This window comes from Pogoniulus pusillus, chromosome 1, assembly GCF_015220805.1.
Source record: "Pogoniulus pusillus isolate bPogPus1 chromosome 1, bPogPus1.pri, whole genome shotgun sequence".
NCBI lineage: Eukaryota > Metazoa > Chordata > Aves > Piciformes > Lybiidae > Pogoniulus > Pogoniulus pusillus.
In genome coordinates, this window is record NC_087264.1 from 27,738,212 (window position 1) to 28,189,010 (window position 450,799).

General features: G+C 44.2%; 6 protein-coding genes across 17 annotated transcripts; 4 read left to right on the forward strand and 2 right to left on the reverse strand.

Moving 5' to 3' along the window:
- Positions 1-36,663: 36,663 nt before the first annotated feature.
- LOC135176720 (carbohydrate sulfotransferase 8-like) lies at positions 36,664-52,607 on the forward strand. Of its 9 annotated transcripts, XM_064146004.1 has the most exons (5): positions 37,990-38,143; positions 44,930-45,027; positions 45,422-45,465; positions 47,015-47,162; positions 48,064-52,607. In XM_064146004.1, the coding sequence occupies exons 4-5, from the start codon at positions 47,069-47,071 to the stop codon at positions 48,912-48,914; spliced, it is 945 nt and encodes a 314-aa protein (XP_064002074.1). In that variant the 5' UTR covers positions 37,990-38,143; positions 44,930-45,027; positions 45,422-45,465; positions 47,015-47,068; the 3' UTR covers positions 48,915-52,607. The 9 variants fall into 9 exon arrangements, with proteins under 9 accessions (XP_064002107.1, XP_064002053.1, XP_064002074.1 ...); XM_064145983.1 differs by lacking the exons at positions 37,990-38,143; positions 45,422-45,465 and adding an exon at positions 36,958-36,981; XM_064146013.1 differs by lacking the exon at positions 45,422-45,465 and having other exon boundaries at positions 44,930-45,067.
- An 18,060-nt stretch (positions 52,608-70,667) lies between these two features.
- Positions 70,668-114,341, forward strand: ITPKA (inositol-trisphosphate 3-kinase A). Of its 2 annotated transcripts, XM_064146059.1 has the most exons (9): positions 70,668-70,951; positions 71,522-72,678; positions 73,071-73,121; positions 97,387-97,483; positions 100,735-100,948; positions 103,495-103,699; positions 107,887-107,988; positions 109,331-109,402; positions 110,268-114,341. In XM_064146059.1, exons 2-9 carry the CDS (start codon positions 72,175-72,177, stop codon positions 110,469-110,471), a joined length of 1,449 nt encoding a protein of 482 aa, XP_064002129.1. In that variant the 5' UTR covers positions 70,668-70,951; positions 71,522-72,174; the 3' UTR covers positions 110,472-114,341. The 2 variants fall into 2 exon arrangements, with proteins under 2 accessions (XP_064002129.1, XP_064002130.1); XM_064146060.1 differs by lacking the exons at positions 70,668-70,951; positions 73,071-73,121 and having other exon boundaries at positions 71,129-72,678.
- Positions 114,342-118,052: 3,711 nt separating this feature from the next.
- Positions 118,053-293,740, reverse strand: LTK (leukocyte receptor tyrosine kinase). The gene is given in 30 exon segments (XM_064146069.1): positions 118,053-120,114; positions 120,857-120,947; positions 121,292-121,426; positions 122,940-123,041; positions 124,411-124,503; positions 127,508-127,605; positions 129,912-130,041; positions 132,665-132,729; positions 135,085-135,175; positions 136,588-136,774; positions 137,393-137,503; positions 138,197-138,349; positions 138,827-138,925; positions 139,433-139,615; positions 140,407-140,563; positions 141,091-141,162; positions 141,164-141,223; positions 143,377-143,527; positions 144,023-144,200; positions 146,527-146,628; positions 152,426-152,520; positions 158,247-158,413; positions 160,980-161,080; positions 163,746-163,898; positions 164,792-164,929; positions 166,814-166,953; positions 173,741-173,963; positions 174,627-174,782; positions 178,174-178,287; positions 293,643-293,740. Coding segments are annotated over 30 exon segments (4,401 nt in total). The 5' UTR covers positions 293,722-293,740; the 3' UTR covers positions 118,053-119,337.
- Positions 293,741-298,282: 4,542 nt separating this feature from the next.
- RPAP1 (RNA polymerase II associated protein 1) lies at positions 298,283-341,840 on the reverse strand. Its single transcript, XM_064146083.1, has 24 exons — positions 337,468-341,840; positions 336,370-336,512; positions 335,752-335,844; positions 334,147-334,318; positions 332,094-332,270; positions 328,966-329,172; positions 325,008-325,123; positions 324,495-324,593; positions 323,907-324,008; positions 323,019-323,186; positions 320,475-320,657; positions 317,955-318,089; positions 317,002-317,181; positions 314,997-315,154; positions 313,499-313,678; positions 312,267-312,468; positions 309,971-310,080; positions 307,904-308,099; positions 306,797-306,946; positions 306,176-306,318; positions 303,714-304,518; positions 301,775-301,951; positions 301,039-301,095; positions 298,283-300,289 (listed from the first exon to the last, which is right to left on the reverse strand). Exons 1-24 carry the CDS (start codon positions 337,655-337,657, stop codon positions 300,134-300,136), a joined length of 4,299 nt encoding a protein of 1,432 aa, XP_064002153.1. The 5' UTR covers positions 337,658-341,840; the 3' UTR covers positions 298,283-300,133.
- A 16,808-nt stretch (positions 341,841-358,648) lies between these two features.
- On the forward strand, positions 358,649-382,079 carry LOC135176777 (transmembrane protein 151B-like). The gene is made up of 2 exons (XM_064146118.1): positions 358,649-359,213; positions 378,790-382,079. The coding sequence occupies exons 1-2, from the start codon at positions 359,124-359,126 to the stop codon at positions 380,218-380,220; spliced, it is 1,521 nt and encodes a 506-aa protein (XP_064002188.1). The 5' UTR covers positions 358,649-359,123; the 3' UTR covers positions 380,221-382,079.
- Positions 382,080-386,154: 4,075 nt separating this feature from the next.
- TYRO3 (TYRO3 protein tyrosine kinase) lies at positions 386,155-429,309 on the forward strand. 3 transcript variants are annotated; one of them, XM_064146096.1, is made up of 19 exons: positions 386,155-386,665; positions 390,182-390,365; positions 392,641-392,741; positions 396,712-396,882; positions 399,264-399,350; positions 403,361-403,476; positions 406,237-406,414; positions 406,852-406,994; positions 408,247-408,391; positions 412,716-412,845; positions 413,673-413,773; positions 414,797-414,892; positions 417,777-417,857; positions 419,494-419,586; positions 420,638-420,759; positions 421,045-421,154; positions 422,574-422,733; positions 424,081-424,217; positions 426,860-429,309. In XM_064146096.1, exons 1-19 carry the CDS (start codon positions 386,170-386,172, stop codon positions 427,233-427,235), a joined length of 3,027 nt encoding a protein of 1,008 aa, XP_064002166.1. In that variant the 5' UTR covers positions 386,155-386,169; the 3' UTR covers positions 427,236-429,309. The 3 variants fall into 3 exon arrangements, with proteins under 3 accessions (XP_064002166.1, XP_064002171.1, XP_064002175.1); XM_064146101.1 differs by lacking the exons at positions 396,712-396,882; positions 399,264-399,350; XM_064146105.1 differs by lacking the exons at positions 390,182-390,365; positions 392,641-392,741; positions 396,712-396,882; positions 399,264-399,350.
- The last annotated feature ends 21,490 nt before the right edge of the window (positions 429,310-450,799 follow it).

Consider the following 450,799-nt stretch of genomic DNA (forward strand, 5'->3'; position numbering starts at 1 on the left):
GTGATAGCTGATAGGTGAATCCCTGAAAGCTAGCTGCAGACTCTGTTGTACTAAAACTACTTACATGCCATTCTGAGCTTCTGTCTTCCCACACACTTCTGAACCCTTTACTACAGAAGAAACGCTGAGCATTAATGAGGCTCAAAAAGAGTGATCAGAGCCTGGAAAATACTGAGCACCTCTGGTCCACGAAGACAAATGCTACACAAACTCATATGCTGCTTTTTCCACCTGTGCCAAATGTGGCACCTGATTTGAGTGAGCCACATTAATTTCACTCATGCTACGTTGTGCAAGTCAGTAATTTTCTGAAATTATTTTTAAGGAACATTAAACTTTCTGAAATGCTTGCAAGTGACATCCCTGACTTAGTTGTATGCATAAATTATCATGGATCCTGCAGAAGTTTGTTTAGTTTTTGTAAATGTATAAAATCTTGCTTTATGAGTGCTTTGTTTTTGAGTGCCACCCTGGAGAAATTGCAGTAGGTCAGTGCAGAAAGCCAAAGCCATGATCACAGCAAAGGAGAAAGGGGAGAAAGCCAGCGAGGGAGCAGGGAAAAAGGTTAGTGGAAGTCACAGGTTAATGTCCTAAGTTTCATGTTAGTCTTCAAATTAAAATACTACATTTCCTTATTCTTCCTGGGGCAGGTTGTTTGGTTTGTTACTAATCCTCTGTCAGAGCTCTGTTCTGCGGAAAACAGGAGGGTGGCTGGGACAGAGGATTGCACTGCAGATGAGTAACCTCATCAAGCTGTTAAGGCCCATTGGAGACAAGATTCATAGGTACAGCTTAATGCTAAATGTAAACCAAAAACACAGGTCTTCTCACCTGAGTTTATGTACAATGACCCAGTCTTTGGACAGTTTGACTTTGTGGTTCAGTGGGTTGAAGGCAGGGGTAGGATTGATAAACTGAGAGTGATCTCCTTTTACAAACAACAAGATCACTGTGCCTTGTTTTGCTGCAGCTGCTTTGCATAAGTTAAACTTCACTTAAGGGAGAGGGAAATTGCAAGAGCTGTAAAATGTGCTACTAAACCAGGTAGAGTTTAATCTGAAATCTGTGATGGCTATGACTTTGTGTTTTCTGGAAGGACCATTCTCACGACTTTCTTGCCACCCTTTATTGTTATGGATGAATGTGCAATTGCCAGATACTCACCTGGGACACAGGAGTATTTGCAACAACCTAAACAGCAGCTACTTCATCCCTTGTCTGTAATTTTTCCTGAGGGCACATCTGCCAACAGGTAACTCACTTCCATTCATTTTCAAGGTGAAAATGCTGTTTAAAAGATCAGCAGCTATGGATTTTAAGGCCTTCTACTGGAAGTGATAGTGGAAGATTATGAGCTACTGTGAAGAAGCTATCTGAAGGCCAGGGACTCAGCAGATAACATGTGAACACTTTCTGAGGTGGTACTTGTAGTGCCGCCTCTAGACCAGTTATTTCTCACCTTATTCAAGCAACAACTGACTCTTGTAACGATTGATGGTACAGCAGTTGGAACAAAATTGTTGCTTGTATCTCAAATATGATGTAGAAGATTGCTATTGAAGAATTAGGTCTTCAAAGAGTGGCCCTACTGGAATGGGGTTTCTGACTGCAGTTGATTTAACATTGTAGGATTCCTTGATTTGGGAAGAAAAGCCCTCATCTGTGTGGCCGCATAAGCAGAGCATATACAGCATAAACACTGAAAATGAAAAATAGTTGTTGTTTAACTCATACTTGCTCTTCAAGACTTACTGGTAATGAAAAAGAATGGAGAGTAGTGATTCATGAAGCTCTCCCCCTTGGAAGTATTACAGACTGTGAAGGCAAACTGGCTTTCCACTACTAAGGTAAATGTGCACATTTGAACAAATTCCATCTTCCCCTGAAAGGGCCTAGGTGAATTTCAAATGCAAAGCAGTCATTTTCGACTCTGAGTCAGGATTAGTTGATTATTGATTTTTTTACTTCCATTGCAGTGAGTACTCTTTCAGAGGCAGACAAGTACTGAGGGCAGAAAAATCATTAATTGTATCTTAAAACATTTCAAGGATGAGTGCCCAGAAGCCTGAAAACATGCAGTCCCAATTATTATATAAGGTCCTCTGTTGCAGGGGATGGGAAGAACCTGTGGGTGGTACTGGGAATTGGATAGAGTCCTCCTGAAGAATATTTTCACTCACAGGTGACCTGAATTGCAAAGTCACGAGGCAGGACTGTTCCCATGGTGGTTATTTTATCTTATTTACTGGAAACTAAAACTGAGGTCTTTGTAAACTGCCACAAGCTGAAACTGAATGCTGGGCAGAGACAACCTGGATAATTCCTCTGATCCTGATGTCTTCCAGAAGTGATGCATAACAAGATCCATACAGTAAGTATGTATTTGACACAGGCTTGCTGGTACCTGATTACTAGGTGTAAATTATGGCTATAAAATTAGAGAGCATTTAAATTCTGAAGGTTGCTTTGTTTTTCTGTGTTCCTGCTCATTAACTTCCACCTTGAAATGAATTCTTCATTTAATCACATCTCGTGTATTTATACAGTGTATTAGTTCCCTTTGCTGCAGACCCATTTCAAGGGGCACAATGATGCTAACTCAACTTTGGAGATAGAAAATAAATCCCATTCTTTCCTAAAAGATTTTAAGATACTCAACTTGTCAGGATGTCTTTACAAAGGTCTCAACAAAAAGTACCTGAATATTTTTTGCCTGACTTGTTGGTGATGGTAGCAGGTGGCCACAGCTGAAAATCAGATGTTTGTTCAGGTGTTAAAATAGGGCTGGACTGAAGTGGGAGTTTGTCAAGACTGTGACTGCATACCAAATGTGATTTGAACCTCAACTTTGGAAGGAGAAGCAAGCTGAGGAACAGAGCAGTCTGCCAGAGAACAGGGTGAGTACTGCACGAAAGCATTTCTAACTCTTCGGTTGAGTACAGGCTTTCTCAAACACTAAACATGAAGTGGTGTCTAAGCTGTACTGCTTTGCTGGACTTACTCATTTGAGCTCTGTGCTTTGAGGTGGTTAACAGCAGAAAACAGGAAGGAGGCAAGGCAATGTTGTTTCTTGAACAACCTTTTCAACTGTCCCTTTGTCCTGAGTCCTTTTCCCTCTGCAATGGGGGAGCGCAGAGCTCGGAGATAGCAAGGTCTGAGGTGAGGGGATCTACTGATGCCAGGGCTGCAGTGCCTGAGGATCAAGGAGAATGAAAGGCAGTGCCTGGAAGGCTGATCTATGCAAACCTAGGACCTGTTCTTCTGAAGCAGGGCCTGGTTTCATTTGCTCCACTAGTAGTCCTACGATTTGTTTTCCCAGTCCCCAGAGCTGAGGAGAGGGAGATGCTGGCACTGAGTGTGCTGAACAACTCCCATAAACACTGTTCTCCAAAAGCCTTCACCAGCTTCTTGGTAGAACTTTGTGCTAACACAACTGTACTTCACGGTAGAACAATATGCATATGTATGTATATTTCTACTCCTAATTTATTACTGAGGCTGAAAATTAATCCTGGGAAAAGATCAACATGGTATTGTAGAAAGTCATTCAGTATTAAGAAGAATTGATTTGTCCAAGTCAGGGAGGCAAAGTGCCATTCAGCCATGGCAGGGTAACCATCCAGTTGGGCAAGCAGATTCAAAAGCATCACCTTGAGGAGCACACAGGATGTTTTTTTGTTCTCTCTTTTCAAAAAGAGAAGTAATAAATGGCTGCAGCATGCACCTCATCCAGAAAATCAACCACAGCAGGAAACTCTAGGTTCTTCAATAAAGCAATTCATATAAAATTGATGACAATATCTTACTTGTCTCTGTAAACAGACAAAAATGTGAAGGTTGAGCATTTAGATCTGGTGACTCTCTTCCTGTGGTTAAAATTAGACTGCTCACAAGATTTGAGATGACGCTACTGTGTCTATAGAAGCAGCCATTAGTGAGGAGAAAGACACACAGAGAACCAAAATCTGAGAGAGGAGTGTTTTGAAAGCTGCATGATTTGGCCCATCTCCTCTAAGGGGAGGCTGTCATTATGATTCCAGGTATTTTTTTAACTCTCATACTGAACAAGGACAGAAAAAGGTGAGTTACTTGAGGGGGTTCTCTTGGTGTGGGGGGAGTAAGATTGCAGTCTTTGGATGCAAGAGAAGTTGTTTTGCTTGCAGAATTGTGGGAAGAGGGATGGATCTAGCAGTTTGTATGCTGAGTGCATTGAGATGGTGCTCCAGCATATGCCTGATAAAATGCTTACATGGGGTTTCTTATCTCTTCTGTCTTGGTGCCAGACTTTACCTCCAGACATGAATAAAGCCAAGACCCAACATAATCAAATAGATGTTTCTCGTTAAGAAAAAGAGCAACACTTTGCACTTTGTTCTACTATTACAAATAAAGTCCTGCGTCTAGGTCAGGCCAATCCTAGGCACAGATCCAGGCTGGGTGCAGAGTGGGTTAAAAGTAGCTCTGAAGAAAGAGGCTTGGGTGTATTGATTGATGAAAAGCTCAACATGAGCTGGCAGCTCACTCATTCAGTGCAAAGGCAAATCATGTCCTGAGCTGGGTCAAAAGAGTGTGGCCATCGGGTCCAGAGAGGTGATTCTGCCCCTTTGCGCTGGTGAGACCCTACCTTGAATACTGTGTCCAGTGAGGTGTCCCCACCATAAGAAGGATACAGAGGTGTTGGAGTGAGTCCAGAAGAGGGCCACAAAGATGATCTGGGGATTGGAATACCTCTGCTATGACAACAGGCTGAGGAAGCCTGGAGAAGAGAAGACACTGGAGAGGGACCTTATAGCTGCTTTCCAATACCTAAAGGGATCCTACAGGAAGACTGGAGAGGGGCTTTTCATAAGGATGTCTGGCAGTAGGATGAAGTGGAATGGTTTTAAGCTGAGAGAGAGTAGGTTTAGACTAGATATTATGAAGTTCTTCAGTATGAGGGTGGTGGGACTCTGGAATAGGTTGCCCAGGGAGGTTGTTGGAGTACATTATCTCTAAGAGTCCTTCCAACCAAGGCCATCCTATGAGCACTTCAGCTGAAATTTCTTGTTGTACACCATAGCAGAGCATGCAGCTACAGAGCTAACTTGTATTACATGTGAAATCTGCATTCAGGTTCCAGAAAACCACAGAATCTTGAAGCTGGGCGTTAGGCTGTACAGACCTGAGTTTTGCAGAATGGTCTCCTTTTTTTTTGTCTTTAAATTGATTTGGGATTCATTTAAAACAGGAGAAAGCTTGTGAGGATCTATGAGAAAAAGTGAAGATTTCCTGTGTGAGACAGACATGCAGCTATAATAGCTGCTTTATTTTCTTACCTGACCAGGTGCAAGAGATGATTTATCATGTTTCTATCAAGGGATAGAAAGTTTCAAGGTAAAAATGTGTGATGAGGAAGAAAAAATAGTAGGTTTTCTAAGAGCTTCCCAAAAACAGTGACCTATAAAATCTGCAAATCTGTCAAGTGAGGAAACAAAGATGCTGGGTGGGGAAGTGCTCCCACAAGAAAGCAGTTAGATTGTCAGAAGTTTTGCCAAAGAAACCTCTATCCATCTACAGAAGGAGAAGCAGCATTCCTCTCTGAGGTGGGAAAGGGCTGCCATCAGAGCTGCCCTGCTGACTCTAATCAAATACCACTTTAGGTGATACTTAGCCAATGTGGGATGATTAGGACCACAGTATAAGCAATAGGGCACAACCAGAGTGCTCTTTCCCCTTGATATCTTCTCCCATCTTCTCAACACAGTTCAGGGGCATTCTGAGACAGAGGTTGTTTTGAAACTATTACACTTAATAACCACCAGCAGGCCTAGCCTCTTTGGGTTGATTCCAAAAGAGTCTATGAACAAAGAGAAGAGCAGAATGGCAGAAACTACTATATTTTCCACAATAGAAGCTGAGAGCTGTGAAGAGGAGCAGTGGCTGAGATTCACTAGTGAGAGTGTACTGGAGGAGGATCAAGAGTCAAGGAGAAATGGTGGTGGTCTTTACCACATCCAAAATTTGCAGAGGAATTGTGTAGCATGGGTGTGACTGTAGACTTCACAGTAGCTGACTTAGAATTGTAGAATCAGCCAGGTTGGAAGAGACCTCCAAGATCATCCAGTCCAACCTAGCACCCAGCCCTATCCAATCAACTACACCATGGCACTAAGTGCCTCATCCAGTCTTGTCTTGAACACCTCCAGGAACAGTGACTCCACCACCTCCCTGGGCAGCCCATTCCAATGCCAATCACTCTGTCTGTGAAGAACTTCCTCCTAACATCCAGCCTATACTTCCCCTGACACAACTTGAGACTCTGTCCCCTTGTTCTATGGCTGCTTGCCTGGGAGAAGAGACCAACCCCCACCTGCCTATAACCTCCCTTCAGGTAGTTGTAGAGAGCAATGAGGTCTCCCCTGAGCCTCCTCTTCTCCAGGCTGAACAACCCCAGCTCCCTCAGCCTCTCCTCATAGGGTTTGTGTTCCAGGCCCCTCCCCAGCTTCATTGCCCTTCTCTGGATGTGTTCCAGCACCTCAACATCCCTCTTGAATTGAGGGGCCCAGAACTGGACACAGTACCCAAGGTGCATCCTGACCAGCATTGAGTACAGGGGAAGAATAACCTCCCTTGTCCTACTGGCCACACTGTTTTTGATCCAGGCCAGGACGCAATTGGCTCTCTCAGCCACCTGGGCACACTGCTGGCTCATCTTCAGCTACTCTCTACCAGTACCCCCAGGTCCCTTTCTGCCTGGCTGCTCTCCAGCCACTCAGTCCCCAGCCTGTAGTTCTGCTTGGGGTTGTTGTGGCCAAAGTGCAGAACCCTGCACTTGGCCTTGTTAAATCTCATCCCATTGGCCTCTGCCCACCCATCCAGCCTGTCCAGGTCCCTCTGCAGGACTCTCCTGCCTTCCAACAGATCAACACCTGCTCCTAGCTTGGTGTCATCTGCAAACTTACTGATGCTGGGCTCAATCCCCTTGTCCAGATAATCAATAAAGATATTGAACAGGACTGGGCCCAGCACTGATCCTTGGGGAACACCACAGGTGACTGGCTGCCAACTGGATGTGGCACCATTCACCACCACTCTCTGGGCCTGGCCCTTCAGCCAGTTCTTGACTCGTATCAGAGTGAATGATATTTTCATTTTTCTTCTTCCAAGCTGTGAACAGATGAAGAGTAACTAGGAGAAAAAGTGATGCTAGGAGAAAGAGATATCAATTTTGGCAGTGCAGATATGTTTGTGATCAGTCATACTTTTCAAAGCCTTCACTTCTTCCTTGGAACAGGAGAGCAAACTGCAGCACAGGCAGTGTAGAAGCAGAGTGCCTGACCAGCCATCAGTCTTCTAAGCTGACAGGCTGCTGTTGTGTATACCCTACTGAGTTGTGAGCAGAACCATTACAGGACTTGTGCTGGTGTGGGGCAGTGAGCATCATTCCTCTGGCAGGTAGCGCTGCTTACAGTTGGCTTTGCTGCCAGGGCTCAGCTGGCAAAGCTGTGCTGTCTTGATAAAAGATTGTGGAGAAATTGTTATAGAGCCTGCCAGATGCTATCCTTGTGACACTGAGATCTTCAATTACAGGATAACTCTTTTGGGGACTTGTATTAAAATCTGATTTCTTTTAGTTGGGTTGGCAACATGTCATTCACTCGTGCTCTCTTCGTCCCTCTTCTAGCCGTAGACTTTTCTAGTTAGATCAAATATTGGCTAGATGCCTTAATTTTCAAGGCTTTCTGTTATTTATCCCCACCCTGCTAATTGTCTTTCTTCATGAATGAGGTGCCAGCTCCTGCACTAATCTCTATGGCTTTTTGTGTGTCTTTCATACAAGTTCCTTCATGCTTTCTACCGTGCTGCTTCTCAGGTTTCCAAGGCACTTTGTGCAAACAGTCTCAAGAGCCTTGAATCATCCTTCTGTTCCCTCTGCAAAGCCCCAGTCTCACATCCTGCCATTTCCAGCCAAGCACTCCTCCTCTCCTGTTCACCTCCTAGCCTGACAAGGTTCAGCCTTCACCCCCAGCTCTCTGCTGGGCAGTGTACCTTGGCAGCATGAACTGCAGCTCTCCTGAGGGAGGAGCAGCAGAGATTTTATCATGGCGTTCTTGAGCCTGTGTTCAGTGGCAGCTGCTGGTGGTGCTGCCTGCAGTGCTAGCACTGGCTCTTACAATTTTCTTTTGGCAGTCACTGACAGACTTTCTCAACAGGCTGTTAAAAGGAAAACCATATTCCAGGGTGGGACAGGGGTGCAGACTCTATGCCATTTGATTCTCCATCCTGCCACTTGGTCAGCATTGCTGCTCAGCTGCCACTTCACTTTGTTAATACCTGATGCAGCCTTTCCTTTCTATCGCTTTATTTTTGCATTTAAAGACAAAATCAGCAGAAGAGATTAGTCATGGATTTGCTATGTGAGCATTGTTGAAATGGAGAAGAGAAGGTAATGCCGAGCAAATAATGTGCAGACCTGTCTCGAGGAGCAGCTATGGTGGGGGGAAGTAGAAAGTTTAATTCTCTGAGTCAAGCCACAATAAGTAAAGCTGAGAGGGAAGTTTTTCAAATCCAGCAGCAATATTTCATGGTCCTTCAGTACCAGTGCAGCCACTGCCACAGCCTTTACAGAAAGAGCTGAAGACTTCAAGAAGCAGATTTGCCACCCCAACTGTTTGGCTACTCATTAGTAACTCGTGTCCCTGTTCTGTGACTCCTATAATATTCACTACAACATCTGAGGCAATTGCAGGGCCTGAGGATGCCAAGACTGCCTCAGGCAGCCTGTGCAGAATTTAAGGGGTTCGTTGCAGAGGAGAGAATGAGGGATTGCTCTTCTCCATCTTGGAGCACTTCAAGCAGCCCAGTTCTGTGCAAAGGCAGCAGGGTTAGAAAGCTTTCAGGAGCGGTATTTCTTTACTGAACTCCTAATGTGGTTGAGTAGGAGACCAAGCCAAGAGTCTGCAGGCTCATGTTCCAGATGAAAACATTATATCCATATACTGGGTTTTTAGAATATTGATTTTTCTCACCTTCCATGAAGACAATAATTGTATTGCCTTCCACACATTTTTCTCTTTCCACAAAAATCTTTCTTCAAACCTCCCTGAGATTTTTGTGTTTGAATATGTAATTTTTATGGTGAAAACCCAGGAGAGCTAAAACATTAATTCTGGAGTTTCTTTTGCAGCTTTTTAATAATCTTGCCCACATTCCCTATAAAATACTTTTTCCACTTTAAAGTGACATGCAGTGCACGTTATTGTTTCAGGCAGTCTTTTCCTCTTGTGAGTAATTAGGTACAGAACTGATTAAAATCTTGATAGGTAAAAAATCTCAGAATGTTTTTGAAGGGAATATAAGAAAATAAGTTAAAATGCATAGTTCCAGGATCTGATTGGCTTCAGAATTAGTAGTACAAATGAGGAGAGTTCATTTCTCAAATACCACTCAAAGAGGGTGGTATTGAAATTAACACGTGGGTTAATTTCAAAGGTACCGATCTCTTGTCTGCTAGTACAAGCCAGTTTGGAGCAAACAATGTTTCCATCTCCAGTCTTACCTGCACAAACAAGCCCAGAGAGAAACTCTTGTAAAAAAGTGCCAGATGGAGGTCTCAGAAAAGGCAGAATCACTTGGCCCCTTTGTTCAACACTGGAGAGTTTTTACTGATGTATTTGTCATCTGCGTGAACAAAGCAGGTATCCCATGTGGATGTATGTTCTGTAAAACCAGACTATGATGTCTATGAGTCATTTGCTCTTACTTACAAGTATTAATTCCAGTGCTTCCTTGCCTTTGTCATCAGGCTTGAATGAAAACTTTTGTCTTAAAACATTGTTTCTTTTATATTTGTGCCTGCTTCTATCATCCTGGATAGGCATCTTTGTCTGGACAGAGGTTGCTGCCCAATGCAGTAACTAAGTATGAGATCTAGCAGAGCATCTGTCTTTGTTTGCTCTGCCGTTGCTTTAGTTAGGAATGTGACGTTGATGTGCTCCAAGAACTGCCTGGATGCCATCCTGCGTTGTTCCTCCAGCATTCATCAGGGTGTTTGAAAGTCCCCCAGTGGGTGAGGGGCTGGGAATATTAATCTGCTTGTAGCTGTCAGTAGAAAGCTTCATCCACTTGTTCTTCCTACTCAGGTGGCCTATGGGAGCTGCTCACTACCCATAGCTGTTGGTTAGCTCATCATCCATCCCCAAGCAAAGCTCTACACACTCAAGCTGTTCTGTCACATAGAAAGCAACTCCTCCTCCTCCTCAAGAGCCTGCATCCCTCCATTTGGAGTGCTCCAGCCATGCAGCCGTTGCATATCTCTGATCCCAAAAAGGTCGTAGCCCTGCAGCTGCACAGAGATCTGTGTTTACTCCCCGTGCTGCATGCATGAGCGTGCTTCACAGGAGCACACTGACAAGCCGGTGAGGTTTCCCGTAATGTTGCCTTGTAGGCACATCCTTGCCTACATGCAATTGCAGTTGAGGTGACCTTAATCCTGATTTTGATGCTCTTTTATGCATGTTGTCTTGACCTTTGCTTGTTAACCCTGTCCACCACCCCCTCACAGGGCTGCCGATAATCACCTCCTTGCCCCACCATAATGCACATAAGTTTTCTATTCCCTCCTCCAGCATAATTTTTGTGCAGAATCACTTGTGCACCCCGGAAAAACAAAACTGAAAGCAAATGGATTTATTGTAAGACTGTATGATAGGGACAGAATATTCTCTCCTGTCCGTGAGTATTTATGCTTGCTGGAGTTGCTGTTTCTTTTCATGCTCTACAGGAAAGACTACACAATGTGTGCATTGGTGTTAAGTAAAGGTAGCTAGAATGAATTGGCTTTTATCTTTGACACAAACAAATGTTACAGAAGTCTCTTCCAAAAACCTGAGCCACACAATAGGCTTTCAGAGAAGAGAAATGGTTTGCTATATTCACATGTTTATTAATATTTCTCAATACACTCAAAGGTCATACAGTTCTCAAGTGGCCAAACAAAGGTGTACCACAATAGTGGATGGGTCATTTTCTTCTCTCTCTTTCAGTCTCTTTTTCTCTAAGCTTGAACATTTTTTTTTGTCTTTGCCCCATGGTCTAAATGAAAACCTTATATGTGTTAGGGTTAGAAATGAACATTTCTGACACATACAATGTAAATATTGCAGAAAATTAAGGAATAATTAAGGCTGTGACCATACTCCTCAGAAATCTGTCCTTTTGCATTCAGAACAGTCTGCTGTCCAGACTCAGCATAGTAGGTTTAAACCAATGACCTATTTGATCCAGAAGGAAGGAAAATTATGTTAGAAATATTGAAATTTCACTCAGGGGAAGCTGAGATCCTGGTATTAAAATGCTACAACAACCTAATTTGTTAATGATACAATCTGCAATAGTTTAGCCTGTGTTTACTCTGGGCAAACACAACGCTGGTGAACAGTAGCCCTGCAAGGGAATGTCTTTTGTCTATTCAGGGAGCACGTACTGTGCTCCCACAGCTGCTTCACTGCCCTGTCGCCTGCCCTGCCAAGAGGAAACCTTGAGGAAAGACACAGAGGGATGTGAGGTGCCCCACCCAGAGGAGCTGATGTGGGTTTTTTGTTATGCTTCCTCTTAATTTTAAGTCCCCAACTCTGACTTCATTCTAGCTACTGTGGACAAGCACTCACTGGTACCAGTATCATCATCTTTGTACACATCTTTATTAGCATCTAAGCACAGGCAATTGTACCAGGAGCATGGTAGGAAAGAGCGTGTCCAGAAGCTGCACAAGAACTTGTGTATGAGGAAAGGGAACTGAAACTGGCTAATTGGAGATGTTCAGGTGCAAGTTGTGTCTCACCCTGAATGCCCAGAGAGACACATGAAAAGGAAAAGTAAAGCAGCTGTTAAAGTTGCTGGATCAGAAGCTAGATGTCTGTCAAGAATTAAGGGCAAGTTAAGAAAAGTCCATCAGGTAACAAAGAATACTGAACTTCAAGAATCACAGTTGAAGTGCTCACAACAAAACTGAGAAAAAAAGATGACTGGACTGGATGATCTTGGAGGTCTCTTCCAACCTGGTTGATTCCATGTTGGGGTTGGCTTCTCTGATCCAAGGACATCTTGCAATAGGGTGTTGACATCTAAAACTGAGGAAAATATAAATGGGATTTCTCAACTTAAACTTAGAAAACAACAATCCAACTGCACCAGGATGCAAAAAAACCCAAAACCAAAACAATCAACCGAAGCCAACAAGACTCCAAGTGTTGGAAGAGAAAAAACTACTCTATTATCCTGGATGACATTAAATAAACACCAAAAACAACAGCACTGAAAATGGGCGGAGGAGAGTGGACATTAAAAGGCCCAAGAAGGGAGTCTGCAAAAGGCAGCCAGCATGCACTAACACAGCGTATTAGGTAAGGCTGCTCAAGGAAATAGCAAAGGGTGAGGTAGCTCCAGCATTCATGAAGAGACATTACACCTGTCAGGAGAAAAAAAGCCCAAAGATAAGAACTGAAAATGCTTACCATGAACCTGAGTACGTGTACTTTGTACAACACAGAAGAATTAGTTTGAGGACATGAAAGGGAGAGCTGTGTCAGGGGCTGGAACATCTACTTACTGTCTGACATTTTAATCAGGCAGTGAGGTATTCAGTTCATGTGCAGTAAGAAAAAGATGAGACAAAAATCTATTCTTGTTGAACATGATTCAGAATGTACTGCACAGAAGTAATTTCTCAAGTATAACTGATTTAGATATAAAATCTTGGAGATAAACAGCTTACAACTGTTTCAGAGGAGAAAATATTTACTCTATGCTTGTAAACATGCCAAGGCTTGTTAGGAGGATGCCTATGCTAGGTAGACATTTACTCACAGACACAATGATCTGTGTAGAAATATTTTAAAGGTGCGAGAAAGAAATGCTGTAATGTAAAATGTAGTTCTACTGCCAGAAAAATAGACAAATGTTTCTTTAGTGCTCCAGCAGAAGACATAGATAAATAGAACAGCAAAGAAAATGCTATGAAATATCATAATACTGTAATTAAGGAAAATATTAGAACAATGAAGCTGGTGAAGGGCCTGGAGAATAAATCTTATGAAGATCTGGGGCTGTATACTTTGAAGAGGAGGCTGATGGGGGGGACCTCATTGCTGTCTACAGCTACCAGAAAGGAGGTTTGTAGCCAGGAGGAAGTTGCTCTCCTCTCTCAGGTGGCCAGCACCAGAACAAGAGGACACAGCCTCAAGTTACGCCAGGGGAAATTTAGGCTGGAGGTGAGGAGAAAGTTCTTCACTGAGAGAGTCATTGGACACTGGAATGGGCTGCCCGGGGAGGTGGTGGAGTCGCCGTCCCTGGAGCTGTTCAAGGCAGGATTGGACGTGGCACTTGGTGCCATGGTCTAGCCTTGAGCTCTGTGGTAAAGGGTTGGACTTGATGATCTGTGAGGTCTCTTCCAACCTTGATGATACTGTGATACGTTGTAGAGAGGTTGGTGCTGGTCTCTTCTCACAGGTAGTTAGTGATAGAACAAGAGGCAATGGTCTCAGACTGGAACTGGGTAGGTGTAGTCTGGACGTTAGGAAAACTTTTTGCACAGAAAGAGGGGCCAGACGTTGAAACAGGCTGCCCAGGGAGTTTGTTGAGTCGCTGATCCTGTACACGTTTAAAGGTTGTTAGATGTGCTGCTTGGGGATATGTTTTTGGAGTGAACTTTGTAGAGTAGGGTTAATGGTTGGCCTTGATGATCCCAAGGGTCTTTTCCAAGCTGAATGATTCTGTGACTTTCTCAAATCACAGACATACTAGTGTTTAAGTACTAAATGTGTAATCTAATTAACAAACAACCAACCAAAAACCTCAACAAAAAAACTCCTATGAAGTCTGTTATGTTTGTAATGGCATACTAAATCTAACTGCTGATTTATAGTGCCCAATTTGAGTACTGAAAGTTCAAACTTTCACAAAAGGATATGACTGTACCTGTTTTCTATAGAGTGCAGAATATTCGCAATCCATATGCATACAGAAAAAAGTGCTGACATTTCTGAAACAAGAAGGTTAAGCCTAAACTCTTAGTTGACAGACATAAGAAAATATTTGAACATAGGAAGTTTTCAATAAAAAGCTGAGAACTGGGCTTCTTTACAGTGTCGAAAATGTGAATACTGAGATCTGTGTCTTGCATAAAGGGAAAATAAACAAACCAGTCCTGAGACAGTCACAAACAAGGTGAAAAAGACTGGCACCTTCTCTAAAACCTTCAGCAGATTTCTGAAAGATGGTGATTGAATATAATCAGATGTATAAAAGGAATAGTGGACATTTAAATTCTAAGACTAAAAGAGAAGGGAGTGGGGAAATCTAAGTTAAAATATAGGACAGGCTTTTAAAAAATGACATCTTTGTGGGACAGGAGTGAGACAAACATTGTGGAGAGCAAATCCTGGTTTGGAAAGTCATGAAATGATGTTTGAGAATGCCCTGTGTACACTTTCTTTTCTTATGGAAGGCAGCATTGTAAAGATAATTGTCCCTTTTTGAAGCTGACCTCATTGATCCAGATGGTTGTGAGGCAGCGCAACACACACTGGGTTTCTGTCAATACTTCACTCTATTCTAAGCTCCTTTTTCCTCCTCCTGCAGTCTTTTTATTCTGTTTAAAATACACCTTTCTTACAAAATTTTGATTCAGACCTCAATCTTTTTCTGTGATACATAGTTAAGAAAAACAGGAATAACATCCTAATCAGATTATCCATGATTGTGGTAGCTTGGTGCATGTGTTATTTCTGGCTTAGTTACTCACATTCTCCTCTTTTCCAGTAGAAGAGTGGGAGTGAGGCACTGAACAAACAAGGCGAGGAACAAAAAGACATTTTAAACTTGAACTGAGAACTGAACGTTTCAGAGGATTAACTGAAGCTCTGTTAGAAGTGGCATGAAAAGAAAATATGCAGTTACGGCCCAGCAGTATGATTATTTCCATTCACTGTTTATCTTACTGTTTCCAGCAAATGCGATTAAAGCAGATAGGAAATTTCCCTGGGAAGGTTGCTTTTCAAAGATGAACTCTCCTTGCACGCAAGAGAACAAGGGCTCGGAGGCACTTCGTGGGAAGCCAAAGCCTTGTGTGCCTCACCAGCTCAGTAGCTGTTGCAGCGCGGCAAGGAAGCCTGCCTCAAGGATATGAAGGTTGTTGCAGCCTCAGAGAGACTCCGTTCGCTGCTGTTACAATGAGAGGAGTTGTTCATCTCCAGCACATGCATGGGGACCTGTGGAGGAAGTAGCCCCCGGATTGTTTTCAGTGGTAGATGTAAGGAAGCTGTGGGTCCCAGGGGTGGGTGGGATCCCTCTGAGAACCAACCAGCCCCAGCAAAAGGACTGAGTCTAAGGAGCTCCACTGAAAACGTTTTACCCCAAGTGCAGCAAACAAGGTAAAGCAAAACAAGCTCAGCACTGAAGGTGTAGGGGAGTGCACTGCACAGGAAAAGAGCTGCAACCCTGGTACTTGAAGTCACCAGGCTGCCAGGGGGCTGACAGCTCAGGCCCACGTCTAGCTGTAAGCACCAACATCAGGCTCGGGGGTTCACCTCAGACTGTGGAGTGATAGGCACGGCCGGGCCCTGGTGGCCCTGACCGGCCTGCCCCGGTGCCTCCCCACACCCAGCTGCCCAGGGCTGTAGCTAAGCTCGGCCGCGGCCTGTCTGGCAGGGGCTGGTCTCCACTGAGGTGTGCCTCTGGACAGCCACCTGTGGGCTGCTGTCCTAGCATGGCCTGTCCCCATAGCCCTGCCCGGAGCTGATTATGTGGATTGGCCTTTTGGCCTACTCTGCCCCAGCAGCAGGAGCCTGAGCCCTCGCAGCCAGCCCCGGCTGCTGTCTCTGGCCATGGTTTGGTGGGACAGGCCCTGCCGCCTGAGGAGCCTTGTGCCGGCAGCTGCCGCCGCCGTTCCCCAGCCCCGGGGGCAGAGCTTCTCCATGCACACAGTGGTTTCATCTGAGGAACGCTGAGGAGGGGTGGTGGCCCTGGTGTCTAATCAGCAGTGCAAAGCTGTGCTACGACAATCAGGGCAGCAGGTGAATGGTTTATTCAGTTCAGCTCTGTGCTTCCAAGCAAGCCAGGCCCAGCCCTTGCTCCCTGGTTGTGTTGTGCAGGGCCTGAACGCTGCGGCGCTCTCCTGCTGGTGGTTCTGCCTGGGGAAGAGAAAATCCTCCAGCCCGTAGCAGTCGCTGGTCTGTCTCTTAGCTCTCTCCCTCTGCTTAGCTGTCCCTTGGCCTCGCTGAGGTTGAAAGCCTTGACCTGTAAAACTGCTGCATATACTGAGTTTCAACCATGTAGGCTGATTCCTGCTTCTGTCTAAAGTGCAGCAACGATTCCCAAGACACTACAGACAGACTGCTTTGCCTCCAATTCTTCCCTTCCTCTGAACAAGGAACTTCTTGTTTTCTTCCCCAGAGAGTATCCAATATCCCCATGATACGGAAACTTTAAGACTTTAGACTACAAACAAATCTCTGTCTTTGGTCAGTCTTTTACCAGAAGATCCATCTCAGGTTAATTATGAAAAACTCTTTGCTGAAATACCTGTCTGGTTTTAGGGATCAGCAGAAAGAAGGCTTCGCTGGAGTCCAACAACTGCTTCTTTACTTTGCTCTCCTAAAAATATATGACACAGTAGGCACTGTCCTCTTGTTCAGTTCTGACCCATCTGTGTCCATGGCTCAAATGATACAGCACAAAACTTTAAAGATGTACAGTACAAAAGTTTAAAAGATGATACACATTGGTTTTCTTCCTCATAGGTAATTTTGGATTTTGTTAAACAGCTGTGCTAGGAGAAACTCTGAAACTACAGCTTCTGAACATGTGTCAGATACAGACGAGCAAGATGCCTGAAATTCTCCCTTCTTTGCTCCAGGCAAATGGCAGACTTAGAAGTCACGTAGGAGGAAGAAAAACTGGCAGAAGATCCAGATATGAAGATTGCCTAGTTCTGTAAGTAGAGACATCAGCCGTGCATTCCTGAGTACAGGAAGTCTCTCAGGTAGCTTGCTTTCTCACAACTAACATTTTTAAGCAAGGACTTCCAGTGTTTTACTTCTACAGGGTTTTCTCTAGGGTGTGTGGGCCTGTGCTTAGGCAGATTTTCTCATCTCATTGTTTCTATGTTTTTTCATCTGCCTTCCCAAAACAACATTTAGCCAAATGCCTGCAAGCCAAGTCTGAAATCTCAATCAGACTTCCTATATTTTGGGGTTGTTCTGGTTAAGAAGTTCTGAAGTGTCTGGTATCTCTCGCTTAAGGAGAGAACAGTGTTTACAATCACTGTGTTTAGCCTCATTTACAATTTTTGCCCCAGAGATTCCCAAATATTTAGGCACTGAATTATCTGATGTTTGCTCAGTTCTGGTGACTTTTCAAGACCCCCTATATGATCTGCTTTAAGTGATCCTGCTCTGGCACAGAGGCTTAGACTCAATGATCTTCAGAGGTCCCTTTCAACTTCTATTATTCTGCGATTCCACGTGAAAGGCAAACCCCCAAACCACTAGAGAGTTTACATTTTTGTAAAGCTTAACTGGACATCTGTGACAATGTCTTACATGAGATTATTTTTGCAAGAAGAAGAATACCCCCTACCCTGGTCATCTAAATTCAGCCTTTATTCTTTGAAACTTTCCTCAAATGACACTTCTTTAAGATGTTCCTCAAAAAGTCCTGGGTAATGAAAGTGACATCAAAGGTTAGAGCAGTTAAAATGTTCATGCACGGCATTCAGTGATGTGACTCAGCAGATTAGTACAATTCGTATAGTACAGGACACTTCAACTCCTTTGAGCAATGTGCCAACATCTTTTTGTACCTTACAGTAAGACATGTTAGAAAAAGTAGTTCAATCTTTCTGTGAGCTCCTGTCTCCCATTTTATTTAACAAGGGTTTTTAAGTTACTCAATGCTTTCCAAACATATGAAGATCAAGTGATAAGCAGTAGTAAGGGTTGCCCCTAACAAGCATTTACAGGTAAGTTCTCTGGTTTAATGATCACTTTGAAAAATATTCAAGATCTTAAAAGGTTGTTGGTGAAAGCCCAGCTTGTTCTGTTTTATTATTGGTGTAGGAGGAGGCTTTTAAACAAAATCGTAAACTCTCTTATCTCTCAATTTCTCAGACAGTTCTTTGTGCATTAGACTGCACAGTGCTCACACACCTTCCCCACTCTTTTGCAAGGATTGGAGTCTTCCGTGTGGCAGGGAAAAAAACAACTTTTGTGAAATTTCTGGTGGTAAGAAGAGGAAATATTCTCTGCATCTCCTCATAACATGCTGGTTTTCAGGGTAGCTCTGAGGTGATAGCCCAAAATCTATCAGTCTGTCTTTTCCTCAAAACTGGCCTGCCTAGAACTCTCTTCCATTCTCCACAGAAAGCTCCCTCCTGATTCCATCGCCAGCTTCCATCAGGAACACCCAGTCTACTGCTTCAAGGAATTCCTGCTTTCTTCCCACCTAGAGCTCTAGACTTTCTTCCCACCACTGGCTCTAGACTTTGCAATTTCCGCTCTCTATCTCCAATGGGGATGTAGCAGTGCATGTAGCAAAGCCAAATTCTCTATGGGCTGTCCCAGTCAGTTTCCTGCTGATCCAGTCCTTGGAAGTGCAGCGTGTGGTCCAAAGCAGCCTGTTAGGCTGCAGCTTACTTAACTGGGCATACTGCGGCACAGTGGCCTGCTCCTCTTTGCAGGCAAAAGGCTGAAGAGGAAGAGACACCTTAACCACAAACATCAGCTGCAGAGTAATCGAGGGATGCTCCCTAGACACAGCAGTGGTGGGCTCACTGTTGTAGCAGAGGGTCTCATAGGGGAATTTTTTACTCCGTGTCTTCAAACAGCCTTATGTTGTGTTACAAAGATTAGAGAGTAGAAATAAGTGTGTTCAGATTGGTATCCCAGGGCTTTTGTCTTCTTACCATTAATGCACCCCAGTGAACCTAAGTAAAGCACACAGTAGAGGCAATGAGGAAGCTCATGAAAAGCACCCAACCAAAACCACCACCACCACCAACAAAAAATACCAAACCAACCCCTCCACCCCCCCCCCAAAAAAAAAAAAAAAACAGTGAACCAATCTAGTGAGTAGGTAAAGAATTATGGTCTGAAGGTTAGGATTGGAGGACTGTTCGCCTACTCTGTGTTCGTATTAAATAGGTAAAGGAAATTAAAGAGTGTACTAACTTCTGACAGCCACATTCTTGATTACTGTATTTGCCACAGCCAGTAGACCACTGTCAGAAGCTTTAGAAAATTATTGTACTGATTAGTACCAGCACTACTTTATTGTAGTCGAACCACAGCTGATTGAACTTTAAGAATTGAATTGCCTCCATACCTTCCTGTAACATCTCTCCTCCCTTTGCCCTGGAAGCCAGGAAATTTCAGAGCAATCTGATTTCTTAGCAAATTATTCATTATTCTAACTTCACTGTGCTGAACTCAGAATAAATTTTCTTTGGAGTCTAAAGGAGAGGGTGCAAGACAGTTACAGAATATTTATCCCTTTTTCTTGTAGCATTCATGTCTTGCACATTCTAAGTCTTCTGTTCACTTGAAAAATGCATTTTCTTCACCTGTTGCATCATATGCACTTAATGGTGTATTCTCATCTGCAGAGATATGTGACAAGATAGTAATGATTTTAACATGGTGACAGGTGAATTTTGATGTAATTATGACCCCTTGATGGACAAATGCACATAAAGCTGGAAAATAAAGCTTTCTTTTTCTGAGAGCTTACTGCATGCAATTGAAGCATTTGAAAGCACTGCTCTAGCAGTTGTTTGCATCAGGGATGAAAGTTCTTGTTCCTGCTTGTCCCTGGCCACTGATGTGCACGTTGTGTGCTCTCTGTCAGGTATGACAAAGCAATAGCCCTGAGATGTGTGGGTGTGCATATAGTCTTTCCACAACAAAACACAACTCTGGTCCCTGTGTTGTAGGTTACCTGGCAGAACAAATCTCCTTTATTTGGGCAAGTAATGATGGTTCTCCAGAGGCAGCTCTGCTGCTCGTGTAGTACAGCTAATGTCTGTGTAGGCTGGGACTGAGAACAGCTCTGCAGAAAGAGCCCCTTTCTTCTTCAGGAAAGTCAAAACCAGAAATAACCTTCTGATGCAGAGGGTTGGGTCTAGTTAGTTCTGGTCCCAGTTTAGGAGAAGCATTGACAACCAAACAAACCATATCGTGAAAGTCACAGACAACTTGGGCAGAAAACCCTGCAGATTGGCAACCAAGCCCTCATGCACAGCAGGCAGAGAAAGTGCAGCCTACTTGGACAGTCTTGCCAGTGATTACCAACATTTTCACTCTAAGTTTATTTCTAATATCTAACTGAAGCTCCTCTCTGTAGTACATACACATGGTTTCTCATCAATTCCAAAGACAAGAGATTATTTCCTTTTCTTTGCCAAAGTATCTTTTACATACAGGGAGACTGTTAAGTTTTGCCTCATCTCAGTATTGTCTTCTATAATCCTGATAACCTCTGTCTTTGGATTTTTAACTGTTTCCACCTCTCTTCTGAGTCCTTTTTGGTTTGATAAGTGTCTCTCCTGAAGTGCTGTGTCCAGAATTGATTAAAACATAAGAGAATCTCAGCAAATCCTGTCTTTGTCTTTGTGTGGAAAACAGTTCAAGATCCCTTTTCTCAGAACATTTCTCCAACCATAGCAAGAGTGGATAGCTTGTTGTCCTGAACACTGCAGTCCAATAGTGTGATACCAGATCTCATTATTACATGCAAACCCCTCAGTGTATAGCCTAGTAACATAGTAACAGAATCTTCTCTCATTCCTGGCATGTTTGTGACACAGTTGAAAAAAAAAAAAGCTATTTTGCAACTGAATGTGGCTCCCTTGGCCAGTCTAGACTGAGGGAATTTGGTCTAGAATGAAAATAACTGCAATACCCAGCCCATACATGGAGGTGCAGAGATTATTAAATAAGGCTGATTTTTTTAATCAGTGAGAGCTTCTTGGAAGTATGAAGTTTTGGAGAAGTATTATTTTGGTAGCCCTTTTCATGTCTCCTTTCTTTTGCTGTGGATGACTTCTGATGACACAAAGGCACATCCATGTTGTTCCTTTATTGGAACAACAGAGAGAGCAAATGTGCTAATATTGACACTCTTAACTGCTGCTTGTTCACATGCTCTGATATACACAAGGTTAAGTACATTTGCTCTTCTTAACTAAATTTTCTTTCCTTATGTGAAGGTTGTTCCTGTTGCAGTGTTACAGCTAGGACTTTACATGACTAGAAGCCATGTATTACATATGCTAATAAAGAGTTCAGTTAGGATGCTGTGGCTTTGAATGTCCTTCATCATACAATTTATGCATTGCATGCAATGTCAGTTAAACCATCCTACAATGGCTCTTTTTGTCTTTTTACATCCTCAAATTTACACTTGAGAAAGTGTCCCAGAGTTCCCCCACACCAAAGATACCATTTTGGAACAAGAAGTGGCCTTTCCAGAGAAGGCATCATGAAAGTTCTAGTTATTGCAGAATCACGGAACCTTAGAGGCTAGAAGGGACCTCCAGAGATCATCATGTCCAATTCCTCTTCCAAGCAGGAGAGTCTCAGTGTATTAGACTCCATGCACAAAATGTTTCCAGAGTCACAGAATGTCAGGGCTGAAAAGGACCTTGGAAGATCATCTAGTCCAACCCCCCTGCCAGGGCAGGATCCCCTATAACAGATCACACTGAATCACATCCAGGCAGGTCTTGAATATCTTCAGAGAGAGACTCCCATAGCCCCAGACTCCCTGGGCAGCCTGTTCCAATGTTCCAACAATGCTGTCCCACAGAGAGAAACTCATCCAGAAAAAAATCTTTGAGGAAAAATCTTCTACTTAGATTGACCAGCTCTGAAATGTAACCAAATGTTATTGCTTCATCAGCCTTTTACTAGAAATGTCCAACTATTACTGAATAGTATGGACACTTCAAATTAACAGTGACTTTGCCTGGGTGTGTACTCTGGCACTTGGAATCAAGGGAAGGTGAGTAGAGCTCCACGTGGATGTGAGTGTCTGGCAGGATTTGCAGAAGGAACAGAAAACTATTTGTGCCAGAGATGACCAACCCCATATGGAAATAATAGACCATTGTGTATTCTTTCACCACTTTAGTGAATAATCCTGAGAAACATGACAAATGAAGTCAGAGAGTGAAATACATTAGTGCAAAAGATGTCTTACTTTTAAACTCAGCCACTGAAAATAATACCTTTGAACAAAGGGCAAGTGTTAAATTATTGCATGACTACTCTGATAAACTCTAAGGGCTTTCAACATACATTGGTAGATGCTGGTGGAATTTATTAAGTAATGTGTGTGCTCCAACCTAAATCAGGAGTCAGCACTCAAAAGACTGTTGCCTATGAAAATAATACAGGCACTCATTAACTGCCAGTGTGCTAATTCAATGAAGAGCCCGTAGAGAAATATTTTTGTATTGTGCTGCTAGTTCCCTGAGATAATTGTATCTTGGATTTATTCTATTTTATTTAGCTTTTTTTATTTTCTTCTTTTTCAACCTAGAATTACTGGCTACTAAATCTCAGAATTAATATAGTAATTTAAATATGGTAAAGATGCCTCAAAACTTCTCTGTAGAAAGTATTTTTCTATTCAATAGGATGTTCTTTGTGCCATGTTCCCCTGAGAAAGAATAAATAAATAAAAAGAGGTACTTTTTTTTCATTTGGAGATGTCAAAATATATCTATATGAAAATGGAGTACACATATGTAGACATATATATGTACTCAAAAACTAAAAGAAAAGGTGCAGGAACAGATTTATTTCTGCTAAATGCAAGCAAACATGAAAAACAGAACAAGGGGATGCAGCTTCAGTTTGTGCCAGGGGAAGTATAGGCTGGTTGTTAGGAGGAAGTTCTTCACAGACAGAGTGATTGGCATTGGAATGGGCTGCCCAGGGAGGTGGTGGAGTCACTGTCCCTGGAGGTGTTCAAGACAAGACTGGATGAGGCACTTAGTGCCATGGTGTAGTTGATTGGATAGGGCTGGGTGCTAGGTTGGACTGGATGATCTTGGAAGTCTCTTCCAACCTGGTTGAGTCTATGATTCTAGTTAATAATCCTTAAAATGATATTAGAATATAAACTGAAGGTTTGATGGAAGCATCCCATGTGGAGGGTTATAGTTATTCTCTTTATAGAAAAATGAGTGAACCACAGCTTTGATTTGGTTTGCTTAGCCTGTAAAGATTTAATCAAGATCTTATTGAAACTTGTAATTTTCAGTCTTTTCTCTGAAACAAGCCCTAGCATAAGAGTAAATTTATCTGATACTTCCAGCTGTATGTTTGGCACTGCTTCTTGCTCTACTTGTTTTTTTTTTTTTTTTGGCTATCCTAAAATGCACAACTTCTTTCAGGAATGGGGTATTGGATACATACTCAAACCCAGAAATATTCTTATAATACCCTGGCTTTAAGAATATCCTAGAGAAACTCTAAATACACTGTTTAACTAGAGTGACTTTATCAGATGGATGTTGAGAAGTATTTGTTGACAAACACAAGCAAAGCAGAGTTATAGCTGCCTGTATGGTCATGATAAAATATCCAGGAAGGCAGAAACAACATTTAGATGGGAATTTCAGAAGTTAGGGGAAACTCTTGTTTGGTATATCGTAAGTTTGCTATATCCAGGCTTGAACAAGATGCTTGTACCATCTACATAACAGTTAATAAATACAGTTTAAGTGTAGCTAAGCAAACAAACCATTTCACAAATGTGCTTTTGGGATTCTGTGACACTCAGCTGTATCCATTGATTGCTGCTGCTCTTTTGATCTCTGTCAGCAGACAGTAAAGGAGGAAATAGGCCACAGAGACTGAAATTGCCCTGCATCCAGAGAGTTAATTCTTCTAGGGAAAGGAAGCACTAGTCAGGAAAGTTTTACCTATACCTACCAAGGCTGGAGTCTTTGGTGCTGTTCATCTACTAGTATTTGAAGTTATGAAATGCTCCAGAATCCCCAGGCCTACCCTGTTTTGTCTCTGGGGGCTGTAAAGCAAAAATGCCTTTTGTTTCTCATTTACTAACATATTCACATATTTTAGCCCCTATTAGCAATGATACTGTGATACTGTGTGACTAAATTCAAATTCAATGTAAGGAGATGTAACCCAAATTGGTCAAGTGACTATGCCAATTCCTTTAGCATGTGCACACAGGGAATGGCAGAACTTTTGGGCACCTAAAAGAATTTAGCACTGAGCTAACCAACACATTAAACGATTTTGAGAATCAATAAAACAGAAAGTCAGAAATGGAAGCCTCTGTAATCATATTGCATAGTTCAAATGAGAAGAAAGAAAGCATTGTTTTTTTTCTTCTCAAGCCAGGCAAAACACTTCAAATGTTTGAGTGCGAGTCTGGGGAATGCAGGCATTTTGCCCACACTGAAAATAAAGTTATAGTGAATTTTCTTTGAACAGCTGTAGTACTGTCAAGGCTTTGGAGAACGATTTGACTTTTTTAATGATGAATGGAAACTGCTCACTTTGATCAAATAAGCCTTTGAAAAGCTGCAGCTTGCTTATTAGCATGATCGTTAGATATCCAGATCCTAGCACACAAATTGTTTCAGTCCTTGTGGGGAATGGGCCATGCTCTGGACTGCTTCAGTTCACACATTTTTACAGGACTCTCAGTTGCTCTTCTAGCAGATATTGTACCCATACAGAGAAGGACCAGGAGTGGCTACAGGAGTGCTCAGGGCAACAATAGGGCTGTTAGTCTGACTCAACAGCATGCAAAGGCTTAGAACAGGTTTTAATGAAAAGAAATAATTAAGGCAGGACAAGTAAATGGAACATACATCTTGCTGAGGTTAGATCATGCCGTACCGATCTGATATCTTGGATAAAAGAAATTATCTGGTTAACAGAAATGCAATTTCTTTAATTAGTCCTGAGCCCAGGAGAACCTTTAATATAGTATCAGTTTGAAAATCTTGCAGCTTTCTCAAGCTGAGCTTCTGCTGAAAACAGGGTCTGTAGAGCAAAGGACTGATGTGTGGTGTGAGTGAAATGTAGGATGGAGAAGAGATGTAGAAAGTGGCTGGGAGATAACAGGCTACGGAATTAGTGGTTAGAGCAGGGTAGGACTGCATTTATTAAGGCCTGAGAGGACGCAGTGCTATTAAGCAGTGTGTGAAGGGTAACAACCTAATTGCAAGTTTTACTTTTTTGAGCCATACTAACCAAGGGACTGTGGAGGTTCTTTCCATATTGTCTTTTCCTTTATATGTTCTTCAGTGAATGTTGCTTTTTATGTGTAACAAATGCATGTTACTTTCCCTCCTTTTCCCTGTCAGGAGAGAAAACGTATCTCTTCCAAACCCAGATCAGATCATCTACAGTTTTGGATTTGTTTTACTTTTGTTTTAAGTCTGTTGAAGGAACTTGATTATAGAATACCCCAAGCAAACTGTATTTTGCTTTGGTCATTTAAATAATAACATTTAAACAGCTTTGAATTTTGGTAAAGCTAGGTGGTGAACCAATCATCAAGAGATTAAGAGAGTTTATTCAGAGAGGGGAGCTCAATTGCTAACCCTGCTATCTGCTTCCAGCGGTCTTGCTTGCCTTTTATTAGGTGACCTTATCACTTCAACTCTTTGCCTGAGCACTCAGACATATCAGTAACACATATGAGGATTATTGTAATTTTTTTTTTCACATGGAAAATCTTATCCCCAGATTGACTTCTGAAGATCACGCTGTTAGACTGTGACCAGGGTTTTTCCCTGCCAAATGTTTGTTTGAGACACACCTGCACTTACAAATTTATCTCCAGGAGATTCAAATGCATATCACCCATTTCATTAGTTTACTTGGGGCAAATAATATGCCAGTTTGCATGTAGCTGATATTATTATGCTTCTGAGATGTTTATCCATGTATGGAGGTAAGGGGTACCATATACAGGCACTCCTACATTTAAAGTTGTACACTTTTACAAATCCCCCCCCCCCCCCCCCTTCACTTTAAGAGTTTAATACTTATAATATTTCCCAAATTGAATTGTTCAGATTGAAAATCTGCAAGTTTAAGTCTTACATGTTACTTTTGTAATTAAATGAGAATTGATGTGATATTTCCAAACCATAATCAGCGTATTATGTGGCAGGTCACTGTTTGAGGAGATAAAAGAGAGTAGTAACTAATGCCTGCAACAAGTCGTCATATGACAAGAGAGCATGGAACCAGCTCTTCAGGCTCCTCTGTATTACCTTTTGGGAAAATACTGCATCTTAAACACTGACTAAAGGAAGCTGAACATTGTGTTACTGATATGTGCTCTTTCCTTGCACTAGCTCCTGTACTTCTGTTAGTATTCTGCAGATGATCTTGAAGATTGCAGAGAGTCATAAGAATAGCCAAAATACCTGAAATCTGTTTACGATGAACACATTCTAAAGTCACTGTCTACTCTTGGGTTGTTTTTATACCTGTGCTTATCCCACTTTGTAGACCATAGCTTGATGAGAGATGCCTGTTCAGCCTGGTTGGAGAAATGTTTAAGGTTCTGAGGCTGGTGGATTAGTTTCGGCAAATTCAGATTGAGAAAAAGGTGTGTGATGGTTTGGGTGTTCCCCACCCCCCACACTTTAGATATCACCCAGACTAGACTCAGCTGGCTCTGGAAATATGAATGAAGCTTATATTTACAGCTAGCACAATATACAAACAGGTATATAACAGTATACACAGTTATATACAGAAATACAAAAGGTAAAAGGTAATACAGAAACACAACAACCCTCCCAGAAACCTGAGTCCCCAGGAGGGGCTCTCAACCACCCCTGCACCCTCCCCCTACCCCTCTCAACCTTACCCCAGTCCCAAAGAAGAATAGAGGTTTGGACAGGGGGTTAGGAAGCAAAGTGGATTAGTCCCAAAAATGGAGGGTGAGGTTAGAGAGATGCAGCTCAGCCAGCAGCCCAAGCAAGAGTGATTTTCTAATGTTTTTATTTCTTGTTCCTATGCATCTCAGCAAGGCTGTGAGCGAAGTAGACACCACCATTGTTTTCTTTCCACAGCCTGTAATCTAGCTCTTCTCACCGAAACATTCTAGCCTGCTTCAAACTAGCACAAGGTGACAATTTTTATTAAAAAAGACACGAGCAGTGGTGAGTTAAGATAGAAGAACTCAGAATGGATTCCTTATTCACAGCATTTTAACCAATCTTGAGTCTTTTGGGTTTTTGTTTGTTTGTTTGAAAAGTGTGTTTTAGCCCAACTCCACATATTTAGTTTCAGGCAGTAAGTAAATCAGTCATGAGTTCTGCAAGAGACTAGCCTAGATAACCAGAGTCTCTTGCCTCATTAGTTCTAGGAAAGTTTGTTTTTTTTTCCATATTAGAGCTCTTGGCCACTTCAGTAGAAACTCTTGTATGTCTGTGAACTAGACCAGGAGGCCTGTATCAGGAACAGTGTGGCAAGTAGGACGAGAGAGGTTATTCTTCCCCTGTACTCAACACTGGTCAGGCCACACTTTGAGTACTGTGTCCAGTTCTGGGCCCCTCAATTCAAGAGAGATGTTGAAGTGCTGGAACACATCCAGAGAAGGGCAACAAGGCTGGTGAAGGGCCTGGAACACAAACTCTATGAGGAGAGGCTGAGGGAGCTGGGGTTGTTTAGCCTAGAGAAGAGGAGGCTCAGGGGTGGCCTCATTGCTGTCTACAACTACCTGAAGGGAGGTTATAGGCAGGTGGGGGTTGGTCTCTTCTCCCAGACAACCATCAATAGAACAAGGGGACACAGCCTCAAGTTGTGCCAGAGGAAGTATAGGCTGGATGTTAGGAGGAAGTTCTTCACAGACAGAGTGATTGGCATTGGAATGGGCTGCCCAGGGAGGTGGTGGAGTCACCATCCCTGGAGGTGTTCAAGAAAAGACTGGATGAGGCACTTAGTGCCATGGTGTAGTTGATTGGATAGGGCTGGGGGATAGGTTGGACTGGATGATCTTGGAGGTCTCTTCCAACCTGGTTGATTCTATGATTGTATGATGAAAATACAAAGTATCATAAAAAGACATCCAGATTTGGATGTCTTACGTCTTTCTAAACAAGTCTTTTAAGTCATGGAAATTTTCAACCAAATTTCCAAAGGACTGGAATTTCAGGACTTTGCAGTTTTGCAGGAGCTGTGGGATGCTGCAATACCACAATTTAAAACATGGGTATTTTATTCCTTTGCTTCTGCCTTCTCCTTTTCTCACAGGTGGAAATGGAAGTGATTTGCAAAAGCTCTACCAGAGCGAGCAGCCTAGTTTTTTTTAAAGACTGAGATTTAAAAAAAAAACCCTCTTCATTTTGCTGCATGCTATTTTGGAGTATTAGCATGCAAGCATAAGCATATTAAAACACCTTTTAGTTATCTGCTTATGGCTTTTCTGTACTACAAATAGATTTCTCTATGCTTTTAATGAAAATGCCAGAGTAAGATAAGAGAAGAAAAAACCCTCTCATTTCTCTAATACCAGAGCCATTTGTGCTAATATGTTGGAAGGTTCTGCTTAGGCTTGCTAATAATGAGCACCTGCCATCAGGATCAGTTTGTTTTACCAGTGCTCTTTTGTACTTCAAGCCTCCTGGGTGGATATTGCCTTTCTGTTCCACATGCAGATAAGAAACACAATCTTCTGATTCTTCTCTAGGTATTCCTGTCATAAAACCAGTCATAGCTGATGACTGTTGCACCTAGCTCATACTTATCTCCCAGTTGGCTTTGGTGGTAGTTTGCCTGTTTATTTTTCTAAGTTAATCTTTATCATATGTGCGTGTGAGTTTAGCTAAGATATTGCTCTTCATGATGTAGTGCAGTACAAAGGTTCTCTGAAAATAGCTCATTAAAAGTTTTTAAAATTGTAAGTGATAATAGTATCATAGTATCATCAGGGTTGGAGGAGACCTCACAGATCATCAAGTCCAACCCTTTACCACAGAGCTCAAGGCTAGACCATGGCACCAAGTGCCATGTCCAATCCTGCCTTGAACAGCCCCAGGGACGGCGACTCCACCACCTCCCTGGGCAGCCCTTTCCAGTGTCCAATGACTCTCTCAGTGAAGAACTTTCTCCTCACCTCAAGCCTAAATTTCCCCTGGCGTAGCCTGAGGCTGTGTCCTCTTGTTCTGGTGCTGGCCACCTGAGAGAAGAGAGCAACCTCCTCCTGGCCACAACCACCCCTCAGGTAGTTGTAGACAGCAATAAGGTCACCCCTGAGCCTCCTCTTCTCCAGGCTAACCAATCCCAGCTCCCTCAGCCTCTCCTCGTAGGGCTTGTGCTCAAGGCCTCTCACCAGCCTCGTCGCCCTTCTCTGGACACGCTCAAGCATCTCAACGTCCCTTTTAAACTGGGGAGCCCAGAACTGAACACAATACTCAAGGTGTGGTCTAACCAGTGCAGAGTACAGGGGCAGAAGGACCTCCCTGCTCCTGCTGACCACACCATTCCTGATGCAGGCCAGGATGCCACTGGCTCTCTTGGCCACCTGGGCACACTGCTGGCTCATGTTCAGGTGGGTATCAATCAGTACCCCCAGATCCCTTTCTGTCTGGCTGCTCTCCAGCCACTCCTACCCCAGCCTGTATCTCTCCATGGGGTTGTTGTAGCCAAAGTGCAGCACCCTGCACTTGGAGCTATTGAACCCCATCCCATTGGACTCTGCCCATCTGTCCAGGCGGTCAAGGTCCCGCTGCTGATGTATCATTAATCATCGTCATCATTCATCAGAAGGTAACAAATGTATTGGAGAGCCACTTCCAGTGAACTTCTATCATTTTCTTCCTTTTTGTTTCAATAGATAGTAGTTAACACAGTGCTCTTTCTGCAGAAACATAAAATGAACAAACTGATCAAGAAAACCACTTGAGTTTTTGCATTTGTGAACAGAAACCTTACCACTTTTAGGCTTTGGAAGAACTGACCACAGCTTTGGAGGAACTGACCACAGCAGGCTTGTGCTGTGGACTTGATTCTTAGAGTGTTGCCCTTCTGTTTGGATAGGTGAAGTATCAGTGAAATGCATCTTTTGGCTGTCAGAGTGGTCTAGTGATGTAGTCTGATTTCCATCTCCCAGACTAAACACCTAACTCTGTTTCAGGCTCTGGTCTCAGGTTTGAGGTACAAATGAGGGTGTGAAATGAACTGAAAGACAATTCCAGGCAGAGTAGCTGTTGCAGAACTACAAGGAGTTTCTGTGTCCTGAATTAGTCCTAAAACTTTTCACAGCTCACCTTAGTGTTGGTATCAGGCTCAAAAAAATCAGCTTATTCATCCAGTCCCCTTCCTGCTCTTTCTGAAGGTGCAACCACAGCACACAAGGTGCTATGTATAGGGCAGGTTCACTTCCTGTTTACGTATCTGTTGAATTGAACAACTTTTTCCATATCATCAGTGAGCTGAAAGAGAGCTAGGAACAGGAAGCTCTGAATTCCTTTTTCTGCCTTCATAGATTCCTCTCCTTATATAAATATGAATCTCAGGTGGAATTCAACACACTCACTTTCATATATGCCCCTTTGAATACTTAAAGTATGTCCTTTTGTCCATCCTTAGGTCACCAAACAGCTCTTTGCACCCAAACAGGCTAGAAGTGAAAACGATTGCATACCACTCTGGACTAGGTAGAAATCAATGTATTTGACAGCAGTGTCTGAAACAAATCAAACAGACTTCTGTGAACTTCAAATCAGACCCTTCTTGAAGCAGAAATCAACAGGTTGCATAGTGCAGGGATAGTGGCACGGGTGAATGAAAATGTTTAAAATCAAAGATAATGTTTAAAAATGAAAGTAAAGGTCACTCAGCCCAAGAATTTTCTTCCTTTTTTTCCTAAGGTGTAGTATTCCTAAGAGAAAAAAAAAAATCAAACTCACTTCCTGAAGAGAGACCACAATGAGTTATGCTGTATATTATTCAAGGATCCACCTCCTTTTTCTTTGAGCTGAGGCATTAAGTAAACAAAAAGGAGAGTAGAGGCAGAGCTGTGCAAAGCAGTGTCCACACAGGAAGCTCCAGACACAGAATATGTTGTAGAGGTACTTACCCTTCTTTTTTTAATTGATTTTTTTTTTCCTTTCTCCATTTCTTCTAGAATCTATGATCTTAGTATGTTCATCTTTGTCATTGTTGTGGTGGTGGTTTTGTTTTGAGGTGTGTGTTGGGTTCTGGTTATGCTTTTTGGGGTTTGTTTTTTTGTTTGTTTGTTTGTTTGTTTTATTGTTTGGGTTTTGTGGTGTGTGTTTTGGTTTTGTTTTTGTTTAGGTATTTTGCCAGGAGATCAAAGCATTTGTATTTTAGATGTGTGTTTTAAAAAAACACTGAGTTCTGACTTTAGCAATGTCAAATGCAATTGGTTCTTCAACCGATCTCTTCAGGTGCTGAAAGTTTTGCAGTTGTTAATGCTTTTTATGTGGTTTGTTCATTCTTGTTTGTGATAATGTTGTTTTTACATTGACTTAAGAAAATAATATACAGGGAAAACCTTTAGCTAGGTATCCATGAACTGATTTCCTATTCCCTGAGAAATACCATGAAATTATCAGTGCATGAATCAGATGAAATGCTAAATATTTTGTAGACAAAGGATTGTAAATGGTAGTATGAAGGAGGAATTTTGATGTTTTTATTTTTAACTTTATGAGATATTACATTCCATGTTTTCTGTAATTTTTTTTCCTTCTGTCTGCTTTGACTGAAAGCCAGGACACAACCTTACTTAGCATCCTTAATTTCTTCTTTGATGTCTAAAACTTGTAGCTATAAAAGCCTAGAAAATCCTCTTAATACACAAGAATCTTTGCCATTTCAAACTATTGATTTTTTTTTTGTTATTAATACAATGTTGCAAAGCTACTTTTATACTACTGCAAGGACTATTATTATTTATGAAAATGTCCAGAGGCTACACAAGTTTCTCCCTTTCCTGTCATTTCATTATTGATGTTATTTCCAGAATGCTATTTCCTTGTGAATTCTTGTGTGTCAAAACTTGAAGCTGCTTTGGTGATCTTTCCACAATAAAACTTCTAAGGTTTTGTCCACTATTACCTGTAGGATGAGTTCTACCTCACCGTTTTGGAAGTAGCAAGCTACCTTTCTTTTTCAGTTCTTGCAGTGTTTGAACAAGGATTAATGAGGCTTATTGAGAACACAAATTAATTGCTAGCTTTTATATTTATTTCATACTCTGCTTTCATGTGTTGGTGGTTTGTGTTTTTTTTAATGTTAGCCTTTTGAAATGTACTAATTGTTCTCAATGTGAAAGAAAGAAAACTGAAATGAAGGACACCTCGGGTTTTTTCCCCTCAGGTTTCACATATACCAAACATACTTCACTAGCTATAAATTCTTGTCAGCTTTATTGGAGAATTTTCTGAATAAGCAGGTAAATGTAAAACAGAGATATGCTTTATACGTTTAATCATCCCTGTGTGTTGTGGATGAAGCAAGAGATACCTCTAAAAGTGCCACTTCATTCTAACTCACAATCAGCTTCTGCCACCTTCTCTCATTCATACAGACTGGTGGTTTGGGTATTACCCCCCCCACACACACACACTTTGGAAATCACCCAGACCAGACTCAGCTGGCTCTGGAAATTTGAATGAAGCTTGTATTTACAGCTAGCACAATATACAAACAGTTATTTACAATATATACAGTTATATACAGAAATATACAAGGTAAAAGGTAATACAGAAACACAACTCCCCTCCCAGAAACCTGAGTCCCCAGGAGGGGCTCCCAAACACCCTTCCACCTTCTCCCACCCCTCTCAACCTTACCCCAGTCCCAAAGAAGAATGGAGGTTTGGCCAGGGGGTTAGGAAGCAAAGTGGATAAAGCAGAGAGAGAGCAGAGAGGCTAGAGAGAGAAACGCAGCTCCCAAGCAGAAGTAGTGCCTTATCTATGTTTGGATTCTTGTTCTTATACCTTTCAGCAAGCCTATGAGTGAAGTAGACATCACCCTTGTTTCTCTTTCACAGCCTGTAATGTAGTTCTTCTCACCAAAACATTCTAGATAGCTTCAAACTAGTACAAGCACTAAAGCTACAATAAATGTAACATCTCTGGAGAGGCAACATGGGACCTCTAAACTTTATACAACAAAGGGAACCAAGGATTTACTGAAAAGGAGACTGGTAAAGACCTCAAGACCTCATCTAGTGCATTTTAGATCTTCCAACTGTACCTTGGAAATTGAAATGTATTGAGTTATCATTATTGTTAATAAGATTTTCTTAATATATAACATAAACTTTGGCATCCTAGTTTACACCCATCACTTTATACCTACTACAGACAAAAATGCCTAATTCCTCTTTAACCTCTTTACAGGTAGCTTATGTAGATAATAATTTCATGTGTTCAGTCGTCCTTCTCTTTCAATCTTTCTGGGGTTTGGTAGGTTTTTTTATTTGTTTGTTTGTAGGTTTTTGTTTGTTTATTTGATTTTTCCTATTATTATTCCCCTTCCCCAACTCTTTTCTCTGCTCTTCTCTGTGCTAGCCAGGAACAGAGTAGGAGGTATTCCCTAGCAAAAGAATTTATCTTCCTAATACTTGGTTTGAATTCTTGTACACAAGTGGTGTAACGCTACTGGTCTGTGTGTGGCTTGTGGCTGACTGCTTCCCCTCTATCCTTTTTTGGCAGAATGACTGTCTAATTGGCCATTGCCAATCCTACATGTTTGCAAGCTATTATTCCCCCTCAGAACCTCATGCTTGTATGCACAGGTGCACTGCAATGCCTTAATGTCTCATGCAATGTGTTTGCCTTTCATCTGGGCTTATTGTTGAAGGATTGTCCATTAGTGACTTGGGCCATTGCCTGGCCCAGAATAAGCCCAACTAGAGTCTGACTAATTTTTCTTGTAGTTTGATAGTGACTGGTTAAAAAATAATCTTAATGTCTGTGTTTAGGGTTTGTTGTTTTCCCCTCCCCCCACCCTAGGTAATTTTGTACTCTTCCTGAAATAGTCTCACTTTACTTTTGAAATTGTCATGAATTAATGCTAACAACATTGTCTAAATTAAAGCATATTGCATGACCTACTCCTTCTCTGTTTATGAGACTTGTTGGCCTGTTACAGAAATTAATAGAATTGTACAGCATAAAATCTCAGAACTGTTGAGGTTGGAAGGGGCCTTTGAGATCATCAAGTTCAACTACCTGCTCATCTTGAGCTCATAATCCCACCAGTACTGCTAAGCTGCGTCCCTAAGCACCACATCCATGCATCTTTTGAATCCCTCCAGGGATGGTGATATATATAGCCAACACACAAAACAAAATAGAAACCAGCATAGCTTTTTAAACAATCTCTAACCATCAATGAATGATTATATTTTTTATTCTAGTATTTTGCCAGAATTGAACTCTTCCTCATTGATTGACTTTTTAGATATGAGCGCTGTGTTCACCTCTTCACACATTTCTCACACAACTTCTGAGATTTCAGAGACACTAATAGCTCTGGGCTTGCTTCATTCTGTTCTCAAGGCATCTTTATGTGCACTTCCTCAGGCCCAGGTGTCGCTATGGGTAGGACTCCTTTCACCTAACTTTAACTGCCTATGAAATAACCATTTACATCTGTGCAGAGATGTAGGTTCTTACCACAGACAAATCAGACTCAATTACCAACAGAAAGATCTTCAAGAGACATGCTGTAGAGTCTCCAAGCTGGTGAAATGTGTTTGATGGGTGGACCACTAGATGGATAAAGAACTGGCTTGATGGCTGCACCCAAGGAGTGGCTGTCAATGAGTCCATGTCCAAGTGGAGGCCAGTGACAAGTCCCTCAGGGATCAATCCTGGGACCAGTCTTTTTCAACATCCTTGTTAGTGACATGGACAGTGGCGTTGAGTGCACCCTCAGCAAGTCTGCTGATGACACCAAGATGTGTGGTGCAGCAGACACACTGGAAGGAAGGGATGCAATCCAGAGGGACCTGGACAGGCTGGAGAGGTGGGCACAAGCAAACCTCATGAGGTTCAAGAAGACCAAGTGCAAGGTCCTGCATCTGGGTCAAGGCAATCCCAAGCACCAATACAGGCTGGGCAGTGACTGGCTGGAGAGCAGCCCTGAGGAGAGGGACTTGGGGGTGCTGGTGGACAAGAAGCTCAATGTGAGACAGCAGTGTGCACTTGCAGCCTGGAGGGCCAACCAGATCCTGGGCTGCATCAGGAGGAGTGTGGCCAGCAGGTTGAGAGAGGTGATTCTCCCCCTCTACTCGCTTCTGGGGAGACCCCACCTGGAGCACTGCATCCGGTTCTGGAGCTCCTCTTACAAGACGGATGTGGACCTACTGGAGCATGTCCAGAGAAAGGCCATGAGGATGATCAGAGGGCTGGAGCACCTCTCCTATAAGGACAGACTGAAAGAGTTGGGGCTGTTCAGTCTGGGGAAGAGAAGGCTCCGAGGTGACCTTGTTGTGATGATCCAATATCTGAAGGGGGCCTACAAAAAAAGTTGGGGAGGGACTTTTTAGGCTATCAGGTAGTGACAGGACTAGGGGAATGGAGCAAAGCTGGAGGTGGGGAGATTCAGACTGCATGTGAGGAAGAAGTTCTTCACCATGAGAATGGTGAGAGTCTGGAATGGGTTGCCCAGGGAGGTGGTTGAGGCCCCATCCTTGGAGGAGTTTAAGGCCAGGCTGGATGAGGCTCTGGCCAGTCTGATCTAGGGTAGGATGTCCCTGCCCATGGCAAGGGGGTTGGAATTCGATGATCCTTGTGGTCCCTTCCAACCCTGACTGATTCTTCGATTCTATGAGGTGAACTGCAGTGCTTCCATATTACTCTCAGACCTGATCTTTTCCTATTTCAGAGGGATTCTTACATACTATGTTATTAGTCATGTAATTGCAGATCACCCTTTTACAAAGACTGATGGAAAATGTACCTTTGTTTTCTGCAAGTGAGCTCTCACTACGTTTTTCTTCACCTTATGGGTTTTTTCCTTGGTATCTCTTATGTTCTTTGCTTTTTGAAGTTAATTTTTGCTTCATCCTTTCTGACTTTGGTTTCATCATCTTGTGCTATTCTTCGATACTTGTCCTTAGGAGTTTGACCTGGTTTCCACTTTCTGTACATTTCCTTCTTGTGTTTCAGGTCACTGAAGACAGTGTTTCTTAGCCAATCTCTGAGCATACTTCCTATCCTCTTACTGTGTGGGATTGTTTGTGCTTGTACCCTAAACATCATTTCTTTAAGGAACTGACAACTCTACTGAATTCCTCCTGCTTCAGCCATGTTTCCCATGAGAACTTACCTTCCAGTTCGCAGGGTTAATTGGAGCCTTCTCATACAAAGTCCATTGAATTTGAACCAATCTTTTCTCGTTTCTCGTCTAAAAATAGCACACATTATCACATCACGGTTGCTCTCAACCAAGTTACCTATACCCTCATACTCCCCACCACCCTCCTTCTTGGTTGCCTAGCAGGCAGCTTCTTGGCAGACTGCTATTGAAGGGTTTGGCAGGCTCTGACAACTGCTGTAGACCATACGCAGGGAGCGGTTGAATGCTGCTTGTTATACCCAGCACGTTGCTTTGTACGGTGCAACTGGAGATGCTTACCTAATCCTTCACCCAAACACTCACAGGGAAATATTTGCATCTTCGAGCAGGGCTTTTAATCAAAACAAACACTGCATATACAGAGTGCTTCAGGTGCTCTCCTCAGAAAACAGCTGTCTGAATGCAGAAACATTTTGCTTAGCCTTGAAGCCTAGGTAAGGAGAAGACAAAAATCTGTTCACTGTTTCCTTTGCAGATCTAGGCATAAAATTAGAATAACATGCCTCTTTGGACTGATACTTCTTTGTCTGAATCTTTATTTTCTATTTACCATCACTCAGAGGAATGGGAAATCTCCACTGTGGTTGTTGTCTGATTGGTGAGTAAAGCTGGATTGTTAGCCACTTTCCATGTTACCATGATATTGATAGTGCAGTCAAACCTCCACAAAGAAACATTTCTTTGTTGTGGAGTTGTTTTGCTTGTTTGTTTGCTTAGAAACTGCCATTGAATCGTTTAAGAAATAAACTAAGGCATTGTTTAACTTTTGAAATCACATCATGATGAAATGAATCAAAAGAGGGGTTTTTTTGGCTGTCTGTGTTTCACTGCTGTAGTTCTCAGTTAAGAACAGAACAGATTAACACACAGCTAAGAGCTGGTGCTCCAAGAATTCTGGTGCCTGAAATGAAGAGACAGAAGCTTTCATTCACCTTCTGGGTTTGTTAATATGCATCTTGGCTCTTCTCATTTCAATAGTGTTTCCAGCTGCATAGGATTTTGTTAGATTTAAAGTGTTTAAGCAGAAATTTTCCATATCTGCCTCAGGATAATTGTTAAAAGCCTTTGAACAGATATGTGTTCTAGCATTTTGTACAGGATGTTTTGGAGACTCTGCTCTGTTTTGATCTCATCTTAAATGGATCTAGTGACCTTTCCTCTAAGAAGCTGAGGTACTTTGTAGGCTTTGGAAAAAGCACCTTTAAAATGAGGTTAAAAGCATTCCTCTTGCATATTCTCAGTGAAACTTCTGCTGGGATGAAACTGCATAGGGGAGTAAACCACCTGTTTTAATTAACAGGGCAAGCATCAGCAAGATTTTTTTGGGGAAAGTGTTGGGGAGCAGGAAGAAACTGTGCCTTGATGAGTAGTGTGAAAACTGATGTGTGAGAGAAAGGAAAGGAAAACGTGTCAGTGTAGTTTGGGAGACACTAAAATAGCTGCAGGAACTGAAGTGCAGAATCTGAGACTAGCTGAGTACAGACCTGAGAGCAATAAACAGTGAGGCTGCGTAGGAGGCTTGGAAGAAGGAGAGAGATCTGCTGAGCTGGGCTCAGAAGTGTGGTTGGTGTAGGGGGCTGTGAGGCTGACTGAGGAGATTAAGGGAGGAGTCTGGCAGTGGGAGCCAGCAAAGAGCTGGCTTGTACACAGGGAAGACTGAAGAGCAGAATTGGGGTGAGATCTGCTGAGCATTTGGGAAGCTGGAAAACAAGATTTGCTGGGCAAACTGACTGGGAATTATATGAGAGTGGCTTTTGGAGGTGAGAATTTGTGGGAAAGTGGGTTAAATTTTCACCTGAGGAGTGGAAGCAGGAACCGGGGAAGAAAGGGTCACACCTGGGGTGAAGACTGAGGGAAAAGCACCGGTGCCCATGCAAATATATGTCATGCAGGAATGGACCTCTATGTGGGAGACCTTCTGGGGAGTGGGGAGCGAGGAGGTGGAAGTGGGGGTAGCCAGTCTGCAATATTCTGGGCAGGCTGTGCTGATGGTGGGCACAGGGGAAGCAGGGGGAAGATGTGGTAGGGACCATTCTCCTGCAGCGCCAGGAATGGCATCCCACATGCCTGACCCTCACTTGTGTTGCTGTCAGCAGGTTAGGTCTGATGGGCTTGAGTCTTGTCGTTGTTGATGCCAGGTTTGTTCAGAAGATAGCAACCTGCTGCCACTCTCAGTTACTCAATTAGAATATCCTCTAGACAAGGGAGGACTAAAGGGCATATGCTCCTTTAGTCGAGGGAGTTAAATGATTCACCACTGCCAATTTTTGTGCATGCTGTTATGATGCCACATGAATACAGTTTTCAGTAGTTTTTCAGCAGCAAATCCCCAAGATATTCCACAGAACTTGACTCACTCAGTTCACAGGATGGATGTGCTCTTCAGATGCTGTATGGCTGTGCAGTGGGATCTCTGCTATCTAGAGCGGGTGATGTATAGCACGCAGTGAGTCAGGCAAGGCGTTTTCACATGCGAGTTTGCTTTTTCTGCCACAAGAATCCCACATGGTGTGGAGTGGCCACCTTTTCACAGGCTCTCACTAACTGTCCATTCTCCATTTTCTGGGTACTTGAGTAGGCTCTGCAAACTTGATTTGCAGATCTTTTGAGCATTCATACCTGTAACTGAATCAGCAAGACTATTCTGGACTTAGAGTGTACTGCAGCAGTAAATCATAAAACGTCTGGAATGTCAGATCTTTAGTTTCAAGACTGTGCTGCAAAAAGCCAGCAGAAGCTTCATCTTATCCTCTGTATGATTTAGCTCAGGCACCACTTTAATCTTACTATTTCTTAACTTCTTAATAATTGATACCGCATGTGCCATAGTGTGATGTAAAAACATTTTTCATTAAAATGGACTTTAAATGTAGCATTTCTGCTGAACAGCTTGTCCTGCAAGGAGGTCAGGAAGGGAAGGACAAGTACGTCTAGACTGATGTAGGAGGAGAGGAGAATACATACACGCAATTTGTTGGTAAGTGCCAGGATGTTTCAGGCAAAGAGGCCTGTAAAAGAACAGGCACCAAAACACTAGGGTAAGGATTTGTACATGATATCTGTACATGATTCCTCTTTGGAGAAGTATAATTAAGAAAGTTGGGAGGAATGAGAGTAGAGATATGGTTTTGGACAAAATGGCTTTGATTCCTGGAAATGAGGGTCAAAAGCTGGACTTGAATCACAGGATCACAGGATATTAGGGGTTGGAAGGGACCTCCAGAGATCTTTGGGTCCAACCCCCCTGCCAGAGCAGGACCATGTAGAAGCTGTAGGAGATGGGAACAAAAAGGAAAATAATTTAAGCAGAGACATTCTGCATGCACTGGAGTGTAAGGAAGAGAGATCTTGGCAGAAGAGTACTAGCTGAAGGGAATACAAGAAAGATGTAATGAGGTAAACAGCAGCCAGGAGGTTGCTTGGGGACTGTGTGCTAAGCAACAGGGGCTGCTGCAGACAGATCTGGCTGTGTTATTTGGCATGCAATGATAGGAATGAATGAATCAAGTTTACAAGGGCAGGTGAAAAGCAGGAGGGGACAGAGAGGATCTAGAGTAGAGACAAGGTGGGTAGACCTGAATGGCAAGGGCAATATCGCTATTATAGACAGTAACTGAGATAAATATGGGAGGGAACTGTAAGACACATGAGAAAAACAGTGGAATTTTGTAAGGCTCTGTGTTTCATGAAACAAGCCTGGGAGGAGATCATTCATTGCCACTGCGGTAGGTGTCTGTCATGTTCTGTCTTTTTCTTTCATACTCCTTTTTCTCCCTTTCTTCTTCCTTTCCAAGTTCCTTAGGCTCATCTAGATTCCCTAAATGTGGTGAAGGTTGCCCTCCTATGATTGGTTTTGGAGTGGTTTAAATGGCAGTTGATATGTGTGTGTAATTATGAATTAAGTGTTTAGGTGAAAAGGGCCCACAGCTCAGTATCAGGTAACCAAGCAGAGGAGGTCAGCTTTGTTCTCATATCATCTGTTATGTCCCAAAAGCACTAACAGGGCACCAGCTGTCCTTGCCCAGGACTCTGGAGCTTCACCAACCCTGCCCGTAGCCCAGGACCCCGTGTCCTGCCCTGAGGCCATAGGCCCTCACCCCATCAATGCCACAGTAGGGCTGATGGTCTCCAGTTCCCCATGGATGGTGACTGATGATCTGTTTTCTTGCCTGAGCCTGGCCACCATCTTCATGTCTTCACCCTGCAGACTGCTGAGGCCTCTGCCACAGTGGGGTGTAGTTTTTACACTTGGCTCCCAGCTCCCCATCCTGAAGGAAAGAAATGCCTCTCTCTGCTGCCTGACAGGACCAGTAAGAAGTGACCATGCTTAGGAAATCAAAAGCCCATGGCCTTTCTGGCTACCACAGCAGGAATGATTTAATCTCATTCTTCATTAAACCTGTGGGTATCTTTTATTATTCCTTTCTATACTCATTTCCTTGAATTTGTTCTTATCCATACTTTGTATCTTTTCCACTCCCATTCTTAATCTCTCACAACACAGTTTGAGCAGGCTGCATAGCCCTTCTATTTCCCACGGCCCTGGCTTTGCCACTTCTCCTCAGGTTGCTGCTCTCTGCCTCTCTGGGTGTTTTTCTGTTAGACCCTGCTGTCTTTTCCCATGTATTCTTTTTTCCTCCTCACTTTGGTTCTTTTTATCCCCAACTGGCTCTTAGTTTCACTTGCTCTTTTGTGGGCTGGTTGGTAACAGCTCTAGTATACTGGCAGCCTAACTGTGTTGGCATCCCTGAAAAGGAGGATTTTAAGGAGTGATTTTAGGTGGAAAATGTAATAGCTCTGTAGGTGCTTCAGAAATTTCTTCCAAAAGTGGGGCAGCAGAGGAGAGAACAGAAGCTATTTGTTTGTTAGTGGGGGGTCAGGGTAGCAACATGATCAGAAAGTAAAGCTGAGCTTTTAATACTACATGAAAAAAAAGACAGGTAAAGAAAAACCTTGGAAAGGAAGACAGAGAGATGAAACAGAGAAGGAGAAGCATAGAGAAAGGCATTAGAAGGTGGTGTAATGAGAATAACTGTTTAATAGCAATGAGAAAAGCAGTACTGCAGTTTCTGAGACCAGGAATAAATCTGATGCAGTAATGGAAGGCTGAGATGACCACTGCAGGGAACCAGAGTTTTGTCTTGTAGTCTGTGTTGGAAGATGTGACTTTGTACCTAGCTCACTACTGTGAGGTGTATTGTCCTGAAGGACACCCTTGTCAGCCTCTTTCTCAGTAGCCTTCAGTTGAGGTCATACATTGTTTCCCTGCTGAGCTTGGAGCTGTTCTCGTATTAACACCTTTCAGTCATTGCTGATGCAAGTGAGACCCTGGCTCTTGTTAGCAAAGTGACCCAGATCAGATGGTTCTTCTAGCCCTTACCTATCTGCAGCCTGATGGAGATTTTCCACTTCAAGGTCAGGCCTTCGTGCTTAGACTCCAGTTTCTGGAGTCTGTCTCCCTTCTGTTCATCTGCAGTGAGTTGTACAAGGGGGGTGCAGATTTTGGTGAGCAAAGGTCCTACTTCTACAGGCATTATTCACCCTGTTAGAACAGCACACTCAGAACTGCATCCTGCAAGGCTTGTTTTTCCTGTTCTTTTTTTCATTCTGGCTGTCTCTGGGTGTTTCTACACGTCATCCCTTCTTCACCTTCTGTGTACCCATGTGCATATCAATATGTGTTTGCAGTTGTCTGTCTAAAGGGATTGACAGGGCTTAAGTACAGAATGGGGCTCAGCGTCTGAGAATGTTATCTATTGCCAACGATTTTCACAGTATCACAGTATCACCAAGGTTGGAAGAGACCTCACAGATCATCAAGTCCAACCTGTTACCACAGAGCTCAAGGCTAGACCATGGCACCAGGTGCCATGTCCAATCCTGCCTTGAACAGCTCCAGGGACGGCGACTCCACCACCTCCCTGGGCAGCCCATTCCAGTAGCCAGTTCCCCTACTTTCCACTGAGCTGCCCTACTGCTACCTTTTTTGACTTCTGGCTTCAAACATATCAGGAACACAAACAAGTATTGTTGTAATTTAATTCTTTTAATCCAGAAAGTCTCACTTATCAGCAGGTAGTATCACCCTCTATGCTGAGCTGTGACCGAGGTCTGTCTTTGCAAAAAAAGCCCTAGCTTGAGACACACCCCTTGTAAGTTTATCACCAGCAGACTTTAAACCCTTATCAACCTACTTAGTTAGTTTACTTGGAACAAACAACGTGCCAGTGTAACTGATATTAATGAGTTTCTGAACAACATGTATGTGTGTGTATCTATATCTACACATGCCTACAGTTGAGAAATATCCATACATACACACACAGAGAGGACTGTCTGTAAATGTATTTCTCTACTGGGCTGCCCTATGTAAAGGCTTAACATCATTCAACATTTCCTGTTATAAGGCTTCTAATTGATTATAAAAGTATCAATATGCTGAGGGGTTTTCAGACTGATTTTCTACATACTCCTTTAAAAACTGCAGATTTTTCAGTTGCAATAGTTCAGCAGTTCCAGGAGAAGGAATGGGGAGTGCTACATTATGAATTACTGTTTTAGCAGTTCAAGGCCAGAATGATGTACTAGTGATGCCTGTTTAAGGCAATGCCATCTGCTGCTTTTGTGCCTGTGCTAGGAAAAAAACTGCACGGCAGGAGGGAGAACTTAAGTCAATGTGATGTGCTAGGTCATGTACTCATGTGACTGTATCATTAAGACATCTTTGGACTGTCTAAATATTTCCTAGTTAAAAGAGTACTAAGAACTCCCTGCCAGACTTTGTTCAGGTCAGAGAAAAAGGAACTCATCAGGAAACCAAAACTGGTGGTTGAATAAGTGTGAGTAGTTGTGGTGTAGCTACATATATGGTACAAACAGTTTAAAGTTCAGACAGATAACAGATGTCTGTGATGGTTGCAGAAGGTCTTGTATCACAAAATGGAAAGCAAGTATGAGACAAATGAAATGAGGGAAATCAATGTAACAGGGGAAAAAAAGGGTATCTGATAACTCGGGCATATGATAACTTTGTGAGAAGCCTGGAAAAGTGCAATCTCATTGTTGAGGCAGAGAGCTCTTCTGGGATGAATGGTCTAATCTGACTATTCATCCCCTGAGAGGGGATGAGCAAGTTGCCAGCCACTCCTCCATACCCAGTGTAGCCTATAGGAAAGGGGGGTGGGTTGTTGGAGTTAATTAAAAGCAGGATTGTATCATAATTTTCTTGAAAGAAACAGAAGGGTAGAAAGAACATTTTATGACTGCTGAACTTGGGAACAAAGATATGAACAATGTGATGCCACCATTTTTGGTTTTATTATGAGGAGCCTGTATACCAGGAAGAGGAGACTTCTAACAATGAATTAGGAGAGGGAGATGGTAGAATTATCAGGAGTGCAAAGAAGGTTGGAGTTCAATAAGTAGTTCTCATTTTCTGAGGGCTTCTTTTCCCCATCTCGCATGCATGTGAGATAATAGCCATCGCTTTCTCCAATAGCCTCTTCCTTCTTTGCTACCACTCTTGGCTTGAGCAATTGCTCTGGCTGCTCTCACATGGAAACTGGTTTATGTTGTAGGAAATGGATCTCACCAAACAAATTTTGCTAATTTTGTTTGGGTATGATTGACTAAAGTAGTGACATAGACTTAGAAGTACATAAAACATTTGACTTAATACTTCAGTGTGTTTTGGCTAAGAAGCAAGAAAGCCATCAAATCAGCTGGACACCATTGGAAGAATTTAAACCCAAGTTAATTCACTGGCCTCAACAATTCTCATCACCTGATAGAAATCCTTCTGAAAAGGTTCTACAAGAAAGGGGGTTTGATTAAATCTGCATAATCCAGTAAGACATGCAGAGTTTGAGATATTAATTTATACCTGTGTATGTTGATCTAAAGCAATATGATCTGAAGAACAAGTGAAAACCAACAGTGCAGTGCCAGACTGTTTTATAGAAAACTTTATTCTTCATTAAAAATAAATTTAAAGCAAAATACCCAGCTTCCACACAATTAAGTACAACAAGAAGAAAACAAATTAATGCCCTGTATTTAGTTTATAGTATTTTGGGGAACATGTTAGTTCCAAAGAGACAAACTCCTTGCTGTGTTACTTTTCACCAGAACACATTTCTGCCCTTTTTGTGAGCCCTGTGGTATTGTCTTTCCACTTTGCCTGTGGGATCCCATTCTGCTGACCTTTGATTACAGAAGACCTAGGCTGTTATGGAGTCGGGTTAATAGACTCACCACACCTTGACTGAGGAATGCCTTGTAGTTAACCCAGTCACCTTAAATCACACTTAATTCAAGGCAAACAGAAGTATTATTTCATTCCATCTAAAATAGACAGCACAATTAGAAATATTTAAGAGAAGAAATAGAAAGGAAAGTTCATCTGATCTGCTGACATTGAATGCATCACAAAAGTGGTTTTCATTTTGGGTTTTTTCCTATCCTTTTCTATTTCCATGTGACTTATTCCTCTCTTGGGAAAAAAAAAAAAAAAGGCTTTCAGAGTTTTCTTTCTTCCTATTCCTCAGGTTGCTCTTAGGTGATTTTTGTCGCTGGAGACTTTGCATCACACAGAACTCTGTACTGGGGTGTCCTGTCAGAAGGAGCCTTTAGAATTCACCTTCAGGTAGCTTCTCCAAATCTTCACATTGACCTCACTTGTTAATGTATGTGTTTAGCTCTTACTGCCAAGCTGCACTTTAAGGGGCCCAGACAGATTTCTCCTATCACCTTGTAGCTTGTTCTATCCCTCCTTATGGCCTGACTGTTCTTGTGAATTAGAATATGAATTATTTAACTTCCACGAACATGTAAATGTCTTAGGAGTTGTCTCCTGCATTTGACTAGCTCATAAGCAGCTTTTTTCCCTCAAGGAGGCAGGTCTCTTCCATTTCTTTCTGATGACTCAGTAACATGTTTCAGCATGAAATGTATTTTATGGTAGATCTCTACCAGTGATTTAATGTGATAGAAGTATCTAAGTAGAGTAAATTAATGAAGTTAATATTCTGATTTCTAAGGCAGACATGATAACAATGACTACCCTGAAGTGACAGCATTTAAGGTAAATGAAGCCCAACCTCTTTCTTCTAAGCATATCCTCACAGGGAGTCTCTTTATTGAATGATTTTGTGTCAGATTAGTTTTAATTGCTACAAGGTGTGAAATTGTGTCTTCAACCCCCTTCTGAAAAAGAATAAAAAGAGGCCACTCAGTCTTATGAGATCAAGTAACAGTCTGACTGACTTTATCTGGCCTTAAAACCAGCTTTTGGTGCATTAGAATTCAATAGATTGCACAGTGAAGGAAGAATAGGAGTGCAATGAAGAAAGGTTCAAGGCTGAAGATCATCACAAGGTCTTAAGTGGCCAAGAAAATGTAAAAATTTTGGCTAAATGTCATTGAGTGTAAAACTACTGTGTTCCTTTGAATGATTATTGTAATAATTTATTGTAACCAGAGGCAAATTGTTAGTAGATGTGACTGCAGATTAGTTCATAATGATGCTTACAGGCCTGACAGTGAACAGTCATCCCAAAGTTGAAGTTACATCCTCAAGAAACCCAGGCAGTAATGCTTTTATTCCCAGTAGGTTCAGGATGAAAAACTGAAAAGCAGAAAAGCAAGCAAGCATGTCCTGTCTTTTTTGATGGTGCAGAGTTTATGGAGCACAAATGAGCACCACGTTGGAGACTAGTTTTAGGTTTGCAGTTAATTTTGTTTTTCAAATAAAAAGTAATGAAAATCATAGTGGTGAAGAGATTTCCAATGAGAGAGACACAGCAAGATTGCACGGAGGCCTTTGAGAGCTCTCTCTCCAGGAAGTGCAAGGGTCAGAGTGAGCAAGCACAGGAGATGGAATATGTTGAATGTTGGATTGCATTGGCCTTCTATGCTTTTATCTGTGGACATGGAATATCTACTTCTCTGATGGTTCCTCTGATGCTTCTACATGCTTCTAACCTTTGTGAAACACTCTGGGTCTCCTGTGCTGCAGCAGTAAGAGCAGCAAACATATATACACTGCAGTGTCTTTGGGACAGCCAATTGTTCATAGTTAGGATCCTCTGCTGGGATGTGGAAGAGTTCCTCCTGCTGTGGATAATGATTTATTCATACAAAGTGGAAATCTTCAGGGAAAGGGTTGGGAAGAATCTCACCCTGAATGCATCACAGGCTTGTGAATAGGCCTGTCAGAGGTCGCAGAAAACTTCATACTCCTGGACTCCAGCAAGTAAAGTTATTTCAAAAAGACATATCTTCCTATCCTAAACGATCCTATTGTTATGCTATGAAGGGACAGAGAGTTTGCTTGGCAGGAACATCACCTTGGAATGAGAAGGGAGGAGTATTTGCTCATACACAGTTCATTGTTCTGAGAAAGGGAGGAAGTTTGTAATACTTTGAAAAGATCATATTTTTTGTCTGCTTAGTTTAAGAGTGTGATTCTGATGAGTCTTTTTCATTGGAGAGTTTCTGCTTGTTAATAAAGTTTGTTTTTCTAGGGCTTGAAAGGCCTTTCTATTACTGTAAATTCCGTAAGATAAACTGCATTACCTTGTTAGTTTATCAGTCGTCAGAATCTAACTTGAATTCTCTTTCCTTGTTGACAGAAAGGCAGATTTCGACTTCAGACATCACACCATCCTCCTTCCTGTGAGAATAATATGAACCAGAAGGTGTTAGTTTTCCTCCTCCCAAACTTCTTTTTTGGAATGTTTCTTTTGGGTTTTTTCTGTAAGAGGCAAAAAAACCTAACAGGTGAGTAAAGAAGTCACCAACAGAAAACCTTAATGTTGTCTAGAAGCAGGAACACCTCTCCCAGATGTGTTAGAAAGCAACAGTGGAGCCTAAGAGGTAGAGAATGCTATGAAAATATCCACAGTCCTGTCACAGTGGTAGCTTAGCAGTGCATCAGAGAAAGAGCACTACAAAAAACAGTTGACATTAGAAGTCTTGGGACACTGCTCTTGCTAAGAGTGATATTTCGAACATACTGACATATTGAAAGTTTTAATTCCAACAAACTTTTCACTATTGAAATTTACTGGACTAGCTCAGATGGCTTGGAAGTAAGATGAAGCTATATTTACAGCATGGCAAAATGTACAAGCATACACACATGATATATTTACAGCTATATACAAATGAGAAATAATACAGAAATCCAAACTCCCTCCCAGACAAAGAAAAATTGCCCAGAAGGACTCAAAACTACTCCCTTCTTTCTCCCTCTCTATCTCCCAGACAGACAAACAAAACAAGCATCAAAGCTTACATTGTTAGCCAAGACTTCAAGGCAAGGTTGGACGTGGCACTTGGTGCCATGGTCTAGCCTTGAGCTCTGTGGTAAAGGGTTGGACTTGATGATCTGTGAGGTCTCTTCCAACCCTGATGATACTATGATACTATGATATTACAGTGAAGAGGAATGGATTAGATCCAGTGACACAGACCAGACTGAGAAAGATTATTTACATTTTAGCTTTTTCTCCCTCTCAGCAAACCGATGAATGATATAGACCACCATTATTTTCATCTCACAACCAGTGATCTCATTTCTGTCATTAAAATATTCCAGTTAGCCTCAAACCAGCACAGATTGTCACAGCTCCTTCTCTATGTCACCCCAATGGTTTGTGCATTTCTGCCTTGCTTGCAGGTGCTTTCCCTGATCCCACTGAAGACTGGTTGTCAATTCAAAATGATCGCAAAAGCACACTGGCTTCTGTTTGCCTGAAGAACAACCTTCTTAAATTAAGAAGCAAACTGGATTCTCGTGTGGTTAACCAGCTCTTTGTGGAGCTCAAACATAAATTTATCTACTGTGAGGTACCCAAAGTAGGCTGCTCCAATTGGAAGAGGATTATTTTTATCCTCCAATCAGACTTCAGTGCAGAAGCATCTGAAATTGAGCACGACCACATCCACCAAACCCCACTGATCAAAAAGGTGGAGTCTTACCCCCCTGCCACACAAAAGGGATTTCTGAACAATTACACCAAAGTGATGTTCACCAGACATCCCTTTGAACGGCTGGTTTCAGCTTACAGAGACAAGCTCCTGCACTCTGAGCCTTATTACAGTGTTACTGTTGCTAATGAGATTAAGGCAATGTTCAGGAAAAACAAGACTTCTTCTGAAAAAGTGAGTTTCCAGGAATTTGTCAGCTTCATTCTAGCAAAACCACCAAATAATCTTGACATTCACTGGAAACCAATGTTTCTGCTCTGTGATCCATGCAACATTCACTACGACGTTCTGGGTAAGTATGAAACTCTTGGGTTAGATTCCGAGCATGTTCTGAGGGTCATTGGAGCACCAGAGAGCCTGCACTACCCCAGCTTGAAGAGGTATGGGTCAGAGAAGCGGACTAATGCTGATATCACCTTGGAGTACCTCAGACAATTGAACTCAGAACAAATTGAGAAGATAAAAAAATTGTATCAGATGGATTTTTTCTTGTTCAACTATACTATGAATTATGAAGATTACTTTTCTCTGAACGGCTAACATAGGTTAAACGAAGAACAGCTTCCTTTGTACCAAATAGGCTGAACTTGTCCTTACAGGTGCTTAATAAGGGAGCTGGTGACTGATTGCTGCTGAGGTCTTACTGATGTTTGGAGACATGATTTATCATCCTAAGCACTCCTAAGATCCCTGCCATGGTCTGTTATGCTGTACAGTACTTTACCTATGCGAAATTACTTTCAGTTGATCATTAATGGCATGCATTTGTTTTATGAAGGCTCTTTGTAAGTGATAAATATTTGTCTGTTCATAAGACGTAGGGAAAGGATGAAGAATGTTGTTTTTCACAATTAATATTTTTAGAACACTATTTTTAAAGTATAAATAATTTAATTATTAGAAAAACACATAGAAATAAAGAAATAATCTGCTTTAGAGTGAAGCTACCCTTTGTCTGCAAGAGCCTCAATCATGAACCTTGTAGGAAAGGAAGAAATAACCTCAGATGCTTAAAGCTTCATTACACAGAAATTAGTGCATGATCATGTTCCACTCTAGCACTCCTGTCATTGCAGCCCACTGGCCTCATGTCTCAATCACTACAGCTGGAAGCAATTCAGCCAGGAACCCCCTTTTATTTCCTTAGAATCTTCACATGAGCTGGTCTGGTGTTCATGGTGACTTTCCATGCTTCTATCACCACCTTTGTGAGCATTATGGTCTGATTTAAGAGGGAAAATCTGAAAAATGTATCTCTTTTTCAGGGGAGTAGTTAGAATTACCTTCTAAATTGTACATCTGAGATGGTGGAGGATCTAAAAATCTCAGTGGAAATGTGACTTCTGTCTGTTCTCCACAAGCACTTTCCACTCAGTCAACTGACTGGCCAGTTAGCACTAAAGGGACAATGTTTGGGCTTTCCCCATTTATGCCTGCTGGAGTGCATGAGCCCTTGGGTCTGACCTAAGGATGGCACTTAAGTGGAGCTGGGTAACCTCAGATAATGTTTGTTCTACCTGTTGCTTTCTTGCCACACAGAACATTAAGTGCATGTAGGAGGAACGACTAAAACCATTACCTGCTTCTTATACATGGCTTTGGTTTTTGGTCACTGAGGGGGTCTATAACTGCTACTAATTAAGTACAAGACGTGCCCTGATTTGTTGGTTTTGTTTTGTTTGTTTGTTTGTTTCTTCAAATCTGTTGTTTAGTCACATTGGAAATGGATTTGTGACCATGTAAATTGTAGCAAATTTTAGAAACCAGTGGTGAGTATTAGCATTACCTTTAGAGGATGTCAGTCTCTCAGGAGCTGACTTGAAAAGCTCTCAAATGCACTTAGTATCTTCAAATGTACAAAGGTTGGCAGGCTAACCAGGGATATAAAGTTGACTCACAGCTTATCCTAGAATCTTTAAAATGTGAAAAAAAACTCTATGATTATCAAGTCCAACAGTCAACCCAACACCACCATGCCCATTAAAATGCGTCCCAGAGTTACACATCTACACAACTTTCTAACACCTCTAGGGAGCATGACTCCACCACTCCCCTAGGCAGCCTGTTCCAGTGCTTAACTACTCTTTTGCTAAAGAAAAAATTCCTAATCTATAATTAAACCTTCCCTGCTACAGCCAGAGTCCATTTTCTCTCTTGCCATCATTAATCGCTTGAGATCAAGCTCCTCCTCACTATAACCTCTTTGCAGGTAGTTGCAGAACGGACTGCCCAGGGAAGCGGTGGAGTCACCATTTCTGGAGGTGTTCAAGAAATGTGTAGCCATGGCACTTTAGGATGGTGCTGGGTTGATGGTTGGACTTGATGATCTTAGAGGTCCTTTTGAATCCTGATGATTCTATGACAATTACTTAATCATAATGCAGCCACCAATCTTGAGAGTCATTGCTGGCAGCAGCAGGGCTAAGTGAGATTGGGAAAAAAGATTGCAATGAGATCTAAGACATGAGGGTTGTGAAGAGAGCTCTCAGTGCAGAGAATGGGATGCAGGGGAGATCTACCCCAGAGGCAAGATGCAGTGATATATTGGACATCAGCTGCAGAAACCAATGAGGCCATGGTGACAGGAGGAGGCAGAGGAAGGACATTTCTGCAGATGGTACAGAGCCAGGACTAATGTTCAGTACATCTGACAGCTCTTGTGTGGCTTACTTTTCCATAAATGAGGCATCTTTGGCACAGAGAGAGATCCAAAGTGAGATCAAACAAGAGCAACAACAACAACAAAAATGTTATTAAGTTTTGTTAAAAATACTTTGTGCTTTTATGTGGAGTGATTCGTGGTTCTGAATCTTACCTTCGCCACCTCCACATTCAGTATTCTCCCAGTCCTCCTATCTCTGATGCTGGACTGCTCCTGCCACCCTGTTCATGTGGATGATTTTTTACTTTTTGGTTGTGGTGAGGCAAAGGAAAATGGAAATTACATCCCACAAAGTTAAGGCTATAGAGAGGAATGCTGTCTCTCTCTTGAATCAGACACATCTCCAGCTATGTGCTTCTCCTACTGTGAGCAGAGGAAGAGGGGACTAAGATTAGCCTCATAACTTGTTTGTACATAATTGATCCCTCCAGAGCTATAAGCTCCAGCAAAGATACTTTTCATTTTCTGGCACCATCAACCAGCCTGGGAAAACCCTAAAGAAATTATTGTGACAAAGTTTGATAGATGTCTTTTCTATCAGCACTCCAGTGTTAACACTCCACTCCAATTTCTTGGTGGTAGTTGTGAGCAGCTTTCTATTCTTATTTCTTCTTTCACACAGGATCACATATTCCTCCTACAGCAGTGGCAGAAAATGGATAGCTAGTTCATTCATCACGGGGACTACTCAGTTACAGAAGGCTTAGCTACTGAGGCAGAAAAATCTCTGGAACTAATCATGATACACTTTCAGATTTGAGATTTGCCTACAGGAAACTGTAAGTAGTACATTGCCCAGCACCACTGGCTCCTGTATTGCTGTTAAGCTGGTCTGGGTCTCCACAGAAAAACCCAGCTGCAGAGGACACGAGTGTGCATATGTGCATGTATAACAGCAGCTTTTGGAAGCAGCTTTGTACAAGACCAGTGTAAGTTGTGTGTTACCAGCACTAATGAAATCTAAATAACGAGTTAGCATCTGTTGGTAAATAGCGGTGGGGAAAGGACATTACCCTATAAAGGATTCTCTTGCAGGCATCTTTTAATACTCAACCCAATTTCCACATTTCCATTTCTGTGAGTTTGAGAACACATCCTAGCAAGAGCTGCTGTGCAGGAGTACAGAAAAGCTCCACAATGTGTTTCAGAGTTAATGGAAACAATAGTTATTTGCTGTGTTGTAACAAGCTCTCACAGCTGGCAAGGGTGGCCATGGAAGTTTGGGCCGAGCTCAGAAAATGAGTCTGCAGCAGAAAACTGCCAGGTCTTCAGGACTTGGATTGACTTGGCTTTGCTTTATCTTGGCTGTATTGCTTCTCTACATGTGTACAAAGGCTCTAAGCTGAGCTGCCCTTCCTCCTGCCTTTGCACAAAGAAGAGTCCCCATGGAGTTTCTTTCTTTTGGGTGCTAGCTCTGAATAATCTTTTCCTGGGAGAAGAGTAAGTGGGGTGGCTCAAGACTTGGGCCCTGAGGCAGAGTCCCATTATTAATCTTTATTGCTATATGTCTGTGATATGACATTTGCTGTTTTTAATTCTTAATAATAGTAATAAATTGTAGTGATTCAACACATTGACCTATTTGTTTATCCTTCTCAATAGCACCTGTTAAAATAGTGAAACCAACTCAGAGCTGTTCCATCAAACCATAACGCTATTAAACAACAATACACACAAAGCCATCTGGCTCTGCTTTTGCACATTAATATTAAACTGTCTCACAGGGCTTATGAAGAGCTAAGAGAATTAGCAAATACTAATGAGTGTCCCAGTTTGGAGAAAAGATGTGAGTCAAAGGGTGGAAGTGAGAGAAAAAATCTCACAAAGTCAAGCTTGCAGTTTTCCTACATCTGTATCCTCTTTAACATCTTCATAGATGATCTGGATGAGGGCATGGAGTCAGTCATCAGCAAGTTTGCAGATGACACTAAACTGGGGGCAGATGTGAATGGGTTGGAGGGCAGAAGGGCTCTGCAGCAGGACCTTGACCGCCTGGACAGATGGGCAGAGTCCAATGGGATGGTGTTCAATAGCTCCAAGTGCAGGGTGCTGCACTTTGGCCACAACAACCCCATGCAGAGATACAGGCTGGGGTCGGAGTGGCTGGAGAGCAGCCAGAGAGGGATTTGGGGGTGCTGATTGATACCCGCCTGAACATGAGCCAGCAGTGTGCCCAGGTGGCCAAGAGAGCCAGTGGCATCCTGGCCTGCATCAGGAATGGTGTGGTCAGCAGGAGCAGGGAGGTCATTCTGCCCCTGTACTCTGCACTGGTTAGACCACACCTTGAGTACTGTGTTCAGTTCTGGGCCCCCCAGTTTTAGAGGGACATTGAGATGCTTGAGTGTGTCCAGAGAAGGGCAGCAAGGCTGGTGAGAGGCCTTGAGCATAGCCCTACGAGGAGAGGCTGAGGGAGCTGGGATTATTTAGCCTGGAGAAGAGGAGGCTCAGGGGTGACCTTATTGCTGTCTACAACTACCTGAGGGGTGGTTGTGGCCGGGAGGAGGTTGCTCTCTTCTCTCAGGTGGCCAGCATAACAATGAGAGGGCACAGCCTCAAGCTACGCCAGGGGAAATTTAGGCTCAAGGTGAGGAGAAAGTTCTTCACTGAGAGAGTCATTGGACACTGGAATGGGCTGCCTGGGGAGGTGGTGGAGTCGCCGTCCCTGGAGCTGTTCAAGGCAAGGTTGGATGTGGCACTTGGTGCCATGGTCTAGCCTTGAGCTCTGTGGTAAAGGGTTGGACCTGATGATCTGTGAGGTCTCTTCCAACCCTGATGATACTGTGATCTGTCAGCAGTGAGGGAATGGGAGAGAAGATTCCCATTCTCATGGATATCCACGCACACATCCTTTCAGAACAGGTATCCAGAGACCTCACATCATACTTTCTTCATGAAAGTAGAACAGGTCTGATAGCTCATCAGTGTGTGTCAGTAACAGAGACCACGTCACTGATTATTGCTTAAAACAGATGTTTCCTTCTTCTAGAAGTGATGATTCTGTCCATAAGCAGTCCTGACTTTTCATGCAGTTTTGAATGTGAGCCTTAACAGGCAAACTGTGATTAGTAGTTTCTCGTTGTCTTGGTTTTGCTGGGGCAGAATCCCAGGTCAGTTATGGTCTGCATGCTATTAGCAGTTTGGAGTCAGCCAGGACAGCTGACTGAATTGGCTCACAGGTGTATCCCATACTATGAACATCACTATCATCATAAGGGGGAAGTTTGCTGAGGAGAGGAGCTTCCTTCTCTTCCTTCTTCCCCTCTTTCTTCTCCTCCTGCTTTTCCTCATCCCTGGAGGAGCTTGTTTAACACTTTGCCTCTGAGGATTTATTTTCTGTGACTGTTGTTCCCTCACTGGTGTGACTATTACTTCTTTTACTTTATATTGGCATTGGTATTAGTTCTGCAGTTTCATTAAATCCATTCTCATTTCATCCCACAGGTCTCTCCTTTTCCTGATTCCCCTTCTTTGCTGGGGAGAGGTCCCTGGGCAACAGGGCAATGGCTGTAGTTTAGCCCCAGATGTGGATAAATGTAGATGCTTGTTTAGAGAATTTCCAAAGCAGGACAGAATCAAAAGTGTGAACAATGAAGCTTTGAGTGTTTGCTGCTCCAGGAAGGTGGTGGAAGCCCCATCACTGGAGGTCTTTAAAGCCAGGCTGGATGGGGCTCTGGGCAGCCTGATCTAGTGTAAGCTGTCCCTGTCCATGGCAGGGGTGCTGGAGTTAAATGATCCTTGAGATCCCTTCCAGCCCTGACAATTCTATGATTCTAAGTGTCCTCTGACCAAAGGGAAGCACATCAGACAAACTGCAGCCCTCATGGCTCACAGACAAAAAAGGTGATTCTATTTCTGCATTCAGAATATGAACATGTCAAAAGCTTTGAGCTCCATAATCTCAGGTTTTCTTGGCTTGTCTGTCACAGTGTCAGAACAAAGAAGGAAAAAAAGGAAACAGGACAAGATACAAATGCAATGTGAATGTGGTGTAGGCTTGTCATAGCACTTCTATCTCACATCCTGTCAGAATTATATGCTAGGTCAAGCTTGAGTATAAACCAAAAAGTTATTAAATGATACAACTTATATAAATGAATGTAAACCAAATAAAATCAAAATGGGTGGAGAACTGTGGTGGTTTGGCTGTTACCTGGCCCCCCCACACTTTAGAAAGAACCCCAGCTAACTCAGCCAGACTCTGGGAATATAAATGAAGCTATTTATTTACAGCAGCACAATATACAAGCAGTTATTTACAATATATACAGTTACATACAGAAATATACAAAGTAAAAGTAATACAGAAGCACAACTCCCCTCCCAGAAACCTGAGTCCCCAGGAGGGGCTCTCAACCACCCCTACACCTTCCCCCTGCCCCTCTCAACCTTACCCCAAATCCTAGGAAGGAAAAGAGGTTCAGCCAAGAGGTTAAGGAGCAAGGTTAGTGGCAGTGAGGTTAGGGAGATGTAGCTCAGTCTGAAGCCAAAAGCAGAGTGAGAAGATGGTGAAAAGTGTTATCTAATGTTTTTCTTCTTGTTCCCATACTGTGAGGGAAGAAGACATCACCAATGTTTTCCTTTCACAGCCTATCATCTACTTTCTCTCACCAAAACATTCTAGCCTGCTTCAAACTAGCACAAGAACTTACTTGACAGAAATGTCTAAGTGTCTGACATGTCAGTAAGTCCTCTTGGAAGTTCTGACTGGGTATCAAATGTATGTAGGTGTGCAGTTACACTGCTGCTTCTGGCAAGAGCTATTTTTAGAGAAGAAACTCAAGTGATCACAAACCTCAGTTGTGATATTGCGACTAAAATCCCAATGAATCATCACACCAGAAATGAGTGCCACATTGCAGAACCAGCTCTGTGAGAAGGAGCTGGCTCAACACTTCCAGTGCTACCCATGTATGCCTCACCTTTGCTCACAACTTCTGGAACACTTTCTCATGCCTCCAGGATCTTTTTTGTAGCTTCTGGAGATGTACCAAAGCTAACCAAGATAAAGGGGCTTTCTTAAGTAGCCCCTTTGACCCACCATATAGAGACATTATTAACAAGATTATACATAGTTTGTCGTGTCCTACCAAAGGTACAACACTTCTGTTGTTATTGGGTAAAACTTAGCAGGAGTACCCAAAACCAGGTAGGCACACTGCAGCTTATATTTCCATGCTTTAGCAGAAGCAGGGGCAAAGCTACAAATCTATGACTAATTTCCTGACTTGATTGCACTGTCCCTCCTTTTTCCTAGATAATTTCTTCAGGATTGATCTGAACTGATAGATGGATTCCTCCCTAGTCCCTGCAGTTAGGGGCCACCAAATAGATGCTGCAGATGCTGACTTACTCAGGCGCAGGCTGTTGGCAGGTGCATGTTGCTGGATGTATTGCAACTGTGGTAAGGTTGCTTCTTCAGTGAGAAAGTTGTTCAAGAACCTGCTTCATGAGCAAGATAATACTACAAGGTGAGATGTGAATATAAACCAAAGGCTGTTATGAAGGTATCTTCCCTACTAAAAAATAACTTCCATTCAGATAGATGTAGTGGGTAAGGGACAAAGCTAATTTTGGGGTCACTGGCATCAAGTCTCAGAGGCCTCTGTTAATTTTAAACCAAAAGTGACACAAATCTCTCTCTCCTGAGGGACCATCGCTCTCTGCAGGGTTAAATTTTGTTTATCCTCAGAGATTTGTTAACGCTTATCCTCAGGGGTACCTGCATGGCAAAGGAACCCCAGGAGACTTCTAGCTTTTGATAAGCATGGAAAAGTAGAGTGATGAAGCTGGGAGAGAATCCACCTGCCAACATCTGAATATTAAACTGTTGATTCTGGGTCCGTCTTGTTCCAGAAAGACATCACAGGTAAGAAATAAAAATAGGGGGGAAATCAATCAAATTAATATAAAGAAATTATTATCCTGGATGTTTTGGGTATTCAGTAATTGAATTGTACATTTTTTTGGTCTTTGTTTACTAGGTTCCTATCTGGAAAGCTGAAATTATGTGTTTGGGTTTTTGGGGGTCTTGCTACACAGCAGCTATTGCTGCAGGTAAAGCCCTTTAGGGCTTGCACTTTTAAACAAAGAATCACAGCAATGCTTTATTTGGAGCCATCTTTTGTGCAGAGCCAGTTGCCCACTTGACTGCATATTGTGTCAGTATTTGGATTAGTTCCCTAAGCTCCTGTAGCTGTGGTTTACAGGCCTCAGGGCTCTCAGGAGCACCCTGTCTCACTGCTGGCGGTTGACTGTGTGCTACCTCTTAGGCATTTGTTGCAGCTTCTGCCATTGCATCTGGGTTTTGGGGGTTTGTTTGTGTGTGGCATCCACATTCTGCAAACTGCTGGTGAGAATGTTTAGTCTCTCTAAAACTGTGATAACATACACAAAAATAGCTCTGAAATAGCTGTTGCTACCACTCTCTTCATATGTAAACTGTTGTATAAGTTCTTTACATGAATGTAAGTCTTGCAGCCTTAGTAACAACCAGAAACTGGCAGGTCTTAGTTGAATCCTCTTACTGAAGCATGCAAGAACCTTTGGGACACCAGTGAGGGGCAAAAATGACGTGTTTGGATCAAGAAGCCTGAGTTCTGCAGCCCAGCACTGCTGCACCTTGGCCTGATCACAGTAAACACTGGTTCATCAAGGACTTCTTCTCTTTTGAATTCTGCACCATAATTAAGTTTACATACATCTGACCTACCCTGGTCAAAAGGCTTGGGATGTCAGGTAAACTGTGCTTCACCTTTTCCAGAAAGGTTTTTGGTGGAATTCCTGCAGGTGTTGAAATCAGCATTCAGTACTCTTCAACTGATCTCTGTAATTGTAATTCCCTTGAAAAGAAATCTCCTAGACATCTTAGAAAACGAACCTGAAGGAGGACTCAAGGGACTGTCTGTTCCAGGCATTGTTACCTCTCATTTGCTGTCTCATGGCACCAGAGCTCTAGCTCCAGGCTAAACTTTCTGACCTTCATTTAAGGTCCCCCCAGCCTGCGTGTGTCTGGCTGTCAAAGCCGTTCATCAGACACCTTACCAAGCCTTATTTTCCAGGCTTTGCACATTGGTTATGTTCTTCAGAACTTTTGTTCATCTTTGCTGCCGTCCTTTGAATTCTCTCTAGTTCCAGCTGATCTCCAGTTCTGAAGCATGACATTCAAAGTTGGGTGTAACCTGTGCCTTTACAAGTGCTGCGTGGATTGAAAGCACAAACTCAGGTATGTTACATGTTAGGTTCCCATTTATACTGAGAATTCAGTGTCAGCCTTGTACTAGTGCATCACCTCTTGTAAGGCTGAACCATGACACTGCGTCCAAACATCCCAAGACCCGAGATGTGATTTCTAATCCAAACTTCTGAAACTGGAGCTGTTCAAACTCCAGCCTTGTATAGACAGACTTTCGGATCGGAGGATTGTTTTTCTTGTAGTAGCTGAGACTTCGTGAGCTAGGTTTAAACGCTGTGCGTTTTTGAAGCGAGCTCCATTTCCTCATCTGAGTTCACATGGGGCCACCTGGTGGTGCAGTGTGAGCTAGGCAAGAGACGATTACCACAAGAGAAGAGCTCAATGGTTGCTATGTTTCAACTCTTCTTTTTTTTGACTCGAAGTAATAGAATCATAGAATCAACCAGGTTGGAAGAGACCTCCAAGATCATCCAGTCCAACCTATCCCCCAGTCCTATCCAGTCAAATAGAGATGTTCAAACATTGTTGTTACCTCATCAAAGATGACTTTATACTTTAAATACATTTATGTGTAAACTCTATTGACCACTCTTATGAAAATGGGAACCACTTTAGCAAACCATCTTGGATTTTAACAGCACAATTATTTAAGTCTTGTATCTCAAAATCCTTATGCCTGTTGTTTCTCTGCTTCCCCCTCCCTCTGATTATTTATTTCTTCCTCTCTCACAAGAATTCAGTTTCAGCTTGGCCATTAGTGACTTTCTTGACCCAGTACTTTGTTCATCAGTTTGCCAAAGCCTTCCTCCCTCACTTGTTGTGAGGACTGTCCAACTTCTGACATTGGAAATTACTTTGTGCTGCTCCAACAAGAACTTTTGTGTTGCATGTAGCTTCTTCCATGGTGAAATCTTACTATCTTTTTACTTGCTTTTGCCTGCACCTGGGCAGGAAAATATGGCACTGTTTATTTTACTCATTGGCCTCCTTAAGATCGAACAGAACTTTATCATTCAATATTATATAAAAATGAGTTATGAAGAGAGATGATTTTCAACTACCTACAACTGAAAAGGCATTTTCTTTTGTGTGCTTTGATTAGTCTCTGTCACTCTTTCAATGGCCCTCTTTAAATACTTCTTTAGCAGTTTGATTTCCATGTGACAGGCTGAAAAGCAGGGTGTATGGTTATGTATGAACATCTAAGCTGGCATTAGGCATTTTGTCTGTAAAGTGTAGCTCAATTCCTCTATTATAAATCTCAGCCAAAATTCTGCTGATGTATTTACATGATTAAATCTGCAGATAACTTTGTCTTCCAGGAATCCCTAACTATGTATATCAAATAAAAAAGGTTTTCATAAAAATGACTAAAAACTGCCTGGGAGGGAACTGCAGTTCCCCTGGCAAAAATGAAATCTGGCAAACAAACCCCTAGATGCTTCTTAGCTGTCACCCTCCATCACCTCAGCCCAACGTTTCCACTTCCAAAGGTGCTTATAGCCTCATGATATAATTCCTCAAATTCATTGACAAGTGCTTTGATGACATTGTAAGAGAAATAGAATTAATTACTTGTACAACTGATATTACAGGGGGAAAAAAAACCAAACACACAAACATTAGTAAATATAATTACTAGTTAGTAAATGTCATAACTTATTGTCACCCTTGCCAGCTTCAAAAACAAAACTTGAAATAACACCCTTCCATGCCCCACCCCAGTCTAAAACCACAGATTGTTTCTTCAGCTTGATAACAACCCCACTTGGGAAGCAAAGCTCTTCTCCTTGCAGTTTCAAAGGAATGGGTTCCTCTGCTTCCTGTCTGGTCATCATGCAGCCTTCCAAATTTGTACTTAGCTAAGGCAATGATGTATTGGATGTTCTGAGTTTAATGTCCTCAGTGTTTTTGTTTGGTTTTGTTGGATTTTTTTCCCTTATGTTACGGACCGTGTTAGTAGCATTGGATGCCAGTTAAAGCGTGAGGTGTTCTTTCTCCTCATACTTTTCCAGAGATGCTTTGATTATCACTATTTATTAGGACAAATCATGGGACTAGTTTCATTAAAGAGGGGAAACAGTGGGAAGCACCACACATTCAGGAGGTTGGAGGAATGCTTGCTTGCTGAGCCACCTATCCTGACAGAGGAATCAGAAGAATTTGGCTTACAATACACTGCTGTAGATCCTTATGAGGAAGAGTGGATGGTTTAATCCTGTCTTGCTTTCAGTGTCTTTTTCCAGCAATCTGCTCTCTTGGAAAGACAATCAGAGATGGAAAAACAATCTAATGATCTGCAATCCCACTTTAGTTACTGAAGAGAACTCTTTGTGCTCTTAGCAACGGTGACAGCACCAAAGACAAATGCCAGATATTAGGCTCAGAACATGCATATGGTAGCATTAACTTTGTTAAGAGACCCCTGGGTAGTTTGTTCATGGCCAGAACTGAAGAAACCAATCAGAACAGGGCTGTAGGGAATCTCAGAATTTATCCACTAAGCTGAAGGAGAAGACAGGAAAATGTACACAAATTGGATTCAGTGATCTTAAAGACCTTTTCCAACCTAAACGATTCTACGATTTTATGAATCTATATTCTGATTTAAAATGAGCAAGCAAGCAAGCAAACAAAAAACCCAAGGCAACACATTACAAAGACAGATCTGTGGCCCTAGGGAAAGCAGACTCTCTCTTGGTGCCCATTATTGACTTACTTCAGCAGAAACTGAGAGTTAGTAATTCTTTAATGCAAAAAGGAGAGATTATTTTCCATGCAGCCCTATTACTTGTTTCACTGCCAAATTAATATGAAAAAAAAAAACAAAATAGAAATTGAAGCAGCACACACATTACCAGGGGGAAAGTTTGGAAGAACTAGACCTTTTACATGTTTTACATGATTTACTCTTACCACATAGAGTAAAATAGGCTGCTCACAATGACTGGTTACCTGACATTGATGGTTATGTCATGCTTGTATTAGTGGCATCATCCTGGCCTGTATCAGGAATAGTGTGACCAGCAGGACCAGGGAAGTCCTTCTGCCCTGGTACTCAGGACTGGTTAGGCCACACCTTGAGTGCTGTGTCCAGTTCTGGGCCCCTCGATTTAAGAAAGATGTTGAGGTGCTTGAATGTGTCCAGAGAAGGGCACCAAGGCTGGTGAGGTGGGCTGGAGCACAGCCCTGTGAGGAAAGGCTGAGGGACCTCGAGGTGTTCAGCCTGGAGAAGAAGAGGCTCAGGGGAGACCTTTTTATTCTCTACAACTACCTGAAAGGAGATTGTAGCTGGGTGGGGGTTGGTCTCCTCTCCCAGGCAGCCAGTGACAGAACAGTGATTTGCATTGGAATGGGCTGCCCATGGAGGTGGTGGGGTCACCATCCCTGGAGGTGTTTAAAAGGAGACTGGATGAGGCACTTGGTGCCATGTTTTAATTAATTAGATGGTGTTAGTTGATAGGCTGGACTCGATGATCTCAAAGGTCTTTTCCAACATGGTTAATTCTGTGACTGGGATGTCACCCCAATGGAGTCATTATCCCTGGAAGTGTTTAAAAGACACAGAGATGTGGTGCTAAGGCACATGGTTTAGCATGAGGCTTAGTGGAGTTGGGTAATGGTTGGACTCAACATTTCGAGGCCTTAACAGTCTTTTCCAACCAAAGTAATTCAATGATTACAGTTATGGGGCTACTGTACTTGACTGTTTAAGAACCTTATACTCTTTTTAGGAGCTTTACTAGCAGTGGTAGTTTTGGGGGTTTAGGTGATGACTGAACATAGGTTCTTTGTTTTGTAGACAGAACCAGACAGAATTCAGTGCAACCTTTAAGCTTTGTTTTGGTTTTAAACACTGCCCTGGCACCAGTAGCTCTACAGTGACTGTCATCACCACAACAAAGCGTCCATAGCACGTGTGGAAACCCCAAGGCCCATGTCCCAGAGGGAAGGGGTCGCTCTGGGAGAGGTGGTGTCCCCGGCGCAGGGAAGGAAAAGGGCGAGGTGGCCAGCAGCAGCTCGGGAGCTGCCCGCGGTGCTGAACAGCATACAAAGCAAGGGGACACGGCCTCGAGCGGCACCGGGTGTGTGTGTGTGTGTGTGTTAGGTTGGCCATTAGTAAACATTTCTTCACTGAAAGGGCTGTCAAGCCCTGGAACAGGCTGCCCAGAGAAGTGGTGGCCACCATCCCTGGAGGTATTTAGATGATGCGTAGATGTTGTGCTGAAGGACGCGCTTCAGTTTTGACTTGGCAGGGCTTGGTTGATGGTTGGACTTGATAATCTCAAAAAAGTCTTTTCCAGCCTAAATGATTCTACAGTTCATTGAAGTGGTGGCACAAAGACTCATAGCCCTATGGCACAACATTCATGTTAGCAGTGAGGCTAGAAATGTTCTTTTCATGTTATGATCTAGTTCTGCTGTTCATGGTGAATTTAATAGCTTGCTCTTTTCCCTAGCATGTTTATGCTCAGCTGGAGGAAGCAAATGTGTGATTTCTTTGGGAATTAATTGGCTGAGGCAGGAATTATAAAAATAGAATTATTTTTTGTTTTCTTGAAAACTCAGCCCCCAAACTATATACAGAACTAGTTAAGGTTTGCTTACAGGTTCTGATTCAGTTGGGAAATATTCACAAGGATGCTTATGGGCAAGTTTAGTAATTTATGAAAGTCAGGACATGGAAAAGGCTAAGCTACAAGACAGCTCTACCCCGCTTAAAAATCAGGCTGAGCAGATAACCTAGGGGACAGATTTTGCTTGTGGGGTTGAGCTAGGAATTTGATAGTGATCCCTGCTGAAAGTCTCTGCAGCAGCCTCTGAAACTGCAAGATGTATCCACATTGCAGATCCATGTGGCAAAGTCCAAAGCAAATGGAACCCACCAAGGTCAGAGTGTCTCAGACACAGCTTCCACAGGGCAAAAGATTGTAGAGTGGCACTGCCCTAGCAGCACAGGGCAAAGCCAAACTGCTGGTGTGCAGCCCAGCTTGGGGTAGCAAGCAGGAAGTCAGGATACGGTGTGGTCTAAGAGAAGCCAGGTATGAGTGATGCTGGCAGCTCTCTCTCAAATGGACATAAGGACTTGCTGAACTTGCAGGCTTGTGGAGGAGTGGCAAGGACTGTGCAAGAGCAGGATTAGAGCACAACTGTGCAGAACAGTGCAAAAGCAGGATCTGTGCAAAGGAGGGAATGGTGCAAAAGTGGAACTCGCATGCTTTTCTGCCTCACCCTGTAATTTTACCTAGACAATGTGCCCACTTGCCATACACACTGGGCGTGAAGAATCCAGCCAATTGCCAGCCGATTCCAGCACGGACTTTCCCACGAGTGCAAAGGAGTCTTTTGCTGTTCCCCCTTTCAAGCCCACAAGGGGGCGCAAAACAGTTTCATGCCGCATTCTCCCCCCATTCGAACCTCCAGGGATGGGGCAAAGGGGGTGGGGGAGAGACAGGAGGGGCAGGGGAGAAGAAGCGATTTGGAGGTCCCCATAACACTGTGCAATGTGCTTCTTTGCAACACTTAAGAGTATGCCAGACAAGGGAAGCGAAAATCCTCCTGAAGACAGTGACAATAAGCACTTGCTTAGATAAGTGCTAGATTTGTTCCTGTGACTTCAGGTAAAGAAATCATGTGTAAGTACATCTCACAGGGAAATAAATAATGCATGTATTTAGTAATGCAAATATTTACTTTTATGAAACAAGAACAAAACCCCAGAGGAAATGTTTCCTGAGTATTTTTGCAATTAATTTTTATTTTTATTCTTTCTTTGCATTTCTATTTTTATTGTGTATTTCATTTGATTCCAGAAGAAAAATAATTAAGCCCTGTGTAGAAAACTCCCTGCCAAGTTCTTCTTCATCCTGTGATCTAGTCTACAAAACTGTGGACAAAGATCTTTAACATTCTAAATCAAACCCTCACACATACCCAGCCTGCCCCTAGCAGCTATTAAATTGTTCACCATGTTTTTTCCCTCTTCAAAAGGGAAATAAATGCCTATGACTGTTGGAATATAAACCTTTGACGACATCTGTGTAGTAAGATACTTCATTAAAGACTATTCAATTCAGCTACCATGCCAGATTAATTGCTGTAGTAAATACTACTAGTGATGATTTCTGTGGAAAACATTAGATTTTGGCTCGTTTTCCCCTCAAACTTAAATTAGTCATTTCAGGCTTTCAGTTTTCTCTGTAATCTCAAGGAGTTTGTTTAATTTATATTTTTTTAATGTCTTGAAATTGGAATATTCTCTTGCTTAGATGTCCTTTAATCTCTCCTGATAGGGAAGAGCCATAATTTGTTCTTTAAGTATCCCATCCAGATTGCAGGGTGAACAGGTGAAACTCATCTTCTAGAAGCAGTCTGTTTACATAAAGAGCCATTTCCTGGTCTTCTTTACACTGTTATAAACCAGGAGTAAATCCACAGTATTTAATGTAAGCACAACTGTAAGCACAGGCAAATATGTCCTCATGTTCTGAGGGGCTATAAACAGCTATGCAAAAATAACAACTCTGCTTACACAAAGTGTAAAGCTAATAAGTGGTTTCACTGGAGAAATTATCTTCAAATCACATCTTCATCCTGAAGTTCTTATTATGAGGAAGGTGGTTGTTAGGGTGAAGTGTTACCTGCAATCATCTCAAGTATTTGACAGCAAAACTTCCTCTTGTTTTGTTATGACATTTTGTAGGGATTTTATGCTAAAATGACAGTCATGAAAGAAATATTCTTCTATTTAAGCTGAGAATAGGCAAAGCAGAAGCAGAAACCATGAGAATGTCTCAGATGCTCCTCTACAAAGCTGCAAGTGGTTTGGGGAGACAGCACACTATTCACATGTCAGTCTTACAACCTACAACCAGTGATACTACTGCTTAGCTGTTTCTTTCAGCAGATGCTTCCCAGCATAGAATAGTACACCCAGATCCCCTCCCCTGCCCATTCCTCTCCTCATTCCTCTCCCTCTCCTTATTCTGTTCACTGGATATGTTTGCCCCCAGGCCAGCAGTAAAAGTGCAGGGAGAAAAGCAGTGATGATAGGACAAGATTTCAACATGCCAGACATCTGTTGGGAGTTTAACACTGCAGAGAAGAGGCAGTCTAAAAGGTTCCTAGAGTGTATGGAAGACAACTTCTTATCTCAGCTGTTATGTGAGCCTACCAGGGGCGCAGCCCTGCTTGACCTGCTGTTCACAAATAGAGAAGAGCTGGTGGGACATGTGGTGGTTGGAGACTGCCTGGAGTCCAGTGACCATGAAACTATAGAGTTTTCAATATATGGTGAAACCAGGAGAGGCATCAACAGAACCTCCACACTGGACTTGTGAAGGGCAGACTTTGGCTTATTTAAGGAACTAACTCGGAAACTTCCTTGGGAAACAGCTTTTAAAAACAAAAGGGGTCCAGGAATGTTGGACCTACTTCAAGAAAGAACTCAGTAGCTCTCCCTCTTGTAGGTGAGGTAGCTGAATAGTTCCAGGTACTTTTATTCAGGCACATGGCTTGGAAATGTGATTGTAATTCCAGCCGCAAAGGGACCTTCAGTTTCTTGTCTCTCTCCTGCAAATCGGTCTCATCACTGTGCTGAGATCTGCACAACTATACTCACTTTCTCTCAGGATCTTCTCAAATCCCAGTATCCCCTGGTAAGCCAACTGTTATCTTGGAATCTACATCCAACTTTATGTGACTGCTTTAACACAACAGCATCTCTCCTGTACTTCCTCAGCAACTATGGATTCTCCTTTCAAGTCATCAACTTACCATAGCCTCTGAGTTGCTCAGCAGTATTTGGGGCACTAGCAGCTGAGCTGGGGAATGGAAAAAGTTATTCCTGCATGTGCTGCTCCACAGATCTGAGACAAGACATCCAGGGCAGGGGACAGTTGAAGCACTGTTTGTGTCACTGCATATCTTAATAAATCCAGCCACAGCAGGCTTCGTTAATTGCTGCCTAAACTCCAGCTATGCTGCTTCTTAGGTAAAAGCAGATTCCCAAATCTTTTATTCATGTGGCATTCATTGAGCAGATGTCCAGAGTTTGTATAAAAAATACTCCAAATCTTGCATAGAGGAATTTGGTAAATAGCCTACAGAAATTAATCTGGGGAAAAGAAAGGAAGAGCTCCCATTTCTCCGCAGCAGTTGCTTTCACACTGTGTATCCCAAATCTGGGGTCCCTTTTCTTCTCTTGCATGCAGTAGCTGTGTACTTGGAGAGTTTGATCTAGTCGTATTTATATCACAAAAAGAGGCTGTGACTGTAACATGCTTCAGCTTGCTCACTTCATCTCCTGAGCAACCAAGAGAGCACAGCTAAAACACTGCACTGGTGTCCCCAGGCTGCCTGCAGCTGGCGGCTGCCCAGCATCACTGCCGTTGCTGCTCTGCCAGCTACACCCGGCTGGCCAGCCCGGAGTCGCTCTGCCGGCGCCTCCTCTGCACCGGAGAGCGTGGCCGTCCCGCAGAACCGCTCCTGACCCACACCTCTCCTAAGTGGGAGTCAGCCACCCGCCGTTGTCACTTTTTGCCTGTCCAGGTGGAGCTGCGCTTTCCATTTCAGCCACTTGAGGGAACCTCAGCCTCGGCCAGGAAAAGCTTGCGGGCGAGGTCGGCTCTGCCCTGCCTGGGCGGATCACCCGACCAGCTTGGAGGCTCAGGCGCCTTTTTTCAGGTTCTGGAAAACGGCCTTCCGAAACTAAAAGGTACTCACCTTTTCCATAGGGTTTTTTTTCCTCCCCGTTATATCTTGAAAGAGATATTTCATCTACTTGTAAACATGAAGTTGCTCGTATCTGTTGCATCCAGCAGACACTAGTGAGTCACAGAGTTGTTTTGGTTGGAGAACACTGCTAAGATCATCGAGTCCAACTGTCTGCCCAACAGCACTATGACCCTTAAACCATGTCCATATGTTTTTTGAACACCTTCATGGACAGTGACTCCACCACTTCCCTGGGCAGCCCATTTCAATACATGACTAACCCTTCAGTAAAGAATTTTTCCTAATATCCAGGCTAAACCTCCTCTCGACACAAACTCACAGTATCACAGTATCACAGTATCACCAAGGTTGGAAGAGACCTCACAGATCATCAAGTCCAACCCCTTACCACAGAGCTCAAGGCTAGACCATGGCACCAAGTGCCACGTCCAATCCTGCCTTGAGCAGCCCCAGGGACGGCAACTCCACCACCTCCCCAGGCAGCCCATTCCAGTGTCCAATGACTCTCTCAGTGAAGAACTTTGACATTGCCTCTCATTCCATCACCTGATACTAGGAAGAAGAGGCCAACTCCCATCTCGCTACAACCTCCTTATAGTTAATTGTAGAGAGCAACAAGGTTTCCCCTCAGCCACCTCTTTTCCAGACTAAGTAACACCATTTCACTCCTCATAAGACTGTTCGCCAGCTTCAGAACTCTCAATCATACATCAGTTCTGGGCTCTCAATTCAAGAGAGATGTTGAGATACTGGAATGTGTCCAGAGAAGGGCGATGAAGCTGGTAAGAGGCCTGGTACACGAGCCCTGTGAAAAGAAGCTGAGGGAGCTGGGGGTATTTAGCCTGGAGAAGAGGAGGCTCAGGGGTGACCTCATTGCTGTCTACAACTACCTGAAGGGAGGTTGCAGCCAGATGAGGGTCAGTCTCTTCTTCCAGGCAACCAGCAACAGAACAAGGGGACACAGCCTCAAGTTGTGTCAGGGGAAGTACAGGCTGGATGTTAGGAGGAAGTTCTTCCCAGAGAGAGTGATTTGCCATAGGAATGGGCTGCCCAGGGAGGTGGAGGAGTCACCATCCCTGGGGGTGTTTAAGAGGAGTCTGGATGAGGAACTTAGTGTCATGGTCTAGTTGGTTGGATAGGGTTGGGTGCTAGGTTGGACTGGATGATCTTGGAGGTCTCTTCCAACCTGGTTGATTATGTGATTCAGGTCTTCTTAGGCTGAAATTGAAGGACGTGGAGTTGAGAGGCAGCTGCCACACTCTAAGTCCTCTGAGAAGTCTCCCTTGGGCAATGAAGTGTTTTGTACATGCAAAGCAGCTCAAGTTAAACCCAAGGCTCCTCTCTAAATCACATTTAAACTGCTGTCTACATTAAATCTTTCCAGACTGTGGGCCAGTCCAGGGTCCACCATATCTTTCCCTCTGCATTGTCTCAGTATGGACACCCTATTGGAATATAAACTAAAAGGAAGCAAAAATAAGCAATATCTTAAGGATAACAATGTTTAGAAAGGGATTTCATGGGAATGAAATAGCCAGGGTTTTGCCAATATAAATAAAGGCAGAAAGTCCTTTCTGTCATGGCAGTGTGTGAAATGCGAAACCCTGGCAGTGAGAAGCGACATGAATCAGAGTGGCTGTGGTAAACAAAACTCCTTATGCCTTGAGGTGAGAACCCAGTCTGGTTCCCCAGAGCCAGAAGCCAAGAGCAAACCTGAAGCACCCATTTCTGCCCCTGACTCACTCTGTGTCTGCAGCTGACTCACGTGCTGTCTGCACACCAGCTTACCCACTTGTAAAACAGGCACACACACACACACAGGTATCTGTCTCTTATCAAACCTGGCTCTTGCCAACCTTCATTAACAGATGCTGACAGCCCTTTGCTGTCGGGAATGCAGGATGTCACCGGTATCAGGATGCCTGGCACCACTCCTTTTGTTAGAACAGTTCTACACTTAGGAGCAAAAATAGTGACACACAGCTGACTGAAGTACCCCTTCGTTCTCCTGGAGGGGTTGAAAGACTTCGAGTTAAATCTTACACAGACTTCAGAGATCGGCAGCTCTCTAAAGCTGATATGGTATAAAAGCAGCCAGTTAAACCCATCTAATCTGATCCAACCAATGACCACTAACCAATAGCATTAGAATGACATTGATCTAGTTTTATACATGTATTTATTTGTTAAAACCAAATATATTGCTTCTGTCTTCTTTCTGTCTTCATTAGTTGAAAGTAAAACCTTTAAAATATTTTATCACTGATCTTAGTCCTGTGTGGAGTGAGTTGGTGGTCTCAGAGCTGTTGCTAAAGTTAAGGTTTCCTAAATAAGGAAACTTTAAAAATAAGGTTTCCTAATCACAGACCACACATAATCCTGTCCTTGCAGAAGCAGCAGGCAGAGCAACGGCTAAAAGAGGCTGCACCCAACTCTCCTCCCACGCACAGCAGGGCTGCCGGAAGGGCTTCTCTTTGGCCCAACAAAGGTCAGACTTAGCCTTTCACCTGGGAATAAACTCTTCCTGTCTTGCTCGTGGAAGCTGCCACAGCTACAGAAATAGCTGTGTCTGTGCAGTCTTGGACACTGACTCAGAAAAGGCCTCTGCATTCTCTGCTTTACCTGTCCCTTTGTCACTGTGAGCCTTCTCAGAAAAACACCAGTTAGAAAATCAAGCTTTTGATGGAACTGCTAGGACTTTAGGTACATATTGGGCTTTGGGGCTGCTTTGCTGCACTCTAAGATTTGAAAGTAATGACAAAGTTAACAATAGAAATGGTGATTTTCATCTGCTTTCAGAAAGAACTTACACTCGCTATGGTCGACGATGAGGGAACATCCTCCTGCGGTGGCTTTGGCTTTCTCTCTGCCCACTGGTGAAAAGCCACGCCCTGTGCCATTTTCTTCTGCAGCTTTACTGTGTTGTCACAGAACTCAGCTGTAGCTATCATCCCTGCCTCCCCCAATACACATACTTTGGCAGCTCCTCACAACTGGACACATCTGGAGTACTGTGTTGTAATGTGTCCATTTCTGGACTCTGCAGTTCAGGAGAGACAGGGAACTACTGGGGAGTCCAGCAGAGGCTACGAAGATGCTGAGGAGGCTGGGGCAGCATCTCTCTAACAAGGAAAGGCTGAGAGACCTGGGGCTGCTTAGCTTAGAGAAGACTGAAAGAGGAGCTTTTATCAATGCCTAGCAACACCCATAGGGTGGGGGGCAAGAACGATTGAGTCAGACTTTTCAATGGTGCCTGGTGACAGAACAAGAGGCAACAGGTACAAACTGGAGCACAGGAGGTTACATATGAACACAGGAGAAACTTCCTTACTTTGAGGGTGACAGAGCCCTGGAACAGGATGCTCAGAGAGGAAGTAGATTCTCTACAAGCTTTCAAAACCCATTTGTGAAACTTGCTGTGTGTGACCCTGCTTTAGCCTGGGAGGCTGGGCTAGATGATCCTCAGATGCCCCTTCCAACCCCCACCATTTTGGAAATCTGTGATTCTACATAAAGGACTAAATCTGTCACAAGACTTGGTCATTTAAACTGGAAATTCAGCCTGGCTAAATTACTGGCAAGGCATCACCTGATTCTACAAAAGCAACAGGAGACAGCTGAGTAGTTTCTCAGCTGCTTTACTGCTTGCAGCTGGGCATCTGCAAGCTGTAGGCTTTGCAAGTGGCACAGCAGTGGCCTCAAAAGGCATGTTGCATGGTACCTGTTGAGAGCTTTTCAGACTACCTACATGATTGGGCTGTAAAATAGTCAACGGCAACTGAATAGTCTGATGAGTAAGGCAGGTCACCAAATTATTTATAGTATCCCAGGCCCGAGGAGTCCCCACGGCCATGGCCTGCGCTGCACGATCCACGGAGTGCAGTCCCTTCTGCAAGGAGCTCACAGCACAAGAACCCGGCAAGAGACAACAGATGGCGAGAGACAGATGGGAGAGTACAAGGAAACAATGAGATAAATGAGCAAAAAGTAAGTTAAAGACTTTTGCGTTTGGTTCCAAAATTATTAGTTTTACTGATCATCGCAGCTGGTGCAGCCCTACAGTGGGATGCCTTTGGTGTTCCAAAGGTCTCAATAACTACAATTACAACACAGCACGAGTTGCATTTTAGGGGAAGAGTGGGAGGTGAGGAGGCAAGGAGTGCCGAGGCGGGGTGCGTTATTTGCTGGAACACATTCGGTAACGGGGGCTGGGGTACCACGGCAACCCGAGGCTTAAGGCAACCAGATTAAGCACGGCTCAGGCGGGGAAGCGCTGACTGATGGAAAAGTCAGGCGCTAGCGGAGTGCGGTTCTGCCCCGGTGCCTCTGCCACACGCAGCGGGCCTGCTGGCCAGACGCGAAACCTAGCTGTCGCTGTCGGTGGGGACCTCCTGGCGCTCCCGCGGCACCACGGGGGCCTAAGCACCCTCAGTGGCTGCGCCGTCAGCGTGACGGGGCCCACTCTCCGCACGGGTCACTCACGCGCTCACTGTCCCCGCGGGTGACAACTCAGTCGCTACTGCGGCACCCCCCAGCGACACCGAGATCTTCCTCTAGCAGCCCCGACACCGAGACCAGATGGCGCCCACTAGGATGAGATGCGCACACGGACCGTAAACCGCCACGGGGAAGCCTGGGGGAAGGCGGGGGAAACCCCACTCTGGCGCCCGAAGCCGCCCCACCTCTCCGCGGCTGGGAGGGGGGTCTGGCGGGCCCCGCGCTGCGCAGCCGCCGTGCCCGGGGAGCCGTTAGCCGGCGGGGAGCAGCGGGCCCCAGGCAGCAGCTGCTGGAGAGGGCGGTGCTACTGCCAGAGGTAAGGCGGGAAGCGCCCCGCCGGGACCGCTCGAGATCGCGGCCCGGGAGCCTGCTGCTGCCCGGGGGCCACCACAGGGAAAGCGAAACCAAAAGGGCGGCGAAGTAGGTGGAGGGGAAGGGCCGGGCAGGGGCTCCCCACGGCGCGGCTCGCTCCTCCCCTCATCGCCGGGGCGGAGCGGGGTGGTGGCGGCGGGCGGGCAGGCGGGCTCAGCGCGGTACCGATGGCCCTGGCACCGGCTCAGCGGGCACCGTAGCCGTCCCCGGCTGTCGCCGCGGCTGACTCAGAGCTGCCCAAAGGAGGGTGGGCTGGACATGAGCCTCGCCGTCGCGCTCCGAGCAGCGGCCGGTGACTGAGCCACAAAGAACTTTCCTCGGCGGCAGCGCGACGCTCCCCCATGCACGCCCCCGGCCGCCGGCCCTGGGGCGCTGCCCGACAGGCGCCCGGCGCTGAGCCCGCCATGGAGCCGCGCGCGGGGCTGCACAGCAGCCCGGACCTGAGCCGGGCCAAGCGGCTGAGCGTGGGGGAGCTCTGCTCCCTCTTCGAGGCTCGTGTCGCTGCTGTCGCCGCCGCCGCCGCCCGGCAGCTGCCCGACCCGGCGAAGAGGGGCTGCCGGCCCCCCAACGGGGTGTTGCGGCCCGTCATCCCCCGGCTCACTGTCACCGCTGAGGAGAGCGAGGAGACGCAGGGCAGCCCCCAGGCGCAGCCGGCGCACCCGGAGGGCGGCTGCCTGAGGACGGACAGCTCGTTGCACCTGCAGTCCCGCAGGCTTTCCACCTCATCGCTCTCCTCCACCGGCTCCTCGTCTCTCCTGGAGGACTCGGAGGACGACGTGCTGAGCGACACGGAGGGCAGGAGCCAGGGCATCGTGCACCTGGAGCACGGCGAGGACACCAACCAGGTAGGTGTGACGGAGAGCGGGGCTGGGCAGTTTGCCCGGGACGCGCTGCTTCCCCCTTCCCGGGCACCCCCGACTGCCTCGGGATCACCCTGCGTTCCCGTTTGTAGTGAGGTTTCCGTGACCCAACTCCAGGCAAACTCCGGCAAACTGCTGCCTGGGGCAGGCGGCAGCGCGATGCCGTGTGCGGGCTGCTGCGCCTGTTGGAAAGCGCCGCTGCACGCCGGCTCCTCTGAAAAGCGGCCAGGTGCGCGCTTGTGCCCTTGTCGCCGTGGAACTGCTCGGTGGCCCGAGAGCATGGGGGGGGAAGGGGGGCGGGATGTGACGTTTTTGATCGTAACTAGGTTGTTTTCTCTTTTTTTTTTTTTCCTTTTTTTTTTTCTTTTTTCCTTCAGTCTCCTTTACCCAATCTTCAAACTAAAATTTTTCCAGGCGTTAACCAGCAGGTATTTTTTTCTTTGTCTGTTCCAATCCTGGCGTCTGTGGTTGTCAGTTTTTGAGCTGCTTCTTGCTGTGAGCATGACAGGAGATGGGGAGGAGCTTGGAATGGGTAGAATGCATGCTTTTGTCCATCCTGGCAGTAACACATTCTTTTCAGTAAATCTCCTGTGTAATTTGGCAGCTTTCATCCGTGAAGTGCTCTTTTTAGAGCATGTAGTTAGTTGCTTTTTCGTGATCTTTAGTATGTATTTGGCCGACTCCTTATAGAGTGCTTCCTGGGGTTTTATAAGTGACATATGTTGCTTTAGTGATTTACCCCTCCCACCTCTATTGAGACCACAAGTTACTGTTCTTCTGCCAGCTCGTTGGCACTGAATGCTTTTCAAGCAGAACATACGTTTTGAAATAATGTATAAGCAAGAAGTAATGAAACTTGTAGGTGCTACCTCCAGGTGGACTTTTCTCATGATAATTGTGGGTTTTTTACAGAGGACGTGTGGTACGGGAGCTAAAATGCTGTGTGCAATACTGGTTTTGTTTGCATCAGCTTGTGGCCTGGTTTTGGAAAAGGAAAAAAGGTTTTGTACTTTTTTCATACTGTATTTCAAGAAACCGATAGTTTGATGTGTAGGGAAGCAATTGCTGCTGTTGTGCTTTCTGTTCTAAAATATCTGTGTTCGGCTGGTGGGGCTTTCTGAAGGGAGAGGAAGAGAAGAAATTAAAGATGGAAAAGGGTTATAAGAATCGTTTGGTTCTATCACTGCTATTGCTTTGAGCTATGTCTGTGGTTAATAGGGAACAAGAATTTAGTGATAACACTTAAACAATACAGAGAGTTCTGAGATGACATTGTGCATCTGATTAACTAGACTAGGAATACAGACCAAAACAAAACTGATCATTCAGGTCCCTTAGGGTTTTGCTTCTGCACTGCTGAAGCCCTTGATATTGTGTGCAGTACGATAGTGCTACACCAATCGTTAGACCTGGCACGTATGTAAAACACGCAGCATAAGGGGATGTGAGTGGCGTTACTTTCTTTTGTATGCGGTTTCTAGGTGCTGTGAAATTGGAAAAGGCCCCAGTCACTTTTAATTTCTTCTTTTCTTGTAATTAAAAAGTGAAGCAGAAGTTCTTTTAACAATTATTTATAGACAAGCTAAAAATAGCTGTATTATAAGGGTTTTAAACTCAGAGAGAATGTCCTGTTCGTGTAAGTGCGTGGGAAATCGAGACCTTTAATAGTGTTGTGAGAATTAAGGTTTTGAAAAAGTTTTTGCTGGTTTCCCAAGTTTAGTGCAGCTGCAGGATTTTTTAAATGTCTCTTTGGTAAAGTAAGTATTCACTTAGCTAATACAACACTTAATGTTTTTAAAGGCTCAGTTACATTTCTGTACTTAGAGTGTAGGGGAAGATGGGACAAGCTGCTTGCCAAGAGCCTGCATTTGAACTGATGTTCGTTATCTCATTATCAATTTTGTGGCAAGTTGGCAAATGGGCTAGTGCCTAGGAGTCTAAAACGGCAGAACCAGCTTCATGACACTGCCTAAAAATTTAAGTGGGCCCGATCTTTCATCTGCTTTAATTATGCATGCTTGTGAAGTTCATCCCCATCCACCCCCACCCCCCTTCCTATCTGCATTACCCACAGAGGGAATGTGCTGTTCTCCCTATGGTCAGGCACAGTGTATTTCATCTCAGATGGCTGCACTATGTACTTGCTGGTGCTTGGAGGTGACCAAGACAGGCTTGTTCTTGTTTGATGTGTTTCAGGACTGGACAATGCTGTGCTACCAGCAGTCCCTACCCTCAGCTGCTCAGTCTTGTCAGATACTGTTTCCATAGTGAGGAGTGAGTGTGTAGGCATGCTGAAGTTGGAGCTTGTGCTTTGAACCTCCGTGGGTTCAATTTTGCAGGATGTGTCCTTTTCCCTCATTACTCTTGAGGCAGGATGAGCGTTTAGAGTGGCTTTAGGTTCAAGGCAGGTACATACATGTGGAAATGACTGGAAAATTAACCTGAGGAATGGGTTTAGATTGTCAAGATTCTTTTTAGAGGCAAACTGGTACATTGTGTTCATATTTATTCTTCTTTGGGTCATTTTAATAGATGGAGGCATATTCTCAGATGGAGACTCAAAGGATAGAGACTTTTCTGAAGGAAACCAAAGTCAGAGATGGGCCAAACTTGCTGTTTACAATTAATGGGAAATGGTGACACATAAAAAATTCCCTTGCATTGAAATTTCTGTAGTCTTTTCTGTGGAAGTGTTACAAATTAATGTGGAGCCTGGCTCCTTTTGACTAAGTTCAGACCAGTGTTCAGACTGGACTGTCAAGCCTACTGGACTCCCCAGTGCCTAGCAGGGACCTTGGAAACTTGCCCAGGTCTTCAACTGTGGGAGTAGAAGTTCTGATAACATTCCTGTTATCAGGGCTTCAAGGCTTCCATTTGCAGATCCAGGAACTTGAGACTGAAGCTGAAGGAGGTCCTCTGAGGCTTCTCAACTTGAGGCATCTCTGCTGTTGACCTGGAAATCAAGACAGACCCATTTGAGTCTTTGAAATACTGTGGGCTCTCAAGCTACCTGTGTGAGAGAGAGGAAACTCTGGAGTCCTTCCTCTATGTAGAGACCTTGCTGCCCTGGAATTACCAGGCCTTAAATCCCAGGATGGTGAGCCTGGGCTGTTCCCAGGAGGATGGCTGTCCCTGGCAACTTGCTGGGCAGACAGCGAGCTCTCCAAGAGGAGCAGTGGTTCAGTTAGAGGCTTTACAGAGCATTCTGGGTTGAAGTGGTGCATTTTGACAGTGTTAAATTTGTGTTTCTTCCTGAGCACAGTATGTAAGCATGTCCTTGGGGTGTCAGGGCCCCTGCTGCAGAGACTGAACACTGGGGGACCGATGACTGACGGCTGCAGTTCAGTCCCAGCCTGCCTCAGTGGGGGCCGAACACTGCTGGCATCTAGGCAGGCTCGCCTTTGGGAGAAGCTCAGTGGGTGGTGGTCCAGTTCCTCCGCACAGGAGTAGCATTTCATTTTGCAGTAATTAACAGAGGCTTTGGAAACTGGTCTGCCCTGGCTTTCCTGGTGGAAGACACCTCCAGCAATGGAGAGTTGGAAGTGTGAGGGAAGCCTGTTTTACTGCTGTCCTGTTAGCCGAGCTTGTGGCCCTCTGTAACCCAATTGTGCATAGCTGTGCTAATGTAATTTGTACAAAGTGGTAGCTGGAGATTCCCAACTCTTGGCAGTTAAGAAAAAAACTATTGGTAATTTTTCAAGTAGCCAATTGACAGAGTAGACTTCACACTATGACAACGTTTAACCTTCCTGCCTTCCCTTTCATTTAAATGGGAAACCTGCTTTTCTCCCCTTGCTTCGTGCCATCTGGGAAGTGTGTATACACAGCTGAATCTTGCAGCGAAAGCACCAGTGGTCCATTTATAGTCATGGAGAGAGTGCAAGAGTTAGGTATTTTTGTCTTTGTTCTGTAAGTGAGATCCATAAGTCTGGTTAGCACCTTCTTTGTTGGGCCAGAGACTTTAAAAAGTGGTTTTCACAGAGAAAAAACGTCGTGATAACGTGCAGCAGCCTCTTGTCTTCTTTATAGGAGAATGTTATTTACTAGATAGAAGCATGCCAAGTAAGTCTCTACTCCTTCTCATAACTGTGACCTGTCATTCCAAATTCCTAGATCTGTAACCATGAGAACAGCTGACAGCTTGCTAGAGGAAAAACAGTTCAGATCTTGCTTCAGTGATACCAGTCCAGAAACTTTGGGGGATATCTGTTAGCCAAGCTTGTTTGGTTTCATCAGCCTTCTTGCCATTCTTTTTCATAATACCAAGCACCTTAGAATGGACAAAGATACAGAGAGACACACCCTTAATGAATACAGCCCAAAAAGTTTCAACTACTTCAGCTCAGGGGTGGGTTACATAAGAGAATGTGGTGGAACAGAATCGTTATTTTTAAGTGAAGAATAGAAATGAAGGGATGACATAAGTAAGACACTTAATGGATTTCTAGCCTACTTTCCTAAGGAAAGGAAGCTTGTGTAATCACTCTATCAGTTCCATTTTAACAGCTTTAGTTGATCTCAGCTGAATTTGGCAGTGACAGAGACACCTCAAAGTTTCTTCAAGAGCTCTTCAAAGTTCCATGGAGATCAGCTTCTAAGTCGAAGAGAGGGAACAAAAAGAAGTGCATACTTTTTCTTCTTAGGAGGAGAGGGTGCAAGATGAGTTCAACAGTTGTCTTCTGGCTTGCTTTTGAACTAGCAATTTGTCATGTACCTCCTGTCTGGTTGATCAGTGTTTATGTTCTTGAGCCAGCTGCAGCAGGTGGTGTCTCTTGTCTCAGGGATAAAAGAATGTGAGGAAGCATACAGCAACATGGAGAGGGAAGGTTAGGGAATATTGGAGGCATTAGTTGAGGGACAGGGGAGGAAGATGAGGAAACGGGTGGAGGAGAGAGAGGTAGGATGTGGAAATGTGAGAGGGATTGGAGTATTTCTGGCACAAGCTTATAGAGAACCATGACAAGCTGTAGCCGCTCTGGTAAGGGTAGGTGCAGGACAGCGGATACCAGTCAAGCAGAAGCCAGGCCTCATTAGTTTGCTGTTCATGGAACAAGTACTTCTGAGGGAATACATTTCACAGTTCCGAAAGAAGTGCTGAATTACAACGAGAAGCCTGTATATTGAAATCTATTTACCTGACTACTAAGCAAATGTGAGGTCACAATGGTAAAGTACATTCCATGTGGCACAGTCGTTTAGCCACAACTATGGATGGGAGCCTTCTCTCAGTTGAGAGAGCTTCTTCTTCACTGTATGTACACTCAGGTGCTGGAATATATCGAAGTATCATTTCTAGTGGTGACTGTTGGTTAGTAATGTGGATTCTTGTCTAGTAGGAAACGAGTTAGCTCTTGCCAAATCAGTTGAGAGAGTGGCAATTAAATATCAGTTAAGAGTTTTGTGATCTTGGATATATCTGAAGTAGTGATCTAGAGGTTACCAGATTCTTCCCTTTGAATCCATTTCCCTTTTTGCATGTTAAAGAACATGTTACTTAAATGTATAGTTTGAAATTGAAAGAGCTTTGTTACAGTTTTTTTTTATGGACCTGCTGGATTTGGTACGTTATAGAAGTTTCTGTGCACTTCTCCAGTTCAAACTTCCTTACAATGATTAGTGCATCTGGAAAGAGGGAAAGTAAGTAACAGTAACTCGTCATCACTGGGTGATGCTTTTCTCTTCAAAGAGGAAATACCTAAGCAGATTTTTCTCAAGCTGTCACCAACTCAGCAGAGTTGGAGATTTATTTGTGGCAACCCATTCCAGTCTCAAAAGGAATAAGGGTAGTGGCTGGAGCCTTTGCATATCTGCATGCTTTTGGATGCTGACACTTCTACCTTATTAGATTGGTTTGGTGAGGGTGAGCATGCTTTTAACTGAACACGTGGTAATTAACAGAAACAAAAATAACTTCTCAACTCATATCTAAGGCATATTATAAATGGACTGTGTTAAAGTGAATCAGTTTAAAAGCTCACAATGCAATGTAATACAGCTAATACTTCTGGAAGCTGAGAATGCACGTTGTATTTATGTGGTAGATAGCTGCTTCATTTAGCAGTGACTGGGAGAAAAAACAAAGACCATCATATGGCATCTTGTGGTGATTATAAAATGTATTGGCAGAAAAGACAATACCCTTGTATATCTTGGAAGGAAAAAGTGATTTTGTGTACAGCACCATTTGAGCCACTGTCTGTCTCTCTTCTGTCTTCTCTGTCAGTGCAGTTTTTGCAGAGAAGGGGGCTGAGGTAGAAAGAATTGGCTTGTCAGTCCATGTTAATTTGGATCTTGCATAGCGTAGGTTTAAATTGCATTTTCATGTTCTCAGCCTTCTCTACCAGCAGAGCTTCCTCTAAAATCTTACATGTGGAGCAAGGCATCATCATCTGCCCATATCATAGCATACCTGGGGAAAATATAATTTAAAAAAAAGAGGGAGGAGGTGGATAGCAAAAGCAAATGTTAGTCTCCTTCAGCTTGTTCTCTTCGGCTCAGAAGGGGAAGCACTTCCAGCACTTGACTGATCCATTCCTGTCAGTATTGGAGAATGGTTTCTGGGATAACACAGCCGGCAGCATTTGGGTGGGCTTTTGTATTGGTACATGCTGAGCTTTCCTCAAGGGATGGAATTTTCCTTTGCATTCTAAAACATGAAAGTGTGAGACCAGTGCTGCAGAAACCTGAACCCATCCGGCTTGGCTATTACTGCCTGTTATCAAACCTTCTATTCCTTGGCAAGCTCAGGGAGAAGGTAGCCAAAGACCAACTGGCTCATTTAATGGAATATCATAGACCTGGCATGATCCAGAATTAGAGCCTGGGACAGAATCTCCAAGCCAGTTGGTGAGTATAGCAAGCATGACACAGATGCTGCTTTGTAGGAGCCTTGGCATTGACCCAGAATCCAGAAACATTCCTTATCCGCAGGCTGAAATATCCAAGCAGGGTGGTGCAACTGAATGCAAACCCATTAAACTGTTTACCCCAGCCCACCAACATCATCACATTCAACTTCAGTCTGCTGTTCTTCAGCAGCCTTCTGACCTCAGCCACACTTGAGCCATGTTGACGACAAAGGTGTGGTTACAGATGGTAAAGAATAGGTATAGATGATACATGTTATGTCTGCATGGAGCTGGCACGGAAGTGTGTATGATTCACCAGTCCAGCAGATGATTACCTGTCTAACAGGATGCTGTGATGTCGCAGAAGTGTGTGAGTAAGGGAGCTAGTGACAATGGCACCGCTCGCTTGTGACGTATCAGAGTGCAAACTACTGAAGTCTTCATACAACTTTCATGTGATAAGGGCAGTATCTCTTGGCAAATTACATTGGATGCTGTATGGGAAGAGAATGACTTTCTTCATGAAATCATGGTTAATTTTCAGTGTGACTGATTCTGCCCACTGGTCTCTGCCACATCTGACAAAATTATGAGCCAGTTGTGTAGCTATAGCTGCCATCACTCCTCTGAGCTGCTACAGAGAACACAGTTTTCTTTGTGTCTTAGCATTTTTCAAGCAGCTCTCTATAGCTGAGAACACCACTGTGGTTTTCGGTGATGTTTGCTGTCAACAGCATGTTGTTCCTGTGCTTTACTGTCTGAATCAAAGATATGTTTCTACTTAGTACCTTTGAGGTGCTGGTGCTCGTTAAAGTCTGTCTGTGGTGCACACAGGGTTGATGGAGCTCAGCTGTGAAGGGTGTGTTTGGCCATCCCACTCTTCAGACACACAAGATGAACTTGAGGAGGCTCAGCTGTGCTTGAGGCAGCTGTTTACCTAGGTTTGCCTGGTGCTAGAGGGCCACCCCTCCCTGGGTCTGAAGCGCCTCACTAAGTACAGCTCCTTTGAGTGCTGTCTTTGGTGTGAGCATGTGAAACAGGCCAGCCAGCTCTGGCTCACTGCAGCATGTGCTTTGCAAAGGAAGCGGGGATGAAACATCATCGCCATGCTTCGGTGCTTCTGCCAGTGGAGCGTGCCAGGTGCTCTGAAATCACCACCTCTCCTGAAAACCTTCAAAGGTCCCCTCTGCACAGGTAGTGGTCTCATGGGTTCACATCACGTCTTTTGGAGAGGTACATTGCAACAGGAAGCTGTGTGGTCTAATGCAGGCCAGTCAGGAGCAAGGCTTTGGAGACAAGGAGAGTAGAGAGTGGTGACAGGTGCAGCATATGTATAGACAAACAGGAGAGGAGTGTTTGAGGCTGATTGAGAACCCCGCTGGAAATGGTGAGGGGAGAGAGACTAAACAGAAGACCAAAACTTAGTGGGCAAGCAGGTTTGCTTTAAAAATTGAGGAAAATACATTCTCAAACCCAACCAACCAAAACAATAAAAAAAAACCAACCAAAACACGCCAGGAGAAGGTGAGACAACTGATCAGTCAAGCATTAAATAGATATGTAATAAAAGAACTGAAGTGATTGCAGTTTGCCTATATGAATATTCTACAGTCCTTAAGTATGAGTGTGTGTGGCACAGAAGGCGTGACTCTCAGATAATAAGCAGCTGTTTTTTTATTTCAAATCAACTCAAAGGACAAGTTACAGTTCCATAGTGGCCGATGCTGTGTGGTGTGGGACCTCTGTTTCTTCATAGATAGGTGTGCAGCAGATCAGGCAGTTCACAGGGAGGACTGACTTCTGAATGTAATGTTGAGAATTGTTTGGCTGGCACGGTGTCCTTGGGAGAGACTGGGCAAGTTATTCAGGGAGACTTTCACCATGGCCATTAGCTGTATCTTTCTCATTCTCCTACTGACCTGCTTGAGATCATGGCTCTTACTAGCAGAAATGCTCAACGTGTAGCCAAAGTTAATGGGAGCTCTTCCACAGTGCTGTATAGCACTGAGTCTAAGGAAAAGCATCTCAGATTGGGCTTTTGAAATTAGTGGGTACTTCTCATATTAACTTCTCTTCCTTTCAGTGTTTTCCTTTTAAGATGTGAATAAAACAGTTCATTTAACAGAGGCTGTGAAAACAAATTAACATTTGGAAAGCACTCTGCTACTGCAGTGATGGTTCTCTTAAAACTACTACACTGTTCAGTATCTGAGTTTACAGTAGGCTTCCAGTAAGTGAAGCAAAAATGGTAAAGCCAATGAGGACAGAACAAACACACAAAAAACCCAAAAGCTGCTTTTTATGGAGCCAGGAATTGTTTGTTTACACTGAATGAACAGAAACTACAATGTGTTATTATATAATTAAAGATTACATGATAAGCTTTGCAGAAAGGAACAACTCTTGCCATAAAGAGGATAACTAAAGTGTGCACCAAAACCTTCAATTCTGAAAATGAGTTTTGAGTACTCATTTCTGCACTTTGGACATTATTCAAGTTCCAGTGCAGACATAATTTGGCATCTGAACAGGTTCCAATGGTGCGAGGTGCTGACACGTGGCAACAACAAAGCATCCTTCCCTCGCCTGCACATGCTGCAGTGACCCGGAGCTGGCTGGCCTGTTTCGCATGCCCATGCCAAAGGGAGCACTCAAAGGAGTGCTGTACTTGGAGAGGCTCTTCAGGCCCGGAGGCATGTGGCTGTCTTGTATCGGGCAAACCTAGGTTCACAGCTGCGTTGAGAACACAGCTGAGCCTCTTTATGCTCACCTAGTGTGTCTGAAGAGTGGGATGGCCGAACACACCCTTCACAGCTGAGCTCCATCAATCCCTTGTGTGCTGTGCTCAGAAATCTCCACAGAAGGTAGCTTGTAAAGACTAACGAGCGTCTGCTGGAAATGAACTTGAGCTTCTTACATTTTTTCCAGATTTGGTCAGGTTGATCTCTGCTCTTGCTGTGGTCTGTTCCTGCTTCCAAAACCTTTCTCTTTCCAAATTTCAGTCTCCTTCCTCAAAATTCAAAGTTAAAAAGCTACTCGAGGGATTCATCAGAAATTTTGTACTGAGACAGATACTTACCTTCTTCTAGCTTTGGAAACAGTTCAAATTTTGTTGGATTTTTTCAGTCTGAAGCAAAGAGGTTTTGCCCTTTTATGAGGTGAGTCATTTAGAGCAATTCTCAGGAGATTGAGGCACAGAAAGAGAAAAACTTCTTGTGCATTGGTGCTTTGGTGGCTGTGCAGGAAGGTTTTGAGACCTTGATCTTCTGAAAGAGACAGAGCTAGAGCAAGTCTTAAAAGGTGTCCTCTCTGTTTTCCTCCATCACTGTATGCTTGTGCAGTGCAGTGGTAGAAGGGACAAAACTCTGTGAGCAGTGTTTGTGATGAGTTTGTGGGGTTTGAGTGGGTTGTTGGCTAAGTGCACTTGACCTGAATGTTCTAGTCATGTTAAGCTCTGCTTGTTGTGGGCTCTCTCCTCAGCCATTCCCACCCATGCACGTTCTGTAGGAACAGCAGTGTTGGTTCCACAAAGGGTTTGCTTTGTTCTGAGGAGAATGTAATCTGTAGAAACTAGGAAACCTTCCTACACGCCAGCTTTCGCCTTCCACAGTGCAAAATGCTGGGTGTTAGAAGTTGGGGCTGGTAGTTGGATGTAGTTTGTTTTCTCTTACTTTGTGGCATTTAGAGGAGAAGTTTTTTCGTCTCTTTTGCACAAACACTGAAGACATAAAGAATTGAATCCCAAGGTATTAATTTCTTCCCATTCTGCTGATAATCCTATGAGAGGTTTTTGGAGATTCTTGACTTCCAGTAGCTTTTTGCCTATCACTGGTTCATGATGCCACCATGGCTACCAGAGGCATGCAGTGTTAAAACTGGAGTGACAGAAACCCAATGATTTTTTTTCTATCCCTGCTTATCCATTGGGGCTTCCTGAATTATCTCCAGCAATGCATCCTCTTCCATTGCTGTAGTTGTGTGTGTTGATCCCAGTCTGCCTTTTCAGTCCTCTGGTTCTATAGTTAGCAATCCTGTCCGGGTCATGGGATGAATGTAGCTAAGACACCAATTTTCACATTGCAGTCTTCAAGAAAAAGAGCAGGCAGAGCAGCAAAAATCAGTCTTGGCTTGTGAAATAACTTTGCTGCATGGCTCGTTCCTCTGTGTGCAGTGTAAACCATAAACGACCTGCAAATACTTCCAGTGTCTGTCTTGTATGCCAGGACCTGGTATGTGGATATTGGTCACTCTTGGGTTCTGCAGCCCATGCCCAATCTGGCGGAGAACTTGCTGCTTGCTCCATATTTCAGGAGGCTGGTGTAGGTGGCTGTGCAAGCTATGGGAGTGTGGCTTGTAGTTCTGTTGCTAGGAGCCAAGAGTACGAAATTCTTCTAAGTTTGATGGGTTTGGGGTTTTTTTTGTCTCTTACTATGAGATAAAAGTTTTGGTAAATACATGGTCTGTGTATAAACTGCCCCCCATTTGTTTTATTTTTAGGTGGGTTCACGTATTAATGATTGGCAGTTGATGTGCTTCTGAAATGGGGGGATCTCCGGGATCTCGACTGTAAACACGTTTGTTTACCTTCAGGGCAGAGGAAAGATACTCTGTACAACACACTCACTATTGTTCAAACACCCACAACTTTTCAGGGAGGCAGATGCCTTGATGCAGTTTTAGTCTTTCATTGAGTCACTCCTGCTTATGTAACGTCTGGTCTGACTCTCTTAAGGGCTGCATGGTGGGAATATAAAATCCTAAATAACCCCTTGTCTGCTGGGACTACCTGCTTCTGGGATGGGGGAGGAATTCAGCTTCTTTTGTGTGCGGTTTTGTTAACAGAAATTCTCTTTTGATCCTGAAGGTTTGTTCAAAGGAGGAGTGATCTTTTGTCTGGATTCCTTGCATAGTTCCTAGTGTTGACTTGGGGCAGGAAGAGGTTCTCTAATCCTTAAGTTTGCTTCAAAAACAAACAACCGCCTTGTAACGCGGAAGGGCCTCTCACTCTTATGAGTGAAGATGAAGGGTTCTCCATTTCCGTTTCATTTGGGGTTTCTCCATCATTGCCACATTCCATCTGTGGGTTCCCATCTTGCCTGGAGCACTGCCCTCACTTGTTCTGCTAACCAAAATAGGAGTGTGTTTGTTTAGTTGGTTTGGTTAGGTTTAGTTTGCTTTTTGGTGGTTTGGTTTGGTTTCGTTTTAAATCCTTTCAACGCAGTGGTTTGGAATAATCTCACACTGGCTATGTTAAAACTCAGAGTTATTAAAGTGGTTGCTGAAGGATGTGGCTGGTCCCCAAGTAAATACCACACCCCACTAAGTATCAGCGCCCGTGGCCTGCTGACACTGGCATTCCATTGCCAAGGGTGGGCCCTGTTTGAACAGCAGCCTGCATGGTAGGTGAAGCATTAACTGCTGTGCTGCTCTTTCAGAGCAAAATGGAGGTGTGAGCTTGGAGGAGACAGAGGAGGGGAAGAGAGGCGGAGTACTGGACTTTGTCTTGTGAGAGATGAGAAGAGCAGATGGCAAACTGTTAACAGTGTAGATATGATCTGTTTTTTTTACATGACCTATTTTTAGACTCTAATAATCCTTTTCACTTAACACTATCTTGTCTCTTATTTGAGTACTTGACTGCCTTACTTGAGTGCCTCTAATTTAGTTTACAAGCGTTAATTACTTAAATTGTTCAATGGTGTTCTGAAGTACAGCCTGCAGTTGTGGGAACCCAAGCAGAGAAAGGGCACTCCGAAGCACTGGAGTTTGCTCAGGCCTTTTGCAAATGAGTCCTCAATATTTTGGGATGTTAGAAGCTGAATTATCACGTTGGGAAAGGAGAAAGTTGTGCAAATACCTTATCAAAATAAATACCTGTCAGTAACCTCTTCGTATGTACGTATGTGTGCACTGTAATTTCAGAACTCTGGATTTGCAGCAAGTGTTGGTGTGAGTAACTTAATTCTTTTTAGTTTGTTTTAGTACTTTTTAAGAAATGCCTTCACTGCCCTGCAGGTGTTTTAAGACCATTGATGGTGAACTGTCTTAGTGCTTGTGATTAAGAGCTCCTTTAGGAATATTGCACCTCATTAGAACTGGGATCAGTCTGGTTGTGTCTCGCTTGCATGTGTCTCCTGTGACTGAGCTGGACAGTGATTTTACAGGCATTTGGTGATCCTGTTTGGAAACTCCTTGATATCACTGGAAAGCCTTTTTCCTGTATCTCAAGACAGTTGCTGTGCTTGTACCTCTCGGAACAAAGTAACACAATTCTTTCAGCCTCAACAGTACTGTGTTTGTTACTGGTCCCTGAACTTTCCTCTGGTTTGTCAAAGGTTTCAAGGAATAGTTGACCAAAATAGAGCAGAGTTATCACAGACAACTGGTAGGTTCTATGGCAACCTTAACCTTGTGCTTCCTATCCTTTTCCACAGGAAAAAAACAAATAATAGCACTGTTACAGTGTTTATGTTCCTTTTGGGCAGTATCTGGAAGTTTTATGGGGTATGGCTGCTGGGACCCTTACATGATGATGCCTTGAAAGCATAGTAAGCTTTCAACACGTGTTCCCTAACCTGAGTGAAGAAGAGAGGAGTCTTTGGCCAGTTGGCAGAAGGCAGTTTTGCAATTTCTGTTTGACGATAGTGCTTTGTGGCAAATGGGGAAGTGTCATAATGGGTTAGCATTAAAAATTCCCTTCATTTCTCTTTATCTGTTCAGACCGGAGAGTCTCTGGCGGCCGCTGAATCACTGGGGCGTTAAACTGGTGGTGAGCCCAGCCCTGAACTTGCTGGGCAGGCCGGATAGAGCTCTGTCTAGGTGGCAGTCTGCACCACCTTGGCAAATATGATGGAGTGCATGCTCAGCTTCCTTCCCGAGTGCCTGGAGTTCACCCAGGGGAGATCAGCTTCTTGAGGCTGTTTCCTGGCTTCTTGCCACAGTGCAGTCTCTCTTGGTGTTATGCAGAAATGACACCTCATTTAGATGAGTTGGCACTTGTCTAGCACAGCTGGATTTGAGGTCATGTATGGTTCACAAATGACATCTTTGTGCCTTAAGCTGCTCTTAGGCTTTAGACTGAACCTGGTTTTTGGTCTATGTATGTATAGACAAGTGTGGATGTGTCTTGGTTTCAAGTGATCCAGAATGTTCATCCTCCTTGGTAGTTCTCTGTCCTACCTAGTAGGATATTAGGCATATTTTTTGTTTGAAGAGTGTTGTCTCTCTAGATCTCCCTTTCCAAAGACTGCTCATGTCAGTCAGTGGCCCATGAAAAGCAGAGAATAAATGGGGAACTCTGAAATTGCTAAACTGTGCCATAGGATGTTTTTGAAGACTCATACTGCAGTTGTTTTGGAGGTTAAGAAAGATTTTTTCCTTCTGTCACACCATCTGCCAAAGTGATGTTTGATTTACCACAAAATTGTCTGGGTGATGGACAGCCTGGATAAATCTCAAATGTCTGGGCTCTGCAAATGAGTCAACTTTCCTATAGTGAAGAACTTTCCATTTACTTCTTGGATAATAACATTGTAGTTTCCAGCAAGTCTGGCAGAGCCCTGGTAGGACATGAACCTCTTTGGTTTGGTTTTCCAATGTTCAGTAGGGAGAGGTGGCAGAGCTCCATCTTCCTGGAGGACCAGTGTCTGTCAGAGCAGAACACAAGCTTGCCATGTTTAAAGCCTGCTATCAAAAGCAGACTTTTCAGTATCCCTATTGTTACTAAAATAAAATCTACCTTCCTGTCAACAGAACTGGATTTTGTAGCATCTCTGTGAGAAAGGTGAAGGAAACTCTTGTGACAGTGCAACTTTAAAGCCATCTAATTGCTTTACTGTCTTTGGCTTTTGGCCTGGAGAGGCTGTAGATACTTCATTTGACAGTGAATGGAAAGAAAATGCCACCGCTGAATCCTGCAGAATAGTCAGCAGGCTGTGACTCCTGATGCTGTCTGCAGAAAGGCAAGCAATGCTCTCGCTTCTTCAGGCTTGCCTTTCCTCTGCTTTGGAGAGGACCAGCTCCTGGAAGTACAAGTAGAACTGGCCCGTGGGATGGGACATTTCTTCCTATAGTCTGTGCATCTGAATGCCCAACAAGCTTTCCAAGTATCCCAGAGGATAGCAAAGCCAAGCCACGTTTGCATCTCGTCGTATGGTGAGGGGTGGTGTGGTGTGACAGAGGAACCTGAGGCTTCTGTCTTGCGGCGCTGTTTCTGCTTACTGCATGAAGTGTTTCTCATGACCCTGGAGGTTTAGCTCAGCCCATCTCGAGTGTGGTACAAACAGGAAACGAAAGGCCTGCTGTCAGAGGATACACCTGCCAAACGCTGCTCAGCAGCCGCGGCCCTCACCCCTGCCTGGGTGCAGAACCGGCAGCATCGAGGGCTGAGTGCAGGCTTGCTGCCCTTTCTTGTCAAAGATTCGAAGGATGGATGGTGTAAAAGAGGGAGCGAAAGGTGAAGGTGTAGTCACAGTTTGCCTGACAGTCTGATGAGAGGTGCTGATCAGGAAGTTGCTCATCTAGCACACAAACTGCTGTTCTTCAGGAGCATTCCTTCTCCCTTGCTGTTGATCATCAGTCTTATGGCTCCTGCTGGCATTCGTGCACCAGAGGGAGATCAGCTATGTGAGAATGCAAGGAGTGCTAGTTCTCTCGGAGACTGAAACAGATATGATGATGATCAAGGCTCCCAAGATGTTTGTCATGTGGAGATGTAGTGATTTCCTTGATCAGGGACACGGTTATGCTGTTTGTATTCCCTGAGTGACAGCTGACAGCATTTGAAGTAACGCCGCTACCTTGGCAGAAGGATAGTTGCAGTGATTTGGCCAGGTTATCAGTTGATGTTGGTTTGCATAGCTCCTCTGACAGTGTGAAGAATGATGTTGTTGTGTGTCAGGTCAGCACTCTTTAAAGCCAGCATCTCCAGACACTGTGCTGGGTTATCCATTGCTCTAAGTTATCACAGAACACATGTCACTTCCACAAAGCAGTTTGACAGGGAGAGGGGGATGAGAAACATGAACATGGCTTATTGCTTCACCTCTGAGAGCTGTCACCTAGTGCACGTGGTCACTTTTACATCTCTTCTGCTTTTCTGGAGAAAAGGAGCCTGAGGGGAGACTTTCTCACTCACTACAGCTCTATGAAAAGAAGTCGGGGCAAAGTGGGGGTTGGTCTCTTCTGCCGAGCAAAAGGTGATAGGACAAGGGGAAGTGACCTCAAGATGCACCAGGGGAGGTTTAAGTTGGATATTAAATTAAGCTTCATCCCTGAAAGGGTCCTCAAATACTGGATTAGGGTCCCCAGGGAGGTAGTTGATTCCACATCCCTGGAGGTCTTTAAAAGATGCAGAGATGTGGTGCTCAGGATATGATTTAGCACCAGACTTTACAGTAGAGTTAGATCACTGTTGGACTCAATGACCTTAAAGCTCTCTTCCAGCCAAGACTATTCTGTGATTTTGCTTGTAGCCCTAAATACTGTTGCATGGACAAGTGCTTGTGTGCATTTGGGAACTTGTTTATTGCCCGGGGGTAAGAGACGATGAAATGTTAACTGGGCTGAGAGCTTCACCCTACCTTGGTAGCTGCATCAGGTGTTGTGCTCAGAAACTCTGTCAAAAAGGTTTGTGCTTGCTCACATACTCTTGTTGGAGCTTGCCTGGGGAGCATTCTTCTTGTTGAGTTGCTCTTTCACCTCCCACCCATTGAGATCTTTGTCTCGATTTGTGATTCATATCTGATTCAGCCAAGTGGGTAGTAGACTTGGCAGTGAGAATCTCCTTAGTTTGAGACTTCCAGAAACCTTTAATAAGGGGTAAAGCACAGAAACTGGCTACTGAAAGTATAAAGTAAGTGCTTTAACAAATTCAGGGATGTGTTTATGATCTGGGCATCTTTGTTTCAGCTAAAAGCAAATCTTGCACCTCGTTTCCCTACAGAGAGCCTTTGTGGAAACATGATGATGTATATGCCTCAGTTTCTCCATTGCAGTATGTTGCCTTGTTAGGTCATCTGAGTTTCTTCAAACATCAGAAGATCCCCAGTGCAGGAGTTGTTATAATCTGGACCCTTGAGGAGGGGCAGTGTGGTGGGGTGGGGAAGAGAAAAAAAAGCAAAAGTAATGAAGTTTTGACTGACTGCAGTGAAAGGCTCTTACTAAGCTGCTCTAGCTATTTAGAAAGTGTATATGTAGGTGTTTAGATCTGTATATATTACTGGATGAATAATTTGTTCTTGCTGAGCAAAAAAATGTCTGCTGCTCCGGGATCTCACTCTGACCTAGTGAACTGCCTGCCTGTTTCACATCTGCAGGGACAGCTACGCTAAGCCTTTAGCTGAGAGATCTCAAAACCAGAATCCCTCAGTAGGCAAATTCTGTGACTGTAACCGGAAAGATACCAGGCTGCTCGGCAACTCTCGCTATCTTCCCAAGTTTTGTGTTTGAACATCTCTCCAATCCCCAGATCTCTCCGTGGGATGAAAACATATGGTTGGCTGTCCCGCAGCTCCATTCCTTTGAACAAATGAAATCCCTAATAGCCTTTGAAGCTGGCAGATGCGAAGCTGCAGCCCTGAAAAACTTGTTGGTTTGGGGGGAATTTCACTGATAGCAGCTTGTCTTGATAGAATATTGTGATTTTAACTGAGCAATAGATTCTTTGTTAAAGTGTTTGCGTTTATTTTTAATAGGTTGTAATTACAGTACTGTAGTTGCCGATTACATTGACAGAGTGAGTAGCCTCTCTAATTACAGGGTAATTAAATGAAGCTAGTCATTGCCTTGGTTGTGGTCTGCTCAAAATGATTTCTTATGGAAGCTTTTTATGGTAGTGGCAGGTTGTGGCTGTCTCGAGGCAGACAAGAAGTGAAGTTTTGTTTGGGCTAGGCTTAGCTTATTACAGCAATATGAGTAGAAGCTTTGGACCTACAGTTCATTCTTTGTGCAGATCCAATATACCAGTCAAAGGGAAACTCAAATGAAGTGACAGTACTGATAATGGACAACAAATCTGAGCGATAATTTCATCTTCTAAATTGAATTAATTAAAATAGCATATAGAATTACAAAACCAAACTGGCTTTCAAGCTGATTTGTTTTAATAAACAAAGGAAATTAAAACAATCCAGGATTTTGCAGATAAAATGGACTCTCTAAGGTTTTAGAAACACTTAATTTGAGTTAAATGTATAGACTGCATACGTTTATAAAAAGTAAAAACAGTAAAACTATAAACCATAGACAGAGTTTAAAAGGAACAAAAACTAACAGGCATCAAATATTTGCAGGGCTACATCCTGCTACTTACTCACACTGATACTGATGATAGCTCCATGAATAGTCTCATGGACCTAATGAGTATTTTTGGTATCACTCGGAGAGAATAATATGGGTGCTGGTGTGTGACCCAGAGAGGAGGAGGAGGAGGGGGGAAGCGTGGCAGCAAAGTGAGCTGCTGGAAGATGGTTCATGCTGTGCATAGTCATGACTGATGCTTAGTAATAAGAGTTTTGGGGCTGCTGGTGGAAGGCAGCTCCAGTGGATGATGCGGTGACTTCCCAGGTGTTACTCCTCCAGTCAGTCATCTTCAGTTGCCTGTGTTCTAACAAGGGCCAGCACCCAGCACCCTCTCATGTGCTTGCTCCATACGTCTGCTGGGATTGCTGAGCAAGGTGTTGCTTGGTGCACTTTGGGCCTGTGGCTTTTACAGAATGATTTCAAAACCTATATAGCAACTGCCTGATAATTAAGAGTTGTTCTGTACTCCTTGCAAGTCCCTCTGTAAGAATCTTGTTCCTTCTAGGAGTTAGTGAGACACTGAGTAGGCAGTGGCAACCAGCATTACAGATCAGATTTCAGCCCCCATGTCCCAGAGTGGTAGAATCTAGCCTACGTGTTGCAAAAACTTTAAGAGAACAGGAGATTATGATGACTGACAATTAAGTAATCTTTCTTAAAGCCTTTTAAGGGGAGAAAAATGACAAAGAAATTTCTCACTATCCTTTTGTTTCTTGCTGTCATAATAGCTCTCTGTAGGCTTGCGTAGGCTTTGAACTAGTGCACAAAAAAAGACAACAGGATCTTGGATGAAGGAGCTGCTGAAATTTTCCTGGAAAAAAACTCAAGGGTCATTGTTTACCGTAGTCTAGCTGACTTTCCATGAAAATTTAACAGCTCAGCCAAGGAACTAATCCTCTGCCGCTGCTGGAACAATGAACTTTTTTTAAGGATCCTGTTGATCCGTGCTCCGCTTCAGTGCGCTTTTATTCTTTAACTCAGTGTAACGTCAAGTAACGTGCTAGGGTTGTTAAAACTGACGGATTCTTCTTTGGTTTTGTATTCCCTCCCCCAGTACTTAGTAGTTTAGGATGTGATCAGTATTTTTTAACTGTTGTAATTGCTTCACTGAGGACTCGATTCTGCAAATTCTTGTGCATGGTGCTCGTTTGTTAGTCCTTGCCTGAGGGTATTTAAGATGTTGGCAGATGTTAGTTTTCGTTTTACCCTTAAATAAGGGGAGTGATTTTTTTTTTAACTTATGTTATTTCCAGATAGCAGAAGAAGGTTCAGATCCCTGTCTTCTGCTGCTTTGAGGAGTCAGAGTGGCTCTTCTGTCCTGGAGGGATTCAGGCCATGCTCAGAGATAGATCTCAGCTGTTCTGTACTGCCTGTAGAGCAAAATACTGGATACTGGAATGGGCTGCCCAGGGAGGTGGTGGAGTCGCCATCCCTGGAGCTGTTCAAGGCAGAATTGGACATGGCACTTGGTACCATGGTCTAGCCTTGAGCTCTGTGGTAAAGGGTTGGACTTGATGATCTATGAGGTCTCTTCCAACCTTGGTGATACTGTGATACTGTGAAAATAGCAGGTGAACACCTCCTGGACAGTTCTGGGAGTCTGCACTAATCTGTTTAGTGAGCTTGGCTGTTAGGATGTTACACCCCTTGTCCTGGAATGGTGGGAAGGTTTCAGGAGAGCCTGGTGTTCCTGGGGATTAGTTCTTGGGGACAGTGAGGCCTGCACCATGAACACTTTAAAATGGAAGAAATGCCTCTGGTTTTGTGAGTTCTCCTTGGCCAAGATCTACTGGTGTAATTGGGCAGGATCATCACACCTGTGCTTCTGCATACTGGTACTATATCAGATTGTGCTCTTACTGTGAGAAAAGGCCTGGAGAAAGCTGTCTTGACACTTAACCAGTGGCTCTCAGTTGCTGTTCGTCTTTACTGTTTCTTAATGGATAGACATGATGGCAACAGCCACCTTTGTCCAAGGAGGAACAGATTGGGAGTATCTCATCTGGCCAGCATCCTGCCAGTGCTTACACAGAGCAGGCTGCCACCTCTGCTGCATGGATGTGTGCTTCTTGTCCAGTGCTGTGCTGCTTATTCAGAAGGATGGTTCAGAGTGTAATCCAGATAACACAGATCAATGTTGGGTACCAAGCCACAGTCCTTCGTGTGCATTGTGGCTACACTTTGGGATTTGGTTCTCCCATTCTCTTCCCTTGAATGTTTGTTTGCTACCAGGAACACAGTTCTAGTGGCACAGACCAGCTGGCAGGAAACTTGCTTTTTCCCTCTTTAGCACCCCACACCTTTTATTGCTTAGGGAGATGCATCCAGTGTGTCAGTTACAGTTCATGCTGAGTAATTTACATGCTGAATCTAAGAATGTTAATACTTCTTTTTTTTGCTTCTTGGCTCGTTTAGAGTGGTTTCCTATTGGAAAAGTTTTGAGTATATTGATTTTGAGACCTATAAAACGGCATCAGTGATGGCAAGCAGGGGTCACTATAATCCTGATAATCTGAGTTTTCCCTGAGTGTATGTGAATAGCATACACTGGCTGGGGATCTAGAAGAAATGAGGACTTCGGGAAACCCAGGCAGAGAAAAAGATCAAGGGAGGTGGAGGAGGAGTCTAAAACAAAAAGAGATTGAGAAAGGAATGGACTGCAAATAGAGGGGCAGTGGTAGCAGCCCTCTTTGGCGCTGCAGTATGTGGTGGTGATTTGAAAAGCACAGAATACCATTGCTAACAAAGAGGAAGAGATCTTGCTTTAGAAACAGAAGTGAGAAAATTCCTCCTACGGCAGGCACACAAAGTTTTCATCTTCCCCCTCACACCACTGCTCCAACAGCATGCAGCCCTGTTTGCATCCTGGGCTGAGTGAATTGAGAGACTGGGAGCTGCAGTAGAGAGAAGTACAACTGCTAGACCCCTGCTGATGACAGCATGGCCCACAGGATGGGTCTGGAAGCACCCCCTTACCTCCTGGCTTGAGCCTCTCACTTTTCCTGTCTTGAAGGGGAGAAGGGTTTGTGAAGAGGTTATTTGAAACACAAAATTGATTAAACATTGTCAGTGTCTGCTTATAGGGTAGGTAGCTTAAACATAGTCATCCAAGGTAGCTGTTACCTGAGCAGACAAAGTCCACTTGAGCTGCAGCTGAAGTTGGCCCTTGTCTCTCCTTCACACCCACAGTACAAATAAAAGCCAAAGCTGCTTAGGGTTAGGTGGGAGGGAGGAGGTGGGAAAGCCACTGGAGTGTGATGTTGCATTGACAGTTGATGTGCATTGCTTGAAAATCTGCTTCTTATCTCTTCTGGTTATGAGTGTGTGACAAGGCTTTGGGAGACAGGATGCAGTTTGGTAGGAGTGGAGCATTATGATGAGTAAAAGGTCTTTATGGGAGAGTGCTGACTCTAAGGAGCAGAGCTGACTTCTGGTTAAGGGATGGAAAATAAGGAGTGTTAGCCTGGAAACTGGGCTGGACTCTTCAAAAATGCAATCTTCACATTCAGAGAGGCCATTTTTATTCATGTTTGCTCTCAAATGTTCTTCAAGTAACTTAGGGCTGTGCCCTCCTGGAATAGAAGCAGCAGAGTAGACTGAAGGCCTTCTGCTTTCAGTTAAATCTAGCAAATAGACTATAAAAAAGTAATTTATCTTTGCTGCTTGAGTAACAATATTGACATTGCACTTTCCTCCAGCAGCAGGCTATGGGCATTTCTAAGTGGTGTTCAAGAGCCTCTCTCACCACAGAACATCTATCTCTGTGCTAGAGCCCAAGTTACTGTTTAGCACTGCAAGGTTGAAGTTTGGAATGACTTCAGGTAAATAATGTAGAATATGAAATCCAAATAATGTAGAATATAAAAGGGTCATTTCAACCTGCAGAGGGTATTTGTGAAGCTGAAGCTCAGCTGGAGATAGTAACATCTGTGGAGCTGCAGTGAGTGCAGCTGAGTCTCTGTGACTCAAGCATCTGATACTGCCTTTGGAAGCTTCCTCTCACTGGCACAGTGTGTTTTCTAAAGTATTCCTGCTTCAGGGGGCATATGTATCAGACCAAGAGTGGCTTCATTTCAGCTTGAACTGCATTCAAAACCAAAGTTAACTAGGAAGAACCCATCTTATTTCAGGGTAAGCATGCTCATGTGGTGATGATGTTGCTACAGCAGAAGTAAAAGCGTTTGGATCCTTAAAGACCACTTGTGTCTGCAAATTCACATCCCCTTCATACATTATCAGACAGCTCCAGGGTTTTGCCCTCACGTGATGACCAACATTACTAGAGGATACCTTATAAGAAATATGGTTTAAGTGAACAAATTAGAAGGGTGGCCAAGTCAGCTCCTGATCTGGAGACCTGCATTTTACCTGTGTGTCATTGCCTGCCATTTCATTTTTTGTATTTTTTCACTTCTGCAGCAATACTCTGTAGAAGACAATAAAAATCTGGTATCTGAAGCACCTAAATTGTCAGATCAAAACCCCTGCTAGAGAAGGTGTGGTTGTTTTTAAGGTGGATGTTAAAATGCAGGTGTTGAGAGATGACCTAAACTCTTTCCAGTAAGTGCTGGGCCCAGTCCAGTTCAGTATCTTTATTGATTATCTGGACAAGGGGATTGAGCCCATCATCAGTAAGTCTGCAGATGGCACCAAGCTAGGAGCAGGTGTTGATCTGTTGGAGGGTAGGAGGGCCCTGCAGAGGGACCTAAACAGGCTGGATGGGTGGGCAGAGGCCAGTGGGATGAGATTTAACAAGGCTAAGTGCAGGGTTCTGCACTTTGGCCACAACAACCCCAAGCAGCGCTACAGGCTGTGGACAGAGTGGCTGGAGAGCAGCCAGGCAGAAAGGGACCTGGCGGTACTGGTAGAGAGTAGCTGAAGATGAGCCAGCAGTGTGCCCAGGTGGGCAGCAGAGCCAGTGGCACCCTGAGCTAATGGCAGGAACAGTGTGGCCAGCAGGACAAGGGAGGTTATTCTTCTGCTGTACTCAGCACTGTTCAGGCCACACCTTGAGTGCTGTGTCCAGTTCTGGGCTCCTCAGTTCACAAGAGATGAGATACTGGAATGTGTCCAGAGAAGGGCAGCAAAGCTGGTGAGGGGCCTGGAATACAGCCCTGTAAGGAGAGGCTGAGGGAGCTGGGGGTGTGCAGCCTGGAGAAGAGAAGGCTCAGGGGTGAGCTCATTGCTGTCTACAACTACCTGAAGGGAGGCTGCAGCCAGATGAGGGTCAGTCTCTTCTCCCAGGCAACCAGCAACAGAACAAGGGGACACAGTCTCAAGTTGTGCCAGGGGAAGTACAGGCTGGATGTTAGGAGGAAGTTCTTCACAGAGAGAGTGATTTGCCATTGGAATGGGCTGCCCAGGGAGGTGGTGGAGTCACCGTCCCTGGAGGTGTTCAAGACTGGATGAGGCATTTAGTGCCATGGTCTAGTTGACTGGATAGGGTTGGGTGCTAGGTTGGCCTGGATGATCTTGGAGGTCTCTTCCAACCTGGTTGATTCTGTGATATCAATGCCAGTCAGGCCATTGATAAGCACTTCTGCAAATGCAGCCTAATCCCCAGCTATACCTGATCTCATCAAACCCCTCTCAGCACTAAGTAGTCATACACAAGGATTGTGCGGTCTTATTTTTTCCTTTCCTGCAGGGTGTTGTGTTCTAGGGAACAGGAGAAATGAGCCTGCTGTCCTTGTTTGTAAAGCACATTGGGATCTCACAGAGTGTAACACGAATGCCAGTGGGCTGTGGTTCTCTCCTACCCAGATTTCAGTTCCAGAACACAGGACTTTTCTCTTTTCCCTCTGCCTTTTTGACAGAGCACTCAGCTGCTGTGTGTGAGCAGCTGTTCTGTTTCCCTGCCTGCCTGCAGTGGTACCTGGACAGCTGCACTGTGCCGCAACCAAAGGCGGCCAGAGCACTGCCCGGCTTTGTTAAAAAGTAACAAGGCTGGGAGGGAGCAGAACAATTCACCACCTTGGGTAGATGCTACTGCACATTGTCAGCAGGTGCAGAGGGACCTGGGCGAGCTTTGTGTACTGCTGGAGATGCATTGCTCTGTGCATCTGTCACAGTGAGACTCACCTGCTGCATTAGAGAAAGCTGTTTATCACAAGGTGCTGCTAAAGTTCTCTGGGAAATGAAGTGTGGCTGGCAGGGGCAAACAGCTTATGGTTATATCTAGTGGAAACTTAAATGTGCATGAGTGCATGTTCAGCATCTGTCTGCTTGCTGTGTGACTCAGACACAGGAAAGGTCAGGTGTGGCTGTGAACAGGCTTGTGATGTGCAGTGTGACTTTGTTTTTTATTTCTCTTGGGCAGCTTTCTTGTGCATGGTAGGACATTGTATCTGAGCATTTGTCCATTGTTGGGTTGATGTGCATGTTCTGCCAGTAGCAGTGATAGTGTCTGCTTTGTGGTTTCGTCTTTGAGCACTTAGAAATAAGGAGGGAACAATGCAATGTGCATGAAGCTATGTGGCAGGTGTGTGGCATGGTTGGATTCCAGCTTTTACCCAGCTTAACGTTTCTTTTCTTTGTATTGCAGAAGAAGGCATGGCATACAATTAAAACCATGGTTAACTTACCAGTCATCAGCCCCTTCAAGAAACGCTACTCTTGGGTGCAGCTGGCTGGGCATACAGGTGAGCCGGTAACTTCAATGCGTTTGTCACTGGAGTGGGGATGGCATCACCAAGGAAAAGTGTCTCAATGTTACTCTATTTCCTTCCTTCAGACAAAGAGGCAGCAGAGAGTATCATAAATCTGGGAACTAGAAGAAAGAACCTCTTTCTTTCAGTCGTGGTGAGGATAGAGAAGGTGGAGTGATACACCTGAATAAAGAGATGAGCAAGGAAGCAGTGGTCAGACTCTGGGGAGGGACCATGCTCTGAGTGCGTTCTTGTGATAGGTATAAGATGTGTGTCAGAAGGAAGCAAGAGGGACTGGGGATTTGAAGCCCTGGTTCCATCTGTTGCTGTTGGTTGTGATATGGGATCATCTTTCTTGAGTAGCCAGTAAGTTAGTTCCCTAGTGGGAAGGATTACTGTCTGTGCCTGATGTGCCTCAGCCCTGGCAAGGACAGTGTTTCTAATCCCAACCCCAAACCTGTCAGCTGAATGTAAGCCCTTGGGTGGAAAAACAATCTGGTGAAAATGTACCTTTTCTGTCCCAGGTGTTTGTGCTGACAGCCTGTCGCTGTTCACTGGTTGAGTGCAAGGAGCAGCTCTGGTGGCTGGTTCTGGTTTTGTGTCTGTAGAATTTGGAACTGTGCCCCTCATGTAGGATTTGTTTTGTTGGTAAGACAAAAAAAATCCAAACCAGCAAAGTCACTGGGTTTGCTTCTGTTGTGCTTAATTTAATTCCTGTGCAGCCCTTGTTCTTACAGTGCCAGTTGTGGGGTTTATTGGTACACATGTGGGCAGGCACCTACGCTGCATCGTGCTTTAATGCAGTACCCGAACCACCTTTTATATGCTAATGCACTAACAGGGTGCACTTCAAAGCTGTGCAGAGGAATTTGTTTGGTCCTAGAGGGGGAATAACTGTGTTTTGCACAGTGGTGTTGGCAGGGCTGACTTGTGGCATGAGCTTCAATCAGGCCAAATGCTAGGTCCTGCACTTGGGCCACAACAACCCCAAGCAGTGCTACAGACTTGGGACAGTGTGGCTGGAAAACTGTCTGGCAGTAGGAGACCTAGAGGTGGTAACAGACAAACAAGTCAGTGTGAGCAAGCAGTATGCCCAGGTGGCAAAGAAAGCCAATGGCATCCTGGCTGGGATTAGAAATGCTGTGTCCAGCAGGAATAGGGAGGTGACTGTCCCCTTGTACTTAGCTCTGGTGAGGCCACACCTCGAGTATTGTGTTCAGTTTTGGGCATCTCATTACAAGAAGGATGTGGAGATGCTGGAGCGAGTGCAGAGGAGGGCAGGGAAGCTGGGGAAGGGCCTGGAGAATAAGTCTTAAGAGGAGCGACTGAGGGAGCTGGGGCTGGTTAGTTTGGAGAAGAGGAGGCTGAGGGGAGATCTCATCACTGTCTACAGCTACCAGAAAGGAGGTTGTGGAGAGGCTGCTGCTGGTCTCTTTTCACAGGTAAATAGTGATTAAACAAGAGAGAATGACCTCAAGCTGCCACTGGGTAGGTTTAGGCTGGACATTAGGAAACATTTTCTTCCAGCAAGAGTGGTCAGGAATGGGCTGCCCAGGGAGATGGCTGAGTTACCAACCCTGGATGTGTTTAAAAGTTGTTTGGATGTGGTGCTTGAGGCTATGGTTGAAGTGGAACTTTGTAGATTAGGGATAATGGTTGATCTTGGTGATCCTGGGTGTCTTTTCCAATGATAATGTTTCTGTGTGATTCTGCTGCTTGAAGTGCCAAGGTGACCTGGTCTTACTGTAGTTTTTAATAGAGCATTGATGGAGTTGGCTTGATCTGTGTGGTGAGAGGCACTGGTAGTGTGTTCTCTGGAGGCTTGTGTAGTAGGGTGAGAAAGGAAGGTTAAGAGTTTACTTAGGAACAGATTAGAAGAGATATTGCTCTGGTTTGTGTTAGGTCATCTTCTGTGGTTGCATTCAGTCCATCCTTTTTGCAGCTGTTTGATATGGCAAGTTCTTTCTGAACTAAAACCTGGGCCATTGCCGCCATCACCCTTGTGCCAAGGCAGTGCCAGTTCCAGAGAAGAATCAGTTCGCAAGGGCCTTCCTACTGTGATAAAAGTGGAGCATTAACCCCAGAATTAATGAGGCTCCTACTTTGGCAGCTATTGAATGTTGTATAGATTGAAGCTCAGTGCAGAATCTGAATGAGCAGGGCGTTGGATGTGAAAGAATAACAATGATAGTCTGTATTGTTCATTGGTTTGCTAACTGCTATAAAAAGCCAAGGCATAAACAATTCCCCGCTCTTGTTTGCTGTTCCTTCACTCCTCTCTAACTCCTCCACTAATATTTTCCAGATAATACGTAAGCTTTGCTGGTTGTTTTCTATCTGGGGAGAGAGGGTGGTATTGGCCCCTTCTGGGCTTTCCCTGTCCAGGGGGGAAGATTGGAGTTCTGTATTCTTTCTAAACTGTATATAATTGTGAATGCATGTAAATATATCATGTGTATATGCTTGTAGATTTGACTTTGCTGTCAAATGTAGCTTTATCTTACTTCCAGATTTTAACCTGGGGGGTGATTTCCTAAACCCACCACAACAGGTGACTCTAGACAGATGGAATCCAATTATTGCCCATTTTGGCCAGCAGCCCTGTTGTTGCAGATTGTCATTTGTCCTGGGTGATGTTCAGATGCAGGGTGTAAAGAACTAAGTGCACTACAGGCTGTACCTGCAGGTTAGCAGCCCTATGGAGAAGTGGCAGGACCTGGAGGTGCAAGCACGCGCAGTCACAGCGCATCTGTGTGCGTGTAAAGGGCAGTGCTTGGCATCTGGCCCGTGGGTGGCTGTTTAACCATCACTGCTTTGATTGTACCACCTCGCCATGTACATAGCTGCAGGTATAGCCTGTGTGGGGATTAAGGACAAAGCCAGCAGTGGTAGGCAGCTTTAAAATAGCCTGTCAGGGGATTAATGAATTCTGGCTTGTGGCTTCTTCCTGTGCATTTTAGTAACTATAGTAGTGTTTACTATCCTAACAAAGAGTTTATCATGGAAAAAAACCTGACGTATGGGCTGGAGCAGATGAACTCCTTAAAGCTATAAATTCTGACATGGGAACGTGTCCAGGCAGACTTTCACTGCCAGCAGCTGTGTTTGTCCTGGGTGGTTTGTCTCTTTTTTTAATCTTTCCTGTTATGGGGACATCTTTTATTGGTGCCATGAAGCTGGGCTGGTGGGGGAAGGTGTTTTTCACGGGTCAGTCTCGTCAGCATGTGTTTGGTTTTCTTTTTTAGGGAGCTTCAAGGCAGCCGACAGTGGGAAGATCCTGAAGCGCCTCTCGGAGAACGAGAAGGAGTGCTTCGAGCGGCTGATGAAGGACCCGCTGCGCTCCTGCGTCCCGCGCTTCCACGGCGTGGTGGAGAGAGACGGCGAGAGCTACATTCAGCTGGACGATTTGCTGACTGACTTTGAGGGGCCTTCTGTGATGGACTGCAAGATGGGGATCAGGTGGGGTGCACAAAATAGAAAGTGCTTTCTATAACCCGAGTGCCTTTGAAGGAAGCTGAGGATGTGGTTGTGCTCTGTCTGGGGTAGTTTGGTGATGTTTTCAGAGATCTAGGATTCAGTTCAGATAACCTGTTGTTGGCTTCGCAATCACCTTGGACTGTGTCTCACTAGTGCCTGATTGTATGTGGATTCTGGAAACTAACTGATTTTTAAGCCTCAAAAACTATTATGGAATGGTTTAGGGTGGAAGGGACCTCAAAGATATCTAGTTCCAACCTCCTCACATAGGCAGGGACACCTCCCATTAGAAGAGGTCACTCAAGGCCTCATCCAGCCTGGCCTTGAACACCCCCAGGGAGGGAGCATCCACAGCCTCCCTGGGCAACTTGTTCCAGTGTTTCACTACCCTCACTGTAAAGAACTTCTTGCTAGCATCCAGTTTAAATCTCCCCTCTGCCAGTTTAAACTCATTACTCCTCATCCTGTCATTACAAGATCTATTCTGCATCAAGAGATTTTCAGGAGTGATTTTTAGACAAAGTTTCTGTACAGTAGCCTGAAAATACCTGGGTTAAAAAAAAAGCACATGATTCATTCACAGCCAGTTCATGTAGTCTTTGTGTATGCTGTGATTCAGAAAACCCCACAAAGAGTGAAATTCTCAGCTCTGAATGTGAATTACTTAATAGCAGGGTGAAAGCTCATTTCCAACGCTTGAACGAGTCTTCACTGCTGTCCATCTTTTCTGTAAAGAAAAGACTTGACCATCTGTGCAGGACTGACCTGTGTGTTTCCCTACTCTGACTCGCCATGATGCTGTCACCTTTGCTTTCCAGATTCCCACTTTCTTTTCCTTTTGTTGTCTGTGATAACAGAAAACAGATAAAAGGATAACCTCCAAAATGTTATCTAACCTGAGGGGAGGTTGTAGCCAGGAGGAGGTTGCTCTCTTCTCTCAGGTGGCCAGCACCAGAATGAGAGGACACAGCCTCAAACTACGCCAGGGGAAATTTAGGCTTGAGGTGAGGAGAAAGTTCTTCACTGAGAGAGTCATTGGACACTGGAATGGGCTGCCCGGGGCGGTGGTGGAGTCACTGTCCCTGGAGCTGTTCAAGGCAGGATTGGACGTGGCACTTGGTGCCATGGTCTAGCCTTGAGCTCTGTGGTAAAGGGCTGGACTTGATGATTTGTGAGGTCTCTTCCAACCTTGGTGATGCTGTGATACTGTATAAACATAACAGATAGAGAAGGAATCTGTTGAGAGCCTGGAATAACAGTACAGAGAGGTATGAAATGTCATGGTAATCTTTTGACTGCCAGCTCAGATGCTGAAGAATTAGCGTTGTAAAAGAGTTGTTACTCAGCTGAGAGGAGTGCAGACAGGCCTTATCAAACAGATGCAAAATCTTGCATGAATTATCAGCTGAATCAGAGTAGAAATCACAGAATGTCTTAGGTTGGAAAGAGACCACAGAGGTATCACACACAGTATCACAGTATCATCCACTCCAGCCTCTCCCCACCATGAGCAGGGATGCCTCTCAATTAGACTTGGCTGCACAAAGCCTCATCCAGCTTGGCTTTGAACACCCCCAGAGAGGAGGCATCCACAACCTATTCCAGAGTCCCACCACTCTTATACTGAAGAACTTCTTTCTAAGATGCGGTCTAAACCTACTCTTCCTCATCTTACAACTATTCCCCTTTGTCCTATTGCTAGACACTCTTATGAAAAGTCCTTCTCTAGCCTTCCTGTAGGATCCTGTATTGTACGCCCAGAAGAAAGAGAAGAAAGAGGAGCAATATGTATTTTATTCACAGTAGGTGGCATTCTGGTGATGAGTGACAGCATCTCCTAAACACCAGCTGTGATGAATTGAAAGCATACTCCAGGCACCTGACAAAGTGCAAGCTCTAGGATTCCAGTGCAGCGCAGATGACATGGATAGTGTCTTTCTAATGGTTACCAGGTTAGGGGCTTGAGTGACAACAGCAGAATATGCAAGGTTCATCAGCCTTCACTTTCCTGTTCTGTTAACCTCTTCTGGTTTGAAACTGCTCAAATAATCTGCTTTACTCTTCAATTTTTACTCTATAAAAAGTGGTTTCTATCTTCCACTGTGATGCGTTAAGTAAAACCATAATTGCTTCCCTCAGCCTAAAAATATCACATGAGTGACATCAAGGAGAGAGAGGGCAGTAAGACTTCAGCAGGCCTATTTGCTTTTGATTCCACTGTCGGTGCTGTTTGATGGCACAGCAGGACCTCAGCTTTCTCCTGTGTCGTAAGCAGGATGTAACAATAGCAGGTATGAGCAAAGGCTATAGTTGGAAGAGGAAGTGAATGACACAGCTGCCAATTCCTGCTGCTGTTTGATGGAATGTTCCTGCGCAGTTGTTCGTCTGCGTTCTTTAGTTTCTTCTTGAGCAGACTGAGGCAATGATAACACTTTTCTGGGTGAAATTTCGTGAGGCCAGTTTATAAATTGTAAAAGTGAATGTTTTTGGAGCCCTTATGGTTTTGTTGGGATGTGATGTTTTTGCAGGACGTACCTGGAAGAAGAGCTGGCTAAGGCCCGTGAGAAACCAAAGCTGCGTAAGGACATGTACAAGAAAATGATTGAAGTGGACCCTCTTGCTCCCACAGCTGAAGAGAATGCCCAACATGCTGTCACCAAACCCCGATACATGCAATGGAGGGAAACTATCAGCTCCAGTGCCAACCTGGGCTTCAGGATTGAAGGGATTAAGGTAATAGTTTCAATTCTGCCTGTTCTTGAAGACCGAATATTGTTTGCTTTGTTGGTTAGTGAAAAAGCTGCTGTGCATCAGTAACCATCAAAGGACCGTGTGGAAATGTTCTAATTGCAACCAGACTTCAGGGTATTATGGTTTTAAAGCATTCACTGTGATTGTAACAGAGTAGTGGCAAAGAAGTTGAGCGTCAAGTGCACCTCAGCCGTACTTGGCTCAACCAGAGAGCCATTGCAGGAAGGACTCAAGCAGTGCAGATAGAATGAAACTGAGACTATTAACAGGGAAGGATTCAGAACTAAAGAACTAACTGCCTCTCCCCGTGCAATTACTTCTTTGTCCAGGAAGTGTACATGTTTGTTCCATGTGAATCACAGTAAAGTGCTTGTGTTCCAGTTACCTTTATTTGCAAAGTGTGCTAAAATCATTAGCTTAGCTGCTCTTGGAATCAAGGCAACTCCTCTTCCTTTAAGTACATGAAAGTATCTAGCATGGACCTGGAATAAAGCCAAAACAACCAAAAAGAGAATTTCTCCATCAACACAGGCCATCTGCTGTTCTTAATGGATAAGGTTGTGCCCCCTAGGATACTTCCTTAAAGCCACAAAAGAACCTTGGCAGTTTTCTTTTCTACCCTTATATTTGTTGATCCCACTGGCAGTGTCGGATACCTACTCAGAAGCTCATACTCTTACAGTATCAGCCACTTGAACCCTTGGTAGAATCTGTGTGCTTCCTGCTTGCAGAGGCTTGTCACAGCTGGCCTTCCACCGTTTGCCTGGGTTTAGGTAGTGGTGTGGCTGTATCAGCACAGAGCATGGCGGTGGCTGCCCAGATCTGTCCACACCCTGGATGAGTGCTTCTCATCTGAAGCCCATCACAGGGATAGCTATGAAGAAGTTGGCATGGATCACCCCGAGTGATTTCAGAATGTTCCCAGAGCATATGCCTTTACTTTAGCTGCAGTGGGAGTTGCCTGTTATAATCGGGATTAGTTTTGCTTCCGTTTTGTAGTTCAAGCACATAGGAAGAGGAAGGAGATAAAAGAGGGTGATGCTGACAAGTAGAGGCTCTTTGTACACTCCTTTATTCTCTGCTTCTCTATGTTGTCTTCTCCCTTCCTCTTTCACGGATTCTTCTTCAGTGATACAGGAACTAGAGCTTCCAGACCATGCTGCGCTGGTCCCCATTTATGCTGTGCCACCCACTCCTGGCTGTTAGACACAGGCATCCTCACACAGGAACTGTTTTGGTGGTAGATGATCTGGCTCCAGTCCTGCCAAGAGACTTCTTGGCTTACTCTTTAGCCATCTAATGATGTTCTTAACCTGTTTTGTTTCTATATTGCTTAGGTCTTTAGATGCCAGGTGTAATGGAATCAGAAACCTAGATGGTCTCAAGACCCTTTATGTATGTTCTTGGAAAAATAGTTGGTCAGATTAATGTTGAATCCTGGAGAGTGTCTAAGCTAAGAGAATACAGAGTGGGACTTGTGTAAAGCCTCCTGCCTTGTTCTTTGTGATTTGGTTGGTTATGAGAGATGGGTAGGAGTAGTCACAGCACATAGACTGCAGGACATTTCCCTCTGCTGAGACAATGCTGTAACTGTGCAAAATGGGACGCAAATGGTCCTTGATTAAGCACAGGAAACACTTTGGAATACCGCAGTACGATGCCCTTTCATATGTCTCCCTGTGCTGTTAGGAGGGATGTAGGTATTGTTCCCTTTTAAGGTGGAGGAATGATGTCAGAGAGCAGGCTGTCCAAGCAGTACAGCCAGTCAGTCCTCACTGCACCGTTTCACTGGAGCTGAACTGGACATCCAGTTCTGTTTATTTGCAGAACAGCAAAGCCACGCAGCAGGGACCTCATTTTGAGAGGAGTGCCAGAAGGATCAGTGGTGCCAGCTAGTGGTTAACGAGATAAAGGGGCTGCTCGGGAGTGAGCCGAGCAGATGTGTTGGGACTGGCCATTCTGAAATGCTCCTGCCTCGTGGCTACTGGAGTAAGAAACCGAAGCAAAGACAGTGAAATCCTATAATCCCTTCTGTGAAGTGGCTGCCAGTGAACAAGATCCAGTTCAGCATAAGCACTCCTCCTATGTCAGTTCATTGGGGTACTTTGTCTCTTTAGGTTGATCCATCTATTTTTCTTGCCTTACTTCCATATCTCTGAAATCAAATTGGAATGACTGATGAGATTTAGCACCCTTCCCCATCAAAAAATGATTAAAACTGTTGACTGTTCTTATAGCTGGCACCTGACACTCCAGGTTCAGAATGCAGGTTCCTCTCTGGAAGGGGCTATCTGAAGAGTAGGCATCACAAACATAGTCTCCACAACATTAAGCTAATGGCTTCACAGAGCAGAGTGGTATGGGACTGGGAATTGGAAGTTCTGACTCTGTGCAGTTTGGGAAGTTACTTCTGTCTTTGGTACCTTGTGCTGTAGATCAGGGCTAGCTGTGTTCCAAGCAGGATATCAGATTTGATTCATACATCTTTGTGAATCCATTTAGTTTGTGACCTTAACCCAGAGGCCTTTGAAGGAAGTCTGCAGAAGAACCTGGACCAGACTGCACAGATTGAGACAGATAGCACTGTTTTGTGGAGCACACCAAACGTGCCCTCCTGTTAGCCATGGCACTGTCACATCTAGTGAGAAGTGCTGCACGTGTCCCACTCACTGCGCTGTGTGCCTGCTCTGCTGCACAGAAACATGCCTTGACAGAGGTGTGGCTTCAAGGAGTAAGTCAGGCAAGTGCCTCCTGGGGGTCAGGTGCCTCCAGTGCCTTTCTGAGGGCTTGGTACAGAGCAGGAGGAATGGTGCCACTCGAGCTCTGCGTGTTGTTCACAGCAAGTAAAGACAGGCGGCAGTAAATTTTCCTGCCAGCCATCGCAAAGGAACAAGTTGATGACAGTGTTCCTAAACAGCAGGGGAGCAAGCAGCCAGTCTGTCCAGAGAGAAAGGCTGAGGAGGGAACACACAGCAGCTCTTCCAGACTTGGCTCTGGAATTTGAGGTGCAGGGAGAATTTTTCTGTATCAAAACAACCTTACTCCAGTGAAGAGGTGCGAGACATCAGGCTAAGTTCCAAATTTCTATCTGCTGTTGAGCACTATCATACATCAGATCAGATGGCTCCTGACTGCACTGCCTACCTGCTGAACTTCTCTTGCATAACTTGCACATCTCCTCAGGCTGACACGCTGCACTTGAATCTGGCCTGCAGCCTTGGAATAAAAGCCTGTTTATTCCACTGCTAGAAAGTCTGGTAGGTGGGAGGCTGCTCTGCACGGCTTTGCTGTTCAGTCAGTTCATTCTTCTGCATGGCAAATCTAGAAATTACTGATTTTGTGTGCATACTTGGAGCAGAGTTCTGCTCTGAAGTGTCACCAATTGTGTGTCACCTGCTGAAACTGGAGCTGAATTTCCCCAGTTTTGGTGCAGTGACTTTTTACATGTGGGAGGGAACACATTTTGATGACCTCTTGGTTTACTCTAGGATGGAAACAAGTGATTTTGTCAGACTGATGCAATGGAGAGGGATGCATCACTTGCCTTTCTGGGGATTTATTTCACTTTCTTATTATCTTCCTTATTAAATATTTTTAAACTATTATTCCAGTTATTAAACTGTTCTGATCTCAACCTAGGGGTTTTACTTGTTTTCAATTCTCCTTCCCATCTCATTGGGATGGGGAAGAGTCAGCAGGTGGTTATGTGGTACTTAGTTGCCAGTTGGGATTAAACCATGATGTTCCTCCCTTGAAAAACAAACCAAGAGGATTGGTAACATTTAGTTTGAGCATGTCCCTTTACACTCCCAGCCAGGGTTTGACTACACAAAGCTAGGTGAGGGACCAACCAAAGAAGTCATTGTGGTTTGCACCACTGAACTTTGCACTAGTAGCACTGATGTGAGGAAACCTTCCTGCAAGCTGGTAACATCATGAGGGTTGTTATTGTTTTACTGCACTCAACAGGAAATGATCTCTCACTTAAGGTTACTTGATCAACTTTTGTATCTTCCCCACTTTTGGCTTGGTTTATCTGCTGTCTCCTTGCTCAGCTACCCACTTTTGTCTGGTTAGCAGGAGCTGAGCTGTTGGTGGTTCAGGAGGACTGACTGATGAGGGGAGTGATGTGTGTGTGATCTAAACAGTCTTTGTGCATTTTGATGCAGAAGGCAGATGGGACGTGCAACACAAACTTCAAAACTACAAAGACACAGGAGCAAGTTCTACAGGTTTTTGTGGAGTTCATTGAGGGCAACACAACTATTCTGGTGAGTGTAAGCTCCTTGGGTTCACTGATCTTTGACCTGATGAACTGGCTTCAGGGCCATGCTTCTCTTGGTACCAGAAAAATTAATTCAACAACCAAGTAAGAAAATGTTTTTTGACTGCCAGTCCCCCTCATCAGCTGGAGTGGACAGGGGGACTTGGTGGGCTGTGAGCAGTACTTGAGCTGACAGACCTGGTCTCAGCCTTGCCCTGAATTCATCTTGAGTACCTCATGTTAAGAAAATACGAGTCGAGCTAACTTTACAGGTTGCCATCGGCTTCGACCATGGGTGTCAGAGGGGTGCTGATGTCTAAGAAAGGACTGTGTTGGCAGGAAAACTTGAGATATGGGAATTCATTCTGGAGAGGATGAAACCAGAGCATGGGGGCAGGAAGTGAGATTGGTGGCTGGCTGTGCTCCGAAGTGTGAGACTCGCCTCGAAGAGAAATTCCTGTGTGCTGCTTTGGGGCTAGCACAGCAGGCGTGTGGTAGATGGCATAACACATCTCTTTGGAGCTTCAAAGGATGACATGGTGTTTGCTGCAGTGTGGAAGCTGTGAAGAAGGCAGATTAGCCCTCCAGGAGGAGTGTGCTTGGTAGCGCAGGGCAGCATGAAAAATCTTTTCTAGAGCTTTATGCATTAAGCCTTGGGTTTTTTGGTGGTGGTTTTGGGTTTTTTTAATTCCTACGGTGTTTTTATTCTCCACCCCACATGCTTGGAACCTGGTCTCTCTCTAGCACAGCTTAATTCTCTTTTCACTCTGGGGAACTGAAACATTTGTGATTGCTTGAAACTTTTTTTTTTCTTTATTAAAAAGCCAAAAAGGGTGTGTGTGGGAAATGTTTCTCCTCATCTAAAGCAAGGCAGATGAGTGTGCTTGTGGTAACACATACAGCAGAGGGACTTCAGTCTATTCATTCACTGTCAATCACAAAATGGTAGGGGTTGGAAGGGACCTCTGGAGATCATCTCTTCCAACCCCCCTGCTAACACAGGTGCACCTAGATGAGCTTGCACACGAATGTGTCCAGGCAGGTTTGGAATCTGAACAGAGAAGGAGACTCTGCAGCCTTTCTGGGTAGCCTGTTCCAGTGCTCTTGCACCCTCAAAGTGAAGAGGTTTTTCCTTAAGTGCAAGTGAAACTTCTTGTGTTCTAGTTCATGAAAGTTTGTTGAAGTCTGTTTTCAGATTGACTTTTGACTGATGAGCTTACTGTTTGGAGGGACCTTTATCCTAAAATGAACACGGTCTTTTCACCACATTGCCTCCTGTACACAGAATATCTGCACTTGCTCTTTACTTGAATGTTTACGAGTTGTTGTTTTTTCCCCTTTTCTTCCAGAACAAATACCTCAAACGTCTGCAGGAAATTCATATCATTCTTCAATCCTCAGACTTCTTCAAGCGACATGAGGTGAGTGCAGCACTGTGGAGGTGCATTGCTGCTTCCTTTGGTCCTTTAGAGGTAGTAATTTAGAGTAGCCTGCTGTATTAGCAGGCAGGAGTTTGTAGTAGAGCTAATCTATGTTAACAACACAGCTGCCACAGAGCCTCCATAATGATGGCACAGAACATTAAACCAGTCTGAGGAATAATAAATCCTCCTATCTTTATGTCATCTCAACACTTAGAGCTCTGGGCCACTGCAGGAAATGATTTGTGACTACCAGTCTCCTGTGGTTTCTCTAATCTTGGAGTCTTCCAGTGGGAATCTTTACAGGAAGCTTGCATTTGGTAGCTTAGCATTCAGCTGGCATTTGACAATTAAGACTCTATTAGTGCTGCTGGATTTATGTTGAAGCACTGTGTGATTCTGCTCTGTAATGCTCTCCTTGTGTGCCTTGCTGTGGAGGAGGCACCATTAGCATTGTAAGTTCTGCTTGTTATAGCTCATGATTTTGAGGTCAGACGTTTCATTTTACCTTGAACCTTTTCCTCTGTGTTAACCATGGGTCGTAGCCTTTCTTTGGAAGTAGCCTCTGGATTTTTTTTACGGGATTGCTCAAACTGAAACCTGCTGCCAGATGAACTGGGGAATTGTTTTTCTCCCTCTTGTTTACTGGGTCCCTTTTCCTGCTTACCTGCCCATTGGTATGTTGCTGATTGATACGCTTATGCAGATGGGGCATGTGAATTGTCAGTGTATAAATGCAGTCCAAAGTCTGTTGGGTTGCAGGTGAGAGGGTTACCTGAGAAGGCCATCTTAGTTGGAAGTGTTAAGTAATGGTGGGAGAGTTCAGGATGTGTTTTCAGCCACATCATTTCAATCTGTCTTCCAGGTCGTTGGAAGCTCACTACTTTTTGTACACGATGGCACTGGGAATGCCAATGTGTGGCTGATCGATTTTGGAAAGACCACCCTTCTCCCTGACGGGCAGACACTGGATCACAGGATCCCCTGGCAAGAAGGCAACAGGGAAGATGGGTACTTGTTGGGCTTGGACAATTTGATCGGCATCTTGGAAAGCATCACTGAAAGATGAGTTGAGAACAGCACAAAACTTGCAGGGCATCTCTGTAACTTTCTGCTCTACTGGGGTTGCTCAGTTAGAAGGAAACCTGTAACTTCCTTCAAACTCCTGAGGTGGTCAGAGCAGAGGGAGCTGCATCCAGAACTCAGCACTTAGTGAACAATGACTTTGCATTGGCCCTCCATGAACTTCAGTAACTCCAGATTGGTCTGTATTGTACCAGCCTCACTTCGGACTGGTTCTCAGAGAATGAAGATCTCCATACTCAGGAATCACACCAGCATGAGTCAAGAGGTCTGTGTAGTAAACCAGAATGATTCTGACTTCTGTCAAACAGATGGGACTCCAGTTTACCTCTGAGTGAGCCAGAGCAAATGCTTAAGGATTCAGGGTAGGAATAACCATTTTTCAGGGAATTGCATAGTTTTATAACTCCCTCCTCACACATGCACACAATTGCAAGTCTCCTTGCTCCCTTGTACACTATAGGTTGGACCAATAATTTGTGCTGTGCTGTATTAGTGTGCACAAGGTGGAAATGGGTGGTGATAACAGGGAGGCAGCAGTTGGTGGTGGCTGGATGTGGAAACTGCTGTTCACATTCTTTCTCTTCCTCCCTCCCCTCCCCTCTATTCGCTTCTATCCAGGAACAGCCTTTGATTTTTATGTAGCCTCTCAAGAGATTACAGATACTCTAGGGGGAGAATAGCAACCCATTGTCTCCAAAAACATTTGACTTTCAGCCTGGGTGGGCAGTTGGAAAGTGCCTACCTTGGCAAGTGTGGCCTCTTGCAGCTGAACTGCAGTTCTGAAGATCAGACCAGGGAAATAATGCTTTTTTTTTTTTACAAGGGGGCCTCTGTTTTTAAAGATTAACTCCCCTGCACATGTGGACATGCACACTAGTGGCCAGCAGCCAGTGTGATCTCTGAAGATCAGGGTTTGGCTTCTCTCTAATGCACATGGCCACCTTCTCTTCCCACATAGGATGCTGCCACTGAAGTGCGTAGACTGGCACAGCGGTTGGGAAAGGGAAGTTTCTGCATTCACAGCATTACACTAATGATAATTCCCAGGCATCCTTCCTCCCACGTATCAGCTGTTAACTCAGAGCAGGTTGGGGGAAGGACTGTCAATGTATTGCATCCCTAGTACCCATCTGGACTGGTGGGGCCATCTGTGGTTTGTTCCTTTGCTGCGGCCCAGGCCCAGCCGCAGAAAATTCAGTGTTGAGGTTGAAGAAAGACTGAAGCGATTGCTCATAATGGCTTCCCTTGGTTGCCCCATGTCACTTGAACAATTCTTTAAACCCTAGCAGTGTAAGTACTATCAATATTCACATCCTCACTCACGTTCCAGATTTTAACATTGATAATGTGATGATGCAGTTTTCTAACTGAGAGCAAGACTTACATTTACTATTTGATTGTTAATCCCCTTTCAACAGCTAAAGCCCAGCAATGCACATTGAGTGGAGCCTGCCGTCTCTTGCTGGCACTCTGGAGAGATTCTGAGAACTTCTTTAGGATACATGAAGGTGACTCCATGGTTTGGGAAACTATTTCAGTAACAATTGTGATTGTGAGAAAAAAAAACAGTGGAGTTCAGAACTGGAGTGGAATCTATGTATAGTGTCTGTAGTTAGTTAGATTTGAAGAGCCTAAAACCATTTCAGAAAGGAGTTACTTTAGCACACTACTGTACTGAGCAAGCAGTCAGCATTAATGGCTTTTTCATCACCTCTAAACCAAACAGCAGTATTAAAAATTCAGGCTCTTTTGTGACCTGAAAGCTGGATGACAGAGCAGGTTCTGTCAGAGGTAAGACATGTTGGAAATGTTTTCATTCTAAACCTGAAGTTGTTTGAAACTTATTTTTTTGCAGATAGTTCTGTGGCCTCCCAGACTCCCCCTCAGTTTTATTTTCGTGATGGTATGTTAGTGAAGTTTCCACTCAGATATTTCAGAGGTTTTACACCTGCCTTTTTTTTAGGTGACAGCAAGCCTGCAATAGTGAGCACAGGTCACAACATTCTAGATGCCTCCTAAGTTTTGAACTATGAGATGATGCAGTTATCTGTGGCAAATTTCATACAATTAAAAAAGAAAGTGATCCTCCTTTCCTGCAGCCAGCAGGCCTGGTCAGTTAACCAGCAAATGCTCAAGGAGAACAGAAAGTAAATAGGTCTTAGGGGAAGAACTTAAATAACTGTGGCTTCCTTATGAGGCTGCAATTGCAAGCAGCCCCTACCATACTTTAAGCAAAACAAAAGAGAGAAAAGTTAGCAGTGAGACGGTTAAGGTGATAGAATTCCTTAGTGGTTAGCCTAATTAATCTTCAGACTTGAGTTTCTTTTACTCTGTTACCACAAATGTGAATCTTTTGCATCAGTGTAACTTATTTTCTGGGGGGTGGTTGGATTTAGAGGGTACAAGATGACGCTTACCTGTTAGAATGTTGAGTTTGAGGCAAACTTCTAGAATGATTGCTCATTTCTAAGGGAGAACTAGCAGTGATGTGGTACCAGTTGCTTCAAAAAGACCCCAAAACTGCTGCTATGATCTGAGTGGCTTAGTCTGTGGTCTTGGTGGGGAAACATGCAGAATGATCCATTCTTCTGCAGTAGTTGAAAAGGTCAGAGAAAAAAACAAATGCCCTCCTGTGGCAGCCCCTGGTCTGGAAACGCATTTTGGATGATAAGTGGTTGTAGCAAGCTAGTTTTGAAGTTTTGGCTTTCTAAGGGATTAGAAGCCAGAGTCTGCTGCTGCTGTTATGGGAAAGGAGAAAAAGTGGCAGCTTCTTATTTGCAAACTGCAAGCGCAGGACTGCAACTGAGCCCTGGAGCGGTAAGGAGTTGGAGCCTGAGCTCACGAGCAAACTACCACAAGGTATATTAGATACCTCGATTTGTTCACATCAGGTGGCCCAGAGTGCCTGTCTGTGTACGCTCAGTGGCTAGCGTGAGGAAGCAACGTAGCTGCCGTTCACCATGGATGATGAACAGGCACATAACAGAGAAGTGCTGATGCATGATAACTGAGGTGCTTGTTCACAGACAAGTCCAGAATGTAGTTTTTGAATGCCTCTGCTGAGATAGATATGGCCTCACTGTGGGGGCACTGAGAGCACAGGTTAGTTTCCACAGCATGGTGAGATGTGGTAGCCCAGAGGCACTTTGGTGCTGAACCTCTGACTTTAAACTCACTAATTGGAGGCAGCAATGCTTACTGCTGTAGCTGCTTCTTTCCTCTGGGATCTAGCAGTAGGACTTTTCTCCCTCAGCTTTGCCAGTGATGGCAGTTTTTTGGCCTTGGACAGCTATCCTAGGCCTCAGTTTTGTTCCCATTTTACAGATGGGGATGGTACCTACTTACCTCACAGGAGTGGTGTGAGGCTGTCTGGTCACTTCAAGATGCTGTGAGATTCTTTGGAGGAAGGTGCAATATAGAAAGAAATGCACAAAGAGATACATCAGCTAAGTAAGTTTAAAAATGATGGGTGCTGGAGCCCTATAAGGATACATATTTGGATGAAATGTAACCAAAGTGGTAAAAATTAAATCCTTCTTAATTTTCCATGGGGGGAATTGATGCAGCATCTGATCCAGTTCCTAGTACAGTGAAAGCTTTCCATGGGAGTTGGACCGAACCCGTAAGTATCTCAGAGGGCTCTTGCTATTTTATTTTTTTTATTGCTGTTGTTACTATTATTTGTTATTATTAAGGTACTGAGATCAAATAGCCTGTATCATCCACATGCATCCGTTTCTGAACACTACAATGCAAAGCTGACCATGGTCGCTTTACACGTTGACTGTATTGGTTGAGTGCTTGTTACTCTGAAGTGTGTATGCTACTAAATAAATGAGACTGAAGGAAAAAAGACATCCTCTGTGATCTTTTCTTGAAGGATTTCCTTAGGGATGGGACAAAGCCTATGTATTTCAGCATTCCTCGTGCTTTTAGTCTTCACCATCTACTACTTCCTAAAACGAAACCAGTTCTAAAACATCTACAAGTTAACATTAGAGCTTGGTTTCAAAAGGCATGTCAGTGTTGAAGCCTGATCCACACAGAGCCCCACAGCTTCCTTACAGGTAAGCTCTGTCTCCAAAAATTCAGTGTATAGTCTACAGTATATCCAAAAATTGTACATCAAAAGGCACTTGGCAGACTCTGACCTGTGAACTGTTCCAGACAGTTTTGTGTGGCAGCAGGGAAGACGCAGTCAGTCCTCCAGAACTGGCAGACATTTCACAGCAAGAGAGAGCACCCTCTTACCTGTGAGTAAAGAGTACTTAGCAGAAAGGGAAACAAATAGCCATGGCGAGCATCTCTATTTTGTGTTGCAAGTGTAGCAGTGCACGCTTGTCCAGCTTTCAGTTGCATAGAAGCTGTGTCACCTACTTATATACTGTAGTCACCCACAAAATGCCCTTGGCAAGAAGTGCTGCCATGGTCAGAGGTAATGACAAATCAGAACCAGTTTGACTCAAAAAACACCGTGTGGTGAGATGGGAAGATGTTAACGATGTTGTGTCATGCCTAAGGTCTCTGCGTCAGACTGAGAAGGGTCGGCAGCCAGAAGAAGAGAGCACAGCCATGTTTGCAAGGCAAACTATCTTCCAGCGCTCTGCTGCTTGAGGGTCTGAAGAGGTGTGGTCCTTGGCTGACACAGCTGTGGAGATGCAAGTATGCTGGGGAGAACTGTTCTCCCAGCAGCAGTGTTTTCTTCTCTTTGGGGTAAGTAGTGGGAAGATATTGGAGGTGGAATAAGTTATGTTTGAAAAGCCTCTAACTATTTCATTAGACTTGCAAAGCTGCCTTAGTGCACAGCTGCCCATTGGCAAATGAGTGGGGAACTTAGTAAAAGGGTTGATATGAGGGGGCCACCTTAAATCTGTGCTGTTAAAAAAATCTGTTACTTTAAAGATAAATGGGGATGAAAAAGTAATCAGAAGTGAGAATATCAACCAATGCAAAAAGAAAGCAGAGAAAGGCAAAATGAAATTTGCATTGCTATCTAGCTCATCTTTCGTACTTCAGTTCCCTCTTTAAAATGTAGATGTGAGGCTCTATGAAGCAACATAAAATACTAATTCTGAGCCCAGAGGGGAGTAAAAAAGCCAATAACTCTAGACACAAATCTAAAACTAAGTTGGTAACATGTTAGAAGACAGCCAGCCAGCAGGACAAGCAATTTGTGATGATCCTGTAATGGCTGATTCTGCAGTGAGAAAGTGTTGGAAGACTTCACATACGTTACAGGATTGAACCAATCCCAGATCTTCAGCTCCCTCCCTCTAGGAAATTAAATCAGATTTTTGACTTTCAGTTGCCAAAGGAATCTGATTTTGATACTGTGTTCACCTTATGATACTGTGTCTCCTGAAAAACCAGTTTCAGTCAAGTTGTGTCTTGTAATGGTAGCTTCTGAGCACTGTCGGTTCTGTGACTGTGAACAGGACGTTTAGTCTCAGAACTGCAGGGCTGAAGGTTGTAGTGTGTGTCATGGCATTTGTTACTTCTCTTTTTGGGTAGTGTGGTTTGGACAGCATGTAACATTTCATTGTTGCAACCTGAGCAATATTAGCATGATTTTCTCTAGGTTATTAATTTTAAATTCATTATCTATGAGGACTTTTTAAAAAGCAGCTACAAGATCAGTTATGCACAGAAAATCTGTCAGTGACTCATGGCAGCTGTGCTGACAGAAGGCAGTTTACCTTTAGTTCTATTTGAAGGAGTTAAGACCTTATATAAAATTCAGGTTGCTAATACAAATACTTTTAAAATTCCCAGTTCTTTCCTTTAGTGCCCAGTGGGTGCTGGCAGCTGCATGTTCTGTCTGCATCTGGCTCAGTGTATCCCAGTGCTATGTGTTGGTGGAAATCAGCAAAGTCTGCTCTTACAGCTGCCCTTCCACACGCTGCTCTTGGTCACTGTCAGAGATTAGGTACTGGGCAGGATGGAGTTTTTTATTCTGGCTCAACACAGCTTTAACTAGCCTCTTCCTGTAAATAAAAAACCTCAGAATCACAGAATTTCTTAGATTGGAAAATACCTTCAAGATCATCAAGTCCAATCATTAGTTTTGCATTGACAAGTCCTTGACTAAACCAAATCCCTCAGCATTACATCTAATTGCTGTGAATTGCTATGGTTGGAAAGGACTACCATGATCACTCAGTCCAACCTTCATTCCAGCATCCTTAATCACTAGACCAGAAAATGCAGCTAGTCAGTGGAAAGAGGAGTTTGTCCAAAGTGCTGCAGCGCTCTGGTTTTTTTAATGAAATGAAGATGTATCTGTAGCAGTGCCACAGCCAGTCTTGGCTAACAGAACTGTGCCCCTCTTCAGTGGCCTACCTTGTTTGATCACTATCGACCTTCCTAAAGTCATTATGGTGAGGCAAGTGCTGTGTACGCAGGAATCAGTGGCAGCTCGGGCTGGGTGACCACATGGAGAGCAGGGCCTCTGTCTGCTGCATGCTGGAATCTTACGGTATTATGTAGTCTTCTGCATGTCAAAAAAACGAAGGAATGTCTTGTGCCTGCTACTTCATAAGAGGTCTGCAGGAAGAAAAGGTAGTGGTGTTAACTTCCTGTGGCTTCTGAACAACTTGGCCATCAATAGGAGTGGGCAATTGGAGAGGAGTGAAATACTAAGGAGAACTAAAGAATTTCAGTGAGCCTGCAAAGGCATGGCCATGGCCACCAGTATTCTGCTTGGAGTAGTACCTGTTGCAAACAAGGGTTGGGAAGTGGTCTGGTGTCACATCCACTGCATCTCAACTAGGGTCACTGTGCTCTACTATGGCCTTATCACAGATGTAGGGAGGAAGGTGCTGAGTTGCTAACACCCAGTCACAATGTTGAAGAGGTTTTTAGCTTACCTCAGGGTGTGGAACCAACCTACTACTGAATAGGGCTAACATAACCCAAAAGGTATGGATGTTGAAGATAAAGTGATGTTCTTCCAATTAGCTGAGAGCAGATTTACTCTTGACCAGCATGGTCCAGAGGTGGCAAGCCTGAAATGTGACCATAAATGTTAGTCGCTGCAAGAAGAGATAATGTGAAAATTTCCTTGCTAACTGTGCTTTCCTGCCTCCTTTAACTGGGCTGTAACAGTTCCTGGACGTAAGATAGAAGAGGCAATGAGGTAAACATGAGAGAAGCCAGAGAGCTAAAGCAAAGGTGAAATGGAAAGAAGAGCAGGATGCATGGTTAGCCACCTCCCTTGGTCACTAAGCCCATCAGTCCCCACACCACTCCTAGAATTTGCAGGTAGAAACACCTCTGTTCTGACCGTCTGTCATTTCACATCGACTTGAGTTGTTTCCATTCCATAGGAATCACTGTGAAAGGTGCCCATCCTCATCACAGAGGTCTGGAAAGGACAGTATATAAAACTACTCTGAAGTCAAAGACCTAAAGCTATAGGAAGCTTAGAACAGATACAGAACCAAAGTCTACACCTGATATCTCACCACAATAGCTTGATGATTCATGAGGCAGTGTGTAATTCACCACTGTAGGTTGGCAGTGCAGCAGTCCAGAGTGGGACAAAGACAAAATGCTTCCGAGACTGTTGAGGCTTAATCCAAAGTGTTTACTTTTCCAGTCTCCTCCTTTGCAGGCTTTAACCAGTAAACATCAGTTTAGGCTGAAGGGCACATCTGTCTTCAAATTAAGCAACAACTGCCTTTATCAGCAAGTCTGTAGGCCTGCCAGGTGAGAAGTGGTGATGTCCTGACCAGGTATGCAAAACCAAGTCATGATTTTAGCTTTCTCAACTGACTGAACTATTCTACCTTCCTGTGCAGTGGGCACTGTAAGGTGCTTGTAGTAGATTTTCCTTCACTCCCCCCATCTCTTGCATCGCTTTGTTCCTGCCTTAAAGAGTTGGTATTAAAACCAAGGGGAGCAGCAGTGCACCAAATATTGGACAGTTACCTGAGAACCTCAGCTTAACGCTTACCAACACAGCACAGGAAATAACTGCTGAATGTCTAAGTACTTGCAAAACTGAAGTCCATTAAAAGATATGACCTTCCCTTTCTCATCGCACCATGAGCTCAGCCTTTCTTGAAAAACCACTTGCCCCTTCCACACCAGGAGCTGAGGAATGTGACACCATGAGACAAGCAGCACAATTTCCTTCTCTACTCAGAGGGATTCTATCAGCTCCACTAAGCAGTTTTTTGTTAATAGCACATTTATTTTCCTCTTCATTGCTTGTTTTCAAAGCACATGCTCAGAGGAGCCTGGATTGGTTTTGTTTTTCTCTCATCCTTCCTGTTGCTTCCAATTTGAGCAATAGCTTCACTGCTATGTTTTTTCATGGGATCTGCTAGTAAATCTGATGCTGTTATTTATTTACCTCTCTTACGGAACATCATTAGTAAGTCAGTCAGTCATGGGGACTGTCAAAAGCTTTTGGGAACATAGCAGCCTATGCAAACTGGTTGCTGCTGGCACAGCATTTGGGTTTGGTTTCTTCAGTCAGAAAGAAGCACAACATGTGTCAGTCAATTATGTCCACCCAAATGCTGGGGTTGGATGGTAGGTCCATTTCTTTTCACCTGAGCAGACTGAGAAGTCCTTTCATTAAGTGTTGTATTCCGAGTCAGAGCAGCAATGCCCTTGTTCTCCACCTCTAAGCTGGTTCAGTGGAACATATTTGATGGACAGAGATAGAAACGCAACTGTCGTTAACGATCTGCAGCTCCAGAAGGTAGGAGGAGGAAGCAGAACATTGCTGATGTTGAAACACCACCCATCTGAAGGAACTTAACTGGAGGAGGAAGTAAGTGAAATAGGAAGCAGTCCTTCCAGGAACACACGCTCCCTAACCTGTGGAAGAACTGTTTCTGTTACACTGGAGTAACACTGAGGTCATCTGACAAAGACAGACCAGAGTCCCTCTCTCTCGCTGTTCTCTCTGTTTTATACAGAGGCTTCTCCTCTCCGTGCAGGCTGGAGCTCCTGAGCACGGCTGCTCTGACCTCTGCCAAAGCTGATGGCTGGTGGTCACTGCTATAGCACAGGTCATCATAAGCATAATTCACATTGCCACAGGGGAAAGCCTGGAGTTTCACCAGTTCAACCCCACTGATCTCCATGTGAGGGCAGTTGTTTCGACTTGGAGATGACGGAGATGCCCGTGAGCTAGGAGAAGAGCTGCAGTTCCCATCAAATCCTGAATCTTCTCGCTCTGGAGCTGCTTTCATCTTGGAGCCAGGGCTGAAGTGACAGATGTTTTCTAGCACCCACGAGCCATAGGTTGGGTTCCAAAGATTTTTCGTTTTGTTTTTAAGTCTGTGGCTTGGTGGATTGCTAAGCTCCAGCTTCTGGTTCGAGCTCTGCTGAAACCAGGACCCACTGTTGAAATCGTTGAGGCATGGCAGGCTGGGCCCTCGAGTGGTCCGGTTGCTCAGGTTCTCTACCAGTAGCTCTTGTGGACACTGTACAAGTTTGTGACCAGCATGGTGGGAGTCCAACATTTTAGGTGTGGTCTGAGGTGTGAGAGAAGGGCTTACTAAGAGGGGCACTACCCCACTGGAAATGTTGGGGCGCATAACTGTACTCCCTTCATCCTCTGGTGCAGGGCCGCACTCCATGGGCAGCTCAGTGTTGATCACATCAGGGTCCTGAAAAAAGAAGAGAGACAAGGCTCTGAGCACCTCCAGGGTGACAACTGTCACACTTGCTTTTTAAGAGAAATAGCTTTGAGAGCTAACAGGCTTTTGGCAGAGGCTGACAGCAGATTTGGGCAACATTCCTGCAGGTCATACAAGGTGCTGTGTGCCAGCTGGACCTCGCACACTGTTAGGGCCTGCAGAAATGCTCTCTAATCTACATCCTCCCTGTGGGCAGGGGTTGTGCTTTATTGGAATCAGTGGCTGAGCTGGGGGCCACTACTATGTAATTTCTCCCCTCAGGAGGCTGGATGCAGGCCTGTTGCTGTAAAATGCTACCAGATGGTAAGCTCACCGTGCCAACTCCTTTCCCACCTCCCCTCCATGCCAATTGAGCTGTGGCTTTTGAGCAACATTGGGCAAGGTCAGAAGGAAGACCTTGAAAGAGATTCTAAATACCTTTCCATCATAGAGTGAAGGGCATTTTGCTACAGAACAAGGTAAGAGCTGAAGGCATCCACTTGCACAGCAAACAGAATCATCTCATTTTGGCTGGGCTGAAGGTGGGTGAGTGAAGATGGATACTGGAAAACCCTGATGAAAAGAGCAGTTGAATCTACAGCACCACCACAACTGGGAAAGTAATTAGATGTGACTGTCACAACTCTTGTTTTGGGCACTGAAGCTAGTCTACTGCCTTTGGATAGTTGGCATTCCATGCGTTATCCTCCACCAGCATACTTAAGACCAGTACCTGTGTGCAATACTTGATTCTTTCCAGGATAGTGGAGAAGTTGGGCCGGTACTCTGGGCTGTGCTGCCAGCACTGTGTCATGATCCGGTACCTTAACACAAGTTTAAAAAACATGTAGTCAAGAAAGAGAACTGTGTACAGTGTGTTTCAGTGTGAAGTGGGCATGGGTCCAGAGGAGCTGCACTCAGCCCTAAGGAGGGGACGGCAAAAGCAGGTATGTAATTTCTGCATCCCGAAACAGCAGGAAACCACTGCTTAAAGCAAAGGCCATAGTGCTCTAAGCTGTACGTGAGAGGCATTGTCTCAAGAGACGTTCAATAGTACCCACCTAACAGCAGATGCAGTCGCTGTTCCCTCACTGAAGGTGTCTAGATGCCTTTGTTTAACCTATTCAATAGCCAGTATCTTTTGGCTTGTAGTAGGTAAAATACTTACACTGGTCCTGGACAGTTTTTTGGTGGATCCATTCTTCCTCCACTGGTGACAAATTCCAGCACTTCTTGATTGGTTTTGCAGGGGTAGGGCATGTAGCCTAGAGAGAAAATCTCCCACAGAAGCACACCAAAGGACCTGTGTCAGAAACCAGCCAACAATGCCAGTTAGGTTTCATTTGTGCTCCACAAACCTGGCATGAAGCTGTGGGGTTAGCACCACAGCAACAAACTTTTGAAGTTCTAGACCAGCTACAGTAGTGTACAGTTAGCATGGTTATGAGTCAACTTTGATATAAAAAAACCCAATCAATCAAAACATTTGCTCAAGCTCCAAAAGTAGCTTTGCAGAGGCTTCAAAATACTTGAATAATTCCAAAGTTGTTTTCTCTGCTGCATTTGTTATTCCTAGAGCAGGAAATTGCAGAGCACCCTTTGCTGTGTATGGTCTATCTGGAAACAACTGCTAGATCTGCCTTGGAGATTCCTACCTCACTTGGGAAGGCTCAAGATGTTTGAATTGGTGTTTGGGAAGAGGATGCTCAAGAATAAAATGTAGCAAGAGACACTCAGTGAAACTGAAAGGCAGGAGGATTTACTTGTTGTCACGATAGTGCTGCTCTCTTTTTTCACATCCATGGGTCTGTTTAGGCAGCGCCACTGAAAAGAACCAGGGGGGTCAAGAGGACTTCAGCAAGATGAGAATTTCAGGAGCCTATTTGCTGCAAAGGTGGAAGCAATTTCCAGTACACAAGTTACACTAAACTGTCACAGGAACTGCGGCTCTTCGTTTAGTGCTGGCAGCTCACAGTTGGGTGCTGATAAGCAATCCTTTGTCTTCCGGCATCACTAACAGCTTCAGGAAACTGGGTCAGTGTGGCATTTAAGGGAATGGCTCAGCACAGTGTATTGAAGCACTGTGCAGGGAGAGAGGAATTTGTAAGCAGCTGGAAACCTTCCATTCCCCAGCACCTGGGCATGGATGTGCTGCAGTGCTTATTTTAAAGAAAAATCTAATTAAATGAGGAGTCAATACATAAAGATTGGTTCTTCTGCAGCTAGCAAGGAATTCTGATCAAATCTGCTACAAATGAGTAACCCTGCGTGGTACAGGGAGTAATTTACATGATTACAGCAGGTCTTGCCACTGATAGGAACTGAGTGGCAGGTACTAAGGGATGAGGGAAATGTCTGATGGAATCAACTTTTAGTTGATACTTCTGGAGAAACTAAACCTGGCACTTCAGAGCATGGGTCAGTAGTCATTAGTGTTGGGTTGCCAGTTGGACTGGATGATCTGAGAGGGCTTTTCCCACCTTAAGGTTTCTAAGATTCTATAAAACTGCCTTATTTAATTTCTTGATTGCCTTTTTTGATAATCCACATGATGCATGGGGAATATTTATTACTTCTGGTTGCATTAGAGATTTTAATTCTTACTCAGAATCCTTTAGCTCTGCTTCTACTGAATGCAGAGGGAAGGTTTCTAATATTTTTCCAGGAAATGTTAACATTTTCTATGGCTCCTGATGAGAATTTTGTTGGGGTTTTTTTGTTTGTTTGAAGTTTTGTTTGGTTTGTTTTGTCTTAAGCAGTACATTTTTTTGACCCTTATCACTGAGTAGCAGAAGCGATTAAAAGATGTTTGTTACCAGGTATCAGTCTTGGAGGTGAAAATGCCCTCTAGAAAGGCTTCTGGGGGCATCCACTTGACAGGAAGCATGGCTCTCCCTCCCTTGCGGTAGTAACTTGCCCTATGAAAGATAAAACACAAGAAGAACGTCACACACTCTGAAAGGGTTCAGACATATAAAAGATCACCACAGCAACAGCAGCTAAGGACTGCACGTTGCAGCAGGGCCAAGTGAGGAAAGGGAAAAGTCAGTGACACAGATAGATAGTGCAGCCAAGCAGTATTTTATACCCTCTTTGTCCCTGGGATGGAAACTGAGGGTGTTGTAGGTGCCCAGCTGAAGACACTAAATTTTCCAATGCTTTACACAGCTTCTTAACATCATAAATGGCAAATTATGGTTGGTTGATTGTTTTTAATGTAAGGTTATTTAGAATTTACTAGCTAATAAGTTTTCCTGTGCTTGGTTAAGTGGCCTTATGCATTTGCAGTGTTCCATGAGGCCCAGTCTGGAATAAATGCAGTTGAAGTATATTGGCTAGTAGGCATAGATGTGTTAATTTACAGCCTGCTAACCCCACTTAGTTAACTGGTAATCAAATTCAGACACATAGTGGATGGTTCCCCTGCTTCAGATTCCATGAGACAGCTTGAAACAGATGATAGAATAGAATCATAGAACCATAAAATAGTATGGGCTGGAGGGGACCTCCAAAGGTCATCTAGTCCAACACTCACCACAGTCAGCAGGGATATCCTCAACTAGATCAGGTTGCCCAGAGTCCTGTCAAGCCTGACCTTGAATAGCTGCTGGGATGGAGCCCCAGCCACCTCTATGGGCAACCTGTTCCAGTGTTTCACCTCCCTCACAGTAAAGCACTTGTTCCTAACACCCAATCTAAATCTACTCTTCTCTAGGTTGAAGACATTGCCCCTCATCCTGCCACCACAGGCTTTTGTAAACTGTCTCTCTCCATCCTTCTTGTAAGCCCCCTGGAAGGCTGCTACTAGGTCTCCCCAGAGCCTTCTCTTCTCCAGGCTGAACAACCCCAGCTCCCTCAGCCTGTCCTCATAGCAGAGGTGCTCTGACCCCTTGATTATTTTCATAGCCCCCCTCTGGACCTGCTCCATCAGGTCCATGTCCTTCCTGTACTGGGGGCTCCAGACCTGGACACAGTACTTGAGGTGAGGTCTTCCCAGAGCAAAGCGGCAGAATCGCTGCTCTGGATCTGCTGGCAATGCTGCTTTTGATGCAGCCCAGGATGTGATTTACTTTCTGGGCTGCAAGTTCATGCTGTCTATTCATGTCCAGCTGCTTGACCATCAGCACCCTAAAGTCCTTTTTCAGAGGGCTGCTTTCTATCACCTTATCTCCCAGGCTGTACTGATAGCGAGGATTGTTCCAGCCCAGGTGCAGAACCCTGCATTTACTCTTGCTGAGTATTATGAGATGACCAAGTTATTCAGGACTGGAATGGCCTTTCACTTACCTGTAAATATCCCTGGCCATCCCAAAGTCACCAATCTTGGCTATTCGTCCTGCTCCAGTGCAGGTCAAAAGGCAATTTCTTGCAGCTATATCTCTTAAAAGAAAAAAAAAAAAAAAAAAGGAGTAATTATTAATTCTAATTCTAAAGTAGCTAAGGGAATAAAGAACATTGGACCTAGTCCTGCAAGTCTTAGTTGAGTCATCGTTACACAAATGAGAAGAGCCTTATTAAAAATAAGAAATTATGCCAGCTACATTATCATTTTAATTAACCACAATTCTTAAGCTGCATTCTCCACTCCCATCTCCTTTCTGTAAGGCAAAAGACAAGGTCTTTGTCAGACCAAGGAGAGACCTGGTCTTCTTGTTGTTTTTTTTCAACCACGTCATGACAGGTTTCTTTCTTGCACTGGCATCTCAGCAGTACCTCCATCAGTTACAGATGTCATGCTTTTGGCTTGTCTTAGTAAACTGCTTGAAAAGTCAATGTAGGACCAGATTCAGTAAACTATTGCTTTACTGCTTCTGGGTATCTCCTGTGGAACTAAGCAAAGCTACATATGGGAGCAGCAGTTTGCTTGTGACGAGTGGCAGCGACGATTGTGTGGCCAAGACTGAAGGCTTTGTGTTCATTTTAGATACACATTCTGAAAAGGAGCTCATTAAAAATCATAGCACTGGGAGGTGGTTGGGGGGCTTTTGTTGACTGCCAAGAAAAATGAGCTCCTTGAACAACTCACATGTTTCTTCCCACTTCCAGCCTTGAAAAATCTCTCAGGATTTGGAAATCAAGCTCAGTTTTGTCTTCCCTCATCAGCTGTGATTCATGTATGTTGAAGCTTGCCCCCAGCAGCATCTCCACAACTGCACCTTTTCACCCTAGGATACCTGCTGTCTGAAATGAAAATGTTCTTCCCTTCTCACCCCACCCTAAGCAATACTGACACCACTAATAGATACTAACACAGCACCTCAATTAAATCCCTTCTATATTAATTTCCTGAATTGTGGCTAAACCAAAACAAGTCCCTTCCCAGGCTGCATGTACCAGAGTTCTAAAAGTGCAAACATTTTCCCAGAGATATATGTATTTTTTTTAGGTAATATGCTGCTAAAAGAGTCAAACACTAGTTCTTCATCCCCTGAAATAGAGATTGATCTTGAGCAGTAACAGCTCTCCTGTCTATTTGTTGACATCACAGAATTAACCAGGTTGGAAAACAGCTTCAAGATCATTGAGTCCAACCTATCATCTAACACCTTCTAATTAACTAAACCATGACACCAAATGCCTCATCCAGTCTCCTTTTAAACACCTCCGGGGTGGTGAATCCACCACCTCTCCAGGCAGCCCTTTCCAATGGCCAGTCACTCTTTCTGTGAAGAATTTCTTCCTAACATCCAGCCTAAACCTGCCCTGGGTACAGCTTGAGACTATGTCCTTTTGTTCTGTCTTAAAGCTTCTGACATAAATGTCAGAAGCTTTAAAAGGTGACTGCTGGGCTCAGTGACGTGGTAAGAAAGCCAGGGAACATCTACCTGACAGAAGAAATGAAAATGGGTCTATTCTGTTGAGTTTCTATTGGACTTCTTACAGCATAAGAAAAAAACAGCCCTTGTCATAAATTCAATAGATCAGGGTAGCTTGAACTTGATGAAGGCTATCACAGTGGCAGCAAGAACTTAAACCAAAAAGAGTAAAACTGTAGCGTCTAACTGAGCTTCCAGTTAGAATAATAATGCTCTCAGGTGCCTGGTAGAAGATCCAAGAGCCAAAACTTTTTTGCATGCTCCTACTGCTCTATTTTAACGACAGAAAGCTCAAATCCTTTTTTCAAAGGCATTTAGCTATTGTTCCAACATAAAGGAGACTGAAAACTCTCAGCTGCTCTAGCCACAAAGCCGTAACACAGCCCATTGCTCAGTATCAAGGCTTTTTTTTTTGCTACAATTGCTGCTTCCCACTTGTTTCCCTCAGTTCCTCCAGTCTCTGCCCACTCTTGCCTAGCTCTGCCTCTGCTCTGTGCAGTGTCGTGCATGCGTACATGTGATGTGTGCGTGGGTGAATCAGTTGTCTACTTGCATAACTCCCAGGCTGCATGCAGGTTTAGCTGGATCCTGTGTGACCCTCCTGTGAGCAGGCCTCCACTTTCCTTTATACAAAAGGGCTGAACTCAGCATGGAGTTCAAACTCGAGAAGGAATTGAGTTGGATGCTATGCCTGAGAACATTAGAGACTGAAATAACTCTTAATCAGAAGCAAAGGAGTCTAACACCCAACTGGGAGTTTTAAAAGGCTACCTATAATAACCATTACCTCTTCTATAATACTTTCTTCTTATCTGAAGCCTGCCATATAATTTTTTTTTTCTCTACAAAAGAGGAAAAAGAATCAGGAACAAGCAAACACAGGCTCCCCAAGACCACAGAGCAGGTCAGCTGCTGAACCAAGAAGGAATATTTTGAGTCTTTACCTCCTATTAACCCTGTTCTACTTTTCTCTAGCCAGTGGTTCAAACCTGATGAGCTGTCCTATGCTGATGGGCTAGGGAAAACATTAAGATAAGAATTTCAGAAAAGAGAGAAATTATATGGACTCACCTTGCAAGCTAACACAGAGTGACACTACCATCTAGTGGACTACTGGATAATCTCAAATGTGCTTACATTGAAGGCACCTGAAAATTCACACTTGCAACTGCTCACTGCGAACAGAAGAGCCAGCCCTCCCTCCCTCCCTAACAGTGCAAAGAGCATCTCAGAGCCTAACACCTACCACAAACCAGTGACATCAGCCCAGACATCTAAGTACAAGCTTATATTGATAGAGAAAAATCTCTGTCTCCCCTCTGAAGATTAGTCCTGTCTTCACCATAAGGGTGGTGACACACTAAAACAGGCTGCCCAGGGAGGTGGTAGAAGCCCCATCTATTGATGTTTTTAAGGCCAGGCTCTATGGGCAACCTGACCTAGTCGAAAGTGTCCCTGCCTATCTTTGAGGTCCCTTCCAACCCTGACAATTCTGTGATTCGTTGCAAATAGCACGGTGTGAGCTTCATGCACCTTGAAACACATCAGAAGGGACTGTTACTCCTCACCTGTGGATGAAATGATTCTCTTCCAGGTATTTACAGCCACAGGCAATATCCCTGGCTATGTTCAGCAGGTCCTGCATTGAGAGTGTGGATGGCTGATTCTGGAAAAGGACATACAGAATATGTAAGGGAAGAACAGTGGAGGAGGAGCAGAATATAGTTCAGGCAGGGAGCAATTAGAGAGGGCCAGAAGAATGGAAAGGGGGAGACATACATGCAGTGTGGGTGAAGGGTTAAGTGAGCCAGAAGCAAAGAGAAACAAGCAAATCAAAGAGTTACAAAATTACTGAATTCTTATTTAGGACAAAAAAAACTTGCAGAAGATTTAAGTTTTCCAGAGCACAAAAAGTGCAAGCTGGTGAGAGATCCATGGCTGCACTGAACAGTCTAATAAAGAGAGCAGGGAGAGAACTATTTCTTGCTGGTGCTGGGATACAAAATCGAAAGACAGTCAGACTTCAAAGGTGAGATGGAAGAGAAGAACATACATCCACTTTGAAAGAGTTAATAAATTAATCGACAAAACTTAGCAGTTAACTTGGAGAGAGAGCAAATACACATCTCTGCACCAGCAGTCAGCACTCATCAGCTCCTACATTCTTTTGCAAGGACAGAGATTACCCTCAGGAGGAATGTGCTAAAAAGGGAGGCCTTACCACAGGACTTCAGGACTGGTACAAGCCCTTTACCATCAGCACTTCCCTGACTGAGAACACTGAAGTCATCTTTCTCCAGAATCCCACCATTAACTTCCCCACAGGGAAATTTCCTTGGTGCTTCTTCAGGAATTTGTGTACCTCTCGGGAAAGGTGGGGAGAAATTACTACACTGCTGATCAAAAGCCCAAGGAGTGTCTTGCAAATAGTTCTTTTTGAGGCTGCTTTTGTTTCTGGATGCTGTTATCACTGTAATTTCTCATGCTCAAGCCACATAACACACACTACTGCCATCGAGTAGTGGGTTTATTGGCTAGGCAAATTGTTGTACAAAGTTCTCTGACAAGGAGAGAAGTATGGAAGTTATAGAGTAGGCATTTCTGGAGAGGAAATTAAGAACAAGGAGAAATGGAACCACAGGCTTCCAGACCTCATCACTGCTGTGGGATCCCTCTGTCAGAAGGCTGTGATGGGCACACAATTCTCTCTTCAGCCAGGGAAATACATTAGTGACAGGGCTAGTTCTGGTTTGAAAATGTGTGCAGGGGCATTTTTGCCAGTACTAGGGGGGCTTCAGCTACTGCATTTGCTAACAGAACAGCAAGTTTGCTTTTGCATATGTGAAAAATAACAGTTGTTTGCATTAAAACTGTATGTACTATTCAGAGTATTTGTTATTCTCTGCTGCCCACAGACTTTATCTACTAACAGAAACTGTACAACTTTCAGTATAGATGCCAAAAATAAGGATCTACAAGTTCCTCCATCTGGGTGCTGCTATGCTGCTGCAAGTACATTTAATTAGTGCATTTATTCCTGTATGAAGACGATTAAGAGATTAAGCTTGATCTTTCAGCTACATGTTAATATAAACACAGGAGCATGCACACACAAGGCCGTATTGTCATAACTATGTGGGAGGCAGGAGGGAGGGTGTTGTATGGAGGAGAAGCTGTGCAACTGCGTTGTGTGGTGTAGGAGTACATCAGGCACCAGTTAGCCTCCTCCTGCCCTGTAGGCAGGCAGTACAGCCACCTCAGTACAAGAGGAAGCCTCCATTCAACTCTACTTGAGATCCCTATTTAACAGAGATGCCCAGGATCACACATTGCAAGAAAACATATCTAGAATCAGCTATTCATTAGAAGAACACGGGAACTAATTAATTCCAGAAGTTCACTGTACTTGGTTGGCAGCAATACAGTACTAGAAACCAGAGATAATCTGCAAAACACCTCAGGACAGTTTTTCGTAAAGGGTTGGGGTCTTTAAAAACAGAAACAATTGACTTGATAATTTAATTTGCACTGATTTCAATGCCTGTCACAGTACTATGTGCAGGTTCAGCTCTTCAACTGCTATAAATGTGTGCATGTCCATATGGCGCTGATGCACACCTGCTGAGGACCCTGGTACTACAAATTTGCACTACTGCTTATCAGTGCCATAACTTCAGCTCCTCAGACACTGGGGAAAGAAAGCCCCTTCATTTGCAGTTCGTTTGACAAAGAACTCTGGAATGGCAAGACAAGATTTGAACACTTCCCTTCTCAGCTAGCAAGAGTGGAATTCTGGCACTGCTTTCGTTTTCTCTCAGGGACATTTGCTCGCATCAAGCAGACACACATATCCAGAAGTTTACAGGGGCTGGGATGCATGACACAGCCCTGCTTGGCTTCAGTGCTTTGACCCAATTCATAAAAATAGACATACTAAAATCAACCACAGTCCCAGGAGGGAAGATATCTCACCATCCGGGGTCGATTCTGCCGCAGGAAGCTCTTCATATCTCCCCCAGCCATCAGCTCGAGCAGAATGAAGCGAGGCAGTGTCTGCAGACTAACACCAATGCACTGCACAATATTTTGGTGATTGAATTTACTGCAAAACAAGATCACAGCAACACAGAAGAGAAAGATAGCATTAGTACCTGACCAAGATCCATCATACTCACTGTGGCGTGGTCTTTGACAACCTGGATTGAAGCAAATCTGATACAGTGCAAGTTACCAAATAAATTCCTGTTTCAGGCATATAAAAATGCCTTTTTGTTTGTGCCTATGCCTGGCTTCACCCATGGAAAGCTTTCATCTTTTCATACCTTCTGTTGAAAGAAAAGCCGAGCTGTCTGTTTGTGGAGAGACAATGCAATAGATACCTGAGTGAAAGATGGGGTGATGTGAGAGGGCAAAGAAAGCTGTGAACTTAAAAACTGCAAATATTATTGGCATGTGTGGGAAAAAAAGTCCTGAGCAGTGAGGGTTTTAATTCAGTGTTATTTGAACTATACTGCTGTTCACTTGGATGGACTCAGCTAAAGAGAGGCTCAACTAATACCCACTGCAGCCGCTGCTTGTGTGGTGGCTTTCTGCCTCTTACAGAAGAAAGCTGAGACTGTCAAGAAGCTCAGTAAGCCTCAGTCATTAGAAATCAGCATCTTTCCTTGGATAGTGATTACCTGGATAATACAGGAACTAAAAATGGAAAGGAAGTTGGGGAAGCAAAAGAGTCTTGTGCTACTAAGTGAATCAAAGCACTCTGTAATCAATTGAAATTGCTCTTTAAGAAAACATATATCCTGTTCATCTGGCAGAGTTCTTGCAGGCTTCACAAAGTGGCTCTGTATCACGAGATTCATGCTTTAATAGCATAAAAACAGCATCCAGGTGTGAGCTGGGCCACACAATGAGAAAAGAAGCTGCACAAATTAAAAAAGGCCTAAGTTCTGATCACTTACAAACAACCTTGACTATACTATTATTTCAAAGTCATCCTTAACTGCATTATTGTTTTAATACTATGGATTTGGGTTAAAGAACTAAATTCCAGGACTGGAATACTTTAAAGCCAGGTGGTGTTAGGAAAGGCTTGCTCTTTTCCAGGCGAGTTTTACAGATCCCATAGCTCACTGTCAGGAGGTCACAAAGATGAGACCTTACAAAGGTTCTGTCAAGCTTGCAAACACATCAAAAGGCAGGAGACATCTAAGAGAAATGGCCACATTGGGAGAAGGGCTGTATTCCACCTGGACAAGCTACACACACAGCACTATATTCACTACCTTATCCCCATGGCTGTTTCTGTGAAAGAAAGGGAAATAATACAGGACCTTCAGTGCAAAGAGTGATTACGTACAGCAAACAGGTCTACAGGTAGGAAGAGCAAAAAGGCTGCACAAACACTCAGCGACCAACTGAAAGCCACAATGGGAAGAGCTGCCCACAGTTTCCCCTTCTTCAGCTGCCAAATTTGCTCTTACAGAAACTCTGACATTTGGTCACAAGAGATAATAAAATTTAAGCCCTAGATGCACCTCACCTCCTTGGTACACAGCCTGTGTTGTAGCACCCTGGTGCTGTTCTTGAAGAGGCTGAACTTCTGAGTCACTGCATATGTGGCTCTAAACATTAGCTTTCCTATCACTTTCCATTTCATCGTTGAAATCTTGTTTAGGCAAGTGCTTTGGGACATGGCTTGGACTTAGTAAGAGGGCCACAGGATTTTTTGACAAGGAAACCTTTTCAAATGCAGAACCTGCTTGTGCAAAATGCGTCTGAGCGTGACTGGCAGAAACAGCCAGTGGAAATGTTTGTTTAGGTGTTGTACTGGCTGTGGGTGAAATAGACTTAATTTTCTTCACGGGAGGTCATATGTAGGCCACATGTATTTTCTTCATGGGAGGTCATATGTAGGCTCTGGATTTGTGATTAAAACTCGGGAAGGGAACGCAGCTGGGACAGCTGACCCCAACTGACCAAAGGGATATCCCATTCTATATAATGTCACACTCAGTACTGAAAGCTGAGGGGAGAAAGAGGAAGCTGACTTGGAGTGACGGTGTTTGTCTTCCCAAGTCACCATTACACATGAAGCCCTGCTTTCTCTCAGGTGGCTGAACACCTGCCTGCTGGTGGGAAGAGCTGAATGAATTTACATGCCTCTGCTCATACACACAGCTTTTGCTCTACCTGTTATGCTTGGTTTATCTCAACCCATGAGTTCTCTTGCCCTTCTGATTCTCTTCTCCTGCCCCCTGCTGCACGGGACTGAGTTGCCTACTGGCATTAAACCACAACAGATGTGCAACAAAAGAATCTCAGTTACCTTATTTGAGGCAAGTAGCTTAAATCACTAACTCATATCCTACTAAAATGCCATCTGGTGAAAAATCATGTAACTATCAGGGTCAGAAGAGACTCCAAGGGCCACCCAGTTCCAGCCCTCCTGTCATGGGCAGTGACACCTCCCACCAGATCAGACTGTGCAGAGCCACATCCAGCCCACCTGGCCCTAAAAACCTCCAGGGATGGGGCCCCCACCACCTCCCTGGGTGAACCATTCCCTCATCCCACCACCTACATGGGGAAGAATCTCTTCCTCATGTTCAATCTAAATCTTTGCTGCATCTTCTTTCTGAACCCAAGCAAGTGGATAAATGGTTCTTACTACTTGCATTACTCTTTTGCTCCCTACTCATCATCAGTATAAAGACCTTGAACTATACCTGATTATCAGTGCTTCCATCAGGAAATCCATCTCATCCTGCTCAGAGCAGACTTCTGGTAGAGTCTGTTGGAAGGTGAACACAGAGAGGACAATCCCACCAAAGAAGGGAGAGCATTTAGGTGACCACCAAAACAAAAAGAAACAAACAAATGAAATAAACAAGAATGAATATAAAACATGAATGACTTCAGGAATCTACGAGGAGGGACTCATCTTGACTGGGCCACACATGCCCCATTTGGTAGTCAAAGTTAGAACAAGGAACAGCTGAAGTAGATTTTTTTATCATAGAACCACAGAATGGTTTGAGTTGCAAGGGACCTTTAAAGTTCATCTAGTCCATTCGCCCCGGGAGAGGAGACCAACCCCCATCTGGTTACAACTTCCTTTCAGGTAGTTGTAGAGAGCAATGAAGTCTCCCCTGAACCTTCTCTTCTCCAGGCTGAACAACCCCAGCTCCCTCAGCCTCTCCTCACAGGGCTGTGCTCCCAGGCAACCAGTGACAGAGCAAGAGGACGCAGTCTCAACCTGTGCCAGGGCAGGTTTAGGCTGGACATTAGGAAGAAATTCTTCACAGAAAGATGGATTGGCATTGGACTGGGCTACCTGGGGAGGTGGAGTCACCATCCCTGGAGGTGTTTAAAAGGAGGCTGGATGAGGCACTTAGTGCCATGGTTTAGTTAATTAGAAGGGTTAGATGATAGGTTGGACAATCTGGTTAATTTTGTGATTCAGTGACATCCTCCCTTGGCTGTCACAACTGAACCACATGCCAGTCTACCTCTGTTTGCCACTCTCCTGAGGTGTTTCCTCCAGTCTGGAGAGTGAAACTGCTTTGGGAAGTCACAGCTGCTGGCAAGTGTCTGCTCTGGGTTTCCATAAGCATTTGTTCAGTGCCACAGGGAAGCTGCTAACAACATGCCAGAATGAAGGATCCTCTCACCTTGTTTTTTTTGTTTTAGAGGGTTTTGAAAGACAGGGGAGGCTGAGGGCAGACCTCATCACTGTCTACAGCTACCAGAAAGGAGATTGTGGAGAGACTGCTGCTGGTCTCTTCTCACAGGTAAATAGTGATAGAGCAAGAGGGAATAACCTCAAGCTGCCACTGAGTAGGTTTAGACTGAACATTAGGAAACATTTTTTCACAGAAAGAGTGGTCAGGCATTGGGATGGGCTGCCCAGGGAGGTGGTTGAGTCACCAACCCTGGCTGTGCTTAGAAGTTCTTTGGATGTGGTACTTCAGGATATATTGGAAGGGGAACTTTGTAGAGCAGGAATAATGGTTAGACTTGGTGATCCTAGGAGTCTTTTCCAACCAGAATGTTTCTGTGATTTCTGTGACAGGAGAAACAACAATAGAACTCCTATTTATTAACGAAGGCTGCACTTTCTTTGTCTGAACTCATAGAAGTAGATCTGGTTCTCTGAGTCACAAGCTTAACTTCAAGGCTAACTGACAAATGCTGACACAACAGCAGTGATTTAATGGAAAGCCACAGCCTGTTATCTCTTGCCACTAATGACATGGATATTAGCAAGATATCACAGAGTCTATGCCCAGCAGCATATTTAACAGTGTGCAATAATAAGGGACTACCTCAAAGTTTCACATATAGGAGACAAACACTATTTCCAGTATAAAGGAAATGTGACTGAGAAACAACAAAACAATTAAATAGAACAAGGTCATGTGAAAACTTAGGAGAAAGTACTCAAAACCATTGAAATGCAGAATTAATAATTGTGACTATGAGTGCTTACTGTTTGCTGTCAAATAAATGGTTCATACTAACACTTGCCAAGGATTTATCTTCTTCAAACAAGACTTAGAAATCTCCTTCTGGTCTCCAATGTCCCCAAAATGTCTATTTATTGCAATTTTTTCCCCCCTAAGTTTCCTTTGTTTCTTGCCTACTCTGATCTATAAATCACTGTGGCAGAAGATTCTCTGCTGGAGTGAATTGATGCTTCTGTGTTGACTTGAAGGGAGCTATATTTATTTACGCTGGTGGAGAATTTGTTATGCTAACTAATTGTATTATGCCATCTGGATCCAGGTGACTGACTATCACAACTTTCCATCTGAGGGCACTGACTCCATCTCTCCTGAGCAATGAGAATGGAGCTTATGAAACAGATTCCCCCCTTTTTAGATTCTCTTCCTCATTAGACCACAACTTACAGTCATTAGACATGCAGCAAACAAGACAGATGGTTTACTTTCATCCTGCTGCTACTGCTGTACAGCTTAAAAATCAAAGATTATAACTCCTAGATGCAGCAATGTGTGGAAACCTCCATCACACGCATACATTTGTCATTACGCATGGGCTAAACATGAAGATCCAGCTGGAAGTAACCAGATAATATGGCTGTTATGGGTAATTGTTGTGGTTTAAGAAACATGTGGGTACTGACCTTGATAGCCACTTGAAGAGGGTTGGGATCCCCTGCAATGCCCACCACAGTTCCCTCGTAAACCTCACCAAAGGCACCATGTCCTAGTGCCCTGGATGTTAAAAAAAAGAGAGAAGAGATGTTACTGTGCCCCTGGATACAGCACTGGCAAAGCTCTTCTCTTCAGCGAGTCCAAGAACAGGAGCAAAACCTGCTGTAAAAGATGAATGCAACCACAGAGTTTTGTTTTCAGCTCAAAGCTTCAGAAAATAACTTCTCACTACTTCCTGTCACTGCCACTAAAGCATGGGGGGCAAGGGGAAGGGGGGATTGGATGCTTAATGGTTCTGGACAAATAAAGCAGCCTTCTGAAGTTTTGGGCCTTAAAAGCAAGGGTGGCAGTAGCAGGACAAGAAAGAAATGGAGAAGAAGAGAGCATGGCAGCTGCAAGCTGGTGTCTTCAGAGATGGCACGAGACAGTACACAAGAACAGCCAGGCCTTTTCTTCTAAAGTTTACATAACTTTGATCAACAACATCTGGGTGGTAGGGAGCCAAAGAGCAGTCTGGCACGTGTTGCCCTGGCCCAGGAAATGCTGACCAAGAAGCACCGCTACAGAACTGGAAGGGTCTTACTGGCAGGTGGCTAAGTGTAACCCAGGGCATCATGGAAAAGCACAGAGGTGGTACCTATGCTGCATGAGGGAACACAGAACAGGAGACTCGTGAACTTAAACTTCTGCTTGAGAAGTTCATGCAATCAAAGCATCTTAGAGAATGTAGAAAGTGTCACATCCATCCTATTTTGGCTGGCTTGAACTGGGTGCTGTGCAATGAGTGAGACAGGTGGCCCTTGTCCTCTTCTCCTGGGTACCTGATGATGGGTAAAACAAGCAAGGGAGCCCTTCCTCTGCCTTTGCTCCAGACTGCCTTTCTTGTCACAATTTGAGGTGTCCCAGGTTCCCCTAAGAAAACTACAGGGACCAAGACGCATCCCAGAGGATGGATCTGGGGGTCTCAGGATGCTGTAATGTTGTTAATCTATTCTGTTGTCCGGTATCACAGCTTTTTAAGCCAGTGCCTGGCTGATATCACTCTCTCCTCTCCTCCCTGCGCTGCTCTCCCTGGGCAGAGTGCATCCCTCCTATCTCACTGTTTGTGCGGGAGGTGGCTTCTAGCCGGCAGGGAATTCTGGGCTGCCTCATGCGGCCTGCTGGGGCCTTGCCGGCCTAAGCTGGAGACAGGGCGAGCAGTTATGGCCTACTCTCAGGCCTGCCAAGGGTGGAAGGGGTGGAGGATTCTAGACCGATTTAGTCTGATAACCTTGGCCCAGCGTGTGGATGTATCCATTCCACCTGACTGCCTTTTGCACATGTGCACTGTAAATAGAATCTCCTTTAAACTTCCAATCAGTGTGCAGTATCTTCCTTCCTGCTCTCTGAAGGAGCGCCCAGCCCTGGGTAGCTCCTGGCCTCAGAGCAGGACACCTCTCCCGCGCCAGAAGCGCCACGGCAGCAAGCCTTACCGAAGCAGAGAGATGTTCTTCCGTGGGATCTCCTTCAGCTCGCTCAGCGTGGCAGCCTTCCCTGCAAAGCAGTAGTTGGGGTTGTAGTCTGTCATGATGGCTGATGTGCGGATTTTGCTCAGTTTATACTCTGGACTCTGCAGCCGTGCTCTGGCTCCTTCCAGCTGCTGCTTCTTAAGGTGATAAACTGCAGGCAGGGAGGCAAATTAAAAAACGCACAAATAAGATCAACACCTGAAGAGAAAAAGATAATGGTGGCCATACAAAACAGAAAGAAACCTGCTCCATAAATAGAGTTTCTTGAGAAGTGTCTTTAGCTCGACAGTATCCTGCTCTCCTCCACGCTCTGTAGGGAAATGATGTGCAGGCTTACTCCTGCAGAGCCCTAATCACTTGGGAACAGCTTAGGTTTCCTCTACTTCTTTGTACTTTTGGGTGAAGGAAGGTGGCTACACAAGACATCTTGCTGGTGTCAACCATCTCTCTGAATTCGTTAGTTACAGGTTGTGACCTCAGACTATACAGCAGTGGCTGTTAAAATAAAGCCTGGCACGAGGGCTTTTCAAGCCCTTTTCTCTGTATCAAATACCAGGACACAGCAGTCCTTACTCTGTAGGACTATGCTGGTGCCTAGCTGTGGTTTGGCAATGCTTTCTTTCTCCCTGTCCCACAGATCCACTTGGGAGATCACCACACTCTGAATGCAAGCACTGAAAGTGGAGGCATGTGGTTGGGTGGTTTCCTTTTGTTTAATTTAACTAGGAAAGGACAAGTCAAAGGGTGATAAGGAGTAAGTGTTTCTTACCAATAGATAGGCTGCCACAAGTGAGGACCATTCCAAGCACCACTATGACAGCAACCACAGCTAGGAGGAGTGGGAGAGGCAGATGTCCTTCTGGGATAAGACCCTGGGGCACTGGGAAAAGGAAGCAATCAGAGCTGCTGTAAAGCATCCCTCTGAGGGTTGATTCTTTTTCATGAAACAATATAGAAATCATGACCCAACCATCTCCTACATTACAGCAAATCCCTCTACAGGGGATTCAATCGTTTTTCAAACATTGTGAGGATAGAAAACCATCTGATAAAACACAGACTTCATACCCATTCTTCAGTTTGTTATACATGGGTAACAGTAGGGTTTACAAGTTGAAACTGGATGCTTTGGAGTTCCCAGAAACTATGTCAGGAAGTAACAGTGAATTCCAGGCATTAGCTGAAGGGGCACAGTGGGAAACCTCTGTGGAAGGAAGTAATTTGTGGCTTAAATCACTCAGCAGCAGGTGGTATGATATACCAGAGAGGTATTTATGCTTAGAGATCTGGTACACTGGGGCCAGTCAGGAAGCACACATCGCGTCTCTTTACAGGTATTTCATCTCCTACCTAATCCAAACTTGAGTGTAGGGGATAGAGACAGAGATGCAGCTCAGCATGTAAAGAAAGGACATCAGGAGTTTTCAGTCATGTCTTTGGCTGATATTTTTCATGACACTGTTCCCTGGAGCAGCTAGCTGTAACTTGGGAAACTGACTATCAAAAAGCCAGAAAGACAAACAATACCTAGAATGCAGATGTTATCTAATGAGCACAAAACTACACGTCTTACAAGTGCAGGTGACATTGTCATTGGCTAGCACAGCCCCCATCTCACACTGGCACACTGGCAGGTTGGTGTCAGGGTCCCGCTTGCAGTTGTCGGAGTGGCAGTGGCTGCAGTTCAGATAGATCTGAACCTCCACCTCACCGTGACTCTCCATAGCTGAACAAGGAATTAAGACACAAACAGGTGAACTTACATCAGTTTCCCCCTTTCTCATGCCAGTAAATTAAAAGCCCTACTCAAAACCCAGAAAGCATCTACAACTTCTCTCCATCTCTGAGGAGAGCAGGTAGTCCAACACCTAGTGGGTAGTCAAAACCTGGTAGAAGCCAGGGGGAAAGAAAGTACTGCATCCCTCAAAGAGAGAGGTCTCAGAGTGAATTGATCTGTGAATCTCTGGGAATGAGGGTGTGCAGTTGAACCTGATGAGTGGCATCTCTCCCAGCTTAGAGAGTGACACTAATAAGGGCTCAGAGCACTATGGAGATATTTAAAGAAATCACCACAGGTGAAGGTCTGACCTGCAGAGTGAAACATATGAAATGCATAAAAAGCAAGAGAAGAGGGAGCAGGAAATAGGAAGAATGAAAAAAAGGAGGAAGTAAAGAACTAAGTGGAATAAGAAGTATATTGTACCTGCCAGGGGGTGCAAGAAGATCTCTCCAATGGGATTCACAAAAGAAATGCCATCCTGCCCACCAGCTGTGATATCGTCATTGTGAGAGGCATGCCCCCCTGGGGAAGGAAGAGGATGGATGGCTCTCAGTGCTGCGTGCTGCAAAAAATGTGATGCCTCTGAAGCAATGCATTCACTGCTGCCTCCTGTCACCAGGGGTGACTGCAGCCTTTCAATGATATGGGTATGTATAAGGTCCCTGATGGATAAATGCTCACTTGACCCAGTCAGCATCAAGGCTAGTGAAGCAATTCCTTTTGGTGTAGGTTTCTCAGTTCAGCAAGGTTAAAATGTATTCACTTCAAATAGGGAAAGGAGAGGGAACATTTTCTCTGGGCAACATGGGAATAAAGGAAGGGGTGATCCAGCACACCTTCCAAATACTAAATCATGTAGGAATGCTTCTATAAGCTTGATTTCCCTGTTAGAGGGAGATAATGGAGAGAAGGACAGGTTCCATGTTGTTCAGCTTGAAGAATCTGCAGCAGTGCACCTCCAGCCCATAACTACAGGTGCTCTGGAGGGTACAAAATTAGACATCATGGCTGTTTCTTCAGCAGACTTACCTCTGTAGCCTCCACCTCCTCCACCAGAAGTACAAGCTCCTCCTCCCCCACCAAATCCACCAGAGGTAGCCCACTGGAGCTTGGCTAGTGCTTGGGGACAAGCTTGCCCCCCTTCTCCACCTTCCAGAAGGGATTTCCCAGCCTGAGGAAGCAGACTCTCATCTTGCCAGCCACCACCTCCACCTTTAATCAGAGAGTGAGAAAACAGAGCAAGGATACATAAGAAATAGTGGAGGAAAGTCTGAGAGATACTGTAGAAAAACAGAGATTGGTCTTTATTAATTTCTGAAGTGCATGCATTCAAGTTAACTCTTTCTTGAAGGTTAAGAGAACATACAGACCAGCTACCAAGATACCGTGGATAGTAAGAAAATTTAACACACAGCCTTATGCGGTCAGGGCTTTCACCCACAGGAGCTGCTGAATTCCTGGAGAAATGAAAATAAACTGGATTTCCTCATCTCCCCCTAGTGGGCCATCTGAAAGGCTGTAACAGCAGAAGATGGAGAATCACTGGAAGGTTTTTCATGTCTTTGGAACAAATTCTAGGTCCAGCTGTTACAAGATTACAAATAAGCTTCAATTTCTGGTATAATTGCTATAAAATACTTAGTGTCATTAGGGTTTAAGGGGAGTAACAGGGAAAAAGCTTTCTCTTCAAAGGCCATTGTTGGTGTGTGGAGGAGTGGGAGTGGGCTCCATTCCCCAAATGTTGTTTTCATGGAGTCATTTCATGGAAGAGAGGAGTCCAGCTATGGAATAGCCTGTAGTGGATCACTCGTCCTACACATGGCCTTCTATCTGGTGGCACTTGATACAAGCAGACACCTATTACAGACTATCAGCGTGTTTCTAACACCTACTGCCACAGAGAAATTCCCAACAGCCAGAAAGAAGCCCTACACTTGCTGCCTACAGAACAGTGGATGCTTTCAGTCATCTGATTCAGACCTTGTGTAGTTCTAATGTCTCACCTGCTGCCCCACTCCTCCCACTGACTCCAGGTACCGTGGTGCTGTTCTCAAATTGCTCCAAGGGTACATCATCCAGGGAGCTGTCCTGAGCCTTCAGGTAGGCTTTTCCTCCTCCTCCTGCTGCGATGAGCAAAGGTTCGAAAATCCCATTCTTCTGCTGCAAAACCCCCCATCAGACATCAGAAAAACTTCACATCCCTTGGACATGTGAACTCACACAAACCCCTCAGAAAGCACAAAGAGAGGCCCAGGGCCAGGCTGCCTGCTTCCCAGGTTCATTACAAAAACGTTTTGCATCATGTTCCTGTGCACAAGAGTAACTCTTCAACTAACACTAAGCTTTAGGAGTTCGTCCTTTTTTTGTAGGACTGCTGCCAGTATTAAAGTGGGATCCTGGTGGGATTCCCAGACCTGAGCTGTCAAGAACTGAGAAAGGAGTTATCTTAGTGACAGTGATAAATACGATCAAGGACATGAAAAGATATAAAGAATTTAAATTAAAAAGATGAGCAAACAAAGAGAGACAGAAGGGAAGGGATAGAAGGGGAGAGGGGAGGTGGGAGGGAGATTCTGTCTTCATCCTATTCTTTTGAAGAACTGACTGTCAGAATCCATGACTGACAGTGGGTGCTATTTACTCTGCTGGACGCTGCTCAAGCCAAGAGGCAAAAAGGAAATACTTACTCTGAAGATGTAGGTTGCACCTCCTCCACCCCCACCTCCTCCGGCCCATTCCTTCAGGTCCTTTTTTTTTTTTGTACTCCTCTTCAATGAGAGATGACTCCCCTAGGCAGATCTTCTGGGTCTCAGGATTGCTCTGAAAGGAAACAAGAAAGACACTTGAATATCAGCAAAGTTCAGCTCTTGAGGGTTATCTGTACACCTTAGTCTAATGAGGTTATATTGTTTGTGACATCTATCAGGCACATAAAAATTAGTGGAAAATTAACTCTTCTACAAGGACTAACAGCTGTCTGAACTGCAAACTCACATTACACATGCAAATGAAAATACTAATGCTCACAGGAAAAAAAAAAAACCAAAGCAAACTATCAGGAATTCAGTATTGATATCACACAATTCATATCCAGAACTTCTTATACCCAAAAGCAGTAAAATGTGTTGGTCTGTTCTCAGAAGTTGGTTACTGCTGTATTTGTTGGTATTTCTCAAGGTCATAAATGCAAAAAGCAGACTGAGATGAGTTGCATTTTGTTAAGAGTGGAGTTTCAGCTTCCTGCTCCTGAGAACACTGCAAAGGCTGTAAAAGTGAACTGTGTTTGGCCATCTGAGATTTAAAAAAAATACATTTTTGTGACATTGAATTCTACAAGTTTCAGTGACTTTGTATATAAGCCCAGCCTCACTCAGATGAAGTTTGAATGATTTCTGACTATGCTGCCTCAGTGCAAGTGAAATCTCTATTTGTTTGTGTCACATCACATATCTAGGCCACAAATGTGGTGCTGACTTTCCTAACTATGTCCTTTCATTCAAAGAAGAGAAGGAATGATGACAAGGAGCATGAGGAACATGGAAAAGCAACTGGGGGTAAATCTAAGGAAACAGAACAAGTTTGGAGCTGCAGAACCTCTTCAGAGGAAGGAAGACAAACATCAGTTATCCAATATACAGATGCATCAGGATTTCAAAGCCAAAGAAAGCTGGGCTTTGGAAGTGGGGGAAAAAAACGAACAGAAACTTTTCCAGTAGTGCCTGTCAAAGGGAGCCAGTTAGTGCCGGGTTATACTTTGCAGCCTGGAGAGCAAGCCACGAAATGTAAGGACAGCTTTGCAGATTGTCACCTCAGGCAGTCTGTAAAAGGAAATGCAGACACACAAATGGATGTTTTGTTTAGATAGATGCAATGCTTACACTATGTAAGGAGAAAAAAAGCTGGGTTTAGAATCTGATGCAGTATGTGGGTAAGGGGCTTGGGCTAGATGACCCTTAAAGGTCCATTCCAACTCAAACTATTCTGTGATAAACATCATATGGTCTGGGCAAGGTAAATGGTAACTTTGAATGGCTACAGGAACAACGTATGCATCCCAAAGCTCAGCTGTCCATGGGGAAAGAGGGCTCTGTTGAGTGACTTGGGCAGGCTGGATAGATGGGCACAGTCCAATGCCATGAGTTTTAACAAGGCCAAGTGCCAGGTTTAGTTGATTAGATAGTGTTAGATAATAGGTTGGACTCGATGATCTCGAAGATCTTTTTCAACCTGATTAATGTTGTGCTTCTGTGAAAAGAAGCTTTGTTCCTGGGTAGGACCTGACAGATCACATTAATGAAAAGAGGTAATACCAAAGAATTCATGCTGAAAAAAAATAACTTTTGGGCCTAAATGATAAAAGGTCTTTCAAACCATTTGGTCTGGCATTAGAGGATACATATATAAGGATTCATGTTATCAGCTTCTGTTTCTCCTAGGTGGGGTTTCAGTCATTACAAATGCCTAATTCAGGGGCCACTGTAGGTAGTGGGAAGTTTTGCTCTGGTTTTGGACTCAGGCCTTCAAGAGTATCTAAGTCAGTGCTGCCACAACACAGCTGGATGCTTCCATAAACAACAGTAAATTGTCTGAAATCCTGGCAGACAGAAAGAAACCTAAGCTGTGGAAAACCAAGAGAGGGAACAACACAACTTTCACCTACTAGCTTCCTGCTTAAAAGCAGCAGAAGGAAGCTGATGAAGATTTATTTCAAACATAAGGAGCTTAAAGGAAAGTTCCTATGGGCTTCATGTTTGTTTGTGCATTTGGGGCTCGTTTTCCTTTTTGGAGTTCCTTATATTTTTTTCCCAGATACTTTCTAACTTAGTTTATTGGTTCTTCTCAGTCTCCTCACTGGACTTCCTTGCTGAATTCTGGGATTTCTATCACTTACCACCAAAACCCAAGCCACCCACTGAATCTCACTGAATCACATCTGCAAAGTCTCTGTCCACATGCACTTGTGGAGCCCTCACCCCAGGGCAGGCATCCTCCCCTTGCTGCCCCACTAAGATGTACAGCAGCTCATCTTTCTCCAGCTGGAAGGTGGCTGAGATGAAGACTCCATGGGACCTCTTATTGTGATTTTTGGCTCCCTTTCCCCCAGCTGCTCCATAGGCAGAAATCCTGGAAGAAAAAAATTAGGTAAGAGACAAATCTCACACTTCTCATCCCCAAAACAACTGTTCCTGCCTGCACTTCCACATAGTCACTGCTTCAGAGCAGGCTCTCCTGCTGCAGCATCTCACAGATGTTCTTTGTCTGGGACTCCTGTAGCTAGGCTGCTTAAGAGGACAGACTAATTCTATAGCAGAGCACTGGAGACAGAGGCTTCAGGAGCAAATAGCACCAGTTGGTATAGCTGAATCAAGAGGACCAAGATTTCAGGACTGAAATGATGGCTGCAGTTCCACTTAGCTGCGTGCCTACACTCTCTCTCCTGATCTTTTTTAAGTCAGCACTCCACCCTTCCATGCTCAGCACAGATCCCCACACCTAGAACTCCTACTTTTCTCCTACTTGACTGCCCCCTTCATCCACTCAGTGCATTTTCACTTGCTGAATCACCACAAACAAAGGCAGGTAAAGGTGGCTGCCCCTCCAGCACCTGCTGATACTCACCTGTATCGGTTTGTGGCTGGCACTCTCCAGACCTGCACTCCCCGGAGCCTGCCCTCTTTTTCCACGGTTACTGACACATTGCTGTTCCTATAGGCACTGTCACACTGAGCTTGAGTTGGCCCATGTGGACCACTGGCACCACACGTTGTGAACCACCAGAGAACAACAGATGTGTCCCCTGTGGCCAAAAACAGAAAAGAGTTGGGGCAGATGTAAGCTCCTCTTTATTCCTCAGATGTGAAAGAATTCACATCGCTGGTGGATAAAGAAACATTATCTGTAATTGCTTCTGTGCCACTGTGATTAGTTTTTATGCAGACTTTTACCTGTCTTAATGTGTGTAACAACATGTAACTACTTCTGCTTAGTAACACAAATGATCTTTGGTAAATTGGCCTTCTCCCTGAGGCTGTTCAAGGCCAAGCTGGGCTTGGGAGGCATCCCTGTCCCTGGTGGGCAGGTTGGGATGGATGATCTCTGAGGTCCCTTGCAACCTGAGCCATTCTCTAAGTCTATGAGTCTATAACTTTATAACTCACAGAACTATATAACCCATAGAACTATAAAATTACAGGGCAAGTGTCATGGAAAGAAACATTTGTTGCTGATGATGCCTTTCCTTAATGATCCTTCAATAACTAAATTGCCATTAATTATTATTATTATTATTATTATTATTATTATTATTATTATTCATAAAGAGCATTAATGGTTTTTATACAAAAAGCAGATGATCAAGAGACAGACTATTACAGCAGTGTATACTATCTACTATTTGACCACGTTGTTGTTATTATTATTATAACCACACATACACACACAAAATGCTTAAACATGCATTTAAAATGTTGAGAACTTGGAAGCCAGTACCTGTTAAAGTTAAATGAGTCTGCTCAACTTTAATTTGTCTCATAATAGAATCCACCTCTAATTATATGATTAGATTACTTACATTATCCCTGGTTTATTCTAGTCATAGTGCAGTTAGTGCTCTGTAGAACTCATTATTTGATTCCCTCCCCACACACCACACCCCCCCTTATTTTCTGCACAGTATTTAACACATCATGAACTGCAGATAAAACCCATCAGCTGGGAAAAAGGGAGGAGGATGAGACTTCTGAGGAGGGGTTTAACCAAACGATGTTATCGATTTTCTCTTCTCTGTGCCAGCAGGAAGCAAGGAGGTATTATTCAACTTTTCAGATAGAACTGCAGCATCTATACAGAAATAGAAACTGAAAACATTTCCCATTACGACTATTAACTATCTATGAAAGATGGTGGAAGTTTTAAGTGACTGGTCTTGAGGCTTGCACAAGAACCCTGTGGCAGCAGCAGTGGTCAGAACAGCCTCTTGCTACTTTCAACAGACATCCTTTTCCTCCAAGCAATTCTTTTTTTTTTTATCCCTGGCTCTCTTTAAGCATTATTATTTTGTTTCCACAACATGTCCTTCATTTCACAACCTTTGCTCAAGACCTTAATGTATCAATCTTGCCCAGTGAATGAGATGTGGTCTAAGAAAAAAGCCTATTCAATAACATATCTCAAAACTGTAAGATGCAGTGCATGCACAAGGGCCAGAGTCAGAAGCAGAACTCTTTAAGAGCTCCATTAAGATAGTAGTAAAAAAATCACAAATCTTTAAATGAAAAACTCCAATCTTGTTTAAAGGAAAAGCAAGCAAAACTTTCTGTACAGGGATGCCATCCTCTGCACACACAGATGGCTCACTGGGATAGAGCAATCTCTGTCCCTGGAGCTAACGTGAAGTGAACACAATACAGATTGCTACATTTCAGGTGGACAGAGGCTTCAGGAGGTAATGCAGTCACATCCAGGTATTTGTTGGCAGTTAAAAAGCCTCAAGCACAAACCCCTCCTTCCTGAAGCTTTCCTTTAAGCAGCTTTTCTCACTCACACAACTATTATCTGTCCTCCAGAACAGCAGTCACTATGGTCAGTGTCCTCCATTCCTATCTTTTATCTGATTTTTCTCCTCAGTGGATTTCCAGACCCTCGTTTACTTCCCCTCCCTAGACCTTCATCTTTACATTCCTATTCTCCACTCATTAGGTTCAGCTTCACTGCTCATCAAGTCCCAGCAGATCATTTCTATCTATCCCCAGCTTTCTGTACTTTTTTTTCCTGACCTGGCTTTTGTGAATTCCAAATCTGAATCATGCAGCTTCTATTTTTACTTAAATTTTCTTTCTTTAAAGATTTGCCTTTCTTTTAAAGAGGTAGTTTAATAGAGTCCTATTTAAGGACTGGAGAATGAGGCTCCAGCAAACTGCTGCCCTATAACCAAACAGAGGCTACCTGTCATGGTCTCCACGTCTTTGGGATAGATCACATTTAGTTGCTCTAGAATCATAGAATCAACCAGGTTGGAAGAGACCTCCAAGATCATCCAGTCCAACTACAGTGCATACAAATAACACAGAAGGGGTGAGACCTTTTAAAGCCAAGAGACAGGGTTTTGACACTGAATCACATACCTGGGAGGGAAGGCTCTTCCAGGGGGTTCAGAAGATGCTCACCCAAGATATTAATCTCCCGTGGGTACTGGCGCTTCCTACCAACATGGTTTGGTTGTCTTCCTATAACAGTTTATGGAACAAATGAGACAGATGAAAGGAAGGTGGAAGAGAGAGATGGAAAATTTAAAGATCACATGAATAAACCAAGTACAAGCACATGGTTCAAAAAACATGAATGCAAACAGAACAATCTTGGGCAAAACAGAAACTTTAAACCATCATAAACTTCAATTATTCTTGTAGGCCCAGGTCTTGGGTTACCTACTTGTAGTGCTGAAGTCAGGGAGCTTTCACTTGAACGTATTCCATGCAGGCTCACCTGCAGGATAAGCTCCTCAGCTCAGAAACTGCACAAAACGCTTTAGGAGAAGCATATTGTGGGCAAACAGATAGCAGGTACTGACGTTTCACTGGTCAAAGGGACATGTGACAAGCCTGAATGGACAAACGAGTGGAGGTGTAAAGCAGAGTGGTATCAAAAATTGGTATCTTTGATTCTGAATGGTGTCATGGTAACTAAACCAGCAACCAACTTTGAGCACCTCAGATCTTTCCGGAAGACTAGAATGCTAAATGAAATGACATGTCTCACTAATATACACAGTTAAGAAAACAAACAAAAATTTTCTGGACAAACAGAGCAAAATGCTGTATTTCTGACCAGTGAAGCAGACCTTCAAAAGTCAGCCCCTTCTTAGAGAGGATGGTTTTCAAAGCAGCTACCGATCCAGAACATCTGAATGCATTGAGAACACCACACAACCAAAGCTGCCTTACAAGAGGAAAAGGTAAAAACTGAGCCATTGCCTTGTTATCTACAAGCATCCTGTTTCAATAGTTAATTACCCACTTTTGTGCACTTCTTTGATTGGAAAATCTCTGTAAGACAAAAAAGGAGAGACTTCCTTCCATTTTACGAGCTCTCAGTTAATTTAAATACCGAACATTTTTCATCATTTGAAAAACATGACAAATATTTCAATTTGTTCCAGTTGTGAGAATCTAACAGCTGTTTGATGCTCTATTCAAAAGAGACTCACTCAGTTCCAGCTGGACAATTATCTCTGCTGCAAAGCCACTGCTCTAAATAGCGATAATTAACACCCTTGTTAGCTGTGTCAGAAAGGCCAAATAACTAATTGAAGCATGGAGACCTTGCAGAGATTTTACTCCTGAGAATATTCCCCCCAGGTCTGACTGAAAGCATATTGATGGATGGAGGTAAAAGGAAGCTTTGTACTGACATGCTCTGTTCGTACTGAGATAGAGAACTTCAATAGGTGAAGTTGTCAAGGCAATGAAAAATGAAATTAACCCAAAACAGATGAACTGGATCAAAGACAAGAAGGAAAATCAAATGAAAAAGACAATGCATGGCCAGAAAAGATGCTTAGTCTCCCAAGGCCTGCACTGAATTACAAATCCCAAAGGTCACAACAGTTTCAGATACTCAGAGACATAGAAGTCTGGTTACGATTGCCAGAGCAAAGGAATGCAAATGACTGTCTGAAATAGAGTTGGTCAATGTGTCTCTGTGAAGTGTTTTGCAGCATCCCAACTGAATATCCCAAGGTGGTGGTTCGTTTCCAAACAAACAGTCTTTCCTCCTTCTCCAAACACTGTCAGACTCTCATGCACTGGAAGAAAGTTTCTGTCCCCCTGGTACTCAGCAGCAGACTAGCTGCAAGACAAGCCTCAGCCTGTCCAAAGGCGCTGTTAACTCGTAGAAGGCCAACACATTATGCACCGCCAGACATGGAACTGTAGGGTGGCATTTGCTACAAAGGTGGTGTCCAGAATATCTTAGCTTCCACTTCCTCCTCCGACAGCACACATGCTGACTGTAGATGAATGGAAGGTAACAAGACTTAACTCATATTAAGGTGTACTTGTATCAGAAAAATATGAAGACCACAGGAGTAATTTCTTTGGGATATAGCTAATGCTGAAAACAGACAGAGGGGAGTGTGTAAGAGAAAGGCAGGGTATCTCTTGCTGGCAGACAGCTAAAGTAACTCCTACTTCTGGGGAGCAGTGAAGGAGAGGAGTACTTGGGAGTCCTTCTGATGGATGGAAGGATGGCCATGAGCCAGCAGTGTGCTCTTGTGGTGAAGAAGGCTAACACCATTCTGGGGTGCATTAGAAGGGCTGTGGCTAGTAGGTTGAGGGTGATGCTCCTGCCCCTCCTACTCTGCCCTGGTGAGGCCTCATCTGGAGTACTGTGTCCAGCTCAAGAAGGACAGGGAGCTGCTTGAGAGAGTCCAGCCACAAAAATGATTAAAGAAGTTGAACATCTTCCTTATGAGGAGAGACTGAGGGAGTTTGGGCTTTTTAGCTTGGAGAGGAGATGACTAAGGGGTGACCTCATTCTGTGTAAGGGGTGAGTGCCAGGGGGATGGAGCTGGCTTCTTCTTGGTGGTGCCCAGTGACAGGACAAAAGGCAATGGGTGGAAGCTGAGGCAGAGGAGGTTCCATGTGAATCTGAGGAAGAATTTTTTCACTGTGAGGGTGACAGAGCACTGGAACAGGCTGCCCAGGGAGTCTGGAGATATTCAAGAAGAGCTATTCAGTGTGATCTGCTCTAGGTGATCCTGCTCTGACAGGGGGACTGGACCAGATGATCTTTTGAGGTCTCTTCCAGCCCCTGACATTCTATGATTCTGTCTCTAGGAGTACAATGGGAAAAAAAGGTACTGGCTGGAATGGCTGGGATTAATCAGTACGGTGCACCACAGCATCCTCAAAATCTGCTTGGTCTCCTTAGAGATTCCACTTTACTGGTGGAGTTTGGAGTTCTCCTGGAGGCTTCTCCAGTTTGTTCTGGAGTGGGACAGAGAACGAGGAAGCTGAGCCAGCTTCCCTCTTCCCCATCCCTTTGGCTGATCTCTTGCATTTCTAGTCAACACCTTCTGAAATAATTTAAATGAAGCAGTAATGAGGCTTGAACCAGCCTCTCCATTCTCCTCAAGCAATGAAACTGACAGGCCAGCAGTCCTTGGGCTGGGGACTCCAAAGACAAGACCTAGAGATGTGCTATACAAAAGCTCCCTTTGGACAGTCTTACTGTTTACAAACCAGTCTCCTGGGAAAGTGTAAATGATGCACAGAAGGAAATGTAATCCCTAGATCAGGGCAGCAGAGTCCCCTTTGTTAGACCTGTGATCTTGGAGCAATATAACTCTTGAAACATCAAAAGATAATAGTAAAAGCAATGACCACAGACGTAAATGGCGAGGAAGGCACAGTCAGCCCTCTGCCATGCCAGACCATATTTTATATTTAGACACTCAAAATTCAGACCTCTTCCTATGAAAGCGATAATTAACCAAAATGATAAAATGTCTGTCACTTAGAAGTTCTCACAACGAGCCAAACCTATACCATCCACTCTGTGACACTGTCTTACACATGGAAGCGGTATGAATTAGGTGGTGGTGTCATCTAACCCTTTTCACAGGCAATACGTCTGTCACTGCCCAAGGACTGCCATCCAAAGAATGGTCTGATTGGTTTTTTTGTCTGTATTGATGGCCTTTGAGCTGCCCTCACTACCCTAAATCTTACCAAACCTTTCCTCTTGATTTTGAGGTATATGGAAAACCTCACCTTCTTCCCCAGTCTGCATACAGACAAAGCAGTGCTTTCATGCTCTGCATTGGGTTTTGTAGAGCAGTTTAGCTAGAGGATTGAAATAGATGGAGAAAATATCATTTACTCCCTAGCAAGCAACAAAATCTTCCTTCCTGCCATACATCCTTCCTGCTGCCCTCATGCAAAGAATTCACTGCTTGGATCTTAATTGGCTCCATCTCTGACATTTGAAACCTATCTTTGCCAGGGAGATATAATTTCATTACTGAAAACACAGCAGAGCTGCTGGGCTTCTCTTCGACCTAACTGAATTAAAGTCCTGAGAAGACAAATGCAAGGGGGCTGCTTGCAAAGGCGAGAAAATGTCAATTTGCAAAGAGGATTCAAGGAACAGTGGCAAGTGCAGGGCTTCTGAGAAACATCTTTCCTCGTGATTCTTTCTTCTGCATGAGTCACACGTCTCTAGGTCACACCTTCAGATGGGGTAAGTGCCAGTTGCTCTTGGACATCACTGCACTCTATACTAATTGAGAATGAGGAGTAACTTAGCAGTCTAATGGACAAGCTCTGATAACGTTACTGCAGTGACGCTTATGCCCCAGATGCTTGCCAAAGGATACATCCTTGCAAGAGGGCCAGCGAAATATCTGTGGGTAAAGTAGAGGCTATATTTATTCTCAGGAGGACAGTAAACTCCAGCAGCTGGATGCATATCAGCTAGCACAAGAGTATCTGGAACCACCTCTTTCAGTTTTCTCAAAAGACGTGAAAATGAAGTGTTAGCAGGGAGGTGCCAAAGTGCTTAGGAGCCAGCAGGGTAAAGTCCCTCAGAAGGAGCTTTGTGGAAGGGTGGTCTCAGTGGCCACAGACAAAGGGACAGAGAACAGGAGGCTGAATCAGACAAAGACTGGAGACAAAAGGGGCTTTTGTTGATGAACTTTTAACACATGTCTGCTTTGACATAATCCTTTCTTGTTACCTGAAAGGATGTTATGGAGAGGCTGGTGCTGGTCTCTTCTCACAGGTAAACAGTGATGGAACAAGAGGAAATGGCCTCAAGCTGTGACTGGGTAGGTTTAGACTGGACATTAGGAAACATTTTTTCACAGACAGAGTGGTGAGACATTGCAATGGGCTGCCCTGGGAGGTGGTTGAGTCACCAACCCTGGATGTATTTAAAAGTTGCTTGGATGTGGTGCTTGGGGATATGGTTTAGGGTGCACCTTGTAGAGTAGGGATATTGGTTGGACTTGGTGATCGTGAGGGGCTTTTCCAACCAGAATGTTTCTGTGATTGTGTGATCTAGTTAAAGATAACTCTGCTTACTGCAGGTGTGGGGGTTGGACTAGGTGACCCTTAAAGGTCACTTCCAACCCAATGCATTCTATGATTCTGTTATCCTAGGTTATAGCTAACATCTTCAGGGACACACTGCTAAACTAAATGCTGACACACTGGAGTGGTGACACATTTTGTCTGCAACAGGAATCAGAATTCAAGTGCTGCATATTCTCCTGTTCCTTTGCCATAGAACATACATGTCTTTTCCCCAGGGACGAAAAAAGAAGGCAGTTGCTAGTAATTGCAAGTGGTTCAAAGCATCCATACTCTTTTCACTTGTCTGCAAAGAAGATCCATCTCTTGCTAACATGCTTCAGAGGGTAGCACTGGCTTGACTTTCCAGTGGAATATATTGTCACTGGTCACATTTGCAGTAATAAAGCAAAGGAAAGGACAACTCTTACATCTCTGGCAGTGACAGCTGATGTACCTCTTTGGAGAGTGAAACAAACTTCCTGCAATAATCTAAACTTTACTGTCAGAGACTCACTTTATTCCTTCGTTTTCTTCCTTTGCTTCACTAAAATACGGTGACTTTTCCCTTCAACTTCAACAAATTCCCTCCAGCTATCAAGCGCCAGGGTGCCTAGGTCAGCAGGGACTGCTGAAGAGCTGTGTGATGTAATCCTTCCCATTTAGAGGCTGAGGAACAAGTCTGATGTTTCTTGCCAAGACCCACAGGTCTTAACTGTGTGCTACAGGATGTCCCAGCTCAGAGAGAAAAAGAGCACTTGGAGAACGACACTCTGTATTGCCTCTACTTGCAGTCTTTGGTGGGTGTGAGACAAAACGGCACTGTGCTGTAAAAACTGACACAAATGATCCATGTGCACTGTGTGGGGAGAACAGAGCACCTGTATCCTGAATCTGGGGGATGCTGATCCTATCAAGCTCTTTAAGGAATGCTGCAACATTTGTGGCTCACCATTAATGAAGCAGTCTTGTCCAAATGTAATATTGTCGACAGCAATGTCAGCTTGGGAATTCCAGCCCCAGGTTGCCAGGAGTTGCAGTTGAAACCTTTGCAATAAGACAGAAGTTTTAGAGAAGACAGCTAAATGAGCAAAACCAAAACCCCAACCAACCAAATAAACAAACAAAACAGCAACAAACAAACAAAAAACCCTACACCCCTGTGATGGTTTGGGAGTTACCCATCCCCTCCACTCTTATCAAATCACCCAGACTTATATTCACAGCTTAGCACAATATAGTAGCAGGTATTTACAATACATTATAAATATCTACAGCTTCATAAAGAAATATACAGGTTAAAAGTAATACAGAAACACAATTCCCCTCCCAGAAATCAGAGTCCCCAGGAGGGGCTTCCAACCACCCTTCCACCTTCTTTCCACCCCTCTGCCTTATCCCAGAGTTTGCCTTATGTGCAAGGTGAGTTTGGAGGATCGGCGAGGGGAGGTTGGAAGAAAAAGGATTAGTTACACAGAAGCAGCCCAGGGAGAAATACAGACTCCAACAGATACACACACACTGTCTTATCTATGTTTGTGTCCTTGTTTTTATATGTCTCAACAAGCCTGAGTGAGGTAGACCTCACCACTGTTTTCTTTCCACAGCCTATTGTCTATTTTTTCTCATTAAAATATTCCAATTTGCCTCAAACTAGCACAATCCCCAAACCAAAAACACTATATTGTCTTATCATCAAATCATGATTGTGATTATTTAGAATGTTTTCTCCAGACAAGCCCTGCTGAGCAGGCACGAGGGGCTGACAGAAATCTTATCCCACCTCAACAGTTAAAAAGGATCAATCAACACTTATATGCTGCCATTTCTCGTGAGGACCAAGAATGAGAGGCCTGCTTCCCTTCCCTTGCTGTCTGCACATGTATGTAGAAAGACAGGCTACCAGTGATAAACAGACAAACATTCAATATCAACAGTCATGGAATGAGATGTGCAAAAAGAAAGGGGAAGAAAGAGAATCTCCTTTTTACCATCTCTAGAAGAGGTAGCCAGAATGAAAATTGAACAGAACAACAACTAAATAGACCAGAATCTTGGGCCTGATCCTCAGCCAGTGTAACTCAACAAGGTGGTAGGAGTTTATTCCAGCTGAAGGTCAGGACATTTGCAATTTCTGCCTTTTAAAATTCTGCATTCTAAATTTCAATTACTGGCTGGTAACTCCCTGAAGCATTCTTTTCTCTGGGCTGTCTTGTCTTTTTTCTGCTACTACCAGGTGTTTAGCTACTTTTCTAGGAGGTCTGCCACATCCCATGTGTGTTACTGCATTCTGAATTCACAAGGAAGAAAGAAAATGAGCTGAAGGATCTCCTCCTAATGGATAGGAGTGAATTATTTTCCATTAAATTTCAGAAATAAACAGATGTCTCATGTCCAGTCCATTTACAGCTTATTAAAAGCATACAGAGGGGACTTCTTCTGCTGTTACTGGTGAAGTTCAAAGACAATTTATGAAAGATCAAACACTGACCTGCCTAACACATTAATCATTCAGCCTGGGAACACACTTATCCCAAATTAGTGGCAATAAAGTATGTGTATGTATTCCACCCACCAGCCAAATGTTGGTCCATAGCCACAGTTGAACTCATGTTGCATAGCTGCATCAAAATCTTTAGGGATAAGCTGCTTTCCTCACTGCTCAAGAATGGTTCCTCGTGCTTCAATGAAATTCACACCTACACGATCCGAGTGCTCTGGGAGTAAGTGTTGGTGTAGCAAATGCAAGTCAAGAGTCTCCTGAATGGCCACTTTCTTAGCTATGGAGTTAGCAGGGAAATCTGCTATTAGGTGCCCTTCCTACAGAAACTTGCCTCTTTATTAGCAAGTTTAGCAATAGTTGAACATTTTCAGACCTTGTACAAAAGTCCAGTTACACAAGACAATAATTCCTCCAGCCATTTGGTGGAAAAGAAAGTCACAGTACCCTGAGACCAGGGCGAGGGCACTTCTAGGACCCCAGTCATAGAGCACTGCAGCCTACCTCTTACTTAAGGCACCTACATGGCAGGATACCCTTGATCAGGTCAACCTGTTGTGTCTGATTCCTGGAGTCAGAGCAGGAGAGGGCCCTTGACACTGCACATTCAGGCAGATTTCTGCACCACAGAGTGCAAGCAGGAGCTTGGGGAGAAAACCTGCACTCCCAGTGCATGAGAACAGACACAAATGCTAGGCTCTGCATGCCTCCCCTTCTTCATAACTTCAGAAAAAGGGGAGGAATTTGCCTTTTGAACTCTGCACTGTGTGAGCTAGAGGGGTTTCCAACGTTCCTGCTCCCTGAGCTAGTTTTGCTGACTCCAGTATACTACACTTTCCAGCTCTCTGATGTGTGCTCTTTTGTCTGTCTGGTTTTCTCCTGGCAGCAGCCTTTTTTGCCCTGTTTGTGTGAGCCAAGTGAGCAAAGTTGCCAGCTGATTACCAGTTTTTGCAATAGCTAGATGCCCTACTGGGAGGCTGATCAGCAAACTGTGTAGTTTGTCTTACTTTCCTCACAAGAAATAAATTCACTGGAGGAAGCTGTTGCTAAAAACTTCTTCTATATCCCTTCCATGGCCACATCCTCCTATCCACTAAGGCTTCTTTACTTCTGGCCTCATCAAGCCATTTGTGTCTAACACTTTCCCTTGTGTGATTTGTGCCCTCCCACCCACATTGCTAGTAGCTATCATCGCTTCAAGGAAACAGGGTAAAATAAAGGTCCTTCATATAGCAAGAGAAGGACACAAATTTCCTGAAGGTTCAGGACACAGGGAAACAACATGCCAGTCCCAACTCTATACTGAAAACATTCCCTAAGCACAGCATGCCCAGAGTTTGCACTAACCAGGAAAGCTGTCAGTACCCACTAATACACAGACAAGTCACCCATGTAGGTTCATAGCAAGCTGTTGTAGGATGGTACAGAAACATTCACCAGATGCCTCTGTTTACCATTGTTTGCCACTTCACCAACACCAAGCCAATTTAGGCTGAACTTGTCTATCTGAGTGACTTGGTGTGACTTGCCTAGCCATCGGAATGTTTTGCCAGCATTAAGGATGAAGCAATGAAGAGGTTTTATATTTCCACCATGGTCAAAAATGCTGACAACTTTTTAAGTGCTCTGTGCTTCCCAGGTATTAAAAGTGGAATCTGAAAACTGTGAGGAAGAGAGATACATGGCAGGGATGAGCTTTTCTTCCATTTAAATGAGAACCTATCCAAATTTTAATGAAGTGTCCCTGAAAATGTAAAATCCCTAGTACTTGTCTAGCAGATTTTTATAATCCTGCAGATACCCTCTTCCCAGGATATCTTCAAGTCTGGGGTTATATGGTGCTTTTTGTGTTGTTATGAACTGCCTCAGGTTCTGCTTCAGGTAGCTGAAGTGAGAACTGCCCTTCCAAATTAACAAATGCACTTTTTCTTCTGCAGCCCTTCTTTACTTTGCCAAATAAGAAGGGGAAAAAGCTGACTAAATTGAATCCAAAGTGAATAAAGTGGCATCATGAAGAAGATGGAAAACTCATTAGGAACTTTGTATCAGGGGAGCTTGAACTGGATGTACAGGAGGTATTTGGCCTGAGATCTGCAGAGAGAAATTAATAGCCAGTCAAAGGGGAAAACTAGGAGTAAACCTTTACTGCAGGTTTGAGGCACAAGATATACTAGTAAGAGTATGGAATGAAAGTGTGGGGAAGGGAGTCATACTAACTAAAGAAACCAACACACAGAGGCATAGCGCCTGCAGGAAGAGGGGTGGAAACAAGAAACAAGGAGGACCTCAGAGAGGGAAACTGCAAATGGAAGCATGAGACATATGGGAGTTTGAAAGAGAAAGGTGACCAAGAGTGCAAACACAAGGAAGAAAGGCACTGAGTGCTCACAGAGGCAGGTGAGTTGGGACAAAAAGAGCAGAGCATAGAAGAAACAAGGCAAGAGGTCTAGGACTGTGTGAGTGTCCTAGAAGGAAAGAGAGCAGAGATTCCTCACTTGGGGCAAAAAGCTGCAACACCTTCCAACAGTGTGTGCTGCTTCTGTTTCTGTGCAGCACATGGTCACTCATTACTTCTGTTAGTCACCTGGCTAGTGCAGGTGGCACAGCTTTGCTTTCTAGATTGAACAGTTCCAGCCTCACCCGTAGTGACTGCCACTGTTGTACCACATCAGTTTAGATCTGTTTGAAAAGAGCTTCCAAAAAGTTCACATGAATTGAAACAAGACAGAACTACTTGAAACACACTGTCATAGTACACGCACACATGACCTACCTATTTTCTTCATGTTGTTTAAGTGCCCAACTTGTTCAAACATCACAGCCTTTGAATATCTGTTGTGTTTTGTGGCTTTTTTTCATGCAGGTGCTGGCTCCCTAAAGCCTCTTACCCCCTACCATGAGATCCATTTTACCTGAGAACTGAGGGCTGATGCAGAAATTGGAGGCTTCAGGAGGAAGGGTAAAAGGACCATATATCAGAGGAAGCACCAGGTCTTAAATACCTCTGAGGAGTCCCTAGGACTTTGCTGTGGTCAGGTCCACATGAAAGTGCCTGTGGAAAAATACTATCCTGGATAAATTCACTGTTCAGAACTAAACAGATGCTAATCCACAGGCCTCCAGACTGTGTCAGACAAGAATATTAAATACAGTGCCAGCATGCAGACCTATCCTACCCTAAAGGAATAGTTCACAGCAAAGGTGTGTATGGTGAATGCATGATAATGCTGAGAGCAAAGGCAATAATGAAATTAAACCAGAAAACAGGTGAAACAACATTCTCTTCCTCTCTGGATTTCACTGCTGCTTGGGTCTGAATTTCTATCACTTCCAGACCCAAATCCCTCAGCCCTTTAGACAAATATGAAGAGAATATTGGAAGTTGAAAAGGGATCCTCTCACGCTTTCCAATCCATGAGGCTTTGAGCTGTTATTGCCAATAATAGGTAGATATTGTTCCCTTTATAATATTCACTGTAGAAACTGTGGTGGTTTTTTTCTTAAGTGTCATGAGAAACAGGCCTTCCTGAGCAAGATGCAAAATAAAACCCAACCAAAACCCAAAACAACAGTTTGGAGCAGTTTAATAATAATTTGTGTCATGCAAAATAACCAGCTGCCAACACCAGCTAGGTGGCTTGAGATCAAATGATTCTGGGTGAGGGAAGAGAAGTACTTGATTAAAATTAGACTGGGTTAAAATTCTTTAAGTCTTCAATACTTGACTTAATGTGAAAACCAAAAGTCACACTGAATTTCCACCTCTAAAACCATGGAAAAACCTTTGTGCAAGGCTTGTCTGGCACTTGTGACAATGACTGGTCTCCAGTTGCCCGTGCTGTGTTGATATGGATCCTAGACTAGACAGTTGTATTGGATAAACTGTGCTTTTACCAATCACTTGCCCCCATGGCTGTTTTTTGCTGTGGGAGTACAAAGTGCAGCTATGCTACCACAGCTGCTTCCTTACTGGGAGCACTTTGTCAGTGAGTACACTGGCTTTAATCAGCCTGGTAAAACGCTTTATGCACAGGCACTTGCTATCTCCAGTACCTGAGCTGCGCGTGGACATGCAGGCACACAGCATGTGCTCGTGCTGAGCTCTGTGTTCTCATGTATGATGGAATGTTCCCTCAGCAACCACAACTGCAGTGCTCCTGTATTTTTTTCACCAGGAATGTTCTTGGAAGAAAGCATGAAAGTAATGTTTCACAACAAAGACAGTAACTAAGTCTCTGTAGATGACCCTTTCTGCTGCTGGTGGAGCTCTTACCGGTTCTGAAGCACTGGCATTGGTAAGGAGATGAGAAACCAGTGATCACTCCAGCTGCCTGCCCTTTCCCACATTGGCAGAGTGATTGGAGCTCCCTTTACCTCTTCCCTGACAGAGAAGGAGATAGTGCCATTGTAGGTGCCGAAAACATGCACTGAGAATTGGATCTGTAATAGAAAAAGAATGGTATCCTGTGACTAAAAAAGAAAGGCACTTATTTCTCCCCTGCCTGGGGATCTGAGACACCAAACCTTTGATCTTGGGTCAAACTTCTTAATCACACACACCATTAAGCCCTCCCCACTATTGCTCATATATGACTCATCACTGCTCCTAGCACAATGTTTTCTCAGTGGAGACCCCAACACTCCTGTTGAGGAGCTGTTCTTCAATCACTGATGAAAATATCCATAGTCTCAAACACTATCTGGCTGAGAGTGCATTGGTCTCCTTGTTATCTCCTTCAGAGACGAGAAGTAGTAAAGCAGAGGAACACAGAGTCAAGAACTGCTTTATGATTAAATGCTTCCACAAGAGGTGGGTTATTGCAATAAAACAACATTAACCACATTTCAGTGGTTAGTTTAAAGATTGGAACAGGCTGCCCAGAGAGGTTGTGGAGTCTGCTTCTCTGGAGACTTTCAAAACCTGCCTGGATGCATTCCTGTGCGAACTACCCTAGGGGATCCTGCCTTGGCAAGGGGGTTGGGTTTGATCTCTGGACATCTCTTCCAACCTCTAAGGTTCTGTGATTCTGTGATTCCAGTGAAAGGGTTTGAACCACAGGTTAAAAATTCTAAGGATTCTCATTGTGTGAAGTGATTCTCCTTCTCTACTCCACTCTGGTGGGACTCCACCCAGAGTACTATGTGCAGCTGTGGAACCCTCACCATAGGAAAGACAGATCCTGAGGGATCAAGCCCAGAAGAGGGCTGCGTATGTGATCAGAGGCATGGAACACCTCTGCTATGAAGAAAGGTTGCGATAGTCAGAGTTACTCAGCCTGGAGAAAAGAAGGGTTCAGGGAGACTGAAATGTGGCCTTTCAGTACTTCTGTTGTCCTCATCTTTACTATAGATCCCCTTTTTTTAGCAAGGCTACTGTAACAGGACAGAGAGTAATGGTTTTAAACTAAGGGAGGTGAGATCCAGACTAGATATAAGGAAGAATTTTTTTCACAGTGAGGGGGTGAAACACCAACACAGGTTGCCCAAGAGGTGGTAGAAGCCCAGATCCTGGAAACATTCCAGGTCAGGTTGGACAGGGTTCTAAGCAACCTGATCTAGTTGAAGATGTCCCTGCTCAGTGCAGGGAGGTTGAACTAGATGACCTTTAAAGGTCCTTTCCACCCCAAATCTTTCTATGATTGTAACCACCCAACATAAGGTGTTTCACTGATATGGCTCTATCAGTACCCAGGCACTATGTAGTGCACAAGAACATTCCAAAGGGAGAGGTGTCCTACCCCAAATGCTCTTGAAACAAGGAATTAGGCTGCCTCCAGAGAGTGGAAACCCCAATCAATATACTTGCTCCAAGTCATAGGCATCATCTGGACCACAGCACCCATATGACATGTCAGAAACCTAATTGGCTGGGCCAAAGTGTGCTCTGAAGCACAACTTGTACCTCTTTCTCTGGAGTAACCACTTCCCCTTCACTACATATCACAAGACAATTGCTATTTCCACCACTCCTCTGAACATTCAGCTGCTCTTTATATCACAGATAACACTGGCAGGAAAGGGAGCACACACACAGGTGCTACAATAATCACAGGAGATTCCTTGCTCCTGAAATGTGCATCTAAATCCTTGCCAAGACAAGGCAAGGATCACTCCAGATCTCCTGTGAGCTGTACACCATAACCAGCAGATTTACAAAACCAGGAGAAGAATTAATGACTATCCCCAATCACATTTTATGTTGTTGGAAGTACCCAGCAAACTTGACCTGCATTATAAAGAAATAGAAATGTTGAAGTTACATTTTTGGCACACATGCTGTATTTCTTTTGCCAGACATAATTAGGAAGCATCAAAGCTTTCTGCCTTCCCCTAGCAGGGCTGGACTCCAGCTCAAACTTGCAGCTTAATTTTCCTAAGTGTTTTGAGTACAGGCCTATTTAATATTTTTAATTCCAGAATCTCAGAGCTTTTTTTTTTTTTCTTTGTAGAGATTTGGGCTGAGGGCAGGTTATGTGATTTTAACCATCCCAGGTTGCCCTTACCTATTGAAATTCCCAGAAAATGAGAACAGAAGTTTATTATCTCCATCTATTCCTGGAAAATCTGATGCTTACTAGCCTCACATTTTTGTTCTCAGAAAAACTGACAAGTCTGTTAACTCCTACAGAAGTACTGCAGAATTTATGAAGCGAAATCTTAGCAGCGTTCAGTATATGGCTCAGCAGCCCAGACTGCCAGCCCCCTTCTGCATAAGCCAAGGCCACCCCATACAATTCAGACACTGCTACCCTTCAGAGGAATAGTCAGTACAGTTAGACTGGGGAGTTTTCCATGCTGAGGAGCTGACCTGGGGCTCCTGCTTTCACTTACTGGGGATGAGCCTCACCTCTACATTCCAGTTTTCAACCAATACCTAGCTAGGTGGCATAGCCAACATTTCTGCTTTCCAGGCAGTGCAGAGGCACAGGAGAATGGCATAGCTGTGCAAACAGTGCCTGCAGCCTGATGGTTAACTCCACAAAGGTGCTAAGACAGAGTGATCTACCTGGTAGTCTCCAGTGGCAATGCTGGCTGGCAAGCTGATACTGTAAGCCTTGGCCATATCAGTTGTCTGATTGCTCTCTGCTCGCAAGTAAAGGAAGTGTCCTGTGAACAGAAAAGTGCATCAGGAAAGACAAGATGATATTTTGGGGGTTATTTTTATACTCTCTTGAAATAATTAAGATCATTGTCCTGAGGCACAGAATATATAAGATGACAATCATGGCTTCACAGCAAATCTATTAGTGAGGATAAAGTAAATGCTCTGCTGCACTTCCACAGCACAAGTCAAGATCCCAAACCCTTTCCTGGAACACAGGTGCTTATACACTTCAGACACCACTCAAGTATCTCCCCATAGAGGAGGTCACAACAACCTATAGTGAACGCCTAACCGGCCCCGATTCTTACACAATTACCATCAACGACTCTTGCTGAGACAAACACTGGACTAGAAGAGCTTATTTGTAGTCTTTGTTCACAGGGACAGTTTATAAAAGCCCTCAAGAGACAAACAGGACACTCATATGGACACTCTTTGACAGGGAGATGACAGGTAAGGCTCATCTATGCTAACACTTCTGACTTCCAACCTGAACATATAAGGATCTGGCAGCCCTCCTTCTTATTTACCAAGCTGACAGTTCTGGAAATGATAGGAGACTTGTTCTTAATTACGATATTCTGAGGCACAGAATGTGTATGGTCACTTGGCCTTGGGATATGCTTATCCTAACCCACTCACAGAATCTGGCAAGGGTCTCCAAAAGGTGTGTTTCTAGAAGCTGCCTAACTCTGTTGGGCAGTTTTTACTTTGTGATGCAGCAGCTATCATATTGCTGCTGAAGGGCTCTGCAGTTGCATAGCACACAAGAGGAAGGAGGAGGGGAGAAGTATATAGTCACTGAAGATGACAGGGACCAGAAGGAAGAATAGCCTATCTTCAGTGAAGATCAGGTTGGTGACCACCTGAAGAATCTGAGAGTGTTTAAGTCCATGGGATCCAACAAGGATACATCCACGGGTGGTAAGGGAACTGGCAGATGCGGTTGCTAAACCCCTCTCCATTACGTTCCAAAAGCCATGGCAGCCTGGTGAAGTCCCCACTGACTGGAAAAGGGGAAACATCTTCAAAAAAGCTAAGGAGGAAGAACCAGGGAACTACAGGCCAGTCAGTCTCACTTCTGTGCCTGATGAGATCATGGAGCAGATCCTCCTGGAGGCACTACTGAGACAGAAGAATAGTGAAGAGATGATTTGGTGCAGTCAGCATGGCCTCACCAAGGGCAAAACCTGCCTGACCTGGTGGCCTCCTATGAAAAAATCACGATATTAATTGATGGGGGGGCAAGGAACTGATGTCATTTACCTGGACCTGAGCAAAGCCTTTGACACTGTCCCACATGACACTCTGGGCTCCTATCTGGTGAAACATGGGTTTGATGGATGGACTGCTAGATGGATAAAGAACTGGCTTGATGGCCACACCCAAAGAGCAGCTGTCAATGGCTCCATGTCCAAGTGGAGGCCAGGGACAAGCGGAGTCACTCAGGGACCAGTTCTGTTCAACATCTTTGTCGGCAACATGGACAGAGGCATTGAGTGCACCCTCAGCAAGTTTGCTGATGACACCAAGCTATGCGGTGTGGTTGACATGCTGAAGGGAAGTGATGCCATTCAGAGGGACCTTGACAGGATGGAGATCTGGGCCCAAGCCAGCTTCATGAGGTTCAACAAGACCAAGTGCAAGGTCCTGCACCTGGTTTGAGGCAATCCCAAGCACCAATACAGGCTGCACAGTGACTGGCTTGAGAGTAGCCCTGAGGAGAGGGACTTGGGGGTGCTGGTGGCCAAGAAGCTCCATATGAGCTGTCAGTGTGCTCTTGCAGCCCAGAAAGCCAACCAAATCCTGGGCTGCATCAAGAGAATTGTGGCCAGCAGGTCGAGAGAAGTGATCTTCCTCCTCTACTTCGCACTGGTGAGACCTCACCTGGAGGTACTTCATCCAGTTCTGGAGCTCCTATTACATGAGGGCTATGGATGTGCTGGAATGTGTCCAGAGAAGGACCACAAGGATGATCAGAGGGCTGGAGCACCTCTCCTATGAGGAGAGACTGAGGGAGTTGAGGCTGTTCAGTCTGGAGAGGAGGAGGCTCCGAGGTGACCTTATTGTGGCCTTTCAGTATCTTAAGTGGGCCTACAAGAAAGGTGGGGAGGGACTTTTGAGGATGTCAGGTAGTGATAGGACTAGGGGGAATGGAACAAAACTGAATTTTAGGAAGAAGTTCTTCACCATGAGGGTGGTGAGACGCTGGAATGGGTTGCCCAGGGAGGTGGTTGAAGTGCCATCTTTGGAGGTGTCTAAGGCCAGGCTGGATGAGGCTCTAGACAGCCTGATCTAGTGTGAGGTGTCTCTGCCCATGACAGGGGGGTGTGGAACTAGATGATCCTTGTGGTCCCTTCCAACCCTGACTGATTCTATGATTCAATGATATATAAAGAGAACAAATTACACATATTTATGGTGAAGAATCCTAGTCTCTGATGGTGTTGCACTTTGTTGCAGAACTAATTTCACAGAGGAAGTTTGGAGTATGTTAGAAAGCTAATTCTAAAGCTGTTCTAGATAGTACTGATGATAAAATTCATTTGGCAATGATACAAAAAAAATTAAACCAGTATGGAAAAAAATGAGTTCAAGGCTGTTGTATATACATGTACACAGAGAGAGAGAGAGAGAGAGAGAGAGAGAGAACTATGGGGAACCTACCACCAGTGGCTTTCAAGGTAGACCCTACAAATGAGTCATCTTGAATCATTTCAGTAAAGCCCCGAATAGTCCAAGGAGATGTTGCGGTTTCATTCAGCGTCCAGCCACATGGACCCTCTTCAAAAGAGCAATGTGAGCCCTCAGGGAGACTGTCTACAATGCAGGATAAGAAACAAAAACCAGGAAAACAGGAGACACTTGATTATGGAAGAACACAAAGAGCAGCCGAAGTCAAAACTCATTGTCTAAGCTACCCAATCTATGCTATGTGGTTCTTCAACGGCAGACTATTAATCGGTCTCATTTGTTTATTTCCAGAGTCACCATCAGAAAGCCAGCACTTTGCTTCTGGAGCTATGTGAGACTTTGCAGGTCTGTCCTGCTTTAAATACTCTACAAAACTGCAGCTCCCACAATCAAAAGAGTGGTAAACCTCTGACCTATGTCTGTAAAAGCTTTGCTGCCCATGAAATTGCAGGCATCAAAAAGCTTTCTTTATCCTTTTAAAGGAAGACCAACAAACAGGTTATTCCACTGTACTTGCAACAAAACTAAATTATGCTGCTCAGCCCCACAGAAACTGTGTCATGGGGCTTTTCTTTCATGATGCTTGAAATGAACTGTGAACTGGGATCTGGAGGGACAGATTTGTGACTGCCTTGGTGGCTGGTGCTAGAAGGATGATCATCACTTTCCACTCAAGGGAGAGTCAGATCTTGGGTTCAGAAGGAATTTCTCACCCAGCTGAAGACATGTAAATAAAGCTGTGCCTTTCTGTGAAGTGGCAGCAGCTATAAAAGGCAGGTAATTGAGCTCCTCACTGCAACATTTTGAAAACCAAACCAAATGACCTAAATCCATTTTATCCTATATAGGGTGATTTTTTCAACAGGGATTTTGATATTCAATTAATGTAAATAGGCTAAATTAATTCAGGAGACAAAATGGTGCATTAAGGTAGAGATGGAATCAATTTCACTTATTTTTCATTCTAAATTGTGTCTTCTAATGGGATAAAGGTTCCCATGAAGTGCCACGACACATACCACACTTCACTCTTTCCTCTTCTTTGGAAGGGCAATCACTGATGAATTCACAGATTTGTAGGTGGCTGACACAACCTCCATGAAGACAGGGGAAAGTGGAGCCTTTGTCATAGATAGAAAGATCTTGATTTTCTTTATCTAATAGAAAAAGAGAAAGAAACCCAGAGATGAGTTGGCAGAATGTGTAGCATCTCAGAAAGTATCCTTTGGGTGACAAACGATACTCACCTCTGCTTTTTACCTGGCAGGTTTCTACCCAGCATCTGAGATTCCTGCAAATCACCTCAGCTCTCATGGAGACCAAATTTATTGCTCCTATCTCTTTCATGCACTGTATTCAGATGTGTTTGTGCTATCTGATAATCACTGTTCCTTTCATAAAGGACCTTGCAGTTTTGTACCATGGTGTGCTTCTCAGTTCTGCACCTGTCAGCGTGCACCAGCCAGCCAGCTGTGCTATGTTGCACAATGCTACTGCTGGAGGTAGAGATACCCACTGAGCACTGGTCCTGGCAGACACATGGCTGTGTCCTATTGAGACTCAAGCTTAACTGACACTCCTGCTGCTGCCACGTTTCTCTGCCAGCTCTGTGGCACCCAGCCTGTGAAGACAGTTGCTTCCCCAGCAGGTCAGCTCACTGTGGAGGAACTTCACTCATGCACTGAGCTAGTCTAGTCAGCTACACTCCAGGAGCATTTGACTGGCTGCAAGTAGGCTGAACAGAATTTTCAAGTATGGTATTTCCCAAATCCAAGACTTGATGCACTCAGCCTGCCTTGTGGATGTGTGTGTGCTCGGATCTGTAATGGATCTGCCAATTTGTGTAGGTTTCTTCTGGGCCTGCTCCCTTTTAGCAGAGCTCTGCACAGAAGTTCCAGATTGTTACTGCTCTGGAAAAATCCATGAAAGATAGGGAATAAATTCTAAAAGAGAAAGGAACACTTCTGCAGCAATCCAGGTGCACTATCTGAGACAGTATTTCTTCTTGACACTATGTTGTGCTGGGTACATGCATCAGCTTATTTAGGGAGTGAGTGTTTAGCACAGTGCTTTGGGCTGTGTGCATTCCCTCAAAACTCCATAACTGTCAGAACGATTACATTAAAATATAATGGCTGTTAAAGTAAAAGATTAATGACTGCAATAAAATTAAACCTCTAACATGATCAAAATCAGTCTCAGGATATATTAGGAAACAGTTCTGTGAAACCAGTATTCTCTTTTTACATTTGAAGCTTTTTACATCACATTCCCAGCTATTGCTACAGTGCCTGCAAAAGGGAGGCAATAGCATTACATTAATGCATGAAACTCGGGAAGTGAAGATCATTATGTCTCCAACCTGCAGGCTGCCTGTACTGGCAGACTCCTGTACTTCCAAGAAGCCTAAATGACATTAGCAAGGTTCTGTGCAGCTACTGAGGATCATCTGCACGACACTCACAACAGGACTGAGGATTTCTGAACTTTTAGAGAAAATAATTACATACCAATTATTTTCATTTCTAGATAGAGGTTTTCAGCCTAACAGTAAGAAACAGACCCCATGAAGTGCAGATGAATGTTTCTTTTCTTTATCAATTTGGAAGACAGGCCCTCAGTATGGAAAAAGCTTTAGTGACATAGGGTAGGTGTTTTGTTCATCATTATTTAAGAAAGGAATATGTTAACTGCTGAAATAATCTAGCCAAAGACCTTTTGTTCCCCCCTCCTTTGTTGCTAGATGCAGCACAAGCCCTGCTGTGTTCTCATAAAAAGATCAAGCAAAGTTAAGCTGAAAATCAGTTCTATAATTCTGATCTTCAGCTCTGCCTTGGGAGCACACACATGTGTGCACACGTATAAAACATGTGATAATCTGCCCTTTGACAGGTAAGCACCACCAGAAAACCCAGAAGAGACTCAGCTTTCACTTAAATTCGATCTAGCTGACTCCATGAGCAAACTCATCAGTTTTGGTGAGGATGCTCTGTTCTTTGACAGCATTTGGCTATTCCAAACCTGACTGTATCGCAACTTACCGTGAAAGCAGTTCCTGAGTTGTAAGGAGCCCACTGCCAGTACTCCAGACTCTTGTGCTCCACAGTTTGAATACAGCAGGGTGATTTTAAAAGGTCTTTCTATTCGACCAATCTGGGCCATCAGGTATTTCCATTTCACCCTAGAAGACGACAAAGAGCTATCAGATGTACACACAGCACTCTGGAATCCATACTCTAGCACACAGGTTCTGCTCTGTACCAAACAGAAGTAAGAGTCTCCACGTGAGGCACGGATGGATGGATGTAATCTCTACCAAAACAAACAGGTGTTAACATAAAACAAGTGGTGCTCAGCCTAACAAGCTCACGTTCAGTTTTCTTTGCTGTAGATTCTATTACTAACCATGAAGAGATCCATCCATTCCTAGGGATTGTTAACTTAAAACGGGGGTTTAGTTATCGCCGGCTCTGGACACATAGCCCCTCTCCACAGTATGCCTTTCACATATATCCTCGTGTTTTCTTTGCTCTTGCAAGTACAGATCAACCAATCAGCAGCACCAGCTCCTGGATCTACTCAAGCTAACACTGACATTGTATGTTATGGAAGTAAATGCCTGGCTCTGAACGTTTCTGGGTTGTTTCAAGTGTGAGAACCTTTTTGTTCTTTATCTATGTGTTCTTCATCTAATCTCTGAGTTTAGCAAACTGAAGTGTAGGCACAAAGCAATGGCAAGAAGGGAAGTGGTGTTCCTGAAAATGCAGATTGCTCTGGCAATTTACATTTCACCACAGAACAAAAGCTCCCTAGCACCAAAGGTTTCTCAATTGTGCAGCAATCGTAGCAGCTCAGAGAAAGACAGATGGTCCCCTGCAATCTAATTGTAAAGATGGCTGTTAGGCGTTGAGAGATAGAGATACCAAAATGGAATTTTCTACGTTCTTCACTCAAATCAACCTGATGGAAGTCAGCATATCCAATTGGGTTCATTAAAAAGAAAATAAAATCAAGATTCTTCTTTTTTTTTAAATGTTATTTTTAAAACCTGTCTGTCTGCTTCTTAAGATAAATACAGTTAAAACTCCCTGTTATTGTTCTGTAAAGGGGTTGTAAGAAGGGTAGCAGCAAAGGAATCTTTTCTGGAAAGAATACCAGACAGAGCTAAATTTGCCTGCATCCTACATGCTGCTGATATTGCTGGGGACACCCTGGATGATGACTCTAAGTCAGTGTCAGTGGGATGATTAAGAGGCCAAGCCACAGTGATAAGATGGCTCACTCCAGCCCTGCTCCTATTATTACTTTTTCTTTTGGGAAATGCTTTCAGCTGCCATGAAGTGATCATCCAGCCCTCATCCTGCACCAGAAATACATCAGAAGGCAACACTTGTACAACAAACACATCCTGTCTGGGCACAATATAAAAATCACAGACCACCTCATTTGCATCTTGCAAAAACCCCAAAACAATTTTAGTTTTTCAATCACCCCCTCTACTTTTGCTTCTCACCAATTAGCTCCCTAATTCATTCTTCCACCCATAAACCAACTATATAACTTTTCCTATTTCTTCTATTACATCCCCCCCATCTTCCACTTTCACCATTGCCCACTCACATAAATACCCACAGATACCCTACTCATCTGAAGTTGAGTTGCTCTTATCTATATTACCTATCTTTTGTAGTTCAATGTAATTTAATTTAGCTTCAGAAACGCCCAGCCCTGAACCACAACTTCACCACCTTGACTACTCAAAGGGTAACAACTTCTTCATTTTCATTTTGTATTACAGTGCAGCGTCAGGAATGTCAGATCTTATAAATACACTTAAAAATATATGCCCCTACCACACTGTGGCACAACAGCCTAGACCCAGAAATTAATCACTTCTGCTACATGACACAGCTTCCTTCATTCTGTTGGCCACGAAAATCTGTGGGCATTAATCACATTGGTTCAACAGGCCACTGAAGGTAAGGACAGTTTTTAAAGCTTTCAAATTTAGATATTAAGCATACTTGACCTTCCAAATAGTGAGACATAGTTCTAGTACTTCCACCAAGTCACCACTCACCCTGCAGATGAGACAACACAGTAGGCACAGTGCTACCACACCCTGAGAACAGGTACCTGTAGTGCACAGCCTCTGATTCATAACCACAGTTACATTTAGTAGTAGTGGCTAAAGACATTACTGCCCCACAGCTGAAAACAGATCAGCTGCTGCACCTTAATTCTGCACACTTTCTGAGGCAGAGGCTTTGGAACTTGGCGGTTATAGCCCAGTATATCAAAATAAATGAAAACCACCAGTGATCTAAGTCAATAAAGCAACCTCTGAAACATTACCACTGAGAAAGACACACTGTCCATTCTGCCATCTCTCCTGTGAGAACTGTGGCAGCTGGGAGAAGGGCAAGACCACCACCTTAAACTGCTGCTTGTCTGATCTGGCAGCTTCCCTGAGTCAGAGTCCAAAGGTCCTATGAAACATTCTAGTCCTATATGGAAATATCTCTAGTACTGAGATACCTGGTTACACCCTAGGAAAAGCTGGCAAGCATCCAGAGACCACAAAAATGACAAGTAGCTTTGCATCACCTGGAATACATCTCTGTGTGGAGTTCTCACCATCATGAAGGTGTTCCCTTTCAGAGGAAGCCTCGCCCTCAAAGGTCGAACTGCAGCAAGATTTCTTAATGCTGTAAATAATTACACCTTCTTTGCTTGGTTCCACTACCCAAACAGGGATTAGTCAGAGCCAATTTAATTTTCTTAATGGAATCAGGAATGAAGCCCATTGTTGAGCTAAGCAGAAGATGGATCATTGCAGTAGGCTTCCAGATGAGCCAAACTTGGCAATACCTTTACTATCGATTTTATGTCAAAGCAGCTCTCAAGTAAGGAGGTGATATTACTCTTTTTCTAAACAGCTGTAAAAATTGACGTGCTTGTGTGGACAGGCTATCAGCCTCAAATAATTTTGAGACATTTGCATGGATAGAAAGCTTAGAGTGGCAAGCAGCCTGCTACTTCAGGCAAGAGAATTCAAGATTCACTTTGCAGACACCTAGTTTCGACTTCGGATTTGTATTTTCAACTTTTTTGTTGTCATTAGCCTCTCAATCTCCTCTGCTGAGTACAAGTTTTCCTCCCCCTCCTTACCAATTCATTCTGTACTCTGCCTTTCCATAGCCAATAAAGGCAACTGATCATTAATTTCAAGAAAGACTTAAGAAGAACAAATCCTTCATTAGGAATGAAAACTGAAAACTGATCAAGCTGAAAACTTTTCTGAATTAGGGAGACTTACTGTATGGGTTATTACACAGAGATATGTGTGCTAAATGCTTCCAAGCTCGATCAGTGAGCACAGAAATTGGAAGCTTTACATTAGTCTTCTAGAGAGGGGAAGTTGTTGCCTGCAAATCTCCAGGAACACCCAGTTCTAGCCATTGGACTTGAAAGGAAGTAGAAGAGAGCAGAGAACCCCTCTGGCCTTCACCAACCAGGTAGAGGGTTCTAAAGTCACTCAGTGTGTTTTTGGGTGCAATTTCAACAGTGGCATGAGGGACAGTAAATCATACTCTCAAATCTGTGCTCAAAAATCATTGTCTTGTTTACTGACTGGACAGCCTGTCCTTCTCTAGCTACATTTTTAAAGCCAGAACAGCTGTGCTCATTGTTGTCAGTACACACTATGCATTTTCTGAAGACACTTACCAGACTACTCCCTTTCAAAGGCTTATGCAGGTGGGCACATAATTAACAAAACCAAAATGACCACAGGTGTTTTTAGAGGTACAATAACAAAAGTTAAATAACTTCTGTGGATAAAAACAACCACATTAGTAGAGCAGAAGTGTCAAAGATGGTAAACTTCTACAAGTGTCTCAGAAACTGTTCAGGCATTTTAGTTCCCCCACCCTCCCCCAAAAAGGAGGAAGACACAAAAACTAATCAATAATAGCTTTGTGAGGCTGGTTAACTGAAAAGCTGTGTGTGCACAAGGCCATGAACTTTGCTTTCTGACCTACCATGACAATCACAGACAGTGCCTTATGTATCAGAAAGAAAAATGAACAAAATCAACTTGGCTTATTTACCATGGAAAGGGAAAAGATTATCCCTGCTCCAAGTGCTGCTTTTTTATTTTCACTGAAATGCAAGTCCTTTGGGTTGAAAAAAAGAGAAAGAAGTCCTTACTGAAAGGGTTTCAGCTGAGAACACCAAGTTAATTGTAGTTAACAACAAACACAAGCATGTGAAGCTGTTCAAGACAAAAGTACACAGAAGAATTTTCAGCTGTGGCTGTTTCTGGGTCTGTGTGATAAAATGGGAAAAGGTAGAAGCAGCAATATAGTAAAAAACACATTAGATGTGACCTGAATAAGCACCATAAGTAAGACCCTGAGAAAGTGAAGTCAGCTTTCTCAGACAAGTGTCAGATGAGGAAGGCTTGGACTTTCAAGTAACGCTACAGGCTCTTGCTGCTTGAGCTGTGAGATAATGTGATAGATACTTTTATACATTTTTGTTAAATACATAGCATTTCAGTCACCTCACTCTCTCAATGGTTGTCCCTCTAATGGTAGGAACTCAGAACACCCATGACCTGTAGGCAGGGTTTACAGCAATACATGCTGTGGCATTGCCCTTCTTGCTCAGAGAACATGGTACAAAAGGTCCATCTGTTTCTTTGTTCTTCCATTAAGGAAAATATGAGTGGCAGCTTCGGTGCTAACAATTTAATGATAAAGCCTAGTAGTGAGGTGAACAGGACAGTAACTTCTTCTCATGAAGACATATCTAAGCTTTTGAGAGCTGTGTAGGTGATGGATCTTGGAGGAGGAAACACCATCAGGAGAAGATTCCTGGTTCCATAATGAGTTTGCTTAAATGGTCTGGTACAGCTGAGTTTATGATGAAGTATAGCTTGACCCTGGAAGTGAGAGGTGATAAAAAAGTCTGAAACACCATTTTCAGGTGTGCCTTTTCATCTGAAAAAGTGCCAGCTAGTCCTTTTCCTCTACCTAAGTTTCTACTTTGATCTCAAGGCAATCTCTTGGTAGTAATTGTCAGCAGTTAAACCATGTACTATGCAGAGGTATCTAACTCAGGGTCGTTTGCTCATCGTTCTGCTTGTTCCGCTGTAAGATGAGCAGCAGGATTTAGTTAATAGAAAAGTCTGTAGAACTCCCATTCCCTATGGAAAGTGGGAATGCTTCAGAAGGTCAGCAAGGTTAAAAGCTTAATTAATCATAGTGAAAGTGTTCATTTCAGACCATATGCTTAGTAAGAAGCATCTCAAACACTGTGTTAAATTTTGTCCTGTCTGCACACTCAGATTTTTCTGGAGTTGCACAGAGATTGTAAAGTATTACATTGTGATGAGGGGAAATAGGAAGGTCATTGACCTGACATGGTTCCTAACTCTGTTTTGTCTCTTTTATTTTACTTCTTTCTATCTTGCTTTAATGCAGGACTCACCTTCCACCTTTAAAACCTTAATACTAAACCCTGTGAGCTTACCAGTGCTTCATTTCACCATGAAAAAAATAATATCAGTGACTGTGCCAACTTCCAGTAAAGCTAACTCCTAACTCTGTTCCAATAAATGGAAATAACATTACTTTTAGAGTGATAATTACTTTAAAGAGATGATAATACTGATTACGTGTAGAGTTGCTCCACAATGCTCAAATAAGCAGTTGAACAACCCCTATGATCCATTCCAGAGATGCTGCAGTGACTGTGATCAAAGCCTGACCAGCTAGGTATATTGAAAGGGTGATTTTATGAGTTTATATAGAGAAATGGAGCTGTGACTACACTTCAGAGGCCTGTCAAGTACTCAAAGCAGCAAAGGCACCTAGAGGTCAAAAAAAGAAACCAATCTCAAAAAATGCAATAGATTCTGAAATTGGCAAGAAGAAGGGGAAGGAGTAGCCAGGAAGGAAGTGAGCTATAGCTAAAAGCAGGAGAGAGTGAGAAAGATGGAGGGAGGCCGGGGGAAGGATCTGAAAGAAAATAAATATGGTGTTTTAGTTCAAACTCTGCTATCTTTGGCTGACCAGGAGTCTTGGCTACGGATTTCCATGGCAGCCTGGGGAGTGCCAAAGAATTCAAAGAAAACAAGAACTGGGATCTATTGCTTAAGTTCTCCATGGGAGTCAGTCAGGTGATGGAAATTAAAAGCTCTGTTGTATATCTGACCCAGGTTCCTACATGGCAGATCACAGAATAAGGAAAAACAAGCAGATGGAAAATGGCAAAATCAGATGACACATGGGCTATTCTCCTTTTCCTGTTGTGATTCATCTGCTTTGCCCATTTTTCCTTCTTACTACATTCTGCTACAAGCAGAAATGAAAAAGTAAAACTTTGCAGAGCTAGGAATAGAGGGCAAGATCCAGAGCTGCTGCGCTTTTATTTTGCACTCCTTCTCACTTCTAGCCTTTGTTTTTCTCCTCCCAGAACTCTACAAATGAAGCAAAAGAGGATGCTCCTGAACTTACCAGGCAGAAGAAGGAAATTACAAATGAGGCAAAGTTAACTCTACCTCAAAAAGAGAAATGTGACACTTCTAACAAAGATAGGATCCCTTGAACACTTGGAGACACCAGCTGCATTGCTAAGGCAGTCTTTAGACTGAGTAGATGTAACAGATATTATCCTAACCTTAGTGAATTAACTACTCTTGACCCTTCCAACTGAGAGGAAAGAAGAATGAGTCCTAAGCAAGTGTGTTCTTTGCAAAGAAGACACAAAAAATCTGAGTTTGTTATTGACATGCTGTCAGAAGGGTGCACACTTCAGTCCTGATAGTTCTACCTTCATTTTCTGTTGTGACAGCAGCAACGACTTCATGAAGGGAGAAGACACTGACAAACAATGGCCTGGAAGGACTTCATCCTACCCTGCAATTCAAAATCTATGCAACTGCAAATTGATTGTCTTACCCAGCATACTCCTCATGGCCAGCTCTCAGAGAAATTATTATATTTCTGTTTGTCTCCACATATCTGATTTCAGCTGTGAACCTTTGGAGGAGAGGAACAGCATCTTGTGAACATACGGCCACTTCCAGAAAGCAAGAGTCCAAGCTCCCAGGCAGGATGGGGCTCTGCAGGCTGAACTCACATCTGTCTGGAAGCCTACTGGTGTTCAGGAGGATAATGTCCCCTGTGAGGGAAAAAACAACAACAACAACAACAAAAAAGAGGAGACACAGAGTGTGGATGGAAAAGAGATAATAAGAGGAAAAAGATTAAAGGGTTTAAAGGAAGGAATCATAAGAAAGAAGACAACTATGCACAAAACCCGAACAGTAACAGAGAGCAGAAAAAGCAGAATCTAGTGAAAATAAGGGAAACAAATAAAGAAGATAGAAAGATAGGATACAAAGAATGAGGAGAAACCAAGCAAAGCAGAGCAGAGACATATGAAACAAAACAGAAGTCAAAGAGTTTGCAAGTCAGACAGCAGACATGGAGCCAGCCCTGGCTTGCAAAGGACTGAGTTTCCTAAAGAAAATCCAGTCTCTGTAAGCAAAAGCAGCTTATCCTGAACCAGAGAGATAGAACAGTAGTATGTAACGGGGCTAGCTGTTTACAGGGTGCACACATACACAACTCTGGCAGTATGCAAACATTACAGGATTCTTAGTGACTCTTGGGCAGTGACAGCCCACTTAGGAGTTGTGCACCAGAACCAGCACCTGTCAGTAATTTTGGTGACAAGCGACAGAGTCCTCAGCCTGCTGGCTCCCACTGCAGCCACCCACAGCTGCTACCAGTGCTGGCAGAAATCAGATGTCCATTTGAAGGGAATGGTAACTCTGCTTACCTTCAGCATCTCCACAGGAGGAACTGCTTTCCAGAAGCAGCTGCTGCCTCTCCTGAGACGCCAGGACATCAACTGAAGATAACACCCAGTCTGGTTTTCCAAAACTGTCTGTAGACGTCACCCATGAGCAGCTTGAGCCGATGACACAGGAGCTTTCTGTTATGAGAAACCAGAGGTTCTGCAGAGGTCTTCCCCAGTTGAAGGGCCAGGGATGATGTGGACACATTAATGAGTAGGTGTACAGTATATGGGGCTCATTTCTCCCAAGAAATAGAATTGTTGAAGAGAAAAAAAGTTTGTCTTGTGCAGACTTAGCAATTTGGCAAAAAAATTCAAATGAGACTCCAAGGTCATCCCTCTCTCAGCAACAGAGAGAGCTTGACAGGATCTTGAACAGAGTTGCTGAGCAATGCAAGACTTACATATTATTTTATTTTCATTTTTGTAACAGTTTTGCTTTCCTTCAGCAGGATGGACAAAAGAGCATTCTCTTAACAAACTCCAGAGTCTGGTCAGAGCACTGAGAACACTAGATCACCCTGGCCAGAGTTTGTCATAATCAGCATATTATAAACCAGACAAGAAGTAATTCACTGTTCTCTCATCAATCTAATAAAAACTCCCTGAAGGGATGTTAGCTGCACAAAGCTCTCCCACACAGAGTGGGCCTGAAAAGATGTGCTAAGATATTAACTTGCATGATATTTATTTTCAGTAGTAATAATAATAATATTACAGTAATAACTGGAGGACCCCCAGGCCTTATGAGAATAAGAGACTAAACATTCGTATTTGAGATTCTGATTTTCAGTGAGTATTGAGACCTTGCAAACATGAGTGACAGGATGTTATCTCTTTGGCAGCCCTATTTCTGGGAAGGAGAAGAGATGGGAAGAACAGAATCCAGGTCAGGGATATAACAAGGATAGGTGGTCACATAGGCAACATGGGTGGGCCAGAAATAAAAACATAAGAGCCCCCAGGAGCTTGACTGTATTCTAACTAAAGTTTCAGAAAAAAAAGAAATAATAAATGGAAGCATCTTTTGAGTGCAGCAGCCAAAGCAGGCAAGTTTTCCTAACTTCTCAAGTTAGTTGTCATTACAATTCATAAAACACCACCCAGGGCAGAGGGCTAAGGGACACACAGGTGCTACAGAGCTGCACATCACTGTGGCTTGGGACATGCTGTGAATCATAGAATGACAGGGTCACAGAACCTGGAAGGGACCTCCAGAGATCACTGAGTCAAACCCCCCTTGCCAAGGTAGGATCCCTTAAGATGGTTCACAGAGGAACACATGCAGGCAGGTTTTGAATGTCTCCAGAGAAGAAGACTCCATAACCTCTCTGGGAAGCCTGTTTCAGGGCTCTGCCACCCTCACTGTAAAGATGTTTCTCCTCATGTTGAGGTGAAACCTTCTGTGCTCTGGTTTGTACCTGTTGCTCCTTGTCTTATTGCTGCTGACCAGCAAAAAGAGATTGGCTCCCTCCACTTGACACCCACCCCTCAGATATTTGTACCTATTGATCAGATCTCCTCTCAGTCTTCTCCAGACTAAACAGCCCCAGGGCTCTCAGTCTCTCTTTGTAGGGGAGATGCTCAAGTCCTCCAGTCATCCTCATGGCTCTCTGCTGGACTCTTTCCAGCAGGTCCCTGCCTCTCTTGAACTGGGGAGCCCCAGACTGAGAACTACTGCCTGAACCCATATGCTCCTCCAGTCCCTCTGTGCGCTCCCCAGCTTTTTTTGACCTGTTCACTACTGGAGGTTACCTCTCTCAACCTGCCATCTGGGCCAACCACTTGAATAGCTTTTCAGCCCACCTCATCAAACCTATACAGCTTGGTAAAGGTGTACTGCCCTGTTCTGCCCATTTTAAAATGAAAGCTGCAAGAAGATGAACTGTCAAACAGTGTGCATATGCAGTACCAGGTTCCAGCAGGGCACAGGAAGAAAGATACCAGCCACTCTCCTGACTCTGGTGGATCTAGGGAAATTGGGCTGAACTGAGCTTCAGGCTATGGTTTGATGATCCAGTAAAACAGCTTTAAGGGTCTCAATAACTCAGAAACGTCACTGCTGTATGACACAATGCAGAGTTCTAATCCAGACCTGCTGTGCTGTTTCAAGTTTATTGAAGTTTGACAGATTAGCTCAGTACTCAGACTTATTACCAGTATTAGTAATTTTTCTCATCAGGTAAAAACCTAGTTGGTCATAAAACCCAGAAAGCTGTTTGTCTCACAACAGCATGACAGTGCAAGAGAGCAAAATGAGAGCTCAGGAAAGAGGAGGAAAAAAAATTAAAACAGAAAGTCACATAATTTCATTAAGTCTTACCAATACACCTAACTTCAACATCAGAGGCTGCACAAATACAGACTTAATCCTTCGAGGTACGTCTCAGGTAATATAGTTTGTAGCTCTGGTAAATGAACACAATGTTCTCTTTCAAGAGAACCTAATTTCCACACTCTCCAATCTGTATGAATCCTGTCTACCACAACCTGAGGTTTGAGAGAATCTGAATGGCTGGAAGGAGTTTGAGATAGATCAAGGAAGTTTTAAACATCCAGTAAAAAAGGACTAAGCTTTCTGGTATCAGATGACATGCATTGCAATGGAAAAATCAATCAGCAAGAAGCAGTTGTTTGCACAAATCACAGAGCAAAAGAGCTCGATCCCTCCATGTGGTCACAGTGAAAGAGAACACTGAAAGCTGCAACCTCTGACAATACTGTGTACCACTCTACAGATATTCAAAAGCCACCTTGACAGGGAGGTGGTGGAGGCCCCATTCCTGGAGACATCAAAGTTAGGCTTCATCAGGGTCTGATCAACCTAATCTAGCTGGGGATGTGCTTACTGCAAGGGTGGTGGGCGAGACAACTTCTAGAGATTGACTTCTAGAGGTGCCTTCCAACCCAGTACATTCTAGGATTGTAAGGTCATGAGTAACCTGCTATAGGTGACTCTAATTGAGCCAGATCCTTTGGACTAGATAATTTCAAGAAGTCCATTTCTACCTCAACCATTCTGTGATTATTTCACTACATGAAAAAGCATCACTTCAGTTTCCAGTCTCGCACACCACTGACAACGGCTCTGTTCTTTTAGGCACGTATGAAGCAGTGTTTGCTACACCTACCATGTCACCACAGTAAGACGAAATACATCATACCTATCTCACAAGCATTTTGTTCAGCTCACTGGGCTTTTATTCCCAAAAGGGGAAATACCAGCTGAAAAATACTTAATTCATTCTCAAGAAAGGTAATTAGCTCCATAGTTGCTGGTAAGCAGCTCCGCTAATTAACTATCATTTCAAGAACTTCCATCCCCAAATCTGGTGGATCTGTGTTTTGGTTTGGTTGTAACAAGGAGGTAAGGGATTCCCTTCTGTTTGCAGAGTTCTTTCTGAGTCATTGCTTCATCTCCAGGCAGAAATTCAGTAACATGGCTTTCTGATAAAGGGTCTTTGTGACTGTCAGCATCTATCCTGCACCTAGATTCTGAAATAGAAATAAGGAGGAAGAGTTGTGGTACCTGGTTTAGAAGTCTGATGCAATGGAACCATCCTATTTTTAATCAGGGAATGCTTCTGAGGTGGATTTTGTGAAGATGAGTTTTCTTTGTGGGATCCAGAACAGGAGACAACAACTGTAACAAACAAAAAAGAAGAAAGACTACTTCTGTGATTCCATCCAAATCTGTGTTCCCACAGTGTTAAACATGAACACATACTTAACAAAGCCCTGTTATGCTACACTCATTACTGTGTGCTGGTACAGTGCTGTCAGGATGATGTTTCACAGAATCAGAGAAAGATTCAGATTGGAAAAGACCCTCAGGACCACCAAGTCCAACTGATATCCCTACTCTATAAGGTGTACCCTAAACCATATCCTTAAGCACCACATCCAGCATTGGTGACTCAATCACCTCCCTGGGCAGCCAATTCCAATGCCTGACCACCATGTCTGTGAAAAAATGTTTCCTAATGTCCAGTCTAAACCTACTCAGTGTCAGCTTGAGGCCATTCCCTCTTGTTTTATCATTATTTACCTGTGAGATTAGCAGCAGCCTCTCCACAGTGTCCTTTCAGGTTGCTGTAGATAGCGATGAGGTCTCCCCTCAGCCTCCTCTTCCTCAACCTAACCATCCCCAGCTCTCTCAGTTGCTCCTCATAAGATTTATTCTCCAGGCTCTTCCCCAGCTTCGTTGCCCTCCTCTGCACTTGCTCCAGCACCTCCATATCCCTCTTGTAATGGGGTGCCCATTACAAGACAGTGATCAGTCATCTTGGGGCTCCAAAGAAAGTATAACTTTGGAACAGAACCACATCATGCTGCAGGGGCAACACGTTGTGATGACAGACCTGTGATCTCCACAGACTGTCAAACTTCATGCCCTTCTGCCTCTGTATTCAAACACAGAGGATATTCATGTTGAAAAAGCTGATCCTGCATTGCATAGGAGACATTGGCCTGCTGAGTATGGTATCATCAGTAAAGGGATGAAATCATCCAAAAAATAAGTTGTTACATGCCAGTTAGGTGGCCAAAGGTTGGCCAGACTTATGAAAGGCTTGCCATATGAAAAATCCATGCTAAAAATCAATCACATGTTGCAAATAAATCTATTTCACTACATTAGAGAAATTCTGCTGTAGAAAGAGAACCAGACCTTCTCACAACTTGAAGCTGCTCCTCCCAACTTATGTTCTGTATCTGTTGAGATGTTGCTCTGTTCCCTATCTCCTGGAACTTTGTTAAGTCCTGCTGTAGCTTCAGTATTTACTACCCTCAGGGCTTTCTGTAAAATCTGTTCCATCCACTCATCTCTTCACACACTCCAAGCTGCTCATATAGTTTGGAGATAGCCTGGATGTCATGGGACCCACAAAACACTGCACAGTCATGGCAGAGGTACTGCTAGAGACATTTCTCCTGATAAAATGTAAGCAAAATATTTCACTTGTGCTCCTCCCCATCTCCCAGTTACATAGAAACACCTTTGGGATTTTCCTCTCTCTCATTGCAAACCCAAGTTCCAGTGTCAGACTACCATGAACAGAGGCCTAAGATATTTGAAACATTAATGTACTGCTTTAGTGTGAAAAGAAAAAGTTCTCAGCCATTGGTGATGGCTGAGATAAACAAGGTACAAAAGTTTTTTTGTGACCTTAGATGTCTATGAAGTTTACTGGTCTGGTATCGAGATATATTAAATCATAACTGCTGCTTTGTTACAAAAAACACTGCACGAAACTTTGTCTGATAAATTACATTGTCCACTCTGCATACTGTCAGCAACAATGCTGGCAGTAAGCCAAGACAGGGCCCTCAAATGCCTGTTAACAACCCTATTTACCTATGCTGGCAAGACGTCATTTACTGAACCGGCCATGTGACAAGAAGGAAAGGTAGTCACTATAGCAGAGTTCACTGAGAGACAAAATATGGTTGGCCAGAAGACCCTAGACTCACTCATAGGTAAGGAATTTATCCATATGCACCCATGGGAATATGTCCCCATTCATTTATTTCCTCAGAGCAAAGTATTTCTGTCTGTGGTTAAGAAGACAACTCAAAGTATGACTTTTGTCCATCCATGAGATCTAAATAGTGGTTTTGTAACCCTCCACTCCAGCTCACTCTTAACTTTATAGTTCAATTATTTTCCCCTCTCACTCATTCAACCTCTCTGACTGAACTACAAACCCAGTGCACACAATCGCTTAGAGGAAATTCCTCACTTTCTTTTGAAAATGGGAATTCCAGAGATGCCTTCAGTAACCCCACATCATACCTTCTCACTTATAGTAGTATGCAATTCTTGTATGACATGAACTTCAGCATGGGACGAATAACAGAAAGTAACACTTACAAACGATATGATTTCTTTGTCCTGAGCAGCAAAAGGCAATTTTAAAGTGAAAAGATTTAAGTGAAAAGAAGTAAAGAATGGAGAGAAAAGAGATCCACGATTTTAAGCTAAGTCTGTCATTAAGGAGCATAAAGACAATCAGGAAGAAACAGTGAATGTGACAACATTCAACTGTCACAGCAATAATATGAGTTCTTCTACCAGCACAGCACAAATCTATCATTTTTTTCCCCTGTAATCGAGCGCACTAAAATCAGAACCCTCCAGCACTCAGAAGGTAATTCCATTTCTTTCACTGTGTTACAGAAAAAAAAGCACTCAGACACCCACAGGGCTGAGTTTTTTCCTGCATCCTGATGTCACTCTGCAGAAGAGAAGAAAATTACAGAAAATACTTATAGAAGTCATGATGGGAAATCAATTGCAGGTCAGCCAAGCCATCTTCTTGCCAAAATAGGAATTTCCTTTAGAGTGTGGGTTGGTTTTTTTTTTTCTGTGTTCCCCCAACATCAAAATAGCAATTTAAGGTTTCTTACTGCTTCTCTGAGGATATAACTGATGTGCAGATGAATAGACCTGACTGCCAAGAAGTCACACAAGGCAAAAAGAAACCTCTTTGTGCACTACCCATCCTAGGTTTAGAAATTAGTAATTCTGTTCCATTGCTGCTTGTTTATTAGCCAGCCTCATCACATTAGCAGTGGACAATTAAAGAACTCCTCTTTCAGTCCTTGGTGCCTTGATTAATTTTATTCTTGACACCTTGACTCTCTCCTAAATAAGCAATTTTTATTCCCTGCTTTTCTATGATCTCCTTTGGTTGCTAATTTAACACCATCCAAATGAGTCTGGCTAACAAGTCTACAAGGCTGCTTCCCCTCCAGCATGCTGAAGGCCAGTAAAGCCACAAAATCTCTTTCACCCAGAGAATATAAGCATGCATTTCGTAGACCCAAGTCTTACACAACATATCTGACTAGCACAACTCAGCAGAGAGGTTTTTCTGTTTGTTTTTTGTTTGTTTGCTTGTTTTGTGTGTGATTTTATTTGAATTTTTTTTTACCCTTTCTATATTGTTTTATGTGTAGAACATGAATGACACCTAAGGACTTATCTTGTATGTCTTTCTTAGGCATCATTTAAAGGCTTCTAAAAGATAGCTATATTCTGAGAAATTGAACCCTGTAATTTATGATAGTATGGACTATCCTCAGTAGCTCGTTGCTTATTTAGTTCAGAGAACTGACTCTGCTGTTGTAATCCTGTCTAGTATCTGGTACACAAAAGACACAAAACCACCTCCTTGCGCACCTGTTAACTGCTGACAAGGATCTTCCTTGAAGGGCAGCAAGTGGATCAATCTGAAGAGTTTTTCACAGCCAGGCACAGAGCAATCGCCTGTTTCAATATTCACTTGGATTGCCCAAGAGTATTTGCAGTTTCCATGAGATAGAGAATGACTAGACATTTATGACTGTACAGAATTCCTGCACTCCTCCTTCCTGCTGCTCACAGCATGCCTGCTTCCTGGCTGCCCCTAGTTACACAAAGTGCTGCTTTGTCTCTCGTTCTATTTCTCCGTTTTCTGTGTTTGGTCGCTCAGTGGCCGGTTCCTACCCTAGGTGGGGTTATTTCCTGAAGCATGTTGTCCAACGACTCCTCTTCATCCTCTCCGATATTTTGTAGAGTACATACTCATCCTCTTACATCTCAGATCTTTGTATCCAGTAAGATCACTACTCTGCACTTAAAGACTTTAAGCTCTGGCACAAAACAGTGTGGACTGCAAGTTTCCACCACTGTGCTACAGCTATCAGACAACTCACAGAGAAGATGCTTTGCCCATGTAATCGACATTTTCCTCATGAATCTCACCCGTTGGGTAAGATGCAAGATGGAATTCTTCAATCCTTCTCTTGATACTACTCCCCTAAACTGGCATACTGCCTTTGAATAGCAACTTGCTAATTATGATTTCTTATCCAGCTTTCAGTGCACATCTACTGAAATAGATCTGAATGACTATTTTAATTACAGTTGAGAAATAGGATGCCAAAAAAACTTCACAAAATCCAAAAATACGCCATGTACTGCATCCTCCTAATCTACTAATTGTGTAGTGTATACATGCACACATTGTCACATTAACTTGGAAAGATTTCTCTTTCTAAAGCACAGCTGCTCATTACACATGTCTATTTTCATGATAGTAGCTGCTTATTACAGATAACAAGGGCCAGGTCTTGCATTGTGTCTCACCTCTAACTAAAACTGCCAGGAATCAATCACATGCTACACAACTGTCTGAAGGCTTTCCAAGGACCTTTGCAACACACTGTTCAGGGGACCCCCATTCTTCTCTTTGCTCAGACTAGAACAGTTCCTAGCAGAAGAGGCATCTACTCCACTTTTGTAAGCTGTGTAGATGAGATCCTGACAGCTAACACGAGTTGTAACAGTGTGGGTTCTGAATAAGAGAAATTGTCCATACGACCTAAAGATTCATTGGCAATCAACTTCTGTTTTCCTTTGTGCAATTTCATTGGTCTGAGCTCCTGCCTTGCCGCTGAAGGTTTGTCATTTCTGGGGTGATGGCCAACATTCGCTACTTACATCACATCTGTATTGGAAAGCATCAGAATTCCAAATGTTGAACTCTTAATCTGTTACCTTTCCCTGCCCTTCCATACACATTAGTGGTGGGGGAAAAAATATTCAAAATAAAGAGAAGCTCTGTTTTTCTCACAGGCAATGTGGATCTTCTTGAGTTCCTATAAACTGGCTAAAATAGAGGTGAGGAAAAAATAAACCAGATGTGTTCAGTGCATTTAAAAAAAAAATCTGATTATTCTTTTAAATATTTTCAACACTTCTTCATTATTGTGCAATAAAACCACTCATCTATTCCCTAAAAAACAAGTTCTCATTGGCTATATTTTTTAGATTAACCTTTCCTTATATTCAATCCAGTTTACAGACAGGCCACATACGGTTACACTGTCAAAACCAGAAGGATGACAACTGCAGGGAGAGGAAAGATGCAAGTTTTTCATGCTGGCTTTGTCCTTAGAGGAAAGGGGTGTGAAATTGCGCTCTAAGATACCTGTTTTAGAACAAATTGTCAAAGGGCCATCATCACAGAGGGAGCATAGTTTGGGTGACTGGCTTGCATGCATTGGATAACTCTGAGATGAATAAAATTAAGGAAGATGTGGCTAACCCTTGATAGAGGTTTTCATGCAGCTCCAAAGAAAAACCAAGAAGGAATACATGATGGAAATATGTTTTGCCTTCCAAGCGAACAGCACTTCAAAACTGTTGTGTTTCTGTGCATAAATTTAGAGGAAGAAATATAATTGTTTTATTCCTTTAGAACAGCACTCATTACAGGGATTTTCAACTGTAGGTTAAAAGGAAATATGTATGTGTGAATTCACACATGTAGATGTGACAGGCATAATTAGCCACAAGGGAAGCTGAAGGAAGATATTATGCCTGTTGCTGCAGACAGAGCTAGAAAGTAGAGAAAGTCACCCACAAAAGACTCCCTGTAGCCTCACTCTCTGCTGATGGCCGTGGAATGCTGAGCAGTGACTGTTTTCTCATGGCATGTTTTTACATATGAAAATGCCAGTTCCATTGCTTAATGGGAAATACTAATCTTTTCCAAATATTCAGGAGGAAATTATTATGGAATTATGTTAAGGTTGAAACATGTCTTCTTTACTCTATAATCTGTTCTGAGTTCAGAGTTGGTAACGTTAACACAGTCAAAATGGTGTAATACCTAGCTGAAGGAAAAGATTACAATGCTTTCAAAACAGATTGTTTGCCACACTGAGTGACTCATTTTGATTAAATCAAACCATAAATCTGGAGCAATTCGCTTTGTGAAAACTGTTAAGATTTTGACTCTTCATCCCGATAATAAACAAAATAGTATTTCCAAACTCAGGCAGATTAGTTTCCAACTAATATGCCAAGATGATCAAAGCTCCATCTGTGAACTGGCCAAGCAACTGATAAAACTAAGCAAAAGAGAAATGGGAGACATAATTGCTAGACTGTTGTCATTTAGGAGATGTTCAGCTACCACTTTCAGGATGCCTCTGCATTTTGTGCCCTGTGGCCAAAGCTTTGTGTCCCTGCCCTTCAGCTTCCGTGGCACGGCAGTGCAACATTTTGCAGCAAAAGAGAAATTATGTGCCAGCAAGAAAGTGAAAAAAATACATTTTCAGATCCAGTTTTTGATTGAATTACTACAATGAACGTGGAATTGATCTTGTGGAATTAAATTTCCCAAGAAGAAAATTATTTTCAATTACTTGATTTCACACAACGTAACTTAAGTGGAGAGGACAAAAGTGACTTCAAGTCGTCCTTGAGCTGCCTTAATCTTTGAGGTTACTTAATGTTCCTTTCCACCCCTTTATTACTAGAAACAGCCTTAGGAATGCTCTGTATGCACTGCTCCAGAGAATCCCTGAGGGGCTGCTCCACTTGCAGAGGCCATCCAAGCACAAAGACACATTTCCTGCACTTCTTATTTTCCTTTGATCTGCTTTTGACACGAGGATGACTGCCAACAGCCCTTCATCATCTCAGGATTCCCCTTTGAAAATTTAACCCTTGCACAGCACCATAAGTCAGCTATCAGGATGCTCCATACATCATTAAATGCGGTTTTATTAGATACACACCTTTCCCTGGTAACGATTCCCAGATAGGAATGCAGACATTCTCAATAAGCATTGTGTCTGGCAGAAACACCACTCCGGGGCAGGATTCCCGTCCCACTCTGCTATCAGCTGAGTCTCTGTGTGTAACAAGGCAGATCATGAGATCAGCCTCTTGGGGATGGAGCTTGCAGCCGAAAGAAGGGAAAGTGTGCTGCAATTACTTGAGTTACTGTAGACTCTACTCTGCCCTGGTGAGACCCTATCTTGAGTACTGTGTTCAGTTTTGAGCTCCTCAGTTTAAGAGGGGTGGGAATATGCTCAAGAGAGTCCAAAGGAGGGTTACAAGGATGGTTAGGGGACTGGAACACTACCTTATGAGGAGAGACTGAAGGACTCTTCTGGAGAAGAGGACTGAGAGGGGATCTAATAAATATTTATAAATATCTGAGGGCTGGGTGTCAGGAGAGGGGGGGACAGGCTCTGCTCACTTGCTCCTTGTGCTAGGACAAGGAGCAATGGATGTAAGCTGCAATACAGAAGGTTCCACCTCAACACAAGGGGGAACTTCTTTACTGTAAGGGTCACAGAGCACTGGAACAGGCTCCCCAGAGAGGTAGTGGAGTCTCCTTTTCTGGAGACTTTCAAGGCCTGTCTGAATGTGTTCCTCTGTGATCTGAGCTACATTATGGTCCTGCTCTGGCAGAGGGGTTGGACTCAGTCTCTTTGAGTGCCTTTCAAGCCCTAACATCCTGCGATCCTCTGATTTAGCAAGTCACCTGGGTCACCTAAAGGAGAATGAACAAGTGTCAAATCCAACACCCAACGCTGATTTCCTTCTCCAGGACTCTTGGCCAGTGAACCCTACAAGCTTTTCTCCAATGTTCAGCTTCTGTGTGAATCTGCTAGGAGATTGAGGGATCAGAAACTCATCCATGCATGGCAGATAATTCCTAAAAACCTACCAAACCCCACACTCTGCTGAAGACCACATGACTGCCACTGAATTTTGCATCACTGAGAAGACACCAATAGCAGAAGAGAAACAACAAAAAAACTTCCACGTTCTCAGTTCCATGCTAACACTTGAAGTCCACAGGCACAAACTGCTTGTAAAGCGCTTCTCAATAGGGTTTTGCTCTGAAGACAGCAGACACAGCTCTGCATTGTGTCCTCAGACACACAAATGTAATATTCACACATGCAAAGCCATTTTGCACAGGTCTGCCCAGCCATGAAACATGAAGTTTTTCAACACACCTATTTCATACAAAGAGAAAGCACTCAGACATTATTACATTGAGGATATATAACTAACCAGATCAATACACACAGTTGTTTCTAAGATATGCAAAGGACAAATGCAGCAGAAAAAAAAATCATAACTACCACTTTGGGAAAGCATCAGATGTCCTATTTTAAGCTACAAAACTAACGTTTAAAAAAGAGGGGTAGTTTAATACACATCATGTCACTTGTAAAAAGTAAGCGCTCATTTCTTTTGATCATACCCATCTTTAAGAACATTGTTTGTGGTTTTCTGCTGCTGGACATACTGCATTTTCTCTTCTGAATCACTAAATCCTCCCTGTGAAGCCAAACATGTAACACTGTGAACTTCCTCTAGCTCCTTTTCTTTCGACACCCTTTCTAATGACTAACTGCTTTATTAAGAAGATTAGGCTGTCCTTGCCTTTACCTAGTCTCTTTAAAGCAGGCTCTGCTCTCAGCTTCCTCATAATGAAAAAGGAGGGGAGAAGAAGAAAGAGCTGCACCATCTACACAGAAAGACAAAAGACTGAAAGAGCCTCCTCTCAGCTGCTTCTGTACACCTCTATTCATCACTTCTGGGAGTGCCTCACAAATTATATTCATCTAAAACCAAGGAGGAGTAAGAGATTAGGAAACTTCTAAATAATTATATATCAAAGAAACCCCAAACCCTCAGAGGTATTGCAAATTCACCATTAAATAAACCAATCAATCAAACCAAAGAAAACACTCCCACACCAAAAACAACTTATAAAAAGCCCCAAACCACCGACAAAACAACTCACATCATTTGGAGTAGAATAGTTAGTAAGGGGGGAAGCTCATATGAGCTATTTGATTTTTTTTTCCTAGGAGGCTGTGGAAAATGCTGCTCAACCATCAACTACATAAAGACACCTATGGTTACATGGCTATTTCTAACGTGCTGGACAAGAAGAGCCTCTGTAAAGAAGGCATAAGTTCTTGCAGCAGCAATAGCTCCCAGTTATTATCCTTCTAGTACCGAAATGTTCTCTGGTATCAGAAGCACCATGTGCGATTTAAACTACTGATATGAGTAAGTGCAAAAACGAGGCTTGAATCTCTTATGCTAACACAGCACAAGTACTCGTGTTGGGATAAAGCATCCAAAGGAGGAGTCAGCAGCAGGTAGAGATAACAGAGTGCAGAGTGAGAGAGATTTGCTAGAATCATGATATCCCTTGTTGTTCTTGGTCTGTTGCTGGAATAGATCTGTTCAGAAATCATTATTGAGCTACTACTAGTGTCATTTTTCCTGAAGTGGAGTTTCACACAGCAAAAAATTATAAACTGCATTTTGGTTGCTATAGTTATTGCTGCACTTCTCATTTCAGTTATCTTGAGAGGGAAGTTCAAAGGGTGTCAAGGTAAGTGAGCTGGACAAATAGCAGGTAATCTGATCTGACAATTGCAAAATATCACTCAGCAGTCACCAACTCAGACTCACAAAAGAACATAGACTGCAATTATTACCACCTCAGCTCGATGTCTTTACAGCTAAAGACAAATTAACTGGGAAGCAATTAAAAGACTCTGGGAAACCAGAAGAGAAGACTTTACCAAGTATATTACCCAGTTACCCAGCTAGCAGAAGTGAGCATCAGAATTTCTAAGACACAGTCAACTGTGAACTTTAATGGGTAGCAATTGTGCTATTTGCATGATGAGCAAGTGTCTAGATTTCTTCACAGGCATCTCAGAGCCAGAACATCCAGAATAAACTGAAAGATGAAATAGACTTTTTTGTTTCTTTGTAGCATCTACAATGCTAAATATACTGTGATATGTGGTGACAGAGACAGTCAGTCAGCAGCTGCTAGAGAAAACCCCTGTCAGCAGCAGATAAAGCTCCCGACTGAGCTGGAAGGGGTCAGGGCACAAGAAACTCTGTGATCACAAAGTCCAAAGACAGTTGTTGGCACAAATGTAGAGTGAGGTAGACTCTCACGTTGCTTTGCTGAGTCACTTCCCTGACTTCCCATCTTGAACATCCAGTTCTGCATTCTACAAAGTGCTAATGTGCTACTCTGTGAGAGAGAAGGTTTATTTGCATTGTTCAAACAAGAAAAAAAAATAGCAATAATCTGTAGGAGCAGTTGTTACTAGTGCCTTTCACCTAGCAGGCTTGCTATCTAGGACCAGGATGAAAATTGGTCTTTTATTAGCTCTTTCGAGGAATTTCACCAGCATCTCAGGTGGCAAATTTCCTGCTCTTCCTCACAACAGCATTAACAAGAGTTTGACTAGAATGTCTGGCTTCAGAATGTTTCACAAAGACACAGCTGCACTGCTAGATTTTTCTTTTTTTGGTCATTACAGAGAGGCATATCAGAAAGTTAACATATCCTACGCAGCAAATAGAGAACAAGGAACATTAAATCCAGTGAAATAAACAGATGTGGGCAACAAGAAACCTGGTATGCAAATATGAGTGTTTCTATAACCAGGACAGGAATGTGAAAAACAACCAATGTTACTGGTTTATTTACTTTCCCTCTTTTTTTCTGCTTGGTCACCCCTCATGTGAAAGTCACTCTGAGCTCTATGACTTCAAAGGATAACATCTTGTACCCAAGGAAAGATACTCTCACCATTGGACTTGTAATTTAATATTATGATAATGTTTTCTTTTAATGAAAGAGCAGAGAGTGTTTATTTGAAAGCTGGCTGTGGGCCACCTCTTTTTAAGCTATATGAAGCTGTGGTTTCTCAAAGCTGTGTGAAATATCTTTTCTAAAATTCAGGAGGGGAAGAGAAACCCTCAATACCTGAAGAACTGTGTCCCATTTTCAGCTCTTCCGTTTATTATTAACAATTTAGGTATGAGCTGAAGCTCTGATCAATAACACTTTCTGGATAGATAACACAGATAAATAGGACCAGGCTCTACCCAGTGTAAAGGAAGACAAAATCCCAGGTCAGATCATCTCACATTCCCAGACAAGCAACACTGAAGTAACGTCACAGCAAATAAAGACGAAGAGAAGGGCAATAAACACATATGCCAGGAGAGAAGAGACAGACGTCACTAAATCGCACTCAAATACTAAAATACTTTGTTTGTTGTTGGGTTGCTTGGTTTTTGCCGGGTTTTTTGTTTGTTTGCTTCGGGGGCAGGGAGTGGGAGTTGCCGGTGGTGGTTTTTTTTCAAAAGGACTTGTGGAAATAAGCTATCAACCTTAGGTGGTGCTCATTGTTTTGAGAATCCATCACTGAGCCCCCAAAGTGAGCGTTCAGCTGGCACAAGCTGTGCTGTCAAATCCTGCCTTGCCAAGGAGAGGACTAGATATGGTAACCTCTCAGGAACTCAGAAGCAGACATGACTGCTAGTGGTAAAGCATGCTCAGCAAAACTTGTTCCTGTGTTGCAGCAGGGCTACTTCTCTGGGTTCTCATTTGCCAGCAGCCAAGGACTTTAGATAGATCCACCTAAGGGAGTACAAGGTCTACGGCTCTTCAGAGTAGTGAGAATTCTGTTGTGCCATAAAAACGCTGACTCCCTCAACTGCTTTGATCAGAAGTTCTCCCACTATTCTGTTAAACCCATTGATAAGGAAAAAACAGATACAGCTAGCTGTGGGCTTCCACATAAGAAGGCAGTATCTGAGCCTATGCTGATACAATTCACACAGCCTTTTTCCAGAGGTATCACTGAGCATGCATGTGAGTATGCCTTGTGTGTGCCTGCATGTGCTAGTGACTGAGGCTCGATTACCTTTGCTTTATGCAAAACAGAAAGTCATGAAAGCACTCATTTACGGAGACTCATTTCAGCCATGTGGTCAGTTCCTCCCGAACCGATACAACTGACTTTTCTCGTGCCAATGCAATGCTTTTTTTGGACTCAGGAAAGCCCTGCTGATTATTTTTTAAAACTTCAAAAGCCATTTCCATGTCCAGAAGCTTAGACCTTGAACAATCATTGCTACAACTTAAGTCTCTCTAGGAGTACAAGTAACAGCTTCAGAGCTCCTCGGACGTTTTCGCAGCACCCTAGTGCTAAACCCACATGTTGTTGCTGGCTCTTCTACCTGCCATGTGGCCCCCATGTGCCTGACCTGACAGGCAGACTTGTTAATCTACACGGGAAAAAGCTTACTTCTCTGAAGGGAATAACAACAGCAGAATAAATAGTGGACCAAAAGTCTGAGTAGAAATGGCAAGGACTGATCAAAGACTGAATTTTTTGCAGGTGAGATTTGTTTTTATACTGCAAAATCATATTTTGACCATGAGCCAGCAATGTGCTCTTGTGGCCAAGAAGGCCAATGCCATTTCAGAGCATATTAGACAGGCTGTACTTGGTAGTTTGAGAGAGTTCTGTGCCTCTCAGTTCAAGAAGAGCCTCAGGGAATTGCTTTAAAGAGTCCAGCACAGAGCCACAAAAATGATTAAAGGAGTGGAACCGCTTCCTTACGAGGAGATCCTGAGAGAACTGGGGCTCTTCAGCTTGGAGAAGGGGAGCCTAAGGGGTGAGCTCGTTCATGTTTATAAAGAAGTGCCAAGAGGATGGAGCTAGGCTCTGCTGAGTGATGCCCAGTGGCAGAACAAGGGGCAATGGGTGGAAGTTGAGGCATAGGAAATTTCACATAAACTTGAGGAGGGATTTTTTCATTGTGAGGGTGATGGAACACTGGAACAGGCTGCCCAGGGTGGGGGGCAGTCTCCACCCTCTGGAGATATTCAAAACCCACCTGGATGTGTTCCTGTGTGATCTGGTCTAGGTGATCCTGCTCTGGCAGGGCAGTTGGACAATCTCTTGAGGCCCCTTCCATCCCCTGACATTCTGTGATATTTTAGAAGTAAACACACAGGAGGGAGTGAATAATTCCCTTTATACTGCATAATCTCATTACCTCTTGTGCTTTTTTGCTCAAAAAAAATCTTACCTGCCCTTCTCAAAGGGCCGGAGACTGCCATGCTTCCATATATGAAATAACATGTGCCCCCTCCGCCAAACTGTCTTTAGTCAAGGCTTGCCCAGATACTGCTAAAGGTAAGAAATTAAGCAGAAGTATGATTAGCACAGTCCTGAGAACACACAGGGAGGAAAAGAACAGATGGTGATACAAAGTTTTGAAGTGTGACAGACCTGCTCTTACCTAGGATACTTGACCCTGGAGTTCTGAGAAAAGAATATATCATTATCAGGATCTTGTGAAAAATTATCTGTGTGGAAAGCAAAGTGATCCTAGGTACAAAATCACATTTCCCTTCTTGACTGAAGTCATAACCAAAGACATTGAGAAATTGGCCAACACTCTACTGAAAAATGCCTTCCAGGAACACAAAAAGAGTAAGAATACATAGGCTAGACAAAACCAAACCAAAACAGCCTCCTCTCAAACAAAACACACCACAAAACACACAAAAAAGCCCACTAAAGCCATGTGACTTGCTTGATCTTTTGGCGGAAAAACACGGTTATTTTTTAAGGGAAAGGATATATTTTCACCCTCGTCTTCAATGGACAATTTATTCTTTCTTCAGGACAATGTAACTGCTGTCACTAATGCCTATCACACATCTGACAGGCCAAGAAAGCCTCTTCCCCTCCTGAAAAAGGCAACCCTTGTTCTCCTCACATTCTCTGAAGTCATAATGCTTTTAACTGATTTTAGAAATCACTCTACAAACTACTTTTGCTACCTTTCCCAACATACATGTGTGTGAAAACCCTTTATGTCTTAGACTCAAAAACCCTCCAGCAAGCTAGGAAGCCTCAACAGCTTTGTTACTCAATTAGTTGTCAGGTTTTGCTTCCAGAAGAGAGGACAAGGTAGGACTATTGCAAAAGAAAGAAATTAATAATAGTGTCAACCTTCTTTCCTATATATTCTCAAAAAAAGTCCTCTTGCACCTACTTTATGAGCTCTGTTATTGTAAATCAGCAGATGAGACAAGGCAATGACCATGAAAGGAAGTCCTGGAGGCTGTGATGGAGAGCTTGCTGCACATCTGTTTCATTCAGGAATTGCACACTAACTTTAGAAGGGCTTGAAAGAAAAGAGATGCCTACCTTAAGATAAAAGAGGGAAAGTCAGAATCTGTTTGTGACTGTAAGACTTTGTGGGCAGCGACCTATCTTAATGGTTTTTATATTCAACATGTAAGTCAAGATTGAATAAAGTGTCTTCTGCCCAAGCTTTTTCTGCCATTCAAAGTAATATGGCTATTTGAGTCTGGAAAAGAAAGTGGCAGATCAGCAAATACCTAGTTGAACTTGTAGTTCATATGAAGGACATCAGCAAGTACATAGCACATTATGCCATTAGTGGAGACATCCATGGAAAGTATCATTCACGTTACAACCTAACTCCCTTCTTCCTCTAGAAATAAGTCTAACAACTGAGTTACAGAGGAGCGAGGAGGGATGACTCCAACTTCTTTGCATGGTTAGTACTTCATTTCCTTGCTGGTAGGACTGGTGCACAGGAAAACTTGCTTGGAAAATTTAAACCCATCATTTTAGAAATGAAGCAATGTAATTTCCTTTCAGCATATACAGAGAGAATCTTACCATGTGCAGTACTGTTATTTAATATGTCCAAAATTGATTTCAGATGTTCAGAAAAATCAAGCTGATGAAAAAGACTTAGGCTTTTTGCTGCTCCTACATGCATTAGATAGAAGACATGTTCAGTTACTCGCTTCAGTTTGACACTGCTGCAGTACTGCAGTAGTCTTCGTGATACAATCTAAATGAAGCCATCATTTAATGAGACAACTATCCTTTTTGGGGTGGAATGATGCAATTGGCAAATAGAAATGAAAGAGCTCAGACTTAGTCCTTGGCTCCTGCATTTGGCCTGGGTCAGAAAATATGTAAGACAGCTCTGCTCCATTACCACCGACTTTAGAGTTCAGCATCTTAATCAGCTCTGCTTTTTGGTGTTTCTAGTACTCTCATCACGGAGTGAATATTTTGTGGTCCTTTATCATCTACATTTCCATGACAAGGCTGCCTTGGACTGTGGCAGACTGTACTCAATAACCCAAAAGACCCAATCTTGATTCCTAGCCACAGTTTGACATTGTTGTACCTTTCCCTGTGTTCTAGCTCTTTAGCACACTATATTCACTCACAACCATTTCAAGATTAACTGCATTTTCACTGAAAAAGCCTGTTAAATAGAAAACCTTTTGGCCTCCAATCAGGTCTCTGAATATGTGTATTTGATAGGTCATTTTGAACGACATCATGATATTTCAGTGGCGATAGATGTTAGGTGCTTTTCCTTTTGCTATTTATATGGACACTTCTGCCAACTCAGTCCACAGTGCAGTAAGAATCTGGGTTTATGGATGTGAACTGATGCACTGAAGAGATTTGCTGAAATGAGTGACCAGCAGTTTGTGGATCTGCTATTAGTTAATTTTTGGTGCTATAATGATCAAACTGCAACTTATAGGGTACTATTTTGCTACTGCTTGAAGTATTGTCCAATACGTGGGAACAAAGGATTTCATTTAAAGAGAGTCAAATGTCTTCTAAATACCAAAGCTAAATTGCATTTTTATCCCTCAAGGCTTCTGGGTTTAAAAGAACAAAGAATATACAAAACATCTATGCACTCTGCATAGATTTTCTTTCTTTAAAATAGTAATAAAATACCAAGAACAGACCAAGCTATCACTAGACCAAAACTGGTTTAAATTCTCTAAATTAAAGTCTAACTATAGCCAAGTCTAAGTCACAAAGAATTTGGATCAATAAATCAAATGGGTTAACGGTGATGTCTTAATCAAATTCTGAAATAATCAAATCAAATCACAAGGTCACAAGGTTAACATAGACAGAATTGCTTTTTACCAATCCTCTACCAAGAGATTGAAAGTGATGGCCATTTTCCTTTGATCTGAAGCTGCATCTCATTTCCAGTCTAGCACAGTGGTCTCAGTGCAACTGTTTCAGGACATGACTTTCCAGGCTGACTTTAAACACTTCAGTTTTGAGAATGCAGCACCTCTTCTGTTCTTGCATACAAAACCCTGGACACTTAAGAAAGCCATTATTAAAACAGGTTAACTCACAATACTAGCTCTGAATAACCTGCCTACTGGTTTCAAGAAGTCCTGTCCAGTTCTCATTTACATGCAGAGAACCATTAACAGCACTTGTGGTGGTTTAGGTGTTACCTGCCCCCCCCCACTTTAAGAAACACCCAGCTAACTCAGCCGGGCTCTGGGAATATAAATGAAGCTATTTATTTACAGCTAGCACAATATACAAGCAGATACTTACAGGATATACAGTTATATACAGAAATATACAAGGTAAAAGTAATACAGAAACACAACTTCCCTCCCAGAAACCTGAGTCCCCAGGAGGGGCTCTCAACCACCCCTGCACCTTCCCCCTGCCCCTCTCAACCTTACCCCAGTCTTAAGGAAGAAAAGAGGTTCAGCCAAGAGGTTAAGAAGCAAGGTTAGTGGCAGTGAGGTTAGGGAGATGTAGCTCAGTCCGAAGCCAGCCAGAAAGTGAAAAACAGAATGGCCAAAGTGTTATCTAATGCTTTCCCTTCTTGTTCCCATACATCTCAGTGAGACTGTGAGGGGAGTAGACATAACCATTGTTTTCCTTTTCATAGCCTATGATCTAGTTCTCACCAAAACATTCTAGCCTGCTTCAAACTAGCACAGCACTACTTCACACCATTTTAACCATGTCCACACTCTAGGTATTTTGTAAAGTAACAAACAAGGAGGCTTCCTTCTTTCAAAGGAAGAGAGAATGAGGCATAGGTTGGGGGAGTTTCCTTGTTTTGCCATCTTGGAATCTTTGATGCAGATGACTGCAATTACTAACATAACAAATGCAGCAGCTTATGCAGCAAATGAAAACTAGTCATCAGCTGGGATATTTCTAAACAGAGCTGTGCCCAAACAACATGGTCTATTTCGGGCCTTCCTATATAGACATTGGAGAAAGTACCTCTAAATAACAGCTCATTGTATGTCTGTCTGGCATGGATTAGCAGCAGAACTGAATCCTCTCTAGACAGGCCAGGTAGGATGAACCTCAGTGTTACACTGACAGAACCACGAGCAAGTGTTTTCACAAGCCAGCCAGTCAAAAGTGAATTGGAGATATTTTGCTCAATAGGGCTGGTGAATAGTGAGAAAGAGCCCCCTCTCAATAAAATCGTTTGCTTCCTTCTTTCTTTTAAATCTATTTTTCAAATGTCAGGACTGGGGTGGAATTCTACCTTCTCAGAAATTCAGAGGCTCTGTTATATCCAAAATCCAGGGACAATTAAGTGACTTCTGTATCCTAGAAATAGTGGGCTGCCTTGGTCAGAGTTTGTAGAGGCTTTTGAGACAACAAAACCACAGCACTTTGGCATTTACCTTTCAAAATACAGTTTGTGTCACCACAAAGAGCCCCAATGACACTGTCAAAAGAGCCCACAGTGCAACCAGCAGCAACGTTACCAAGCCATTACTCAGCTGGGGTGAGCAGGAGACGATGTCAACGCCACTCATTTCTTCCTGTCTTTGGGATAACAGTTAGGCAATATATGCAGTACGCACTTCATTTAAACAGATCTCAGAGTCGTCTTAACTAACTCACAGCTGATGCTTTCCATTCCTTACCCAAACACTTATAGTCTTACCAGCAGCCCTGAAAACAAATGAAACAATCCCTCACAAAAAAACCCCACGTGCATGTTCGCAAATCTCTTCACCATTGTCCTGTAACTGCACCTAAGAAACCAGAAAACAAACCCTATGAGGAGAGGCTGAGGGAGTTGGGGGTGTTTAGCCTGGAGAAGAGGAGGCTCAGGGGGGACCTCATTGCTGTCCACAACTACCTGAAGGGAGGCTGTAGCCAGGTAGAGGTTGGTCTCTTCTCCCAGACAACCAGCAATAGAACAAAGGGACACAGTCTCAAGTTGTGCCGGGGGAAGTATAGGCTGGATGTTAGGAGGAAGTTCTTGCCAGAGAGAGTAATTGGCATTGGAATGGGCTGCCCAGGGTGGTGGTGGAGGCACTGTCCATGGAGGTGTTCAAGTAAAGACTGGATGAGGCACTTAGTGCCATGGTCTAGATGGCTGGATAGGGCTGGGTGCTAGGTTGGACTGGATGATCTTGGAGGTCTCTTCCAACCTGGTTGATTCTGTGATTCTAAGAGAAGTAGAAAAAGCCTCATCTGAATTATGTGAGAATAAATTTTGCCCTCAACTCATTCAGAGTGAGTGTTATTTAATTTATTAAAATTAAAGGTTACCCAGATGCATTTAGATAGGAGTGATTCCAATTCAATTGCAAATAAACTGGAATAACAGCTAGTAAAAGGAAGTATTTCCTGTTTAATTGAGGTAGCTTAACACCCACTATAGGCTAGTACTGCTAGGAGTATAATGTAGCTTCCTGAATTGGCTACACACTTCTTAAGCTTGGTATTTACTTATAATGGCAATGACTACACTAATAAAAGTTAGAAATTTCCATCCTCTTCTCAGTATTAAGTTGGGCACCAAAGCTGAGAGATGAGATTTCTGATTACATGCTATATTGTGCTTTCACATAATTGTATATGTACTGTCATTAAATAGTCATTGGCTTAATAGCACTAGGCACATTACTTTTTTTATGCTTGCAAGTTTGGCCACACAAAATTTTCTCCCAAACTTCTATATTAAATAATTTGGTGCTTCTCATGGAGCCAGTTTTTTCCAGTAAAGGGTACTCCTGAAAACAACCTATTTTCAAGTCTTCCATTTAAACTTTCCATCTTTCAGAGTCAGAAGTGGGGGTGGGGAAGGGGAAGACAGGGCACTCCTGGTTACATGGTGCTTTTGGAACTCCCTTTCAACCACCACAATTGAATCTTGTGCTAAACCTTTTATTATTTAATAGCTTATCTGTTTTCAAACACACAGCTAAGTTGCAAACTTTACTCCGAGAAATACCTTTGCAACGTTATGTTCATTTTCTGCAGTGTAGATGCTGCTACAGTAACACAGGTTTTGAGTGGTTTACCACTATGTGATTTCTATCTATAAACCAAGGCCTATCAATTAGTCTCTATTCTCACTCTGGTCACAACTGTGTTTTGCTACTGTCAGTGCAAATAGAATCACAGAGCTGTTTTGGTTGGAGGGGACCTTTAAGATCATCAAGTCAAATCACTCACCCGGCACTGCCAAGTCCACCACTAGACCATGTCCCTCAGCACCACATCCACACACATCTTTTAAAGCCCTCCAGGGATGTTGACTCCACCACTGCCCTGGGCAGCCTGTTGCAAGGTTTGACAACCTTTTCAGAGAAGAGAATTCTCCTGATATCCAATCTAAAACTCCCCTGGTGTAACTTCAGGCTGTTTTCTCCTGTGCTATTGCTTGTCACTTGGGAGAACAGACTGACATCCATCTTGCTGCAACCTCATTTCAGATAGCTGCAGAAAATTGTAAGGTCTTCCTTCAGCCTCCAGACTAAACAGCCCAAGTTCCCTCAGCAGCTTCTCACAAGACTTGAGCTTTAGAACCTTCACCAGCTTTGTTGTCCTTCTCCGGACACTCTCCAGCATCTTGTAATGATGAGCCAAAAACCAAACACAGTATTTGAGGTGTGACCACACCTGTGCAGAGTACAAAGGGAAAAACATTACCTTAGTCTTGTTGGATGCACTACTTCTGATACAGGCCAGGATGCTGTTGGCCTTCCTGGCCACCTGAGCACACTGCTGGCTCATGTTTCAGCCAGTTGTCAACCAACACCTCGAGATCCTTTTCCACCATGCATCTTTCCAGTCACTCTATTCCAAGCCTTAGTGTTGTACAGAGCTGTTGTGACCCAAGTGCCACGGTCTAGTTGATTGGATAGGGCTGGGTGCTAGGTTGGACTGGATGATCTTGGAGGTCTCTTCCAACCTGGTTGATTCTATGATTCTATGAAGTGCAGGACTGAAGTGCAGAATCTATCCTCATGAAGAAGTAAACAGTTAATACCCTACCACCAGCTCAATGCTTCCCACCAATTTAAAAGTTACCCCTTTCCACAGATTTTGGGGGAAGAAAGAGACCATGCATTTTTTTTCTTTAATCAGTCACACCAAAGCCCTCCTGTGCCATCAAAACTCCTTCATTATGAAACTGAAAGAATGAATGTGCTTAGATGCTAGCACACACTGCATTGTTTTCTCCTCCTTTTAAGATCTTTCTGCTAATTCAGCTGCTCCCAGGTAAACTCTGTTTTTACAACATCGCTGTCACACAGTGTAGTGGGTGCGTATAGCTGGTGCTGTCTAACTATTCCCAATCACTTCAAAGCTCTTTTGGTCTGCTGCAGAGCAGAATTTAACATTCATCCTCTCCACATCAGTCAGGAATTAACATTCATTTCCCTGTCACACAGCTTGTAGCGATCAGACACCTGGTGTTTCAGTGCACCTTGGTGGCTGACACAATTGCAGTATCGATTTGATCACACATGTAACAGCTGTAGGCACCGTCAAATCTACCAACGTATTCACCTCTCATCCTTTTCTTTGCTGATGCATGCACAAACCTTCCTCAACTGATATTAAGAAGTCACGGCTGATGCTTTTATTCTCATATGACAGCAATATATATCAGATAACCAGAGGAGTATAGATGAGCAATAAAATTATCACAGTACAGAAATAAAAGAAGTGAACCAATGCTCTCCAACACGGGCAAGAAAGAAAATCTGAGGTCATTCAGCCAGGTTAGAAGTATCAAATTATTAACAATTATCCAGTGAGCCAGCAACTGGTGTGTCCATCTCTGTAATTAGCTCCTGGGTACACATTTCCAGAACTCTTGAGATATGAGGGAAGCTGCTAAGAGATTATAGATCTACATAGGAGGGATAGACCCTGTCAGATAAGAGATGAACCAGTTACACTTGCTATTAGACCACTGCTACCTCAGTCCTGCAGCACTCGAATGCATATGGCTTAATATCAGGTGGCACGTAGACTGAAAGGGAATAAAGGCACAGCCAATTGCTAAACACAAATCATAAGGTTCTCAATAATGATGCTTAAAAGGAAAATTGTTTCAGTAACAGTAGATTATGTATTTATGAACAAAAGTATGCAGTACATGTATAGGCCATCTAAGACTGTAAGAGCACAACCTCCTGATGTTTAAACAGCTTAAAAATCAAGATCTCTAAATAGCCTGAACCCAAAAGTCCTTAACAAACTGGCCATAACACTCAATTTAGAAAGTCTCAGAATGCTGACAGCATCTCAACACGAGAAGAAAACAAATGTTTTCTTGATGTTTAGAAAGAGTAAAAAGGGGGTCAGGTGATAGGCTGGATCCTGATTAAAATCTTGAGCAAAATAATGGAACAAGTATGTGACATTTGATTAATTAACAATAGAAATACAGATAAAAAAAATGTTTCATGTAATAAAAAATTTTCTAAAACCTATCTTATTCTCTGGACACTATAATTGCATTGACCACATAAACATTCCCTGGAGCTCCTGAACTCTCTGTTCTTCCAGTACTCTAAAGCTGTAAAACTCACCAATTTAAAGCCATACTTGCAGCTGATTATTTTCTAATGGCAAGGACATACTCCATCAGCTTCCCAAAAACTGGCACAAAATTACTTCAGACGTCTTTTTTTTTTTTCCCTGAGCCTGAATAAAAATACACCCCTCCTTCCTGGGTTTTTTTAATGATATTCATAAATTTATTTGTGGGTGTTGCACCCTTCACAATCCTCTGTGTGGTGTGGATATTAAAGAACACAGAATCTACTGAGTTGGAATAAAGCTCTGTGGGTCACCTAGTCCAACACCCTGCAGTAAGCAGGGACAGCCCCAACTAAACCAAGTTCTTCAGAGCCCCATCAAGTCTGACCTCCAATGTCTCCAGGGGTGGGGCCCTCACCACCTCCTCAGGTAACCTCTTCTAGTGTTCCACTACCCTTACAGTAAAGAACTTCCTCCTAATATCCAATCTAAATCTACCCTTCTCTGGTTTAGAACGATTTACCCTTTGTCCTGGTGCTACATGCCCCTGTAAACAGTCTCTCCCCAGCATTCTTGAAAGCCCCAGCTTAGGTACTGGAAGGTTGCTATAAGGTGTCCCCCACAGCCTCCTCATCTTCAGGCTGAACAACTTGAACTCCCTCAGCCCGTTTTCAATAGGTCTCCAGTGAACAGACCAGGGAGTGAAGGGCAGCAAGCTTCTGGCTTCCACAGTGATACTCAGCTACTTTGCCTAGAAAAGAGTAATGAACTGATGCACTTTGACGGGGGCCTTCCAGGCCTGTTCATGGAGAGCAGGTTTCAGAAGCAAACAACCTTTGCATGTCCTGTTTTTTTGGGTTTCTTTTGAGGGGGCTCTTTACCATCACATTTGCTGCATTCTGATCTGATCGCTGACATTTACATGCTCTTGTTTACTGCCTGTGTGCCAGGCACAGCTCATTAATAGGTGTGGCATTGATTCTGTTATCAGAGAAAGGCAGCTTATACCAACCTTACAATCAGGTAACTTTCCTTCCAGTCCTGTATTTCACAGTAACTTGGTCCATCCTACTTTTCACTAACACTACAAACACTTCAGTTTTTAATTTAGGTTTCCAGTTCACAGATCAGATTTATGCAGCTGTATCAGAGCTTATGGCCATGTGGGTTTTTGTTGTCAGAAAGGGACATCTTTCTCAAATCATGTTTTCACAAGAGACATAAATACAGGAATTCTTTGCTAAACTTCATCTAACAGCATGCCTACCACCAGCACCTTGGCAGCAGCTATATGGAGCAGCATGGAAGATTCCATCCTCTACAATTTCTCCTCAATACTGCCAGGAAAATATGGAAGTATTGCCACAAGACTTGTCTCAGTATCTGCCAAATTCCTTCCCAGAAGCAGAGATTCCAGTTGCTCTGTGCCAAAATTTTGTTTTCACAGGCATAAGTTGTGAAAAGATGGGATGCAGAGGAGTACTGTTAAGAAATGAAACTATTTCTTACCATAAATGATCTGCTAAATATTTAAGAGTGATATTTATGACTTCAGTCACCTAGTACTTAGGTGTTTAAGCTAATTTACAGAGAGAGAAAAGCATTACAAGAAGAGTCTAGAAGACTAACTTAAACTCCTCACCTACTAAATAGATCAAGCTGGCCAAAAGAATCCTATTGTAGGTGCCAGTAGTGAATTGATTTGTCACAAGTTCACTCTGCACTTCTTAATCTGTTAAAAATCTCTGACGTGACAGTAAAAGGCTGTTGTCTGGATCAGGCCTTTGGTGGCTAAACTCGGTTGAAGAAAGATATAAGGTTAAAATCTGAATCTTCTGGCAGGATCCCTTCCATTTTTCATTATCAACCCCCTGGATTATATTCCCCAGTGCATCAGCAACACTCTGTGCTTCTTGGGGCTTGCTCTGGGAGTGCCCAGGCTACTATTAAAAGAGAGCAGAACGACTTTTTATCTTGCCTGTTCTCTGGTGTCTCCTGCCAGCTCTTCAGAATCATATCCTATTCTTTTTCTCCACACCACAGAAAAGAGAGAGAAAAAATAAAATCAGGAGATGGAAAAGGGAGGGAAGGTTTATATTGTGCTGTGGGGAAATTCAGCATCAACTAGTAACTTTGAAGAATAACCCTGAAGATGAAGATGTATAAAAACAACGTAAATATATACTGCAGAGGCATAGCAGAAGCGATCTAAGAGGTTCCTGGAATGCATTGATGATAACTCCCTCCTCCAAGTGGTAAAGGAACCCACAAGAAAAGGTGCTATGCTGACCTAGTCCTCATCAACAAGGAGGGATGGTGAGTGAAGCAGAAGGGTAGCCTTGGTTTCAGTGACCATGAAATGATACAGTTTAAAGTCTCCTGGAAGCATTCTCTTCTACAGGATCTTAGAGTAGCCTTCCAGTATCTGAAGGGGGCCTACAGAAAGGCTGGGGAGGGACTATTTACAAGGTCTTGTAATGACAGAACAAGGAGTAATGGGTTTAAACTGGAAGAGGAGAGATTCAAATGAGACGTTAGGAAAGGGTTCTTTACAGTGAGGGTGGGGAGATGTTGGAACAGATTGCCCAGGGAGGTTGTGGATGCTCCCTCCCTGGAGGTGTTCAAGGCCAGTTTGGATGACGCCTTGAGCCACCCGTTCTAGTGAGAGGTGCCCCTGCCTATGGCAGAGGGTTGGAACTGGATGACCTTTGAGGTCCCTTCCAATCTAAACCAAGACAAACAATATATCCAGCTATAAACAGTCCTCCTAATAACAAGCTAATTTAATAAGTATGGAGCCCTGAAGGTACAGTGAGCATTAAAACTACTTACTGTTTCAGAGCAGCATGAGAGCCAAGCCCTGAGAGGAAGGTGAGTGGGCACATTCTAAGACCTGCAAGTTTCTCTTGTGGAAAGGATTAGTATTAAGCTTATTCACATAGTAAGAAATATTTGCCACCTGAGAGGCGGCCCTCCAGCATGAATGCCTTAAGTCACAGCCAGCAAAATGTGAGAGATGTGGAATCTTTTTTTCAAACTGCACTTGGAGTTAGTGTTATGAGCACTGACCTTTGTGTAACACTCTCAGTGGGTGGGAGAGCCTTGGTATTTGGGACTTCCTGGATGGACTAAAAGTCAGGGATGACTTGGACTACCTTATGGCTGTTTGGCAAAATTGCTTCTTTAATTTCAAAAGCACTTCTGTCATTCATGCCAAGATCTGAACTTTAATTTTTAATCCAAAAGTATCACCTTGGGTTGTAAAAACATGACACAGTTTTTGATCATGTCCTAAAACAACATAACCAAGATTTGTGAATTTTACCAGTATGCTTTTGGTAGGAAAATGACTTTGCAAACAGAAGAGGAGTCACCTGCTTTTCACTTTTTTTCCACTTCTTTTCCTTTCCAGTAGAGAAATGTAGAAGAAAGTGAGGATGATGATCAGGTGAATACACTGTTCTCAGAACACATAAACCAGAAGACAGCCAGTCACATTGTCAAGAATGACTATGAATAGAAGAATACTTCCTTATCCCAAGTTTTCATTTTATTTTGTTTTAGGGTTCCAAGAGAGAATGGTGGTTGTTTAGAGGTGAGATCTTTGGACTGTTATACTGTGCTTCCAAACTGAGAAGCAGCTAAGGGGAGATATGAAGGCTTTTATTTACTTCTAAGGGGAAATCCTTAATTACAATGAGCCTTTTCCTCTAAAGGACTCCTTCAGGATTAATGCAAAACAGCAATTAGGAATTTCTTCCCTCCCAAGGAAGAGGGGCTCAGTTTACTGTCTCTCATGACTGCAAGGATGAACTTCAGGGTTTGACAACTTTACGAGCAACACTTTGATGGCTGTTGTGGTATTCTTAATGTCCACAAGCTGCGCCTTGAAAATAACCCCCGGTTCTTATAGCCAGATAGGTTTACGGAAGGGAAAGAGTAGTAGAGTACCCAAATGACTGATACCTAGATCTAATCTGATTCATTTTAAGAGAAAGGAGTCTCACTCACCAATTCCTTTCAAAGAGTAACGGAATGGTTTAGGTTCGAAGGGAACTTAAAGATTGTCTAGCTCCAACTTCCCTTGCAGGGATGCCTCCCAGTAGAACAGGTCACTCAAGGCTGCATCCAACCTGGCCTTGAACACCTCCAAGGAGGGAACATCCATGACCTCACCAGGCAACCTGTCTCACCATCCTCACTGTAAAGAGTTTCTACCCTCCTCATACTTCAATACATTCCATCTCATTCTATTCCTACAAGCCCTTGTCAAAAGTCTCTTCCCAGCTTTCTTGTAGGCCCTCTTCAGGTACTGAAAGGATGCTATAAGGTCTCCCCAGGGCTCTCTTTTCTCCAGGTTGATGTTTCAGCCTGTCTTAAGCTTTATGCCAAAGTTGAGACTATCACCAAAAAAAAAAAAAAAACCCAAACAACATTGCAGTGTGAAATTGCTGCAAGGACATCAAAGCAGATCTAAAAACTAATGTCTGCCTGCAAAGGAACAAGAATTCTTGGGGAAAATTCTGTCTTCCTTTCAGACCATGGATAAATTGATTAAACACTAATGAACAAATTAATGTCCAAAAGAAAATGGGACAGTCCTTTTGCAGACAGTAGGGAAACACAATCAGATGCATTTCTGGATATATCTGGAAAGTGTCTATATCCATGAGAAACAAGTGTACAAAAAACACTGGATGGAAACAGAACACATGAATGGTGAATGCTCTGAATATCAAGTGAAGCTCTTGCTTTCAGTTCAGGAGAAAACAAAACCAGAGTATTCATTCTGATGGAGTCCAACACTTCCCTTCCAATGCACTGAGGTCTTCTGGAACCACCAGAAGAGATTTCACTCTCTGGAAGTCATTAGTAGGGAATGGCATGGGATCACCAGCTCCTTTCAGTAATTCCTTGCTTTAGCTAGGCCTTTATCAGAGAATTATGAAAGACACTATGTATCCCAACAGAGTGTCCCTACAAATCAGTGCCTGACTACTGATGGCGTGCAGCTGGAGTTTCTTTGCTGGCAAGAGGTCATTACAGGCTTGTCCACACGAGGAAGTAGCTCTCAAATGAGCAAGCTAAGATAGCCTTAGTTCTTTGTTCCAAGAACACATGAACCAGCACTCTGAGGAAAGCAAAGAACATGAGGTCAAGAATTCATGCAGTTTTCATCTCTCTTGGTCCCCAGTAAAAGCCTGAATAATGATGGGTCCAAAAGTAAACCTGGTTCTACCCTCTCAGTTCAGTCCATTGATGTGGAGTTCAGTTGCAAGGTGACAAAATCCCTCACAGTGGCATGTAGATTCTTGTGGTTAACGCAGGCACCACCTGAAAGGTTCTATAATTCTACACAATGCCAACATTTCAAGTGCACACCCTTCTAACACCCACCAAGGAGCTACCAGACTAAGCATGCGTTCCTCGACTCACTGTGCCCATCGACTGCAGCACATCTGTAACACTTTCCATACATTTAGTTCGTGCTTGGATTGCTCATCCAGCAGCTCATTTTATCTTAAGCTGTTAACAGTCTGAAATTGTAGCTGTGATTAGCAGATCATCATGCACAGGAAAAGACAAAATACGTATTTGAGTAGTACTCCTCTATATAGATTCTCAAGAGTTCCAACTACCCACCTGGTACTCCAGTGGATACCATCCTAGTGGAGAAGAGAGTAATAGGGAAAATCATTGGTGTCACTTCAAGTCTCCCATTAGTGCTAAACAAAGCTCTCACAGAATCACACATCTCAAAATGTCCTGTCTCTGCCAGCTCCCCCTGAAGAAGCCTCAACTCTGCACCAGGAAGTTGCAAATGATGCTGTAAATATCAGAAATGTGCAAGGACTTCCAAGAACCCTGAACACCACAGTGGCCATCTACCTGGACAATAAAAGTTACTGCATCTTTGCAAGCAGAGGATGAACTCCACTTTATCTGCACTAATGAGGCAGTGTGACAGAGCATGCACAACACGTGCACTCTGAGAGAACTGCAGAGTCAGTAGCTTCAGAAAAGAGATGATGAAGTATTGTACTACAAGAAAGACACTGAGACTGGATGAGGCACTTGGTGCCATGGTCTGGTTGACTGGATAGGCCTGGATGATAGGTTGGACTGGATGATCTTGGATTTCTCCTCCAACCTTGTTGATTCTATGAGGTGCTAGAGCATGTCCAGAGAAGGACATTGAAGCTGATGCAGGGTCTAGAGTTCAAGTCTTATGAGGAGTGGCTGAGGAAACTGTAGTTGTTTCATCTAGAGAAAAGGAGACTCAAGGTAGACTTCTCTAAAACTACCTGAAAGGAGATTATGGGTACCAGTCTTTTCTCCCAGATAACAAGCAGTAGGCAGGAGGATATGACTTCAAATTGTACCAGGGGAGGTTTAGATTGGATATTAGGGAAAAAAATAATCACACACAGAGAGAATCACACAGAATGCTAGGGGTTGAAAGTGACCTCGAAAAATAATCTAGTTCAACCTCTCTACCAGAGCAGGAAACCCTTTCTTCCCCAAAAGGGTTGTCAAGCCCTACAACAGGCTGCCCAGGGCAGTGGTAGAGTCATCATCCCTGGAGAGCTTTAGAAGACATGTGTAGATGTGGTACTAAGGAACATGGTTTACTGGCAAATTTGGCAATGCCATGGACTTGATCTTAAAGATCTGTTACAATCTAAATGATTCTGTAATTCTATGGCTTCCACAAAAAGTAATTTCATCTTGCATTAAGAAGAGAGCCACATAGCCTGGCATAGTGCCATAGCAGCATCTGAAACATCCAAAGCCAGAATTAGTTACTGTATCTTTCCATGTCACAAGATTTTGGGAGGGCTGACTAGAGAGTTGCTCATTTTGGGGCACTGAATTACTACCGTAGTATCTCCAATTCAGAGCAAGACCAGGTTTGAAAGTTACTGAGGTGTGATGGAAAGAAGTTCAGCTCCCAGAACACTAGTAAGACAGGTTTCCTTGACGGAGTCCTAAGAGGGAGCACACAGCAGCATGTTGGACAAAGGAAGGTCAGTGCTTATCTTTGCAGTCATGGCCACCGCTCTGCCTCCACATCAACATGCCAAGGACACACACTGCAGTGCCCAGGTCTATGCCTCTGAAGAAGAGATGCAGCTCCTGTGCTAGTCAAGGCAACATATATTGCCTACTGTCATCTTGCCAGCACAGCACCATCAGCTCAAAGCAAGAGTCAAAAATCTTTTAATCACCTTCCTACAGCCTGAGCTAGAAATCATTCCCAGCTTCCAGGGTAGGAACCACAAATTTGCCAGCAAATGCTCCAGCAGTGTGTAGAGCCTGTCAGTGCCAGCTGAGCCTCCCAAATGGGCTTCCTAACAGCTGAGCCCCTCAATGCCAGCTGGACTCAGAAGAGGAAAGCAGTTAAACAAACACTCAGAGGAGGCTAAGAAGGTAGAATGTGAATCAGAGCATAAATTCCAGCAGGGTATTTAACAGCTTGGCAGCCAAGTTTTCAGATGTCTTCCCTGTCCCATGGTTACCATTCTCTGCCGCTGTAAGCAAAGCTCACTTCCAACGCATGCTCACACAGAGTAAAGTGCATTTTGTTCTTTGCATGCACTTAGTTATTCCTCTTCATACATCTGAGAATCTGAAACCAAAAGCACAGAGACACCAAGTGATTGCTTTGCATTCTTGTAAAGTGTGTGCCTGATGCAAATAAAGAAGCAAAGAAATAAGCTGGGTACCTCTTACAAGATCTAAAGGCACCAGCTCATCCTTCAATGAGCTCCACCTGCCAAGTGCTCCTACCCACTTTGTGTAAGAGGTTGTTATGGGGCACTCCAAACCCCTTCTTCCCTCCATCTCTGTCCTTGGAGGTTTGAATGGGGGAAGAAGAAGTTTTTCACGACTGCTTTCCTCCTCACCTTGCAGGCTTGAAGGGAGAACAACAAAAGGCATCTTTCCACACGTGTGCTGACTCATGGGAAAGCCTGCGCTGGAATCAGCTGGTGATTGGCTGGATTCTTTGCACCCAGTATCTATGGCAAGTGGACACATCGTCTCTGAAAATATTATAGAGTGGAGAAAAAGTGTGAATTCCCATTTGATTGTTCCTGCTTTTGGGCAGTTCCTCCTTCCACACCATTCTGTGCAGTCCCACTCTTGTGCAGTTCATGCTACTCAGCCTGCAAGTTCAGCAAGTCCTTGGGTCCATTTGAGAGAGCTGCCAGCAGCACTCGGACCTGGCTTCTCTCGGACCACACCATGTCCTGACTTCCTGCTTGCTACCCTGAGCTGGGGAATACAGCAGCTGTGCTGCTAAAGCAGTGCCACATCGTTGTCTTTTGCCTCGTGGAAGCGGTGTCTGAGACACTTTGGCAGGTTTTGATTCACTTTGGACTTTTGTAGCGTGGATCCATGATTGGATATAGCTTGCAGTTCCAGAGGCTGCCACAGAGAAATTCATCAGTGATCAGTAAAGTCTGCTGTTCCCTGAGGTTCTCTGCTTAGCCTGATTTATAAGTGGGGTAGAGCTGTCTTGTAGCTTAGCCTTTTCCTAAATTACTAAACTTGCCCATAACCATCCTCGTAAGATTTCCCAACCAAGTTATAACCTACAAATAAACCTTAACTAATTCTGTATATAGTTTGGGAGCAGGGTTTTTTGGAAAATAAAAATAATTCTATTTTTATAATTCCTGCCTCAGTCAATTAGTTCCCAACCACACACGAGGTACCAAGCCAAGAGCAGTAGGGCTGCTGAGATGCAGGAGGTCAGGAATAGCTTTGCACAGCATGAAAAATAACCAGGAAAGTTCCAAGACTGAAAAAAAAATCCAAATCTGACTTGTTGAAACTGATAACGTTCAGCATACAGCTTTGTCAAAAAGACGGGGGGAAACAGAGGAAGAGAAGCTGATTACTGTACCTCAGCATTCACAAAACGTGTTACTTTCAAATAGCGCCAGCATTTAGTTGCACCTAGAAACCCAACACCAGCAATTACAGCCCTATTGTCTCCTCTCTTCCTAGGATGAAAACTATACTCTGAAAATTGACTGAACGTCACGAATAACTGGGCTGGCGTGAAGAATATCAGTTACATCAGCAGAGAAACAAGGAGGGGTTTACCTCTATTCATCTATGCTGTGTCTTCTCAGAAGCTGATAAGGACAGATTATAGAAAAGCAATACGAATGCACATCTTTAAGGAGAACACTTTTGTTTCCTCTGACAATGGAAAAGCTAATGCTGACAGAAAGCTCTTATCAGTAATCCAACATTCAGTGCGAAAGAATAAATATACTTCTTTTTCTTTTCAAAGGAACACATTTCAACTTTACTGAACTAAAGATTTTCCTTAATTACATCTCGTTTTTAAAAGACCCCAGATAAATAAATAAATAGTTTTTAAAAAAATCTGTCCACTGGATCTATTTCACTGAACTAAAACATCCTGGTTTATGTCTCACCACACCTGAAAAAGGGAGATAAAACAGCACAAGGATTAAGGCACCAAGACCAAATATTAGCCTTCTGCAAATCAGACAGGAAACTTGTGGGGAAGGGGAAACCAGCCCTAAGCAATCTGACCGTAAAAGAGCTGGAAAATACAACCTTCCAGTTTGCCTAACCTAAAGACGCATTAAAGAGGAAAACTGATTTATTCTGTACATTCACTTTTCATACTATCTTAGGAGGATTGAAAGAATGACATATGTCTCCAGTGCTGACAGTGCTTATAATTCTATCCTGAATTCAGTTCTCCACAGTGTTTTTCTTAAACATGTAGTTTCTGGAGCCATAAAATGACATGAAAATTACAGCAACAAAAACTGCTTAATAGTTACCCAGGATAGCAAACACAAACTGGAAAGACTCAGAAACCAGATGGCTCATAAATATGTTTTAATTTAATGATTTTTAACCCTATCTGGTGGTGTGAAACCTGAACTTGTAGTGTTTAGGTACCAGAAAAAAAAGGTGCTTATTATACATTTACACTTTGCCAAGCTTGGAAAGACTAAGCAACGTACTCTGAGCTGTCACTTCTTGACAGCTTTATTTCTTCCTCCTCTCTGTATGTTTAGGTCACCAAAAATAAAAGGACATGCTTAAAAGTACACTTAAATGCACCTGTTTTGAAACTCTTATGGGAACATTTTGGTACATAGAATCAGTCAGGGTTGGAAGGGACTGCAAGGATCATCTAATTCCAAATAATAGAGCTTATAAAATGCATTGAGCATAAAATTTAAGTCTGGGACCAAAATTATTTTAACTGTGTCCCTTCTAGACTATATAAATGCCAACCTCCAGGTCTTCATCTTCAGAACAGATCCAGTCCTACTCCTAATTATTTCAGAGCACCTCTTCTAGCAGCGGGTTGTACATGGTGTAGGTCAAAGCTGGAAACAGACTATTTTGTCTGATGGGATGAGTGGAGACCTGAAAACCATACAACAGTATGGTGTACCTCTAAGTGCTCAGTTTTCTTGTGTCAATAGTAGGTTTCAGACTATCAGTCTGAATTTTGTGTCCCCTAAAACTGTTAAAGTTTTGATTACTGGATACCAAATACTTAAAAGGTCCAAAATTAAGAAGTCCTTATAAGCAGAACTAGGTAGCTAATGTTTTTCTATTTAGTAAAGAGGAGACTGTAGGTATTTTCACAGGGGTAAAAACTCGCATAGAAGTTGTCAGCTCACCAACATCTAGCTGACAAGGCAGACATCAAGCACTTGCATCCTTGCAAGAAAACAGAAAGCAGACATCACTAAACTACGTGAGGCTGTGTTCATATAGTCGAAGTTCAGGTATCTAGCCCTACAGGTTCATTTCACAACGTGCTTGTTTCAATGCCTGTAGGAAGAGATTCAGAGAAAAAAAAAATGCAGAATCACTATAGTTGGAAAAGACCTTCAAGATCATCAAGTCCAACCACTATGTCACACTACCAAGGACATTACTACACCGTATCCTTCATCCCCATATATAGACAGCTTTTAAATACATCCAGGGAAGATGATTCAACCACTTCCCTGGGCAGCCTGTTCCAGATTTTGATAACCTTTTCACTATAGAAGTTTTTCCTAACATCTAACTTAAACCCCCTCTGGTGTAACTTGATGCCATTTCCTCCTGTCATGTCAGTTATAACTTGTGGGAAGAGACCAAGACCCACCTCTCTACAACCTCCTTGCAGGTAGCTGTAGAGAACAATAAGGTCTCCTCTCAGCCTCCTTTTCTCCAGGTTGAACCACCTTGTCCACCCTTTATAAGACTTACTGTCTATACCCTTCATGGCTTTGTTGCCCTTCTCTGGACTTGCTCCACCATGTCAATGTCTCTCTTATCCTGCAGATCCCTTGGTTTAAGGTAAATCTTGTAGAGTAGGGTTATAGGTTGGAGTTGGTGATCCTGAGGAGCTTTTCCAACCTGGATATTTCTCTAGGTGTGTGATTCTGTGTGAAGGTCACAATGCAACTAGGCCATTCAAATGACTTACAAAAGAGAAAACTACCTTTTAACCTAATTAATTTCAAAGCATCCCTACAGTCTGACTGCCACAGTTGAGGTGAGACCATGCTGCTGCTTGTGTGTTGGCAGGAGAGGTTCAAGGTGGGTGTGAATGCTGGAGAGCTGAGCTAAACATCACCTAAATGTTGTTATTCTTCATTTTCACTCAGTCTCAAGAGCCCTAAAAAAATCCATCAGGAGAATCAGCACTTCTATGTTTGGAGTGCTACACTTACTTGACTCAAGGCACTCCCCACCATGACCAGTGGAAGAATGTCAGTAGGATTACTTACTGGGTTGTTGCTTCTTGTCAACCCTCCCTCTTGCAGGCATAAAGCTGCAAGAAGTAATAAAATAACTTCTTTACCCTACTCCACCTGTACTCAAGTACTGCAGTGAATGTAAATTCTATGGAAGCTTAATGAAAAAGTAACTATGAGCAGCAGAATCATAACTGATAGCCTGTACCTGCACATGGCACATAAGTCCCTGTTAAATGGTGATCTATTAAACAGATAATTAAAATATTACAAACAATCATGAGCAACCCATGAATACTGCAGTTTTAGATGCATTCACAAGGAAAATGGGGAAGACAGCTTTGTTTAAAGCAAAACTTTTCTCCATATCATTCCAGGTCCTAAAATGAATGAACTAAATTATACTTGGCACTGGTTAGGCCACACCTTGAGTACTGTGTCTGGTTCTGGGCCCCTCAATTTAAGAAAGATCCTGAGGTGCTTGAACGTGTCCAGAGAAGGGCACCAAGGCTGAGAAGGGGGATGGAGCACAGCTCTATGAGGAGAGGCTGAGGAAGCTGGGGGTGTTCAGCCTGGAGAAGAGGAGGCTCAGGGGAGACCTCATTGCTGTCTGCAACTACCTGAAAGGAGCTTGTAGCCAGGTGAGGATTGGTCTCTTCTCCCAGGCACCCAGTGGCAGAGCAAGATGACACAGTCTCAAACTGCACCAGGGCAGGTTTAAGCTGAACATTAGGAAGAAATTCTTCACAGAAGGAGTGATTGGCATTGGAATTGGCTGCCTGGGGAGGTGCTGGAGTCACCATCCCTGGAGTGTTTAAAAGGAGGTTGGGTGAGGCAACTAATGCCATGATTTAGTTGATTAGAAGGGCTAGGTGATAGGTTGGAGTCAACAATCCTAGAGGTCTTTTCCAACCTGGTTGATTCTGTGATTTTCCATCACAGAAGGAGAAAAAATGATAAAAAGCAGCATTTTTTCCTTTTATTATGTTTCATTCATATATATGCACGAAGGCACACAAGAGTGGAAAAAAAATGTTTAGGAATTACAATGGGAAGGAAGAAATAAAAGGTGCTACACCCTGTCCGAAACTTATCAGGAAGTCAAAAATTAGAATAGCTTTCAGAAGGGAAGTTAAATGCCTGTGTCTGATGAGACCAGTCTAGCACAGCTCTGGTGAGGTGAAAAGAGCTAGACCTGTATAAGTATTTTGGTTTTGTGCCCACCTGAACAGTCAATATTTTTGAAGTAACTACATAAAAGCTAGCCTGATTTGTTCACCTTATTTTGCTTATAATTAACTCAGAAGGTTATTTTATGCAAATGTTGCTGATTTTCAAATTTCTTCTCTAGGTTGTGACAGGCTGACTCAATCTATCAGACTCTGGGAAAGCTGAAACTCTACTAGGAACCTGATAGCTCTTGGTAGGCCAGGAGGCATGTGGGACTTCAGGGAAGTTGAAAAGAAAAACAGTGATGGCAAGTATTCTGCAATGACTATGCTATCAGGGGTTATAACACTCAAAGTCCAGTGTCCCATTAAAATCTAGTGAACTCTTAACTTTCATGGGGTTAAAGAAAACTTCTTTCAGGGCTTTTAAACACTATTCAGGCTCCTGTAGTGACTGTAAACACAGAAAATGCTCCCATTGTGAATTACAGACTTTAAAAGTGTTACTCATGTAAAGAGACCTGGACTCCAGCACTGTACACATCAAAAAGCCATAGAGCAGGCTCTTAAAAAGTGTCCAAGACCAAGGAAATTTCAAGCAATCATGCTTTTCTATGATTTCATTTCCAAAGTCAAAGTAGTAAATATGTATTAGTCATTCTGAGCTCACTAAGAAAGAAAAATAATAATTATAAAAAGCAGATACTTGGAAAATTAAAACTGCAGCTAAAGTACAGAAATAATCAAGATAACTAAGGTATAAGAAGTGTATATGCATAATCATCCATGCTACTTAGATTGGGGGAAATATTAGTCAAGACACCAGGGTCTGCAAAACTGCCAAATGAACTAATCGGTGAAGCAAAACACTTCTTCATTTTAGCTCCAGTTTGAATGTCTGAAGTTTCCCACATTTGGTCTGACATCTGCTAACCTTTCCTTTAGTGATCCCAAACCACACTGGCTAAGCTTATGGGCTCCACTGGAGATTTCCTGCATACTGCTCCTCTGCCCAGTCCCAGCTACCTCCCATCCTTCTCCATCTATCCCCAAAGTTTCCTCCTGCCTCCATAAAGCCAGGAAAGTGGAGTAGAATGGAGTAGAAGTTGTGATGCACACCTATAAAGAGGAGTGCCTGAGCATTCCAAATTTACTCTCAGCGTGTAGAGAAAGGTCTTGGTCACATCCATGGAGCCACTCAAATCAGCCCTGCATTGATCTGTGGAAATGGGCACTTGTGAGGATTCCACAGAGAAGCAGAAGGTGGTCGCAAAATTGCTCAGAAGCCCACCACAGTTTGAGGCTGCTCCTGTGCCAAGAACAGCTCTGCTGTGGGAAACAAGATTTCAAGTGAACTGCGACCCTGAAGCAGTAACACCTTGGGTTCAGCTCTCACTGAGGTTCCAACCCACAACAACTGTCATTATTGTGTCAGTCCTGATTAAAGGAGAGGGAAAAAAAAAAGCTTGGAATAAGTTTGGCTTCTGGATAGCAGAAAACCTCTCCACCCTTAAATGATGGAACAGACATTTCTCACATCTTGCATTTTATTCTGTGCCCCAGAACACCACATTCTTCCATTCCACTTCTTAATGTGGCTTTCAGTTACTTTAACACTCCTCTGCTCTTAATATATGAATATGTATCTCCATAAACATAGACAGAGGGGAGAGGTGTGGATGCTTTAACCCCAGCAAGTTTAGCTGTTTATGCCCTCAACACATGCTGTGCTACAGACTGGGGGAAAAACCCCTAAGTGAGCAACAGAAATGAATGAATAAATGCATCATTCTTGGCTGAAATGCCAAAGCTTATGGGATTTCAGATAGCAATTAGCTGAAAATATGTGATGTCTTATTAAGAGGCATGGCTCTCTCATTAGATAGGCCAAAAGTTAATCTGAGTTGCAAGTACAGATCTGTAGTTTTTGGAAAGACTGCAGCATTTAATTCTATATTTTTACACAGATTGCATTGGGTTAGACAGGACCCTCAAAGGTCATCTTGTCCAACTCCAAATAGTGAGCATGGACACATCTAGCACCAATTCACAGATATCCTTTAACTCTGGGAAGCGTGCTGTGTCTACAAGTATCTATTCTGTTTTCTTTAAACTTGGTCAGTGTCATTGTCAGAGATTTTCTTTCCTATGTATAGAACAGTTCAGTTAGAAGGGGTCTAACAGGGATCACACAACTGCCTAAAGTGAATATAAGCCAGTTAGAAATCTTAATATTTTCACTGACAAGTGAAAGACTATGCTCATATAGAAAATCAAGCTCAAATTCTCCTAGAAAGATAAAACCTGGCCTATAGATGAGCATTTTGTTGAAATTCTTTATCTCCTCAGTACATACATCAGAGCTACTTTTTGTAATTGAGAAAAACTGGAAGGTTGTCTCTGTTTACCTTTATATAATTTCTCTCTCCATTTTTCCTCCCTATGGGCCTGATTGTGCTGATATCATACCCACTGGAAGAAGCTGCAGTGTGGAGGCAAACCAACTTGAAGGCTCTTAGAAAAAGCACACCTGAGGGAAGCGAAATGCCTCGGTGACATCCTGCTACCTGCCTGGGAGCTGCAGCTCTTTAGGTAACGCAGATATCAAGATAAATCCTGCTTTCCACATTTGCTTAGTTGCAAAGGTCCTATACTCAAAGCTCCCCTCTTGCACGTTCAGCATATAAAGGCAGGAATGTGGCATTCCGCAAGAATAGCCCCTCCAACCACTAATAGTGTAAACCCGGTTATAATCTGAAACAAAAGCTCAGCATGTTCCTGCTTCATGCACATAACCCACCGGTGTAATCCATCACCACCCTCACAACAGATCTCAGTTCTCCCTATTCGCTCAGAGCACATCTATTGGCCCAGCGGCAAGGCATCTCTTATCAAACACCTCAATTCACTACTTTCAAAGCTGACCTGCTCTCCTGCCTGCCATGGGTTTTATCTTTGTGCACAGCCTGTCCTGCAGATAGCAGGTCACATGGAAGTACAAGGTTTGTTATGTGTCAGGAGAAGAGAGAAGCAGGAGAGCAATTACAATGGAACAGGAGGAAGAGGAATTGTAAGAGGAAGGACTGATGCTGAGAGACAGGAAAAGACTATAAGCCTGATCCAATTAATTAGCATAATTAATGTCATTATTTTCCTCCTCTGATTTAAGCATTCAATACAGAAACCATGCTTACTCGTAAGAGTCTCAGATAAAAGTCTCCAGATACAGAAAACAAGACGTTGCACTGCTGTAACTGTATTCCCACACAGGTCTATCAGTTTGCATTAGCTCAGAACCCCGTGGATTCCTTCCTCTCCATTTCTAGAAAGAGCTCACCTGCCTCTCCTCTCAGCAGCTGCTTCTGCTTTTGCTAAAGATTTGCAGAGAGTTCACGTTATCTTTGCTTGCTTTATTTCAATCCAATACCAAGTTACAAACAACGGCACAGGCCAAAGGTGTGTAGTCATGAACGTCAGCCTGAGGACAACCATCTGCGCACACAAATCCAGGTACAAATGGCTATGTGGTATTAAAAGATAAGTGAGCAGCCTTTAACACAGGATTTCTGAAGTTACTACCGAGGTCAAAGAAATTCAAACCAAACACCCAACAACAACCAAGCAACAAACAAAACCCAAACCAATCTACCAACCAACAAAACTCCTGTCACAGGCCAGCCTGAACATTTTTCAGAAGGCAAAATTGCCAGACCAATGTATTTCAGGGAGTGGTGTTGAACTGTAGCATTTCATGTCAAAACTAAACCTCTGAGACTAAATCCTGTGCAAGGATTTTTACATAAAGATTTCAGACTTTTCTAAACAAAAGTTTGAATTACAGCACACATTAAACCAGCAAAACTGGTGCACACACAAACCTCCCTATGTAACAGCTCAAACCCCAGACTAATTTACCAAGCATTGTATCACCACGTCAGCATTTTTCACTAAAATTAGTTCAAGATTAAAATTTCTCTCCACTCTAGTCATACAACAGCACAACCATCACACACCCCATCGTACACACAAGCAGACTGAAGATAGGGACCCTCCTGTGCACCTGTTTAGGATTTGAGGAGACGCGAGAAGAATGCTTTTGAAACATCGCTGGAGCGGGGCATCTTTTTCACCAGCTTAGATCTTACGGTCTTACTGGAAACTGTGCAACTATGTCACACTCACAGAAAGATGGATCTCTTTTATGGCATTGTCTTCAGCTCTCAAAGAACAGTACACATGGCTCACCACCTGATTTCTTCCTTCTCCACCTTAGTGCTCCCTTTTGATGCAGTTTACAAATCCCCAGTGTTTGTCTGCATGCACTCCCTTATTGTGGGATTTCTGTGTAAACATCCTATCCTTTTTCACTGCATTTCAAAGGGTCCTCAACTCTGCAACACCTGTGGCTTAAAAAGAATTGCCTTTTTTATTTCATCACTTTTTTTCTTTCAGGGCATAAACCAAATGCTCGATTTTCAGTGTCAAGTAATTGTGCCCTAAATTGCATATCCAACTGGGCACAGTATCTGTAGACATGCTAAAGGACCATGGACATAACTCCTAAGACAATTTCCAAGGTTTATTAGGGGTTGTCCTGGCTAGAATTTTTTAAGTCAAAATACTGAAACCACTACTGTACCTGTATGCTACTTCAACTGAACAGAGATAGGCTTAAGAATAAGAAAATAAGAGAGAAACTCTTCAATAAAGAGGCAAAATGGAATGTAGGGTCTCACCCCTTCTGCTCTTGGCATGCTCTTCCTTAGACAAAGAAATACATGAAGCAACAGAGATTTCTCTAAGAGAGATCCATGTGTTGGTTTATTTTAATTTGGCTTCTAGCAAAAAGAGGTACTCCTACGTGAGTATCATTATGTGTGTGTGGACCGATGAAATATAAACCAGTCTATATTCACTCTGTAAAACAGACCAGAGCAATCCTGTCAGGGAGATAAACCCAGGGAGAGGAAGAAAACCTTTGCAGCTTCTGAAAACAGTTTGTTAGACAAATGCAAGGAGGAAGCAGCATCCAGGAATAGGGCGTTCACCATTGCCATGTTGATGCTCCAGTCCACAAACAAACAGACAAAAGGCTGGCTGATTTACTATGCCTCTCTCTATGTCTAACTATGCCTCTCTGACTTAGAAAGAAACCAGTAGACCTGCAAAACATAACTACTCCTCAGGCTGAAACTGAACAGAAGATATCCTATTCTATAACAGCTCCACTACAAGTACTGGAAAGAGCTATAAAAAAGGCTTGACTAAATGCCTCTACTAATATCATCTTAAGAACTGTGGTTATACTCAACAGCTAAACTCTGGGCAATGACATAAACGTGACTGCACTTTTGGAAAGGTGTTTGAGGTTTGCCCAGGATGTCTGTCACGTGTAATTTTGCCAGTAGTTTGCCCTCCTCACGCAGAAGCAAGAGGACTTCAAGCCAAGCACAACAAAGCTTTTTATAGAGAAGAACAGACCTACTCCCTCCACCAAACTCAAGCAACCAAAGGAAAATTGTAAAGTATGAAGACTCAAAGCGATGCTGGTGCTTAAAAATAAAATTATCCCAAACGCTTCATCTGATGGCTTTTTCCCCCTCTATCTAGTCATCTCCTGAGACCTGAAACTAGGGTGCAACCTCGGCCTCCAAATCACAGTGAAGGTGCTTCAACACTGAACAATGCATATCTGTGCCCTGAGCCCTTTCTTGCTTTTGTCATTATTGGTTTTGGGGGTCTTTGTCTGAGGTGGGGTTTTTTTTTGCTCATTTGAGGGAGGGTAAGGTGTGGAGGTTTGTTTGGGTTTTTTTTGTCCTTAGTTTATTTTTTTGTAGTTAATTTTGTTTTAGTTTAGTTTTTTTTTTTCTGGGGAGTAGGGAGGATTTTTGTTGTTGTTTGACTATTTGTGGGTTGTTTTTTCCTGCTGCTGCTCTCTACAACTTTGTGGGTTTTCTCCTAGACTTTCAATTACTACATCAAAAGTTCTGACCTCCTCCAGTGTTTTAGTGTGACATAAAACTTCAATGGATGTGGAGTCTGAAATTATCCCTTTACAATACAGCTCACTAGAAAGGCAAATGCCAGCCAGTTAAACTAAAGAGAGAAAAGTGGGCCTGTAAATTTCCTCGTCACCAAGACCTCAAGCTTGCCAAACAAAGAAGAAAACGTAAAGTCACTCTGAGAATGTGCTCTAGGAAAACTTTCTCAGTGGAAATAAGTGGCTTTTGAAATAACTGACTGCAGAGTCTGAGAGCTGACCATAGTAACCCAGTAAGACAAGAAATCCTCATGTGAAGACTGTGACAGCAGTTGTACAGTTAAATGTTCATACATTCAACACTCTCCCTGGGTGACTGAGATTATTTTTGGCAGAAGACTGGATGGGGAATGTAAAATGTACATTTGTTTTCATTTAGCTCTTTACGTGCTCTCTCTGAAACACCTTTTTAAAAACCCCTGTCCTAATACAGTTGTGCTTCAAATCACAAACTTGGAGTGAAAGCAAATATAGTGGCTATTCCTTATACTAACTTTATTTGCATGTTGAAAGTCATGCCATCAAAACCACTGAGATGATACTTAGCAGCCCCTCACGAGACCACATGCCATGAGAACTGAGGCTGTGGGTACATGCAGCTCTGATTCCATGTGGCAAGCTTGCCCTGGGAACATTCAACAGTAAAGCAACCTCCTCCCAACAGAACCAACAAGCCAAAAAAAGCCTGAAATAAAAAAATCCGTGCTATTCCTTGGTATTCCATTGTAAATACAACTAAATGATGAAGCCTGCTTAAAAACTGATGTACCATCTTGGCTTCACATTTATATATCTGTATATATACATATATATTCAGGTTCAGCATCTAGCCAGAGAATTTCACTGCACCATCAAGAACCTGTAGTGCCTAACAACCTGCTTGCATTACCTCCCTCCCTGCTGAAGGTAATGTGATTTTTAACACTGAGAAACACAGTAGTGTCCTATTTAAGGGTCAAGATAACGTCCCTATCTCTGCACTGGGGGTACTACTGTAACTTCAGTTCCTTGAGAAGTTCAGCATATCCCGATTTTTCAGCATGTCCACTTTTTTCCCCCTATCCTAATATCCACAGTGAGCTTGCTTGTTGCTGTGCACATCCAGTAAACGGGTCCCACTTCTACCTTCTTGCATAGTTGCTGTGTGCATGCTGCAGCTTCCCAACTTCTATTACTGCAGCTTCCCTCCTAACATCTTCCTCTTCTATACGTATTTCATTCCTGTTGCTGCATTTCAGAACCGAAGCTGACAGTGACAAACCGAACAACACAGAGGTTCCTTTCAAAAGTCAGCCTGAGCACTATTCTCTAGGTGGGAGTTCCTAACTCCATCTTTCATAGTCCTAATACCTTCTTCTCCTCTTACCAGTCTCATCTCTCTCCTCATAGTAAGCATCTTCTCCAAACTACACCTTTTCCTGCAAGCAAGCCCTTCTACTCCTAGAGCATTAATTTCATCCATCTCTCCAAACCAGTGGCAGAGAAAGCAGCCCAGTAATCAGAGAAACAGAACCATCCTGAGTACAGCTGTTTATTTCTCACACTGACACTGCCTGCTTGCAGCCCAAGAGCCTCGGTCAGCAGCAGCCTTTCTAAAACTGTGGCTCACTATTCATTTCAGTCAAAAAAATTTACTTCGACCAACAACCATCAAAATTTAATGTCCCACACGTAACCTGCTGTACGTAAGTTTCATGCCAGTACTTTGTCCACCCTCTCCTTTCTTCCCCACTGTTTGGAAAAGAACGCGCTAGTGGATCTAAAGGTAAAAGGGAAGGGGCAATGAAATAAGTCAGAGTCTTGAGCATAAGAGGGAGGAGTTTGCACCGTAAGCAGAAGGGGAGAAGAAAACCAAGTTACTTACCCACCGTGGCGACCCAGAGCAGCAGCTGCGGCGGCAGCCGGCGCATGGCTCTGCGGGCGCGGGCAGGTCCCGGCCGGGCGGGCGGCTCCGGAGGGACGTGCCCGGCTCTGCCTGCGCTTCCGCGGGAGTCTGAGGCTGGGCTCGGGCTCCGGCTGCCTTGAAGGAGAATTCCCACCTCCTGCTCAGGCAGGCTTGCATGGGTCCTAGAGCCACCCTCCCTTCCTGCCCTCCTCCTCCCTTTTTGCATACCGCTCCTGCACGATCAGCAAATCCATCAGGCAGTTGCTTCACATGAACGCTTCCATCTATAAATTTTTTAGGCATTACTATTCCCTAGGAAAAGCTGAATTCAGCATCTTACTGGCTTGTTCCCCCTGTATTGTCTTCCCTTGCAGCTGCCTCAATGACTCGCCAGAGACACGTGCATTGCCTGGACCAAACTCAGCTCAGATTTAAGATGATAGAGAAGATTCCTTTGGCCTGGAAGTTCTTTCACTGACTGGCTCTGAAAGAAAAATCAGACCTATTTACACAGCCTAGACACCCATCTTCCTTTCCTTAACTCCATTAATAACCACTAAACTTCAGGCTTCTGTGGTGAAATGTGCAACAGGGATCAGGCATTCGCTTTTAATCATTTTACTTGTTAAACTCTTTTTTCTTCTGGCCTATCAGCATCTCATTTACATCTGTTCACTCTGCCTTCAGTTTGCTAGCATGTGGGTTTGTCCTTCACCTGAAATTTCTTTTAAACCAGTTCTTAATCAGAGTAGATTCTTTATGATTAATTCTCCATGTCGATACCCTTACTCCAGTTTAGAGGTGTTTTAGGCCAAATTAGCATAATTTATTACAGCTGTGAGCTACAATAATTCACATTGGAAATGGCAATGGATTAAACAGGTTGTACCTGGGTCTTCAGCGAAATACTGTTTATGCTGTAGGCACTGGAGCAATTGAGAGCTGAGAGGAATTAAAGCCCTTATAGGTTTGGTGGGTCTGACACTTTAAATGTAGAGACCTGCATTCTATTTTGAATTGTGGTTCATAGACTAAAGATTTAGTGAATCCACCTTAACCTCCTGTGAATCTCCCACTAATACCTACAAAAACTTTGCACTGCTCAGGGGTAGAATTTGCTTTTGTACCCTATCTTTGAATGTTCAACACAACATTACTATTTTCAAGAGGTCTGCAGGGGTGTATTTCTGAATGCAACCTGGATTACATGGAAGAAAACATCATTCTGAGGCTTTTCTCTATAGCCACATCAATTACAGTAGTATGGTAGCAAGAAACACAGACTATTAGTTGCTTATTAACTAAGTTTATAGAAACAATCTAATAGACCAAAAACTCTGTGTGTTTCAACCAAAGACCAAAGGAAAAGTCTGCCAGCTTTCCATTTCTACATAAATAACTTTGTTGGCTGAAGCTCTGGGACTGCAAAACAGGTAATTTTTTACTCCAATTGGTAAAAAAGTACAGGCACCTCAGGAATTTATATCCTTGCCTAAACCCTGCTATGAATGGAAATGTAAAAAAATCTGTATCTGCAAGGAACTGGTTGCAGTAGTAGGGACCGAAGAAATAACAGTTTCTGACAGTGCTCTACTCTAAAGCAGTTCATATTTTCCATGGTTTCCCATTAGTTTGGCCAAGACAGATGAATTCTGAGGCTCATTACAGACATGTGAGGTATTCTATAAAAATGAAATAGATGCATGTAATGCTTTTAAGGAGAGGAGAAGGTGACTAATCTCTGACCAACTGGCTCATTAGCCAGTTTTGAGGGTTTGAGTCCTGGCTGAGAAACTGAATCTTGGTCTACTGGAAAGTCCACAGTGAATCATGAACAAGGTAACCCAAACCTATCAAGAAAAGGAAGCCACCCAATCCAGGCAAAAATGGGTATTTTAGGGCACCAAGGATTTTAAAGAAAAAGGACAAGACATGAAAAACAAGTGTTTCAGAGTGAAAAACACAATGCAGCACAAAACCACAAACCAGCAGAAATCAAAACAACACCCAGCATTTGTATATAGGTGCAAAGAAGTACTAGCAAATGCCATTCACCAGCAGTTTGCAAGCAGAACAAGAGCATGTACAGTAAGAGACAAAACCAAACAGTAACAAGAGAATAATATCAGGATCATTAATTCAGAGGAAAGTTCTTTAGGAGTAATTTGAAGCAATGGACAATGATGCATCAGCAAAGAACTGAACTGTCATTCTGGAAGGAACTGTGACAGTTACATGCTTCTAAGTTGGGCACTGAGACACAATCTAGAGTACTGCCACAATCTGGATATCAGCAGTAGGGAAAAAGAGAAAAAAGGTCTTAAATAATGGTACCATCTCTGGCTCAGCAACTCAGGAACAGCCTAGAGGTACTAAGGAAAGGAAAGCAGATATGATTATCTTCTTCTTATGAGGACATCTATTATTGTCCCCTATTCTAAACACAACACAGAGAGCATCAGAGAGCATTGCTCTAACCCTGTAACACCTCAAAAACATTCAGAGCATGATTGCAAGACAAGTTCTCACCATGGTACCAGGAAAATTTCTCAGAACTGAATGGAGTTGAGGTGGGAGTACTTATACACAACACAAGCAGAACTCTAGCAATAGGGGTCTAGTCTCTGCCAGAAAAAAGGGGGAGGCGGGTTGTGGGGAGGGAAGTGGGGAAGAGAGAGAAAAAGATGGAGTTTTAATTTACAGGTAAATTCAGGAGACACAAATTTTAAACAGTGGGAAATGTTCTACATATACAAAAGAGAAATCATTGGACTGGGTGACTGACAGCAAATACATTTTTATATGGGACATGAAGCAAGGCAAATGTTTCCCTAGCTTCAACACCTTCTTTGGGCTGTGCACTGAATGGAAAGATACAGCACATTTCTGATGGCACGTACAGTACAAAAGTCCATATCATGATATTCTGCTCTAAGAAAGATATGAGAAAAATACAGTCTATATAAACCTTGCATGGAAAACTATTTGTAGAACAATACCTAAACAAATACCATGTAAATTCCATATGGTGGAAATTGTACCCAGGAGAGCAAGGGGAACATGGCAAGGTGGTACACACTGGCCACTCATGTGAAACACCAACTATGTAAAGAAACATGTGCTCAGTCAACCACCCTCCTGAATGCTGCTCTGCAAAACTGTCTAACAGACATAGGCTTTGACTGTTACAAAAACATCTGGAAATCTGAAAGCATTAACCAAAGATGACCCAGCCAGAGATATAGTAGCTAAGTGCAAAATTAACTTGTTCTCAGACTCTTCTACTATAAATATTGGGGTTTTTTTTTCAAATTTGTGCAGTCAAACTTAGAGAGCAATCATTTATCTATAAGAGAAATTGGGTGTTCGTGTATAGAAAGAAAGAAACTTTGGCTTTACTCCACAGCCGTTAAAGCTTCATGTCTTCATGCATGGAAGAATTGTGTGAGCTAAAACTCATCATAAAAGTCTTTACAGCCTAAGGGACCTGGCAATTCTCAGCCTAACCTTTCCCACAAGCAGAAAGGCTACAGAAGTATTTTGGTTTCAAATATATGACTGCAGTGTTGCATAAAAACTAAGCAAGACCTGATCATAGTTAGACACATGGTCTCTGGAGTACTTGACAAAAGAGCTATGAAGCAAACTGACCCAGAAACAGATTTTATATCTGTTACATACACTGGCTCTTTAAAAGAAGTATCTACTTGGTGTCTGACAAAATATGACTTTTGACTGCTACAGACACTGCTGAGGTCAACCCCCTGCAGGAAGTATTTGTGACCAGTGCCACAGATAACACCAGTTGCTCACAATGGTGCATAATAGTTAAAAGAGTGGCATAACCCTTTGTAGTAGGCAATAGAGGGTTAAATGTAATTGTTAAATGTGACTTTGTTTCAATGCACATGAAATCCTCAGACATCAGAGGAAAAAAAGTGTTAAAAAGGACATGCAGAGAATCATTTAGATATTTAAAAGTAGGACCAATTATATTTTACACCAGCCTCAGACAAGCAGCAAGTTTCAGGAAATTGTTGTTATGCTTGTTGCAAAGACCAGAAGGATAGAAAAAGATGTAGGTGGTGAAAGGGAGGGGGGAAAAGTAATCCTCCAGAGTAAAGTAGGAAGACATTTGTCACTGCAGGCTAGGAGAAATCCACCTATTTGTGTCCCAGACTGCAGAATCCATTGCCATACAGAAGAAAATTTATCTGAGGAGTGATTTTTGCCTGTCAGTTGTACCCTTTCTGCATTTTAGAGTACCTGTGTTTGCAATGTCTGACACCAGGACACCTTTAATGAGCACATCCTTTAGCAGTGTGCAGTGAAGTACGTATGAAGCATGTCACTACAAGTCCCCATTATTTCCAGTACAACTGGTTGGTAGAAAGCAATGTCAAAGTAACAAAGCACCTGTTAATGAAAATGGGTGAAGGCCACATGCAGCGCTGCTGTCTCAGAGTGTGGCACCAGCAGAGTGTGGCTTCTCATGTGCGTATATTTCATTCTATGGAAAATTGTAAATCAGAGTGCCTGTGCTACTAGGAATGGATGTCAATAGCTCTTGCAGTCTTCTAGATCTCTAAGGAGACAGAACACAAATCCTATGAGGAGAGGTTGAGGGAACTGGGCCTGTTTAGCCTGGAGAAGAGGAGGCTCAGGGGTGATCTTATTACTGTCTACAACTACCTGAAGGGACATTGTAGCCAGGTGGGGGTTGGCCTCTTCTCCCAGGTAACCAGCAATAGAACAAGGGGACACAGTCTCAAGTTGTGCCAGGGTAGGTCTAGGCTGGATGTTAGGAAGAAGTTCTTCACAGAGAGAGTGATTTCCCATTGGAATGGGCTGCCCAGGGAGGTAGTGGAGGCACCGTCCCTGGGGGTCTTCAAGAAAAGACTGGATGAGGCACTCGGTGCCATGGTCTAGTTGACTGGCTGGGGCTGGGTGATGGGTTGGACTCGATGATCTTGGAGGTCTCTTCCAACCTGGTTGATTCTATGATTCTATGATTCTATGAGGAAAAAAAAAGTAACCCCAAAATCACTGGAGCTTCTGCCATTTGCCTTCATAATCATGAAAGCTAAACAGCATGATGGCAACCAAGACAGTTCCAAAGTCACAGGAGTGTGTCACACGAGAAAACCAATGGAGAAAAATGCCACCTTGTGAGTCAACTGCTGTGTAACAATCCAAGGAAGTTGTGCTTTCTGAAGTGCCTGCTGCGAACAATTAGCAACAATGAAGCCATCTAACAACACGTGACCACAACTCACTAAGAGCCTGTGGATGTAAAAGCACTCTTCTTTCAATAGCACCTTAAGCCCACAGACCATCATGACTCATATTTTCTTACTGAGATTCTGGGTTTAAACAATTCATCTCCCACAGCAGCAACTGGACCATCTGCTCTTCCATCAACACTGTGGGAAGGCTCTTGGTGTTTTCTACAAGGGCCACATATCACCTAGTACAGGAACCCAGAGCGAGGGATAGCTGGAGTTCCGTGAGCTATCAGTCTGGTCACGGAACAACTTTTCATTGAGCTTTAAGAGGGCTGAAAGGGTGGTGTGGGAATTAGTATTTATCTGTCTCTTAAATCAAGACACCATTTCACCTGGTATTTTCACTACCCACCTCTTTTCCTCTCTTCAGGAGCTCCATTCCCGCTTGCATCCTACTAAATCTTTGCTTCCAGATGTTGTTTCTGACCCTCCACATTAAGGCTGAGAAACCAAATCCTTTTGATGTTACAACAGCAACAAACAGGCATGATTTACGCCCTGTTCCTTATTTAACCTTTCTGTAATACCACTTAAAATGTTTTCATGTTCCTCAGTTCCGCTTGCTTATTATTACTGCACTTTTGGGAAACAGTGCTTTAGGAAATGGGAAACTCTCCTGTTGTGACTGCATAGGGATTTCTGCCTTTTAGATGGAGACACCAACTCTCCTTTAGAGGCAACAGGAAACTAGCTCCACCACTCTGAGAAGTTTTAAACAGCTTCATTTCTCAGTATGACTTTAAAAAAGAAAACCAAAACAAACCAAAACAACCTCCATAATCTTGAATGTCTCCTAGAGGCTTTAATCTTTTAGGAGTTATATGACCAACTGATGTTTATACAACAATCTCTTCCAAGCAACACTGAGTCAAACAAAATAATTTAAAGTCTTCTATACTTTACAAACTACACTTATAGCTGGATATAATAGGTCCTGGTTCCTGAACATCCTTTCTCCCACCCTTCACAAAGGGGCAGATTCTCATCCAGTGTCCAGATACCTTACTTCTTTCTTTCAAATGCACATTGTTTTTCACAGGATGCTCTCTGATGTAGCTACCAGCAGGCAGATGGTGACATCCAGTCTATGAGCTGACTTTGACTGTAAATTAGAAGACTCTGATTGCAGTTTATGCCACCTAGACAAGCCTACAGGACCAAACTGCTGGTGACAAAGATTAAGAGAGAAATAATTTCAAAATGAGCACACAGAAGAGCTAGGTAACTTTCTAGATTCCAGGCCTGGTAGAAAGAAACAGACCCCCAAAGAAAATGGGAGCCATTGATATAGGTAGACTGGATGACCCCTAAGAAACCCTCTGAAAAAACTATACAAGAAAGCCTCAGAAGTTGTGGCTGCAAAATGGTGTGTGCTAAGAAGCTAGAGAACTCTGGGGGCTTCTGTTGTGCTTCAGAAAGTGATTAAAAATGACCAGACTAAGAAAAAAACTGAAGTAAAGGCACTGCAAAGATGTTTGAGGGACAAATTTGTTTAGAAGATTTTTAACTGTAATCTGAATGAATACATCTGAGTTTTGTCTGTCTCAAAACTGTATTTTTCTTGTTCACACTCTAACATAGCCTTGCTGTGTTAAAGTTCTTCCTGTGTTTGCTGCATGGTAATGAAGAGAGACAGGAGGATTCACCTCAAAATAAGTTCTACCTCAAAGCCATGTTACAGAGGAATGTATTCATTATGTAATTTAAAAGTCTGCAAATTCATTGCATATATCTTCATTGCTGTGATACAAGCAGGATAAAGGAGGAAGAAGAATCCTGTGCCGATTGTTTGCTCACCCTTTATTTTAAGAATTGTATCATAAATAAAAGTTAAATCAATTAAACTTTTGTAGAACAACCCTAGGCAGTGATAAAGTTTTGATTCATTATTTTTACAACAGGACTGACCCCAAAGGACTCTAGCCAGCTAAGAAGGATGAAGCACAAACCCCCCAAAAATAGTTCCTTGCTGGTGCTCTGAGGCTGAACTGCATGTCAAATATTGTGATCTTTGTGCTTGAGACTCTGCCTGTTCAGACATTACTTTTGGTCTGTTCTGTGAGTACAGATCTCCCCCGGAAAGATTCAGAATAAGTGGATTTCAAGTATCTGGGATTTAATTTCTCTAAACCACCTCATTTGATGCCTCCCAAAGAAAAAAAATAGTGTATTTGTATACTATATCTTTAAAAATCAAAGGAGCTTAACTTTTTCTATAAATTTTACTTACAGATGATGTCAGTCATCAGTGCAGTGGATCAAAGTTCTAGAATATCTACAGATTAACTCACCCCACATTTTTAGCAGATATTCACTATGATGTGAACACCAGCTGTGACAGCAGTTTTTGGATCTCTTGGCCCAACAGATGTGAAGCACAGATAACAGAATAATCACAACTTAAGGTTGAGTTAAAGTGTTACATTTACATCTTAGCTGATTTGTGCTTGCCATGACAGTCTCTCACTACACCAGTCACCAAAAAAAAAAAGAGGAGGGTAAGATTTGACATTTTCCAGCAGGAGTGATGAAATGATTTTTCAAGGAATGGCTAAGAAAGAGCACATATCATGAGTCCTAACATAGACCACATGAAAACAACTTTATCGTTGCTCCTTGTGGATTGTTAGATGAAAGATAGGATATAAAGTGGGTCATGATAGTAACTCCAGCACATTTGAAAGCAAAATGTCCTGAAGGCTTTTTTGGTAGCCACTTCCAAGTAAAGGAAGTTTCCTGTAAAATCATCTGTAATTACTCATATAGATTATTGCAGCAGAAAATTATATCTTTTCCCCTGAGATCCATCAATAACAAAAAATATATACCTGATAGATCAAAGCCTTCATGTATTAGAGACAGTAGGTAGACTCCTCTTTGTTAACTAAATAACTAAAGAGTTTGCTTAAAAGAAGTGTAGTTGTCTCAGTCTTTTATCTTTCAAGAGATAGAGTACCACAGTATTTGCATTCATTACTTGGTCAGCACAGCTGAAATAAAATAATCCATTATTTCCTTGAGTGTTATTGTGACAGCAATAGAATTGCATTTAGAATGTATGGAAATGCAAAGAATATGCTAAAATAAAATATCATTAATGCTTACACTGATAAACATTAATGCTACCTGTGGAAGATCCAACACCAGCTAAAAATTATTGGAAATCAAGAATGAATTACTTTCAGCTAACTGCCTAGGACTGACATGCAAAGCAAGCAACAGGTAAGCAATCATTTTTTGTTTAAGGTTATGCATCAAAGTATGAAGTCATATTTCCTCATGTACCAAAAGAGTGTCAGGGTTAGAGAAGATTACAATTTGTCAGCCTCACATGAAGAAGTTGTGGCATCTCCCTGAAGATGGTAAACTTTATTCCCTGCAGCTTAAAAAATACTGAAATACAACTAAGATGCATTTTCTTCATGTTGGTTGAATGCAGCTTAGTTGCAACCCTGAAGTTAAGAACAATGAAGATGAATAATAGACCGATTTTTCCACTGATAAATGCTATTAAAGAAACTGTCAAGAGCTGCTATAAAGCAGTTTAAATAGAAGACAGTGACTATAAATGAAAGTGGCATTTCATTAGCAACATTGGCCAAGTAGACTTGCTGACTGACAGTGCAGATTAGGCAGGTTAAATGAGTTTGAGAATTCACATTACGTCTTTTTTTTTTCCCTCTGTGATATAGTCACAAATTTAACTCACATTCACAGCCTGGCATTTCTGCAAACTATCATATTACTGTTCAAGCACTTCACATCCATCTCTGATGGTTTCAGATTATATGGTGCCATCGCTCTCCTATCTTAATAATTTATTGACATTTGTGCATATTTCCAGCATTCCAGCATGCTTACCTTATCCATGGTTCCAGCTATGGGTGCTCCTGAACTGACTCCATATGTTACTGCTTAAGCAGGTAAGTGAATCATAGAATACCTGGCTAAAAACGACTCCAAGGACCATCTGGTCCAGCACCTCTTGGGAAGAGCATGGTCTACACAAACCAGCCCATCACCCTCTCCAGCCAAATCTTAATAGCATGTCATGTTAGGGAATCGACCACTTCCCTGGGGAGACTATTCCGAGACTTGATTGTTCTTATTGTAACATTTTTTCTTCATGTCCAATCAGAATCTCCTCAGGAGTAACTTGTACCCATTACATGCTCAGGGGTGATCTCATTGCTGTCTACAATTACCTGAAGGGACACTGTAGCCAGGTGGAGGTTGGACTCTTCTCCCACACAACCAGCAACAGAACAAGGGGACAGAGTCTCAAGTTGTGCCAGGGGAAGTATAGGCTGGGTGTTAGGAGGAAGTTCTTCACAGAGAGAGTGATTTGCCATTGGAATGGGCTGCCCAGGGAGGTGGTGGAGTCACTGTCCCTGGAGGTGTTCAAGAAAAGACTGGATGAGGCACTCAGTGCCATGATCTAGTTGACTGGATAGGGCTGGGTGATAGGTTGGACTGGCTGATCTTGGAGGTCTCTTCCAACCTGATTGATTCTATGATTCCTTTAATCATCTTTGTGGCCCTTCTCTGGACCCTCTTCACCTTCTATACAACTTTTTTTTTTGTGCATCAGAGACCAAAACTGAACACAATATTCAGGTGGGGCCTGATAAGTGCAGAGTAGATTTGGATAATGACTTCTTTATCTCTGATGGTGACGCCCTTGTTGATGCAATCCAACATTCTGATGGCTTTTCTTGTCACATCCATTCTGGATCAGCATTGACATCTTACCTTGCTGAGGATCAACATAAAGGCCAGCACAAAGCAATGAGGGCAAGAAGCAGTTATGCCATTGCCTGCTCCTTGTTGCCTGTACTTAAGCTAGAGCAAAATGTCTAGCAGTGATGCCTGCCTGTTAATATTGAGGCTTTCAGGGGTGCCTTTGAGGTGGCTCCTGGAGATATGTAGAACATGCTGCCTCAAATAAGTTGTTTCAGTACCTTTGGTAATAAACACACATCCCTCTAAGCCCTTACAACCTTTTTCCTCTAGAGTTTGTTAATGCATTTGTTATTATATTGAGCTGATATCATAACAGCTTCTACTCTGACTGCTCATTAGTCACCTTCTAATGACATGATAAAGCCCACTCTCTACACAGACACGAAAATAAGCAATTTTAGAGATTTCTGGGTGGAGTCCTTCAAATATTTGCCCCTTTTTTTCCTCCCTTTCTTTCTTTCTCCTCCTTATTTCACCAATATGAAGAAATATTATCATCCTCAAGAACTCTGGTGTTAAAATATGTGGTAGGAAAATACTTCTTAGAAGAGAGAGGAGTCTAAAGCATAGAGAGATGAACAACCAAGTTTAGACACGATGACCATTTACAGAAATGGCTCCATTAGTATCCATAGGATTCAGGGCTTACGAAAGGCCAACAATGAAAATAGACCCTGCAGATTTTGCTACTGTCATTTGGTGGAAGGACTCCTTAGATTTCCTTCAATTTCTTATGAATGTGAAAACTGAAGGGTATCAGATTGGTAGCATGGGAGAGAGCAGCTCTGTACAGATGCTAGACTGGAGAAAGTTTTGCTCACTTAGACATACTGAAATAGCGTTAGGATCTTACAACTTGTTGACTCTTGTGACACTAAGGCACACCGTTAGAGTGATTGGCAGCCTTAGTCTGAAGGTCCATCCAATCACTGGTGTCTCTCTCTCTGCATTACTTTGTAAATCTATAGTCTTCTATAAGACGTTTGGTTGTTACTGTGGGATTTAATCAGTTACAGATATGTTTCACACTTGCTATTCTAAATGCAGTGCACAGCACTGCAATCTGAAGCACAGGGAAATAAACACACACACCCCCCTCCGGGTAGGGAATAAACTTCTATCCAGATATGCCATTGTCTGACATGTCCTGTTCATCTCCTGGGACAGGAAAAAGGGGAAAGTGTGCATGTCTGCACTGAACAGTCTTCATATAGCAATGGATTTCAGTCACTCTTAAGTAAGTTCAAAGCTGTCTTGTAGACTAATCCTTAAAGCTGTTTGCATTCCCTCTGAGGGAAAGATTCTCTGTATGTATACAGATGCAGACAGGGAGACACAAGTATAGAGAACACAGCCTATCTCTTACAGAGTTTCCATTAAATAAGAGTAGACGTAGGACTATTTTTACAGTCTATGAGTGCAGCTTTACACTTGTCACCTCTGAAACAACTGATTTTTATCAGTTTACATTACTCTTGTAGCACTGAGCTGAGCTGCCTTTTAGCCCCTGAACTGTTTGCTTTAACTACAACAATCACATGGGACATTAGAAGGGCTGTAGAGGCTTTTGGTGATTTTCACAGCTTGGTATGGTCACAAAAATATTCTCATCTACACTGAGAATGAAACCTTTGCAGAGGTGGCCTCAGATCTTGCTGTCTGTGGTCTTGGCTTCACAAGACCTTCTTAGTCACAGCTAAGTATCTAGGCTATGTGAGCAGTGAAGTGACAATGAATAAAAAGCACTTGCAGCATTAGAAGTACTAGATCTCAAAATATCACTGAGCAAGATTAATGCATGAAAGTAACACAGGTCCTACCCTGCTGACATGTAAAGTCCTTCATTTTACAGAAGGCAGTAGAGAGAGGCAATCCTGATACTATTTTGGAAAAACTGATAATGCACTCCCAAGAGGAAGACATTTGCCAAGGATTTATCTGGTCCAATCTTTGCTATTTCATTTAACATGCTTTTAGTTAATTAGCTTGGAAAGTCTAGTGACCTAATGGAAATTATCAATCCAGTCAGCATGAAATGAGTTGGAAAGAGTCTGCACCACAATAAAGGGAATCCCACAGAATCTGGCTGCTGCAGCTTTTGCTGCACTTTGTTTTTATTTACAATGCCTCTCCTGTTTGCTTTTCCCTTCTCCTTTACTCTTTGATTCTTGTCACAATCTTATGAACTGGTGCCACTGAGTATAGCCTGGCAGTCTATGTCTTTGACTTTGGAATGCCACAATCTCTAGCTCTGAAAGCAAGTATCACATTAAGTATCTTCAGAGTAACAAGATGATGATTCTAGAATTAATTAAACTTTTCATAGTTTTGGGCAAGTCCAAAGTAACTTTTGAAAGCAGAACTACCTTCTGCATTCTCTGTAATTCTAAGAACTGATGCTTGGGTTACTTCTGTTCTTCTATTTCAGATAGTCCAGAGAGAGCAACATTTTTATGACACTCTCCTTGAAGTTTTACAATTAAAAAGATATCTATTTAGCCTCATCTCATGACCACAAAGGTCAAAGGAAATCCCCCCAAAAAAATATGACTGTAGAAGAGGTGGCTAAATAATGTTTTACACAGTAAAGTAAAATTTTACTTCTTTTCAAGAGAGTGCACAATGGTAGGACCCAAACAACAAAGAAGCTGTGCTACAGAAGCCTGCCTATGCATAAGCTTCTATCCCAGACAGATATAAAGATGACTAGGCTGACAATGAGGAGGGAAATGTATCTTTCCTATTACCACTGTTAAAGCAGTAAAAAATGTGATTCTATTTGCAATGAAATAAGTTTTCATTGCTTTCCATCTCCTTGAGTTTGGGACTGAATTAAAGGCCTTCCTGCAGGCTGCCTGCACAACCTCTAGCTTTCTTGGGAATAGAATTCCCCTTAACTAGCCTAAAAAAACTGTGCTAAGGTGGCTTGCTAGACAACTTGCTCAGTTCATTTCCCTGCATCTGTGTTTTTTTGGTTTTTTTTTTTTTTTTTTTTTTTTTTTTGGTCTACTGTTCCCTTCCTTGCCTTTTCTAACTTGAAGTTTCTCTTCCATGTATTATACCCCCTCTTCTCTTCTTTTCACAACAGCATTGAGAAGCCCTAGGCTTCTACCTCCGAGCAAACTTTTTCCTACACCTGTCCTTCTGGACTTTTAAAGAATTATTATTAATTAATTCCTTGTTATTCTTAAGCTATTAGCACTGCTTCTTTCTGATACGTAACCCATAACCTCTTCCACTTTCCTTCATTTTTATCCTGCAATGTTTTAGGCAAATTCTTACCTTATTACAAACAGATAACATTCAGTTCTCTGTCTTGGATTTGATGCTTTGCACTGAGTGCAAAACACTTGGCAAGCATGAGTCCATTTATCTTCTCAAGTCTTCCCTGACATAGGAGGAAATTTAAGCAGCCCCCCTGCTGTTTTCATACAAGCCTAAAAGGCTCTAGGCACTAAAAGATTGCTAGTGGCCTTCATTTGCAGGAAACACCTAATTTGTAGCTGAAGGCAGCTTGTGAGCCAGCTCTGCATTGTCACCAAGATATGCTTCCTTCTTCACATATGGGTAATCATTATTTTTCACAAAGTAAAGCCCACTTAAGAAGAAGCATTCCAGAGAGTACATTCTGATGTCTTCATCTGGTACTAACTGATATTGCTGCACTAACAAACATCATAATGATTTACACCTGGCCTTTGATGACACCATCCCACTACAGTGGCACCTACAAATGTGATTACAGTTAAAAACAATCTGAAAAGAGTATTTTGGGTTAAAAATGAGAAGATGTGCAAGAACTGCAGATAAACCCATGAGTCAGAGCCCCTGAACTATACCAGCATAAAAGGGCACATAAATATAGCAAAGAAATTTTCTGCAGAAGAAGAAGATGCAGGGCAACATGATAAACCCCACCTAAGGAAAGAAGCCAAAAGCAGTACCACCAGCTGCCAACGGTCCACATTCTGTACAGTACACAGGTAGGCTGAAACAGTCTGGTTTGTAGAGGTAAAAGTGGAAAGGAAGACACCAAGTAATGCTGTGCTAAATTCAGGTGGGAAAAACCCAGGCTACAATCAATAAAGGCCAGGAGCATTCACCATAGAAGTAGTGCAACTTGTCGTGTATACCTCTGCCACAGGGAGACACACCAGGTTTCTGCTGGTTGGTTGTTGCAGAGCTGTCAGTGTTCCATTGACATGACACCGAACAACACAATACTTCAGTCTAATGTGCAATAGTGTTTTGCTCTGGAGTGACACAGGACTTCAGTCTGATGTATGACACCCATCTGCGTGCCTGCTGAGGACACTAATTTTCTCTGTGACAAGGAACAACGTTATCAGAACAGCAGGAATTCTATATAGGTAGCTAGTAAAGTACAGGCTGAATCCCGAGTAAACAATAGGCTGTATCACGCCTCCACCTCCATGTGTGCTAGTTTGAAGCAGGCTAGAATGTTTTGGTGACAAAAAGTAGATAATTAGCTGTGAAAAGGAAAACAATTGTGATGTCAACTTCCCTCACAGTCTCACTGAGATGTATGGGAACAGGAAGGGAAAACATTAGATAACACTTTCGCCATTTTGACTTCACTTTCTGGCTGGCTTCAGACTGAGCTACATCTCCCTAACCTCACTGCCACTAACCTTGCTTCTTAACCTCTTGGCTGAACCTCTTTTCTTCCTTAAGACTGGGGTAAGGTTGAGAGGGGCAGGGGGAAGGTGCAGGGGTGGTTGAGAGCCCCTCCTGGGGACTCAGGTTTCTGGGAGAGGAGTTGTTTCTGTATTACTTTTACCTTGTATATTTCTGTATATAACTGTATATACTGTAACTATCTGCTTGTATATTGTGCTAGCTGTAAATAAATAGCTTCATTTATATTCCCAGAGCCCGGCTGAGTTAGCTGGGTGTTTCTTAAAGTGTGGGGGGGCGGGGTAACAGCCAAACCACCACACCGTGTTATATGTAACAAAACACCAAGGAACTCAGTTTCAAGACTGAAATCCTAAATAATTTCTCAGTCAATCCTCACTTCAATGTTGCCAAAGCTCTCCCAAAGCTGTGTGTTGTGCTACAGACCCCTGTCATGGCCCTGTTACTCTGGTTAGCAGAAACTGCTCCACGTGGGCATACACGCTCCTTGGATGCCAGTTCTTCAGTGTGCATAAGACAAACTTTCTTGAACAGAGATACAAAAAGCAATATTGGAATGTAGTATAAATGACTGATAGTTGATGTAGCTGTCTTTGTTTTCACACACAATTCATTAACTGGAATCTTCCAGGGACCCACCTTCTTCCCCATAATAAGTCTGTACTGCGACATGTTTCCATTTCACCAAAAGCTAATTGCAAACGCTGACTATTGTTGACCACCACTGCAGGCCCCAGTTCTCAGAGATATTGTCTTTATATATAACTAAGACAGTAGAGAAACTGGAAAGTGCACGAAAACTGGCTGCTAGTACAGATATTGCAGGGGATTCTTATGGTAAGTCATTGCAAGAACATGGCATCTGTCCTGAATTACAAAAGACATCAGTAATTACTCTTCTCTTTCAAATGCCTGCTGAACATAACGACATATGTTTATACTTTACATACTTATTTTACCAAAATGAGATGCTCAAGCTCATTAAATAAATTCCAGAATTTTCTATCATGCCAGGAAAAGACTTAAGTGTCAGAAAGAAAACATAGCTGGCCATAAGGCCAACTTCTGTTGCAACTTCTGTTTTTACTTGATTTTCTATTCAACTCCATTTTCAGATATATTGTACGAAATGTGTTTAAGGCTGCTTTGTGCTTTGCACGGAATAATCAGCCACAGTCTTTCTCAAAAGCTGTGAATATAAAGCAAGAAATCATTTGGCCAAGAGTCAAATAATCAACAGGTCTGCATCCTCAGTGAGCACGATGCCTCACACAAGACATGCTTTGGCATTGATTCCAGCTATAGCCCACAAAACTTATTTTTAAAATTTGCATAGTCCTGACTTTATAATGGAGTTACTGCATGTTCTCTTTCAAGGACCAGAATGCAAGGCCATACACTGCTACTCCAACAGCTCCTTTTAATTCTCTCACAAAGCAGAGCCTCCTATTCCGTCTTTTAAATAGCAACTTCCTGCATACCCACAGACATGAGAGGGGTCTGCATTGCAAGCTTGGTTTCACTGAATTCTCACATAGTAGGACAAGGGAGGTTATTCTTCCCCTGTACTCAGCACTGCTCAGGCCACACCTTGAGTACTGTGTCCAGTTCTGGGCTCCTCAACTCAAGAGAGATGTTGAGGTGCTGGAAAGTGTCCAGAGAAGGGTGACAAAGCTGGTGAAAGGCCTGGAACACAAACCCTGTGAGGAGAGGCTGAGGGAGCTGGGGGTGTTTAGTCTGGAGAAGAGGAGGCTCAGAGGTGGCCTCATTGCTGTCTGCAACTACCTGAAGGGAGGTTGTAGCCAGGTGGGGGTTGGTCTCTTCTCCCAGGCAACCAGCAATAGAACAAGGGGACACAGTCTCAAGTTGTGCCAGGGGAAGTATAGGCTGGATGTTAGGAAGAAGTTCTTCACAGAGAGAGTGATTTGCCATTGGAATGGGCTGCCCAGGGAGGTGGTGGAGTTGCTGTCCCTAGAGGTGTTCAATAAAAGACTGGATGAGGCACTTAGTGCCATGGTCTAGTTGACTGGATAGGTCTGGGTGATAGGTTGGACTGGATGATCTTGGAGGTCTCTTCCAACCTGATTCTATGATTCTGTGGACTAATAATACTTGATAAAGGTAAACATATGGTTAATGGGAAGCAATAGACCATGATTCATGCAGAGAAACCACAAGCAACAGTTTAACCTCCAAATCTACCTGATGTTGGCAAGTCAGCTAGGGGAGCACAAGTATTAACAAGCAACAGTGCTGCCTTCTTTCTCTCAATGTTATAATACCCTGGGTCAAGTGTTTCCTTAAATGCTTGGGATTATGTCTTCAGCATTTTGTTGGAAAGCACTACACACCCACACCCTGTAACTTCTCGGTGACCTGGTCATGTGCAAACGGTACTGGTTTAGATAGGTGCTAGTCAGAAGATACTTAAGTACACCATACTGAAGATCAGTCAAGAAAATTATTATTCAGCACTACTTAGGCAATTACTTACAGAGACTAAACCCTCCTGCAAACTTAGTTTGTCCAGAAGATACTGCTCCACAGTGAATAGTGACACTCAAGGAATACAAACAAAGAAATAGAAGGTGTTTTGGCACCTGGGTATATAACAAATCTGTATCTCTCAAGGAGTGCCAAACAGTTAGTGCCAGCTAAAGCATTTGAAGCTACAACAGTCCAAGAAGTCGCGTCAGCTGCTACCCGTGGACGTAAGCCACTAAAGACCATCTCCCAGTCAGCTCCAAGGAGAAACATACTAAATTGATGTCATCTTGGTCAAATAACAAAGATAAGGGAAGGGATGTTGACTCAGTGAGGAAGACAGTGCAGAAACTCCTCAGGAGTTGGTACAGGAAAGCTTCTTTTGACCTCAGCCAGTAGAATGTGATGGCTTTGCTGAACTTCTATGATACTGCATAATCCAAGGCTAATTGAAACAAGAGTGAAGCTTCTCATTAGCTTCTCTGAAGATTCTTTATGCTTCACTACATAAGACTATAACTACTCCTGTAATCCCTTCAAATTTACTATGGAGTAGTACCATAGAAAATATATAGAAATACAAAAGTTAATTACAGGATTCAGCATGCAAATCCCAAGGTTCCTTGTTGTTGCATAATTTTGCCTTCAGCAAGATGTTCATGTCTCTGTTTAGGATGGATCACATCTTGTGTTTAGGGGTGTTCTTCTCCCCCTCTACTCTGCCCTAATGAATACTGTGTCCAGTTTCGTGCTCCCCAGTTCAAGAGACAGGAACCTGCTAGAAAGAATCCAGCAAAGAGTCACAAGGATGACTGGGAGACATGAACACCTCTCCTACAAAGAGAGAAGGAGAAACCTGGGACTGTTTAGTCCGGAGAAGAGAAGACTGAGAGGAGATCTGATCAATGGGTACAAATATCTGAGGGGTGGGTGGCAAATGGATGGGGCCAATCTCTTTTCGGTGGTCAGCAACAGTAAGAGAAGGAGCAACAGCTACAAACTGGAACATAGAAGGTTTCACCTCAACATGAGGAGAAACTTCTTTACAGTGAGGGTGTCAGAGCACTGGAACAGGCTTCCCAGAGAGGTTGTGGAGTCTCCTCTGGAGACTTTCAAAACCTGCCTGGATGTGTTCCTGTGTGAAGTACCCTAGGAGATCCTGCCTTGGCAGGGAGGTTGGACTTGATGATCTCTGGAGGTCCCTTCTGAGCTCTAAAGTTCTGTGATTCTGTGTTGTATATACTACATTTACTGAACAGGTTTATTGACACCAAAAACCTCTATTCTGAAAGGAACTTTGGTATAAGGTTTCAGTCCCATAAACAGAATTCCCACATAGTCCCCCAAAACTGGCTTCAGCAGCTGGCCGTGTTTCCTTCCCAACTCCTGCTATAGTGTCTACATCTGTAGGTTTTTCTATTTTTATATTATAGTTTCCATCTTTTGCAACAGCTCTATCAATAGCACATCCAAATCTCACTTAACACTTGGAATGGAGCTCCAGAGTTTTGAACTCCTGATACCAACTCCAGCCTCAGACTGGTGGTGGTGGTTGTGTGTGTGCCTGTACATAAATCAATCAAAGAAGGCAAGTCAAGGTTATACCATAAGCTTTTAAAATCTCACATTGCAGCTTTTACCCCTTGTGGCCCTGAGTTTCCTCAAGCCATATTTCTTTCTGATGCAATTTCTATGTAGCTGACAAAAAATTCTACTGTAGATGTACCAGATCTGCCTTCCTTTCCATCTTTTGAGTGGGCTTTGTGTAAAAGTAAAGGGAAGCAATTAGACCGTGAGTTGTGTTGCTTCACAACAATAGAGACAGAAGGGAAGAAGTTCTCTTGAAGGAATACACCAAATAACCCACATAATTACAACTCAACCTAAGTGTATTTTTTGCAAATGATTACATTTGACACCTCATGGAAGCTTTGCACTATTAGAACATGGAAGCTGGGTACATAGTTAAAATAGACAAGCACAAAACCACACAGAGATAATTAAGAAACTTTTCTCCACTCAAGCAACAGCTGACAAAAATACTGTGAAGAGAACAGAGAAATACTGACTTACCTAAATCCATCTCTATTTTGGTTTGGGCATTGGGCTCCAGCCCACTCTGGCTGACTTGGCTCCCATAGAAAAGCAGCAATAAGAGAAAAACCTGACTACTGTTGGATTTTTGGTCTTTGATAATTTTCTAACAGGGATTAAAACTTATTTTTAAGTAAATATTTTTTGTGTTTGAGAGTTTTTTTATTAGGAGTGCAAAGTTTATAAGCTTTGTTTTTAGGTAAGAAAGGTGAACTGATAATTTATTTCTTGGTTATTTTCTGCTTAATACTCAAAATTGCAACAACATATTCAAATTTTTTTTTTCACTAAAAGGGCTGTCAGGCATTGGAACAGTCTGCCCAGAAAGGTAGTTGAGTCACTATCTCTGGATGTGTTTAAAGCCCATGTAGATGCAATGTTTGGGGATGTTTGGGGATAGTGGTGGACTTGGTAGAGTAAGCTTAAATGGTGGACTCAATCTTTAAGGTCTTTTCCAACCTGATTGATTTCATGATTCTATTGATTCTACATGTTTAGCACATGATGGATAGTTCTACTTCAGCTGAATCCAACTCGGTCTCACCCAGCAAGGAAGAAAAAAAATAATGGTTTGGTTTTGTTCTTTGTTTACCTCTTCACTAAGCTTTCTCTTAAATTCTGATGATTCAAAAAGAACACAATAGCTTCCCCAAATCATTAGGCTCACTGTTTAAGAAATGTTTGGTTGTAGAAAGAACCTAAACTGCTTATTTGCCCAAACCCTAAACAAAACATTTGAAGCAGTCCAGTTGAGGTTCTTTAATCTCTGCAAAGAAACTAATCTTATTTTTACATGCTTTTGCCCTTGGGAGAAAAAAAAAAAGCCAAAATACTCTAAGAAATGATGTTTCCTATTTCACCTGCATCAAGAAGTAGCAGACACCTCCCTGGAAAAACTGTTTTTATGATCACACCAGATGACTTCACATCTAAGAGATTCACCTATGACAGATATGCTTCCAATACCACTGGAGACTTACAAGCCAGCAGCATATGCAATAACTGTCTTGGTAATGATTTTGCATTGCAGATGGATTCTCAGGTGTAAAGAGTCCAAAAATGCATCTTTCTGGTGTATCAGGGCTTTCCATCACTACAACATCCAAGTGCATCTATTTGCATGCACCCAAACTGCAGAATTGTCTGGGTTTGGTGCCTAGAGCTGGCCATCCATAAGGAAGGACTCCAGCTCTGAGGTTCTAGTGCCAAGCTTTTCCAGACATCACAGAGGGTCAAAACCAGAGCACCAACATAGTCCAAAAGGTAGTAAAGTGCAGTGATATACATAGGATGGTAATTCTAAAGGTGCATCACAGTGAATTAAATTTGTTCAAAACAGCATCCCTCCACCCCTCCTCTCTTCTTGTGAAAGAAAACAGTGGTTCTGAACAGTACTGAACTTTTTTGTTTTATGAAGACTAATATATATTGTGGAACTAGCTCTAAAAGTGTTTTGGTCTGATTTTGACCATCCCTTAACTCTTTGTGTGCTTTGCGCAACAATCACAGAACCAGAAAGGAGAATGCAACAGCTCTGTCATCCCAGTAACAGTATCAGAGAAACAGTGAGAAATAAAATCAAATACTATGTAGTCCAGTTGTCACAACACTCCGGTGGGAGAAAGGGATTCACGCTTTCAGAGGCAAGCATGAGGTATGAACGGAGGTCTCCAATATCTCAGAAGCTGAGAGAGACAGTATGGTCATCTCCAGCATTTCTTTCTTCTCCCAGACTACCTGGCTTAATGTTCTATTTTTATGTTTATGCCTGATCCAATATTTGTTTTTTAATCTTTCTTTATGGACTAAAGTAATCCATGAGTTGAGGTGATATTTATGGAAACTTAAGCCATATTCCCTGTTGAATAAAGTATTTGCTGAAAAAAGAAAATCACTCTAATGAAACAAGAGGAAATGAACTAGAGATATTGGGTTTTTTTTTAAAATGAGAGAGCAGGGAACTGGTTTGAGAAAGGATATGGAAAACTTCCATCATTCAATACATTACTGAGCAGTGCAATTTAAAAGTATTTAACATTCAAGCGCACAGATATAAAAACCAGTCTTGTATGGTTATGTTATTCCACAGACAGAGTAAAACAAGTGACAGTGAAGATACTGCCAAGAAATTTCATTAGGGAATCAACAGTTTATAGCCCATCTACAAAAAAAGAAAAGCTTTTGAATTCTTCACACTGAGCATGCAGTGTTTCTTCTTCAGGAGCTCTGAAAGGGTTGATGTCAAAGCAAATCAGTATTGCTGGGAATGGTTCCTTGACAACACCACCCTTTTGCCCAGCCAGATTTCCCTTCTGGAAAGTTCAGTAACAAAGGAGTGAGCTTGTGTCTCAATCCCACAGAAGAGATTTATCACTTTTAACCACACCATAAAAGTGACAGGGGAAACCTGTTTAGAGTTCCTAAACTTCTCTGTTTTCTCAAGCCTCAGATTTGAAAACACACCTGCTTCCAAAGAGAGCTATGCTGACAGCTTTGACTCATCAACACACAGGCATTGTAGCCTGTACCCTTTCCTACGATCCATGGGATAATCCCCAAACCACAAGAGCTTGGTTTAGAACCATGTCTTTTAATGAATTATTGTGGCAAATACTAGGTGAGCAAAAGCAACCATATAATGCAAAAGTGAGATCATATTAACATCCTTGAAGGATGTTCTGAAAAAGAGGACTGTAGTTGGTATAGACGATAAAGGATTTACCAGTTTGCCTTCTGCATCAAGAGGCACTGAAAAATATGTTAGGAACACATGAGAGTTTTCCAGCTTTGTAGGCTTAAAGTGCATCACTAGGGATGTGGGAAACATCACCATTCCTTTCACTGGTTTCCTACCTTCTTTCTTAGTTTGAAATCAAAGCTCATGTTGGAAGCCAGGAACCAGGAATTTGGACCCTGGGACTTGAAGCTAGAGCAGAATCCCTGAATAAAGATGTAAAAAGTAAGATCCTGGATCCATGGGAGGGGGCCAAGAAACTTCTAGCATGCAAATGTTCATGAGTCATGTACAGCTGAAGGCCACAGAGTTTCCTAAATCAAAGCTTGTTGGTTTGCCCAAGAAACTGAGAAAGATGTAACAGATTTATGGCCACCAAAAGCCCAGGCTCTCTAGCAGCCTGTCCAGAAACCCAGCCCACCTGACGTATGATCTGACTAGTTAATGGCAAAGCCAAAACAAAGAGCAAGACTCAGTGTATGTTGGAACCAGGCAGGCTTACCAGTATGGTGGGCACCACACAAGCAGCCACTCAAGGAAGAGGTTGAGATGATAGCAGCACTGCATTCATCACCTCTGAGAAACAAAAGCCTCAGCCATGGGTGCTGTGCATGGCAGAGGTTTAGGGATGGTATGAGGGAAGATCGCTTGGGACAAAAGGCTGTAGACTGCACTCTATGCAGCAGAATCACAGAAACATTCAGATTGGAAAAGACCTTCAGGGTCACCAAGTCCAACTGACACCCCTACTCTAAAAGGTTCACCCTAAGCCATACAAGAGGCTATTCAAGCCTCTGGGAACTTGCAGAGGACTAGAAATCTTAGAAATGTAAATCAGGCTTTGCAATTCATGATTGATTTAGCATTACCCTGCCTGTAACTTTAGGTCTCTTTCCTTTAAATCTCTAAATGCACTTTATAGAGATGAGGACACCTACAGGTGGAAACACAGGACAAGAGCTATCATTTGCAGTGAGTAGGAGGTAAGCTGAAAGTCTAATCAATCATTCTAAATAATCCTCCCACCTTTTTCATTTCATATTTATGTTTTTCAGTGATCTTTGCTCTAGGGCAGTATTTGCATATCAAGTGTGAGACTCAGAGCTCAGAAGAGAAGCCATCTACCAACTTTGTGAAAATTACTTGAAAACATGATTATTAGTACGGGGTACATCTAGACCATCCAACACCATTAGAGAAGAATTTCATTCACTGGGCATTATCCCTTTTAAAAAGTTGGTTGAATTGCAAAGAATTTGTGCAGTAGATATTACTGTATCACTGGTCCTCATTTTACTGGGAATTTTTCTCTGAAGCAGAAATGAAGCAGATTTAGTTGTATTACTGCTCTGAAGAAACTCAGTGGCCCTTTAATAAAGTACTGAGACAGTTTCTGTTGGACAAATCCTCCTCCTTCACCCCAATATCACTCTGCACTAAATGGTAGTTCCTTAAACTTCATCTGTGGATCATTTAAGATATGAACAGATTTGCAGCACAGACCTCTCAGAGGAATACCTTGCAAAGAGTTTGCACTCCAGAGGTGGGTAGGCAGCTGTTTTTCTGCCAGTTTGTGTGTGACTTTTTCAGAATCCATGAATGTTCAAAATCAAACTAACTTATGAAGTAAGTTTGTGAGCTGGCAAAAAGTATTTCTACTTGAGAATACTTTTTCAGCCACAGAGATCTTAGATGTGATTGCAAATCCCTACTGACAAAAGCAGTCATAATGAAATCAGATGCTTTCATCGGAGCAACTATAGGGAATTAGGACTTTAATTTAACATCTATTGTTACCTTCAGGACGACTGTTAATCCTGGACCACATGCTCACCTGGTGAAACCACTAAAAAATCTAAAAGATCTAGTCTTACTGCTAGCACTTAAAAAACCAGTTAAGCACATTTAATCAAAGTGAGATGCCCACTGTCATTCTTGCTTTAGCAAAGTATGGCCACCATGTTTTGAAATTGTGACACTGTTTCTGCTTCCTTAGGAATCACTTGTGACAGAGCAAATTGATTTTTAATGTTATGTTTGTATGAACACTTTATAAAAGATGCATAAAAAAGAAGTTCTTCAGACTTGAGTAAAAACAGGAGAAAATCCCCATGTATACAAAATCTAAGGCCAACCAGATTCCAAAGTCAACTACAGTTAAAAGAGTTAAGACAAAGCAGCTCTTCTGGTACACTGCAGAGTGGCGAGCACAGTGGCTGTTATTTCTCTGCCAGAACCCAGTTAAAATACATATGGGTAGGGGGTTTCACTACATCATTTTCCAGTAATGTTTGTGCCTGTAGAAAAGGCTGAAATACTGGACAGTTGGATATTTTACAGACATCTAATACAGCACACTACACAAATTGAACAAATACAATTACCAGTCCTTGGAAAAAAAAACCAACTTAGAAGTATACTGGCAAATGAGGGCTGCCTCGGAAAGTTATCCTTAAACTCTGATATTTGCCCAATGCTCAATATCATCAGCTTCTGAATAGGAAATAGAGTTCTTTACCCTGTACAAAGTGAAGTTCAGTTCAGAGAAATGAACACATTCAGGCGCCACAGTTTGACATTTGGCCCAAGGGCACATAGCAAATTGGTGTCCAGATCACAAATAAATTAGGTCTTCCATCTTCTAAGCTGCAACACAGTCTACCATGTTGATATTTCCTCCTACATGTCTGTAACAAAACAATCAATCACAGGACTCTCATCTGCTCATCTGAAGTACAAATTTCCCAGACAGCTTCTTTCTAAGCTTCTTCTCATGTGGACTACTGTGTCTGTTGCACAATTTAAATCCAGAGAGCAGTACTATTAGCTTTGAAAAAATAGTTTCAAATATGTGTTAGATGCAGCAGAGATCTGCCATGATGGCTATATGTCTCAAATGCAAGGAAAATTCTTCCACCTCTACATTAGATAAGGAAGACTTTTTTCAGTTGGTGGCCTGTTTAGCATTTTGAGATTGAAACAGTTCTGTCTGTACGCTCCTGCTGCAGTGCTGGCTACATCTGACATGTTATCTTGTACCCTGTGCATCATGCCTGGTTTGACAGTGGATCTGCACATAGAAAAAGGCAACAGCTATTATGAAAGACTGGTTCTCCCTAAAACAGTATTTCTAAGGTGATGCTGTGCTCAATTAGCTTGTTACTTGAAAGGTTATGCACGTTGTTATTTTAGCTCTTTATCACAAAAGACTCTCTCTCCTGTGGGCTTGAAATGCCATCTCTTCCTAGCAAACATCAATATATTATTTGTCATATACTCACTGAAGACTTACTCTTCAGCAAGGTTTAAAATTAACCAGTTACTACACACTGCAATTAAAGCTGCTTCCAAAGAGACGTGTTCTCCTAGACACATGTATGACTTCAGCCTTCAGAAGATATTTCTGCTATTTGCCCAAATCCCTGAAGGCATCTTCATGACAAATAGAGATGAGCAGTGACATTTCTCAGTGCTCTTATTCAGTTATAAGGAATGGAGCTTTCCTCGAGCATGGGTTTTATCTAATACTGGCTGTATCAATTGCTAAATACTCTATGGAAAATGTTAACTCATTAAGTAAGAGACCAAATTGTGCAAAAATTACTAAACAGTTTTATTCATCCAGATGTAACTGAGGTTCCTTTATTTTCTCGGCAGCTGAAAAATTTTAGGAAACTGCAATAAAGAAAATTGAGAGATCCAGGCAAACCTCATCTCAGCCTACCTACTGGCCCTTTCTCTGTCTATATAGAACCTACTGCAAAAAGTAATTAAGCAAATATTAACCTTGAAAGCACACAAAGAATCACAGTGGAGCTCAGTGAGGTAGAAGGAAATCACAGCATCTGATGACCTTTTGAAAATTGAATTAAATAATAATTTAAATTGATGTAGCCTCTCTGAAACTTTGTGAGAGATCTTTCAAATCGGGGAATATTTCTAATGATCACATTAAAGAGACATTGATTCTAAAGTCAATGTTCATATCACCTGCAGACTTGAGCTTTTATCATGCACTTTAAGAAGATCACTGCTTGATGCGATTGTTCAATTGCAGGGCAATATCATTAAGGCAGGAATACTTTCCAAACATTCATTCAATGCTACCAATCACAGACAAAATTGGGCAGGACCACCAGCAGAAAGAACTCTAAGCAGCCACAGATCAGACTAGAAAGACCATACTTCTGGGATGAAAGGCACAAGCTGCCCTCTAAGCCCAAACTTTGCACCTGCGCCAACAGACAAGCAGCTGCTTCTCCCATCTGTAAGATGAAGAGGGAGTGCATCATAGAATCATAGAACAGACTGGGGTGGAAGGAATCTTTAAAGGTCCTCTACTTCAACACTCTGCGCTAAGCAGGGACATCTTCAACTAGATCAGGTTGCGTAGGGCCCCATCTAACCTCACCTTGAATGTTTCCGGGGGTGGAGCATCAGTCAACTCTCTTGGCAACCTGGGCCAGTGTTTCACCATCCTCAATGTTAAAATTTTCTTCCTTGTGTCTAAACCTCCCCTCTTTTACTTTTAAACCATTACCCTTTGTCCTGTCATGACAAGTGTTGCTAAATGTTTTATCCCCACCTTTCTTGCAGTCCCCTTAAGTATTGGAAGGCTGCAGTAAGGTCTCCCTAGACCCTTCTCCAGGCTGAACAATCCCAACTATCCCAGCCTTCCTTCACAGGAGAAATGCTGTAGTCCTCTGATCATTTTTGTGGCACTTCTCTGGACCCATTCCCATATGTCCATGTCCTGAAGACTGCAGAACTGCACACAGTACTCCAGATGGGGTCCTACTACAGCAGAGTAGAGGGGGGGGAGAGTTATTTCCCTTGACCTGCTGGACACGCTTCTTTTGCCACAGCCCAGGAAACAGTTGGCCTTCTCAAGTGTGAGTACACAGTGAGGTATACAACCACTCCACTGACACAACAGATCCAAGACAGAAAACAGGCTGCTTGCATCATTGCAATCTGCTGACTTCAGTGGAAACTTCTGTGGACCATTTTCCACACAGATGTGGAGACAGCTATTCTCCCAGGTCTTTTCCCCAAGATTAATGAATCCAGGAAACACAAGGAAGAATAGTTTCCACTCTCCCTTCCACTATTTCTGCATTTGCTATGTCTTGTTAAGGAGAATCATATCTTGTAAGGAGTAATTCTTTAACTAGCCTTGAGTCACACAAGCATCCCAACCGTCACCAGCTGCTATTCTCTACAGCAAGAGGAGCCAGCAGCTGAGCTGCAGAACTTTGCTTTGCACTGTTATGTCATTTCTTAGTTTCCCTGGGCTCAAGAGATTAACCCAGACTAGATGTTGATAGGAATGTACATTAGCAACGTTAATAGGGAACTACTCTTCCCGGTGTTTTCTTACTTGTAGAATATCATCCTGTTTGTTTTGCCTTCCCCACCAGGCAAGTGAAAACATCTATGTTAGAAAGCTTGCTCATAACAAATATTTTGAAAACAAGTTATCAAGTAACATCATTCTTTGAATGTAATGACATAGAACTTCTCAGCCTGAATTGAGATGAATGATCATACACTGCCTCATATCCTTACAATGACTCTAATCTCAGTGAGCTTGAACAGCTTTTGCTATTAGCATCAATGGGAGCTAGACCCAGCTTACTGCTGGATTTGTGGGCAGAAACATCTACATAATAGCCTATGGAAAGAGAAGATGCATGTCCTGAATTCACCCCCTTAACAACATAGCCTAGTTGTGGCCAACAAACTAGTGAGAGTGTGGTCTCTGATAACCTGGAGGGTCCTTCTTGTCTCTAGGAAATGCAGAGTTTCTTAGACATGCGTCCACCACCCTGAAATCCTACCCATCCACATGGCCACCACCATGCTAGCAGTTTGTCAGATGTGCTCTTGGCTGTAGTTTGCACAGTCTCATGGGCTTAATTTACATAACTATTGCTAGAGCAAAACTGATTACGCTCTTTGTCCACATGCAGCACAAGATCCAGATGCATTTTCTCATGTGCCAAGAAGAAATACAGGAAGATGGGGAGGCACTCTGCATGAGGGAGTGTAGTGACAACATGGTGTGTAACAGTTTCAAACTGAAAGGGTTTAGATTAAGTGTAACGAGGAAATTGTTTTTTGTGAAGGTGGTGAGACTCTGGCATGGGTTGTCCAGAGAAGCTGTGGATAGTCCATCAGTGGAAGTGTTCAAGACCTTGTTGGATGGGGCTTTAAGAAACCTGGTCTAGTGGAAGGTGTCTGTTATGGCAGGGGTGGTAGAACTAGATGATTGTTAGAGTACCTTACAACCCTAAATACTTAAATACAGGTGTTACCTCCCTGTAGGGGCTGAACTGAATTATCTTTCTGACACATCCTGACTGATGATTCTGGTGCAGCTAAAGAGGTGTTTCCATCTCTTTTTCATATTTTTATCCTTATTTTTGTGGTGCTAAAACTGATTTGCCATTTTCCTCTGAGAGCATAAGCACACATTTTCCTGCACTTAGGAGTGGATATGTTAAGCTTTCAGGCCTCAAGTTGGATATTGTAAGAGATCAAGGAAGAATATAGGTAAATATAAACCTCATTGTAAACTAAAGGTTCCCCACTTATCACACAAAGGAACTGAGAAATGCTTTATGACTTCTCATCCTCACATATCACAAAAAGTGGCAATATAAATAGAGGTCATTTCAAAATTCAACAGCATATTTCAAGATTTTTATTTGCTTTAAGTTTCTCCATTAAATGGATCATTAACAAATAAAGCACAGGGAAAGAAGATTGGATTAAAACAATTATGTACCTTGTTAGAATTTAAAAATAAGTCTTAACAATTGGGCCACTTTCAACACACTACTGCTCCAGAGAACACCACAGTTCAAGATAATGTCTTCTGCATGAGCAGATAAGCATAGCAAAATGATAAGAAGTAAATCCTACAAAGCACTGCACATCACAACATTCAGGTCAGCTTCCTCAAGTCTACACTGCCTTTTTCATTCTGTGTTGGCTATCCCTAAAGATCCAAGACAGAAGGGAAAAAGAGGGACAATGAGAAGTATGTGGAGAAGCCAGCCTGACATTCTTACTCCCTGTCTCACATTCTGGCTGCTTCCACTCTAGTTACCATTCTTGCCTTCTTGTCTTTTATTGTGTGTGTGTGAAGAGCCCTCTCTTCTGCATTTCCACCTATAGGAAAGAGATATTTTCTCTCTCCATGCATCATGATGATTGTCCCATTCATGGATAACCACAGTGGGAAATAATTATCTTCTATTCCTATCCTCTTCTTTTGTAATTTGAAGCCTTTATCTAAATCTGAAACTATTATAGATTTAAATAATGCTGTACCTGCAAATGAAACTACCTGACTGCAGTTAACTCTCAAACACTGGAGGACATATTCTAACCATTTAACATTCATGTTAACAAATTCTGTCTTTTTTCTCTCTTTTGGCAATGCATCACAAAGAAAATACAAAGTTAAGCAAAGCACCTCTAACATATTCTCTGAATTCAACTTCAAGCTGTTGGAGGAGCTAAGAAGCAGTTGCGGTAAGATATCCTATCACACAGGTACCTCTAGCTTTCAAGACAGGTTTTCTATACTTTAAGTTCACCAGTAGTTGAGAACAACCTGTAAAAGTTGGACTTGGTGATGCTGAGGGGCTTTTCCAACCTGAATGTTTCTGTGATTCTGTGAAGTAGTCTAAGAATAATCTGATTTGAAGAACATAATATCACTACACTTCAGGCCATCATCAGAATCCTGAAGAGAATTTTGCTCCTGGGTATGAAACAGTGTCCTCTACAATTGAAACACAAGGGTACATTAAGTTAGAGCAGCCAGATGATGTCAGAAGGACCTACACCACTGTCTCCAACTTGGACTAAAGCTGTATTTGGAACAGTGTCAGTGCTATCCCACAGCATTCATGGAGTCCTAATATGCTCTATCAGGTCCTTGGAATTAACAAGTTTATTCCAAGACCTAGACAGAGCACAAAAAGTGTTTTTCATGCTTTTTCATGTAATATATAAAATCTGTTACTTGCAAAAATTAGTACAGCCAAAAGACACCAGGAAAAAGCAGTCATACTGTGTCTTTGGATAGACAACTTTAGGCAGACTTTGCCTAAAGATACAATAAAACCAGCTGATGGTAACAGCTGCTTAACACTCTTTACATATGCTTGCCCTAAAACAAGGCAGCCCTTCAGAAAAAAAAACAAACACCAAAACACCAAAAAACAAACAAACAAAACAACCAAAACAAACCACAACCAAACTTCTTTCCAAGCTGTAATGCCTTGAAAATAGTTCTCCAACATACCTGACCACCCATTTAAGAGAAGTGAAGATTTCTTTTTCATGAGGAATATAAATTGGAAATGGTACATATGAGAAGTTTTAATTAGTCACAGGCTTATCATAACAAGGTGTAATGAATAGTTTTCAATGTTTTAATACCAATTCTTAAAGACTTCTGGCTATAACTACGTATTCTACAGCACAAATGTCTTGCAATTTCTATGTGGTCATCTCCTAATCATTTCTACAAAGCAGCCCAGAAGTGCACAGCTTGTAGTGGAGTAATCCACTGTGCTAAAGATCTCATCCTGAGATAACCTCTGCCCTCCCACTACTATACATCCACAGCAAGTCTCTAGCCTGTATGTTCCTGAGAAACACATGCCCACTGCCGGTAGTTGAAAGTGAGCATCATCAGAGGAAGTGTCTTTGTTTCAACCCCAACCCCAAACAACCCCAAGCAGCACTACAGGCTGGGGACAAAGTGGTCGGAGAGCAGCCAGGCAGAAAGAAACCTAGGGGTACTGATAGATAGTAACTGAACATGAGCCAGCAGTGTGCCCAGGAGGCCAGGAGAACCAATGGCATCCTGGCCTGGATCAGGAACACTGTGGTCAGTAAGACAAGGGAGGTTATTCTTCCCCTGTGCTCAGCACCTGAGTATTGTGTCCAGTTCTGGGTCCCTCAATTCAAGAGAGATGTTGAGATACTGGAACATGTCCAGAGAAGAACGGCAAAGCTGACGAGGGGCCTGGAACACAAGACCTAGGAGGAGAGGCTGAAGGAGCTGGGGTTGTTTATCCTGGAGAAGAGGAGGCTCAGGGGTGACCTCATTGCTGTCTACAACTACCTGACGAGAGGGTTTAGCCAGGTGGGGGTCAGTCTCTTCTCCCACACAACCAGCAACAGAACAAGGGGAGGTATAGACTTGATATTAGGAGGAAATTCTTCACAGAGAGAGTGATTTGCCATTGGAATGGGCTGCCCAAGGAGGTGGTGGAGTTGCTGTCCCTGGAGGTGTTCAAGAAAAGCCTGGATGAGGCACTCAGTGTCCTGATCTAGTTGATTGGACAGGGCTGGGTGATAGGTTGGACTGGATGATCTTGGTGGTCTCTTCCAAGCTGGTTGATTCTATGATTCATATCAAGGTGGCTTTTAAACACAACCAGAGGTGGCAACTCAACCACTTCCCCGAGCAACCTGTTCCAGTCTTTGAAAACCCTTTCTCTAGAGTAGTTTTTCCTAATATCTAACCTAAACATCTCCTGGTATAACTTTTTGCCATTTCTTTGTGCTATCAATTGTGACTTGTGAGGCCAACACCTGCCACTCTAAGCCTCCTTTCAGATAGCTGATGGTGACAAGGTGTCCCCACAACCTCCTTTTCTTCATACTAAACAACCCCAGTTCCCTCAGCTGCTCCTCATCAGACTTTTCTTCAAGATCTTTCACCAGCTCCATTGCCCCATAGGATGCCATACAATGGAAACAGTGTACTAAGGGCTCCCTGGACACGATCAACTCAAAATTAAACTGAACTTCAAATTATTTTCAGAGAATGAAGTTTTTTATCCATTAAATAACATATTTCTGCATCCTTTTGTTGCTAATTTTCTCCTACCTTCTTCCCTGATCTAAGAATACCTTCCCACTTGCCTCGAAAGAACAGCTTCTTAAAAAGCAGGCTCATAAATACACATAGAAAAAGAGAGACTCTCATTCTGCCACAGATCAGTGAAACTCTGCTTTTCACTTTCTTTAAGATACCTTCCTATGGTCTGTGCATAGAAATCCTCCTGTCTGACTTTGTCCTCTCAGCTCTTAGCCACACATCAAGTACTGCAAACATTAGCTACTCTCATTTGATGCACATCTTCGTTTTATTTATTTTTTATAGACCTTAAATACACCACCAATGCATGTTTGCTGCAGTTTCTACGGTGGTGGGAAATCTATCAAAGCAGGAAAAGAACCCCATGATTAAATGAAGAGAGGAAGTGGCACCCAGTGTTTCCATGTAGTTTTCACATTTTATGATCCCACAGTGCTGAAATTCTGTTCTTCAACTGCACTGAAAGGCCCTGAGAAAGGGAAACCATTAGTATTTATTTGACCAGGAAAAGTGAATTGCTTTTGAATGGCAGCACCTTTACCCTCAATATCCTCTGCTGCAGGAGGTGAATAGACTGCACATAAAAAGTGGAAACCCAGAACAACATCTCAGTAGTTTTCTGTTGGTGCAATTTGAACAGTATCATTTGAGTTATGTTGCTGTATTTGTTGGATGGAACAATGAGGCAGACTGGATTGGTAAGTGCTTAAACTGCAGATGACATCTCCATTAAGATGATTTGTGTTATCGTGGGATTAGGTCACAATAACCAGACTGCAAATGTCATAATACTTGTCAGAAGCATCTCTTGATGCACCCTCTCTGAGTGGTGCCAGTGACACATTCAGGGCTTGTTCTGTGGTACTCAAAGCGTTTAAGGACTAGAAAATGACGCATGGCATAAAGGGACATCCCAGGGGATCATTAACAGGCTATCAGACTTCCACTTTCCATTGAGTTGACATCCAGGACAGGTCAATGACAACTACGAGCCCTTTCTATCTGGCTTTGGAGGAACAAGCAGGTAGTGCTGATGGGTTATCCAAAGTAAAAGAATTCACAACACAAAAAAGGCACTTTGAATGAGAACTACAGTAGAATCTAAATCCTAAAGAAGCCAACTCATGCTCCAAACTTCCAGTTATGAAAACTTTTGTCATGTGTTTTACACTGCCAACAGTAAGGAATACTTACAGAGACTGGAGACTGCAATTGAAGGAGAATCATTCAACATATGAGATCAAGAGCCTTGGTCGTGTCTTATCCTGATCTATCCTTTGCACATGCTGTCCTAGATACTCTCCAGGTTTTGTAGAAAGGAAATTCTATTCCCTAACAATGCATGGGTCCCTCAATAGTCTTATTCAACCCATGGTGCTGATATGCAGGGTTTTAGTTGGCATCTGCTACATGATGAACTAATGAAGATAAAAGCAAAGGGGGGAAAAAAATCCTTCAGAGACACCTTTTGCTTTTCCACCACCACGTTAATATCATCTTAGTCTTTCCCTTACACAGCTGTAGCATGACCCTAAATCACTTCCAAGGAACATAAATGAAAGTGAGAAAGAATGACAGAGGTACTGAGTTTTGTCACTTTCTTTATGCTCATAGGGAAACACTTATTTTTGTGGACTCTATCCCAGAATTTATGTTACCTTCCTTTACTGAATCTACAGACTATTTTAGGAATTATTAAAATCAAGTATACATAGCACCATGGATTTCCACAGTGGGTTGTAACTGCAGACATATTTTCTGTCTTGAATAGGATTACAGACTAAAAATAAACATTTCAAGCAAGCACAGTATAAATCCAAAGCAAAGCCATACAACCCCCCCAAACAACTAATTAAGAAATTAAGACAAACTTATTTGGGTGAGAGGTCATTTTGAAGTCAAAATCACTGGAGAAGAGCAAGAAGAGTGTCTTTCAAGAGTAAGGGAACCTGTGATGGGAGATGAAACTGATGGCAGACTGTGTGCCTTGAAGAAAACGAGGCGAGATAGGTGGTTAAAGGGAGGAGTACTGCAGAAGTCACATGAAAAAGAGAAAACTGAAGCAAAGTTGGGTGTGAGAAATACACATGTTCAGACTTCTCTCTAGCCAAACATCACTGTATTTGAAAGCAGTACAGAAAGATATGCATGGGAACAGCAAAACCAACCCAGCATAATCCAGTCTTGCAAAACCTGAATTCGTGTTTGTGTACTGTTTTATGGACTTCCCCTCTGCACCCCCTAAAAGAAAAGCAGGGAGGGGAGGGGGAAGAAAAAGTTTGGGTTTTTTCCATGTAAAACATACACAGACTAACAGGGACATGGCAGAACAGCACACATCAGACAGTCACCTGAATTGAGCAATCATAACCTGGAAAGGAAAGAACCTTTAAACTCATCTCCTGAGGATGAAGCTACTTGATCTCTTTCTCCGTGACCTGCAGGAGAAGCTGCTATTACATCCCATAACACGAGCTGCTGATGGCAAGGTCAAGCATCAATAATTCAAACAGGATGCCCACAAGAAGAAGATGAAAATCACTACATGACAGCTTTCATCTGCTATTACACAGTAACACATCCTTGCTCATATACCAGCACTGCAGCTGCCCTGAGGAAGTTAGTTCTTGTATCACTCAAATACTCAATGCAAATACATATACAGATCATGTGAAATCAAACATCCTCTTGCATTGTTTTTCATGTGGAGGAGTCTCCATAGTATGTCTAAACATTTAATCTGCTGCGAACGATATCTTTCTGGAAATCATTGTTCAAGTGATGTCTATTAGAACTTGCAGAGCTCTCCTCTCAAGACAGGAAAGCTTCCTTGTTTTGGTTAAACTATTTTAATGTCTCGGTATAGGGTACACAGATAAATTGCCATCCAATCAGATCTACTGGGAATGTATCAAATCAAATAGCAACAGGAGGTGGCAAGGTATGAAGAAAAGATGTAACAAGAGTATGCACAGCTTCTTCCAGGCTCTTTTCTTTCACTTCGATGCTCCTAAAGTCTGAAAGAATGTGTAGCAATCAAGGGACTGTAGAGGAAGCAAAGTGACAAGTAGATGTTGCTTCTGTAGCTCCAATGCCTTCTGTTACTGCTGTAACTGAGCATTTTCAAAGCAGGGGTTACTCTTCAGTCAGCTTATGGATTCAATATCTCATTCAATGCCCCACACATGTTTATTATTTATAGACTAGCTGACGGCTGGCTAGCTAGGTAGCTGGATAGGTAGCTAGTGCTGCACACACATGCACTGTAAGAAGCCGAAGAGCAGACAGCACTGAGTGCTAACTTCTACCTGTCGCCCATTGGGAACATAATTTGTAATCAGTCTAGCTGCTATTATTTAAAAAAAAAAAAAAAAACTTTGAAAGACAATCACAGAAAGCCAGAAGTTGCTGGTAGAGACATTCAGGTCATAGGTACATACAGCTGCCAAAAGCTCTATAGAAAGAGCAGCAATCTGATGGCAGCATCCTGCTGTGGCACAATCAAAGCCATGACCTGCTTCATACAGGTGTCCCCTCTCACCCCATGTTCCACAAAAGGCAGGGCAATTCACAATTATGTGAAAGAGCCCACAGGCCATCTTCAGTTATTTCAAGGCAAACCACCCACCAAGTTGATGATGTTTTGGGTCCTGGCAAGAATACAATGGGAGGGTAAAAAGGAAGACGCACAACGGCTCAAGAATGCACTGATCTTTGGCATAAGCAGGATTTGGCTTCCACAATGCTGCCACCTGGAATGAGGAGAAATTGCTTCCACTTCATGTCAGAATTTTCCATAAACAAGACACAATTATATATGAAACAGGCTAGAAAACACAAAGGCAGCACTAATGGGGCTCTAAAAGGGTTTTGTTAAAGTGGAGAGGATGAGCTTAGCTGTTAATGGCAAAGCCACTGGAAATAAAATGTCAGCAGATTCACCCCAGTCGTTCGCTCTCCCATACCAAGTTCCCCCAGTCCCAATCCTGGGGAGGCAGAGTCAGCAAAGCTCACACAGGCACCGTTCTTAATTCACTCAGGCAGCTGGGACCATACACTTCCACAAGTCCTTCTCCCTCTCTACCATTTTCCCCAGTAAGCAACGAAGCCTGTCAGCGAGTGGTGTGCACTTCCGCAGGAGAAAAGCTCTTCTCCACTTGCTCTCCCAGTGCGAAGGGGAGAGCCTGAACAGTGAGAGCTGTCAGCTCCTATCTTTCTTTGCCACTCAGCTTATTTCCTGATTCCTAAAATGAAGCTGCAGCTGCACTGGATGGATGTGCTTAAATGCAAGCCTCCGGAGGTGGGGAAGTGCTGACTGGTGAATTGCTTTCTTTCACCTTGTTCTGATGCCATCCTCTACTCTCTCAAGTCGTCCATCCTCTTCTCTCCCCTCAACATTCTTTTCCAGAGGGGAATAAACAACCTCGCATGTTATATCCCTAAAAACTCCATTCCATAACAGCTCCCTGACATGCTTCTCTAAAATGACATCTACTCCAGCTTCTTGGAGCTTAAGGGATTTCAAAGTCTGAGAATTAGGAACATGTATGTATGCAGTTAACTCTTCCCCCCATTTCTACCTGACACCAGAGGAACAGAGCCCAGTTATTTTGTGTCCTCCATTCCCCAAAGGAATTAGTTCATAGTCCTCAAATGAAGCAGTTATACTGCAGTCATTAGTCATTCAAGGCACTTTTACAGGTTAAGGCCAGCTGGGCTGGGGGAGTGGTCTGGAAATCTGATGCCCCAGGTGGTCAGGGACACCTGGCCCCTCCTGGAGAGAGGACCTCTCCCTAGGTCAAAGTCTAACCCAATTCCACTCCCACTCATGTCTACAACCCTATATAAGACCCAGCCATGCCCCCATGTCTCTGGCCTTGCCTTTGTTTTTGCAACACCTCCGTGCTGCAGTTGCTCCAGCCAGCCACATGGCCAACCCTGCAGCTAACCCTGTAACCTCCTGCATTCCAAGGACAACCCAGAGAATCCACCTCCATCCAACCTGGTTTTGTATATGTATTTGTTCCAATTCAAGAGAGATGTTGAGATACTGGAGTGTGCCCAGAGGAGAGCGATGAAGCTGGTGAGAGGGCTAAAACACAAGCCCTATGAGGAGAGGCTGAGGGAGCTGGGGTTAACTTGGAGAAGAGGAAGCTCAGAGATAACCTCATTGCTGTCTACAACTACCTGACAGGAGGCTGTAGCCAGGTGGGGGTTGGTCTCTTCTCCCACACAACCAGCAACAGAACAAGAGGACACAGTCTCAAGTTGGGCCAGGGGAGGTATAGGCTGGATGTTAGGAGGAAGTTCTTCACAGAGAGAGTTATTTGCCATTGGAATGGGCTGCCCAAGAGGGTGGTGGAGTTGCTGTCCCTGGAGGTGTTCAAGAAAAGCCTGGATGAAGCACTTAGTGCCATGGTCTAGTTGATTGGACAGGGCTGGGTGGTAGGTTGGACTGGCTAATCTTCGAGGTCTCTTCCAACCTGGTTGATTCTGTATTTCTGTAACTTTCCTTTACCATATATACCTTTTATTTATTGTTGAAGTATCTTTTTTTAACTTCCAAAATCAGTGCAAGACTATTGTTTAGGTTTTTTTACTCTTCTGCCTAAAATGCTCCATATGGGCAGAAGGGGACAGGGGGAGGCATCCTAAAATATTTGTGGACTCTGGGAAGCTGAAATGGTAACAGGCACCATCATTGAGACCAGAGCTTAGCTATAATACCCAAGAAGTATCTCAGGTATCAGGGATTTCCAGTCTGACACCAATTGTTCCAAGTGATCTAACTTACATCCTTACCTGTAGTTCTGCAATCATGCAGCACAGGAATAATACTTGATGTTTATTTTTAAATATATCCTGATTTTTTTTCAAGGATTGATGGACAAATAAAATAAGCCTCGAAAGAGGAGTTAAAAATTAATAAATATTATTTTCAGAACCCAAGAAAAGAGGAAGGAGGAGAAATTCAGTCAAATCTACAATCTTTAAATGAAACCACATGAAGGTTTGGGGTTTTACCATTAACTCCTCTCCTGCTCCTTTCTCACATGATTTAAATCATACATTTAAACAATCTGTTCTTCCCTCTTCCCTCCCCTTGGCCAGGAGATGTAATTTAAGATTTTTAACTCTGAGATGTCCAAACAAAATGCTGCACAGCAACAGCCCCTACTGCTGTCACTATATCAGAACACACCAGGGCTATGAAACCTCAAATTCAAGCTTTCTCACTTTTCACACTGTGTATGTGAGAAACCCAGCATCCACAGGTCAGACAGCTTACTCCTGCACTGTATACAAACCCAGTATCAATATGGTAGAAATGAGCCTGATAATTTCTTGGACCTCAGTGAGAACAACTCATCCTGTTACAAGTGTTATGTCTTTGATATCTGAAGGGTGCATTGTGGCTTCAGTAACAAGCGATCTAACCTCCTCATCAGTCTCTGGTCTTTACTAAATACACACACCAAATCAAAATTTACTGTGTACCAGTCCTAGAACCAGTTCAGCCTCCAAAATCCAAGTTTATGGAGTTTGGGGGCACCAAACACTGGTCTGGTGCTCAAAAATAGTTGCAGCACCACATTATCCTAGCCCAGAGAAACAGAGAAGCTGTCCCATACCGAAACCAGGACCCAAACAATGGTTATTGTAGCTAACGAGCGCACATGTGAGAAAGCAACTTCCCGGACATCCCGTGCTGCTTCCTAAGCCTGAAACCAAAGGTCTTACTGAGCCATCCTCCTCCCCAGTCAGCTGTGGGCTGACTGAAATGGGTTGGCCACAGCATCTTGTCAAACACACCATGAAGTCATGTCTGATCAAGCTTTTGCCTTGGAACTGTAGGGTGCCAGTCTCTTTTCCTTAGAGCACAGAGAGGGATGTTAATTCTGTGAGTAATGCCAGGAAATTTATGGCATCTTAAGCTCAAAAATGAGAGGTTAATTCATGGGGAGAAAAAAATGAGTGATAGAAACAAAGATGACAGTAAAACTCAGCCTTGCAATTGTGAAGCAGTGCTGGTGCAGAAAAGGGACTCCCAGAATAATTTGCTGCAAAGTATTTAGCAACAGAAGGCACAACTCCCTGGTACTTCCATGTCCTCCTCTGAGGATTTTGCAGGTGGCAGACCTCTTCAGAAATGTCCCAGAACCTTGGCTCCTCCCATCCATAGTTGAAAGCTCTCATTCTTCTAGCTATGTCATCCCCTTCCTTATATTTGCACACATATACACCTCCCATAGCTCCTACACAGCTTTTCCCTCTTTTAATGAGTTTAAGTTGAGTACCAATCTATGAAGTGCATTGCAAAAGGGAAAAATATTATGGTTTTTCTCTTCTCCCACCCATCTTACCACATTTTTTGAGACAGATAAAAAAATCCTTTTAGTATCATAAAGTCTGGAAATTTTGGGAGAAAAATAAAAATCCTATGATGAAAAAAAGTGCAAATCCACAATAACCTAAACTTCCTTCAGCTTTGGTCCACTTCCCAATGAAACTGAAGAATCTGTCTTGGCAAAAACAGCACAAGTTGAAGGATGTCATGGGTTAGGGCTGGGTCAGTCACCAAATGGAGTGACCCCTTTCACTTCCCAAAAGGGAAGAGAAAGGGAATAGAGGCTTATGGGTTGGAAAACTAAACCAGCCTTAATGAAAATAACAACAATAAAATGAAATACATACAAATCTATACAAAACCAACATTGAATCCAAATGCCCTGATGGCAGTTTTGCCACTGTCACTGGTGATGCTGTGGGCAGAGACTGGTGAAGCCCCAGACTGGGCTCAGAAGCAGACAGAAAACAGATTGAGGAACACACAGATCAGGATCAGAGGCAGGAAGCAGAGAGTCCTCTTTGGCCATTAAAGAAGAGAGCCTGATCATTGCGATCTCTCAGCTTTATGCCACATATAACATATACAGGATGGGACTCTTTGGTCAGTTTTGGGTCATCTGTCCTGTACACTCCTTGCAGTTTGTGGCATTTTACTCTGCATCCCCAACATAGTACACAAGATTTAGCAGTGACCTTAGTCTGACACCAGTCCTTGGTAGTAACTATAGACATGAAGTGTTACTCTTACTAGAAGCAGACACTGTTTGTGAAAGTATGCCATTAACTTCAGAAAGTGCAGTTACCTAGGAGAGACCGGGCTGAGAAGAACACTGAACAGAATTAGTTCTGTTCTAGCTCAAACCAGGACAGTGAACTAAAGTACAGAAAATAAACAAGCCTTACACACTCAAAATTCTTAGTTTCAACAGATGGTGTTAGAAGAGGTAGAGTTGCTGACATACAGTGTGTCCTAAATAGCCTTCTAAGAGGAAGACTAGTGTACTCAGCTCTTAAGATATGTGCACCCAGGCAGAGTAAACCAAAATGGAATAGGCTTGCTTCAGGAACCAAGTTTCCATTAAGGCTTCTTTGCATTGACTGAATCTGAATGTTTAAAATCCACTCTGAAGTTCATACGACTGCTGGTGACTGGCAAAAGTATCTGACTGTGCCAACAAGTTAAAATTCAGAGGTTTTTTCCTCCAGCTCCTGTGCAAGCCAATGCTAAGTGCACTGCAGCAACACCAAATGGCAATCTGACAAATGCATTATGCAGATGAGTACAAAACTAGTTTTAAGAAAATTACTAGGAAAATATATTTGATTGCCACTGGTACCACTCAAACGTCTCAGAATTCACAGTCATCAAGAAAATACTGCAAAGTCCAACTCTCATTATCATGGTTAGACTTCTCACAAAACAGACACTCCATATTCATTACTCTCCAGCATCAACACACAAGTACAGTTCACAGCCAGAGGTTAAAGCCTAGGAATCTTAATGAATTATACATGAAAGAAAACCGATACATTCAAAATCAAGAAGGAAAAAATGCTCTCAATGCCTTTTGGAGATTTCTAATTCTAGCTCTGTTAAGATAATGGGAAGTTCAAAGTTAAACTGGTTGTAAATGAACACTGAATTCCATGTCAAAAAAAAAAAAAAAAAAAAGAATGGCTTCTTTGTTCAATCAGAGCAAACTTTAGATAAAGCAAAAATTTATAGAAACCACTACCTCAGGCAACTGGGACTGGAAAGAGTTTTAGGATGTAAACAGAATTGTCATTCTAAGAGCCACACCAGCATTGGCAGAGTTTAAAATTCATTTCCTAACCAGAAAATACCCAAAATGGCTTCACTTGTAGGGAAGATATCATTCCACATAGGACAGGTTTTGTGGTTTAGGTGATAGTGATGGGAAAAAAAGTTAGAATCTGTAAGGGGAAGTAGAGAGCATTTGATGTAAAAGACCTCAGTCTGACCAAAGCAGGTCGACCTGGTACACATGCCATGCATTATCAGTAGGAAATTCTCTGAAGCTCATTTCCGAGGCCTTTTCTCTCAGAAAGTCATTAAGCTCTAATTAATGGCTCTGTGAGGTGGAGGGATCCGCTTTGGCATCCATTAGGATGGAGGCTCAAATGTCAGACCAGCAATGGCATTAGGCAGGCTCTGGCATTTTGCCCAGTGCAGGATTAGCACTGACGCATGCAGCATCCTTTGAAGTCTTTAGCCCTGTAAGAAAGTCTGCAGGTTTTCTCTCTGCCTGTGTCATAGAGAACATCTCTAAGTAATCTGCTGCTCCATAACCAGAGTCTCCACCTCAGCTAAGCAGGAAGAAAGTACTATGTGTGGCCTAGTTGCAATCCCTCTCCAAAGAGAGAATCGGTCAGACCATCCACTGTCTTAACTCTCTCCCTTTTCCTTCACTTCTAACACCTGTGATCCTTCATTACTAAGTCATGCACTTTTGATGAGAACCACAGAATGGTAGGGGCTTGGAAGGAATCCTTGGAGATAATCTACTCCAACCCTGCTGCTAACTCAGGTACGCATAGATTAGGTTGCTCAGGAAAGCACTCAGGTGAGTTTTGAAAGCTTCCAGTGACGGAAACTTCACAACCTCTCTGGGCAGTCTGTTCCAGTGATCTGTAAAGGAAGAGAAACTTCTCCTTAAGCTCAAGTGTAACCTCCTGTGTTCTAGTTCATACCTGTTGCCCCTTATCCTGTCACTGACCTCCACTGGAAAGAGCTTGCACCATCCTCAGTACCTCCACTCTAAGTATTTATATGCATTTATAAGATCCCCTCTCAGTCTTCTCATTTCCAGGTTAAAGAGCCCCAAGTATCTCAGCCTCTCCTGGTAAGAGAGGTGCTTCTGTTCCTTCAGCATACTCATGGATCTCTGTTGGACACTCTCCAGTAGTTCCCTGTCCCTCTTGAACTGGGGACTCTAGAACTCAACACAATACTCAGTATGTGGTCTCACCAGGGCAGAGTAGAGGGGCAGAAGCTGTTTCCTTGAGCTGCTGGCCATACTCTTCTTAATGTACCCTAGAATACTGTCGGCCTTGTTGGCCATGTGCATACATTGCTGTCTCGTGATGAACTTGTCCACCAGCACTCCCAGGTCCTTCTCCTCAGAGCTGCTTTCCAGCAGGTCAACCCCGAACCTGTACTGATACAGGAGGTTACTCCTCACCAGGTACAGGGCTATACACTTGCTCTTGTTAAACTTCATGAGTTAAAGCCCATTCTGAGTTGCATATTGGACTAACCTAGGTAATAGATACCAAGCTACCAGTCCCACTCTGATCTCCTGAATAATGCAACAGTGATTTATATGTATTTTCCCCTACATATGAGACACATTGCTAAGACTTGTTAAAAACAACTTTTGTAACCTGTCCAATCATATTTTGCTCCTGGGTCTGCCTGTCCTATTCCCCTACCTGTGAAAAATGTAGATCTACTGAATGAAGTAATACATCGAGTTCTCTAGAGAGAGAAAGGAAAGATGCTGAAAGCTCATACTGCGGATCTAGCTGGACTGTGGCTAACTAAACCCTAAAGGGGGTACTAGCTGGTCATCCTGAACTAGCTAGTGATGAAACAAAAAGTAGCTCTTGTGACAGTTAAAATATACAACTTTGCCTCTCTGTACCTTCAGCATCTCTCACCCTTCAACAGTCTCCAAGTACTTCTCAAATACAGCTGCAAAGCATCTCAGAAATACCTCAGAGATGTGGAGTAGCAAACAAGACATGGGATGAGTGAGACAAAGACACAGTTCTTCAGAGCAGAACTCCCATCTCCTGGCTGTAAATGTTGTTTTGTAAGTCCTAAACTTCTTCCAGGGCTGTAATTTTTTTTTTAATCCCATTATTAGTTTAAAAACCATGACAAGGGAAGTATTTGAGATTTTGCTGTCAAGTTCTTCATTTAATTTCAGTTCATGGTCATTGTGGGATTTTTTAAAGAACACTCTTCCTTTGTCCTTTTGTTTTCTCACCTGTAAAATATACATTATAATATCTCCCCTGTGCTTCAAAACATGACTATAAGAGATCAACATCTTAATTCAAATGTGGGGAGTCACTAAGATGTCCATGGCAACAAGTACAACTATCAACCTCTTCTAAACTAGTTTCTTCCTTGGCAAAGTTGAGCACCCAACTTGTCTATATGTGATATAGAATTTGACAAATCGAAGGACTCACTGACTGCAAGGAAAAAATATCTCCTTTCTACTGTCAGAGGAAAGCACCAGAGTAACTGCACGAACATTTTGAAGCTCAGTACAGGAGGTCTGACAGCTTCTCTCAGTCCATTGTTTCCACATAATACTTAACAACTGCAGAATCATCTAACTGCATTACCAGGTTAAAAACCAATCAAGTACAGAGTGGTAAGCACCTAGAAAGCAAGAAAAACACCATCACAAGATGATATTTTCCCCACTGTTCATACTCTGTCACTGCACTGGCCTCTTCCACAGAAGTGGAGACCCTCACATCTTGTGAAAGAGTTTTATCTCTGCAAACAGGACACCGCCAGCAGCCAAAATGAGGCATTGTCCAGCTTAATATATTTCAATTATTACTCTGCCTTTCCTCCATCCACTGCCACCAGAAACAGGCATAGGAGATTAGACCAGGCCAGCAGTGAAATTAGACAACTGGCCTTCGGATATGTAAATGCAAATGCCAAGTTGTGCTGGCTGGTTAAGCAGATAGATTCTGGGTAGGAAAAAAGCTGTGAAGAACATGCATAATGATCACTACATTGCAGCAAGTAAGGTAGCTGGAGCAAGAACCAAGGCCAAGGGCCCCGCATTCAGATGGATGCCAGTGAACCCGGGGGTTGTAAAGGGCTGGCAGAAAGCACAGCAGGTTTGCAAACTGGATTGTTGGTAACTGCTGGTACAGCAATGGCAGAGAGGCAGCAAAAAAAACAGTGAGCTGGACATTGTTTTACATGGCCCAGATGGAGCTATGATCAAGGTGACAGTGATGGATAAACACAAACTCATACAGCCATTCTTGTCACCCAACAACTGCCTTCTGAACCAGTAAATGCCAGACCAAATAAAGATACAAAAATACCTGCATGTGTGAGGAAGGACAACTATAAATCTAGACCAAACTGCTTTAGAGCTCTGCTTGAAAGATAGAGGTACACTGGCTTGAGGTAAAACAAGACTCAGACACAAACATCACACTAAATTCAAGCCAAGTCTGTTGAAAGGTCCTGCAGAGTCTGGCTTTACACGATAGAAGTGATAACCTCAGGGCCAGGAGCAGAGTAGGCTTACACTTCAAGAGAGGCATTTTAGGGGTTTTCTTTGGACCTGTTTGTCTCTTATTTCCTTGGATTTCTTCCCTTTTTCATGTCTTTTCTTCATATCCATACCTTAAAGCTGTGGAAACATTTCCACATTTATTATTGTCTTTATGTTGGGTACTGTGCATAATATCTGTGAAATCAATAGGAAGACGCTTGTAGCTTGCCTGTGAAAGCAATACATGAGGCTGACTGTGACTTCACAAAGTCAGGGTCTGGATTGATTAACAGAGTTAATGCTCATGTGAGATGCATCAGCATGTCAAGATGAAGGAAGCTCTGCAAGATTTTGAAAGCAGACCAGCATGTTAAGTAAATACACATCCCTGTCAACTTCTTTTCATGAATGTTTAACTTCAGTGTACATGGGACATGCCTGTTTCAGAGTTCACATTTAACATTTAACAGACATTTAGGTAACTAAAAGACAGTGAAGACAGGCTTAGAGGCCACCCACGTGTATGAGAAAATGAAGGACCCATGCATTGCCCTGCTTGCTACACCTTAAATAAAGCTTACACAGAGAACTGGAGCAGGAAATATCATCCAGAGACAGAGAAATCTGCAGTTAGTCAGAGAGAAGTATTGCTCAAGCTACAGTCATGTAGGGAGGTTGCCTTCAGTTTCCCTTTTCACAATGCACAATAAAGAAAATATTTGAAATTCAGTCATATCCTGCTTGAAAAGGTCTTCGTGGACCTATAATTTGCCTTGGAGGAAACATGATGGAGGTGGAGAGAGCAAAGTAGCAGGTGGTTGCATATGATAAGCATAGCTTTCCAGTGTCCCTGTGGGCAGTACCCTCCCTGCCTTTCATTCCCAGCTACACTGTTCTTTCACAATGTTCTATCTGCCAGCATGTAGAAGCTGTAACTTCATTGCTTGGAGGCAAGAGAATTCACCAAGTCTTTTGTCAGCCTGTGGTTGAGTAGCTGTGCACCTGGGTGTGTAGTCCACCAGCTGATGTGTTCATTCTGCTTATCATGATGATCAGAGATGGTATCCAATACCTGAACTTCCTCAGGGAACTAAAATAGAGCTTCCTTAATAGAAGGCCATTTTGTATAGCAAGACAATCACTCAACTATTCAGCATTCAGAACTTCAAAATCTTAAGCATCAGGATCAACTTGCTAACAAACCTCTAATAGTTGTGCAATCATAAGAATGACCCAGGGTGTCACAAAAGTCTAGGGCCTATCCAGAAAATGGGCCAGTTGCCCCAGCAGAAGACCCTTCTACATGCCCAGTGGATCATTGTGAGAATGCAGAACACAGGTCACCAGACAACTCAATTTTCTTTTTGAAGCAATAATAAAGATACAGTATTACAGGTTCAAGCAGCTCCATTCAACAGGTTTTTTAAAACAAAAGCAAATTTCACAAATATTTGAGCTACTCCAGCTATAAGCTAAGCAGGAAGATCACCCCATCATACATTTTGTGTTGTCTCTTGACCTTGAAGCTTTTGTGCACCAGCTGTGACTCATGACACAGTGGATTGTGCCATATCCTGCTATAAATCTGATCTCTGTGTTTACATTTGAGTGGGAGACACTTAGCTGTCCACCAACGCAGTGATAGACATCTTGTTTTGGGATCAGCTTCAAGTCATTAAAAGGAAAATGTTGTTCACAAAGTACAACCATTCTCATATAAGTTGTCACAGCTGACACTGCCTGACCTGCTGCAGACATGCCCAAGTGAATGCCATCATGATGATTTCTGCATTCTAAGCATTGCCCTGTTCTCTCTGCACTGGCAAAGTTACCAAAGCTTTTAAACCACTCTCAATTAGTTTGAACCTGCCCATTTTTTTTTCTGAAAGCACTGCATGCAGCACCTGCCAAAGACAGACGAGCAATATTTTCTATACTCCCCTAGTGGAACTAGTTACACGTTTTAAAATACACCAGTTTAGCATACAACACAAAGGAAACAAGTGTTCACTGTTGATTTATGTATTGCTTGCTATTCTAACAACCCTAAGCAAGACCAACTTTTTCAAAGCTGTTGCTGATTTGGCAGTAGAAACTGCCTGATCTTTTTCCTCACAATTTTTGGTGGATCTTGAGCCAACCAGAATATCTTCACAGAATATTTGAGGCTGAAAGAGACTTCTGGAATCAAATAAGTCCAGCCTGCTCAAAGCAGAAAGAACTCTGAAGTTAAACAATTCTGCTCAGGGTCTTACACATTATTTGGAGACTACAGACACAAGACAGTGCCCCATGGTGAAGAGCGTGAAAGAAAAGGTGAAACTACACTACAGGACAAAAATATAGATACTTCAGGTTTTTACACATTCATTCATACATATTAATGCTCCTTTGCATCCCCATATAGCATAGATTAATAAAAAAGCTTTCACCTCCTCCTTCCCTTCACATGGCAGGATTGGTATGCCAAGAATCTCCACAGACACATGTTCATCTCACTAACACTTATCCTCCCAGGGCACTGCTTTTCTATTGCTATCTAATCGTACAGACATCTTCCTTTAAAACCTAATCCAAATTTCCCCTTGCAAATCCAACTCCTCGCATCCTTTCCTTGTTAGACACCAAGAATACCTGAGCAATATCTTTACTGCACCTACCTGGAATATGTCAATATAGCTTAAATCATATAATTTTCTTCTCTACTCAGTCCCTTCCATCTTTCTACAGGGGAAATCAGATATCTCTCCCATTTATCTATCACTCTCAAAACATGGTGGCAGAAGTGAATATTTTGTGTTTGTGTATTTGATTTTTTCCCTTTTCTAACCATTTGTCCTTATTAAATTTAATCTTACCGGATTCTAGATAATTTCTTCAATTTACAAGATCACTGAGAATTCTGATTTCATTCTCCAAGAAGGCTGACAATTATTTCCAGTTTGGTATTATCTGCAAATCCTATAAGCATGCTTGTCCTACCATTGTCAAAATAACAAATTCAAATATTGAATAGCACTGGACCCAGAACAGATTTCTGATGACCACACTTGAATGGTGTCTCATCTTGACAAAGAACTATTGATAGTTCAGGGTCTCAGTCTAGGTTTCTTCCATTGGCTGTGCCAGTCTTATGTGGATTTTGCTTCCTGAGTTTGTGTACAAAAGTGCCATGCAGCAGTTTGCCAAGCCTTACTTAAAATCAAGACACATCACAGCTGCCACTTCTACTTGTCCTTTAGACTGAAAGCATGAACATAGCTGGTTCCAGCTTTCATACTAATTAATACATAAAAGATATCAATTTGAATACCATGTTTAGAAGTTGATCTGTGCTAGTTTGAGGCTAGCTAGAATATTTTGGTGAAAAGAATTGGATTATAGGCTGAGAAAAAGAAACAATGGTGATGTCTACTTCACTCATAGGCTTGTTGAGATTTATAAAAACAAGAACATAAACATAGATAATACAGTGTGGCTCTCTGTTGCAGCTGTGCCGACACTTTTCTCCCTACCCTGCTTTCTGTGCTTTCTATCCCACCTGGCCGATCCTCCAAACTCACCTTGCACATAAGGCAAACTCTGGGTTAAAGTAGAGGGGTGGAAAGAAGGTGGAAGGGTAGTTGGGAGCCCTTCCTGGGGACTCTGGGTTTTGGGAGGGGTGTTGTGTGTATTGTGCTAAGCTGTAAATATAGTTTCTTTCCTTAACTTCCAGCTGGGCTGAGTCTAGTCTGGGTGATTTCATATGAGTGGGAGGGTGGGTAACAACCAAACCATCACATGATCACAAATGGTTATTCACACAGGTACACATGGGTTCAGCTGCTCAGCAAGATGTACTGCAACATTTCTGGCAGAATTTCAGCCTGTGCCTGGCAGGAAGGAATCCTGCATCAGACTTGTTTGCCTCCCCATTTTGCTCATCAGTTGCTGGGAAACCTCTGTCCCACACTATCCAGTTTGCTGATAGTGCGCAAAGTTTGGACTCCCATTGCTTCCCACTTCAAAACATGGGACTTAAGTGCCCATGAAGTTTGTTTAGCTGGCAAAAAATATGAAGGGAATTTGTTATTTGTATGGGTTTGTTTTTATTATGAGAATCCTGATGTGTTTCTTGTGCCTTCTGACTTCCCCTCTCCAGCCTGTTTGTGCTGTGTCATTACTATTCCTACATATCCAACACGATAGTTTGGGTCCTAACTGCCATGACTGCTCTCACCCCTGCCTTCTAGCTCTGGCTGTTCTTTCAGTAATAAACTTATCACTCAACCTCTACCTAGTCAAATATTCCTTCCTGTACTGTCTCTGTCCCTTGTTCTGTTACATGCAGCACCTTCCTACTCCAGACCCCACCGAAACCCATGTTCCCAGCACACCAGCTTTCTCCAAGCACCCTCCAGTTCACTCTTTTCCCAGTGGACATCAGAAATGCACAAGATATTGCAGTAAAGGCACTGTCTATAGCTTCAAGACTCTAAGGACGACCTGAGGTGAAGAATACCTGATGCATCTTGAGATAGGGACTGAAAAGTGCTGTGATTCCAATTCTTCAGTTCTCAAATATGTTTCACCTCCCTTTCAAGTTGCTACAGTGACTCCCACACATTAACTGCAAAGTGGAAACTCTTGCATCTTAAGTTTTATTCTTCAAGGATATAAGAGCAAAAGAATACAGATTATAAAAAAGAAAGTTTTCCAATTCATCTGCTTCTTGCTTAAGGGACAAAGGGAAGATAATGCAGAGAGTGAAAATAAGTGATTTCACAGCAGTTTACCTTCCCAGAGAGCTTCTGTGTTCAGATAAGCAGAAGAGCATTTACTTATCAGGCTCCTGCTAAGCAGCCCTCAGCCATTTTCGCAGCAAAAGCTGAGGGAAAGGTAGAACAACTTCTGCCCCAAGTAATCACAGACTCTACCTGGCAACCTTGTGGTTCTTCCTCTGACAAGCTAATTTGCTAGGGATGAAGCCAGCTTATTACCTAGGATGGCCCAGTTTCATTGGAGAGGCCCCACATCCACAGCTTCTGCTATACATTGCTACCACTGCCTTGGATATAGAGTTCAAAATAGAAGGGAGAAAGAATGAAAGAAGAGGCAAAGAAACACAGTATTTAAATTGAGTCAGGTAGTCACCATGCATGCAACAAAAAGAACCCAGCACACCAAGCAGAAGTAAACAGGCTACAGAAGCAAACAGGTCTAGGTGAATTCCCAAGCCAGTGCCAGCTAGTACAGATGCTGTTGTGACAGAGAATATCTGCCATGCAGCTGTAATTTCAACAAAGATTCATGGCACTCCACAGCTGAAACCAAAGGTACTTAGGAGGCTAACAAATGAGTTTCTACAAAGACATCCTTCCACTTGAAAAACAAAAGGAGAAATCTGTTCTGCTGTAGACTCTGCACTTCACACGGAAAAACCTTGGAACCATCACCTCAAATAGCACTTTTACATATATATTTCTATTCCCTCACTTCACAGTCATGTGAGGCACCAAGTACAGCTAAATGAAACTTCAGTCATTCCTAAATACAAGCCATATGCTCAGCCTTTCTGACCTCTGTCAGATTCTGCCTGGTTTTTGCTTCAAAATTGTATGCAGATAGAATTTGCATGTAAATCATGGTAGAAAATCCTAAAATAGGCCTGCTTGGAGTTTAGAGCTCTCCAGTTTTGGGTCTAGGGCTCTCCAGAGACAGCTTAAGCGAACATTCAGATGCACTTTACAGATGGCCTGAAAAAATGTCAAATGTCTTAAATGTATCAAGCAATATTTGCAGTGGCACCCAGTCGGTGTTGGCTTTGTTTGGGCTGCTTCCTATCGCAGCTCTGCAAACAAGGCTGTAACCTGACATTTTTGTACATGAAGCAAGTTTAAACTGGTGGGTAATTTGATTTGTAACAAAATACCAAGCCAGCCAAGCTGGTTCTGGGTTCAGATTTCTTTGTAAATATTGCATGTGTCTGGTTATAGCTTTAACCATGATGGGAAGGTAGTCACGAGGCATTGCCTGGTCACTGTCACCTGCACAAATTCCTTAGCTGGAGCTGATGGGTGAGCTACATGTCCAAGCCTTGCTATTTGTCCTAGTCCGCAGGACAGAGATTAAAGAGAGCAGGAGAGAAAAGGAGAGAGAGAGAGAGAGAAACAGAATGAAAAGAGAGAAGAGCAGGAAAGGAATTATGTTCCCGGCCGGGGGTGGGGGAAGGACGAGGACAGACGGGTTTCCAAATTCTAAGTTCTTTTCAGTTTGCCCAGGGATGTTTTCCCAGCAAGTGATGTCTTCTTTTCGGGAGTTCTTTTACATTAGGCAAAACTTAGGTCTCGGCATGGTTGGTGGTGGAGGTGGAGAGAGGGTTCCTGGACTGCTGTTTTCAGGTTGGATATCCATGGTGGTGTCCTCTCCCACTCACTCACCTAAACTGGCATAAACCCAGTGTCTTCTGTTTTTCGCAGCTCTCCCGGCCACCCCAGTCACGTTAATGCAGGTGACTGTTAAGGTGTGCAGAGCTGACCCATCAGGCAGGTCGTTTACAACAGTTGTTGCACATCCAGGTGCCTGCAGGGGTTCGGCGCCGGCAGTGGGCTTTCACTCCTCCATTCAATACACATCCCTGGCATTCAGGAAAACCACCTGAGCGAAGGTGATTTTTATCTTTGTTGATTTACATGTACAAGAAAGACAAGATTCAGTCTCTCACGCTATCTCATACTTGGTTCCTATGGAAACAGCTATAAAGCCATGAAGTCAAGATCAAAATTTAATTGTTTCCTCTGAAACTAATGGTCTGATGCATTACAGAATGGGAGAGAAAAAGCAGAAAAATACAAGAGGACGAATCTACGTTCATTCTATTGGGCATTTGGGTATCTTTTTTTAACCTTAAATATGGGAAACAATAGTATGGTAGAGTTTTGAAAGAAATCGAATATCTAAAACAATAAATGGCTTAAGCTGGCTATGTCCTAACTGACAATTACTGCCCTGGGATATACAGGAGAGAAGTGCTTTGCCTACACTGTAAAATGACTAATCCTTAGAAGAATGATTTGTGAAGATAAGGCATTCACACTCTTGTCTAAATGCTTCAGAACTAAAGAACAGACAGGAACCAATTAAGACCATAACTGGTGTTGATTCATTAAATAACATTAAACTTTAAAAGCATATTCCTAATATTTACATTGGGACCAAAACAAAAAACTAATTAAAAACAAACAAACAAACAAACAAACCTGATATGGTGTACTAAAAATACGCTTCTTAAACACAGGAGTTAGCTGGGAGTGGGAAGGTCTCTTAAAAGGAAAGCCTTAGGACATTTTAAACAGCTGGCAAAAGCACCCAAGACTGAAATAAAGACATTCTACTGATGACAGTAAATAGAGCTGCCCTGTTTCTCACAAGAAGTGCAGTCACACTCCTGCCCTGGGCCATCCAAAACACTTCAGGAACCACCTTCCTTTCCTCTACAAACATTGCACTACTCTGCACTACCTATACCAATTCTTCTCAAACTTTCCCCCTTAATCTCCCTTTCATTTACCTCTGTCGCCCGGTTTTCCAAGTCCCCTTCCTAGAAAGACCCTGCCTTTTTAACTGTCCCACCCAAAGATCTCTCCTTTTCATCTATTTGAATTCTCCAGCCCATCCAAGAAGATGCTTTTCAACACTGTCTCACATCTCTGTTCTTCTCTAGGGTCTGGCACTTGGGCCACAACCACTCCAAGCAATGCTACAGGCTTGGGGCAGTGTGGCTGGAAAGCTGTCTGCAGAAGGGGGCCTGAGGGTTGTAATAGACAAACATCTCAATATGAGCCCAGGTGGCATACAATGCCAATGGCATCCTGGCTTGTATTAGAAATGCTGTGTCCAGCAGGAATAGGGATGTGATTGTCTCCTTGTACTCGGCTCTGGTGAGGCCATGCCTTGAGTATTGTGTTCAGTTTTGGGCATCTCATTACAAGAAAGATGTGGAGATGCTGGAACAAATGCAGAGGAGGGCAGGGAAGCTGGGGAAGGGCCTGGAGAATAAGTCTTATGAGGAGCAACTGAGGGAGCTGGGGCTGGTTAGTTTGGAGAAGGGGAGACCTCATCACTGTCTACAGCTACCTGAAAGGACATTGTGGAAAAGTTGATGCTGGTCTCTTCTCACAGGTAAAAAGTGATAGAATGAGAGGGAATGGCCTCAAGCTGCCACTGGGTAGGTATAGACTGGACATCAGGAAACAATTTTTTTTTTCACAAACAGATCAGTCAGGCATTGGAATGGGCTGCCCAGGGAGATGGTTGAGTCACCAACCCTGGATGTGTGCAAAAGTTGTTTGGATGCGGTGCTTGAGGCTATGGTTGAAGGGTGAATTTTGTAGAGTAGGGATATCAGTTAGACTTGATGATCCTGGGGGTCTTTTCCAACTGGAATGTTTCTATGATTCTGTGATTTTCCACTTCTGTGCCTCACCAGCCTGTCCTCTTTTCTTTCTACATAAACAGAACTGCTATCCCCACTTCAGACCTAACCCTGTTCTTCTGGCAAGCTCCTGTCTGTCACTGGCAGTCAGCATTCCTTTCCTCTGTCCACAACATTCAGTCAAGCTCTGCCTGTTCCTGGCTCTCCTGCAGGCTCCTGCCTGGAAAAGGGTTTACTTTCTATATGGGATGCACTCCTTCAAACCCACCAGCACACACATCTGACAACCTCAAAAGGTAGAAAAAAACAAAGTTAATAGACATAGGAAGTGCTCAAAACGATCCTTAAAAGCCTTTGCTGTAAACCTCCAGCCTGGTTTGAGATGGGGGTGGACCTTTTCCCCAAGAACAGATATTCATGTCTTTTAACTCTACTGCTGATTGCAGACCCAGGATGACATTTTCAGTCTCCACAAACTCCGCTGAAAAAGTTTCCACTCAGCCTAATGAAGCTTGCCATGCTGCTTCTTCACCATCAGTCTTCAGCTGCTGCCCTGTATGAGAGCTAATGAGGAGCTGGCCACATTTCCTATGCATGTTTGCACAGGAAAGCTTAAGCAGCTAAAGCAATCGCATACAGATTCTCTGCTGGAGCAAGCACCTTTAAATGTGTCAGAGGCACCTGCAATGAGTGTATTTATATAGCATTATAGAATTGGTTTGGTTGGAAAACAATTTAATAATCTTAAAGTCCAACCATTATCTGATTCTGCCAAGTTTGGCAATAAAGCACATTCCTCAGCACCACATCTATATCTTTTAAAAACCTCCAGAGACTGATTCAACCACCTCCCCAGGTAGCCCAATCCAGTGCTCAGTAACCCTTCCAGAGACAAAGTTTCTTCTAATATCTAGCCTAAACATCCCCTGATACAACTTGAGGCCATTTCCTTTCATTCTGTCACTTGTTACCAGGAAGAAAAGACCAACATCCACCTCACTACCATCTCCCTTCAGTTTGTTGTGGTGAGCAAGATGGTGTCCTCCCAGCCTTTCTTTCACCAGGCTAAAAAGCCTCAGGCCCCTCAGCTATCTAGGTTGGAATTGTATATCTGCATCTTCTGCAAATTCATGTTCTAGTCTGTATTGGGGTATACTGTGCCTTCTCTTCACTTTGTGTTGCTGCTTCCCTTTGCCTTTCCAAATCCTCTTCTCTAAAAATTTCCACAGGACAGAATATATTGAAGGGCACTTACTGCCAGAGGACTTCTCCCAAGCACACATCTAAAACACAGCATGGTTAAGGACTTGGGGCAAACCAGCTACACACTAGGTGAAATAAGAGATTTCTGTTTCTGCAAGCGTTGCCTCTTCCTGGTAGGCATGGACCAGGCAGGAAGGTGCCTGAAGCCTTGTGAAACTGCTGGGAAGGAGCCAGGGAAAACCAGTGGAGTTTTTGCTTGTAATTGCTCTAAATGTCCTTTTGCAGCTCCAGAGAGACTCCTTAGGAGATTACTTCATGGATGTGACTGTGTTTGTTTGAAAACTCTGCCAGTGAGAGATAATTGTTTCCGCAGCCTGATAAAGGCAATGTAAATTAACCAGGCATATCACCACTTAATCCTTAATAGATGCTGGTGCAGAGGAAAGAGGAAAAAAATGCAAGTCTTAAATCACTGTGCTCATGACACAGAAGCGGCCCATAGTGCAGCTAATTAGATATGGCCCTGGATCAGTGCTAATTATTTTTTTTCCTTCTTCCAAATGAAGATATGAGGTGAAAAAAGAGTGGCAGGTGGAGAAGATGTGTTTCCAGCTACTGTTTATTCCTCCAACATCAGGGCAACATTGTTTATTATTCTTGATACTCATGATACTTTTCAGCAATCTCTTTAGATGTTTCTAAATTCTTAAGGAAATGTGGAGCTTGCAAGCTCAATTTGAGGAGCTGCAATTGAGTCAATATCTATTTCGAGTCCAAAATCCAATCTATCCACACACAAGAGTAGGAGCCTCTAGGGATCTACAGCGACAGACACATGGTCCTATATGAAACTCATCCACAAATGTACTAACACAACTTGCACTGATTACACTGGCAATTCTAACTGGAATTCTGATAGGAAACCTTTGAACACAACCAGAAGGCCATTCAGGTGGTGTCCCGATACTCTTGGATGACCCCTATAAATGAGGTACATCCAACAACTGAAGACAGTATTAAAACCACATCCCTCACTATAAGAAACACACTGAGGTGCTGCAGTGCATCCAGAGAAAGGCAGGGTCTATAGCACAAGTCTTATGAGGAGTGGCTGAGAGAACTAGGGTTATTCTGGAGAAAAGCAGACAGAGGGGGGGACACCTTCTCACTCTACAATTATCTGAAAGGAGGTTGTAACAAAGTGGGTCACAGCCTCTTCCCTCCCAAGTAAAGAATCATAAGACATGAATAAACAGCCCCAGATTGTGCCAGGAGAGGTTTGGGTTGGATATTAGGAAAAAATTCTTCAGCAAAAGGGTTGTGAAGCCCAGGAACTGGTGGGGTCGTTTCCTCACAAGGCATTTAAAAGACTGTAGACAGGGTGCCAAGGGACATGGTTTAGTGGTAACCTTGCAATGCTGGGTTAATGGTTGGCCTTGACCTTAAAGGTATTTTCCAAACAAAATTGTTCTGTGATCCTATCAAATGATCTGTGCTTGGAATTCACCTTTTCCAGTTATTTCCACAATGATGCCATGATTACTGCTCACCATCTGAATTCCTAATGAGGAGAGGAATAGAATCATAGAATGGTCTGGGTTGGAAGGGACCTCTGAAAGTCATCTAGTCCAGCCCCCTCGACAGTAATCAGAGGCATCATCAACTAGATCAGGTTGCCCAGAGTCCAGTTGACCCTCACTTTGAATAGCATCATCCCATCTTCTGGAATAAAAAGCTGCAGCTACAGCTCTGACAAGTGTCTGGAAGAGCAATGTCAGGATGTCAGTGAATCCTGGGGCAAAAGTGAAATGGAGTAAGAGGCTAAAGTTAAGAGGATTTAAGATTCTTGACCTGGGTTACTTGGAGACTGTAAGAATCCTTCCAAATGCGCTTGCTTCCTTTCTTCCCCAGTCCTGCTAGTGATGACCCTTTCCAAGGCACGAGTATATTATATTAATCCCTTCCTTCATCCTTTTTCAGAGAAGATTCAGGTCAAACATGACAAAGATAACTGATGTACCAGAACCTCATAAGTGCCAGGAAATCCTGTTTTTCCCAGGGAAAGCAGGGCTTTGATAAGCATCTGCACATGCCTTCAGATCAGGCTGCATAAGAAAACAAAAGGTTTATGTTTGGGCTATCTTTGTTTTCACTCCGCTCTACCACCGTCAATTTGAAATGAGCGTTTTCTGTTTGTTTGTTATCTTTCCCCTCCTTTTAGCACAAATGGGTCAGTGAACTTCACAGCTTGAAATCTTGACAGAACCATCTGTTCTTCATTAAAAGCCATTAATGACAATGATAATGGCACTAATTAGGCTGCCTGCAAACATACACACGCTTCAAAAGCTCCAGAGCTGCAGGCAATCAAAGGACCAAATTGAACCAGCTGCTGTACCATATCATCGATGAACACTAACTGTCCCCAACCCACCTTGCTCCTAAGTCCAGGGACATGCAGTCAGTATCCAGATGGACACATGGAGCAGATGCTTCTGATACACACAGGGCAGGGTCTTTTGCCTTTGTCTCCACTGTCTTTCCACCGTTTCCTCTTCACTGTGTGTTAAGAATGATTGCGAAACACCACCCCAGCCTGTGAGCATGTATACTGCATCATAAGCTGACACTTGCTGTTCTCTTCCTGGCAGAAGTGAGTGTGCATGCAAGACTTGAAGAAGCATGTCGTCATTTACACCTGGAGACTATTCTCAGCAAATGGCATTGACTTGGCTACTTCCTCCTAACTTCTAGAAGTCATTTTGTTATTCTCTGCCTGTTTCTCAGTCTCTAAAATGAGAGACAGTACCACTGCACAGGTGTCTGTCAGCGCTGCCTCAGAAAGATTAGCAGTAAGAAATCCTTGATGTGAGCAACATCAACTTGGAGCTATACAAGTGAGAGTTTCCTTTTAATATAACAACTAGATCACAATAAACAAATGATCAAGACCCCTAAAGAGACTGATCTACGGAAACACCATCTGTTGCAGCAAGTGTGGATCAAGCGTCAGACTTGCACATGAAGTACTGGAAATCTAGGCCCTACTACTGGTCTCAATTTCCCCAGTAACCATCCTTCTCTTCCCTGTACCCACCTTTGGGAATAAATATCTCTGAAAGAGGGATGATTAAACTGACCTCCTTTGTAAAATGCTTTGAGATATGTTCTAAAACAGTACTTTATAATAAATAGAGTCCAATGCCAACAGTCCTGGGAAGTATATCCAAGAAGCAGTCTCTTAACAGATTGTTGTACATGTAGCATTCTTCATGTGTGTATACTTAAGGTATACCATGGGTGTAATGTTTAGGTATGCATAGTAGTGAATGAGGCACATACTAGTTGTCACATGTCCACCCACTCAGCACATCATGCACACAGAGTCAGTGTAGTTACTAAGAGCCTTCAGACAACAGTTACTATGGAGGCAGAACTGGCAAGAGGAACAAGCTGGAGCAGTGTGGCTATGCAGCTGGTAGGAAACCTGTCATTTCAAACTGAGATAAGCCCAGGCAATCAATAGCAGGTTTTAAAGTCAATTTGAGTGTGTGGAACAAAAAATGCTTTGAGGAGGCTTTGAGCCAGAACTGACAAAAGAGAGACACTTCAGGACAGTGAGTAGGGTCTTTCTCAGAGGCGACCATTTCAAATTGACCACACTAACTGTTCATTAACACCAAAAGCTTAAGTCAGGTCCCAAACCTTAAGGCTGAGACAAACCCACTGCTGGTCACTCCCTCACCTTCCTGTCTTAGTTCACTGGGGGAATAGCAGCACATTGTTATTCTCTTCATAATGAACTAACAACTCCAAAGAAAGAAATGGAAAGCAATGCTTGGAATATATTAACTCAAGTGAATCTTGAGCATAAAGGACAGGGACTTCTTGGAAAAAAAAAAAAGAAGATTCCAAGAATAAATATGGGAATGTCCCACCTATGAAGACAAGAATCATGCAGTCTCTAGTTTTAAAAGATGAGGAAGGTACAAGAAGTGAAAGACCTTTCACTCTAGGGATTACCACCTCGTGAGAACCATCTTTCCCTGATAGAGACTGTTTCTTCAGCTATTGTGCTTAGCCTGTAGTCTCATAACCCCAAGACAGGAAGTCTTAAATAGACTAATCCACTCCTACCATTCTTCCATGATCGTAACATTACGTCAGCCAGGCTCCCAAAGCTCTCTTTTCAGTTTCAGAGGATGAATAACTGGATCAGAAGTGGCTTCTGGATATCTGATAAGCAATGTTAGAAAACATCACCTAGATGATCTGCAGAAATATCTGGTGATGAGACATCTCTCCTGTACAACAGACTGGTGTACAGAAATCACCAACTATGGGACACACGTTTTAGTGCAGCCATAAAAAGTAACAAGGCAAATTCAAAAGCAGTGCACAGCTACATCCTTTCTGCTTTATAGAAAATACAGTTTTGGTAGAGTGAACTTTTTCTTTAAAACACCAAGTGCAGCATAAACTTCATGAGAACTCAGAGTGCACAGACCAGTAGTGCTAAAGGACAGCGCTGAAAGAATTTTTCACACAGCTGAGTACAACATATATCAGCTAGCATCATGACTGCTTAAACATTTAGCTCAAATAAAACCAATAGCTTGGTTTGGAAATCTTTGTGTCCTCCAAACCATGCACAATAGAAATTATTTCAAAATATACTAAAATTCTTTTAGCACAGCAGGAGCCAAGGTGTTGGGAAATAAGTCGGTGGAGCGCTATGGGAAGATGACTCTTTGTTCACCAATATGGCTAGATGGTCAAATCCCCTTTATTTCCATGATGCAGTGACTTATATGCACTCTAGCAAGAGGCGTGCTCCACCAAGATTGGTTACAGTCAGAGGGTCCAGGTTACATGTAATGCGTGCATAGGTTAGCATATCACAACATTCTAAGGGTCAGCCTCTGGGGCTGGCTAAACTCTGCCCACCTGCAGCTGCACTCCACCCCCCACAGCTGCATGTGGGGGGAAACCACCCTGTGCCTGCTATCTAAGCTCCCAGGATGGATCCAAGGACGTTCCCAGCACGGGTTGCTCATGTTTATTAGTTCTTGTGTGCTCTGCTAACAAGAATTTCTCCAACACCAAGGAGTGTTACAATACCTATGTTTTAACAGCCTGGCCTTCTCAAAATGTATAATCTATTCCAGAGGTGATTTTGTATGTCCTGAGCTTTTTCTGAAAGGCACCTCCTGAATCGTTTTTTACTGCACGCCACTGCCCCTACCCCCTCTCAGCCCTGCCCCACCGCACAGCAATATTTCTTTCTAGTCAGATGTTAATAAAAGGGTGTCCCTCTCTAGAAGCAAATCACTACCCAAGCAAGTTGAAAGAGGTTATCAGGAAGGTGGTATTACTGCACAGTGACCTGTGAAGGTTAATACTCCAAGATGGGAGATCATGAAGGGGGAGTACATGAGAAGAGTGGCAGAGTCCTGTTGCCAGGCAGCCAACACCTGCTTTTGTACAGTTTTGTCCCTCAATTTCCTTTCTTCCCCAGAGGGTTGGGATGAAGCTACCTGTCTGTAAGGGTTGCTTCCCAAACATGGCAGCAGAGTGTGGAAAGTCTGTAATTTTCAATAGGCACTCAAGTGCAAGGTGCATGGTCCTGGAGACTGGCGGCACCTTCCTGACGTCATCCAGTTACAGGAGCAGCAGGAAACACCTGTGTGCCAGACCAGATGGATTGGGCACTAAGAGCTCTGCAACCAGACCATGAACCATGAATCCTGGTGCTTTACAGTGAAGAGAAGCAACCCCAATTCTGTCCCTGTTGGGCTGGGGTCTCAATTGTGAAAGGGCCAAGCTGGCTTCGGAGGCCCATATGAACCGGCACTGCTAAAGGCTGACTGCTCTGGCCCAGAGGAGTTGTCATAAGGCACAGATTGCAGTGATGAACTGCTCCCCAGGTCCTGTGTTGACAGCACACAAAGAAACAGCCAGGAAGCAGGACTTAGTGCTCTCATGACAATCAAGCTATCAGACAGCAGAGCACTGAGGAGTGAGCCGTTGAGCTCACCACCATCAGATATTTGTGAATTTAGGGCATTCAAACAACTAATAATGTCAAAACATGCAGTCAAATTTAGATAAGCTGGCTAATGAAGATATTATGAAAATTGAGTACTTTCCCCCCCCTCAGTTGATTCATTATTCACAAAATGATCCCACGCAGATGAACTTGGGTCTCACTTTATCAAATACCTCCTCTTTCTTACTCCTTTTCTCTCTCTCTCTCTCTTTTTTTGCCTAGACCACAAGTTCTTCTGAACAGAAGCTGCCTCGTTCCAGCTTTCTTCGTAGTATTACATGCATTCACCATATTTAACCCAGAGAGCTCCTGATTCTGACAAGCATTCCCAGGCACCTTTCTAGTTAAAGTAACTTTGTCAAGCCACAGAAATTACAAGGAAACAAAACAGTTCCCATCCATATTGTAGAAGTTTGATCACACTAAAAGTACACATCAGAAGGATCAGAACGTGTTCATTTCTTGAAGGTCTTTTCCAGCCTGGATGTTTCTGTGATCTTTATGGAGCAGAACAGACTCAGTATGTAAACTCACTGGGAAGCACTGCATAAGCATGGAGCTCTTTTCAAAGGAAAAGGAACAACTTTGCAACACTGGGCCAGGGTTGTCCTAAGCTCAGGTGGCACTTGGAAACAACTCACCCAGGGGTTGCCTCCACTGTGTAGAGTCGGCAGATGCTGGGTTCATTCTCACTTGTGCTCTGAGACATCCCCAAAACTCAGTACCTGCATTAGCACAGAACTCAGCTTGAATTAATTACCACCAAACTGGCTTTAAATTAGGGCTTTCATTGGCTAACAGGAAAACTGATTTTTTGATTCCTCACAGGAGGTTAGTAGTGGCACAACTGCATAATGCAAAACACCGAAGTGGGGTGATATCACTCTGCTGGTTCATGTTTTGTACTGCTGAGAGCCAGCAGGGTAGAAGGCATAGACTAGTTGGTGAGGAATGACAGATCCTGGCTCATAGCTGGCTAAGAGAGATGTAATTCATCCAGATTAGTGCACGGGCAGAGTGTACTCATTTTAGCCTGAATGCTGTACAGACATCCCCCAAAGTAGCAAAACGCCTGTCCTGCTTGCATTGGAAAACTTTCCTCCTCCTGGCAGGGTGGTGCAACCATCCTGATGGGGTTTAAGGAAACTAAGAAGGGAAGACTCTTGGAGTGAGAAAGGATTGCAAAGTCTAATCTTCTGTAATGGATTAATGCTGTCCTGAAAAAGCACACTGGGCTGAGCTTTCAGAATCTTCCCTCTTGAATATCTAGGGCAGTGCTGAAAAATGCATGTGTCACTATGGCTGAGAAATGGACAAGTTCTTTCCATTCCTCTTCCATTTGCCTGGTAAACAGGCCAATTGTGGAGTCAGCAGCCATGGCAATTTCTGAATCAATATTTATCAAGCCCTTCTCCAACTGCTATTTCATGCCTCATTGGTCAGAAAGCCTGCTCTCCAAGTGAGCCAGAAAATCCTGACCTTGCAAATGACAGAGGAGCTGCTTGAGGATCACAAAGTAGAACAGCTCCCCTAGCACTATTTTTTAAAAGTAAAATTAAAACTCACAATCACATGAGTGTCCTCATGGCATTACACATTCTTCTTCTACCCCTTTCCTCTCTCCTACCTCTTTCAGCAGCAACCCTTGAAGCTAAAGCTTCATGTAAGAGCCCTAAAGAGCTTGTTCAGTAAAAATCAAACTACATGTAAAGGACATTAAAAGCCATGGATACCTGCAAGAGAATCTGTTTTGGGGTGGGGTTTTATCTCTGTACTTTCAATGACACTGAAGTCATATGCCTTCCTCTAGGCATAGTGAGTTTGTAATTATTTCATCAAACAAAATCAACTGCAACACTTAGGAAGAACAGACTCACAGAAAGAAAAGTGTTTAGGGGGCACAAAGATACTGTCCTCCATCCTGGCATTCCACAGAGGAGACTACAGAGGGCAGAGAAACCTGAGAGAGGCCAAGTGTTGTCAGATCACCCCTGGAAAACAGACCACCAGAAGAATCACCTGACAGCTCAGAGACATTTGAAATGAAAGCAAGCATTGCCCTTCCTAGCAAGAGAAAACAACTTGTTTGCTAAAACAAATATGTCTCTGATTCTTTGGAGAGATGAAGTGGTGTTACTTACCAGGACACCCTCTGAAGCCTATGGATTGCCTCCAGGACCCAATCATGCAAATTAGCATTAACCGTGCATTTCAGGCCAGAAAGTATTCACAGTGCCACACACCTGGTAGGTCCCTTTGCTGCGGCTGGAAATGCCTGAGGTTTTCTGGGGACATACAGAATACCTGCACACCTCACCAAAACACACACTGAAAGCTGAGGGTGAGGAATTGTTCCTGCCAGAAAGAGACTGAAAACAAACATAATCAGAATGCAAATGTAAGGATCAGAGAGGAGGCATTACTAATTCATTTTCTCAGACAGAGAGGATGCCTCCGAAGGCACAAGGAAATTGTGTTGTCAACTTTTCTCTGAGTCCCAAGCTAAGCAGAGAATTTCTGGGTCTTTAACCACTGTAGTATAGATGCCTTTAGGCCTCCTCCACGCAAGTCTGTCATTCAAAACAAGCCAATAAATAACAGAGAAGATTTTGGTGCTCTTTTTCTTCACAATAATCCTCATTACTCTTCTGGAAACACTTCTCCCAAAACAGTTTTTCTCTTTCCAACCACCACCACCTTTTGCTTGCAAGTTAATACAAAGATCTCTTTCTATTTTTGTGGGGTCCAGCAATAATCTACTTTGATTCTCAGCTCAGGGGAGACCTTATTGCTCTCTACAGCTACCTGAAAGGAGCTTGTAGCCAGGTGGTGGTTGGTCTCTTCTCCCAGGCAACCAGTGAGAGAGCAAGATGACACAGTCTCAAACTGCACCAAGGCAGCTTTAGGCTGGACATTAAGAAGAAATTCTTCACAGAAAGAGTGATTGCCCATTGGAACGGGTTGCTAGGGGAGGTGGTGGAGTCACCATCCCTGGAGGTGTTTAAAAGGAGTCTGGATGAGGCACTAAGTGTCATGGTTTAATTAGAAGGGTTAGATGACAGGTTGGACTCCATCCTAGAGGTCTCTTCCAACCTGGTTAATTCTGTGATTCCTGAGCTCTACTCAAAGGACCACATCACTAGATTTCAAACACTACACTGCATTCGAGACTCTACTCATTCAGAGGGCAGGCTCGTCGAGGAAGGATTTGCCATGTGATGTCACTTGGATATCAGCTCCAAATTACATGAAGTGATACAGCTTATCACCACCTTTGCTGGGAAGAGGCTGCCGTATGCACACACCCAAGCCCAGTGATTCCGCTTGGCACTTTGCTCCTAAGGAGCCCAAGCTGACCTATCTCAACCTCTTTTGCACGGGTTTATTTCTCTAGTTAACCTGTTTAATATGATTCCCTGTTTGAGTTATGCTGTTTTGACTTCTGTCCAGATGTCAAGACTTTGAGTTGCCTTTCGTGTTTATCTGGTACTCACAACGGTTTCCACATTAGCAGCATCACTGAACTAATGGGCTATTTGCTATTTCCCAGATCATTAGTCAAAGCCTTGAGCAGAAAAGCCCTTCAGCAACACTCATCTCTGCCCATAACACTGCTTTTCAGCACCATTGCTACACATGTAACCCTCCTGCTCACTTGCAGTTCACGTGATAACACCTGCATACATACCAATGTAAATCCACTCTTTAAGGCATTCTCTGTGCAAACAATGCTTCAATGGAACCCCAAGTGTTTGGAATTCTTACTTTCTGCATTTCTGACAGCCAGTCAATTGGCATCATGTTTTATCTGCACTATAGGCCACAGATACAACAATTAGTGCAAGGGAAAAAATAATCATAGAATCACCTGGTTGGAAAAGACCTTGAGATCAAGTCCAAACATAACGTAACATCTCCATGTACACAACCCTTAGACCACATCCTTAAATGATAAAATAAGGATATTTTAGAAAAATCTTATTCCATAAACAACATGATGGAAGATATTCAGTTTCTTATGCATTACTCCATCTCCTCCACCTGACTAAGTACTTTCAGTCTCCTGTGCTTTCCCCTATTTTACAGAGTGACATGTCAGGGGATCAGGACACTCTATCACCAGTCCAGACTCATAAAGCTACTGAATAGCCTGACAGTAGGTACATGTTAGCTGGCCAGCTGGCTCCTTCCAGAGTGAGCAGACACAGTCAGCAGCAGCCAAGCTGTTCTCTTAGCAGAGGCACTAACAGATGCTGCCTTCTACTCAACTACCAGATCCCATGAAATGCACAGAGATTTGCTTTCTGTTCTGCTACATTGGTTTCAAATTGACCTGTGGGTTCAATTGGTACTAGAGAAGGTTTGAAAAATAGCAGACCTTAATCCTGACTTTAAAACATATTTCTGTGCACACTTGCAGTAACAGTGATTTGGGAGTCACTCATGGTGACAGGAGCACCTCGGCAGGATCCAAAATGCTCAGCAAGAGCATTCTCCACAGCCAAGCTCTGTGCAAGGACAGGGACTTAAGTCTGAAATTGCATTGGGAGGTGAATGTTTGCCAAGATGGCATCAAAAGATCTTACTTGAGCTTCACAGCCTAACAGTCAAGTCCAAATGCTGTGAAGTTTGAACCTCCACAAAAGCAGAAACAAGAGAGGAAAAGTGGGGAAGTTTTGCACAGGGATTACTCTCCCTCTGTCACACATTTCCAGGGAGACCTTGGACAACTACCTTGGCAGGCTGCAATGTATATTCCCACCTATCAAACAGGAGAAAAAAGCACACCATTTTAAGCAGACATCAAGGCTGCTTAGTGCATTAGCTGCTGCACAGGTGGGGTAAGAAAAAACAACAAACACGTGCAGAAGGGGCAAGTTTAGGATCAAATTTTGAGACACAAAGGTCCTCCTCAGGGCTCAATTCTAGGGCCAGCTCTGTTCAGCATTTTAGATGCAGGAGTTGAAAGCTCTTTGAGCAAGTATGCTGATCATACCAAACTGGCAGGTGCTTGACTCTCTGGAGGGAGAAGAGGCCTTGCAGAGGAATCTAGATAGATTGGAGCACTGGGCTATGATTACCACAATGAGAATTAAGAAATCAAAATGTTGGATTCCATACGTAAGACAGAGAAACACCAGGCACAAGTACAGACTGGGAAAGGAGTGGCTGGAGAGCAGCCTTGTAGAAAGGGATGTGGGGCTGCTGGTTGACAGCAGCTCAGGAGGAGCCAGTAGCATATGCTCAGGTAACCAAGAGAGTAAACCCCATCCTGGGGTACATCAAACACAGCATGAACAGCCAGTCAAAAGAAGTGCTTGTCCTGCTGAATTCAAAATTGGCACAGCCTCATCTTGAGTGTTGTGCGTATTCTGGGCCTCACAATTAAGGAACAACGTGAACGTCCTTGAGTGCATCCAGAACAGGGCAACAAAGCTGGTGAAAGGGCTGGAAGGAAAGTCCTTTGAGCAGCTGCTGAGGAATTTGGATTTGTCTGGAGAGAAGGAGACTGAGGGGTGGCTTCATTTTCCTGAGGGGAACTGGAGCGGTAGTTGATGATCTCTTCTCCCTGCTACCCAATGATGGGATGGGACTCATGGGAACAGCTTGAAACTGAACCTAAGAAGGTTCAGACTGGAGTTAGAAAGCATTTCTTTGCCCAGAGGGTGATTAAATATTGGCATGGGCTTCCTACTGAGGTGATCAGTGTCTGAGAGGCATTAACTTGGTCAGCTCAGAATTGGCCAGGCAGTTGGACTAGATGACTGTTGTAGGTCCCTCCCAACTGAAATAATCTAGTCTATCCTAGCACAGAAGCAAGAAAAGCATGAAGTAAGCCTTGTGAGTTTGCTAAGCCAGCTCAGAAATCTGGGACAAGAAGTTTTTTCTTTACAAGTAGGCTGTGCTGCCTTACCTTCCCTAGATGATTCAGAAACTCTGGCTGATGTACAGTCCCATCAGTGGTATTTTCAATTTTTGTACTTGGCTTTCTTCTCCACCCACCTCTCTGGAAAGGACTGACTTACTCCAGCATTTCACTGCAAGCACATACAGCCCTTTTCACTGCTGGTGCCAAACAAGCTTCCCAGACAAGGCTGTTGCATCTGACCTTCAGAGGCTAGAAGTCAAACAGTATGGTGTGACCAACTCACAGTCTGCTACTCATGGGCACATCAGCGATGAGGTTACCCAGACTGCCAGCCAACCACACAACTGCAGCATCCTAAATAGCTTCCAAATCAAATTAAGGGTAATAATATATTGGTGACTTGAGAGGGAAAAGTGTTTTGTCTCTGAACAAATTTATTTCTCTCTGAAATTCAGACCTCCTGATTTCAGTTTCAACTCCTCTGCTGCCACTGAAACAAAGCTGCTGAAAGCACAGATGACGTGCAGCAATGTCCTCTTTGGGCAAAACAAAGGTTCATAAGAAACAGATGGAGGGACTTGGCACAGCTCATTCCTTGAGCACCCAGAAATAGCTGAGCATTTTCCTTTGTCCATTTTCTCACATTTCAGATAACATCTGCCTCAGTCAGGAAGATCTTATAACAGAGATATGTCTCCTTGCTGCAGGCCAAAGAGGCCTCTGACAGGAACCACATGGATACACACTTGTGTGCTATCAAACAACACTACAGTGAGTGCACTTTTGTGGGTGATGTGGAAATCATAGAATTGTTTCAGTTGGAAAAGACCTCTAATATCATCAGTTGTAAGATCATATGGCCACATGCAAATTTGCACACAAGAGGGTGGAAAACAGATGGCCACACCATATACAAAGCAGAGTTAGGAGCTGGGTGCACTCTGTATACCTCTGCTGAAAGAGAAAAAACACTTGCTAAGTTATATATAATATGACAAGAAGAGTTGAGAGGGAGAGCTGCTCTAATTTCTTCATATGTTCTTTTTTCAGAAAAAAAACTGTGTACAGTTCTGGAGCCCCCAACACAAGAAGGATATTGAACCACTGGAGCAAGTCCAGAGGGTTTGAACTGGCAGAGATTTATACAGGATAACAGGAAGAAGTTCTTTGCAGTGAGGGTGATGAAACACTGGAACAGGTTAGCCAGGGAGGTTGTAGATGCTCACGCCCTGGAGGTGTTCAGAACCAGGTTGGGTGAGGGCTTGAGCAACCTGTTCTAGTGGGAGGTGTCCCTGTCTATGGCAGGGGGTTGGAACTGGATAATCTCTGAAGTTCCTTCCAGCCTAAACCACTCTATTCTATGATTTTGCATGTACAATTCCTCGAGAGATTTTAAACATGCACACACACACACACATCAGTTAACTGTGAAATGTTTAAAGCAGGACTGGCATGGCACACACACCTGCTGCATTCATACAGTCTGCCATGGCTGCAGTTTTACAGGGAGAGGCAACAAGAGGCCCTAGAGAAAGGTAGCCATGTAGTCAGAAAGATGAGCTCACCCAGAAGAAAAATGGGAAATTAGGTAGCCTCTTGAACGACCCAGGAATTAATTGACTTTCAGGCCTAGATCAGTAAATAGTTCTGTGCATAGCAGCAAATGGCAGACATACAAAATGTTCTTTGCAGTCTCACTTTGGCTTGCTGTGAAAAGGGAAAAAGAAATAAAAAAGATACATCATAACAAAAACGTGTTACAAACCTCCTCAGGCAAGGAATATGGCAAGGACTAAAAGCTTTGATGGCATTTAGGCTCCCAGCTACACAAATCTTTTCTAAAGTAAAGCAGTCTTTAGAGAAGATGGCAAGATCAGACAAAGACAGATCAGTAGTTTTAAGTTCGTGGTCTTTCAGATGAGACATAAAACTGGGTCCTGACCTTGTGTGATCATTAAAGAACTCATAATGCTTTTTGCAAAAAGAGGGTTGTTAATCCCACTGGTCTGGAAACAATCCAATTTAGGTAACTACCTAAATCAATCTTATGGGTTCATCTAAATACAGTACTCTCCCCTGTTCTCCAGGCTAAAATAACATGTGGTATTGCTGCATGCTGTAATACAGAACTGAAAGGGTCTTCCCTGCTCCAGCATCAGGTGAAACAACCTTTGCATCTGCACACACTGCCACTCTTGCAAGTGGGTTGTGAACCTCAGCATTTGCGTGGAACTTGGAGATGCACAGTACAATGGGTAAGAAGTGTATTACAGTGTTCATCATGGTTCATTTTTCATGAAGCTCTTTCCCCACTGGAGTAGTTTTGAAATTTGGAGCTTTCCACATTTTGAGTGCTAACAGAATGCAAAAGAGTAGAATGCTTATGCCTTTGCCCCTGAAGAAGCCTATCAGGCAAGAATAAAAAAGAGATAGGGACATGACTGGGACAGCCTGTATAGGGTTAACACTCCAGGAGGAGTAAACCTGAACCTGACCCTAGGGGTCTGTCATGGACCACCATGCCTCACAGCAGACACGAGGCAGACAAAGCCACCATCACACAACTCGGGTTGTATTTATACATTTTGTATTTTGCTATTTTCCCTTCCCTACCTCCAATACCTTTCTAAGTTATTGTTAAACTTTTCCTTTTAACTTCCAAATCGAGTGAGATTGATTTATTTGGGTGTGCTTATCTCTCTCTCTCTCCCTATATCTAATCCTTTGGGAAAGGAGGGGGAAGAGGGGAGGGCATTCTATAAATTGTTATTGTGTCTATCAAATTTATTAGAGTCTCTGGGAATTTGAATTAGAACCCAAGACACAGCCCCATATTGCCAGAATTACAGCCACTGAATTGATGGCTAGCAAGTGAAACCCAACAATGATATTTTCAAAATGTAGGGCCTGGTCTCTTTGACAGGCACTAAAGGAATAGATGCAGGTTCATCCTAAGAACAGCTTCCAACTTCCATCCGGGATTACTCACAATCATAGAATGGTTTGGGTCAGAGGAGACCTTAGAGATTGTCTAGTTCTAATAGCCCTACCAAGAGCAAGGGACACTTTCCACTAGATCACATTTTATTTTAAAAGCTTCACCACAAATAGCATCACCAGGGGTCCCAGAACTCATCTGAGGTTCATTTGGTTTGGAAATCTAGAGGCAGATGAGAGAGCAGATAGAACCAAGCTACAGAAGCATCAACCTTGCTATTCAGTAAGAGTTAGTCTCCCAACAGAGTCAATAATTATAATTCAGAGAAATTAAGCAGTAATAGGATCCCAAAAGCACACACAGTTTGAAATACAGATGTAGTAAAATACATCAAAAAACTGGAAGAGAACAATTAACATCTGTCATCTGAAGGATCAAGCTTTGAGAGATACAGTGTCTTACCATGAGAATCCCTGTGCTCACATAAAAGAACACCTGGGCCATGGTGCACCTCTGGATAGCAAGAGCAAAGCCTGACTTTGCATTGAGGTCTCCATTCACAGCTATCTGGTATGGCAAGTATGCTGTCATTTCGCAGCTGGGTGAAAAAGAGAGCTCCTTATCTAAGAAGCACTCAATTATGGCTACTTGCAGCACTTCTCGTGATCCTTGGGCACTACTGAAGGCTATAATTCCTTTCCCATTAAAATCTAAGAATAACCCCCCTGGGGGAAAGATCAAAGCTAATCTGCAGATGATTTGAGAAATGTTCTCATCTGCACCTTCTCAAAGCAGAAGATCCAGGAAAGCATCCTACCCTTTCCCCAGTCTTATCTATCTAAGCAGTCTCATTACTTAACCAAAACCAAACACAGCTTATGAAAAAGAATAGAAGAACAAGTTGCTTCTCAGGGTGAAGCTTGCTGATGAGATCAGCCTGTGGAATCCAAGGACATGTCAGCTTTTTTAACATATGCAAGTTCCAGTAAAACAGGGTGCTGAAGTCAAAACCCAGTAGGACCCTCACACTCACTCTTCCCTGCTCCCCTCACACTGGGAACTAAGCTGCCAAGCCAAAATGACACCAGAGAAGTCTACCTTATGGTATGCAGTAAGGAAACTGTGGAACATTTTCCAGTTTAGTACAATTCATTGGAACAATAAGCAGTTACCAAAAAAATAAAGCCTGAAATAAACCACAAACTGCATTAATCACACTCTAAGAACTTCTTTCCTCTAACAATTAATTCTTCATAAGTAGTCCATTGGGATGAACTAGAGAATAACAAATCCATTTTGACACCACCACATTTAACTTTACTAATGCTTGAGAATTGGAAACATCAGAAAACTGGGAAAACCTTTCCTATCAGACCAGCTGCTAACTCAGCAACTGGGGTCTCTCACATCATGAGAGATTACCCTACTCTCAGCCTACTGGTCCTTTTGCAGTGCTTTGTATTTTCTCTCTAGTTTAGACCAGAAACTGCATTCTGGAAAGTGTTTCTGGCAAGGGTTTAGCACAACTATAAGACTGCATTTTCTGTTTAAATAAAGGCCAAAGATTCCATGCAAGCTGTAGGCTTCTTGTTTCTTTCTTCCATCTGCAGCTAGCTATAGGAGCTACCAAAAATTATATATAGCTACACAGCCCATTCAGCAAGGATTGCTGGTTCAAATGCAAACTTAGGTCACAAAATTGAAAACAGTTTCTTAAACTCAGGAGTATCTTGGTAATAGAAAGGACTCACACAAGGAAACAATTTATTGTCCTTAAGACAATATTGGCAGTTACACACTACTTCTAGAGGAGCTCTGTGAAATGCACACAAGCACATCTATTAACTTCTCCAACAGGCACACCTATTAACTTCAACAGGACAATGCATAAGTGCACATTGAGAACAAAATTATTTGACTTGTGATGCACAGGAGTAGTTATTGTTGCTGCTGAATACAAATACTCAGAGTTCTGCATCCTCTACTGCTACAACAAATATAAGCCCTCTCTCACAAAACAAAACCACACACACCCCTAAATAAACAAAAAAAAACCCCAAAAGCCCAAACCACGAATATCAGAGATGACAATAAAACTCGATGATAAGAGTTCGTTGTAAAGAAGCACAGCCAGCAAGGCCACACTTTACTCCATAAATATTTTAAGTGTTCACAAAACATTAATATAGAAATACACACAAAAAAGTACATTTCACACCCCTTTTCCTCCCCTTTCGTTTAACAGTGGACAGACAGGAGGAGAGCAATAGCAGCTTCTGCCCAAATAACTTCATCGATCCAAACCTGATCAATCTTACAGCAGACAGTACCAAGAGGAACAAAAATGAGCTACCATCTGTGGCGTCTTCTGGGTGGCAGCACAACTAACGTTTTGTGAGTGAGCTGACACTCATGTCAGAGACAAGAGACACATGATGCTTTAGCAGAAACTTCTGTATCATTCTAATTTTATTTTGATAATCTATATTGAAAGAAATATTGATGCCAGCAGAGACATGCTGCTTTTTATGAAGGATGCAAACACCCAGTTGCATGGCACACTTGTGTAGCTGTCATATCATCATCATGGTGTGACACAAACCAACCCCCTTCAAAACTACAATTCACTACCAGCAACACGATACCTGAAGTTAACTCCAAGCTTTTGGCACTTCCTGCTGCTCTGAGGAGATCACAGCCACCTTGAACATGCATTGCAATAGAAGTTGCTAACAAAAGCCCACACATGCTAAGGAAGCCTAGAACATTGTTTAGGGATGCGAATAAATGACATCTTGTAAGGTAAAAACCTTAGCCTGATGGAAGCAAAAAGAGAAGTCACTCAATACACAAGCGTCAGTCTTCCTTCCAGCAGACAGATTCAAAGGATTAATTGCTAAAGTGCCGTCAAATATCCAGCAGCTCAGACCCGAGCAGTGTGGTGTGCTTACACCACCTACGCAGCAGGCAGTCTCAGCCTTAAAAGTAAAGTTACAGCCTCCTTTGCTGTAAGGTTTGCAGACAGGCACATCACACACCTTATTTACGGACATCTGCCCACACCTTCAGATGAGCACCCCAAGCCACAAGAGCTTCTGCCTCTAACTCAGCAACAGCAGCAGCTCAGCTCTCCGGTTTAACTATTGAATCACTGATTGCTTCCACAAACAGCTGAGTGAGAAAAGCCAAGAGAGAAGAACTAGAAGCTACCATAGTGGGGGAAAATTCAAAACAGAAGGGCAGATTGGGAGGGAAGGAAATCCTCGTGAAGGCCAGCAGGGAGGAAAACACACGAGAAGAGTACTAGGGGAGTGTGACACTGTGGAGAGAGGGAACTGCAAATCTCACCTCAGAGTGAGATTTGCTTCTGCAATGGCACCCAAAAGCTGAGCCACCCTCCGTGCTCACCAGCTCACTCAATCCTTCCCTTGGTCCCTTTCCAAAGCCTCAGACTGGTCACCATGGTCCAAAAGGAAGGTCCTGCTGTGGTTGGACTCATACTCTCCCCCACTTGCTCACTCCTCTGTTCCCTCAGTTACCACCAGGCCTGGGCTTCTCCTGCCCCCCATCTCCACAGTGAGCAGCTGGAGGAGCCCAAGTTCTACCTGTGCACCCCAGGGCCCCCACAAACCACCCCAAAGTGAGGCCTTCCTGAGGACACCAGCACAAGGATGGGCACTCATGCAACCCCTCCTCTTTCCCTGGGAGGAGTGTGAGGCAGCCATCAACATAACCCCAAACCACTGCAATCACCTCAGCCGAGCTAAGGCCCCAGCAGGCACACAGCAGCCCCACCACAGGAAAATTAAGAGTTTAATGCTACTAACCTGGTCCACAGCCTCGGCAGCTCCTCGGCACCCCAGAAAAGCAAACAAAATGGATGAAAAGCAACATGAATGCTCTCATCGTTGTGCTGCTGCTGCTGCTGCTGGCTCCTGCAGGAGCTCTCTGAGGGCTGCGGCTGGCCCAGGTGCCCCTCGTTACACACCCAGCCCACAGCTGCCAGCCCTCAGCACAGAGGCTTCCAGAAAAGTCTCGGCCTTAGCAATCAGCTAACGCTCAGCCGTTAGCTTAACCTGTCACACATGTGGCTGTGCCACCACACCAGCAGTGTTTCTAGCACAGACGAGCTCCATTTTGTTGTGGCCAAGCGCAGCTGCTCCTTCATAATGGACGTTAACAGCAGTGGTCTGGTGTGGCACCAGTGTTAGGCTGGGGCAAGGGAGTAGATGGAGCAGATGTCCCTGGGCTTCTCATACGCTTTCAACTTTGTTATGATGTCCACATGCAGTACTTTCCAAAAATAGCCATTGCTCTGACTGGACTGAAGGTGCTGGGCCGGGTTAGTTTGAAACAGAGGAGGCTGAGGGCAGACCTCAGCCCTGTCTACCTCATCTACTGGCTGCCTGAAAGGGCACTGTGGAGAGCTTGGTGCTGGTCTCTTCTCACAGGCGATTAGTGACAGAAGAGGGCCTGGCCTCACGCTGGGACTGGGCAGGTTTAGACTGGACATGAAGAAATACTTTTTCTCAGCAAGAGTGGTCATCAGGCATTGGAATGGGCTGCCCAGGGAGGTGCTTGAGTCACCAACCCTGGAGGTGTTTAAAAGCTGTTTGGATGTGGTGCTTGGGGATATGGTTCAGGGTGCACCTTGTAGAGTAAGGATATTGGTTGGACTTGGTGATCCGTGAGGATCTTTGCCAACGTGAATGTTCTGTGATTCTGTGACTTCATGAGCTAATTTCTTCACTGAGAGAGTCATTGGACACTGGAATGGGCTGCCCGGGGAGGTGGTGGAGTCGCCGTCCCTGGGGCTGTTCAAGGCAGGATTGGATGTGGCACTTGGTGCCATGGTCTAGCCTTGAGCTCTGTGGTAAAGGGTTGGACCTGATGATCTGTGAGGTCTCTTCCAACCTTTTTGATACTGTGATAATTGCTCAACAGACAACAGAGCACTGCAGAAAAGGTGCCCTGGGGCAGGATAAAGGACATTGCTCTGTTCTTTGGAGCCACAGGTGTCTGCAGCTATCTGCTAATTATGGCCTAGCAGAAAAGAAAGAACTGAAGCTAAAGATAGACCAGGTCTAAAATGTACTTTGTTAGGGAACTTCTCCTGCTCAGCAAAGTAAGCCAAATCACCGCGCAGAGATCCTAACCCTTGCATGTGCCTATCGCTCAGGGGTAGCCGGAGGCTCACCCTGGTGCAGCATCTGATCCTTTCGTGCAATTCAGCTTCAGTCAGGTTGAACTGGAGCTCTTCATGCTGGGCAGAAATCCACAGACAGTGTTTTCACCACAGCCGTTTTGAGACGCAAGATTGCAAAAAAAAAACCAAACAAAAAAGAGGGGCAGGAGCACACCATGGCCGTTCTACCCCTGCAGGCAAACCCCACTCATCACACAGCACTCCTGAGAGCATCTCTTCACTGTGCAGTCTCTGGTCAGAGACAAAGGGGAAAAGCCACTTTTGACAACTAAGGTAAAGGCCAGTAAATTGTCACGAACTTGTCTATACAAGGGAAATCAGAGGATGAGCTTTGTGAATGGAAGGCTTATATGAGCTTCTGTAAGATGAAAGAAAACATGTTTTGCCCTCAATTTTTTTTCCAGCTGGAGGCAGCATCACTTCATTGATGAGAGATTTCCAAGGAGAACGCTGCAGAACAAGGAAGGAGCAATAGCAAGGACGAGCATGCCTTTCTACTCTACTTTTTGTCTGACATCAAAACATGTCTGACCTGTGGTACATTTATACACCCACATCTTATGGCTTGTTCCAGATGTCCATGACTTCATCAGCAAGAGATGTTTAGGGTTTGCCTGACATTAAGAAGCCAGACAGACTGCATTAATTTAGAAATTACTATTAAATTCCACCATCAAACTGTAGTCAGCAATTACAGCAGAGTGCAAGTGCTTTAATCTTACACTGCTTCATGCATACATTACCGTTAAAAAGGTCCCACACAGAGGTGCTTTACTGCTATTTTGATGCAAAACTGTGACAGCGACACCATCTTAGATGTCCACTTAACACCAATACTAGAAGGATTATCTTCAACTCATCTCCAGTCCACTCAGCCACAGTGCTGCTGCCTTCCAGCCAAGCCCCTGCTGAAATTTGTCCCAATAGATTCCTACTGTTCCTACATGGCATAACATCAGTAACTTAGATTAAACGAGGCATCTTCCAGATACAAAGGACAAGAAGATGGTAGGGATTCCTAAGAATTCAAAGACAGCATCTGTGCAGATCTTTTTATTTGGGTGGTGGTGTGTTTTTTGTCTTCCCATCAATCAGACAACATATGCTGTTAGTGAGTTAGAATCACTTCAATCCCAGAAACTTATTTTATACATATCTTATTTTCTATAACTTATAATAACTTTCATATTTATATGTGTGTGTATACATACATATAAATGTTTTTATATATATATATATATGTATATGTATATATGTATCTTCAGTAGAATTATTTCTTCTCAATGAAATCACAAGATTTTGATGTGGAGTTGTCACATTTTTGTGGAGGACAGTTTTTATTTTCTTCATCTTTCACTTACTCTGATCAGGAATAAACTGGATTAGCAGAAGGGGCATATTTCTGTCCCGCTTCAGACTGCATTCAGTTTAAGTCTTAAGCTTCCACTCACTCTACCAGGATTCTTCCAAAATGCCCATTCTGGCAAAGCACATCATTCATAGCAAGCAGTCACTTTAGAAAGTATGGAATTCTCCACTCCCCAGAAGTATACGAAAACTTTTTTTTAAAAGGCGTAACGTTTAGAAGAAGTTCACAGGTTGGTGGATCTCAGGTTTTCAAGCTTCCGCAGCAGGGAAGCAGTTTGCCTTCAAACTAAACGCACCGACGCCCTCTAGCTTTGTTCTGCAGAAAAACCTGGCACAAGGCTGCCCAGAGCCTTTAAAAAAGGAGCAGTGCTGGGCCCAGTCCTGTTCAGTATCTTTACTGATGATCTGGACCAGGAGATTGAGTCCAGCATCAGTAAGTCTGCAGATGACACCAAGCTAGGAGCAGGTGTCGATCTGTTGGAGGGTAGGAGAGCCCTGCAGAGGGACCCCGACAGGCTGGATGGGTGGGCAGAGGCCAATGGGATGAGATTTAACATGGCCAAGTGCAGGGTTCTGCACTTTGGCCACAACAACCCCAAGCAGTGCTACAGGCTGGAAATAGAGTGGCTGGAGAGCAGCCAGACAGAAAGGGACCTAAGGGTACTGGTAGATAGTAGCTGAACATGAGCCATCAGTGTGCCCAGGTGGCCAGGAGAGCCAATGGCAGTTTGGCCTGTACTAGGAACAGTGTGGCCAGTAGGACAAGGGAGGTTATTCTTCCCGTGCTCAGCACTGGTCAGGCTGCACCTTGAGAACTGTGTCCGGTTCTGGGCTCCTCAATTCGAAAGAGATGTTGAGATACTGGAGTGTGCCCAGAGAAGGGTGACAAAGCTGGTGAGGGGCCTGGAACACAAACCCTATGAGGAGAGGCTGAGGGAGCTGGGGGTGCACAGCCTGGAGAAGAGGAGGCTCAGGGGTGACCTCATTGCTGTCGACAACTACCTGAAGGGAGGATGTAGCCAGGTGGGGTTGGTCTCTTCTGCCAGGCAGGCAGCAACAGAACAAGGGGACACAGGCTCAAGTGGTGCAGAGGGAGGTACAGGCTGGATGGTAGGAGGAAGTTCTTCACAGAGAGAGTGAGTTGCCATTGGAATGGGCTGCCCAAGGAGGTGGTGGAGTTACTGTCCATGGAGGTGTTCAAGAAAAGACTGGATGAGGCACTTAGTGCCCTGGCCTAGTTGACTGGATAGAGCTGGGTGATAGGTTGGATTGGATGATCTTGGAGGTCTCTTCCAACCTGGTTGATTCTATGATAAAAAGTCAAGCCTAGAACTGCTGCACCATCTCAGCTGACATACTGCATGCTTAGAGGGTTTTGCACACAACTGTGGCCTGCAGAAAAATTTGGGAACTTTTCTTGCCCTCTGCTACAGATTACTGCATCAGAATTTCACATAAGAAGATGCAGGTACTTCCTGGGCTTGAAGATGGCTTTTCTGATGGTTTGAGGAACAGGAACAGCTGTGAACAGGAAGGGCATTTGAGAATCAAGCAAAAGCCTGATTCTTTCCCTCCCAGAGTTGATAAAATAAATAAAATCCACCTCCTCTTTCATCACCTACAAATATATCTGTAGACATGTTTTTTCACGGTCTCCTCACTTGTGGCATGTAATGAATCACATAATACCCAGCCTTCCCCATCTACTCACAGCATTTGGTAACCCTTTGGTACTGACCCACCACACAAACAGGCTTGAAGAACTCGTAAGGAGCTCCAAAGCTTAGCAGATGTACTCAGAACAGTAGCATTTCCGAGACACACTGCAAACAGAACTATTCAATCTCAATAAAGTATTTAAACATGGAGAGCAGTCTCATAGTTAAAAAAATCTGCAGAGCTATCAAAATATTTATTTACACCCTGTACACATTACAAAACTCAGCTTTGTACTGCAGAAAGGACTGGAAGAGTTTTTATAGCTGGGTCTGAGAAACAGAATGCAAAGTCCTCGGTGAAGGCCGCTCTTCAACTGGGAGCCAGGAGTCCTTAAATTTTACCATCCATGGCTCTTGAAAGACAACTGCTGGGCTCTCTAGACAGAAAAGAAACTTTACTGCCTTTCATTCAAGTTTTAATCACATCAAGTACTTTTAAATAAATCATTAACAACCCCTTATGTTGACCGCTGTGCTTTTGTTATTTTCGGTGCGATTGATCTACAACAGAGAGAAACTACAGATCAAAACCTGCACTATGAGAAAAAGAAAGAAAAAAGAAGGAAGATTAAAAGGAAACCTCAGTTCTGCCCATGTTCTATCTGAAATTAGAGGGGAAAAACGAAACAGTGTCTTCTCTGGAAATCTAAGGGGGTACTAATAGGCTTAGAAAACTGCCAATGCAATGACAGCACCACAGGCCTAAGTTGCTATCTGGAATTTGTTTCTTGTCTGGAACACTTTCAGCGATTACAGGCTGGCCTATTGACAGTGTTTCACATTCTTACTAGGACATTTCCTGGAGCAAGGTTAACAAAGGTGTGGCTTCTTTGGAGAGAAGCCAGCTTGGCCTGACAGGTAAAGTGTCGGACTAAGGCCTTCAGGTTAGACATCATCCTACAACTTCCAGAGGATCTATTCATAAGAACAAAATAGAACAACAAACCTTAACAAGTTTTGGAGAACTTGGATATGTGAACAAACAGAGGCCTGCCAGAGTAACCATAGTTCTGCAAAACTTGTTGGATATAAATTAAACAACCAGCGAGATCGCACCCAGGGTAAATTCTGGACTTGACTTGGCACTTCTGATGAACCTTTTAGGGTAATGCACTTGTACCCAGTGTGTCTGAGACTGCAATACAGAGGTCAGATCAAATGAGGAATTTTTAAGATTAGGTTTAAAGTCAGGAACTCCACCTTAAATCGTAAACTACATTATCCTCAGAGGGCAACCAATACATACAGCAGCTAAATAAGCAGACACTTCTTTTCCCTCTAGTGGGGAGTGGTTACTGATAAGCATTCTGCCCTGCAAAGAAATTAATTTGATCTTGTTATACATGAAGAGAGAAAAGAAAGCAGTTTAGAGACTATGCAAAAGACAGCTAAAGGCAGAGACCAGTATCACTGCAACAGGAACTATTATTTCTTAGAGGTCTGACACAAGATGTCTGTGTAACTAACGGTCCACAGGACACTGTCCTGGAGAAAATGCTTGCAGACACACTTTTAAAAAGCCCTTAGGATCAGCTTCTTCCCTGTTGTATTGGCATTTTATTTGCAGGGGACAGTGTAGAGAAAGGACTATTCAAAATTCTGAGTCCCAAAAATGCCGGGGAAAGACAAACATCATGCTGATAACCCATGGTCTCCAGCCTGAATGAAAAAGCTTTTCCACTTCTTTCAGTTTATTCAACAATCCAGTGTCTTTCAGACGCATTCCCACCTTCTCTGGGGAGCAGCACAAAATCTTAAAGAGAATGGAGGAAAATGCTCCAGCAGTCATCCTAGGGAGGTCACATACATGTACTGTCATATGAAGATGTGTCATTGAAATAGTCTTGAGAAGACATGTATTGTTCTGTAGGGCTGGGAGCATTCTGTTAGTGCTTCACTTTGTGAAGATGCCAGGAGTGTCTACATAAGACGCTGGCACTGCTGAAGTGCATGTAGGTCCATCAGTGAAGCACAAGCTGAGCTCTTCCATTCTTCACCTTGGCTATCTCTCTGGACAAGTGTTCTGCTATGAGACTAGCGCTGGTGAACTCTCCTCATTTTCTTTCTGTGTCACCATCTGGAGGTACTTCAGTCGTATGGGAGGGAGCTGCTCATAAAGGTCAAATCCCAAAGGGCTCTCTGCATTCAGCAGTCTGTAGTGGAGCAGGTGCTTTTTCAAGGACTGAAGAAAGAAACCACAGCCATTAAGCAAGTCTGAAAAGAATCTAATCCTTTCCATTCTGCCTCAATCACAGCAACCTCCCAGATAGTACAATTCCATCATACCCAACATATTTAATTGCATCTTCTTCAACAGAAGAGCTAGAGAAGGTGAATTTCATCCAAGAAAATCGATTTTTGATTTGCATGTGATTTCCTTTTCAGAACACAACTCCACTGTCTCCTCGACAATGCCTCACAATGACTTCTCGCCAGAATTCCAAGTGAGAGTTTGAGCAGGATCTAAGAAATTACCCTGGATACTATAAGGGCCAAATGACCATGCTCTGTCACACAGAAGACAGACTTTGGCAAGCTCTGCATGAAAAAGAGAAACCTTATGTCTGATTTATTCCTCTTGGGGGAAGCATCCAACTATGAGTTTAAGATCTCTGCTGGCCTCCCATTCATAGTTGTGCTAGAATCATTCCTGCACAGCTTCTCACAATCAGATATAACTCTGCTGGAGCAAGAAGCAAGGAAATACAGTACAGGAGACTCATCTAGGTTCCTATTAACTAGATTAACTCTAAGAACTGGGTAACATTATGCATAGCCATCACAGGTCAAAATACTGTTGTTAATCTCCTCTCATTCTCGAATTAACGAGGTGGTTAAACACAAATTTCATGACCCAAGAGGTAAATCTGTAAGAATACTGTGTCTGAAAAACTTAAGTCCCAGTGGCAGACTGAAGCTTACAGTTCCTACCTCATCCACCAACAGCCACGTCTTCCTCAGCATGCTTTTCCGAGCAGCATCCATCTCCTGGGAACAAAACACCACATACTTTACCTAATATGGCACAATGCAACCTCTGCCCACGGGCACATAGCACTCCAGGGGATGCTTTGCTCATTATGATGATGCCCTGAAGAACAGCTTGTTCCAGCAGAAAAGGCTTGAACTTAGCTTCTGCCTCTCTCCTTTGTGCCCTCAACTGAAACTCAGCTGACTTAACTTTCAATCAGAACTGTAGATCAGAGGTGAAGTGTTAGTAGCAGTAACCATTGCTAGAGGCCCCAAGGCCATAGGAGAGCTTCTGCTTCAAGCAAAGGGAAATGAAAAGAGTACTATGCACCTGAAGAAAGCTCCAGGCAGAGGCTAAATCTCTTAAAAGTTCTCCGCCTGATCAGCTCTCTTATCCTCTCTGCTTCATTCTGCCTTCCATACCACAGCCCACACAGCTGCTGACTTAGAATGTTTAGGTAGGATCAGCTATCATTAATTCAAGTGCTTTAGTGTGTAATCAACAGGAGCTGTGGTCCATCTCTCACACGGGGATTCCCAAACAGCTGATCAGTCTTCAAAACATTTGCTTACAATCTATGTTTTCAAGCCCAGGGACAGTGATTCACCACATGCCACAAAGCACAAAGGACTCTCAGGGGCAGCAGCTGCACAACCCAAAGTTTTTAGCCCTGAGGCTCTGCTATCCTCTGCCCACCTGTGTTGTGTTGTTCTGGGAGAAAATAAAGCTGTTCACATGAGCCACGGCCACCACGTACAGGACAGGGCACCAGGTGTGGCGCAGGGCACCAGTGACCAGTGTCCGGAAGTAGAGTCGCAGAAGGTTGAGGTTGTCCTCAGGAGGGGAAGTGTATTGCTCCAGAGGCACAGGAAACTGCAACAAACCCGTTCACAGGCAACATTACCATTTTATTGTCAGAGCAAAGTTCATGACTTTAGGGTACCCTTCCCCAGCTGTCTGTGTGCACTCTCCAGATTAATGTTATGCTTCCAGCACCTGACGTCGCTGTCCAGATTCAAGAAATGGGTCAGGAAAGCTTTTAGTAACAACTCAGGTTTTTTGTTCTCCCCCCTCCAGAAGTCCATTTCTTATTCTCCTCATATTTGAGCTAGTTTCTCTAAAATTACACATTTCACTGTGGAGCATCTTCTTTGCAGGATTAAATATAATCCTTGATTTTATTCAATTAAAAAAGAGGCCTGACCACCAAGTAGGGTATGCCTACTGCCTTCTAGGTATTTTAACTCCCCTTAAGACCAAAAAGGAAATAGACAAACAAAACACACCACCTCAAGTGACCTTCCTCAAATTTTCTAGCACACTTTGCTTTCAAGCAGAAGGGCAATGTAAACATTGCTCAAAGTACCTGACACATGAAAAACAATCTGCTTTCAAATCATAGAAGAGTTTAGGCTAGAAAAGACCTTTAGGATCTTCGAGACCAACCATTAACCTAATGCTAACAAGTCAGCTGCTAAACCATGTCCCTAAGAACCACATCTACACGTTTTTTAAATAGCTCCAGGGATGATGATGGGCAGCCTGTTCCACTACCTGACAACCCTTTCAGTGTAGTCTTTTTTCCTATGCCCAGCCAGTTCTCCACTGTAATATATGCCACAATTCTGATGGCACTGGTGTTGAGGGATCACACACATGATGTGGAATCAAGGATTTCATCTGGAACATGGCATTCAGCTCTGTTCCTACCTATGAGTAGAACATGAGAAGAGGGAGAGAAGGGCTGCTGAGAACATAAATAAAACAGAGAGCTTACCATATGCAGCAGGTGAGAATATCTTGGCTTAGCTAGAGAAAAAGGCTCACATGGCCACAAAGATATAAAAAAGCCTGGCCACAGAACAAAAGCCCTGCAACCACACAATGGAAAGAATTGATCACACTAGTTCCACGTTGTTTGGAAACAAACCTTTTGAAAGGTTCTCTTTGTATTAGCAAACTTGAAGCCTGATCAGCTATGGCTTGTCAACTGACAGAGAACTTAAAGCCAGATAAATACTGTCTCTTGTGCTCTGCTCATTCTCTGCTAGGCAGATCACATTTTCTTGCCCAGTTACTAAGCAAAACTAAATGTGGAAACACAGTTAAGAGGGAAAATGGCTGTTCATACATCAGGTTAGGAAAAGGCTCTCACCAAGGTAAGGCTTAGGGTAACTGCTGGCAGAAGAACATGGGGTGCAGGCCAGCCCTTCATACATATGGGCTATAAATTAGAAGTTCTCAGTGAGGCAGTTTCCACTGAAGACTGAACAGTTCCACAGTTCCTGCCCTCCACATAAACGTATCTGCTCTCAAAACAAAGTTCAGCAGATTTCTGAAAAGAACTTTGTGACACAAGCTTACACCCACAGGAGATGGACTGCTCCTCAGACCTTGAAACACATCAAAAGAACATTGCTCTCCATTCCTATTCTATTTTATATACCACACATTGGACTTTCTTCAGAGAGAATGAAAAGCTTCTAAGGAATTATGATTATTGCACTGGACAAGGAAGGATGAGGAGTAAGAGGAAGTCCTGGGAGGATGCCCGAATCAACACTGGAGAAACACAGGCAAGACCCCAGCAATTCAGGAGTCCTAAGTGACAGGCAACTACCACAAAGAGGGTTACCTGCTGGAGGGGCACTCCCAGTGCCTGCAGGATACTTGTGTGCTCCCCAAAAAGAGAGAGTCGCAGATGAACACTGAAACGCTTCTGTAGAGGTAGAAGAACAAAAGCTCCAAAGAGTGGATCTCCAAAGGAGACACCTTCAAACTGCTCCAGGAGACTAATGTAGAGATCATGGAAAGATGCCACACCAGGGACAGGAGCATCCAAGTTCAGCGAGTCCAATGCCTTGGGCTGGCAATAGACAGAGAGAAGGGCAGCTGTGTAGCGGTGGATTGGAGCTTCTAGAAAGAGGTCACTGCCTGTGAGGAAGACACACATAAGCCGTGCCAGTTTGGCAGCAGTAGGGATGCTCTGAAGAGTTTTAGCACGCCAGGTTTCTAGCAAGAAGACCCACTGCAGATTCCAGGTCACAGTGTTGACAAGATCAAGCGGGAGAGAGTTCAGTACAGCTCCACGTGTCTCTGCATTAGTCACTTTGTTGTAGAGGCTGATAAGTGGAAAGAATGGCCAGTCTGAAGGCAAGATGGGCCCTCTGACCTCAGGAAGCAGCATTGACTGGATGAGGTAATTCCGTCCTTGGTAAGATGCTTGTGAACGCGCAAGGGCAGGCTGCAAGTGGATGAAATGAGAGAGGTAGCAGGAGCGGATGGAAGGCAGGCTCTGGTATGATTCCCTTAGCAGAGCACCCCGAGTAGCCTTGGGAAAACACACTGATGCAGAGCCAGGCTGTGCCACTTTAGCGCTGGTACCCAGGTGCAGGATGTCGGAGAAGTCAGCTGCTTCTGGCCCTCCAGCTTTCCCTTCACTGAAAGATAAAGACAAATTCCAGTTTAAGAAGCAAAGAAACTGCAAAACACCAAACAAAAAATCATCTCTACAACGTTCCTAGATCAAAGGCAGTAGGAAAGGCACAGAACCCACAACACCTTCTGTAGCATTCAGTGATGGTAACGCTGAGTGCCTGTGAAACATCAGCTCTCTTGGTACATCCAGGGAACACCCAGAGCTATATTTGGATTCAGCAACGCAAAGGACTCACCATAATAAACCTTCACACAATGCCAGCAGTCTAACATGGAGGCTGCAGTCCATTGTCCAGAGACACTACTAGCCACAGCAGCTGTCAGGGTACTGAGATGAAGTATTGCATATCATATAAGGCTTACATGAAGCAGTAAGATAATTCTCTGAATAGCAGCTTTGCAGCTGGCAGTTGCAAGATCAGGGAAACGATACATACTGGGAGTTGGAAATTAAAAGCATCAGTGTTTGTCAAATCCACATGCCATGATCTCAGACCAGAAACTGACCATGGTCTCAGATTACTTGCCAAATTTGAACAAAACAGTATCTCTGTAGCTAGCATTTGTTAAAAAAAAATGAACCTCAAACCAAAACCAACCACAAAGATCAGACAGACAAACCAAAACGACACCCACTTAAGCCACTTCAAACATTCCTTTTCTCTGAAAAACTATAGTATCTTCTTGTAGCACCCTGGTCCAACCTTCTACTTGGATGCACCACGGCATATTCCTAAGAGGCTGTGATAAGCAAGACAAACTGCTGCCATTTTCATAGCCAAATATGGGATGCTTCACATTTGAGATACTCAGGATTTCTTCCAGTGCATGGTGGAAGACATCACAGCTATCAAGTCAGCAAAAAACTCTGTTAGAACTTGTATAATAAGGGAATTACTTCAAAAAGGACTGAGAAACCTGGGGCTGTTTAGTCTGGAGAAGACTGAGACAAGATCTTATCAATGTATACAAATAACTGAAGGGCAGGTGTAAAGTGGATGGGGCCAATCTCTTTTCAGTCTCTAACAGCAGTAAGACAAGGAGCAACAGCTACAAACTGGAATGTAGGTTTCACCTCAACATCAGAAGGAACTTCTTTACAGGAGAAACTTTTTTTACAGTGAGGATGACAGAGAACTGGAACAGGCTGCCCTGAGAGGTTGTGTAGGCTCCCTCTCTGGAGACTTTAAAAACCCACCTGCATGCATTCCTGCACGAACTACCCTGGGGGATCCTGCCTTGGCAGGGAGGTTGGACTTGATCTCTAGAGGTCCCTTCCAACCTCTAAAGTTCTGTCATTCTGTGAAGGACTTAAACAGCTTTTTAGGCTATGTCAAATGTCTATGTGTTTTCTAGACTCAGGACCCTCAGGACAGCAGATTCTATCAGGAATCACAGAACTCTTACCACAGAGGAGATCGAAAGAAAGTGGCTACATTTCTCAGCACTGGTACATCAGAGAGAAATCTGCAGCCACAGATCTGCTGGTCTGATTAGAAGGCTGTATGACTGGAGTATATGTCAGTGAGTAACTAAAATTTGAATACAGGCCCAATCAAAGGCCAAAAGCAATACCCAAATGCAGAGCCACCTCGTGCTTTTTCAATTCCCCATGTTTTCACATGTACCACACTACAGAGAAAAGAACGCAAAGCTTACGGAAGAAACTCTGGATTAAAGGCAAGATCCAGCAGGACCTCATAAGCCAGATGCTCACTCCCTGGCAACAGACGGCTTAGCAATGCCATGGCAACACAGTGATGGAGGGAGGCATGCTGGGCGTCATCCGGACAAGTGCCTGCCTGCACAGGAAACAAAACAAGAGAGAAAAGCACCATACCATTTGTCAACAAGGCAATCAACAAGGACAGCAGGGTCAACTGAGACATACAGATCTCAGATGGAAGTGAGAAACTGAGGCAGGCTGCAAGGAGTGTCAGCACTCATACCAAGATCTTTCTGCTTCTCCTGACTGACTTAGCGAGACATCTTTTTCAGAAGCACACACACGAAAACTTTGCTCTCACTCCAGCCCCAAGACAGGCAAAAAGATCATTTTGCCACCCAAAGTATTTTGAATCTAAACCCTCACATCAGTAACTGTAAAAACATTATCTGCTAACGGGGCATGAAAGACAGCTGAAGAATCACCAGACCTAAATCAGATATGAGAAAGAATATGGATGCAAGGAGCAGCTGCTAGTCTGACAAACCAAGGTGGAAAGGCCAGGGTGAGGTCAGTTCCCCAGGTGAAAGAAATGAAAGGACAAACACCGATACCGTTCTCCGAGCCAGCGCTAACACAAAGTACTGCAGATGATATTCATGGCGCAGGAGCCACGCAGATGAAGGAGTCACAGAGGGAGGTCCGGTCTGCCAGCTTTCATGCAGATAATTCTTCAAGCCTCTGGAGCCCAGCACAGAGCTGTACTATAAAGGAATAAGCAGTGGAGACAGTTAGCAACTGGAGGAAAACAAAACATGGCCATCTCCAAGGCCTACTCTCTGCCTTCTCACATGAGAATTTCTGTTGGCTACTCCAAGAGAGGTATTTTCAAATAGCCTGACAAACATCTGCTTTTCTCTGTCACAGCACCCATGGTGATCATCACCACTAGAGGTAATCAAGTTGCTGCCTGCATTTTCCATCGTGCTCTGAGGCAGACGTCTGGCCAGTGGCTTAGGATGTTTTTCCCTCATCTGGTCAGACATTTCTGTTAATAAGCAGTCAGCTAATTCAACAGAGAGTGATGGAGGAAGGCTTTAAGAAAGCACATGTCAGGCACTCCATCTCTCTAGGGCTCTGCCATTTCCTCTTCAGAGTTTACAAACTTTCATGACTCTCATTTTTAAAAATTCAGGACAACCACATGCAGCAAACACCTCTTCAGTCACTGCAGTAGTCATTCTCTTGTTTAACTGTATCCTGGTTTTCTTTGAAACTTCAACCATCCCTTTCCTTCTCTGACACTTTTTTTTTTTTGGTTAGCCAAAAATCATTTATTTAGAATCAGAGAATTACAGAATTGCTTTGGTTGGAAGGGACCTCTGAAGGCCATCCAGTCCAACCCCCAATTTAGCCCTTCTCGACATTCTTTAGAACTCCATTGTTTAAGTGACATCACTATTCATCACCTGCTCTGTAATTCCAGCTTCCCAGTGTCAACTGGATATTGGAATTCAGCAACATAGATATTTCTCACCTGGTCTTGAAAAGAAGGAGATTTCTCTCTATTGCACTTAAATATTCTTAAAACAAAACCAGACAATTCCTTTTTAATAGTCCTATTTGAAACATTCTTAAGCCTGGGAAGATACAGATACTAACTTTTCTCACAGATGTATCATCATTCACTGAGAACTCACAGTGAAGAAGTCTTTCCTCACCTTGCACGTCAGGCCCTTGTGAATGTGAGTGATGCTATTGATGAGAAATAGGAGAGCAGTGAGGAAGGGGAAAGGGGACTTGGAGCCAACCAGACTCAAAGGAGGTTTGCCGCCAATGCAGCTCAGAGATGTAATGCTGGAAACGGATTCTGGTGCTGGGGAACAGAACATAGGGTTGCACAAAGCAGAACATGGCCTGTGAGAAGACAAAACAGAGAGGGGTCGGGTCAAAAGCACTCGTACTGTTGAAGAGTTATCTTGTAGGAACATTGCTATCTGAGCTGTGCACACATTACAGTAACACAGAAGCCCCAAATATTGTGCAAGACAAAAGCCTAGTATCACAGTTAGTCAAATAAGCACTACTGCCACACAAACTAATGCCAGAGAGCTGTCATGAATATTAAATCTTCAGCTAAATTGTTCATGATGTGCAGAAATATCGACACAGTGATGCATCTCTGACAGCAAACATCTGACAGCACTAGGCTTTGGTCTAAAAAAAGCAAGCAAACAAACCCCCTGTTTCCCCACGTACATGCAGAAGAAAGGCTAATGAAGCTGCCGACCTACTCAAGACATTCCAATAATGGACTGGCAGGCAAAGCCAAAAAGCCAGCTTATACCTACATTTGACATTGCCAAATGCTGCCCCTCGTGTCCTCGTGAAATGCCTCATTTAGAAGTCTGCTCAGAAAGACCTTGGCTTTAATGTGCCTGACCATGACCCTGCATACTGTTCTTGGTGCACACGCTAACTCCCCGTGGGCAGAACTACAACTTTTTATACCAGCAGTGCTTGCACAGGCCACACTAGATGTGACGACTGCACAAGAAGTACCACAGCAAGAAGAGTGACTGTAACCATCTTGAACAGCAGCAGGACAAAGGGGCAAATCCTGTCAAAGATCCACATCATTACTCTGTGGCAAAGAACTAATTCTTGCCACACATTGCTCCTCCTCCCACTGGCATTAGCATGCAGGAGATGCATGAACATGTCTGGGGCTCACACAGTACCCTCAAGTCCTGGCTCTAACATGCCCAGAGTACTTAATAAAATTGTCAAAATACTACAGCAGAGATTAGTTGACTCTTCATTTTCACAAGCCACTGTTAAGAACAGCCTAGAAGAGCTCTTACTGATGAGCTTCTACAGCCCAACCAAACCCATTGTTATTGCTTCTCAAGAACAGGCAGAAAAGGATCTAATCAGTGCCCTTGTGTTAAAAGATTTGATGGAAAGAGCTTCAGACCTCACTTCTCAGTCATTAAAGAACAGGGGCCAAACTGCTTGTTAATTGTTCAAATATGACTCAAACTCAAAGATACCAAGTGCCCCTTATATCAGATGTTCTCAGAAGCAGACAGATGTCTCCCTGACTACTAGTTGGGCATTTTAGGCTTCCCCTTTCCAGAGCATTGATCACAGACTAGTAGGGAGGCTCCCTCTAGAGCAGAAAGACAGAATATCTGTAAGTACTCAATTCCCAGAGCCAGAGACAAAGCTTATGTTACCCAAATGTCTGAAAGAACAGTTTGGTACCTGGCTGTTCACTTTCCTGCAGGAGCTTCCAAAGCCTTAGTGAAGCTCTGCAGGAGCTTAAACCTAAGAGTCTAGTTTAAATTTTTATGAAACAGCATCCCACAGAACACATGAACAGGACCTGCACACACACCTCCCTCAGTAGAAGAGTTGAGTGCGGGCAGTAATTGAGGCTACTTTTTTTTTTCTTTATAAAACAAACAAACAAACAGTGAAACCAAAGAACCAAAGCCAAGAGTGACTGAAACCAGTCGGAAATTGATATGAAAAACACAGCTGCATGGAAGGACAGAGATGCAGGCCCTGCAGCAGCACCAGTGCAGAAGGAGGACCTAGAGAACCTATATGGCCATCAGGTTTTTTGCTGTGAGAGCAGAGAGGACAAAGCAGAGTATAGCACTACAATTACACTTTGATTCAGACATATATGGGGCACATATGCACAGGGGGAGAAATGAAATGCTTCACATTACAGTATAGAAATGATGCTCCCTTAGCTCCTGGCAGTAAAATGATTTTACCTGAGCAGGTCCCACATGTTGTGTATGGCTGGCTGGCTGAGAAGCGGCTGCAGCACCTCAGATGTCAAACGTTCCAGTTCCTCTAAGCAGTCAATTGGATTGACTGATGGCTGCAGAAGACATGGAGAAAGACAAAAAAATACAGTGAATGAAGGCATTGTAGTAAGGCCCAAAAGATAACATTGATTTAACTGCTTTCTCTGTGTTTATTAGCTTTCTGTTAGACCACACTGTTTACATAGTGATCTTGCTTCAGGTTAGAGCTGGTCTCACTGCTGATGTGATGAAGCCCAGAGCTGGCACTGCAAGGTGTTCTCACATCCAAAGACTAAAATACAATCACAGAGATTTCTTAATTGTCTGGAAGTAAGGCATAGAATCCCCAGAAACCAGATTCCCTAAAAAGAAACTCACCCTAAGTAGCTACACTCCTCTCCTCATATCATCTACATATTTATCATTCCATTTATCTTGCAGAAGACATAAAAGTGATCAAAACTACCTTGAGCAAGCAGAGTGGCACCATGGTGATATGAAGTGGGACTGACCTACCCAACAAATGATCATGGATGAACACTGTACAGAGGAGAGATCTGTGGCTTTTAGAGAGCCATCTGAATTCTTTCAACCCTAGTAAGCAAGACCTGAGGCTGAGGCAAATTTTTATGCTTTGTTTTCCCCTTCATTACAATGCTGCTTTAGGACACAGAAATACTAACTTCTGTAACACAAAATCTAGTCTTTCCTAAGTGAAACCCCCCTCCAGAAATCAGTGAAGTCTACACTGTTAACCTCAGTCCCTAGCACTCTAACAAAAATATTTCAAGAAGGTCCAAGCATACACTGATCTAGTTACTATAGAAGTTGATGGGTTTTTCACACTAGTCCATTCAAACATGCCATATACAATTTTAAAAGTGTTTTACATCAGACTAGCTAACCACAGGCAGATGATCAAACTTATTTTTAAGTGGAAAATAAAAAGAAATCTCATGTCATAGTTGAAGGACTTATATTGATGACGTTATTTTGTCAGCCACTCTTCTGGGATAGCTATAAAGGTTAAAAAGGTATACTAACTCTTCAGTTTTACTGGTTCTCTAATGCTCAGGAACCAATGATAGCATGCAAAAGGTACTAACAACCCCTGGAGCATCGAAGATGTCTTTGGAAGATACTATCTGTTTCTACACGTAACAAACTAAGCTGCTCTGAGCAAGTTTCATAACTTCAAATTTATAACTTCAGCCATTAAATTATCCCCACACCTTGAAGACAGCTCTCCCAGGTCAAAACTCGGGCATGTCAGTTGGGCAGTAAAGAGGAAAATTGCATTTATCTTCAGAACATGAATCTTTAAGGTTACTAAAGTGTAAGACATTACTCTTCAATAGCATTACAAGGATGTGTCACCTTCAGAAAACTCACTTTAAAAATGGTCACATACTACAACAGTAGCTGGGTTACAGAATTTAACCTTGAGTGTCATTGGGGCAGCAAATAAATTAATCTTTAGTGTTGCCTAACCAAAGTTCATACAGCATGACCCTCAACACTCCATCTTCCAACCAGATCACTGCAGTGTAGCTGTCCACATGTAGGCTCTCAGACCATAGCAAATGCAAAAAAAAGCAACCTGATTTAGCTCACATGTGGAAAGAATGCTAAACCAATTTAGGTCAACTGGGCTACAGGGGAGCTGGGGAGGGAGTTTCTAAAAGGGCTTGTGGTGACAGGATGATGAGTAATGACTTTAACTTGGAAGAGGGGAGTTTTAGACTGGATATCAGGAAGAAATTCTTTACAGTGAGGGTGGTAAGACACTGGAACAGATCGCCCAGGGAGGCTGTGGATGTCCCCTCCCTAGAGGGGCTGGATGAGGCCTTGAGCAGCTTGGTCTAGTGGAAGGTGTCCCTGCACATGGCAGGCAAGTTGGAACTAGATAATCTTTAAGGTCCTCTCCAACCCAAACGATGCTATGAATCTGTATTTGCTTCATGCTTAGAATCCCTGCAGTAAATCAGAACAGTCACAGCAGTACTGCATAACCTGATGAAGACTCTGAACCCAAGCAAATAAAGAGCAAGAAAGGAAAACAGTGACATTTGGCACCACTAACGTGAGGGATCAGCATACTTATCTGAACCTAAATCCTATGTAGTCCTGATAAAAGCTGTAAACGAAATCTAGTCCTCAGCTAGACTCCTCAACATCTGCCTTCTTCAGCACTGCAAGTTCAGGTTTTCAGGGCTAACGGCGGTGAGATGAAAAGACAGCCTGCATTTTCAGGCCCTACCTGCTGGCTGCAAGCACTGTAATAAACTCCCAAGTAAATCACATAGGTTGTGGTCAGAGGCTGGAGAATGTGCCAAGTTTCTGTCTGTGATATCTCCTGGAGGAATTTTTTCAGACTGGTCTCAAGGAAGGGCTGTAGGCCTGACACTTGATTCCATGCTACTGGAGGAGGTGGAATCTGTTCACCATCTTCAGAGCTGTTACTGAAACACAAAGACAGAATGACACAGGATAGTAAATATGTCTCAGAAACAATTCTCTCTCTAAATTGTCATTTTTAAGGGCAAGATTTCTAATTATATGTAGTCTGGAAAGCAGTACCTGACAACAGTTTCTAGGGCAAAAAGTCTTTGCACAGTCACACAGACCAGATCAAATTAATTTAGGCAGAAAGTCAAATGTAGAATCTGCTTCTAAAAGCTGAAATTCCTTCACCTGCACTACTCTGTCCTTGAGCTATGCTCTCACTTTACCAGACACACTGCCTCAGCACACAGCTTTAGCTAAAGAGTTTCTTGCTTTTCACCAGAAAAAGTACCTCTGTCTTCAGTGAATCATGGAATCATAGAAAGCACTGGGTTGGAAGGGACATCTAGAGATCATCTAGTCCAACTCCTGTGTGGTAAGCAGGGACATCCTCAAGTAAATGAAGTTGCTCAGAGCCTCAACAAGCCTGACCTTGAGTATCTCCAGGGATGGGGCCTCCACCACCTCCTAGGTAGCCTACTCCAGAGTTCTACCACCCTCATAATAAAGAACTTCTTCCTAAAGTCCAATATAAATCTACCCCTCTCCAGTTTTAAGTCATTGTTGCTGATGCTTACCAAAACCAATAGCCTCTTAATCATGACCCATCTTGGTCTCTGCACAGAGGTTCTTTTCCTCCAAACCTCAAGAAGGTTACTATGCTTTCCCCAAAGAGAAGGTCAAAGGAACATCCCAGCTCTTTGCAGCAGGGCATTTGGCTAATACTGTACTTCTGCCCAAAAGCTGAATGCAGATTCTTACACCTGCCTTTCACCAGACAAGCAGACATACAGCTGCCTGATTCGAATCTGCTTCTGATCTTGTGTCAGAGGGAACACAGCCCACCATGGAGGGATTCTCATGAGACAACAAACCATCCAAAATGAAGGAAGAAGCTGAAGGCAATGGCTAGGTCTCCAAACCAAAAGGAGGGAAGCCAGGATGCTATCTACTCAAACACAAAAGTTGGTGACAGAGTGAGCCTACCTGTTCAGCTTGGCCTGCAGCTCTGCCGTGTAGCCTGCTGTTTGTGTCACACCGGTCAGCAGAGTAACCACTGCCGCAGCTCGCTGGACAGAAAACTCCATCACAGAGCTCTTTCCACTACAAGAGCTGAGCAAATCAGGCAGGGACTGCAGTATCCTCACCAGCACAGAGTAAAGGTCCCTAGAGCACAAATGACAGAATAGATGAGGTTGGACAGGGTCTCTGGAGATGATCGACAGTTCAACTCCCTGGTTCATGCCAGATCTGCTAGAACAATTATGCTCAGGAACATGTCAGTTGAATTTTGAATATCCCCAACAATGGAGAGACCACAATCTTCCCACGCAATCTGCTCCTGTGTTTTGTTCCCTCACAGTAAAAAAAAAATATTCCAAGCTTAAGTACCATTCTCTGTGCTTCCATTTGTGCCCTTCTGCTTCATACCACTGGAAGAATTTGACTCTACTTTCTTGGCACCCTCCCCTCACATATTTATAAAGACCATTAAAACAAGAATATGAGAACCCTCACCACCACACACATAACAAGCAAACAGATGTGGAAAAAAGATGGCAAAGGGAGAGCACTGTCATTCCGAATCCATCTGAACAGGACTCGCCTGATATTCTGCCTCAAAGCATTCTGATAATCTCTTAAACTTTTATTCTATTCTTGTGTCCCTATTTCTCAAATTTTCAGCCAAACTATCCAGTTATGAACATGCAAATTTGAAGCAGCTTCTGTTGTTTCCCTTTCCTCAGCATTATGGAGCCAAAATATTAAATACAGGTTTTGCTCTTTATTAACCAATACACCTCACTAGTGCAGAGAACACAAAACGCTGTTGCAGCAAGAGAACGTCCCTTCTGAAACTTAATACTGGTCTCTCTCTTACTCCTCTTCAGAGAAATTCCATAAGCCATCTCCATGCTTCCAGATCAGTGCAATTACAGGAAGATGATTCAAGCTTGAGGCAGGTCTGACTTATCCTAGTGTAGACATCGACAGTCTGACACAAGAACCTGTACTGAACTAAAAGTGGATGCAGCATGCAGTCTGTCTGCATCAGCCTGCCTTGCTTGGCATGCATGCAGTCTGGTGACGGTTGCCCACAGCCTGCCTTTAGATCACCAGATTCAATGCTAGGCACATTGCAAACGATGTGTCTTGATGTCACACAAGCACAGATTATTCATGCCTTTAAGGGGAAAAAGATGCAGCTTTAAATGGTTAGGGTGATAGCCCATAGTATGGTGGAGAAACAGTAAAATATCAGTGCTTAAGCACAGGAGATAAAGAACAACTAGAAAGAGATAACAGTCAACACAAATACCTTTAGAAACTGAGTTTTACTGCAGAAGGCCAGAGAAAGAGAGGTAAGAGTCTCTGAAGAGAGTAAAGACTGAGCCTGGAAAGCCCTCTACTTGCCCCTCCGGAATGGGACATGTATTTGCTGTGTTGCACCCTCCACCCTCATTTCTTCAGCTTTGGGCTGTACCTGTAGAGATCACAGGCCTGCCCATAGCCAGCAGCCACAGCCCACAGCCGGAAGGCTTCAGTGCTCAGCCTGATGGCTTCCTCCCTTGGCAGGAGTAGATCCAGTGGGTCTTCAGCTACAAATCGACTTAACCGGCTTTTCATCTCAAACTGGTTCAGCTGTAAAACAAACACAAAAGAAAACAATTAACAACAAAACCAGACAAAAGACTAAGAGACATCAGCTACATGCATCACTATTACTTGGACGCAGCAAAAGAACAGCAGATTTCAATTCACCTCATTCTAAACTCCTCCTGCACTGTTCAAATCTATCTTTATTCTCTGTAATGTTAAGAAGCACACTACAAAGGATCAATAAACAGTCAATGGCGATTAAGAGAGAAGAATTCCTGGGAGGGATGCCATGGTGTTACCTAATCTACTCCTTATACAGATCAACTACACCTAAATCACTTCTGATAGAGGTAGCACCCACATACACTCGTGTTTTGGATGCTCTCTGCAGCATTTCACTTGATTTTTTACAAAGTAATTATCCTCCTTCAAGGAGTCATAAATAGAAGTCTGTTAGTCAGGATTACATGAAAAAATGTATCTTATGGAAAAACACTGTATACCCAAAGTACTGGCTTGATGCCCATGTTCTTTCTGGAAGGTCACACAGAGGTTCCACAATCTAAATCTTTCCATGATTCTGTGTTTGTTTTATAAAAAGTGTACCTCCTGCCTATTACTTTTATAAGATTATAGAATTTTGATGCCTTGAAAATGTTCTGAAGTTATTTTAGTATTGAATTAAGCATGACATGACTCATTTGCAGTTCTCTAGAAATAGTTTTTATCCTCCCCAACAACAGGGTATTTTTACTTAACCATAAAAAAGAGCTTCTCTTTCCCTCTCCCACACATATAAAACCTTGTGTGTGCTCTGTCTAAACAAATGAGTTAACAATGTCTTTTTCCTAACACAAGGACATATTATAGATAATTTAAAATTCAAATGCTTTAGAAACCTCTTGTAGGGAAATCAATGCACACCAGCAAGAAAGCAAAGGAGTTGATGAATCAAGCTATGAATTGACACCCCTCCTACTGAACAGAGGGGAAAGTCAAATTTACTTCCAGAGGAGGAAGTTGGAAGAATTTTGTTGTTAGCTAAAATGAATTCCTACACTGATGACTTTGAGTTAGTTTTCTTTTTGTCTTCCACTGCTACGTTTAAGTGTCTGTAACAAGCCATATGAGAGTGCAACAGAGCCAAAGCCTGAGTGGCAGGAACCTTGTAAGCAGTTTTTGCACACCTTGGAACCCCCGGAGTACACAAAGACTGAAACAGGAAAACGGAAAGATCTTCTGTTATGCTCATAGCACCACTTACAGCCTTTAAATATTCCACTATCCATTATCAGCACATCATTCTATGTATTTTGTAGCATAGGCTGCTGGTGTTCTGCTGATGTCAGCAATTTCTTGGATGGCAATTTATTAGATGCTGTTAACAACACAGAACCAAAACCCCTGAGAGGTGCTCAAGGCACTGGAATGGGTGCTGCTCTTGGTGGATGTGATGCATTTATAGCACCTGTGTGATGACTAAGTGAAGGCCGTTATCTCTGAAGTGGAAAACCTGTCCAGAAGTAAGAGTAGTTGAAAACACTGACAAATTAGAGTTATCAAGACAAATTAGTAGCAGGAAAGTTCAACCAGAGTTGTAAAATACAAAGAGAGCAGTTAAATGTCTGTTTAATACAGTCCTAAGAGTCCTAAGCTGCTCATTACTGGAACTTGGGAGCGCATAGAACATCACACACCTAACGCAGATGTGCTCTAAACATTTGCTCTTGGTCAGGGTCACTGAGCTGTGTCCTTCAAAACACACATATGCACCTTTTTCACAATGAATGTTTCAGCTTCAGCTCAGAGTCCTCTGTCTTTACTTAGAAACTAAAGCAAAGAGAACAAAGGCCTTTGCAATCAGAAGAGCTCTTTTGAGGCTCACTCACCAGCCTGGCTGTTGCATTTCGGCCTCCAGACGCCAACACTCTGATGAACTTCATAGCAGTGGCAGAAGGAACACCATGGAGGCTGGCACGTAGACACCCCGGCTCAGCCACCTGAGTGTCCCACTGAGTGGGGAGAAATTCCCTGACAATGGTCTCAATCAACCGAGGACAGTCAAGCAGCTGCAGAGAAATAGCAGGTAGCACAAATAACTAAAGGTATGCAATGATGCATGCAGAAGAGATGCAAAACACACAAGGTTGTCTGATCTCCTTGCTCTAACTTTACCACCTGGTCTTCCTTCCCTTTTTCAAACCTTTCTTTACCATTCCTGAGAGCCAATGGCATCCTGGCCTGCATCAGGAACAGTGTGGCCAGTAGGACAAGGGAAGTTATTCTTCCCCTGTACTCAGCACTGGTCAGGCCACACCTTGAGTACTGTGTCCACTTCTGGGTTCCTCAACTCAAGAGAGATGTGGAGGTGCTGGAAAGTGTCCAGAGAAGGGCAGCAAGGCTGGGGAGGGGCCTGGAAGACAAACCCTATGAGGAGAGGCTGAGGGAGTTGGGGGTGTTTAGCCTGGAGAAGAGGAGGCTCAGGGGTGACCTCATTGCTGTCAACAATTACTTGAAGGGAGGCTGTAGCCAGGTGGGGTTGGTCTCTTCTCCCAGGCAATCAGCAACAGAACAAGGGGACACAGTCTCAAATTGGGCCAGGGGAGGTATAGGCTGGATGTTAGAAAGAAGTTCCTCACAGAGAGAGTGATTTGCCATTGAAATGGGCTGCCCAGGGAGGTGGTGGAGTTGCTGTCCATGGAGGTGTTCAAGCAAAGCCTGGATGAGGCACTTAGTGCCATGGTCTAGTTGACTGGATAGGGCTGGGTGCTAGGTTGGACTGGATGATCTTGGAGATCTCTTCCAACCTGGTTGACTCTGATTCTTTACAGTGGGGATTTACCTGGCTGCACGCTTCCGAGGAGTGCCTTGCAATGTGGGTGAGGATGTGCAATATGTCCAAGACTACTGTTGGAACAGGTCGTACCACCTCCAGGATGTACCTCAGCCGGTGCTGGATCCGTGTCTTCAAAAGTCCCTGGAAACCAATAAATTCCATTAAGTTCTTAACAATTGCTTTCTGAACTGGAAGACAAAAGCAGATTCAATTACATCTTCTGTAGAGAGATTACCAATCAGGAAACAAAGAACTAAATTCCTGGGGATTTGCCAGTATACTAGCAAATGAGCAAGAGTTAGCTCAAGAGAGCAGGAAGGATTGAAGTTCTGTTCTGAATCAGACCACTGATGGGGTTTGGAAACTTGTGTTTTCCAGAGTACAGAACTGTAAGTAACAGGGAATATGAAAATAATCTTCTCTATAAAGCGCTACTAACACTTAATGTGGCTGAAATGGATTCTTATGCTCCTTGAATCATTTTGGCTGGGTGCCAACTCCAGCTAAGGCAGCACTGTCTGATACAGTATCTGTTACCTCAGAGAAAGATGACAGAAGCAAAGAACAGACAAAATTCCTACTTAGGAGGTGCAGGAAGAGAGAGATGATGTAATTTTTATGTTGTTTCACAGAGCAGAATACTGTGATCAGTGGTGGTGCCAAGAAACAAATCTTCAGTTTTAAGTGACAGCGTTGCAGAATCAAAGAAACATTTAGGCTGGAAAAGACCTTTAGAACATAGAGTACAATCGTTAACCCTGAACTACTAAGTCTGCAGCTAAACCATATTCCTCAGTGCAACATCTACAGCCTTCCTACTTCAAAGAATGCAGCTCTGAGAAAAGGCAACTTCGTAACACCCCAGTTAATAACAGTGATATTTTAAAAGGCTTCAGTGATTTAAGATTGCAGTTCTAGACCTGACCAAGTTCAGCTACTAGGTTAAATACTCTTTTTCCAGCTGTGGGGGCTAGCTGGCTTGTAACACCCCACAAGCAGGTGTGAAATGGAATTTCACAACTGGAGCAGTGGAGAATTTAATGTCAAATACCTCCTGAGTTCAAGCTACTTGAAAGAAGTTAAAATCCTTTATGCTGAACCACACATCTGTTTCTAGAATCACAAACTGGTATCATGTCTTCTATCTACAACTTTTTGAGCAGTCACCTAGCAGAAAACATCTGAAATCCAGAAGCCCCTAAACAAGACCTGATGTAAAGCAGAGCAATTCATTTGCTCAGTGAAGCTTTTAACCAAGAGCCATTTGAACACAGGCTCAAGCACAATGACTAAGTGATATGATAACAGATTTTAATGATCGCAGCAGGCAAGGGAGTTGCAGCAGCTCCACCAAGGCTGAGATAACAAAGGTTGCTATTTTTAGACCTCATATCAGAAATGTGCAATTAGGCTTATATATGTGCAATTATAAAGTATGAAATTGGAGAAATGTTAAGCAGCCACCTTATGTCAAATACACAAAGGGTATCACTATACAGATCTAATGAGTTTTTACAGAATCATAGAATAGCTTAGCTTAGAAGGGAGCTCACAGATCATCTACTCTGACCCCTCTGTCATGGGGTAGGGACACCTCTCAATTAGATTTGGCTGCCCAAGGCTCAGATGATGTGGCCTTAAACAACTCCAGGGAGGGGACATCCACAAGAAGTCTGCACAATCTATTCCAAAGTCTCACCACCTTCATGGTAAGTACTTCTTTCCAAAATCCAGTCTAAACCTACTCTCTCTCAGCTTAAAACCATTCCCTCTTGTTCTGTCTTGTTCTGGACATTCTTATGAAAAGTCCCTCTCCATCTTTCCTGTAGGCTCCCTTCAAGTATTGGAAGGCAGCTGTAAGATCCTCCTGGAGACTTCTCCAGGCTGACAACACTGGCTCCCTCAGCCTTTCTTCACAGCAGAGTTGTTCCAGCCCCTTGATCATCCTTGCGGCCCTCCTCTGGACTCCCTCCAACAGTTCTATGTCCTTCTTATGATGAGGACTGCAGAACTGGATGCAGTATTCGAGATGGGGTGTCCTCAAAAGAGCAGAGTAAAGGGGCAGAATCACCTCTCTTGACCTGCTGGCCTCTTGATGCAACCTAGGATACAATTTGCCTTCTGGTCTGCAAGAGCTGGAATGTTCATGTTTAGCTTTACAAAAGCACATACAGAAACTTTAATAATGGCTGAAGCCTTCTCACTCTTAGCTAAAATAAGGGAAAATTATGACTGAGTACAGTCTTTCAACAAGTTTTACAAGATATCAGTGTGCTTGATGCCAGTTTCCCCAGAGAAAGTTAGAGATACTTAAGGATACTGAAAACACACAAATCAAGTCTCCATATTTTTAGAGATTAATAAAATTACCCTCCTGGTAATATGACAGCAACATAGTACCTAACTGCCAGAGAAGAGTTATAATTCTTGTTCACAATGTTCTTAACAGCATACACAGGAGAGCAGCAGATGCTCTGCAGAGCCACTGTCAAGAGCCTATTATCCTAAGAAAAGCTCTGTGCTTACCTTTACAACATCATATCGGGCCACATCTGGATCTGGCTTATTTTCATCCTTTAATTTTTTATCTTGAGACTTCTCTGTTACATCTAATTCTTCCTCTTCCTCCTCTTCTTCCTCCTCATTGTTGGGGACAAAAGGGAATGCAGCCATCCCTTGGTACCACGAGAAAGTCCAGTCGAGGTATTTCTACAAGGAGAGTAAAAGCACATGAAGTGAAATTCTCAGAAAGATATTGTGGAAGATAAAAAAAGCTGTCAAGGAGACTTTTGATGATGGAATGCTTTAATGAATCCCACCTAAGCTCAGAAAACAGGAACACAGCAAAGGGTATTCCAAACATGTACGAGTAGAATGTAATGCATTTCAAGGGAACAGATTTTAACTTCTGCTCCACGTGTACTTGGGAAGCCATGGGAAGGAAATACCATGAGGTGAATTCAATTCACTACAGAGGCAACAGAAATGCAGCTTACCTGGTAAAAAAATCATAATAAAATAAGTAAACCACCAAGGCTCCACTGCAGTTTGGCATTTATTGGCTCTACTCCCATTCCTGGACTGTGTAGAACTCAGGTCACAAATAATATGTAACGGTCACTTAAAAATGGGTACATTAAAGACTGCCTGGTGTATTTACTCATGTTTGTTTGGCTTTTGTTTGACTACTTGTCAGCTTCAGCTAATAAACACCCCACTTTTTGTTCACAGCTAATTAAAATGTCAGATACTCTCAAGCTTTAGGACAATACTGCAGTAAGTTAGCTTTTAACATTTCAAAGAGCAAATTGTTCCTGTGGCAGACCTATATCCCCAAAAATATTTTAGAATATGAAAGTCAGGCAAATCAAATGGTTATGCTACTTTATAATTGCTTTAAATTTCCATTCCTGAACTGCCAAGCAGAAATATCTAACACATTGGTCAAATAATAAGGGGTAGACTTTAAACAAAAAAAAATTCCAACTGAGTTCAAGTTATTACCAGGTATTAAAAAAAAAACCCAAACAAACCAACAAACTAAATCAACCAAGCAGAAGAATACAATACAAAAACAAACAAATAACCAACCAAAAGCACCATGAGAATAAAAAACTCCAATCTCCCAGAAAAACAACCCCATCACAATATGAAACAAAATTGGTGAGTGAATGACATGGTCAGAAGAGACCTGACTTCAGGGGATGAAATCCGCCTGTAATACATAGTTTGGCACTATAGTCTTCCTTCCACCAAGAGAAGGGAAAGCACAAGATAGAGTATCTGGGACTTTGAAAGAAACTGAAAGGTACTTCCTTCCCACAGCCATTGATAAATGAACAAAACCTTCACACAGCATGATTTTGTTTGGTGTCAATCTGTGTTTATAGTGGGGTTAAACCCTGTTTGTCTAACAAATTCTGGAGCAAAAGACCAGACTCCCAGCTCTGTCCCTTCCCCAGAGCTCTTTTGAAAGTCAGCATAAGACTTTAGAGAGGACTCTCTAAATGAGAAAAGACACACAGCACTCAATGCTGCTTTTGGCATTAAGAGTCAGCAGTCCCCATTGACACAAGATATCACACCACAAGCTTTGATCCAAGAATCAGAGCACTGCAGTTATAAACCAGAGTAATATTAGATGAAAGAAAAGAACATTAAGAAGCTGATTCATAAAGTTAATTGCTCATCATGGGCAAGCAGCCCTCATCTAGCAGGGCACCATTAAGCTCACAACTTAGAAAAGGAGCTACGTTCTCTTGGAGAAAGCTACCTAGTCCTTTTTGTATCTCTTGCCTCCCCCACCAGGGATAGCTCTAAAGGCCTGGGAGAAGTTGCAGGAGGCTTCATGAGACCTACTCACTCTTCTCTACCACCAGCCCCTTTGCAGTCTGACACAGCTCTTGTGGAAGGAACCTGAAATACAGCCTACTTCATTCTTTGTCTGCGGACTGCTTCTGTCCCACCAGGAAAACATCTTAATTCTGCCTCTCAGGGCTCTCTAGCACCTCTGAACACACAAAAGAAATTTCAACCTTCTAACAGGATAAAAGGCTGTCAGGAGAAAACAGACACAAGAAGGTGAAATTAGGTATTTATCAGTGTAACAAAAGCACATGAGAACAGAAGAAAATAGACAATGAGAGAACAAGAAAACAGCATCATTATGCAGCATAATGGAAAGCAGGTAAATGTAAACTGTTGAGAAGCAGGAAAACCACAAAACAAGGAGCTAACAGCATAAGAAGCCATATTAAAAAAAACCAACAACCAAACAAAAAAATAACCTGATCTAGATTGTAGAGAAGTCAAAATGAAGAGAAATTCAGCAGCCTGCAGTGAATTTAATCATGGGGCAGAGCTAATTCAAACAGAAGAGATGTCTAAATCTCTCACACTGGGATGACACACTCCCTTGCCTGCCCTAGAGCACAGCACTGGTAATCTACTGACCATTGCAATAACTGACCTAGTAAGCCTTTGTTAAAGCTGCTTACCAGGTCTTCTCATTCTGATTCCTGTAAACAGCTCAGCACGAAATCAAACCCAGTCACTTAATTATTATCTCACCTCATCATCTAGTGACACCAGCAGAGCCCGGAGAGCACCAACAGCCGCTGCCATGACGTTATCCACGGTGTCATCCAGCGAGAAGCGCAGCAAGAAGAGAAACCCAGCATCAAGCAGCAGACGAAGAATGCTGCCCTTTAAGGAGGAAGCAAATTCTCCAGCCTTGGCCTGAAAGGTATGGCACACAGAACCTAAGTTAAAGCTCTCTCACGTCAACATTCTGCATGTTTGGTTCTTACTGCTGAACAGTGTGCAGCATTTTTTTCTTCATTCTCTCCTCTCCAGAAGCACACAACTTCAGTTCCCTAATTCAGGATGTCAGTCCTTCTGAAGTCTGGAGCCATCTTTTGACTTCACCTTGTTCTGTCTCACCACTCTACTCAAAACCATGCTGTGCCTTCTACTCTCACAGGAGTGAAGGTTATCACTTCCCCTGAGAGTTAGGTGGAAATATGCATAGAAGCAAATACTCTTTCTGTTTTATGCTACTGGCACACTGCTCTCTGAGCAGGCCAGTTCATTCTCATCTCTAGTAGAAAAAGCATATCATGAAGGTAGCTCAAACCGGATCAAAACAGTCATTACCAAGGATAGGTTTAAAACCAAAAAAATCCAACCATTTCTGCTCAAATCAAGAACAGAACTAAAGTTCCAGCACTACTGCTGAAGAACTTGGAAGGATCTCCCTACAGACAAACCTGAAACTCTTACATCCCAACACTTAATTCTTCTAACAGTAAGGAGATCCTCAGTGTAAAAGAATGCCCTGATGGTGGTTTTGATCACCTTCACTGAATAGTAGAAAGCAAACAACTAATACTAGAGAATCTGGGTCCTGATCCCCAGAAACTTGAATTATGGGGAGGAATTCCATGAGAATTGACTTACCTTTTGAACAATACGACCTAAGACCTGGAGAGCCAGTGTCCTCTGTTGAATAACTTGGCTGCGAGACAAATGAAAGAGCTCTTGGAGAGAATAACCAGCCCTCTAAATGGGGAAGGAAAAAAAAAAGGCAAAACAACACAAAACCAAACAACCAAAAATAAACAACAAAAAAGCCTCACCCCTCTGCTACAGGTAAAAGCAGCCCCCTTAAATAAGATTAACTGTAAAATGCTGCATAGCAGAAGATCAACTGCAGCGCAACATTGTTTGTTGCTTTGTTGTGATTGCAAGAGATTGATGTGACAGGAAAAAAAATGGATTTCTGAAGAAAGAGATGTGCATGCACCTTTCTCCAACAGTGCAAATTCTCTGTGGCATTAAAGAGAAAAAGCATTAATGAAGTTTTCTGAAAATAAAAGCATAGAAGGCATGCAGGCCCAACTCCTCTTCAGCAGCTTGTTTCAAAAGGAAACCAGCTGTCCACACTTCAAGGGTTTTGTCACTAAAAAGCCTTCACACAAAAGAAATCTGACAAAGCAAAGAGAGAAAAGGGAAATGAGTGAGCCCTTTCTACCATATTACACCTACCTCTGCCTCTTCTCCATGGTGATGAAGGCCTAGATGTGTTGGTAAATCAGCATCTGCAGGAATCAATTCTCCTTTTAAACTGAATCGAGCTTGCATTCGCTACCACGAAAGAGCAGAGAGAGAAAATGACTATTGCTATTGCCTTCCAGACCACTCATCACTCAAAATACTTTTTTATGTCAACTGCTAGAAGGTGACAGCTCAGATATTCTCCAGGTCAGGTCACAAGTTCTTAAAAAAAAAAATCACTTTTTTTGTTATTTTCTTAGCTTTCAGACCTGTTTCACCCTAGACTGCAGCTGATAGACTCTCACTTGCTAGCTCTCTCAAGCACTACACACTGAACTGATCATGTATCATCCCACCCTGTGGAAGAAACTAGGGAATCTCTCAGAATGATGAAATCCAGCAAGGTTGAGTAACCACAGGGCTCATTTTCCAAGTCTTCAAAACTGTTACTGCTAAAAACATTAGCCAGACACAAACATGTAAAACGAGCTTCTGCTTTCAAACCTCTTTGGTTTTCTTCTGCCGAGGTGATGGCAAATCTTTCATCCATTCCAGCTTCTCAAACTCCACGTTGTCCATGTGAATCCATTCCTTCTTGGGCTTCACAGGCAGACTGTCATCTTGGGAGGGGGAAGAAAGCACATGGCAGTGTTACCTTCCAAGACAGAGATGAAGGAAATACTATTTCCTCCTTGCCATTCTATATGGCTTATAGATGACATCAAATACAGGATTTGTGAAAAATAAAACAACCACTTTCAAACCGACTGTTGCCTGATGCATAAAGGTTTAAAGTTGTTTTCATCTTTCCTGCAAGCTAGAAGAGGAAGTAAACAGCACTGTAATGAAATACACAGACAAAGCTAATATGGAAGAAGGCAAACAGAAGTCAAGACACAAATAAGGCAAAGTGATCAGAATCAAGGCAGAGAGATAATAGCAGCCCTACTTTTGAGAAAGCAAACTAGTATCATCCAAGGAGGGAGGATGCTGGGCAAGAGGTGAAATGATTCAAAAGAATTAATGCAGGGGTGCAAGCAAATTTGGAAGCCACTAAGACTTCCATGTAGATACACCAGAGAGCACAAACATTCTTATTCGTGCTTTCATTGAATTTGTGATGCTGCTCTTCATTCTGTGTTCCTCTTGAGGACATCAGCTTGAGGAGATCAAAACAACTGAAAATTTATTCAGCTTGCCTGAGAAACAGCTCCATGGGGAAACTGGACAGTTGAACAGGAATTTCAAAGGTGCAAGTACTCAAGGAATAAATGACTGATTTAACTTTATAAATAGTTTTGGCTAGAAGAATTTGAGAAAAAGATATTTATGTCTGACATCACAAGAGTTGCCCTAGGAAAGAGACAGATCAGCATGTGAAAGAATCTCACAAGTGAAGGGATGGGATTGCTGTAACCAGAAATTACCTGAACAGTAGGAAAGTGAATGCTTTGCTACTAGTACACTGTCCCATACCAGCAAGAGAAGATGAGCTAAGAAGTCTTTGCTGTGTCCAGAGAAACCACACATAAGGAACAGGCAATCTGAGGGCATGAAAAGCAGCAGCAGCACTTCTGCTAGGGCAGCCCAGAACTCACTTGCATGACAGCTATTAATCCTAGTACTCTGGTCTTAGGATCATAGAATCTAAGGTTGAAAAAGATCTTCAAGATCACCAAGTCCAACTGTTAACCCAACACTGCCAAGTCCACCATGTCCCTAAGCACCACATCTACAGATTTTTATGAATACTTGCAAAAATGGAAATTCCATCACTCCCCTGGGCAGCCTGTTCCAGTGCTTAGCCACTCTTTCAGAGAAGAAATTTTATCTACTATCCAACCTAAACTTCCCTTGTCACAGCTTGAGGCTATTTCCTCTTGTCCTATCACTGGTTGCCAAGGAGAAGAAACCCAACACTCCTCTTGCTACAATCCTCTTTGAGGTAGGTGTGGAGACCGAGAAGGTTTCTCTTGAGCCTCCTCTTCTCCAGACTAAACAACTCAGCTGCTCCTCGGTGTCTTCTCATGTAAGGAACAATAAGTCCCACTGAAATGATTTTCTTTCATTATATCTTTTCCTGATTATAACTGGTCTGAAACCTAACCTTTCACTTTCCTCCAATTAGCAGATAAACTTTCAGGAAGGGCACTCATCCTTTCTAGGATGAAGCTTCACCCTCATGATCAGTGTGGTATTGAGTCAGGCAAGGAACCAAGCACAGAATTATCTTCCTGAGCCAGAAAGCTGCTCCACAGAATTTCAGCCAAAGCACATATTTTAATTGAAGAGAAGGAAAAAGCATCTGAAATGTAAGAAAAGTGGAATGTTTGTGGGTGGTAGGTGCAAAATAAGAGGAAATAAAATCAGCAGAAAAATTAAATCTATTGACATTTGCAATCCAACAAATTGTTTTCTCCATTAATCACTAAAGTGATAGGGTTGGGTTAATCATTTTATGAATAGGATCATACATATTACCACCACTCCTTAGCATTAAGATCTTGTCAACAAGAAAAGACAGATACATATTCCAAGGCAGCAACAGATTGTTCAGCTACTGAGAAATCCCTTTAGAGAAACACAAGCTGACAGTGTCAATGCAACACTTGCACTGAACTTTTTCAGAATTGGGCTATATCCAAGCTCTTCTCTTTCTGCTTTGCTCCCCCTTTTGTCTCAGTGCCAGAATTTACTTTTACATTTGACAAGACTACAGGTTGCTGGATAAAGGCTTCACCATCTTGCTTATTGGAAACAGTAGCCTTCTATCTCATTAGAAGCAAGTTAGAGTTCTGAGCAATCCCACTGCTGAGTGTCATCATCCTCTCCCTGGGGAAATTCAGAATGACCATTTTTGCTGGGTTATTCATGATGACTTTAGTTCTGAGCACAAATATGACACAAAATCTCAATGCTAAGCACTAATACCAAATTCATATTTTACATCTCCTGCTCACCAAGATGGGCAGCAGGCATAAGTTCAAATGCTGGAAAGGCTTTCCCTGGTTTTATACACATATTCCAGCTCCTTCTTTATTTGTTATTTTAAATATCCTGGGAAAATTTCTTTTTCCAGTGAAGTAAGAGATGTTACTGATGATCATGACTCTGAACACCGAGTTATTCTCAAGAGCACTACTACACTCTTTTTCAGCCTGTTCACACTTCTGTTGCTCCCAGGAGAGGAAAAGAATGTCACTTAACATGGTGTTACTTGTGCACTGAGCTGTTCTGGAAACAGAAAGGAATTAAAAATTATATTTTTGATTAAAATAGATTTGTGGAAAAGTAAAACTTGAGAAGAAACAGTAAATGGGCTGCTCAGTGAAGCGTCTTCATCAATAAGAGACTAATCAGCTTTCCTTCCCCTGCACGTGTATACACACACACTCACAAACTCATTCCTCTCATCAACAAAATGGTAAACAGTTGCTGTCTCTTGGAACTACCAAGCTGAAATTCAGGAGTGATTCAGACTTCTTTAATCAGCCTGCACATTGCACCAGCACACAAAAAAATACATCAGAAGAGAAGATCAAGAGGCGGAGTCAGCCAAAACATGGATTGAGAGAGAAGCATGCTAACAAAGGAGAGACAATGCTACGAGTAGAAATGTGGGGAAGATGAGAATAGAAGCCTAAAATCACAATAGAGAAAAAGAAGCTGCTAAAATAAAAAAACAAACCCTGCAATGAGTAAAGTGACAATAAGAAGAGAAGTTTGTGGGGAAAGCACTTCTTTTCTATGCCATGAGAATACCTATGTTGCTCTAGCTGCTGGGATTAAAGCACCTTTCCCCTCATACAGGCATATATTGAGTATTAAAGCATTCTCTCCTGAGAGGCAACAGCTCTGGACAACTCTTCCAAAAAATCCAGAACATCTTAATACTTCCCTCCATTCACAGCAAACAGAAAAGAAACTGTATCCTGTGGAACTCACTGTGTGGTCTCTGAGATACAAGTCACAGAGTGGGGCCATCAGTAGTGTCACAAGACAACACACCTGCACCATATGAGCAGTCTCCCTGAAGGAAGATTGACTGTCATCTCCATGCTACCCTGTGAGTAAACCAGTGACCTCCCCAACACCCTCTTGTCCCCATTTGGTTCTGATTAAAAGAAATTATTGAAGCAGCAGCTGAATCTGTCACAGTCTCCTGTTCCCCTGTGCACATGACTGAACAAGAGAGCAGCGCCAAGTTTTCCCTTCAGAGATCTCAGAACAAATTTAAATAACAAAGCAAGACCTCTCAGCGAACACCTCACCTCCCTTACATCCTTCTAATCTGTGAAGTCCAGCTAGAAACGACAGGTGCTGTTTCTTAAGCCCAAAATACATATATTTTTAAAATATCATGAACTGGATAACCAACAAAGTGCCGCATCAATCCAATCTGGATTGATGCAAACAGCGCACAAATGTTCTGAACATCAGCAGTATGCACTTTGTTTCTTACCCGTGATTTCTACCTTCCTATTTTCTTCCTTCTTCAGAGAATCTTCCAAACCTGACTCCTGCATGCAAGGAGATGATCTCACACCATGCTGAGCCACAGGCAGAGATTCCACAAACTCCTCCGGTCTGTTCCGTTGCTGGTTTAATTCCTTTTTCTGGCCTCCATTGCCACCACGTCGTGACTTCAAGAAAGCAACTAAATCAGAGTCTGCAAGTATTGACAAAGAGGGAGACAGAAAAGTGACAGTCTCAAAATACTTGATATGCCTAGAGCTCCCGCTATTTCTGTTTCAGCCTTTTCATTCCTATTCCACATGCCCTCTTCTTCTGTACCAACTGTCACTTCTTTTCAAATTGAGGCACTGAACTGCTTTATGACCTCTTGAGCACATAAGCTGTGTACTGACTGGTGAGGTGTCACCAGAAAAAAAGGTGATAAATGTCTTTCAAGGTAAAGAAACCACAAAAATTCTAGTTATTCTCCCAGCTTACAAATAAAGAGATAATCACTCCTTTCCCCCTCACTGCCACTGGAAAGGCAAATCCAAACAAGACTATACATGGTGGAGAGAAGTCTGGTTGTGATTTATGGGAGGAACCTGGGTCTGACATTTTGCCTGCCCTGCCCATGGGCTGCTCAGTGGCATCAATCTGACTGCTAAGCGAATACACATAACAGACACCACAAAAAGCATTACCTGCTCTTTATTAAATTGCATTGGAGTTGCAGTGCATGCTCTAGATATTACATTAGGAGAAAGATATCTTGTTTGTTCTGAACTGACTCCTCATCCTGAGAGTCAATTACAGTCTAACAACAGCCAGAAAACAGACATGGCCATTCTTTTAATGCTCTAGAGGAAAAGAGGAACATTTGGGAGGCAGGGCTGCTCTGAAGGACAGGTAATATTCCTATAGCTCTAACAGGAAGATTTCAGATTATAGTTTTACTTTCATATCTGTTACAGATATCCTACATCATTTTTGATGGAGCTCACTTTCTCTGGACACTCTTCATCTAAAAGATGGTGTTGGGATGCTTACATCAGAAGTGAACAGTATGAGGCTGTGTATTGTGCCTCTACAAGATACAGAGACACTCCAATAAGCAGTATCAGAGATGTAAAAACTTATAGAGTGTAACACCTACACTGGTTATTTATTCATTGGAGGACAAAGGACAAGCAATTCAGAAATGCTCTGTACTTGAGAGAATCCATCTCAAAAAGGAAACAACCCCCACAACTCAAACAGTTCGGAGAGGCTGCGTGGATTGCTTTCACACTCGTGACTGCCGCACGCTCTCTTCATGATGCAGTTTAAAGCTCCCTCAGCGAAAGGAAGGCATTTAACCCAGCCTCATCAAATCACATCTATTTTTCAGCCTGAATGCTAGCAGAGCTATCACTTCCTCACACTTCACTGTACACAACAAGGAAAAGCCTGTATTTGCTATTTCATCATTTCAGAGAAACAGTCTCAAACAAGTCACTGATTCTGTCAGTCAAGCCTACTTCTGCCCAGAGTCTCCACAGGCAACACCAGAACAGTATCAAAAATAAAACCATGAAGACAATGCCCAGCATGTAATTGCCTACCCATCCTTACCCTCCATGCCACGGAGTCTCAGCTGCCTCATAACTAAGAGGGTAATTCAGCAACTGTTACTGAACACCCACAAATTATTCACACTTCTGAATATGGAGAAAAACTCTCTCTAATCCACATCTCTGAGGCTGTCCATCTCCCAAAGTCATCTGTAAACCAGTAATTTAGTTGAGGAATTGCTTCACCATGCATAATTCCCTAACCACAGATATTTTGGGAATGCCAAAATTACTCCCAGTTTCCTAAAGGCCGCAAAGACTGAAAGATTAAAATTTTTAACCCGCGAGGCACATAAACAAATACATTGTTTATAAAATTCAATTTATTGTTCAAAACTACTTAAAATACATCCTGTCCATTTTAAACTGTCTAAGTATTTGCCTTACTAATATCCCAAAGGACAGTGATGGAGGCAAAGAGCAAAGAGCACAAATCAGTGACAAGAAAAAAAGTGTATAAACAAGACATTTTGCATAAACAAGGCATTTTTCATACACATGCCATTGCTGCAAGCAGTGAAGTTAAAAAAATTAAATGTTTTTTTTTCCTTCAGATGCTTTGGAGAGCTCAGCTCTGAAAGATGTATCTAAACATTCTGTCTGCAAATATTTTGTACTGTTCCTTTGCCACCTTTCCAGTTACACCCATGCTGCTTCCAACAAAGTCAAAATCATCAATACAATTTTTCAGCTAAGCCCACAAGAGATTTACACATCTAAACCACCACTCACACCTATGTTTCATGCTAGAGATTCCAAAATTATGAGAATTTAAAAAACATCTCTGCTCCTTTTGAGCATATAACATCATTGAAACTAACACCCACAACTTTTACAGTGCCCTAGATCACACAAAACCTTATCAAACATACCACACTCAGCATTCTCCCCCATCTTGTCATCAGCTGTCAGTGACAGGCATTCCTGGAGCACTGCTGTGGACAGGGCTCCAAACCAGAGACCTGATCCTGTCAGAATGCCTGCACCCAACAACCAGATAATTAAAACACTTTGTCAAAAAAATCAGGATGAGTTGTAAGTACAGATTTGAGCTGAAACTTCCCCCATGACTAAACATTAACCCTATCTGGGTACTGACAGTTCTTGGCCTAAGTCTCAAAGAGGAAAACCCAAAGGCTCTCTCCCACCTCAGCCACAGCCTATCAATTTCTAAGAATTATTTTGCTTTCTTATCTGCTTCAGAGAATTGCATTTCAGGACCTCAAAATATGTGTACATACCTGGGTATGCAGTGTGCAAAGTAACAGCATCCATGGTCCACCTTAACCCACAGCAAAGGCAGACATGGGCTAAGCAATGAGGAATAAGCACTCCTTAATCCCTTCACACTTAATTCTTACTTGTAAGCTGCTGACATGACATGGAAACTCAACCATCCATAGATCAAATAAACAGGAACCACAAGCTCCTATCATTGACCTGTGAATTTGGTAAGACTTCATGAAACATAAACATTCAGCAAACTTCCAGGTCTCTAAAATTCACCCTGGGAGAAACATACCCAGCTGAGCCAGCAGCTTTTCCTGCTCCTGCAGGATTTCTTCCTCAGACATGGACCGTAGCTTCTCCAAGTTTTCTTTGTGAATAGCTTCAGCTTCCTGATTGCCCTTTTGGCTTCCAAGACCCTCTCCCGTTATAAGACAAGACCGCTGAGAGGTCAAAATGTCACCAGCTTTATCTGCAAGACCCAGCAGAGAAAGAAGTTAACGATATATGCATCTAAAGCATTATGAATGCATTCTAAATTGTCACCATTACCAGGCTTGCATGAATATTTTGCCTTGGAAGCTTAAACTACACTTTACTCCTATTTTATCCTCAAACAAAACTAAAATATCTGGGCTTCCATCCCATATTACAACAAAATGCCATCTTCACCTTGTTTCTTTAAGAGCTTGAGGAAGCATAGGGAGGAAGAAATTTTCTTTAATACAAACCAATAGCGAGAAAAGGCAAACCAGACCACAATTGACACCTGATGAATTAGAGCATTCTTCCAAATTACTGAATATGAGATTCTCTCTCTGTCCAAAAACAGGTGAACCCACATTTGTACATCAGCTGAAAAAATGACCTAATAAGCATCTGTTGAGCAAGAGAGAGAACTAAAATTGTTAGGTAAACCAGTTTTCAGGGTGGTACAGAATCCATTCTCTACACAGCCATGTATGATTCTAACTTATGTCCTGTATTCACCTTGCAGGGTTAAGCATATAAGAAAGAAGTGCCATCAAGGAGCTATTTTTCCTAGTCTGAAAAATCAAGGCTCCTTTACCTCCTGATCTAAATATTTTTTAAAGGCTTAACTCTAGCAGCAAGGTAACGTGTTCCTTGGTCAGAACAAGGTCTTCCAGTGGCTTGGAACAGGCCTGTAACTCTAATCCAGCCAACCCTGAAAGCCTCAAATTCCCATTCAAATAGCATAATGTTAGCAAGGTTGGATGTCACTTCCACAGCAGTTGTCTTGCATACGGAGCAGAAAGAGATGAGCAGACAGAATGACCTGACAAAAGTTTCAACAAGCTTCCCACCATCAGCAACTAAGATGAAGGTTAGCAGGCACAAACACTTTTCAACTAGAAGAAATGGAGCTCTCACTCTTCTTCTCTTGCTTCTAGTGATCCTGCTGCAACAATCCTGCTGAGGAGGTCAAATCATTTCCTGATCTTTCCTTTGTGTTGCTATATTTTAAAAGCTTTGGCCTTGAAGAGGATCACAGCCTCAGGGCTGCTGTAGCTGTGCACAGTTGTAACAAGACAGACACTGAGCGCAGCATGTTGACCTGGATGGTGGATCTGCGCATGCACAGCACGTCTGAGGCTTCTCTTACCAATTCCCTGACAGAGGTCAAGGCAGAGAGAAACCTTAGCCAAATGGTGATAACACTCAAATGACATCTGGCCTCTATCTCAGTGTAAACAAAGAAGGTACCAGGGAAAAATGCAGAAAATAAAAAACAACAAAAAAAAAAGAGAGATGCTGGTACGAATTGAATTGGTTGTTTTCACCTTTCCCTGTCATGCTGCTGTCAGACAAGTAACTAACTGCTGGAGGTGGCACTGACTCATCTACGCTGCCTCACAGCACTCCTTATGGAGCACAGCCACAGTCTCATGGCAGCAGATCTGGTGACAGGAGACAGAGCTTTCAGCTTCTAGGTAGGAATGAAAATCTGCATCACAGTAGCCTCAAACACCTTCAGCGGACTTAAGAAACCCACTTCCTAAAATTGTGGACATCAACAATGAAACAAGAAAAGCCTTACATATAACAAAAAAAGAGGAAAAGGAAGAGAAGAACCTTGAAAAATAAACCTATTTGTTCCTGTATGAAGCAGAAAGGAAATCAGTGAGAATGCTAACTCAGTTTTTAGAATGTGAATTTGGGCCTCAGGCCATTCCATAACCTTGTCACACCACAGACATTCCAAGCGACCTTGAGACTCCTAAACTGACAACATTACTACCCTAACTAAACCCAAGATGCACTCATGTAAGGCTTACTAAGGAATTGTAAACACGGTGAGCTGGATAAGCAGAACCTTCTTCACTTACCATCCTTGATGCGAGGGAGGGGTACCTCTGCCGCTGATCCCCGCAGGGCACCTGGAGCGGCTGATCTAATGTGCACACACTCGGCAGCAGAGGGAGCTGCTGCCGTCTTTTCGGCAGTTCTCGCTGCCATCTTTTGTGCAAAGATGCTTTTTCTTCCAGATGACACCTTTACCTGCAAGCAGGGAAGATATATGTCACCACTGCCCTCTCCAGACTCCCTCGCACACCTGCCACGTAGAAACGTATAGATCTGATCCTAAAGACATCCTCAGATGAGACTCTGGGACATGACACAGAAAGGCTGCTAGCAGCCACTTGCCCTTCTCTGTGCATGTGGTATTCTTTTTTTAAAATACAGAGTTTAATGAAGTTAAGAACAGAGGGACAGAAACATTAATGGTTTTGCTACCTAGAATAGGAAAATTATTAATTATATGTGAATTCAAGCCAGGCAAGTACATCTAAAATATCACCAAACACCATAGTTCCAGCTTTCCTACTGTTTGGAAACTGCATTGCTGAATACTTTGCATTTCTGAGGATAAATGGGGCTGTACTGCACTGTGCTCACCACATGCTTGGAACAGGCTTCTTATAAGGTGATTAGAGAGCAGCAGGGTGAAGAGATTTGCACAGTAAGAGGTGGGCAAGTGGTGCTAAAATAATCCTGACTAATTCAGTGTGCTGCTTACCTAGGGGATGGAAGGACATGGCTCTGAACAACCTTGCACAGGATGCACAAGACATCCAAAGCAGACTGGAAAAAAAAAACCAAAACCAACAAAACCAACAAACACACACAAACAAAACAAAAAAGCCAAAGCAAAACAATAACAAAAAAACCCCACAACCACTCTTCCTTGTTCCCAGTATAAAGAAGCAGCTTAACAGGCACTCTGGACATTTGGTAGCTACTTTGTGCACTCGTGCATCAGGTAAACAGAACTGGTAGTTTTAAAAGTATTACTCTTTCCTTTCTAAAAAGCTGCCCTTCAAAATAAGCTACATCTTCAAAGCCAGCGCAGCCATCAATCACACACCAATTTCCAGCATCCGACTCCCACTCAGCTAGCAGCTCTTGCTACTACAGCAACGACTGCTGATAGCAGCCACGGCTTCCAGTTTTACAGCCTCAGGAAAAAAAACAAAATGTCAAAATACCAAAAGCTGCAAAAGATGACCTATGCAACATACTCGGATCTCTTGCCAGGAGGAATCAGGTGCAAGTTCAGGAAGGACAGACTTAATCCAACCTGGTGGACAAACTAACAGTGGTTGCTTCTCGGAAATACAGTCAGAATAGGATCAATTCTATCTGAGCAGCACAGATCCACCTCACTGAAGCTGACAGATACTGTGTTTTTTCTAAACCAAAAGGATTCCAACGTTCTTTAACTGCAGGGTACGGAGTGCCTACTTCACGGCAGCTCAGAAGGACTCTCTCCTGCACTAAGGCAGCAATGCCAGAGATATGCTGAACTAGCTCATAATCTCCATCACGCCAAATCACTTGAGCTCTACCACCCATCAAGCATTAGGCTTTGATGCAGTGAAGTTTTAATTGTTTAAAGAAGATAGCCTAACACAGCTGCTCCCAAATCCTACCTCACTTTTTATCTCAGAGCGGTGAAATGTCCTTGGGAATGGGTCTGCTGTGGGCACTGGCATGGTCACTGCTACTGCACTTGTGTCTCGCTCCTGCAATAAAAAATTCAAACTCTCTAGAAACCATCACAACAAGAAGACACATTTATGACATCTAAAAGTGAACTCAAAATCTCTCAGCAATGCAGTTCACAAGCCTTCTCCTACATTTCTGTCAGGCTCAGAGAACCCTGTGCTTGTTTAGAGTCTAGCTCTGGAAGTCCAAAAAGCTGCGCTGTCAAACTCCACACACCACTAAAAGAACGAGAGAAAGCAAAATCTAGGCCATTGCAGAGCAATGAGAACATCTCCCTTAGAGGACAGAAACTGAAACCCACACTAGAGCACCTGCCTGCATAGAAGCAGTGTGGCCTACAGCCAGCCTGGACTGGAGAGCAAATTCAAACCTACATTTATCTGACAGCAAAAAAGGTCCTCCAGGACATTGGTCTGTAGTGCTACAACTGTTTCATTACACTGTAGACATGAAATTCAGCAACAGAACCTTTCATCCCTTCCACTGCTTAGCTCACAGCATTCAAAAAAGCCATTAGATAATCACATAAAAAACAGACATACAATAATTTTGCTGAAGACTGCTGTAATGTGTCGATCATGACTCTCTAGCCTTTCCTCTGGATCTTCATCCTCAAAGTGGACACTGGCACTTTTGGACTTTTTGGGAGGAGCTGGCGATAGAGCTGGGAGAGTATCAGGAAAATCTGGAAAGGGAAAATAGTAATTTTAAAAACAATTAAGTTACTCATAACTACTGTGAAAAAGGTACCAGACCAAAGCTCCTTAATAGTGCTCATTATTGCTCTTATGAGAAAAAGAAGGCTGAGGAAGCAATGAGACAATTTAGAGTCCTATGACTTGCACTTGGTAGCGGAAAGAAAAGTGCTTAAGAACATCATTATTTCTGTACTGGCACCAAGGTCATTTCAAAGAGCCACACAAGCAGGAAAGGTACTGAGGCCTGACTGCAAGCATTAGGGAAGAAACAAGGCTGTACAGAAACAGTGTCCCTGCAGGTTGTGTTCAGGCACAGAAAAGCACACATCCACTGCCAGCTAAAATAGTGAATGATTTGTATGATCATAAGCAAGTCAAGGCCTCCTTTTCACTATCTATAAACTGGAATCATATTTCCTTACCTGGAAGTGACTGGAAGACTTAAGCTGTTGCTCATAAGAAAGCACCTTGAGCTTCTGAGACTATTAAACCCTGGCAGAAGTGTTACAATTACTACTGATGGAGGAAAATAGAACCACAGGAAGGAGGCTTACCAAGCCAGATCTGCTGGCTGAAAGCTGAAGCTGTTAGCAGAGCTAAATCTGAGAGACTGAGAGCAGGATCTGGATAGATGGCAAAATAAACAGTGAGCGTTCAGTGGGTACAAATCACAGAAAACACCTCCTGCATTGAGGCTGGCAAGGTACCATAGGCCACTGACAAATGCAGACAGAGGCAGTGTGTTGGAAAGGGGGTTCTACTGACTGCCAGTAATGTTGGACAAGGGCATTTTCCAACAAGCCTAAGAACAAACAAGACTGCAAGAAGGAGACACATGCAGGGCAAAAGCACTGTGTTGAGAGGAGGAAAGGCAAACATACAGCAATACTGCAAAGGCCAGAGAATCCCAGTAATTCAAGGAAAGCCCACAAGGGAAATTACCATCCAACATGACTACATCCTTGCTGTCCTGCAGTGGGGGTCTCTCAGCATCTGTGTCCCCTTCCTCGCCCTTCCTCTTGTCTGCTTTCTTCACAAGCTTCACTGCAGGTGAAGCTCGGGCTGCCAGGAACTGGTTCTGGAAGTGCAGCAGGTCCGCTTCAGACTCCCCAGGCTTCGGCCTTGACAACATCCTGCCCTTTTGTGCTTGCAGCCCAGCCTTGAGTGCTGTTCACATGGAACCTACTGAAGACATGGTAAACTGGTCACAGAACAGAATTTCCTGGGGACAGGATGAGAACAGCAGGGGAAGGCTATTAATTTTTATCCAGCTCTACTGTTCCTGTACATACTGCAGCCACTCTTCTTCAAGATCACCCCAGGACACAACTAGTTGTACCAGAGTCCCAGACAAACTGTTTACTTTGTTCTTCACTGCAGAACAACATGCAACTAGACAAGCCAACACCTGGTCTACCAGCCAGCTGGGAGCAGAATGGCATCCATCCAGCAAAAAGCTAGCCAACAAGTGCACCGCTGCCAGAATGCAAACAACATAGCCTTGGATTTGCAAAGTCACAAAAGTACCTGGTCTAAGACAACAGATTTGATTTGCTCCACTACCAACACCAACCAAGAACATGAGAAATACAGTATCATGCGAATGTCCCTTGCAGCATAGGAGCTCCTCAGGATTCCAGCCTTAGTATCCCTATAACGACTCTCCATTATTTTTGAAAGACTATTGAGACATAGGAGAAGTGCCTGAGGACTGGAAGAGGGCCAATAGCACTCCAATCTTCAACAAGGGCAAAGAAGACCCAGGCAACTGTAGAACAGCCTCAACTCCACCTCTGGAAAGATGATGGAGCAGCTCATTCTGGAGTCTATCTGTAATCACATGAAAGAAAAGAGGGTTGCCAAGAGTAGCCAGCATGGATTCACTAAGGAGAAATCTCACTTGACTAATCTGATCACCTTCTGTAAAGGCACAACCAGATAGATAGATGAAAGGACAGCAGTGGATATTGCCTATCTTAACTTCAGCAAGGCTTCTGATACTGTCTCCCATAATATCCTCTTAGGTAAACTCAAGAAAAGTGAGCTATATGATTGGACCATGGATTGGTACTGGGGTGCACAACAGAGTTCAGAGAGTTGTGATCAGCAGAGCAGAGTCCAGCTGGAAGCCTGTGGCCAGTGGTGTCCTCCAGGGATCAGTATTGGTTCAGTTTTATTCAATATCTTCATCAATGACCTGGACAAGGGGATTTAGTGTACCCTCATCAAGTTTGCTTATGACACAAAACTGGAGGGGTGGCTGATAGACCATCAAGCTGTGCTGCCATCCAATGAGATCTGGACAGGCTGGAGAGCTGAGTGAAAGAAAATCTCAGGAAGTTCAATAAGGACACATGCAGAATCCTGTATTTGGGGAGGACCTACTGCAGAGTCCAACGAGGATGACTGTGAGACTGGAACATCTCTCCTACGAAAAGAGACTGAGAGATGAGGGGCTGTTCAATCTTGAGAAGAGCAGGCTGAGAGAGGATCTTGTCAACATCTACAAATATCTGAGGGGCAGATGTCAAGACGAAAGTGATGGTCTCTTTTCGGTAGTGCTTAGTGACAGGACAAGAAACAGGTGCAAACCAGAACACAGAAGGTTCCATTTCAACAAGAGGAGACACTTAGTTACTCTGAGTGTGAGAGAGCACTGGAACAGGCTGTCCACAGAACTTGTGGAGTCTTCTTCCTTGGCAACTTTCAAAATCCACCTGGATGCTTTTCTGTGTGGCCTGCCCTAGGTGGTCCTGCTTTGTCAAGGAGGTGGGACTTAATCTCTGGAGGTCCCTTCCAACCCCTAACATTCTCTTACTCTGTGACACATGAGCCTGTCCACACAGAGCTGGACAATGCACTTACTGATCGTTTGCTCTCCCACTCACATCTCCCCAGTGAAAAGAAAAAAAGTTTTTCATCCTTATCTAGTCTTCCTGCTTTAGTTCTCTCTCACTGCCTTCTTAATTGCAGACATCATGCTACCTACAAGCATTTTCATTCACTGGCCAGGCCAGCTTAGAGCTGAAAGTCAAGGGTGATATTTATAAAAAACACTTTTACAGGAAAGCAACTACTTCACCTCTCATCTACTAAGCATGGAAATACATGAGCACTACTCTCCATATCTCACTCCCCAAGTCTGGGACCATCAATCCATCTCTCAAAGGCAGCAAGTGTTTGCAAATACATTTCACACTAATTGAATCACTGAACAGCACTAATGCTACAGCCTTGACGTCCTCCCACACTTGATATGTTGAATTATTTTGTACACAGCTGATCTCTTCCACTTTCAAAACCCCATCAGTTCTCAAAGATGATTTATTGTGAAGTTGAAAAGGAAAGTGGATATGGATTTTTAAAGCTACATTTATCTGCTGTATGGATAGGCTTTACACATGAGCAAACACAAAGCTTGGAAGTGAATCTCTGTCTTAATCTCAGATCAAAACAAAGTTCAATCATTGTGCAGCCACTGCCCTGAAGCCAATGTTTTGTCTTGTGCTATTATCATATTTTACTGTAAAAATATGTGGGGAGGTACCTTGTGGGAAAGATGCTAACAGACACAAACGTTACTTCATGCAGTGTTTACGACCTACAGTTAGAATATTTCTGCTGTTTTCAAGAATCTCATTCCTGACCAAGGTTGATTAGATGTGATGCTGCTGGTTCCAAGTGCACACAGAGATCCATAGAGCTTTATATTTGGTTGTTTTTATTAAATCAAAGCCTTAGTGTAAACTCACCAACCATGTAAGGCTTGCTGAAATTCTTTTTTCTGTCCCATATTTTGTGCAAAATCTAGGCAAATAAAACAGACTTGAGAGCTTTCTGTACCAAAATTAAATGGATTTTCAGAGGTTTTGAGGTTTCCAGGAACTCCATTCACTCCAGCACTTCATGACTGAGGAAGCAGAGCTCTTCATCCAATGTCAATGCCACAAGTTAAGTTGCTTGATTTCAGACATCTCAAAGCACTGACCTTAATGAAAGCTGTCAGCTTGAGCCCCAGAAGGACTGCTTCCATTTACACCAAGCCTATAAACAGTGCAAGAGCAGCAAGGGGAACTTCCCTGTACCCTCTGAACAATAAAACCTTACCCTAGCACACAAGGAAAATGTCTGACCTCTACCAATGCTGTCAAGGACATCTACAAAACACAGCCACTAAGCAAAGGCTCCTCCATGACGAGAAGGAAAGGGTTCTACGATGTCTTGTTACTGTTGAAGCACTTAACATGAGAACACCTGAGGATGTCATTGCAGCTCTGACTGATGCTGAGAAAGCAGAAACACTCCCTTTCAGCTCACCTTTGCAATTGCACAGCAAAAATTGTAACTTCTGCAGACAGGTTTTTTTTTCTGAGCACTCCTACATAAGCACACACCTACATGCTGTTTATTTATGGAGCTTTCTGCCATAACAGGGGCTCCCATAGGCATACTTCAGCTGACAGGTCCCTCTTTGATATGCAAAAGTAGCACCACATGCACCAGGAGCCAACTGTTTCATGCCTTATCATCACAGGCGTCACAGTCCAAATGAGGCTGATGCTAGGATTAACAGAAACAAGACATTTAGTTATGAGCAAAATGTGTTGCTAATCTTTCTGGAATAAGCCTTTTCCACACAGGAATGTACAGACACTTGTCCAAGTCTCCACATATTTAAAAAGTTAAACAAAAGACATAGCTGAAACTGCCTTCTTTGGTCTGCGGAACTGTCAGGGACAAGAAGCCAACCATGCAGGCTTCTAAGAGATTACATGGTGCTCCAGTAAGCATTTCCTCAAAGTCATTCCTTCCTCTGTGCGGGTATAGAGGACACCCAAATGTAAAGAATCTCAAGATGGTAGTACAGAGGTTGGGCATTAGCTTGGTGCAAAACCAGATAAAAGCTTTAAACGTGTTCTTTCTATATTTCAAGGGAGTCTAGAAATTTAATACAACCACAGCCTTTGACCTGGTCATTCTGCAGTCCAGTGAGCCAGTAAGTGCTTAAATACCACTAGTACAAGCATGTGACTCACAGACAGACAGAACATAGTGAAAACAGTGCTGATTTCAAATAATACTTTGTCCATGCCCACTGAAAGCCATCTAAGCACATCAATAACACTCACCTGGCCATTCTAAGTAGTAATTTTTACTCACCAGAGCTCAGAGAAAACATGCAAGACAAACAGCAGGCCATTAATGATCAGCACTAATCTCAGCATCCTATAGTTTGGCTATCTTCAATCTTACCACTGACTACTTAAAGCCAACCACACACAAACTGCTTGCCTGTAGGGGCCATCACATAGCATCTATGTCTAGCCACAAGCTAGCCACAGGTATAGACACTGTATGTCTATACACAAGCTACTGAGGAGACTGTCCTAGGAATGAACATAAGGAATCAAAAATGCTGTCGGAGTTCCACAAGCACCTACACACATCAGAATGAAGAAATTACGATGTGAATACACTATCATCTGCTCTTGTAGCCCTTGTCTGCACTTAACAGTCTCAACAAACAGTCTTCTGTCATGTTCTGAACTTCCTATGGAAACCAAAAAGCTACCAGTGCAGCAAGAAGTTTCACAAATGCAACTGGGAATAGTGGCCCACAACAGACTAAAAGAATATGTGGGGGAAAAAAAAAATCATAAAAAGCAATAAAGCTCCATACTGGTTCAAGGGCCAAGACACTCTTTTGGATCATGTAACTTCACTCAAATGTCAGCCTGAGATGGAGAAGGCCAGTAAGAGCAGCAAAGAATCCTAATCGCCAGTTAATGCAACACCAATGTATCAGAAAATGGCATTTACCATACAGAGAAACTGAGGGCTGATGCACTCCCCAGTGCCTTCAAGCAGGCAGCATTTAAGCTTCTAAAGCATATAATACCTGCATCTACCACTACTCTCAGCAGACATAAAGTAATGTAAGAAACAGGTACAGGATTTTATTGAGCAAAGTAGCACTCTGTTCCTATCCAAGCTTTTCTCAGGTGCCATTAGGCTACCAAAAAAAAAAATATCCTATACATATATACCTAATCAGTTACACATACATTTATATCCAATTATAATCCAATACCCTTTTGATTCAAGCTCATGTGCATTTACAATTCACTTTTCTTCCACAGCAGCAGAGCCCTTGTAGTCCAAGGGAGACACCTGCATCACAACAGCCATGCTAAGATACAGTTAGAAGAGAAAATGTAGTAAGCATATTTCTGAACCCTGCCCTTTACCCCTCCCCCCCCCCCCTTCAAGTCTACAACTTTGCATTCTTTTGCTAAGTTTATGTAATTTGGGTCAAAGAATACAACATCCTGCTGTGTGCTTCAAGTGGGTTTCTTCAGGCCTTGCTGGTTAAGGTGAAGAACTAAAAGGAGAAGCAGAATAGTATCTCAGCCACCCCAGGGCATCCCAGCAGTCAACAGAAAAGTGCCATTTCTCGGCTCAACACTAGCAGCCAATGAAAGCTTCATTCGAGATTCTTAACTACTCTTCTGCAGAGCGGCCATGTGCATGCTCTGCTCTGTCACAAAATCACTTTCTGCACATGATACTGTAATGACCAACAGTCTAAAACATCTACACCGACAGCAACTTTTCATCAGCCATAGAGAAGGCAGATACCTGTAAAGATCCTCTGCTCAGGAGACCCCCCGTGAAAAGCTACAAGCACATCTCCTCAAAGAGACTCTGCATGTCACACTGGTCACACAGGATTCTGTGCCTGTTACTTTGCCTCTCAGGCACATACACAGCACCTTGCCTTCAGACACGTTGCGGCCCTCAGCTTGCCTTGAAGAGTCTCTGTAATTACAAAACTCCAGCTTGACATAAAATAAAAGACGAGAAGCTGCTATTAACAAAATAAAGAGCTGGTTCGCTCCCACGTTCCCATTACACTCACAGCCCTCGCGGCCTTTCCCTAATCCTGCCTAGATCGAAGTCTTTAACATGCATACGGAAGCTAGGCCCAGAGGTCTGGCGCGGCCTCTCCCTGACGGTGAATTGCTGGTGGGAGAGACCCACAGAGCTGGCCCCACAGCACAGAGCGCCGCAGGGCACGGACCCTGGCCCACAGACCGCACGGCGCCTCTGGTCACGTTTCTCTTTAAGCTATAGTACACGCGAAGCTCCGAAGCCTCCCTGGCTGCCCTGGAAGGGGGCCGGCCAGCCTGCCTGCCCCGGGCCGCTCCCCAGCGCTCCAGGACAGCAGCAAACACCCAGACCCCACACAACGCGGGCCGCAACCTACCCGCACGCACGCCGCTCGCCACAGCCACTTCCGTTCTGCGCCTAGGCGGCTACTTCCGCCCGGCCCGGCGTCACTTCCGCCCGCGCTTGCCACCCCTCTCGGCTGGCGTGGGGGCGGCTGTGCGGTGTGCCCCTGCTCCCGCCGCAGCGCTGTGCCGTGGTGCCGGCGTGGGGGCGGCTCGGTGTGCCCCTGCTCCCGCCGCAGCGCTGTGCCGTGGTGCCGGCGTGGGGGCGGCTCGGTGTGCCCCTGCTCCCGCCGCAGCGCTGTGCCGTGGTGCCGGCTGCGCGGTGTGCCCCTGCTCCCGCCGCAGCGCTGTGCCGTGGTGCCGGCTGCGCGGTGTGCCCCTGCTCCCGCCGCAGCGCTGTGCCGCGGTGCCGGCTGCGCGGTGTGCCCCTGCTCCCGCCGCAGCGCTGTGCCGTGGTGCCGGCTGCGCGGTGCCGCCGGGCCCGGTGACGTGCAGCTCCCCCGGTGGCGTGCCAGCTCAGCCGCTGCCCGGCCGGCCAGAGGGCGTGGGGGGGCTGTCGGCTGCTGTTGGTGGAAGAGAGTCTCGCTCTTTAATTGCCTCTCCCAGGCTGGATCTTGGCTTCTGCAGTCCAAGCGCGGGTTCTCCCAGAGCTTTCCGCTGGAGCTTGACTACAGGGCTCCTGCCTCCGAGAGCATCTGTCTGCACACGTACATTTATGTAAATAGAGGATCTCTTCGTTATTAAAGGATGTTGATGTGCCTGAGACTGGAGGGTTTTCAAAGAGAAAGCTGTATAAATACGGCTGTAATTAATTATTCATTTATTGTATGTGCCAAAAATTATTTTTATAACGCTTGGAAAGCTGTCACAACTTGCACAAGCATTGATCTTAATGTTGGTCATTAGTTTTAATGCTTGATCACCTTTCAGCCTTTTTACCAGGGAAATAATCCTGTGAACATGAGAACAGGCACAGGTTCTCATCATCTGGGCTTGGAATTGGGTCAAGTGGGTTCACTATTTGGGAAGGACTCGCCACGAGTGTCCTAATACTGTAAGAACTGCAGCTCATTTTAGTCTGCTGGATCTGTCTGAGGTTTTTAATCCCTGCAGAAAGCTGTGATACTAAGCAAAATTACAGCCAGAAATAAGTTCTGTCTGTTAGGAGCATTCAAAGCACTCAGATCTGTAGAAATTGAGCTAAACCTTCATCCTGTTAACAGCGAGCCAGCCGTAATCACAGCGCCAGGGAACCAGGGCAGCAATGAACTTGTACAAAATAGTTTCTCAGTGAAAATGCTAAGTAGAAAACATCTTCCTCAGCTGTGCACCTCCTGATGAGCAGCCACGTTCCTGTGAGGGTGAAGCTGACAACTGGACTATTTTAGGTCATTGAGCACTTCTTGCAGTAGGAGCCACCAAAATCGTTTGAAGATGCCCCATTAGAACAGCTAAGTAGCCAAGAATAACCACGATTCTGACCTGATGGGCAGACATTTTTCTGCCACCTGATTCTGGCACAGGTGCTTGAGCAGTTACTACTGTACATCTGGTGCTTATAGGTGCCACTAGCAGAAAGAATAAATAGAGCTGCTCACTCTTTGGACTGAGGAATTTGGAGATTCTCAGAAGAGAGCCTCAAGAGGGTTCCAAGTGCTTCTTTGATGCTGCCCTGACAGACTGCAGTTCATCAGCTGGTGGAGCTCTGCTTTGCACTCCCTGAAGGAACTGAATCAAATTAAAGTCAATCCTAGTTCAGGAATAGCAGTGACTGCTGAGAGATGTGATGTCCAATTCCCTATTTCACTGAAACACAGTGTTACCCTACCACCACCACCTGTCACTTAGTTTTGTCACTCCAAGTTTCCGCTGTTTTTGGATGCAAGAAACCCTTTGAAATAAATTTTCGAGTTTCTTGCAGTTAAACCTCATAACCATCACTTTATTCTCCTTTCTTTGTGGAACCACATGACATTTCTGGTGGTTCTAGGACTCTGTTGCTACCACAAGTGTGGCTGACTGAGTGGGAAGTTTAATGTTCCCTTTGGTGCCTTGTTGGCTTTTGTGGGTCAGTGAAGGTTGTATAGGCCTGCCCCAAAAGCTGTTGAATTCAGCAGATTGTGCCTCTGCTCAAGGCAAAAGGCAGAACTGGGATTTTAGATTTTCCACTATTCATCTTCACACCAGACAATAGAACACCACTGATTTTACAAAAGGGATTGACAGATGCACTGGTGCCAGCAGAAGACCTCTTGCTCTTCGAGGCTTTGCTGAACTTAGGAATGATTTTCTGTAGACCTTGGTGAAGAGACTTGTGTTCTCTTACCTAGACCTTGGCACTGGTTGCTTTGGAATCTGTTTGGGTTAAGTGTTGGGACTGTTTAGATTGTCTGAAGTTAAGCTGTTCTGACTCCAGATGCTTTAATAACTAGTTGTACAGTCACTTTGACATAACTGGTGTTGTTAATATGGAAATGGTGTAGATTCATTCCTCCAGTGAGAAAAGACACCCTAAAGGTGTCATAGGATGTTTGGCCCTATGTGTCTTCAACCGAGTCAGTTCAGTACACCAGATGGCCTGAGTCATGAAAGAGTTAAGATTCTCCAGGGCAATGTTTTCCTCTGGTGTGTATGGAGACATAGCCAGTTGAGTTTTGCATTGCTTGAGGAGTCCTCTGATTCTAATCATAAACACATTAACTTTGTCCCTTGCTTTGTGCTGGACTAAGCCTGTACCATTTTGTCACGTTTCTCCTGTGAATGGTGAGCACTGAACTTTGCAAAGCTACCATGTGTTAGCTGAAACTCATTTGGGGGTCAGCCAGGCAGAGCTGGTCAATACCCACGGATGGTAATCCTGTCCTGAGCACAGGGTGGCATTTAAGCCTGAGAGACATAAACATATTTGCTCACTGATTTCTGTCACACTGACTGCACTGCTTCTGCAGCCACATGCAGGGTCTCTCAGCATGCATGTGAAGGGAGAAAATAATCTCTTTTTTGTCAAAGCTATAAAAATACACTCTGAATATATTCAGTTTTAATTACTGCAAGGCAGGAATGCCTCTCATTAAAACTGTCAGATTTTTATCTATCTTTCTTCATTCCATTAATTATTTACCTTCAGTTTTAATAATACAGTTAAGGGCACTATATATAGCTTATGCTCTATCAATAAATCATGCCTGTGCGTCTTTGTATTTATCCTATAAATTTTAAGTACCAACACACTTGCGTGGATCTGCTAAGCTATTCTAGCAGGGAAATTCCCATCAGAGCATTTCTGAGAGACTTTGGAGGTGAACTCCAACATTCTGCACTTAAGGAGAGCTACTTTATGAGATTTTGAAAGGTTTTCAGTCTTCTCACAAGGCCAAGCAATTCCCTTCTTCTAGCTCACTATGAGCAAAATGTTTCACGTGACTTTCTGGAGGGTGGTTTTTGTCTTCTATCACAGAAGGAAGCATGAGAGCCTACAGCCAAATGCTTTCTTGCTGGATTATAACAGGAAAGGGATCAGAACAACAAAGACAATATGGCAGTGGCCCATGTGGGATTAGAAAGGGTAAATTTGTAAAGGCAAAAGTATTATATGCTGTAGAGATGATAAATAATAGGATGAGTTGTCTAAGAAGCAGGTGACCATGGAGGCAGATAATCCTGCTGGCTTGTTGCCAGAAGTCAGAAACTGAAGTTGAGAACAGAGTAGCAGGAGAGCAGTCTGGTGAGCAGCATGCAGGTCTTCCTGAGAAGGGAGAACAGGTGATAATAAGGGATCAGCCCAAGATGCAAGTCCTTACTTGTGTTCTCTTGTGAAAAAGAGTTGAGTTCAGTAGCACAAAATGTTCAGTAGTGAGTGGTGACCTGTGCTAAGGGTTCAACTCTGTAAGGGACTGAATATAGAACTCAGAAAGAATGGTAATACATCATGCCTCAAAGGAGTGGCTGAACAGTAGAGCAACACCAACCTCTGCAGGAATCCATCTGGAAGAGTAAGAGCCCTGAGGTGCAGAGCAGGGACTTACACAGAGTGGTGTCACACACAGCATAACAGGACTCTGTGCTGTGAAAACGACTACACAAGTTCTTAGAGAAATGAGAGCAGAACTGGATTGTGGCCATTGCGTGGCAGCTTCCTTGCTGGTGGAAGAACACGGTAGGTAAGCAGGGATGGAGGCATGTCCAGATATCCTCAGAGACCCACACACAGAGCCTTGAGTGGCTTTTTCTGCTGCTATGATCTACTCTTGGGGCAGAACCCTGGGACTCTGCATTACTGAGCAAAGGCTGCTGGGCATCGCTGGGACCAAACTTCTACCTGCTCACCAGTAAAAATCACATACCCATTGCCAATGGAAATCGATTTAACCATGTAAGTGAGGGAGAAGGTGTGTGTGTTTTAAAAGCCCCCAAAAAGCAGAGTATTGACTCACTTCTAGTGTTGTAGTTGCCAAATGTATTGGCTTTTGACAGTTAGCAAGAGATCTCCTCTTTGTGTTTATGAATTGCTTCCATAGAAATGCCATTTTTATCAGACTAAATTAAAATGTCCTGAAGTAACAGACATCTTCAGCAAATACAGACATTTCTCTCTCTGCCTCTTTAGCATCTGCCTATCACACTGGGTTTCCCTTCCCTCATTACAATACCAAAATAACACCCAGCTAAAAGTGAGCTGCTGTGCAGCCAAGGCTACAAAGAACAGAGTGCTGTGGAAATTAGAAGGGGCAGTCAAGCAACTGTTTTACTCAACGCAGGTGTCTCAGATGTTGCCTCAAAAGTGCACTGCAGGTGAAAATCGGTGTGTGCACAGATGGTGGATGCGTCACTATTGATAGTCACTGCTTCACAGGAGGCTTAAATGAAAATGAGTCTCTGAGCTGACCCTGCCTGACAATGCCCTCTGCCCCTGCCATGATCACTGAGGAAAGCAGCAGCTCAGAAATTCAGCTTCTGTGTGCCGAGGACAGTGTCTCTCGTGGCTGCTGCTGCTGCAGGATGTGTCTGCCCAAATCTGAGCGATGCAGTGGATGCCTTCAAGTCAACTGTCGTCGATTTTAAAGGAAGCCTGTCAAAGTGCCTAAGCCTGACATTTCACACCACTTAGGGCAGTTTAAAGCACTGGATGTGCTCAGATGATTATCCTCCGTGGCAAATCTCCTGAAGACCTGCCCATTTTGTTGGCAATTCAGGATCTGCTCCTTTCTTCTCTAAAGATCATTTATTGTCATATTATGGGGAAAACATACGGGGAACAGGATGTAAATGTTCCTTATCCAAATCCTACCTGTTCTTGCCAGACCTTATGCTGCAAGGAGAGCCATGGGAAGCTCACCACTCCCAAGCTTCAACTCTGGCACCCTGAGGACAGAAAGTGTGGCCTCTGCAGTGCGCTCACTTTCGGGAGCTCACTGTTCAGTGTAGGTGCCTGCACAGCAGCCAGCTAGCTCATGTTGCCGGTGGAGCCGAGCCCGAAGTACTTAACTCTGAATAGCTGTGCTAACGCTGCTACATCTGCCAAGAGTTTTCAATAGTGATCATTGTGATGTCCTGATGATTTAAGTGGTCTGGCAGAACAAACTGCAGTCACACAGAGTTGGGGGTTTGCCTTCATCTTTGGAAATGTAGAGGGGTGTGCTGGGTAACTTGTGCCTCATCTTCATGAATGCTTGCCCATGGAGTCTTATGAAGCCAGAACTGGTTTCCCATCTCATTGGGAGTGACATAAAGAGCTGTAAGGTCCCAGATGAGTGTGCTGACATTGTGCATTTCTGCTTCTTAAGTAGCAATACACACTGCTTCATCCAGCTTTCTGTGTAGGCAGAGGCAGGCAGCCTAATGAGAAACAAGTGTCCAAAAGCACAAAGTGGAAGAGATGCTTGGGAGAGAGGTGTTCTAAGGGAACTACCAGAACTGTATTGTTATCATATGGGACAATATAACACCCAGATGGAGCACTGATATGTAGTGGTGAGTCACTTTTGGATTCTGTTGCTATCTCATCCACTGAAGAAATGGCTTTGCCAGTCTTCCACAGAGTAGGACTTGTACCTTGCTTTTCCAGACGCTCAGTGCTTCTGAAGTTTGGAATATGTCTAGCACCAGGACAGGACTGTTCCCTCACTCATGGTTCCCTACTTGGAGATGGAAGTGAAGTCACCAGAAAGCTTCAGCCATACACACTTCTCTACTGGGTTGTTGTGAAAGCCTCTTCCTGGAGTACTCTCTTAGGCTCATTATTTGCCTAACAGCAAGTTCTCATCAGTGATAGATTTTTTAATTATCATCACTATTTTCAGAAGTATTTGTAGCTATTGCAAGTTGCCTACATCAGGAGCAAAAGTTGATGGTTGCCAGGAGACGGAGAAACACCCCCCTCCTGTTAGTGGCAAGTGTTGCCACTAGAAAAGCCAGCATTTAAAAGCCCTTTTCTTCACTAGAAGTCACAGAAGCAGCAGCAGAAATCACTCAAGTGCTTGTTCAGTGTCACTGTGATGGTTTGGGGGTTACCCCGCCCCTCCCACACTTTGTATTTGCCCCAGCTAACTCAGACGGCCTCTGGGAATATAGATGAAGCAATTTATTTACAGCTAGCAGAATTTACAAGCAGCTATTTACAATATATACAGTTATATACAATTATATACAGAAATATACAAAGGATAAACAATACAAAAAGCACAACTCCCCTCCCAGAAACCTGAGTCCCCAGGAGGGGCTCTCAAACCACCCCAACACCTCCCCCCGGCCCTCTCAACCTTACCCCAGTTCTCAGGAAGAAAAGAGGTGCAGCCAAGAGGTTAGGGAGCAAGGTTAGTAGGAGCAGGGTTAATGAGATGTGACCAGGTCCAAGGCAAAAGCAAGAGAGAGAGACAAAATGGAGAATGTTTTCTTCTTCTTCCCAGAGTTCTCAGCGTGACTGTGAGAGAAGTAGACACAATTGTTTTTCATTTCACTGCCTGTTATCTACTTCTTTTACCAAAACATTCCAGCTTGCTTCAAACTAGCACAATCCACCCCTTGTCACCATGCAGGAACATTGATGGCTCAGAAGCATGTGTGCACCTTTTCATTTTGGTTTGTCACTGAGGGCCATGCGTTTAAAAAGTCTCTTGGCATGGAACAACATCTGAGCACTGGCAGGCTGCCTTTTAGAGACGTAGAGCAGCAGCAACTGCCCAGCTTTCCTCCCATGAGAAAATGCTGGGTACTGTCCAAATTGTTGACTTGGCACTGCCCAGATGGTTGTTCTGCATCAGAAGTCATGAGCTGTGGAGGTCAATGGATAGATTTGGGCCTCCAAGTTTAGCTTGTGAAAGAAGTTGGCCAAGCCCCATGACAGTTAGGTATTTTCCACAAAGTTTCAGAGGCCTTTGCTTTTCTTCTTGCCACACAAGCCACATTTTGGTGCTTGAAGCCACTGGTGATGAGCCTAGGATTGCTCATCTGGTCAGACACTGTCTTTAAGGACCTCCCTTTCCTATTGAAGATAATAAAATGTTATGAACAGATTCTCACATTGACACTCCTTTTGACGTAGCTTTTGATTGCCTTCTCCTCAGTACTGAGGCGAGAACAGCTGTGGGCTCTAAATGCCTCATCACTGTCCGTAGCACTCCATTAAAATTGGGATGCTTTTACAATATTCTTAAAAAGACATTTGTCCTCGTTTGCTCTAAAGCAGTCTGTGAACACAACCTGGCTAGTGTTAACCTGCGCTACCAAGTCCCACTGAAAAGCAAAATACATCAGCTCAGGCTTGGAATAGCATGAGCAATAGCACCAACCTCAGGGTTTGCTGGTGGACATCTGTAGGCATAACCTTTTGCTGCTGCCCATCCCTCAGAGGACCTGCAGGTGTGTTCAGCATAGGAAACACTGGCATCTGTAAAAAACAAACTCCCAGTGCACAAATAGCAGAGGCAGCTTGTCTTGGGTTCAAATGCAGGTTCCCAGAGACTCTTATAAATTTGGTAGACCCAATGACAATTTATAGAATTTATAGAGTTTATAGAGTGCCCTCCCCTCCTCCCCCTCCTTTCCCCAAAAGACAGGGAGAGAGATAAAGGTAGGGACACCCCAATAAATCAATCTCACTCGATTTGGAAGTTAAAAAGGAAAAGTTTAACAATAACTTAGAAAAAGGGATTGGAGGTAGGGGAGTTTACAAAGGATAAGGAAGGGAAAACAGCAAAATACAAAACAAGGATGGATACAACCCGAGTAGTGTGATGGTGTCTCTGCCTCGTGGCTGGTATGCAGTATCAGTGTGTGTGTGATCATGAACGCAGGTAAAGGAGAAAAAGGAGAAAGAGAGCGAGGAGCAGGAAGTGCTCCTCTTTTATACCACAGGAAGTGGGGGGAGTGGGCTAACCATCACCTGGAGTGTGGCCCACCCCTGAGGAGGGGCCAAGACCCCTAGGGTCAGGTTCAGGGTCACTCCCCCAGGAGTGTTAACCCTATACACAGCTCTAGTTTCCTCATGCTGCCCATGGCCCTTCATGACCTACCTGTGGCTGAGAGGACAGTATTAGTTCTGTCTCTGTCAGTAGAGGTTGGAGCAGGCTCAGAAAGGAAGCACAAAAATTTGAGGAAGCAGGAAAAAGAGAGGTTGAATTCTGCTCCAATAGAGTTAGCAGAGGAATAGCCTTTGCTTATTCCTAAGCGTGTCTTGGGAATGACTCAAGAAAGTGCTGTAAGTAGAGATGAAGCTCTTGGTGACAGTAAGAGGGAGAGAAGTAGGAAAGGTTTTTCAGGACTTATAGATTGGAGAAGCTGGGAAATAAGAAGCTCTGGGGAATGGTGATTGTTCAGGTATTAGAAATAGCACATCAGAAGAAGCAAGGTAAGGGAAAGAGAGAAATAGGAAACAAGTGCCAAATTTGAAAGGTGCAAGCCCGAGGAATAGATGAGAAGAGAGAACATTTCATTCTGAAAGAGCGAATGTCAGTGCAAATTCTGGCATGGTTGTTCAATGTGGCAATAACATTACTAAGCCTAGAGCCTGAGAATAGGCATCACTGCCACCATGAAGTAGATGGTAAGAGGCAGGGCAGGGGCATCCAACAGAATGGGAGGGAGACAGAATGGAAGCAAAAATCCTGAAGCATGGAGATGGGCTGAAATACAAAGAGAATACAATCAGCAGTGGCAGGAGGTTGCAAAGACTGTCAAGTACTTCACCCCTCTAGAGTTGACCCTTGTCTTGGGCCTCATGTCTGTGTAGGTGTCACCCATGCTTGCCAGCCACATCAAGCCCCCAGAGGTTTTGTGTTGGGGCTGTTAAGGCCCAGGTCCTTCAGGCCACCAAGCCTGTTGTTTATACCAGGGGTATTTGTGTGCCAGAGTGGCAGCAGTACCACCCAGCTCATTCCATGCTGCTGGTTGGAAAGGCATCACACGTAAACAGGATGGTGGTTCATCTCATTTGCAGTCTCTGGAGCTATGATCATCATGCTGATGTGCCCCTCAAAATGAGACATCTTTGCCAGTACCAACATATCAAAGTATGCAAAGACATTACAACCTAAGAGACAATAGTGCCTTTGTCCTCTTTTCCTCCAAGAAGGCAGCAAAACTACAAGCACTGGAGGATGTAATCCAAGTGCTAATAAATTATTGATGCCTCCCTTCAGCTTTTTACTTACTAAAAGGATATCAAAGCTCATTTTGCGAATGGTCCAGACAGATTCTCTTTTGCTATACCCACAGTTTAATTCACAAATATTGTGCTAAGCGTTAATATGGAAGCGATGCAGTACTCTCTCTTTGCAGGCTTTGCAAGGGATAATGGAGATGTTTTGGATTACACAGGCTCATAAACAGACACAGAGAAGGAAATGCCACTTGTGACTCCAAGAGAGGTTTGAATTTGCAATTTAGAAAAGGCAGAGCTTATTATTATTATTATTAACTGGGAATACATTTCTTAGGTTTTTATATTAAAAGGCTGGTTGAAATTACTGGACTCCTTATGGATAGTCTGCATATTTCTTTGGCAGCTCCATGAGCTGTAGGACAGTGTGACTTTTATTATATTTAGCAATAGCTCTTCTCTCCCAATATGCCTATTTGCATAAGTCAGCTCACAAACCATCTGTATTGGAAATGCTCTCCCCATTACTGTCGGCTCTGGGGCAGCGTGTGGCACTTCCTTAACAGCATAGATTAATTTACACCATTTTTTTGAGCAGCAGAGAAGTAATTTGAAGTCATCGTACTGCAGTTTCCCTGGAGTGTCTCTTCTGGACAGAAGGCTCTCTTCTCTCTAATGTCAGGTGATAAAACAAGAAGCAACGTCCTGGAATTGTGCCAGGTGGGGTTTAGCTTGGATATCAGGAAGAATTATTCACAGAGAGAGTTGTCAGGCATTGGCACAGGCTGCCCAGGGAAGTGGGGGAGTCACTGTCTCTGGAGGTGTTAAGAAATGTGTGGGCACGGCACTTCAGGACAGACATGGTTTAATGGCCGTGGTGGTGTTGGGTTGATGACTGGACTTGATGACCTTACAGAGCTTTTCCAACAGAAACAGTTCTTCTGAGTTCAGTGAAGAATTTGGACCAAGAGGTCCTCAAAAAAGGGGACACGTGTTGCAGCACCATGGGATTTGCTGCTCAGATTCCAAAATGAAATCTGCAGTGTTGACTGAGAAATGTGTGGTGCTGAGGGAAACGGTTTAGTGGACTTGGTAGTGCTGGGTTGATCACAGCATCACAGAAGTTAGGGCTTGGAAGGGACCTTGAAAGATCTTTCAGTCCAACCCCACGACCAGAGCAGGATCACCTAGAGTAGGTCACACAGGCACACATCCAAGTGGTGTTAGGTTGATGGTTAGACACCATGGATCTTAGACATCTTTTCCAACCAACACAATGTCATGATTCTATAATGTTTCTCTTTCAGTAAAGTGCTCTGTAAGTTTTAGCAGTCCGAAACGCTGCAGATCTTGATAGCTATCTCATCTGAAAGGCAGAGCCCAGGCTACCAGGCATATCTTAAACCGGCACCAGAGCTTTGCAAATTCAGCACAAAATCATTGTCTCACTAAAGAGCAGAGCAAAATTCTGCTTGTGAAGTTGGAGCGATGGCCCAGCAGAGCTCGGCGAGAGGGTGATTGAGGTTTGAGCAGAGGCAGGCTGTGAGTGACAGGGGGATGGTCTTAAACTTACAAACTGCAGTTCCTGACTGCACCAGTTTCTTTTAGCTCGGAATAGCGGCCGCAGCAGCGCTACGGATGCATGCTGTCCCTGCTCTTTGCTGGCTGTTTAGAACTGAGTGACCAGGCACAAAGCCCAGAGGAGAAAGCTCATTTTTGCAGTGCCTTAGACATATTTTGCAAGGCAGCCTGCAAACTGCTTATCACATTTTTGGTGCTATAGATGTAAATATTCATAATTAATCTCTGTTAGAATAGAGGGAAAAGCTTCTCAAGAACAAAAATAGCCCCTTCAGGCAGCTCATACCAGTGACACTGATCCTCTGCATTTGTGAACTTAGAAAATGAGCTGCTTTGCACAGATTTTGCAGTACTCCCTGGAATTCAAGCTTCTTTTTTTTCCTTGTTCCTTCAGGCTGTGAAGGCGACCTTGATCACAGAGATTGATACCTTGAATCTGGAGCTAGAGAGGTGGAAATGAAGGCACCAAGTGAGAGATGACATGTTCGAAGCTTAAATCTCAGGGATAGCAACCTTCATTTTCCCTTCTCCAGGTCTCTTTCATCTCAAGGCTTTTCCCCGTGTCTTGATTTGAGGTACCAGCAGAATGCCCACAGCATGGCAGGTGGACAGATGTATATGCTTGTGCCTTTCAGACAGAAAGCCCAAATTCAACAGAGGCCTACATGTCCTCAGAGACAACTTCATCCCTTAAAGGTGGAAGGGCCAATTAGCCAGTCCTTGGGACCACCTGCAGCCATAAGCCAGGCAACAGCCAGGATTGGTTTAGCTGAAATAAATCATGATTTATTCAACATCAAAAGTAGAGTGTCTGTGGAAATGAAAACAAATGAAAACCTTCATGAAGGCATTGGGGCTGCCCCAAAGCCCAGAAGGCATTAGATATTATTAAACAGAGGCAACCATTCAGACTGGGCTGGCAGACAGATCTGACAGGCTGAGCTCTGCCCAGTCTTTGTTTTCTGTCCTTGTCTGACTCAGCTTTTCAGTTTGATGCTCTTCCTTCTGGGATGCTTGGTTGGCTCAGCTGACACCTTGCCAGTGCACAACCTCTCTCTGCTGTCCGTCCAAGCAAAGGGGCCTTTGCTTTGGAAAACTGTCACCCTTCTGACTTACTGAAGGGGGGCAGCGGGTAAATGAAAAGCTGGACATGAGCAGACAATATGTGTTTGCAGCCTAAAAGGCCAACTGTATCCTGGACTGCATCAAAAGAACCATGGTCACCAGGTCACGGGAGATGATTCTCCCCCTCTACTTCACTCTGGTGAGACCTCACCTGGAATAGTGTGTCCATTTCTGGAACCCTCAGCACAAAAAAGGACACTAATCTATCAGAGCAAGCCCAGAACAGGGGCACAAAAAAGACTCAAGGGCTGGAGCACCTCCATGTAAGGACAGGATGGGAGAGTTAAAGTGGTGCAGCCTGGAGAGGGCTGTGGAAGGACTTTATTGCAGCCTTCCAGTACTTAAAAGACACCTATAAGATGGGGAAAATTTTTTTATCAGTGTCTGTTGTGACAGGACAAGGGGTGATGGTTTTAAACTAAAAGGAGATCTGTAGACTAGATACAAGGAAAATTTTCTTCTTGCACTGAGAGTGGTGAAAGACTGGCCCAGATTGCCCAGAAAGGCAGCAGATCCCCCATCTCTGGAAATGTTCAACATCACACTGGATGGGACTCTGAGCAACCTAATCTAATTGAAGATGTGCCTGCTCACTGTATTGGGTTGGACTAGTTGACCTGTAAAGGTACCTTCCAAGTTAAAGCACTCTATGATTCTATGATCACAGTTGCCTTGTGACACATTGAAGCCAAATTTTTCTACCTCCTTTTGTGGTGCTTTTAACCGTTGCTTTTTAACAGTTCTTACAGGTAGAAATTTGACACAATTGTGATGCTCAGCCCATATTTCTCAGTGCACAGTTCTGTGGCTTGGTGCATTTCCTCTTTAACCACAGCACTCCATCATGTCCAGTACAGCCATAGTCACCCAATCCATAGTGTATATAAGGTCACTGAGACCATCTGGGCAAACATGCATGCACAGACCAAACAGAACAGGGATTTAGTTTCTTGCCTCCCCTATAGATCCCCTTATCTATAAGCTATGTTACAGGCACTCCTTATGCATTCTTTACAGGTCCTTCCCTTGTCCTATATGTGACCTGCTCCAGGCCCATCTGAATCATAGAATCATAGAACCAACCAAGCTGGAAGAATCTGCTGGCTGTCTGATCTCCAAGAGATCATTTCCTACTGTGCTACTTCTGGGAACAGGGTATTTTAGGTGTGTGTCTTCATGTGTTTTATAAACCTGCATTGAACTGCCTCCACTATGTCAAATCATCAGCTCCTCTCCAGGCCTGTGAGGAGCCCAAGCAGACTACTTTGCACATACATATTGGCTACAGCCAAATGCCATTCCTGACAGGAGGAGATGTCAACAGGCCAGGGCAGGGCACATGTAGTTATAGATGCATTGCAGTGTGATCTAGAGCCTTAGGAAGCAAAGGAGTTTGTCAATTGACTCACATTAATATCCTGCATATCCAAGAATGGGTGGGCTTCTCCTTCTGGCATCAGCCAAGAGTTGTCCAAAGGACTGAATATGCTGAAATTCAGATATATCAGACCCAATACTTATATAGAAAATGCCAGCTTTGGGGCTTTTTTCTCTCTACACTCACACACCAAGCATTGCTCCCTGCTCCACAGTCAGTCCTTCTAACCAACCTCTTAAGCAGCCTAAGTGCCTTGAAACTGGAGTGGAGTTCTCCAGAGCAGTGTGCTGAAAAGCAGCAAGCATGTTGTGGCAGGAGCTGAGGTGCAAATACTGAAGTGAAGGTTGACGCTTCAAGTGCACTCTCTTGCCTGTTTGTAAGCCTTTATGAAGCATTTAAAATATATACTGCTCTAGGGCACAGGGAGAGAAATGGATCAAATGAGAAGAGCCTCAAAGCCAAAGAGTGTAATGAAACATGAAGCAAACATGCCAAGATTCAGATGGTTCGGTACGCCAGCCCTGGCCAGCAGGAGAGCACATAACGAGTGGCTGCGGTGAGTTCAGGATGCAGGCGGCAAGAAGAAATATTGACAGTACAGGGAGCTTGCAAGAGGCTGCAGTTGTGTGTGGGGGAAGACCCATGCCAGAGGCAGATGGAACCGCAGGAAAGGCACAGGCAGGGAGGGAAGGCAGGGGCCGGAGCTGAAGGGTTCCTCTGTTTGCTCTGTCTACTACACCTCCGGGTGGTGGGCAGCAGGGTTGGGGTGCTGGGGCAGCTCCGTGCCCAACGAACCTGTCACCCCGGAGACGGCAGAAACTCCATTGGGGGGCATGGGGCGAGGAGGGGCGGCTGCTGCTCCCCTGCTGCGCCCAGAGGAGGCAGGACACCCCAGATGGTCCTGGGGCGAGGAGGGGCGGCTGCTGCTCCCCTGCTGCGCCCAGAGGAGGCAGGACACCCCAGATGGTCCTGGCTGCGTCACCCTCTGCCCCCGGTGCTAGAGTCCGGCGACCTGGTGGGGGGAGCGGGCCATCTCCGGGGAACTTTGTCTGGATGCTCCGTCCAGGAGGGCTCCTCGGGGCAGCCATCCTCCTCTTCAGCCTCCTCCTCCTCCCGGGCTCTGGCCCAAGGGGTGCCGCCGGAGCCCGGGCGAGATGTGGGCTCTGGGAAAAGGCTGGAGAGGTGGCCGGGGCTGAGCTGCGGACGGCGAAGGCTCCAGGACGCGCTGAGAGGAGGTGGCCGGCGGCGCGGGTGCTCCCCGGAAAGAGGGGCACGAAGCTCAGCTAGAGAAGGAGACAGGAGGGGACACCCTGGGAAGGGCTCAGGAAGGGGCACTCGGAGAGAGTAGGGGCCGTGAGGGTGTCCCCCGGAGGGGTGGCCGCACCCCGCGGCTCCCAGCTTTACGCAGAGGCGCGCCGCGAGCCGCCGGGCGGTCGCCTGCCCACCTTGGGGGGGCCGAGAGCGGCAGGGGCACCCCCCCTCCGCCTCGTCTTTCTCTCCTCCCCTCCGCCGCCTCCCTCCCTCCCTCCTTGCCTGCCTGCCTGGGATGGTCGTGGGAGCAGGGAGCACCCGGCAGGACTGCCCTGGGCGCGAAGGGTGGCTCGCCCCGGCGCCGGTGGGGAGGACGGCTCGCCGGGGCTCAGCAGTCTCGGGGGCCCGCAGCCGCCGGCGTCGGTGATGGCCAAGGATGTCCTCAGAGGGGGAAGCCGAGGCGGCTGCTGAGAGCGGGCCAGGCAGCACCCCCGCGCCGGGGGCCGCTGCCGCTGTGCGAGAGGAGGTGAGCGGCGGCGGGATGCCCGCCCCGAGCCGGGCCGGGCCGGGGGAGAAACCGATGGGGTGCGGGGCTGCGTGGGGAGAAAGCGGGGAGCCGCTGCTGGAGGGTGGTGTCCCGCCTTGCGCGGAGGTGGGGGGATGTTTGCAAAGCTAGGGAGAACCAAGGAGCCAGCCACAGCCCGCCTGGTTACCGGCAGCCGCACGGCAGGGACAGCCGCCAGCCACCGCGGAGCGGTGCGCGGTACTGGGTGCGGTGCGGGGACGGTCGCCAAGACCCCGCGGCCGCTTCGAGCCCCCCAAGCCTGCGAAGTGGCTGCAGCTGCGAGGTTCTACCTGTGGGCCCCCAGCCCTGCACAGGTTGCTGGCCTCGGGGCGGCGGCTTGGCCGGCGGCTCTGCTCCGTAACGATGCAGTGGGAGGAAAGGGGGCCTGGCCGGTGGGACTTTGGGTAAATAAGACCCTTGGGGTTTGGCCTAGGAGAGCCGACCGCTTCCCTGGGACTTGTGAAGTGCTCAGGAAAATTGCCGCTGTGCGGTTGTGTCCCTGGCAGGAGCGTCTGAAAGGGTTTGCAGCGAAGGTGTCCGTGCCTTTCAAGTGTTCGGGGCCAGAGGAGGAGGTCATCCTTCTCTTTTCCTTCAGGCTTGGACACTCTGAGACAGAAAGTACTGTAGAAAATAGCAGTATTTTCTGCATATATTTCTTTTAATCAGCTGTAGCATGCTTACCATGGGCTTGCTCATCATAGGGAGGCAATGATGGATGCGTCTGAGTGTTGACACAAAATTCTGAGCCAAAAGGCATTGGCCAGACAGAGCTGCAGGGCTCTATGGCAGTAGGTGACATTGTGCATACAGTCTTGCACTCTTGGGACAGCAAGCTGTCCTGTGTTATGAATGCCTTAGATTTTCTTCTACATCTAATGTAGCCTTTGCTCCCAACCACTGTGACAAGTCTGCCATTTGTATCTTGTAATCCATGTACAGATCATGGAAGTGACTAAACTTTCTTTGTAAAACAAGGAGTTGAAACCAAACGTGCCTGCTTCCAGGGATGCAGAGACCAGCCTCAAAGCAGGCAGAGAAATCTGAAAACAGAAGTGAAAGCAGCCCCGGAACAGAGCTGTGTGCAGATAGTCTGCTTAAAGCTTCTGTAAACAGGTCCTGCAGCTCATCAACAGTCTCATAGTCCTGTAGTCAAAATCCAATAGCCTCAACAAAGCCAGTGTGAAGCTGTGGTGTATTTAGGCTAAAACCAAACAGCACTATTAAAAGTACCTATAAGAGAAAATTGACTTCGCAGCTGAGGTTGGAAAAACTATACTCTGTAGGTGAAAACTGGGGAGTTCTCCTGCTTTTTAAACACCTGTAACATGGTTCACTGTGAAGAGCTGGCTGGATCCAGGATACAGCTGCTAGCAGTTCCAGTGGTAGAACTCCCCAATGTAATTACAGCCCTGCAGAAGATCAATAGATGGTTAATGCTGGAAGGGATTTTTGATTTATTTGGTCTATGACCAGGAGCTACAGAAGGCTTTCCAATATATTAAGTCTAACATAAACACGTCCAAGCCATTTCTAGGTATGAGAGCACTTGATCTTTCTGCTAAGCACATTGTACCTTGTTTCACTAATCCTGTTCTCAGTTTTTCTTCTGTTCCAACACAAACATTTGCACGTTTGAGTCTATATCTCAAACACCTGTAGCAGTGATGTCTTAACACTGCAGGCTTACAGTAGTTGGTCTTTTCCTCACACTTTCTCCATCCCTATGTAAGTAGTCTTTTTGCACTGGGACTCATGGAGTTGCATTTAAATACCCACTATTAAATGGGCATTTCCTGGGCTTCTCTGTTAGTCTTGTCATTTATGGATTTCACATAGATCAAATGCATGACCTTACATCTTGACAGCCACTGAAAATTGCCTTTATTGGGTAATAAGTCAATGTGACTTAAAAGCCCATACTAGAACCAGAGACTGTGTCTGAAGTCTCAATTTTTGCTCTTGAAAGCAGGACAAGCAAAGATGGAGCTGTAGGGTAGGAAAGAGAGAGGCAGTTCACTTGCCTGCTGTGGCCCTTGTCCCCTCCCACCAAGGGCTGCTTCAATTTACTGCTGACTCTGCTGAATATCAAAGCAGGCCCTCAGATTACCTAACAATATTCTGGTTTGGGTTTTTTTCTGTTGAGACATTGATTGCTTGAGATGGATGACCTGGAGCAGCTGTGATTTTGGTGATGATGTAGGATTTTACCATCCCATCAACTCTTGCAAAAAAAAAGATTCAAGGTCTTGCCCAAAAGAATCAAGGGGCAGTGAACTCAAACTGGAAGGCAGGATGTTCCACATAAACATAAAGAAAAAATACTTCACTTTGAGGATGGCAGAGCACTGGAACAGGCTGCTCAGAGAAGTTGTGGAGTCTCTATCTTTGGAGGCATTCAGAACTCTTCTGGATGTGTTCCTGTGTGAATTACTCTAGGTGATCCTGCTCTAGCAGTGGGGTTTGAGTAGGTATCTTCAGAGATCATTTCCAACCCTTACCATGCTGTGGTTCTTTGAGGGGAGGCAATGAAAAGGACATGATTTTCCCAAACATTTCAGCAGTTATTGCTCTAGACTGATTCTCTGGACCTATTTTCCTTTACTTTCTTCTCTCAGGTAGCAGAACCTGCTGCTCTGTACTGCCCTGGTTAAGCTTTGGGCTGGTGGTTTTTCTTGTTTTGCCTTGCTTATTGCTGCCAACACCTACTCTGAAGAGTTGGTAGGGACTTTTCTGTGTTCTTGCCAATCTACACCTCAATCAGGAAATGGTCGTTAACATTTAAATCTTTAAAACTTAATTGGAAATTGCTTTTCTTTTTCAGAAAAGTGAAGCTGGTGAGCACAAACAGTATTTATTTGCTACCATAGCCAAGTAATCACTGAGGAAAGCTGAAAGCAGCAGCCACTTGACATTTTGAAATACGTATTTGTCTTGCCTGTACTGGCAGAGTCAAACAGCTGTTGTCCATGCCCCGTTTTATCTTCTCTTCCATATTTAATAACTTTAATTGGGCATGACATAATGTAATCAGTTAAGCTATTTAAATAAAAGGGGGAAAACCTCCTGGGTTGTTGTTTCTGAAACCCATGAACATCAGCTCACTGATGGAAATGTTACAGAAGAGAGAGGCCACTTAAAACTGTGTCTTTTGCCTCTTACCACCAATGTGAAGTGCAACAAAAACTCATTTCAGAAGTCCTGTTTGAGGTCACAGCAGCACCAAAGGCTGTTACAAGGTAGTAAAATGCACATACTGCATGTTTGCAGGTTACAGTATTAAAGACTGTCAGGTCAAAAGACAGCTTGGTCCTATCCTCTTAAGCATGACACTGGAGAGACATCCTTGACTTGAGGGATTAGCTCCATTTAGTTCTCCAGCATATTTATCCTTTTCCCCTGATACGAGTGTCAAACGTGTTTTATTTATCAAGGCTTACTTTTTGGCATTTAATATATCAGGCATAAGTCACTTCATAACTGAAGCTGGGTAGTTTAAATTGTCCCCATCTATGGGTTGAATTGTAGTGGTGCGGAGCAGTGGTGAAGTGAGGCAAGCAACCCTCTCAGGTTTATCAGGCTTGCTGTAGATCCACCTTACTCATTTGCAGATCCTCATGTTCTGATGCAACCTCTCTCTCACAGATTCACAGGTGCTCCTTGCAGCCTTTCTAGCAATCTCCTCTTCCTCTAGAGGCTCGTTGTCATCTCCAAGACTTCTATGCTCAAGAGAAATTAACCCGGAAGCAAGACTGTGATGGAAGTTAATGCACTTTCTTGCCACCTTTTAAGCAGAAGCTTGGGTATCTATTTCCTTTGTAAACCTCTCCCCCAAGACCTGCCCAGAGGAGGGTAGGAAACATGGCATGTGGCTCCTAGGGAAGTTCTGCTTTTCCTTTCCCACAGCTCTTCCAAACCTCTTGCAAAAGACCAGCTCCATTAACCATCTGGATGATAGCTGCTAGCCATTTTGGTGGAAGACTGTCACCATCCCAAATGAGTATGAGTAACCAAAGAGGTTTTTTTGCATGCAGTAAGGGACACTGCCCCTCTTGAGTGAGGGTCAAACAGGACAAGCTTCTTTCTACTTCTCCAGCAGCAGACATAAACCAATCAGCACACCTCATTCCTTAATCAAAATGGTCTCCCTCACAGACACAAAGGGGAATGTCCAGCTGTAGTGTCATTAGAGGAACCAAAAAACCTTTATTTTTCTTTTCTCCTGATCCTGTAGTTCCAGGCAATATTTGCATTGCAGATCCTGTCATAAGAAAATCCATGCTGATGCATCACATCTTTTTTTCCCTGCTTTTGTTCTTTTCATTGTCCCACTTTATCTTCTGATCACGTGTCTGTTCTTGGTGCCCTGAAGTTGTCTGTCTTCTCTGCACTTCACATGAGCTGTCAAGATTTAGAAAAAAAAATAGATAGGAAATATCAAATGGATGTGTCTGATTTATGAAGGGCAGCCTGGACTCCTGCTGCCTGGGCTTCTGTGAGCAAAGCTTTCTGAACACTCCAACAGAGAGTGCTCCCTCACCATTGTGGCTAAGACTGAAGTGAGTTGCTTCTTCCAGCTGACTTTCTCAGTTCCCTCCAGCAAGGGATTTTTTTTAGTGGAATATTGAGCTGCAGCAACTAGAGAGCTCATGAGTCTCTGCCACCGAAGGGCTGTGAGGAAAATTTAGGCAAGCAGCTGTAGATGTTGCCTCCCAGAAGAAGGTGAGACTAGGTGACTTGGTGGCAGGCCCCCACCAAACCTATTTCCTAATATTGTTCTCTCAAGTGGACAGAGAGTCAGCTGATACCAGTGGGAAAGTAGTGTCTCTGCAGAGTGTTTTGAAGCCACTCATACTCTCTCTGTCCTCCCATTCTCACTTCAAAGACCCCAGAGGATCATCTCCCTTCAGAAGGGAAGAGCAGATACCAAGGATGCCTTTCAGTAAGTGCAAGCCATTGCAAGAGTGAGGCAGGAAGTATCTCCTCACTAGGAACGGAGCACAAGGCTTCCTCCCATCTGTTTCTGTGCCTTGGAAGAAAATAGCTCAAGTCATTGCCAGTGACCAGGGACATTGTAGAAGCAAAGACTTAGAAGAGTGACATGTCCTCAAGTAGTCCATAGTAAGTGGGGCTTGCTCCAGGGTATATATCCTAACGTGCTAATGAGGTAACACCAAAAGGAGCGGCTGCTGAGCTGTGGTCAGCACCATACGGCCCTTTCAGTTGTTACAGTGACACTTGTGACACTCAGATAAGTCTGAGTTTGATTTGTCACTTACAGCAGGAATTCTACTTTTCAGAAAAGAGTGGTTCTTAATTAGTTTTGAAGTTCTAATCACGGAAAGTATAGTTCATGCTAGAGTTCACTTTCAGACTCTAATTATCCCTTGGGCCCCTCTGAGCTTAAGAACTGTATAGTTAAAAATAGCATATCGTGAAACTTTGGTGAGGTCCCAGGTGTTGCAGTGGCTTTGTTCACTCCCCGGGAGGGGTAATGCTGTGCAGTCAGAACAGCTGAGGAGGCATTGCAGTGGGGCTGCTGCTGAGAGCAGCCCTCGGCGCAGGCAGGGCCAGAGGCTGCCTCTGAGCGGCTCCTGCCAGCTGCTCCCTGAGCACTCACCGCTCTGCCCATGGCACATCTCGTCCACAGCTGCAAAGACAGCGACGGGACGCGCCTGAAAGGGGCAGGACAGTGGGCGAGTGGGCAGGCTGGAGGAGCCTGGCTGCTCGGCAGCACCAGCAGGCTGGCAGCCTGCCCAGAGCAGGGTTAAGGTTGTGGTGTCTGCTGTACCTGGCAGCCGCGCTCATGGTGCCCGTGGGAGAGGACAGAGGGGAGTATGCCCCACAGAACGCCTGTGCTTTTAGCTCCTGTGACTTGACTTCAGGTGCAGAACGTCCAGCGAATCCCAACTCACAGGCAGCATGGTTTCTGTACGGCTGAGGTACTGCAGACCCCAGGTCAGCATCCAGGCAGCAGAGGCCTTGCTAAGGAACGACTGGGGGTACTGGGACTCAGGGAAGACAGGGGCTGGAAAGAGCAGCTGGTGAGAGGGGGGACTGGTGGAAGCTGACAGCAAAGGGCAGAGAGCAGGTTATGAAGGGTCATCCTCCTGGCAAGGAAGCTAAAGGTTAAGTAATTGAAGTGACTTGCAAATGTGGAGTCTGCATAACCTGACCCTGCCAGGGAAGAGGATAGGCTCAGTCAGAGACTTCTGCAGGTCACGGCGTATTTGGCTGTAGGAGAGAAGTGATTTGTGGCCACATATTTATGGCTGGAAGCCTTCCTCATGCCCACACCACTGATTGCCATCAGGAGCTGAACTATGGAGCACAACATTTCATTAGCACAGAAGTGATTCAGCACAAGGCATTGGCACCTTACACTGAGTAGCTCTCACAGGCCAGCCAGTGTCCTGGAGGACAAGAGGTCAAAAAGCCTGAGTGCCCACAAGTACAAGCTGTGCCATGTCCCTGACCCTGTGATGGGCAGGGAGGAGCACGGAGCACCATGGAGACTGTGAGGTGGTAGCACCTGCTGGTAGGGTCCAGCCAGCAAAGGTGTCCCTCTGAAGATCACAAAGATGTAACACAGCCCCCTCATGGCTGCCTGGAGGTGATGTGCCCAGTACTTGTTGAAAAGTGGTAGGGGGTAGTGAGGACACATACTGAAAGAGTAGGAATGACAATCTCTCTGCAGGCCTGAAGTGGTCCTCTGCAGGGGACTGTCAGCAAACCAGCCAGGAGCTAAATCACCCAGCTCTGACCAGCTGGTACTTGGAGTAGCAGGATGTGACAGCTCACATGCAGATGAGACACCTTCCCAGCTGCTGCAGTGCTTATGTGAAGGCACTTCATAGATGCTATTTTTTCACTGTCTTCAGGAGGTATAAAAAGGTGTAAGTCATGCCATGGGTCAAAGTCAGGTCCAGAAATAGAATCCAGGTGTCCTGGCTCACAGGATCCCTTTTAACCATTAGATGTTTAAATGAATTTCCAGTGGACCTTTCACCTGCTGTGCTGTCACAAGTTATTGCAGAATGTGCTGCAGAGAGAGAAGAGAGAAGCAAGAAAGAGAGAAGTGATATTTATGATGAAACCTCGTTTATCACAGGGAGGCATTAGCTGCTAGGATGTGAACTCATCTTACCAGGGGCACTGGTAAAAAAAAAAAAAAAAAAAAAAAAAAAGCCATCTCTGAGGTCCCAACTTTGCCCAGAAAGGTGCCACAGTAAGGAAACACATTCCCCAAATCCAGCAGAGAAGCTGAAGCTTGAGCAGTGGCTATTAGGGATGCTCAGCCCAGCAGCATGACTGTCCTGGCATGGCAGCAGCCCAGGCTGCAGCAGCTCAGCACCATGGTGGAACTGGCATGTCCTCTGCTGTGGTGGGGCTGGCAGACTCCAACTGGAGGTCGCACGTGGGAGATGGGAAGGCTGCAGTTTGAGAAGTCAAATCACAGAGCCACATTTTGCTGGTTTCACTAGGCAAAAGGACACCACTGCAAATAAGTGAGAACAAAAATAAAACTTCACAGCTCTGGACAAAGCTCAATTCACATTTCCCTTTGAAAGACCTCTAGGTTTCTCCAGAGCTTGGATCAGTCCTGGATCATATTTCTTGAGAGCACTTGAGAGATACTTCTATTCCCTCACTTAAATTTCAAGGTGTTCCTTCAGAGTAAACAAAGATTAAATGATGTTCATAATAATGAACTATTTTTTCTCATTTACAAAGCAAACAGGGACATTCAATGGGTAGGCTGAAGATAGCTGGTGAGGAACTAACACTCCTCAAGCTTCCTCCTCACTAGGCTCTCTTCTCCAAGCTCCTCACTTTCCCCACCTGGGAAATTGGTCCATGTCTGTTGTCCATCTTAGTTCTGGGTCAGTCCCTCACGTCCTTGAGCTGAGACTGAGGGAAGATTGGGCAGGACACTCTAAGGCACAGTTCAAGCACTCTTCACAGATGAGGAGAGCACCTGCAACCCTAGGGACCCAGGTGATGGAATGGACAAGTTTTAGTACACTGCTGAACCCTGTCTCTAACACCACCACTGCAGGCTGCACATTTGCACAATGCAGGAGAAAACCCACCTGCTCCAGCTGTCTGTTGTGAGCATAGGTGGGTGTGAAGCAAGTATTACAGGAATTTGTTGAACCCAGCTGGGACTTTGTCAAACACATGAGGGCTGACTCTCCCTTTCTTGCTGGCCCCATCCCTCCTGGATCAAAGCAATGGGAGCCTGTACCACCAGCTCAGCTGTTTTACCTTGACTGGTGTTAGTTTTCCCTTAGTGAAGCTGCCAGTAACACCAGTGCCATCAGCCAGTTGCACCTAGGGATCAGCTAGGCATAAGGCAAACTGCAAAGCACCAAGCAGCACAGCTATGGCTTCTGCCAGTGACTCAGCTGACAGTGGCTGGGAACCACATCCTATGAGCTTTCCTGGGATATATGATGCTTTTATCAGTTGACTGCTAAGTGTTGAGGTAAGCCATGTAAAAGTGACCTTGTTTCTACTAGGAACCTTCAATATACAAGATGGGGGAGTGGGCATTATGAGCTAAGTATGATGAATGCCTAAAGTGTATCTTGGAGATACTGTTGCTCTTAAGCAGCTGAAATGCCTGCTTTTCTTTGCTGATGAACTTATTCCCAACATTGCCATTACTGGGAAAAATCCTCAGCCCCCATAATATGCTCTTTGTATTGCTGCTGAGCTGAAAGCCAGTGGCAGCAACATCAGCAGTTTGGGGGGGAAAGGGATAATTTTGTAAATGTGGCATTTTTGTGAGCTTGTAAAAAGCTGCCACTAAAATAGCCTTGATTTCTGTTTTGCAAGTGGTGACCACTTTGTTGCTAGGATTCCTTGGCATTGAAAATGTAACTGCATGTTTTTCCTCAGAGCAGTTTGTGAGAGCATCACCTGTGGCTGTGTCTAGGGCCAAATTCTCCATACCATCCGTGTACCTGCCCATGTATTTCAGTGAGTGGCTTTTCCACCCTGATGTGATGTATGTTGGCTGGGATCCCAATGCTTTGCTTCTCTGCTATTTCCTTTACTTCTGCTCAAAGAACTCAGAAGTATTCTGCAAGAGCTATTGGTGAATCTGACATTTGAGAGGACTGGAGACACCTTCCGTCCTGACCTCTGTTTTCTTCATCTTCAGATGGCAGCTTGAATTAATGAGAGACAATGCTGTGAAATAGCAGGCTCTTTGAATGGTATTTCAGGGGGGTCAGCAAGATCTGTGTCTTTTCCTGTTTTGTCTTGTCCTGTGATAGGCTCTGATGAGGAGAGGATTTAATTCTACCATTTTGTGCACCTTCCCACCTTAAGGAGTTCCTGCTGACAGCTCCACTGATGGAATGAGGAGATTAAATCTCCACATGAATTTAAGCAAGGAGAAACCAAACCATTCCTGCTCACCCTGGGAGGGCCACTGTGGAAGTGAATGCTGGAGCCAGTGACACTACAAACAGGTGGAATGTGTGTAGTTTATTCTTTCTAAATCAGTAACAGCGTTTCTGCTGGGCATTGATGTCATGGCCCTGGCTTTTCATTCTCACAGGAGTTCCATGGCAGAAAAACAAGTGGTGCATCCAAAATATACATGCAGTAGCCAATCTGCTGCATGGCCAAAGACAAGGAAGGTTCACTGTGACGCAAAATGGCTTCTCCCGTTGCCTTCTATCCCTCACATTTTCCTTTCCCTCTGTGCAGGCAGCCACACTGAGAGCACTTGCTGCTGGCACAGCATGAGCTAGGGGTAATGGGCTTCTTGCCGTTCAAGATGGATGGCAGGAGAGATTTTGTTTCAGGCTCCCCAGGAGGGGATTTATGAGATGACTGTTGTAACATCTCCCTTTTCCCTCAGCAGGCCTTATTACTGATGCCTCATGCAGTGACCAGATTTGGGCACACGGTGTAGGCACACTTCTGCCCATCCTACACCAATGTCTGGTTTAGCACAGCCCTGCAGACCGCTGCCTTACTATACTAATGAATATCTCACCCAGGAATTAATTTGGTCATGAGTAGCAACAAGGTTCTTCTCTGACTCTCCTCATGTAATTGTCCTCTCCTTGGTCACCTGTTGAGACACTCACTGACCAAGGCTGCCTCAGGAGCTGAAAGATATTTGCACCCACATCTGTTGAGGCTGCCTGAGGACAAGGGTGGAAATCTCCTTTCTCTTCTTGCATCTGCAGTGTTCTCTGCACAAATGTTGCAGCCTTTCTCAGATCCAGAAGTTGAACCAAGTGTCAGAACTCACCTCAATTATGGTTAATAGCACAGCCTAGGGCTAATTTAGCAAGGACTGAAGGGTCGTCCGTGTGTTATGTCCTGTCACATCTATAAAGAGGTGGAATATTTTGCACTGTTCTGTGGAAGATGTGCCTTTGACCAAGAAGGAATAGTCTCTTATCATTAGAGACAAAATTTTCTTTCATCCAGGAAGGTCACCACATGCCAAAGTGTGTGACTTGTGGTTATTGATTATTCTTTCTCTTTCATGTATCTCTTTGGGATATATTAATCACAAGAATAAATCTGCAGAGGCAAATGCAGTTATGACTGCCATTAATTTATCCACCTTTTCCCCCTCTGTCTGCCTTTTATTCTTTTCTTCCATTCTTTTTCTCCCTGTGGACAGGAAGATTATTCTTATTTATTCTTGCTAAATAAGAGGAAAAAGGACAAGATAAGGCAGACTCCTGCCTCACATGATTAATCCCAAGCTGTGGGGTCATTTTGTTGTTGAAGATAGTGACAAAATCAACCTGTAGCCCCAAAGCCAGGTCTTAGCAGAGAGCGGGAACACGCACATCTCACTGAAACACAGCTGCAGCATCAGCAGTGCAGCACACTGTCACCTCCCTGGGAGCCCCCTTAATTTAGCACAACCTTATCCCACCCCTACAGGCTGTGGTGAGGAGATAGGGGCATAGATCTGATTTTTGGAGGAGTTCCCAGTGGTGAGAAAGCAGTTGTTCAGAAGTAGCTATTTTCCAGGTAATAGATGGGCCAGGAGGATTGCTGGCTCATATGATGCCTTGGTGTTGTCAGGCTCAGTTCTTCCCTGCTCATCCTTGACCAGATGCTTTCTCTGGGCTTGGTTCCCTCCTGCCCAAACCGACTGGTCTCCATCCTCACCTGCCAGCACTCTTTCCCTGCCTCAGTGGCAATAGGATTCAGAGCATGTCTAGGCTGTCCTTTTCTCTTCTCCACCTCTTCCCACTACCCTGTGTTTCCCCTTCAGTTCCCTATTTCCATTCAGGCCACGTCTTCACTCCTCTCTGTTTTCTCTTATTCTTTTACTTTAGACATCACAGCCTTCTGCTTCAGCAAAATTCCAGCTCCAGAGGTCAGCCACCAAGGGCAAACAGATTTACAGGTGGGATTTAAAAGGACAGGAAACCCTTTGGGCATGATTTCCACAAAAGAGAATTCTAATGCTTTTGAAACCCAGATATCTGGCTGCAAACCAGACACAAACAGTCAAATGTGGGCCCCAAACTGTCCACAAAAGAAAACACATTAGAATAAATTCATGCTGTTGCAGCATATTTTCTGCTTATACAGCTCATAGTGGAGTTTTCAAGGAGACTGAGGCATGCAGTCTGACAGAAGAAGGAAAAGACTTTTTGTCATTAGTAAGCAAACGGCAAAATTCTACATCACACTTTTAAAGGCTGTGATTCTGCCAAAATAGCTTAGTCTGTTTCCTTCAGACTTTGCAGATGCTTTTCCCCCCTCTATTTAGGTCAGTTTGGCAACTCCCATTCCAAGTTTATTTTGCCAGTCAAAATCAGAAGTGAACAAAATTAGGCTTATCATTGTCACTGTAATCATTTGCATGCTGTAAGCGGTGCTGAGGCAGCTAGAAGCAGCACAGAATCGCAGAATTAACCAGGTTGAAAAAGACCCTGGAGATCATCAAGTCCAACCTATCACATCTTCTAATTAACTAAACCATGGCACTAAGTGCCTCATCCAGCCTCCTTTTAAACACCTCCAGGGATGGTGACTCCACCACCTCCCCGGGGCCCACTCCAATGCAAATCACTCCTGCGAAGAACTTCTTCCTAACACCCAGCTCAAACGTGCCCTGGCACAGCTTGAGGCTGTTCTCTCTTCTTCTGTCACTGGTTGACTTGGAAAAGAGACCAACCCCTACCTGGCTACACTACACCCTCTTTCCAGGCAGTTATAGAGAGCAATAACGTCTCCCCTGAGCCTCCTCTTCTCCAGGTTGAAGAAGAGATGCCTCAAGCTCACACTGCCACACTGCTGCTTTCAGAGTGAAATAGAGCTGCTACTGAAGAGCATGCAGCAGCAGCAGGGTAGGTTGCAATGTGCTCCATAGGTGCTTTGGGAGGCATTCTCTAATTATTATCTGTAGAGTTGCATGTGGGAATGCTCCTGGCAGTGATCGCTGGAAGTGGGAGGAGCACCTCTGTGTCCACGTAATGCCTGCAGCCTTGGTTTTGTGATTGACACTTAGCTTTGTGATGAGAGTTGTCTGGTACAAGTGAAGGGAATATTTAGCTGTTCAGCCAGTGGGGTTCTGCAGGAATAATGACCACATGCATTGTGATTAAGCACCACATCGATAGTAGCATTTATAGCCGGTGCCATGTTGAGAGGAGCACAGTCCTGCAGAAGTATCTGCTTCCTTTGATGATTTCATTATTCAATCCAATACCAAGACTGAAGTTGCACATCTCAGGGTGGAGAGTGCAGCCAACTCTTCAGCTGCCTTCAGAAACCATGACTCAAATAACACCTGGGAGCAAAGTGGATGAGTGGCTGAACATGAACTCTTGGGGAGGGTCTGAGCAAAAATCTACTGAGGTAACTCTGAGACAGTAAAAATGGGGGACAAGTATGGATGGGAGGTGATTTTATGTTTTGGTGTGGTACTGGTGAAATAAGTGCTGAAGTTCTGTGTCCACTTGCACAATACGTGTCTGAGAAGTATCTTGATGTGCTGCATAGAAACCAGAGCACCTGAAAGTGTTAGAACTGTGAAGGGCTTCAAGACTTGCATCCATTTAAACTGCCAAAGAAAAGGCTGAGTGGTGTCATAATTAAAATGGAGAAGTATCTTCAGAGAGAAAGGAGCCTTTCATTGCCTGCAGAATGGGCAATCCCCACTGCCATGAATAGAGGCTGAAGTGAGATGAAATTGCTATGGCAGGATAATTTCATCACCAGAACAAATTACAATGGGGATTGCAGGTTCTTCATTTCTTTTAGTCTGTCGGTAAAAGCAGAGCCTCTTTATGTGAGATGAGCTTCTACAAACCACTAGTTAGCAGGCCCATTGTAGAGTGAAATTGCATTTCCTGTGAGATATAGGAGCTGTGGGGGGAACATGTAATGTCTCCTGGTCTTAAGGTGTTAATGTAGTTCAGGTTGTAATAGAAGATGAACCTTCCTGACCCAAAGTAGCCTTGCGAAGTTGAGAGAAGTTTCAGTGACTACCTGTAAGTGCAAAAGAACCATCTGGCAATTAATTAGATGGTAAAGGACTCTACCATCACTCAGGGACAGGCACATGACTCCTGTGTGAGTCCTGCTGTCACACACACTTGTATCTTGGGTCAGCAGATGCAATGAGCCATCACTGGCAAAACAGAGGCACCAGAGTTTCAGGCTAGGCTCCCAAAAATCAGGGCTGCTGGAATCAGTCTGTGCTTCTCTGAGCATGGCACTTCCTCCAGTTAGCAGAGTGCTTGCTTGGAAGAACAGGGACACACAGGCCACCTCAACTTGAACCCTGGGAAGTTCATGAGTTCCTATCTACCTGTCAGGAGGAAGAGACCTAGAGACACAAGCAGAGGTATGATGTTCTGGTTCTCTGGCATCAGCCCTACATTTCAAATATGCCCTTTAAGGAGACATCAGTGTCTGAGGGAAGGTAATTTTCTGGCATTCTCAGCTACCCCCAGTGCAGTTGCTTGCAGGCTCACTCAGGATGATTACCAGCTACAACTTACTTGCCTGAGTTTTAATACTGGTTGTTTGCAAGAGATTGGAGGGCCAAGACCCTGGCCAGCAGACTATTGCTCTTGCTCTTCAGCTCCAGCTGCTGAGCAGGGGGCATGCCAGGCTGTGCATTCTCTCTCTGCTCTCTCTCCAGCCCTCCGCACTAAGCGAGATTAGAAGCCCAAATCTCCACACTGCTACAACACACAGCACGTTTTAATGATTTTAATTATGGTTGCTGCAGCCAGAACCCAACCTGGCTGCTGTTGAGCCAGAAGGAGCACTGGGTGGGTGTGTCTGTGTGAGGGAGGCTCCATGCCAGCCCTTGCATACCTTCTTTTGATCTTAGGCATCTGCCACCGGACAATGTCTCTGAGAGCAACTGCCCTCACAGCCACTGCCCGGATGTTTTTATCATTTGCAAACTAAGTTTTGCACTGAACTTTCTTGAAGGAGAAATAATCAAAATGGTGCCAGCCTGGAAACTCCTGTCTGCTACAGGTGTCGGTTGAAATTCCAGTTCTTCAGCAGCACTTAGGGCTTTCCAGACTATTTTCCAGCAACTGCAGCAAGAAATTAAATAGCATCTATCATTTAGTGTCTTGGAAGGCTCCATGCCACCTGACAGAAAACAGACCAAGGGAGGATGTGGAGATGCCTCTTCGTTTTGTGTGGTACACAGATCCTTCACTCTGCCTGAGCTTTCTGGAAACAACATGCCAAAACTCCTCCAAGACAAACGTGAACCAGTGCTGCACAGGCATCTGCTTGGGGTCAGGGATGGCTTAGGACAGGGCTGTGTCCAAATCTTGTGCCTCTCTGCAAGGCTCCCATCACGGTCACTCACAACCCTGCCCATGCTTGCCACCTCGCGCCTCATTTGTGCTGAGATCTAATAGAGACTTTGGGAAATGGTTTGTTGTTGTTAAGTGTGTAAGAACAAAGTGAATTCTGGCTTGTGATTATGGATAGCTTGGGTAAGAGGTAACAGGAGATTCCAACTGGTTCAGGTGCAATGAGAAGGGAGGCCTCTGAAAGCTGTTAAGCAGCATGCCAGAGCATATCTAGCAAGACATCCCTTACAAGTGTGTGTTTTTAACACAGCTTGAAGTTCATAAACAATAAGACTGACAACTCAGCTTCTTTGCAGCATTCCACACAGAACAAGAGATTTTTACAGTCTGTACTGTCATCAGAGATGGTTGGAACCTTTGGGGTGAAATATTTGATTTTGCAAATCCATCCCTTTTTGCAGAAGCTTTTGTAGAATCACAGAATGGTTTTAGTTGGGAAGTACCTTCAAATGTTGACTAGTCCAACCTCTACTATAGGCAGGGATACCATCCACTTAGATCAGATTGCTCGAAGCACTGCCCCACCTGCCCTTGAGCACTTCGGTGATAGGACATCCACAACTTCTCTAGGTAACCTGTGTCTCATTTAATCTTCTATCAAAAAGTTTCTCAGGTCAATACTGGAAGCAAAGCCATAGCAAGCAGGAGCAGGAGGACACCTCTCTGGATTTGGGTTAGAGACTCAAATCCTGAGTCCTAGCTCGCAGGCAAAATGCCTGGTGACTGAGCCTCTCTCTGTTCTGGGACAGTCTCTGTTTGGCTCTGTCCTTCTTTCAGGCTGTCTTTGCTTTCTTCAATTATGTTTCTCCATTAACATTTTCCAGGGCTTATGCTTTTGTTCCACATCAAAACAACATGGATCCCACAGCATTCCTCAAAGGACACAACTCCCATTTGCTGGCTGGCTCAAGTTATCATGGAAATTATTAGTTTCCTTAAGCATTTATTGTGCTCACCTAGAAATACAAGCTTGCCCTGTTTCGATCTGAAGCATTATGCACAGAAAGGAGAAAATTCCACGTAGTACCACAAACATCATGCATGCAAGAAGATGGTATGTTAAGTAATAAAGTCTGGGAGCCACTGGTTTAACATATTAATGAATTTGTTATGCAGAGGGAGATGGAAAGATATATTTCCTTATTAGATTTTTTGAATGTCTGATCTTTTTGTTGTAATTGTGTCCTATTCCAAGTCTTCTTTACATACACTCTAATAGTGTTTCCAATAGTGTAATTGAGCTACTTAAATATTTCAGCAAAGGGAAGGAGAAATAGGGGAAAAAAAGGCCAAATGAATGTATTCAGAACTTGAAACAGGAGGGACAGCGGTGGGGGTAGACCCTACAAGAGAGGTGCTTTTGTAACTGAGGACCTGCAGAAAATGGGATCTGCTTAGGAACACAGGAGGATATGAAACAGTGGGTCAGAAGAGCCAGGAGAAGTAATTGCATTTTACCCAAAGGGTTTTGAATGTGAAGGCCCTGCTGGACTGGATTGGTAGGTATGTGAATCAGAGAGACATGGCAGTGGGCTTCATGGCTTTGTGTCTTCACTAATGCAAGGGGTAGAGTGCCTTTTTCACAAGCTGCAGTGACAGTTGCAGAGGTAATCTGGCTTGGGCTGATCCATCCCTTTCAGTGCAATGGGTTGAAGACCAGTTTTGAAGTGTGTCCAGAGTACGCATACAGAAATGTCACCTTGGATCTGCAAGCCTCTCAGCTGTTGCCAGCCCAGCCCAGTGCTACCCCAGGACCGGTGACACCAGAGCCATCTCTTCCTCTAAAATGTATTTTGTGGATCTAAGCTCATTAGGAGGCATTTACCCACTCTGATAACAGCCACTGATAACCCAAACCAGCATGGCTGGTTGAATTACCCTTTGGGAAAAGGCCAGCCTGTGGGTTGTAAGTTGGACCATAGAGCTGGAGAGAACAGAGGTTGTTAGTCAAGGGACGTAAGATAAAGGCAAAGTGGAGATTGCAGTGCCTTTAGCATATGGGACAGCCCAAGGCCAGGCTGACAGCGCTTCAAACAAGCCATAGGAAAAGCTGGGGTTCCCAGAACTGAGTGGAGTACTTAAGATCTCACTTTACATTAAAACTGACTGCTGGGCATCTTTTGCTGGGTCTGCTGGCATTCTTCACAATATTAACTGTGTGGGATTTTACATGAGAAGTATCTGTGGAAACTTGTGTGTGGACTTCAGTTCCTGTGCTAGAATATTGCCCTTCTGTTTTCTTCTGCAGAGTGCCAGTAACTGGAGTAGAGAGATGTTAAGTTTTAGTTTTCTTCACCTCATAAAGCCTTCAGGGACAAGAAAGGGCAGAGGTTTGCAATTCTTCATTGAAGTCTGTATTTTTGCATTACTGTTGTGCTTAAGAACTCTGGATCTGTGTCAAGAAAAGACAAAGAACAGAAGACAGTGATTCCCAGCAAAGTTCCCAAGAGTCAGAAGAGCCTAGAGCCTTAACCTAGGGTCCAGTGTATGGCTAGGGCAGAAGCCTATGTTGGGGCAGCAACCACATGGAGACAGAGTGAAGGGTATCTGACAAAAGTTTCAAGACATGAGACTCTCTGACACTGTGCACACACTCAGGGATTCACCCCCAACAGTCCTTCTTCAGCTGATTTGGGGCTGCCTGAAGCCCCCTTTTGGCTTTCCTCAAGGTTTCCTCAAAAAAAAACCTACCAAAACCAGCTTTATCCTTACCCATACTAATGGCTTTTCACGGTCTTACCTGCAAAAAAGTCACATACCATATGTGAGATAACCCACTTAGCTTCTCCACACCCATTTTCACTAGAATAATTATAACTTATTCTATCACATACACACATACAAAAGGCTTGGCATAAAAAGATAAATTCTTTACAAATTCCTTCTGGATACATCAGGAAGAGCCAAGGGTCAGATCCTGCTTTAGTCCTTGAAGATGAATACGGGTGTAGCTCTCTAAAATCAATAAAATTGCACTGCACTTACACAGTGTCAGATTAGAAGCTGAGAAATCAAAACCAAACCCCATGAAGTCTGGTTTGGCAGTGCTCACAGCAAGCCATAAAACCCTCTATAGTTACTTAGAAGTGGTTCTCTGTCCCAGAGAAACAAAAGAAGACAACAAACCTGACATTATTGCCCTGCAAGGTTAGATGCCAATACTTCCATCTCATTGAGAAGGCAGTAAATTCTCTCTTCTACTGGCACCCTGCTATCATTGCCTGAATCATAAGATGCTGCTCCTGAAATTCCTTGCTGCTGCTCCATGGCTTACTGAATCTTAACTGCTGTGGGACCAAGATAAGTTATGCTAGGGAAGAACTTGCTCCGTGGAGAAAGAAAGAGAAGATATTTTCCAAAGCCAGCATCTGTCAGCATCTACGGAGCAGTCTGATGCATTAGAGGTGGCCCCTCGGGAGAAGGAGAACGAGTGTGCTTCTATTTTTACACGGAATCAGGCTCGGCAGTGGGCATGATGATGCACGAGTATCAGTGTGTATCTGCTCTCTCACTGTCGTTTCCTCAGCGTTGCGGGTAGGCAGCAAGAAGAGGGACACAGACAGCCCTCCCCATTACCTCTCAGGGCAGCAAGGGGGCTCTTGCTTCACGCTCTTTCTGCAGATGTGCCGCTGCCGGTCAGCAGCGTAGCTCCAGCTGCTGGTGCTCTGTGCCCGAGTGCTCTCGGTTTCCGCTGGCTGCTTGGCTCAGCCTGGCGGTTTTTGTTACAGCCCAGCACAGTGACAATGCAGCTGATTCACTGCGCCACGGATGGGCTGAGGGCTGCAGTCGCGCTGTGGGAGTACGAGAGTGGGAACTCCGACTCGACTCCCAGCCAGACTTTTGGGACTTGAAAGAAAGGGAAGTGCTGCCTTTTAAATATTCACGTATGCACCCTTAGCTCCAACATGTAAGCTTTCAAGTATTTTAGGTCAGAGAGAGTCTTCTAACCAGCCCGAAGCTATACTGCACCGTGCTGTAATCCTAACAATTCTTTTCAGCTAAATGTGCCTCAATCTAGTAATTTTCCCGATGGCTCACCTCCAAGAAAAATGGTGTCGATCATTTGGTAGGTTTCAGGGTTGAGTGTGAGTCAGCTCTGAGTCAGAGAGCAGCTCCAACTCCATAAGGTGCTGGTCCCCTGGTGCTGGCACCACCCATGGGGCTGCAGCCCTGTGATGGATGCTTCTCCGAAGCCTCCCCAGCAGTGTCATGTGGGAACCCAGGCACTGGGCACTTGTCAAGCAAAGGGGCAAGTCCACAGCCCCACATTTTCAGCTGTCTGTGTGCTGTGAAGCTGTCTTGGCCTCAGAAGAATGCAGAGTGTGCAAATGATGCTGGCTCCAGGCAGGGAGAAGGAGATGGGCACCCATCTTACCCATCGTGGAAGGCCCTGTCCAACTGGGGTGAAGACATGGCCAGTCACTGCTATATGAACAACTTCCCTCCCTAGGGCCAGGCAGAAGGAGGGAAGGAATTCCATCCAGAGACTTCTGTCCTGGGCATGCTGTTTCTGTTTACATTCACATTTATATTAAATAGGGTGGTGTCTCAGTCCTCAGGCAGTTGAGGGCAAAGCCAGACACGGTCTTGAAGGCAGCAGTCACTGAGTGCGTGGTGCAAAGTGGGGTGACTGATGGGTTCCTCACACTCTCTTTGTCTTTCTCTCTCTTTCGCTGGTGATGTGATTGAAGCAACGCCCCGTGAAGCAGTCCCTGAGCGCCTGCATGTGCCGAGAGTCCCACTGGAAATGTCTCCTCCTCTCCATCCTCATGTATGGCTGCCTGGGAGCAGTGGCCTGGTGTCAGCTGGCCCGAGTCACCAAGCTCAGTTTTGATAGCTCCTTCAAGGGCAAGTCCATGATCTACCATGACAGCCCATGCTCAGATGGCTATGTCTATATCCCACTGGCCTTCCTCTCTATGCTGTACGTGGTGTACCTGGTGGAGTGCTGGCACTGCCACGTCAAGAGAGAGCTGCAGTACAAGGCAGACGTGGACAGTGTCTATGAATGCATCAACCGCATGCAGCAGGCCACTCCATGCATCTGGTGGAAGGCCATCAGCTACCACTTCGTGAGGCGAACCCGGCAGGTGACCCGGTACCGCAATGGTGATGCCTACACCACCACGCAAGTCTACCATGAGAGAGTCAACACCCATGTGGCTGAAGCTGAGTTTGACTACTCTCACTGTGGATACAAAGACATCTCCAAGGAGCTCTTGGGTCTAGAGAGCTACACAGCCACCAAGCTGAGGTTCACCAAGTGCTTCAGCTTTGCCAACGTTGAGTCTGAGAACTCTTATCTGACTCAGAGGGCTCACTTTTTCACAGAGATTGAGGGGCTGGATGACTACATGGAGGTGAGGGAAGGCATGCAGCTCAAAAATGTGGACTTTAAAGAGCTTATGATGGCCTATGGGGACCCAGATCACCTCCCATGGTATGTGTCCCACTATGCTTTCTGGGTGGCAGCTATCCTGATGATCTCGTGGCCACTCAGGGTGCTCATAGAGTATCGGACTGCTTATGTCCACTACCACGTGGAGAAGCTGCTGGGCCTGGAGTACACAGCACCCACCGCAGCAGAGGAGCCCTTGTACCGGTACCGCATGCCCCGAGATGCCACGCAGGACAGCACCGAGCTGGAATGGCACATCTGCACCAACCGGCAGCTGATTCCCAGCTACTCCGAGGCCATGCTCATGGACTTGGCCAGCTCCCCAGCCTGCAACAGCTACACGGTGTGCCGGTACGGCGGAACAGCCCAGGGCTGCGAGCGCTGCAACCGCACCTCCAGCACCTCTTCCATCTTCTCGCGGCACGCTTTGCACAGCTGCAGCGGCAACTCTCGCCTCTCCCTCAACACCAGCCGCTTCTCCCTCTGCCGCATCCACGGCTCCCACAGGACAGGCCTCTGGAGGAGCCGCAGCAGCAGCATCGCAGAGCGAGGCTGCCAGGACGAGCAGTGCTGCTCCTACTCCAGCCAGCTGGCTGTCAACGAAAACCCCCCAACCTACCATGACGCCCGCTTCTTCCCCGTCCTGATCGTGCACAGGCCAGAGGGGCAGGACGGGCGGCGCTTCTACATCAGGCGCTCCTCCTGTCTAGAAACCTCTCTGTGACAGGCCTCCATGGCTTCTTGGCTCTTCTGCCCGAAGGGCATAGAGCTTGCAAAGGTGCTGCTGGTGGACAGCCTGCATGTGTTGGTCTTCACAGTGCGTCCGCAGCAGGACAAGCTTCAGCTCTTCCACCTGCCATTGCAAGAGGATGCAGGCACTCTGATCAATGGCTAACCTTATTTCCAAGGACTTGTCCCCCTCCATCAGCTGGTCTCCCTAGTCTTTAGATTCTTTCTCCACTCTTTCACTCCTCACCCTTTCTCTGCTCCTCAGTTCCCTTGCTCTCCTCTCATTGCACCCTCAGTCTTTGTTCTGTGTTTCAGTCACAGCATTTGACTGCTGTTACTGCTGGAGGATTTATAAAGCTTGTGCTTTGCAGAATGTTTGCCCTCTTGGATGCCCTGCAAGGTAAGAAACTCAGATAGCGCAAGGTGAAAGGCACAGAGCCAGACAGAGTCCAGTTAGAAGGAGAATTCAGATCTGCAGGCTCTGAGTCACCTCCTGCAACCCTCAAATGAGGTGCTGGATTTATTTATTTTGTTTTCACCACTTTTTTTTCTCTTCTGTCATTTACTCTCTCCTTTCTTCGTGTTCTCTTTTTTTTTTTTTCCTTATCCAATTTTCTCACTTCTGCTTCCCAATTTTTCTGGGGTTTACTAGTGAGGGTGTCTTTCAAGCTGTATTTGCCTTCCACTGGGCAAAAATAAGGTAGTTATGGCACAAACGTCACTAACTGCTGGCATGACCACAGGCTATGCCCCTGAGAAGTGCTGAGGACTTTCTTTCCAGAGCTGTGACATACACCAATAAAGCAAAAAGCCCTTTGCTCACCTTGCCCTGCCTGATCTGCAGCAGAGACACTGGTGCATTTTCAGCTGTAGTTAACCTTGTCCAGCTCCACCCCTGTTAGCAATTGTGGAGAGCCATAATGTAGATCAGTGCCCTATTAGTGCCACTATTTTTAGGACCGTAGGTCTGGTTTGTTGTTGTTTCGTACCTACCACCTGCACAGAGCAGCACTGGCTAGGTACGGGGGGGAGGGGCTGAAGAGGAAAAGGTAAATTCGATATTAACTCTCCCACCCATAGACTGGCGCTGTTAGGAAGATCTTCCACCCACAATCTCTATCAGAGAAGTTGCAGAACAGCTCTATGTTATCTTTCAGCTTTCCTTATGCCCTGGGGAGGGCTTTTGGCCCATAGCCCACTGCCACCTTCCCAGTGAGAAGCAGTGCCACCCCAGCCCCGAGCAGGGAGCACAGCTGGGAGCCAGCCCCACCGGCCACTCCTGCTGGAGCTACAAGCTCCTCCTGAAAGGTTTCCCCTAAAGCAGTTGCAACACCTTCCAGAATTAATGCCAGCAATGCCAGACCCAGAAGATGTCCAGTTCTGGTGGAGTGGGTTACTGCACTGTGGGGTGCCCTTCTGGCCCAACTGGAGACCACTCAAGAGGCAGGGACTTATGGCCACACTGAGGACCCACCAGGGACCTCACGATTGCCAAACCTCATCCAGCAAAGGGATGGTCATATGCTGAACAAGTTCTGTACCATTTTGTCTTGTGGATGGTGGCTTGTTTACTGTGACTCACAGGGAAACGCAATAGGATGGCAATACAGTCACTTCCAAAGACAAATTGTTGTCACATTCAACAGCAAGTAGACAAGCAACCAAGCCCTTAGAGGGGCGATAAATGCTTCCTCTCAGATCTGTTCTGTGTGTATCTATGTGTAATATGAGATTTATAAAGTCATACTAGTATGTATAGATGATGTACAACTCTGCATACTTATATGGTGATTTCTTATGGCATTGACTGTTGCACCATGTTCAATACATCTTGTTTTAGTTTGATGACTTCTTTTTGATGTCCTGTGCTTATTTCAACTCCAGAAATAGAAATGTTCTAATATCTGGCTAATCTGCTGCAAGTGCACCACTGGGGAGGTTGTTTAAACTTGTGTGAGTTGGTCTTTTTTAAATGTAAACACTTCATGTATGATTTATGTGCCATTTTCATTCTGACAGCTTGGCATTTAGTGCAAAAGACAGGTAACACATATGATGTGTTTATCACCTCTGAAAAGGAACAGCCATCCTAGAAATGTGGAGGAATCAGGTTTGGGCTCAGGGTAATGATTGTGGTTGGGCTAGGGCCAAACCAGATAACATGGAAACTTAGAGAAAAATTAAAACTTAAATCCACCTTACAGTGATCCAGTCCTAGTCTCCCTGTCTGCTTCTTTCCAGCTACCACCTCCAGGTATCACTGGAAGACTTGGGGAACTGGGAAAGGGTCAGGCTTGATCTCACAGCTCAGCCTCATCCCTGATTTACTTATATTCTGAAGACAGAGTAAATGCACACCTTTATATGGTTCTCTGTCCTAATCTTCATTCACACAGAAAAAACAGCACATATGGGAGGTATAATATCTGGAGGAGGCTGAAACTTCATGAAATAGAGAGGCTGGGATATGTCAGCACAGTTTCTAACTGAAGGAGGTGGTAGGGAGGAAGACAAGAAAGCAGAAAGGAAGAGAGGACAGAATAATATAAATTAAAAGAGAACAGAGTTCAGCTGAAGCCAAGATAATTTCCAAATGAGCAGTGTAACTCAGTTATGGCAAGCTTTGCCCAGACACAGGAAGGATGAATTTCAGTCTTCTTGTAAGCTGCTGCAGCCACCTGTGCCTTTAAATACTGTGCCCAAAGCCTTGGCATGGTCAGTTTGGTTCCATATGTATTTCAAGATGGAGGGTTATATTTGGGTCCTCAGAAGTGGCCATGTTAAACAGTATTATTATCTGACATGAACAAGCTCTGGCAATCCCATTATTATGATGGGTTGGGCAGAGAGTGGAGACAGTGTATGCCCAGTTTGGCCTCTTCATGCCCTCAAAAGTCTCTGTAATATCCAACAGCTCTCAAGCTGTGTCCTTGGAAAGTATAGAAGGTTTCTGCTTCCTCAGTCCCTGTGTTCTGGCCCAACTTTGGGACATTTATTCGACAAGCCATCCTTAAGCTGTGAGTCTGTGACGGTTTGTGTGTGATACACGTGGAGCTTCCTCTTGTCACTTTCTGTAGTCTCTGGTGGTAACTAAAAAGTTGGGAGCAGTTCCGTCTGGGCTGAATGTGCTGATTTCAACAGATTACCCACTCAGGAAGCACCTGAACAGCCATCCTAGGCCTCCTACACAACAGAGCAGAGCTACCTGAACGCCATTTAATCTTCACTCTTCCCATTGTCACAGCTTCTTGATGCAGGATGAGAGATCTGTCCCCTAGCAATGGAGAAGATAACATTGCTCTTCAAATCCCAGAGGATGGAGCAGACAGGTTCGCAAATCTGTGTGCAAACTAGGCAGGTGACTGCTTCAACAACAGAGTAGTACTAAATGCCAGCAGCTTTTGCTGAACTTTAAGGCCTATGGCTCCTCATGAAGAAATAAGTATTTTGTGTTGCTTTCCACAGGGACAATCCATCTTTGCCCTGTTGGGTCTCAATAATTAGAAAAGGCTGAAGAGCAGAGGAAGGTGAGGATACCCAGCAAATACTTCCCTCCCTCCCACTCTTCTTCCTTCTCCCTCATTTTCAGAAGTCTTCCCACACTGGAAATTCACCTCTTTATTACTGCACAGCTCTTCAGGCAGTTTCTAGAACATGCCTGTGCTACCCAGTAAGTCCAGTGAGATGTGACAACACACTATCATAACAGAAGAAGCATGGAAAGGACATAACCCAGAAAGGTATCTGCTCTTTTATAAGCAGATGTCCTCTATGTGTGAGCAGTGAGCACTGCCACTGGTGTCACAGTCTGTAGATCAAAGCCACATTTCTAAATGCAGTGGCACAAGTGGCCAAGTGAATTTATTTGTCTTCAGTTTCTTAAAGCCTTTCAGATTCACCACTTTTCAGACTCAGTTCCTTTGATTTCTGCATGGTAATATTGCACTCCTCCATAAGTTTTCCCACAGCAGTTGGCACTCCAACTGGCAGTGCATGCGGGATTTCAGTCCAATTTTCATATGGCTCTTCCTGCCTATCACTGTTGACACAAAGCCCTTCTCAGAAGAGCTGAAGCCAGATCCCCTGCTGGGAAAAGTTCCCTTTGGTCTACAGCTTCCAGCAAAGCTTTTCTCTGTTACACCAGCCCAGAGCCTGGCTTGTGCTGAGCTAAAATGATTTTCTATCAGGTTTCTGTCTTTGCAGATAAAACTTCCCTTCCCCTTTTTCTTCCCCTTCCCAAAGCCTTTGGGAGCATCGCTTATGACAGCTGTGTGAAGCACAACAGTGTACATCGAGATAGAGGAGTGCTCCAGGAATCAAACATACCCAGTGTGGAGTCAAGCCTCTCTTGGCTGCTGCCTCATTGGGCAGGTTTGGCCAAATCATGGTGCTTGCCTGTGTCTCCTCTCTCCTGCTTGTACCTGTGAGCACTCCTGGACCCCGAAAGGGCCACCCTGGTGCTGTAAGCCTCTGTAATAGTAACACCAGAAGACGTGCTTAGAAGGAAATTGTGGTAGAATCACTGTGTTATTCTAATGGCCCTTGATTTTTATCACAAGACAACTAAAGTGTGCAGAAGTAGCTACTTTCTGGGAGGCATTATGGCCATGAGTAAGTGCAGAAACATGCCACGCACCTGGCTAGATGGGTATATATGGATCCACGGGGGAGAGAGAGTGGTGACGGCAAGTGCCTGTGAAGCTTTTAGCAAACACCAGCACAGAATCTCTCAGCCCAAGAGCCGTCGTGATCCTGGTGAGAGGTGTGTCACGATTCCCTGTGCCCGTGAGCACCCAGGCTCCCCGCAAGCTCTCGGATGGATGGCTTGTCAGTATCTCCTCCCGGTTTCCTCGCTGCAGCGGAAGGCACTGGGGAAGGAATGGCAGTTCCATTCCAGCCTTGAAATCTTCTTGGCATTGCTCCAGTCCCCTAGGAATTTCTATCAGAAATGCAAATGGTTGGGGTGGGTGTGGGGAAAGATCAGAGTTTGGGAGGGAATTACATGAGCTTGTGGTGCCTCGGTTCCTCAGTCTCCCTGACAGGGATAAAGCAGTTTTCCCGTGCTCCTGTATTAAGCCGGGTCTGCAGAGTATTGCAGGGGTCTGCTGTTTAAGTGTTACACACTGATAGCTGTGGTGGAGCTAGAAGCTGCACCGTCGTTTAACGACACTGCTCCTTACGGTGCCTTTCAACTCAGATTCTCACACGGATTTTTCTTTCAAATTATTTGTCGGCAACTTTTTCCACACCGTGCCAGTAACTGCCAGCAGAGATCTCCTTCCTCAGACCTCTCCCTGCTTTTCCACTGACAGAAAAGAGGACAAGGCTAAACCGAATCTGCCTGGAGGGCACGGGCATATCTCTTCACGTTGTCAGTACTCCATTGCCAGTGCTCCTCCACAGATGGGGCACCGGGATGGGGTGGCTGACATCCACGGTGCAGGAGTCCAGCTGGTGAGGGGACTACAGCCAAGCCACGGAGCCGGGGAGGGCCGTCCAGGGAAGATGGGTCTGGGAGTACTTTGAGCATGAGAGGGTGCTCATCCAGCACACTCTTGGTTTGGTGGCCCCAAGCCCTGCTCTCCTTGGGACCTGGTAGGTGTGTGGGGAGCTCCTGAAACTGGCCTCCTGCTTCTGCGTGTAGGTAGGGGAATAAGCGACCTGGTTTCCTACCCCTGCCCGGTGCCCCAGCAGCCCCCGCGGATGTGGGTCGCCCGCTCGCGGCGCTCTGAAAACCAGGCCGCCCGGTGGGGCAGCTCGCGGTGGGGAGCTGCCTCCAGACACCAGACCCTTCCCGCCTTCCCGAGAGGGCCGAGCCCGGCGGACGCCGCGGCGCGGGTAGGCGGCGACGTCCGCTCCCTCTCTCCGGTCCTGTCCCGGAGAAGCAGAGCGGGGGCGGAGGGCGCCGTGATTCGGCGCTTCGAGGGCGGCGGGCGCCCGGCTCATGCATATTCATGAGTGTGATGTCAGAGGGGGAGCACAGCGCGCAGTGACCGCCCGAGAGCGCCATTTCCTGGAGGAGAAGGCGGTGGCTGAGGAGGGGCGGACCGACCGACGGGTAGACCCGTGTGGAGAAGCCGCCGAGCGGCTGCGTGCCGGCAGGGGGAGACTGCCCGGCGGCGGCAACCGAACAGGACCCGACCGAGCCGCCTCGTTCCCTCCCGGCTGGGCTGTCCTGCGGCTCGCCCCGGCTGGAGCCGCAGCCAGAAGTTTGAGCGTCCCCGGCAGCCTCCACGGGGGAGTCCTGTGGCGGGCACCGAGAAGAGGCTGCCTTAGCTGCTGCTGCTTGCGCGGGCGGTGGGAGTCCCCCGCGGCGCCAGGAGCTGAAGGGGAGGATGGTGGTGCGGGAGCGATGGAGCTGAAGCGGAGCATGGCGATCCCGCGGCTCCTCTTGCTTGGACTGTGGGCTGCGGCGCTTCGGGACGTCGCCGCCGTGGCAGGTGAGAGGGGCTGGCAGCTCGCCGGCGGGCGCGGAGAGAGGACAGCCGCTGCCGGTTGCCGCGGCTGAAGACCGGAGGCGGTGCGGCTATGTTCTCCCGAGGTCCCCGGACGCAGCTGGACAGGACTGTAGGACGCGGCTCCCACTGCCCTGCCATAAGGAGAAGCTGCCCCGCCGGCGGCGCTGGGCCCATTTCCCGCCGCCGGCCGCTCCGCCGCGCCGCCTCTACAGGTGTCGACAGCTCGCTAAGGGCGAGCTCCGAGCACCGCGCCGCCCAGCCGACAGCGGGTGGGTGCCCGGGGACCAGTCCCCGGGTAGCAGTGCGGCCGAGGGGCTATGAGTAGCCACAAGCTGGGGTCGGGGCTGACTCGTTTTAACCCTCACCCGCTCTCACGGCCGGTGGCGGAGGACTCCCCCGCACCTGCGGGTCCAGCGGCTGGGCTACGTGGCGCCGGCGGTGCTCGGCGAGGAGGTCGGGCCGTGCGGGGAACTGTGAGCCTCGCCCGTCCGCCTGCGAGTACGGAGTCGTCAGTGTCAGCCCAGATAATCGTCCACGTTGCTTGCGGAGGCATTGCTCTGGTATTTGCCCGGCGCAGCTGAGCGCCGAGGAAAGCTGTGCGCGAACGCATTCCTGAGCGGCTTGTGTTGGCTTTTCTCTCCCGAGCTCCTTTTCCGAAGTTTCAGCCTGGAGCCGGCAGGGAGAGGCGGCGTGTGAGAGCCTCTCGGCGCCCCCGCCGTCCTCCCGCCGGTTGCATGGGGTCTTGAGGGCTCCGCACTGCCCGGAGAGTGGCGTGTGTGGGGTGACACGGGGCTGGAGGGGCTGTGGCACCGTCTAGGTCGCCGGATCGGGGTCCTAAGGAACTAGAGGAGAGAAAAGCCTTTTCCTCGGCGGCCAGAAGCAAGCATCTTCCTCTCTCCACTATGACAATAATGAGCCATAAATCTTTGCTTAGCAGTCAAAATATTCAGAGGTGACAAGTTCCAGAAACAAATAAGCAGATAAGTCACCTATTTTGACAAATGGTGTGTTCATTTGCTGTCAGCTCTGTCAGCTGCGTTGTAAGAAACTTAATACAGTTTTATTGCCTATCTATGCATTCCAGCTCCTGCAGCTCTCACAGGTAGGCTTGGAGGAACCTACTTGGCTAAGAGTATTTCTTGTGCTGGCAAGAATGTTATCAGATGAGAAAACATGAGTGGGAGAGTAGAAGGAGCAGTAAAGTGGAAATTTAAAAGCTATATTGGTCTCCTCTGCTTCTTCTAGATACCTGCAGGAGGAGGTCCTGCAGCTAATACTGGTTTTGTTTATTTTTTGTCAAAAAAGGTGAATTTATTAAAAATTACAAATCTGTATTCTTAATTTCTTTTGGTCTTGACAGAAGGATTATACTTGGATGATGTGGAGATGTGACTCAGGCAGCACACTTGCACTGTGTATTAATTGCCTATGTTACTAATTTCTATGGGAGCTGAAAACCACAAAGGGTCTCTAGCAACACGTTGTGTGATTCGTGCCTGACTTAGCCAAGCAGCTTGAGGAGAGCTGAGTAGTTTGCTTTTTCCATACAGGCACCTGGAATGACAGTGTCTTGACAGTTTGTGCATGTGTTCAGTGGCCTGGCCACATCAGTTTTCTGTAACAGAGTGAGCTGCTCTGAAACTTAAATGTTTTATTCCAATATTGTGAGTGGTGAAAGGGAGGATCCTTTCTGGCATGCACTGGGATATGTCATTTGTGTTACGGAGGAGTTAAGTAATGCAAGGTTAGATCATCCTCACCCATGTGGTTACATCCTTAGCCTAGCAAAGGAGCTGTAGTGACTGAACTGCAGTGATGATCTTACCAGTTTTCCAGTGCTTTTTGTGAATTTGCTGAATTAGTAACAGCAGATAGAAAGACAAAAGACTGAGGATGGGAAGACAGCTGTTAAACAGGCTGGGGATCTCATTAAGGAAAGAGAGAAAGTCCTTCTGCCTGTGTTCTGGGATTGCTCTTGGACCACTGGTGCTCTGCAAGGTACCAGCTGCCAGTGGCAGAATATTGGCTGGTCCCACAGTGCAGACTTCTTCCTCTTCCAGCTGTTACAGCTGGAAGGCTGTAACTGGCAGCTACAGGCTTGCTGCCAGTCCCTCTATGGTTGCTGTGCCCAGTGACGTGGTGCCCTCGCGGCTGTGGGAGGGTGGTGTTTTGGCAAGAAGGGAAGTGGCACATGAGAAATCTGTATTTGATCACTGGTAAGGCTGTAAGAGTTTGAGAGCAACAGGGCTGTATACTTAGCGGCGTTTTGGATTTCCCAACTGTCATTTTCCTATACCTGGCTTTGTAGGCTAGTGAGGCATCCTGTGAGAAGCTGGTCAGCCAGTCAGCTGGGTGAAGTTGTAATGTACTGTGATACATGGCCAGGCAAGAGTGATGCAGTCATTATTTATTTGTTTTCCTGGAGAATATGGAGGCCAATGCCAAGGTGCAATATCAAACTGGGCTAGACCTGTTCTGGTCTGTCATTCCGGAGCCACTGCATAGGAAATGGCTGCTCTCCCTAACAAAGCTACCTTTACATTTGTGTTCTACCTTCCTGCTTTCCCACAGTCTTCTTTGATCCTCTGGTTCCTCCTTTATATGGCCTTTCTTCAATGTGCGCTTATAGTTTGCTTCTGTGTTTTCTCATGGTAACACATTCCATATATTCGCTTCTGCTTGAGGGAAACACTCCCCATCCACCCACACATATCAGTGTGCTCCGGGCCAAATTCTGATCACTTGTGTGTCAATGCAGACCTGAGGAGTTCCACTTCCTCTGGTCCTGCTGCTTGGAGTGGCAGCTATCTACCTCTGGGTGCAACTTGGTCCTTTGGCTACACTGAAGGGTTGGGAAGGCTCAGTTGAGCACACCCCCACATCACGTAGCAGAAATAGCTGTTCTGTAAACAGTTCTGCTCCTCAGTGAGGCTTGCTGTGGAATAGGCTTTGCTTGCATGGATTTTGCAAATTGCAGAGGAGCTTTCTGTAATTCAGAGAAACAGTATATGCTGAAAAACGAGGCATAATTGATTCTTTCTCCTGTCCCAGCTCTTTACAAATGCATACAATGGAGTGAGCACGCCAATTTCTTAGCAGCACAGGAGCAGTGTAGCTGAAATGCAAGCTTGAGGAAAAGAGGGAGGTGTGGTACCATGTTGAGCAAACCTTGGCACTGCTGGATCACCGACAACATGAAGTTCGCAGTGTTTCCATCTGCCTCTGCCTGGGCACTGTTCTGTAGAGGCTCTGCTGTTACACGAATTGAAAACATCCCTGTGTACACCCCAAGCCACCACTTTTCTCTAGCAGTTGTGCTTTTAGTGCTTGCTTTGACTATTGCTTAGCAGACCTAATAGAGCAGTGCTGAGACTAACAGACCCCTCTGCAGCTTGTGCTGGTAAAGATATGTAATTCCAGACCACCGACCTAGAGTAATTTGCTGTACTCCAACCACCCTTCTTCTGGGGGTGGGGCGGAGTAGTATTTTTTTTTTAGGTATGAAATTTACAGGACCTCCAATCAAATTAAAGGTGTCCCAGGGTCAACCCGTGAAACTAAATTGCAGCCTCGAGGGAATGGAAGATCCTGAGATGTTGTGGATCAAGGACGGAGCAGTGGTGCAAAGCGTAGACCAGGTGTACATTCCAGTAGATGAAGAACACTGGATCGGCTTCCTCAGGTACAACAGATGCAGAGAAGGAAGAATATTGCGGAAACTGTTGCCCAGATTTCTGCTGTCAGCTCTATCTTGCGCAACTGCAATTCTCTCGGTAGGGTAGGGTCCTTAGGTCTGCAGTTTAGTGTGTGACAAGGGCATAACTAAAAGCAGAACTGAAGCCACTGAGGGCTGAGATTTTTGCGCACTAAAACCATACTGTTTTCTTGATGACTGGTGACAGGTGCTTTGCTAATGCTTGTGGTGCTTGAGACATGACTTCAAGGTGAAAGGATGTTCCTGCCTTGTTTGTTCATCTTGTTCTGCCGTGCAGCAGGAAGACTAAGGTCTGACTTATATAAACAGGCTTCCTCTCTCATTCTCATTCTGTTTTTTTCTCCCTTGAGCTGTCAGTCTGCCTAGAGGGTGAAGATTGGTGATTGAAATGAGACTCCCAAGACTATATCCCCTTTCTTTCTTTGGGACAGTGTCTGTGTGACACTGAGTGATTTTTGCAGAGACTTTCCTAATACGTTTATACTACATGGTATCAGCCCTGCCCTGCTGGGAGCAGCTTTCTGTGCCTTTACTTCAGCAGAAGAGGGATGTCAGCTAGTCCTGGAAGCATGGAGTTAAACGACACCCAAGGTTCTGCTCTGACTTTTTCTGTGCATAAGGAGTGCTTTTACAAGCAGATATCCCATGACTGTGAGGGATTCAAACAGTTGACTGAGTGAGGATCACTCTTCCCTGGGCTTCAGCTTCATCTCCTATTAAGTGTCATGGATTGACATCACATAGTCTCCAATTCCAGTCACTAAAAGTCTGTGCTAAACCTTGTCTGTGAGAAACACTTTGAAAGGAAAAACATCTCTGTCCAGTAAAACTACTGTGTAACATTATGTTGTGGAAACAGTTTGTCTGGAAACTATACCCTCTACTTCCCTCCCAGTTCCACTCGTTAACTCTCTTTGCCTCTCCCAGTCTTAGTCTGATCTCCTTTTTCACCTCTTCTTTTCCTCCACTGAGAGCTTTCTGCAGCAGCAGAGCTAAGTTAGGGTGCTAAATCTAGATGTATCCGTATCTCTCTCCTTTTTCCTTTCTTCTGAAGTGATCATTTCTGCACCCTCTATGTGACTCTGCTGTGATCGCTGTGTTTCAGAACAGGCAGCTGGATGGGCAAGACGGCCGATGCCATTTGAAGGTACAGCTCTGAAAATCAGGCTGTAGTGGATTCATTTTGTGCATTTCAACAAACACTCTCCTTTTTCTGTCTTCCTTCCTGAGATGTTTTTCCCCTTCCCCAAGGCAGACTGTGTTAGCTTTAGGAAGGTGAGCATCAGATCTGCTGAGGATCCCTGCATGGCTGCAGATGCATGGCTGCACATCCTGTCGGGGGCTGTCGACAATTGGTTCATTGACAGGTGCCTGAAGTCACACTGGTGCCTTTCGGTAGCTGAGAGCTTGTTGCTTTGGGACCAGACTCTGCCCTTGCTTGCCATGCTACCCTGATGTTGCTAATGGCAGCAAGGGTAACACAAATTTCCAGTGGTGGAGTAAGAAGCAGAAGTTCTTCCCTGAACTGGAGTCTATAACCTGAACACTAATCAGTCCATGTGGTTGCCTTTCCTTGCTTGGATGCATTTTCTCAGAAGAGGAGCTGTTGCTGAGCAAGGAAGACACAGAAGAGTTGAGAGGGTGAGATCCTGTGCTGAAGTAGGCTAGCATAACTTCTTGAAATCACAAATTGAAAGACCCAGACCCAAGGAATTTTGCGGTGTGAGGTGCTCTTGGGGTACAAATAACACTGAGTGCAGTTGAGGAGAGGGGGGGCCTTTTCTGACCCATCTATTCCTATAAGAGGCTGTCACTGGTCCTGTCACCGAACTGAGGAAAAACAGTCGAGCATGTTGGAGGTTTGTAATTTCTTGCTAGCTCAGATGCTGTAGGCCAAGCTGTTGCTCTTGAAGGCTAACTAGAGTTATGATTCAGCATTGGGATGACCAACCCCTTCTTCTCCTCGCAGAACACAAATCATGGACTTTCTTTGAGGATGTTGTGGAGAAAGACTATCTGCCCTGCTGAGGATTCCCTCCACCCACTTTAGAGAGGAGCCTCCCAAATCCACTGTTTTGCCACATGCTTTTTGCTGGCAGGCTGTTGTGCTCCTCCCCAGAGCTGGCTGTGTCTCAGTGGGTGTTGTCCATGCATTTGGTTTGCCGAACACTTGGAGGGTCCTTTGGGGCAAAAACATGCTTCATCCACATAAAATATCGATATGGCTTTTGACTTTTTTCAGCTTGAAATCCGTCGAGCGGACAGATTCTGGGAAGTACTGGTGCGAGGTTGAGAACGGGGGGAAGAAGGAAGAATCACAGCAAGTGTGGCTCATAGTGGAAGGTAAGGAGGAGTAGTAGTGCTGGTTTCCTTCCAGGGCTGACCCACCAATATGCTTTAGGTGGGAGTAGTGAGAGCAAATTGCTCCACTGACAGGCTTCTTGGCTCTGAACTACTGCTGCTAACCGCAGTGATACTGCTGAAGAGCAGAAGTAAGAAATAGGAGTTCATTACCTTTATTTCATCATGTTAGAAAACAAGATCCTTTGTTCCACACACTTCTTTCCAGCCCCTCAATTCAGTGTTGCTTTCATCTCTAAATAATTCATAGCATGATAGGATAGTTCGGGCTGAAAGGGATCCATGGGGATCATCTGACTCAACTCACTTCTCAAAGCAGGTTGACAGCCTGATTCTGTATCAGCCAAGCAGGTCTTTGAGGGCAAGCTAACAGTTTTTAGCCAAATTCTGAGAAGTGCTGTATGTCAGCACTTCATAGTTATGACTGTTCCACGTGGCACTTTTTTTTCCCAGTCTTGTCTAATAAAGAATAATTTCTACATGGCTGCCTGAAAGTTGCCCAAGGCAGTGTGGATTGGTGGCATCTCACTGACTCTATTTTCGTTTCCCTTTGGCCATGATTGCATTAGATCCTTAAGCTACTACTCATAGGATGGCTTAATGTTTGATGAGGAAGTTGATGGGAACAGTGCATTTGCAGCAAGAAGGGGCTTTTTGCATGCAATTGGTAACATTTTGGGCCAGAGCTGAATTGACAGTCTTTGGCATGGGAAGTGGGGAGATTGTCATGGTAGTTGGTTCAGTCTAAGTGTTTTATGGCAAAGGTCTCTCTCACTGAGGACCACCCATAACACCTCTCACAGGAAGAGGAGTGCTTATCTGCTGTCTTCCATAAATTTCAGGCTTTTCCCACCATCAGCTCTTAGTGCAGATTCAACTGGAGCAAGTTGTTTACAGCTTGAAACAGTCTATTGTGTGTAGTTTCCATTTCTGCTTCAGTTACTGTAGCCCACTCCAGAGGTGGCCACGTTTGTGTGGTGGGTGCATTAGGAGTGATTGGGTAGCTCATTGTGCCAAGCCATCTGAAAAACAGAGGAGCCCTTCTGGATAGCACAGGCAAAAAAATCAGTCACAAAAGCAGCTGTAGCTGGACAAGGGGGAGTGTTGATACTGAAGGCTGAATCTTGCAGTGGTCATGTAAGCTGAAAAATGCAGCTAGTTGCTTTCATGAGAAAAGGAAGCATATCAGAGGTGAGCTAAACTTGAACTAAGCATGCAATCATCTGATAGGGGAGCTTTTGGGGAAAAGAATTAAAAAACAAGTAGTGGTGGTAAGTGATGGAATTTTAAAAGTGTGTCAGCACCAGAAAATGACAGAGAACCTGGAAGCCGTTGAGTCCCACCACTACGGTAATCTCTGCATATATTTCTTAGCTTCTGGGTGTACCAGCTTTGTCTAGAAGTGGTTGCTGTATTGATAACAGCTATTGTCCTTGACTGAAAGGATCTTTTCTCCAGTCTTCTGCAGTCTTTGGTAGGTGCAGACATCTTTCACCTTCACATGCCACACAAAACAAGTGTGGACTGCTGGTGATCTGACTGACAGTGAGTTCAAATGTATGTCTATGCTCTGATATTTGCCTTGAAGTCCACTTAGTTGTCCTGTGTCGGGCAGAATTTGTAGTGATGGTGTTTCAACTGACTTTGTAATACAACTAAAACATTTAACCCTCCTGAAAGACTCCTCAAAATTCACAGAAACAAAAATTATTGTGAAACTGGTTTCTGGAAACTGAACTCTGGTCTCCCAGAGAGCACAACAGTGTTTGTTGCCCGGAGAGATAATCTGAGCAGCACACAGCAGAGTGTGACCAGCTTGAACATCTGGATTTACGTTTCTTAGAGAATTTTCCCTCTGAAATTGTACCCTGACTGTGAGGCTGTTCCCAGGGCTGCTGTACCCTGTTGTGGCTACAGCCATACCTGTATGGACAAGTCCTCCTAAATGAACACTTTCTATAAACTGAGCTGTACAAAAAAAAAATGAATTGGCCCTCAGGTTGAAGGAGGGAATGGACATGCTCATTACCTTGCTTTGCCATTGACTTCCTGGCTGTTGCCTCTGTGGCGCATCTGTGAAAGGTGGGTGCTGGCCTTCACCTCTCGTACCAGGAAGTAGGAGGCTGAAAGCGTTGCAGCCAATGAGGTACCCAGATAACACACGTACTAGGGCAGTGCAAGCTCCTGAGCTGGGTTAGTCAGCTACACTCCTTGAACTAGGAGAGTTCTTAATTGTGATCTTGTCTGATCTGTTTAGCTGCTCCCAGAGTGAGAAAACCTGCTCAGCTGGGCAGGATCTTCCTGAAAGTTTACCTCTGATGCCATGGGTAAAGGGAGAGGAGGCAGGAATCCTCCTCACAGCTAGAACCAAACAATGGTGTTTTCCCTTCTAATCTTCCTTGGAGAAAGAGGGAAACTAGGTGGAGGTGTCACAGCTTTTACCTGGAAAATTTATTCACCTTTAAGTATGACTGCAGTAAAAGAAATGAAGTAAGACATGTAAGTAAAAACCATCAGTGAATCATCATGGTGGATATACCTGCCCTGAGTGTTAAGCTTTGCATAGATAGGCACCATCATTTCTGAAGTGACCTATTTTTAGACCTGCTTTAGTTTGTTCATTTACTTAACTGCTCTAAAGGGAGTGGTAAGAAAGTGAGCAAGGCACAAAGAAGCTGCCACCTGAAAGACACAAACAGTGACTCACTGGTCAAAGACTGGAGACATCGTGTTCAGCTGGAGTATAGGGCAAATGTCAAGTGTTACACTTCTAAATCCCTCTTTAGGAACCCCCGTTAATAGCCTGCTGTTGGTGTTTCAGCATCTGCCACTCCAACTGGAGCCACTTGAGCCTGGCATATTTGGCCGGGGACGGTGTCACTTAAGTGTGCACAATACCGTTGGTTCCTCTGTTTCTGTGAGCTGACCAGCAATTTCTGTGACTTGCTTCTGAGAATACCACATTTTTGCATAGACACAGCAAGTAGCTGCTGTGCTTGCAGCCTAGAACTTTGAGCACAAAAGGGAATTCAGCCTTTCTGTGGGCCTGTGTGCACCAGAAGTGCACTCTGGCTGTCCTGCAGGCTCAGCACTGGTGCTGATGGCTGGTGAATTTCTGTTGCTGGTTTGGAGTACTGAAAGCACAAGAGCTCTGCCATTGCGCATAGGAGGAACCACATCCCTTGATGCATTGTGTTGCGTTCAGCCATGACCACTTCAAGGTGACCTGAGGTAGTTACCATTGCAGCTGTGTTTCTCTCTGTATGGGCCTGGTCTAAGGCCTGTTGTACTGAGCAGGAGTCTTTCCACAGTGGTGAACTGATTCTTATGGAGACTTCTGTCTATGGGTAGCCTTCAGCTCTGAAACAAATTACTTCCAACTCCAAGGCAGCGTGGTTTGTGTGGTGTTGGAGCATGCTGGAAGGCAGCTCCTGTCAATTAAGTTGTGGAGAGAGCATTGCAAATGATCCCATTCTCCCACTGGGAGGATTCTTTCCTCATTCATGGGTTTGTTACAGCTGCTATTTCAACACATTCACAAGCTTCAGTTTTTAATGTATGGTAAGAAGTATCTGCAGCTGGATTAGGTATCTTTAACGTGGTGTCTGCTGCCACTGAAGTTACTGACTGTTGCCTCTTTAAACTCTGGTCTCTCCAGCTGGAAGACAGGGCAAATACTGCCACTGAAAGCTACTTCATAGGGGAGTCTTGAAGGCTTTTCAAAGGCGTTTTGGACAGAAAGTACTCTTGTCTCCGTCCTCTTCTAGTGGGAGTATGCACACATTCATGCCTTGAGGTGATCCAGCATGCCTGACCCATGGTTGTTGTGAAGAGCTTGGACCAGGCATAGGGGCAGGGTAGATGGGTGTCCTGTGTTGGGCACTGGTATTACTGGAAGTAGAAGACAGAAGAAGTCTCTCCAGTTGTTATCACTTGTCTGTTGCTTTTCTAGGTGTACCCTACTTTACTGTGGAACCTGAGGATGTGTCTGTGTCCCCTAATGTCCCATTTCATATGACCTGTGCTGCTGTTGGTCCCCCTGAACCAGTGACAATTGTCTGGTGGATGGGAGACACTAGAGTGGGGCATCCAGACATCTCTCCCTCCATCTTAAATGTGTCAGGTAAGGCTGCTGCAAATGCAGGGAATCGCTTTGAGCATCAGAAAATGAGAGGAGAACTCTTCTGATAGTCTAGTGGCGTGGGGTAGCCACACAGTGAGAGTGATCTTTGAGTGTACATTGAAGGTTGAAAGGTCACAATCGCATACAAAGGCAGAGCATCTCAAGGGCGGATCGCTAATCTTTGTCTTTCTGTTGGCTGGAGGCACCCAAGTTCTTTCAGAGCTTGAACAGGTCTGGGACTTTGGTAAAGATGCTACTGGAGAGATGGTACATTGTGTGTACCTCTTCTGTGTTTCTAGCCTGGGAAGGGTGCTCATGATTAAGTGCCTCTGATGACATTTGGCTTGGAAGTCTCAAAGTATTCACAGGTGCCACATCTTCTTTCTGTGCTCAGCCTATTACACGCTGCTTTCCTCTCTTTTCCCTCCCCTCTCTCTCTTGCAGGCTCAATGGGTGCTGTTATTGTTAAAACCTGACCACCTCACATAATTGTTTGACACTTTTAGAGAAGTTGTAGTGGTTCTGGGGTGGGCTGGTTGGTATCCTCAGAGACCAGGGTTTGCCCCAGAGCAGGCACTAGGTGCATGGTGGAAAGGCTGCCTTCCCCAGAAGCTCCATCTGAAGAACTTGGGAGCCAGTAGGTGTCGAGGTGTTTCTTGAGCCCACTTTCAGGGAAGTGAGGTATATCTCTACCGGAACCTGACTGCAGCTACTCTTGAAATTACTTCTTAAAGACGACTTGATCTGAGTTAGTTGTCCAACAGCTTTGTGTTACTTGTTCTTTGCTGCTGTTTTTTTATTATTCTCAGCAGTCCTGAATCACAGTTGAACTAGCTATTTAGAAAGAAAAGGTTTTACAATGAAAAAGCATTTCTGGAGCCTCTTCATGAGTGTAAATACAGTTACACCCAGGGGGAGTTTCTTTCTGTACATCTTTGGCCATCCTTTGATGGCCAATCCTATTAAGCCTTCCCTTATAACCTAATTTATATGCAAATCAAAACATGGTTTGTGATTTGCAATGGTTTTATCTTTCACTCCCTCTCTTACATAGCCACTTGGTGCTGCTTCAAGTTAGAAATGAAAACTGCTCCCTTAAGATATAATCTGCCTGGTGAAATGGAAACCGAAGAGACTGATAGTTGAGAGGGGAAAGGCAATAAAAAATAATTCTCCCTTTCTCCACTGACCTCATCTCATGGTGCTTCACAGAACTTCTGTGAGTCAGAGACACAGAGGCCTGAAGAAGGGTATCTGCTCCTAGTGATTCTCCAGATGAATTGCTATTATATATATATAAAAGTCACCAGCACCTTTCTTTGCCCCTTTCAGCATTCTTTCAGATGTCTCTTGGGCAGATCTTGTCTTTGCAATAGTAAGAAATGTATCAAGACACAAGCTGCGTGGTCAGATTGCTAAAGCACGTCAATAAAAGTCGGTAAGAAGACAAGTGTTGCTAGCTAAGAAACTTTCAGATTCTGGAGAAAGTAAAGCATGGACTAGAAAGCAAACGAGGTCAGCAAAAGGTAGCAGGATCGTTGTATTTGGAATGCAGTGCTGGCAATGGTGCTAGAGAGCAAAGAGATCTTGGTTTGTGGTGTGTTGTTTTCCTCAGGGCAGGGCTGTGTTTGGTTCTGTCTTTGGGACATTCCTACTATGTCAGGTGCTACACTGCTCCCTGGCTTTCAGCCTGCTGGCAGCATTTTCATTTAATTCACTGGGGTGAGTGGAGGAAGCTGAAATACTTCATGCTTTCGTTTTTTTCAGGCCCTCCTCTTCCATTATACCTTCTTTGAATGTCATTAGTCCAGGATTTGGGAGATGAATGAATGGGCAAAGACAAGCTGCTCCATGCAGCTCTGAAATCCTTTTTTCCTCCTAAATTACATGCCCATAGTATGTCAGTCCTTACCTTTTCTCTGAGCCCTGTGAGGCAAATTAGGGCCAGGTCAAGTGCTTCTCCAGGCAGCTTTGCAGAGCTGTCTTAGTTCTGATTAATTAGCAATACCTATATGCGTCTTGGAGCAGCCAGACGTCAGCCAGGATCCTTGCTCCGAATATGCTCACCAGAATGTGAGAAGTGGACCTGTACTAACTGAGCACTCAGAGCTACTGTTCTGCCTTCTTTTCATTCTTCTTTTTCAGTCCTTTCTGAAGCTTCCCTTGAAGCTTTTCTACATTCCCACAACTCTGTCCATTAAAAATTTGTTTAGCACATTAATTGCATTGAATTCCACGTGCCTTTGATTGGCACCCAGCTCAGCCCTCCAATTGCCTGTACAGCTTGAGCTGGATGCCACACATTTGAAATGCTGCTGAAGGTTGAAGCTGGATTATATAGCTGTTTTGTGTTTCCTTCCCTTTTCTTGGCTGATCTCCAGGTATTAATCAAAGTACAGTTTTCTCCTGTGAAGCTCACAACATAAAGGGATTGTCTTCATCTCGGACAGCCACTGTTCAAATTAAAGGTGAGAGAGTACAAAATAATGGGCAGGGGACTTGGGTTTGCTCTCTGGGGAGGGAAATGAGGGCTCCTTAATGCAAGCGATTGTCTCAAAGATGCCAGCAACCAGCACCGGTTGGAGCTCTCAGCAGCCAAACCCCTTTGTGCTCTAACAGCAGTTCCCACTTGCTGTGCAGGGCTGTCTCCCAGGCTGTGGAAGATAAACCACATCTGATCCAGGAGTGGAAATGTGATGTCAAATAGGGGCTTTCTCTTGAAAAGGAGAGAGGCAGAGCAGCTGAATTGTTTGTGAGAGATGAAGCTGGATATAAATCTGTAGCTGGGGAAATCTTTCCTTCTTGAAGATAGATGGGGTCTTGTTAGAGCTGAAGAGACCATTACTTCTGGCATGGCATTAAGTGCTGAAAAGACAGGGAAGGTGATTCTCAGTGGCCAGTAAGCTCTGCTCATCCACACTGTGCTAATGGATTTATTCCTATTTTTCATTATTTGCTCACTAAAAATAATTAATTCCTAGCCTGTGCATGACCAGTTGTCATTTCAGGGCCCCTAAGTTGATGTCACGTTTTCTCTGTTCCTCCAGATGAGTGAAATGGGAGGGATAATCAGAGCAATCAGCTTTTCCCCTCCTCTTCGTGTGGAGATGCTTCTGCATTTGAATTTTTAGTCATGCTTTAATGTGCATTAGATGGCATGATTATCAGTTCCAGCAGAGGCATGTCACAAAAATCATTTGTTCCAAGTAGTAGCTTAGTGCTCAGCACAAACAAGAGCAAATCAGAGTTCAGAGTTGTATTAACTAACAGTCATTAAAGAGTAGCTTAAATTCCAGCTGTAGATCAGCTGCTCTTGCAGTGTATTTTTCTTCAGGACATTGTGGTTGCTGCTATGCCAAGAATGCAGTGTGCTGGCCTTGTAAGATTTATAACTTAATTTAAAAACGTTTGGAGTTGCTGCCTTAAAGGCTTGTTTACACAAGGGGATTGGCTGTTGTGGAGTGTATCTTCCCCAGATATTTTTATTCTGGGATAGAATCCAGTTGACGAAGCTATGAACACTTTAAAAAAGAAGAAAATCTCATCAGGCTCTAAGTTTAAATACCACTTAGCATAAGCAAGCTTTTTTTAAGTGTTAACACAGATACTATTTTAAAACCATTAATAGGATGATGGGGTAAGAGCCTTGGAATTCTTGAATTTCCCAGCAATTACATTTAGCCTAAGCACTCTCTGTAGGGATCAGTCATCAGCTAATGGATCCACACAACATATCTGTGAGGTTCACATCACCATCACGCACTTGTGTGCACGCACATTGTAGAGATGAGGAGGAACGAGCTTAAACGGTTTGACAGATGTATGTGACATGCCCTGGGGATAAAAATCAGGTTTTAAATAGCAAGTCCAGTGCTGAAGTCATAAAAGCTCTAACTGTGTAACTACTCTTTCAGACATATCTTTGAGGTATTAAACTTAGGGAAGTGATAAGGATCTTGTAAAGATCAAAACTTTGAAGGTCTGGTACAGCCCTTGTTAAAATTAAAGCTCCTAACATGGATGTGTCCAGGAACAGGAGCAGGCTCAGAAAATGTTAGTTTATTTTTTGATCTTATGAATATGTAGCCTTCAGTAAAATTACTCTGGGGAGTAGTAGTCTGTATGTGCATGATCGGGGCCTTCCCCTCTTACACAGATCCATCTTGCTCGGGAGGACTCAAGTCCTTCTACAATTTATTAAACAATTTGTTTCTCCTGTGTTTCCAGAGGCAAATGTTTTTGCTAGGGCATTTACAAACTGTTAACATTTCTTCCTATTTGCTGCCGTTGTTGTTCATTATCTATTCTCTCTAGTGCCCACAATGTGCTGGGTGTACTCCAAGCAGAAAATTACTGTTGTTGTAGCCCAGGGTCCCTGGCCCCGTACAAAACCCCATTGTTCCAGCCACTCTAGAAGCACAGAGGAAGTTAAGTCTCATTATGTTAACACTCAAGGTCCTGTTTTTGGGCTGGCTTTGCTCTCCTCTGTATATGCTGCCAAGAATTTTAGGGTTGTATCCCATGTTCCAAAGTGCAGCAGGAAACAGCCAGCCAAAGTTATTTCCCAAAGGGTGATGGGGAAACACATCTGTCCCTTCTACAGAATGCTGTTAGGGGAGTCTGCAAGCTGACTCTTCCAGTAGCTGTTTCCACGGCAGAGTGGAAGTGTTAGCAGTTAATGATTTATTCTCACTGATGGTATAGCCAGCCAGTCCCTCCTTTGGGCATGCTATCTAGTGTTGGAAATTACACGTTGCTAAAACCAAAACTTGGGAGTGTGTTTACAAGACTCAAGTAAGGGCAGTGTTTCAATGTTAGCTAAGTAAGCGCTGATAGCAAGCCTTTGTCTCCCCAGAGAGCTTACAAACCCGAATGTCCAACATCAAAAGGGAAAGAAACCAAAAGGCAACAGAGTCTGTTAACTCATGGAGAGCTTACACTGAAAGGCAAAGTACTCACTGCCCCTCTTCCACCCCAGACTGGTTTTCTGCTGCCCCACCTCCTACTCGCACTCACTGTTCTTAGTTCTTATCTAGGTAGCAGCCCCATGCACTGGGTTCTGGTAACTAGTTAACCAGATAACAAAGCCTTTATAGGGTTAATCTGTGGCACTATCTCGTCCCTGCCTCTGCCTTTTTAGGCCCTCTGTAGAGACCCGGGGTGGGGAGGGCTTTGGTTCTATGCGTTTCTTCTTCAAGATGGCCCTGTGGAGATGCTGAAGACAATACCGTGGGTGTCCTCGGGGTGCTGAGAGAAAAATGAGCTCTGTGGCAGAGCAGAACGTGCACCTGGAGTAACCCTGGTTTGCAGTTATTTTTCTACTGTATGCATCTCGGGAGGGGTGGAAAATTCAGTCTGTAGGCAGTCTTATCCCAAGAACCATTGGATTTTCAAAACTGTACCCAAGGGTACAATTTCTTGAGATGCTGCAGGAAAAGTATTACTCATGGCAGCAGTGTAGGGCTTTTTAAAACGAGGGAAAGGTCAGGAGAGAGGTTAGTATTCACGAAGCTGGCAATTTTTAAGGAGTCAGGTGCCTAAATAAAAACAGACGTGGGAGCAAAAAAGATATGGTATGGGGTGTATTTGTAACAGTGGGAAGTACCTATGTGGAATTGGCTGTGAGTGGAAAAAAGAAGGCAAAGGGAAGCATTGAGACTCTTAAAAGGAAGCCAAATATCTCAGGTTACTGTGCCAACATACACAAAGCTCCTGCTGTGATGGAGGTGTCTGGTCCGAGCAATAGAGGGGCAGTGCTTTGGTGCTGGTAGGAAGCACAAACACCCGGTTAACAGGGCCTTTTAAGACTTCTGATGTTGTTCTTGGCTCTGTCCTTAATTTCTGTTGTGGTCTGAGACATGTAGCCTCACTTGCAACACAGTGCTTTCTGAGTTAAGTCATCTCAGGTCTGAAGGGGGCCAGGCTTGCAGAGCAGGCTGTGTCCCAGGATGTTTTAGGGACGGTTGAAATGGACACCTGAAGGCAGAGCTTTCACCACATAAAAGGAGCATTCTGCTGCAAATCCAGTTGCAGGATATTTGGGTCACTGCAGCAAACCACCTTTGGACTGATACTGACGGAGGTGGTTTCGGGGACTGAACTGAGAGGCAGGGGAGAGATTTGAAAGCCCTAATTTACTTTACAATGGAGGTCCACAGGCAATTGTGTGTGCAAGGCGGGGGCCCTGCATTGCAAGGGAGGGGGGCTGAGTAGTGAAGGTGGCATTGCTATCACAGAGATAAGTGCTGCCTGTATGCATCGAGCAAGTGTGCTGGACTGTTAAAGAATGGATGCCAAAGCTTTGTTCGCTGTGATAGTTTTGTTCACAACAGTCGGAGACACTCTCTTAAGATGTGATACTGTACCGATTCTGTTAGTGATTTCAATGGATAATTCCTAGCCTCAAGGCTCTGCCATTTCCATGTGAATACCTGCTCAGTTCTGCGTATACTGAAAGGTCTCTTTGTCTCCTTTGCAGCCATGCCTCTCCCGCCTCTCAATGTAACTGTGAGCCAGGTCACCAGCAGCAATGCCAGCGTGGTCTGGGTGCCAGGATTCGATGGCCGTGCACCCCTCCATTCTTGCACTCTTCAGGTACAGCCCCTCTAGATTGTTGCCTGCTCTGCATGAAGAGTGGGACTCCCTTGAGCCATGACATGGTTTTGGTCCATCTTTTGCCCTCCTGACTGGTTTGTGGTGCTGTTCAAATTCTTATTCCATAGTATGAAAATATAGAAGCTTAACTCGAGGCATATCTAAGTACAAAAGGACAAGGCATGAAGTGCCTAACTGAATATGAGACTGGGCCCATTCTCTCTCCTGGCATGTTATCACATCTGTTGCTCTGTGCAGCTACTCCCTGCAAAGTATTACAGCACACAAAGCACTTGCCACACCGTGGGAAGTGCCCTCGAGTAGCTGCAAGGTGCTTATACATCCTTTCTGCTAGTGTGAAGAAGTTTGCCTGTGGTAGCTTGTTCTAGTGCAGTGTCCTGTGACTCCCCTGCCACTTGAGTCTTGTGCTTTGTGGTACCAGAGAAAATGCTGGGATCTGGGGTATTCTGGTGAGCCCAAGCTGGAGGTTGCAAAATATAGGATGTGGTACAGGATAGGTGAGAATGTTGGAGGCAGGAGACAGACTGGGTTTTTTGATACAAAGTCAAGCATATTTGCATGACTCGGTAATTTTAAGCCTTGCCTCACAAGTCTTGATAGGTCAAAGATCAATTGCCAAAGACCACTTCTGCCCAGCAAAAGAAGGATAGTATCATCCTGTAGCTCTACTGGCTCCTGAGTACTCAACATCTCTGAAAAACTAGACAGCATCTTTAGGTTCCTGGGAGCAAAAATACAGTTTCTAGCATCACACACTGAACTGTAAAGTCAGATCAAAGAGCTGGCAATTGAGTGTCAGAAGGAAAAGGTGGTTCAAAAAGTGGGCTGTGCAAGCACAGCTAGGCACATTCCCTTTGAATTTACCTGCCCGGTGTTAATGTTTGACTCCTACCTTTCCCTACCTGATTACAGCAGCAGTGTGAACTGGAGTGGAATTTCTGTGGGGTGCTGCCCACTATGTAGAGGAGGATTATAGACACAAAGTATGTTGGAAGCAGATTTAGCAAATCTACTTGCAGTCCTTTTTATTTGAGGAGGAAATCAGAGATTTCATGCTCTGATGTTTATTGCCTTTCATTAATAAAAGCAGCCATCATCTTGTTTAAACTCACTGGCAGAAAGAGTGCCTGAATATAGCTGGCCTCAGTCTCTGTGTTTTGTCACCACTTCTGTTCTTGTTTTGTTGCTGTTTCTGTTCTTGTTCGAGGTTAAAAATGATTTTCTTCCTCCGTTTTACAATGCAAGTTATCTCCAGTTGGAACAGCCTATTCTTTCTGGCTTGCATGCTGCAATGCTAATCACTCCGGGTTCCGAGTTCCCTCTCTCACTTTTGGCAGGAACAGGGGTGAGGGGGATGGGACATGTGAAAAAGAGGCCGAATCGGAGCAGCTCAGTTTCTGTCCACTCAGCAGTCTCTCATCCCAGCCCCCCCCCCCCCCCCCCTTTTTTTTTTTTTAAAGCCTTTTCTGTTCTATTTGGGGAGGACAAAGTTCCTGCGTTAGGACTCGGGAGCAGGGTAACTTGGCGGTAACCCTGCACTGAGAGTGAGCTGTGCTTCCTCTGTGTGTGACACTGAGAAACGTTGACCCACATTTCCGTGTGAAAATGCATATGCTGCTGGCTCCCCACTACTGCACTCGCACTAGAAAGAGAGGGACTGAAACTTGGCCATGGTTTTCAGACACTTGGGAGCTGCAGCGTGTGTCCCAAAAGCACCATTTTCAGACAGATTGCTCCTGGGGTAGAGAATTGCTGTGTTTGACTGTTAACACAACCCATGTTCCAGGGCATAAAGGAGGCAGATGTAAGAGTATTGGCCTCTCAGAGTGCTGAGCAGAAACACATCAAACTGAGAGGGTTTTACACAAAAGTATGCTTATTTTTTTCCCCTGCTTTGGATGATGCTGGTAGTGGCAGTAACATGCTATTAAGGGAACTTGAGATTCTTCTTTTTATTGGCCGCATAAATCAGTGGGCCAAAAGCGTGTGAGAGCAAGCAGAAGGGTAAGGAGGAAGGGAGGAAGACTACTATAAAAAATCCACATGAGTGTTTCACTTCTGTCAGTACAGCTCGCTTTTGCTCCCAGCTTTGCCATTTTATGTGCACTTGAGAGGAAAGACAGGCCGAGCCTGGGAGCTGTGCAGTGATTTCTGCTGTTGTCAGTAAAAAAGCAGGAGCACCAAACCTGTTTGTGCGTTAAAAGCGCGCAGTGATATCAGATAATGTTAACATTCACTTCAACGTGGAACGCTTTTGTTAACTGAGCCACCGGTGTCCACCACATCCTTAATCCACTACAAAACTCAAATACACAGAATTCTGAGAAAGCAGTTGAGGAAAAAGTTGGCACTGGGCAACAGGGAAGGTGATCTACCAGTTTTGATGGCCTCAGAAGCTAGCCGGTAGCGCTCAAAGCAACAAGCACATTTAATTTTCCTTGAAGGAAATACTAATCAACTGTAGAATTGTGTAAGAAAGTGTCTTACAATATTGTGCCATGTTTTCAGCTGGTGGAAAATTGTACTGTTGGAGTGAGGAGAGTGATGTCACTTAGACCAAATAAAGGCCTGACTTGCGTTGCTTAGTTCGACAACTCCCTTTTCAGTATTTTAAACACCACTGGTACCATGTCTGCCTTTTATACGTTCCTAAACTAACCACAAAATGGATTCTTATCCTTATGGAGCTTAGTCATATGGCCTATGGTAATAGTCTTCCCCATTTCATTCTTGGTGCAGGTAGCTGAGTCACCAGATGACCAGGTGGTCTCCACTGAAGTCGCCCCAGTGCCACCGTTTGCCTACAGCGTGCAAGGCCTGAAGCATTCCACCAACTACAGTGTTCGTGTGCAGTGCAGCAATGAGATGGGCAGCTCTGCTTTCACTGACAGGGTTTATTTCCAGACCCTGGAGCTTGGTAAGCAAATAGCAGACAAAACCAGGAAAGCAGTTCTGAATCTGAAGAAAATAAGACCGTGATAAACTACTGAACTCCTCCTTGCTAATTCTGAAATGCAGGAAATGCTGTACTGTCAGATTGCTTGTCTGCTCTGGGGCTCTCCAAGGGTAAAAGAATAATATGCAGTCAGGTGTGATCAATTGCAGGGATGCACACAGGTTGAACCGGCCACAGGGCTTCTGCACGCTGGGCACAAGAGACATTGACCAGCCTCATGTTCTCCGCTTGAAGCAATCACAGTGCTGGTGTCTCGCAGAAGTTGTTCTCTTTCCACACTCTCTCTTTTCTGACTGATCCCAGGAGAGAGGGTGAAACTTATCTATTCAGCCATTTTCAGCATGGATGATGCTCTGCTTTCCTGAACAGAATTCTTATGTTCTGTCCTCTGCTTTCAGCTCCAAGCAGCTCCCCACAAAATATCCATGTTATCCAAAGAGATCCTGGTCTGATTTTGGAATGGGAAGGTGTGGCTCCAGATGTGCTGAAAGAAAATGTCCTGGGATACCGGCTGGAGTGGATTCAGGATAACATAACTCAGGTAACAGATCAAGAAGGGAGCTGAGCCATCGAGCACAGAGCTGGAAAATGTTCCTCATAGCATTAGGGTCCTTCACCCCATACCAGGGCACTAGATTAGCTGGCACTGCTTTTGTGCAAATGGATCTGTTCTGATTTGCAACAACTCCTCAGTATCTGGCTTCTCTCCCCTCCTGGCATATGCAGCATTCCTTGACTTAAATACTTATCTGTGGACAGATCCATCTCTGCTGCTCTTGTACAGCAAGGGTAACATAGAAAGAACTTAATTTGTCTTGCCTCTTTCTAGTGCTGTCCCAAATGCAGCTCAGATAGTTCAGGGTCTGGGCTTTTGTGTGACTGTTGTGCTAGGACTTGGCTTTCCAAATCCTAGCAGCAAAGGTGTGTTCAACAAGCAAATGAGCTATCCTTTAAATCACAGAAAGAAGGTTATGGATTCTTTGGTTTCATTTACTGTGCCTTGGGAGTTGAAAGGCCACTGTCAAGGGAGAAGGCCTTTTATTTGTTTGTCAGCATTGACCTTTCCCAGGTATCTATCTGCCTTTGAAGTTCACAGCATTTCTTATGGTTTCTTGCTTCTTTATGTGTGTTAGTGCTTATTAATGCTGAACAAGCCTGTAATAATAGACAGCTAGAGGGAAAAGAGACTTATTTCCCTTTTTACATGACCTATTTCATAGCATGTCAGCATCATTGACTTTGAGTGACAAAATTTTGGAGTCCGATTGACTTTACAATGTGTCAGTGGTGGCAGCCAAATGGTGTGCGTGAAGATCCACAAAATGACTGAAAATATATTGGCATTGTCATCCTGAAAGTGAAAATTTGTCATAAAATTCAGATGCTATTTGAGATTTGGTCAACAAGTTAAAACAGACAAACTCCTTCCTTGCATTAAAACTGTCAGATGCTTTGCAAGTATGTTAGCACATCTTTAAGCCACAAAAAAGAGGTGGATAGCAGAAAAGAACATAATTTCTATAGCAGCTTTGGTGGAAGGATGTCAGAGGAGGAAATCATTCAACCTCCTGCCTTCCCTAAGCCCTGGGAAACTACTAGCAATTTTTGAGAACAGAAACCCAAGACGGCAGCCCAAGTTAAGTGGCAGAACTGAGACTAGGTCCCAGGAGTCAGAGCTGCCAGCCCTTGCTATAGCACCAGTGAAGTACATAGTAAGGCTTTGGTTTTAAAGATGGAGTTTCAGACTGGATTCCTTTCAAGACAGATTACAGTTTGTTGCCATTTGCTTTCAGGGGGAGATGATTGTACAGGAGACAAAAGCTAATCTCACAACATGGAATCCTCTCAAGGACCTCATCATCAGGGTGTGTGTGCTGAACTCTGCAGGATGTGGGCCCTGGAGTGACATCTTCCTGCTCGAAGCCCAAGAGGTCATGGGTGAGTGTCTACTGCTTTTCCTTCACTTTGGGGGAAAAAAAGTCAGAAGTGCTGGGACTGTTTTTCTGTCTCTTGTCCTTTCAGTGCTTGCAGCTGACTGAGCCACATGGCTTTTTATACAACAGCACACTTCATCAAGCAGGATAGAAGTAAATAATATTTAAAGAGCTAGTATAAACAAGCCAGCTCCTGGGCACTACTCTGTAATCTTTAACAGGCTTTTGCTGTGATTTTCCTGCAGAGCAGGGCAAGAGGAGACACAACAGAAAAGGTGCAAATAAAGATTTTAAATCCTTCATCTCAGCTTTAAGCCGCACATATTTACAAGTGTAAATGGAACAGAAAACTCCTCTAACATAGATTCTTTGATTTAATTTGAAGCCATTCCTGGCAAGTTTTATTTGAGCCTGATTGAAACGATGGTCACGTGGGTTTGTAATGATAGTACTGAATGTATGTGTATTGCTGAACGTATGTATATTAGCACTCTCCATGAGAAAGAGTTACTGGTAGGAATGGGAGATGATGGTACACAAGCTGTACTGTGCAATCTGGACCATGTGGAAGAGTTGTTTGGGAGCAGAAAACATTCACACATGGAGTGCATTTGCAATGATAGAGCACAGTTAGGCTCAGCTACACTGGTTTTCTTGCTGCCTTTTTCACTGTGAATGGGAAATGGGAGTCAAGCTGTGGAGAAGGACAGGATCTTATATGGGTAGATATGTAAAAGGGTGAGAAGAATGCTGCTTGTTTGTCTTTGTTCCCTGGCAGCATTTCTTATTTCTTCTGTAAAACAACTAAGAGGAAGGTGTTCCAAATAAAAATCGTGTCTGGTGATAAGAAGTTGGTGCAAAAATCCCACAATCTCCTGAGGAGTCTCTAGTGAGACTTCAGCAAAAACCCCAGAGTCTCCTGAGGTGGAGACTCCAAGTCCACAGTCTGCAGTACCTGTGGCAGAATGAGGCAGCAATCTAAGCTCTGATGCTGACCCACCTGCAAATGATTTCTTCCCACTCCACATGTCTTGTGAGGAATCACATGGACACTGATCCCTCCACATACAAGGGTGGCAAGGGGAACCTAGATTGGGGTTTCCTGACAAGCAAGAGATGGGGAGTCGGGGCAGAGTGACCAGGAGGTAGCTGTCGCCTTACTTGCAATAGTGCATTTAATGCTGTTTTTGACGTGCACGTTACTCCGAAGGGCCCTCTGGCATGCACAGTTCCTGTGATAAAGTCAGTACTGAGGGTTCTGTGTGAACACAGTGTGTGGGATCACAGCCCTCAAATTACTTAAAGCAGAATGAAGACTGCAGAGGTCAGAGCTGACTGCACTAGAAGCTGGGCACTGACTCCATCATTTTCTTTTCTTGGTGTTTTGCTCAGAGTGTTTTTTTGTGGCATGCAGATACAGGGCAAAGTATCGGAAAGGACTCGAAGATCCCTTTGGGAAATGACCAGCACTGGCAGGAAGCCCCAAGAAATGTGTACAGTTTGCATTTTACAAGGAGCTGGAATGGGATAATCCTGGAAGTTCAGGATGTTTTCTTTTTAGAAACCACTTCAAAGAAGAGTAGTGTTAGGAGTGGTGCTTGTTTTGGTGAAATGCACTCTGGAAGCATGTATATTTCTTCACAAGCGCTATTGGCTGGAAATCAAGCTTCACTGTGGGAACACTGACGAGCCTTAAGCAGCAGAGCTGCAGAAAGACTGCAGTTTTGTTTCAGGCCTCATAGAAAATACAAGTTGCTTCCTTTCCCAAAATAGCAAACTGGCACTAGTTGCTTTATATGAGAAATGCCAGGGGTGGTTTCTGAGCAGCTCCCAGAGTGGCAGTAAAGATGACTAAGCTTGTATAAACTTTAAGTTGTATTTGTCATCATAGCAAAGCTAGCAAGAGCTCCACCCTGTTTATGCAGAGATCTTCTGCGCTATTAATGAAGATTATTTTAATATGTTCAGAAACTTTCTCAGCAGAAACCTCTTCTCTTTCATTCCAAAGAGAGGAGCAGAATGGTCTACTAGCTTTCTCCTCATCTGTAATCTTTATGATTGCATGTGAAAGACTCTTGATTTTTGTTCTTTGCATATCTTTGTGATACAGAAACCACTACAGAAATAAAAGGTGTTCAGAGTGCTCCAAAATGCTTGTTTAATAGCACTGTCTCCTCTCTGCCTTGTGCAGTCTTAAGTCATATGCCACTTGGAAAAGGCAGAGCAGGAGATGGGAGAGACAGAGTTGGGGGAGGAGAGGCAGCTCAGTCAATACTTAAGCTGCAGCCATCTTCTCTGGCTCAGTGGCATGAGTGGGAGGCAATGATCTGTGGGACAGAAATGAATGTTGAAACTGCTTTTCCTCCTCTATTTCTGACACATCTGCTATAAACTGTGAGATGGACTCCTGATTCCTATCAGTTTAGAAGCAGGGAGAACAATTTATTTTAGTTTTGTTTGCATCTCTTCTCCTTCTAGAGACACCCCCTCCAAAGGTAAGCTAAACCTCTGCTCTCTCAGCAGGCCAACTAGCAGAGAGAGACTAGAAAAACAGACCAAGAGAAGTTTGTCTCGCCAGAGGGGGAAGGAAACCTTATCATTAACCATCAGACAGGACCTTTTACAGCAGGGTTGTTAATTGTTTTTACCCTGATCGTTTGGCAGGAACAACTCAAGTGATTGGCTTGAGAATAGTAGAGAGGGTTGGAGTTACCTTACTTTGTATTTTCATTCCATTTCTGTTCCTGATCCCTCTCCCTCATTAGAAGCAGCCTTTAATGCCAGGTCAAAAGGTGCAGCAAGAGGGAGTATCCTAAAACCTAGAGCCTGTAAAGCCTTCTTGGGTTGGGAAAGAGCGTGGAAACCACTGACTGAGAAATACAAAGAAGAAAATAGGTTCTAAAGCTCTGATGATTTAAATGGAGGAGTACTAGTCTGCTTCCTCAGTAGGCAGAGCTCTGTTTCCTTAAGCTCTACCTGTTTATTAGACTAACATTGCTGCTTTGAAAAGTTAAGTGGTAAGGCTCAACGATGTAATCAAGCCTTAGGAGCCTTTTGTGTGCCAGCACTCTGCCAGTAAGGACATCTGACTCCTCCTCGTGTACATCTACCTATGTAGAGGTTCATCCATATCTCAAGCCATTAACCTAACATCTATTTTAAGGACAGGTTTACTTACTCTGTCGTGACATAATGGAATTACTTACGTCACCAGAGGTGATTCTTCCTCAGCTTCCTGTAAAGCGCAGTCAACTGCTGAGGGTGAGTGAGTGAGCGTGAAGATGGAGGTTCTTCAGGGACCTGTTACCTGTACTCGTTTGCTCTTAAACAATTTGGAGATATGAGGAGCATCCTAAATGGTAATAAACCCCTTCAGATTTCCATTTAATCTTTAATGATAGGGCTGGATGATAGGTTGAACTGGATGATCTCAGAGGTCTCTTCCAGCCTGGTTGATTCTATGATCTCTCAGGGAATTGGCAAACAGATAAATTAATCCAAGTATAGATAATACTCTTTTATTCATAACCATAGTGCTTATCTTCCTTCCCTGGCAGCTTATTTAGATTGGCAGCAGCATCTCTGCTTCTTCTGTAGAAAGTTTGCAGTCAAAAATATATATATAATACATATATTCTGCGAGCAAATGTTAGACCAGGATGGAAACTTGCATGCTGGCTAACTTATTTCTTGACCCACAGGGCACTTTCTGTAGTTCACCCTTTCCTTAGTAGAGAGACGCTGAAAAGTTACAGCCAATACCAAGTCCCACAGAGTGCTTCCCTTTGCAAGGGGGTGGTAAGAGGGTGAATATAAATATTTTTCAACCAGATTGCCATGAGTCAATTGCCTTTTTCTATTGTCTCTCAAAATGTTATATCTGAGTGGCATTCAGGCAGCATGATGTAGCCTGGTCAAGGTTCTGCTGCCTGCCTTGAACAGGACGAGGTGAAACCTGCACAGAAAATGCTCGTATTAAGCAACCTTTTTGTTTTGAGACTCTAGTTTAAGGTGCCACAGATCATGAGCCTGTGTCAAGCAGTATAACGTGAAGCAGCACCTTTGACTTTCTTGAGGCTCAGAGTGAGAATGAAGTTCTGATAAGTGGATGCATGTGCTCTGCCTGTGCTGTGTGAAACAGCTAGTTTCACCGGGGATTGACTGAGTAGCTGTTTATGCCAAATTCCGCTGTACAAAGAGCCACTGTGTACCCCAGATCCAGCAGCATGGCTTCTCCATTTACAATCAAACAGAAGAGATAGCCCAGTACGGTCTGGTCACTGTTGACAGCCTTCTGTTTCCTTACTGGTGTGTTCTCCATTGTCTAGGTGGCCAGAGACAACCTCCTTATGGGACGTCCTGGGTTCCTGTGGCACTGGGCATTCTCACAGCTCTGGTCACAGCTGTTGCCCTGGCTCTTATTCTCCTTCGAAAAAGAAGAAAGGAAACTCGCTTCGGGTAAGGGAGGTTCTCCTGTGCTGGTTAGAGAGATCTTTTATTTCTCCACTAACATTGTTTCTGATGCAGTTATTTTTTCAGAAGTCACTGTAGATTGAGTGCTTTTGGCATGTTCTTTTAGATAACTGTTTTTTGGGGGGGGGGTTGTTATTGCTGTTTAGGTTTTTTTTTGGGGGGAGGGGGAGTCACACTGAATTAGAGTCCATCAGGAAAGTGCTCTAGCTTTTCTTCAAAATGAGAACACTGAAAATACAGTAGAAAAAAACTCTTATGTCAATAGCTGGGCTTTGTTAGAATACACAAATATAAACTAGATTAAGGTAATTCTCTAAATCCTTGGCACTGGTGTTTAAGAGGTTTGAAGAGAAGAGAGATCCACAGATGAATCAGTTTCTGTTTTCTTATGAGGTGGGCCCATTTATCCCATACTGGTTTTCAGTATAGCAGCTCTGAACTTTCAGAGCTCCTTTCTATCACCTCTGACACTTAGCTGTTGGTTGTTTCCTGCTGCAAGGAAGGTTTCCAGTCTTTTCAGAGTCTCCCAGACCTCCCACTCACAAGCAGCACCTTTGTTTGTGTGACTCTTGAAACCTGCCCCAACCTGCAGCTTCTCCCAGGCACTCAGAACAAGTGATTACTTTTCTTTTGGAAGGCTCCTATCAACAAGACCGCATAACTCCATCATTCCTCCTCTCCACTCACTTCAAGAAAGCAGCTTTTAGGATCTGTATGGCAAGGGGGGAGAAATCATCTGTGCTCTCAACATAACCTTTTAGAAGTGAGCCGCACATGCGATCATGGCCCTGTGTGTCTTCTTTGCCTTCTAGCCATGCCTTTGGTAGTGTGGTTGGCAGAGTGGATCCAGCAGTCCATTTCAGAGCTGCCAGGTCTTTCAACAGGGAGGGCCCAGAACTCATTGAAGCAACATGTAAGTAAACTGACTAGAGCTGTTCTTCCTGGGAAGCTGTGTTCATGCATGTACTGATGTCTCTGCTCTCCCTGAAACTGATGTATGTGCATCAAGAACATGGGATTAATTTACAAGGAAGCTTTGATACTGTGGATGGCAGAGGAGAAAGGCCAGAACTGCTGCTGCCATACCAATCACAGCACTTGCTAATTACAACTGCAGTCATTGTTTATGTTAGCACAAGGTATAGATTCACCACTCCCCTGTCCCAGTTTCACACCACAGAGACTCCTTCGACTGTATCATTATACAACAGTGAGGCAAACACGGCTGGACTGCATTAACAGTGCACTTTAAAGTCGGTGTGCTATGAGCATGAACCAATTCATCTGTCTTGGATTAGTAACTTCTCTAAGAGGCAATTGACTCCCACCCAGGAATGGCCAGATTTAAGATGATCTGTTTCTGTCTTCTGGTTCAGCATGGGCATGCCTCTGTAGCAACACTGTATGGCCATGTTAGGAGGGCGCTTCAGCCATCCTTTGACTTTGTTCCCCTGCCTTTAGAAGTTTCCATTAAATCTATGACCATAAGTCACTGGACTTTGCATTACTGCCAGTCATAGAAGACTGGTGCAGTGCCATCAGCTGAAATGCAGCTGTATGAACCAGTGTCTTATCAGTGTCCCTTCTATTTGGATTTTGCATTCTCAGTGTTATTTACAATAGTTGTGTGTTCCTGTTGCTCTTGATGTGTTTAAGGGTAATGTTATCACACCCTCTCCCTTTCAGTAGTGTTGGTACTTTCTCTTGTGCTTGGAAAGTTACTGGCCTCATGTCTATGGTGAGGCTGGAGGGCATGGAAGGGAACCTATCTTTTTTAGGTTTTCTTCCTTGCAATGTGGGAATCAAAGCAGAGATGGAGATCAGAATTGGTGACTTTTGATGTATGACAGAATACTTACACAGGCACCAGTACAGATTTAAGTAATCTTTATTTGAATCTTTCACTAGGTTTTTTTGTTTGTTTTGTTTTTTCTAGTGGAGAGTATAGGGATCAGTGACGAGCTGAAGACGAAGCTCAAAGATGTCTTAATCCAGGAACAGCAATTCACATTGGGAAGAATGTTGGGCAAGGGTAAGAACCTAAAATGAACAAGGCTTTACATTGAAAGGCCTACTTGTGTTAGCTTTGCTTTTGAGTAAGGAGAAACAATTGCAAGCAGCCCATTTTCTTCTGCCTGTAGACAGCAATTTAAATGGAACTTTCCCTTCCACTGGGATAAAACTTCTCAAAGGTTTAGCATGACTAAGAGGATATTGGCTGAGCCATTCCTGTAATATGGCTCTGCAGAGTCACGAACTGCAGTCTGTGCTCTGCTTTCCAAAGTATTGATGATTCACTGGTGTGTGAATTCCTTTCAGAGATTTAAACAAAGAAATGTGCAATTAAACTTCTGCTCTTTGAAGTAAAAAAGTGGTACTACAGAAATCCTTCCATTTACATAAGCACGCATCAAGCATTAAATGGGCTGAGACAGAGATGATCTATCTCACGCTTCAACCCCTCAGGAAAAATGTTGATTCACTTTCACATATTCTTGACATCTGGGGTCATTTGACACCAGATTTTAATTTAGTCTTTTATAGAAGCACAGCTTCCTGGCCTGTTTCAGGAATAGTGTGGCCAGCAGGACCAGGGAAGTCATTCTGCCCCTGTACTTGGCACTGGTTAGGCCACACCTTGAGTACTGGGTCCAGTTCTGGGCTCCTCAATTTAAGAAAGATGTTGATGTGCTTGAACATGTCCAGAGAAGGGCACCAAGGCTGGTGAAGAGGGCTGGAGCACAGCCGTGTGAGGAGAGGCTGAGGGAGCTGGGGGTGTTCAGTGTGGAGAAGAGGAGGCTCAGGGGAGACCTCACTGCTCTCTACAACTACCTGAAAGGAGGTTGTAGCCAGGTGAGGGTTGGTCTCTTCTCCCAAGCAATCGGCGACAGAACAAGAGGATACAGCCTTAAGCTGGACCAGGGCAGGTTCAGGCTGGATGTTAGGAAGAAATTCTTCACAGAAAGAGTGATTGGCATTGGAAAGGGCTGCCAGGGAAGGTGGTGGAGTCACCATCCCTGGAGGTGTTTAAAAGGAGACTGGATGAGGTACTTAGTGCCATGGTTTGGTTAATTAGAAAGTGTTAGGTGATAGGTTGGACTGATGATCTTGAAGGTCTTTTCCAACCTGCCTGATTCTGTAATTCTGTTTGAAACTGGCACTGAATTTTGCTGTTACTTGTCCTTATTAGTTCAGGTCCTTAAGAGCTCTTCTGACTGTGGATATCCCACACAGGTGGTCCAAACCTTTCTCTTAGGTATTCAGGTCAGGAGGGTTGGACAGAGTAAAGGTGGGGTACTTCTCACTTTAGGTACAAGACTGGCCCAGAAACTGTGAAAAATGGTTTTGAATTTAGATTTTCCAAATGGCAGGCTGATGTGCTCAGCAGTGAATCATCATTCCCCACTCCTCAGGCTAAAGACAATCTCCTCACCAGTGAAAATATGTAATGATAAGGCTCATAATTAAGAGAGAAGCCTAAGTCAGGGCTTATAACCAAAAGGAGGCTAAAGTGTTTTTTTCTTGATAAGGCTAGATGTATGGCAGTTTACTTTGATCCTTTTCCACTGGGAGCATTCTTCCGCTCCATCCCTCCTAGAACAAATGTGTTTCTCCCAGAGCAGGAAGATCACCTTCCTGCAGAAGTGATCTTGGAGGGCTTAACAATGCTGTTATTAAGCAGCTGTGTCATCTATGAGTGTCAGCTCTTGGCCAGTGTCTGTTGTCTTGCTTCAGCCTTTCTGAGATGTCCCCATGACAGGTAACACACTGGAAGCTGGCTGTAATGAGGCCCCTGAGGATGGCCTTGGTGGGAGTGTGTTAGTTGGCAAGGATATGGTCTGGGTTGTCAGCCCCATTCCCCCGACTTCCATGCTCAGCATACAGGATATAAGATGGCATGACTGCATCAGCCTGGGCTGTGCTGACTCTGCAGCTGAGCAACAGCTCCACAATATGGAAGGAAGCAGGGCAAAATGCTGTTGCTCCTTCCTATTTTCCTCTTTTGTGGTCAGATCCACTTCTCGTGGTTATTGTGAAATAAGCATGTGCTGTACAGTAGCGAAGGGCATTGGTGAAACGTCAGTGGAAAAAGGAAGACTTTGGGGTGGGTGTCTTGAGTGCCATGGTTTGCTTCCTTCTTTTCACGCCAGAATTCCTCATGCTAATGGATTTTGGGTGGGGCAAGCAGTTAGAAAATGAGGGAGAGCAAATCTAGAGCTGAAGTGAATGCAAAGAGGCTGTTATGCTGTGGTGGAAAGCCACTTCAGGCTAAAATAATTTCAAGAGGGTTTAGCCAGTTGTATTTTCTCTTTATCTCCCCTTCCTCCTGTGAATTAGCATATCATGCGCACACAGATAGGCATCCCGTGTTTTGTCTGGACAGTAGTGATTCACAGAGGTCGTTCCTGGAGTTTTAAGAGAGAAGGCCTGATTGTGTCTCAAATGTTGAGTTCTGGCACCGTTGCTCAGCTCTTGATGGCTGTCAGCACTGAGAGCTTCCTTAGCCAATCCATCCACTTGCTGTTCCAGCTAATAGCCCCCTCTCTGAGCAGAGCCTCGCTCAGTCTCATCCCGCATGATATGGCTTCTCCAGAAATGTCTGCCTGAGATCCCAGCCTGTACTCACGACTCTGCACTGTCCATCTGGTAGGGGACTGCTTTCTTTCCCTCTTGTTTTGCTTTGCCTTCTGCGCTGCCAGCTCAACAGCCTCTATCTACAGCAGTGCTGCCTCCTCAAGGCACATACATGCACAAAGCTGCTGACTGGAACTGCAGAATGGAAAATGAAGCTGGTATCTGCATTTCTTGGGATTATTTAGCTTCTTTGCCATTGAGCCTCTGGAGTGAACCTGCTGTGAATCACACTTCATTCACAAGAAGCTGTTTCCTCACAGCCTGCTGTGGTCATTTCACAGGGGAGTTTGGGTCAGTTCGAGAGGCACTACTGAAGCTAGGTGATGGCTCTTTCCAGAAAGTGGCAGTGAAGATGCTGAAAGGTAAGTGGGAGATCTGCCCTGCTCTCCAGCAAACAGTCCCTGATTCCTCTCTGAGCTTCCTACTCAACCACTTTACCCATGTTGTGTCCCATCCCTTTCAGGTCAGTCTTTTTGTAGTGGAAGCTCTTTAGGGAAGCACCTATCTCACCTTAGTTGCTTGTACAACACCTAGCATGTGGTGAGTGCAACCAAAGTCATAGCTACAGCTGCTTCTGTGTATAGAGGATCTGTGAATTGCTTGATTCAACACAGCAGCACATCACATGGCATAGACAGCTCAGACAGTTCTGCTTTGCCCTAATAATTCAGCAGTGAAAGACAGTATTCCTCCAAGCATATATCCTGGAAGAAACAGAAGAGTGTTTGGGCTGAATGCAACAACAAGCTAACTCATCTCAGCCATTCAGACTTCACTAAGTAGCCTAACTCCCCACTGATTAGTCACTTGATGACTGTACATGACAAGGACAATGAACACATTCATCAGTCAGAACTCTGTAACAAGAAAAGCAATTAACAGATAGGTGTAAGCCAAAGCAAGCATGTGCACATGTGAGTATATTTATATGTGTTAAGCTATGTTATTTCCCTCTTGTTGCCTGCAAGCCAAAAATTAAGCACAACTGGCTCAAAGCAGAATCACGCTCACTTATCTCTGAAGCGCAGTTTGGCTGCCACAGAATACCAGTTTGTGCTAAATACTCTAGTACCACGTTGGTGCTAAGTTGCATCATTTTAACCAGTTTCAACAACAGCTCTAATTAGTTTGCAAGTTTTTCTGTAGTCAGTCTGTCTACCTTCGGGCAGCTAACTTGAGAACTCGCTGTCACCCTCCAGAGGCACCTCCTTTCTCCACTGATTGTAAAAAGGGAATCTGCTTTTGTCTGAGTCATATTCAAATTACTTGCCTGCAGTGAGTTATGTGAAGACTCCCATACACTCCGGAGTCTGATCTTAAAGCAAGACTGGAGGACTCCTGCTAAATTCAGCAGCAGCAGTGAGGGTATTGGTCCACTGGGCTAATTCTTGATTACATGGATTGACTTCTGCAAATCTGGACTAATAGGAACAAGAAACAACTTCTTGCAAATTTATGCTGTTGTATGTCACTGCTGAATTTGGTCCAAGCTTTTCAGTACTGTGGTTAAGAAATCTTAACTCCAGCACCTTAGAAGACTCAGTCATCCTGAGAGATGTAAAAGCTTTGATCTTTCATGCCTAATTTATCAAAGTCTACCACTCCAGCCATGGGCTCCAGACCCTCTCCTCAGTTTCAACATATCCTTTAATTTTTTGTGACTCCTCATCCCCCAGACACATAGTTTTGATATTTTTATCTAATTCATTCTCCTGTCTTTAACTCACACATGATTTGCATGGCTTCCAAGGAAAGTTGTTACTGAGGAAAATTGCTGCTAATCAGCAACTCTGCCAAGAGCTAATTTAGCAGCTGTTCCTGATGTGTGCTTACTACTGCCCATCTCAGGAGGAAGTGCCAGGCTCTGCTTTGTTGTGAACTGGCTCATCTAGCTGTCAGTCTGAAAAGATCTGCTGACCCACTGAGGACAAGCTTCTGATTATCAGTTTCTGTGAAGTCCCTTACAAAGGAGGAAAACTTAGAGTCTTTTTTTTCCAGCGGACATCTTTACTTCGACTGACATCGAGGAGTTCCTGCGAGAGGCTGCCTGCATGAAGGAGTTTGACCACCCACATGTCACTAAATTAATTGGTAAGCCACTGCTCCTGCTTGTGCTACAGGGCACCTCCCGTTCCTGCACAATCCCTCACAGCCTCGCCTGTTCACACCCACTGCTGTCCCACAACAGTGATGCTGCAGCCACCTCTGTGCTGCCTGGAGTCCTGCATTACATCAACATTGCTCCTTCCTGGGCAGAAAGGGAGTTGTGTGTGTGTAAGTGCTAGTGACATTTGCCCTCGCTCACCAGTAACAACCATTCCTTGTTGAAGCCATTTCTTTGGTGTTTGCAAACACAGCAGAGAGCATTTGGTTGGCCGAGATATAGCTAAACTGCTGCCAAATGTGGGCAGGTAGGAGTTGGTAGACAAAGAAAGGGAGGGAAGAATGTGCCTTTCCAAAATACTGAGTAGGAAGCAAGACACTAGTGGGTGGGAGCTATGGAACATAGGTAACTTTTAGAATGTGGAGATTGCTCTACAGTTCCTGAAATTTGGGGCTGTCCAGTGTGGAATGATGATAGAAATATAACCTGCAAGGAGAGTTGAGAGGCACTTAGTACTGCCTCTGAAGTAAACAGGGTCATCTCCTGGCATGAAGCCATGCAAAAGGACTTGGAGTATGGAACCTACCTGATCAAACTGTGCCTTTTCCTCCAGGTTTGTAAGGGGGAGATACAGCAGCCTGTAAGATTCCCCTAGGGACTGATCTGTTTGCTAAAATACAGAATCATAGCATGGTAGGGGCTGGAAGGGACCTCAGAAGATCATCTAGTCTACTCCTCTGCCAAAGCAGGATCACCTTCACCAGATCTCTCTGGAACACATCCAGCAAGTTTTGAATGTCTCCAGAGAGAAAGACTCCAAAACCCTCCTTGGCAGCCTGTTCCAGTGTTCTGTCACCCTCACAGTGAAAAAATCCTCCTCACGTTTACATGAAAATTCCTGTGCCTCAGCTTCCACTCATTGCCCCTTGTCCTCTCATCAGGCATCACTGAGCAGAGCCTGGCTCCATCCTCCTGGCACTCGCCCTTTACATATTGACAAACATTAATAAACCCCTTTGCTGTGTGTGTCCTCATTAGGAGTCAGCCTGCGGAGCCGTCCCAAGGGCCGTCTCCCAATTCCCATGGTGATCCTGCCCTTCATGAAGCATGGAGACCTTCATGCTTTTCTGCTGATGTCACGGATTGGGGAAAACCCTTTTGTAAGTCTGTCTTACTGTAGAGTTCCTTCTGGGAGAGTGTGGACTTTCAGAGAATGTACTTAGATGAATTCAGGGCTGTTTTACAAAGGCACTGGCAGATGGTTGAATTTCAATACCAGAGAAAGTTGAGATGTGATGTTAAAATACTTAATGCCATGCATGTTGAGGAACATCTCCATTCTGCATCCCCCATCCCTGCTCAGTAAGCTAGCAGCAAATCTTGCAGTTTTGCCAGACGTGCTTGGAACTGTGCAGAAGTAGAGCTCAAACTGTTATTTCTTTCAGAACTTGCCTGTTCAGACACTCCTCAAGTTCATGATTGACATTGCCAGTGGGATGGAGTACTTGAGCTCAAAAAATTTCATACACAGGGACCTTGCAGCTCGGAACTGCATGTAAGTGACCCATGGGGTTTTTGAAGAAAAGCAAGACCAGAGTGTGTGACAGAGGGATGAGAAGTCTTTTGTGTGACAGAAATGGGGACAGGCCCTCTCTGAAGATGCTGAGCCTTGCATATAAGTGACACTAGGCATAGGGGAGCCATGGTCATGGGAGTGGTCATGTGTGGTGGTAATGGTAGTCCTGGGAGCAGGGAGTGACTCCTAACATCCCCTGAGTTTTCAGATAAACCTTGTTTATAAGGAACTTTTCCACCACATGTAGTTTGACAGAGTTGATTATAATATATGTTTCAAATTAGTCACTCTAATGGCTGTGTGTCAGCATGGGCTATTTGTTCCACAACATAATGTAACCAATAGGAGAGCGTGGTTTTGGCCATGTTAGGAGAAAGGAATTCCATTGTAACCTGAAGTCTGTACTTCCTGTATCTATTTTGAGGACTTAATTATCACAATGTAAGAAAAGCAGAATTTCCCTGAAAGATTGTGGAGAATTACCTTTAGAAATAATTGTATGCAGAACACACTGTGTGATCCCATGTTGCTGTTCCTGTCCCCAAATTGCCATGCCTGCTTTGAAGGGAAGACAAGTCCTTTTTCTATCCTTTCCATTCTGACACTTCCCTGAGAAGGAAGTAAAAAGCAGCCCATTCTGGCAGACAGGAGTCCGCTTCTGAACGAACCCACGGCAACCCGTGAAATCCTTAGTGAGGCACAGATTTCCAAAGGCATTTGAACATCCACGTGTACAGGCAGGGGCTTATAATCATCATGAAAAACCATGGGTTAGCCTGCTTTGACATTTACAAGAAACCCATACTGATTTCCTATTCTTAACCATCTCAGGCTTCCCTCCAGAGAAAGCCAAATGCCTACTTCAACAAATCCTCTGCATAAAGCAGCTCCAGGCCTGGGAGCATCACATCTTTGTGGGCTTCGTCTGCACTACTTACCAATATGCCTAGGCTTAATTGGGTGACAGAACAATTCAGGCAATTAACTAGGCCTGCAGAAGAAGATATTACAGATCTACTTTAAGCAGTTATAATAGGCAGTCTAGGCAAGCAGCCCAAAGCTGGTTTTTTTTGTTGTCTATACACAGTGCAGGCCTTAGTAGTGAGCAGTACAGCTGTCCTCTGGTAATCTTGGAAACTGCAGAAAGTATCAGAGTTTATTATATGTAACAAGAGACCACCTGGGCATTGCCATTTCCTTACTTCTAACTATCTCCCTGTTAGTCCAAAGGACCTAATTAGACACCACTAAACTCTTTCACAGTGGTCATCAAGTATATGAAATCGTTATCCTCTGGGTAATACTGGGTGAACTAAATACCTCAGTTCTGTGGACACAGCTTTTGGGTTTGAGTTGAGTTATTTTGGCCTGAGACAGCCCATACATGTTCTCCCTTAGGTTGGATGAGAATATGAATGTGAGTGTTGCAGACTTTGGGCTTTCTAAGAAAATCTACAGTGGAGACTACTACCGTCAGGGCTGTGCCTCCAAGCTGCCAGTGAAGTGGCTTGCTCTGGAAAGCCTGGCAGATAATCTGTACACAACACACAGTGATGTGGTGAGTTTTGCACTGATGCTTTGAGGACCACTTGTATTCCTGCTGAAGTGGAGTAATCCTTCTGTATTCACTGAGGGTGGGAAAAGGCCCTGGTGATGGGAAAGGAGTTTGTCTTGTTTGAGGGGCAGTGCTACCTCTGCCCTCAGTGATGTTAGAACTCAAGACTGAAAATATGTGGGAGTAGTTTATGTCAGAAGACATGAACCCTTTTTCTGTGGTACTTGGGTCCTTCATTTTTCAGTACTCATCTCCACTCTCTCCTTCACCTTTCCCCTTCTCCCTCCTCTTCCTCTCTATGCAGTCTCTTTGCTTTTACTCTTTTTTTTTTCCTCTCTCATCTGTGTGACAATTGGAAATGTATGTAACCCACATGCTCATGTGCATGTGCAGCAGAGGTACTCTCTCCTACAGAAAGCATTGGTGGAACTTCATGGATTCTGAAAGTATCAGTGCTTAGACACCACTCCCTGTAATTTCAGCCCTGAGGAATGGGTCTAAACTCATTCATCTGAGATTTTTGCTTCCCTTCCTTCCCTGCCCACCCTTTTTTTTTTCCTTTCAATACCTTCTACCCTCTTCTGTATGCCTTTTGATCTGGTTTCACAATGGTTTTGTCTTTCAGGCCTCTGGACTTGCCTTCCCAGTTATCCAGTGTCTCTGAAGAGATCACCAAGAGTGATCTCTTGGCTGCTCTTTGCCCCATGGTGGCTGCAACCACTGTAGACAATGTCTACTGGTTGGTGATCACTAGTTCAGCCAGTTTGCAACAGACACTGGATGAGGCTTTGCTTAGGAAGATGATTTTGGTTTTGGCACCTAACAGACTTTGCTGTTTAGGTATACAAGTACAGTTGCTGCTGTGTAAATTACAAGTGGACACGAGCCATAAAGTGTTTTTTCCTTGCCCTGTTTGTTGGCTAAACCCTGCTTTCACCTCTGTCTGTAATTTCCACTTCATTCGTTAAGAAATTAATGAATTAAACTGATTTGTGAGCCTCAAATCAAAATCTTCTTATAGTTGGGAACTACAAAACTAAACTGCTACTGCATACCTTGAGGAGCCATGAGTAGATGCCTGGGAGAGGTTTGCAGGTGAAAGACAGCAGTAGCTCACAAATCTTCCCCTGCTCTGGGCAGCTGTCTCCCAAGATGATGTGTCAGCATCAGCAGCATCTGATGGATCATTTCTCTGTTTTCTGGACAGAATTTAGATATTCTTTGCATTGCAGCTGCTCATAAGACATTACTCTGAACTGGAAGGACAGGCACAGTCTGAGCATATTGAAACCCCACCCCAATGAGCAGAGGACTGTTTGTTCACTTGTTCTGTGTGCTCTTCACTTTCAGTGGGCGTTTGGGGTGACCATGTGGGAGATTGTGACCCGAGGGCAAACCCCTTATGCTGGCATTGAGAATGCAGAAATCTACAACTACCTCATCAGTGGGAACAGGCTGAAGCAGCCACCAGAGTGCCTGGAAGATGTGTGAGTACTTCCTCACCCTGCCAACACATGATTCTTTGAGAAGTTTGGCTCACTGGATGGGAACAGGGGCAGCTGGCTGGGATGCTAATCTGAATCTCTCCATTTTCCAGTACACAGAGGCATTCACTATGATGTCTCTGGGTTAGCTACCAGATACTCTCTGCTGGCAGAGCTCCCTAGAACCCATAGTAGCTACATGAGCAGCTAACTTGGCTGAAGAGTTTGAGTGGTGTCAAGATCAGTGGCTCTTGGCTTTGTGGAAACTAGAGCTGTTTCCAGGAACTTGCTGCTGCTTACCTTCTGAGGCCAGTATCTGGGAAAAGAGATGAGTTTCATGGCACATCCAGAAGGCTGAACAGAAAAGCAGTCTGGCAAGACTACCAGAAAACTGGATTGCAGAGGCAGTGGCCTCCATGTGTCTTTCATAGCTTGGCTCAGTTTTCAAAATGGGACTTACTTCTCTCACAGAAACAGCAGGATGAAAGAGAAGAGCAGATAAGAGGATCTGAGGTTCTGTAGGTCACTGTCCCACCTTAAGCAAAAGATGGAAACAAAACGAGGGCAATCATGGAAGTACTGGTTTCAGATGTTTTGAGGCTTGCAGAAAGAGTGTAGGCAGCCACATGCCTGTACTCCTGCCATAGTCCTACAGCCAAGAGACTATTCTTGGCCAGCAGGTTATGTGAGATGTTTGATGGGGAACCTTTGCTACGTGAGTGATGGCCAGAATTTCCTGCAGTCTACACACGGGGCTGAGGACCCCCAGGGACCCCGCCCTTTCTCCCCTCTTTGCTCCCTCCCCCCTGATGAGGGATTATTTAACATGATTTCCCTTCTCTAGCCTTTTTTTCCCACATAGAGAGTAATGTGTACTCTTGTTATTAAAGCCATAAACTTTTATCTTCTCAGCAGTTAGTTTTAATTGTTCCTGGGCTTAAATGAAAACATTGTGATAGCACTACTGAAATTCATTATTTGTCTGCCTCTCCACTGCTGTGAGCAGCTTTGGTTCCAGGTTGTGGAGTTTATGTCCATAGGATGTTTCATATGCCAAAAATAGAGAAGAGTCTCCAAAACCTGCTGGGCATTGAAGAAAAATCCATCAGGAACCACTAAAAATACTTAATCTTGTCTTCAAGAGGCCTTTGATGTACAGGTTATTGAGACCTGAGAGAATATACCAGAAAAATATCACCACGTGCTCCCCTGCAGCTTGTGTGCTTTCCCCCGGTGTCTGCCACTGTCAGAGGCAGGGTGCTGAGGCAAATGAACTTTTGGGCTGGTTCAGTACAGCCATGAGTTTTCAACTATTCTTTCAAATGAATTTCTGCCATTTTTCAGTGAGGGTAATCAAAAATATTTCATCTGGTGCTAAAGAGTAGGAAGTCTCTATTTTATCTGGAGGACTTAGTTATTTCTGCTGTTTGCAAGGGATGTAAATCAGGAGTCAACAAACATAGAAGCTTTCTGTAAAACTAGTGTGAGATCAACAACAGCCTTGTAAAGCTGGTAGCAAGCAAGGGATACAAGAAGTAAAATAAAAGCCATCATGAAATGCTTTATTTTGTAGTAAAGGCCATATCAGATTTTTTCCATTTATAAGTTTAACTGAGGTCCATTTGTCTGTGGTGTTTTCTAGTGCCAGTACTGTGCTTTGTTCCTGTTCCCTGCAGAGCTGGCAACAATAACGCCATAGCAATGCAGCTGCCAGTCTTTTGGGTGATGCACAAAGAGGAGAAGGACAATGGCTCTGGCCAGGCTCCAGCCTTGTGAGCTCCGGCGGCATGCCTGGCCAGTGGGAGGCCAGCCAGTGCGGACACTGAGCTGCAAAGGCAGCCGCAGGGGAGCAGAGCTCCCATCCCTTGCCTGAGCACAGGCCATTGGGGCCAGCATGAAGAGATGTTGCTGGCCCTTAGGCAATCGGGGCTGAGGTGGATTGTGTTTGACCTCAGAAGAAACACTGCAGGACAGGAGTCTGAGGCTAGTAAAGGCACTAAACATCTATCTCTTCTACACGGAGATTTGCCTTTGTAGTAGAAGGGGCATTCAGGCATCCCTCTCCAGCAGTGAAGCTGTTTGTTCCTGCACAGCCCTCCAAACAAACCCACTGTGCCTTTTTCTAGTCCTGGTGGAAACCTGTTGGGCAGCAACAGCAGCACACCTGCCACGAGTGCTTAGTTAACATGGTGTGAAAAAAGAATATTCTGGAAATAACTTGCAGCTCCCACAGCTGGATCTCTGCTTGCTTTCTTCCTGTGTTTTATCTGCTCTTGAACTAGAGTTTGGAGGGGTGGCTTCAGCCACGGCAGGCATTCCTGGGATGCTTTCTCTGCATAAGTTAAAAAGCTATCACTGAGTGGTGTCACAGTCCTCTTCTAGCCCTCCAGAGACAGTGCATGCTTTGACAGGGCTTTGCATTTTTTGGTACTGTCTAAATTATTTTGACCAAAATGAGAATGCTTTTGAAAATGAAAGGAAAAAGTTGTGAGATGCCCATGTGCTGTCACCCATGCTAGACTGAAGCTGATAGGTTTTGGGAAAAGTGTCAGTGCTTTTTAAGCTGAACTGCACAGAGCCCCTGTTAGGAGGTGCAGGGAGTGCTGCCCTGCTTCTCAGTGCTCTTGTCTGCCTCTATTTTGCAGCTATGATCTCATGTGCAGATGTTGGCATCCTGAGCCCAAGCTACGTCCCAGCTTTGGAGTGCTTCGGTCCCAGCTGGAAATGATTCGGGGGAGGATGTCCACACTCTCTTCCAGTCAAGATCCTCTCTATGTCAACATTGGTAGGGACAAAGAGGCATCTGCGAGTGACCCTGCCCTGAACACATCTTTTGGAAACACGGACGGTGAAGAGACCATTGCTGCGGCAGCTGCTGCTGTCACAAGTGACTATCGCTACATCATGAGCCCCTTGTGCCTTGGAGATGATGCTGAGGGTGAAAGGCATCCAGATGGGCAGGAAGGGGAGGACAAAAGCCTTCTGTATGAGTTGGAAACAGAAGGAGAAAGAAGTTGTTAGCCTGTACATAACAGTGACACTCTGCTTCCCTGGGATGGGATGTGTGTAGCCATGGTGCTGTGTCACCTGAGGCTTTGATGCTGGATCTGGGATGGCTTTGAACAGCACTGACCAGAGCTTTTAGGCAGCTTTCGTAGCTTTCATCACCCGTGTGAGCTACAGTGGCGGACAGCTTAGAAGGACTGCAGCCCCAGCAACCCCCTGGATCTGGGGGATGGGAGCAGTAGGAGTACAGGTTGATCGCATCCCGCTGAAAGGAGTTCAAAACTAAGGTGGACAGTCAGAGTCTATACTCTGCTCCTTCTTGATGACTGCTGGAGCAGAGCTGAATACACCTTCTGTTCAGTCAGTGCTTGCTCTTGTGTAGATGTTGTCTTCAATCCTGGCTGCGTGACTTTGGGACTGATACCTCTGCAAACACTAGTGGGTGCTTACTGCGTCATTCAGGACAAGAGGGCAAATTTCCCCTTGTGATAACTCAGCAGTACTGCCTAGACATGTTGCCTACCTCAGTGGTTCTCAAACTGATCTGCAGATCTGCTTCTACCCAGCACTGAATTTGAACATCTGGCCTCTTTTATGCAGTGACACTTGCTGCTTCCTCAGTCCAGGGCTCTTTTCAGAGGCTCAGAATTCTTGCTGAATGATGAAATTAGAGAAAATGAAAATCCAGCATCCCTCCTCACCTCGCATACCTCTTTTATGTCTTTCTTTTTCTTCTGTATTATGCCAATTCAGTCTTGATCAGACTTGCAGCTGGCATTAAAATGCAAAGGGAGGGAGAGCAGCTGGCATGTGTGAGGACAGAATCCAACCTCAAAGGGATGGAAAGGAAACAGTGTAGAGAGGACTTAGCAGTATGCGGAAACAGTGCTAATTAATGCCGAGTGCTGCCCTCCAGGAGAGGAAGGAGATGGAATGGCAGACTTGCTTCATTTTCAGCAGGAGCAGGATTCAGCATTTACTTTTAAATAGAATTTGTTTAATCTTCCTCTCTTAACAGTCCAGTGACTTTTTTGAATAACAAAGTGCTGTAGCTGCTGTAGGGAAGGTGTGAAATTGCTATTGCAAAGGGGAGTGTGTGTGTGGTTTGTGAGGGATCAACTGGGAGATATTTCTGGAGAGAGAGTCCCCACGATGAAAAAGCTTGAGAACCACTGGCCTGCCTATTTAGGAGGTCTTCTGGCATGCTATAAAAGTCACATCAGAACATAGAGTGGTATCACCGCAGCCTTCCAGACAGGGCAAAATGAATGGTTTTGCTCTTTGGGTTTTGTTTTGTTTTCCAATCAGCATGTCTGACTCACTATAACTGCAAGCGCTTGTGTGGGGTTTAATTATTTAATATTTTACTGTAAATCAACATTCGTTTTGTGCAGTGGTTCCCAGCAAGGAAATGCAGTTAACATCTTACTCTACTGACCCTAAATATTTGCTAGATCTTGATTTCTTTTGTTTCCAGTGAGCTGAAGACTCACCAGTATCACAAGACTTAGATTTCTGTTTTCTCCTTCCTCAGAAATGAGTGCCACAACTGTCATCATTTGCTGGTTTGTCAAAGGTTGAGACCTCGAAGTCAAATGAGATTGGAGACTTGGTATCACAACACTTCACCCTTTGCCCATTATTTGCTTAGTGCAAAGTTTGGGGCTAACTACAAAATTCAAGTCCAGTTTCAGCCCTTAGTGAGAACACTTCCTAGGGAAGGAGAATTTCAGCCTGGGGTTCATGCATGTGTCCTTTCTGTGACGTTTCCTACCAAACAGCAATGTCCTGCAGGTGTCTCCAGAAGTTCAGTACAGTTTCTCAGTCACAGGTACAAACTGCACCATCTTAGACCCCAGGCAGTACAGAGCTTTTTCTTCATTTATCTGGAATGCTGTGAATGCAGGTGAGAAGATAACACCTAACAAAGGGTAGCATAAATGGGGCGGTGCACCTGTGCAGCGAGGGCGGAAGGCTGTGCTCCCTGCAGCTGCCTGGGAAGCACAGATGTACATACAGACTCCAACTTTGGGAAGCATGTCTTTGATTTTTATGCATTTTTTAATAATAAAACATGTACTGTGTCTGAGTCACAGCTTCTCTGTGGCAGTTTGTGACAGTGCTCGTTTTACTGGGTGGGGTCGTAGCGAATCTAAGATTCGGCTGAAAGCTGTTGTTCTCTCTTCACCAAACATCAGCTGCCTCTTGGAAGCAGAGAACATGTTTGGCTTCCCCGGATGGCAGTTACTCTGCGTTGCTCCAGCCCTGAGACTGTGAGAGACGAAGTCTGATGAGCACAGGCCAATGGCCTCACGAAGAGACAGACTCTGCTGCCACCTCTGTGTGGGAAGCCTGTGGAGATGTCCTTACTGATACGTGCTGCGTCCTACTTGAGAACGCAAAGCCTCTGCATCAGTTCCTCCTTGAAAACTGCTGCCTGCACCCATCCAACTGCTTGTGCTCTCTGTGGAAGAGAGGTTTGGAGGCCGTAAGTAAAATTCAGCTGCTGAGTCAGATGTTCCAAGCACAGTGTGAAAGAGCCTCTGGATTTCCAGCTCGCAGGGAAGAAAAGGTTCACCTCGTGCTTTTGTTCTTCATCAGCAAACAGCCCATCGCACGCCCTCTACCTGCCGCCTCACGGAGAGGAAGAGCCATGGCAGACGGTACGACTGCTCTGCTCACCCCCCTCTGCAATGCAGGAAAAATGACTTCTGAAGCACGAAGCAGCTGATACAGTTAATATTTAAGGTTCCATTGCCCAGTGATGTCCTTTGGATCTGGTTCAGATGATGATTTAATCCTTTTATGTAGAAGTCGGGTCAGACCAGGTACAAACGAGGCTGCGTTGTGGGTGGGAGAAGCAATGCCAGAAGAAGAGCTAGAGAGGGAAGATTTCTAAAACGGGAACAGATGGCAAACAAGGGAGCCAGAAAGCAGAGATGGGAATTTTGTATGTGAAATCCCAGAGCAGAGAAGGCATTGCCTCAGCTGGGACTGAGCAGCAGGGGTCTGAGGTGGGGGCAGGCTCTGTACTCTGGTGAAGGGTGAGGTGCTCTGGTTCAGCTCAGGTGCCCTGCATTGTGTTGCTTTTAAGTAGGGAAGAAGCTATATGGAGCTGGCCTGTCTTTGTAGCCACACGGTGAGTATGCTGTGACCCTCATCCCAGGGAAGCTTCAGAGCCTATCAGTTCTGATTTAGGCAGCAGGCTGGCTCACTGGTTTCCTCACTAAACCAAACGTTTCCTATGCAGCCATCCCCTTTTTTCCCACTGCCCCAGTATAAGAGCACAGTTCCTCCTCCCAGCCTCCCAAACAGCAGCCCTTGGCCATCCCTTGTGGCTGGACAGCCAAGGAGCCCTGCATGACTCTGTTGAAGCAAGCTCTGTCCCATACCAGTAAGCCTCACCATGCTTCTTCTCCATTCACATCTCTCTGAGGCTGAGATAGGATCCCCTTCTTTCTGACACAGGCTCAAGCCACTTGGGGTAGTTGCCAGTTCAGTTGTGCCCCCACAATGCCCGGCGAGGGAGCAGCAGAAGCTCACAGCACCATCCGTGTTAATGCATGAAGAGAGATGTTGCCCCTCTCTGCTCCAGTGCCAGGGCTGACTGATGAGCCTTAGACTGTGCTAGCTCCTCAGCCTGCAGGAGTGGGGATGCTCTGGCCCTATCCCGTACCTGCATTGTGGAGAATAGTGTACTCAGGGCTGGTGGCTCAGCAGCTGCTTGCAGTGTGTGGATTTATCTTGGAGCTGATGCACAGCTACCCTGGGACCTTCCACCTTCCCTCCAAGCAGAGGTCAGGAAGGAAGTTTTGCAGTCTTGACTCAGTAAAAACACTCCCTGAAGTCAAATGCAATTAAATTTCAGTAAAAGTCTGAGTCTGGCTGACCAGAGAAAGGAACAATATTTGCACATAGGTGTTCTCCTGATGGGCGTTCTGCTTTGCTGTAAGTGTTCATTCTCTTCTGACAATCACCAGCCACCAACTTTTGCAAATTACATTTTTTACCAGGGATTTCTGGGAGGGACCCCCCATACACAGGCCTATTTTTATGCTGTTTTTTTACCTAACATCCACTGTGCTTCTTTAAAATAGCAAGTTGTTCTATGAGTACTTGGAGTGAAGGAAAGCTGGTCTCCTGTAGATTTTTATCCTACAGGTGATTGCAAGCCATGGGTGAAGCTTGCCCCTAGTTAAGGTACTTGCCCTTGGTGGAGTCTCTGGTAGAGTCTTTGGTGTCTAATATAAAGCCATCGAATTTCTGTCTATGGTGAAGGTAGTGAGGTGACACTAACAGCATCTGCCACACACAGCCTGTTTATAGAAAACTTGGAGGAACTTAATTATCTTTCAGTCTTTGATCTTGCCATCGTGTGTGGCTGGAATGAAGCAGTGGATTCAAACACGTGCAGATGGTGATCAGAAAGCCCTGTTACCATGGGAAACCTAGCTAAAAATCAATTACTTAGTTCAAGATCAGAAAGGACAGACAGACATGGGCTTTGATTGCATTTGCTCTGTCATAAAAAAGGAACTCAATTCTATGATCAGCATGAATCAGATCTCTCACTGACTGGGGTCTAGTGGCAAAACAAAGATGATTGACTTGTCGCTTACTAATCACTTTGTGGCTCCTCTGGCTTGAGATGTGCCAAGCCAAGTCCCAAATGTGGTTAGGCTGGGGAAATGGAATGTTTTGGTCATATTTAACAACGTGACCAAAATGAGGAGCTAGGTATTTCAGTGTCACGGTTGCTGGCTCACACTAAATCTGGCTTTCTAAGCAAGTGTCTCTGGTGAGCCACCAGCCGCAGCTTGGAAAGTATCTAAACAGCTTTTGTTTCCTCCAGTTTCTTTTCACTGGCTTAAAATAGAACTGAAAGAAACGTCTGACCTTAGGAAATAGACAACACTTGTTGGTTTATGCTTTGTTACATTCAGTAGGGATTTTATGGCACTGGACTAGTTTCCAGAAGAGTCTTTATAGGAGCTGGCTCTCGCCAGCCTGCACTGTGAAGAGGCAGGAATTTGTGAAGAGGAAAGAGGGTTTGGATGCATAAACAATATAATTTGAACTATGAGGTATTGCACTGTGTGCTGATAAATACTGAACCACTACATCTGACAAAAGGGGAGCTGAGAGAACCAGTGGGGCATTGGAGAGAAGCAGACTGCTCTGCGCCCTGCAGCATGGCAATCCGTGCAGCAAACCCAGAAGGCTGCTGCTTTCTTAGTTGATGTATAAGACAACGATCCTGGCTGCCACCCTGTCACTACCCGAGCTGCGTAGGAGCCTGCCGCTGCCTCTTCTGCTCCACCAATGAATGCCTCTGCAGCAGCTGCTCTTGCTTCTATGACGCGGTGTTAGCTGGAGCAGAGCCCTTGGGTCACTCACTGCTGCCTCTCCTTGTTTTTTCTTAAGTTACCTTAAAAGAAACTGGAAAAAACAAGGTTCTCAGTGTTAGATGATGTAAAGCAGCATGTCTCCGTTAACATCGGGCAAGGGTCCGACCTGATTAACACATTTCATGGCTTTATTTGTCTACATTATCCTTCCTCTTGCGCAAAGGCAGATAGAAGCAAAAATACCTTGCAGTCTTGTGGCTGAGCTTACAAGGAGGGGCTGAGCCTCTTGGCGCCTGTGAACCTTGTACCCAAGCTGCAAGGTGGAAGGGCAGATGAAGAAGCAGAGTAGGGGGTTACGCGGGGGACTTAGACTGCACCTTGGAACAAAGCAGGCGCTTAGCTGTTGTCAGAACCTGTGTCAGAAAAACTGTGTCGAATTCTGACTTCGACGCTTGGCGTTTCCTCAGCAGGCAGAGGCGGGCAGCTTAAGACTCGGCTCCTCCACATTTGTTTGCTCCCCTCTGCTGAAACCGGGAATCCCGGCAGCCGGGGCCGGGGCTGGCGCTGCTGGGGCTGCCGGAGGCAGCGGAGACAGCAGAGGATGCACAGAAAAGGATGAAGCAGGGGCACATGTTTCTACCAGCGCTGCTGTGGGGGTGGAAATCTCCGGCAGAGCAAACAGCCGGTGACTTCTCGCACTGCCTCCCCCCCGTCTGATTCACTCCAGCCTGTCTGCCAAGATTCCCAGCTACGCCACTGCACGTTCAGGGAAGCTGGGCTGCACCTGAGGCAGCGCCTGGGCTTGCTACGTGAAATATGTCCCAGATTTTCCACCTATTGATGGAATCTCTCTAGGTCACCGCCATAATCGCTCAGGGATGCTGCCCTGCTAGCAGGCCAACTTTTTCTGCAGGCATCATCAGGCAAGGCTCCAAATGAGAGGAGCTGAACCTATTTATAGCAGGAAACAGCACAAATCGATATTTCTCCTTTTTCTCTGTTAATATACTCCAGCAGATATTGCTAGGCTGCTGAGCTCTGTTAGGCTGTAGTTGTGGGGCTGCAGTACTGTAACTGAGACAACAGTTAGCCCACAGGGACTTTATTTGGGGATTTATGCTCTCACTTTCAACTGCTGTTTTCTCAGTGGAGCAGATCTTATCCAAGAGGCCTCCTGCACCATCGGCCTGAATCACCCGCTGCTGATACAGGTGTAAATCAATGAGAAAGGCACTGAGGTCATCGGAGGTTGGTTTCCCTGGTGGGAAAATAACAAAACTGAGAGAAGGACGTAGTCTGTAATCTGGAAATGTACCCAGCCTGCCTTTATACCATACCCTAACCTCTTGCTGGTGAAGATGACTTGCTGGGATGACGTAGTTTTTCCTCCTCGCACCTCTTCATCTGCTGAAGCATTATTTAGCATCACTGAGCCCTGATGCTGATTCCACAGCAGGGGTGATGCACAGCAGTCTGCGGAAGTCCATGGGATGATGCCGTCAGAAGGCTGGCAAGAGTTCAACATCGTGCTTTACAGCTTGCCTGTTTCTAGACTAATTTCTATTGGCACCAGAAATCTGTGAATGTAGAAAATCTCACATGCTTTCGTTCCAGGAAGGCTCTAAACTTTCAGGAGAAAAAAACAATGGATTCATTTTCTTGATAAACATCTTAAAAATGGTCTGGGCAACAGAGTATCACTGGCAGCGAGCTTGGCAAATAAAGATGTTGTTAGCTCAACATTAGAGTGTATAGGGGTAAAAAGGGTTTCTCTGGTCTTCCCAAGAACTAGCAGGGTGAGGTCTCTCTCTGCCTCCCCACAATTCTCCTTTCCTAGACCCAATATCACAGGTGGAAGGAAGCAAGTAACTGCCTAGTTTTCACCAGGTATGGTGGAAGGGCACAACCTACCTTCCTCTCAGTGCAGATGAATCCACAGACAATGGCAACTGTCCTGTTTCTTCCCACTCAAGTTTTTGCTTGCAGACAGGATGTCAGAAGCAGAAGCTGAACTGGATGTGCTCAGGTATTGGTGGTAGAATCCCTCCTGAGGTACACCAAAAAAAAAACAACAAAAAAAAACAGGGCAGCCTGAGGTGGGCAAGATTTTACCCTGAGGATGTTGGGGACCAAATTCAGTTTTGGACTCCCAGGGCCACCTGCTGAGGGCTGGCTGCTTCACCAGAGAGCAGGGAAAGCTCAGAGAAGGCAGCAAGAGGATAACGTGCCTGTTGGGGACATTTTGCCATCTGCAGCACAATGCCCCTTTCTCTCAGAAATGCTGACCTCCTCTCCTACAGCAGGAATCAAAGCTGTTCAAGGGACTCAGCTGAGAGCAGGCTTTGCCCTGGTTTTTAAAGTCCCTCACATTTCTCTGTTTACACTGCTCAGAAACGTGCCTTTGAAAGCCTTTCAGAAGGCTGAAGTCATTCATTTACAATCTGGATGTTACCATTCACCAGAAGGTCCTGTTTCCTCCCTAGCTCTCCCTCCAACCTGCCCAGCCACAGAATCCTGTTTTTCATCTTGCAAATGCAGTTCCAATAATTCCCCTTGGCCACATTCTCCTTCACGTCTTTTCCCCAGGTTGGGTAGAGAGTCACCACCCTGTCTGGCTTGGGGCAGCTCCAGCGGCAGCATTTCCACCCACAAAGATGCTGTGCATTCCCATGTATATCATTTGCCTCGCCAACCAATTCAAGACTTTTGCCAGCATGCCACTGAACTCTCCTGAGTGTCTGAGGTGGCAGGTATGCTCTCCCAGATGGCCTTGGTGCTCTACTCTGCTCAGTTGTCTTGCTGGTGAATAGCAAAGAGTCATCTTGCTTATGTTTCTGACAATATATTTTAATGTGCTTCAGCTGGCAAGGTGGAGCAGCACATTGCTGAGCAAGAGAAAATTTTGGTCTCTGGCTCCACACAGTTTGAGAGTTGGAAGATTTTCTTGGCCAGACTTTTACTCCTGCAAAACTACAAGGAGCAACTGTAATGAGAATTTGGCCCCAGGCTAGCAATTTTCCTTTGTGTTGATATTCAGCATCCAAAACTTGATGAGATTATGGATGTATGGTTGGTGAGTTCCCCTCTGCAGCCAACTGTGAAACGGGCTTGGGAAAGATGCAGAAACACCTTTGACAAGTGGCAGCTCATAGGCCACGCAGAGTTTGTTGCATATTTGCTCCCTAGGGTGCTTCTGAAGCTTTGTGATGGCATTATGTTGTTTATTGGTAGCATCTATGGAGAAAGTGCTTTGTGTATTTGATGGTTTCTTTGTCTGTGCCATTTTGTAACCTCTCTGGATGCATTTCAGTGAAACACATAATGTGTGGACACCTCAGAAAGCCCTTGCTTTGCATAAGGATGCTGCTTTCATAGTGAGTGTCCTGACAGCCTCCCCTCCTCATCAGGCACAGGGGTGTTTTGGCTGAAGCCCCACTGGGAGATGGGCTGTGCGAATGCGCTCACTGTTCACAAGATGTCCAAGGACTGCTGGTTACCAGAACTGAAGAGGCACTGCACTGCTGCAACCATCCCCACCCCAAAATGGGTGCAGCACAAGCAGTGGGTTGCTAGCACCAGCTGGTTTGGTCTGTGGATATGCTCTGGCTGCACTACTCTCTGATGAAGCCAGAGCTTTTGAGCAAGTTTGCTTGCCTCAGGGGAGATGGTGAGGGCTGGTGCCAGATGTCTGAGCTGGTCTATGGCTTACCTGCCTGCCTCGGGAGCTTTCTTTTTCCTTTGCATCAGCATCTGAGGTAGAAAGTGGGTAGCAGCCAAGCAGGGAGGTGCTTAAGGTGGTGAGTTGCTCCAGGTGGCAAAATTGTCCATCCTACTGCTTAGCTGTGCTTGGCTGGGAGACAGGCGAGCAGAGATAGTGCTTCACTAAGTGGGATGGCTGAAGCTGTGGACTCCCCACCTTGCTGCTAGCCACTCACACGCTCTTGGAGACAGCAAAATTTTTGCCTGCATGTGGCAGTCTCTAGATAGCTCACAAAGGTCTGATTCTTTTCCCCTTCTCCTCTCTCTCCCCTTTTCTTCCTCCCTTTTACCCCCAGGAAAGGCGTCTTGCTGTGGGAAAGGGCCAAAGCTTTGTCCCCCAGCATGCTAGTGGGTGGCAGCTCTGCTGGGGTAGAGCAGGAGGGACGAGCTGCACCAGCTTCAGTGTAAGGCAGGATGGAAAGGCTTCAGGGCAAGGCTATCATCTGTCTTTCAGTGCCCTTCGGAATTTTAATATCATTTGGGGGTCTCAAAGCTGCTTTAAATGAGAGCATGAGAACTACCCTTGAGAGCTCCTTCCCAGCTGCACAAGGTCCTCCACACTGTATTTCAGTAAAGGTTTGTCCCACACACCTTGGCCTCTGTTTATTAACAGGTCTCAGATTTATGCTGTTTCGATAATGATCTAACCTTGGGGAGCTGCCTGCATCCTCCTTTCTGCATCCTCCTTCTTCGAAGCTTTGGTGGGAGGAAGGTTTAACCCCTCGCTGTCACCTGTTGCAGTGAGGAAGGGGCAGCACAAGACCAGGTTTCAGCCATCGGGGTTTGTTAGGCTGCTGTCCCTTCAAAAGGGGAAAGGGAATGAAAAGGACCAGACTCTGCAGCAGGAGTGTCAAACCTCCAGTGAATAAAGCATCTGTGAAACTGTAAGGCTGGAAGGGCAGCGCTGGGACACTTGTTTGCTGTTCACTGATCCCTCAGGGAGCAATGATTCTGCTAGGAAATTTGTGCTCAAAATAAACACTGTGCCAGGAGTACACTGCAGTGACACGAATGGTGCTGCAACACACCTCCTCTCTGCAGAAAGACAGAGGGTGGGGGGCTGAAGTGCAGTTCTGTTTCTGCTCTGCTTTCTTTGGGCTGTGGAGGGCAACAGTTTGGGCATTCAGAGATCACAGCTATCCCTGGCCCATGTAGGAAAGTTGGGATGGGAATACCCCTGTGGAGAAGAAGACTGCACTGTCTTGCAGTCTTCTCTCTTCCAAGGAATGGCTGTCAGACATGGAGCTGTTTAGCCTGGAGAAGAGAGGGGGATCTTACCAATGCTTATCAGTATCTAAAGGACAGGTGTTAAGAGGATGGGGCCATATTTGTTTTAGTGGTACCCAGTGACAAGGGTCAGTGGGCACAAACCAGAACACACAAAGTTCTGTCTTTACTTTGAAGGTGACTGAGCACTAAAACAGGCTGCCCAGAGAGGCTGCAAAGTCGTCTTCTTCTTCTTCTTCTCTGGAGACTTTCAAAACTCTCTTAAGACTTAATCCTGTGGAGCCTGCTTTAGCAAGGGAGTTGGACTAGATCATGGAATCACAGAATGGCTTAAATTGGAAGGGACCTTAAACATCATCTACTCCAACCTCCCTACCATGAGCAGGGATACCTCTCAACTAAACTCAGCTGCTTGAGGCCTCAGAGGCCCCTTCCAAGTCCCACTATTCTGTGATTCTGTAAAAGAGAAAGCGGGAGATCAGACTCGATGGCACAGGCTCTTGCATGTTCACAGACACAATCAGCCACCAACCAGGGAAGCAGTCTGGAGACCTCAGGCAGACTCTTGGTAGGCTTTGAAACAAAGCCAACAATGAAGCTAGGGGCCAGCCCTTTACTTTGCCCACTGCTTTTTCTTGCCACCTGGACAGGCCTTCCTCTGAACCTTGCTTCTGCAGTCCCAGCAGCTTTGGGATTCAGAAAGCAGAGTCTTTCCTGCTGCGCAGTTACACTCCTACCTTTGCAACCCTGGTGACAGGTATAGAGTGAAGGTTCAGGCTTAAATCATGATGATAATGTACATTAGCAGCAGCTCCAAGTGTAACCAAGATGACTTTGCCAAATGAAAAACCCAGCATTTGGGAACTCTTAGAAAGCAGCCACCAGCAATGAACCCTCTGCATGAACTGAGATAAAAAAATCCTTATTTGGGATGCAAAATCGAGGCTACAAAGCTAGTAAATGCCAGCTCCACAATTATCTCAGCAATCTTTATCTGACTCCTGTGTGCATAATGCTGATTTAATGAAAGATTCACACATTATTTTCTTCATATGATCCTGAGTCATTCTGGGCCCAGGAAGTTGCATCCTGACATTTTGCAGGCTTTAAATGATTGATTAAAGCATTTAAATAACATACTTCAAACACAAGGGTGGTGGTTGTCGTTAAATGTAATTATTGTTGTTTAAATGTAATTATTTTTACATTATGACTAATTATAAATGGATGTCATTAATGGAAGAGCAAAATTTGTTTATCGGGGTTTGGATTCTGCAGTCATCAGGAATAAACACAGCAGGTAATGAGTTTGGCAATAAAATGCCAGCCTCAGGCATGGAGCAGATTTAGCGCTGCCCTTTCTCTGTGTATCACACTTCCTCCCTCCCACCACCTCAGCCCACTCAAAACCTGTATCATTTCTCCTGGAAAAGGATGTGCCTGTTTCTGCTTAATTTTCTAAAGCACATGCCTTTATTTCCAAATATGGTACTCAGTGGGAACTCCACTCCTAGTGCATCTACAGGCCCATTTTGTCACTTTGGGATGGGTGAGAATGGAAGAGCTGAAAGAGTTTGACTGAAAAGTCTGCTTAAAGAGTGAAAGGGAAGGAGACTTGTGGTGAATGACCTGTGAACAGGTGAGCAGAGAGAAGCATGACAGTGAGTGGGAGCCTTTGGGAGAGCTGCCCATGTAGAGAGTGCAGTGGGTACCCAGGCCACTGGAATAGGCACCACACTGCCCCCATTTTCCTCTTCTAAAAGTTTGATCCAGAAAGAAAAGGAGTGTAAGAGAAGAAGCATTCTTTTTGTCACTTACTTCAGCTCCCCAATACTCAGCTTTCAAAGCCAACCTGGCTAGTCAGCAAACCGGAGATTGTAGGTGACAAAAAGCAGAGGAAATGAGCAGCAAAGGACTTCCCTCCAAAGCTTCAACGTGCAATTTGTTAACATCTCTGCTTCATTACATGCTCATTTCCAAAATTATCACTTCCAAATCTAACTTGTGCAGGAATGTCTCCAGCAGAGCACTTCTGAGATCTGCCTGCCTTGGGTAAGGGATGGATTTTGCACTTGAAGACCAAACCACTTTGGTTTGTTTTTCCTAGCCATATCACATTGTTGGCTCCTTTCTGTGGTAAGTCACAAATGCCATCAGGTTTCCTTCAAGGCAATTTCAGTCAAAATGTCTTTTCCCCTTGAGAGATAAGTATCAGTGACCTACTTCCCTTGCACATGTTCTTTTTCATTCATCTGGAGCCCCAGCACCTCTGATTCCCTTTGCGTTACTTTATTCTTTCCTGAGTTCACAACGTCATTACATCTGACATCAAAGGGTGAACATAATTTGCACAGCATTCCCTCTGCCTGGCTCATTAACTAACACACATCTTGCAGCTGGGACTGGCCACCACATCCCTCCCGGCTGCAGGAAGTTCAAAGTAGCCACTGGAACTTGGTCATGCCCTTGATCTGCTCAAAGACTGCAAAAAGGCAGGACCTAAGTCCTACAGTGAACACCTAAACACTTCCAAACCTCAGTGGCAGGGTTGCACAAGCCCACCAAAGTTCTAGCTTATGCACCAGTTAATGTGTTTGTTACTGTTGTTTATGGATACCTCAAATATATTTATCCAATGGCTGAGAGAAGATATTTGGGAGCTTCTCAGTGATCTGGGATCCAACCACTCGATTCAATTTTGCTAAAGTAAAAACCTACACCTAATTAGATCCCTCCCTTTCAGCATCCCTGCTGGACATAAAATCTCAGAGACAACAGCATGCCTGTAGAATGCTGACTGCTACCATCACTGAGCTCCTCTCGAGGCCAATAGCTCCATCACAGAAGTTTTTGCCCAGGGCCATCTTTACACTCACCTTCTGTTTGCATTTTTGATTGGTAGCCATCACACATGATCTGGCCATACCCAAGGCAGCCAGAAATTATCTTTCCAGAGTGTATGTCTTTCCTTCTTCACTGACAGTCACTGCACTCCTTTGGTTACCATGGCTGCTGAGTTCATCCAGCCTAACCTACCTTTATATGCCCACACTGCCTGTAACTCAGGACTTTGTCCCATTAGTTTACTTTGGGCCCAGTTTAGACCTTCTGGATGGTTGCCTCCAGCATCACCTTTCATCTAAGCTGTGCAGTGGTGTTCGATTTAGACATACTGATGAGTATGTTCCCACGTTAAAGGCTACCCAACCTTTATTTAACTCTTCCACCTTGTAATTAACCACCGGTAGCTTGGTTGCCGGTATGGTTGTGGTTCTGTGGACGCTCAGCACTCCGAGTTCCACACAGCATGGAGGCTTTGCGTTAAGGGAGCGGCTTAGGGACACCGCTATGAGGCAGGTCTAACAGCCCTGCGCTGCGCACCGCTCTATCGAGCTCCTCCATTCGAACACGTTGCCTCGACGCAAGTGAACCTCTACTGCTGTTGTGTAGGACGGAAGGACAGGCGAGGCCGCTGGGCACCGGCTGCTGCTGGGCCGGCGTGAAGGGCGGCAGCGGGCAGAGGCGCCCCGCGCCGTGACGGGGCCGCCGGCCACGCCGCAGCCACGGCGGCAGAGCGCCCAAAGAAGGCGCCGGCCCGAACCACTCCGCCGCCACCACCCTGCGCACGGCCGAGACGGCGGCGGCAGCGGTGCCCGCCCGATCATCGGCGGCCCTTCGCCGGCGGGACGGGGAGAGGGCGGCCGGGGCCGGCGCCGCTCCCGCCCCGCTGCCAACGGCCCACGCGCGAGCAGCGTGCTGCCCTCGCGCATGGGCGGGGGAGGGGCAGGAAGGGCGTGGCCCGGCGGCGGGGAGCGGAAGTGCGTCGGCGAGCGGCCCCGGCCAATCAGCGGCGCGCTGCTGGCGGGCGTCGCGAGGCTGCTTTACCGTGGCCGCCGCTGGCTGCGCCCCCGCGACCGCCACCCGCCTGCCAGACTGCCGTTCCGGTACCTGCCGTGTGGGAGCGGCGCCGCCGCAGGGCAGGGGTGGCTGGGGCGAAGCGAGAGAGAGACAGGAAAAAACCACAAGCGGGAGCAGCCCACGTGATGGGCTGCTGCAGCCAATGAAGGCTGCAGGAGGTTGCGCGTGGCAGGCGAAGGCCGCGGGAGCCGCGAGCGGGGCGCGTGGGCCAGGACGTTGCTCGGCGCCGCGCGGAGCCGGCGGCGGGAAGCAGGTAGGAGCCGAGCGGCCGCCCCCGGCTGGCGCCCGCCGTCCCTCTCTCCTTTCCACCCCCCCGCCCCGGTTTTGAAGTTTTATTCGAGGAGGTGGCGTGAGGTGTGCGCGTCACGTGAGCGCAGCGGCCCAATCACACGTGCGCGCTCCCTCCCCTCCGGCCGGCGGGGCCGCGTTTGAGGCGTGGGGGCTGGTGGGGTGGCTCCGGCAGGCAGCGGCGGGTGGGCTGCCCTCTGCTCGCTCGTCTCCGCGCCGCTTCGTCTAGGGTCGTGGATGGATGGGCGGGGTTGGAAGCTGGGAGGGACCATCAGTGGCTGATGGTCACCTGACGGAGGAAAGGTGGGGTTTAAGGAACCGAGCGGCCCCGGTACACCGCATCCGGGCTCTCCGGACGGGAAGGGTCGGTTGAAGCCCAGCTCCGGCCAGCTGCTGCCTCCCAGAGCCATCGAGCTCCCAGAGACCGTCCCCCGGCGGGGGCGTGGTCGGCGCCACCCATGAGAGAGGGTTGGGCTGGCTGCGCCCCGCCCCGCCCTAGCAGGAGAGCTCTTCCCGGGGACCTGCCCCGGTGCAGGGGGATGTGGCCATCCGTCTGCCCTCTCGGCGCCCCGGGAGGGTGGCTTTGGGGGTGACGTGGGTTGGTGGCTGCGGGGCCTCTTGGCCCGGCGCGCCGGAGGCGGAGCGTAACGACTCGCTGGAGCGGGTCGAGGGCGGCCGCAGGCCCGCGGCAGCGCGCGTGCGCTTCGGCACGTCGCGTGCGGCGGCTTTTGGTGGCGGCGGGGGTAGTGCCATCTGCGAGCCCCGCGCCCGGCGCTCTCCCTGCCCGCGCCCCGTTATTGGCAGCTCCGCCGCCCGCCATGGCGCGCCCGCCGTCGTTCTAGTATCTTCCAGCTTCCCATGACTGAGACCGAACTGAGGAAGCGCCAGTGGCGGCTTCGTGTGTCAGGATTGCGCGTTCCGCCGGCCGGGCAGCCGAGTAAACAAACAAGGAGCCGTCCTGTCCTGAGGGGACGATATGGTGCTAGTGTTGGATGCCGTGGTTGTTGTTGGCCTCAGTACCACGCCATTTGATAAGCAATTCGAAAGGGAGTTAGTAGCAAGGTGAGCTCAGTGTAGCTGTTAGGCATGAGGGCTAGCAGTTATTTATCTCATCAGCTCGGCTGGATGAGCGTTTTCCGATCACGTTCGAGCTCCTTGCCTAGCTTCTTAAGAGCTTATACAGTTGCACTGCCTTACTTCTTATTAGTGCTGAAATGCGTGGGTACTAACCACACTGATGGATCAGGCTAAAGCCTTGGAGATGTGAAATTGTACAGACTTTGAAAATCGAAGTTTATGTAAAACAGAGGGCAGGCTGCTGAATTGATCTTGCCACTTTAAGGTGTTTTGCCCGATGCCGCAGCTGGCTTTGTGGCTGCAGCACCCTTTCAGTGCCCTCAGGCTCAGTTCCGTTTGAGTGTATTGAGAATCAGAATGAGTAATGGATTCTGTTTGAAAAATGTTGATGTGGGTGAGCATATTTGTGTGTGTTTATGTGGGGGAGGGGAAAGCTTAGTCCTTAGGTCTGGCAGAGATGGGTAGCATTCACTCACATGTTCTGCCTGGTAGCAGCTATTAATCCCAGTGACTGTTAGATCAGTGTTGGTGCAGATGCTGTTGTGTCTGTTAATCCTACTTGTGAATAAACTTGTTTGGTCACCTACCAAGGGGGGGAAAAAGTAATTGAATTTATTTTTCTTTGAGCCTATTCCACTTTTTCATTTACACTCAGATTGACTGGATCACTTCTAAAGTATGTGGTTATGTATTCCAACTTTTCAAAATATAATTGCCTAAGGAATGGGAAGCCCCAAGACATTCTTTTTAGGAACACAATTAAATAGATTTCTGCCTAGAGGAGTGAGAAGGAGCTATTTTCTAAGAAGAGTCTCTTGTTTGTTTGCTATTTCATAGCCAGCAGAGGATCTTACTAAAATTCAGCCATGGCATGCACATAGCAAGCAGTGCCATTGACTGTGACAGTAGCAGTGCCACCTTGATGTCTGGTTCTTCTGTGGATGAAGGATGTGGTATGTGTTGGGTTGTCTTTTGGTCTGTTGTTTGGATTTTTTTTTTTAATACTGGGTGACTTTAGAATAAAGAATCCAATGATGATGGTAGAGTTGCTCTTCTCTGCCCACAGAAAGATGAAATGTGCTTTCACTGTTGGGTTCTGGTTGTTTTTAGTACTTATGATAAATCCTTGACGCATCTTTTCCTGAACTGGATAAGGAAGACAGCAGTGGCAAAGATGACTGTGAATAATGAGGACTTGTCGTGATAAGAAAGCAATGAGAAGAAAGTTGTGTTGATTTCTTTTTTTGTGTTGTTTTTTCTCCTCAAATCAAGCTCAAACCAAAGAGAGGACATAAAGGATGCTAACAGCATAAGAGACAGAAAACAAACGTGGGAGCCAGATAAAATATATCTAAAATTAAAATGTTTGCATTCATTGCTATAGTCACAGTCTTCAGGAAGGGCCATTTTGGAGATTGACAAGATTGTGACCTAATAGCTACTAACCAAATACTTGTGACAATGAAGTTGTGCTCTCCTCATAACAGTTGCAGTGCAGTGCATTTTGCTCATACAGTGTAGTCTGCCTGACCAGAGAGTCAGTCAATAAGTCAATAATGAGCATGGATATAAACCTGGAACCAGTAGTCTGGTACTTTGATTTGTGTTACTCTCCTTTATACCATAGCTTAAAAGCAGAAAGGTAGTTCCTTGGCAGTTTTAACTTGATGAGCCATTGGTCATTCTGTGGCAATGAATATGGCTGTAATCCAACAGCTGAATGAGTAAGATATACCTGAGCTCAGGTAAGGGACTTTTCACTTGCCTGACTTATTTTCTGCTCTCATTTTATGATTTGGACAAAGTCCCCAGCTGAAAATTCTTGTATGTGACAAATGTTGCTCTTGAGGGACTGAAACTCATAAGAATGGTGTTACTTCTGCTAATTATGGCTTGTTTCTGCCACTGTTGTGTGCAAAAAAGCAGAAAAAGCTGCTTTATTCTTTTAGTGATTTTTCAGTAGTTAAAATAATAGTATATTGAAACAATACAGCTGCCTTTTAATGTGCGAGTTGTGGGCATATCAATGACTTTCTGATAAAATATGGAAAGTAATGTAAAATACATTATTTTGAGTGTCGAAATAGTAACGTGTCGTATACAGATGAAAAAGAGCACTTATCTGTAGTGGAGCAGTGGCTTTTCTTCCTGTGCTCTCACCGCATTCATGCTGTGTATAAATGGATTGTGCGTTCCCATTTTGCAGTCTTCAATGTTTGGCAAGATTCCTGTGTTTCTGCACTTCTGGTAACTCTTGGGAGATGGAGAATATTGTGCACTGTCCACGGCAGGATTAATGCTACTAAAGCACCAGCGCCTTGGGGAAGTGAAAGCTGGGGCTCTGGTGACAGTACTGGAGAGGAAAGGCAGGTATTTCCCTCCTCCTCCCGCCCAAGTGTTTGCTCTCTTCCTCCAATAGAAACTGCTGCTTTTGTGGCGCTATAGCTGAGGTCTGATAAAGCACTTCCTGAACTGCTACCTCTTCATCCTGCAATACTCGGGCTCTGAGAGTTCAGTGAATATAGTTTCAAGGTGAAATAGTCCGGTGAACTAGATTTTAGTGTAGAGTAATGCTTTGGGCTGAAATCTGGTGATGCAGAAGCTGTGTCACACTTGCTGTGGGGATACGCACTCTGTGTTTGACTGGAGCCTGTGTTTCGGCATGTGTGCATCATCAAGAAAACATGTATCTGGAAAAGCAGATTTCTTGCACTTTTGGCCTGCAACAGTCCCTTTCTTGATTTTTTTTTCTTTAACTCTCACACATTTAGCTAGATTCTGCCATGACATAGACCTTTAATCTTATTGATACTGGATTTTACTTCCTCACTGTAGCTTAAGGAAGAACTTAACTATCTATCTATAAATAAAATGTCATGCATTTCTTAAAAGTAGATTTGAGGTGAGATTCTGTTGCCTAAGGACAGAGGTCTGAAGCTGTCATAAGAGCTACAAGTTGTTGGAGACATCTGTGTAGAGCAAACATTCAAATCTGGGAGGCAAGTATTCTTCCAGAGAAGCCATTGGAGGCTGGCGGGGTCAGTTAAGGTATAGAAGATTGGACCCAAGTCCTTTTCTGTAGGCAGTTTAATCCAACCCAGAGTTTCAGAATTAGCAGACTGTCTTTGGTGTGCTGCTGTGTTAATTATTCTCCAAAGTGGCAAAACGCTGTCTGAGTATCTTTTTTTATGTAAACCCTTCTATCATGCACATTGCACAATAGTTCAGACTGTAGCATCACTAGTTTTGCAGCTCTTCAAACTTTCTTGTTTTGTTTTACATGGCTGAAACTTGGGACTTCGTGTGACTGTCCAGGCTGCCTGATCATAGTTAGTAATAAACTTGTAGACCAGACTTCACTGCCTGCCTGCTGTTGTGTTTTACACTGGAACGATTTTTGGTAGCTGTTGTTTTCAACCAATGAGTCTAACTTCAGCTAGGCTTGGTTTTAACTAGTAAATTTGAGAGCTTAAAGTCTCCTTTATGCTCCAGTAGTGTTTCAGTCTTTCACAGTACGCACTATGACAGAAGTGTCCTGTTTCTGTCTACTTTTTGTAGCAGAAAATGCAGTCAACACAGCTCTTGTGTTTTCCTCAGGTTGACAACTGTAGCTCTGCTTAACTGTCTATAACATACCTTGCTCTCCCATATAGGATCTTCAGCAAAGTGTGGACCTTGTGACCCTCCAGCTCCTAATCTCTTACTGAGTTTTTACAGAATCTTTGTATTTGGAGACAAGGTCAAAGTAGGAATGAACAGCACTGTTTTTTTTGCTACATTTGGAGAACTAGCAATCTCTGGGTTGTTGTGTACTAAAGTTGCAGGTTCTGTATTACCGTGTGGCATGTAAGCTTGAAGTGGTGATTTATGCTTGTAGGCATCACTGAAAGAAGGAATGTAGATACTGAAATGCAGTTTGTGAAGTCTTTCAAGGTAATACAAAGTGGGGATTATGTCTGAAAGCAGCACTTTGGGGAAGAGGGTACTTCTTGTTCATGAGTTTCAGCATTTCAGTTATGACCATCACGTTACTGGTTAGTATAATGTAATTCTCTCTGATCATGGAGGGCAAACCAGTTTGGTTTTGTGCTGCCAATGGGTATTTAGTATAAACAAGGCCTTAAACTGGCATTTGTGCTGATCTAAATGGGCAGTACTTCTTTACTGCAGTACTCCTATTTTGTCAGCTATAAGCTGCTCAGAAAGAGATTACTGAAACTGGTGGGAATTTGTGGTATGTGACTTGTACAGGTGAAACTTTTTTCTTGATAAATGAGAGGTTCTGCTTGTGCTGCTGGCCAAGATTTCTACCTGCATTAGGTAAAAGGGTAGCAAAATCCCTGGCAGTGATAACAGCCTCTGGTGTTGCTTCTTTTATTGCCACTGGAACATACTGCTCATGAGCCCTGAGCTGTCTGTTGTTCAGTTCTGTGTGTCTGCTCTTACTCATACAAATGGCTCTCCCATACTGAAGAAAAAAGGCTGTATTTCTGTGTTGTCACTAGAATCCTATCTCTTAGTGCAGAATAGTGCCAGTGCTTCCTGTGACCCTGAAACTTGATGATTGCTATACCTAATATGTGATTGCTGATGACTACTCTTGATCAGTCTTGGACAGCGTAGCTTAAATTTTTTAACTGGTGTAATTATTTCTGATTGAATTTTATTACGGGGAAAAGTGCTGTGCTGGATGCAACAGCTTGAGGCTGCTACAGCTCTGTGCCTCCAAGTGTAACCAGAAGCAAGCCCAAAAATGTGTTTCCAGTAGGCACAGGCACATAGAACACACATAGGCATGACATACATGAGCATACATGTTTGGCTGTGAATGTCAGGCAAACGCAGACAGCAGCGACAGCCTTATCCTGCTTCCTTCCCCATCTGAGCAGGGTGGATGTCTGCTAGAGAGTGTGTAAATATAAAAATGTGTGTGTAGATTTGTATATATCTATGTACAGGATAGATTCCCTCAAATAGCTGGCTTAGACACTCAGTCTGCCCAGCAGTTCTTGCTGGATCTCAGTATCTTCGCTTATTGGCTTCTGGACACTGAAGCTCCAGAGGCCACAGCCCTGCTTCAGGTGATGGTACATGCAGACTGGGACTGCCCCGGTTCTCTGATGTCCAAAAACCCCTTTGTCCCACATGACCTTGACCTTCAGCCAGAGACAGATGTGCATATGCACACAGAGCTCTCCCTGGCACTGCCTCAGTGCCCCAGTAGCCAGGACTTTTGTCAAGCTCCACACACACATATCCCTGCATCATTCCCAGAGTTTATAGCCTTACTATAATGCTTTCTTGATTCCTTTAGTCCTCTTACCTCACATTTGATACATGAAACATGAAGGCAGTTGGCTGCTAGCCTTGGCTTTTGCTTGTGTGAAAGTATCTTAGAAACTTCTGAGACAGCTGTTATGTGAAGCAGTTTTAGAATGGCTGAACATGACCCTTAGCAAAAAGGATACTATCTCCTTGTGATTTTTCCTATCTCATTCCTTATAATTCTTCTGAGCTTTTTTTCTCTCTCTACATCTGATGTTGCCAGGATTTGGGGTGTTTCCCTTTCACCCTGCCAACCTCGTGTAGTATATGTGTGTCACGGTTTAACCCTAGCTGGCAATTAAGCCCCACATTAGTTTCGTGCTTGCATCTCCTTGGTGGGATAATTGGAAGGATAAAAGTGAGTTGACATAAAGATGCATGCTTCAATAGGTAAAGCAAAAGCTGTGTGTACAAGCAAAGCAAAAAATTGAATTATTTTGCGGCTTCCCATTACCAGGCAGGTAGGTGTGTCGCCATCTCCAGGGAAGCAGGGCTACATCACATGTGATGGTGACTTGGGAAGACAAATGCCATAACTCTGAACATTGCCCCAGTCCTTTTTCTTCCCCCAGCTCTATATGGTGAGCATGATGTCCTATGGTGTGGTATATCCTGTTGATTATTTAGGATCAACTGTCCAGCTGTGTCCCCTCCCAACTTCTTGTGCATACTAAGACTGCTTGCTGGTGGGGTGAGGAGCAGAAAAGGTTTCGACTCAGTGTAAGCACTGCTCAGCGGTCTTGAAGACATCTCTCTTATCCAGAGTTTTCAGCACAAATCCAAAACACAGCCTTATACCAGCTACTAAGGAAAAATCAACTCTTCCCCAATCAAGACCAGCACTATGATGCTTATGCCTCCTGTTTGCTGCTTTCAGTATGTCTTCATAAAATGCTGGAAGTGTCAAAATCACAATCTTAGATTCTTTTCTATTTGCAGAATTCTGTATTTAAGTAGACTCTGTATAGACAGTGCATCCAGTCTTGTCAAAAGGGAAAAAAATACTTTATGGTTTTCTATAGATCCTACCTGCGTTACTGGTTCGATGCACATTTCTCAAGTGTATTTTCTTCAGCTAGGTGATTCTGAGATGTTCTCCCACAGCATAAACTTCCGCTCCCAAGAAACTTTCAAAGGGGTGCTTTGAAAGCACAACTTTGTGTTGCTGCTCTTTTGCCCAGTGTCTGCATCCTAATGGTAAAGGCACAACTGGTTGCAACACTTCCAACTGCGATGCCGTGACTTTGTGGCACCATAATGTAAGTATCCATCCTTCTGCAGTGGATATGGTGTCGTAAAATAACCATTAGTGGAAAAAGACAGAGTGTGGCATTCCATGGGTGTTTTGGTGTGAGTTCTCTTAATGTTCTGAGTTCTTTCAGTGGACTTGAGTACTGTGTTCAGTTCTGGGCCCCCCAGTTTGGGAGGGACATCGAGATGCTTGAGCGTGTCCAGAGAAGGGCGATGAGGCTCGTGAGAGACCTCGAGCACAAGCCCTATGAGGAGAGGCTGAGGGAGCTGGGATTGTTTAGCCTGGAGAAGAGGAGGCTCAGGGGTGACCTTATTGCTGTCTACAACTACCTGAAGGGTGGTTGTGGCCAGGAGGAGGTTGCTCTCTTCTCTCAGGTGGCCAGCACCAGAACGAGAGAACACAGCCTCAGGCTGCACCAGGGGAAATTTAGGCTCGAGGTGATGAGAAAGTTCTTCACTGAGAGAGTCATTGGATACTGGAATGGGCTGCCTGGGGAGGTGGTGGAGTCGCTGTCCCTGGAGCTGTTCAAGGCAAGATTGGATGTGGCACTTGGTGCCATGGTCTAGCCTTGAGCTCTGTGGTAAAGGGTTGGACTTGATGATCTGTGAGGTCTCTTCCAACCCTGATGATACTGTGATACTGTGACTTGTTCTCAGAAGTATCCCAGAATTGTCAGGGTTGGAAGCAACCTCAAGGATCATCTAGTTCCAACCACCCTGCCATGGGCAGGGATGCTTTTCCCTAGATTAGGTTGCCCAGAACCACATCCAGCCTGGCCTTAAAAACATCCAGGGATGGGGTTTCCACCATCTCCCTGGGCAAACTTGTCCCAGTGTCTCACCACCCTTATGAAGAACCTCTTCCTAATGTCTAATCTCAATCTACCCTCTTCTAGCTTGGATCCATTCCCCCTAGTCTTACTGCTACCTGACACCCTAAAGTCCCTCAGCAGCTTTCCTGTAGGCCCTTTTCAGGTATTGAAAGGCCATGATAAGATTTCCTTCAAATCTCTAGCCTGAACAATTCTCTCAGCCTGCCCTCATAGGAGGTGTTCCAGCCCTTCCTGGACCTGATTGACAAGACGGAGGACTGCCAGTCTAGGCGTTGTGCTGGGTGAGGTGCCGAGGGCAGGAAGAGTGTTAAGTTATGCCTAGACTGTGCAAAGTTAACTTTGGCCACATGTTGGTTGAGAAGGTGTTAGCTGTCTGAAAGCTCTGACACTGTAGGGTCAGATTCTGACGTGAGGTTTGGCAGATGAGTGAAGCCTTGTGCAGAGGGATGGCGACTAGTGCTGGTGCAGGCTTTAGCGTTACCTCCTCAACAAACGGTTTACCTGGGGAGGCAGGAGCTCCGGGTGCCCACGGCGGTGTCTTGGCAGAGGGGAC

Bases quoted from the DNA above. Each gene is read 5' to 3' on its own strand.
- LOC135176720 (XM_064146037.1), top strand. From the start codon at position 47,069: ATGAACCAGAAGGTGTTAGTTTTCCTCCTCCCAAACTTCTTTTTTGGA. The intron at 47,163-48,063 runs GTGAGTAAAGAA...CCTTGCTTGCAG, and splicing joins GAGGCAAAAAAACCTAACAG to GTGCTTTCCCTGATCCCACT.
- ITPKA (XM_064146059.1), top strand. From the start codon at position 72,175: ATGCACGCCCCCGGCCGCCGGCCCTGGGGCGCTGCCCGACAGGCGCCC. The intron at 100,949-103,494 runs GTGGGGTGCACA...ATGTTTTTGCAG, and splicing joins GACTGCAAGATGGGGATCAG to GACGTACCTGGAAGAAGAGC. The intron at 109,403-110,267 runs GTGAGTGCAGCA...TCTGTCTTCCAG, and splicing joins ACTTCTTCAAGCGACATGAG to GTCGTTGGAAGCTCACTACT.
- RPAP1 (XM_064146083.1), bottom strand. From the start codon at position 337,657: ATGTTGTCAAGGCCGAAGCCTGGGGAGTCTGAAGCGGACCTGCTGCAC. The intron at 336,513-337,467 runs GTAATTTCCCTT...TTCCCTTTCCAG, and splicing joins GGATGTAGTCATGTTGGATG to ATTTTCCTGATACTCTCCCA. The intron at 312,469-313,498 runs GTAGGCTCACTC...TTTGTGTTTCAG, and splicing joins CTGCAGGCCAAGCTGAACAG to TAACAGCTCTGAAGATGGTG.
- LOC135176777 (XM_064146118.1), top strand. From the start codon at position 359,124: ATGTCCTCAGAGGGGGAAGCCGAGGCGGCTGCTGAGAGCGGGCCAGGC. The intron at 359,214-378,789 runs GTGAGCGGCGGC...ATGTGATTGAAG, and splicing joins CTGCCGCTGTGCGAGAGGAG to CAACGCCCCGTGAAGCAGTC.
- TYRO3 (XM_064146096.1), top strand. From the start codon at position 386,170: ATGCATATTCATGAGTGTGATGTCAGAGGGGGAGCACAGCGCGCAGTG. The intron at 403,477-406,236 runs GTACAGCCCCTC...TTCTTGGTGCAG, and splicing joins TCCATTCTTGCACTCTTCAG to GTAGCTGAGTCACCAGATGA. The intron at 419,587-420,637 runs GTAAGCCACTGC...TGTCCTCATTAG, and splicing joins ACATGTCACTAAATTAATTG to GAGTCAGCCTGCGGAGCCGT.